The sequence below is a fragment of the Schistocerca gregaria genome, chromosome 10 (assembly GCF_023897955.1).
Source record: "Schistocerca gregaria isolate iqSchGreg1 chromosome 10, iqSchGreg1.2, whole genome shotgun sequence".
In the NCBI taxonomy this organism is placed as follows: Eukaryota; Metazoa; Arthropoda; class Insecta; order Orthoptera; family Acrididae; genus Schistocerca; species Schistocerca gregaria.
In genome coordinates this window covers 190713764-191290479 of record NC_064929.1, presented here as the reverse complement: position 1 = coordinate 191290479, position 576716 = coordinate 190713764, and the positions used below count along the sequence as shown (strand labels likewise).

The 576716-nt window shown below is 44.5% G+C and overlaps 2 protein-coding genes and 1 pseudogene across 2 annotated transcripts; 1 reads left to right on the top strand and 2 right to left on the bottom strand.

Annotated features, from left to right (window-relative positions):
- Window positions 1–192592: 192592 nt before the first annotated feature.
- Window positions 192593–553049, bottom strand: LOC126293234 (homeobox protein rough-like). The gene is made up of 4 exons (XM_049986354.1): window positions 552851–553049; window positions 243627–243861; window positions 200025–200270; window positions 192593–195001 (listed from the first exon to the last, which is right to left on the bottom strand). The coding sequence occupies exons 1-3, from the start codon at window positions 553047–553049 to the stop codon at window positions 200033–200035; spliced, it is 672 nt and encodes a 223-aa protein (XP_049842311.1). The 3' UTR covers window positions 192593–195001; window positions 200025–200032.
- LOC126293656 (uncharacterized) lies at window positions 284422–338837 on the top strand. The gene is made up of 3 exons (XM_049986941.1): window positions 284422–284509; window positions 329013–329188; window positions 338341–338837. Exons 1-3 carry the CDS (start codon window positions 284501–284503, stop codon window positions 338804–338806), a joined length of 651 nt encoding a protein of 216 aa, XP_049842898.1. The 5' UTR covers window positions 284422–284500; the 3' UTR covers window positions 338807–338837.
- Window positions 481026–481143, bottom strand: LOC126293870 (5S ribosomal RNA; annotated as a pseudogene).
- Window positions 553050–576716: the final 23667 nt, after the last annotated feature.

Below are 576716 nucleotides of genomic sequence, written 5' to 3'. Positions count from 1 at the left end.
CAACCTACATCCTTCTGAATCTGCTTAGTGTATTCATTTCTTAGTGTCCCTCTACGATGTTTACCCTCCACGCTGCCCTCCAATACTATATTGGTGATCCCTTAATGCCGCAGAACATGTCCTACCAACTGATCCCTTCTTCTAGTTAAGTTGTGCCACAAACTTCTCTTCTCCCCAATCCTATTCAATACCTCCTCATTAGTTATAAGATCTACCCATCTAATCTTCAGCATTCTTCTGTAGCACCACATTTCTAAAGCTTCTATTCTCTTCCTGTCCAGAATAGTTATCATCCATGTTTCACTTCCATACATGGCTAACCTCCATACAAATACTTTCAGAAACGATTTCCTGACACTTAAATCTATACTCGATGTTAACAAACTTCTCTTCTTCAGAAACGCTTTCCTTGCCATTGTCAGTCTACATTTTATATCCTCTCTACTTCGACCATCATCAGTTATTTTGCTCCCCAAATAGCAAAACTCCTTTACTACTTTAATGTCTCATTTCCTAATCTAATTCCCTCAGCATCACCCGACTTAATTCGACTACATTCCATTATCCTCGTTTTGCTTTTGTTAATGTTCATCTTATATCCTCCTTTCAGGACACTGTCCATTCCGTTCAACTGCTCTTCCAAGTCCTTTGCTGTCTCTGACAGAATTACAATGTCATCGGCGAAGCTAACAGTTTTTATTTCTTCTCCGTGGATTTTAATTCCTACTCCGAATTTTTCTTTTGTTTCCTTCACTGCTTGCTCAATATAGAGACTGAAAAACATTAGGGAGAGGCTACAACCCTGTCTCACTCCCTTCCCAAGCACTGCTTTCCTTTCATGACCCTCGACTCTTATAACTCATCTGGTTTCTGTACAAATTGTAAATAGCCTTTCGCTCCCTGTATTTTACACCTGCCACCTTCAGAATTTGCAAAAGAGTATTCCAGTCAACATTGTCAAAAGCTTGCTTGAAGTCTACACATGCTAGAAACGTAGGTTTGTCTTTCCTTAATCTAGCTTCTTTGATAACTCGAAGAGTCAGTATTGCCTCACGTGTTCCAATATGTCTACGGAATCCAAACTGATCTTCGCCGAGGTCGGCTTCTACCAGTTTTCCCATTCGTCTGTAAATAATACGTGTTAGTATTTTGTAGCTGTGACTTATTAAACTGATAGTTCGGTAATTTTCACATCTGTCAGCACGTGCTTTCTTTGGGATTGTAATTATTAAATTCCTTTTGAAGTGTGAGGGTGTCTCGTCTGTCTCATACATCTTGCTCACCAGATTGTAGAGTTTTGTCAGGACTGGCTCTCCCAAGGCCGTCAGTAGTTTTAATGGAATGTTGTCTACTCCCAGGGCCTTGTTTCGACTCAGGTCTTTCAGTGCTCTGTCAAACTCTTCACGCAGTATCGTATCTCCCATTTAATCTTCATCTACATCCTCTACCATTTCCATAATATTGTCCTCAAGTACATCACCCTTGCATAGACCCTCTATATACTCTATCCACCTTTCTGCCTTCCCTTCTTTGCTTAGAACTGGGTTTCCATCTGAGCTCTTGATATTCATACAAGTGGTTCTCTTTTCTCCAAAGGTCTCTTTAATTTTCCTGTAGGCAGTATCTATCTTACCCCTAGTGAGGTAAGCCTCTACATCCTTACATTTGTCCTATAGCCATCCCTGCTTAGCCATTTTGCACTTCTTGTCGATCTCATTTTTGAGATGTTTGTATTCCTTTTTGCCTGCTTCATTTACTGTATTTTTATATTTTCTCCTTTCATCAATTAAACTCAATATTTCTTCTGTTACCCAAGGATTTCTACTAGTCCTCGTCTTTTTACCTACTTTATCTTCTGCTACCTTCACTACTTCACCCTTCAAAGCTACTCATTCTTCTTCTACTGTATTTCTTTCCCCCATTTGTGACAACTGCTCCCTTATGCTCTCCCTGAAACTCTGTACAACCTCTGGTTTAGTCAGTTTATCCAGCTCCCATCTCCTTAAATTCCCACCTTTTTGCAGTTTCTTCAGTTTTAATCTACAGTTCATAACCAATAGATTGTGGTCAGAGTCCACATCTGCCCCTGGAAATGTCTTACAATTTAAAACCTGGTTCCTAAATATCTTTCTTACCATTATCTAATCTATTTGTCAGTATCTCCAGGCTTCTTTCGTGTATAGAATTTCCTTTTATGATTCTTGAACCAAGTGTTAGCTATGATTAAATTATGCTCTGTGCAAAATTCTACCAGTCGGCTTCCTCTTTCATTTCTTACCCTCAATCCATATTCCCCTACTATGTTTCCTTCTCTCTCTTTTCCTACTCTCAAATTCCAGTCACCCATGACTATCAAATTTTCATCTCCCTGCAATGCCTGAATAATTTCTTTTATCTCATCATACATTTCATCAATTTCTTAATCATCTGCAGAGCTAGTTGGCATATAAAATTGTACTACTGTAGTAGGCGTGGGCTTCGTGTCTATCTTGGCCACAATAATGCGTTCACTATGCTGTTTGTAGTAGCTTACCCGAACTCCTATTTTTTATTCATTATTAAACCTACTCCTGCATTAGCCTTATTTGATTTTGTATTTATAACCCTGTAGTCACCTGACCAGAAGTCCTGTTCCTCCTGCCACCGAACTTCACTAATTCCCACTATATCTAACTTTAACCTATCCATTTCCCATATCCTGAGTAGTCCCCGCCCGGAGATCCGAATGGGGGACTATTTACCTCCGGAATATTTTACCCAAGTGGACGCCATCATCATTTAATCATACAGTAAAGCTGCATGCCCTCGCGAAAAATTACGGCCGTAATTTCCCCTTGCTTTCAGCCGTTCGCAGTACCAGCCCAGCAAGGCCGTTTTGGTTATTGTTACAAGGCCAGGTCAGTCTATCATCCAGACTGTTGCCCCTGCAACTACTGAAAAGGCTGCTGCCCCTCTTCAGGAACCACACGTTTGTCTGGCCTCTCAACAGATACCCCTCCGTTGTGGTTGCACCTACGGTAAGGCTATCTGTATCGCTGAGCACGAAAGTCTCCCCACCAACGGCAACGTCCATGGTTCTTGGGGGGGGGGGGGGATGTCTATATTCACAAATATCGAATTATCCCTTGATAAGATTTAAATTGGGCGTAGAGACTGGCAGCTTACTCTGAATGTACAGAAAAGTAAAATTATGTACAATTCCTCACGGACACAGAGATGTGGAATCCTAAGAATGCAGTTTCACTGAATCACAACTGGAATCAGGCAAACGTTACAAATATCTGTGCACGTTTAGTGGAGATATAGAATTGAATGATGAGATAATCTTAGTCGTAGCTAAAACAGATAGCAGACTTCGGTTCATTGGTCGGCTACTGCAAAAATAGTCTACAAAGCAGACTGCTTACAAATCACGTGTGTCCCATGTAGTAATATTGCTTAAATGTGTGGGATACACCAACGAGGACTATCTGGGGGTACTGAACGTATTCAGTGATGCGAAACACGAATGGACGTAGGGTTGTTGACCCATCGGAGTGCATCACGAAAGAAATGGTTCAAATGGCTCTGAGCACTATGGGACTTAACATCGGAGGTCATCAGTCCCCTAGAACTTAGAACTACTTAAATCTAACTAACCCAAGGACATCACACACATCCATGCCGGAGGCAGGATTCGAACCTGCGACCGCAGTAGCCGCGCGGTTCCGGACTGAAGCGCCTTAACCACTTGGCATCAGGAAAACAAGCAAGGAATCGAACTGGCAGTCGCTTAAGGAGGGTATTTTTAAATGGCGGCTGCAGTGTAACACGTGTTAAGTTCGGCTCGCGAAATTTAGTCGAATTCGAAGGTGTTCTCGCAGGTGGTGTTGTCTAGTACAAGTGGAAATCGTGTAAACAACAGTGTTCTGTGTAGTAGTGCTACTTTTTTTCTGTGCTCCGCCAATATCTGCGAGAAAATGGTAAACAGAAGAATCAACAGCAGCGCGTCCAGAAGCGGGGAAGCAGCAGGTGCGGCGGGCCTGCTCCTGGCGGAAGGTGCGGCCGCGGCTCCCGGTATAGCGGAGCTGGTTCGCTCTGAGGTAAACGCTGCGCTTCGCGATAAAAACAATCTCGATCTGATAGCAGGCACCATATCAGATACTGTAACGGCAGCAGTATTGGCCAAAATGCGTGAAACTGTTGAGGCCAATAGTGCCGAAATTACAGCACTAAAAAATCTGTGTCTGAATACGAGAAAAAGGCACGAGAGTTGGAAGTGAAACTATCTGCCGCCACAGACGAGCTAGAACAGTACCAAAGGCGAAATAGTCTACGACTGTTTGGAGTAGCAGAAAATAAAGAAGAAGACACGGACAACCTGCTTATACAGGTTGCGCGTGAAAAATTAGGCGTCGAAGTGACCAAGGCAGACATTGAGAGGAGCCACCGGGTGGGACGAAAACTATCAGGTGCTACCAAACCTCGTCCAATAATAATTAAATTTGTGTCGTACCGAAAAAGGGCTGAGATCTTTACCCAGAAGAAGAAGTTAGCAAGGACAGGGATTACAATAAGGGAAGATCTGACACACGAGCGGCTAAAGATTTTAAACAGTGCCATATCCCATTTCGGTCTTCAGAATGTGTGGACTCAGGATGGCAGAGTAATCATTAAGACTGCAGCTGGAAAGAAGACAGTCACAAACATGACAGAACTAAATAGTATTAAGTGAACCTACTCGAGCCAAAAGTCAAACTTAACACCATTTGCAAATTTTAACAGTCCTATACTCAGATATAGTCTTGTAATTGTATTAACTTTTTAATTATTTGTACCTTCAACTAATTGTTTTTGTAACTGTATTAACTTTTTAATTATTTGTACCTTCAACTAATTGTTTTTGTAACTGTATTAACTTTTTACTATTTTTTTGTGTCTTTAGCTGTAGCCATTGCTTAGTTTTAGTTACTGCTAATACTTTTTTCATTTTCTCAGTTTATTCTCTTCCATTCTGTAATAGTTCTATTGCAATTATTAGTCTCTCCTTTAGTTCATTAGTCAACCATCTCTTCGGTTTAAATTGTTCATAACAAAAATCACTATCAGTATCACTTTAGCAAATTTCAATTTAATTCTAGCTTCCTACGATACTCTATTAAATATTAAGCTTACTTCTCTCTGCTGGCAGCATCGGCCTCTTAAATCACTCCTCTTTCCTTTATTTCCACCCTAAGCTGTTTCAAATACTCTAATTACATTTTTCCTCTTACGACATAGGATACTCAGTGACACACAGCTGTCACCATTTTGGTCATATTCTCCCCGCACCGAATACCACTAATCCATTTTCTGTACTCCCGCAACCTCAGGAAATCTCTTGCAGTCGCTTTTCTTTCGGCTCTCGCGGAGTCACAAACAGGGCGCGCAAAATCTCGGACACCCCTGTAATATGTCACTTGGCGGAAACACCAGTCAGTGCCCCTCGCGGCAGGTAGTGCCTGACAAAGGGACAAACCAGTCTGCCACCCTACTCCAGGCTGCTCAGCGGAACGCGTCCGAGGTTTTAGCAGCTCACTGCAACATTCAGTCTTTACCTGCGCATTACGAAGAACTTAGCCTCCTCTTCCACCAACTAAACTACCACGTAATCCTCTTATCCGAAACGTGGTTGAAACCACACATATCCTCTGCATCTATTCATCTCCCAGGGTACACATTTCTTAGGGCAGACAGATCAAAAAAGCGAGGTGGCGGGGTCGGCGCATATATACGAACAGATCTCAAAGCGAAAGTCTTATGTACGTCAAATCCTGCTGAAGAAAAAGAGGCTGAATTCATGTTCATTGAAATAAATATACAAAGTCGGAAATTCTTGACTGTCGTCGTGTACAAGCCGCCAAAAATAAGCTCAATGAGTTCCTTCCAGTCGGAATTACATTCACTTCAGTGTCAATACGAACATGTCATCGTAATGGGTGACTTGAACATAGACCTGCTAAGAGACACTCCCTCCGCAATAAACCTAAGAAGATTGTTTAGTTGCAATAGCATGAACATTCTTCCATTACAACCTACACACCATACGGCGCACAGTCATACTCTTATAGACGTGATCGCAACGAAACAGACTGACAAAGTAAGAGATGTTGGTCAATCATCGGCCCCTGGCCTCTCAGCACATGATGTAATATTCCTGGCCTACTCTGTGCAGCCCCCAAGGATCAAATCGCGTTACATAACTTGTAGGAACATGAAACGTATTGACCTTGACGCTCTAACAGCCGATTGCTCAGAAATCTCATGGCATCAAATAATCAGAGAACCTACAATCGACGGCAAAATTAATGAACTTGGTGATAAACTCACTGCCCTCTATGACAAACATGCACCTGTGCGCACAGTCCGTGTAAGAAAATCTCCTGCTCCATGGCTGACAGCTGAATTACGTCAAATGATGACTAATAGGGATGCTGCCCACAGGCGTTTCAAGGCAGATCCGAAACCCGAACGTTTTGAAGAATATTGAAAGCTACGGAACAGAGTGAAACAATGCATTCGCAATGCCAAAATCAGGCACGCTCGCTCCCTTGTATGCAGCGATCTGACACCCACGACTCTATGGAAGTATCTCCGTAGCTTGGGGGTTGGAAAGGCAAAATCGGAAACTACTTTTCATGTGTCAGCTAACGAATTAAATGAATTCTTCTCTGCACCTCTGAATACCAGCACGGCTGATAATTACCGTCCACAAGAATCCCCAAACAGGATAACTAACAACGATACCTTCCATCTAAAACATGTAACAACAAATACGGCAAGAAAAGCAATAATGAGAATCTCATCTGATGCAATAGGCAACGACAGTATCGGTATAACCATGATTAAGAATGTTGCCGATATCTTTGTACCTGTCTTAACTGACATATTTAATTTTTCCCTCGTGAACGGAATATACCCCACTGCATGGAAAAGAAGCATAATTCGACCCATCCCTAAGATCGAAAACCCGCAACTGCCTAGTGATTACCGACCAATTAGCATACTGCCTGCTGTTTCCAAAGCACTGGAATATATTGTTCATGACCAAATCACTGAACACTTGCATGAATTCAGTCTATATGACAAATCTCAATCCGGTTTCCGTAAACATCACAGCACAAACACTGCTCTAATTAAAGTAACTGATGACCTGAAATATGCCATCGACAATCGAAAGGCAACAATATTGACGCTACTGGACTTCAGCAAAGCTTTTGACACTGTTAACCTTGACATATTACTCAGAAAAATGCAACAGCTTAATCTCTCTGATAGTGCAATGAGATGGTTTGAAAGCTACTTAAAAGACAGACAGCAATGTGTTGTCTGCGCAAATGAAAAATCTTCCTGGAAACATGTTTCTTCGGGAGTGCCACAAGGATCAGTCCTAGGACCACTTTTGTTTTCTTTATATGTCAACGATATTTCGTCGGTTTTGTCCTCCTGTAAACATCATTTCTATGCCGACGACCTCCAGCTCTACCTAAGTGTCAGACCTGAAGACGTAAACACTGCAATCGCTCTGATCAATGATGATCTGTCTTCAGTAGTGACATGGGCGAAAAACCTGGGGCTTAACTTAAATGCAAAAAAGACGCAAGTAATCTTAATAGCCCATCAGAAATTAATAAGTTCAGATTTCCGCGAACGGCTACCTCCTATTCTGCTAGAAGGTACACCAATACCATATCAGAAAACAGTGAAGAACTTGGGTGTAACTTTGGACGAGCATCTCAACTGGGCGGAGAATACAGTCGCAGTGTGCCGAAAGACGTCTGATTGTCTCTATGCTCTCAAAAAGTTTCGGAACATATTCCCACAGGACTTGAAACGTCATCTCGTGCAAGCACTCGTTCTACCGAACCTCCACTATTGTGATGTGATTCAACAAGGCATGAGTAGTGAAAACAAAAGACGGCTAGAGCTAACCATGAATGCCTGTGTGCGTTACACCTGCAACATTCGCCGATACGATCATGTTAGTGCTTCATACTCCGAGCTAGGGTGGCTGCGGCCGGACAAACTGCGTGACTACCACACTCTATGTCTACTTCACCGACTCCTCATCGCGCAAGCACCCCAGTACCTAGCTTCAGAGATTAAAAACCTGTCATGCCATCATAATCGAAACACGAGGTCACTCTTATCTGGTATCCTAACTGTGCCCACTCACAAAACAAAAACTTTTGCAAACTCCTTCTCAGTTGCCGCTGTCCGCCTCTGGAACAAACTGCCCCTTACCTTGAGGAAAATTCAATCTCCTGTTGCTTTTAAGAAGAAGTTCAAGCATTTCCTACTATCATCCGCATAAAATTCTCCACAAAATTAATGTGCAAGGCCAATCCTCTCATCTGTCAAATAGCAAAGCTAGCGTCTCCTATCTTGCTGCTGAGATGCCTTCCTCTTCATCTATCTCTATTAGCCACGCAGTCTCCTTTTCCTTTATATTTTCCTTAATTATGTTTCATCATGTCTCTCTATTCTTCTCCTCCCTTCACCATGAGTCTCCCTCATACTCCCTGCTTCCAGCACTCCTATCTAAAATCTTTCTCTTCAATAATGTATTTTTCGAGGTGTACCTTTCTAATTGTTTATCTCACTTTTTGTATTAGATGTAGTTTAACATGCCTACTGAAACATATGACTGTAAAATAAGTAGAATGCCTGGTTAGATGTAAGAGAGGGCCTGATGGCCCTAATCTTGCCAGGTTAAATAAATAAATAAATAAATAAACTATCCCGAGAAATCCTACGTACGTAATGTCAGGAATCAGTGTCAAGTTCCTGGTAATATAGCGGTAATTATTATTAATGTGCTGGCGTAAGCTGTCGCCAGAACACGGGGTTGGCTAATATTGTAACGGCTCCATGTGAGCCGCTACACGGCTTGACACAATAGTTTCATACTCAGAACACACCTGAGTGCCCTTCCGACACTCAGGGAAGAGCAATATAAGATTTATTATTCCAATTTATGTTACATTATCATTCTTAGTATAGTCTGCAAGTGTGAATGCGGGTCGTCTGCTGACGTATGCGTGAGCTGTCTGCTGTGGGTTCTGTGAATGTGGAGGTACAGTTTAGCCAAGCTCTGTATTAAGTAGAGTGCGACTGCACTGGACCAGAGAGACCTCTCGGCGCCAGTATTTAGATCGCCGATTCAGACCGAAGGGCCAGTCTGGCACAGTTACAATCGAGTCATTAGTAGGAGCTCAGTCACACGCAGCCGCAGACATAGCGTGTCTCAGGGAGCACGTAGCGACCATAGTGGCGTACACAGTGGGAGTTGTATCACCAGCAGTGAGGCTAACGTGGGCCATTGCGGCAGAGCTTGTACCACATCACCTGGAATATCTAGAGTAGCTTCCTGTTTATGTTAATAAAGAATTCTGTTAATAAATGCATGCAGTTATATAAAGAGAATACTGGCCACCAAACAAACTCCTCTTCCCATGGTACAAGCCTACAGTGACAACGAGATGACACAAAAAGTAGTGGTACAGGGTACTCTCTCCCACGCACCATACGGCGACTTGCGGAGTATGTACACTACTAGCCATTAAAATTTCTACACCAAGAAGAAATGCAGATGATAAACGGAGAAATATATTGTACTAGAACTGACATGTGATTACATTTTCACGTAATTTGGGTGCATAGATCCTGAGAAATCAGTACCCAGAACAACCACTTCTAGCCGTATTAACAGCCTTGATACGCCTGGGCATTGAGTCAAACAGAGCTTGTATGGCGTGTACAGGTACAGCTGCCCATGCAGCTTCAACACGATACCACAGTTCATCAATAGTCTGGCGTGTTGTGAAGAGCCAGTTGCTGGGCCACCATTGACCAGACGTTTTCAGTTGCTGAGAGATCTGGAGAATGTGCTGGCCAGGACATCAGCTGAACATTTTCTGTATCCAGAAGGGCCCGTACAGGACCTGCATTATCCTGCTGAAATGTAGGGTTTTGAAGGGATCGTATGAAGGGTAGAGCCACAGGTCGTAACACATCTGAAATGTAACGTCCACTGTTCAAAGTGCCGTCAATGCGAACAAGAGGTGACCGAGACGTGTAACCGATGGCACCCCATACCATCACGCCGGCTGATACGCCAGTATGGCGATGACGAATACACGCTTCCAATGTGCGTTCACCGCGATGTCGCCAAACACGGATGCGACCATCATGATGTTTTAAACAGAACCTGCATTCATCCGAAAAAAATGACGTTTTGCCATTCGTGCACCCAGGTTCGTCGTTGAGTACACCATCGCAGGCGCTCCTGTCTGTGATGCAGCGTCAAGGGTAACCGCAGCCATGGTCTCCGAGCTGATAGTCCATGCTGCTGCAAACGTCGTCGAACTGTTCGTGCAGATGGTTGTTGTCTTGCAAACGTCCCCACCTGTTGACTCAGGGATCGAGACGTGGCTGCACGATCCGTTACAGGTATGCGGATAAGATGCCTGTCATCTCGACGGCTAGTGATACGAGGTCGTTGGGATCCAGCACGGCGTTCCGTATACCCTCCTGAACCCACCGATTCCATATTCTGCTAACAGTCATTGGATCTCGACCAACGCGAGCAGCAATGTCGCGATACGATAAACCGCAATCGCGATAGGCTACAACCCGACCTTTATCAAAGTCGGAAACGTGGTGGTACGCATTTCTCCTCCTTACACGAGGCATCACAACAAAGTTTCACCAGACAACGCCGGTCAACTGCTGTTTGTGTATGAGAAATCGGTTGGAAATTTTCCTCATGTCAGCACGTTGTAGGAGTCGCCACCGTCGCCAACCTTGTGTGAATCCTCTGAAAAGCTAATCATTTGCATATCTCAGCATCTTCTTCCTGTCGGTTAAATTTCGCTTCTGTAGCAAGTCATCTTCGTGGTGTAGCAATTTTAATGGCCAGTAGTGTATGTTGATGTAGATGTAATTTTTATGAATCTTGGATGACCACTTGAGGATTCTGCTACCATTCTTGTAACGCCCTCAACGCAACTTTACTGTATTTTAATGGGTATCAGAGGACAGCTTCCCATTTATTTGAGACGTGTTTTCTTCAGTAAATCGTATTCGTCACAATTCTGTCTTCTACATCAGTTAGAGGCGTCAGAATACAACACTTTCATTAATTATTCATTATCTATTATTTCATATTTCTGTGTACTTTAGTAATTCGCAATTCTGGCCAATATGTGGTTCTTTGACTGCAAGACCGCAGCTACAGCTGCAGAGAGTTTGCTGCTGTGGACGAAGGCAGACGTGTGTGGCTCAATTCTATGCGTTATCGATCTAATCTTTGTAAACAGAGGCGTACATAGCCCAGTTACCTGAAGTATGACAATCTGCTTTTCTATATGGACTGCTTGATAGAGAAATAGTTTAAACTGCAATTATTTGAAATGAATCGAGTGGTTAGGTCTGCTTGTTAGCAATGTTACCTTACTACATATTTTGGCGGGCACCTGATCGAGGTGAAACTTACCTGTGCCATCAGCAACTCCATGAGTCAAGTTCAGTATTGCCACATAACTTCTTTGCGACAATACTGGACAGCTGCCTTAGATTCTCTGCAGTGTAGTACGTTTAATGCCAACAACTGTGCAACATAGATATCATTTTACTCATTATGTTCTGTTTCAGGGTCCAGAAGTAAAATTGGAAGGGCTTATTACAGTACTTCGTGGCGACCCAGCTTTACAGCTGAAAAATCCTGGACTGTCAGCTATGGTTGGTGTGGAGAACTGAACAGTGTACATGCAAACTATTGCTAGCCTTGAGGAGAAGACACCAGTGTACCTTAGGAAGACACTCAGGGAACTTGGTCTGGAGAACGCTCGTGAGGTGGGTTACAGTGTCTATTTAAATACCCCCTCCTGTTTGTAGTTTAGTAAGCCAAACTTGGTTAATTTTTTTTCTTTCGTTTATCTTACTCTTTAATATTACTAGATTTTTGTTGCCCATTCTCTTAACTATGGAATTTGTGTCTGAATGCAGGTGTGTGTGTGTGTGTGTGTGTGTGTGTGTGTGTGTGTGTGTGTGTGTGTGTGTGTGTGTGTGTGTGTGTGTGTGAGTGAGTGCGCGGTTAGTAGCATCCTTGTCAGCTCACCTGACTTATTGATTTCTCGTAATGGGGATGAAATATGGACTACAGTTCAGATACCCAAAAAATGGATCTTTCTTTTGGGTTGCTCTTATTTATTTATTTAAAATAACCGTCTGAAACACGCAGTCGAAGGATCTGTAAAAGTGACTGGTTACAATTATTTGGAATTTCTGGTAGGCAGAGCGAAAATGATGTACTGAAAGAAGACCAGGGACCTACGAGTTACTCGATTACGAACTGTGATAATGAAGAATCTTTTTTATGTTGTTCTTTCGTGTACACCTCAGTGACAAAGTGTGTATGTGCAACAACAATGCAGGTGGAATCGTTCACAAGGACTGTCTGGATATACACTGAAGCGCGAAAGAAACTGGTATAGGTACGCGTATCAAATGCAGAGATAGGTAAACAGGCAGAATACGGCGCTGCGATCGGCAACATGTATATAAGACAACAAATGTCTGGCGCAGTTGTCAGATCGGTTACTCCTGCTACAGCGGGAAGGTGTCAAGATGTAAGTGAGTTTGAACGTGGTGTTATAGTCGGCGCACGAGCGATGGGACACAGCATCTCCGAGGTGGAGATGAAGAGCGAATTTTCCCGTACGACCATTTCAGGAGTGGATCGCGAATGTCAAGAGTCCGGTAAAACATCAAATCTCCGACATAGTTGCGGCTGGGAAAGGATCCTGCAAGAACGGGACCAACAATGACTGAAGAGAATCGTTCAACGTGACAGAAGTGCAACCCTTTCACAAATTGCTGCAGATTTCAGTTCTGGAACATCAACAAGTGTTAGCGTCAGAACCATTCCACGAAACATCATCGATGTGGGCTTTTGGAGCAGAAGGCCCACTCTTGTACCCTTGATGACTGCACAACACAGAGCTTTACACCTCGCCTGGGCCCCTCAACACCGACAATGTACTGTTGATAACTGGAAACATGTTGCTTGCTCGGACGAGCCTCGTTTCAGATTGCATCGAGCGGGTGGACGTGTACGGATATGGAGACAACCACATGAATCCATGGAGCCTGCATGTCAATATGAGTACTGTTGGACTGTTCAAGCTGGTGGAGGCTCTTTAATAGTGTGGGCGCGTGCAGTTGGAGTGATATGGGACCCTTAATACATCTAGGTACGACTCTGACAGGTGACACGTACGTAAGCATCCTGCCTGTTCACCTGCATCCATTCATGTCCACTGTGAATTACGACGGACTTGGGAAATTCCAGAAGGACAATGCGATACTCCACACGTCCAGAATTGCTACAGAGTGGTTCCAGAAACACTATTGTTAGTTTAAACACTTCCGCTGGCCACCAAACTCCCCAGGCAGGAACATTATCGAGGACATCTTGGATGCCTTGCAACGTGGTGTTCAGAAGAGATTTCCACTTCCTCGTACTCTTACGGATTTATGGAAAGCCCTACTGAATTCAGGATGTTAGTTCCCTCCAGCACTACTTCAGACATTAGTCGAATCCATGGCACATCGTGTTGCGGCACTTTTTGCGTGCTCGGGAGGGGGGGGGGGGGGGGCGTCTACACGACGTTAGGCAGGTGTTCCAGTTACATCTGCATCAAATGAAGTTTCTTGGTGTGCCGATCCTTCCTGGAGTTTAAAAGTCAAGGAATGAAGATATCAGTGAGGTTTGGAGTGTGGAGAATGGCCGACCACTGTTCAATAGCCGCAACCGCTTCCATGCTTTTCGGAGGGTGTTGCACTTCGACGGTGCAGTAGCCCAGCATGAACATGGGTCAGGTGACAAATTACCGATAGGGAGTGGTTAACACACTAGACTCGCATTCGAGAGGACGACCGTTTAAACGCGCGTCCGCCCCTCCTGATTTAGGGTTTTCGTGATTTCCTAAATCGATTAAGGCAAATGCACGATGGTTCCTTCTAAGTGCAAGGCCGCTTTCCTTCTCCATCCTTCCCTAATCCGAGATTCTGCTTCGTCTCTAATGACATCATTGTCGAAGGGACGTTGAACACTAATCTCCCCCTGCTCAAGCGTCAAATTGGCACCACTCAGTGAAGTTTTTGACACGTGCTTGGTATTACCTTTAGGGATGCCTTCATTCCAGGCTGGTGCATGACCTTGGAGGAACAGTTGGTCACATTTCGAGGTCGCTATTCATTTCAACAATACATTTCGTCAAAACCTGGTTGATACGAAATAAAGTTCTGAGCAAATTGTGAGAGTGCAACATGCTACTGCTAGAAGATGAAAGAGTATTTTGGGAAGGAGGAGTAAAGCCAATGCTGTGCGATGTGGAGAGAATGATACGAAAAACTTGGTCATTGAACTTGAAAAGTCGGTATGTAATATCACCTCCGATATTTTTTTATACCTCTCGGTTTAGCTCATTATTTTTTGTCAAAAGATCTGACACTAGTCGATACTATCCGAAAAAAAGGTGAACTGCCTGCCGATTTTATTACGTGAAGTATACTCAGCATTGTTTTCAACCAAACGCCTCTTATGTTCCTGCCGGCTAGAGTGGCCGAGCGGTTCTAGGCGCTACAGTCTGGAACCGCGCGACCGCTACGGTTGCAGGTTCGAATCCTGCCTCGGGCATGGATGTGCTTGATGTCCTTAGCTTAGTTAGGTTTAAGTAGTTCTAAGTTTTAGGGGACTGGTGACCTCAGATGTTAAGTCCCATTGTGCTCAGAACCATTTTTTATTATGTTCCTAATATAAACAAAGCTGTTACCATCCTTATATCTCTTCATGATCAGCCAAAGGTGTCATCATCACAAGTAAATAAGCCTGAAGTTATAATTACATACAGTGCCACAAATTGCGACGTTGCGACCATGGACCAGGAGACACGATGCTACAGTGTGAAGAGAAAAAACAAGGTGCTGGCCACTGGTGGTTTTCTTCAACATGATCGATGTATGTGTAACAAATGCATACATAATTTGGATGATGCTGGCTACCAGTAAAAGAAAATGAGGTGTTGGACTTCCATCATCAATTTGGGAAAGCAACTAGCAGGGATAAAGAAGTCAGTGAATTCTTTAATAGCACCGGATCCAGGAACAGCAGTGCAACCATCAGATAAGAAAAGAAGATGCGCATATTGTGTAGAGATGAAAGACATAAAAAGTCAAATTACAGGTTATAAGTGCACTAAATCTGTACGTTCGGAACATTCTACTATTGTTTGTAGACCATACGCAAATTTACAATAACAATAAAAGCCACCAGTAAAAGTACAAAATATGTGTTTTTTTAAAATGTGAACGTTAAATAAATAAAATTATTTTAAAAGTTTAAGTTTTAAACAAGGCTGCGTGGTCAGCGACCGCATTAATACCTCAGATGTCGTGCAGAACATAAATAGTCAAAATAATGTCAAACAATACGCGCTCGAGATGCCCAACTGGTAGGCAACCCTATACAGATTTCCTGTTAAGCACAGGGGTAAAGCCTCTATATCACATAGTTGGTGAAGCCAAAATTTTCGAAGAAAACTTGCGACCTTAACTAGTACCGTTTAAATGTTCCCGGTATTTCCTTGCAGTCACATAAAGTCGCTCGTTAGACGAAACATTCTTACCTTTCAGATTGATTCCATAGTGCTACTGGCTGGTTATAATTAAACTTCCCCTATTTAACACGATATAACACGGAAACTACGTGGCCGGCCGTTGTGACCGAGCAGTTCTAGGCGCTTCAATCCGGAACCGCGCGACCACTACGGTCGCAGGTTCGAATCCTGCGTCGGGTATGGATGTGTGTGTTGTCCTTATGTTAGTTAGGTTTCAGTAGTTCTAAGTTCTAGGGGACTGATGACCTCATTAAGTCCCACAGTGCTTAGATCCATCACGGAAAGTACGTTCGTGTACCAAACTTGGTAGCATTAATGTCCAGAGTATGGGTGCATGATATCCATGCGTCACAGCGCTTCCGCCCACTTCCAACTATGGCCACCAGGTGCTGTGATCAGTCATCGTGATTCACAGTCTCACACACCCGACCAGTCACAGTGCACTTGTTGACGTGTCAACATGAGCTTGGGCAAAAGGAGCAGGGTATTATTGGTGAAGGTCTGTTATAAAAACAATAGTAATGCTGCAGTTGCACTTCGAGAGTGTCGCCGGCTGAAAGGATTATGGAAGGGTTCTCTTTCTCCACCTGCTGTGCGGAGCATGATGAAGAAGTTGGAATCAACCGCAGAACTGGGCGCCGCTCCGGGAAGAGACCGACAACCGGTTGCACCTCAAGTGGTTGATGATATCGTTGTTGCTATGGAAGACAACGCTGCGCGCAATTCCCCATCGTCAGCCAGTGCGCCTGCTGTGTCACGGCAGTTGAACATCCTGTGGTCCACTGTACTGAAGGTGCTTCGAACCATCTCAAATGGTATCCGTACTAAGATCCATATCGAACAGCAGCTTGCACCACAGGACCCACAACGACGTGTTGACTTCTCTCCCCACTTTCTCGCAAGGACTGATGTTGATGAGGTCTCGTCCTGGACCATCTGATGGACCGACGAAGCTGGATGAGGTGAACACACACAATTTCTGAGTGTAGGGATTTTCCCCTCCAGTCACTGTGAATAAAGTTCCTCTGTATAGTGAACGTGTCACTGATGTGCCTTTACAGCTGCGTTCATCATTGGCCCATTCTTTTTTGAACAGGCTGCCGCTCAACGACCAAACATGTGCAGTGTAACTGGCCAGTGTTACTGCGATATGCTCTGTTAGCATGTCATATCCGCTCTACACGACAGAAACACATCGAACGAAACAGTTTTCATGCACGATGGGGCCGGACCGCACATCGGCCGTGAAGTAAATATGCTTCTCCGAAACACATTTGGAAACGATCGAATTATCAACCGATCGTTTCCAAATGCTTCACCGACACGTTCACCTGACCTACTCCCGTGAGTTCTGGTTGTGGGGCTACCTCAATGACAGGGTTTACCAGTGTAACATTCACACATGTGCTGATCTGAAGCGCAGCATATCGAGAGAGGTGGCCAGCATGCCCACGGACATGCTTCATTCTACTGTGCAGAATGGAATCCTGCGCTTTCATACTCTTCTGGACACTGATGGGCGTCATATTGGGCCGCTTTTGGAGACTAATGGTACCGGTATGATGTACCGTACCAGCACAGTCTGATTATGCATTATTTCCCTTCCCCATGTCCTTGACATTAATGCTACCAAGTTTGATACTCGTACGGGTATTAGTTTCCATGTTATAAAGTGTTAAATAGGGAAAGTTTAATTATAACCACCCAGTACATTTCCAGAAGGCTTTGGACACTGATTCTCAAAAGCGGCTTCTAACGATATTGCGTTCCTCTGGACATCGTCTCTTGTATGAACCGGAGTGGTATCTGTTCTGTCGGACATGTATACCGAAAAACAGTGGAGATTATAGGGGGTTCTAGGAGAAAAATAAACTGCAGATGGAAACCTGATGCAAGGCCGTCATCCACCGAGGCAACAGACTATCACATTGATAGCAGACAGAGCGTTTCTGGGCAACAGTTAGCTCCATCTTCTCCTCAGGTGATCGTGGTAATTAGTAGCGATCACAACAAGGAACAACATTCCGAGACATTCCACATACGGTCCGTCAGCGTACAAAGTCACATTTGGTGCTGAAGGGGTGGCATAGTGTCAGGCGCTGGAGCCTTTGACTTCGAAGCTCCGTAGCGTCATTACATGACGTTTCCGGACACGGGTTCCTATCCTTGATTTGTTTCTCAAGTCACCCTCCACAACCTCTCGAAACTTGTCGCAGCATTTCTGGGACACAGCGTATATCGCGAAAACTATAGAGATATAATTGGATAGATTCGAGCCCACATAGGGACCCACCAACAATTGTTCTTCCCACGGAACTTTCAGTACTGGAACAGAAAACAGGGGAACTGACAGTTGTACATAAAGCACCCACCGCCAACACCAAAAGGGGGCTTGCGAAGTTTATACACTGGAAACGCTAAAGAAACTGGTGTTGGCATGCGTAATCAAATACAGAGATATGTAAACGAGCAGAATACGGCACTGCGATCAGCAACTTCTGAAAAAACACGTGTCTGGCGTAGTTTCTAGGTCGGTTGCTGCTGCTAAAATGGCAGTTTATCAAGATTTAAGTGAGTTTGAACGTGCTGTTATGGTCGGCGCACGAGCGATGGGACACAGCATCTCCCAGGTAGTAATGCAAGTGGGAATTTTCCCGTACAACCATTTCACGAGTGTACCGTGAATATCAGGAATCCGGCAAAACATCAAATCTCCGATATAGCTGCGGCCTGAAAAGGATCCTGCAAGAACGGGACTAACAACAACTGAAGAGAATCATTCTGCGAATGCTTTCACAAATTGCGCAGATTTCAACGCTGGACCATCAAAAAGTGTCAGCATGCAAACCATTCAACGAAACACCATAGATGTGGGATTTCGGAGCCGAAGACCCACTCGTGAACCATCGATGACTGCACAACACATTTTTACGCTTCGCCTGGGCCCATCAACACAAACATTGGATTGTTGATGACTGGAAACATGTTGCCTGGTCGGGCGAGTCTCGTTTCAAATTGTATCGAGCTGATGGATATGTACGAGTATGAATCCATGGAACCTTGCATGTCAGCAGGAGACTGTTCGAGCTGGTGGAGGCTCTGTAATGGTATGAGGCGTGTGCAGTTGGAGTGGTATGGAACCCCTGATACGTCTAGATACGATTCCGACAGGTTGCAAGTGCGTAAGCATCCTGTCTGATCCCCTGCATCCATTCACGTCCATTCTGCATTTCGACGGACTTGGGCAATCCCAGCAGGACAATGCGACATCCCATACGCCTAGAATTACTACATAGTGGCGCCAGGAACATTCTTCTGAGTTTAAACACATACGCTGGCCACCAAGCTCCCCAGACAAGAACATTAGTGAGCATACCTGGGATGCCTTGGAATGCGCTGTTAAGAAGAGATCTCCACCCTATAGTTCTCTTACGGATTGATGAACAACCGTACAGCATTCATGTTGTCAGTTACCTCCAGCACTACTTCAGACATTAGTCGAGCCCATGTCATGTCGTCTTGCGGCACTTCTGCGTGCTCCCGGGCGCCCTACAAGATATTAGGCGGGTGTACCAATTTCCTTGTCTCTTCGCTGTATGTAGATGTTGTTGTTACCTATAATTCTAACTATGGTAAAAACTTGGAATACCTCTAAGTTACAATACTCTTCGTTGAAAACTAATAAGACTTCGGTCGTGTCGTTTGATCAGCTACAGTACACATTGTGTCTCATGTACCTTGGCCACACCAAATAACTTTCTTTTTTGTCCTGAAGAATAATAAAAAACGTATCAAGCTAGTGTTGTTTAGATACCAGACAGACATGAAACAGTATGGCTGCACTATTTGTAACACTGTTCATTGCATGTAATATATCGGGATTACGCAGTTGTTAGGTTTGTTATGCGGGACGAGCCAGTTTCGCACTCAGGTGCTGCCTTTGCTGACGTCACCTGTCGAGCTCCAGTTTAAGCAACAGACGCAAAGTGTTCGCCGCAGAGAGCAGATTAGGCGCTCCGCTCTTTGCGTCACTGCGCGATTCCCGGACGCTAAACGTGGGTCTTGCTAATGACACGAGGCGCCAGCCCCATTAGCCGGCCATTAGCGGCAATGCGCAGGCTGCTAAACCAGAATCTCGCAAGTCTGCCTTACTCTGTTCCAGGTAGTGCTTCTCTGTTTCTGACTCAATAAACTAACCCGATTTGGTACTGGATGGAAAATTTCCAAATAGGTATTACATAGTACGCTATCCTGCATCGAAAGTCTTGCGCAGGTACTCAAGTAATGTGTGGCCCAGGGATGTGTAATATCTCTCTGTGTGATGCACTATCTGAAACCTGTTAGTTGATAACATCTAAACTATGTGGAGGAATGGAAGACCATTCTCTTTCAAGAGCCGAAAACAGAAGCTAGTGGCGTTGGACATCAGTATCTTGAGACAAGTCGACGTTGTAACTCTTCCCAAACGTGTTCCATTCGCGTCAAAACGGGATTCTAGGAAGGCAAGTTCATGCAGTAAATGAACTCGGCAAAAAGGAATACAGGCGTCTCAAAAATGAGATCGACAGGAAGTGCAAAATGGTTAAGTAGGGATGGCTAGAGGACAAATGTAAGGATGTAGAGATACATATCACTAGCGGTAAGATAGATACTGCCTACAGGAAAATTAAAGAGACCTTTGGAAAAAAAAGAGACCCCTTGCATGAATATCAAGTGCTCAGATGGAAACCCAGTTCTAAGCAGAGAAGGGTCTATACAAGGGCGATGTACTTCAGGACAATATTATGAAACTGGAAGAGGATGTAGATGAAGATGAAATGGGAGATATGTTACTGCGTGAAGAGTCTGACAGATCACTGAAAGACCTGAGTCGAAACAAGGCCCCGGGCGTAGACAACATTCCATTAGAACTACTGATAGCCTTGGGAGAGCCAGCCCTGGCAAAGCTCTACCATCTGGTGAGAAAGATTTATGAGACAGGAGAAATAGCCTCAAACTTCAAGAAGAATATAATAATTCTAATTACAAGTGGCTCTGAGCACTATAGGACTTAACTTCTGAGGTCATCAGTCCTCTAGAACTTAGAACTACTTCAACCTAACTAACCTAAGGACATCACACACACATCCATGCCTGAGGCAGGATTCGAACCTGCGACCGTAGCGGTCGCGCGGTTCCAGACTGAAGCACCTAGAACTGCTCGGCTACTCCGGCCAGCTTCCAATCCCAAAGAAAGCAGGCGTTGACAAATGTGAAAATTACCGAACTATCAGTTTAATAAGTCACAGCTGCAAAATACTAACGCGAATTCCTTTCAGACGAATGGAAAAACTGGTACAACCCGACCGCGGCGAAGATCAGTTTGGATTCCGTAGAAATACTGGAACACGTGAGGCAATACTACCCTACGACTTATCTTAGAAGAGAAATTAAGAAAAAGCAAACCTACGTTTCTAGCATTTGTAGACTTAGAAAAAGCTTCTGACATTGTTAACTGGAATATTCTCTTTCAAATTCTGAAGGTTGTTGTTGTTGTTGTCTTCAGTCCTGAGACTGGTTTGATGCAGCTCTCCATGCTACTCTATCCTGTGCAAGCTGCTTCATTTCCCAGTACCTACTGCAACCTACATCCTTCTGAATCTGCTTAGTGTACTCATCTCTCGGTCTCCCTCTACGATTTTTACCCTCCACGCTGCCCTCCAGTGCTAAATTTGTGATCCCTTGATGCCTCAAAACATGTCCTACCAACCGATCCCTTCTTCTAGTCAAGTTGTGCCACAAACTTCTCTTCTCCTCAATCCTATTCAATACCTCCTCATTAGTTACGTGATCTATCCACCTTATCTTCAGTATTCTTCTGTAGCACCACATTTCGAAAGCTTCTATTCTCTTCTTGTCCAAACTAGTTATCGTCCATGTTTCACTACCATACATGGCTACACTCCAAACAAATACTTTCAGAAACGACTTCCTGATACATAAATCTATATTCGATATTAACAAATTTCTCTTCTTCAGAAACGCTTTCCTTGCCATTGCCAGTCTACATTTTATATCCTCTCTACTTCGACCATCATCAGTTATTTTATAAATAGCAAAACTCCTTTACTACTTTAAGTGTCTCATTTCCTAATCTAATTCCCTCAGCAACACCCGATTTAATTTGACTACATTCCATTATCCTCGTTTTGCTTTTGTTAATGTTTATCTTATATCCTCCTTTCAAGACACTATCCATTCCGTTCAACTGCTCTTCCAAATCCTTTGCCGTCTCTGACAGAATTACAATGTCATCGGCGAACCTCAAAGTTTTTACTTCGTCTCCATGAATTTTAATACCTACTCCAAATTTTACTTTTGTTTCCTTTACTGCTTGCTCAATATACAGATTGAATAACATCGGGGAGAGGCTACAACCCTGTCTCACTCCTTTCCCAACCACTGCTTCCCTTTCATGCCCCTCGACTCTTATTACTGCCATCTGGTTTCTGTACAAATTATAAATAGCCTTTCGCTCCCTGTATTTTACCCCTGCCACCTTTAGAATTTGAAAAAGAGTATTCCAGTCAACATTGTCAAAAGCTTTCTCTAAGTCTACAAATGCTAGAAACGTAGGTTTGCCTTTTCTTAATCTTTCTTCTAAGATAAGTCGTAAGGTCAGTATTGCCTCACGTGTTCCAACATTTCGACAGAATCCAAACTGATCCTTCCCGAGGTCTGCATCTACCAGTTTTTCCATTCGTCTGTAAAGAATTCGCGTTAGTATTTTGCAGCCGTGGCTTATTAAACTGATAGTTCGGTAATTTTCACATCTGTCAGCACCTGCTTTCTTTGGGATTGGAATTATTATATTCTTCTTGAAGTCTGAGGGTATTTCGCCTGACTCATACATCTTGCTCACCAGCTGGTAGAGTTTTGTCATGACTGGCTCTCCCAAGGCCGTCAGTAGTTCTAATGGAATGTTGTCTACTCCCAGGGCCTTGTTTCGACTCAGGTCTTTCAGTGCTCTGTCAAACTCTTCACGCAGTATCGTATCTCCCATTTCGTCTTCATCTACATCCTCTTCTATTTCCATAATATTGTCCTCAAGTACATCGCCCTTGTATAAACCTTCTATATACTCCTTCCACCTTTCTGCCTTTCCTTCTTTGCTTAGAACTGAGCTGCCATCTGAGCTCTTGATATTCACACACGTGATTCTCTTATCTCCAAAGGTCTCTTTAATTTTCCTGTAGGCAGTATCTATCTTACCCCTAGTGAGATAAGCTTCTACATCCTTACATTTGTCCTCTAGCCATCCCTGTTTAGCCATTTTGCACTTCCTGTCGATCTCATTTTTGAGACGTTTGTATTCCTTTTTGCCTGCTTCATTTACTGCATTTTTATATTTTCTCCTTTCATCAATTAAATTCAATATTCCTTCTGTTACCCAAGGATTTCTTGCAGCCCTCGTCTTTGTACCTACTTTATCCTCTGCTGCCTTCACTACTACATCCCTCAGAGCTACCCATTCTTCTTCTACTGTACTTCTTTCCCCTATTCCTGTCAATTGTTCCCTTATGCTCTCTCTGAAACTCTGTACAACCTCTGGTTCTTTCAGTTTATCCAGGTCCCATCTCCTTAATTTCCCACATTTTTGCAGTTTCTTCAGTTTTAATCTACAGGTCATAACCAATAGATTGTGGTCAGAGTCCACATCTGCCCCTGGAAATGTCTTACAACTTAAAACCTGGTTCCTAAATCTCTGTCTTACCATTATATAATCTGTCTGATACCTTTTAGTATCTCCAGGGTTCTTCCACGTATACAACCTTCTTTCATGATTCTTAAAACAAGTGTTAGCTATGATTAAGTTATTCTGAAGGTGGCAAGGATAAAATACAGGGAGCGAAAGGCTATTTACAGTTTGTACAGATACCAGATGGCAGTTATAAGAGTCGAGGGACATGAAAGGGAAGCAGTGGTTGGGAAGGAAGTGAGACAGGGCTGTAGTCTATCCCCGATGTTATTCAATCTGTATTTTGAGCATGCAGTGAAGGAAACAAAAGAAAAATTTGGAGTAGGTATTAAAATCCATGGAGAAGAAATAAAAACTTTGAGGTTCGCCGATGACATTGTAATTCTGTCAGAGACAGCAAAGGACTTGGAAGAGCAGTTGAACGGAATGGACAGTGTATTGAAAGGAGGATATAAGATGAGCATCAACAAAAGCAAAACGAGGATAATGGAATATAGTCGATTTAAGTATAGCGATGGTGAAGGAATTAGATTAGGAAATGAGACACTTAAAGTAGTAAAGGAGTTTTGCTATTTGGGGAGCAAAGTAACTGATGATGGTCGAAGTAGAGAGGATATAAAATGTAGACTGGCAATGGCAAAGAAAGCGTTTCTGAAGAAAAGAAATTTTTTAACATCGAGTATAGATTTAAGTGTCAGGGAATCGTTTCAGAAAGTATTTGTATTAAGTGTAACCATGTATGGAAGTGAAACATGACGATAAATAGTGTGGACGAGAAGAGAATAGAAGCTTTCGAAATGTGATGCTGAAGATTAGATGGGTAGATCCCACAACTAATGTGGAGGTACTGAACAGAATTTGGAGGAGTTTGTGGCACAGCTTGAGTAGGAGAAGTGATCGGTTGGTAGGACATGTTCTGAGGCATCAAGGGATCACCAATTTAGCATTGGAGGGCAGCATGAAGGGTAAAAATGGTAGATGGAGACCAAGAGATGAATACAGTAAGCAGATTCAGAAGGATGTAGGCTGCGGTAGGTACTGGGAGATGAAGAAGCTTGCACAGGATAGAGTAGCATGGAGACCTGCATCAAACCAGTCTCAGGACTGAAGACCACAACAACAAAGTTCATTTCAGGAATCTGATTGTGCAGGAACCATTCCGTCACAGATGCTGCTTCAACTTAATCTACATCTACATGGATACTCTGAAAACCACTTTGAAGTGCCTGGCAAAGGGTTCAATGAACCACCTTCACAATTCTCTATTATTCCAACCTTGTATAGCGCGCACAAATAACGAACACATATATCTTCCCGTACGATCTCTGATTTTCCTTATTTTGTCGTGGTGATGGTGTCTCCCTTTGTAGGTCGGTGTCAACAAAATATTTTCGCATTCGGAGGAGAAAGCTGGTGCTTGAAATTTCGTGAGAAGGTTTCGTCGGAACAAAAAACGCCTTTCTTTTAATTATGTCCAGCCCAAATCCTGTATCATTGCTGTGACCCTCTCGCCCATATTTCGCTATTATACAAAACGCGCTGCCCTTCTTTGAACTTTTCCAATGTACTCCGTCAGTCGTATCTGGTAAGGATCCCTCACCGCGCAGCAGTATTCTAAAAGAGGACGGGCATGCGTAGTGTAGTCAGTCTTAGTACAGTAGGTCTGTTACATTTTCCAAGTGTCCTACTAACAAAACGCGGTCTTTGGTTAGCCTTCCCCACAACATTGACTATGTGTTCCTTCTAGTCTAAGTTGTTCGTAATTGTAATACCTAGGTATTTAGTTGAATTTACGGCTTTTAGATTGGACTGATATATCGTGTAACAGTAGTTTAACGGATTCCTTATAGCACTCATGTGGATGGCCGCACACTTTTCATTATGAAAGGATACATTGCCGTGCTGATACATCTGCATCTACATGCTTACCCTGCAAATCACACTTAAGTGCATGGCAGAGGGTTCATCGAACAACTTTCACAATAATTTCGTATTATTCCGCTCTCAAATAGCGCGCCGAAGAAACGGACACCTGTATCTTTCCGTACGAGCTCTGATTTCCCTTATTTTATTACGATGATCGTTTCTCCCTATGTAGGTCAGTGTTTCGCATTCAGAGGAGAAAGTTGGTGACTGAAATTTCGTGAGAAGGTCCCACCACGACGAGAAACACCTTAGTTTCAATGATGTCCGCCCCAAATCCTGTATCAAGTCCGCGCCACTCTCTGTCCTATTTCTCGATAGTACAGTACATGCTGCCCTTAGCTGAACATTCTCGATGTATCCAGAATTACATTTTCACTCTGCAGCGAAGTGTACGCTGATATGAAACTTCCTAGCAGATTAAAAATGTGTGCCGGACCGAGACTCGAACTCGGGACCTTTGCCTTTCGTACTTGCCTGCGAAAGGCAAAGGTCCCGAGTTCGAGTCTCGGTTCGGCTTACAGTTTTAATTTGCCAGGAAGTTTCATTCTCGATATACTCTGTTAATCCTATCTGGTAAGGATCCCGCACTGCTCAACAACACTTCAAAAGAGGACGAACAAGCCAGTGTAGATAGTGTCTTTTGTAGATCTGTTGCGTCTTCTAAGTGTTCTGCCAATAAAACGACCTTTATCGTGCAGTCGAGGTTTCACAGATTTCTTATAACACTTTTTATTATTTAGATATCTTATCTAAACCGCTTTCCTATTGGTTTTGATCTTCTGATGACTTTACTAGATGATAAAAGACAGCTTGATCAGCAAACAGCTTAAGATGGCTGCTCAGATTGCCTCATAAATCGTTTATGTTGATGAGAAACAGCAGAGGGCTTATAACGCTACCTTGGGGAACGCTAGAAATCATTACTCGATGACTTTCCGTCAACTACTACGAACTGTGACCTCTCTGACAGGAAATCACGAATCCAGGTACATAACTGAGACAATATTCCACAAGCACGCACTTTGATTACAAGCTGCGTGTGAATTACGGCGTCAAAAGCCTTCTGGAAATCAAGAAATGCGGAATCAATCTGAAATCCCTTGTCGATACTACTCAGCATTTCGTGTGAGTAAAGAGCTAGTTGTGTTTCACGAGACGATGCTTTCTAAATCAGTGGCCACTATGTGTCAATAGACTGTTCTCTTCGAAGCAATTCATAATGTTCGAACAAAATATATGTTACGAAATACTGCTTCATGTCGACTTTAATGATATGGACCTATAATTTAGTAGATTACTTCTTTTGCCTTTCTTGAATATTGGTGTGAGCTGTGCAACTGTGGAACTAGTGCATCAGCATACTCTGATAGGAACCCAATTGGTGTGCAGTCTGGACCGTAAGACTTGCTTTTATTAAGTGACTTGTGTTGCTTCACTACTCCGAGGTTATCTACCTCTAAATTACTCATGTCGGCATGATTCGAAATCTGGAATACTTACTTCGTCGTCTTTGGTGACAGACTTCCGGAAGGCTGTGTTTAAAACTTTGCTTTAGCATCACTATCATCGATATTATTTCCATTACTGTCACGCACAGAAGGCATTGATTGTGTTCTGCCGTTAGCATACATACGTCCAGAATCTCTTCGGAGTTTCCAGCAGATTTGGAGACTAAAGTTTCGTTGCGGAAATTGTTATAAGCATCTCGCATTGAAGTCTGCGCTGGAGTTCAAGCTTGTGTAAAAGATCGCCAAATCGGTAAAACATCAATTCTCCGACATCGCTGCGGCCGGAAAAAGATCCTGCAAGAACGGGATCAACGACGACTGACCAAAATCGTTCAATGTGACAGAAGGGCAACCCTCCCCCAAACTGCTAAACTGCCGCAGATTTCAACGAAACATACAACGAAACGTCATCGATATGGGATTACGGATCCGAAGGCCCACTCGTATACCCTTGAAGACTGCACTACACACAGCTTAACGCCTCGCCTGGGCCCGTTAACACCGATATCTTACTGTTGATGACTGGAAACATGTTGCCTGGTCGGACGAGTCTAGTTTCTCATTGTATCACGCGGATGGACATGTACGGATATGGAGACAACCTCATGAATCCATGTCAGCAGGGCAGTGTTCAAATTAATGGGGGCTCAGTAATGTTGTGGGGCGTATGCAGTTACAGTGATGTGGGACCCCTTACAGGTCACGACTCTTACAGGTCATACGTACGAAAGCATCCTGTCTGATCACCATTGTACATTCTGACGGACTTGGGGAATTCCAGCAGGAATTTGCGACAGCCCATACGTCCAGAATTGCTACAGGGTGGCTCCAGGAACGCTCTTCTGAATTTAATCACTTCCGCTGGCCACCAAATTCCCCAGAAATGAACATTATTGAGCATATCTGGGATGCCTTGCGACGTACTGTTCAGAAGAGATCTCCACCTCCTTGTATTCTTACGGATTTATGGAGAGGCCTGCAGGTTTCATCGTGTCAGTTCCCTCCAGCACTACTTCAGACGTTAGTTGAGTGCATGCCACTCGTGTTGCGATACTTCTGCGTGCGCGAGGGGGGGGCCCTACATGATATTAGGTTGGTGTACCAGTTTCTTTGGCTCTTCAGTGTAGTTTGCCTGTAAAAAGTAACTGAAATATGTTCTTCCTTTTTGAATCACTCGATGTATGAACACGTTCTACAGCTTTCATTTTCATATTTTTGGGTCACAGTCATGTCATAATGTTTGAATGATATCTCCGTCATTGAGCGTACAATTAATTTATATTGCTACCATGGTTTCGGCCTTATCTGGTACTACTACATAGGTTGTTGACTCTTACAGAGAAGGTAACAACCCCCAACCACTTTTTATAATACCATTTATTTATTTATTTATTTATTTAAATAGCGCCGTTACCTGTTTCGAGTCGTCATGTTCATCATAAGACGGCTTGTTGGCGATAAGATACATTTTACATTAGCTTTCACTTTCACAATTGTAATTTCTTTCGGGTGTTGCTGGCCTACAACCAAGACAAGATGGCCGACACTATTTATTTAACGGTAATTGTGCATCACAACAGTGCACAGCAATGACACTTATAGATATACTTCGTTAAGTCGTGTCAAGATCTGTTAAACTTGGTGTCCCAGCCTGTCAGCCTGTTGATAACTGCAAAATCAAACGAAATGTACGCCAGCCAGGTAGCAAATATACTTTGTAGTCATAAAACAACTAAGCCACTGAACGAACACTAATCCAGTAATTACATATGCTGTGAAAGTGGAACATTCACTTACTATCCATGCTGTTCATCTTTGACCATCAGTCAACCGCTAACTTCCACAATATATTTTCAGACCATGTTCACTGGACATGTAACTACTGTATTGGTCTTCATTTTGTGGCTCAGTTGTTTTATGTCTGGAAAATATATTTGCTACATGTCTTTCATATATTTCGTTGATTTTGTAATTATCTACACTCTGGGACATCCAGTTCAATAGACCTTGACGATAACTTGACAAAGTCTAATTATACTCAGCATTACTGCACTTGATAACGGTGTAAGGCCGAAATAATGATAGTATATAAAATAAAAAGCTGTACAGTCCAATGGCGGAATCATCACACTAGCTCATTTTTAAGCATTTTGTATTGCATAAAATCTAAGTGTAGACCAGATGTGGCTTCAATCAAATAGTATTGATAGCTATTGAGAGATTAATACAAAAAAAAAAAAAAAAAAAAAAAAACGACGGAGCTGATCCCCCATGGCACACAAGAGAGGTCAGAACACTGATGCAGAAACAACGAAAAGACGTTCCAAATTTAAATAACGCAATGGTCTGTTCAAGCTGGTGGAGACTCTGCAATGGTGTGCAGCGCCTGCAGTTGGAATGGTATGGGACCCCTGATACGTCTAGATACGACTTTGACAGGTGACACGTACGTAAGCATCCTGTCTGATCACCTGCATCCATTCGACTCCATTGTGCATTCCGATGGGCTTGGGCAAATTTCAGCAGGATAATGCGTCACCCCACACGTCCAGAATTGTTAGAGTAGCTCCAGGAACACTCTTCTGAGTTAAAACAGTTCCGCTAGCCACCAGACTCCCAGATATGATCATTATTGAGCATACCTGGGTTGCGTTGCAACGTGTTGTTCAGAAGAGATCTCTACCCCCTTGTACTTTTACGGATTTATGGACAGCCCTGCAGGATTCATGGTGTCAGTTCCTCCAGCAGTACTTCAGTCATTATTCGTGTGCATGCCACGTCGTGTTGCGGCACTTCTGCGTGCTTGCGTGGGTCGTACACGATAATAGCTCGGTGTACCAGTTTCTTTGGCTTTTCGGTGTATAATATAATGGACTGGATTTTAGAAAAGCTGAGTAGTCGCAAATAAACAGGTACTAGTTGTTGTTGGTGCATTTTTTCAAAATTACATGTTTTGGGCTCTGCGGTCATCAGATTTTCTGCCGCAAACAATACAACAAATAATTAGTTATACATTCTTTCTAAAAACACGAAATGTTAACAAAAAGCGCAGATTCATACTAAGTGCCAAAACGAAAATATACCGCTTCACAGCAAAAATAACTTTGACAGCTTGTTCCTTACTTGTACTTTCTCGAACCAAAAGGTGTTACATATAATGTGGACTTGGAAAATGGGAATATTGGTCGTGGGAAGAACTATGGAAAACAACATCAGTGCGCTTCGACTGGCTAGGTGAATGGAAATGAGCGTTTGACGTCATTGGCCGGGAGGCCCCTTACGGGGCAGGTCCGGCCGCCTTGGTGCAGGTCTTGTTACGTCCGACGCCACATAGGGCGACCTGCGCGCCGGATGGGGATGAAACGATGATGAAGAGAACACAACACTCAGTCCCTGAGCGGAGAAAATCCCCAACCTAGGCGGGAATCGAACCCGGGCCGCTTAGGACGGCAGTGTGTCAAGCTGACCACTCAGCTATCGAGGCGGACACTTGCTAGGCGCGAGAGGGCACCATCTTGCGGCATTGCAGCTGTGCAAGGCCGATGTGTTTACTAAAAATTAAAGCAGTAAGCAATAACAAGCAAACGTACGTGTTGTGTGGTTGCACATAGTCACATTAAACACACACATCGTAGTAGTACAATGTACAAGAAAGTACATTACACAATTGTAGGAAAAATATTTTCTCTTGGAGAGACATGACTTGTCGAAGATTACAAAATGAGTTGTTTAGATTTGCAATTACACTTTTAGACTATTCGTCAAACCTAAAATCTTAAGACGATTGCCCATCGTGTGGTTTATTACTGCGGCTATCGATATGCCAAAATGTTTAGTGCTCGTTATAACAGTAAAATACAACAAAAATACATTTAGTGAGCCGGCGCGTAAGCAGAATACAAGAAGCGTCGCTGTAGTACATGGGCACGAGATTGTAGTTTTCAATATATTAAAATATTTATTTGTGTGTTCAAATGTGTGTTAAATCTTATGGGACTTAACTGCTAAGGTCATCAGTCCCTAAGCTTACACACTACTTATCCTAAATTATCCTAAGGACAAACACACACACACCCATGCCCGAGGGAGGACTCGAACCTCCGCCGGGACCAGCCGCACAGTCCGTGACTGCAGCGGCCAAGACCGCTCGGCTAATCCCGCGCGGCGAATTTTTTATTTATCTGAAGAGAAGAACACATCAAAATTACAAAAAAATTTGCCTTGATTCACAGACCAGAGTAGCTCATAAGGAAGAGACTGTACATTTCAGCGTTTAAAATTTTTTGTATGGAAAGGGTAACGTGTCATAGTTACCAAACGACTAGTTTTGGTTTGCCACTGCACTTCAGCCGGCCGTTGTGGACGAGCGGTTCTAGGCGCTTCAGTCCGGAACCGCGCGACCACTACGCACGCAGGTTCGAATTCTACCTCGGGCATGGACGTGTGTGATGTCCTTAGGTTAGTTAGGTTTAAGTAGTTCTAAGTTCTAGGGGACTGATGGCCTCAGAAGTTAAGTCCGATAGTGCTTACAGCCATTTGAACCACTGTACTTCCTGACTAAGCGTGAAATGTGGAAACCGAAGACATTCTTCTCATTTTGTCACATGAATAGCCGCAATAATACAGCACAGAATTGGAAAATATCTTAAGATTTAATGTGTGACGAATAGTCGAAAAGTGTAATCGCAAATCTAAACAAATCCTTTTATAATCTTCGACAAGTCATGTCTTTCCTAGAGAAAATATTTTTCCTACTATTGTGTGATGTAGTTTCATGTTTGTTGTACTTCTGCCATGTGTGTGTTTAACGTGCCTATGTGCAGGCACAAAACACATACCATACGTTTGCTTGTTATTGGTTACCGCTTTAATTTCTAGCAAACAATCCGGCATTTCCACAACTGTCGTGCCACAAGGTGGCGCCCTCTCGCACCGCGTGGTTTACCTAGCAAGTCGGATCGCACCGATGTTGCAGTTTTCCACAGTCCTTCCCACGACCGATATTCCCATTCTCCAAGTTTAAATTATGTGTAACACCTTTTGGTTCGGGAAAGTACAAGTAAGGAACAAGTTGTCAAAGATATTGCTGCTATCAAATGGTATGTTTTGGTTCTGACGCCTAGTTCGAATTTGCGCTTACATGTTAACATTTGATGTTTTTAAAAAATGTATAATTATTTGTTATATTTTTTACAGCAAGAAATCTGATGATGGGCACAGCCCGAAACATGTCATTTGGAACAAATGAACCAAAACACGACTAGTACCTGGTTGTTTGCGAATATCCAATCAATTATATTAACATTCTCTGATTTATTTGTTACTCAGGTGACATGCGATAACTAGTCCATGTTGGAAACCACTGAGCTCTTCTAATGTATCCATTCCGCTGTGAATCCTTCTCTACTGACATTACAATACTCCCAGCCCACGTTGTATATTGACGGGTACGCCTTAAGTGACATCTGGTGATCAGTTGCGCATTACAGACATGTGTCCGGATACTCTTGAAGATATAGTGTGTATTAATCTCTTAGCGGTAGATCTTTTGGATGTCGTATGTATTCGTTACTACAAGAAGAACACGGCCAGTGGTATAACCCGATTTCAGAGAAGCTTAGCTCAGTGGAAGAGGAGTCAAAATAAGCGCTAACGTATCCCGGATTATTCCTAGATACCCGACTGTCTGTATACCTTTTAGCTAAAACATAGTACAGCCGAAGCGGTGGCGCTATGGTTAGCGTCGCAGCTTAACACTATTGTTCCCATATTCAAAATCTGAGTATTATTATTGTTATTTTTTATTTATATACCTATTTTGATAGAACATACCTACGCGAAAGTTTTCCAATGTATGTTAAAATAACTTTCTCCTTATTCGTCTACACTGATCAACCAGAACATCATGACCATCGCCCACCGCGACGTTGGATGCCGCCTGGCGGCGGTACGGTCGCGTGACGCCGTGACTAAGGCCAGTATTACACTATCAAATTTCTTTGTCCAATATCTTTGTCAAAGAAATTTGATGGTGTAATAAGGAACTTTTTCAAATGTCGTCAAATATTTGATCAAATCTAGGGCCTCGCTGTAGATTTGATCGAAGAAGTCGCTCGTCTTCTGTTCACTGCAATGTGACATGTTACCACGTGAAGCGCTAGCATCGCTGCAGCGTTCTGTCATCTATAGGCTCTGAGCACTATGGGACTTAACATCTATGGTCATTAGTCCCCTATAACTTAGAACTAGTTAAACCTAACTAAACCTAAGGAGATCGCACAACACCCAGTCATCACGAGGCAGAGAAAATCCCTGATCCCTCCGGGAATCGAACCCGGGAACCCGGGCGTGGGAAGCGAGACCGCTACCGCACGACCACGCGCTGCGGACACTGTCATCTATAGTGTTTTCATAAACATTGCCAGTAAATACACTTGGCGTGTACCGACAACTACAAGAGATGTATGAAGCTAATGAGGCGCTTTACAACGTGAGGCACCCTGAATACAAAAATAGATTAAGAATATTGGAGACCTAACCTAACCTAACTCTCTCCTGTAGCAAGGAATCGGAGAGTTACAGTGAGCCTGTCTTCTCCAGATATAGCAGTTGTACTTTGTGATATGGGGATACACTTCACTGAGCACATACAGAAATGTATGCTCATCCATTCTTAACTATTTTATGTACGACTTGACGCCCTACACTATAAGCTCACATAACAAGTTTTGTTGAATGCTTTTATCGTGTCGTCGTAAAACCCACGGCTTCATCCAGGTACGTTTCCCTTTTTTTCTCCCGCTTCTCTCCCGCATGTGCACACAGTACAATTGTGCTACATGCAACTGCTGCCGTTAATAACAAGTTTATGTTGTCAGCCATCTTGAACTTCGACGAAATATATTATGACAGTGTAATACCCCTTTTTAGTGCCACATCAAAGATCTCTGCAAAATACTAACGCAAATTCTTTACAGACGAATAGAAAAACTGGTAGATGCAGACCTCGGGAAGGATCAGTTTGGATTCCGTCGAAATGTTGGAACACGTGAGGCAATACTGACCTTACGACTTATCTTAGAAGAAAGATTAAGAAAAGGCAAACCTACGTTTCTAGCATTTGTAGACTTAGAGAAAGCTTTTGACAATGTTGACTGGAATGCTCTTTTTCAAATTCTAAAGGTGGCAGGGGTAAAATACAGGGAGCGAAAGGCTATTTATAATTTGTACAGAAACCAGATGGCAGTAATAAGAGTCGAGGGGCATGAAAGGGAAGCAGTGGTTGGGAAAGGAGTGAGACAGGGTTGTAGCCTCTCCCCGATGTTATTCAATCTGTATATTGAGCAAGCAGTAAAGGAAACAAAAGAAAAATTTGGAGTAGGTATTAAAATTCATGGAGACGAAGTAAAAACTTTGAGGTTCGCCGATGACAATGTAATTCTGTCAGAGACGGCAAAGGACTTGGAAGAGCAGTTGAACGGAATGGACAGTGTCTTGAAAGGAGGATATAAGATGAACATTAACAAAAGCAAAACGAGGATAATGGAATGTAGTCAAATTAAATCGGGTGATGCTGAGGGAATTAGATTAGGAAATGAGACACTTAAAGTAGTAAAGGAGTTTTGCTATTTAGGAAGTAAAATAACTGATGATGGTCGAAGTAGAGAGGATATAAAATGTAGACTGGCAATGGCAAGGAAAGCGTTTCTGAAGAAGAGAAATTTGTTGACATCGAATATAGATTTATTTATCAGGAAGTCGTTTCTGAAAGTATTTGTTTGGAGTGTAGCCATGTATGGAAGTGAAACATTGACGATAACTAGTTTGGACAAGAAGAGAATAGAAGCTTTCGAAATGTGGTGCTACAGAAGAATGCTGAAGATTAGATGGGTAGATCACATAACTAATGAGGAAGTACTGAAGATAAGGTGGATAGATCACGTAACTAATGAGGAGGTATTGAACAGGATTGGGGAGAAGAGAAGTTTGTGGCACAACTTGACTAGAAGAAGGGATCGGTTGGTAGGACATGTTTTGAGGCATCAAGGGATCACAAATTTAGCATTGGAGGGCAGCGTGGAGGGTAAAAATCGTAGAGGGAGACCGAGAGATGAGTACAGTAAGCAGATTCAGAAGGATGTAGGTTGCAGTAGGTACTGGGAGATGAAGCAGCTTGCACAGGATAGAGTAGCATGGAGAGCTGCATCAAACCAGTCTCAGGACTGAAGACAACAACAACAACAACATCAAAGATCTTTGTCAAATATATTTGACGAATATTTGATCACATCTTTGATCAAATCTTTGACAAAGAAATTTGATAGTGTAATGCCAGCCTAAAGTATGTAAGCAGAGCAGACACGGTCGGAGCATCACCTTAGCGAAGATTTTGGCTACAATTGGGGAAATCCATCGAGATAAGCGACTTTGAGAAAGGGTAGATTATTATTACGCAGAGCCTTTGAAAGTGTATCTCGAAAACGGCGAAGCTGGTCGAATATTCGCGTGCTACTTTTGCGAGAGCACAGGTAGAAGGACAGTGAAAATACCGTCCGCCCCCGGTAGCTGAGTGGTCAATCCAAAGGGCCCGGGTTCGATTCCCGGGTGGGTCGGAGATTTTCTCCGCTCAGGGACTGGTTGTTGTGTTGTCCTAATCATCATCATTTCATGTGACGGGAGGCCCTCGTCACACGACATTTCATTTCAGTGAAAATACCACTTAGCCCTCAACAGTTGGATATCCACGCCTTTTCAGAGAACGTGGGGTTCGGAGGCTGTCTGCTCTGTAAAGCAGGACAGATGGTGATCTGTGGAATCTCTGCCGAAAGAGCACAGCGCTGGTACGCGCACGAGTGTTTCGGAGCACACCGTTCGTCGTACATTGCTGGATACGGAGCTCCAGAACAGACCACCCCTACGTGTTCACATGTTAACCCAACGTCATCGTCATTTACGATTACAGTGGGCACATGACCATACGGATTCGACTCTGGAACAATGGAAACGAATCGGCTTTCCGGGTGAATCACATTTTTGCTGCGTTTGGTCGCTGGTTGTCTGTCCAAACGCCATCGTCGAGGCGAAGGGCGGCCCGAAACGTGTAGCGCGTCACGGACGCAGTCTGGTGGGAGCAGTATTGTGTTACGGGAGACATTCTCCTGAGCTTGCATGGGATCTGTGTTAGTAATCGAAGACACGCTGACACCCGCGAACGACGTGCAACCGTTCATGTTTGATGTCTTCCTCGGCGGCGATGTCATCTTTTAGCGGTTTAACTATCCATACCTCGGGGCTAGAACCGTTCTACAGTGGTTTGAGCAGCATTATAGTGAACTCACGTTGATGTCTCGGCAACCAAATTCGCCTGATGTAAATTCTACGGAACCCATGTGGGTCGCTTTCGGGTGCCATCACCGGGTATGCACATCAGCCGCCCACTATTTACGCGAATTGCGTGACCTGAGCGTAGACATCTAACACCACATACCTCCACAAACCTATCAACAAACTGTCGAATCTCTGATAAGTAGAAACAGTGACGTATTTCTTTCCAAAGACGAATGAAGAATCTGTTAAGTGATGGTCGTTATGTTTTGGCTCATCAGTGTATTAGTTGCATTTCTGGTGAATGAATTATTTGATCATTTTTTAAATTGAAATCCCTGTGTTTACCTTCATTTATAATCAGTTGCAAGCGTCAGTTTTCGCAAAAGTAATCCGTTGTGTATGGTCTGCCGCGAAATTATTACCAACACATGAAAGTGAAACGTGGGCGATTAATAGTTCAGACAAGAAGAGAATAGAAGCGTTCGAAATGTGGTGCTACAGAAGAATGCTGAATATTAGATGGCTAGATCACATAATCAATGAGGAGGTATTGAACAGAATTGGGGATAAGAGGACCAGAAGAAGGGATCGGTTGATAGGACATGTTATGAGGCATCAAGGGATCACCAATTTAGTATTGGAGGGCAGCGTGGAGGGTAAAAATAATAAAGGGAGACCAAGAGATGAATACACTAAGCACATTCAGAAGGATGTAGGCAGCAGTAGGAACTGGAAGATGAAGAAGCTTGTACAGGATAGAGTAGCATGGAGAGCTGCATCAAATAAGTCTTACGACTTGAGACCACAACAACAACAACACATGAAATATTCAGTAGTCTTAAAATTTCTTTCCCACGGGAGATTCATGGAAGGAATGACGCTGTGACAAACTTACTTTCGCGAGATGATCGTGGGGTTCAGAGTTTCTGTTTCGAATGATATGTTGTTGTTGTTGTGGTCTTCAGTCCTGAAACTGGTTTGATGCAGGTCTCCATGCTACTCTATCCTGTGCAAGCTTCTTCATCTCCCAGTACCTACTGCAACCTACATCCTTCGGAATCTGCTTAGTGTAGTCATCTCTTGGTCTCCCTCTACGATTTTTACCCTCCACGCTGCCCTCCAATACTAAATTGGTGATCCCTTGATGCCTCAGAACATGTCCTATCAACCGATCCCTTCTTCTGGTCAAGTTGTGCCACAAACTTCTCTTCTCCCCAATCCGATTCAATACTTCCTCATTAGTTATGTGATCTACCCATCTAATCTTCAGCATTCTTCTGTAGCACCACATTTCGAAAGCTTCTATTCTCTTCTTGTCCAAACTATTTATCGTCCATGATTCACTTCCATACATGGCTACACTCCATACAAATACTTTCAGAAATGACTTCCTGACACTTATATCTATACTCGATGTTAACAAACTTCTCTTCTTCAGAAACGCTTTCCTTGCCATTGCCAGTCTACATTTTATATCCTCTCTACTTCGACCATCATCAGTTACTTTGCTCCCCAAATAGCAAAACTCCTTTACTACTTTGTGTCTCATTTCCTAATCTAATTCCTTCACCATCGCTATACTTAATTCGACTACATTCCATTATCCTCGTTTTGCTTTTGTTGTTGGTCATCTTATATCCTCCTTTCAAGACACTATCCATTCCGTTCAACTGCTCTTCCAAGTCCTTTGCTGTCTCTGACAGAATTTCGATGTCATCGGCGAACCTGAAAGTTTTTATTTCTTCTCCATGGTTTTTAATACCTACTCCGAATTTTTCTTTTGTTTCCTTCACTGCATGCTCAATATACAGATTGAATAACATCGGGGATAGACTACAGCCCTGTCTCACTCCCTTCCCAACCACTGCTTCCCTTTCATGTCCCTCGACACTTATAACTGCCATCTGTACAAATTGTAAATAGCCTTTCTCTCCCTGTATTTTACCCCTCCCACCTTCAGAATTTGAAAGAGAGTATTCCAGTCAACATTGTCAAAAGCTTTCTCCAAGTCTACAAGTGCTAGGAACGTAGGTTTGCCCTTCCTTAATCTAGCTTCTAAGATAAGTCGTAGGGTCAGTATTGCCTCACGTGATCCAACATTTCTACGGAATCCAAACTGATCTTCGCCGCGGTCGGCTTCTACTGGTTTTTCCATTCGTCTGTAAAGAACTCGAGTTAGTATTTTGCAGCTGTGGCTTATTAAACTGATAGTTCGGTAATTTTCACATCTGTCAACACCTGCTTTCCTTGGGATTGGAATTATTATATTCTTCTTGAAGTCTGAGGGTATTTCGCCTGTCTCATACATCTTGCTCACCAGATGGTAGAGTTTTGTCAGGACTGGCTCTCCCAAGGCCGTCAGTAGTTCCAATGGAATGTTGTCTACTCCGGGGGCCTTGTTTAGACTCAGGTCTTTCAGTGCTCTGTCAAACTCTTCACGCAGTCGTATCTCCCATTTCATCTTCATCTACATCCTCTTCCATTTCCATAATATTGTCCTCAAGTACATCGCCCTATACACTCCTTCCACCTTTCTGCTTTCCCTTCTTTGCTTAGAACTGGGTTTCCATCTGAGCTCTTGATGTTCGTACAAGTATTTGTCTTATCTCCAAAGGTCTCTTTAATTTTCCTGTAGGCAGTATCTATCTTATCCCTCATTTTTGAGACGTCTGTATTCCTTTTTGCCTACTTCATTTTACTGCATTTTTATATTTTCTCCTTTCATCAATTAAATTCAGTATTTCTTCTGTTACCCAAGGATTTCTACTAGCCCTCGTCTTTTACCTACTTGATCCTCTGCTGCCTTCACTACTTCATCCCTCAAAGCTACCCATTCTTCTTCTATTGTATTTCTTTCCCCCATTAAAATCTGGTTCCTAAATCTCTGTCGTACCATTATATAATCTATCTGAAACCTGTCAGTATCTCCAGGCTCCTTCCATGTATACAGCCTTCTTTTATGATTCTTGAACCAAGTGTTAGCTATGATTAAGTTGTGCTCTGTGCAAAATTCTACCAGGCGGTTTCCTCTTTCATTTCTTTGCCCCAGTCCATATTCACCTACTACGTTTCCTTCTCTCCCTTTTCCTACACTCGAATTCCAGTCACCCATGACTATTAAATTTTCGTCACCCTTCACTATCTGAATAATTTCTTTTATTTCATCATACATTTCTTCAATTTGTTCGTCACCTGCAGAGCTAGTTGGCATATAAAGTTATACTACAGTTGTAGGTGTGGGTTTCTTATCTATCTTGGCCACAATAATGCGTTCACTATGTTGTTTGTAGTAGCTTACCCGCGTTCCTATTTTCCTATTCATTATTAAACCTACTCCTGCATTCCCCCTATTTGATTTTGTGTTTATAACCCTGTAGTCACCTGACCAGAAGTCTTGTTCCTCCTGCCACCGAACTTCACTAATTCCCACTATATCTAACTTTAACCTATCCATTTCCCTTTTTAAATTTTGTAACCTACCTGCCCGATTAAGGGATCTGACATTCCACGCTCCGACCCGGAGAACGCCAGTTTTGTTTCTCCTGATAACGACATCCTCTTGAGTAGTCCCCGCCCGGAGATCCGAATGGGGGACGATTTCACCTCCGGAATATTTTACCCAAGAGGACGTCATCATCGTTTAATCATACAGTAAAGCTGCATGCCCTTGGGAAAAATTACGGCTGTAGTTTCTCCTTGCTTTCAGCCGTTGGCAGTACCAGCACAGCAAGGCCGTTTTGGTTATTGTTACAAGGCCAGATCAGTCAATCATCCAGACTGTTGCCCCTGCAACTGCTGAAAAGGCTGCTGTCCCTCTTCAGGAACCACACGTTTGTCTGGCCTCTCAACAGATACCCCTCCGTTGTGGTTGCTCCTACGGTACGGCTATCTGTATCGCTGAGGCACGCAAGCCTCCCCACCAACGGCAAGGTCCATGGTTCATGGGGGGTGGGGGTCGAATGATATAATCGAACGGAATGTCCCAAATCTTCCTGAAGAATAAACATAAGAATAAAATATGACAATTAAGAGTGAAACATCAGAATAAGACATTTTAAAAGACTGTGGCCACTGCGAATAACACACACTCATATATATGGGCAATGGCCTTGCTGCAGTGGATGCACCGGTCACCGAAGTTACGCACTGCCGGGCGTGGCGGACACTTGGATGGCTGACCATCCGGGCCGTCGTACGCTGTTGCCATTTTTTGGCGTGCACTCAGCCTCGTGATGCAATTGAGGAGCTACTCGACCTAACAGTAGCGGCTCCGGTCAAAGAAAACCATCATAACGGCTGGGAGAGCGGTGTGCCGACGACACGCCCCTCCTATCCGCAGCGGTCGGATGGTCTTGATGGGCCACTTGTGGCCTGAAGACGGAGTGCACATACCATATAATAAACGTATGACACTTATTATTAAATCTAGTTGTACTTTTACAAACGCATTGATATTCCCCAACTTGATAAGAAACATTCGTGTAATAACCTATAAAATAAGATAAACAAAAACAATAATCGGGTTTCGAACACGGGACGTGAAAGTTAGATACTACGATGCTAGCCGCTAAGCCAGTTGATGTGAGCTTATCGCGCACTGAACGGGATGCCAATTACGTTGAGTTCTTTGACCGTCGTTTTCTCTTTGAAACGGCCGAGTATCTACGGGTGTTCGCTTGTTTTGGTCGTTATGATGGTTTTCTTTCACCGGAGCCGCTATTATCCGGTCGAGTAGCTCCTCAATTGGCATCACGAGGCTGAGTGCACGCCGAAAAATGGCAACAGCACATGGCGGCTGGGTGGTCACCCGTCCAAGTACCGGCCACGCCCGGCAGTGCGTAACTTCGGTGATCTCTCGGGAACCGGTGTATCCACTGCGGCAAGGCCGTTGCCATTACTGACGGATAAGCTACACAAATTACACTGAGGTGGTAAGAGCGATGGGGTACCTACTAATATCGTGTCGGACCTTCTTTGTCCGGGGGTAGTGCAGCAACTCGACTAATGTCTGAAGCAGTGCTGGAGGGAATTGATACCATGAATCCTGCAGTGCTGTCCATAAATCCGTAACAGTACGAGGGAATGGAGATCTCTTCTGAACAGGACGTTGCAAGGCATCCCAGATATGCTCAATAATGTTCATGCCTGCTGAGTTTGGAGGCCAGCGGAAGTGCGTAAACTCATTAGAGTGTTCCTGGAGCCACTCTGTAGCAATTCTGGACGTATGGGGTCTAACATTGTCCTGCTGGAACTTCCCAAGTCCTTCGGAATGCACAATGGATATAAAAGGATGAAGGGGATCAGACAGGATGATTACGTACGTGTCACCCGTCAGAGTCGTATCTAGACGTATCAGGGGTCCCATATCACTCCAACTGCACACGTCCCACATCATGGAGCCTACACCAGCTTGAACAGTCCTATGCTGGCTTGCAGCGTTCATGGCTTCACGAGGTTGTCTCAATACGCGTACACGTCCATCCGGTCAATAGAGTTTGAAACGAGACTCGTCTAACCAGGCAGAGGCGTAAAGCTTTGTGTAGTGCAGTCATCAAGGGTACAGGAGTGGGCCTTTGGCTCCGAAAACCCCTGACCCAGCGTTCAGATCTGCAGAAATTTGCGGAAGGGTTGCACTTCTGTCACGTTGAACGATCCTCTTCAGTCGTCGTTGGTCCCGTTCCTGAGGGATCATTTTCCGGCCGCAGCGATGTCAGAGATTTGATGTTTTACCGGATTCCTGATAATCACGGAGTAGTTGTAAAATTGTTGTACCGGAAAATCCGAACTTCATCGGACCTTGGAGATGATGTGTCCCATCGCTCGTGCGCCGACTGCAACACCACGTTCAGACTCACTTAAATCTTGATAACCTGCCACTGTAGCAGCAGTAGCCGACCTAACAGCTGCGCCAGACACTTGTCGTCTTACTTAGGCGTTGCCGACCGCAGCGCCGTATTCTGCTTGTTTACACATCCCTGTTTTTGAATACGTATGCCTATACGAGTTTCTTTGGCGCTTTATTGCATATGCTAGTTTGTCACGGACTTTAGTGCGAATTTTTCCCGTAGAGATGTTTTCGCTGACACTTCTGAAATTCACATAGAACTTTGTAAAGCGGGCAGCCACAGCAGTGAAACACAACAATGAATGGGAGTAAAATGAACCGTAGGACAGTTCTGATTGGCGATTTCTTTATTACCACAACCGATTTCGGTGCACTGAAACAGTATCCTCAGGTAAACCACATTAGAAGGAAAGGATCCCGTGTAATACATATGACAAAAATGCTTTAAGAGTCTTTTAAAATTTTTAAAATGTTTTTCGAGAATATTAAATACATTTTAAGTATTTTTATAGATCCGATGTAAAGTTTTTAAATTGGGGGAAATAGTCAGAACTAATACGTACGTAGACCACTGTCACATTAGCGCACCTAAGTGCCCCACCGTTCGCCGTCAGAAATCAAACCCCTAAAGACGGGAAATAGTCAAAATAAATGAACAGGACATCGGAGCGAATAGTGCAGTGGCGCACTACGAGCAAATAAGCCATATGTGAGTACAGCGAGTGAAAAGGAAAGCCATAAATAAGAAGAGATCAATTTGGGGCCTCCAGCGAGGTAAATAACCAACCCGGTCTCCGTCGACGCTTTCTCACAACCACCCCCTTTCCCTTTCTCACAACCTCCCCCTTTCCTCTCGGCCTCACACCATTATCGATAACTAGCAGGATTGTAAGGCTGATTGAGCAACACACCGATAAGCATATCCGTGTGGAATATCTAAAAAGTGGATTTTAATTTCATCTGCTTTGTGATTCTACTTTTTTCCGCATATTAGTTGTTTCGCTATTATATTAACATATCCTAGAAAGAGCGGCTATTGTCTTTAATTTTTTTTATATTCTCTGTAAGGATGCTCCCCAATCTTCCGTATTCAAAAATCCCGCCGCGTGTACCTTATGTCGCGGTGTTATCGTCGCTCGCTGCCGCCTGCCGTCGTACGTCAACTTTCCGTGTTAGTACACACCTGACCGCCTTCCAAGCTGTACCATTGCAACCACCACAGGGTATATATAGATTCTCGTTCTATGTTAATTTAAATTTTCTTAATCCTTTGCAAATTTTATTATCTCACATTTGTCATGGTGAGGTGTTCTTTCACCTTACGTAGTCTGCATGACAAATTTTTTTTTTAACGTGTTAATAACTATGTCAATATGTTGCGGTTTTTTAGTGCCCTCTATTTCATGGATTGCACTTGTATACACTTATCGGCTTGTCGCTAAATCAGGAGTGCGGTCTTGACATTTATTCATAATGGTGTGTGGGTGAGTGAAAGGGGGAGGGGGGGGGGGGGTGGAGGGGTTATTTGTTATTTAACTCGTTGGAGGCACCATCTTTGATCTTTCCTTATTTATGTATTTCGTTATCACTCGCTTTTTTAATTGTCTTTTTCTCGTAATGCGCTGCCACACTCTTCGCTCTGATCTCCTGTTTTATTTAATTCTTGAGGGTATTTTTGTTCTGACGTTGCAACTACAAGAATGCGTAATTTCTTTTTTTCACCAAACGCGTTTCCCTTTATTGAGGCAAAATATCATCAGTGGTCTGTAACTATTTACATTTTGATTTGCTTTTAGGTCGAAAAACAGTTTTATACATTGATTTGTACTTACGGTGATTTTCACTTGATTTCTCGTTTACATCGGAAAGTGCGGTCTACTGTTTTTGTTTTCCAGCTTTAGACACTGATAAAAATTATACCAAAATTATTAGTATCTAAAGCTGAAAAACAACGATATGCTATCAGACGCCCTTTCCCCATGTAAATGAGAAATCAAGCGAAAATCACCGTAAATACAAATCAAAATATTTTTAACGAACTGTTTTTCGATCTAAAAGCAAATCAAAATGGGAATAACTTAATTACAGATCACTGAATCTGCTTTACCTCAATAAAACGAAACGCGCCTGGTAAAAAAAAAAAAAAAATCAGGCATTTTTTTAGTTGCAACAACAAAACAAAAATACCCCCAAGAATTGTTAAGCAACTATGGACAAAATGGAAGCACAAATGAAGAATTTAATGTTTTATTTAATTTGACAACTTACCCTCTTCAGGGCTTTGATTTTTGACTACGAACGCAGGGGGCGTCTTCCTGCGCTAATGTGACACCGTTGTTAAATACGTTTTAATTTTTAGAATGAAATTTTCACCCCACAGCGGAGTGTGCGCTGATATGAAGCTTCCTGGCAGATTAAAACTGTATGTCGGACCGAGACTCGAACTCGGGACCTTTGCCTTTGGAAGGTAGGAGACGAGGTACTGGCGGAATTAAAGCTGTGAGGACGGGGCGTGAGTCGTGCTTGGGTAGCTCAGTTGGTAGAACATTTGCCCGCGAAAGGCAAAGGTCCCGAGTTCGAGTCTGGGTCCGGCACACAGTTTTAATCTGCCAGGAAGATTCACGTTTTAATTTTGATTGTTCCTGCATGTTTAAATACTTTACATAGGCTCTGTAAAAATATTAAAAAAAAATTTAATATTCTCGAAAAAATTTAATTTAAAAAAAAATTATAGTATTTTTATCATGTGTACTACATGGGATCATTTCCTTCTTAGGTAGATTACCTGAGAATGCTCTTTTAATACAACGAAACCGGTTGTGACAATAAAGAATTGACCGATTACAGCTGTCTTGCGGTTCATTTTACTTCCATTCAATATAGCATGAGGGTCTTCCTCAAGATGCTTCCGAGAGATTCCAGCAGATTCTCGAACATTCTGGCGGTATGCCGGTGTCTGTTCGTCACTTTGGGGCCCGAGGGTGTTGTCCTCGCCTGGCCATTCAGAATCGCCACTTGCTCACAAGGCTGATTTGATACAAGTCTATTCATCAATTCATAGTTGAGTATCTGGCAGAGGATTCATCGAACCACCTTCAAGCCATTTCTCTACCGTTTCACTCGCTAACAGCGTGCGAGAAAAACGAATGCGTAAATCTTTACGTACGAGCTCAGATATTTCTTATTTTATTAAAATGATCATTTTTCTCCATGTAGGTATGTGACGATAAAAGTCTTCACATTAAGAGGAGAAAGTTGATAATTGAAATTTCGTAAGAGCTCATCCCAACGAAAAACGCGTTTGTTTCGCAGGTCATATCCTCTCTCTGCTCCCTATTTCACTATAATACAAAACCAGCGGCCCTTCCTCGAACTTTGTCGACGTCCGCCGTCAATCATATCTGATGTGGATCCCACACCGCTCAGTAACACCCTCGAAGAGGGTGGACAAACGTTGTGTACGCAATCTCTTTAGTAGACCTGTTGCATCTGCTAATGTTTTCTAAACTGAATCGTTGTGTTGGTTCGCTATCCTCACAATATTATCAACGTGATCCTTTTTAATTTAACCCATTCGTAATTGCAATCCCTAAGTATTTATTTTTATTTACAGCCTTTAAATTCGTGTGATTCATCGTGTAACCGAAATTCAGCAGGTACCATTTTTACTTACGTGGACGAGTCGCCTTTTCATTATATATAGTTTATTTCCGCTTTTCACACCATCTAAATCATTTTGCAATTTGTTTTAGTTGTGTGATGACTTTACTAGACGGTAAATGACAGCATGTGTTTCCAAGCAATCTAAGAGGGCTACTAAGATTATCTCCTAAATCAGGAACATGAGAGGGCCTATAGCACTTCCCTACGAACGCCAGATATCATTTCTGTTTTACTCGGTGACCCCCTGTCAATTACTACGAACTGTCACCTTTCTGACGGGAAACCACGAATCCAGTTGCCGACCTAAGACAATACTACGTAGGCATGCAATTTGATTATAATTAGCGTGTGACGAAAGGTGTCAAAAATCTTCTGTAAATCTAAAAATATGGAATCAATTTGAAATACCCTCATTAATTTGTGTGCATAAAGAGCTAGTTGCTTTTCACAAAATCGATATTTTCTTAATTCATGTTGGCTATTTCGAAGTAATTCGTTTTCTTCGAGATAATTCACATATTAGAAAATCCTGCTACAAATTGACGTTAGTGATACGGGTCTGTAATTTAGCGAATAATTTCTATTTTCATTCATGAGTATAGCTGTGACCTCTCCATCTTTCCTGTCTTTAGATATGAATCTTTCGTCGAGTGATCTATTCTATGTTGTTGTTGCAGTGGTCTTCAGTCCTGAGACTGGTTTGATGCAGCTTTCCATGCTACTCTATCCTGTGCAAGCTTCATCATCTCCCAGTACCTACTGCAACCCAAATCCTTCTAAATCTCTTGGTCTCCCTCTACGATTTTTACCCTCCACGCTGCCCTCCAATACGAAATTGGTACTCCCTTGATGCCTCAGAACATGTCCTACCAACCGATCTCTACTTCTGGTCAAGTTGTGCCACAAACTTCTCTTCTCCCCAATCCGATTCAATATTTCCTCATTAGTTATGTGATCTAGCCATCTAATCGTCAGCATTCTTCAGTAGCACCACAATTCGAAAGCTTCTATTCTCTTTTTGTCCAAACTATTTATCGCCCATGTTTCACTTCCATACATGGCTACACTCCATACAAATACTTTAAGAAATGACTTCCTGACACTTAAATCTATACTTGATGTTAACAAACTTCTCTTCTTCAGAAACGCTTTCCTTGCCATTGCCAGTCTACATTTTATATCCCCTCTACTTCGACCATCATCAGTTATTTTGCTCCCCAAATAGTAAAACTCCTTTACTACTTTAAGTGACTCACTTCCTAATCTAATTCCCTCAGCATCACCCGACTTAATTCGACTACATTCCATTATCCTCGTTTTGCTTTTGTTGATGTTCATCTTATATCCTCCTTTCAAGACACTATCCATTCCGTTCAACTGCTCTTCCAAGTCCTTTGCTGTCTCTGACAGAATTTCGATGTCATCGGCGAACCTGAAAGTTTTTATTTCTTCTCCATGGATTTTAATACCTACTCCGAATTTTTCTTTTGTTTCCTTCGCTGTTTGCTCAATATACAGATTGAATAACATCGGGGAGAGACTACAACCCTGTCTCACTGCCTTCCCAACCACTGCTCCCTTTCATGTCCCTCGACTCTTATAAATGCCATCTGGTTTCTGTACAAATTATAAATAACCTTTCTCTCCCTGTATTTTACCCCTGCCACTTTCAGAATTTGAAAGAGAGTATACTAATCAACATTGTCAAAAGCTTTCTCTAAGTCTAAAAATGCTAGAAACGTAGGTTTGCCCTTCCTTAATCTAGCTTCTAAGATAAGTCGAAGGGTCAGTGTTGCCTCACGTGTTCCAACATTTCTACGGAATCCAAACTGATCTTCCCCGAGGTCGGCTTCTACTAGTTTTTCCATTAGTCTGTAAAGAATTCGCGTTAGTATTTTGTAGCTGTGGCTTATTAAACTGATAGTTTGGTAATTTTTACATCTATCAACACCTGATTTCTTTGGGATTGGAATTATTATATTCTTCTTGAAGGGTGAGGGTATTTCATAAAACGTTCTCACCAGATGGTAGAGTTTTGTCAGGACTGGCTCTCCCAAGGCCGTCAGTAGTTCCAATGCAATGTTGTCTACTCCGGGGGCCTTGTTTAGACTCAGGTCTTTCAGTGCTCTGTCAAACTCTTCACGCAGTATCGTATCTCCTATTTCAACTTCATCTACATCCTCTTCCATTTACATAATATTGTCCTCAAGTACTTCGCCCTTGTATAGACCCTCTATATACTCCTTCCACCTTTCTGCTTTCCCTTCTTTGCTTAGAACTGGGTTTCCATCTGAGCTCTTGATTTCATACAAGTGGTTCTCTTATCTCCAAAGGTCTCTTTAATTTTCCTGTATGCAGTATCTATCTTACCCCTAGTGAGGTAAGCCTCCACATCCTTACATTTGTCCTCTAGACTTCCCTGCTTAGCCATTTTGCACTTCCTGTCGATCTCATTTTTGAGACGTTTGTATTCCTTTTTGCCTGCTTCATTTATTGCATTTTTATATTTTCTCCTTTCATCAATTAAATTCAGTATTTCTTCTGTTACCCAAGGATTTCTACTAGCCCTCGTCTTTTTACCTACTTGATCCTCTGCTGCTTTCACTACGTCACCCCTCAAAACTACCCATTCTTCTTCTACTGTATTTATTTTCCCCATTCCTAACAATTGTTCCCTTACGCTCTCCCTGAAACTCTGTACAACCTCTGGTTCTTTTAGTTTATCCAGGTCCCATCTCCTTAAATTCCCACCTTTTTGCAGTTTCTTCAGTTTTAATCTACAGTTCATAACCAATAAATTGTGGTCAGAGTCCACATCTGCCCCTGGAAATGTCTTACAATTTAAAACCTGGTTCCTAAATCTCTGTCTTACCATTATATAATCTACCTGAAACCTGTCAGTATCTCCAGGCTTCTTCCATGTATGCAGCCTTCTTTTATGATTCTTGAACCACATGTTAGCTATAATTATGTTATGCTCTGTACAAAATTCTACCAGGCGGCTTCCTCTTTCATTTCTTTGCCCCAGTCCATATTCACCTACTACGTTTCCTTCTCTCCCTTTTCCTACTACCGAATTCCAGTCACCCATGAATAATCTATATGACTGCTAAAAATGGAACTATTGCATCAGCGTGCTCTGAAAGGAACGTAACTGGTATACGATCTGGACCAAAGGCCTAACCTTTGTTAAGTGATTTGAGCTGCTTCGCTACTTCAAGGGTATTTAGTTCTAAGTCATTCGTGCTGGCAGTTATTCTATATTACATTTCTGAAATATTTTCTCCGTCCTCATTGGTGAAGGAACTTCGGAAACCAGTGTTCAGTAATTCCTCTTTAACATCATTGTCATCAGTAACACTACGATTGCCATCGCGCAGTGAGGGTATTGAATGCATCTTGCCGCTGGCGTACTTTACGTGACACCAGAATCTCTTTGGATTGTTAGGCAGAGTTCGAGACAAATGTTCCTTGCGGAAACCGTTGAAATCGTCTCGCATTAGAGTCCGTGCGTTTCGAACTTCAACAAGACATCACCAGTCTTGGAATTTTAATTCCTTTTAAACTTGGCATGTTTTTTTTTCGGCCGCTGTGGCCGAACGGTTCTAGGCGCTACAGTCCAGAACCGCGCTGCTGCTACGGCCGCAGGTTCGAATCCTGCCTCGGGCATGGATGTGTGTGATGTCCTTAGGTTAGTTGAGTCTAGAGGACTGATGACCTCAGCTGTTAAGTCCCTTAGTGCCTAGAGCCATTTGAACCATTTTTTGTTTTTTGTTTTTTTCCGTTGCTTCTGCAACAGTGTCCTGACACGTTTCGGGTACCATGGGGGATCAGTACCTTGTCTTAATAATTTATATGGTGTATACGAGGGTCACTCCAAAAGAAATGCACACTATTCTTTTTTAAATCCATCTTTCATTCTACATGTTTGAAAGTTTTACAGTGTGTAGATACATCCTTTAGGAACAATATTTTCATTTATCCATATAATTTCCATCCCTCTCAACTGCCTTACGCCATCTTTGAACCAGCGCCTGTATACCCGCACGATAAAATTCTGGACCAACCTGTTGGAGCCACTGTTTGGCAGCGTGCAAGAGGGAGTCATCATCTTCAAACATTGTTTCACGAAGAGAGTTTTTCAGTTTCCCAAAAAGATGATAGTCACATGGTGCCATTCTCGTACTGTTCCAAAAGTTCGCTGCATATCGTTTTTCTTGTTTCTTTGTGAGTCACTGTCAACATCCTGGGAACCCACCTGGCACAAACCTTTTTAATGCCAACACTTTCAGTAGTCTGCAAATACTTTCTTCCCCTGTCCCTACGTAGCGTGACAATTCGTTCACTGTGATGCGTCTGTCAGCAGTCACCAATTCGTTAACTCTCTGCACACTGTCTGGAGTGTGTGCAGTACGAGGCCTGCCACTGCGAGGACAATCCTCAATATTGCCGTACCCACTTTCATCACGTAACCTGCTCGCCCACCGACTAATTGTACTGCGATCGACAGCAGCATCTCCATACACCTTTTTTAACCTCTTGTGGATGCTTCCCACTTTCTCGTTTCCACAGCACAGGAATTCTATGACAGCACGTTGCTTCTGACGAATGTGAAGTCTAGCAGCCATGGACTAAGTTTGGAAACAAGCGGGAAGGATGTATCTGCACACTGTAAAACTTTCACACATGTAGAATGAAAACTGCGTTTTTACAAAAATAGTGTGCATTTCTTTTGGAGTGACCCTCGTACATCTCTCAACTGCCGTCGATCCTATTTCTTTGAATTCAAATCACATGTCCACTGCGCTTACGTTCACATAGCCTGACTAGGAGTGGGGACTGTCTCTTAGGAAGGCCTCATGCAAATTTTTATCTGCTTATTTAAATAGATATACACTCCTGGAAATTGAAATAAGAACACCGTGAATTCATTGTCCCAGGAAGGGGAAACTTTATTGTCACATTCCTGGGGTCAGACACATCACATGATCACACTGACAGAACCACAGGCACATAGACACAGGCAACAGAGCATGCACAATGTCGGAACTAGTACAGTGTATATCCACCTTTCGCAGCAATGCAGGCTGCTATTCTCCCATGGAGACGATCGTAGAGATGCTGGCTGTAGTCCTGTGGAACGGCTTGCCATGCCATTTCCACCTGGCGCCTCAGTTGGACCAGCGTTCGTGCTGGACGTGCAGACCGCGTGAGACGACGCTTCATCCAGTCCCAAACATGCTCAATGGGGGACAGATCCGGAGATCTTGCTGGCCAGGGTAGTTGACTTACACCTTCTAGAGCACGTTAGGTGGCACAGGATACATGCGGACGTGCATTGTCCTGTTGGAACAGCAAGTTCTCTTGCCGGTCTAGGAATGGTAGAACGATGGGTTCGATGGCGGTTTGGATGTACCGTGCACTATTCAGTGTCCCCTCGACGATCACCAGAGGTGTACGGCCAGTGTAGGAGATCGCTCCCCACACCATGATGCCGGATGTTGGCCCTGTGTGCCTCGGTCGTATGCAGTCCTGATTGTGGCGCTCACCTGCACGGCGCCAAACACGCATACGACCATCATTGGCACCAAGGCAGAAGCGACTCTCATCGCTGAAGACGACACGTCTCCATTCGTCCCTCCATTCACGCCTGTCGCGACACCACTGGAGGCGGGCTGCACGATGTTGGGGCGTGAGCGGAAGACGGCCTAACGGTGTGCGGGACCGTAGCCCAGCTTCATGGAGATGGTTGCGAATGGTCCTCGCCGATACCCCAGGAGCAACAGTGTCCCTAATTTGCTGGGAAGTGGCGGTGCGGTCCCCTACGGCACTGCGTAGGATCCTACGGTCTTGGCGTGCATCCGTGCGTCGCTGCGGTCCGGTCCCAGGTCGACGGGCACGTGCACCTTCCGCCGACCACTGGCGACAACATCGATGTACTGTGGAGACCTCACGCCCCACGTGTTGAGCAATTCGGCGGTACGTCCACCCGGCCTCCCGCATGCCCACTATACGCCCTCGCTCAAAGTCCGTCAACTGCACATACGGTTCACGTCCACGCTGTCGCGGCATGCTACCAGTGTTAAAGACTGCGATGGAGCTCCGTATGCCACGGCAAACTGGCTGATACTGACGGCGGCGGTGCACAAATGCTGCGCAGCTAGCACCGTTCGACGGCCAACACCGCGGTTCCTGTTGTGTCCGCTGTGCCGTGCGTGTGATCATTGCTTGTACAGCCCTCTCGCAGTGTCCGGAGCAAGTATGGTGGGTCTGACACACCAGTGTCAATGTGTTCTTTTTTCCATTTCCAGGAGTGTATTTTAAGTTTATTTCTGGTGGATTTGGATGTTACAGAGCGCTGTCCCACTTTCTGCCATCAGATCTTGTGGGTTTTCTCAGATATTACTCTTAATAAAGTACCCCTCCTTTCTTCGCCGCCATTCTGGCGCACCCTCCCCTCAGCTCTCAGGGAAAGGAAAAAAATGATGTAGTGAGGTGTTTATCTTTCAAGAAAATGATTCTAGTCTTTCCACTTGTTACTGAATCTTCAGACATTGTCAGTGTGCCTTTACTGGATGATGGGCGTCTATCTTCAAAAGTCTGCCAGTTCAAGTTTTCAGCAGTTCCGCGACGCTCTCGCATGTCAGACAATCGTGCTGCTTTTCTACGAATACTCTGTTTCCCTGTTCTGCGCTCATAGGTAGCATACCGCACTTAGTACACTCCAACGCGGCACTCGGGGGCCACAGCCCCAAGTTACACCTGATGATAGGCTTATAAGAGCCCGAAACCGGTCGTGTGATGATAAAAGAACTTTACAACGGAATCGGTATTTTTAGCCTCTGGTCTGCTAGGGTTGTTTGCTGTGTGGACCACACAGGTGAGCTGATTCGTAAAGATAAATCGCACGAGTACTTTGGAAGCAGTATCCTTTCTACACAACTGGCCACTAAAATTGCTACACCACGAAGATGACGTTGTACAGACGCGAAATTTAACAGACAGGAAGAACATGCTGTGATATGCAAATTATTAGCTTTTCAGAGCATACACACAAGGTTGGCGCCGGTGGCGACACCTACAACGTGCTGACATGAGGAAAGTTTCCAACCGATTTCTCACACACAAACAGCTGTTGACCGGTGTCGCCTGGTGAAACGTTGTTGTGATGTCTCATGGAAGGTGGAGAAATATGTACCATCACGATTCCGACTTTGATAAAAGTCGGATTGTAGCCTATCGCGATTGTGGTTAATAGTATCGCGACATTGCTGCTCGCGTTGGTCGAGATTCAATGACTGTTAGCAGAATATGGAATCGGTGGGTTCAAGAGGGTAATACGGAACGCCGTGCTGGATCCCAACGGCCTCGTATCACTAGCAGGCGAGATGACAGGCACCTTATCCGCATGGCTGTAACGGGTCGTGCACGCACGTCTCGATCCCTGAGTCAACAATGGGGACGTTTGCAAGACAACAACCATCTGCACGAACAGTTCGACGACGTTTGCAGCAGCATGGACTATCAGCTCGGAGAGTATGGCTGCATCACAGACAGGAGCCTCTGCGATGGTGTACTCAACCACGAGCCTGGGTGCACGAATGGCAATACGTCATTTTTTCGGACGAATCCAGGTTCTGTTTACGGCATCATGATGGTCGCATCCGTGTTTGGCGACATCGCGGTGAACGCAGATTGGAAGCGTGTATTCGTCATCGCCATACTGGCATATCACCCAGCGTGATGGTATGGGGCGCCATTAGTTACACGTCTCGGTCACCTCTTGTTCGCATTGAACAGTGGACGTTACATTTCAGATGTGTTACCACCCGTGGCTCTACCCTTCATTCGATCCCTGCGAAACCCTACATTTCAGCAGGATAATGCACGACCGCATGTTGCAGGTGCTGTACGGTCCTTTCTGGATACAGAAAATGTTCGACTGCTTCCCTGGCCATCACATTCTCCATATCTCTCACCAATTAAAACGTCTGGTCAATGGTGGCCGAGCAACTGGCTCGTCACAATACGCGAGTCATTACTCTTGATGAACTGTGGTAATCGAGTTGAAGCTGCATGGCCAGCTGTACCCGTACAACACGCCATCCAAGCTCTGTTTGACTCAATGCCCAGAGCCATATCGATTTCTCAGGATCTATGCACCCAAATTGAGTGAAAATGTAATAACATGTCAGTTTAGTATAATACATTTGTCCAGTGAATACCCGTTTTTCATCTGCATTTCTTCTTGGTGTAGTAAGTTTAATGGCCAGTAGTGTAGATTAATTGCATCCAATTATTCTCCCAAGAAACCGATGTCTGTCAGCTACTTTACAACTGTGTCTCCGCAGGGGAAAGCGAGGGAATTCGGGCGCACCTAAGGCATTCTGACTATAACCCTTATTCTGTGATACTTAGAGGCTCCAATTTTCGTACAGCATTAGCAGCATGACTGTCTACTCCATTGTTATTTATGTACTGTTCAGTCTTTACTTTTTCATTGCAAAGATGTTACTTACTGTATGTTTCTACTTCAGTCCAGATGTGTTACTTCTCTTCCAATGTTGTCTGCTAACATTTAACTTCTTTGGTGATAATACTCAGTAAATGTCTGAAGATGGCCTTGTAAGCCGAAAACCGGTTAACAATAAAAGTAATATTGTAGAACAAAAGAAAATGGTGCTTTTCATTTAACTAACCTATTGTTTTGAATCATCAGTCTTCTGCAGCCTGTCGCAAATTTCTCTCGTCTGCCAATATTTCCTTCTCAGATTATCACTTGCAACCTACGTCCTTCAAGCTATTATTTTCACCAATGCGCTCCCTCATCTGCATTTAGCAGTGTTCTAGTTGATCTCTTAATGATAGTCCCATTGGTTCTGATTTCAAAGAAGGCTCTTTTGGCTTTTCTGTATGCTAAGTCAGTCCTTCCGCCAATCATTTCTTTTTCGATTTCTTCACATTTTTCATGCAGATTTCGCCTTAGCTTCCTGGTACCTCCTGTTTATTTCCTTCTTAAGTGGCTTCTATTTCTGTATTCCTGAATTTTGCTGAACGCTATTGTACATCCTTCTTTCGTCGATCAACATGCATTTCTTCTCTTATTTGTGATTTCTCCGTAGTTCTCTCCCTTGTACCTACGTTTTTCTTTCAGACAGGTGACTGCCGCTTTAGAGAGTCCATTCCTCCTCATCTGAACTGCCACTGAGCCGTATCTATAGTCTCAAAAAACTTCAAGCGCATCTCTTCGTTCTTTACTAATTCCGTGTCTCACTTCTTTGTGCATCGATTCTTCCTGACTAGCGACTTTCAACCTATTCTTCATCACTACTAAATTGCGATCTGAGTCTACATCTGCTCCAGATTACGCCTTGCACTACAGTACCTTATTTCTGAATATCAGCCTGTCCATGACTGTAACTGAAATCTTCTCGTATCTCGTATCTGTATCTCCCGGGATTTTCCAAGTATACTTCCTCCTCCTCTTCTTGAACATGTGCTGCCCCTGAGTAAAAATTCGCTCAAATTTTATCAGCGCAAGATGTACGTAGCCTCAAAATGCGCAAAGTGGTTGGATAATAATTTTATTTGTTAAAAGGAATTCTGTTACATGTGAAGCACACGACAGTGTGGTGGGCTTGGCTGCCGATTGCGGTACAACAGCGGTACCTGGCGTCTAAAGAAAAAAGAATACAGAAGGCCAAAGAACAGTTAATCATTTAAAACAACAATGATGTAAAAGAATAAGAATTTTAGTAGTATGTCCGAAGTAGGTCTGAAGTAGACACAGAGTTCGTCGTTTGTTCATGGTTAGGACACTAGTTCGGCGTTTGACGCTTAATTAATATTATATCTTGCAGTAGGAGAATTTATGCTCTGACTAACGTATTTACATCGATACGTAAAGAAAGGAAAATTAGCAAGATAATATTGGATTCTATCCTGATTGGAAAGTTTGAAATTTGTCATCACTTACGTAAAGCTCATGTTTTCGATTAATTCTGAAGAAGATAAGTCTGTTTTCATTTAAGGTGAGTGAACAACCATATAAAGTTCGTTGTAAAAAAGGGGATAATTCTCAGTCGGAGATTTTTTTATGTTGATTGAAATGGGAAGTTTTGGAGCTAGATGCTTCCAAATGGTTTATAAAGTAAGGACTGAGATGTCCTAGAATGTTGAGCAGAGGTTCAGTGTAGTATCTGAAGTTAATTTCACCCCTCAGCCCACTTTGTATTCGTCCTAAACTCGAACAACATTGCTTCATTCGTTGCTTCAGTCTGCATATAATGTGATCAAAAGTATCCGGACACCTGACTGGAAATGCCTTAAAAGTTCGTGGCGCCCTCCATCGGTAACGCTAGAATTCAGTATGGTGTTGGCCCACCCTTAGTCTTCACGACAGCTTCCACTCTCGCAGGCACACGTTCAATCAGGTGCTGGAAGGTTTGTTGGGGAATGGCAGCCCATTCTTCAGGGAGTGCTGCACTAAGGAGAGGTATCGATATCCGTTGGTGAGGAATGGCACGAAGTCGGCGCTCCAAAACATCCCAGAGGTATTCTATAGGATTCAGATCAGCTGCGCAAGCCAGTCCATTACAGGGATGTTATAGTCGTGTAAACACTGCGCCAGAGGCCGTGCATTATGAACAGGTGCTCGATCTTGTTGAAAGATGCAATCGCTATCTCAGAATTGCTTTTCAACAGTGGGAAGCAATAAGGTGCTTAAATCATCAATGTAGGCCTGTGCAGTGGTGGTGCCCAGCAAAACAACAAGGGGTGCAAGCCCCCTCCACGAAAAACTCGACCACACCATAACACGACCGCCTCCGAATTTTGCTGTTGGCGCAACAAACGCTTGCAGATGACGTTCACTGGCCATTCGCCATATACACACTCTGCCATCGGATCGCCACATTGTGTATCGTGATTCGTCACTCCTCACAACGTTTTTCTCCTGTTCAGTCGTCAAATGTTTACGTTCGATCATGAAATGCAAGTCATAGTACTTGCTGTGGATCCTGGTGCAGTCTGGAATTCCTGTGTGACGGTCTGGATAGATGTCTCCTTACTACACATTACTACCCTCTTCAACTGTCCTCGGCCTCTGTCTGTGAACAGACGAGGTCGGCCTGTACGCTTTCGTTCTGTACATGTTCCTTCAAGTTCCCACTTTCTAATCATTCATGGTGGTGTCTGATTGTTCTATATCGTGTCTCCCTACCACTTTCGCGCAACGACGCTCTGAGCGTGTTTTTTAGGGAATTAACTAGTTTGAACCTGGGACCTGTTGCTGGTAAGGAGACGCCAGACCACACATGACATGTAGAATTCAGAAGAGTTCAGTGAGACTAGCGATGATATAATCAAATGCTTAATGATCTCAGCGTCAGCTCCACTGCACTCCCTGTAAAACAATCTTAATACTAACTAAATTTAGTGGAAAGGGTTCAAGGCTTTCCTATTTTTAGTTAGCTGGTAAAATAACGTCGAAAAATCAGTTAAGTTTACCATTGGTAACTTTATTCTACTCACAAAACATCATTTATAAATTTCAATATTGATAAAAGGAAATGTTTTAATACAGGATGGTAAAAACCAACTGTGTTCAACAAAAATGTGAACGAATATTCCCTGAATGGGTTTCCAAGTTCTACAATCGATCGAAGGATGACCTATGCCATATCACATCTATAATCTAGGTTTAATTTAAGTTTCACAAAAGAGAAAACTATCAAAATGGTCTACAGTGACCCTCAATTATCTTTAATTACTTATTTGACATGTCGTAAATTACAGTGGCTGATGTGGCTTCTCAATAACTATATAAAAGAAAAATCATCGCGTTTCAAATCTGTTCTTCAAGTGGCAAATGTGAACACCATGAGTTTTAATTAACGATCGACATTAGTATTACGCAAAAAGGGGTGTAACAGATGAGACTTCTTCAGTTCTGAGTGAAGCCTTATGCGCTCAAAAATGCGGCATCGCGTGCGTTCATTACCTTGTCGGTGTCTAAGCAGCGTCAGGGCGGCAGCGGCCGGCGCAGCAGCCATCCAGCCCGCCGTCTCGGAACTAACTCTCCTCTAACTTCTCCTTACTACAATTTACCGAAGTACAAATTTTCATTTGTCGCATACGTACATCATAGATGTTTGAAACTTGAAAAATTCTCTGGAACCCTATATATTCATTTGAGGAGTGGAGCATTCTTCATTGATCCTATGTTCAAGCCAAATCAGAAAGGTTACATTGTCAAGTGATCGAATTGGCTGATTATGATTATGATGATGATGATGATGATGATGATGATGACGAGTGCCTGTTAGGAAATGACTAGTTGTGGTGCAGGGTACCCTCCACCACACACCGAAATGACTAGTTGTGGTGCAAGGTACCCTCCACCACACACCATACGGTGGCCTGAAAGTACATGTAGATGTAGGAGATGTCGGCCGAGCTGGAGAAAACATTTTTTTACTAATCTATATTGCCAGTAATAAGTCATAGTTGTGAGGCATGGACAGTAAACGAATTCCTTATTAGAAAAAAAACACACTACAGGCCATTAAAATTGCTACGCCAAGAAGAAATGCAGATGACAAACGGGTATTCATTGGACAAATATATTATACTAGAACTGACATGTGATTACATTTTCACGCAATTTGAGTGCATAGATCCTGAGAAATCAGTACCCAGAACAACTACCTCTGACCGTAATAACGGCATCGATACGCCTGGGTATTGAGTCAGAGCTTGGATGGCGTGTACAGGTACAGCGACCCATGCAGCTTCAACACGATACCACAGTTCATCAAGAGTAGTGATTGGCGTATTGTGACGAGCCAGTTGCTCGGCCGCCATTGACCAGAGGTTTTCAGTTGGTGAGAGATCTGGAGAACGTGCTGGCCAGGACAGATGTCGAACATTTTCTGTATCCAGAAAGGCCCGTGCAGGACCTTCAACAAGTTATCGTGCATTATCATGCTGATAGTCCATGCTGCTGCAAACGTCGTCGAACTGTTCGTGCAGATGGTTGTCTCGTAAACGTCCCCATCTGTTGACTCAGGGATCGAGGCGTGGCTGCACCATTCGTTACAGCAATGCAGATAAGATGCCTGTCATCTCGACTCCTAGTGATACGAGGCCGTTGGGATCCAGCACAGCGTTCCGCATTACCATCCTGAACCCATTGATTCCATATTCTGCTAACAGTCATTGCATCTCGACCAAAGCGAGCAGCAATGTCGCGACACGATAAACCGCAATCGCGATAGGCTACAATCCGACCTTTATCAAAGTCGGAAACGTGATGGTACGCATTTCTGCTCCTTAAACGAGGCATCACAATAACGTTTTCCCAGGCAACGCCGGTCAACTGCTGTTTGTGTATGAGAAGTCGGTTGGAAAGTTTCCTCATGTCAGCACGTTGTAGGTGTCGCCACCGGCGTCACCCTTGTGTGAATGCTCCGTAAAAGCTAATGATTTGCATATCACAGCATCTTCTTCCTGTCGGTTAAATTTCCCGTCTGTACCACGTCATCATCGTGGTGTAGCAATTTTAATGGTCAGTAGTGTAGTAACCCAAAGAGGAATGAAAAATCGATGTGGGGATACACAAAGAAAGATACTAAGAAAGCAGTGTAGCAATTATGGTAATAACTCACTTTGTGTTCGGCCTTTCGGCAGGTCTTGTCATGGGGGAAATCTCGTCAGAGAGGTCCACTGTATGAGCGTCTAGGGAAGTGGTTCCAGTGATGGTTTCCCGTTGCATTCCACTGGTGTTGATGAGGACAACAGAACACCCAGTCCCTGAGCGGAGAAAATCTCCGACCTACCCGGGAATCGTACACGGGCGCCTTGGCGTGACATACCGCAGCGCTGACCACTCAGCTATCGGACACGGTAATAACATTGGGCGCATGTTCAAGTTGGCGAAGTGCGTAGAGATACAGATTTTAAATTCGTAAAATGTGATGTAAATCTGTGACAAATCACAACCAAAAATACCAGTCAACGAGAAGCAGCATTAACAGAAATCACTGTTACCGGAGAGTCACACTTCAGCGCATCGCTAACCGCGAGTGTCATTAGTAAGTAGGAGCCACTAGGTTTACCGCCAGAGCCAAATGGATAGCAGGGAAAGGGTTGGGAAGAGAGGGCGTGGTGGAAAGAGGACACAGAGACAGAGAGAGAGAGAGAGAGAGAGAGAGACAGAGAGAGAGAGAGAGAGAGAGAGGGTGGGGGAGGGGTAGAGAGGGGGGGGGGGAAGGGAAGGGAAGGGAAGGTGGGAGGCGGATGAGACGCATCGCGTCGCGTCACCGCTATGCTGTGGAAAAAATGATAAAAATAACCCGGCGAATGGAGATTTGGATGAAGATTTGACGAGGGTTGCACGTCTATTCAGCGCACGCTATCGCGTTGGGTTTTCCCGGCGAACACACAGCCGGGCTCGGGGCTTACTGCGCGCTTCTGGCTGGGTCCCTTCCGTGGGCGGCGAGCGAGCTTCAGAAGAGGACAGGATTTTATATTTGCCGCAAATAAAAATATTTAATTCTATCGCTTCCATCAGCTCCATACACCGCGCGGTTTCCCTATTCAGTGCAAAGTACTTCGTGTATATTCGCTTTGGTTTCTCTTTTTTTCCGTTTTGGTAGGACAGCTTTGTGAGTCGGCTGGATGGCGATTGAGGGGCAATTCATACGGAACATTAAAATGAAAAACGGCGGCTTCCGTTGCTGCGTATCGTGATTTCTTCTGTCAATTGCTGTTTCGTGCAGACTCTGAGAGTGAACTACAGAAATCCAGCGCTCTCGCTATATATATATATATATATATATATATATATATATATATATATATATATATATATATATATATATATATATATATGTGTGTGTGTGTGTGTGTAAGGGAGAGAGACAGAGAGATTACTTCGATAGAATTTCTATGTGATTTGCATAAAAAGTAGTGGTAACACTGTTATAATTCGTACCAGTCATTTTCGAAAGACGTTCACCGTATTACATACTCTCATTATAATCGTCCCGCATCTCGATCACATTCCCCACAAATACGGAAAGCGTCGTTCGCCGACAGTGCACCCATCTCTGTTGATGTCCCGCAAGGACCACCATATGGCATGGATGATGTCTTCTCTTGCATTGCAACGCACGAAGAAGTTCCTTCATTTTCTTGAACAGTTCGTAATAGCACCAACTCAATCGCTTTCTTTGAGTCATCAGTCTTCTGAGTGATTTGATGCGGCTCGCCACGAATTCCTGCCCCGAGCCAACCTCTCATCTCACAGCAGCTTTTCCCACTTACATTCTCAATTATATTCTGGACGTGCTCCATCTCTGCCTGCCACTACAGTCTCTCGCTGTTCTTATTTCTGTTAGTTCTCATTACTTTTATCTTTCTGTGGTTTACTCTCAATTCTTAATATTTACTTATCAGACTGTTCATTTAATTCAGCATATCTTGTAATTCTTCTTTACTTCCATAGAGGGCGTAGTTTGAACAGCGAGGGCAAAAGACTACATTCTTGTTCTTCACTCTTGGTTCTTGTACATATTGTATGTTACCCATCTTTCCCTATAGCGCCGGCCAGTGTGGCCGAGCTGTTCTAGGCACTTCAGTCTGGAACCGCGCGACCGCTACGGTTCGCAGGTTCGAATCCTGCCTCGGGCATGGATGTGTGATGTCCTTAGGTTAGTTAGGTTTAAGTGGTTCTAAGTTCTAGGGGACTGATGACCTCAGATGTTAAGACCCATAGTGCCCAGAGCCATTTGAGCCATTTTCTTTCCCAATAGCGTACCTCGATTTTTCTCAGGATCTGGAACAACTTGCGCTATGTTACGTTGTTGAATGCTTTATCCAGGTCGACAAATCCTATGAACGTGGCTTAATTTTTCTCTATCCTTGATTCCGTTATCAACCCCAATGTGAGAGCCGTCTCTCTGTTGCCTTTACCTTTCCTAACAACAAACGTTCTGGATATTATTCTTTTCAGCAACTTCAGTGGATGAGCTGTTAAACTGATTGTGTGATAATTCTAGCGCTTGGCAGCTCTTGCTAACTGCGGAATTGTATAGAAGTTTCTCCGAGAGTCAGACGGTATATCGCCACACTCATACATTCTACACACCAACGTGAACGGTCTTACGTTGCCACTTCTCCCATTCATTTTACAATTTCTGGTGGAGTGTTATCTACCCCTTCTGCCTTATTTTATGTTAAGTCTTCCAAAGCTCTTTTAAATTCTGATTCTAATACTAAATTTCCAATCTCTTCACTATCGACTCCTGTTAGTTCTTCTATCCCGTCACCTCCTCCACATAGAGGCTCTCAATGTGTTCTTTCCACCTATCCGCTCTTTCTCCTGCATTTAACAGTGGAATTCCCACTGAAATCGTAATGTCCCTCCTTGCTCTTAACTTCACCGAAGGTTGTTTTGACTTTCCTATATGCTGAGTCAAACACTCCAACAATCATTTCTTTATCAGTTTCTTCATTTTTCATGTAGACATTACGTCTTAGCTTCAATGCACTTCATAATTATTTCGTTGCTAAGTGGTTTATATTTCCGTAATTCAGTTTCCTTGAAATTTTTGTTAGAACTCATAGGGTGGATACGGGTGAATGTTCGAGTACCTCCCATTCACACGTACGCCCGGGGTGTGGTCGTTTGTCTTTGCGATACAACATGATTCAGGATTAACCCTTGGATGTCGTAAGTCACAATAACCATCACTTTGGTACCAGCTGATTCACGGCGCACGTTCTGTGGTCGAAGACAACCAGAGAGTTTCCATTCATTGGGTTTATCTCGAATGACGTCCCTGCAGCCAGAAACACATTCACCCATATCGCTATCATACGGTTTGACAATGCTGCATCACCACACTCCTCACCCAGTCCCTAAGGACACCGCACCCTGCCATCTATCTGTTGCCACCCCTCCCTCTCCCCCCCCCCCCCCTCCCCGCTCACCTTCTTCACGACATTATCACCAACTTTAGCACTTAACTAAACTGGAGAATGAAAGACTTTGATGGCGCAGCACACTTTGGTTTTAAATTATGTATTTAGTTTGTGTGTGTGTGTGTGTGTGTGTGTGTGTTTGAATGAATGTCGAAGGAATTCGTGGTGCATCGATAGTGCTACCCACAACTCCTTCTACATCTACATCTACATCTACATGACTACTCTGCAATTCACATTTAAGTGCTTGGCAGAGGGGTTCATCGAACCACAATCATACTATCTCTCTACTATTCCACTCCCGAACAGCGAGCGGGAAAAACGAACACCTAAACCTTTCTGTTCGAGCTCTGATTTCTCTTATTTTATTTTGATGATCATTCCTACCTATGTAGGTTGGGCTCAACAAAATATTTTCGCATTCGGAAGAGAAAGTTGGTGACTGAAATTTCGTAAAAAGGTCTCGCCGCGACGAAAAACGTCTATGCTTTAATGACTTCCATCCCAACTCGTGTATCATATCTGCCACACTCTCTCCCCTATAACGTGATAATACAAAACGAGCTGCCCTTTTTTGCACCCTTTCGATGTCCTCCGTCAATCCCACCTGGTAAGGATCCCACACTGAGCAGCAATATTCTAACAGAGGACAAACGAGTGTAGTGTAAGCTGTCTCTTTAGTGGACTTGTTGCATCTTCTAAGTGTCTTGCCAATGAAACGCAACCTTTGGCTCACCTTCCCGACAATATTATCTATGTGGTCTTTCCAACTGAAGTTGTTCGTAATTTTAACACCCAGGTACTTAGTTGAATTGACAGCCTTGAGAATTGTACTATTTACCGAGTAATCGGATTTCTTTTGGAACTCATGTGGATCATCTCACACTTTTCGTTATTTAGCGTCAACTGCCACCTGACACACCATACAGCAATCTTTTCTAAATCGCTTTGCAACTGATACTGGTCTTCGGATGACCTTACTAGACGGTAAATTACAGCATCATCTGCGAACAGTCTAAGAGAACTGCTCAGATTGTCACCCAGGTCATTTATATAGATCAGGAACAGTAGAGGTCCCAGGACGCTTCCCTGGGGAACACCTGATATCACTTCAGTTTTACTCGATGATTTGCCGTCTATTACTACGAACTGCGACCTTCCTGACAGGAAATCACGAATCCAGTCGCACAACTGAGACGATACCCCACAACTCCGCAGCTTGATTAGAAGTCGCTTATGAGGAACGGTGTCAAAAGCTTTCCGGAAATCTAGAAATACGGAATCAACTTGAGATCCCCTGTCGATAGCGGCCATTACTTCGTGCGAATAAAGAGCTAGCTGCGTTGCACAAGAGCGATGTTTTCTGAAGCCATGCTGATTACGTGTCAATAGATCGTTCCCTTCGAGGTGATTCATAATGTTTGAATACAGTGTATGCTCCAAAACCCTACTGCAAACCGACGTCAATGATATAGGTCTGTAGTTAAATGGATTACTCCTACTACCCTTCTTGAATACTGCTGCGACCTGCGCAATTTTCCAATCTGTAGGTACAGATCTATCGGTGAGCGAGCGGTTGTATATGAGTGCTAAGTAGGGAGCTATAGTATCAGCGTAATCTGAAAGGAACCTAATCGGTATACAATCTCGACCTGAAGACTTGCCCGTATCAAGCGATTTGAGTTGCTTCGCAACTCCTAAGGTATCTACTTCTAAGAAACTCATGCTAGCAGATGTTCGTGTTTCAAATTCTGGAATATTCCATTCGTCTTCCCTGGTTAAGGAATTTCGGAAAACTGCGTTCAATAACTCCGCTTTAGCGGCACAGTCGTCGATAACAGTACCATCGGCACTGCGCAGCGAAGGTATTGACTGCGTCTTGCCGCTTGTGTTCTTTACATACAACCAGAATTTCTTCGGATTTTCTACCAAATTTCGAGACAATGTTTCGTTGTGGAACCTATTAAAGGCATCTCGCATCGAAGTACGTGCCAAATTTCCCGCGTCTGTAAATTTTAGCCCATCTTCGGGATTTCGCGTTCTTCTGAACTTCGCATGCTTTTTCCGTTGCCTCTGCAACAGCGTTCGGACCTTTTTGGTGTACCACGGGGGATCCGTTCCATCTCTTACCAATTTATGAGGTATGAATATCTCAATTGCTGTTGCTACTATATCTCTGAATTTGAGCCACATCTCGTCTACATTTACATAGTCAGTTCGGAAGGAATGGAGATTGTCTTTTAGGAAGGCTTCTAGTGGCACTTTATCCGCTTTTTTAAATAAAATTATTTTGCGTTTGTTTCTGATGGATTTGGAAGAAATGGTATTGAGCCTAGCTACAACGACCTTGTGATCACTAATCCCTGTATCAGTCATGATGCTCTCTATCAGCTCCGGATTGTTTGTGGCTAAAAGGTCAAGTGTGTTTTCGCAACCATTTACAATTCGCGTGGGTTCGTGGACTAAATGCTCGAAATAATTTTCGGAGAAAGCATTTAGGACAATCTCGGAAGACGTTTTCTGCCTACCACCGGTTTTGAACAAGTATTTTTGCCAACATACCGAGGGTAGGTTGAAGTCCCCACCAACTATAACCGTATGAGTGGGGTATTTATTTGTTACGAGACTCAAACTTTCTCTGAACTGTTCCGCAACTGTATCATCGGAGTCTGGGGGTCGCTAGAAGGAGCCAATTATTAACTTAATTCGGCTGTTAAGTATAACCTCCACCCATAGCAATTCGCACGGAGTATCTACTTCGACTTCACTACAAGATAAACCACTACTGACAGACACAAACACTCCACCACCAATTCTGCCTAATCTATCTTTCCTGAACACCGTCTGAGACTTCGTAAAAATTTCTGCAGAACTTATTTCAGGCTTTAGCCAGCTTTCAGTACCTATAACGATATCAGCTTCTGTGCTTTCTATTAGCGCTTGAAGCTCAGGGACTTTTCCAGCGCAACTACAACAATTTACAACTATAATTCCGATTGTTCCTTGATCCAAGCACGTCCTGTAATTGCCAAGCACCCTTTGACATTGCAGCCCATCCCGCACTTTCCCGAGGCCTTCTAACCTAAAAAAAACCGCCCAGTCCACGCCACACAGCCTCCGCTACCCGTGTAGCCGCCAGCTGAGTGTAGTGAACTCCTATTCAGCGGAACCCGAAACCCCACCACTTTATGGCGCAAGTCAAGGAATCTGCAGCCAATACGGTCGCAAAACCGTCTGAGCCTCTGATTCAGACCCTCCACCCGGCTCTGCACCAAAGGTCCGCAGTCGGTTCTGTCAACGATGCTGCAGATGGTGAGCTCTGCCTTCATCTCGTAAGCAAGACCGGCAGCCTTCACCAAATCAGATAGCCGATGGAATCCAGAGAGAATTTCCTCAGATCCAAAGCGACACACGTCATTAGTGCCGACATGTGCCACCACCTGCAGCTGGCTGCACCCTGTGCTCTTCATGGCATCTGGAAGTACCCTTTCCACATCAGGAATGACTCCTCCCGGCATGCACACGGAGTGCACACGGAGTGCACACTGGATTTCTTCCCCTCCTTAGCTGCCGTATCCCTAAGGGGCCCCATTACGCGCCTCACATTGGAGCTCCCAACTACCAGTAAGCCCACCCTCTGCGATTGCCCGGACCTTGAAGGCTGAGAATGATCCTCTGAAACAGGGCAGGCAGCTGCATCTGGCTCAGCCAGAGACAGTGCCTGAAACCGGTTTGTCAGACGCACCGGGGAGGCTTTCTGATCAGCCTCTGGGGACGCCTTTCGCTGCCTGCCACGCCTTGGAACGACCTCCCAATCAACCACAGGCGAGGGCTCAGCCCCACTGCTGGCAGCAACCGGGGCAACCACAGCGGCAGACCGATCTGGGGACAGACGGGACGAGGTTGACATCCCCGTGATACCCAAGTCCGGCTCCCCACAGTGGTGCCCATTGGCAACAGCCTCAAGCTGCGCGACCGAAGTCAGCGCCGATTGCAGCTGTGAGCGAAGGGATGCCAAGTCAGCCCTCATCCGAACACAGCAATCGCAGTCCCTGTCCATTCTAATCGATGTTGAACAACAGTTACCGAAACACGAGTCCGTGCCTAGATAACGCAAGCGAAACACGCAAAGAATGTATCAACTAACCTGTACAAATGCCTAACGACTGCGCTACAATCTGCTGAATTTACGATTACAGTAACTAAAACTCGAAATTGCACCTCCTATACGAAACTCACACGCAATTTAAATAAGAATCTACGAAGTAAACACTAAAGCGCGATGCTACAACTGCCAAATACTATAATACGCCCGAAATATATGAATAAAACAATGCAAGTACCCAAAAACACGGAAAGAAATTAATTAAATTATCTAACTTTTCTCAGAAAAGAAACTTACTACCACAGTGAGGATAGACACTTGTTACAAAACATGCGTCCCCAGGATTGCTCTTCTCCATTGTGGCATTGTCTGACCTGCACACTGAAGCCGCATATAAAATCAAACAAGTTCAGATGTGTGCTCTATACTTACTGCTAGCAAATCACTTATTGCTGCACTCATTATTTCTGAATTGGCAGGAATTGGGCGATCTCAGGCAGTAAATTGTTTTTGTCTACCCTCTCTAATAAAAGCAGTACTAATAATAAAACTGAGTACAGGACTGTAGTAGCCGTCATATAGTTACTGCTGTGTCGTGCTGTCAATTAATTCATTTATCTATTTCGCAGCGAGCAATGAAGCAATTTCTGGACTTTTTTTTTCGTTCATTTAAACACTACAGAGTAGCCCACCACATGGGTTACAAAGGTGGACCGTGTGCTACTTAAGACAAGTAACAAGCCAGGCAGCGTGTAGGTCTCTTAGCCGTAATGGCTGCTCGCAGGTTGGGTTAGCTGGACAAGCACCCATTCCGTTACCGTCCTTGCCACAGGGAGGCGGACCTGTTTCTAATATTTCTGTCCTGGCTGCTGTGTGTTGGTACACCATACAATACCGTAAGTGATGCTTTATTGCAAAATAATTAATAAAACCAATATAATTATGTAAGTATAAAGTAAAAGAAAATAAAAATATACACAAAAAAGAAAAAGAATTCTTAACTATACGGTATCAACCAAGAACCAAGTTCTCACTGATGCAATTCCAAAGTGCAAGACTGTACATGTGCCCCAAAATTGAACTAAACTAGATTTCTCTATACGAGATTATAAATGATGTTAAAATTTCGCATGAAACATAAGAGGGTAATGAATATTAAGATATAATGATACAAGTTTAAGTTAAAATTTCAATTCTATTAATGAAAAACTGAAGCCGAAATTCTTCCATAAAGAATCTTCGATGCAGGAAGTATTCAGGTAGCTATAGTTGAACATAACAAGATTCCTCTATTCAAAATTTAAAAATTAAATTTAAAGATGAGATAACATTACAAATCATCAATTGTTAGAGACAAGTGGTTACCAAAGTTAGTATAATTAATAAAAAGAATATAACTATACTTCGTGTAAAAGAAAATGAGTATAAACAGTGAATTTTTACAACGTATGGTGTCTCCTAAAACCAGATTCTCACTCATGCAATTCCTGAGTGTGGAGGCTGTGTATGTGCCTTTAGCTTGAGAGTAACTAGATTTCTCTATATGAGATTATAAATAAGGTTTCAAATTTCACGTGCATAATAAAACAATCTGAATATCATAAATGATAACTAAGTTTTCCCCATTACAAATAAAACAATAATATTCAGGTAGCTGAAGGTTGTACATAATCAATTACGCTGTACAAAATATTATTTGGGGCAGTGGATTACTAAAGTGGAAACAATGTTAATATATCGTGAAAGCTAGAAATGTCTTTAGTAAACAAATCAAACATTAAGTCTCACAGACGTCTAAAACATAATAGTTAAAGTGTAAAACTGCTTAAGTTGATTACAACAAAATCTAGTACATCTGGCAAGACAAGTGACAAGGTTGTGAGCCAGGAAGGGGACCTTCATGTACGTCCAATGAAATCTCAAATAATTTCTGGACTACTGCAGGTACTATTTACAACGTCGACAAGACGTTTTCCGGAGATACCTAGTATTCGTTTCGTATATGTGTCACTTTTATCAGCGGCGATGTACAGTACAAAGCACAGCATGTGTGTATAGAGGGTGGACTATATGAGGAACTGGTAACCTTCATGCTACTAATTGAGAAAAAGTTAAGTATTGATAACTTACATAATCAATTTTAGAGTCTTAAAAACACTGCAATAATAGTAATGATCTCTTGAAAATAGTCTAGTTTTGTGACTGAAACAGAATCGAATCGTTTAGTTTTTACCCCTCAGAAAATTCCATTTTACCCCACAGGGGGTAATTACCCTCAGCTTGGGAACCACTTCACTAAATTGGTGCAGATAGTTGTCAGGCTGCAGCATTTAGAGTATGTTACGATGGAGTACGATTTTTGGTTTTATGTATGTGACATAAAAGGAAGTAATACATGACATAGCTATTGTGCTTCATAATGGCTTACGGCCTAAATTAGCTAATAGCACGATTTTAATGAAGAAAATACATCCTACAACAGTCAATGTAGTCTTTTATTAATCCTGTAATGTCTGAATGCAGTATTAGTGGTATCCTTTTTGACACATTCATGCCCATTGAATATCTGGGCACAACATTGCCAAGCAATATGACACGGAACGAGTAATGAGGTCAGTAGGTACATAAGGTATGGAAGGCGAATGTTCGGCTTCAGTTTATTGGAAGAATTTTAGAAGACAATGCGCAGAATACATGTGCGACCCATACTTGAGTACTTTTAGAATGTTTGGGATCCCCGCCAGGTCGAATTAAAAGAAGACATCGAAGCAGTTGAGAGACGGGATGCTAGATTCATGATCGGAATGCTTATTTAACTATCAGGGGAATCCAGGGAGGGAACTTGACGTGATTTTCACAAAAAACTGTTGAAAAAATTGAGGAGGACGGGTAATATGTAGTATGTATAGGACCCACCAGGTTAGCCGAGAGCGCTAATGCGCTGCTTGCTGGACTCGGGTAGGCGCGCCGGACCCGTATCGGATGCGCCCGGCGGATTAACGCCAAGGGCCGGTATCCTGGTTGTGGTTATTAGGCGGTTTTCCACATCCCGCTAGGTGAATCCTGGGCTGGTCCCCACGTTCCGCCTCAGTTACACGACTCGCAGACATTTGAAAACATTCGCATATTGGCATGGCTTACACTAGACACAGACAGCTGGGTTACACTACTTCCATCCCGAGCAGTTCGGGGTGGCATCTGGCCACCCTCTGTCACTAACACTGCCAAATCAATAGTAACACGGCCGACCGCGCGTTGAGCGGGATAAAGGCCCCAGGAATGAAAGAATATACGGTATGTACAAATGACAAGAGCGGATAGTAAGAGTGGACGACCAAGAACAAAGTACTCGGTTTAAAAAGAGAGTAAGACAGGGATGTAGTCCTTCGCCCCTACTCTTCAATCAGAACATCAAGATGAAATGATGCAAATAAAAGAAAGGTTCAGGAGTAGAATTCAATTTAAAGATGAAAGGATATCATTGATACGATTCGTTGATGACATTGCTATTCTGAGTCAAAGTGAAGAAAAATTATAGAATCTGCTGACTGGAATGGACAGTCTAATGAGTACAGAATATGTACCGAGAGTAAATCGAAGAAAGACGAAAGTAATAAGAACTATTACAAATGAACAGCGAGAAACTTAACATCAGGATTGACAGTCACCTAGCAGATGAAGTTAAGGAATTCTGCTACCTAGGAAGTAAAATAACCCATGACGGACGGAGCATGGAGGACATCAAAATCAGATTAGCACTGACAAAAAGGGTATTCCTGGCCAATGGAAGTCTTAATGGTATCAAAGATTGGCCTTAATTTGAGGAAGAAATTTCTGAGAATGTGCGTCTGGAGTACGCCATTGTATGGCAGTGAAATATGTACTGCGGGAAAACTGGAACAGAAGAGAATCGAAGCGTTTGAGTTGTGGTGCTACAGAAGAATGTTGAAAATTAGGTGGACTGATAAAGTAGGGTTCAAAATGGCTCTGAGCACTATGGGACTTAACATCTGAGGTCAAAATTCCCCTAGAACTTAGAACTACTTAAACCTAACTAACCTAAGAACATCGCACACATTCATGCCCGAGGCAGGCTTCGAACCTGCGACGTAACGGTCGCGTAGTTCCAGACTGAATCGCCTAGAACCGGTCGGCCACACCGGCCGGAGATAAAGTAAGGAATGAGGAGGTTCTGCACAGAATGGGCGAGGAAAGGAATATGTGGGAAACACTGACAAAAAGATGACAGGACATCTGTTAAGACATCATGGAATGACTTGCATGATACTAGAGAGAGCTGTAAAGGGCAAAACCTGTAGAGGAAAACAGAGATTGCGATACATCCAAAAATAATTGAGAACGTTGATTGCAAGAGCTACTCTGAGATGAAGAGGTTGTCAAGGGACAGGAATTGGTCAACAAAAAGCATACAGACGCTCGTTTTTCCGTCGCTCCATTTAAAAGTGAAACAGGAAGAGGAATTTATTCTCTCAGGTTTGTGCATAAGATGGCAACAACGACGTGGCAGAATATCTAGAAGCACACTATTAAGGAAGGGAATGACCAATAGTGGTACAAGTACCCTTTGCCATGCACCGTACGGTGTCTTCCGGAGCATTTATGTCGATATAGATATAGAGAGGGGGGGGGGGGGGGCGCAATGGGGTGAGAGTTTGCGTGGGATAATGTCAGCGATGTAGGGACATGTAAGGAAAGACAGGTAGAAAAGTAAAGTGAAGGTAGTAGAAAGTGTGTGAGAAGAGAGGGGCTGTGAAAGCTGGAGAGAGAAAGGGAGGAAAAGGTGAGAGACAAAAAGAGAGGGCCAAGTGAGAGAGGAAAACAGCAAAAAGTCGGAGAGAGGGGTTTGGAGGGACAAACAGATACACACATATAATCTGGAAGGTACAGGTAGATGAGTATTTAGAGAGAGAGAGAGAGAGAGAGAGAGAGAGAGAGAGAGAGAGAGAGAGAGAACCAAATCGGCAAGTAGCTTACTCATTACTTATAGGAAATTAGTCCCATAGTACCTTATTTTCTCCGTCACTTCCTAAATAGTTATCGAGCTAATAAAACAGTTAATAGCTTAATACGCCAGTGATCCATAAACCTGACCTTATGCATCATGACGCATTTGTCAGTACATTCTTCTTGCCATCCCATTATGAAATGGACCAGTACGGGCGTTATTTGGTACTTGTGTGTACCCTCAGTGGGTCTTTAAAAATGATATTGCATTTAATTGATGAAAGGAGAAAATATAAAAATGCAGTAAATGAAGCAGGCAGAAAGGAATACAAACGTCTCAGAAAAAGAGATCGACAGGAAGTGCAAAATGGCTAAGCAGGGATGGCTAGAGGACAAATGTAAGGATGTAGAGGCTTATCTCACTAGGGGTAAACTAGATACTGCTTACAGGAAAATTAGAGAGACCTTTGGAGAAAAGAGAACCACTTGCATGAATATCAAGAGCTCAAATGGAAACCCAGTTCTAAGCAAAGAAGGGAAAGCAGAAAGGTGGAACGAGTATATAGAGGGTCTATACAAGGGCGATGAACTTGAGGAGAATGTTATGGAAATGGAAGAGGATGTAGATGAAGGTGAAATGGGAGATACGATACTGCGTGAAGAGTTTGACAGAGCACTGAAAGACCTGAGTCGAAACAAGGCCCCTGGAGTAGACAACATTCCATTAGAACCACTGACAGCCTTGGGAGAGCCAGTCCTGACAAAACTGTACCATCTGGTGAGCAAGATGTATGAGACAGGCGAAATACCCTCAGACTTCAAGAAGAATATAATAATTCCAATCCCAAAGAAAGCAGGTGTTGACAGATGTGAAAATTACCGAACTATCAGTTTAATAATTCACAGCTGCAAAATACTAACGCGAATTCTTTACAGACGAATGGAAGAACTGGTAGAAGCCGACCTCGGGAAAGATCAGTTTGAATTCCGTAGAAATGTTGGAACTCGTGAGGCAATACTGGCCTTACGACTTATCTTAGAAGAAAGATTAAGGAAAGGCAAACCTACGTAAGTACTAGCCGTCAGTGTAGGACTCGAGAGCCCGCATCTCGTGGTCATGCGGCAGCGTTCTCGTTTCCCACGCCGGGGTTCCCGGGTTAGATTTCCGGCGGGGTCAGGGATTTTCTCTGCCTCGTGATGGCTGGGTGTTGTGTGATGTCCTTAGGTTAGTTAGGTTTAGGTAGTTCTAAGTTCTAGGGGACTGATGACCATAGATGTTAAGTCCTATAGTGCTCACAGCCATTTGTTTTTTTAGGACTCGAGAGACAGCGCCTGCACCTCCATGCACTTCCTGTAACGGCTGACGACGAATGTCAACACACAGTCATGCAAATTCCATTACAGTGCGCTACTCTTGAACATTACGTATGCATTCGGTTACAAGCTACAGGAACCGCGTCGCAGCACTACGAATTTCAAATATTTAAGAGGTGAACAAACATCTTGCAAACTTTCGTTATTTTTCATTTTCACTTGACGGAATGTTGCGATTTTGATACGTTTTATATTGGATTATTCTGCGTAAGAACCGGTGCATTTTATAGGCGAATATATGAAGTATTTGATCACAAACCTGTGTTTATCATCACACCCCCACGCAAGGCCATAGCCAAAGGGAAGAGGGTCCAGGGGATCCGGACCCTCCTATCACGTGCATGAAATTACACATAACGTAGCTGCTGTGTAGTGAAACTGAAAGATATTTTGATTTGTAGTCGTAGGAAGAAAAAGGATACGTACTATCGATAGTGAGCAAGACCAACGATACATTTAAACCATCTCCACATCCATAGTGCTATCGACTATCGCCAATCCGCAAATCGTAGTCCCCAAATCGTAGTTCGTAGGCACAAAACTCGAAATGTTTACGGTCTTGAAACTGATACCGAGAACCATATATATATAGCTGAACATTGTTTGAGAAGCTCTGTAATGTATAGGGGCCGGAAAAATTCTCTTTTTGCGATAAATGCGAAATAGATGCGAATTCGGCCTCAAAATGCGAAATTACTTAATAGACGCTATTTCGTAGCGAATTGCATCCAGACGAAGTATTTTATCAGTGATAGTTGGAAATAGCTTAATTTTTGCATATAAATATCGAAAACGTAACTAATTTTTAGTTACTGGTATTTGTACGTCACCTGGCGAAGCTACATTTGGAAAAAAAGTGCGTAAGAACGTGTTTGGAAAACAAAAAGTTTAGGAACGCAACGCCGTATCAGTGCGCTCAATGATCTGATACCACGCCAATTCTGTGCCAATGGGTGGGCTATCTGAAACACGCGTAGCGTAATGTCACGTAGTACTCAGCCGAGGAACCTAGCATACTACAACAAAGAAACGCGTACGCTTCATTGTTAGCTAAAGCTCGAAAGATGGTATATTGCGGACACTTTTAACGTGGCAATTTAGGTGGCGGAAGTTCTGAACTGTGGCTGCATCGAATAGCGCTAGAGGTCGGGCCCTAACTATGACGTTAACAATACCCCGCTAACCTCAACAAGCAATTGCGCGCTAGCCGCTCCTCATATGCTTGGTGTTGTGCGCTGCTAGTTGTTTTCCTATTTTGAAGATAAATGAAGCGAGGAACCCGGGTCGGTTCCGTGTTTCGATTATGGCCCTTACAACACCAAAAGAGATTGGCAGTCCCTGTCACAATATGTCACTTCTGCTGTAAGCTGCTGCCCTGCTAAAGATGGGCAGGGATTCTTTTCTCGCACCGCTTCTCACCCCACTGGCGCTCAAAGTTCTACTTCGTTCACGCACGTGTCCATCGGGTACCATAGACGCTGTTATATGTCAGCTACTATAGCCTGAAGAGCCCGCACTCTGCACAATAGCGATGGATAAACAAAATGTGTAACGTTCTTCGACTGCTCCGAAATCCTTTCCCTGATGTTAAAATATAGTTACTGTACGTTCGGTTCCACTCCTACGCTAATCATTTACAAAAAAATGGAAAAATTGCGAATTTTGCAAAAAATAGATGCTACACTTACGGGTCCCTTGTAATATACTTCTTCCAGTTTAAGTTTTCATCAATATGTACATCCAGACATCTGGAGCATTCTGCCCTATTTACTGACTCCTGCTTATGAGTTACATCAATTGCTGGTATGACTCTATTTGTTGTACAGAAATGAACAAAAGCTATGGAGAGTCTGTTTTCTAAGAACCAGTTTATAATTCTGTTGCTTTGTCTCTAATGGGATTCATTATAACACTATTATCGTTTGCAAAAACTGCCAATTCTGCTTGCCGAATGCTAAGTGGAAAGTCATTAACATATACACTGACAAACCAAAACATTATGGCCACTGCACCTCGCGACGTTGGATCGCGTCTAGTGGCGTTGCGGGAATGTGAGGCGGTAACAAAAGTACCGGGTGATCAAAAAGTCAGTATAAATTTGAAAACTGAATAAATCACGGAATAACGTAGATAGAGAAGTACAAATTGACACACATGCTTGGAATGACATGGGGTTTTATTAGAACCAAAGAAATACAAACGTCCAAAAAATGTAAGATACATGGCGCTTCATCTGATCAGAATAGCAATAATTAGCATAAAGTTAGACAAAGCAAAGATGATGATCTTTACAGGAAATGCTCAATATGTCCACCATCATTCCTCAGCAATAGCTGTAGTCAAGGAATAATGTTGTGAACAGCACTGTAAAGCATGTCCGGAGTTATGGTGAGGCATTGGCGTCGGATGTTGTCTTTCAGCATCCCTAGAGACGTCGGTCGATCACGATACACTTGCGATTTCAGGTAACCCCAAGGCCAATAATCGCACGGACTGAGGTCTGGGGACCTGGAAGGCCGCGCATGACGAAAGTGGCGGCTGAGCACCCGATCATCGCCAAAGGACGCGCGCAAGAGATCTTTAACGCATCTATCAATATGGGGTGGAGCGTCATTCTGCATAAACATCGTACGTTCCAGCAGGTGTTTATCAGCCAGGCTGCGGATGATGCGATTCTGGTTTTTTTTTTTTTTCGTAATAAAACCCCATGTCATTCCAAACATGTGTGTCAATTGTTTCCTCTCTATCTACATTAACCGTGGTTTATTAAGTTTTCAAATTTATACTGACTTTTTGCTCACCCTGTATCTAAGTAGAGCAGACACGGACGGGGTATCACTCTAGCGACGATACAGGTAGCAAATGGGGCAACCCATTGAGATTAGCGGCTTTGACAAATGGCAGAATATTATTACGCAGAGCTTGTGAACGAGTACCTCGGAATTGGCGAAGCTGGTCGAATGTTCACGTGCTACTGTCGTGAGCATCTGCGGAAAGAGGAAGGAGGACAGCGAAACTACCACTAGGCGCTAATGGCTGGACGTCCACGACTCTTCACAGTACGTGGAGTTCAGAGGCTTCTCTGCTCTGTAATGTTTGACAGATGCTGATCTGTGGCATCTCTGCCGAAACAGCCCAATGCTGGTGCAGGCACAAGTGTTTCGGAGCACACCGTTCATCGTACATTGTTGAACATGGAGGTCCGCAGCAGACCAGCCCTACGTGTTCACATGGTGACCCAACGACATCGTCAGCTACGACTGCAGTCGGCACGGCACCATCGGGCTTCGAGTGTCGATCAATGGGAACGTGTAGGCTCTTTAGGTGAATCACATTTTTGCTACACTACGTGAGTCGTCATCTCAACAAACGCCGCCATCGTGGTGAATGGCGGTTCGAAATGTGCAGCACTCAAAGGGCGCAGGCTGGTGGGAGCAGTATTACATCACGGGACACATCTTCCTGAACTATGGATGGTACCTGTGGCAGTAATCGAAGACACGCTGACAGCTGCGAACCACCTGTATCCCTGCATGCTTGATGTCTTCCCCGAAGGCGATGTATCTTTCAGCAGTATAAATGTCGGTGTCTCGGAGCCAGAACCGTGCTACAGTGGTTTGTGGACTCACAAGGATGTTCAAAAATGGCTTTGAGCACTATGGGACTTAACTTCTGACGTCATCAGTCCCCTAGAACTTAGAACTAATTAAACCTAACTAACCTAAGGACATGATACACATCCATATCCGAGGCAGGATTCGAACCTGCGACTGTAGCGGTCGGACGGTTCCAGAATGTAGCGCCTAGAACCGCTCGGCCACCCCGACCGGCTCACAAGGATGTCTCGGTGACCAAACGCGCTTGATGTAAATCAGATGGAACCCATCTGGGTCGCCTTCGAGCGTCATCACAACGTACGGAAATCAGCGGCCAGTCATTTCCGAGAAATTACATGACCTCTGCGTAAACATTTAATGCCACATACCGCACAAACCTATCAACAAACTGTCGGGTCGGAGATACGCAGAATAAATGGTGTATTTCGTTTCAAAAATGGATAAACAAGCTTTTAAGCATATGGCCATAATCTTTTGGCTCATCAGTGTATACTTTCCTTAACGCGTCACGTACCCAAAACCCAACCATACAGTATTCAACTTGACGATAGGTGGTGTTGTTATTGTGGTCTTCAGTCCTGAGACTGGTTTGATGCAGCTCTCCATGCTACTCTATCCTGTGCAAGCTTCTTCATCTCCCAGTACTTACTGCTACCTACATCCTTCTGAATATGCTTAGTGCATTCATCGCTTGGTCTCCCTCTACGATTTTTACCCTCCACGCTGCCCTCCAATGCTAAATTTGGGATCCCTTGATGCTCAAAACATGTCCTACCAACCGATGCCTTCCTCTAGTCAAGTTGTGCTACAAACTCCTCCCCAATTCTATTCAATACCTCCCCATTAGTTATGTGATCTACCCATCTAATCTTCAGCAATCTCCTGTAGCACCACATTTCGAAAGCTTCTACTCTCTTCTCGTCCAAACTATTTATCGTCCATTTTTCACTTCCATACATGGATAGACTCCATACAAATACTTTCAGAAACGCCTTCCTGACACTTAAATCTATACTCGATGTTAACTAATTTCTCTTCTTCAGAAACGCTTTCCTTGCCATTGTCGGTCTACATTTTAGATCCTCCCTACTTCGACCATCATCAGTTATTTTGCTCACTAAATAGCAAAACTCCTTTACTGCTTTAAGTGTCTGTTTTTTCCTAATCTAATTCCCTCAGCATCACCCGACTTAATTCGACTATTCTATTATTCTCGATTTGTTTTTTTTTTCCAAGTCCTTTGCTGTCTCTGACAGAATTACAGTGTCGTCGGCGAACCTCAAAATTTTTATTTCTTCTCCATGGATTTTAATACCTACTCCGAATTTTTCTTTTGTTTCCTTTACTGCTTGCACAATATACAGATTGAATAACATCGGGGAGAGACTACAACCCTGTCTCACTCCCTTCCCAACCACTGCTTCCCTTTCATGCCCCTCGACTCGTATAATTGCCATCCGGTTTCTGTACAAATTGTAAATAGTCTTTCGCTCCCTCTGTTTTACCCCTGCCACCTTTAGTGGCAGAGGTTAGATGATAGGTAGTGGTCATAATATTTTGGCATGCTGTTTTTCACACGAGAGGGTTGTGCTGATGAAAGTGCGTCCAATACTTGGAGAGATGAAGCTAGCAACTGCACAGTGTAGTAAAGCGCGTGTTGTGTTCCACCTGAGTTACTCTCCCCATCACGCGGTCTCAGCCACACAATAAGAGCGGATTTTGTATCGCCGGACAGCTGCCGCTGAGGGGCTCGTCGACCCCCCCCCCCCCCTCCCTGCCCGCCGCTCACCTCTCCCCTCCCCACCCACCCCTCCGCCCCCCAGGAAGGCCTTCTCACCCAGCTAAGGCCTGCTTATAGCTTAGCACATAGGGGCCCATTCCTCTCCAACCCACCCTTCTCCACTCACCACGCAACAGGCCGTTGCCCTATGCTCTGACTACGGACGGACTAACGCATTAATTATGAGTAATAGGTTACAACGCTCCCCTTTTCATCAGGTAATAGATTCGTCATGCCTGTCAAAAAAATGGTTCAAATGGCTGTAAGCACTATGGAACTAAACACCTGAGGTCATCTGTTCCCTAGACTTGGAACTACTTAAACCTAACTAACCTAAGGACATCACATATATCCATGCCCGAGGCAGGATTAGAACCTGCGACGTAGCATCAGAGCGGTTCCGGACTGAAGCGCCTAGAACCGCTCCGTCACAGCGGCCGGCCGGCAAGTCGACACGATTAAGAAGACCTTCATCATCACGCAGGAACATTTCATCTGTGAGGTTGCCACGTAAACCATAGCCTGCAGACCTCACAACTTGTAACAGGTGTACAAATAAAATTGCTTAAGTTGGTTTTTAATCTGATGTATTATGTATAACAACCACTGCTCCGCTCGCTTAGACTATATGGCCTACAGAGGTTTTATTTTTACTTTTTATCTTATCGAATTTTTATGTCGTCCATTAACTGCAACACCTCCTAAGCTTTTCACTCAAATTAAAGCCACATAAGCACGCTCTTTTTCCAGTGCACTTCTGATTGTAGTCGCTGGAGTCCAAATTTTTTGTTAATAATGCCTTTTGCGTTCTCGTGGAGATATTTCCATCGCAACTTTCATATCCTAATAAACATATAACCTAGAAGTGAAATACCAATTTTCATCAATTTAGCTTTAAAACATTTTTAATATAACGAAATATTTTCTTAAAAATTTACATCCCCTATTCCACTCCCTTAGGAGTTGAATTTCTAGAAACACGGTAACACGTATTTTCTTCATTTGTAACCGAGAAGTCAAATACCAGTGTTCATAGACATAGCTTTAGAAGTACTTAGTACTTCCTTAATAATGATATATTTTCAGAGAAAGCTTTCACCCCCATAGGGTTCAAATTCTAAAAATGCTGAAACACGTATTTCATTCCAGAATGAGATTTACACTCTGCAGCGGAGTGTGCGCATCGCTGGTATGAAACTCCCTGGCAGATTAAAACTGTGTGCCGGACCGAGACTCGAACTCGGGACCTTTGCTTTTGCGGGCAAGTGCTCTACCATTTTCTTTTCTTTTCTTTTCTTTTTTTTTTTTTTTTTTTTAGGTCTCATTCTGTTTGCTCGTGTTCGTTGCATCTGCTCGGGGCGGACGTCGTAAGACATCCATTTATGTTCGTTGTTGATCGATTGACTAAGTTTTTTTATTACAGAGGGCACGTAACCCTCTGACCGAACACGCTGAGCTACCGTGCCGGCATCCATCTGAGCTGCCGAAGCACGACTCACGCCCGGTCCTCACAGCTTTACTTCTGCCAGTATCTCGTCTCCTACCTTCCAAATTTTACAGAAGCTCTCCTGCGAACCTTGCAGAGCTAGCACTCCTGAAAGAAAGGATACTGCGGAGACATGGCTTAGCCACAGCCTGGGGGATGTATCCGGAATGAGATTTTCACTCTGCAGCGGAGTGTGCGCTGATATTTCACACAGGTTTAATCTGCCAGGAAGTTTCATATCAGCGCACACTCCGCTGCAGAGTGAAAATCTCATTCCGGAAACATCCCCCAGGCTGTGGCAAAGCTATGTCTCCGCAGTATCCTTTCTTTCAGGAGTGCTAGTTCTGCAAGGTTCGCAGGAGAGCTCCGTAAAGTTTGGAAGGTAGGAGACAATGGCAGAAGTAAAGCTGTGAGGACCGGGCGTGAGTGGTGCATGGGTAGCTCAGTTGGTATGCCGGCAAGGTAGCTCAGCGTGTTCGGTCAGAGGGTTAGCAGCCCTCTGTAATAATAAAACTGAGTTAATCGATCAACAACGAACTTAAGGACGGGTGTCTTGCGATGTCCGCCCCGACGAGATACCACGAACAAACACGAACAAAATGAGATTAAAAAAAAAGGGTGATACAGCACTTGCCCGCGAAAGGCAAAGGTCCCGAGTTCGAGTCTCGGTAGAGCACACAGTTTTAATCTGCCAGGAAGTTACGTATTTCATTATTTCTGACCGAAAAACCAGATACCAACTTTCGTAGGCCTGTCTTCAATATTGCCTTAATAACGACATATTCTTTTTACAAAAATCCTGCATCCCCTATTTCACAGGCAGAGATTTGGAATTTCGAAAATAACCTCCTTAAACGACGCCTACAGTATATGATCCACACTCTCTCCAAATTATAAGTTTCTATCCTTCGAGGTTCGGTCTGGACGATGACGAGCCAGTCAGCCAGTCAGTCAGGACATTGCCTTTTATATATAGAAAAAATTATAAGTTGAATGTAATAAATGCTACAATTCCTTAAAATCCCGATATTCATTTTGTAACTTCCGGTGTTTTAAAACAGAATTTAACTCATGTACTGGCTGAGTACCCGGCATTTCCCTCGTACGTATTTATTCCGTTCTTCTATTAGCTCACCTCCCTTCCTCTCTCTCTGCCCACCTCATCCTTCACCCTCTCTCTCTTCGTCTCTTCCTCCCCTTCACTCTGCATATTTCTTGCTCCCCTGTCTCTCTACACCTCTTCCTTTTTTATTTCTCTGTCCATCTCATGTTTCACCTGCTCTCTACTCATCTCTTTCTCCCCTTCGCTCTGTTTTCTCCTTCTCTATCCCTGTCCACCTCTTTCTTTCTCTCCCCTCTCTATTTCCCTCTCCCCCTGCCTCTGTCCGTCTCATCTTCCTCCTCCTCCTGCTCCTCCTCCTCCTCCTCCTCCTCCTCCTCCTCCTCTCTCTCTACATAATCACACTCGCCCCAAAATGAGGCTAGAGTTTCTTACCACCATAATATTTCTTTCCATATCGTAAATAATACAAACTTCAAAAATAAGTTTCGCATTACCCCAGTTCCTAGAACTCCTGAAGACAGACGTTGACTGTCGATATTGTATCACAGTCCCTTTGACTGTTCAGAGATGTCTCTAAACCAGCCCAAAGAGGTAAACAACCATGAATGAGCAGCGCCTATCAGAAGAGGGGGTCCGACAGCCGATCAGTTCCAGTCATTGCACCAGGAAGGAGGGACACGGCTCGTGCTGTCTGTAGTTCAACCGTGCCTAGACGGTCAACACAGCGGTTCGATCGCGTCCCCATTGCTACTTTGCGCCAGTAAGGGCTCTCAACAAGAGAAGTGTTTAGGCGTCTCGGAGTGAACCAAATCGTTGTTGTTCGGACGTGGAGTATATACAGAGAGATAGCAACTGTCGATGACATGCCTCGCTCAGGCCGCCTAAGGATTACCACTGCAGTGGATGACCGCTACCTATGACTAATGGCTCGGGGGAATTCTGACAGCAACGCCACCACGTTGAATAACGCTTTTCGTGCAGCCACAGGACGTCGTGTTACGACTCAAACCGTGCGCAATAGGCTGCATGATGCGCAGCTCCCGACGTCCGTGGCGAGGTCCGTCTTTGCAACCACGACACAATGCAGCGCTGTACAGCTGGTCCCAACAACATGCCGAATAGACCGCTCAGGATTGGCATCACGTTCTCCTCACCGATGTGTCTCGCATATGCCTTCAACCAGACAATCGTCCAAGACGTGTTTGGAGGCGACCTGGTCAAGCTGAACGCCTTAGACACACTGTCCAGCGAGTGCAGCAAGGTGGAGGTTCCCTGCTGTTTTGGGGTGGCATTATGTGGGGTTGACGTACGCCGCTGGTGGCCATGGAAAGCACCGTAATGGCTGTAAGATAGGTAAATACCATCCTCCGACCGATAGTGCAACCACATCGGCAGCATGAGGCATTCGTCTTCACAGACGACAACTCGCGCCCCCATTCTGCACATCTTGTGAATGACTTCCTTCAGGATAACGACATCGCTCGACTAGAGTGGCCAGCATGTTCCCCAGCCATGAACCCTATCGAACATGCCTGGGATAGATTGAAAAGGGCTGTTTATGGACCACGTGACCCACCAACCACTCTACGGGATCTACGCCGAATCGCCATTGAGGAGTGGGGCAATCTGTACCAACAGAGCCTCGTGGATAGTATGTCACGACAAATACAGGCATGCATTAATGCAAGAGGACGTGCCACTGGGAATTAGAGGTACCTGTGTGTACAGGAATCTGCACCACCACCTATTAACGTCTCGCTGTATGGTGATACAAGATGCAAGGTGTGATTTTCAAAAGCAATAAAAAAGGCGGAAACGATGTTCAGGTTGATCTCTTTTCCAATTTTCTGTACAGGTTCCGGAACTCTCTGAAACGAGGTCATGCAAAACTTCTTTTGATGTGTGTATAACCAAGCACCACTTTAGTATGCGTTGTGCTTAGTCTAATGATATGACACGATCCCAACGGGAGTGATACATAGGACGATGTAGGCCTGAAATGTTCCTAGATTTCTCGATATTGGTTCGTGAAATTTTCAGGGAATAGTTGACGTTTATCTTCCGACATCGGCCACGTGACGTTTTTCAGGATTTCCATGACGTTCTTCAGAGAGTCAAACAGACCTGTCACTGACTGTGCTGCTTTTCTTTGCAGACATTCTTTGTACTTGTCAGACCTATTTGCGGTGAGTCCTCCACATTTGAGCTATATTCCAGATTGGAATGTATGCGTGTTTTTAAGCAATTTGCTTAGTAGACTTCGGTTATTGTCATGGCATAACATCACCGGGAACTGTATAAGTTTAAAGCGAAATGCTAAATTGTTAGGAATAAGTGGGATTTGGGGTATAAAAATTGGCTCTCCTACCCTCAGAATTTCCACTTCTGATACGTTGAAGAGAAGCAACTGTAAGCCTCTGTGAATGGAAAATCATGAGGAGCAAGATATGCGCGCCACTCTCGATCAGAGTCACTTTCGGAAGGAGCCTCCAAAGAGCGAGTTGAAGCATGATTCTCGAGCTACAGCAAGTCTCTCTGCACGATCTTCATTGGATTCTGGAGACAGCATAGTGCTCAGTCTTTTCAGCCATTCTGATGTATTTAGGAAGACGCAACTATTTTCTAGGCTTTGTTATTCATAAGCAAAATGAAATGAAAAATTTAATGAGTCAGCACCCAAATCACAAAGCAAACGTCCCAGGATGTTACTCCAGGTGGGTGTAAAAATAAATGTGTGCAACGGAAATTCGTGAACGCAAAAATGAAGATTTGGTCCTGTCTGACGACCCCCTGAAGCAAATCTTAGGATCTCTTAATGGTCATGTTATTTCCTCGTGCTTGCTTTTTAACGTATAAATTACAACATAAACATAAATGATAATTAAGAGACCTAGTAACAGCTATATGATAAATGTTGTTTCTACTTATACATTTATTGAAGATTAACACCCCTTTTATATATTACAAATGTTTATATATCAGTCGCCAGTGGACACAGACATACAAATGAATTTCCTAAGTAATATTATTGATCAGTTGCCAAACTCTGCCCCTTTTTTATATCTACGCGATCTATTATCATTACGCGAAATGACTGACATCATCCACGTACCAAACACTAGAAGACGCTACTTTCAAAGATGATCTACAGTGGTGTGCAACCTCAGTGGAAATAAAACTTACGTGATAACAGCTGTTTAGCTTTATAGCCCTAATAAGCCGAAGCAATTAGCAATATCACCGTATGTACTGTGTCGGGTCCGTCGGAGTGGATGATCTCGTACACGTCTGTGACGGTGGAAGCACTCCAACCACAAAATACACTACTGGCCGTTAAAGTTGCTACACCAAGAAGAAATGCAGACGATAAACTGGTATTCATTGCACAAATATATTATACTAGAAATGACGTGTGATTACATTTTCACGCAGTTTGGGTGCATAGATTCTGAGAAATCAATATCCTGAGAAATCAGTACCTGGAACAACCACCTCTGGCCGTAATAACGGCCCTGATACGCCTGAGCATTGGGTCAAACAGAGTTTGGATGGCGTGTACAGGTACAGCGGCCCTCGCAACTTCAACACGATACCACAGTTCATCAAAAGTAATCACTGGCGTATTGTGACGACCCAGTTGCCCGACCACCATTCACCAGACGTTTTCAATTTGTGAGAGATCTGGAGAATATGCAGGCCAGGGCAGCAGTCGAACATTCTGTATCGAGAAAGGCCCGTACAGGACCTGCAACATGTGGTCGTGCATTATCCTGCTGAAATGTAGGTTTTCGCAGGCATCGAATGAAGGGTAGGGCCACAGGTCGTAACACATATGAAATGTAACGTCCACTGTTCAAAGTGCCGTCAATGCGAACAAGAGGTGACAGAGACGTGTAAACAGTGACACCCCATACCATCACACCGGGTGATACGCCAGTATGGCGATGACGAATACACGCTTCCAATGTGTGTTCATCGCGATGTCGCCAAACACGGATGCGACCATCATGATGCTGTAAACAGAACCTAGATTCACCCGAAAAAATGACGTTTTTCCATTCGTGCACCCAGGTTCGTCGTCGAGTACACCATCGAAGGCGCTCCTGCTGTGATGCAGCGTCAAGGGTGACCGCAGCTATAGTCTCCGAGCTGGTAGTCCATGCTGCTGTAAACTTTGTCGAACTGTTCGTGCAGGTGGTTGTTGACTTGCAAACGTCCCCATCTGTTGACACGGCGATCGAGACGTGGCTGCACGATCCGCTACAGCCATGCGGATAAGATGCCTGTCATGTCGACTGATAGTGATACGAGCCCGTTGGGATCCAGCACGGTGTTCCGTATTACTCTCCTGAACCCATCGATTCCATATTCTGCTAACAGTCATTGGATCTCGACCAACGCGGGCAGCAATGTTGCGATACGATAAACCGAAATCGCGATAGGCTACAATCCGACCTTTATCAAAGTCGGAAACGTGATGGTACGCATTTCTCATCCTTACACGAGGCATCACAATAACGTTTCACCAGGCAACGCCGGTCAACTGCTGCTTGTGTATGAGAAATCGGTTGGGAACTTTCCTCATGTCAGCAAGTTGTAGGTGTCGCCACCTGTGCAAATCTTGTGTGAATGCTCTGAAAAGCTAATCATTTGCATATCACAGCATCTTCTTCCTGTCGGTTACATTTCGCGTCCGTAGCACGTCATCTTCGTGGTGTAGCAATTTTAATGGCCAGTAGTGTAAAAAACTCTAGGACGACAGAAGGCGATCCTCTGACTAGTATAATCTAATACTGTCTTCTGTTTTCTACAGACAGGAAACGGGAACTCCAAGCCTCAGGGGCGGAATTCGGATAAAGTCTCTGTGTGAATATAGACAGAAGAACTGGTCTCAATCACTGAAGGCTGCTTACTCAACGACGTCTCCCTACCTGATGGCGCAGTCCACAATCATGTAAGTTCGCAACATTGCAGTGCCTGCCGCTCTAACTATAAAATCTCCTGAGAACAAAGACAGCAAATCCGTCTTAACCAACAAAAGCCGGAGCTGAGCGACTGTCAAAAACGGGCACTCCACCGCTGGCTTCCCAGCGAAGCTTGGCTCATCTCCCTCGTAACTACAGAAGGCATATTTTCGAAACCACGGAATATTCTCACTCCCTACAGATTCTTCCAAACGCCGACCAACCATATTTTAGTCTTTAGTCGTCCAGCGCGGAAAGTCTGCTAGGAAATACCTATCCCCGTTAATAAGGAATTCACACTAAGGAACTCTCCTCAGAGTAAAAATCCTCGGAAATAACCCAGCCTGCGTGATTTCCGAAGTGTAACGCTCCCTTGTTCCTCTCTGCAACGTCCAAGTTTTTCAGAATTTCCGGTTATCCTTCCGGTCTAGCTACAATACCGGCCAGCCGCCACTCTATTGCGCTTCAGTGCTCAGGTTCCCCGACCTTCCGGATAGGGTTACTTCCTCTGTTAAGCAGGACCAACACACCTGTGCGGGCTTTTCCACCAAGAACCTGAGTTACGCCTGCCGTTTCATTTCCAATGGCGTTCCAACCTCTACTAGTATAAACAATCATTCATACTTCGTTTGATAATAAAGACACTCCGTCACCTTTCATGCAATAAGCGTTAACAACTATTTACAAGGTGTACATGACAATGTCAGTCTTCTTTAAATATTCATATATACGATGTACAACCTATCAAATGATACATAATTCCGGTTGTAAATCGCGGCAAAGTATATAGATGAGTGCTTGCAAGGTGCGAAATTATAGCCAACTTACACCGTGATAAATTTGTTTTCCCTAGCACAGAATATTAATACAAGCTATCAAAAGAGGCAAAAGAATGTCGTTCAGAGAAATCATTAGGTTGGTTGGTTGGTTGGTTGGTTTGGGTGAGGGGGCCAAACAGTGAGGTTATAGGACCCATCGGATTGGGGAAGGATGGTGAAGAAAGTCGGCCATACCCATTCAAAGCAACCATGCCGGCATTTACCTGAAGCGATTTTATGGAAGTCACGGAAAACCTACATCATGATGGCCAGGCGCGGATTTGAACCGTCGTTCTCCAGAATGCGAGTCCACTGTGGAACCACTGTGCCAAAATCCTGAGCGTTGGGTCGTGAGCGTTAGGGTGTGGGTGGGTTTCGTTGTGTCTTTCTGGAAAACCACGGCCTCTAGTGGAAATGTTTCCCTGAAAAATAGAATTACATCAAATGTTCTACATAAGTACGCTATTCGTTTTTTTCTCTGAGACTAATATTTTCCGTTCCGGGGACGGAAGAAACCCCCATCATTAGAAATCGTGTTTTAGTGTTATAGAACTGACGTTTATTGTTAAATGCAGTGGGTGAAGGACAAACATTAAGTGTTCGTACCACATCTATGAGCGGGAGAGCCGTATTAAGGGATAAGCATTTTCGCTAGAAGCAGCGGTTTTCGAGCTATTCCAGAAAAATGTAACAAAGTGACCTTTAAACCCTCTCACATTCCAACACAAACACCACCAGTTAGAATTTTTAGTATGTTGTTCAGGACACGCCTTACTCCCTCCTAGCACTGTGCAAAAACTTGGGACTAAATGATGTTTTTACTGTCGGCCGCTGTGGCCGAGCGGTTCTAACCGCTTCAGTCTGGAACCGCGCTGCTGCTTCGGTCACAGGTTCGAATCCAGCCTTGGGCATGGTTGTTTGTGATGTCCTTAGGAGGGGGGGGGGGGGGTTGTTTTGGGGAAGGAGACCAGACAGCGAGGTCATTGGTCTCATTGGATTAGGGAAGGATGGGGAAGGAAGCCGGCCGTGCCCTTTCAAAGGAACCATCCCGGCACTTGCCTGGAGTGATTTAGGGAAATCACGGAAAACCTAAATCAGGATGGCCGGACGCGTGATTGGACCTTCGTCCTCCCGAATGCGAGTCCAGTGTCTAACCACTGCGCCACCTCGCTCGGTTGTCCTTAGGTTTGTTGAGTTAAAGTAGTTCTAAGTCTAGGGGACTGATGACCTCAGATGTTAAGTCCCGTAGTGCTTAAAGCCATCTGAACCATTTTATATTTTTCCCTTAATCAACGTTTTGTAATCTTCGTTGACTGTGCTACATACTATTAACTTCTTGCTCGCCCATTTGTATCGACAGGTCGGCGTGCTCCCGAACAAACGCGTTGTAAAACTTTTGATACACATTCAAGCTGAACACAGTAACATTGGATTCAAAAGGGTTCCAGGATATTACTGGCTGACACACGGGGATTCGATCTGCGTGGCACGGAACTCCCCGAATGAAATATGACGATTGTGCGGCATTTGTTTCAAATTGCGGAATCCTAGGCAAACGCACGTGTAAAGCATTCAGTTCAGTTACAGAGGCCATAAAGGTTGGTGGACATTGTAATATTGTCTATGTTAGGAATTAATTTATGTAAAAGAAATTGTTATCCGTTATAATAATGTACTCTGAGATGACAAAAGTCATGGGATACGTCCTAATATCTTTAATGTCAAAAAATGACGAAATTCCATGCGCATGGGACCCTGAAGAAAAAGTCAGTCCATAAGTTTAAGTAAACGCTATAAGCAGTACAATAAGAATCAGCTTAATTTTTCAAGGAACTCCTCGACAGAATAGAATGAGTGACCCATGAGGAAACTCTTCAGTTTCGATTGGAAACAGCGTGGATTACTGCTAAGATTTTTGAATTCGAGTGTTAGCTTATTGAAAATGGATGGAGCAGTATACTGCACACCTTTTTGCACAAGAGTTAAGGAAGTCCGATCCAAATGAAGGTTTGATGTCTACCGAGTATTAACCGAGTGAAAGCTGCTTATTCTTGGGAATAAACTAATATTGGTAACAAGAAATGACAATAAGGAATAAACTTATTGAGAGGCCAATGTCAAAATACCCAGACTCGTGAACAAAGTTCGACAAGAGGTTCGTGAACTCACACCACTTATTACCCGAACCGCCCGTTTCTGAGCCAAAAATATCCTTCTAGAATGGAAAGAGTTACCCTAAAATATAATACCATACGACATAAGTGAATGAAAATAAGCAAAGTAGACTAATTTACGTGTCGAAGTATCACTCACTTTCGATACCGTTCGAATAGTGTAAATGGCAGTATTAAGTCTTTGAACTAGATCCTGAACGTGGGCTTCCCACGACAGCTTACTATCTATCTGAACACTTAGAAATTTGAACTGTTCAGTTTCACTAATCACATGCCCGTTCTGAAGCATTAAAACGTCAGGTCTTGTTGAATTGTGTGTCAGAAACTGTATAAACTGAGTCTTACTGTGATTTAACGTTAGTTTATTTTCTACAAGCCATGAACTGAGGTCATGCACTGCACAATTTGAAACCGAGTCAAGTTGCACACAACATCCTTTACTACCAAGCTAGTGTCATCAGCAAACAGAAATATTTCAGATTTACCCATAATACTAGAGGGCATATCATTTATATAAATAAGGAACAGGAGCGGCCCCAACACTGATTTCTGGGGCACCCCCCACTTGACAGTACCCCACTCAGATCCCACATCACAGCCGTTATCATTGTGAATAATGACCTTTTACTGCCTGTTGCTAAAGTAAGAGGTAAACCACTTGTGAGCTACTCCCCTTATTCGGTAATGGTCCAACTTCTGGCGCAATATTTTTTGGTCACCACAGTCAAACGCCTTAGTTAAATTAAAAAATACGCCAATCGTTCGAAACTTTTTGTTTAGTCAATCCAGTACCTTACAGAAGAAAGAGAATATAGCATTTTCAGTTGATAAACGACTTCTAAAGCCGAACTGTACATTTGATAGCAAATCGTGTGATATAAAATGATCAATTAACCTTACATACACAGCCTTTTCGATAACTTTTGCAAACACTGATGGCAGTGATTCGACCTGGGCGGCACGGAACTTCCCGAATGAAATATGACGGTTGTCACCACTGAATACTAGTGTTAGGCACATACTGTTGCTATCAACAAATATGGGCCTGAATATGATGTAACAACATCGATACTACTTGCCAATAAAACCAACACCTTAATAAAGTTGGAGGAATTTCGTCATTTTCTAACATACACTCCTGGAAATTGAAATAAGAACACCGTGAATTCATTGTCCCAGGTAGGGGAAACTTTATTGACACATTCCTGGGGTCAGATACATCACATGATCACACTGACAGAACCACAGGCACATAGACACGGGCAACAGAGCATGCACAATGTCGGCACTAGTACAGTGTATATCCACCTTTCGCAGCAATACAGGCTGCTATTCTCCCATGGAGACGATCGTACAGATGCTGGATGTAGTCCTATGGAACGGCTTGCAATGCCATTTCCACCTGGCGCCTGAGGTGGATCAGCGTACGTGCTGGACGTGCAGACCGCGTGAGACGACGCTTCATCCAGTCCCAAACATGCCGAATGGGGGACAGATCCGGAGATCTTGCTGACCAGGGTAGTTGACTTACACCTTCTAGAGCACGTTGGGTGGCACGGGATACATGCGGACGTGCATTGTCCTGTTGGAACAGCAAGTTCCCTTGCCGGTCTAGGAATGGTAGAACGATGGGTTCGATGACGGTTTGGATGTACCGTGCACTATTCAGTGTCCCCTCGACGATCACCAGAGGTGTACGGCCAGTGTAGGAGATCGCTCCCCACACCATGATGCCGGGTGTTGGCCCTGTGTGCGTCGGTCGTATGCAGTCCTGATTGTGGCGCTCACCTGCACGGCGCCAAACACGCATACGACCATCATTGGCACCAAGGCAGAAGCGACTCTCATCGCTAAAGACGACACGTCTCCATTCGTCCCTCCATTCACGCCTGTCGCGACACCACTGGAGGCGGGCTGCACGATGTTGGGGCGTGAGCGGAAGACGGCCTAACGGTGTGCGGGACCGTAGCCCAGCTTCATTGAGACGGTTGCGAATGGTCCTCGCCGATAACCCAGTGTCCCTAATTTGCTGGGAAGTGGCGGTGCGGTCCCCTACGGCACTGCGTAGGAAGCTACGGTCTTGGCGTGCATCCGTGCGTCGCTGCGGTCCGGTCCCAGGTCGACGGGCACGTGCACCTTCCGCCGACCACTGGCGACAACATCGATGTACTGTGGAGACCTAACGCCCCACGTGTTGAGCAATTCGGCGGTACGTCCACCCGGCCTCCCGCATGCCCACTATACGCCCTCGCTCAAAGTCCGTCAACTGCACATACGGTTCACGTCCACGCTGTCGCGGCATGCTACCAGTGTTAAAGACTGCGATGGAGCTCCGTATGCCACGGAAAACTGGCTGACACTGACGGCGGTGGTGCACAAATGCTGCGCAGCTAGCGCCATTCGACGGCCAACACCGCGGTTCCTGGGGTGCAGTGTCCGGAGCAAGTATGGTGGGTCTGACACACCGGTGTCAATGTGTTCTTTTTTCCATTTCCAGGAGTGTATATTATACTAGCTGACGTCCCAAGTCGTCCGTTTCAATTATGGATATACGAAGTCCTAATATCGTGTCGGACCTCATTTTTCCCGGCGTAGTTCAGCAGCTGGCCTTGTCAAGTCCCCTGCAGAAATACTGAGCCGTGCTCCCTTTATAGTCGTTCATAATTGCCAAAGTGTCACTGGTGCAGTATTTTGCGCAAGAACTGATCTCTCGATTACGTCTCATAGATGCTTCATGCAATTCATGTCGAGCTTCGTGGGTGTCAAAATTTTTCTCTCGAATAGTCCAGAATGTTCTTTAACCCAAATGCAAACGACTGTACTCCGTTTACACGGCGCATTCTCATCCACAAAATGTCCATCGTTGTTTGCCAACATGAAGTCCATTAATGGCTGTAAGTGGCCTCAAAGTAGGCGAACATAACCATTTCCAGTGAGTGATCCAGTCCATTCCATATAGACATAGCGCACACGGTTTTGGAGCCACCACCAGCTTGCGTAGTGCCTTGTGGATAACCTGGGTCCGTGGCTTTTCAGGTCTGTGCCACACTCGAATCCTACCAGCACCTCTTACGAACTGAAACTCGGGCTCACCGGACCAGGCCACGGTCAACGGTCCAACTGGTATGGTCACGAGTCCTGGAGAACCGCTGCAGGCGATGTCGTGCTATTCGTAAAGGCACTCGCGTTGATCATCTGCCCATTAACGCCCGTCATCGGTCCCATATTGGATTCCGTAGAAATATCGGAACACGTGATGCCATACTGACCCTACGACTTACCTTTGAAACCGAGCGAGGTGGCGCAGTGGTTAGCACACTGGACTCGCATTCGGGAGGACGACGGTTCAATCCCGTCTCCAGACATCCTGATTTAGGTTTTCCGTGATTTTCCTAAATCGTTTCAGGCAAATGCCGGGATGGTTCCTTTGAAATGGCACGGCCGATTTCCTTCCCCATCCTTCAATCACCCGAGCTTGCGCTCCGTCTCTAATGACCTCGTTGTCGACGGGACGTTAAACACTAACCACCTCCTCCTCCTTCTCCTCCTCTTACCTTAGAAGAAAGATTAAGAAAATTTACGTTCCTAGCATTTGTAGAATTAGAGAAAGCTTTTGACAATGTTGACTGGAATACTCTCTTTCAAATTCTAAAGTTGGAAGGGGTAAAATACAGGGAGCGAAAGGCTATGTACAATTTGTACAGATACCAGATGGCAGTTATAAGAGTCGAGGGGCATGAAAGGGAAGCAGTGGTTGGGAACGGAGTGAGACAGGGTTGTAGTCTCTCCCCAATGTTATTCAATCTGTATATTGAGCAAGCAGTTAAGGAAACAAAAGAAAAATTCGGAGTAGGTATTAAAATGCATGGAGAAGAAATAAAGGCATTGAGGTTCGCTGATGATATTGTAATTCTGTCAGAGACAGTAAAGGACTTAGAATAGTTGAACGGAATGGATAGTGTGTTGAAAAGAGGATATAAGATGAACAACAACAAAAGCAAAACGAGGATAATCGAATGTGGTCGAATTAAGTCGGGTGATGCTGAGGGAATTAGATTAGGAAATGGGACACTAAAAGTAGTAAAGGAATTTTGCTATTTGGGGAGCAAAATAACTGATGATGGTCGAAGTAGAGACGATATAATATGTAGACTGGCAATGGCAAGGAAAGCGTATCTGAAGAAGAGAAATTTGTTAACATCGAGTATAGATTTAAGTGTCAGGAAGTCGTTTCTGAAAGTATTTGTATGGAGCGTAGCCATGTATGGAAGTGAGACATGGACGGGAAATAGTTCAGACAAGAAGATAATAGAAGCTTTCGAAATGTGGTGCTACAGAAGAATGCTGAAGATTAGATGGGTAGATCACATAACTATCTAGGAGGTATTGAATAGAATTGGGGAGAAGACGAGTTTGTGGCACAACTTGACAAAAAGAAGGGACCAGTTGGTAGGACATGTTCTGAGGCATCAAGGGATCATCAATTTAGTATTGGAGGGCAGCTTGGAAGGTAAAAATCGTAGTGGGAGACCAAGAGATAAATACACTAAGCAGATTCAGAAGGATGTAGGTTGCAGTAGGTATCAGAGATGAAGAAGCTTGCACAGGATAGGGTAGCATGGAGAGCGGCATCAAACCAGTCTCAGAACTGAAGACTACAACAAGACAGCTGCTTGTCTGTAAGTACCGACAGCTGTTGCAAACTCCGCTGGTCCGAGTCTTTAAGTGAAGCTGGTCGGGCACTGCGTTGTCCGTGATGAGTGCTAATGCCTGAAATTTGGTACTCTCGGCACTTTCCTGACACTGTGGATCTTGGAATATTGAGTTCCCCAACGGAATGTCACATGACGTTTGGCTCCAACTACCATTCCGCTTTCGAAGTCTGTTAATTCTCGTCGTGCGAACGCAATCGCTTCGGAAACCTTGCGACATGAATTCCGTCAGTACAATTGACAACTCGGCAAATGCGCTACCCTTCTATGCCTTGTGTACGCTCTGTGTATATGTGCATAACGCTATCACGTGGATTTGGTGTCCGGACATTTGCCACGCCAGACATTTGCCACGATTTTACCCGCTCCGAACGGTTGGGTCCCTTGTCTCCCCCCCCCCCCCCCCCCCCCCCGCCCCCCTCCTCCTCATCGCTTACTGAGCCTTTCCGCTGGTTTACTTAACATAGAACCAGAACCTCTTTGGAATTTCCGCCACATTTCTAGAGAGAGTTTCGTTGTGGAAACTATTAAATGCATCTCGCATTGAAATCCGCACCAAATTTCGAGCCTCAGAAAAACTTTTCCAATCTTGGAGATTTTGCGTTCGTCTGAATTATACTTGCCTTATTCGGTGCTCCAGCAGCAGCTTTCTGTCGTGTTTTGTGTACCATGGGGGATCAGTTTCGTCTCTTAATTTATTTTGTATGAATCTCTCCAATGCTGTTGATGCTATTTCTTTGAACTTAAGCCACATATGGCCTTCACTTACATGGTTTGGAAGGATTGGAGACTGTCTCTTAAAAAGACCTCAACCGAATTTTTAGCTGCTTTTATAAATAGATATATTTCGCGTCTAGTTTTGGTGAATTTCTTTGTTACGGAACTGAGCCTCGCTCGACTGTGTGTTCACTAATGCCTGTATCCGTCGTAAAGCTCAGGATTATTTACGGGTAAGAGGTCAAGTGTGTTTTCGTAACCATTTACAATTTGAATGGCCTCGTGAACTAATTGTTCAAAATAATTTTAAAAAAGCATTTGGAACAATTGCTGCAGTTGTTTTCTGTCTACAACAGGGTCTGAAAATGTATTTTTATCAACATACGAAAGGTACACTCCTGGAAATGGAAAAAAGAACACATTGACACCGGTGTGTCAGACCCACCATACTTGCTCCGGACACAGCGAGAGGGCTGTACAAGCAATGATCACACGCACGTCACAGCGGACACACCAGGAACCGCGGTGTTGGCCGTCGAATGGCGCTAGCTGCGCAGCATTTGTGCACCGCCGCCGTCAGTGTTAGCCTGTTTGCCGTGGCATACGGAGCTCCATCGCAGTCTTTAACACTGGTAGCATGCCGCGACAGCGTGGACGTGAACCGTATGTGCTGTTGACCGACTTTGAGCGAGGGCGTATAGTGGGCATGCGGGAGGCCGGGTGGACGTACCGCCGAATTACTCAACACGTGGAGCGTGAGGTCTCCACAGTACATCGATGTTGTCGCCAGTGGTCGGCGGAAGGTGCACGTGCCCGTCGACCTGGGACCGGACCGCAGCGACGCACGGATGCACGCCAAGACCGTAGGATCCTACGCAGTGCCGTAGGGGACCGCACCGCCACTTCCCAGCAAATTAGGGACACTGTTGCTCCTGGAGTATCGGCGAGGACCATTCGCAACCGTCTCCATGAAGCTGGGCTACGGTCCCGCACACCGTTAGGCCGTCTTCCGCTCACGCCCCAACATCGTGCAGCCCGCCTCCAGTGGTGTCGCAACAGGCGTGAATGGAGGGACGAATGGAGACGTGTCGTCTTCAGCGATGAGAGTCGCTTCTGCCTTGGTGCCAATGATGGTCGTATGCGTGATTGGCGCCGTGCAGGTGAGCGCCACAATCAGGACTGCATACGACCGAGGCACACAGGGCCAACACCCGGCATCATGGTGTGGGGAGCGATCTCCTACACTGGCCGTACACCTCTGGTGATCGTCGAGGGGACACTGAATAGTGCACGGTACATCCAAACCGTCATCGAACCGATCGTTCTACCATTCCTAGACCGGCAAGGGAACTTGCTGTTCCAACAGGACAATGCACGTCCGCATGTATCCCGTGCACCCAACGTGCTCTAGAAGGTGTAAGTCAACTACCCTGGCCAGCAAGATCTCCGGATCTGTCCCCCATTGAGCATGTTTGGGATTGGATGAAGCGTCGTCTCACGCGGTCTGCGCGTCCAGCACGAACGCTGGTCCAACTGAGGCGCCAGGTGGAAATGGCATGGCAAGCCGTTCCACAGGACTACAGCCAGCATCTCTACGATCGTCTCCATGGGAGAATAGCAGCCTGCATTGCTGCGAAAGGTGGATATACACTGTACTAGAGCCGACATTGTGCATGCTCTGTTGCCTGTGTCTATGTGCCTGTGGTTCTGTCAGTGTGATCATGTGATATATCTGACCCCAGGAATGTGTCAATAAAGTTTCCCCTTCCTGGGACAATGAATTCACGGTGTTCTTATTTCAATTTCCAGGAGTGTAGATTGAAGTCACTGCCAACTATAATTGTATGAGTAGCGCACGTATTTGAGATGTGACTGAAGTTTTCTTTGAACTGTTCAGCAACTGTTTTATCTAAGACCGGGGGTCGGCAAAAGGAGCCACTTATTAATTTACTCCGGTTGCCGAATATCCCATACTAAATCACAGGGACGATCTGCTTCAATGTCGCTTGTGAGCTGAAACACACGTTACATTATTTTTCCTTGGGTTGTGCTTCTTGTTTCTGTTGTAGTGCAGATCATTACAATTACGGGTTTTCCCTCCAAAACCTAGGATGCTTTCTGTGTGACCCTGTAAATACCAGAGCTAAACAATGTAAAACAACAACGTACGTTACAAGCATAGCATTCTGTATTACTTCATTTCTTTATTTCTAGCATTTTAAAATTGTACGTGGACTTCAGATGACAGGTCAATCATATATGTTTTTATCTCTATTTAGTGAACATAATTTGTCATGTTTTATACATTGTCCCGCTACACTTGATTAACTAATCTTTCGTCGCTAGAGATATCGCATTTTGGAGAGTAAATTAATGTGGAGTATGTCTTTTTCTTTTCACACATTGACATACCTGTTGTGTACAGTTCCGCGTAGTCAGCTCGTACACAACTTTCCCACTAAAGCGCGCCCCTCTAAACGCAACAGCGCAAGCTCCGCAGTACGAGATGGCGCTGCCTTATAGACGGACCAATTCCTGCTTCCGCCGATCCGCGTATTAATATGTCACGCAGCCAATGAGATTGCTGCTAACGTAGAACCTTTTCTCCTCGCGGATCACACTCGCGCAGTGATACATGAACACGCGAGGTATTATAACGAGTGTACAGACCTCAGATTTGTCAGTCTGCCTTAGTCTGCAGTCAAGTTTCAGTCTGCGCCTAATAAGATTACCATATTACTGTACGTAGCCATGAAGATAAATGAATAGACATTTTGTCAAGTGTCAGAGATATGTGAGAATAAGATTAACGTGCCAAGACCAAAGGAACGTCAGATTGTCAATTGTAAACAGCATCCAGAATAAAGTTACGTTATGTCTATGCTTTTTATTATTTTAATAAATGTGTGTGAAAATTAATAAAGTTTTGTTTAAAGTTGGTCACCGTCAATCTGCTACTCTAAGCGTGCAAGTGGCATTTCTATCGTCTGACCTAACGTCAGAAGATAAACAAGCCACAATAAGACCATGAGACCTATTCCTGACACTCGCCTACTTCGTTAGAGCGAGAAGTCAAATAATCTGATGGTGTGTGTACCGAAGGTCTTACAGTACGCACACCACAATACCCATTACTCCTTTCTTTATTGTCTTTTGGACATGCAGTTGTAGTAATTAAAGTAGGCACAAATGCAGTGATCAAAAAGAAATGATTAGCGTACGTTCGCATTCTCGTAACATCGTTCCTTTCTTGTTGCTCCCATGGCGATGGACTTTCTATCGCAAAGCGTGGAAGGAAGGTACTGTGTGGTGTCACCACCAGACACCACACTTGCTAGGTGGTAGCCTTTAAATCGGCCGCGGTCCGGTAGTATACGTCGGACCCGCGTGTCGCCACTATCAGTGATTGCAGACCGAGCGCCGCCACACGGCAGGTCCAGAGAGACTTCCCAGCACTCGCCCCAGTTGTACAGCCGACTTTGCTAGCGATGGTTCACGGACAAAATACGCTCTCATTTGCCAAGACGATAGTTAGCATAGCCTTCAGCTACGTTATTTGCTACGACCTAGCAAGGCGCCATGATCAGTTTCTATCGATATTGTAAATCATGTACCGTCAAGAGCGACGTTCGTCATTAATGGATTAAAATTAAGTATTCCACCAGGTACGTCAGTTTTTCTCACTTCTAATTCCCTTGTCATGTTCCAGACCTGTGTGAACTAAAACGCGAGCATGTCGGCCTCCTTTAGTAACACGGTGTTGGCTCTCCTGCTAACAATATACTGTACAGGCAGAGGCATCTATATTTATACTTGGCAGATCTAATTACATACTGACATAATCGTCGGTATTGCTTTCGTTTCTCAAAAGTTATAAATATTTCGATTTCGGAAAAGAAGCTCTGTATTTGTCCAAGATGTCGAAGAAGAAGGTCCCTTACGCACTGGTTGTATCAAGATGTGGAGAAGTAGTACGAGGAAGGGTGTCCCTTACCTGAGGGATTGCTTCTCAAGCTACCTGGCGAAGGGGCCAGTGTGGCAAATGTCCGGCGTGTCAAATGCCCGGCATTCGTGGATTTTGTCGCGTCAGTGTATGTTTTCTGAATTGAAAAGTTGACATGAGATTTTCATTGCTGCCACCGCTCCCCCCCCCCCCCTCCTCTCCCCGACCCTTTATAAATGAGATTTTGTGGAACTTTTGCCTGATCCTTCCCCACTCACGTAATTAATGGACGTCCCCTCAGTTGTAGCCTCCTACTGCGTTCGCGTGCCAGTCTCTCCTACCTGGCTTGGGCCGCTGCTGCGCGCATTAGCGGACCTCCAGCCTGCGCTCAGATAGCATCTGGATGTGTGCTGTGGGCAGCTGCGCGCTGCCAGCCGCTGATGCCGCAGCTCACGCACGCCACGTCCCGTCAGCTGCGCTCTCCCACGGCTGCAGCCTCCTGCTCTTACGCCAACACAGACAACGCCTAACTGGCCCATTAGGGGGCCCTTCCTCAACCGCTTATAGCCGGCCGGCCCTCTGGCCAGTTAACGGGAACCGCACGAGGAATGGCAGAACCACTCCCGGCGTGGGAAACAGAATATTCCGTACAACAGAAAGCAATTAAAATCACAGCTAATGCAACCACTTCGGCTCAAGCAATTAAAATCATGTATCCAGTCGCTTGCTGATTTGTAACGGCCTCCAAGCTGGTGTTGCTAACGCCAGGCTGTGCGGTGGCGCTTGGAATATACACTACTGGCCTTTAAAATTGCTACAGATGATAAACGGGTATTCATTGGACAAATATATTATACTAGAACTGACATGTCAATACATTTTCACGCTATTTCAGTGCATAGATCCTGAGAAATCAGTACCCAGAACAACCACCTCTGGCTGTAATAGCGGCCTTGATACGCCTAGGCATTAAAACAGAGCTTGGATGGCGTGTACAGGTACAGCTGCCCATGCAGCTTCAACACGGTACCACAGTTCATCAAGAGTACTGACTGGCGTATTGTGACGAGCCAGTTGCTCGGCCACCATTGGCCAGACGTTTTCGATTGGTGAGAGACCTGGAGAATATGCTGGCCAGGGCAGCAGTCCAACATTTTCTGTATCCAGAAAGGCCCGTACAGGAACTGGAACATGCGGTCGTGCATTATTCTGCTGAAATGTAGCGTTTCGTAGGGATCGAATGAATGGTGGAGCCACGGGTCGTAACACATCTCAAATGTAGCGTTCACTGTTCAAAGTGACATCAATGCGAACAAGAGGTGACTGAGACGTGTAACCAATGGCATCCTATACCATCACGCCGGATGATACGCCAGTATGGCGATGACGAATACACGCTTCCAATGTGCGTTCACCGCGATGCCGTTAAACACGGATGCGACCATTACGATGCTGTAAACAGAACCGGGATTCATCCGAAAAAATGACATTTTGCCATTCGTGCACCCAGGTTCGTCGTTGAGTACACCATCGCAGGCGTTCCTGTCTGTGATGCAGCGTCAAGGGTGACCGCAACTATAGTCTCCGAGCTGGTAGTCCATGCTGCTGTAAACTTCGTCGAACTGTTCGTGCAGATGGTTCTTGACTTGCAAACGTCCCCATCTGTTGACTCAGGGATGGAGACGTGGCTGCACGATCCGTTACAGCCATGCGGATAACATGTCTGTCATCTCGACTGCTAGTGATACGAGGCCGTTGCGATGCAGCACGGCGTTCCTTATTACCCTCCTGAACCCACCGATTCCATATTCTGCTAACAGTCATTGGATCTCGACCAACGCGAACAGCAATGTTGCGATACGATAAACCGCAATCGCGATATGCTACAATCCGACCTTTATCAAAATAGGAAACGTGACGGTACGCATTTCTCCTCCTTACATGAGGTATGACAGCAACGTTTCACCAGGCAACGCCGGTCAACTGCTGTTTGTGTATGAGAAATCGGTTGGAAACTTTCCTAATGTCGGAAAGTTGTAGGTGTCGCCACCGGCGCCAACCTTGTGTGAATGCTCTGAAAAGCTAATCATTTGCATATCCCAGCATCTTCTTCCTGTCGGTTAAATTTCGCATCTGTTGTAAGTAGGCTGTTTAGGTTTTTTCTTGGTAACGCCACATAGCGCTCTGTATGAAAAATCACTGGCTGTGATGTGTGCAGTCTGTGGCTGGTTTGCATTGTTGTCTGCCATTGTAGTGTTGGGCAGCGGCAGCTGGATGCTAAGAGCGCGTAGCGTTGCGCAGTTGGAGGTGAGCCGCCAGCAGTGGTGGACGTGGGGAGAGAGATGGCGGAGTTTTGAAATTTGTAAGAATGGATGTCATGAACTGATATATATATATATATATATATATATTGTGACTATTAAGATAAATACATTGTTCGTTCTCTATTAAAATCTTTCATTTGCTAACTGTGCTTATCAGTAGTTAGTGACTTCCGTAGTTTGAATCTTTTATTTAGCTGGCAGTAGTTCGAGCAACGAAGATTTTTGGTGAGGTAAGTGATTTGTGAAAGGTATAGATTAATGTTAGTCAGAGCCATTCTTTTGTAGGTATTATTGAAAGTCAAAAATGGCTCTGAGCACTATGGGACTTAACATCTATGGTCATCCGTCCCCTAGAACTTAGAACTACTTAAACCTAACTAAACTAAGGACAACACACACCACCCAGCCATCACGAGGCAGAGAAAATCCCTGACCCCGCCGGGAATCGAACCCGGGAACCCGGGCGCGGGAATATTGAAAGTCAGATTGCGTTGCGCTAAAAATATTGTGTGTCAGTTTAAGCACAGTCATGTATAATTTTTCTACGGGGATGTTTCACTGTAGCACGTCATCTTCGTGGTGTAGGAATTTTAATGGCCAGTAGTGTACAAGTGTCTACCAACAAAAGGGCATCACAGAACTGATATTCTTTTTATGTCATTTAGCACCACTTTGTTATTAAGTTTTACAATAATCCACTCACACATTAGCAACTATTCAATGGCAGTTTGCACAGAATGAGGCTTCAATTTTCCGCGTAGCAAAATACTTCTAACATTTAAAATCACGAATATTGGTGTCCACCATTATACAGTGTGTGCACGACCAGGTATGGTCTGTGATTTCTCGTTGTCTAAGAGCTGCAGCCAGCACTGTACGCAATCTGACAGCTGGCGACTGCGTGTCTTGCTGTTCTTGTTGTTTCGTGCAACTTTTTTTATGATTACATGCAGCCCCTCGTAAGCTGTTTAGCGGATGACAGAGTGAAAACATTTTATCTCTCAGTTATCGTGCTGAAAGTCAATGAGTAACCAAATTTAATGCCACTGAAGCATTAGTTTCACAAATTTTAGATTTTGAATTAAAATGGAGCAATAAAATTGGTTAGAAGGAATTACTTGGAAATTCACTGATCAGCCAGAACATTAGGACAACTTAATTAATAACCGGTATGTCCACTTTTGGCACGTATAACAGCGACGACGCGCCACGGCATGGAAGCAGTAAGGCCTTGGTAGATCGGTGGAGGGAGTTGGCACCACATCTGCACACACAAGTCAACTAATTCCCGTAAATTCCGGGGAGGGGGGCGATGACCTCCGACGCCACATTCAGTCCATCTCAGATGTGTTCGATTATGTTCAGATACAGCAAGTTGAGGGGCAAGCACATCAGTTAGAATTCGCCACTGTGTTCCTCGAACCACTCCATCACACTCCTGGCCTTGTGCCATAGTGTATTATCTTGTTGAAAAACGCAACTACCATCAGGAAACATGATAGTCATGAAGCGACGTAGGTGGTCTGAAACCAGTGTACGATACTTCTTGGCCGGCGCAGTGCCATGCATGAGCTCCACTGGCCCTTGAATGAATGTTTTCGAGACCTTAATGGCGCCGCCGCCAGCTTCTCTCTGCCCTGCAGTACAGGTATCAAGGAGGTGTTCCCCTGGAAGATGACGGACTCGCACCCTCCCAGCGGCATGATGATGAAGATATCAGGATTCATCAGACCGCGCAACGCTCTGCACTGGGCCAACCTTTATTGTCAGTGGTCACGTGTCCATTTCAGTCGTAGTTGTGACAATCTGTTGCTTGCTATTCATCACATGGAAATGGAAATGAAGTCCCATGCTTCGTCAGAGAGTACAGATGTTGCGGGAGACCTGCACTGCCGTACTAGGCAAGGTCCTAATGGAGGTGGCTTGCCGTTGCCTTCTGCCGACCGTAATGGGGATGAATGATGATGATGAAGATGAAGACGACACAACAACACCCAGTCATCTCGGGGCAGGTGAAAATCCCTTTCCCTGCAGGGAACTGAACCCGGTACCCCGTGCTCGGGAAGCGAGAACGCTACCGCGAGGCGACGAGCTGCAGAAATTCATCGCGTACATTACATATTTTTTGCGATGTGTCATTGTTTAGTGTTTTTTGATAAAGCCATGGTGTTTTCTCTGATGTTCAACTTCTATACAGCCGTTTTTAACCAACCTGTTGCCGGCCGGGTGGCCGTGCGGATCTAGGCGCTACAGTCTGGAAGCGAGCGACCGCTACGGTCGCAGGTTCGAATCCTGCCTCGGGCATGGATGTGTGTGATGTCCTTAGGTTAGTTGGGTTTAATTAGTTCTAAGTTCTATGCGACTGATGACCTCAGAAGTAAGTCGCATAGTGCTCAGAGCCATTTGAACCTGCTATAATTTCCTGATGCGCAACCTTGCACTTTTGTTTTTTAAATAAGTTTTTATGTTCTTTTCTTACTGCCAGTGTCGATATGTCTCTCTCCCACTGTCTCTTTCTGCCTCTGACTTACAGTATATCCCACTACCACTCTCTGCTCTCTCACTTACGCCATCTCCTTTTGGTATTCTTTCCCACTGCCACTGTCTCCACCATACCTCGGCAGCCCTTTACCGTTCGAGCCTTTTCTCCCGTCGGCTTACCTAGATTTAAGCCTAACTTCCTGAACATCACGGATAAATCTGTTGAAACCAGAAAAGCGAGAAAACAAAATTTTGTGCAACTGGTGACTAGTTTCATTTGCTTAAAGAATACACGCCGCAGCTGCTGAGCAACAGCAATGGACAAAATCGAAAATCGTCTTGTATATCAGTCGTGAATCGTGTTCTCCAATACTACCCACCTTCGGCAGGTACGGGGCGGCGTTCAGTCAGTAAAACAATACATTTATTTCTTTTGTGAAAGCAGGTTGGTTGTGGTCAAGATTCCAGTATACTATCTTATTCCCCACTCTTTTCGCTACAAAATCCTATCTTTCAACATCTACTGGTCGATGTCGGAGCCAACCTCCCCGTCACCCATATGCTGCTTGCCGCGGACTGTCTCCTCCAATTGACCAGTTCGAAGGAAGTCGGATGGTTTGAGATCCAGGTTGTACTGTGGGTGAGGAAGAACAGTCCAGTGAAGATTTGTGAGCGCCTCTCGGGTGTATGGATCTGTATCAGGCCTTGCATTGTCATCGAGAAGGAGAACACAGTTTGCATTTCTGTTGCGACCAACATGCCGAAATGTTAGACTGCTGCCCTGGCCAGCACAATCTCCAGATCTCTCACCAATTGGAAACGTCTGGTCAATGGCGGCCGAGCAACTGGCTCGTCACAATACGCCAGTTACTACTCTTGATGAACTATGGTATGAAGCTGCATGGGCAGCTGTACCTGTACACGCCATCCGAGCTCTGTTTGGCTCAATGCCCAGGCGTATGAAGGCCGTTGTTACGGCCAGAGGTGGTTGTTCTGGGTACTGATATCTCAGGATCTATGCACCCAAATTGCGTGAAAATGTAATCACATGTCAGTTCTAGTATAATATATTTGTCCAATGAATACCCATTGATCATCTGCATTTCTTCTTGGTGTAGCAATTTCAATAGCCAGTAGTGTAGTTTAGGTGCATCGTTAATGCACTTGATTACTAAACAACATTAATATTAAAATAATGAACTCCTTGCAAAATTCTGTGTCATTCGCACCATTGGTCACAGACCAGCAGGAGCAGGAATAGGGAATTGCCGTCCCGTGCACAGGCTGTAGGTAAGAACGCTAACTGCTGCGCTGGGACTAGTGTTGTGGTGGGGAAGCAAGGACTGTCAAATGGTTCTGAGCACTATGGGACTTAACTTCTGAGGTCATCAGTCCCCTAGAACTCAGAACTACTTAAACCTAACTAACCTAAGGACATCACACACATCCATGCCCGAACCTGCGACCGTAGCGGTCGCGCGGTTCCACACTGTAGCGCCTAGAACCGCTTGGCCACCTCGGCCGGCAAGGACTGTAGATAAGAGGCGTCGCACTGGGTTGAGTGATGGCTCACCGTTCTGCACTACAACGGATGAGCGTCGACGGCGACTGTTGCATCGAGCTGGGGAGACGTCCCAGTCCTGCAAAGCTTTAGACAGCCATAGGGGTGTTTCTACTGACGGCACATTGTGGCGAAGCGTCGGCTTGGAGTGTTTATTAGTGACTTATGACTATTGTATTTAGCTTGCGTGACCACGTTTTGACTACTTGGGCAGAGTCTGTTCGAGACCTATTACTGAATGCGACTACACCTGACAGTGCCGTTCTAACACTCGCTCACTAGATTAGAGTAGCGATTCAGCCTTGCAACTCGTGTGACATGTCTCAGAATCCAGCCATGCTGTGACTTGTTCTTTCTCGCCGTCGAACTTCTTTCTTCCGTGCAAATTTTTGTACGTTGTTATAAAACATAATGCTCCTTCTCTACCTAAATAAAGTGTAGATTGGTTCCAATTAACTCTGCATATTGCCACAAATTTTGACGAACGGTTACAGATTACATGAGAATTTACTGTTCCCGGAAGCAAGTAATAAATGCTGTGTCAAAAACATCTCTTTACGATTCTGTGAGTAGTATACTATAAGAATTGCTTATACACGCTGAAGCGCCACAGAAACTGGCTCAAAAATGTTCAAATGTGTGTGAAATCTTATGGGACTTAACTGCTAAGGTCATCAGTCCGTTGCACACTACCTAACCTAAATCATTATAAGGACAAACACACACACCCATGCCCGAGGGAGGACTCGAACCTCCGCCGGGACCAGCCGCACAGTCCATGACTCCAGCGCCTGAGACCGCTCGGCTAATCCCGTGCGGCAGGAAACTGGTACAGACATGCGTATTCAAATACAGAGCTATGTAAACAGACAGAATATAGTGCTGCAGTCGGCAACTCCTATATAAGATTCAAAATGGTTCAAATGGCTGTGAGCACTATGGGACTTAACATCTCTGGTCATCAGTCCCCTAGAACTTACAACTACTTAAACCTAACTAACCTAAGGATATCACACACATCCAAGCACGAGTCAGGACTCGAACCTGCGACAATAGCGGTCACGCGGTTCCGGACTGAAGTGGCTAGAACCGCACGGCCACACCGGCCGGCCCCTATATAAGACAATAAGTGTCTGGTGCAGTTATTAGATCGGTTACTGCTGATACAATGGCAGGGTATCAATATTTAAGTGGTCTGATCGCGGTGCTATAGTCAGCGCACAAGCGATGGGATACGTCTCTGAGGTAGCGATGTCGTGGGGATTTTCCCGTACAGCCATTTCACGAGTATACCTTTAATATGAGAATCCGGTAAAGCATCAAATCCCCGATATCACTGCGGCCGGAAAAAGATCTTGCACGAACGGTAACGACGACGACTGAAGAGATTCGGCCAACGACAGAAGTACAACCCTTCTGCGCAGATTTCAATGCTGGGCCATCAACAAGTGTCCGCGAGCGAGACGTTCAACGAAACATCTTTGATATGAGGTTTCGGAGCCGAATGCCCACTCGTGTACCCTTGATGAGTGCACGACACAAAGCTATACGCCTCGCCTGGGTCCGTCAACACTGACATTGGGCTGTTGAAGAATGGAAACATGTTGCCTGGTCGGATGAGTCTCGTTTCCGATTGTATCGAGCGGATGGACGTGTACAGGTATGGAGACAACCTCATGAATCCATGGACCCTGCATGAAAGCGGAGGACTGTTCAAACTGGCCGGCCAGAGTGGCCGAGCGGTTCTAGGCGCTTCAGTCTGGAACCGCGCGGCCGCTACGGTCGCAGGTTCGAATCCTGTCTCGGGCATGGATGTGTGAGATGTCCTTAGGTTAGTTAGGTTTAAGTAGTTCTAAGTTCTAGGGGACTGATGGTATCAGCAGTCAAGTCCCATAGTGGAGGAGGAGGAGGAGGAGGAGGAGGAGGAGGAGGTGATTAGTGTTTAACGTCCCGTCGACAACGAGGTCATTAGAGACGGAGCGGAAGCTCGGGTAAGGGAAGGATGGGGAATGAAATCGGCCGTGCCCTTACAAAGGAACCATCCTGACATTTGCCACAAGCGATTGAGGGAAAACACAGAAAACCTAAATCAGGATGGCCGGAGACGGGATTGAACCGTCGTCCTCCCGAATGCGAGTCCAGTATGCTAACTACTGAACCACCTCGCTCGGTGGTCCCATAGTGCTCAGAGCCATTTTACCCATTTCTTCAACCTGGTGGAGGCTCATTGATGGCGTGGCGCGTGTGCATTTGGAGTGAATGGGACCCCTGATACATCCACATACGACTCTGACAGGCGACACATAGGTAAGCGTATTTTCTGATCACCTGCACCCATTCATGTCGATTCTGCATTCCGATGGACTTGGGAAATTCCAGCAGGACAATGCGACATCCCACACGTTGAGAATTACTACAGAGTGGCTGCAGGAACACTCCTCTGAGTTTAAACACTTCCGCTGGCCACCAAACACCGCAGACATGAATACATTCAACATATCTGGTATGCCTTGCAACGCGCTGTTCAGAAGAGATTTCCACCCCCTCGTACTCTTGCGGATTTATGGAGAGCCCTGTGGGATTCATGGTGTCAATTCCGTCGAGCACTTCTACAGACAATAGTAGAGTCCATCCCACGTCGTGCTGCAACACTTCTGGTGCTCGTCGTGGGGGCCCTGCACGATATTAGGTAGGTGTACCAGTTGCTTTGGCTCTTCAGTGTATATGATATTCGTCTTCCATGCTACCAGATATCCTTCATTCCGTCTTGCTGCACGGACATTACAAATGCTCTCCAGCAGGTAGACTCCGCACTTGAGTAATACTTCCCCACAGTATGTGGCCCGTCGTTTACAAACCAAATGAGATCACTCACATCTTTACTCTGAGTCTTAAATTAGACGTACGTGGTACATGCCCAGCCATGAATGACATGTATCAATACAGGGTATGGCTTCATGTTATGGCTCTCTTAGTGCACTGCAAGCGCTACACTAAATGTATCCGGTGGACCTGTAAGGTGTCAGGCAAATCGGACACCTTCCATGAAAACCCTGACATGATAAGCAAACCCAGTAGTATGTCACATAGCTCCGAATAAATCGTGGCATTACCAAAGTAATACGAGTAACGAGTGAGCAAATGGAATACCACAGACTAACACAAGAATGCCTAAATGCATGTCATACCTTCCCACCGTGAGACAGACGCAGTTCCAAGGGGAGAAACGAGAACAGAAGCCGAGAATAGAACCGTGCTAAGCTAGAAGGCCCTACGATAAGGAACGGACGGGCCAGCCTACCTGTACCACTACGACCCGCAAGTTTTAGCGTGAGACTTTTTTGCGTCTCAGGTACGTCAAGGACGACCCCCAGCCCATGTTAAAAGCTAGAGCCCTCCAGAAAAGCAGTATAGATCTTACGATAACACAAAAAGGGCCACTACCACCCGCAAATTTTAGCGTGAGACTTTTTCGCGTCTCTGTTACATTAGGACAATCCTCCAGCCCATGTTAAAAGCTAGAGCCCTCCAGAAGAACAGTATAGATCTTACGATAACGCTAAAAGGACCACACCAGCTGCAGGTTTTAGCTTGAGACTTTTTACCGTCTCTGTTACGTTGCAAACTTTAAAAACATTGCCCCACCACGAAAAGTACAACGTTTCTCATTGGATAGACAGAATTTTTGTAGGTGGAGCTTAAGGTTAACATTGAGACCCTGATTGGTCAGATGAAAACACAGCCAGATAGTTTTTTTAAACCAACTTCGGTAAATTGTAGTAAGGAGATGTTAGGAGAGGAGTTGCTTCCGAGACGGCGAGGTGAGCGGAGCTGTGCTGCCCGCCGCCCCCTGATGAACACCGACAAGGTAATGAACGCACACGATGCCGCAAAACAGCGCATGAAGCTTCACTCAGAACTGCAGAAGTCTCATCTGTTACACCCTCTTTTTGCGTAATACTAGTGTCGATCGTCAATTATAGCTCATGGTGTTCACATTTGCCACTTGAAGTAAAAATCAGAAACGCGATGATTTTTCTGTTAGATAGTTATTGAGAAACCACATCAGCCACTGTAATTTGCGACAAGCTAGATAAGTAATTAAAGATAATTGAGGGTCACTGTAGACCATTTTGATAGTTTTGCTCTTTTGTGAAACTTAATTTAAACCTAGATTATCGATGTGACATGGCATAGGTCATCCTTCGATGCATTGTAGAACTTGGAAACCCATTCAGGGAATATTCGTTCACATTTGTGTTGAACGCAGTTGGTTTTTACCATCTTGTATTAAAACATTTCCTTTTATCAGTAGTGCAATTTATAAACAATGTTTTGTGAGTAGAATAAAATTTCCAATGGTAAACTTAACTTATTTTACCAGCTAACAAAAAATAGGAAAGCCTTGAACCCCTTCCACTAAATTTTGTTAGTATTAAGATTGTTTTACAGGAAGTGCAGTGGAGCTGACGCTGAAATCATTTAGTATTTAGTTATATCATCGCTAGTCTCACTGAACTCTTCTGAATTCTACATTTCATGTGTGGTCTGGCGTCTCCTTACCAGCAACAGGTCCCAGGTTCAAACTAGTCGATTCCCTAAAAAACACGCTCAGAGCGTCGTTGCGCGAAAGTGGTAGGGAGACACGATATAGAACAAACAGACACCACGCAGAATGTTAGAGACCAGCTGATTCAGCTCATTCATGACTGCTTACAGCGGCTCCAACGCCGTGGCAAGGAGCTGGTCTTTTGCTGGGTACCTGGGCACGTTGGGATACAGGGTAACGACATGGCTGATAAAGCTGCACGTTGGGATGGTGTTGTCCACCAGTGTCCCATCCCACTGCACGCCATTATCGGATTTTCTGACAGACGCATCTCGCATCAGTGGGAGACTGAATGGTTGCAGGTGTCGGACAACAAACTGCGGTCTCTCAAACCGACCACAAAAACTTGGTGGACTTCGTGTCAGCCTCGCCGCTGGAAGGTGGCTTTGCTTACCAGACTGCGCATCGGGCGTAGCCCTTTCACACATAGCTTCCCCTACCGGGTGGAGGGTCCACCTTTCTGTGAAGTTTGTGGTGTGCCGCTTTCAGTTCATTGTGGCTTCGTGCGTCCTGATACACTCCTGGAAATTGAAATAAGAACACCGTGAATTCATTGTCCCAGGAAGGGGAAACTTTATTGACACATTCCTGGGGTCAGATACATCACATGATCACACTGACAGAACCACAGGCACATAGACACAGGCAACAGAGCATGCACAATGTCGGCACTAGTACAGTGTATATCCACCTTCCGCAGCAATGCAGGCTGCTATTCTCCCATGGTGACGATCGTAGAGATGCTAGATGTAGTCCTGTGGAACGGCTTGCCATGCCATTTCCACCTGGCGCCTCAGTTGGACCAGCGTTCGTGCTGGACGTGCAGACCGCGTGAGACGACGCTTCATCCAGTCCCAAACATGCTCAATGGGGGACAGATCCGGAGATCTTGCTGGCCAGGGTAGTTGACTTACACCTTCAAGAGCACGTTGGGTGGCCGGGATACATGCGGACGTGCATTGTCCTGTTGGAACAGCAAGTTCCCTTGCCGGTCTAGGAATGGTAGCACGATGGGTTCGATGACGGTTTGGATGTACCGTGCACTATTCAGTGTCCCCTCGATGATCACCAGAGGTGTACGGCCAGTGTAGGAGATCGCTCCCCACACCATGATGCCGGGTGTTGGCCCTGTGTGCCTCGGTCGTATACAGTCCTGATTGTGGCGCTCACCTGCACGGCGCCAAACACGCATACGACCATCATTGGCACCAAGGCAGAAGCGACTCTCATCGCTGAAGACGACACGTCTCCATTCGTCCCTCCATTCACGCCTGTCGCGACACCACTGGAGGCGGGCTGCACGATGTTGGGGCGTGAGCGGAAGACGGCCTAACGGTTTGCGGGACCGTAGCCCAGCTTCATGGAGACGGTTGCAAATGGTCCTCGCCCATACCCCAGGAGCTACAGTGTCCCTAATTTGCTGGGAAGTGGCGGTGCGGTCCCCTACGGCACTGCGTAGGATCCTACGGTCTTGGCGTGCATCCGTGCGTCGCTGCGGTCCGGTCCCAGGTCGACGGGCACGTGCACCTTCCGCCGACCACTGGCGACAACATCGATGTACTGTGGAGACCTCACGCCCCACGTGTTGAGCAATTCGGCGGTACGTCCACCCGGCCTCCCGCATGCCCACTATACGCCCTCGCTCAAAGTCCGTCAACTGCACATACGGTTCACGTCCACGCTGTCGCGGCATGCTACCAGTGTTAAAGACTGCGATGGAGCTCCGTATGCCACGGCAAACTGGCTGACACTGACGGCGGCGGTGCACAAATGCTGCGCAGCTAGCGCCATTCGAAGGCCAACACCGCGGTTCCTGGTGTGTCCGCTGTGCCGTGCGTGTGATCATTGCTTGTACAGCCCTCTCGCAGTGTCCGGAGCAAGTATGGTGGGTCTGACACACCGGTGTCAATGTGTTCTTTTTTCCATTTCCAGGAGTGTATTAGGGGAGCCCTTCGTCTCGCTGGAGATCTGCCCACCGTCCTCGAAGATACCGATACCAGTGTTAACAGAGTGGCGAAATTTTGTGAACTGTCAGGCCTCATCCCTGAACTGGTGGGGAAGGGCGGCAGACTTTAGTAAGTTATAAACTGCTCTGCATATGGAGACAGCCTTCCTCCCCACACATGAGATTCCATGTTGAGTTTTCGTCAGGGCGCTGATGACCGCGATGTCGAGGGCCCCCTCAACCCAACTCATCATCATCATCATCATCATCATCATCATGTCATGGCTGGTAGTGATTGACGGAGCTCTAACGGCACAACGAGACATCACGCGCATCCTGTGTCCTCACGTGTCACCTCTCGCGTAAGTGTCGTGGTGCTATTTTTCAGCAGGATAATGCACCTCCATACATGATACAGATCTGTATGAGCCGTCTGCACGATTTTGGGATACTTGGGTGTTGGGCAGGAACCCCAGATCTGCTCCCTATAGAACATTTGTGATACCAGCTCTGACGTAAACTACGTCCCAGGGCCAGTATGCATGCACGTTATCACGGACATTTTAGAACAATTGTGGGCCAACTTCCTCTTAGGAGAAGATAAAACGGATTTCCGACACCCTTCGCTATCGAATCAGCGCGTGCACCCGGGCCCGAGCGAGTGCAACTTCGTACTGAAAAGTTGACTCGTACTGCCAAGTTCTTTGTAGTTTTCACTCTACATATCTACTCCGCTATCCACCAAGCGGTGTGTGGCGGAGGGCTCAATTGGAGCCATAGTCATATTCCCCCCCTCTGTTCCACTCGCGGATCGCGCGAGGGATAAACGACTGTCTGAACCCCTCAGTACGATCTCTTATTTCCCTTATCTTTGAATGATGATCAATACGCGATTGGAAAGTTGGTGGTAATAATATATGCTCTACATCCTAGGCGCAGATCGGATTTCGGAATTTAGTGAGCAGCTCCTTCTGTTTAGCGCGTCGTCTATCTGCAATTGTGTCCGACTTCAAACTTTCTATGAGATTTGTAACGCTCTCGCGATGCCTAAATGTACCAGTCACGAATCTTGCCGCTCTTCTTTGGACCTTCTCAATCTCTTGAATCAGACCCAACTGGTAGGGGTCCCATACAGACGAACAGTACTCTATGAGTGGACGAAATAACGTATTGTAAGCTATTTCCTTTGTTGAAGGACTGCATCACTTCAGGATTCTACCAATAAACCGCAATCTAGAGTTCGCCTTACCCGTTACTTGTGCAATCTGATCAATCCATTTGAGATCATTTCGAATAGTCGCACCCAGATACCTGACTGATGTTACCGTATCTAAAGACTGATCATTTATTTTGTACTCGTACATTAATGGGGATTTTCGCCTTGTTATACGCAGTAGATTATACTTACTAATATTGAGAGATAACCTTGTCCACTAATTTTTTCTACGCTTACCTGTTACTTATTGTGCATAGTCTTCTTCGAAACACTCCACAAATGATACATCGCTTCCAACGGCGTTTCCACTTCCGGAAGTGTCTCGGTACGCCTTTTGCTGGATCGCGCGAAACGCCTTCTGCGAATTTTATTTTATTTCGTCTATACTTGCAAATCTTCGTCCTTTCAACAGGATTAAAAAAGGTTTGCAGATGTCGGGTCTGGAGAGTACCAAGGATGAGGTAGCACAGTAATTTGGTTTTTTTGTACAACCAACAGGGACGAATGTGTGGGTGCATTATCGTGACGCAAGGGCCATGTATTGTCTCGCCACATTTCAGACGGTTTCCTTCTCACATTTTCTCGCAGGCGTCACAACACGTCCCGATAGTACCATCGTTTAACAGTTTGCCCCTCTGATACGAATGGATGATGAACTAATCCTTCAAAGTCATCATGGTTGTGACGTTTGAACTGACTTGAGGAGCTTTTTTCGTCGTGAAGAACCTTTACCGACCTGTTGTGAAGATTGAACCTTGGTCTGAACACTAATTATGGTTCTGTTCTCGACTTGGTACAACTTGCAGTAGCTTGTAGATCAGTCCCTGTCACCAGACAGGTCGATGAAGACAGCTGTTGATTTCAAATGGCCTTGAAAACCTGCTTCAATATGGGTAGTTAGGGCAAGAACTTGATCGGTGCAGCTGAGTCCTTGTCTGAGGCCAGCTTGTTCAGGAGGGGTAGCAGCCTCGATGAACGGTGCTACTCTCGTTAGGAGGAGTCGTTCCAAAAATTTGAATGTACAACTGAGTAGTGCTGTAGGGCGGTAGCTTTCAGGGCTGTCTTCAAGCTTGTCAGGTTTGAGAGTGGCTATAACTTTCGACAATTTGAGTTGTCTGGGAAGTTTTTTTAGTATGTAAGTGAAGAGCGAAGTGAGCCAGCGTATGCAGTGTGGGCCCATCTAGTTAATAAATTCATTATAGATGTTGTCGGGGCCAGCAGCCTTACCGACTTTCAGTTGCTTGACAGCCCTTCGTATGGTCAACAAAAACGTTGGGAACAAGAGCCCATCGCCTTGATCCTACAAAGAAGCCAAACGGTTTTGACCTACCGAGGAAACTTTGGACATGGTTGTTGTAGGTACTTCAGGTACAAATGGGGCTGGATCAGTTCACCAATGTATGACTGTAATCAAGAAGAGCAGACAATTGAACATTTAGTCCAACGCTGTCCACTTCATTCATACCCCGGAATTCCCGAGGACTTGTTCACTCTCACACCCAGCTTAAGTGGTTGAAGAACACGGACTTTAAGGTTTAATCTTGTGTTATATCAACTGTATATTGTACAAAATCACCATACGATTAAATAAACGATTCTGTTTAGGAACATCTCATTCTCTTTTTCGCGATCCAAAAGCTCTCCGCAGATTGCGAGGCGAAGGTCTTTCTTATCTTGAGTGATGAGCCTTCCGACGAACTTGTCTGCAACACGATGCATTCCAAGATGCTGTGTCAGGATTTTATGACATGATGCAATCTCTCGAACAGTCAGTCTTGGATTGGCACGCAGAATTTCTTTGACATTCCTAGCACGAGCGTCGTCGGTAGACGTCGAAGGGCGTCTTGAACGAGGGTAATCTTTAACTTCAGTCATTTTTTAAACCGTGTGAACCACTCATAATACTGAATACGTCTTAAGAATTCATCACCATAGGCTTCCTGCATCATGTGGTGCTTCTCCGTAAACGTTTCCTTGATTTTCAAGCAAAATTTAATGTCGATGCGTTGCACATGCAACTCTGCCATATCGAAATTCGCAAAATGTGCAAAACGACGTTCTACTCAATACGACACTGATTAATAACTAACAAATGAACATCAATATTTTGAACATAGGTGCCCAACAGCAACGGTTCCACGTAATAAAATTATAACCAGCCGACCAGTTGCAATGGATAATGAAATGCTTTACGTATGTTTCGACAAATATAAATTTGTCTTCTTCAGAAGGTAGCCTAAGGACAATGAACATCATAGCTTACATTAGAAAAGTATGAAACTTAAGCCAAGAATAGATTTTAACACAAATTAGAGAACTTTTGCATTACAGAAATATGATGACGACTGGTACCTACAATTTTACATTAGTAAGGACTAATTCCAATCCCAAAGAAAGCAGGTGCTGTCAGATGTGAAAATTACCGAACTATCAGTTTAATAAGCCACGGCTGCAAAATACTAACGCGAATTCTTTACAGACGAATGGAAAAACTGGTAGATGCAGACCTCGGGGAGGATCAGTTTGGATTCCGTCGAAATGTTGGAACACGTGAGGCAATACTGACCTTACGACTTATCTTAGAAGAAAGATTAAGAAAAGGCAAACCTACGTTACTAGCATTTGTAGACTTAGAGAAAGCTTTTGACAATGTTGACTGGAATACTCTTTTTCAAATTCTAAAGGTGGCAGGGGTAAAATACAGGGAGCGAAAGGCTATTTATAATTTGTACAGAAACCAGATGGCAGTCATAAGAGTCGAGGGGCATGAAAGGGAAGCAGTGGTTGGGAAAGGAGTGAGACAGGGTTGTAGCCTCTCCCCGATGTTATTCAATCTGTATACTGAGCAAGCAGTAAAGGAAACAAAAGAAAAATTTGGAGTAGGTATTAAAATTCATGGAGACGAAGTAAAAACTTTGAGGTTCGCCGATGACATTGGAATTCTGTCAGAGACGGCAAAGGACTTGGAAGAGCAGTTGAACGGAATGGACAGTGTCTTGAAAGGAGGATATAAGATGAACATTAACAAAAGCAAAACGAGGATAATGGAATGTAGTCAAATTAAATCGGGTGATGCTGAGGGAATTAGATTAGGAAATGAGACACTTAAAGTAGTAAAGGAGTTTTGCTATTTAGGAAGTAAAATAACTGATGATGGTCGAAGTAGAGATGATATAAAATGTAGACTGGCAATGGCAAGGAAAGCCTTTCTGAAGAAGAGAAATTTGTTAACATCGAATATAGATTTATGTATCAGGAAGTCGTTTCTGAAAGTATTTGTTTGGAGTGTAGCCATGTAAGGAAGTGAAACATGGACGATAACTAGTTTGGACAAGAAGAGAATAGAAGCTTTCGAAATGTGGTGCTACAGAAGAATACTGAAGATAAGGTGGATAGATCACGTAACTAATGAAGAGGTATTGAATAGGATTGGGGAGAAGAGAAGTTTGTGGCACAACTTGACTAGAAGAAGGGATCGGTTGGTAGGACATGTTTTGAGGCATCAAGGGATCACAAATTTAGCATTGGAGGGCAGCGTGGAGGGTAAAAATCGTAGAGGGAGACCGAGAGATGAGTACACTAAGCAGATTCAGAAGGATGTAGGTTGCAGTAGGTACTGGGAGATGAAGCAGCTTGCACAGGATAGAGTAGCATGGAGAGCTGCATCAAACCAGTCTCAGGACTGAAGACAACAACAACAACAACAACAAGGACTAATTAACCATCGCCGTTTTTACAATTGTCGGCATAGATCCGTTTGTCAAAAATGAAAGATAGCCCTAGAATCAGGGTTTGTCACGTTAGTACAAAATAGTTCATGGATCTTGCAGAGCTGACAACCGACTGAGTGTAATCGGCGAGCGTAGTTACTCTGAAACCAGGGCAGGTGGCTCTCGTGCTGAGAAACATGTGCCAATTGGCGTACAAAGACAACGTGTAAATTATCACTATTAATAACGTCCTCACATAAAGTGACAATAAAAAAGAAGGAAATTAACACTCCCGTTATAACAGTATGGGAGCATTGGTACAAATAATGTAGTTACACATCAACAAAGCAGATGGCGCTTACGCCCAGTGGCATATACAGCCAAAATAACAAAATTACATTACTATATTAGTGAAGCTCACAAACGGTATATATGCCAGAACTTTAAAATTGACAATAATGGCTCTTGTCAAGAAAGAATTACGGACACTGGTACACAATCCTGTTAATACACATTCACAGGGAAAACCAAAAATTTTTTAGAGCCAGGCAAAATCACATAAGGGCCGATGTAGTAGCAACATACATCGTAGGAAAACCACCATTACGTAAGGGGTAGTGAGCTTGAAGCCACTGGGCGTAAGTTTCTCGGCGTAAGCGCAACCTGCTTTTTTGATGTGTAACTACATTATTTGTACCAATGCTCCCATGCTGTTATAACGGGTTTGTTAATTTCCTTCTTTTTTTTATTGTCACTTTACCTAAGGACGTTAATAATACTGATAATTTACACGTTGTCTTTGTACGCCAATTGGCACATGTTTCTCAGCACGAGCGCCACCTGCCCTGGTTTCAGAGTAACTACGCTCGCCGATTACACTCAGTCGGTTGTGAGCTATGCAAGATCCATGAACTATTTTGTACTTACGTGACAAACCCTTTTGAAGAAGACAAATTTACATTTGCCGAAACCTAGGTAAAGAATTTCTTTATCCATTGCAACTGGTCGGCTGGTTATAATTTTAAATGTACATCAATCAAACTTCCGGCAGTTACACATTAAACACAGGCGTCTGCAGGAATGAAAACCGCATTTCGCTCCAACACACTATTGGCGCGAAATAACGAATGTTACGCAAGTTTTTGAACAGACACAAATTGTGAAGTTTTAATTACCTCCTGCTGTTTCTGCTGGGTTACCTTTCTCTGTCGGGCGGCTTACAAGTCTTCCTCCGTAGCGAAGTGGTCAGCGTATATGGTTGCCATGTGTAGGACCCTGGTTCGATTCCTGGTACTGCCAAGGATTTTTACTCGGCGCGGCGAATGGTACAGGGTGCTATAAGCCTCGTGATGCCAACTGAGGAGCTACTTGACCCAGCAGCGACGACTGCTTGCTCCGCGATGTCTGCAAAACTGCCGTCGGAGCAGTGTGCTGACCACATGCCCCTCCGTACTGCATGCGGATGACTCCGTAAGGGCCGGTCGCCGTGGCCGAGCGGTTCCAGGCGTTTCAGCCCAGAACCACGCAACTGCTACGGTCGCAGGTTCGAATCCTGACTCGAGCATGGATGTGTCTGAGATGTCCTTAGGTTAGTTAGCTTTGTTGTTGTTGTGGTCTTCAGTCCTGCGACTGATTTGATGCAGCTCTCCATGCTACCCTATCATGTGCAAGTCTCTTCATCCCCCAGTAGCTACAGCAACCTACATCCTTCTGAATCTGCTTATTGTATTCATCTCTTGGTCTCACTCTACGATTTTTACCCTCCACGCTGCCCTCCAATACTACATTGATGGTCCCTTGATGCCTCGGAACGTGTCCTACCAACCGATCCCTTCTTCTAGTCAAGTCGTGCCACAAACTCATCCCCAATTGTATTCAATACCACCTCATTAGTTATGTGATCTACTCATCTAATCTTCAGCATGCTTCTGTAGCACCTCATTTCGAAAGCTTCTATTCTCTTCTTGTCCACACTATTTATCGTCCATGTTTCACGTCCATACATGGCTACACTCTATACAAATACTTCATAAACGACTTCCTGACACTTAACTCTATACTCGAAGTTAACAAACTTCTCTTCTTCAGAAACGCTTTCCTTTCCATTGCCAGTCTACATTTTATATCCCCTCTACTTCGACCATCATCAGTTATTTTGCTCCCCAAATAGCAAAACTCCTTTACTACTTCAAGTGTCTCATTTCCTAATCTAATTCCCTTAGCAACACCCGACTTAATTCGATTACATTCCATTATCCTCGTTTTGCTTTTGTTGATGTTCCTCTTCTATCCTCCTTTCAAGACACTGTCCATTCCGTTCAACTGCTCTTGCAAGTCCTTTGCTGTCTGTGACAAAATTACAATGTCATCGGCGAACCTCAATGACTTTATTTCTTCTCCATGGATTTTAATACCTACTCCGAATTTTTCTTTTGTTTCCTTCACTGCTTGCTCAATATACAGATTGAATAACATCGGAGCGAGGCTACAACCCTGTCTTACTCTCTTCCCAACCACTGCTTCCCTTTCGTGCCCCTCGACTCTTATAAGTGCCATCTGGTTTCTGTACAAGTTGTAAAAAGCCTTTCGCTCCCTGTATTTTACCCCTCCCACCTTCAGTTAGGTTTAAGTAGTACTAAGTATAGGGGCTGATGACCGTGGATGTTTAGTCCCACAGTGCTGAGCCATTTGAACAGTTTTGAACTCCGTAAGGTAGAGGACGGCGCGGCGGCCGGTAGACACCCTTTGGGCCTGAACGGCCTGGACGAGGAGCTCGTTTCTGCTCTAGACCAGCTGACGGTGGCCTTGTAATAAAGACAAAAGTTTACTAAGATGGTACCAGTTCTTTCGGACATGTCCGAAAGAACAGATACCATCGGTGACCAAGCAGCTCGTTAGAATGTAATTACAATGAAATGAACACCCTTAGCTGCTTACAGGCGTTGACATACGTCAACGGGGACAGATGAAGTAATGAGTATAATGGGCGGGGGCACTACGAATGTAGTGCGGGACAATACGTTGGGAATGTGGGTTTCGCGGGAGGCGTGCCAGAGATAAATCCCTGCAGTCGCGCTATCCTCTGTGTCCTCGGTGGCTCAGATGGATCGCCGGCACAGTAGCTCAGCGTGTTCGGTCAGAGAGCCGTTTGGCCTCTGTAATAAAAAACTGAGTGGAAGGATCAACCACCGAACTTGAACAGGCTGTCTTGCGACGTCCGCAACGATCAAACACAACGATCACTAACGAAAAAGAAAAAGATGGATAGAGCGTCTGCCATGTAAGCAGGAGATCCCGGGTTCGAGTCCCGGTCGGGGCACACATTTTCATCTGTCCCCGGTGACGTATGTCAACGCCTGTAAACAGCTAAGGGTGTTCATTTCATTGTAAAGACAAAAGTGTTTACGGTGCCATTTGTGTGAGCCAAAGTTGAAAAATACAATAAAAAAATTCTTTAAGTTGCTTTCTTCCTTTTAAATTTTTTATCAAGTCGTTGATGTCGGCTGGCCATTATTAGCGATACCTCCCTTTTTTTCTTCTCGTGTCTGCAGCTCATTTTTGGCAGTCCACGCGTAACTTTCCAGGCAGGGACTGCCCATTACCCGTCTCACGGATTATGTATGAAGTGCGTAACAAGCGGTTCACGTACTCAGGAGTAGGGTGGACGTCTGGCTTAATATGGCTCGCGGTGTCCTCCCGAATCGCTAAAGGGGAAACACTAAACATTTTGAGTCCCGAACGCAGCCGTTAACATGCCTGGCGCGGTCCCGGGGAAGGCAGCCAGACGCCCCGTATATGGCGCGCCTTAAATTTTGCGTGCCGCTTTGCACAGCCCCCCAGACGCGTCTGGCGTGAGATGAAGGCGAGTTATGAATGTTAAGAGTGTCCTTGCAGAGTCCCGTCTGGTGCGGTCTCGGGTTCGAGGACGGTCGCTGGCGGTAGTGCCACGTGGTCAGAGGTGGATATTTTTTTTTTTTTTTTTTTTTTTTGTTACGGCGCATCATGGAAGAAGAAACAGAAGTAGATGCACACAACATAGGTGAACCTATATTAACCCATTACTGGCCGTTGTGCCTTTTTTGGAACGCGTATATTTTATTTATTTCTACGTAAGCAATGGAGCTTTTAGCCTTTATTGTTGCACCTGTAGGTTCAGTTAACTGCTATAATGCCTGTACATGTAAAATAAATAACTTTTTTCTAAGTACTTCAAGTCAGGGAAATTATAAACTTGTAGATTTTTTGTTCACGCACTTGGCAGCACTGTATGTCTGCTGGCAGTTCCTGGGCGACAATGAGCTTTGATTTAGTTGTCTGGGCTTCTTTGTTATGAACATACGGATGTCCGTGTAAGATTAAGTATACTTCAGATTTTTTCAAGTAAGTGCAATATCGATATATTTTAGATGTCCCAATAATGGGACAATGGCATGTTACACTATCATTTATTGTTGATGTGCCCTACTCTTGTATATACGTATTATACAGCGAAGAATTGCATTTTACGTTCTTTATATCTGCTTTTTTCCATATTCTATTCGAATTTTTAGATTCCAGCGGGATAAAAACATGCCGGGTAGACTTACACTTGAAGAAATTCTAGCAGAACTAGAGAACGATCAAGAGAGTGGCGATGAAGATGATGACGTAGAATTGGCGATTATTCACTGAACAATGAGTCTGTTGTACAAGATGTAGCCGGTACTTTAGAGCTCATAAGCAGCCGAGATGAAGCAAATGCTACAGTTGTACCTCCAGAAGCCAAAAGAAAGAAAGCGCTAGGAGATGGAGCAGAAAGTGGTACGTTTGTTGGTGAACACGACAAGTGTTTTGCTTTATTTCATACTAAATAGACATTCAATAATATTAAAAATTCTTTATTTATTGTTTGTGTTGTTTCTTACAATATTATGCATGGAGAATATGGTTGTGAATTTGGATAGCGCATTTGGCCAATGTCCCCCAAAAATAAAACGGTCTGTAGTTTTTACTCTAATAAACTGAAAATTTTCAAAACAACTTTTTATTCAATTAAACACTCAATGTAACGTATTTATGTATATAAGTTCGCAAAAAATGATCCGATAGTGTTTTGGCCAGTAATGGGTTAAAGGAAGAGTTTGAACTAGCTCTGAAAAAATTGACAAACAACAAATCGCCTGGTACAGACAATATCCCAGCCGAACTTCTGAAATCTGGAGGAGCAAAACTGAATCAGGTGCTGCATAATCTTGTTTTCAACATGTACGAGCAGGGTAAACTTCATATAGACTTTGATCCCCATTCCAAAGAAGGCAAATGGTACAATATGTGAAAATTATAGGACGCTCAGCCTAGTTATTCACGCCTCTAAGGTAGTAACTTCAATTTCCTAAAACGCATAGAACAAAAAGTCGAAGCTACACTGCGAAGACCAGTCTGGATTCCGGAAAGATAGAGGTACCAGAGAAGCAATATTTGCTCTAAAACTAATAATAGAGAAACGACTAGATAAGAACCTGCCAACATACATTGCTTTCGTAGATGGCCGGCCGGTGTGGCCGTGCGGCTCTAGGCGCTTCAGTCTGGAACCACGTGACCGCTACGGTCGCAGGTTCGAATCCTGCCTCGGGCATGGATGTGTGTGATGTCCTTAAGTTAGTTAGGTTTAAGTAGTTCTCAGTTCTAGGGGACTGATGACCTCAGACGTTGAGTCCCATAGTGCTCAGAGCCATTTGGACCTTTTTTTCGTAGATGTAGAGAAAGCCTTTGATAATGTTAAATGGGATAAGATGTTTGAGGTACTCAAAAAAGTAGGACTAGAATAAAGATAGAAAAATGATATTGTACCTGTACAAAAGCGACAGACGTTATCCGTGGACGGACAAAACAAGAAGAGGTGCAGATACGGAAAGGTGTCAGACAAGGTTGCACACTATTCCCTGTTATCTTTAACCTATACATTGAAGAGGTTCTGAAAAAAGTAAGAGAAAATTCACAGACAGGTGTAGTAACTCATGGCCAACGAATAGATTTACATCTACATCTACATCCACACTCCGCAAGCCACCTGACGGTGTGTGGCGGAGGGTACCCTGAGTACCTCTATCGGTTCTCCCTTCTATTCCAGTCTCGTATTGTACGTGGAAAGAAGGATTGTCGGTATGCTTCTGTGTGGGCTCTAATCTCTCTGATTTTATCCTCATGGTCTCTTCGCGAGATATACGTAGGAGGGAGCAATATACTGCTTGACTCTTCGGTGAAGGTATGTTCTCGGAGCTTTAACAAAAGCCCGTACCGAGCTACTGAGCGTCTCTCCTGCAGAGTCTTCCACTGGAGTTTATCTATCATCTCCGTAACGCTTTCACGATTAATAAATGATCCTGTAACGAAGCGCGCTGCTCTCCGTTGGATCTTCTCTATCTCTTCTATCAACCCTATCTGGTGCGGATCCCACACTGCTGAGCAGTATTCAAGCAGTGGGCGAACAAGCGTACTGTAACCTACTTCCTTTGTTGTCGGATTGCATTTCCTTAGGATTCTTCCAATGAATCTCAGTCTGGCATCTGCTTTACCGACGATCAACTTTATATGATCATTCCATTTTAAATCACTCGTAACGCGTACTCACACACAATTTATGGAATTAACTGCTTCCAGTTGCTGACCTGCTAATTTGTAGCTAAATGATAAGGGAACTAGCTTTCTATGTATTCGCAGCACATTACACTTGTCTATATTGAGATTCAATTGCCATTCCCTGCACCATGTGTCAATTCGCTGCAGATCCTCCTGCATTTCAGTACAATTTTCCATTGTTGCAACCTCTCGATACACCACAGCATCATCTGCAAAAAGCCTCAGTGAACTTCCGATGTGATCCACCAGGTCGTTTATGTATATTGTGAATAGCAACGGTCCTATGACACTGCCCTGCGGCACACCTGAAATCACTCTTACTTCGGAAGACTTCTCTCCATTGAGAATGAGATGCTGCGTTCTGTTATCTAGGAACTCCTCAATCCAATCACACAATTGATCTGATAGTCCGTATGCTCTTACTTTGTTCATTAAACGACTGTGGGGAACTGTGTCAAACGCCTTGCGAAAGTCAAGAAACACGGCATCTAGATATGATAAGATATGCCGATAATATAGCTGTCCTGGCTGAAAGCGAAGAAGATCTTGTAGTCCTACTGAATAGAATGGATAAAGTTATGGGGAAAGAATATAATATGAGAATTAAAAAAAGTAAAAACAAAAGTAATGACGTGCGACAAAAAAGATGAAGTAAAAGTCGAAGTTCCAGGTTCATGTAGGCAATGAACTGCTTGAATAAGTTGATAAATTTACTTACCTGGGCAGTAATATTACCTGGGCAGTAATATTACCAGGGATGGAAGGAGCAAGGCAGAATTGAGAAGTAGAATAGCTGAAGCAAAGGCTGCTTTTAACAAGAAGAAAAACATCTTAACATCTAAGAGCATCAGCCTTCAAATCAGGAAAAGATTTTTGAAATCATATGTGTAGAGTGTGGTATGCTATGGGTCTGAAACATGGACTCTCGGGACAGAGGAAGACCAGAAGCTAAATTCTTTTGAAATGTGCTATAGACGCATGCTCAAAACAAAATGTATCGACAAGGTCACAGACGAAGTGGTTCTGGAAAGAGCAGGTGAGAAGAGAAGCTTCTGGAGTTCCATTGTTAGAAGAAGAGTGCAATTTACAGGCCATCTATTTACACATAAAGGACTCCTGAACACAATCACAGAGGGATATGTCGAGGGAAAAAGACCAAGAGGAAGACCACGGCTGAGGTACATGGATCAAATCGTGAAAGATGTGAGATGTAACACCTGTAAAGAAATGAAGAGAAAAGCTGAAAGACGCGCAGAATGGAGACAAGCCGCCTTGGTAGCTGTTGCAAACCAATCCTTGTATTGACCACTACAGAAGAAGAAAGGGCGCTCAACTACTAAGGTCATTAGCGCCCAGTCACAAACGTTAGTGCACTAATAGCGTAGAAAAACGCAAGGGGGCTACACCAGAAAGTACTTACAAAGACGCAGATAAACAAAATAAAAGAGTTAGATCTCTTTGGACAAGTCCGTCAATGTAATAAAACTAAGGACAGGAGCAGCTGCTCGAGCGTCATCAGCTAAAAGTTCCTGTAAGGTAGACGGCAGACACAGGACAGCACGAGAGTGAATAAAACGGGGACAGGACAACAAAGCATGGCGCACCGTCAATGGATGACCACAGGGACACTGCGGAGCGGGGTCACAAGACAACAGGTAGCGGTGGCTAAATCGGCGATGCCCAATCCGCAACCTGGCCAAAATAACCTCCTCTCCCCGGGAAGGGTGTGAGGAGGTCTTCCAAGCCGTCGGGATCGGTTTGATGGCCCTAAGCTTATTTCCGTGGAGAGAGGACCAAGCCTCATGCCACAATGATGAAACGCGCCGACAAAGAACCCCACTAACATCAGTTGATGGGTCACAGAAGGAAGCTGTCCGAGGCAGGAGGACAGCCTTGGTCGCAGTGAAAGGTCTCCGTTGCACTCCTTTAATGCTAATTTTTTTAACCTGTTGTCATTTACGGCATAAATTCCTCTTCTAAATTTACTATGGTGTTTCTGACTATCTGGGAGGAGACTGAGCAGTGAAACGTGTTACTTTTACACATAAACAAGAACGATCTGTCACACTACTACACTTTAAAACACAATTTATATGTAGTTCATGTCACACAGCCTCATACGGAACCTACATCCGCTTTCTTTTATATACTGTATATGATAAGATACTGTCATCCCCCTTCCCTTCTGTGTGAGAGGATGAATGAGCAAATGTATTTCTAGTTGCATGCTGGATGGTAGCAGACAAGCCTCTCTGCTAGAGAACAGTAGGACCAACGTCGGAACAGGTAGCTACGTTTTCTAAAAGCAAAGAGGTTTCTATCCTTAGTATGGTTCTGTCCGTCCCTTGTCATGTCGGTATAGGAAGCTGCCCCTCTGGTCACTTCCGTTTTGTATACGGAAGCACCCTTGGTAGGACCGCAGGTCAGTCTGTCCTCGGCGATCGTCTGAAGTGGTAAGATCTCCGGCTAAGCGCGTGTCTGCTAAGTCCGTAGGACAATGGATATCGTAAGTTCAGCCTAACTGAAAATTTAATCACCTTTGTTTCAGGTTTACCTCTAAAATATATAATGTTATCTTAAACTGCAACGCAGTGTAATTCGAAGTTCATCACTCTTAAATGCAAAAGTGTGTGAGATTATAACGTCTCGTTTTGACAATATTTTTCAACATAGCAACTTTTCTTTATGTTCAACCCGCGTGGGGTGTACTTTGTGAGACCAGTGCCTCGTGCTTATACAATTGTTTGACCCATCACGTTAATAGTAAGACGATAGTAACCAGTTCGAGGTTTTTCTTTTGTAAATTGCGTTTCGATGTAATTTATTCTAATTAGCAAAATTATTGTGGAGTTACACTCTTTGTATAAACCAATTTGACCACGTGAAGCATGTGGTGTAAGCATCAAAGTAGCTCTCAGCTATTCTTTTCGGGAAGATTTCACAGAGAGTTAGTATGAATTTAGTATACCAGTGTGTGGTAATTTCATGACGGGCAGGATTGCGCTACGAACGTAACTTCTTTGGGTGAAATTTGAATCGGTTGGTTGTGGTTAATTTCCTCTTGCATATGTTTCAACGTTCTTCGTGTGTTATTTTATGAATGCAGTGCTGTATGCAGTCTCCCAGTCTTGGCTCCAAATTTGATGTGTTCCGTAAGATTACGAACTCACATTTTCACAGTCCTAAATAAGGCACCAGTTTAGTTATGAATCAAGTTTAGTATGCTGAAATTTTAACGGAACAATGATCAATGTTAAAATAAAAGTCCAAATATAAACTGATTTATTTCTTTTTATTCAAATTGTCTTTTTATATATGTATCACCGGTTATCGTAAGATGACTGCTAAAATATTATAATTAATGTTAGTCTGGTTGGGAATTTGGTAAGCTAGACTGGATACCTGGTGAAACAGTTGCTGAGTAATGCAAGGTCAACTTTCCCAGATAGCCCACAGCTTTTAACGCGCTTTTATTGTCTTGAATATCAGCACCGCTTTCAGAACAAATTAATGCATCAACATTACAGTAGCATCAGCAGCTTCGTTCCCAGGCACACCAACTTGGCCAGGAATCCACAAAAAAAGGACACGAGCGCCGGTATCAGCTAGCGACTGAGAGGACCGTTGAATTCGTTGCACGAGAGGGTGGTCCTAATATGGGTCACGGAGACTCTGAATGGCGCTCAAAGAATCAGAGCAGATGGCATAGGGAGAATGACGATGGCGGCGGATATAATGAACAGACTGATAGAGAGCAAAAAGCTCAGCCGTAAAGCTTGAACACTGGTCAAGGCGCCGGTATTGAAAGGTATCATTCCCAACGAAAAAGGCACATCCGACGCCAGCAGTAGACTCGGAGCCATCTGTGTAAATAAAGACGTTATTATCGAGCCTCGAACAAAGTTCGACAAACCTCGAGTGGTATATCGAATCTGCGGTCCTCTCCTTTGGGAGCGAGCTAAGGTGAACGCGAACTTGAGCCTGGAGCCGAGGTGGCGTCGGGCTCTCACCCATTTGAAAAGTCAAAGAGTAAAATCAAGTTGCTGAAGCAGGCGACGAAAGCGAACTCCAGGAGGTAACAGGGCAGGGACATACAGCCCGTATTGGCGGTCGAGAGAGTCGTCAAAGAAGGAGAAATATGAAGGGTGGTCGGGCATTGACGTAAGTCGGCAGGCGTACCGACAAAGCAACATATCGCGCCGATAGTTTAGCGGTAATTCGGCAGCTTCGGCATACAGGCTCTCAACAGGGCTGCCAGACGTAACCCCCGATTGTGGATGGAGTTTAGACGGCGTAAGATGGACGCCCGGTCAGAAGAGTAGACAAAGCTCCCATAATCCATCTTTGATTGGACAATGGACTGATATAAGCGAAGCAGGGCCATTCGATCTGGAGGAGGGTCAAAGGAATCCCAGTTCGCAGCTTTAGTCGATTTCTCTGTTACAGTTGCAGAACCGGTCGAAAGTTTTCGATAACCTGACATAACACTGTATCTGTGGTTAAACCCTCGATATCGTTTAGAATATTCTGTCACATCCCGGTTCTTTAATAAAACAAGTATAAATATCTCGTAGTGGCGGGGAACGACCCTATTATCTTCACATGAATTCTTCAGTATTCATCACTTACAATTTGTTAATCATTAATTATCTTCAGTATACTTCGTGGAGTGTGTCTGGGAAGTAGGGACGAATATTAAAGTGGTATAGAACATACAAAATTAACCGAAAATGTATTTTTTTTTACAAATACATTATGTAACTACTCTCATTTAAGTATGAAAAATTACGCTACTGGCCATTAAAATTTCTACACCACGAAGATGACGTGCTACAGGCGCCACATTTAACCGATAGGAGGAAGATGCTGTGATATGCAAATGATTAGCTTTTCAGAGCAGTCACACAAGGTTGGCGCCGGTGGCGGCACCTACAACGTGCTGACATGAGGAAAGTTTCCAACCAATTTCTCATACACAAACAGCAGTTGACCCGCGTTGCTTGCTGAAACGTTGTTGTGATGCCTCGTGCAAGGAGGACAAATGCGTGCCACCACGTTTCCGATTATGATAAAGGTCGGATTGTAGCCTATCGCGATTGCGGTTTATCGTATCGTGACAATGCTGCTCGCGTTGGTCAAGACCCAATCACGGTTAGCAGAATATCGAATCGTTGGGTTCAGGAGGGAAATACGGAACGCCGTGCTGGATCACAACGGCCTCGTATCACTAGCAGCCGAGATGACAGGCATCTTAGCTACATAGCATGTAACGGATCGTGCAGCCACGTCTCGATCCCTGAGTCAACAGATAGGGACGTTTGCAAGACGACAACCATCTGCACGAACAGTTCGACGAAGTTTGCAGCAGCAGGGACTATCAGCTCGGAGACCATGGCTGCGGTTACCCTCGACGCTGCATCACAGACAGGAGCGCCTGCAATGGTGTACTCAACGACGAACCTGGGTGCACTAATGGCAAAGCGTAATTTTTTCAGATAAATCCAAGTTCTGTTTACAGCATCATGATGGCCGCATCCGTGTTGGGCGACATCGCGATGAACGCACATTGGAAGCGTGTATTCTTCATCGCTATACTGGTGTGTCACCCGGCGTGATGGTACGGGGTGCCATTGGTTATACGTCTCGGTCACCTCTTGTTCGCACTGACGGCACTTTGAACAGTGGACGTTACATTTCAGATGTGTTACGAACTGTAGCTCTACCCTTCATTCGATCTCTGCGAAACCCTACATTTCGCACCATTTTGTTGAAACAAAGAATCATCATTTTCATCATTAAGAGAGATGACAACCAATCAGAAAGCTTGTTTTGGTAAAGGTCGCCGTTCACAATGACGGCAGCTCCCTCATCATTTTCAAAGCAATATGGGTCGATCAATCCTCCTTCCCAGAAACCCCACGACACGTTCGTGCCTTGTGGACACATCTCATCTTCCACAGTCTCTCGCGGATTTTCGTTACCCCTGCAGTTCTGCGTATTGACGTAGCCGCTGAGGTGGAAATGCGCCTCCTCTGAGAAAATTTATTCTTTTTGTGAAGTTCTCGTTCTCCGCTTGTCGATCCAGGACCTGTTGAGAAATTGATGTCTCTTTCCACGATCTGCAGGCATCAACTCTTGAGTTAGTTGAATCTTGCACGCTCGTATTTTCAGATCTTCTGAATGAATATCATGCAGTGAACTTGGTGATAAATTCAGTTGTTGAACCCGTCGGCGAACCTATTTTCCGGGGCTTACGGTCACACTGTGACGCACGACATCAGAGTTTTCTTGCGTTCTAACAGAACTCGGTCGTCTTGTTTTCTTAACATTTGAAACATAACCTGTGGTCTCGTATTTCAGGATCAACTTCCGAACTTATGCTTCGGTTGGAGCAGCATTATGTCCGAGTGTCACACGCAGTTAACGAAAGGTTGCCGTGGGACCTGCACTGTTTTTGTAATGACTTTTAATTACTTGAATGCGTTGCTTAGTTGTCGTCTGCTCCATGACGAAAATAAACATTAAACAACAGTGGTGACCACACGAAAGCAATCAGGCTACTAAGGGAAGGATCGTAGATAAGAAACATGAAGAAACTGCGGCTGCCAACAGTCATATGACAAAATGGCGCAAAATTCAAATTCATCTTTACTTTCTGGACACCCGGTTTATATCATGATATTAACGTGATACATCAATAGCTTCGTTCGCCGACGTGTGCTTATCTTCACTCCGTCGGCTGAACATGAGGCAGCTTCGACACACACACACACACACACACACACACACACACACACACACACACACACATACACACACACACACACACACACACCTCAAGGAGAGACCGTACCGCCCGGCCGATGCACAGGGAAGTTAAACTGGATGCACATGGAAGTTCAAATGGTTCAAATGGCTCGGTGCACTATGGGACTTAACTTCCGAGGCCATCAGTCTCCTAAAACTTAGAACCACTGAAACCTAACTAACCTAAGGACAGCCGAGGCAAGATTCGAACCTGCGACCGTAGCGGTCACACGGGGAAGTACCGCCACGGCTTGGAGCTCACAAGATGACCGAAACTGTGTGTGTTTTCACAGTTCCCTCCCCACTGTTTCGGTCATCTTGCGAGCTCCATAGCCGTCCGCGGTGCCTTCATGTGCATCCGCCGGGTGATACGGTCTCTCCTTCAAGTGTGTGTGTGTGTGTGTGTGTGTGTGTGTGTGTGTGTGTGTGTGTGTGTGTGTGTGTGTGTCGAAGCTGCTTTATGTTCAGCCGACGGAGTGAAGATAAGCACACGTCGGCGCCCGAAGCTATTGATGTATCGCGTTAATATGACGATATATGATGCCTACTAAAGATAATTGATGATTGATAATGCGAAGATGATCAATACTGTAGAAGTATAAACGTGTAAATAGTAAGAGCCCCTGTTGTGTATTCGGTTTTTCGCACTGAGGGACGCTGGTGAGTGTAACAGACAGTTCAATTCGAATAGGCCTTATTCCTTCAGCTGTCTGCATAAAAATCAGTTCGCGTTAATTTATAGTACATGGTGTGATTATATCGGTGTGTTTGTATACCAAATCAGGTTCATGCCCTATTCTCTGCTAACGGGATGGAAGTAGGAGATTGGAAATGAAAAGCGTGCCGTAATTATAGCTCTGTACCAGGAAGGCTATTGCTGTGAGAGAACAGCAACCAAATTTGTCGTAGCCCGCTCTACACTGGTGTGTATATTGTAGCGGATCAACCAAAATGGTTCCCGTGCAAGCGTTTCGCGATCTGGAAGACGCCGAGTAACATCACACAGGGAAGATCAGTTCGAAAGTGTTAAGAACAAAAGTCATAGGAGTCGTACTGCACCTGAAATTCACGAGGAAAAATAGTATGCGAGCAGTTCCAATCTCTGTCTCAACAGTGCAATGCAGACGCTGTGAACAGGGTTTACATCTACATCTATATGGCTACTCTGCAAATCACACTTAAGTGCCTGGCAGAGGGTTTATCGAAACACCTTCACAATAAGTCTTTATTATTCCAATGTCGTACAGCTCGCGGAAAAAAAACGAAGACCTATATCTTTTCTTGCGAGCTCTGATTTGCCTTCTTTTATTATGATGGTGGTAAGTTCCTGTCGGTCAAACTGCTGAGGTCATCGGTTCCTAGGCTTACACACTACTTACTCTAACTTAAACAAACTTACGTTAGGGACTAAACACACACACACACACACACACACACACACACAGTGCCCGAGGAAGGACTCAAACTTTCGAGAGGGGAAGCTGCGTGAACCGTGGTAAGTCACCTTAGACGGTGCGGCAATTTTATTATGTTGATCTTTTCTCCCTACGTAGGTCGGCGTCAACAAAATATTTTCGCATTCGGAGAAGAAAGTTGGTGACTGAATTTTCGTGCGAACATTCTGCCGTAACGAAAAACGCCTTTGTTTTAATGTTGTCCACCCTTAATCTGCATCATTTCAGTGACATTCTCTCCCTTATTTCGAGATAGTACAAAATGTGCTGCCCTTCTTTGAACTTTTTCGATGTAATGCGTCAGTCCTATTAGGTAAGGATACCTGACCGCGCAGCAGTACTTCAAAAGCAAGCGTAGTGCAGGCAGTCTCTTTGGTAAATCTGTTACATTTCCTAAGTTTCCTAAGTTTGCTTTCCCCACAGCATTTTCAATGTGTTCCTTATAATTTAAGTTGTTCGTAATTGTAATTCCTAGGTATCTATTGGAATTTACGGCCTTTATATTTGACTGATTTATCTTCTTACCGAAGTTTAACGGATTACTTTTAGCACTCATGTGGATGATCTTACACTTTTCGTTATTTAGGGTCAACTGCCGATTTTCGCACCATTCAGATATCTTTTCTAAATTGTTTTGCAATTTGTTTTGATCTTCTGATGACTTTACTAGACGATAAACGACAGCATCATTTGCAAACAACCTAAGACGGCTGCCCAGATTGATCCCTAAATCTTTTAAATATATAAGGAACAGCAGAGGGCCTATAACACTAACTTGGGGAAAGCCAGAAATCCCTTCTGTATTACTTGATGACTTTCCGTCTATTGCTACGAACTGTGACATCTCTGGCAGGAAATCACGAATCTATTCGCACAACTGAGACGATATTCTGTAAGCACGCAATTTGATTACATGTCGCTTGTGTGGTACAGCGTCAAAAGCCTCCCGGAAATCTAGAAATACGGAATCAGTTGGAATTTCCTTGTCAATAGGACTCAGCACTTCATGTGTGTAAAGAGCTAGTTGTTTTTCACAAGAATGGCGTTTTCTAACTCCGTGTTGACTGTCTGTCAATAGACCGTTCTGTTCGAGGTAATTCATAATGTTCGAACACATGCTCCTAAGTCCTGCTGCATATCGACGTTAATGATACAGGTCGTTAATTTAGTGGATTACTCCTACTGACTTTTTTGAGTATTGATGTGACCTGTGCAACTTTACAGTCTTTGGGTACTGGTCTTCCGTCGAGCAAGCGGTTGTATGTGATCATTAAGTATGGAGTTATTGCATCAGCATACTCTGAAAGGAACGTAATTGGTATACAGTCTGGACGGGAAGATTTGCTTTTATCAAATTATTTAAGTGACTCGGAGCGTCTCTGCTTGAAATTGGCAGCTGTTCTTGATTCGAATTCTGGAATATTTACTTCATCTTCTTTGGTGAAGGAATTTCGGAACGCTGTGTTTAGTAACTCTGCTTTGCCAGAACTATCATTGATAGTATTTCTATTGCCATTGCGCAGAGAGGCGTTGACTGTGCGTCTTGCCGCTGGCATACTTTACATACTACCAGAATCTGGATTTTCTGTCAGATTTCGGGACAAAGTTTCGTTGTCGGAACTATTGTAAGTAGCTCGCATTGAAGTCCGCGCTATGTCTCAAGCTTCTGTGAAACATCACCAATCTTGGAGATTTTTCGTTCGCTTAAATTTCGCATGCTTTATTCGTTGTTTCTGCAAGTGGTCTGACCTATTTTGTGTGCCATGGAGGGGATCAGCTCCATCGATTTTTGTATAAATTTCTCAATTGCTACATAACGGCCAAAAAACCTTTATTACGCAAACGAAGTAGGGTACAAAGATTGAAATAGGCAGAGCAACATAAAAACTGGAGCGTGCAGCACTGGTAAAACGTGTTATTCACGGACGAATCTAAGTCTGTTCGGGAGCCAATGGCGAAACATGGTGGAGGACCGGTCAGGGTGTGGGTATGTTCTGCGATTGATACAGTCCTTGATCCAGTGAGAATTAATTGAACATAAAGGAGGCAAACGGGAAGAAAATTACGGCGTGTAACTCAACATCGAAAAATCAGAAGTGATGGGCATATCAAAACGTGAGAAACACTTGAAGGTAACTGTTGGTAACCGGGAACTGGAAAATGTGAATCAGTTAAAGTACCTGGGAAGTTTTATTACAAAGGATGCCAACTGCAACAACGAAATCCGAGCAAGAATCGCCATGGCCAAAGCTGCTTTCAGCAAGAAGAGGACTCTGCTGACCACATCTACATCTACATCTACATCTACATCTACATCTACATCTACATCTACATGACTACTCTGCAATTCACATTTAAGTGCTTGGCAGAGGGTTCATCGAACCACAATCATACTATCTCTCTACTATTCCACTCCCGAACAGCGAGCGGGAAAAACGAACACCTAAACCTTTCTGTTCGAGCTCTGATTTCTCTTATTTTATTTTGATGATCATTCCTGCCTATGTAGGTTGGGCTCAACAAAATATTTTCGCATTCGGAAGAGGAAGTTGGTGACTGAAATTTCGTAAAAAGGTCTCGCCGCGACGAAAAACGTCTATTCCTGAATGACTTCATTCCCAACTCGTGTGTCATATCTGCCACACTCTCTCCCCTATAACGTGATAATACAAAACGAGCTGCCCTTTTTTGCACCCTTTCGATGTCCTCCGTCAATCCCACCTGGTAAGGATCCCACACCGCGCAGCAATATTCTAACAGAGGACGAACGAGTGTAGTGGAAGCTGTCTCTTTAGTGGACTTGTTGCATCTTCTAAGTGTCCTGCCAATGAAACGCAACCTTTGGTTCGCCTTCCCGACAATATTATCTATGTGGTCCTTCCAACTGAAGTTGTTCGTAATTTTAACACCCAGGTACTTAGTTGAATTGACAGCCTTCAGAATAGTACTATTTATCGAGTAATCGAATTCCAACGGATTTCTTTTGGAACTCATGTGGATCGTCTCACACTTTTCGTTATTTAGCGTCAACTGCCACCTGACACACCATACAGCAATCTTTTCTAAATCGCTTTGCAACTGATACTGGTCTTCGGATGACCTTACTAGACGGTAAATTACAGCATCATCTGCGAACAGTCTAAGAGAACTGCTCAGATTGTCACCCAGGTCATTTATATAGATCAGGAACAGCAGAGGTCCCAGGACGCTTCCCTGGGGAACACCTGATATACTTCAGTTTTACTCGATGATTTGCCGTCTATTACTACGAACTGCGACCTTCCTCACAGGAAATCACGAATCCAGTCGCACAACTGAGACGATACCCCATAGCTCCGCAGCTTGATTAGAAGTCGCTTGTGAGGAACGGTGTCAAAAGCTTTCCGGAAATCTAGAAATATGGAATCAACTTGAGATCCCCTGTCGATAGCGGCCATTACTTCGTGCGAATAAAGAGCTAGCTGCGTTGCACAAGAGCGATGTGTTCTGAATCCATGCTGATTACGTGTCAATAGATCGTTCCCTCCGAGGTGATTCATAATGTTTGAATACAGTATATGCTCCAAAACCCTACTGCAAACCGACGTCAATGATATAGGTCTGTAGTTAAATGGATTACTCCTACTACCCTTCTTGAACACTGGTGCGACCTGCGCAATTTTCCAATCTGTAGGTACAGATCTATCGGTGAGCGAGCGGTTGTATATGAATGTTAAGTAGGGAGCTATAGTGTCAGCGTAATCTGAAAGGGACATAATCGGGATACAATCTGGACCTGAAGACTTACCCGTATCAAGCGATTTGAGTTGCTTCGCAACCCCTAAGGTATCTACTTCTAAGAAACTCATGCTAGCAGATGTTCGTGTTTCAAATTCTGGAATATTCCATTCGTCTTCCCTGGTTAAGGAATTTCGGAAAACTGCGTTCAATAACTCCGCTTTAGCGGCACAGTCGTCGATAACAGTACCATCGGCACTGCGCAGCGAAGGTATTGACTGCGTCTTGCCGCTTGTGTACTTCACATACGACCAGAATTTCTTCGGATTTTCTACCAAATTTCGAGACAATGTTTCGTTGTGGAACCTATTAAAGGCATCTCGCATCGAAGTACGTGCCAAATTTCGCGCGTCTGTAAATTTTAGCCCATCTTCGGGATTTCGCGTTCTTCTGAACTTCGCATGCTTTTTCCGTTGCCTCTGCAACAGCGTTCGGACCTTTTTTGTGTACCACGGGGGATCCGTTCCATCTCTTACCAATTTATGAGGTATGAATATCTCAATTGCTGTTGCTACTATATCTTTGAATTTGAGCCACATCTCGTCTACATTCGCATAGTCAGTTCGGAAGGAATGGAAATTGTCTTTTAGGAAGGCTTCTAGTGACACTTTATCCGCTTTTTTAAATAAAATTATTTTGCGTTTGTTTCTGATGGATTTGGAAGAAATGGTATTGAGCCTAGCTACAACGACCTTGTGATCACTAATCCCTGTATCAGTCATGATGCTCTCTATCAGCTCCGGATTGTTTGTGGCTAAAAGGTCAAGTGTGTTTTCGCAACCATTTACAATTCGCGTGGGTTCGTGGACTAAATGCTCGAAATAATTTTCGGAGAAAATTTAGAAAATTTAGGACAATCTCGGAAGACGTTTTCTGCCTACCACCGGTTTTGAACAAGTATTTTTGCCAACAAACCGAGGGTAGGTTGAAGTCCCCACCAACTATAACCGTATGAGTGGGGTATTTATTTGTTACGAGACTCAAACTTTCTCTGAACTGTTCCGCAACTGTATCATCGGAGTCTGGGGATCGGTAGAAGGAGCCAATTATTAACTTAATTCGGCTGTTAAGTATAACCTCCACCCACAACAATTCGCACGGAGTATCTACTTCGACTTCACTACAAGATAAACCACTACTGACAGACGCAAATACTCCACCACCAATTATGCCTAATCTATCTTTCCTGAACACCGTCTGAGACTTCGTAAAAATTTCTGCAGAACTTATTTCAGGCTTTAGCCAGCTTTCTGTACCTATAACGATATCAGCTTCTGTGCTTTCTATTAGCGCTTGAAGCTCAGGGACTTTTCCAGCGCAACTACAACAATTTACAACTATAATTCCGACTGTTCCTTGATCCAAGCACGTCCTGTAATTGCCAAGCACCCTTTGACATTGCAGCCCATCCCGCACTTTCCCGAGGCCTTCTAACCTAAAAAAACCGCCTAGTCCACGCCACACAGCCTCCGCTACCCGTGTAGCCGCCAGCTGAGTGTAGTGAACTCCTGACCTATTCAGCGGAACCCGAAACCCCACCACCCTATGGCGCAAGTCAAGGAATCTGCAGCCAATACGGTCGCAAAACCGTCTGAGCCTCTGATTCAGACCCCCCACCAGGCTCTGCACCAAAGGTCCGCAGTCGGTTCTGTCAACGATGCTGCAGATGGTGAGCTCTGCCTTCATCTCGTAAGCAAGACCAGCAGCCTTCACCAAATCAGATAGCCGCTGGAATCCAGAGAGAATTTCCTCAGATCCAAAGCGACACACGTCATTAGTGCCGACATGTGCCACCACCTGCAGCTGGCTGCACCCTGTGCTCTTCATGGCATCCGGAAGGACCCTTTCCACATCCCGGAATGCACACGGAGTGCACACTGGATTTCTTCCCCTCCTTAGCCGCTGTATCCCTAAGGGGCCCCATTACGCGCATAACATTGGAGCTCCCAAGTTGACTTTGACTTTGAGGAACAAAACTACCCCAGAAGACATGACAATGTAGCAAAAATAATATATCAACAGCTCGCCTTGCAACATAAACTTATAAAACAACACGTTCCCACATACAAGTATGCGCCACAAAATGTACTGGAGAATGATGAATACAAATTATACTGGAACAGAACCATTATAACAGATAAAAGACCACCACATAACAAACCTGACATCATACTCACCAATAAAAAGAAGAAATTAACACAACTAATCGAAATACCCATACCCAATACAACAAATATACAAAAGAAAACAGGAGCAAAAATTGAAAAATACATGCAACTGGCTGAGGAAGTCAAGGATATGTGGCACCAGGATAAAGTTCGAATTATACCAATTATACTATCAACTACAGGAGTCATATCGCACAATATCCACCAGTACATCAATGCAATACAGCTACATCCAAACTTATATATATAACTACAGAAATCCGTAATTATTGATACATGTTCAATTACCCGAAAGTTCCTAAATGCAATATAACACATACCGCACAGTTAAAAGGAAGTCACGCTTGATCAAGGTCCGCGTCACTTTCTCCTTTTGACCAGACATAATGTCTGAGATAAGAAAGAAATAACAATAATGATAATAATAATCATAGGATACTGATCAACAATGCAGGTTCATCTGCCAAGAGACTTATTGGTGGTGCGTTTGTGTTCTGCAGCAGGGCAATGACCCCAAACATGCTTCTGAATTGTGCAGAGCGTGTATCAAAAATGAAGAGAAATGTGGAGAACTGAAGAATGTCACCTGACCACTTCAGTCACTCACTTAAATCCCACTGAACTGTCCGCAGCTCGTGGTCGTGCGGTAGCGTTCTCGCTGCACACGCCCGGGTTCCCGGGTTCGATTCCCGACAGGGTCAGGGATTTTCTCTGCCTCGTCATGACTGGGTGTTGTGTGATGTCCTTAGTTTAGTTAGGTTTAAGTAGTTCTAAGTTCTAGGGGACTGATGACCATAGCTGAAATCTGATCCATATTGTATTTTACTTAATGACAGACAGAGAAAACACTTATTTTGTTGCTCTAGTTTGCACGATGTGTTTGTACATTAAAATAATGTTGTTTTTAACATGGGTATTCGAAAACTTTTGACCGATAGCGTACACCCATACCTCGGAAGCTACTTTAAGATGTGAGGTGCAGGGTACGTCCATGATTTCGTAACTTCCCTGGGTCCATTCACGAATGGCGGGTGGAAGGAACTGGTGTGGTAGAACCACCGTGTGAGACCCAAGTACTCTCCGATTTGTTTCGCAGTAGCAGTGGTTTTTTCGAGAGACGTACGTGGTAGGAAGTGATATGTTCTACACTTAGTCTGCTCCCCGATTCACACTTAAGTGCTTGGCAGATAGTTCACAGAACCACTTACTGATTATTTCTCTAAAAACTTCGAAGGAAAGACCGCCGATGCCAGACACCATGAGTCATCGAAACAATAAAGTAAGGCAACCGCCTGTGTTAAGCGCGAGATATGCGTTCGAGTCCCGTTTCGGCACAAATTTTCAACTTTCACCATCGAATTATTTCGATGTCGCATTGCCGCTGGCGTCCATCTTTCCTTCGAAATTTGACATTTTCGGCCGCTGTTCTCAACCAACAGCGTGATGTCTGTTCTGTCAGACAGGATCTTTTTGTAAGAAAATTTAATGCAGTTAAATTTCGTACTGGGACACGTTTTCGTTAGAGAGCACGGTTTTAGAGATATTTAAGAAAAACCTACAAAAATGACCCTCAAACGAACTATCACCCCACACTCATTCCTCACCAATCTGGATTTCTAGTACTTGTTTTTTTCCTTTGTACCACTGTACGAAAATTTCCGACTGCACGAATTATCGTCGATGTGCGACGCTTTTTGGTTGCAATTTCTTGGTTTGTACCACTGTACGAAAATTTCCGTCTGCACGAATTATCGTCGATGTGCGACACTTTTTGGTTGCAATTGCTTGGGTTATTACGCCACCGTGGTCGTCCATTTCGTTAACGTTACTGATTCAAGCGTGCCCCTTGAGGGCAAAGAAAGAAAAACGAGTTTTCTAAACGTTACGTTGAAATTAATTGCGTACACAATTCGATTCAGTAATATCGTGGTCAGAAGGCCTGACGAATGCTGTGATATAATTGTTTATTTTATACTGTTAAAATTTACATAATTTTAGCTAAAATTTACGCAAACGTCAGTTTTCTAATTACTACGTGCTCGACTGAGCTGGTGGCCTAATAAGACCAGTCAGTCAAGTCCAAAAAAGGTCGAATGTGAAAAAATAATGATTGCAGTCGCATGTTTTTGTACATTGGTAGGAGTGAGTGCCATGAATAACATACTAGAAATACTGACTGATGGAGGCTGAGTATGGGGGTGGGGGTTCGTTTCAAGATCCTTTTTGTACGATTTTCTTGAATAGCTCGAAAACTACGGCCTCTAGCGAAAACGGATTTGAGACAAAATTTAACTACATTACATTTCCTACAAAAGTCACGTTAATTTTTTTCTGTGTGACTAACAGTTCACGCGTAGCGAGCGAGAGAATATGAAAATCTCGCGCGTGGTTTATCATGACCAGAAATAACGTTGCGAATTGCATACAACGACATCGGAGTGGTAGATGAATCACGCCATGTAGTATTTCTTTACCATTATTCTCTCGAGTAGCACGTGGGAAAGACGTGCACTTAAATCTTTCCTAGCGAGCTCTGATATCTCTTATTTTATTATGTTCATCATTTCTCCCTGAATAGGTTGGAGTCAACACTGTGTTTCCAGACTTGGAGAAGAAAAATGGTGACTGAGGTTTCGTGAGAAGATTTCTCCACAACGGAAAACGCCTTTGTTCTTACACGACTGCCACCCCAACTTGCGTATGACATCAGAGACACTCTTTCACCTATTTCGCGATAATTCAAAACGAGCTGCGCTTCTTTGAACCTTTTCGACTTCGTACATATATTCTATCTGGTGAGGAACTCATACCGCACTATAAATCAAAATGCGTGCATATGGAGTATCGTCTCAATTGTGTGACTGGATTCGTGATTTCCTCTCAAAGAGGTCACAGTTCTTAGTGATAGACGGTAAATCATCGAGTAAAACAGAATTGATATCTGGCTTCCGGAAGGTAGTGTCATTGGCCCTCTGCTGTTCCTGATTTATATAAATGATCTAGGTGATATTCTGAGCAGCCCCTTTCGATTGTTTGCAGATGACGCTGTAATTTACCGTCTAGTTAAATCATCAGACGATCAATTCCAATTACAAAAACAAAGAAAATTACGAGGTCATCCACATGGTTACTAAAAGAAATCCGATAAATTTTGGGTATACGATAAATCGCATAAATCTAAGGGCTGTCAATTCGACTAAATACCTAGTAATTACGATTACGAGCAAATTAAATTGTAAAGACCACTTAGATAATATTGTGGGGAAGGCGAAACAAAGACTGTGCTTTGTTGGCAGAACACTTAGAAGATGCGACAAATCCACTAAAGAGACAACCTGCATTACACTTGTCCGTCCTCTGATGGAATATTGCTGCGCTGTGGGGGATCCTTTTCAGGTAGTATTGAAGGAGGACATCTAAAAAGTGTAAAGAATGGCAGCTCGTTTCGTGTTATCGCGCAATAGGGGTTAGTATGTCACTGATGTGATTCGCGAGTTGGGGTGGCAGTCACTGAAACGAAGGAGGTTTTCTTTACGGCGAGATCTATTAACGAAATTTCGATCATCAACTTTCTCTTCCGAATGCGTAAATATTTTGTTGACACCCACCTACGTAGGGAGAAATGATCATCATAATAAAATAAGAGAAATCAGAGCTCGAACGGAAAGAGTTACGTGTTTCTTTTTCCTATACGCCATTAGAGAGTGGAATGGTAGAGCAGTAGTATGAAAATGGTTCGATGAACCCTCTGCCAGGCACTTAAGTGTGAATTGCAGAGTAACCATGTAGATGCAGATGTAATGCTCTAGAAGGCGGCGGACAATCGCAGTATGGACAGTCCATTTAGTAGACCTGGTATATCTTCTGTGTGTCTGGCAACAAAATGCACTTTTCTGATTCGGTTTCCCCCACAACATTCTCCATGCGATGGTTCCAATTTGAGTCGTTCGTAATTGTAACCTCTAGGTATTAACTTGCATCGTGACTTGCGTGACTTATGAACGCATTGCTTTTAGTACTTATGTCGAGGATCTCACCTTTCTTTTTTGTTTAGAGCCAACTGCCACTTCTTGCGCCATGCGGGTATGTTGTCTATATAACTTTGATCTTCTGATGACTTTACTAGACGGTAAACGACAATATCATTGGCAAACAATCTACGGTGGCTGTTCAGATTGTCTCATAAATCGTTTATATAGATTAGGAGCAGCAGTAGGTCTATGACACCTCCTTGGGGAAGGTCAGCTATCACTTCTGCTTTACTCGATGACTTTCCATCAATTACTACGAACTGACAGTGATCCACAGATCCAGTGGCTCAGCTGCGCGCAGTTCGATTAGAATCCGCTTACTCGAATCTTGTCGCAGAGTGCGCTTTCAGACTCTAAACAGTAAACCTCTATGCGACGCACAACGCCTCTCCTGGAGCTCCTGCGCCGGCTGTGGTGACCTAGCGGTTCTAGGCGCTTCAGTCCGGAACCGCGTTGCTGCTGCGTTCGCAGGTTCGAATCCTGCCTCGGGCATGGGTGTGTACACTCTCACCAACCACTCTTTGCTGAATCTTCACTACTGCTTCTATTAATTCATTCTGACAAGGATGACCTGCTGGTGAGCAACACTGGAGAATCGAGTTCACTAAATGACGTCATTTTCTTGTTTTGGCTGTAGCTGTTTTTATTGCACTCAATTTCAAGGAAATCTGGTTTGTCACTCATTTACATTCATTGCAGTGCAATGACGTCAGATCTCCTGAATTGTGTGTTGTGCAATGATTCAGTTATTCGGCTTCATTCTGAGGCACGTGGGTATACCGTCTGTAATATGTGTTTCGAATGGAGTTAGTACTAATGACGTAATAAAGTAAAACGTCATGTCTGATGCTGACTATTTGCTGCGTGAATAGCGCAAATGCAGTAAGCGATAAACGTTTTTCCTTTCGATGTTTTGGGGATGAGACGGGGAGTGGAGGGGGGAGCGAGGAAGGTTATCAAAGAGTTTCGTATAGATCTAATCTAATTAAATTTTCTTCGAGACGTTTGAGTCTCATCTGTACGTACCTAGGGTAAGGATGGAAGCTTGGTTTGTTATCGCTAAATATACTCTTCAGCTACACAGACATGCTTATCTATATCTGACAGATGTTTATAAAGCAGAAAATAACTTGAAAATATTGTTCAGTCATGAACTTCAAGTGATTTATAAAAGTGAAAATCTACGGCACTGTTTGCTATAATTCTGTGGTGGTGTAGTGGCCAGCATACCTGCCTAGTATACCAACCACCCGTTCTCCTCGACCTAAAGATTTTTACACTCCACTGCTTCGTTCCATATCCAGCAACAATATCGAACTCAGACATCTGTCCAAGCGGTGGCCCACGGTTTGGCGTCATATCCACCAGCCTTTCCTTCCCTACAACGTCTGGGCAACATAGTACCACGTCGCAAGTAGAAAATTCGCCACAAATCAACGTCTTCACGCCATCGGACTAATGGACTCTCCACTTTGTTCCATTCGCCACATCATGGATGACGATGTCCACCAACTGACTTGTGCGGCCACCAGTGACGTCTGGAAACTTGGCCTTTTACCTCCGCGTTCCGCCGGACTCGATTGACCCATGTGTAAGTAGGCTGTTCAGGTTTTTTTTATTGGTAACGCCGCCGCCACGTAGCGCTCTGTTTGAAAATCACTGGCTGTGCCATGTGCAGTCTGTGGCTGGTTGGCATTGTTGTAATACTCGCATTGTAGTGTCGGGCAACGGCAGCTGGATGCTAACAGCGCGTAGCGTTGCGCAGTTGGAGGTGAGCCGCCAGCAGTGGTGGACGTGGGGAGAGAGATGGCGGAGTTTTGAAATTTGTAAGAATTGGTGTCATGAACTCCTATATATATTATGACTAGTGAGGTAAATACATTGTTTGTTCTCTATTAAAATCTTTCATTTGCTAACTATGCCTATCAGTAGTTAGTGCCTTCAGTAGTTTGAATCTTTTATTTAGCTGGCAGTAGTGGCGCTCGCTGTATTGCAGTAGCTTGAGTAACGAAGATTTTTGTGAGGTAAGTGATTTGTGAAACGTATAGGTTATTGTTAGTCAGGGCCATTCTTTCGTAGGGATTTTTGAGAGTCAGATTGCGTTGCGCTAAAAAATATTGTGTTTCAGTTTAAGCACAGTCTTCTATAAATTTTTCTAAGGGGACGTTTCATACATGGACTTTTATCCATCCCGAGGATACTTATTTCCCCGCCACCAAAAATCATGCGATTGTATGGATCAAGGGATACTATACCAAAACACGCTGGTTTTTTCCCGGACTCCACTGTCTGTTGCTTCGCACCTCTTAGCTTACATCAGTATTATTATTCTTTTTTCCTATACCTTGCTAACAGAAAAAAAATTGCTCGCCTTGTACGAGTGTAATGTCTCATGTTATTTTCCCCGGGAGGATGGCATTTCTGTTGTATTTAAACTTGTACCAATAAAGATATTTTGTTCATTTACTCTGTTCCTGGTAAAAAAATAATAAACAAATAACAAAACAATAAATCAAAAAGCTAATTTGAGGGAGTGATTCAGGGATGGGAGGCGGATGCATCGCGGTCAGGCCTCGGGTTCCGACCCCTGCCCGCTTTACCTGCTCGTAACTGACCAATCTACTCTTAGTTAAAAAAAAAAAGTAAGCAAGAGGTCCGAGGTTCAAGTCCCGGCCACGCCACAAATTTTAATTCATTTCTTTAGCTTCCATCCTTATCGTAGTTTCGTGAAGGTTTGAAATAATGTGTAAAGTTTGTGGGAACTCGTTGAGTGCTCCTATTGTCAAATACTGGCTGAATACAGTCTGGGAAATTTGGCACGCAGTGAGTTAGATTGCCTCACTAGATACAGTCTTTAACCGTAAGAAAAGAGGCGTCCAAACTTCACCATTTAGTAGATTAGGTACTATATCAGGCCTAACAGGTTACGGAAAAGGCTACAAATTGGTGTACGTATTCCTAAATTTATTCTTCCCTTGTAGGCAAGTTACATATAGATTATTCCAAAATATTAGGGCCAGTATTTGACATAAACGTTAACACCCTGTTGCAACATAAAAATTCTCAAAAGTACAATTCTTTTAAATACATTTCTCCATTCTAACAATGCCAAGGATTTTTCATTGTAGTAAATCACATGAAGGCCGTAAATGGACAACGTTCTCAAGCTATTTTCAACCTTATAAATACCTGTCAGATGTGGATATGTACGTCTGTGTGGAAGAGCGTATTTCGTGATAACAAACCAAACATTTCATGCAACGAATCTGTTTCTCTTCGCTTGCGTTTTCCCAAGCGAGAAAAGTAAAATAAATAGAAAATTAGACTGCAAGGGGGACGAAACTACGAACATCCCCGGATTTATTATGACGCCTGCTGCAGCTCCATATGCCAAACCCTTGACTATAGCGGACACACGTCAGAAATTATAAAAAATACAAGTGAAATAAGCCGGCCGAAGTGGTCGAGCGGTTCTAGGCGCTTCAGTCTGGAACCGCGCGACCGCTTCGGTCGCAGGTTCGAATCCTGCCTCGGGCATGGATGTGTGTGATGTCCTTAGGTTAGTTACGTTTAAGTAGTTCTAGGGGACTGATGACCTCAGAAGTTAAGTCCAATAGTGCTCAGAGCCATTTGAACAACTGAAATAAAACCTAATATTTGAGCACAACTCAGTGCCACACTAGGAAAGCAGGCTTTCAGTTTGACTGCCGTACCAACTTACGTCAGCACAAAAAGGTGAATTCCCTCGTTCGCGGAAGCTAACCGGGCTATGCACAACAAACTCTCTTAACAAGTCAGTGAACTGAGGTTATGCAAGCTAAACATTTGTTACCAACTCTGGAAATCGGGAAGTCTTAGGGGAACGAAATCAAGAGCAGCGACGATATTTGGGCGTCTTACCTGACTTACCTTACTGTTGTTGTTGTTGTTGTTGTTGTTGTGGTCTTCAGTACTGAGACTGGTTTGATGCAGCTCTCCAAGCTACTCTATCTTGTGCAAGCTTCTTCATCTCCCAGTACCTACTGCAACCTACATCCTTCTGAATCTGCTTAGTGTATTCATCTCTTGGTATCCCTCTACCATTTTTACCCTACACGCTGCCCTCCAATGCTAAATTTGTGATCCCTTGCCGCCTCAGACCATGTCCTACTCACCGGTCCCTTCTTTTTGTCAAGTTGTGCCACAAACTCCTTTTCTCCCCAATCCTACTCAATACTTCCTCATTAGTCATGTGATCTACCCATCTAATCTTCAGCATTCTTCTGTAGCACCACATGTCGAAAGCTTCTATTGTCTTCTTGTCCAAACTATTTATCGTCCATGTTTCACTTCCATACATGGCTACACTCCATACAAATACTTTCACAAATTACTTCCTGACACTTAAATCTATACTCGATGTTAACAAACTTCTCTTCTTCAGAAACGCTTTCCTTGCCATTGCCAGTCTACATTTTATATTCTCTCTACTTCGACCATCATCAGTTATTTTGCTCCCCAAATAGCAAAACTCCTTTACTACTTTGTGTCTCATTTTCTAATCTAATTCCCTCAGCATCACCCGACTTAATTCGACTACATTCCATTATCCTCGTTTTGCTTTTGTTAATGTTTATCTTATATCCTCCTTTCAGGACACTGTCCATTCTCTGACAGAATTACAATGTCATCGTCGAACCTCAAAGTTTTTATTTCTTCTCCATGGACTATGATACCTACTCCGAATTTTTCTTTTGTTTCCTTCACTGTTTGCTCAATATACAGTTGAATAACATCGGGGAGAGGTTACAACCCTGTCTCACTCCCTTCCCAACCACTGCCTCCCTTTCATGTCCCTCGACTCTAATAACTGCAATCTGGTTTCTGTACAAATTGTAAATAGCCTTTCGCTCCCTGTATTTTACCCCTGCCACCTTTAGAATTTGAAACAGAGTATTCCAGTCAACATTGTCAAAAGCTTTCTCTAAGTCTACAAATGCTAGAAACGTAGGTTTGCCTTTCCTTAATCTTTCTTCTAAGATAAGTCGTAAGGCCAGTATTGCCTCACGTGTTCCAGTGTTTCTACGGAATCCAAACTGATCTTCCCCGAGGTCGGCTTCTACTAGTTTTTCCATTCGTCTGTAAAGAATTCGTGTTAATATTTTGCAGCTGTGGCTTATTAAACTGATTGTTCGGTAATTTTCACATCTGTCAACACCTGCTATCTTTGGGATTGGAATTATTATATTCTTCTTGAAGTCTGAGGGTATTTCGCCTGTTTCATACATCTTGCTCACCAGATGGTATAGTTTTGTCAGGACTGGCTCTCCCAAGGCCGTCAGTAGTTCCAATGGAATGTTGTCTACTCCCAGGGCCTTGTTTCGACTCAGATCTTTCAGTGCTCTGTCAAATTCTTCATGCAATATCATATCTCCCATTTCATCTTCATCTACATCCTCTTCCATTTCCATAATATTGTCCTCAAGTACATCGCCTTGTATAGACCCTCTATATACTCCTTCCTCCTTTCTGCTTTTCCTTCTTTGCTAAGAACTGGGTTTCCATCTGAGCTCTTGATGTTCATACAAGTGGTTCTCTTATCTCCAAAGGTCTCTTTAATTTTCCTGTAGGCAGTATCTATCTTACCCCTAGTGAGATAAGCCTCTATATACTTACATTTGTCCTCTAGCCATCCCTGCTTATCCATTTTGCACTTCCTGTCGATATCATTTATGAGACGTTTGTATTCCTTTTTGCCTGCCTCATTTACTGCATTTTTATATTTTCTCCTTTCATCAATTAAATTCAATATTTCTTCTGTTACCCAAGGATTTCTACTAGCCCTCGTCTTTTTACCTACTTGATCCTCTGCTGCCATCACTACTTCATCCCTCAAAGCTACCCATTCTTCTTCTACTGTATTTCTTTCCCCAATTCCTTCAATTGTTCCCTTATGCTCTCCCTGAAACTCTGTACAACCTCTGGTTCTTTCAGTTTATCCAGGTCCCATCTTCTTAATTTCCCACCTTTTTGCAGTTTCTTCAGTTTTAATCTACAGGTCATAACCAATAGATTGTGGTCAGAGTCCACATCTGCCCCTGGGAATGTCTTACAATTTAAAACCTGGTTCCTAAATCTGTATTACCATTATATAATCTATCTGGTACCTTTTAGTATCTCCAGGGTTCTTCCATGTATACAACCTTCTTTCATGATTCTTAAACCAAGTGTTAGCTATGATTAAATTGTGCTCTGTGCAAAATTCTACCACGCGGCTTCCTCTTTCATTTCTTAATCCTAGTCCATATTCACCTACTGTGTTTCCTTCTCTCCCTTTTCCTACACTCGAATTCCAGTCACCCATGACTATTAAATTTTCGTCACCCTTCACTATCTGAATAATTTCTTTTATTTCATCATACATTTCTTCAATTTCTTCGTCATCTGCAGAGCCAGTTGGCATATAAACTTGTGCTACTGTAGTAGGTGTGGGCTTCGTATCTATCTTGGCCACAATAATGCGTTCACTTTGCTGTTTGTAGTAGCTTACCCGCATTCCTATTTTTCTATTCATTATTAAACCTACTCCTCCATTACCCCTATTTGATTTTGTGTTTGTAACCCTGTAGTCACCTGACCAGAAGTCTTGTTCCTCCTGCCACGAACTTCACTAATTCCCACTATATCTAACTTTAACCTATCCATTTCCCTTTTTAAATTTTCTAACCTACTTGCCCGATTAAGGGATCTGACATTCCACGCTCCGATCCGTAGAAAGCCAGTTTTCTTTCTCCTGATAACGACATCCTCTTGAGTAGTCCCCGCCCGGAGATCCGAATGGGGGACTATTTTACCTCCGGAATATTTTACCCAAGAGGACACCATCATCATTTAATCATACAGTAAAGCTGCATGCCCTTGGAAACAAATTACGGCCGTAGTTTCCCCTTGCTTTCAGCTGTTCGCAGTACCAGCACAGCAAAGTCGTTTTGGTTATTGTTACAAGGCCAGATCAGTCAATCATCCAGACTGTTGCCCTTGCAACTACTGAAAAGGCTGCTTCCCCTCTTCAGGAACCACACGTTTGTCTGGCCTCTCAACAGATACCCCTACATTGTGGTTGTGCCTACGGTACGGCTATCTGTATCGGTGAGGCACACAAGCCTTCCCACCAACGGCAAGGTCCATGGTTCATGGGGGGGATCTTAATGTGTTAAGCTTTTAATATAAGGTTATACTTCTAAAAAAGCAGATTATGACGGGGTTTTAAATTGGAGCCGTAATTACATCAAACTTCGTTGCCCCTGGAAGCCGCTAGATAGGCAACCTGCAAACAGAATTTCCACCGGGCACCGGGTGAGGCGTTTAGTGGCGTAGACAGGTTTTTCATTCATAATGTGCCATTCAGTTATCGGAGTATTATCTGTTAGGACTGTGCGGTCACCGCTAGACAGTTTATAGCACACTACTAGACATGCGCGTGTCACGTGGCTGTTTATCGCCGGAGGTTGAGTGTTGTTTCATCGCAGTAAAGCTCCAGGAGCGCTGTTTTTGCAGCAGCGTCATGCCTGGTACTGCGTTTTCGCTCCGCCGTACGTATGCAGGCAGCTGGGAACGTATGTTATCGCCTCTGACATACTGGAACCATAAAGAGAGTTACTGTTCGCAGAGGAATGTTCTTTTACGACGCTCTGCGGAATTTGTAGTCGTAATCACCAAGGCTCGCATTGCCTTCGACAGGCGTCCATTTTCTGCCAACCTCAGTTACTCGAGGATCACTTAGCAATGCGGACCTCCGTGTTTTATCTTGTTAGCTTCGTTAGGGTGTCAACCGACCAAGAGTTTAACCAAATATATATCAATTTCCTGGCAATCACTATAGATGTCATGAGTTTCTTTTCTGGGTCAGATTCAGTGCTAGAAAAGTGTGTTTCGTCGTACTGCATGTTTACAAACTTGATATCCCGATAAAAAATCCCTTGAGATGTTATGTTTAACTTCGCCTCTGCCATCCATATGTCTTGCAATTTTTTTAAAAAAATTGTTTGCCCTATTAGGAACCACATGAAATAACGTAAATATTCTTCCTTTTCTCTTTTCTTTTTTTCCAATAATATTTCATTCTTTCCCTATGTTTTTATCTTTTTTCTTCTTTTGTACACCTATTTTTCTCTTTGTTTTCTCCTGGAACCCCTTGGAACATTTTACTTTTGCCCTGAACCTTTCTTTAAAAAAAATGGTTCAAATGGCTCTGAGCACTATGGGACTTAACTTCTGAGGTCATCAGTCCCCTAGAACTTAGAACTACTTAAACCTAACTAACCTAAGGACATCACACATATCCATACCCGAGGCAGGATTCGAACATGTACCGTAGCAGTCGCTCGGTTCCGGACTAAAGCGCCTAGAACCGCACGGCCACCAGCGGCCTGCCGTAACCGAGCATTATGGATTTGTTTTTCTACTAATCAGCATTAACTTACATTTTTCTGCGTTAAGAGCCAGCTGCTATTCTTCGCACCAGCTACAAATTTTGTGTAGATCGTCTTGTATCAACCTGCAGTCACTTATCTTCAACACCTTCCTCTACACCACTGTGTCATCAGCGAAGAAACCGAGATTTCTGCACATCTGTCTGCCAGATCATTTATGTATACAGAAATTAGCAATCGTCCTGTCGCATTTCCCTGGGGCGCTCCTGACGTTACCCCCTGCCTGTCTCCGATGAACACTCTCCGTCGAGAACAACATACTGGGTTCTGTTACTTCAGAAGTCTTGTAGCCAGCCGCATGTCTGGCAGTCTATTTTGTATGCACATATCTCCTTTAATAGTCTGCATTGGGTACAGTGTCGAATGGTTTTAGGAAATCTAGAAGTATGAAATCAGCCTGTTGTCCTTCATCCATAGTTCGCAGTTTACCGCGTGAGGAAAGAACTGGTTTTCGCACCGACCAAGTGCAAAAGGCATGGAACTCCATCGCAATTGGAATCCGGCTCCTGTACAACACAGTGCATGCACGTTTACATCCTTGCATCCAAGATTTATAAAATGAGACCTTTGTTATATGAATATTTATATATGTGTTTAGGGACAGGGACAGAGAGAGAGAGAGAGAGAGAGAGAGAGAGAGAGAGAGAGAGAGAGAGAGAGAGAGATTTTTGATTGAGATTTTTACTTTAAGCCGTAACTGTTACCTGAATTTTGGTTGCTGCCTCCTTGAATGATCAGCTTCTGCACCAGTTGGTGACTTATTACAATTTGGAGGAAGTTGTTGTTGTTTAAGGTTTAAAATACGACTCTGTTGGTTACTTGGCCGTATTGCGGATAGCTTTGAGCCCAAGTTTTCGTAGCTTTACATACCTAAGGGACCACTGTTGCAAGTAAATAAGATCAAACAGCACTCTGCTTTTCGTGAGAAAAGGAGATTGCTTGGCACACAAACTTACTTCAAACTACACGTCCTGCTACATCAAAACAGGTCAGTGGAGTTCACCACCATACTATTGTGCAAGAACATAATCCAGTTACTGTAATTAAGAAATTTATGAGAGGTTGTTACGTATTGAATGAAAAATATAGAGAATGCATTTCTTTTTCTGTATTTTAGTGAACTTTGTACACTTACAATTCTGTCGATTGATGGACGGCGACGACAATGAAGTTCACCTCCTTTTCCAAAAATAAGATATTTCTATTCTTCACTTTTGTTTTAATAAATAAATTTTCTTTTTTTAGAGTCCATACTCAAAGATTTACAACTACTATCGTTGCGGGGATTGCGAGCTAAAGAGTTTGTTGCTGTGCAGCTGCGCTTCACTTCACTTAAAGTACTCTTTGAATCAAATTTACATTTGCGGTATTTACATACATTAGTGAGCTTCTCAGAATAAAATAAGACACAAATTAGTTCAAAAAAAGGGGCAGTGAGGCTCACGTAACATCACAGATTCTCACGGTTACACCGGTTATTAATGTACCAACATTTCGTATTTGCGATGGCCTTTCTGGCGTTTACGTTACCCTGTGAACTTGCAATGTTAATGACATGAATGTGTTACCTAAGCAAATGTTGTCTCGAAATTTAGTTACTGTACATTAATTATTTTTTGTGTTGAGACTTTGTTCGGTCCGTGTATTTACTGGTATCGGATCATCGCCACCCCCTCGTAGCGTGACAGGCAGCTACTTGCGCCCGTCCGTGGGACCCAGGCTGCTCTTACGGGGCTTTCTCCACAGCCGTCAACGACCAATTCTGGAGGCAAGTGGCCAATTGAAGTCCGAGGCCAGGAATAGACGGGGGCAATTGTGCAGGGACCCTGGCCGGCGGAAGTCACGGCAGGCGCTCCCCGCAGAACAGCAGTGTGTAGCAGGGATCGACAGGCGGTAACAAATACATTCGCCACACACTCTGATGCCAAAGTCGTAACTCTTTGACAGCTGGAGCGACACTAGCGCTCCAAGCGGTAAAAAAGTAAACATTCACATGCGTCGTAAGGATGATGTTTGGTTTTAATTAGTATCTACTTTATTAACGAAAGTTTTTTTTTTGGCGTTCCACGCGTTTCTAAACTACCAAGAGACATGAATTATCTGAAATACTTGTACTGACGGCCGAATCACACTGGTTCAGTGATATATGCTACAGCTCTTTCAAGAAGAAATACACTACTGGCCGTTAAAATTGCTACACCACGAAGATGACCTGCTACAGACGCGAAATTTAACCGACAGGAAGAAGATGATGTTATATGCAAATGATTAGCTTTTCAGAGCATTCACACAAGGTTGGCGCCGGTGGCGACACCCACAACGTCCTGACATGAGGAAATTTTCCAACCGGTTTCTCATACACAAACAGCAGTTGACCGGCGTTGCCTGGTGAAACGATGTTGTGACGCCTCGTGTGAGGAGGAGAAATGCGCACCATCGCGTTTCCGACTTTGATAAAAGTCGGATTGTAGCCTATCGCGGTTCCGGGTGATCGTATCGCGACATTGCTGCTCGCGTTGGTCGAGATCCAATGACTGTTGGCAGAATATGGAATCGGTGGGTTCAGGAGGGTAATACGGAACGCCGTGCTGGATCCCAACGGCCTCGTATCACTAGCAGTCGAGATGACAGGCTTCTTATCCGCATGGCTGTAACGGATCGTGCAGCCACGTCTCGATCCCTGAGTCAACAGATGGGGACGTTTTCAAAACAACAACCGTCTCCACCAACAGTTCGACGACGTTTGCAGCAGAATGGATTATCTGCCCGGACACCATGGCTGCAGTTACCCTTGACGCTGCATCACAGACAGGAGCGTCTGCGATGGTGTACTCAATGACGAACCTTGGTGCACGAATGGCGAAACGTCATTTTTGCGGATGAATCCAGGTTCTGTTTACAGCATCATGATAGTCGCATCCGTGTTTGGCGACATCGCGGTGAACGCACATTGGAAGCGTGCATTCGTCATCGCCATACTGGCGTATCACCCGGCATGATGGTATGGGGTGCCATTGGTTCCACGTCTCGGTCACCTCTTGTTTGCTTTGCCGGCACTTTGAACAGTGGACGTTACATTTCAGATGTGTTACGACCCGTGGCTCTACCCGTCATTCGATTCCTGCGAAACCCTACATTTCAGCAGGATAATGCACGACCGCATGTTGCAGGTCCTGTAAGAGCCTTTCTGGACACTGAAAACGTTAGACTGCTACCCTGGCTAGCACATTGTCCATATCTCTCACCAATTGAAAACGTCTGGTCAATGGCGGCCGAGCAACTGGCTCGTCACAATACGACAGTGACTACTCTTGATGAACTGTGTTATCGTGTTTAAGCTGCATTGTGAGCTGTACCTGTAAACGTCATCTAAGCTCTGTTTGACTCAATGCCCATGCGTATGAAGGCCGTTATTACGGCCAGAAGTGGTTGTTCTGGGTACTGACTTCTCAGGATCTATGCACCCAATTTGCGTGAAAATGTTATCACAAGTCAGTTCTAGTATAATATATTTGTCCAATGAATACCCGTTTATCATCTGCATATCTTGTTGGTGTAGCAATTTTAATGGCCAGTAGTGTACTTTCTAATATGTCTACATTTGCAGCTTATTCCGTTGAAATCAAGATAATATACACACATCTCATGCATGAGATGCATGTATTTCAATGTTGTTGTCTGTTTTTATGATATGCACTATCCTTGATACTTATAATTTTCAGTGGAGTCCAATGATTCGCACTTTCTTACACTTCACTCGACTTTCTAATACACGAATATATTTGTGAACGTAATCAATTTCGCTTCAAAATCGTTATGTTGCGTCTTGCCTTTTGTCGCTCAGGTTTACCAGTAGTTCTGGAATTGGTTTCTCCTGTGTCGGGAAATATTTTTATTGCTTTTGACGTCTTACTGTCAAATGGTTTTCCCTTAAGCTACAGTTGTGGTGGCGTATTTGATAAGTTAAATAATGGAGGTATTACCTTCCATATAGGTTTTCATACGTTCCACATTCACCGATTTTGCTGAAAGTGTAGCGAATAAAACTCTGCTTTGAGGTGTCCGACGTCTTTCCACAAAACGATAGGTCTTCTGGTGTTTTCTAGCAATTTTCTGCTATAAAAGAAAACGAGATTACTTAGTAAATACCTGTATGTTACTAGAGAATATTAAATAAATTGTCCTATAAATCACAGTTTTGTATCTTTCAGGATTCTTAGGATACAAAGGAATGACAATGGTGTAATTTTCGTCCAGAATGACAAGGAACGGTCATCCATTACTGTACCTAGTGTTGATTTACAATCTCTATACCACTAGCATGAACCTGTGATGTGGGCCCCACTAGGCCAAGTTTGTTGATAGCTATTAGCCAGAAAAATTAGCACTTTGAAGCACACTCCGTCTTCAGGCCACAAATGGTCCATCGGGACCATCCGACCGCCGTGTCATCCTCATCTGAGGATACGGGTAGAAGGGGCGTGTAGTCAGCACACCGCTCTCCCTGTCGTTCGAATGGTTTTCTTTGATTCCGCTACTATTCGGTAGAGTAGCTTCTCAACTGGCATCACGAGGCTGAGTGCACCGCGACAAATGACAACAGCGAATGGCGGCCCGGATGGTCACCCATCCATGTGCTGGCCACGCCCAACAGCGCTTGCGTGGTTGGTTGTTTCAGGGAAGGAGACCAGACAGCGAGGTCATCGATCTCATCGGATTAGGGAAAGATGGGGAAGGAAGTCGGCCGTGCCCTTTGAAAGGAACCATCCCGGCATTTGCGTGGAGCGATTTAGGGAAATCACGGAAAATCTAAATCAGGATGGCCGGACGTGGGATTGAACCGTCGTCCTCCCGAATGCGACAACAGCGCTTGACTTTGGTGATCTGACGGGAACTGGTATATCCACTGCAGCAAGGCCGTTGCCACTTTAGAGCAGTTTTCGAATTAAAATACTGGAACGCGATATTCGAGGTGTATTATTTTATTGTAAAACATTTTCATCGTGTTGTAGTGGATCCGGCACTGTGGGAATGTCAGACAAGGAGAGAAATGAAGCGTTTCAGATGAGTTGCTACAGAAGGATATTTAAAGTTTGGTGGTTCTTGACAGAATCGGCGAGGATAGGAATATATGGAAAACCTAGACAAGGAGAAGGAACAGTATGATAGAAAATGTGTTAAAACATCAGACCAGTCAATAACTTCCATGGTAGTAGGGGAAGACAAAAATAAGAGAACAAAATAACAAATAACTGAGGATTTATGTTGCGAGTGCTACTCTGAGATCAAGAGGTTGGCACAGGAGATGAATTTTTGGCACGCCGCATCTAACTAGTCAGAAGGCATCTGTATCTAGAAAGATCATAGGCTTAATCCCATCTATCTCTTTGTAGTCTGTTACTATTCTCATTTTATCTCTGTCACTATCTTCATGAAGCGGTCCCGGTTCGTCTTTCATGTTCATTAGCACGAAATATGCGAAAATTCTTAACTGTACAAACGGGATAAATTTTTCTTCGTCTATAAAGAGTGTAAGCACGTTGTTTTTACTGCCAGTTTCTGATACGGCAACAGGGCCTACATTATTTACCCGACCTTGAGTGTCTGTTTCTGCAGTCATCTCAAGTTACATTCAAGGAATTTTTTTGGGTGAGCTGCTCAGATAAAGAGTTAAAACGAGAATGCAATCTCTGTACGTTTAAGTTGTTGCCCAAAGCGCGAAGGACTCGTCTGCTCAAATTCAAGAAAAAGAACATGCATCGTTCTCATCTCTATATTGTGGTATGACACAGACAGTGAACTGTGCATGAAACTTGTTAGATTACAAAACACCTCTCCTACCTTTTCATGTTTCAAGTTGCATTTATGCCACACTGCTAGCTGACCTCACGCGACGCGACGCCGGATGGTCACGTAGTGTGGCAACACGGAACGTTCGAGAGGCTTCCTATGCTGGAGCTGTGGGGAGTAACCGTTCGGACACGAAACCAAGCCGCATATCGCTGACAATTGTCTTTTTGCAGATTACTATTAATTATCAACTATCATCCGTACCGTTGCTATTGCTTGCACTGGGAACAATCATTTAATAATTTCAACGACTTTGATAATTGTTACGAGAAAAGTTAGAGGTTTTAACTAAGGTGAACTTTTGTTAGATGTTGAGATGGACCAATTAGAATCGAGCAGGAGGAGACAAGAGCGAAACGGTGGTTAAACGTCTGCAGAGGTCGCGATCGCGGCTGTAGGTGTAAAGACGTGTGTTGTAAGTGACATGACACTGACACTGAAATGTTCCGCGTGCTGTTGCTAGAAGATACATAAACTACATACTGGCCATTAAAATTGCTACACCAAAAAGAAATGCAGATGATAAACGGGATATTCATTGTACAAATATATTATACTAGAACTAACATGTGATTACATTTTCACGCAATTTGGGTGCATAGATCCTGAGAAATCAGTACCCAGAACTACCACCTCTAGCTGTAATAACGGCCTTGATAAGCCTCGGCATTGAGACAAACAGAGCTTGCCGGTCTGTGACGCCGTGCGGCTCTAGGCGCTTCAGTCTGGAACCACGTGACCGCTACGGTCGCAGGTTCGAAACCTGCCTCTGGCATGAATGTGTGTGATTGCCTTAGGTAAGTTAGGTTTGAGTAGTGCTAAGTCTAGGGGACTGATGACAACAGATGATAAGTCCCATAGTGCTCAGAGCCATTCAAACAGAGCTTGGATAGCGTGTACAGGTACACCCTGACCATGCAGCTTCGACACGATACCACAGTTCATCAAGAGTAGTGACTGGCGTATTGCGACGAGCCAGTTGCTCGGCCACCATTGACCAGACGTTTTCAATTGGTGAGAGATCTGGACATTGTGCTAGCCAGGGTAGCAGTCGAACGTTTTCTGTATCCAGAAAGGCCCTTACAGGACGAGCAACATGCGGTCGTGCATTATCCTGCTGAAATATAGGGTTTCGCAGGGATCGAATGAAGGGTAGAGCAACGGTTCGTAACACACCTGCAATGTAACGTCCACTGTTCAAAGTGCCGTCAATGCGAACAAGAGGTGACCGAGACGTGGAACCAATGGCACCCCATACCATCATGCCGGGTGATACGCCAGTATGGCGATGACGAATACACGCTTCCAATGTGCGTTCACCGCGATGACGCTAAACACGGATGCGACCATCATTATGCTGTAAACAGATACTGGATTCATCCGAAAAAACGACGCTTTGCCATTAGTGCATCCAAGTTCGTTGTTGAGTACACCATTGCAGGCGCTCCTGTCTGTGATGCAGTGTGAAGGGTAACCTCAGCCACGGCCTCCGAGCTGATAGTCCGTGCTGCTGCAAACGTCGTCGAACTGTTCGTGCAGATGGTTGTTGTCTTGCAAACGTCCCAATCTGTTGACTCAGGGGTCGATACGTCGCTGCACGATCCGTTACAGCCATGCGGATAAGATGCCTGTCATCTCGATTGCTAGTGATACGAGGCCGCTTGGATCCATCACGGCGTTCCGTGTTGCCCTCCTGAACCCACCGATTCGATATTCTGCTAACAGTTATTGTATCTCGACTAACGCGAACAGCAATGTCGCGATACGATAAACCGCAATCGCGATAGGCTACATTCCGACTTTTATCGAAGTCGGAAACGTTATGGTACGCTTTTCTCCTCCTCACATGAGGTATCACAACAACGTTTCACCAGGCAACTCCGGTAAACTGCTGTTTGTGTATGAGAAATCGGTTGGGAACATTCCTTATGTCAGCACGTTGTAGGTGCCGCCACTGGCGCCAACCTTGTGTGAATGCTCTGAAAAGATTACCATTTGCATATCAGAGCATCTTCTTCCTGTCAGTTAAATTTCGCGTCTGTAGCACATAATATTCGTTGTGTAGCATTTTCATTGGCCTGTAGTGTAAATGTCAAAGCATATTGCTTGCAATGAGACGCTGTTCAGAATATATTTCAGGTTTAAAAATTTACTTTTACTGGCTCTGTGTGTCTGTAGGCTTTACACTGCTAAGTTTGAATAAATTAGGAGATTCATTTGTGGCAGCATCCTAAGTGTCAGTTTCTTTATTTCGGCCGAGTGACAATATGGAATTTTGTTCGTCCTTGCACCATTAAATGTAGGAGCAACCTACTCGTGACCTTCTGTGGAGAAAAATCCAATGGAGACATCAGTATCTACAAACGGCATCCATGAGACATCTATGGAAGACTCTAGGTGAGTTAAAACACCTCCAGGTGGTGGTGGTTAGTGTTTAACGTCCCGTCGACAACGAGGTCATTAGAGACGGAGCGCAAGCTCGGGTTAGGGAAGCATTGGGAAGGAAATCGGCCGTGCCCTTACAACGGAACCATCCCGGCATTTGCCTGAAACGATTTAGGGAAATCACGGAAAACCTAAATCAGGATGGCCGGAGACGGGATTGAACCGACGTCCTCCCGAATGGGAGTCCAGTGTGCTAACCACTGCGTCACCTCGCTCGGTGCACCTCCAGATAATCAGTGAAGATACAGGGCGCAAATCCAGAACAGCGTTGTGGACTTCAATTTCATAGCGTCCGTGTTATCTTCGTGTAGCCAAAACGGTGAAATTAGTGTGTGGAAGCGGAAGTTTGCATACCAATTTTCGGCAGTATCTAGTAGGCAATGGACATACGCCTTGAAGACCACCAATTAGTGGGTGATAAAAAGGCTTAATAATTTACAGTGTACATTACTTTCCACTGCTTACTTTCACTTTACAATTTCTTCACCGTATTTGTCTAATGGAGTAGCTTAGAGAGAAGCAGTAATGAAGTGCCCTCCCTCTTTCACACTTTATTTCTTTTTAGAGTTCCGCGTCTCTGTCGCTAAAACCGGAACTCTCATACATTCATTTTGTTGTCCATCTGTCTGTCTGTCCGAATCTTAAGAACCCTTCTCCTCAGGAACTGGTAGAGGTATGGGGGGATTTATGTCACGCACTACGACCTATGGTCCCTTGGCGGCGTAAGAAACTGAAGCTTCTTAGTCAGTGAAATCAAAAGATGCGGCCATTTATGTCACATATTTTGAAAATCGCAAACTCACTCACTACAACCTTTACTGTACTTCTCGTTCATAGAGAATTATGACATTGGGCAAGAAGTTAGGTTCCACAATACAAGAAAAGGAAACAAATCCCAAAATTGTTCATTTGTAATTATATCACACGAAAGTAATTTATTTGTCATTTCTTACTCAACTGTCTGTCCGAATGTCAAGACCCCTTTCCTCATCAACAGGTAGGCGTATCAAGTTAAAATTTCTATCACGTACTAAGGACTATAGTGTCTTGGCTGTGTGTAATGTTTAAGCTTCTAAGTCAATACAGTCACAAGATTTGTCCATTTATGTCACATATTATGACACTCACGAACTCACTCACCAAAGCCTGTATGATTTCAGAATCATGAAATTTGGCAAAAAGCAAGGTTTCACAATACAAGTAAGAGAAAAGAATCCCAAAACTGTTAACCTGTAAATATATGACACGAAAAAATAGTTTTTCAGTCCGCCTGCCTGTCTCTGTCAACACCCTTTTTCACAGGAACGTGTTGACGCATGACATTCAAATTTGTCACATAGTAAGGTCATGGGCACCTTGGCGATGTAATTAACAATTTTCATATTTATTTCTTTACTTGCCAGGTTTCATGGTTCTAGGTCAATGGGAAGTACCCTTTACGTTTTGATGAGTGAGTTTGGTAGCATCTAAATATGGCATGTAAATGCAATTCGCAGTTAGCATATCATGATAATATAACTCCAAGATTAATAAAAGGGAAAATAACAATAGCAAATGGGTTGGGCTCTGAGCACTATGCGACTTAACGTCTGAGGTCATCAGCCGCCGAGAACTTAGAACTAATTAAACCTAACTAACCTAAGGACATCACACACATCCATGCCCGAGGCAGGATTCGAACCTGCGACCGTAGCGGTCACTCGGCTCAAGACTGTAGCGCCTAGAACCGCACGGTCACTCCAGCCGGCTAGCAAATGGGGAAACTACCCACAATACACACTTGAAATTCAAAATTAAAACATTCTCGAAAATTATAATATTCCCGCGACCGATATCTTGCCAATATCGAAATCGATAACAGGCAAAAAATCGTAGAGATTCTCGATTCCCTGGGGTGGATGAACTGCCTATATACACAATTAAGTTTGTACGGAACGCTCACTGCTCGAATCGCTCGAGTACTACTCACAGTCCTGCAGAGTTTTGATTCCATTTGTTACCCATTTCCTGTGTATCCAGTAAACTGAAGATGGGTCATGAGTGTGGTCTCCCACGCACCAAGACCACTTCCTACTGTAAAAAGGTTGGCATTATCGCCTTCATTATTCGAGCGTCTCGAACCCTGATCCCCCGCACATACCAGTTTCCTGTAATGTTTGAATGTAAAGATTTTATCAACTACGGATGTCTCACTCTTTTCACTACACATCACTTCAACGCTGTTCTCCATCTTCAGTATCACTATCCTACCTACCTAACCACAGCTTACAGGAAAACTTCAATCGTCAGTACAAGATTCGTCAGCATTTTAGACGCTACCTGACCGTGGGGTGGCATTGCCGGACGCACCTCTTTGGCGGAAAATGCACACTTCTACGAGACGAGACGGTCGACTTGCAGAATTCAGGCATGCATTGTTGTTGTTGCGGTCTTTAGTCCTCAGACTGGTTTGATGCAGATCTCCATGGTACTCTATCCTGTGCAAGCTTCTTCATCTCCCAGTACCTACTGCAACCTACATCCTTCTGTATCTGTTTAGTGTATTCATCTCTTGGTCTCCCTCTACGATTTTTACCCTTAACGCTGCTCTCCAATACTAAATTGGTGATCCCTTGATGCCTCAGAACATGTCCTACCAACCGGTCCCTTCTTCTCATCAAATTGTGCCACAAACTCCTCTTCTCCCCAATCCTATTCAATACTTCCTCATTAGTTATGTGATCTACCCATCTAATCTTCAGCATTCTTCTGTAGCACCACATTTCGAAAGCTTCTATTCTCTTCTTGTCCAAACTATTTATCGTCCATGTTTCACTTCCATACATGGCTACACTCCATACAAATACTTTCAGAAATGATTTCCTGACACTTAAATCTATACTCGATGTTAACAGATTTCTCTCTACTTCGACCATCATCAGTTATTTTGCTCCCCAAATAGCAAAACTCCTTTACTACTTTAAGCGTCTCATTTCCTAATCTAATTCCCTCAGCATCACCCGACTTAATTCAACTACGTTCCATTATCCTCGTTTTGCTTTTGTTGATGTTCATCTTATATCCTCATTTCAAGACACTGTCCATTCCGTTCAACTGCTCTTCCAAGTCCTTTGCTGTCTCTGACAGAATTACAATGTCATCGGCGAACCTCAAAGTCTTTATTTATTCTCCATTGATTTCAATACCTATTCCGGTTTTTTCTTATGTTTCCTTTACTGTTTGCTCAATATACAGATTGAATAACATCGGGGAGAGGCTACAACCCTGTCTCACTCCCTTCCCAACCACTGCTTCCCTTTCATGTCCCTCGACTCTTATAACTGCCATCTGGTTTCTGTACAAATTGTAAATAGCCTTTCGCTCCCTGTATCTTACCCCTGCCAACTTTAGAATTTGAAAGAGAGTATTCCACACAACATTGTCAAAAGCTTTCTCTAAATCTACAAATGCTAGAAACGTAGGTTTGCCTTTCCTTAATCTTTCTTCTAAGATAAGTCGTAGGGTCAGTATGCATAACTTAGAGTATATATTTTCTTTTAAGCAGTATCTCTGCACTCCTATGAAAACAAATTATATCAGCTGATCACGACTTTGATATGGTAGCATGTGTGAGAGTGTGTGAGACTGTCAGTCTCTACACTTAAATATTTATAGAAAAATGTGTAATACAATAGACACTTGTGCACTGACGAGCCAAAGGAACTGTTACACCTGCCTAATATCGTGTACGGCCCCCGCGAGCACGCAAAACTGTCGCAACACGACGTGCCATGGACTCGACTACTCTCTGAGGTAGTGCTGGAGGGAAATGACACCATGAATCCTGCAGGGCTGTCCATAATTCCATAAGAATACCAGGGGGTGGAGATCTCTTCTGAACAGCACGTTGCCGGGCATCCCAGATATGCTCAATTATGTTCATATCAAGTCTGGCTGTCAGCTCAGAAGAGTGATCCTGGAGCTACGCTGTAGCAATTCTGGACGTGGGGTGTCGCATTGTCCTGCTGGGATTGCCAGAGTCCGTCGGAATGCACAGTGGAAATGGAATGGATGGACGTGATCACACAGGATGCTTACATGCGTGTCACGCGTCAGAGTGGTATCTAGACGTATCAGAGGGCCCTTATCACTCGAACTGTACACACCCCACGCCACTACAGAACCTCCAGCAGTCCCCTGCTGAATACAGAGTACATGGATTCATGAGGTCGTCTCCATACCCTTACATGTCCATCCGCTCGATACAATTTGAAACGAGACACCTCCGACCAGGCAACATGTTTCCAGTCATAGAACTGGAAGGAAAATCAGCATTGGCCGTATTTTATTGTAAATAAAATCGATTTTCGGTCACTTAGTGACCATCCTCAGTGTTAGAAGTTAAAAATTTTCACTTAACGACCAGAGAGTATAAAACCGAAAATCACAACTACATCTGCGTATGAACATAACAGTTGATAGGAACATACCTGTAATATACAATTAAAATTGGTAGGCACTGGTATCAAGCTATAACCACAAGCTTAGAGCGATCACATAAACCAGTTATCAACAGTCCAGTGTCGGTGCTGAAGGGCCCAAGCGAGGCGTAAAGCTTTGTGCCGTGCAGTCATCTAGGGTACACGAGCGGGCCTTCAGCTCCGAAAGTCTATAGATGGTTCGTTGAAAGGTTCGCACGCTGACACTTGTTGACGACCGATCACTGAAGTCTGCTGGAAATATATGGAAGGGCCGCACTTCTGTCACGTTGAACGATTCTCTTGAGCCGTCGTTGGTCCCATTTTTGCAGGATCATTTTCCACCCGGAGCGCTGTCGGAGATTTGATGTTTTACCGGATCCCTGATATTCACAGTGTACACATGAAATGATCGTATGGGAAAATCCCCACTTCATCGCTACCTCGGAGATGCTGTGTCCCATCGTTCGTGCGCCGACTATGACTCACTGCACGTACAAACTCACTTAAATCTCGATAACCCCCCCAATGTAGCAGCAGTAACCAATCTAACAACTGCGCCAGGACACTTGTTGTCTCACATAGGCGTTGCCGACCGCACCGCCGTATTCTTCCCGTTGCATGTCTCTGTATTTGAATGCGCCTGCATATACCAGTTTCTTTGGCGCTTCAGTGTATTAATGGAGCTACAACACACACTTGAGGTACGCCCGAAGTTACTTTTACTGGTCAAGCCTTCTGCCCAATGAGTATGACACGCAGAGTTCTGTTTGCTAGGATATCCTCAATACAATCACGTAGTTGGCGTAATATTCCCTACGCTCGTATTTTGGCCATTAGGTGGCCCTACGGTACTCTGTCGACCGCTTTACTGAAGTCAAAAAAACATCGAATCCAATGGGCGCCGGTAACTGTTGCTTTCTGCGTCTCATGGCGGAGCAAAGCGAGCCGGGTTTGACACGACCGTTGTTTTCGGGAACCATGTTGATTCCTACAGAAGAGATTTTCGGTCTCTAGAAATGTCTCAATACTGGTGAACAAAACAGGTGTTGTCCAGCAGATCCTTGAGGTGGTCTGTAATTTTGATTAAAAAAAAAGTTTATCCCCTCCCCCCTCTATTCCCACGTGTTAAGGATGTGTATAGAATTAAGTCATGTATGTCACTGTTAAGCATAGGTGAACTCGACGATTTATCTCCAAAGAAAAAAAAGATTTCACTGTTTGTTCCTGCTTCCTGGGTAGTGTGTTCTATACCCACATTCATCAAAAATTTCTACTGTTTGGAAATGAACTTTCGCTCTTCCTCGCCACCCCACCCCCCCCCCCCTCGCAAGCGCCCCTCCCCCAACCGGATCTTCCAGTGGACAAGTCGAACTAACAGTGTAATGAAGTTTTACGAGTAATTTCTATGTTCACATTCTTCATCAAAAAATTTCATCTGTTTACAAAAGTACCCCGCCCCCCTCCCACACACACACACACACACACACACACACACACACACACACACACACACACACAATCTTCCACTGGGTATGTGGAATTAAAAGTGCAAATAAAGTGATAATCTCTATGTTCAAAAGGAATGCATTACATGTTACTGTTATATCTTTTGATATATAATACTGTGGGAGTTTGGCTTCACACTGTACATAAAATTTTACGATGCATCATTTTGTGAGCTGATGTTTATTTGCTAGTGTGTGTTATTCTGGTTTTTATCTGTTAATATAACAACGTCCTAGCCCAATAATATGTCCTACCTGACTTATATTTCTGCAATTACGATGTTTTGTAATATACAAAACTTCGCCAGTGTGTCTCTACCTGGTGTATTGATGTCATTAAATGGTTTTCTATAGTTAAGCTGATTTATTTTCGACAGTTACGATGTATTTTAGATTGTAAAGGTCGCCAGTGTGATATTTTTTGATGTATATCGTTTGTATATTTCAAATTTCACGATATAGCTCTCTAACGTGGAACCTTAGATTACAATGTACTTCTTAGTAAATTGATACTGCAGTTGCTGGTATTTACTACACTTTTATCTCTGACATGGCATTGTCTTCGACTGTATCCTTGACTGTGAGATCTGCCAGTGTGTTATTAGCTGTCAATGTGGACTTGATTCTTGACGAAAATTATCGTACACTGTTGTTATTGTGAGGAATTTTTTACTTGTTGTATTCGGCTTAAACGAGCAATTTACTTTTGTTCAAATTATGATATAACTTTTCTGCCGTTTATGTCCGTAAGTGAAGTACTATTTAACCTCATATTTCCCTGTAAATTGAGTAGTCTCTAATGGTTTAATTTATTCGTTTTAGACTGAGCTTGATAATGGTCATTGACCGAAACTAATAGCGAATTTGCAAAATAAATTACAGCTGAAGATTCCACCATGAATTTTAAGAAAACATGTTCGAAAATCCTACAGTAGATTGATGTCGGGATGTAGGTCTATATCACTGTGCGTCTATTCACCGACCCTACTGGACATGTGCTTTTTTCCAAGCACGAGGAACAGTTCACTCATCGGAAGACCGACGGTGCACAGCTGCTAAGGCGAGGGGAGAGATCATTCGTATACGCTATGTAGAATCGTGTTGGTATCCCGCCACGTCCAGTGACCTTCCTTGCCTTGAGTGATGTCATTTGTTTTTCTGTCCCGTGATCACTTGTTTCGATATCTGTCATCCTGTCGGTCGTATGACGATTTAAAGGAGGGGCTATAGTGTGGTCTTCCTCTGTGAAACTGTTTTGAGAAAAATATTTGTTATTTTTGCCTTTCGTGTGTGTTCCTCCGTTTCAGTGCCATTATGGTCACAGTTTCTCTGGACAATGACTTCGATCCGTTTACTGAAATAACATAAGACCATAACTTCGTAGGCTTTTCTGTCAAATCGGTAGATAGATCTTTGTTTTCGAATTCGTTGACTGCTTCACGCATAGCTCTCCTTACGCTAATTTTCGCTTCGTTTAATTTTTGCTTGTCTTTGAGGCTTTGGCTACGTTTAAATTTCCAGTGAAGCTCTCTTTGCTTTCGTAACAGCTTTTTAAGGTGGTTGTCAAAAGACGGCGGCTGTTTTCCATACCTCACAACTTTTTTTCATTTCTAAAGCGTATTGCACTGTGCTCTTTGAACCTTGTCCACTGATGCTTGAGAGACACAGGAGACGAAATTATCACGTTGACCTTTCAGATAACCAGAAATCTCTTTCACGTCGCTCTAGCGAAACAGAACGATCTTTCTACCTTCCTTCGTGTTCCTAATTTACATCCGCATTTAGTGATGCTGTAACGGCCTTATGGCCGCCGAATCCCTGTTCTACGCTGAGTCGAAACTTTGGCGTCTGTCTGCAGTATGTCCGGTATGTTACCCTGACGAGTCTGTTCTCTGATTAACTGATCAAGATAATTTTCATATATTGCCGTCGTCGTCGTTATTCGTATGTCGCACAGATGCAGTTACAGGGTTTCAAAAATGACCGGTATATTAGAAACGGCAATAAAAACTAAACGAGCAGCGATAGAAATACACCGTTTGTTGCAATATGCTTGGGACAACAGTACATTTTCAGGTGGACAAACTTTCGAAATTACAGTAGTTACAATTTTCAACAACAGATGGCGCTGCAAGTGATGTGAAAGATATAGAAGACAACGCAGTCTGTGGGTGCGCCATTCTGTACGTCGTCTTTCTGCTGTAAGCGTGTGCTGTTCACAACGTGCAAGTGTGCTGTGGACAACATGGTTTATTCCTTAGAACAGAGGATTTTTCTGGTGTTGGAATTCCACCGCCTAGAACACAGTGTTGTTGCAACAAGACGAAGTTTTCAACGGAGGTTTAATGTAACCTATGGACCGAAAAGCGATACAATAAAGGATCTGTTTGAAAAATTTCAACGGACTGGGAACGTGACGGATGAACCTGCTGGAAAGGTAGGGCGACCGCGTACTGCAACCACAGAGGGCAACGCGCAGCTAGTGCAGCAGGTGATCCAACAGCGGCCTCGGGTTTCCGTTCGCCGTGTTGCAGCTGCGGTCCAAATGACGCCAACGTCCACGTATCGTCTCATGCGCCAGAGTTTACACCTCTATCCATACAAAATTCAAACGCGGCAACCCCTCAGCGCCGCTACCATTTCTGCACGAGAGACATTCGCTAACGATATAGTGCACAGGATTGATGACGGCGATATGCATGTGGGCAGCATTTGGTTTACTGACGAAGCTTATTTTTACCTGGACGGCTTCGTCAATAAATAGAGCTGGCGCATATGGGGAACCGAAAAGCCCCATGTTGCAGCCCCATCGTCCCTGCATCCTCAAAAAGTACTGGTCTGGGCCGCTATTTCTTCCAAAGGAATCATTGGCCCATTTTTCAGATCCGAAACGATTACTGCATCACGCTATCTGGACACTCTTCGTGAATTTGTGGCGGTACAAACTGCCTTAGTCGACACTGCGAACACCTCGTGGTTTATGCAAGATGGTGCCCGGCCACATCGCACGGCCGACGTCTTTAATTTCCTGAATGAATATTTCGATAATCGTGTGATTGCTTTGGGCTATCCGAAACATACAGGAGGCGGCGTGGATTGGCCTCCCTATTCGCCAGACATGAACCCCTGTGACTTCTTTCTGTGGGGACACTTGAAAGACCAGGTGTACCACCAGAATTCAGAAACAATTGAACAGCTGAAGCAGTACATCTCATCTGCATGTGAAGCCATTCCGCCAGACACGTTGTCAAAGGTTTCGGGTAATTTCATTCAGAGACTACGCCATATTATTGCTACGCATGGTGGATATGTGGAAAATATCGTACTATAGAGTTTCTCAGACCGCAGCGCCATCTGTTGTTGATAATGTAACTACTGTAATTTCGAATGTTTGTCTGCCTGAAAATGCACTGTTGTCCCAAGCATATTGCAACAAACGGTGTATTTCTATCGCTGCTCGTTTAGTTTTTATTGCCGTTTCAAATATACCGGTCATTTTTGAAGCACCCTGTAAGTAAAAAATAAATACCTAGGTGTCTGATCCATTCCGTTGCTGTGGCACTGGCATTCATAATATCAAGTGAATTTTATTCGTGACTGTTCCTTTATAGGATTTATAAAAATTTTCTCTACCAGTCACAATAAAAGATTCGCCATACGACTGGTTTTGGGGTTGTGCCTATCCTCAGGTGTTTAGACAGGGTGTTCACAAAGTACAGAAACACTTTCAATTATTTATTGCACAAGAACCAAACGTTGTACATGTATCATACACTTTGAGGAGAAATCTTGAAAGTTTTTTTTTTAATGTATACTGCCACAGCGTAGTTTGGTAATTTGCTGTTAGTGAGCCCTAGTTGTAAACATGGCGAGTTCAGGTGGGGAGCGAGTTGTTTCATGAAATGGCCTCCCCGATCACCAGAGCTCACTCCGTATGACATTTTTCTGTGCTGACACATTAAAGATCTGGTGTATGCACTGCCTCTACCACGTGAGGTAGCAGAGCTCCGGAAGGGAATACGGGAAGCGACTGCCACAGTCGACGATGCCATGCTGGGACGGTTGTGGCAAGAATTCGATTACCGTATTGACGTGTGCCGGGTCACCTATGGTTCGCATATCCAATGTTTGTAAAAAAAATCTTAAAGAGTTGCTCTTCGAAATGCTATATGTATGAGATCTGTACAATTTCTAGTTCTTGTGTAATAAATAATTGAAAGTGTTCCCGGACTTTATGTACACCCTGTACATTCATGTACGTTCTTGTATTGCTAGAAATGACTGTATAAATACAAAGAAAATTATTTTCTGGTGACTAAACAGGTAAAAGTGGAACAATTGTAAGCGGCAACTTGTACAATTGTTCCAATTGTATCTGTTTAGTCACCAGAAAATAATTTCCTTTGTATTTGTATAGTGATCTCCAGCAATATAAACAGGTACATGAATTTAGAAACATCTGAGGATGGACATAAGCCCGAAACCGGTCGTGTGACGAATAAATAGTCTCTTATTGTGAGTGGTAGCGTAAATTTTTCTATACCCTCAATTTTCACGTGGCCTTATACCATCTTAGGACGCAACCCTGTCTTATATGTCTGCTAGACAGTTTCATTGCACGGTTCAGCTTTCGTTCCTTAGACCCGAAAATGAGATGATTCTCGTAGGTGTGGAATATGTCAAACAGGATAACAAAAAAAAAACCAAAACCTTTGAAAGTAATACTTACTACCATGATCATTTGTCAGGAGATTGTCAAAATAGGTGAATACTTTGCAATAATTGTTAACTTCTAATATTGACAGAATTAATACACTGTCTGAATGAAACATTGTTATGCACTGTTAATAAATTTATCATACACAAAGTACCTAATCTTAACTGTTGTGCCTAAGTACTGTCAAAAGTGAAATCTAAGAGACATTTTTACTTAAGCTGGTCTAACAGTCGCTCTTAAGATATTCATTCATTGTGTAGAAGGAATGCCTATCAAAAAATCTTCCAAACTCTGTTTAAACATTGCTTTATCTGAAACCAAATTTTTAATGGTTGCTGGTAATTTATTGAAAATGTGTGTTCCTGAGTATTGGACCCCCTTTCTGGACCAAGGTAAGTGGCTTAAGGTCTTTATGTAGATTGTTCTTATTCCTGGTACTGACACTATGTATTGAGGTATTGGTTGGAAATTACTTGTAACAAATTTCGTTAAGGAATAAATATACTGAGACTCCATAGTACGCCATTTACAAAGTGAGTCAGAGCACCGATCACATCCAGTGCTAATTCTGTTTGATTTAACCCTCAGTTTGCTGTCAGGCTCGACATTCACGGCATCACAGTTATCTGTCGCGAGCCATTCCCATTCTCGATGTGTTGTCAGGTCTGCTTACATGGATCTTTCACATTGGTGATACTAGTAACTAGCTGTTCGTTGTACAGTAGCGGCGGGTGTGTCGAACGAACCCTATTTCTTCGCAAGACAGGTGTGTCTTGATGAACGGGTAGTTCCTTATACTCTTGTCAATTATGATGATCTCCAAGCGGGGTCTCAGTTCTGCGAAACTGTGGTGGGTAGATACTGCTTAGACAGGAGATGGTCTGACTATAGCAGTAATCAAGCGCACCGCGTTGTTGATCTGCGCTTCTACGGTTCTGGTATGACAACTAAAACACCACACTGAAGTACGAATGTACTCTGTAGCTTTACAACTTCCAAAGAAACGAAGCGAAAGCAGGTTGCCAAGAGAACATTGCTGTAAACTCCAAGACAGCCCTTTTACATGTCATAAGTACGTTGTCGCATGTAACACTTTCACTCATAATGTTGTTGTTGTTGCGGTCTTCAGTCCAGATACTGGTTTGCTGCAGCTCACCATGCTACCCTATCCTGTGCAAGCTTTTTCATCTCCGAGTAACTCCAGCAACTGCAGCCTACATCCTTCTGAATCTGCATAGTGTATTCATCTCTTGGTCTCCCTCAACGATTTTTACCCTCCACACTGCCCTCCAATACTAAATTGGCGATCCCTTGATGCCTCAGAACATGTCCTACCAACCCATCCCTTCTTTTAGTCAAGTTTTTAACACCAACCCTTCAACATCTACATATTGTAAACAGTTGCAAGCACGTTTCATTGCATTATGATGGTACTGTTACCGACGACTGTGCCGCTAAAGCGGAGTTATTGAACGCAGTTTTCCGAAATTCCTTCACCAGGGAAGACGAATGGAATATTCCAGAATTTGAAACACGAACATCTGCTAGCATGAGTTTCTTAGAAGTAGATACTTTAGGGTTTGCGAAGCAACTCAGATCGCTTGATACGGGCATGTCTTCAGGTCCAGATTGTATACCGATTAGGTCCTTTCAGATTACGCTGATACAATAGCTCCCTACTTAGCACTCATATACAACCGCTCGCTCACCGATAGATCTGTACCTAAAGATTGGAAAATTGCTCAGGTCGCACCAGTGTTTAAGAAGTTGTTGCCGTCTTCAGTCCTGAGACTGTTTTGATGCAGCTCTCCATGCTACTCGATCCTGTGCAAGCTTCTTCATCTCCCAGTACCTACTGCAACCTACATCCTTCTGAATCTGCGTAGTGTATTCATCTCTTGGTCTCCCTCTACGATTTTTACCCTCCACGCTTCCCTCCAGTACTAAATTGGTGCCGGCCGCGGTGACCGAGCGGTTCTAGGCGCTTCAGTCCGGATCCGCGCGACTGCTACGGTCGCAAGTTCGAATCCTGCCTCGGACGTGGATGTGTGTGATGTCCTTAGGTTAGTTAGGTTTAAGTACAAGGGTTGTTTCTTAAGTAAGGGCCGTTCGCGCGTATAGTCCCGTAGTTCACGCGGACGCCGCAACAAGCCACCGCGCCACTTGCCGGCATCCTTCCCGTTCACACTGATGCAAGTTGCAGCTCTGTAGCTGGCGTGTACGCATCGCTGTGCTATTTCATAATGTTTACGATTACTGAATCGCCCGCCGCGTGTGAGATACGGTCAGTGATACGTTTTTTGAACGCGAGAAGCCTATCAGCTGCAGAAATTAATCGTCAGTTAACAGAAGTTTATGGCTTGAATGTGATGAGTAAAGGTAAAGTGCGTCAATGGGTTAGAGAGTTTAAAAATGGCCGTCAAAACGTCCATGACGAAGAACGCTAAGGCTGGCCCTCTGTGATCACTGATGATTTGGTGGCTGCAGTCGAAACAAAGATTTGTGAGGACAGAAGATTCCCAATTTCCACTCTTTCTTTGGAATTTCCACAAGTTGCAAGATCGGTTTTGTGCAAAATTGTGTCTGAAAACCTAAACTTTAAGGAACTGTGTTCTCGGTGGGTGTCCAGACTCCTCACAGAGGACCACAAAGGGAAGAGATTTGCCATTTCATTGGACTTTTTGATTCGTTACGACGAAGAAGAGGATGACATGTTGAGTCAAATTGTCACTGGAGATGAAACATTTCACTCCCGAAAGCAAGCGACAATCGATGGAATGGCGACACACAACCTGACCCGTCAAGGTCAAAGCCAAACAGACGCTGTCAAAGCGCAAGATTATGGCAGCTGTGTTCTGGGACCGGCGCGGTGTTTTGCTAGTGCACTTTATGCCACGAGGAACGCCAATCAACTCAGATGCCTACTGTGTAAAGAAGCTCCGCAGAGCAATTCAAAACAAAAGGCGCGGCATGCTGACAAAAGGAGTTTTGCTCCTGCACGATAACGCTAGGCCTCACACCTCTCAAAAGACTCGGGATTTGATGATTCTTTTGGCTGGGAACTTTGGACCATGCACCATACAGGCCCGACCTTGCTCCTAGCGATTTTCACCTTTTCCCGGTACCTGAAACACCATCTTGGCGGGCAGCGCTTCAATGACGACGATGAAGTGAAAGCGGCTGTGAACTCTTGGCTGTAGGAGCAGGCGGCCGAATTCTTTGAAGAGGGAATTAAAAACTTAATTGTACGGCATGACAAGTGCTTAAATAAACAAGGCAACTATGTCGAAAAATAGGTAAAAGTGTGTAGAATCAGAAAATAAAAGTTTTTTACAAAACTATTTGTATCTTTTTTTAAAAATAAAAACGACCCTTACTTAAAAAACAACCCTCGTAGTTCTAAGTTCTAGGGGACTGATGACCTCATACATTAAGTCCCATAGAGCTCAGAGCGATTTGAACCATTTTACTAAATTGGTGATATCTTGATGCCTCAGCACGTGTCATACCAACCGATCTCTTCTTCTAGTCAAGTTGTGCCACAAATTCCTCTTCTCCCCAGTTCTATTCAGTACCTCCTTATCAGTTACCAAATATACTCATCTAATCTTCAGCATTCTTCTGCAGCACCACATTTCGAAAGCTTCTATTCTCTTCCTGTCCAAACTATTTATCGTCCATGCTTCACTTCCTTACATGGCTACACTCCATACATATACTTTAAGAAACGACTTCCTGACACTTAAATCTCTACTCGATGTTAACAAATTTCTCTTGTTCGTAAAAGTTTTCCTTGCCATTGCCAATCTACATTTTATATCCTCTCTACTTCGGCCATCATCAGTTATTTTGCTCCCCATTAGCAATACTCATTTACTACTTTAAGTGTCTCATTTCTTAATCTAATTCCCTCAGCTTCGTCTGATTTAATTCGACTACATTCCATTATCCTCGATTTACTGTTGTTGATGTTCATCTTATATTCTCCTTTCAAGACACTGCATAATATAGTGAAAAACAAAGATTCTTGTCATTGGGGTTTGGCCCAGCAACCTTGGTTCGAGAATATAACGCTATACCAGATTCCCCACGTAAGGAACGCATAACTGTAACTTAATAAGCCACAGCTGCAAAATACTAACGCGAATTCTTTACAGACGAATGGAAAAACTAGTAGAAGCCGACCTCGGGGAAGATCAGTTTGGATTCCGTACAAATGTTGGAACACGTGAGGCAATACTGACTCTACGACTTATCTTAGGAGCTAGATTAAGGAAGGGCAAACCTACGTTTCTAGCATTTGTAGACTTAGAGAAAGCTTTTGACAACGTTGACTGGAATACTCTCTTTCAAATTCTGAAGGTGGCAAGGGTAAAATACAGGGAGTGAAAGGCTATTTACAGTTTGTACAGAAACCAGATGGCAGTTATAAGAGTCGAGGGACATGAAAGGGAAGCAGTGGTTGGGAAGGGAGTGAGACAGGGTTGTAGTCTCTCCCCGATGTTATTCAATCTGTATATTGAACAAGCAGTAAAGGAAACAAAAGAAAATTCGGAGTAGGTATTAAAATCCATGGAGAAGAAATAAAAACTTTGAGGTTTGCCGATTACATCGTAATTCTGTCAGAGACAGCAAAGGACTTGGAAGAGCAGTTGAACGGAATGGACACTGTCTTGAAAGGAGGGTATAAGATGAACATCAACAAAAGCAAAACGAAGTTAATGGAATGTAGTCGAATTAAGTCGGGTGATGCTGAGGGAATTAGATTAGGAAATGAGACACTTAAAGTAGTAAAGGACTTATGCTATTTGTGGAGCAAAATAACTGATGATGGTCGAAGTAGAGAGGATATAAAATTTAGACTGGCAATAGCAAGGAAAGCGTTTGTGAAGAAGAGAAATTTGTTAACATCGAGCATAGATTTAAGTGTCGGGAAGTCGTTTCTGGAAGTATTTGTATGGAGTGTAGCCATGTATGGAAGTGAAACATAAACGATAAATAGTTTGGACAAGAAGAGAATAGAAGCTTTCGATATGTGGTGCTACAGAAGAATGCTGAAGATTAGATGGGTGGATCACATAACTAATAAGGAAGTATTGAATAGGGTTGGAGAGAAGGGAAGTTTGTGGCACAACTTGACCAGAAGAAGGGATTGGTTGGTAGGACATCTTCTGAGGCATCAAGGGATCACCAATTTTGCATTGGAGGGCAGCGTGGAGGGTAAAAATCGTATAGGGAGGCCAAGAGATGACTACACTAAGCAGATTCAGAAGGATGTAGGTTGCAGTAGGTACTGGGAGATGAAAAAGCTTGCACAGGATACAGTTGCTTGGAGAGCTGCATCAAACCAGTCTCAGGACTGAAGACCACAACAAACAAACAACAATTGTAACTGACAGCTAGGCTTTTCATGTGTTCCATATTTCTGGCGTTACTTTTAGTTAACGTTTACTCCTCTTCTGATGAACGACAGCACATAGTATGAACAAAGTATGAGTTTTGGTTTATACTCTTTCGATATACAACGTTTGGTGCAGTTCTGAGTGTCTGACGTCTCTTAGGTTTGGGTGGAAGTCCTCTGTTAGTGTAAATCAAGATCGCGTCCGCATTAACACACTGCACGTGTAGCATGGGCGACACTAAACGAGATAGAACGTCTCGGCAGACAGATCTATTTGAACTTCCTGGCTGTAGGCATGCAGATTAACTCAGACAACCAACTGTCGTATAAGGCACTTGGAACAATTGTCGATCAGTAAATAAACATTGCAGCAGCTTTTGGTGGTCTAGTGACACTTGTCTTCTGACTCATGAAAGCTTTGCAGCAGTGTTTACAGAAAGTTATCGAGCTAGGTGCGTGGCAGTGCTGCTCCGTGATGGAGGGCGGCACTGTTAGCTTTGTGTTGCTTTGGGCAGTTAACTTATACATCTAATCTAAATCTACATCTACATTTATACTCCGCAAGCCACCAAGCGGTGCGTGGCGGAGGCCACTTCACGTGCCACTGTCATTACCTCCCTTTCCTGTTCCAGTCGCGTATGGTTCGCGGGAAGAACGACTGCTGGAAAGTCTCTGTGAGCGCTCGAATCTCTCTAATTTTACATTCGTGATCTCCTCGGGAGGTATAAGTAGGGGGAAGCAATATATTCCATCCAGAAACGCACCCTCTCGAAACCTGGACAGCAAGCTACACGGTGATGCAGAGCGCCTCTCTTGCAGAGTCTGCCACTTAAATTTGCTAAACATCTCCATAACGCTATCACACTTACCAAATAACCCTGTGACGAAACGCGCCGCTCTTCTTTGGATCTTCTCTATCCCCTCCGTCAACCCGACCTGGTACGGATCCCACATTGATGAGCAGTACTTAAGTATAGGTCGGATTAGTGTTTTGTAAGCCACCTCCTTTGTTAATGGACTACATTTTGTAAGGACTCTCCCCATAAATCTCAACCTGGCACCCGCCTTACCAACAATTAATTTTATATGATAATTCCACTTCAAATCATTCCGTACGCATACTCCCAGATATTTTACAGAAGTAACTGCTACCAGTATTTGTTTCGCTATCATATCATACAATAAAGGATCCTTCTTCCTATGTACTCACAATGCATTACGTTTGTCTATGTTAAGGGTCAGTTGCCACTCCCTACACCAAGTGCCTATCCGCTGCAGATCTTCCTGCATTTCCCTGCAATTTTCTAATGCTGCGACTTCTCTCTTTACTACAGCATCATCCGCGAAAAGCCGCATGGAACTTCCGACACTATCTACTAGGTCATTTAAGTATATATTGTGAAAAGAAATGGTCCCATAACACTCCCCTGTGGCACGCAAGAGGTTACCTTAACGTCTGTAGACGTCTCTCCATTGATAACAACATGCTGTGTTCTGTTTGCTAAAAACTCTTCAATCCACCCACACAGCTGGTCTGATATTCCGTAGGCTCTTACTTTGTTTATCAGGCGACAGTGCGGAACTGTATCGAACGCCTTGCGGAAGTCAAGGAAAATGGCATCTACCTGGGAGCCTGTATCTAATATTTTCTGGGTGTCATGAACAAACAAAGCGAGTTGGGTTTCACACGATCTCTGTTTCCGGAATCCATGTTGATTCCTACAGAGTAGATTCTGGGTTTCCAGAAATTACATGATAGGCGAACAAAAAACATGTCCTAAACAGATCGATGTCAGAGATATAGGCCTATAGGTTTGCGCGTCTGCTCGACGACCCTTCTTGAAGACTGGGACTACCTGTGCTCTATTCCAATCATTTGGAACCTTCCGTTCCTCTAGAGACTTGCGGTACACGGCTGATAGAAGGGGGGGCAAGTTCTTTCGCGTACTCTGTGTAGAATCGAATTGGTATCCCGTCAGGTCCAGTGGACTTTCCTCTGTTGAGCGATTCCAGTTGCTTGCTATCAGGCCGGCAGTTGGTGTCCGAGGGCCGGCTGTGGCGCTCACCGCCAGACAGCAGCGGTAGCGGTCGGTCTCGAGACAGGCTCACTCCACCTGCAGGGTCCCGCTAACTCACTTAGCGCCACCGCACGGCACCGTGCTAACGGGGTGGCATAGCCCACGCAACACTTCCGCAACTGCGAATGAATCCGGTATCCGTTCCGTGGCGTCACGCTCCACACTAATGGCACGTCGCTTGGTTGATGCGAACCCTACTGGTTGTCACCCGGCGGCTGCGTCACTGGCGGGGCAAAAACATCCGTCAATTTTCCCTGGCCTGACGAATCAACCAGTACTGTTCCTCATGTAGATACTAGTAACTACACTGTCGGGCCCCGTGCTACAGAGACGAAATTTAACCGACAGGAGGAGGATGCTGTGCTATGCCAATATTTAGCTTTTCAGAGCATTCACATATGGTTGGCGCCGGTGGCGAAACCTACAACGTGTTGTAGACTGTCTGTTTAGAACGGCGGCGGTATCGTCTGTACGGCATCTTGGCAGCGTTCTAAACAGACAGTCTACAAGACCATCGAGAACATCGAATTTTCTACAACAGCTGGAGACAAGAAGAATCGTATTCCAGTGAAGTCTGTCGCTTCTCAAGCCCTGCTGGATGGTCCTGCTGTTTTTGTGAGCTGCAGACTGAATTTTAGTTTAGATATAAATGATTCATTTGGTCATGGTAACGGATGGTTTACTGTAGCCATTGTTCGAGGAGGGACTGGAGTACCAAATGTTCCTGGACTTGAAAGCTTTGCGGACAGAGACGTTATTGCTTTTCGTACTTACCATATATCTGAATTAGCTAATAAGGATTTTGCTAAATCAGCTATGTCTCGCCTTCTTCTTTGTCGTTATATACCCTAATAGAGGTTTCCAGTTTGCTAAAGATTATTGTTGCAGCAGTGCATAAGGAGTGCATGTAAAGGTTACATTTAGAGATCAATAGCACAAGCGGTTCTGAGGTACCTGGCGTCGACCCATTCTGAAACATCCGTATTAGTACGTGGTTTATCCTCCAAGGGCGGCAGTGCAGGCACTGAGTCTGCCATCCAGTCGATTGTAAAGATGGCGAATACTGTCATGGAATACGTTATGCCACTCCTGCTCTACCTGTTCACGTAGTTCTGTAAGAGTAGTTGGTTAACGAGTCGCACGAGCCTCTAATCGTCCCCTCATATACCACATGCGCTTGATTGGTGACAAGCTGGCTAGTGAAGTTACTGCACCTCTTGCAGAGCACGTTTCAAGTTTCACGGGCAGTGTGTGGCCGAGCATTATCCTGTTGGAACAACGCATCACCTTCCTGTTGCAAGAACAGCAAAAGAACGGGTCTAACAACATTCTACTCTTAGCGAACGCTACTTAGCATCCCCTTCAGAAAAACCAAAGGTTTACGAGAGTTGTAGCTTATCGCACCCAGACCATAAGGCATGCGGTGGGGCCAGTATGCACCCTACGAGACAGCGCTCACCAGGTCTACACTGAATGCAGAAAGACACCATCACTTGCTTTCAGGCAGAATCTGCCTTCATCAATGAAGACCACGGCGTGTCATTCCAACTTCCAAGCGAGCCTCTAACATCTACATCTACATGGATACTTTGCAAATCACATTTAAGTGCCTGGCAGAGGGTTCATCGAAGCACCTTCACAATTATCCATTATTCCAGTCTCGTATAGCGCACGGAAAGAATGAACACCTATATCTTCCTGTACGAGCTCTGATTTATCTTATTTTATCTTGGTGATCGTTCCTCCCTACGTAGGTCAGTGTCAACAAAATATTTTCGCATTCGGAGGAGAAAGTTGGAGCGGTTCTTGGCGCTCAGTCCGGAACCGCGTGACTGCTACGGTCGCAGGTTCGAATCCTGCCTCGGGCATGGATGTGTGTGATATCCTTAGGTTAGTTAGGTTTAAATAGTTCTAAGTTATAGGGGACTGATGACCACAGATGCTGAGTCCCATAGTGCTCAGAGCCATTTGAACCATTTTTTTTTAAAAAAAGTTGGTGACTGGAATTTCGTGAGGAGATTCCGACGCAACAAAAAACGCCTTTCTTTTAATGATGTCCAGCTCAAATTCTGTATCATTTCTGTGACACTCTCTCCCACATTTCGCGATAATACAAAACGTGCTGCCTTTCTTTGAACTTTTTCGATGTACTCCGTCAGTCCTATCTGGTAAAGATCCCACACCGCGCAGCAGTATTCTAAAAGAGGACGGACAAACGTAGTAGAACTGTTACATTTTCTAAGTGTCCTGTCAATAAAACGCAGTCTTTGGTTAGCCTTCCCCGCAATGTTTTCTGTGTGTTCCTTCCAATTTAAGTTGTTCGTAACTGTAATACCTAGGAATGTAGTTGAATTTACGGCTTTTAGATTAGACTGATTTATCGTGTAACCGAACTTTAAGGCGTTCCTTTTAGCACTCATGTGGGTGACCCTACACTTTTCGTTATTCAGGGTCAACTGACACTTTTCGCACCACACAGATATCTTTTCTAAATATTTTGCAGTTTGTTTTGATCTTGTGATGACTTTATTAGTCGATAAACGACAGCGTCATCTGCAGAGAACCGAAGACGGCTGCTCAGATTGTCTCCCAAATCGTTTATTTAGATAAGGAACAGCAAAGGGCTTACAACACTACCTTGGGGAGCGCCAGAAATCACTTTTACTCGATGACCTTCCGTCAACTACTACGAACTGTGACCTCTGTGACAGGAAATCACAAATACAGTCACATAACTGAGACGATATTCCATAAGCACTCAATTTCAATACGAGCCGCTTGTGCGTTACAGTGTCAAAAGCCTTCCAGAAATCCAGAAATACGGAATTGATCTGAAATCCCTTGTCAATAACACTCAACATTTCATGTGAATAAAGAGCATAGTTGTGTTTCGCAGGAACGATGTTTTCTAAACCCATGTTGACTGTGTGTCAATAGACCGTTTTCTTCGAGGCAATTGATAATGTTCGAAAGCAATATATATGTAGCATGTTGTTGTTGTTGTTGTTGTTGTTGTTGTCTTCAGTCCTGAGACTGGTTTAATGCAGCTCTGCATGCTACTCTATCCTGTGCAAGCTTCTTCATCTCCCAGTACTTACTGCAACCTACATCATTCTGAATCTGCTTAGTGTATTCATCTCTTGATCTCACTCTATGATTTTTACCCTCCACGCTGCCCTCCAATGCTTAATTTGTGATCCCTTCATGCCTCAGAACATGTCCTACTAACCGCTCCCTTCTTCTGGTCAAGTTGTGCCACAAACTCCTCTTCTCCCCAATTCTGTTCAAAACCTTCTCATTAGTTATGTGATCTACCCATCTAATCTTCAGCATTCTTCTGTAGCACCACATTTCGAAAGCTTCTATTCTCTTCTTGTCCAAACTATTTGTCGTCCATGTTTCACTTCCATACATGGCTACACTCCATACAAATACTTTCAGGAACGACTTCCTGACACTTAAATCTATACTCGTAAGTTGCATAATCCTGCAAAATATCGACGTCAACGATATGGGCCTGTAATTCAGTGGAGTACTCCTACTAACTGCACCAGTCAAGCCGTGCACATCTATGCTGCGGTATGAGTGGGAGACAGTCTAGAGGGGTGCGTGCCCTTAGTCGCACTGCCGGTTCACAACAGTTCTTGTTGACATGTTGAAACGGTCCTTTAGCCACCTTTCATTAGTCCGGTAGGCCATTTTCATGACCATTTCTCTTTCTTTTCCTTGTTTCTCTTTTCTCCTTTCTCTTTACTCTCATAGTGCCGTGATTGAATGAATGTAGTTGTGTGTCACGTTGCTAGACGGTGGCGTAGTCTGCTGCAGAAAGTCTGTGATAGTCGTACAGATTCAGCAGGAGTGTACTGAATAGCCAGCTCGCGTAGTGGTCAAGTAGCCAAAGAGGTTTTCGCTACTTGTGAGAAATCCACCTGCGTTAGGTTGGTGGCGGAAATGGCAACTTTGGGTGTCCAGGCCACGCGGAGCGTGGTAGAGGCTGGAAAGGAAGCGGGAAGGCAGTCTGCCGCCGGTACGGGAAGCGTCCTCAGCTGTGCTCCAGTCGAAGAAGGGTGAGTTAGACTGATCGCGTGGCTCGCTGTTACTTGGCGAGGGGAGAGCTGTTAGCTTTTGGTCTCGCTTTTCAAATCTCGAAGATTGCTTTGCCTTGTCGCAGCAAGGAATGCAAAACTTTGGTAGATTTTTCTTTTAGAAAATTTCTGTAGCAGACTTGGATCCGCCAGAAGAGCGCCACACAAAGGTGTCGATAAGAAGTGAGCACTCGCTTCTGTATGAATGTCTGTTTACCTTCAGCTTTGTCTGTATAAGCTTTCATCTTTCTAAATATTTATAGCTTTGCCTTCTAGCAAATTTTCCTTGCCTTATGTGTCGTTCGTCCGTGGGGAGCCAACCACGTGGTAGAACACTATAGTTGTTGGGCTACCGGCATCACTAACTGTCCGATCGCATGTTTATTTTTGATAATGTTAACATGATTGTCTGATGTGATATTGTTGGAATTTGGGCACTATACCTAGAAATTGTGTCTCCACAAACCACGTGTTATCAGGAATCGTGTACATGCCTCACATCCTTATCCAAGGAATAAATGATTTTATCTACAATTTTCTCTTGTGTTCCGAGATTACGTTTCTGCACCTAAGCCACTCACCTCGTAGCTTTCCCATTCGCACATCAAATGCGTTTCCTTATGCACAGGTCCAATGATTAATCTCCCCTTGTATTTTATAACAAATGCTTTAGATTAAGTCTTATTTTCAGGTGTGTTGCTGGGAGCTGATCTTATGCAGTGTTCATGCATTTTCTATTTTATTTTAAATGTTTGATTGTCGTGAACAGTGCAATACTATTAATTGCATCGTATCCGCTATGAGCGACCTCACAACGTATGCATTTTTGTGAGTTTTTGGTCTGTTATCAAATTAATTTTCCGACTCGACCAAACCTTCGATTAGTTGCATGGTTAGAGCCGGTGGCGACCCTAATCTTCTCAAGTTAACTTCACAAGCAATAAGTATTTACATTCCCAATAATAACGTAATAACCCGTAGTAACAGGTTAGTTAAAATGTCTGGGTTCACAAGCCCTGTTACCTGTGCTTTGGTAGCTGTACGATCTGCGACTGTTGCCCTTACAATTCGACTACCCTAGTGGGCGTCTGCGCAGTGTTGATGTCCAGAATCACTAACTGTACATCTACTGTTCCCCAGGTGGCATATGCCATCAATGGATCAAAAACAACGTCGTCTTTACAGGTGCACTAATTTTTTTTTGCAGTATATTTACTTAGCCTTCGCATATGAATTTTGATTAGTGACCTCTTCCGTACTGGACCAAACGATGTACAACTTCGTCTTAAACACTTTGGAGATGGTAGTTTAAAGTTTGCGAGACGTATGTACATTACTAGTCATTAAAATTGTTACACCAAGAAGAAATTCAGATGATAAACGGGTATTCATTGGACCAATATATTATCGAAGAATTGACATGCGATTACATTTCACGCCATTTGGGTGCATAGATCCTGAGAAATCAGTACGCATAACAACCACCTCTGGCCGTAATAACGGCCTTGATACACCTGGGAATTGAGACAAACAGAGCTTGGATGGCGTGTACAGGTACAGCTGCCCACGCAGCTTCATCACGATACCACAGTTCATCAGGAGTAGTGACTGCCGTATTGTGACGAGCCAGTTGCTCGGCCATCATGGTCCAGACGTTTTCAGTTGGTGACAGATCCGGAGAATGTGCTGGCCAGGGCAGCAGTCGGAACATTTTCTGTATCCAGAAAGGCCGTACAGGACCTGCAACATGCCGTCGTGCGTTATCCTGCTGAAATGTAGGGTTTCGCAGGGATCGAACGATGGGTAGAGCCACGGGTCATAACACAACTGAAATGTAACGTCCACTGTTCAGAGTGCCATCAGTGCGAACAAGAGGTAATCGATACGTGTAACCAATGGCACCCCATACCATCACGCCGCGTGATACGCCAGTATGGCGATGACGAATACACGCTTCCAATATGCGTTCACCGCGATGTCGTCAAACACGGATGCGATCATCATGATGCTGTAAACAGAACCTGGATTCATCCGAAAAAATGACGTTTTGCCACTCGTGTACCCAGGTTCGTCGCTGAGTACACCATCGCCGGCGCTCCTGTCTGTGATGCAGCGTCGAGGGTAGCCGCAGCCGTGGTCTCCGAGCTGATAGTCCATGCTACTACAAACCTCGCCGAACTGTTCGTGCAGATGGTTGTTGTTTTGGAAACGACCCCATCTGTTGACTCAGGGATCGAGTCGTGGCTGCACGATCCGTTACAGCCGTGCGGATAAGATGCTTGTCATCTTGACTGTCAATGATACGAGGCAGCTGGGATCCAGCACGGCGTTCCGTATTACCCTCTTGAACCCACCGATTCCATATTCTGCTAACAGTCATTGGATCTCGACCAACGCGAGCAGCAAAGTCGCGATACGATAAACCGCAATCGCGAAAGGCTACAATCCGACCTTTATCAAAGTCGGAAACGTGATGGTACGTATTTCTATTCCTTCCACGAGGCATCACAACAACGTTTCATCAGGCAACGCCCGTCAGCTGCTGTTTGTGTATGAGAAATCGATTGGACTCTTTCCTCATGTCAGCATGTTGTAGGTGTTGCCACCGGCGCCAAACGTTTGTTAATGCTCTGAAACGCTAATCATTTGCATATCACAGCATCTTCTTGTCGGTAAAATATCGCGTATGTAGCAAAAAAAAAAAAAATGGTTCAAATGGCTCTGAGCACTATGGGACTTAACATCTGAGGTCATCAGTCCCCTAGAATCTACAACTACTTAAACCTAACTAAGCTAAAGACATCACACACATCCATGCCCGAGGCAGGATTCGAACGTGCGATCGTAGTAGTCGCGCGGTTCCGGACTGAATCGCCTAGAACCGCTCGGCCACCTTGGCCGTATAGTCCGTAGCACGTCATCTTCGTGGTGTTGCAATTTTAATGGCCAGTAGTGTGAAAAACTCTAGGACGACAGAAGGCGATCTTCTGACTAGTATAATCTAATACTGTCTTCTGTTTTCTACAGACAGGAAACTCGAACTCCAAGCCTCAGGGGCGGAATTCGGATAAAGTCTCTGTGTGAATATAGACAGAAGAACTGGTCTCAATCACTGAAGGCTGCTTACTCAACGACGTCTCCCTACCTGGAGGCGCAGTCCAGAATCATGTAAGTTCGCAACATTGCAGTGCCTGTAGTAGGAAGTAGTATACTGCTATCATAAAAATTGGACCACAAAGAAGGCCACACACCAGGAACGTCAAATTGGCAGTAAGTGTCCTAACTGCTTCGATATGCAAATGAGTACCATTTAATAGCGACTACATAAACTATGTGGAGTGGTGCAATTTTCGTTCTGTGTATAAAGAAATATTACCTAGCAAGTATTTCATTCAGAAATCGCACGTGAATGTTAGTTTGTGAGAAGGTCGTATTATGCCTTGTGTAGTAAGGAAAACCTCTACTAATTATCATCATCATCATCATAATCTTGAACAGTTTCCAGCCCCAGGCTGGGTCTGTTTGGAAGATAACCCTCGCACTCTAGTCCTGTTTTCCCTCCATCGTTTTGTGTGCACTCTTGTCCAGTCCTCGTCTCTTGTTCCAAAACACACCTCCACATTTTTTAGCCATCTATCCTTTTTCGAATCTCCATTTCATGTATCGTCTTGGAAATCCTCTTGCTTTCCAGTCTCTTTAAGTGTGCATACCATCCTAACCTTGATGTTCCTACCTTGCTGTGGAGGGGTTCCTCTATCACTGTTTCCCTTACAATTTCACCCCCTCATCCAAGGCTTAGTAGATGGCCTACGGAGATGAAGTATACTGGGGACTTTGAGACTGATGCTGTAGCTGTGCAGACACTGTAGCATCTCCTAAAATGGCAGCTAACAGGGCTCTGGTGAAGCTGTGATGGGTACCTAGTAGATCAACAACCAGCCTTCTGCAAAGGGAACATCTGCTACTTGAGCCATGCGCGGCTCGTGTTCATGCAGTTTATTGTTTGTCATCTTCTCTTACGGTACTGCTGCTTCGTTTTCTTATTCCATTTACTGGCGTCATTAACTTCCTGCCTCACCTGCCCGTGAGTGGCAGCAGCAGCACTTGTCGATAAGTGCACTGTCGTACCATCTCTGGAGCGACCGATAGTATTTCCGGGTCGTCGTGTGTCTGGAAGTCAGTTGGACCAGCAATACAGTCAGGGACGGAGCAGCGGTCTGTGACGGAGCGCCAGTGATGCTCGGAGAGCCGCTACTTGCCGAACGCTGACCACACACACATGAACTGTCCGGTGAAAGGAGGTAGGAGTGGTAACGACAGCTGGTTGGTCGTTCGGTTGGTCGTCTCATTTGGCGACTTGTATTTGGTCTTTTGACCGTTTCTGGGCCTCACCAGCTGGTCATCTTGCCGGACGTGGCTCGGTCCCTTCGTTGTGCATAGATGTCGTGGCCAATGGGCAAGAGTTACCTCTGCATGATGGGGTCCGAGTCAGTGTGCTCAGGCCGCCGTGTCTCCGAGTTCGGAACGGACATCGGTGGAGTGAGTCGGTGGAGTGAGTCGGTGGAGTGAGTCGGTGGAGTGAGTCGGTGGAGTGAGTCGGTGGAGTGAGTCGGTGGAGTGAGTCGGTGGAGTGAGTCGGTGGAGTGAGTCGGTGGAGTGAGTCGGTGGAGTGAGTCGGTGGAGTGAGTCGGTGGAGTGAGTCGGTGGAGTGAGTCGGTGGAGTGAGTCGGTGGAGTGAGTCGGTGGAGTGAGTCGGTGGAGTGAGTGGGTGGAGTGAGTGGGTGGAGTGAGTCGGTGGAGTGAGTGGGTGGAGTGAGTGGGTGGAGTGAGTCGGTGGAGTGAGTCGGTTTAGTGAGTCGGATTCGTCGTTACTGGGCGGTTGGACGAGTTGGTAGTCAGTAGCAGACAGGTCCGCACGGTGCAAGTACGCGCCGGGACCATGGTCGACGCAGACGGAAGGCCGTTGGTCGGTTGGTTGGTTGGTTGTCGGATGGCGACATGTGGTCTGCTGAGCACAGAGACCAGGATCAGTCGGGGAAGAGTTGGCAGGCAGCAACGGTCAGATCCAGATGGTGTTAGTATTCGCTGGGACCGCTGTTGGTGAAAGTGGGCTGCCGTTGGTCGTTTGCTCGGCCGGTCGTCTGTCTCTCGACGACGTCTCGGATCCTCAGGACGAACACCACTTTCCGAGTCGGGATGTGGTTGGACCGTGTTGGTTCGTTGGAACTGCGTAGCGACGTAGTCTCCACAGCGCGGAGCCATGCCGTGGCTTTTGGCGGCGGGCACGCGCTGATTTCATTTGGAAGCGCTAGATGTGTGAGCGACTTTTCGCTTTCTTCCGAAGCAGGCTACTCAAGTTGAGTAATTAGTTACCTGTTCTTAAAACTCGACTGTTACGATTTGTTCGTTGTTTGTGGATTGTTGTTTCCTCAGCCGTTGACATGTGTGATTACAAGTCGTGTGTGTTTTTGCCTAGAATCTGGAGCCTTCCGCAGTGAAAGTTTTGTTTTCGGTATTCTTTTAAACTTGTCTTGAGTGGTGTTTAATGCCTTGATCTTGGTGAGGCCGAGTTTGAATTTATTGGTATCTTGGTTTACTCTTCATTGGCCGATATTTGCCGTTATCTGTGCAGTTGGATCTGACCGTTGGAAATCGGTCAGATTGTCGGTCGGTCGTGAACCGTCCCTAGGTTTTGTTGCCTTCCGATTAAGAGCTTGTCGGTGTGGCGGCCTGTTTCAACCTAAACGCCGCTCCTTGTGTTTTACATAGTGATTTCCTTTTTAGTCTTAAGTACTCTGTGTGGCCTTCAGCCGAGTTTTAGCTTACTAAAATTGCAAGGCTTTTCGTCTTAGGCCTTAAGCCGTAAAAAAAAAAATTGTTTCTTGAATGAGATTTTCACTCTGCAGCGGAGTGTGCGCTCATATGAAACTTCCTGGCAGATTAAAACTGTGTGCCGCACCTGTGTCCGGACACGCTTAATTTCCACGTTAGAGTTCATTTTAGTTTCGTCAGTACGTACTGTACTTCCTCGATTCACCGCCAGTTAGCCCAATTGAAGGAGGGTAATGTTGACTTCGGTGCTTGTGTTGACCTGCGACTCATTGCTCTACAGTACTAGCATCAAGCATATCAGTACGTAGCATCAACAGGTTAGTGTTCATCACGAACGTGGTTTTGCAGTCAGTGCAGTGTTTACAAATGCGGAGTTGGCAGATGCCCATTTGATGTATGGATTAGCACAGGGCAATAGCCGTGGCGCGGTACGTTTGTATCGAGACAGATTTCCGGGAACGAAGGTGTCCCGATAGGAAGACGTTCGAAACAATTGATCGGCGTCTTAGCGAGCAAGGAACATTCCAGGCTGTAACTCGCGACTGGGGAAGACCTAGAACGACGAGGAAATTTGCAATGGACGAGGCAATTCTTCATGCAGTTGACAATAACTCTAATGTCAGCGTCAGAGAAGTTGCTGCTGTACAAGGTAACGTTGACCACGTCACTGTATGGAGAATCAGTTGTTTCCGTACCATGTGCAGCGTGTGCAGGTACTATCAGCAGCTGATTGGCCTCCACGGGTACACTTCTGCGAATGGCTCATCCAAAAATGTGTCAATCCTCATTTCACTGCAAATGTTCTCTTTACGGATGAGGCTTCATTCCAACGTGATCAAATTGTAAATTTTCACAATCAACATGTGTGGGCTGACGAGAATCCGCACGCAATTGTGCAATCACGTCATCAACACAGATTTTCTGTGAACGTTTGGGCAGGCATTGATGGTGATGTCTCGATTGGGCCCCATGTTCTTCCTCCTACGCTCAATGGAGCACATTATCATGATTTCCTACGGGATACTCTACCTGTGCTGCTAGAACATATGCCTTTACAAGTACGACACAACATGTGGTTCATGCACGATGGAGGTCCTGCACATTTCCGTCGAAGTGTTCGTACGCTTCTCAACAACAGATTCGGTGACCGATGGATTGGTGGAGGCGGACCAATTCCATGGCCTCCACGCTCTCCTGACCTCAACCCTATTTACTTTCCTTTATGGGGGCATTTGAAAGCTCTTGTCTACGCAAACCCGGTACCAAATGTAGAGACTCTTTGTGCTCGTATTGTGGACGGCTGTGTTACAATACACCATTCTCCAGGGCTGCATCAGAGCATCAGGGATTCCATGCGACGGAGGGTGAATGCTAACGGAGGACATTTTGAACATTTCCTGTAACAAAGTGTTTGAAGTCACGCTGGTACGTTCTGTTGCTGTGTGTTTCCGTTCCCTGATTAATGTGATTTGAAGATAAGTAATAAAATTAGCTCTAACATGGAAAGTAAGCGTTTCCGGACACATGTCCACATAACATTTTCTTTCTTTGTGTGTGAGGAATGTTTCTGAAAGTTTGGCCGTACCTTTTTGTAACGTCCTGTATAACCGAATCCTGGCCTGCTAGCCCAGGGATTTCCCTAGTCTGTCCCAAAATACAGCCGCATTGTGGTGAGAGGAGACTGTGGTTTACCGTTTCTGGCGTTGCTGCTCGAGTTTATCAGGATCCCACGATTTTGAATGGACTGTGGAATTTATGTGTTTAGTGGTGCCATACTCAACGCTGTGTGGGATCTCAACATCGCTTCGTGGCAAGTGCCGAGGAGGCTGACATATTGTTCACTCAGGCGTGCCAGATCATACAGTCATGTCACGTACTTTGAGTCTGGAAATGACTTGTTTGCAGCACATATATTACCAATGTGATGACCTCTGGTCCACCACAGACAGTCAGCACAGGGACCGATGTTGATGTGGCAGTTGAGAGAGGCTTGCCGACCATGATGCAGCCGACGGCAACACTGTACAGAGGAGTGACAGCAGAGCATCTTCCAGACGAGACACGTTCCAACATACAACATCACGTTCGATGTATCCGTGTGTGATGACAGCGAAGAGAATCGATGCTGCGAGGTTGCTTTCGTCATCATCATGTGGGCTCATGCCTGGCTGGATGCTGTGGTGTTCCATTGGTTACTCGAAACGAACACCTCCGGTACACATAGCCGTAACCTGGACAGCAAGCATTACATTACTGTCGTATTACGAGGCCAATTGCTGTGCTCTATCATAGAGGTCTGTGTGACGGAAGACCACTTGCTGCACATGCTGTCCTGAGTTGCATGCTTGTGTTTCACCTGTTGCCTCGGCCAGCATGTCCGCCATACCCTGTCAAAACGTACAGTCGTGTTTCATATCTAGAGACCGGCATGCCATCATTCACCAGCCGACACGATGTCTGAACTCTGGCTGAAAGTTCAAGTACCATGGAATGTCATCCAAGCTTGCCTCGTCTCACTGTCTAGTTGGCTTAGAGACAGTGTTTGCTTCCAGAGATGGAGCTCACGCGTTCTGGACTTCGGACCGTGTGTATCCCAAATCACATACAAATTTATTCATGTATTCCTACTACACTGTATCAGTAACTTCCTATTCCTAGTGTGTTAATCAGCTTCAGACTTGTGGTTACTTTACAAGTCAGTTCATGTGCTATATAATTGACGTTAAGCATGTGAGCGAGAAACAGTTTTTAAAGTGTTTGAAATTATGTTTAATGTTTATTGGAAGTTGCTAAGTGGACTCATCCTCAAACACTCGAATAATATAGTCTGAGTACTGTGCACCGTCACTTAGGCTGTCTCAAGACAAACACACGGCTTATAACTGTAGTGTTTGCCGTAGTGTGTTAAACGTTTGACATAAGATTATATCTCTTAATGAATTTTAACTTTTTGAGTTGAAGTGTGTAATGAATGATGTTTAATGATGGGAAGTTGCGGAAAGTAATAAAATGAAACTTATTTAATTTTGAAATTTCTAATGAAAGGATCTTTGAATATTGACAGTATTAAAGGAAAGTAACCTTGTCCATACATTTCGTGTAGAGAATTTGTTCATCTCTAATTTATTTCATTGCATACAAAAGGAATTTTTCTTCCAAATGAGTTCCGTAGTTAGGTCCTGATAATAACTTACCTCCAACGGACGCTCACTTCTCTCCCGTATCGGCGTAGCTGCCAGTGGCAATGCTGTTGCAACGTAATTAGCTGAAAGGCAACCGCATGCTGTAATTTAGTACTTGTCACTAAAGACAACACTCCATCCACAAGTCGTTCTGCTCATTTGCTAACAGTGCTCTTAATACTCATTGCATTCAAAATGTATTAAAAATATGTCATTTAAGAAAAGGGAAAGGATGATAAAAATGGAATTAGAACTCATTTAATTTTCTCTTATCAAACTTTTACACTCGTTTTAGTCAAATTACTCATTCTTTTTAACCCTGTCATAGGCACCAAGCATTACTGAAGTATAAAGTTGCTATCAGTTTTTCTACTAACTTATCAATCAAAATCACCTTCTAACTAACAGAAGTGGATGTAACTTGCTAACACTTTGGACGTATGACTGATAAATCGTCTGCTTTACCTAACACTTGAAATTACTGTACACTGAAAATTAACTACAGTAATCCCTAAATGCACGCAAAATAATACGACAAATACGGGGGTTGGAACTTTAATAGTGGCAATTGTTTATTTACAGCTCGTACAAAATATATACGTGTTTCAAAGTTTTAGTGACCTTCAATGTAGTCACCAGCATTGTGTATAACCCGTTGCCAGCAATGTGGAAGTCGTAGGATACTCTTAGCAGTGCCAGTTACGTTGACAGTTCGAGCGGCGCGGTCTATTGCCCAACGCATTTGTAGCACTTCTGAAACGGATGCCGTGAAGTGTTTCCTTCAGTTTAGAAGCCGAGTTGAAGTCACAACGGCAATTTTTCTGCCTTTGGAATCTGTCGGATACGCAGCTTTCAACGGGCACCAGGATAGCAGTTTACTGATATGTATTTATCTGATTTTCTCGCTCTTACCTGTAATTATAGTGATCAGATGTGCAGTAGGCAGTATGTAGAGTGTCTCTTGTCATAAAATTGTAAGCTGACTGTTAGTGTAACACGAAGGAGTGCAGTGCTGCTAGATTTTTCCTACTGCCGATGTTATTTATATCACTATTTGACAACAGTGATGAATAGTGGACGTCATATTCAGTGACGCTATTGATTTCGTATCGCCTTGTATGCTGTTGTAAATATTTCATGACTTCTTTGTCTTCGAAACAGATTGTATCATAGGGAAATTTTTATCAGCGGTTCTTGGTGGCAGCTCGTGACGTTTTTCCAATATGTAAAAGCTGTGGGGCAACCACAGTCGTCACATACTGGATTACGCGATGGCGTTACAAAGTTTCAGGGATGAAGAAGAAGACTGAATGTATCAGTTTGCGGTAAGGAAAGCTGGTCCAAAAACGACTGAGTCGCAAGCGAGTGTCTTTCTTATACCCCTAACAGTGAATTATGTTGTGCCGTGCGTTCATGTTAGCGCAGTCATGCCGCTGGAGTCTACGAAGCCAGTCAGGATGCAACACTAACTCGCGTCATCGGTTCCCGCAGGGGGAATCCTCTGGTGGGCCTCCTGGAGTACACAGCAGGTCTCCCCTCTGATAGTGTTTACGCTAGACGAACTTTGGCTACGGATCTGGATACGAGTGATTACGCCGTGTTATGTATCACCTAGTCTTCAGGACAAATCTCCTGAGTTGTAATTCATTCCGACTTTCCATTCGGTAGTTTATACCTGGGACACAACAGTAGACATGGTGGTTATATTTAAACTTTATGGCCCCATGAAAACCGAATGATCGTTGGACAGTGAAACACTGTGGAAACGACTGTAAGGACACGTGGAAGAGAAATAACGAATAAACCGTGGAAAGTAACACATTTTAATTTCCCACATGAGAGGGTAACGTTATTTTCTTAACTGCTTATCATGGTTAAGTTCCATACTACAAACGTTGCTCAGTGCGACAACCATTTGCATCAGCAACAGCCTACAAGCGCACTGGAAGTATCATTCCACAGTTGTTTGCTGCTCTTTTCGGACCGTCGACCATGCAGTGCTCAGATGACGTGATAATTCGTGTGCTGTTTGAAGATCGCACAACAATTGTGCCGCAATTGGCCCTCAGCCTCTCCCAGGAGCAATTCCCAAATCGTCATTTAATTCGAGCTTCAGAATCGCGTTCTTCAAGCACAGTGCCAGAAGAGAACCTCTCTGTATTTCTTTAGTGTGCCGATACTGTCGAAGAGCAGCATCACTTTTGTCGTTTTGATAAAACAGCTTTACAGGTGAAGCCCTGCTCACCTTGTCCAGACCCACACTGACTGTCTACGACTGTAATGCACACTGATGCTTGTTTCAAACCTACGTCGCCGTACCAGTACCGGCGCCTAATGGCAAGTCATGACACTAACACTACTAACAACACACATCCTGTAGCACATAGTTAGATGTTTGGGGGAGGGGACCAAACACCGAGGTCGTTGGTCCCATCGGAGTAGGGAGGGATGGGGAAGAGGCGACCGTGTCCTTTCAAAGAAACCATCCCCACATTTGTCTGAAGCGTTTTAGGGAGATCACATAATAGCGTGTAAACTGCGCCCAAGTATTGTCTTCGTATCCAGCGTTTCATGTGAACAAAGATGATACTCAGGACGAGCCAATTAGGGCTGTGTTGTGGGTGACCGAACACTTCCCGTCGAAAAGGCTGCAGGAGCGTCTTCACTGCCCCTGCAGAGTGCGGCCGAGAATTGCCATGAAGAAGGACGTGCATGGCAGTTGTGTTAGGCGGGCTGCATTCATTAAGGCGAAGCCTCTCAGCAGGCCCTGCTACTTGCCGGGAGACATCGTTGTTCTAGGCACCTCAACTCGCTCACAGTGCGCTCACAACTCAAAAGAGCGTCTTGATGCGATCGACGGCCGTACAAGAGACACTGCCCAATACGTCTGTGAAAAGCTTCATTGGATTTTCACTGTGGTGTCCATTTCACGACCGATTGGAACTTACTTTCTGGACAACCCTCTTTGTTTTCCGCCTACACCGGCTCAAGTGGCAAAAGTTTAATTGCAGCCACTCTGTAGATAGATACTCGTATGTATAACAAGTAAATTTTTTTTTATTTGCTTCCTGGTGTTGCAGTTTTAGTTGCACAAGTTTACTGCCTCATAATGTAATGTATGTTCACGCAATTCTAAGAGTAAATTACTACTTGATATGTGCCTCACTCGTATTATCTGTCATTTAAGCTGGATGAGTATCTCAGAGATATTCTTGCACTTACTACATAAGTGTGTGGCAAAATGCATGCCTCTTCTTTGGACCCTCTCTTTATCCTCCATTCACTCACCTTGTAAGGGTGACTATGAAATGTAAACAGAATGACCGATGAACTTCGATAAATCGTAGTAGTTTCTGCCTTGTGAAGAGAGACAATCTTCCGTTACTGACTTTCTCTGTTTGTGTTTTGTGGAAGGAAAACAACAAATAAATTAAAGTGAATGAACAAATTATTTTAAAAAAACACACACACAGTTTTATTCCACTAGAACAGCTCTGTTGCACCATCTTATACATCAGTGGCAAAGGAATACAATACTTTTCCAAAGGAATACAATAATTTTCAATGTCGTGTACCTCCATAATACTGTGAACAACGCGTAAATCGAAGTGGACGGAATGTCACTCGGAGGTTTCTTGAACGTGGACTAGAATACAGGGTTTAACAAAAGTGCACTCTACACCTATATATCTATACTCTACACTCTGTGCTATTTGATGTGCTTTGCAAACTACGAGTAGTTGATTCCTATGAACACGGACTGCAACTACATCAGATACACTCACTGTTCAGGAAGCTTCATCAACAACTCGTACAGTGTCTGCCTCACGATTCTCTTCCAGAACTGCAAATTTGGAGATCAGAAACTTGAGCATACCTCGTTGGGGACGTTTGGTTTAACAGTTCAGACAACAGCATGGATGATGATGTCGGGATCACAGTAGTGGATGCAGACCTGCCTTTACCAAGGTTCCAGGTTCGAACCCAGATTATGTGAATGAATTTGAGATCGGAAGTACCAACCGTGAAATCGTCCAGAAATCCTGACCATTGCGGACTCGTATGGCGAATTTGTAAGGTGCGATCAAATCACTGTTTTGCCAATCGCTGTACTTTCACTGAAGAAGGAATCATCAACCGCTAGGCGAAAATATTGGTATCGGAAGTTGAAGAAACATCTGATTGCACTCACTTACAAGAAGGAGTAGCCATCAAAAAACATCCACAGCCATGTTATGTGCGTTGCAAAACCCAGAATATACTTCAGTGCATGTACTATGATAAGTTGATAATTCACCAGTTTGAACGGAAAAAATTCCCAGATGAATGTGTGACTTATAGCGGCATTCCTTTTTCCGGCCTATTAATTTCCAGGACCATAGCAACCCGTCTCAATGTACACAGGAGAATTATCAAAACAGATGCGAGGTAACAGGAAATTTCAGTGGAGGACGATGGGAAATACGTTTCAGCCGTGTGCGATGGAAATGAAACCAAAATACGCGATTGGAATACGAGAATAAAAACTGCCATTGCATGCGTAGGAAACAATGAGAGAACGAAGCTGGCTGTAGCGTAGCGTCAGTATCGAAATAATCAGAGGCCGAGTAATAGACCAGAATGGGCAGAAAATCAGGCGACATTTTGTTGAAGCAAACAGCGTCGCCTCAAGTGGTTGACGAAAAGAAAAGGAAGTTGACAAAAAATTGTTGAGGGTATGCTAGAGAGAGAGGGGTGGGGTAAGGGGGAGACATGGCCAACGTATTCGTCTTCTTACTCCAAACACGGCTAGGCAAATGCCATCTGAGAAAGTTTATTGTCGATGCATGTAAGTCTCACATTTCGGAGATTTTTCACTTCAAAACTTAATTGTAGTTATTATTGATAGGACAGAACATCAAACGTACACTCTTGTAGCACTTAAGGAGTTTTACGTTGGCCATCATTCGTTTTATATATTTTAACTTTCGCCTTCAGCACGCATGCCAGTATGGAAATGCAATATGGCAATTAAATATCACTATTATTATTTATACTGCTGCTCAGCCGTTTTAAGTAAGAACCAGTCCACAGTACTGGTTGCTAAATAGTAATAATTGGGTTGATACTGCCTGTATTTTCTGCTTCGTATAATTGTAAGAAGATGTGCTTTGAAATTTGTGTGACCTGAGAAATGACATGAGTTTTACCGGTAAGCAACTAGTGTGTTAATATAAATCGTGCTCCACACAAAGCTTTAGATGAACCTGGGTACTCATCTACGCCAACTGTGATGGAAAAGTCCATGTGTATATCTGTACATTGCCTCTGGTTATATGTTCTGAGCATTATGCTGCTGTAGATTTCACAGTTATGGACAATGCCCCAATATTACAAACCATATGCAAAAGAGGTGTTGACATATTCAAATTTTTTTGTCAGTCCAGTATGTGTAATTAGATAAATCAGTTGTTAAGACCGATAGTGACGAAAAGTATAGGTATGGGTTACAGTTTAAACGTGGTACACAATTTCAGTTGGTCAGAAAGTCTCACTATGGATACCTAAGGATGGAGACCAACCCACTGGCATGTCAGTAGCCAGAGACACAGCAGAGACCCTAGCAAAGATCACACGAACACTTTGCTGAGTAATAACATGCTGTAAGAGGATTGTACAACCACTGAGTGACACAAGCTTTCGTTGCTGCAGCGACCTTCATCCGGCTGGCCTTATAGACGTCCTTGGGTGTGCGTGTGCGCCTCAGTGCTCTCTCCATGCAAGTCCACTGTCTCATCCTTGGTGTCCAGCCCTCCGTCACTGCCGAACATCACAGATTAACTGGCGCCGTACCCGTCATGTCCAATGCCAGTCAAATGTCCACTGAAACAATGAAAACGAATTTAGTTATACACTTGCATTTTATGTAGATCAGGTACAAGATACACAGTGTCTTTCAAAATAATTGCATCAAACGTCTATGGTGATAGATCACAGCATAGGGAACAACTTTCGTTCGAGATAAAATGTTCGCTGACGCTTCCCAACGAAGGAATGTGTACTTTTGTATCGGTTATGCCCCTATGGGCGACAGAGCATAGGCACCCTACAGGGTGAACAAGTCTCACTTATAATCCAGTCATCTGCTCTGTAGGCACAGCAAGATCAAAATACCTGATTCTCTTCTAAATTATATTTCTCCGCTTAGAGTTACTAAGATTTTCTTGTTGAAAATCACGCTGTCAGTATACTGGTGTAGATAGTATGCACCACACCTAGTTAGAAGAATGTGCCAGTCGGTGAAATCTGGTCATGCCAAGCCCAGTGAATACTAAAGGACACCTAGTATCTCTGGGTAACGCCAGTGACAATCTTGTATCTCACAAAAGTTGTTCACCATGACGTGATCCATCATACCTATAAGTTTCAATGAAAACTTTGAAACACATTGTATGCATCCTAAACGTACAGTATGTTTTATTGTCAGCTTGGCGATCATTTGTAATATGCTAAAAGAAGTTTATGAAGCTCAAGAAAATAACGCATTATGTAAATATGGTCTTGCTTTGTGTAACCACAATAGTTCTAAATAAGTAGCAAACTAAATTATTCCTAGTCCGATACGTCTTTCACAAATATTGCCACTAAAAAACAAAAAAACAAAAAAGACACGAAGGAATTATCCGAATGGGACGATAATTGGTAGATGTGATGTACATGAAGAGATAAACAATTGATTACAATTTCAGAAAAAAATGGATGATTTATTCAAGAGAAAGAGCTTAACAAACTGAGTAAGCCAATAATGCACTGGTTCATCTCTGCCCTCATGCAAGCAGTTAATTGGCATGTCATTGATCGGTAGAGTTATTGGCCCTTTTCCTGTCAAATTCCTTCTCGTGCCAAATTCTATCCAATTGGCGTGTTAGATCGTCAAAATCCCGAGATGGTTGGCAGGCTCTGTCCATAATGGTCACAACGTTCTCAATTTGGGATGGATCCGGGGAGCTTGCTGGTCAAGGTAGGGTTTGCCAAGCATGAAGACAAGCAGTAGAAACTTTCCCGTGTGCGGGCGGGTATTATCTTACTGAAATGTAAGCTGAGAATCGATAAAGGACAATAGAACGGGGCGTAGAATATCGTCGACGTAGCTGTGCTGTAAGGGTGCCGTGGATTACAACCAAAGGTATCCCACCACTGTCTGGGGCATCTCAAGACACCTCTTCGACCTGGAATCTCATTCAGTAGAATTGTCTTCACTGATGAGTCCTGCTTAATAATTCCTTATGACAAGCATAGACGTCTCTGGAGACACCGCACGCAGCAGCGGGATACTGATCTGAGTTAACATCAGAACTGTGGACCACGAGGTCGACGAATACTGCTACCTATGCAGCAAAAAACCCATGTTGTATGGAGGAAGGACGTCATAAAGAGCAGACTAGCACTGGAAGAAAATGTACTCCTGGTTAAGAGAAATCTACTGGTATCAAATATAGCCCTTAATTTGAGGAAGAAATTTCTGAGAATGTACGTTTGGAGCACAGCATTGTATGGTAGTGAAACATGGACTGTGGGAAAACCGGAGCAGAAGAGAATCGAAGCATGAATATTGAAAATTAGATGAACTGATTAGGTAAGAAATGAGGGGTCTGCGCGAATCGGAGGGGAAGGGCATATACGTAAAACACTGACAAGGACAAGGGAAAGGATGACAGGACATCTGTTAAGGCTTGAGGGAATGACCATGCTACTAGAGGGAGCTGTAGAGGGCAGTAACTGTAGAGGAAGACAGAGATTGGAAGACATCCAGCAAATAATTGAGGTCGGTTGCAAGTGATAATCTGAGATGAGGAAGTTAGCACAGGAGAGGAATTCATGGCAGGTTGCATCAAACTAGTTAGAAGAATGTAGAGAAAAAAAAAATTAGGAGCAAGCATTTCTGAGGCTCATCTACATCTGCATCTATACCTAACACTGCAAGCCACCTTATGGTGTGGAACGGAGAGTACTTTGTGTTTCACTGTCAATTCTCCTTCCACCTTCCAGGCGCGAATGGAGCGCGATGATGATTTTTGGTGAACCTTTGTGTGTGAACTCGAATCTCTCTAATTTTACCTTCGCAATCTACTTGCGAGATATACGTAGGAGGAAACAATATATTGGTTGACTCCTCAAGTAAGGTACGCAGTCGTCATGTTTACAGTAAATAGAACTACAAACACAGTGCCTCTCTTACCGCATCTGCCTCTCGAGTTGGGCGGTCATTTCCGTGAAGCTTCCTCGCTTACTAAGTGAACTTGTGACGATACGTGACGCTATTCTTTACATCTCCTCTATTTTTCCTAAGAATCAGACTTCTTACTGGTCTCAGACTGACGACCTGCACATTTTACCAGTAGCTGGGAATGTTTGTGATGCTACCGACGAATGTTGTAAATTAGGTGAACTGATTAGGTAAGGAATGTGGAGGTTCTGCGTGAATCGGAGAGAAAGGCATATACATAAACCACTGGCAAGGAGAAGGGAAAGGATGATAGTACAATTGTTAAGACATCAGGAAATGACTTCCATGGTACTAGAGGGAGCTGTAGAGGCATGGTACTAGAGGGAGCTGTAGAGGGAAAAAACTGTAGAGGAAGACAGATTGGAACACATCCAGCAAATAATTGAGGTCGGTTGCAAGTGCTAATCTGAGATGAAGAGGTTGCACAAGAGAGGAACTCGTGGTGGACTACGTCAAACGAGTCAGAAGTTGGATGACTCAAATTACAACAAGAAAAAGATGTATTGGTAAATGGTGGTCATATACAGGGTGAGTAACCTGACGTTACCGCTGGATATATTTCGTAAACCACATCACATACTGACGAACCGATTCCACAGACCGAACGTGAGGAGAGGGGCTAGTGTAATTGTTTAATACAAACCATACAAAACTGCACGGAAGTATGTTTTTTAACACCTAAAGTAACGGCTTGAAACCTCCGACGTTCAGTTGCGTGTTGTAACAAACACGGGCCACGGTCGGCGAGCAGCATCTGCAGGGACATGTTTACGATGACGACCGTGTTTACGAGTGTGGCTGTAGTGCACTGTTGTGGTTTGGTCTAGCTGTTGCAGTGGCCGCATGTAGCGCTTGCTGTTATTGTTATTCTGCATTCGTCTCCGCACGCAGACCAACTGTAGTACACCGTGTTACCAGACGTCTGTGATAGTGTAGTGTTGTAGGAACTGTGACCATTGTGTATTTGAACTCTGAAAAGGCGGAGATGATACTCATCTATGGGGAGTGTCCACGAAATGCAGTTGAAGCCTGCAGGGTGTATGCAGAACGGTACCCGGACAGAGAGCATCCAACGTGCCGCACATTGCAAAACATCTACCGCCAACTGTATGCAACAGGTATGGTCGTAGCACGCAAACGGGTCCGTAACAGGTCCGTCACAGGAGAAGCGGGTGCAGTTGGTGTGTTAGCTGCTGTTGCCATGAACCCACACATGAGTACACGGGACATTGCGAGAGCCGGTGCACTGAGTCAAAGTAGTGTCATGCGCATACTGCATCGCCACCGCTTTTACTTGTTTCATGTGTCGCTACATCAGCAATTACATGGTGATGACTTTAATCATCGAGTGCAATTCTGTCAATGGGCATTAACAGAGAATGCATTGCAGTTCTACCTGTTTGCCGTTGAAGCGGGTTTCACACACCACGGGGCAGTGAATCTACGGAACATGCATTACTGGTCCGTGGACAATCCTCGCTGGCTCAGACAGGTAGAGCGACAGCGCCCGTGGACTGTAAATGTATGGTGCGGAATCATTGGCGATCACCTCATTGATCCTCGCTTCATTGCAGGGGCCCAAACAGCTGCAACATACATCGTTTCTACAGAATGATCTGCCAACGTTGCTCGAAAATGTACCACTGGAAACGCGTCGACGTACGTGGTATCAGCATGATGGTACACCTGCACATTCCGCAATTAACACTAGGCTGACCCTTGACAGGATGTTGGACGGGCGTTTCATAGGACGTGGAGGACGCATAAATTGGCCAGCCCGTTCTCCTGATCTTACACCTCTGGACTTCTTTCTGGTGGGTACGTTAAAGGAGAATGTGTACCGTGATGTGCCTACAACCCCAGAGGATATGAAACAACGTGTTGTGGCAGCCTGCGGCGACATACACCAGATGTACTGCGACGTGTACGACATTCATTACGCCAGAGATTGCAATTGTGTGCAGCAAATGATGGCCACCACATTGAACATCTATTGGCCTGACATGTCGGGTCACACTCTATTCCACTCCGTAATTGAAAACGGAAACCACGTGTGTACGTGTACCTCACCCCTCATGGTAATGTACATGTGCGTCAGTGAAAAAGACAAATAAAAGGGTGTTAGTATGTGGGCGTAATGTGCTGTTCCAGTCTCTTCTGTACCTAAGGTCCATCACCGTTCCCTTTGGATCCCTACGTAATTCGGAGCTCTCCGATACACACGATCGAACAGCGGAGGAATGGTACTCAAGCGTCAACTTTAGGTTACAATATCTCCGGATGTAATTAACATTTTACAATGCTGAAACGGTACTGATTACGTATTTGTTTATATGTTCAGATGTGCTAACAAAACTAACGTGGTTCCATTAGGTTTGTGTTGAAAAACATACTTCCGTGCATCTTTGTATGGTTTGTATTAACCAATTACACTAGCCCCTCTCCTCACGTTCGGTCTGTGGAATCGATTCGTCAGTATTTGATGTGGTTTACGAAATATATCCAGCGGTAATGTTAGGTGACTCATCCTGTATATGGACCGTGTTTTGGGTATGACAAGTAAAGATGATTGTGTAAAACTAGAGAGAGTGAAGACTGGTCGGGTGGCAGGTGACTCACTGGCTGTGCTAGGACAGGTCCTCCTTGCGGCCGCCGGGCTCGGCCTCCGAGATGTGGGAGGGCGCCCCAGCGGAGCTTGCGGCGCCCGCCGGCAGGAGGCAGCACAGGCCGCACAGCCCCGCGGTGGGCGCCGCAGTCGCCGACGAAGCCGACGGCGCCGCGGGGGCGTAGCAGGCCGTTGGCGGCGGGGGCGGCGCGGCCGGTAGCGGGGGCGGCAGCTGCGCCAGCGTCGTGGCCAGCGCCATCCTGCACAGCACGACGGCACCGGTCTGAGGCGTGGACTGTACACATCTGCTGGTGGACACCAGACCTTTATCACTATTCTTAAAAGACAGAAGGAACGACAGCGGCAATTTGCCATCTCGTGTCGTAACATGATTGCTACAGATCGCTTTCAGCTCCATTACATTTTATATAATACTAGCTTGGTACCCGGTGTTGCCCAGGTATGAACTAGCTCCAATCTTCTCCCATCCCCTCCTTCCCCCTCCATATGTCCATGTTCTCCCCCTCACCCTGCTCACCTCCTCGTCGCCCCTCTCTGCCTACCTCCTCCACTCTTTACCCATCTCCTGCTGGTCCTCTGTTCTCTCTCTCTCTCTCTCTCTCTCTCTCTCTCTCTCTCTCTCTCTGTGTTTGCTCCTCCCCCCTCCCTGTTCCCCTCCCTCTGTCTACCTATATCTTCTTCCACCCTCTCTGTGTCCATCTCCTTCTCTTTTTCTCTGTCCACCTTCTCTTCTTTCTCTCTGTCCATCTCCTCTTCTGTTTCTGTGTATTTGTCTCTTCCCCTCTCTCCATCCACCTCCGTTGAGTCTGTTATCTATCTCCGTCCCCTTCCCTCCCTCCACGTCACTAATCCCACCCCTGTAGGAGGTTGCTGATTCTTACCCGAACTGTATTTTCTTTTTAGATAGTAAATAAAATGCAGAATGAGATTTTCACTCTGCAGCGGAGTGTGCGCTGATATGAAACTTCCTGGCAGATTAAAAGTGTGTGCCAGACCGAGGCTCGAACTCGGGACCTTTGCCATTCGCGGGCAAGTGCCCTACCATCTGAGCTACCCAAGCACGACTCACGACCCGTCCTCACCGCTTCAGTTCTGCCAGTACCTCGTCTCCTACCTTCCAAACTTAACAGAAGCTCTTCTGCGAACCTTGCAGAACTAGCACTCCTCGAAAAAAGGACATCGCGGAGACATGGCTTAGCCACAGCCTGGGGGATGTTACCAGAATTACATTTTCACTCTGTAGCGCACACTCTGCTGCAGAGTGAAAATCTCATTCTAGAAAACAGCTGCAGGCTGCTGCTCACCTAGTTCGTCAGATCATTTATGCACGTAGAGGAATAACAGCGGTCCTATCACAATTCCCTGCTCGAGACAAATGTCGTGATGGTTACTTTGAAAAGCACATGAGCCGTTTTTTCAGCATCCCTTCCTAACCTTAGCATGCACTCTGTCCAACTTGCTTCATTGAGCGTTGTTACTGCTCACCTTGTGCTCTTCCGCGAAACAGAAGACGACCTTTGACCATCGTACAGACCTCCGTATTGAGGACATACACTGAAGCGTCAGATAAACTACTATAGCCACGTGTATTCATATACAGAGATACGTAACAGATAGAATTTCCCGCTGCGGTCGGCAACGCCTATATAACACAAAAATGGCAGTTTATCAACATTGAACTTGGTGTTATAGTCTGCACACAGCATCTCCTAAGCAGCGATGAAGTGGGGATTTTCCCGTATGACCGTTTCACGAGCTGTACGGTGAATATCAGGAATCGGGTAAAACATTAAATCTCTGACATCGCTGCGACCGGAAAACATCCTGCAAGAACGGAACTAACGACGACTGAAGAGCATCGTTCAACGTGGCAGATGTGAAACAACACTTTGACAAATTGGTACAGATTCCAATGCTGGGCCATCCACAAGTGTCAGAGGGCGAACCATTCAGCGAAACATCAACGATATGGGCTTTCGGATCCGAAGGCCCACTCGTGTACCCTTGATGACTGCACGACACAAAGCTTCACGTCTCGCCTGGATCCGTCGACACCGGCAGTGGACCGTTTATAACTGGAAACATGTTGTCTTGGCGGACGAGTCTCGTTTCAAACTGAATCGAGTGGATGGATGTGTACAGGTGTAGACCCTGCATGTTATCAGGGGACTGTTCAAGCTGGTGGAAGCTCTGTACTGGTGTGATATGCGACACCTGATTCATCTGAACACGACTCTGACAGGTGACGCGTACGTAAGCATCCTGTCTGATCACATGCATCCCTTCATGTACGTTGCGCATTCCGACGGACTTGGGCAATTCCAGCAAGACTATGCGACACCCCAAACGTCCACAATTGCTACAGAGAGGTCTAGGAGCACTCTTCTTAGTTTAAACACTTCTGCTGACCACCAAACTCCCCGGTCATGAATATTATAGAACATATCTTGGATGCCTTTCAGCTTGCTGTTCAAAAGATACCTCCACCCCCTTGTTCTCTTACAGATTAATGGACAGCCCTGCAGGATTCATATGTCAGTTCCCTCCAGCACTACTTCAGACATTAGTGGTGTTGCGGCACTTCTGCCTGCCCGCGGGGGCCGTACACGATATTAGGCTGGTGTACCAGTCTCTTCGGCTCTTCAGTGTAGAGCAATGTAGGTAGAGACAGTCGTCCGACATCATGTATCATAGCTCCAAGGAGCACACAGCTCTGTACAGAAAAATATACGTCATATCTTACTTCTAACATTTAGATATTTAATTTTGAAGAAGGGTATTTACTCTGTTTCGGCTCACGCAAATCTCGGAGAATACACAAATCTGAAATAGCTTTCTTAAGACCTTCGTGACAGGCTAGTTCAAGACTGCGTCTATTTCCACATACGCTACTGGCCATTAAAATTGCTACACCACGAAGAGGACGTGCTACAGACGCGAAATTTAACCGACAGGATGAATATGTTGTGATAAGCAAATGATTAGCTTCTCAGAGCATTCACACAAGGTTGGCGCCGGTGTTGTCACCTACGACGTGCTGACATGAGGAAAGTTTCCAACCGATTTCTCATGCACAGACAGCAGTTGACCGGCGTTGCCTGGTGAAACGTTGTTGTCATGCCTCGTGTAAGGAAGAGAAATGCGTACCATCACGTTCCCGACTTTGATAAAGGTCGGATTGTAGCCTATCGCGATTGCGGTTTATCGTATCGCGACATTGCTGCTCGCGTTGGTCGAGATCCAATGACTGTTAGTAGAGTATGGAATTGGTGGGTTCAGGAGGGTAATACGAAACGATATGCTGGATCCTAACGGCCTCGTACCACTAGGAGTCGAGATGATAGGTATCTTATCCGCATATATGTAACGGATCGTGCAGCCACGTCTCGATCCTTGAGTCAACAGATGGGAACGTTTCCAAGACAACAACCATCTGTACGAACAGTTCGACGACATTTGCAGTAGCATGGACTATCAACTCGGAGACCGTGGCTGCGGTTACACTTGACGCTGCAACACAGACATGAATGCAGGTTCTGTTTACAGCATCATGATGGTCTCACCCGTGTTTGGCGACATTGCGGTGAACGCACATTGAAAGCGTGTATTCGTCATCGCTATACTGGCGTATCACCCAGCGCGATGGTACGGGGTGCCATTGGTTACACGTCTCGGCCACCTCTTGTTCGCATTGACGGTACGTTGAACAGTGGACGTTACAGTTCAGGTGTGTTACGACCCGTGGCTCTACCTTTCATTCAATCCCTGCGAAATCCTACATTTCAGCAGGATAATGCACTACCGCATGTTGCAGGTACTGGACGGGCCTTTCTGGATACAGAAAATGTTCGACTGGTGTCCTGGACAGCGCATTCTCCAGATCTCTCACCAATTGAAAAGGTGTGGTCAATGGTGGCCGAGCAACTGGCTCGTCACAATACGCCAGTCACTACTCTTGATGAACTGTGGTATCGTGTTGAAGCTGCATGGGCAGCTGTACCTGTACACGCCATCCAAGCTCTGTTTGACTCAATGTCCAGGCGTATCAAGGCCGTTATTACGGCCAGAGGTGGTTGTTCTGGGTACTGATTTGGGTAGTGATTTCTCAGGATCTATGCACCCAAATTGCGTGAAAATGTAATTACATGTGAGTTCTAGTATAATATATTTGTCCAATGAATACCCGTTTATCATCTGCATTTCTTCTTGGTGCAGCGAGCTCAATGGCCAGTAGTGTACAACATCCGTAGATAAAGCAGCATCCAGGTCGTAAGTAGGTTCCTGGGTAACTATAGATTTATTTTCGTAGCGCAACCCTACCTTACGATGTACAGCTATGCAGCCTGGTCCGGGACGCCTGGTTGGCAATCTTTGCACCTCATATGCCGATTCCGGCCACCGTGCTCTGACATTCTAGGACATTTCTCGAATTTTATAAAACTTTGAACATCGACACTAACAAACGCTACATCACTGTAATTGCTATGGAAAGCAATTACAGTAAGTAGAATTTTCATAACTGGTATGGAAAGCAGTTATAAAAATTGTACTTATTTCAATATATCTGTTGACAGAAGCGCTAAAATCATCAATCAAACAAAAAAATACTTATCCCTTGATCATCTAACATTTACCAAAACTCGCGTTTCGATATGTGTAAACGTTCACGAAATATAATGGGTGTTATATCTTACGTGACTCACCCTGTATACATTGTGTGTGTGTGTGTGTGTGTGTGTGTGTGTGTGTGTGTGTGTGTGTGAGTGTGTGAGTGCGTGCGTGTGGCGCCACACGCGTACGGAGTTCCCATCTTTGTGCCTCGTAAACGTATCTTCTGCAAGTGCGTGAGTCGAACAGTAAGCTGCCATCGTGATGGCGTGCAGTTACACGAGCTTACAACACCCCCTCGTCACTAATGACGTATGACACATGTCCTTCGCGTGTCGGTGGCCGCTACAAAGATATTATACCGGTGCCTATCCCACGCCTGGCCACGCAGCTCTTGTAAGAGTAGAGGAAGCTAGTCGCAGATAAACGTGAAATATAGGGCCGTGTAACTGAGCTGATCATACGGACAGTCTGATCCCCTATAAAGATGGCACCTCTCCATATTATATCATCTCACATAAGGTAGAGTCAGTTCCCTGCGCTGCTACTCTCTTAAAGTGTGACAATGAGCATGTTTACACAGAAGACCTATCTGTGGGTGTAAATTACTTTTATATTTAAGCAGTTTTGTTCCTCAATATAGAGTCCCACACGTTTCTTTTAGATTCTAGCTACAGTATGTAATCATCATCATCATCATCATCATCAGTGTTCTGCCCAAACGCATAGTTTCACAAGGTACCTCTCTATGCGTTTTAGTCTTCTGCCATCCTCTCCTGGTCTGCCTAATTTCTACTTCCCTTTATGACTGCTATTATCTTGTACCTCCTCATTTCCCTCAACTTAAAAGATACAAGCAAGTCTTCCAGTCCAGACTGTATACCAATTACGTTCGTTTCAGACTGTGCTGATGGAATAGCTCAACGCTTGATCATTACAGCCTCCCACTCGACGAAAGATCCGTACTCAGAGACTGGAAAGTTGGCACAGGTCACATCAATATTCAACAGAGGCAATAAGAGTAATCCGCTAAATTACAGGCCCATATCATTAACGTCGATATGCAGCAGCTTTAGAGCACAAATTGTGTTCGAACATTATGAATTGTGTCGAAGAGAAAGGTCTGTTGACCCAGTCAACGCGGATTTAGAAAACATCGTTTTGAATGCTACCAGTTTCAGCATTTCACAGTGCCATCTTCATGCCCCATATGCATCTCTCCAGATAAACGAAAGTGTCATATGGAGTCATAAATCTCTGGATGTCGTGTATTCAGTTGTTACATTAGTGCTTCATTCGAAGAGTTGATAGTAACGCCTTCGAACTTTTTCGCTACCGTACCGCTATCTAACAGCGCGAGGGAAAAACGAACACTTAAATTATTCAGTACGAGCTCTTATATTTGTTATTTTATTATGATGATCTTTTCTCTATATGTAGGTGGGCACCTTCAAAATATTTTAGCATTCAGAAAACAAAGATAGTGATTGAGATTTCGTGAAAGCATCTCACCGCAGCGGAAAACACCTTATGTTACAATGATTGCCGCACCAACTCGCATATCATATTCGTGAACACTCTTTCCTACTTCGGGGTAATACAAAACCGACTACCCTTATTTTATTTATTTATTTATTGTTCCGTGGGGTCAAATTAAGGAGAAGTCTCCATGGTCACGGAACGAGTCAATGCATGAAATTATAACACGATAGTAGAAACAGATAAAATGAAATATAAGTAACATATTCAGGTGACAATTCATAAATTTAAATAAAGGAAATCAACAATGTAACACTGGAATTTGCTTACTTTTTCAGCTCTTCCAGGAGCTCCTCGACAGAATAGAAGGAGTGAGCCATGAGGAAACTCATCAGTTTAGACTTAAAAGCGTTTGGGCTACTGCTAAGATTTTTGAGTTCTTGTGGTAGCTTATTGAAAATGGATGCAGCAGAATAGTGCACTCCTTTCTGCGCAAGAGTCGAGGAAGTGCATTCCACATGCAGATTTGATTTCTGCTTAGTATTAACTGAGTGAAAGCTGCTAACTCTTGGGAATAAGCTAATACTGCTAACAACAAATGACATTAAAGAAAATATATACTGTGAGGGCAATGTCAGAATTCCCAGACTATTGAATAGGGGTCGACGAGAGGTTCTCGAACTTACACCACACGTAGCTCGAACAGCCCGTTTTTGAGCCAAAAATACCCTTTTTGAATCAGAAGAATTACCCCAAAAAATAATACCACACGACATAAGTGTATGAAAATATGCGAAGTAGACTACTTTTCGTGTTGAAATGTCACTTATTTCAGATACTGTTCTAATGGAAAATAAAGCGGCATTTAGTTTCTGAACAAGATCCTGAACATGGGCTTACCGCAACAGCTTGTAATCTATTCGAACGCCTAGGAAATTGAACTGTTCCGTCTCGCTTATAATATGCCCATTCTGTCTGATCAAAATATCGGTTCTTGTTGAATTGTGAGTTAGAAACCGTAAAAACTGAGTCTTACTGTGATTCAGCATCAAATTATTTTCCACAAGCCATTCTTTGAATTTTTCTGGTGTCCCTCGTCAATCGGATCTAGTAAGGATCCCCCACCACACAGTAATATAGGACGGTCAAGTGTAGTGTACCCAGTCTCTTTAGTAAACCTGATGCACCTTCTAAACGTTCTGCCAATAAATCGCAGTCTTTGGTCAGCCTTCCCCACAACATTTTCCCCGTGGCCGGACCTGTATTGCCCTGCTGCTCTAATTGACTCACCATCCCCCCTGAACCCTGAGGCTTGGGGCGAATTGACTGGGCCGCATTTTCCGGTCGCCGGACGCCTCCCCACATCTATTCAGCGGGCGAGATCGCTATCTGGAGCACGGCGCACGTGTCTCACACGTGCAGCCCCTTCTGCTAAGCAGATCCCTCCTCGCTTCCACCGTGTCCTGGGGCGTGGCCCCTGAATTACTAGGCGTCCAAATAGTGTTGCACACGAAACGTGTTAACCGAGAACCGCCCGACTGTTCTTATTCGTGCTACAGTGTTTGAAATCCGTCGCACTTCCAAGGTGACTTCATTCCTGGTTCAAGCCTCTGCGATATCCTGAGAAATTTCTGAATAACAAGATGCGAACGGTCCGTTCTGAAAAGGCCTCAGCCGCGCTTTATGAGAAACACGGGTTGCTGTCAGAATGATACTCCTGTACTCCATCGCCCGCTTTTGCCAAACATTTGAATATCAAGTAACGGCACGAAATGACAATAAGCATGTTCCTGGCTACAAACTCGGTACTTGTTTTGAAACATTTTATAGCTATTAAACAGTTCTTTCGATGTTACTTGAAAGCTACTCACTGGGGGCGCTTTCAGAATGGTGCAATTGAAGTGCAGTCTCACGACATTATCATATGACTAAATTCGCAGCAAGTTTCGAATGGAGTTCAATGTTCGATTTATTAAACACGGTGCCGTACGGGAAATTCCTCCGGACAGCACATGCGTAAAAACTTCTCGTGTTCCGTTCCAACGTTGTCCCACACAGAGCGCTGTCTGCTGGATTTAAAACTAGCGACACTCACAAAGTATCTTGCACACAGTGCAGCAGAGAAGATGCACTACAGTTACATCCAGAAGGTGTACACATGTAGAGGTGTAATTTTCTATACGTTATTGCGGACAAATAGCGAATTTTATGACGTACGTAACTTTCAACACTTAGAGAGGCTGAATTATGAGACCGACTTCGTTCTTTATTCTTACTTTTAATGGAGCTATATAGAGTGATGCCGCTGCCTCCACTGATGTAGTTTTATGTAACGCACAATGTTGCATCTGGTCTTCATAAACTAGCACGAAATTTTCATATTCTCATTCAACTATTAATCCTACAAAAAAAAATTAACAGGACCTTTGAGACGTCTCTGTTAAATTTGTTTCATACTGTTTAACTGCCACACTCAGTCATTTGTAATTTAGTTTTGTACTTCGTGATTGTCCCCATTTAGTAGCGCAAAAGAAATGGTTCAGATGGCTCTGAGCCCTAGAACTTAGAACTACTTAAACCTAACTAACCTAAGGACATCACACACATCCATCCCCGAGGCAGGATTGGAACCTGCGACCGTAGCGGTCGCGCGGTTCCAGACTGTAGCGCCTAGAACCGTTCGGCCACTCCGGCCGGCTTAGTAGCACACAATGACATTAAAGTATCAATTTTTCCAGTAAGCACTTAATTCTATCTACATTACCTGCATTTTGTGCTCCCAAATTTCCTTTCTCCCTTTGTCATCTGTATGTTGAATTTGTCTTTTACACTGAATGGTCTCTACTAATGACTGAAGTAGTGCTGGAGGGAATTCACACCACGAACTCTGCAGGGGAAACTCAGAAGAGTTTTACTCGAGCCATTCTGTAGCAATTCTGTACGTGGAGGGGTGTCGCATTGTCCTGCTGGAATTGCCCAACTCCTTCGAAATCCACAACGGACGTACATGGATGCATGTGATCAGACAGGATGCTTACGAACGTGTCACCTATCAGGACCGTATCTATGTCGTCAGGAGTCCCATATCACTTCAACTGTACACGCCCCACACCATTACAGAGCCTCCACCAGCATGAACAGTTCCCTGCTGACGTGCAGGGTCAGTGCATTCATGATGTTGTCTCCACATTCGTACACGTCCATCCGCTCGATACAATTTGAAACGAGACTCGGGGGACCAGGCAACATGTTTCCAGACATCAACCGTCGAGTGTCGGTATTAACGGGCCCAGGCGAGGCGTAAAGCTTTGCGTCGTGCAGTCATCAAGGATACAAGAGTGGACCTTCCAATGCGAAAGCCAAATAGCGATGATGTCACGTTGAACGGTTCGCACGCTGACACTTGTTGATGAACCAGCATTAAAATCTGCATCAATTAGCGGAAGGTTGCACTTCTGTCACGTTGAACGATTCTTTTCAGTCGTCGTTGGTCCCGTTCTTGCAGGATCTTTTTCGGGCTGCAGCGGTGTCGGAGATTTGTCGTTTTACCTGACCCATGTTATTCACGGTGCACTCGCGAAATGGTCGTACGGGAAAATCCCCACCTCATCGCTACCTCGGAGATGCTTTGTCCCATCGCTCGTGCGCCGACTATAACACCACGTTCAAACTCAGTTAAATCTTGATAACCTGCCATTGTAGCAGCAGTGACCGTCCTAACAGCTGCGCCAGACACTTGTCTTATATAGGCGTTGCCGACCCCAGCGTCGTATTCTGCCTATTTACATATCTTTGTATTTGAATACGCATGCCTATACCAGTTTCTCTGATGTTTCTCTAATGTGGTAGCAACACTATAGCTGCCAGCCGCGGTGGCCGAGCGGTTTTTGGCGCTTCAGTCCGGAACCACGCGACTGCTACGGTCGCAGGTTCGAATCTTGCCTCGGGCATCGATGTTTACGATGTCCTTAGCTTAAAGTTAGATTTAAGCAGTTCTAAGGGACATGAGCTCAGATGTTGAGTCCCATAGTGCTTAGAGCCATTTGAACCATTTGAGAGGTATAACTTTCTCAGTAAAGCAAAGAGAATTGAGTCCCATAGTGCTTAGAGCCATTTGAACCATTTGAGAGTTATAACTTTCTCAGTCAAGCAAAGAGAATTGTAACCTTTCGGTAGTCATCTGACAGTAGTTAAGTTGGTGGCGGAAAGGCGGTGTCTTGCGGCTATCTGGGGGAAATTCGTTGCGTGGAGAGCGTGGCCTCGGCACTCGTGAATGAAGACGGTGCTCTGAAGGTCGTCTTGGCGGTGGTGGGCCTGTTCATGTGTGATGGTTTGTAGCTATTCCGACTGATGTACACGTTTGATCTGATAGCTCATTTTCAACTTCGATAGTCGAATTCTTGTAGCTTTCAGAGTGTGGTCACGAGTACATTTTTATATATGAAGCAAGTCTTTCCTGTCCTTACTTTGCGTAAGCAGAACACGTGATGTAGGAAGCTCGTTACACAGGTTTAAAATTCTGTTGTCTGACTTCTATTTTAACTGTAATATATGTGTGAACTTTTCTCGTGAGTATGTTTTATTTCTTGTACTTTTTATTACGCTTCAGTTTTAGATTGTGTAGCTTTCTTCATATCACTCGGTGGTATGAGGCTTGACTGAAATGTAATGCCTCCACCTTCGTTGCTATTCAACAGTTGCCAGCACCGGTATGCGGCAGGTACTGGTTTGTTCCGTAGCCTCTTCTCTACAGCTCCAGTTGGCGGGAAGCCTTAGCATTGAACGGTTGTGATGTTGCAGTGTAAAGTATGGAACCATGCTCAGACGGTCGGTCAATGTGATTTTGGGAACGTGCAGTAATTGAATTCTTGACAGGGGAAGGTGTCACTCCACAGGAGATTCAGCAGAGAATTAAAGCAGAGTATGATGATTGTGTTGACGTGAGTACTATGCGTCGTAAGTTTAAAGATGTTGAGGCGGGAACATCTGACCTGCGAGACAAACGAAGAGTTGGACGTCCTGGGACAGCAACCACCGAGTTTCACAAGCAAAATGTTGGCAGACTGATCCAGGACGATCGTCGCATCACTCAGAGAGAAATTGCTATCACAACTGACTTTGCACAATAACATTTGGGTCACATTATTGCTATGCTTGGCTATCGGAAGACCTGTACACGATGGGTACCCCGGATGCTGATTCCTGAAATGAAAGCACACAGACTTGACATTTGCCAGGAACTCCTCTTGCGTTACGAGAATCACCATAAACTGCTTCCATTCTCTGATGAATCTCCTGTGAGGTGACACCTTCTGCTGTCAAGAATTCAATGACTTCAATTTGTTTACTCGCATTGACCGACCGTCTGCGCAGGGTTCCATACTATACACTGCAACATCAGAACCGTTCAGTGCTAAGGCTTTCTGCCAACTGGAGCTGTAGAAAAGAGGCTACGGAACAAGCCAGTACCTGTCGCATACCAATGCTGCCAACTGTTGAAGTTACGAAGGTCTCCAGGCATTACTTTTCAGTCAACCCTCGTAATTTCACCGTGTGTAATTTCAGTAACATCTTTAAGTTTCATTCTTAATTCTGCGTGATATTTTATTGCTATTGTGACTATGTAGTTTACGCTTGTGTTCTTGAACTTTTCACGAGTCTTGATTTTGCTTTGTTCATGAATATTGACGGCATTTGCGGATGTTTCATGCATAGCTTAGTTTAATGTGCAAGGTGACGCAGAAAACTTTCTTCGTGGGGAATTGTTGCATAGTGTTCGTATCCATAATAATTCAATTACACCGGTAGCCATGATCCTCCGAGCCTTTGACATATTCCGATGAGCAAAATTCTTATCTTTATTTTTGTGGCGCTACAGTCTGGAACCGCGCGACTGCTACGGTCGCAGGTTCGAATCCTGCTTCGGGTATTGATCTGTGTGATGTCCTTAGGTTAGTTAGGTTTAAGTAGTTCTAAGTTCTAGGGGACTGATGACCTCGGAAGTTAAGTTCCATAGTGTTCAGCATTTTGTGTTGTAGTGAAAGGAAAGCGGCCACCTTCTTATCATACCACCCTCTCGTCATCCAGGCAGGAACCACAAAACATTACTGGAGGGCACAGCAACGACAAACAACGAGAAGAAAGACGAAAGTAATGAGGAGATCCAGAAACCAAGAAATCTCAAAATGTTCAAATGTGTGTCAAATCTTATGGCACTTAACTGCTAAGGTCATCAGTCCGTAAGCTTACACACTACTTAACCTAAATTATTCTAAGGACAAATACACACGCCCATGCCCGAGGGAGGACTCGAACCTCCGCCGGGTCCAGCCGCACAGTCCATGACTGCAGCGCCTGAGACTGCTCGGTTGATCCCGCGCGGCCCAGAAATCTCAGAAATGAGAATTGGTCACGAAGCAGAGAAAGTTAAGAAATTGTGCTAGTTAGGGCATCAAAATCTGTTACGGATGGATCAAAGAGAACACACAAAACAGACTGACACTGGCAAAATGGGCATTCCTATCGACGTGGAATTTACTAGTATCACAATAGGCTTTAATTTGAGGAAGAAATTTCTGAGAGTGTACTTATGGAGCACACCGTTGTGTGATACTGAATCATGGATTGTGGGAAGACCGAAAAGGGAGAAAACCGAAGTATTTTAAATGTGCTATTGTAGAAAGATGTTGGAAATTAAGGGGACCGGAAAGGTAAGGAATGAGGATGTTCCACGGAGATTGGCCAAGGAACGAACATTAGGAAAATACTGACAAGAAGGGAGAGGATGATATGATGTGTTTTGAGGTATCGCGGAATAACCTCCGTGGTACCAGAGGGAGTTGTAGAGGGTGAGAAGTGTAGAGGAAGAGATTGGAATACATCCAGCAAATAATTGAGGATGCTGGATGCAAGTGCTGGTCTGAGATGAAGACTTCGGAACAGGAGAGGAATTTCTGGCGGACCGCATTAAAGCAGTCAGTAAACTGATTAAAAATAAAACTCTTCACGGCCAGACGTAGAGTGACAAGCGTGCACCCTGGAACCGGCAGCTGCGCGTGGCCCGTGTTTAGCTCTCCCAGACACATTAAGGCGGCAGCGAGGCGTCGACCTCGACCGCGGGCGCTAAATCAGGACCGGCCGTCGTTATTCTCGCATCAAAGGGGGGCCGCGGCGTGAATTAGGCCCGTCTGGGCGCTCCTTGGGCGCGCCGGGCATTACAAGGGCCCGCGTGCCTCAGTACGTGCAGCTGGCTCCTTCGACTCGGCACGCCTCAGCAGCGAGAGTGGCAATCTCTCAACACTTCTATTTACTATTAAAAACAGCCTTGATCACAATTTATTTAGTATGGCGACCGGTTTCGACCACTACTGTGGTCATCTTCAGACCTACAAGTCGTATACAAAGCTTTAAGTAGACGGCTACATACATTAAAGAAAATACATAAAGTTATAGAGCTATAAAACGATGAATTACCAATGAGTAAGAACCTCCTTCTGCTAGAGACTCACTACTGGAGAAACTAGTTTTTTTTTCTTTAGTGAATTTAGATTCCTCCGTAGGGGGCGGGCTGGCAGCAACTTATTACGCTGCTCTGCAGCCTGCAGACTTTTTAAAACGTAAGAAGTTAAGAAACAATAAAAGCAGGCGATAAAACGGCGACTTAAATTGTAAAGCGGCGGAAAATTGTGGAAAGTTAAAACATAAAGCAAAGGGTTGGCAAAGCGAATAAAATACACAGGAAGCAGACAGGTAACATAGTAGACAGACAATTAAAAAACATGGCGACAACCTGGTTTCTGTTCGCAATAGATATAAAATCACACCGAGCGACAGTGTGATGTCCGTTTGCAGCACCTCGGAGAAGACACACGACACTGAACACTCACTGTAAACACTGTACTAGAATGTCAGCACAAAGATAACACACCATAGCCTAGGGCAAATGGGGAGGAGGACCTGGGCAGATGGGGGGGGGGGACAAGGAGGGAGGAGAGGAAAAGCGGAAGGGGGGGAACCAAACGAGGGAGAGGACTCATAAGGGGAGGGGGGCGGGGCAGGGCAGACGCAAGACAGAATGGGAAAAGGCAGAGGACGGAAATGCAAAAGGACTCGGGGGAGAGAAGGGAGCAGAGAGAGGGTAGGTGGGGAAAAAAGAGGATGGGTGGGGGGGGGAGGGAGCTCAGGAAAAGGACAGAGGAAAGGAGGGGGGGTGAGGATCAGAGTTGATAGGAGGGATAAATGGAGGGAGAGAGGGCATCATCTGGGAGGGAGAGTAGATGGAAGCCACCTTGGGAAAGGAGATGAAGGGTGTAGAGATGGAGGGTAGGGGGGACACAAGAAGGGGGCAGGGATGGGAGAGGAGCAACCAGGGGGTGAGGGAGAATCAAGGTGGCGGGAGGTGTAGAGGATGCGGATATGTTCGAGGAATAGGAGCAGATCAGGGAAAGGAATGAGGTCATAAAGAATCCGCATTGGGGGGGGGGGGGGGGGGGCGTATAGGGAAGGCGAGGCGGAACGCATGATGCTCAAGGATCTGGGGGGACTTATAGAATTTGTGTGTGTGTGGGGGGGGGGGGGGGGGCAGATATCCAGCGGTACTGCCATTACAGAGGATGGGACAGATTAAGGATATGTAGGTGTGGAGGACGGTAGAGGGGTGCAACTCCTATGTCCGGCCAGAGAGGAGTTTGAGGAGGCGGAGGCGGTTGTGGGCTTTGGATTGGATGGAGCGTGGATGAGGGATCCAGGTGAGGTGATGGTCAATGGTGAGGCCAAGGTAGGTGAGGGTTGGGGAGAGGCGGACAGGACGGGCGCGAGAAACCAGTGCACGTCTTACTATACATAATGGAGGCTCCGCCCACTTCTGACGGTATGTCATTAGTAATCAATGAGTTATAAGTCGAATGTTAAATTTCTTAGTTAAAAGAACTTTGTAAGGAATTAAAAATAAACACACACTAAATTTGGATTATTTAAGAGATCTCGTCAATTAAGACGCGTTAAAAAATATTTAAACATGTTGGATAAATGAACTTCGTTTTGACAGAACATGAGTTGCCCACTCAAGGCCTGTCAGTGAAGTATTTGGAACCAGTGGTTGCCATGCTGAAGTTTGATGCCATTCCAAAGATGAGGCACCGGGCTTCTTTCTAACGAAGTGGTTGCGAAAGTGGAATAGAAAAGACTGTCACGTCAATCGATATACTACTGAGCAGAAACATGTCTTTATTGAAACGATTTTAAATGAGTAGGCTGCAATAATCTTGAGCTGACATGCTGCACAGATGCGATACGAAGTAGTTGTGCATATTTCTCACGTTTGTATGTTGTTGTTGTTGTTGTTGTTGTCTTCAGTCCTGATACTGGTTTGATGCAGCTCTCCATGCTACTCTATCCTGTGCAAGCTGCTTCATCTCCCAGTACCTACTGCAACCTACATCCTTCTGAATCTGCTTAGTGTATTCATCTCTTGGTCTCCCTCTACGATTTTTACCCTCCACGCTGCACTCCAATGCTAAATTTGTGATCCCTTGATGCCTCAAAACATGTCCTACCAACCGATCCCTTGTTCTAGTGAAGTTGTGCCACAAACTTCTCTTCTCCCCAATCCTATTCAATACCTCCTCATTACTTACGTGATCTACCCATCTAATCTTCAGCATTCTTCTGTAGCACCACATTTCGAAAGCTTCTATTCTCTTCTTGTCCAAACTAGTTATCGTCCATGTTTCACTTCCATACATGGCTACACTCCATACAAATACCTTCAGAAATGACTTCCTGACACTTAAATCTATACCCGATGTTAACAAATTTCTCTTCTTCAGAAACGCTTTCCTTGCCATTGCCAGTCTACATTTTATATCCTCTCTACTTCGACCATCATCAGTTATTTTACTTCCTAAATAGCAAAACTCCTTTACTACTTTAAGTGTCTCATTTCCTAATCTAATTCCCTCAGCATTACCCGTTTTAATTTGACTACATTCCATTATCTTCGTTTTGCTTTTGTTGATGTTCATCTTATATCCTCTTTCCAAGACACTGTCCATTCCGTTCAACTGCGCTTCCAAGTCCTTTGCCGTCTCTGACAGAATTACAATGTCATCGGCGAACTTCAAAGTTTTTATTTCTTCTCCATGAATTTTAATACCTACTCCAAATTTTTCTTTTGTTTCCTTTACTGCTTGCTCAATATACAGATTGAATAACATCGGGGAGAGGCTACAACCCTGTCTCACTCCTTTCCCAACCACTGCTTCCCTTTCATGCCCCTCGACTCTTATGACTGCCATCTGGTTTCTGTACAAATTGTAAATAGCCTTTCGCTCCCTGTATTTTACCCCTGCCACCTTCAGAATTTGAAGAAGAGTATTCCAGTCAACATTGTCAAAAGCTTTCTCTAAGTCATCAAATGCTAGAAATGTAGGTTTGCTCTTCCTTAATCTTTCTTCTAAGATAAGTCGTAAGGTCAGTATAGCCTCACGTGTTCCAACATTCCTACGGAATCCAAACTGATCCTCCCCGAGGTCCGCATCAACCAGTTTTTCCATTCGTCTGTAAAGAATTCGCGTTAGTATTTTGCAGCTGTGACTTATTAAACTGATAGTTTGGTGATTTTCACATCTGTCAACACCTGCTTTCTTTGGGATTGGAATTATTATATTCTTCTTGAAGTCTGAGGGTATTTCACCTGTCTCGTACATCTTGCTCACCAGCTGGTAGAGTTTTGTCGTGACTGGTTCTCCCAAGGCCGTCAGTAGTTCTAATGGAATGTTGTCTACTCCCAGGGCCTTGTTTCGACTCAGGTCTTTCAGTGCTCTGTCAAACTCTTCACGCAGTATCTTACCTCCCATTTCGTCTTCATAGACATCCTCTTCCATTTCCATAATATTGTTCTCAAGTACATCGCCCTTGTGTAAACCTTCTATATACTCCTTCCACCTTTCTGCCTTCCCTTCTTTGCTTAGAACTGGGTTGCCATCTGAGCTCTTGATATTCATACACGTGGTTTTCTTCTCTCGAAAGGTCTCTCTAATTTTCCTGTAGGCAGTATCTATCTTACCCCTAGTGAGATAAGCTTCTACATCCTTACATTTGTCCTCTAGCCATCCCTGCTTAGCCATTTTGCACTTCCTGTCGATCTCATTTTTGAGACGTTTGTAGTCCTTTTTGCCTGCTTCATTTACTGCATTTTTATATTTTCTCCTTTCATCAATTAAATTCAATATTTCTTCTGTTACCCAAGGATTTCTAGCAGCCCTCGTCTTTTTACCTACTTTATCCTCTGCTGCCTTCACTACTATCTCCCTCAGAGCTACCCATTCTTCTTCAACTGTGTTTCTTTCCCCTATTCCTGTCAATTGTTCCCTTATGCTCTCCCTGAAACTCTGTACAACCTCTGGTTCTTTTAGTTTATCCAGGTCCCATCTCCTTAAATTCCCACCTTTTTGCAATTACTTCAGTTTTAATCTACAGGTCATAACCAATAGATTGTGGTTCTTTCTATTGATACAATATTGATCGAGAAATCAAGTCAATGTGAAAAGAGGTCGTAGTGCTCTGCGGGCAGAGATGTAATTGTATTCTTTGGCACAGTAGAGACATGGGGCCATTGTCGCGCGTTTTCTGCCTCTATAATCAGTTGTCCTAGTACGCCAGCAAGTACGGACGTGGTTATTGTTTTCGCCCTTCGCTCTGAGCGAGCATAAAATTGACATGTTTTTATTCATTTTTTTATTTTTTACTAGCCATGTTGCAACTGCTTTCTCTTGCTGCTGCGGCCCCCAGGGAGTCGCGACCCACAGTTTAAAAAGCACTGGTCTACGTAACATACTTAAGTGATTAACATTCCATCGTAAATGTGAAGCGCTGGTACGTTAATAACCGGTGTAACCACCAGAATATTGGATGCAACCATGGAAATGTGCATGCATTGTGTTGTACACGTACCGAATGTCAGTTTGTGAGATGGACTTCTATGCCTGTTGCAGTAGGTCAGTCAGTAGAGGGACAGTTAATGCTGTTTGTGGATGTCGCGGGACTTGTCCGAAGATATTCACTGAGTGCCCGATTGGAGACAGGTCTGGTGAGCGAGCAAACCAATGCAACATGCCAACAGTCTGTAGAGCATTCTGAGTTACAACAACGGTATGTGGGCGAGCGTTATCCTGTTGGAATGCTGTTCATGAGTGGCAGCACAACAGGTCGAATCTCCAGACTGACGGACAAATTTGCAACCAGCATGCGTGGGATAGCCACGAGAGAGCTCCTGCTGTCATACGAAATTGCACCTCAGACCATAACTCCATGTGTAGGTCCAGTAAGTCAGACCCTCAACTGGCCTTATTACCAACAGACGGTCATCGCTGGAAACGTGGCAGAAGCAGAAAAGAGAACAGCCTTCCACCCTGCCTTCATATGAGCACTCGCGTGACACCACTGAAGTCGCAAATGGCGGTGGTTTGGTGTCAGAGGGCGTGTGGTTCGGAGCTGACCGACAAGTAACCGAATTGCAACCGTTCGTTGTGTCACTGTGGTGCCAACTGCTGTTCAGATTGCTGCTGTATATGCAGTACGATGGTCTTCCTTTTCGGTAGTGCCACATGTCCATGCGACCGTACATGCCAGGAATCATTTACAGCGGCTACATTCCTGCCAAGTCCTCCTCCAACGTCACGAAGGAACACCCAGCTTCTTCTAGCCGTATTACAAGACCTCGTTGAAACTTAGTGACGTTTTGATAATGGCGTCGCTTTAAAGGCAGTCTTGACTGACATCAACCCACCAGATCCAATCTCAAGGATAACTGACGCTCACGACCGTTATGACGTTTATTTAAAGCAAACTTGATTTGCATCCTCATAGAGCGCTACTAGGACCACTCTTCAACGAATCGTACGGAATTTAAATAGACATCTTTCAGATGTAGAAACACAGTACCAGCTTTGGTTACAATGCCTTGTAGCATTCCTGGGCAACGGATTAGTTTCAGTTCGGGCCGCAGAAACAATTCTGGGCGAACATCAATGTACTCCCAGTGTATGTACACTACTGCCAATTAAAATTACTTCACCACGAAGATGACGTGATACAGACTCGAAATTTATCCGACAGGAAGAAGATGCTGTGATATAGAAATAATTAGCTTTCCAGAGCATTCAAACAAGGTTGGCGCCGGTGACGATACCTACAACGTGCTGACACGAGGAAAGTTTCCAACCCATTTCTCATACACAAACAGAAGTTGCCTGGCGTTGCCTGGTGAAACGTTGTTATGATGACTCGTGTAAGGAGGAGAAATGTGTACCATCGCGTTTCCGACTTTGATAAAGGTCGGATTGTAGCCTATCGTGATTGCGGTTTATCGTCATCGTGACTTTGCTGCTCGCGTTGGTCGAGATCCAATGATTGTTAGCAGAATATGAAATCGGTGGGTTCAGGAGGGTAATACGGAACGCCGTGCTGGATCCCAACGGCCTCGTATCAATAGCAGTCGAGATGACAGGCATCTTACCAGCATGGCTGTAACGGATCGTGCAGCCACTCTCGATTCCTGAGTCAACAGACGGGGACGTTTGCAAGACAACAACCATCTGCACGAACAGTTCAACGACGTTTGCAGCAGCATGGACTATCAGCCCGGAGACCATGGCTGCGGTTACCCTTGACGCTGCATCAGAGACAGGAGAACATGCGAAAGTGTACTCAACGACGAACCTGGGTGCACGAATGGCAAAACGTCATTTTTTTCGGATGAATCCAGGTACTGTTTAGAGCATCATGACGGTCGCATCCGTGTTTGGCGACATCGCGGTGAACGCACATTGGAAGCGTGTATTCGTCATCGCCATACTGGCGTATCACTCGGTGTGATGGTATGGGGTGCCATTGATTACACGTCTCGGTCACATCTTGTTCGCATTGACGGCACTTTGAACAGTGGATGTTACTTTTCAGATGTATTACGACCCGTGGTTCTACCCTTCATTCGACCCCTGCGAAACCCTACATTTCAGCAGGATAATGCACGACCGCATGTAGCAAGTCCTGTACGGGTCTTTCTGGATACAGAAAATGTTCGATTGCTGCCCTGGCCAGCGCATTCTCCAGATCTCTCACCAATTGAAAACGTCTGGTCAATGGTGGCCGAGCAACTGGCTGGTGACAATACGCCAGTCACTACTCTTGGTGAACTGTGGTATCGTGTTGAAGCTGCATGGGCAGCTGTACCTGTACACGCCACCCAAGCTCTGTTTGACTCAATGCCCAGGCGTATCGAGACCGTTATTACGGTCAGAGGTGGTTGTTCTGCGTACTGATTTCTCTGGATCTATGCACCCAAATTGCGTGAAAATGTAATCACATGTCAGTTCTAGTGTAATATATTTGTCCAATGAATACCCGTTTATCACCTGCATTTCTTCTTGGTGTAGCATTTTTAATGGCCATTAGTGTAGTTCCTTGACGTTGGTTTATCCTATAAAGTTAACGCCACGGACGATATGGTTTTGTCACGTCGCTGTAGTTCCGACTTAATGCGCCAGGAGCACTGCTGTCGCATGACTGCCGAGGTGGCCATCGAGCTTAAGTATGTGAATCAGGCCAGCGGATCACCATAGGTTGCCCATGCCTGTCTTACGGGGTTTTCCAGTCGCCGGTGATATTCATTGTCCTGTTGTAGGCAATCCTTAGTTCCTCTCTTGTGGCTGCCTTGGCTAGGTCGATGTGTCGTCAGCAAAGGCTAGCCAGTCCACTTCGGGTCTATGGTCTTCTCCACTGTTTGATCACTGCTTGCGGCGCTATGTCCAACAAAGCAGCAGACAGGGTAGTGCCTTCACAGCTCAGTGTGTAGAGCCCGTCCCAGGTTAAAGTACCGGTCCTGCACACAGTTTTAGTGTGACAGGATATTTCGGAATTGGAGACCGGTCTTGATGTCCAGTAGCGCAATGGTTCAAATGGCTCTGATGACAATGGGACTTAACTTCTGAGGTCATCAGTTCCCTAGAACTTGGAACTACTTGAACCTTACTAATCTAAGGACGCAACACACATACATGCCCGAGGCGTGATTCGAACCTGCGACCGTAGCGGTTGCGCGGTTCCAGACTGTAGCGCCTAGAACCGCTCGGCCACTCCGGCCGGCTCCAGTAGCGTATATTTGACTCTTGCCCGTCCCTTAGTCCCAATGAAACTGCACTACTTGTTGTGACTGACAGTACGCAATTTTTGACAGACACGACTTTTATTGACGGAAGTTTACAAGGTTGATGACTGATCAAAAAACGAAAAGGTAACAATAACGATGCCAGTAAAAGTCTCCTAATTGCGGCATGGCTGGTTCTAGTGCCTAAATAGCTGTCTCCAGCCAATCAGGATTTGGCGTAATGATACTTCCTGCATGCCGAGGCTCGAGCTCCCCTTGCAGGAAGTAGTGATCGGAATGTCTGTTTACATTATCTTGTATGGTGCTTTTGGTACGCCTTGGACATAGACAAACCTGTCCTCTGTGGTGTAATATGGATTGCTGGCCCTCAGGGGCTACCTTGGCTTCGGTATAACACTACTGCTTGTAAGAAGTGAAACACTCAGAAACAGTGGTCTGCAACACACCATGACAAGACGCTATGTAGGATAGCGGAACCATAACATGTGGTTTAAACGGCAGAGAGGTGGCGTGCTCGTAGGCCCAAAAGCATCCTCTTCTTTGTGAACGGGCAGGTGTGTCAGTCGGTGCAGAGCCGTCATACGAAATGGAAACATGTAATTAAGTGCCTCTATGCATCGCTGATGTGACACAGTGGAATATCGGCATATGGGTGCGTTCGAACGGGGCAGAATAATTCGTCTCTGGGAGGCGGGTCCATTCTTTCGAGAAACTGCAATTCGGACAGGTGTATGTGGAACCGGAGAAGACGACGGTACACAGCGCCCACATGTTACTGGACGTCACAGTGTGACCACAGCCCGAGATGACCGCTGTCTTGTCCGCTTGGCCGTAACAGGCAGAACAGCATCGCCCACAGCGTTGATGAGAAGTTAGAGCAGTGCAGTGGGCGTGGACATGTCTGCGTTGACGGTTTGCCGCAGTCTTCTTCTGGCTGGGCTGGTGGTACGCCAGCCGTTGCCACAGCTTCCTTTGTCTAGAACCTACCAACGCCACAGACTGCAATGGGCAACTGAATACTGACAGTGGCATGCTGAGCGGCAAAATGTAGTGTTTTCGGATGAGTCTCTCTTCTACTTGTCCCTAAAATGATGGCTGCATACGCGCTCGGCTCCGCCGAGGTGAACACAATCGGGCAGACCGTATTGTTGAGTTCCACGGTGGACAATCGCAAACTGTGATGGTTTTGGGTGCCATTGTCTATGACACACGATCTCGCCGCCTCCGTCTTGAGGACATACGAACAGGTCCCGCTACATCAGGGAGGTTTTACAGCCCGATGCGCTGCCCTACCAGCAGGCCATTCCACATGCCATATTTCAGCAGGACAACGCTCGACCGCATATGGCGAGGAACGTGAAAGACTTGTTTCAAGAAGAACAGCTGACTGCTTCCATGGTCTGCCCGTTCGCCTGACACGTCGCCCACCGAACACATCTGGGACACGGTCGGTCGGCAATTACTCGTTCAGGTCCTCCTGCAGCCGCAGTTAATACTTTTCACGGACACGCCAACAAACCGCGTGCCAGAGTATTCCCCTGCAGCATGTTCAGGTCCATGCCACGACGTCAAGCGGCTCTGATTGGAGCACATGGTGGCGCTACTCTGTACAGTGACAGTGCATGTGCAGGTCTGTAAATCCAAACATTTGTGTAATATCCCTAGTAAATTTCATTGCAATCATACGTCTCGGTCTCGATGCAGTGGAAACCGATAGTAGGGAAAGGAAGGTAAGGAAAAGTTGTAGGTGAGTATGGACTGTGAGAAGGAATGAAAGAAGAAACCGCCTGGTAGAATTTTGCACAGAGCATAGTTAAATCATCGCTAACGGTTCAAGAATCATGAGACAATGTTGTATACGTGGAAGAGACATGGAGACAGCCGAAGGTTTCAGTTTGGTTATATAAGGGTAAGACAGAGGTTTCGGAACCAGGTTTCAAATTGCAAGACTTTTCCAGGGGCAGATGTGGACTCAGACAATTTATTAGTTATGAAGTCTGGAATAAAACTAAAGCAACTGCAAAGAGGTAGGGGTTGGAGCAGATGGAACCTGGATAAGCTGAAAGAACCAGAGGTTGTACAGAGTTTCAGGGAGAGCATAAGGGAGCAATTGACAGGAATGGGGGAAAGAAATACAGTAGAAGAAGAATGGGTACCTTTGAGAGATGAAATAGTGAAGACAGCAGAGGATCAAGTAGATAAAACGACGAGGGCTAGTAGAAATCCTTGGGTAACACAAGAGATATTGAATTTAACTGATAAAAGAAGAATATGTAAATGCAGTAAATAAAGAAAGCGAAAAGGAATACAAACGTCTAAAAAATGAGATCGAAAGCAGAGCAAAATGGCTAAGCAGGAATGACTAAAGGACAATTGTAAGGATGTAGACGCATATATCGCTAGGGGTAAGATAGATGCAGCCTAGAGGAAAATTAAAGAGACCTTTGGAGAAAGGAGAACCATTTGTATGAATATCAAGAGCTCAGATGGAAACCCAGTTCTAAGCAAAGAAGGAAAAGCAGAAAGGTGGAAGGAGCGTATAGAGTGTCTATGCAAGGGCGTTGATCTTGAGGACAACATTATGGAAATGGAAAAGGATGTAGGTGAAGATGAAATGGGAGAAATGATACTGCGTGAAGAGTTTGACAGAGCAGTGAAAGAAAAAAGTCGAAACAAGGCCCGGGAGCAGGCAACATTCCATTAGAACTACTGATTGTCTTGGGAGAGCCAGCCCTGACAAAATTCTAACATCTAGTGAGCAAGATGTATGAGACAGGCGAAATACTTTTAGACTTCAAGAAGAATATAATAATTCCAATCCCAAAAAAGCATGTGGTGACATTTGTGAATCTTACCGAATCATCAGTTTAAAAAGTCATGGCTGCAAAACATTAACGTGAAATCCTTAGAGACGAATGGAAAAACTGGTGGAAGCCGACCTCGGAGATGATGAGTTTGGATTCCGGAGAAATGTAGGCAATACTGGCCCTCCGACTTCTCTTAGAACATTCGTTAAGGAAAGGTAAACTTACGTTTCTAGTATTTGTGGACTTAGAGAAAACTTTTGACAATGTTGACTGGAATGCTCTCTTTCAGATTCAGAACATAGCAGGAGTAAATTACAGGGAGCGAAAGGCTGTTTACGTCTTGTATAAAAACCAGATGGCAGTTGTAAGAGTCGATGAGCATGAAAGGGTTCGGAAAAGAGTGATAGGTTCGTAGCCTATCCCTGATGTTACTCACTCTGTAAATTGAGCAAATAGTGAAAGAAACCCGAGAAAAATTTGGAGTAGCAATCAAAGTCCTGGGGGAAAGAATAAAAACTTTGATGTTTTCCGATGACATTGTAATTCTGTCAGAGCCAACGAAGGACTCTGAAGAGTAGTTTAACGGAGTTGACAGTGTCTTGAAACAAGGATATAAATAAACATAACAGAGCAAGACAAATACGACGGGGTGTAGTCCAATTAAATGAGGTGATGCTGAGAGGAAAGTGGACTAGGAAATGGGACACTTAAGGTCGTAGCCGCGCGGGGTTAGCCGAGCGGTCTTAGGAACTACAGACATGGACTGTGCGGCTGGTCCCGGCGGAGGTTCGAGTCCTCCATCGGGCATGGGTGTGTGTGTTTGTCCTTATTATAATTTAGGTTAAGTAGTGTGTAAGATTAGGAACTGATGACCTTAGCAGTTAAAGTTTTTTAATGGATGCTTCAGCGAACGAACAGTCAGTCGTGTTTCGGAAGGAAGGATTTCACACATATTTGAAGATTTATGAACAAGGTCGTAGATGACTTTTGAGCTGCAGAATAATTGATGATGGTCCAAGTAGAGGGGATATAAAACGTAAACTGGCAATGGCAAGAAAAGTGTTTCTGCAGAAGAGAAGTTTGTTAATATCGAGTATAGATTTGAGTGTCAGGAAATATGGTTCAAATGGCTCCGAGAACTATGGGACTCAACTGCTGTGGTCATCAGTCCCCTAGAACTTAGGACTACTTAAACCTAACTAACCTAAGGACATCACACACATCCATGCCCGAGGCAGGATTCGAACCTGCGACCGTAGCAGCTGCACGGTGCCGGACTGCGCGCCTAGAACCGCGAGACCACCGCGGCCGGCCAGGAAATATAATCTGAAATTATTTGTATCAAATGTAACCATGTACGGAAGTGAAACATGGGCTATAAACAGTTTACATGAAATGAGAATATAAGCTTTTGAAATGTGCTACAGAAGAATGCTGAAGATTATATGCTTAGATCACGTAACTAATAAGAAGTTACTGAACAGAGTTGGGGAGAAGCGAAATTTGTGGCACAACCTGACTAGAAGAAGGGATCGGTTGGTAGGACACATTGTGAGACATCAAGAGATCGCCAATTTAGTATTGGAGGGCAGCGTGGAGGGTAAAAATCGTAGAGGGAGATCAAGAGACGAATACAGTAAGCAGATTTAGAAGGATGTAGGTTGCAGTAGTTGCTCGGAGATGAAGAGGCTTACACAGGATGGAGTAGCATGGAGAGCTGCATCAAACCAGTCTTTGGGCTGCGAAGGTCACGACGACAGCAACGACAACAACATCATTCAATTACATAAAAGATCTCCGCAAAAGATATTAATGGAATTTTATTACAATAAGAGGTGAATTGGTGTGCACTGTAAAAGCGGAGCATAATGTAGAGGATGGGGTATGAGTGTTTGAGTGTGTGTGTGTGGGGGGGGGGGGGGGATGGTCACGTGAGCCAGCTGGACAGGAAGCTGCTATCTGCGCTCAACTGTCACACAATGGAGCGGACGTGTCAGCCGGTGCTGCCGACTGCACACACAGACGTCAGCGCTGACCGGCGTGGTATGTGGGCTTAAAGTGAGGGGTGGGGGGGGGGGGGGGGTGGAGGCGACAGGAGGCCAGGCACGCAACGTCGGCAAGTGCACGGGTAGACATCACGAGCCCAGTGTTCTGTAATTTGCGCAAAGCGGAATTTGCACGCAGAGGAGAGGTCGACTGATCCGCCACCCTCCTCCCACCGTCCGTCCGTACCCAGCAACTTGCCCGTCAGGTAGGAGGAGGATGGGTGTTACATGGTGTACTGACGAAGAGCGTTGCTGATTCTCGAAGAAGAACTGTGATGCCAAAATGTTTAGAAACGAAAGAGATTATAATTCTTTTTTTACATTTTCTGTCTGATGTAATTACTTCAGAAATTGCAAAGGAAAGCATAATAACCATATTACGAGTAAACATTTTAAAAATCTGTTCACTTCTAACTGAGGAACATACTTTAATAATAAATATACAGTACTGGAAATCTGTACATCTGCAGGAAAACTAACATTTTCAGCTGCACACATACATAGTGTATCTGCGCATGGATATGTGTGTGTGTGTGTGTGTGTGTGTGTGTGTGTGTGTGTGTGTGTGTGCGCGCGCGCGCGCGCACCAGTGTATACCTGTCCTTTTTTCCCCCTAAGGTAAGCCCTTCCGCTCCCGGGATTGGAATGACTCCTTACCCTCTCCCTTAAAACCAACATCCTTTCGTCTTTCCCTCTCCTTCCCTCTTTCCTGATGAAGCAACGGTTTCTTGCGAAAGCTTGAATTTTGTGTGTATGATTGTGTTTGTTTGTGTGTGTATCGACCTGCCAGCGCTTTTGTTTGGTAAGTCACATCATCTTTGTTTTTAGATATATTTTTCCCACATGGAATGTTTATATATGTACTTTTCTTCTCATTAAAATTGCTACACCAACAAGAAATGCAGATGATATGCGGGTATTCATTGGACTAATATATTATACTAGAACTGATACGTGATTACATTTTCACACAATTTGGGTACATAGATCCTGAGAAATACTACCCAGAAGAACCACCTCTGGCCGTAATAACGGCCTCGATACGCCTGGGCATTGAGTCAAACAGAGCTTGGATGGCGTGTACAGGTACAGCTGTCCATGCAGCTTCAACACGATACCACAGTTCATCAAGAGCAGTGACTGGCGTATTGTGAAGAGCCAGACGTTTTCAATTGGTGAGAGATCTGGAGAATGCGCTGTCCAGGACAGCAGTCGAACATTTTCTGTATCCAGAAAGGCCCGTACAGGACCTGCAACATGCTGTCGTGCATTATCCTGCTGAAATGTAGGGTTTCGCAGGGATCGAATGAAGGGTAGAGCCACGGGTCGTAACACATCTGAAATGTAACGTCGACTGTTCAAAGTGCCGTCAATGCGAACAAGAGGTGACCGAGACGTGTAATTAATGGAACCTCATACCATCACACCGGGTGATACGCCAGTATGGCGATGACGAATACACGCTTCCAATGTGCGTTCACCGCGATGTCGCCAAACACGGAGGCGACCGTCATGATGCTGTAAACAGTACCTGGATTCATCCCAAAAATGACGTTTTGCCATTCGTGCACCCAGGTTCGTCGTTGAGTACACTTTCGCATGCCCTCCTGTCTGTGATGCAGCGTCAAGGGTAACCGCAGCCACGGTCTCCGAGCTGATAGTCCATGCGGCTGCAAACGTCGTCGAACTGTTCGTGGAGATGGTTGTTGTCTTGCAAACGTCCCCATCTGTTGACTCAGGAATCGAGAGTGGCTGCACGATCCGTTACAGCCATGCTGGTAAGCTGCCTGTCATCTCGACTGCTAGTGATAGGAGACCGTTGGGATCCAGCACGGCGTCCGTATAACCCTCCTGAACCCACCGATTACATATTCCGCTAACAGTCATTGGATCTCGGCCAACGCGAGCAGGAATGTCAGGATACGATAAACCGCAATCGCGATAGGCTACAATCCCACCTCTATCGAAGTCGGAAACGTGCTGGTACGCATTTCTCATCCTTACACGAGGCATCACAACAACATTTCACCAGGCAACGCCGGTCAACTGCTGTTTATGTATGAGAAATCGGTTGGAAACTTTCCTCATATGAGCACGTTGTAGGTGTCTCCACCGGCGCCAACCTTGTGTGAATGCTCTGAAACGCTAATGATTTGCATATCACAGCATCTTCTTCTTGTCGGTTAAATTTCGCGTCTGTAGCACGTCATCTTCGTGGTGTGGCAATTTTAATGTCCAGTACTGTACTTTAAAAATAAATATACAGTAGTGGAAATGTGTACATCTGCAGGAAAATTAACATCAACGATTCAGGTGATAGAGGGCGGAACTCGGTAAAAAAGCAGTCTGCTTTGTGCTGTGTTAGTGTGTGTGCTTGTGGCTTTCCTGCTGATCGGAAACAGATACAATTAATGGCGGTGCGTTGTTTGTACATAAACCACGATTATGACATAGCCATGTGGAAATCAGTTATCTAAGAGGAAAATTCAAAAATCGATGCTTAGAAGAAAATGCGACTCCCTAATCTTCAAATCGCCAAGAAGTTGAACCGTTCAAGTACGGTGATTTAAAATTTCGTCAGATTCGGCGCACGATATGGACAGAACGGATAATATGGACAACGTAGAAAATTATCAGAGGCATCGAAACGGTTAGTATCCACAGACCGTTGTTCTTCTCAACTTATACCTGATGTATAGTTGCCTGGAACTACCAGACAGCCGGCCGCTGTGGCCAAGCGGTTCTAGGCGATTCAGTCCGGAACCGCGCGACTGCTAGGGTCGCAGGTTCGAATCCTGCCTCGGGCATGGATGTGTGTGATGTCCTTAGGTTAGTTAGGTTTAAGTAGTTCTAAGTTGTAGGCGACTGATGACCTCAGATGTTGAGACCCATAGTGCTCAGAGCCATTTGAACCATTTTTGAACTGCCATACGTATACGACAAGTTTTGTCAAATCATAAACATCTTGCATTCAAGAAACGACTATAGAAAGCTGCTGTAACACCAAAACATAAACAGGCTGCGTTGGAGTCATGAAATTCAGAATGGGATAAAGTGGTCTTCAGTGATGAGAACAAGCTTAATTTAGATGGGTGGAATGGGTTTCAATACGATTGGCATGATATTAGAACAAACAAGCCCTCGGTCAGAAATATTAAGTCAAAATTTTGACTTAATATTTGTGACCGAGGGCTTACTTGTTTTAATATAGTTCTGACACGGTCACTGAACCTTAGCAGCTATGTTCAAAGTTTTACAATTGGCATGATTTGAGAACAGAGCAGCAGGCGAGAATGAGCGGAAATTTTGTTGGTGGAAGCGTTACGATTTGCGCAGCATTCTGCCTTAAAAGTAAATCGCGCACTGCTTGGTTGAACACTAGAATGAACTCTTACGTATACACTGATACGCTAGAGACACAACTGATTAGAATGGACGCGGACCTGGATGGAGAAAGTCTAATGTTCCAACAAGGCAACGCATCTGTCCAGATTTCAGCACAACTAAAACGTGGTTTTAAGGGAAATATATCGATGGCTTGCTCTGGCGTGTACGTTGCTTGGATTCTCTGTTAGCAAGCGTCGCTGCTTTCGGTCGTGAAGTGAAGGCCGTCAGCCACTGAATCGCCCATGGTGAGAGGTAATAACTGAAATTATGTATTCTCGCCTCACTCTTGACACTGTAGACCTCAGAAACTGATTCAACTGAACCGGTCATTGACTGGAAATCGTTATGTTCGGTTACTTAGAGAAGCTTTGCAGCCATTCATGGACTTCCCAAAAAACGTAAGTTTTATGGATGGCAATGCGCCCTGTCACTGGACCACAATTGTTCGCGATCGGTTTGATGAACATTCTGGACAAATCGATCGAATGATTTGGGCACGCAGATCGCCAGACATGAATCACATCGGACATTTATAGGGCTTAATCGAGCTGCAACTTGCAGCAGTGGTAACACATCCCCGAAGTTCAGCGCTGTTGGGCTGGGCTAACACTTGGATGGGTGACCATCCTGTCTGCCGAGCGCTGTTGGCAAACTGGGTGCAATCAGCCCTTGTGAGGCAAACTGAGCTACTTGATTGAGAATAGCGGGTCCGGTCTCGTAAACTGACATACGGCCTGGAGAGCGGTGTACTGACCACATGCCCCTCCTTATCCGCATCCAGTGATGCCTGTGGTTTGTAAGGATGACAGGATGACACGGCGGCCGGTCGGTACCGTTGGGCCTTTATGCCCTGTTCAGGCGGACTTGTTTCTTTTCTTTTATTATAAATCGTGAGGTCAGCTTTTGCACAAAATTCTGCCCTGGCAACACTTCCGCAGTTCTGGACAGCTATACAGGCAGCATGGCTGAATATTTCTGCAGAGGACTCCGAACGACTTGCTAAGTCCATGCCACGTCGAGCTGCTGCACTACGCCGGGCAAAAGGAAGTCCGATATGATATTTGGAGGTCTCCCCCTCAGTATACTTGGCAGCTGCCAAGCATTGTCGGGTTAACTAGTTGAGAAGGGCAAAGTCGTTCATCCTTGGGAACTAGTTCACTGGTGATTGCTCTTTTTTGGGAACCGTTCATTTTTACTTGTTCACCATTCATTGTGCTTGGTATATGGTTCTTACGAAAAATTGAAAATTAGTAGCATAGGTGACTGAAGATGGAAGGCGCCAAGAGGGAGTACTTGCGCTCCCCCCCCCCCCCTCCCCCCCCACCCGGGAGTACAGAGTTTTTGTTCAGAACAGAATTTTCACGCACTTGTAATTTTCGTGATTGTGCAAAACATCTCGTTTACTGGCCCCGAGTACAGACTGCTCACCAGTTACGCACGATTTGTTGACCGCCACGATCAGAATAGATAAACAAGTAATAATTAGGGAGTTAATAAATAACAAATAAGCTAATGGAAACAACAACTTCGAAACAAAAGACGACGATTGGTAGGTGACAGTGTGAAACCTTCCCGTAACCTCTATACCTCTTTTGTTAATGATAACCTTCCCTTTTACAATAACCAATGTAACCTTCCCTTAGAATTTCTATCTGTTGCTTAATAATAACAAATGAAATCTTCCCTTTGAAATTTATTCTCTATCTCAATCTTCGAATACAAATTTAATTGCTGTTTTTTAAAATAGTCGTTACGTCAGTCGCTACCTGCAATAACCCAAAACTGTTCCTTACCTCTTTTACTGCTACTGGGTCGCCATCTGACTGCTAAATCGAACTGCGACATGGATATACTTGCTCTGTTTTACTATACTCTATTAGCTGCCGGTGGGCTGTCATAATAAGTGGCTGTATTTATTACCAAAGCTGACGTTATTCTTTAATTTATTTGACTGAAGTTACGTAATTCGTAGTTAAACTTTTTCTTGACAACAATAAAATTGTACAAAGTTGTACGTTGATGGTTTTTGGGATGGATTATAATTAGAAATGCAATATTGCTGGCAAAATTTAATTATATTCTGAATGAAATGATTTTACAAACGTTCGAATGGGACTTACTTTTTACAATAATCTTCCAACTAGCAATGCGCAAATATACCTTCAGTAGTCTTGAGTTTCGCAAAAAATTAATTCAATAATATTAGTTCCTCTTATTATAATAGTTAGCTGATGTCTCTGTACATCCGTTTATAATGTAAATCATAGCTGATGGCCGGCAGGCACACCGCTCCTCTCAACCTCTCGCTTCAGACCTGCTACCGACTCGCTTTACATCCGGCGTAGTACTAACTTCCTACGAACGCTAAAGTGCGGTGTTTCTGCCAACAATGCTATCTGGTGCAGACAATCCCTGCTATCATTACAAAATGTATCAATGCGAGGTCATTCCCGCTCTTTTCTTAAAATGTATCCGTACACGGTTTCTCCCGCCCTTTTTAAAATTATATCAACAATACTTTGGTTCAGATATTCCCTGCTACCACAGTTATTTCCTACGTGACAAATATTAATTATTCTCATTTAATCCTATTAATAAAACATAAACATCTTTCATACATTGTGGTTTCACAATAAACAATACAAATATACACGTCTTACAAGTGAGCAGCCTAGTACTCGGGGCCGATTTTTTGTGCGCCACCCTCTACCACTGAAATAATATAGTAGGAGTTATCATATTCACTTTACAAAATGTGTCACTTGTACATTCGATTACGAAGCGCGGGCTTCATTCGGTTGTAAATCGCTCTGCCTTCCATGTCAATGGACATGCTCCTTTACCTTGGACCAAAAAATAGACGGAAAATGGCCACTCGGGTGTGCTCTGTCGACATCATTTGCACGTGAAATAACAAAAGTCTTGGCTTTTGACAAGTATTTCTTCTGCAGTTTATCGAAATAGTGAAGTAAGCTGATACGCCGTTTTGTCACCTGGGAAGAGCCCGCCCGGTTAGCCGTGCGCTGTAACACACGGCTTTCCGGATTGGGAAGGAGCGCCTGGTCCCCAGCACGAATCCGCCCGGCGGACTTGTGTCGAGGTCCGGTGAACCGGCCAGTCTGTGGATGGTTTTTGGCAGTTTTCCATTTCCCTCGGCGAATGCGGGCCGCTTCCCATTAATTTCGCCTCAGCTACACTCTGCCGGTGATTGCTGCGCAAAAAGTTCTCCACGTACGCGTACACCACCATTACTCGACGACGCAAACATAGGGGTTACACTCGTCTGGTGTGAGACGTTCCTGGAGGGTCCACCGAGGGCCGAACTGCACAATAACCCTGAAAGAGTGGTTCGGTGTGGGGCGGAGGATGGGTGAAGTGGACTGCGGTAGTCGTCGTGGGGTTGTGGACCACTGCGGCTGCGGCAGGGACGGAGCCTCTCCGTCGTTTCAAGGTCCCTTAACATACAATACAATGCCTGAAAAGATGTTTGTATTACATACCACGTAATTGTTATGTAGTTTACGTCATAATAAAATACATTTTAATCATCGGTCGTGGATGCTGAAAGGAATACGAAGAGAACCAGATTTTCGGAGTTCAGAAAAGATTTGAAACAGATCTAGAATGGGTGTGCAAAGTAAACGGAACGAACAACAACAACAACAACTCGATACTGTACTAACAATGAGCAGTTGGCAGTGGAACTGCGACGTGGCCATGCGAAGAAGGGCGAGTCCGGCCGAGATAGACCGAGAACGAGAGAGACGGGAACGGGACCACCGTAGCTGGAACGAGACTGGCCGACGCGTCGTTGCGGGAACGAGATCGACCGTTCACCGTTCTCGGGAACTGTAAGTAGAAAACCGCGACGGAAGTGAACTGTGAAAGACAGGTCCTTAGAATTCGTTGCTCGCTCGTTCCGTTCATCTTGGTGAACAGTTCCTTTGGACCCGTTAGTTGCCATTATTGTATACACGGCGTCCCTCATGATTAACGTGCCATTGTCTATGGACTGTAGGACGACACAGAGAAGGTGGAGTTGGCAGCGGCGCGGAAGCGAGTGACGAGGCGAGAACACTAAGCGGCAGTGGCTGTCGGCGCCGTGTCAGAGACGGGTGTGGGCATAACGAGATTTCCCGGGGGAAGCCCCAGGTGTCCTGCCGACAAAGCCCCACGTGTTCTCTGCCCGCTTCCCTTGACCCAGTACCCAACTGACCGTAATCTCCTGCGCCATCGGAAGCCGCATCTTCACACAGGGCTTGAAAGCATCTCTGCACAAGGAGATGACAGACTTTCGTGACGTCATAACGCGGCGTTTCTCGTCGCGGGGCATCGCCAAGCTTGAAAGGCACTATCACACACGTCTCTTTTCTTATAGATCACTGTGACCAGTGAGATTCGAGATCGCTTTCTTCGTAACGAGCAGAGCTTAGGAGACGTCGTATTGGATTACGTCGCTTGCAGTTGCAGCTCATATCTGGTGTTTTTTATATTGCAATTTACCTATTATGAATATAAGAGGCAGTCAAATGGAAACGAAAGAGATGGAAAAAGATTGGACAAGTGCATGTAGCACTCACGCTCTGAGGGTTCTGTACAAACTTCCAGGCAGTTCATGGATTCCGGTAATCGAGAATCTCGACAATTCTTGACTGTTATCGATACCGGTTGCGTCAGTTCCGAGACTTTCGAGAACAGATTTTCGTGTTATATGATCACAAACTAACAATTTTCGGAGTTTTTCCTTTATTTATATCATAAAACCTTGCTTCTTGCCAAATTTCATGGTTCTTGGTAAATAGAAAATATCCTATAGATTTCGATGAGTGAGTTTGCAAATATCAAAATACTGTATTTGGCACAAGCAACCTTATCTTTTGATTGCATTGACTTATATGCTTCTATTTTGCACACGAGCAAGGGATCGTAGACCATAGTGTGTGTCATAAGTTTGAACTGGATACGTCCGCATTTTCCTGAGGAAAAGAGGTCTTTACAAACGGAAAGAAAGATTTACAAATAACAAATTAAAAAAATTCCTTTGATATCATTACAAATTAACAATTTGCAGATTCTTTCTTTTACTTGTATGGCAAAAGCTCGCTTTTTGCCAAATAGGCTTTGATAAGTGAATTTTCAAGTATCAAAATATGACACAAAATTTTCCATATCTTTGGAGTGCATTGATTTAGAAGTTTACATTTAGTAAAGAGACGAGAGCGCTTAAACCTGAGTATGACACATTAATTTCAACATGATACGTGTACCCGTTCCTGAGAAAAATGGTTCTTAACATTCGGGCAGACAGTTGGACAGCAAGGTGATGCTTATAAGAGTTCGTTTTTGTCGACTGAGGCACGCAATCCTAAAAAATAAGTGAGTATTTAATATTGCCAAAAGTAATCGCCATGTTGTTGTTGTTGTTGTTGTTGTGGTCTTCAGTCCAGAGACTGGTTTGATTCAGCTCTACATCCTACCCTATCCTGTGCAAGGTTCTTCATCTCCCAGTACCTACTGCAACCTACATCCTTCTGAATCTGTTTAGTGTATTCATCTCTTGGGTTCCCTCTACGATTTTTACCCTCCACGTTTTCTCCAATACTAAATTGGTGATCCCTTGATGCCTCAGAAAATGCCCTACCAACCGATCCCTTCTCCTAGTCAAGTTGAGCCACAAATTTCTCTTCTCTCCAATTCTATTAAACACCTCATTATTTATGTGATCTACCCATCCAATCTTCAGCATTCTTCAGTAGCACCACATTTCGAAAGCTTCTATTCTCTTCTTGTCTAAACTATTTATCGTCCACGTTTCACTGCCATACATGGCTACACTCCATACAAATACTTTCAGAAACGACTTCCTGACACTTAAATCTATACTCGATGTTAACAAATTTCTCTTCTTCAGAAACGCTTTCCTTGCCATTGCCAGTCTACATTTTACATCCTCTCTACTTCTACCATCATCAGTTATTTTTCTCCCCAAATAGCAAAACTCCTTTACTACTTTAAGTGACTCATTTCCTAATCTAATTCCCTCAGCATCACCCAACTTAATTCGACTGTATTCCATTATCCTCGTTTTGCTTTTGTTGATGTTCATCTTATATCCTCCTATCAAGACACTGTCCATTCCGTTCAACTGCTCTTCCAAGTCCTCTGCTGTCTCTGACAGAATTACAATGTTATGGGGCAACCCTAAAGTTTTTATTTTTTCTCCATGGATATTTAATTCCTACTTCAAATTTTTCTTTTGTTTCCTTTACTTCTTGCTCAATATACAGAATTAATAACATCGTGGAGAGGCTACAACCCTGTCTTACTCCCTTCCCAACCCCTGCTTCCCTTTCATGTCCCTCGACTCCTATAACTGCCATCTGGCTTCTGTACAAATTGTAAATAGCCTTTGGCTCCCTGTAATTTACCCCTGCCACCTTTAGGATTTGAAAAAGAGTATTCCAGTCAACATTGTCAAAAGCTTTCTCTAAGTCTACAAATCCTGTAAATGTAGGTTTGACTTTCCTTAATCTATTTTCTAAGATAAGTCGTAGCCTCAGTATTGCCTCAATGCGACAACCTTATGAGACCTTAATGGGAGGTCTGTGCGCCCACATGCTGTTTATTATTTCAAAAGTAATCGCCATAACTGTTAATAAATTTATGCCACTGTGAGAGAAGACGGAGCATGTCTTCACGGAGAAAAATGTTTGAGGTTGCCTACGGCACCATGATTGTATCCAGACGTTCACCACTTCGTGGGAAGCAAATCGACAGCCACTAATAACTCTCTTCAGTGCACCTAAAAACATGGAAATCTCATGGGGCGGAAATGGGGACCATGTGAAGGATGTGTAATAACTTCCCAGCGAAAATTCTGCAGCGTAGTCGAAACAACCTCAGCGACTCATGTGCCCTTCTTTTCATCTGTCGCGGTTTTGTTTGACTGCCTCTTGTATGAGTATCAATGCAATGCAGAATATTTACGTGTTTAATAAAGGAAACGAATACAAAAAAGGCAATAGACTAATTCAGCCAGTTATAATTTTTTAATTCGCTAAGACAAGTGGTGGTTCAGAGCAAGAGAAACCTGGAGACTCGGGATCCTAAATAGACATGTGTAATAGAAATGTATCTTAAAGATACCACAAAAATAACAACGGCTACAGTAAACTCATGGTTATCCGCAGCGTACGCTTTATCTGCCCGTAGTCGGGCGATCTTTTGAAACATAAAGTATGAAGAATTGTGTTGATTAGAACGAATACTTTCATTCGGAATGCAGGCTCCGTCTTCAGTTGCCTCCTGTGTGTATGTTCTGTTTCACTCAACAGTTTTACCATCTGCAGCTCCCTCTAGCACTGTGGACGTTATTCTTTGATGCCTTAACATATGTCCTAACATCCTACCCTCTTTCTTGTCTATGTTTCCCATACGTTCCTTTCTTCGACGACACTGCAGAGAACCTCCTCATTTCTCACCTTATCAATCGACCTAATTTTCAACATTCTTCTGTAGCACCATATCTCAAATTCTTCGATTCTCTTCTGTTCCGGTTATCACACAGTCCATGATTTTCTGCCATATAATGCTATGTTGCAAATGCACATTCTCAAAAACGCCGTCTTTAAATTAATATGTATGTTTGATACTAGCAGACATATCTTCGCCGTGTATGCCCTTCCTGCCTGTGCTGGTCTTTTTATGTCATTGCTTCGTCCGTCGTGGGTTATTTTGCTTCCGAGGTGGCAGCATTCGTTAACTTCACCTCCTTCGTGACCACCAATTTCGACGTTAATTTTTTCGTTACTCCCATTTCTATTGCTTCTCATTACTTTCGTCATTCTTCAGTTTATTCTCAATTTTTTTATTCCGGCTGTAAAGAGTTCTTTATCTTTATGTTTGAACCAATTTCGCACAAACTTTTTCACGTTCTCGTCCTGGAACATCTTCTTACGTAATGCCTCTTTCAGTGCACCAAACAAATGCAAATCACTAGGTGCTAAATCAGGGCTGTAAGGGGGATGAGGCAGTACTTCGTAGTCCATTTCGGATGGTTTCACGGGTTAGTTGAGCAATATGAGGACGTGCGTTTTGTTGCTGGACAATCTCTCCTCTGAGACCAACTACGTCTCTCTCTCACGGTTGGCTTCACCTTGTTTAAAAGCAAATCCGAGTAGTATTGTCTGTTCATTATACGCTGCTCTTCGAGATAACCAGAAAGAACTGGACCCTCAGAATCCCAAAACAGTGTCAACATGACTTTTCTTGTTGATGTTTGGGTTTTGAATTTTTTCTTGACAGGTTAGTTGGTGCGCTTCCACTCCATGCTTTGTCTTTTTGATTCTGGCTCATAATAGTAAACCCAGGTTTGATCACAAATTAAAATTTAGTTGAGGAAGTGCTCACCTTCTCTTTCATAACGTTCCTTTAGCTCTGTGCACACTCTCAAATTTGTTTCCTTGTGTAGCCGCGTCAACTCCTTTGCGACCCATCTTGCACATGTTTTGCGGAACTTCACCTTGTTACAGATAATCTTATGAACTGCACCAGTACTAACTTGAACCTTATCAACTATCAATTCCACAGTCACACAGCAGTCGGCACGAATAATGTCATCAATTCCATTTTCATGTGAGAGAGTTGAAAATGCAAATGGTCGACCGGAAAGCTGTTCGTCAGTCACTGAGTCGCGACCATTTTTGAACTGCGCTACCCACTTGTAAAAAATTGCACGCTTCGTACAGACTTTAGACACTCTGCGGTATATGGTCACTGGTTTATCGCATTTAGCAAATAAAAAAGGAATAACAGAACGTCGTTTAACTGTGTATGTGAATTCCTAAGGGACCAAACTACTGAGGTCATCGGTCCCCAGACTTACACACTACTTAAACTAACTTACGCTAAGAGCAACACACACACACACACACACACACACACACACACACACACACACACACACACACACACACACACACACACACCGATGCCCGAGAGAGGACTCGAACCTCCGGTGGGAGGGGCCGCGCAATCCGTGACATGGTGCCTCTAACCGCACGGCCACTCCGTGTGGCGTTGTTCAACTAATGTGGACGTTTCACGCAGGCTCACCACCTTGAAATGTGTTTTTGAGGTTATAAACGAAACAATGTTGATACATCAGCTGATCAGGGCTCATCCCAGTGATGCCAACTTAAAGCCATAAAAGTACCAAATTTGTCCTACTGACAGTTTTTTTCCCCCAGACCAATTCGTTTCTTTAATTATTGAATGAGCCTCGTATAATACAGCCTCCATGTCTCATGAAAGAACGTGGATCGGAATCATACCTGCTCTATAAACCAGGGTAGACAGCGATCTGTGGCAGGTGTGAAGACAGAGTACAGCGCCGATGCAGGCAGAAGCGCTTCGGAGAACATCTTTCAACATGCCTTGCGGTACATGGGACTCCTCTCCAGACAGTTCCTACGTATTCGCACGCCGACCCAACGACATGTTCACTTACGACGCAGTTGGTACGGGAGCATCGAGACTCGACTTTCGACCAGTGGAAACGTGTCACCTGGTCGGACGAAGCACATTTCTCGTCACCCCAGGTAGGTAGTCGTGTGTGGGTACCCTGTCATCCCGGCAAAACAAAGTGCAGAAGCAGGCTATCTGAGAGCAGCATCACGCTGTCAGGCACAGTCCCCTGGACTTCCGTGACACCTGTGGTAATAATCAAAGGCACCAGAACAGCTGTAGTCTAGCTGTACATCACTGCGAACCACTCATATCCCTTTATGTTTTGTCTTCCATGACGGTGGTGACATTTTCCGACAGGGTAGTTGTCCATGTCACAAGGCTAGAATCGTTCTAACAGTGGTTTGCAGATTATGACGGCGAACTCGTGATGGTGTCTTGGCCACGAAATTCGCCTCATCTTTATCTGAAAGAATTCTTCAGGGATGCTATCAGCTGCCAGCACTGTTCTCCCAAACGACCGGCCCATAATGTACGGGAATTCCGTAATCTGTGCGTAGAGATTTGGTGTTACACACCTTGAAGCGGTACTCCGATGATGGACATGCAGTAAGGTAACTAAATGTTTTATTTCGGTAACTTTTTCTATGTGTCACACTTCGTCATTCTCGTGTACCTTTCCAGAATGTATGAGGGTATAGTGTATGAGTGTGATGGGCTCAGAAAGGTGAACGGCAGTTTGAAATGTTGTCAAAAGCTGCAGTAGGATTCTCAAAAGAGAAACTAGGGAAGCTAAGCACAGAAATTGCCTGCTAGACTCCAGCAAAAAGGTCGGTTCTGAGGAGTGTAGAGGGCGGAAGTTGGCTTTCAGCCAATAAGAACATGGCTGTTCGAATAACGGCCGTGGTGCTAGGTCGGTAGCGTGGCTGGTGGACCGATAGCCGGGAAATGCTGAGGCTCGGGCATCTGTATGGGTATCTTCCCAGCTCTCTGAAATCGCGCTTTTGCATTAATTTATACGGTAGCGGCATTTGGCGTAGTGCTACACCGGCCAGTGTGGCCGAGCGGTTCTAGGCGCTTTAGTCTGGAACTGGTCGCAGGTTCGAATCCTGCCTCGGGCATGGATGTGTGTGATGTCCTTAGGTTAGTTAGGTTCAAGTAGTTCTAAGTCTGGGGGACTGATGACCTCAGCTCTTAAGTCCCATAGTGCTCAGAGCCATTTGAACCATTTTCGTAGTGCTCCGCTCCATACTTCAGCGTGTCCACGCATGGAAATGTTTTGCCCTGGTGTGTGATAATTAATTCCCTTCGGCCTCTCTGTAGCGTAGCAATTAACAGATCAATGTTTCTAACCAATTAGAAATTTCACTATATATCAGCACCGATAATAGTTTATACCAAGGATTCAAGAGTATGTTAAATTATGTCATCTTAATTTGTAATAAAATTTCTGTCACGTAAAATCAGTGTTGGGGTGTTCAGACAATGACCTCTTGTACCCCGGCTGATTATCATCAAGCTCAAATTCACAATTGCAAAAAGAGTGAGAACCGCCTTATTACTTTATTAAATAGTATCAAATCAACTAGGCCTGAATAATGCTAGAGGTTACTGCTCTCATTACTGAGTGCTTTGGTTTCGTATGTGTGTCGTGTTATCAGTTGCGTGAATAATTAAAGATCAGAATCGTTGTTAGTAATCACGTGACGAAATTCTCACGCACACTCAGCCATACCATCCAGTTGGGGAGAAACGTATATAAGAATACAGTGCCATACTACACTCCTGGAAATGGAAAAAAGAACACATTGACACCGGTGTGTCAGACCCACCATACTTGCTCCGGACACTGCGAGAGGGCTGTACAAGCAATGATCACACGCTCGGCACAGCGGACACACCAGGAACCGCGGTGTTGGCCGTCGAATGGCGCTAGCTGCGCAGCATTTGTGCACCGCCGCCGTCAGTGTCAGCCAGTTTGCCGTGGCATACGGAGCTCCATCGCAGTCTTTAACACTGGTACCATGCCGCGACAGCGTGGACGTGAACCGTATGTGCAGTTGACGGACATTGAGCGAGGGCGTATAGTGGGCATGCGGGAGGCCGGGTGGACGTACCGCCGAATTGCTCAACACGTGGGGCGTGAGGTCTCCACAGTACATCGATGTTGTCGCATGTGGTCGGCGGAAGGTGCACGTGCCCGTCGACCTGGGACCGGACCGCAGCGACGCACGGATGCACGCCAAGACCGTAGGATCCTACGCAGTGCTGTAGAGGACCGCACCGCCACTTCCCAGAAAATTAGGGACACTGTTGCTCCTGGGGTATCAGCGAGGACCATTCGCAACCGTCTCCATGAATCTGGGCTACGGTCCCGCACACCGTTAGGCCGTCTTCCGCTCACGCCCCAACATCGTGCAGCCCCCCCCCCCCCCTCCCCAACAGTGCACGGTACATCCAAACCGTCATCTAACCCATCGTTCTACCATTCCTAGACCGGCAAGGGAACTTGCTGTTCCAACAGGACAATGCACGTCCGCATGTACCCGTGCCTCCCAACGTGCTCTAGAAGGTGTAAGTCAACTACCCTGGCCAGCAAGATCTCCGGATCTGTCCCCCATTGAGCATGTTTGGGACTGGATGAAGCGTCGTCTACGCGGTCTGCACGTCCAGCGCGAACGCTCCTCCAACTGAGGCGCCAGGTGAAAAATGGCATGGCAAGCCGTTCCACAGGACTACATCCAGCATCTCTACGATCGTCTCCATGGGAGAATTGCAGCCTGCATTGCTGCGAAAGGTGGATATACACTGTACTAGTGCCGACATTGTGCATGCTCTGTTGCCTGTGTCTATGTGCCTGTGGTTCTGTCAGTGTGATCATGTGATGTATCTGACCCCAGGAATGTGTCAATAAAGTTTCCCCTTCCTGGGACAATGAATTCACAGTGTTCTTATTTCAATTTCCAGGAGTGTAGTTAATGAGCACCGAACAAGCAACTAACTAGAAACATACTAAGGAATTGGCCAGTCCGCGCCGCACATAATTGCTGCTGTAATCTGTTCCAAAAGTGGACCAACACGCTATTACCACAATTGCATGTGTTGACACTGTGTGGTGGAAAAGTGTTTCCTTTGAGATCTGGAAGATGAGAGTGATCACAGACGGAAATTAATTGTCGTAAGTCTGAAACACATGAGTGGAATAGAAAAGGCAAAGCTCTCATTTATCCAAAGATTGGCTGCAACATGACAGTGCTTTACTGGACATGGTCATGTTGCTACATTTCCCCTGCGACCTTTAAATTAACTTAACTGGTCAATTGTAAAGCGGGCTACGGTTTAATTTATACATCCAACCATGCTGCAACTTGGCATTTCTCACATCAGGAAGAAAGAGGCGATAAAAGACATTAAAATCGCAGGAGTAACTGAGGATCGAACACGAGACAATTAATCGCTGGCAATTAATCGCTGAGCCAGCAATCGACACACGTGACTACAATACAAACGTAAAACACTAGGACATAATAAACTATCGTACAGAGCTGCGGCCGGCCGGGGTGGCCGAGCGGTTCTAGGCGGTACAGTCTGGAATCGCGCGACCGCTACGGTCGCAGGTTCGAATCCTGCCTTGGGCATGGATGTGTGTCTTGTCCTTAGGTTAGTTAAGTTTAAGTAGTTCTAAGTTCAAAGGGACTGCTGACCTTAGAAATTAAGTCCCATAGTGCTCAGAGCCATTTGAACCATTTGAACAGAGCTGCGCTAAACAGTCCTTAGAACTGATGGGCACGACTACATCATCAACAACAGATAGGCATCCAATTGAAGAGTGAAGTGACCTTAAAGAAGACTGGAACACTTGTGCAGAGTGGAACTTCTCTGGTGAGAGTTTTCTGTCGAGCCCGGGCCTGTTTCTGCGAACCCAACAAACCTCAAAGAAAAAAACTGGTTATGGTGACAGACTCATCTGTAGCGTGGAATGTGACAGGTGGTTTTGAGTTGACTAAGGCAACAAGTGTGAAGGCAAAGAACATGGTTGTGGTGACAGACTGATCCGTAGTGTAGCCCAAGGCATATGTGGGAATGTGATATTTTGGTTATGAGTTGGTGTAGCCAACGATCTCAAAGCAAATAGTCTAGCTGTGGTGATAGACTGACCTGTATATTAACTCAAGGTGTTCGATTGAAATATGTCATTTCGGTTGTGTGCTGGTGAAGCCAACAAATGTGGAAACAAAAAGACTACCATAATTGTCTTGTGCTCAATAGGAATACCAATTCCCCCAGCCAGAGGTTCAAGTCCTTCCTTGGGCATGGGTGTGTGTGTTGTCCTTAGCGTAAGTTAGTTTAGGTTAAGTATTGAGTAAGCCTAGGGGCCGTTGATCTGAGCAGATTGGTCCCACAGTAACTGACCACTATCACCAGGAATGCCAATACACTTCAGCTCCACCATGTCGTTCTGCACAACTTCCACCCACCCACAGTGCTGGTCGAGCGTCACCTTCTCGATGCACTTGTACTTGGCGCGCCGCTTCTGGAACCGGATCCTGGCCGGCCTCTCAGACAACGCCAACGTTGGGAATGGAGTGGAGTGGAGCGTTAGCGAGGAACTGAGCTGCTGGAGGGCCAGCCACCTACCTGTAGTGCTGGTCGAACTGCGCCTTCTCGATGCGCTTGTCCTTGGCGCGCCGGTTCTGGAACCAGATCTTGACCTGCGTCTCGGACAGCGCGAGCGCCTCGGCCAGCTCGAAGCGGCGGCCCCTGGAGACGTACTCGGAGCGCGCGTACTCCAGCTCAAGCCGGAGGGTCTGCTCCGAGCTGAACGTCGTCCTCTGGCGTCGGGGGCGGCCCTCCTTCCGCCTCCGGCGGGCCACTGTACGGCAGACAAAGAGGACTCTCTCACCGGCCAGTATTGTACTCTCATCTGTAAGGAAGGCACAATGCTTTGGTTAAAATGAACGTGGTGCTCTGTAGGACAGGTTCAGCGTATGAGCACATCCGTTCAAGAGGATGGTGAGGAAGAGGGATTCACAGCGAAGTAGTGGGATGGAGTGCTGGGTTGCTGGGTCTGCCTTAGGTGGATGTAAGTGCAGCAGAAGAAGGCATCCCATGTGTACAAGTGCCGAATGTTGATAATTTCAGTCATACAGTCTTCCTGGCCACAGAGGTTGATTTCTGGGACCTCGGCGAGTGCGCCAAATACGCTGCCACTGCTTCTCCTGGTGCACTGTCCTCGCATTGCCGTCCCTGCAAGCAGTTCTTACTGCCCTTGATGGTGTGTCAGCCGCCACGGCCATCTAGTTAACTTAGCCCGTAGCAGGCCTGGCTACGACGAGTGCTGTTGTCCCAGCCAAGAAACTGTAGGATGACCCTATGCGCCACACCAGAGGATCGACGGCATCAGGCCCCAGTGATGCTGGGCTTTGGAGACTTACGTTTGAGTCCTGTAGCATGGGAATGTGGCTGGAAGCTGGCGAGTAGATCCATGATGACAGCAGAGCGTGTGGCTACCAAGAGCCTGGGCAGTCGGGATGCAGCCGAGGGTTCGAGGCCCAGTGACAGTTGTGGCAGCCGGACGTCGTTGTCTTCACAGTAGCGTCCGGCACGTGTTGGACCTAATAACATAGCCGGGATAACTGGTTGGCCCCTGTGGGCATGAATACTCCTGGTTGGGGGATGATCGTGGGAAAGAAGTAGCACTGCCGTGTTCTTCACGCAGAAGCTTCTCAAACGGTGGTCATCGTCTGAGGTCACGGTCGTTGCTTTGCGGAAGCAGGATCGAACAGGCAAGCCAGGTTGCTGGTGCTGGGGCACCGTGTCGGTATGGGTCACTGACTCAGCACTTCATGTCCGGACCACGATACTGCAAGGCTACACGTGGTCTCCTTTACAGAGGAACCATACTTTCATAAAATCCTCCCAATAAACCTAAGTCAACCATTCGACATCCCTACTACCTTCCTTACATGCTCGTTCCATTTCATAACTCTATGCAACGTCCCGCCTAGATATTTAATCGAAATTACTATTTTAACCAGCGCACTACTAACACTCTATTCGAACATCATCGGATTATTTTTCCTAGTCGTCTGCATTAATTTACATTTTTTATACGCTTAGAGCTAGCTGCAATTCATTACACGGAATAAAATTTCTACCCACGACATCCTGTATCCTCCTACAGCCACCCAACAGCGATTCTTTCCCGTAAACCACAGAATTATCACCCAGCAAGGCAGATTGCTGCTCATCCTATCTGTCAGATCATTTATGTATACAGAAAACAACAGCGGTCCAGTCACACTTCCCTGGGGCAGTCCTGATGATACCCTCGTCTCCGTTGAACACTGACCGTCCAGGACAACGTATTGGGATCTATTACTTAAGAAGTCTTCCAGCCACTCACATATCTGGGAACCTATTCCATATGCTGAACCTCAGTTGACAGTCCTCAGTGGGCCCCGCGTCTTATGTTTTCTTGGAAATCTAAATATAGGGAAACTGGCGGGTGTCCTTCGCAGAATATCGTGCGAGAAATGGGAAAACGGGTTTCGCACGAACCATGTTTCCTAAATACGTGCAGATTTGTGGCAGAATCTTTTCCGTCTCAAGGAACTTTATGATATTTGAACCGTGACTGTGTTGAAGATATCTGCAGAAAAACGGTGGCAAAAATAGTGGTATGTAATTTTGCAGGTCTGTGTTTCTTATCCTTCTTATATATAAGAACCACCTACGGATTCTCAGCCACTTGGGCATTCGCGTTGGGCGAGAGACTCGCGGCAATGAAAGCTAAGTAAAAGGCCAATGCCGCAGAATACTCTCTGTAAAACCGAATTGGGGTTTCGCCTGGACCTTGCGAGTTGTTTGTTATTAGCTCTTTCTGTTGGTTCTCTACGCCACGATTGCCTATTAGTACACTGAAGGGGCGAGAAAACAGGTACATCTGCCTAGTACCGTGTAGGGACCCGCGAACACGACGTGGCATGGGTTCGACTAATGTCTGAAATAGTAATGGAGGGAAATGACACCGTGAATGTCCATAAATTCGTAACAGTACCGGAGGGGGGGGGGGGGGGGGGGGGGGAAGGATGGAGATCTATTCCGAACAGTACGTTGCAAGACATCAGAGATATGCTCAATGATGTTCATGTCTGGGGGGTTTTGGGTCCAGCGGAGGTGTTTAAACTAACAAAAGTGTTCCTGGAGCCACTTTGTCGCAATTCTGGTCGTGTGGGGTGCCGCATTGTCCTGCTGAAACTACCCGAGTCTGTCGTAATGCACAATGGACATGCAGTCGAACAGAAAGGATAATTGCGTACGTGTCACCTATCAGAGTCATATGTAGTATCAGGGGTCTCCTGCCACTGCAACTGCACACGCCCTGCATCATTACAGAGTCTCCAACAACAGCTCCCTACTGACTTGGACGGTCCTTGGATTCATGAGGTTGCCTCCATACTCGCACGCGTCCATCCACTCGATAAAATTTGAAAAGTAACTCGTCCCACCAGGCAACACGATTCCAGTCATCAACAGTCGAATATCGGTGTTGACGGCCCCAGGCGAAGCATAAAGCTTTTTGTCGTGCAGCCATCAAGGGTACACGAACGGGCCTTCCTCTCCGAAAGCCCATATCGATGATGTTGTAAGTAGGCTGTTTAGGTTTTTTTTATTGGTAACGCCACGTAGCGCTCTATATGAAAATCACTGGCTGTGCTGTGTGCAGTCTGTGGCTGGTTGGCATTGTTGTAATAGTCGACATTGTAGTGTTGGGCAGCTGGATGTGAACAGCGCGTAACGTTCCGAAGTTGGAGGTGAGCCGCCAGCAGTGGTGGATGTGAGGAGAGAGATGGCGGAGGTTTGAAATTTGTAAGAATGGATGTCATGAACTGCTATATACATTATGACTATTAAGGTAAATACATTGTTTGTTCTCTATTAAAATCTTTCATTCGCTAACTATGCCTATCAGTAGTTAGTGCCTTCCGTAGTTTGAATCTTTTATTTAGCTGGCAGAAGTGGTGCTCGCTGTATTGCAGTAGTTCGAGTAACGAAGATTTTTGGTGAGGTAAGTGATTTGTGAAAGGTATAGGTTAATGTTAGTCAGGGCCTATCTTTCGTAGGGATTTTTTAAAAGTCAGATTACGTTGCGCTAAAAATAATGTGTCAGAAAAATTGTACAAGACTGTGCCTACACTAAGGGGACGTTTCATAATGTTTAGTTGAATGGCTCGCGTGCTGACACTTGATGATGGCCCAGCATTGAAATCTGCAGCATTTCTGTCATGTTGAAGGATTCTCTTCAGTCGTCGTTGATCGCACTCTTGCGGGATTTTTTTCCCGTCCAGCGGTGTCGGGGATTTCATGTTTTATCGGATTGCTGATATTCACGGTAGGCTCATGAAACGGTCGTGAGGGAAAATCGGCATGTCATTGGTACCTCGGAGATGCTGTGTCCCACTCATTTGCCGACTATAATACCACGTTCAAAGTCACTTAAATCTTGATAATCTGCCATTGGAGCAGGAGTAACGGATTAAGAACTGCGCCAGACACTTGTCTTATATAGGCGTTGCCGAACACATAGGGCCTTATTCTACTTGTTTACTTACCTGTGTATTTGAATATGCGTGCCTATACCAGTTTTGCTTTTGTTTTTTGTCTTTTTGTGTTTGCGGGTAGCAAGAGAGAGAATATGGAAATTTTGCGCGTGGTTTATGTCCCCAATACGGGAGTCTGTTCAATGGTCAGACGTCTTCTCTTTCGTGGAGGGGTAAGGGGTGAGTAGCATCAATGCTCAATGAAGCAAGTCACAAAGTGCTTAATGGGGTTAGAAAAGGATGGATGGAAAAAACGGTCTTTCGCTTTTCATAGTAACCATCACGACATTTGTCTCGAGCAGGGAAATGTGGTAGGACCGCTGTTGTTCCTCTACGTGAAGTCTGCTGCTGTTCAAATGTAAAACTTCGTGTCGGACAGTCATTAAGGGTACACGAGTGGGTCTTCGGCTCCGAAAGCCCATGTCGATGGTGGTTGTTGGTTTGCACGGTGACGTTGATGGCCCAGCATTAAAAAAATGTTCAAATGTGTCTGCTAAGGTCATCAGTCCCTAAGCTTACATACTAATTAACCTAAATTATCCTAAGGACAAACACACACACCCATGCCCGAGGGAGGACTCGAACCTCCGCCGGGACGAGCCGCACAGTCCGTGACTGCAGCGCCTGAGACCGCTCGGCTAATCCCGCGCGGCGCTGCGGCTGTATACCGACGACGCTGTGATGTGCGGGAGTGTATCGTTGTTGAGTGAGTGCAGGAGGATATAAAATGAATTGGACATAATTCGTACTCCGCGATATGAATGGCAGCCACGTCTAAATGTAGATAAATGTAAGTTAACGCAGATAACTAGGAAAAAGAATACGGCAATGTTCGACTAGAAAATTGGTAACACATTAACAACAATTGAATATGTAGGCGTGACGCTGCAAGGCGATATAAAGTGGAACGAACAAATAACGACCGTAGTTCAGTGTGGTGGGAGAATTTTAGGAAAATGTGGTTCATCTGTAACGGAGATCCCATATAGGATACTAGTGGGACCCATTCTTGGGTACTGTTCAATTGTTTGGGATCGCCAACAGGTCGGATTGAGAGGAGACATCGAAGCAGTTCGAAAGTGGGTTGCTAGATGTTTTACTAGTAGGTTCAAACAACACGGAGGTGTTACGACGATGCTTCGGCAACTCATATCGGAATCTCTAGAGGGAAGGCGACATTTATTTCGCGAAACATGGAAAATTTAGAGAACGAGTGCACGATGATTTTACTGCCGCCAACGTAACGGGTGATCAAAAAGTCAATATAAATTTGAAACCTGAATAAACCACGGAATAATGTAGATAGAGAGGTACAAATTGACACACATGCTTGGAATGACATGGGGTTTTATTAGAACCAAAAAAAAGTTCAAAAAATGTCCGACAGATGGCGCTTCATCTGATCAGAATAGCAATAATTAGCATAAAAAAGAAAGACAAAACAAAGATAATGTTGTTTACAGGAAATGCTCAACATGTCCACCATCATTCCTCAACAATAGCTGTAATCGAGGAATAATGTTGTGAACAGCACTGTAAAGCATGTCCGGAGTTATGGTGAGGCATTGGCGTCGGATATTGTCTTTCAGCATCTGTAGAGATGTCAGTCGATCACTACACACTTGCGACTTCAGGTACTCCCAAAGCCAATAATCGCACGGACTGAGGTCTGGGGACCTGGGAGGCCAAGCATGACGAAAGTGGCGGCTCAGCACACGATCATCACCAAACGACGCGCGCAAGAGATCTTTCACGCATCTAGCAATATGGGGTGGAGCGCCATCCTGCATAAACATCGTACGTTCCAGCAGGTGTTTATCAGCCAGGTTGGGGATGATGCGATTCTGTAACATATCGGCGTACCTCTCACCCGTCACGGCAGCAGTTACAAAACCAGAATCACGCATTTCCTCGAAGAAAAAAGGCCCGATAACGGTAGATGTGGTAAATCCAACCCATACCGTGACTTTCTCGTCGTGCAATGGAGTTTCCACGACAGTTCTAGGATTTTCGGTAGCCCAAATTCTGCAGTTGTGGGCGTTGACAGACCCTCGGAGCGTGAAATGAGCTTCGTCGGTCCACAACACGTTACTCAACCAATCGTCATCTTCCGCCATCTTTTGAAACGCCCACAACGCAAATGCCCTCCGCTTTACTAAATCGCCAGGTAACAATTCATGAAAAACTACACCCGTGGTCTAGGGATAGCGTCTTTGATTCATAATCAAAACGTCGTCGGTCCCGGGTTCGATCCCCGCCACTGCCTAATTTTTGATAAATAATCAGCATTGGCGGCCGAAGATTTCCGGCATAAGAAGCCAGCCTCATTCTGCCAACGGCCTTGTCAAAGAGGTCGGAGGAGCGGATAGAGGTTCAGGGCACTCTCTTGTCCTAGGGGTGGGAAATTGCCCCTAAAGGCGGAAGAATCAGCAATGATCAACGACATGAGGATGCAGAAGGCAATGGAAACCACTGCATTAAAGACACGTAACGTGTATCCACAGGACATGTGGCCTGTAGTTGAAGAAGTGTCATGATGATCTCTCCATTGGCAAAAGATTCCGGAATAGTCCCCCATTCGGATCTCTGGGAGGGGACTGCCAATGGGGAGGTTACCATGAGAAAAAGACTGAATAATCAACGAAAAGATAATGTTCTACGAGTCGCGGCGTGGAATGTCAGAAGCTTGAATGTGATAGGGAAACTAGAAAATCTGAAAAGGGAAATGCAAAGGCTCAATCTAGATATAGTAGGTGTCAGTGAAGTGAAGGAAGACAAGGATTTCTGGTCAGATGAGTATCGGGTAATATCATCAGCAGCGGAAAATGGTATAACAGGTGTAGGATTCGTTATGAGTAGGAAGGTAGGGCAGAGGGTGTGTTACTGTGAACAGTTCAGTGACCGGGTTGTTCTAATCAGAATCGACAGCAGACCAACACCGACAACGATAGTTCAGGTATACATGCCGACGTCGCAAGCTGAAGATGAACAGATAGAGAAAGTGTATGAGGATATTGAAAGGGTAATGCAGTATGTAAAGGGGGACGAAAATCTAATAGTCATGGGCGACTGGAATGCAGTCGTAGGGGAAGGAGTAGAGGAAAAAGTTACAGGAGAATATGGGCTTGGGACAAGGAATGAAAGAGGAGAAAGACTAATTGAGTTCTGTAACAAGTTTCAGCTAGTAATAGCGAATACCCTGTTCAAGAATCAAAAGAGAAGGAGGTATACTTGGAAAAGGCCGGGAGATACGGGAAGATTTTAATTAGATTACATCATGGTCAGACAGAGATTCCGAAATCAGATACTGGATTGTAAGACATCACAGAAGTTCGGAAGGCAAACATAGGTACAAAGAAGGTAGCTGCGAAGAAACCATGGGCAACAGAAGAAATACTTCAGCTGATTGATGAAAGGAGGAAGTACAAACATGTTCGGGGAAAATCAGGAATACAGAAATACAAGTCGCTGAGGAATGAAATAAATAGGAAGTGCAGGGAAGCTAAGACGAAATGGCTGCAGGAAAAATGTGAAGACATCGAAAAAGATGTGATTGTCGGAAGGACAGACTCAGCATACAGGAAAGTCAAAACAACCTTTGGCGTCATAAAAAGGAACGGTGGTAACATTAAGAGTGCAACGGGAATTCCACTGTTAAATGTAGAGGAGAGAGCAGATAGGTGGAAAGAATACACTGAAAGGCTCTATGAGGGTGTAGATTTGTCTGATGTGATAGAAGAAGAAACAGGAGTCGATTTAGAAGAGATAGTGGATCCAGTATTAGAATCGGAATTTCAAAGAGCTTTGAAGGACTTACGGTCAAATAAGGCAGAAGGGATAGATAACATTCCATCAGAATTTCTAAAATCATTAGGGGAAGTGGTAACAAAACGACTATTCACGTTGGTGTGCAGAATATATGAGTCTGGCGACATACCATCTGACTTTCGGAAAAGCATCATCCACACAATTCCGAAGACGGCAAGAGCTGACAAGTGCGAGAATTATCGCACAATCAGCTTAACAGCTCATGCATCGAAGCTGCTTACAAGAATAATATACAGAAGAATGGAAAAGAAAATTGATAATGCGCTAGGTGACGATCAGTTTGGCTTTAGGAAAAGTAAAGGCACGAGAGAGGCAATTCTGACGTTACCGCTAATAATGGAAGCAAGGCTAAAGAAAAATCAAGACATGTTGATAGGATTTGTCGACCTGGAAAAAGCGTTCGACAATATAAAATGGTGCAAGCTGTTCGAGATTCTGAAAAAAGTAGGGGTAAGCTATAGGGAGAGACGGGTCATATACAATATGTACAACAACCAAGAGGGAATAATAAGAGTGGACGATCAAGAACGAAGTGTTAGTATTAAGAAGGATGTAAGACAAGGCTGTAGCCTTTCGCCCCTACTCTTCAATCTGTACATCGAGGAAGCAACGATGGAAATAAAAGAAAGGTTCAGGAGTGGAATTAAAATACAAGGTCAAAGGATACCAATGATACGAATCGCTGATGACATTGCTATCCTGAGTCAAAGTGAAGAAGAATTAAATGATCTGCTGAACGGAATGAACAGTCTAATGAGTACACAGTGTGGTTTGAGAGTAAATCGGAGAAAGACGAAGGTAATGAGAAGTAGTAGAAATGAGAACAGCGAGAAACTTATCATCAGGATTGATGGTCACGAAGTCGATGAAGTTAAGGGATTCTGCTACCTAGGCAGTAAAATAACCAATGACGGAGGGAGCAAGGAGGACATCAAAAGCAGACTCGCTATGGCAAAAAAAGGCATTTCTGGCCAAGAGAAGTCTACTAATATCAAATACCGGCCTTAATTTGAGGAAGAAATTCTGAGGATGTACGTCTGGAGTACAGCATTGTATGGTAGTGAAACATGGACTGTGGGAAAACCGGAACAGAAGAGAATCGAAGCATTTGCGATGTGGTGCTATAGACGAATGTTGAAAATTAGGTGGACTGATAAGGTAAGGAATGAGGAGGTTCTACGCAGAATCGGAGAGGAAAGGAATATGTGGAAAACACTGATAAGGAGAAGGGATAGGATGATAGGACATCTGCTAAGACATGAGGGAATGACTTCCATGGTACTAGAGGGAGCTGTAGAGGGCAAAAACTGTAGAGGAAGACAGAGATTGGAATACGTCAAGCAAATAATTGAGGACGTAGGTTGCAAGTGCTACTCTGAGATGAAGAGGTTAGCACAGGAAAGGAATTCGTGGCGGGCCGCATCAAACCAGTCAGTAGACTGATGTACATGAGGAGAGGATATGGGGTGAACATAAAACTGTGTATTCAGTTTTAATTTCTTTTAATATTCCTCAAGGTACATGGTGTAACAACTGAGAAACTGCAATCCACTTAATACATCATATCTGGAACAATGTCTTCATCTTCTCCTGCTAGTCATTCTGATTCAACTGATGCCCCTGACCCACTGGAACCATGTTATGTACCACGACAAGGATTCACGTTCCCTCCAGGAGTTGCTATAGTGTATCTCGAGGAGTTTTGAAACATCCTCCAGTTTCTTTTCATTAATAGGATCAACAATGTTCGTAATGCAGCTCGAGTTTGTGTGTCCTAAGTGTTTCCCACATTTGCATACAGACACTGGTAGGTTGATTTCGGAATTATAATTAGGCTTCCCTTTGGACTTTTATAGCATTCTGGGAATGTGTATAACTTTCAGAATAAACAGCTGTAAGATACCACACAAATACAATGTTCAAATGCTTATTGTAGCCATCTTGCATTACAGTCACATGACCCCAGCCTTCAATGCGATTTGTCAAAAGGGACAAGGCAAGTTTTGTACGGATAGTGATGTCGATGGATTATGTACGGAAAGCATCGGAGGGTATGCCTAAGTGCCAACCAAACAGTAGTGTATGGAATGCCGGTGCGACGTGCGACTGGACGAGCGCTGACTTCCCCGTGCATAGGCGAACCCGCTACAGTCCTCATTTCTTCCTGAACTGTCTCAGGAGCATTACGCCTGATGCTCGGTCGGCCACTGCGGGATTTATCGTGTAAACAACCCGTGGCTTCGAACTTCGAAATCGTTGTCGCCACAGCTGCATTTGTCAATGGACCTTTACCCGTTCGAATTCCCTTCCTATGGCGATAGGATCGTAACGCTGAACTAGCACATTCGACATTCTGATAATACAGCTTCACTAAAAGCGCCTTTTCAGGTAACGTCAACATGCTGCGACTGCTGGCGCATCTGATTCTCTCTCTCATTACAGCTCCTTTTATACACGATTGTCATGCGCAGTCATTGACGTTTTGCTGTCCAGCGGCATCTGTCGGACATTTGGTGAACTTTGTTTTTTTTTTTTTGTTATAATAAAACCCAGTGTCATTCCAAGCATCTGTGTCAACTTTTACCTCTCTATCTACATTATTCCGTGGTTTATTAAGTTTTCAAATTTATACTGACTTTTTGATCACCCGGTACATTCCGCGTAACGACTGCAAGGACACTATAAGAAAAATTAGGTCATATTGACGGCCGTTTTTCTCACTGTTTGTTCGCGAGTGGAACGGGAAAGGAAATGACTTGTAGTGGTACAGAGTTCCTCTACAATCCGCCATAATTGTGCCTTGCGGACCGTGTTAAAAAATGGTCAGTTGGCTCTGAGCACTACGGGACTTAACATCTGAGGTCATCAGTCCCCTAGAACTTAGAGCTACCTAAACTAACCTAAGGACATCACACACATCCATGCCCCGAGGCAGGATTCGAACATGCCCCGAGGCAGGATTCGAACATGCCCCAAGGCAGGATTCGAACATGCCCCGAGGCAGGATTCGAACATGCCCCGAGGCTGGATTCGAACATGCCCCGAGGCTGGATTCGAACATGCCCCGAGGCTGGATTCGAACATGCCCCGAGGCAGGATTCGAACATGCCCCGAGGCAGGAGTCGAACATGCCCCGAGGCAGGATTCGAACATGCGACCGTAACGGTCGCTCGGTTCCAGACTGAAGCGCCTAGAACCGCTGGGCCACAACGGCCGGCTGCGGAGCGTGTATGTAGATTCAGACGCTGAGAAGACTACGGAAGCCAGTGACCGCCTCGGGTTCGCTAATGGCGCGTGTTAACGCGTGCTGACAGCGGCGCCGAGCCGCCGAGATTGGTAAGGCGAGATACGGCGCGCCGGCTCGGTTTCGTGCCGCCCTGCAACTCGACACGGAACAGCACCAGATGACGCTGCAGGGAAAGGGCTGAGTCACGGCGAACCTCAGCGGAACCCAACCGAACCCCGTCCTCGAGTTAAAACGCCTCTGCTATCTGCTACACTTCGCTTTCTCCATAAACAATCTATGCATTGATTTAAGCGAACCGAAAACTCACCAAGAAGAGGAGATAATATTGGGATTAAACAGGCTGGTGAAGAGCTGCTTTAGACGCTCAATGCACGCTATACGAGGAGACTTCAAAAAGTAAGTTGGTCAGTGTCAATAAAAATTTTCCAGGTGTTGTGAACGCATTGCAATGTGTAGAACTACCGACGTTTCGGTCACTGTTGCTAGTTTACTGGTAACAAAAATACCCTGAAGCAGGTCACTTGCAACAGTGACCGAAACGTCGGTAGTTTTACAGGTGACAATGCGGGCAAAAAACGGGGAAATTTTTATTTACTGTGACGATGGCCGGGGAAGCCGAGGTTTACATATACACTACTGACCATTAAAAATGCTGCACCAAGAAGAAATGCAAATGATAAACGGGTATTCATTGGACAAATATATTATACTAGAACTGACATGTGATTACATTTCCACGCAATTTGGGTGCATAGATCCTGAGAAATCAGTACCCAGAACAACCACCTCTGGCCGTAATAAAGGCCTTGATACGGCTGGGCATTGAGTCAAATAGAGCTTGGATGACTGCCCATGCAGCTTCAACACCACATCACAGTTCATCAAGAGTAGTGACTGGCGTATTGTGACGAGCCAGATGCTCGGCCACTATTAACCAGACGTTTTCAGTTGGTGAGAGACGCGGAGAATGTGCTGGACAGGGCAGCAGTCGAACGTTTTCTGTATCCAGAAAGACCCGTACAGGATCTGCTACATGCGGTCGTGTATTATCCTGCTGAAATGTAGGGTTTCGCAGGGGTCGAATGAAGGGTAGAGCCACGGGTCGTAACACATCTGAAATGTAACATCCACTGTTCAAAGTGCCGTCAATGCGAAAAGGAAGTGACCGAGACGTGTAACCAATGCCAACCCATACCATCACGCCAGCTGATACGCCAGTATGGCGATGACGAATACACGCTTCCAATGTGCGTTCACCGCGATGTCGGCAAACACGAACGCGACCATGATGATGCTGTAAACTGGATTCATCCGAAAAAATGACGCTTTTCCATTCGTGCACCAAGATTTGTCGTTGAATACACCATCGCAGGGGCTCCTGTCTGTGATGCAGTCATGGCCTCCGGGCTAATAGTCCATGCTGCTGCAAACGTCGTCGAACTGTTCGTGCAGATGGTTGTTGTCTTGCAAACGTCCCCATCTGTGGACTCAGGGATCGAGACGTGGCTGTACGATCCGTTACAGCCATGCGGATAAGATGCCTGTCACCTCGATTGCTAATGATACGAGGCCGTTCGGATCCAGCACGGCGTTCCATATTACCCTCCTGAACCCACAGATTCCATATTCTGCTAACTATGGACTTGTGCATGTGATGTTATTCATGTGTATTTTACGATGCTGGTGCTGATTCCGCATTTAACATTTGACGACGCAACTATGGCTGCAGTACATTAGGACTTTGTTTTTATGAAACAGATCTGATGATGGTCATTAAAGAGGGAAACCTACAATCTGTTATCAAAGAGTTTGTAACCATAGACGTAAATTAAACAGCAAAATATGCAGCCATAAAAATATTAGGCTGCCTTCCTTGTGAATTAAAGGCATTGTCAGACAACGAAAGTCTAAAAAATTAAGTTGATATAATTTCTACATCACAGCTGCTTCTGCTCTGCAGAGGCATTTCTAAATCAGTATTATCTGTTTGCGGCGGGTAAACGAAAAAGGGGAAAATTTAAATATTTGTACAGCCAGCATGTTTTTACAGAGAACATGTATCTTGTTAGTACACCTACTGACGGGTTGTACATCACAGTGAGTTGTCTTGTACACTGAGCATCCTGTACACCGGCCTAATATCGTGTAGGGCCCCCATGAGCACGCAGAAGTGCCACACCACGACGTGCAATGGAGTCGACTAATGTCCGAAGTACTGCTTGAGGGAACTGACAACATGAATACTGCATGGCTGCCCATAAATCCGTAACAGTATGGCGGGGTGGAGATCTCTTCTGAACAGCACGTCGCAAGGCATCCCAGATAAGCTCAGTAATGTTCATGTCTGGGGAGTCTGGTGGCCAACGTAAGTGTTTAAACGCAGAAGAGTGTTCTGTACGTGTGGAGCTTCGCATTGCCCTGCTGGAATTGTCAAGTTCGTCGGAATGCAGAATGCACATGAATGGATGCAGGTGCTCAGACAGGATGCTTACGTACGTGTCACCTGTCAGAGTAGTATCTAGACCTACCAGGGGTCCCACATCACTGCAACTGCACAAGCCCGACACCAGTACAGAACCTCCACCAGCTTGAACAGTCCTCTGCTGACATGCAGAGTCCATGGATTCATGAGGTTGTCTCAATACCCGTACACGTCAATCCGCTCGATACAATCTGAAACGATACTCGTCCATCCAGGCAACATGTTTCCAATCATCAACAGCCCAACGTCGGTGTCGACGGGTCCAGGTGAGGCGTAAAGCTTTGTGTCGTGCAGTCATCAAGGGTACACGAATCGGCCTTCGGCTGCGAATGCCCATATCGATGATGTTTCGTTGAATGGTTCGCTGGCTGACACTTGTTGATGGCCCAGCATTGAAATCTGTACCAATTTGTGGAAGGGTTGCACATCTGTCACGTTGAACGATTCTCTTCAGTCGTCGGTGGTTCCGTTCTTGCAGGATCTTTTTCCGGCCGCAGCGATGTCGCAGATTTGATGTTTTACGGGATTGCTGATATTCACGGTACACGCGTGAAATGGTCGTACGCGAAAATCCCCACTTCGTCGCTGCCTCGGAGATGCTGTGTCCCATCGCTCGTGCGCCGAATATAACACCACCTTCAAACTCATTTGAATCTCGATAACCTACGATTGTACCAGCTGTAAGCGATCTAACAACTGCGCCAGATACTTCTTGTCTTATATAGGCATTGCTGACTGCAGCGCCGTATTTTGGATGTATCCAAATCTCTGTCTTCCTCTGCATTTTTTACCCTTCACAGCTTCCTCTAGTACCATGGAAGATATTTCCTGATAAGACATGTGCTATCACAGTGTCCGTTCTTCTTATCACAGTTTTCCATATATCCCTTTCTTCACCGATTGTGCGGGATACCTACTCATTTCTTCCCTCCTCACTCCAATTAATTTTCAACATTCTTTTGTGGCACCACATGTCAAATGCTTCGATTCTGTTTCCGTTTTTCCACAGTCTATGTTTCACTATCACACAGTACTGTCCTCAAGACGTGCATTACCATAAATTTATTCTTCATATTAAGGAGTACCTTTAATAGCAGTAGACGCAGTTTACCAGGAATAACATTTTGCCAGTGCTAGTCTGTTTTTTACGTCCTCCTTGCTCCGTCTGTCATGGGATATTTTGCTGCCTAAGTAACATAATTTCTTACCATCCGTCTTCTTCGTGATCCCAATTGTGATGTCAAGTTTCTCGGTATTCTCATTTCTGCTGCTTCTCATTACTTTCCTACTTCTTCGATGTACTCTGAATGCACATTCTGTTCTCATTAGACTGTTCATCCCATTCAACACATCATTTAATTCCTCTTCACTTTTACTCAAGATAGCAATGCTGTCGGAGAATGTTATCATTGATACCCGTTCACCTTGAATTTTAATCCTGCCGTTGAATCTTTGTTTATTTACGTCATTGCTTCTTCGATGTACATACTGAACAGTAGAGGCGACAGGCTACATCCCTGTCTTCCACCCGAGAAGTTCGTTCTCGATCTTCCAGTCTTATTGTTCCCTCTTGGTTCTTGTATATATTGTATATTAGCCGTCTTTCACATAGCTTACCCCTATTTTTCTCATAATTTCGAACATCTTGTGCCGTCTGACATTGTCGAGTGCTTTTTCCATGTCGACAAGTCGCATGAATGTGTCTTGACGTTTCTTCAGTCTTGCTCCTAGTGCCAACCGCAAAGTCAGAATAGCCTTTACGTTTCCTAAAGCCAGACTAATCGTCATCTGTCGGTACATCGACTATAATTTTAGCGATTTGTGGAAGTGAGCTCTCGACCCGATGAAGAAACAGAGAAATGCACTAAGTTGTCCACCTACATACGAGAACAGTGCCACCATCAGACTGCGAGCATGACGTAATGAAGACGTACGCCGATCGGTGATAAGCTGTGTGCGAGCTAGAAATGATTGATTACGACGACATTAGCCACGATAGTCAGTTATTCCTGACGGGTTGAGGATTTCGTCGAAAGGTCGACATTGAGGCCAGATCTGGCGGTAAAAGTAAATCATGAGCGTCTCATACACTGAAGCGCCAAAGAAACTGGTACAGGCATGCGTATCCAAATACGTAGGTGTGTAAACAGGCAGAATACGGCGCTTCAGTCAGCAAAGCCTATATAAGACAAGTGCTGGCTACTACAATGGCACTTCATCAAGATTTAACTGAGTTTAAAGGTGGTGTTATAGTCGGCGCACGAGCGATGGGACACAGTATCTCCGAAGCAGCGGTGAAGTGGGAATTTTCCCGTACGACCATTTCACGAGTGTACCGTCAATATCAGGAATCCGGTAAACCATCAAATCTCCGACGTCGCAGCTGCCGGAAAAAGATCCTGCAGGAATGGGACCAACGACGACTGAAGAGAATTATTCAACGTGACAGAAGTGATTCACTTCCGCAAATTGCTACAACTTTCAGTGCTGGGCCATCAACAAGTGTCAGCGTGCGAACCATTCAACGAAACATCGATATGGGATTCTGGAGTCGAAGGCCTCCTCGTATACCCTTGATGAGACAAAGCTTTATGCCTCTCCTGGGCCCGTCAACACCGGCATTGAACTTTTGATGACTGGAAATGACAATCTCACGAATCCTTGGACCCTGTATATCAGCAGGGGACTGTTCAAGCTGATGGAGGCTCTGTAATGGTGTGGGGGCGTGTGCTGCTGGAGTGATATGGAATCCCTGATATCTCTAGATGCGACACGTACGTAAGCATCCTGTCTGATCACCTGCCTCCATTCATGTCCATTGTGCATTCTGCCGGAGTTGGGCAATTCCAGCAGGACAATGCGACACTCCACACTTCCAGGAACACTCTTCTGTGTTTAAACACTTCCGCTGCCAACCAAACTCCCCAGACATGAACATTATTGAGCGTATCTGGGATATGTTGAAAGGGGCTGTTTAGAAGATATCTCCACCCTTTCAAATCCCAGTTTCCTTGGCTGTTTAGGGTACAAGGGTGGCGTAACGATGAACTTTGATTTCAGTTAGCCTTTGTCGCCGGGTTTAGACCGTCTGAGGTCATCGGCGTCCGTGTCATTGCTTCGGTCGGTGACGGAAGTTGTGCCGCGACTGTAAAGTAGGGAGTTGACCGTGACCTGTCTGGTCTCGTAAGCTAGCTGCACGTATTGTCCGGCTGCGCGTGAGAAGTGATTCTGCAGACAGTCTTCCAAGACGCGCGGAATGCGCTGATGGGTGGGGGGCGGAGCGTTGGCTGATGACTCACGCACAGATCGTGGGGGGAGGTGACGCAGTGCGTTACGCACGTCGCGTGATCCGAGGCGGACCACTCGGTAGTAGAGGCCGACTGTTCTGGCACCTGTAGCTCGCCGCAGCGGCCTTGCAGGGTCGAGCGGGTAGCCTGACCAGCAGGCGCTCGCCGTTGCGCGCAAGGATTCGACTACACCCCAAGTGTTGGGAAAACCGCTGGCGTTGAAAACGCGCATTTTTAACAGTCGGCTCCTGATAGAATACTTCCCGTCCGACTGGAAGATTGCTCGTATAGTACAGCTATCGAAGACGGGAAAGGACCATCGCCGACCGCAAAACTATCGGCCCATCAGTTTCCTGTCAACACTCTCCAAAGTGATGGGACGGGCCATACTCACCGTATAGATAGGGAGATGCTGAATGAAAAGCGTTTGGCTGTGAAGAGGGCAATGCATGAATCCATTAACTACTACCGCAGCAGAGTATTTGTGGAACGATCTCTCACGAAGCCCAAAGAAATTCTGGTTGTTAGCGGTCATTCTGTTCGAGATACTTTTGAGCTCGAAGAAACTGCAACATATCACTGTCAAGGATACCGGACAGTAGTTTCGTGGGTCACTTCCGACATCGTTCTTGGAGACAGACGTGACCTGTGCTTTCTCCTAACTACTGAGCACGTTCCTTTTTTCAAGCGATGGCTGGTAGATTATAGTTAAGAGGAAGTAACTCTTGTGCAGAGTGGGTATAGTATCTGATAGGTATTCTATAGCGCGTTGATCAATTTTAGTGATTTCAGCTGTTTCTTATCACTATTTACACCAATGTCTGTGTTAGTCATCTTTGCAGTTGCGCGACAATTAAACTGCAGCAATACCATTGGAGTTTCATTGTAAATGAACATTTGAAAAACTCAGTTCAGCGTCTCTGCCTTTGCTATTCTACCCTCAGCTTCAGTCACTCTCTCGTTCACGAGCGCCTGGACGTTAACAAGCAACAGCATGAAAATACAACAACGTTACCAACTTGAACATTATTGATTTTGAACACCATATTATATTAATAAAAATGTGTTTTTAGACGATTTTTCGATGTAGGGCAATGAAAATACGATTTTCCGTCATCATCTTTGACCTTGATTTTTTTCAAAAACTAGTGAGCGTGTAACAAAAAATCCGAAACACTCTTTATTTTCAGTACTGTCAAATGAGATTATTGGATTAAGACCACAAGTCGTTCACATAGGTTTACAAAGGTAATAGTTTGAGATGGTCACTGCTGTCCGATGATTTGTTTCTTGTGAGAGAGTATTATTTTTTTTATATAAAAATATAAGTGTGTGTGGAACTTTCTAGGTTCAACTCCGAATCCAGCACTTAGATGTCATTAGTCAGACTATTTTAAAAAAGTGGCAAAGTGCGAGTAGAACTTACGCACTGTGAGTTTCGAACAATTATCATTATTATATAGTACGTAATTAAACGAGGATAATAGAATGTAGTCGAATTAAGTCGGGTGATGCTGCGGCAATGAAATTAGGAAATGAGGGAACGTCCTAAATCACTTCTGTTTAACTCGATGACTTTTCGTCAGTTACTACGAACTGTGACACCTCTGGCTACAAATCACGAATCTATTGGAACAACTAAGACAATATTCCGTAAGCACGCAATTTCATTACAAGCCGCTTTTGAGGTACAGTTGGTAACAACATCCAAAACATAATGTGAAAAAAATGAGTGTTAATTTGCTATTGCTGTACAAATGAAACTTCTAATCACAGTAAGCAGAGAAACAGTCCAAAAAGCGAAACAAGATCAAATGTAATGCAGCATCAACGAAATCAGTAAGTAGATATCGAAACTATTACTACGTCATGGAAAATAAGAGAGTACCAGAACTGTGGTATAATCACAATGTACAATGGTTGGTTTGTTAATTGGTTGGTTTGTTAATTGATTGGTTGTTTAGCCTCAGGACAGTGTTCCTGAAGCCACTCTGTAGCAATTCGGGACTTGTGGAGTGTCGCATTGTCCTGCTGGAATTACCTAAATCCGTCGGAATACATGATGGACATGAATGGATGCAGGTGAAAAGACACGACGATTACGTACGTGACACCTGTCACACTCGTATCTAGGCGTATCATGTGTCCCATACCTCTCCAACTGCACGCGCTCCACGCCAGTACAGAGCCTGCACCAGCTTGAAGAGTCCTCTGTTGAAATGCAGGGTTCACGAGGTTCTCTGCATACGCGTACACGTCCATCTGCTCGATACAATTTGAAACGAGATTCGTCAGACCAGGCAACATGTTGCTAGTCATCAAAAGTCCAATGTCGGTATCGACGGGCCCAGGCGAGGTGTAAAGCTTTGTGTCGTGCACTCATCATCAAGGGTAGATGAGTGGGCCTTCTGCTCCGAAAGCACATATCGATGGTGTTACGATGGATGGTTCTCAAGCTGAGACTTGTTGATGTCCCAGCATTGAAATCTGCAGCACGTTGAACGATTCTCTTCATTCCTCGCTGGTCCGGTTCATTCAGGATTTTTTTCCAGCCGCAACGACGTCTGAGATCTGATGTTTTACCGGATTTATCATATTCACGGTACACTCGTGAAATGGACATACGGGAAAATCTCCACTTCATCGCTACCTCGGAGATGCTGTGTCTCATCGCTTGTGCGCCACCACGTTCAAACTTACTTAAATCTTGATAACCTGCCATTGTAACAGCAGTAGCCGATCTAACAACTGCGCCAGACATCTGTTGTCTTACGTAGTCGTTGCCGACCGCGGAGGAGTGTTCTGCATGTTTATATATCTCTGTATTTGAATACGCATGCCTGTACCAGTATCTTTGGCGTGTCAGTGTATAAGATAGTCTTCACTATCATCGATCAGTTGCAGAATTTTGGAACACGTATTATCGAGTATAATGACTTTTCTGGAGACTAGAAATCTACTCTGTAGGAATCAGCATGGGTTTCGAAAAAGACGGTCGTGTGAAACCCAGCTCGTCCACGAGACTCAGAGAGCCATAGACACGGGTTCACAGGTAGATGCCGTGTTTCTTGACTTCCGCAAGGCGTTCGATACAGTTCCCCACAGTCGTTTAATGAACAAAGTAAGACCATATGGACTATCACGCCAATTGTGTGATTGGATTGAAGAGTTCCCAGAACGCAGCATCTCATTCTCAATGGAGAGAAGTCTTCCGAAGAAAGAGTGATTTCAGATGTGCCGCAGGGGAGTGTCATAGGACCGTTGCTATTCACAATATACATAAATGACCTGGTGGATGACATCGGAAGTTCACTGAGGCTTTTTGCAGATGATGCTGTGGTGTATCGAGTGGTTGTAACAATGGAAAATTGTACTGAAATGCAGGAGGATCTGCAGCGAATTGACGCATGGTGCAGGAAATGGCAATTGAATCTCAATATAGACAAGTGTAATGTGCTGCGAATACAAAGAAAGCTAGTTCCCTTATCATTTAGCTACAAATTAGCAGGTCAGCAACTGGAAGCAGTTAATTCCATAAATTGTCTGTGAGTACGCGTTACGAGTGATTTAAAATGGAATGATCATATAAAGTTGATCGTCGGTAAAGCAGATGCCAGACTGAGATTCATTGGAAGAATCCTAAGGAAATGCAATCCGACAACAAAGGAAGTAGGTTACAGTACGCTTGTTCGCCCACTGCTTGAATACTGCTCAGCAGTGTGGGATCCGCACCAGATAGGGTTGATAGAAGAGATAGAGAAGATCCAACGGAGAGCAGCGCGCTTCGTTACAGGATCATTTAGTAATCGCGAAAGCGCTACGGAGATGATAGATAAACTCCAGTGGAAGACTCTGCAGGAGAGACGCTCAGTAGCTCGATACGGGCTTTTGTTAAAGTTTCGAGAACATACCTTCACCGGGAGTCAAGCAGTATATTGCTCCCTCCTACGTATATCTCGCGAAGAGACCATGAGGATAAAATCAGAGAGATTAGAGCCCACACAGAGGCATACCGACAATCCTTCTTTCCACGAACAATACGAGACTGGAGTAGAAGGTAGAGGGAATTAAATTAGGAAATGAGTCACTTAAAGTAGTAAAGGGGTTTTGCTATTTGGGGAGCAAAATAACTGATGATGGTAGAAGTAGAGAGGATATAAAATGTAGACTGGCAATGGCATGGAAAGCGTTTCTGAAGAAGAGGAATTTGTTAACGTCGAGTATAGATTTAAGTGTCAGGAAGTCGTTTCTGAAAGTATTTGTAAGGAGTGTAGCCATGTATGGAAGCGAAACATGGACGATAAATAGTTTGGACAAGAAGAGAATAGAAGCTTTCGAAATGTGGTGCTACAGAAGAATGCTCAAGATTAGATGAGTAGATCACATAACTAATGGTGAAGTATTGAATAGGATTGGGGAGAAGAGGAGTTTGTGGCACAACTTGACAAAAAGAAGGGACCGGTGAGTAGGACATGCTCTGAGGCGTCAAGGGATCACAAATTTAGCATTGGAGGGCAGCGTGGAGGGTAAAAATGGTAGAGGGATACCAAGAGATTAATACACTAAGCAGACTCAGAAGGACGTAGGTTGCAGTAAGTACTGGGAGATGAAGAAGCTTGCACAGGATAGGGTAGCGTGGAGAGCTGCATCAAACCAGTCTCAGGACTGAAGACCACAACAACAACAACACGGCTTTTGGATTAGGCTGATTTATCGTGTAACCGAAGTTTAACGAGTTCCTTTTAGCACTCATGTGGATGACCTCACACTTTTCGTTATTTAGGGTCAACTGCCAATTTTCGCACGATTCAGATATTTTTTCTAAATCGTTTTGCAGTTTGCTTTGATCTTCTGATGGCTTTATTAACGTCGAGTATAGAGTTAAGTGCAAACAACCGAAGACGGCTGCTCAGATTGTCTGCCAAATCGTTTATATAGATATTCACAATAAATCTCTATTGTTCCCATCACGAACAGTGCGCGGAAACAACAAACACTTATATCTCCAGGGCAGCATTCTGCGCACGCCCGGCCGTGATGCGTGTGTGTTTTGCGTCCTGCCCTCGCCCCACGGGCTTCTGCAGTTCAGTCATGCACGCAGTGATGGGACACCACGTCATAACCAGGGAAGTACAGTGCTGGCCGTTTAGAATGCAACACCACTAACGCGGTGCCCAACAAACGTCAGATCGGCATGTGATTATTATTTCACCACCCGTTGCGAAATTTAGCGGGGACTTCAATGCGAGATACTTATAGTTTCCACAACGAGACTGTCTCCAAACTGGTAGAAAATCCAGAGATTCTGATCGTATGTAAAGTTTGCTAGCGGCAACACACAATTAATGCCTCCTCTGTTCGGTGGAAATTGGAACACTATTACCGACCGAGTTTCCACTGGAATCGCATTCGGAAGAACAACGGTTCAAACCCACGTCCGGCCATTAAGATTTAGGTTTTCCGTGATTTCCCTAAATCGCTTCAGGAAAATGCGTGATGCTTCCTTCGAAACGACACGGCAGACTTCCTACCCCCTTCCTTGCCCAATCCGATGGGTCCGATGACCTCGCTGTTTCGTCCTCTCCCCATAATCAACCAAGCAACCATCCTTTCCTGTCCTATTCGCAAATGTAGCCAGAGAAACATCGATGTCAGTGCTGCCAAAACAATGTTACTTAACACGGCCCTCCGAAATTTCTTCACCAAAGAAGATGAAGTGAATATTCCAGACTTCGAATCAAGAACAGCTGCCAACATGGGTAACGTTGAAGTAGATATCGTCAGAGCACTTAGTAAAAGCATCTTCAGAAAAATCTTCCTGGAGCTTAAATTTGTTTGTTGTGCTGACGAAATTCTAAAATTTCGGAGGTGATTTTTTTTACATTTTCAATTTGTGTTTTACATGATTTGTATTTCGAACATTGTTATTTTGCTGCGCAGATGGTAAAACTAATCTATTGATTTTAGTGTCTCAGTTCCTGATCTGATTCCTAAAGCATAATATGATTTAATTTGACTACATTCCATAAGCTGTATACGTCAAACATGGCCGATGAGCAGTTTAGAGAAGAACAGAATAGAAGCTATTTAGTGGGGTAGATCGTGTATCTGGCGGTACTTGTGTAATATTGTAAAACATTTACTATTTGTTTCACGAACCGTTTTTCGGCTGTTACGTCATCTTTAAGTACAAAGATTAGTATGTTAAAGCATCTACTTTTTGTTCCTGAACTTTAATTCCCTTTACGTATTTCTTCTTAGTTTCCTTTACTCGTTGGTCAACGTTCAGATTGAATAACATGGCATATAGGCTACAACCCAGTCTCATTCCTTCCAATCCATATGTGGCATACAGCAAACCAGTATTGGCTAAAAACAGTCTTGGATGCAAATTTTAGTTTCTTGTTTTTCAACGACACGTTTCGCCCTATTTAGGAATCTTCAGGTTATCTTAATTTGGTATTTCTTAGAAGAATCCTTTAGTCAGTGTAGCCAAAGGGCATCGTCGAATATATCAGGCCAACATCGCCTTCGTTAAACTCAGTAAAAACTTGAAATATAAAATAGCAAAATCATTATCTTTTCTAGATGGAGTAAGATTCTTACTCTGTTACTCGTTCCTGTGAATGGGAACGCGCTATGCAGATCTTGGTGCCTCTCGCGTCCATCTAGTAAAGGTAATGATTTTATTATTTTATATTTTAGGATCGTTCTAAGAAATACCAAATTAAGGTATTTGCTCTTTCAATAGGTAATCTGTTTATACATGCTTATAGGTTATCCAAGTCTGCACAACACGATCGCGGTTCTTAAATAGATGTATTTGTTCTCTGTTTTCTATGTAGATAACCTGAAGATGCCTAAATAAAGCGAAACGCGTCGATGAAAAATAAAAAAATTAAATTGCACACAAGACTGTTTTTAACCAATACAGTCTCATTCCCTTCTGAACCACTGCTTTCCTTTCATATTCGACTCTTAGACCCGCAGTTTGCTTTTTATACAAGTTGTAAATACAATTTATCAACCCGTAATATATTCGTGCTACCTTCCAAATTTCAGAGTACTGTCCAGTCAACGTTGTTAAAAGCTTGGTACAAATCTGCAATTGCCGTGACTTTATTCTGACATAAATCTCGGGGTCAGCATTGCCTCGCGTGTTCCTGCAATTCTGTTGTAGTGTTTTCATTTTTCTGTAAATAATTCGTGTTACTCTTTTGTAACAGTGACTCATCAAACTGATGGCTCGACAACGCTCACAGCTACCTTCTTCGGAACGCGACGCCGCTGCACCGACAGCCCCGGCCGTAGCAGTGCAGCCGCCTTTGCCATTTCCCCGAGGCCCGAAATAGACACCTCAGCCGTGAACTCTGTAGCCGACCCTTCCGTGGACGATGAACGCGCTTTGACCGCAGGCGTGGCGATCGAGTGTCGGTTTGCCCCGCCTGTTTTCCGTTGGGGACGGCGGCTCCAGTTACAACTACTGGCCATTAAAATTGCTACACCAAGAAGAAATGCAGATGATAAACGGGTATTCATTGGACAAATATATTATACTAGAACTGACATGTAATTACAATTTCACGCAGTTTGGGTGCATAGATCCTCCGAAATCAGTACCCAGAACAACCAACTCTGCCCGTAACAACAGCCTTGATACGCCTGGACATTAAGTCAAACAGAGCTTGGATGGCGTGTACACGTACAGATGCCCGTGCAGCTTCAACACGATACCACAGTTCATCAAGAATAGTGACTGGCGTATTGTGACGAGCCAGTTGCTCGGCCATCATTGACCAGACGTTTTCAATTGGTGAGAGATCTGGAAATGCGCTGGCCAGGGCAGCAAACGAACATTGTCTGTATCCACAAAGGCCCGTACAGGATATGCAACATGCGGTCGTACATTATCCTGGTGAACTGTAGGTTTTCGCAGGGATCGAGTGAAGGGTAGAGCCGCGGGTCGTAACACATCTGAAATGTAACGTCCACTGTTCAAAGTGCCGTCAATGCGAACAAGAGCTGACCCATAATGGCGCCCCATACCATCACGCCGGATGATACGCCAGTATGGCGATGAGAAACACACGCTTCCAATGTGCGTTCACCGCGATGTCGCCAAACACGGATGGGACCATCATCATGCTGTAAACAGAACCTGGAGTCATCCGAAAAAGAAAGACGTTTTGCCATTCGTGCGCTCAGGTGCGTCGTTGAGTACACTATCGCAGGCGCTCCTTTCTGTGATGCAGCGTCAAGGGTAACCGCAGCCATGGTCTCCGAGCTGATAGTCGTCGAACTGTTGGTGCAGATGGTTGTTGTCTCGCAATCGTCCCCATCCGTTGACTCAGGGATCGAGACATGGCTGCACGATCTGTTACAGCCATGCGGATAAGAAGCCTGTCATTTCGACTGCTAGTGATACGACGCCGTTGGGATCCAGCACGGCGCGTTCCGTATTACCCTCCTGAATCCACCGATTCCATATTCTGCTAACAGTCATTGGATCTCGAGCAAGGAGAGCTGCAATGTCCCGATACGATAAACTGCAATCGCAATAGGCTACAATCCGACCTAACTCAAAGTCGGAAACGTGATGGTACGCTTCTCCTCCTCACACAAGGCATCACAACAACGTTTCACCAGGCAACGCCGGTCAACTGCTGTTTGGTTGGAAACTTTCCTCATGTCAGCACGTTGTAGGTGTCGCCACCGGCGCCTACCTTGTGTGTATGCCCTGAAAAGCTGATCATTTGCATATCACAGTATCTTCTTCCTGTCGGTTAAATTTCGCGTCTGTAGCACGTCATCTTCGTGGTTTAGCAATTTTAATGGCCAGTAGTGTAGTTACTTGAGCTATCCACACTGACCGCAAGTGGTTTTAGGAACGAGGTATTTCGTTTCGAGGAGTATCGGTTTTTTCGCTTATTCTCTCGACGCAGTATCGGTCCATTCATTTTATAGTGGGCTTGAACTCTCGCCAGGATACCCGAGCGTGTTAAACGGCCGCTTTTGGAATGGGGAGGTTCGCCGACCTCGGGTCGGATCCTCCCGGTGGATTAACAACGGGGCGGTGTCGCACATCCCACTAGGTGAATGATGAGCTGGTACCCAAGCCCGCCTCAGTTCACCCTATTCGCAAGCATTTGGGAAACTTTCGCTCACTTTCACGCGACTAACAGTACAGAGATATAGCTGGGGTATACACATTTCGTCGCCAGGGGTAACGGCTGTAGGAGAGCATCCGGCCACCCCTAAACCTAACCAAAACAAAACCGTAAACAACCATGTCGACCCTGCGCTGATGTAGGACAAGGGCGTAAGAAAAAAAAAGTAACGTGGGCATGAACATTTGTATTTCCTACAGACATGTTGTCGAATGTACAAAACTTTCACCGTGTCCAGCCCGTGTCAGATGGCAGCAGTTAAAACTCGAGCTTTCGTAGATTAAGAGGACTGGTTCGTGAATAAGTGTCAAACATCGTTTTCTTTGTCTAAAACTTGTCTGTAGTTTTCTAGACAAGAAGCAGCTTACTTCGAGGAAACTTTTTCGTTCAAAATGGTTCAAATACACTCCTGGAAATGGAAAAAAGAACAAATTGACACCGGTGTGTCAGACCCACCATACTTGCTCCGGACACTGCGAGAGGGCTGTACAAGCAATGATCACACGCACGGCACAGCGGACACACCAGGAACAGTGGTGTTGACCGTCGAATGGCGCTAGCTGCGCAACATTTGTGCACCGCCGCCGTCAGTGTCAGCCAGTTTGCCGTGGCATACGAACCTCCATCGCAGTCTTTGGTAGCATGCCGCGACAGCGTGGACGTGAACCGTATGTGCAGTTGACGGACTTTGAGCGAGGGCGTATAGTGGGCATGCGGGAGGCCGGGTGGACGTACCGCCGAATTGCTCAACACGTGGGGCGTGAGGTCTCCACAGTACATCGATGTTGTCGCCAGTGGTCGGCGGAAGGTGCACGTGCCCGTCGACCTGGGACCGGACCGCAGCGACGCACGGATGCACGCCAAGACCGTAGGATCCAACGCAGTTCCGTAGGGGACCGCACCGCCACTTCCCAGCAAATTAGGGACACTGTTGCTCCTGGGGTATCAGCGAGGACCATTCGCAACCGCCTCCATGAAGCCGGGCTACGGTCCCGCACACCGTTAGGCCGTCTTCCGCTCACGCCCCAACATCGTGCAGCCCGCCTCCAGTGGTGTCGCGACAGGCGTGAATGGAGGAACGAATGGAGACGTGTCGTCTTCAGCGATGAGAGTCGCTTCTGCCTTGGTGCCAATGATGGCCGTATGCGTGTTTGGCGCCGTGCAGGTGAGCGCCACAATCAGGACTGCATACGACCGAGGCACACAGGGCCAACACCCGACATCATGGTGTGGGGAGCGATCTCCTACACTGGCCGTACACCTCTGGTGATCGTCGAGGGGACACTGAATAGTGCACGGTACATCCAAACCGTCATCGAACCCATCGTTCTACCATTCCTAGACCGGCAAGGGAACTTGCTGTTCCAACAGGACAATGAACGTCCGCATGTATCCCGTGCCACCCATCGTGCTCTAGAAGGTGTAAGTCAACTACCCTGGCCAGCAAGATCTCCGGTTCTGTCCCCCATTGAGCATGTTTGGGACTGGATGAAGCGTCGTCTCACTCTGTCTGCACGTCCAGCACGAACGCTGGTCCAACTGAGGCGCAAGGTGGAAATGGCATGGCAAGCCGTTCCACAGGACTACATCCAGCATCTCTACGATCGTCTCCATGGGAGAATAGCAGCCTGCATTGCTGCGAAAGGTGGATATACACTGTACTAGTGCCGACATTGTGAATGCTCTGTTGCCTGTGTCTATGTGCCTGTGGTTCTGTCAGTGTGATCATGTGATGTATCTGACCCCAGGAATGTGTCAATAAAGTTTCCCCTTCCTGGGACAATGAATTCACGGTGTTCTTAGTTCAATTTACAGGAGTGTATCTCTGAGCACCATGGGACTTAACATCTGAGGTCATCAGTCCCATGGAACTTTGAACTACTTAAACCTAACGAACCTAATGACATCACACGCATCCATGCTCGAGGCAGGATTCGAACCTGCGACCGTAACGGTCAATCGGTTCAGTGGCCGGCAACGTTTTCGTCTCTAACGTCTTTGTGACACACGGTTGTTAAAGAAACAGTTACACGGTAAGACTCAAAATCTAAACGAGAGTTTTGACAACTGTTTTTGAGAACGGATACCAAAACCAGTTCTGGTAGGACTAAATACTTTGAAAACAGGTGTGCTGGATGCTCTGCTGTGCTCCAGTGACGGTGCAGTGCCAGCTTTTAAGGTCAGGGAATTGATTGGAGCGCCTGGTGGACTAAATATGCATCATCATCATCATTTAAGACTGATTATGCCTTTCAGCGTTCAATCTGGAGCATAGCCCCCTCACAAAATTCCTCCATGATCCCCTATTCAGTGCTAACATTGGTGCCTCTTCTGATGTTAAACCTATTACTTCAAAATCATTCTTAACCGAATCCAGGTACCTTCTCCTTGGTCTGCCCAGACTCCTCCTACCCTCTACTGCTGAACCCATGAGTCTCTTGGGTAACCTTGCTTCTCCCATGCGTGTAACATGACCCCACCATCTAAACCAGTTCGTCCTGACTGCTACATCTATAGAGTTCCTCATTGTGGACACCCTCCTGCCATTGTTCCCATCTACTAGTACCTGCGATCATCCTAGCTATTTTCATATCCGTAACCTCAACCTTGTTGATAAGGTAACCTAAATCCACCTAGCTTTCGCTCCCATACAACAAAGTTGGTCGAAAGATTGAACGGTGCACAGACAACTTAGTCTTGGTACTGACTTCCTTCTTGCAGAAGAGAGTAGATCGTAGCTAAGCGCTCACTGCATTAGCTTTGCTACACCTCGCTTCCAGTTCTTTCACTATGTTGCCATCCTGTGAGAATATGCATCTAAATTACTTGAAACCATCTACCTGTTCTAACTTTGTTCCTCCTATTTGGCACTCAATCCGTTTATATTTCTTTCCCACTGACATTACTTTCGTTTTGGAGATGCTAATCTTCATACCATAGTCCTTACATTTCGGATCTAGCTCTGAAATATTACTTTGCAAACTTTCAATCGAATCTGCCATCACAACTAAGTCATCCGCATATGCAAGACTGCTTATTTTGTGTTCATATATCTTGATCTCACCCAGCCAGTGTATCGTTTTCAACTTATGATCCATAAATAATATGAACAACAGTGGAGACAGGTTGCAGCCTTGTCTTACCCCTGAAACTACTCTGAACCATGAACTCAAGTTATCGTCAACTCTAACTGCTGCCTGACTATCCATGTAAAGACCTTTAATTGCTTGCAAAAGTTTGCCTCCTATTCCATAATCTCGTAGAACAGACAATAACTTTCTCCTAGTAACCCGGTCATATGCCATTTCTAGATCTATAAAGCATAGATACAATTCCCTGTTCCACTCATAACACTTCTCCATTATTTGCCGTAAGCTAAAGATCTGGTCCTGACAACCTCTAAGAGGCCTAAACCCACACTGATTTTCATCCAATTGGTCCTCAACTAATACTCGCACTTTCCTTTCAACAATACCCGAGAAGATTTTACCCACAACCGTGATTAAAGAGATACCTCTGTAGTTGTTACAATTTTTTCTGTTTCCATGTTTAAAGATTGGTGTGATTACTGCTTTTCTCCAGTCTGATGGAACCTGTCCCGACTACCCGGCCATTTCAATTATCCTGTGTAGTCATTTAAGACCCGACGTTCCACTGTATTTGATGAGTTCCGACTTAATTTCATCCACCCCAGCTGCTTTATTGCACTGCAATCTATTGACCATTTTCTCCACTTCCTCAAATGTGATTTTATTTCCATCCTCATTCCTATCCCATTCTACCTCAAAATCTGAAACATTGCTGATCGTATTTTCACATACAGGTACATTGAGCAACTGTTCAAAATATTCCCTCCATCTGCCCAAGGCATCCACAGGATTCACCAGCAGTTTTCCTGACCTGTCCAAAATACTTGTCATTTCCTTCTTACCTCCCTTTCGAAGACTGCTAATTACACTCCAGAATGGTTTTCCAGCAGCTTGACCCATAGTCTCCAACCTGTTTCCAAAGTCTTCCCAAGATTTCTTCTTGGATGCTGCAATTATCTGTATGGCTTTGTTTCTTTCTTCAACATAACTTTCTCTGTCTACCTGAGTTCTAGTATGTAGCCATTTTTGATACGCCTTCTTTTTCCTTTTACAGGCTGCCTTGACTGTGTCATTCCACCAAGCTGTTTGCTTCATCCTACTTTTACACACTACTGTTCCAAGACATTCTTTAGCCACTTCTAGTACTGTGTCCCTGTACCTTGTCCATTCCTTTTCCAATGACTGTAATTGACTACATTCAACTAACTGGTACCTTTCTGAGATCTCTGTTATGTACTTGAGCCTGATTTCCTTATCCTGAAGTTTCTCCACTCTTATCCTCCTACATATGGACCTGACCTCCTGCACTTTCGGCCTCACAATCCCAATTTCACTGCAGATTAAATAATGATCAGTGTCATCAACGAATCCCCTGAATATACGTGTGTCCCTCACAGCCTTCCTGAATTCCTGATCTGTTATCATATAGTCAATAACAGATCTGGTTCCCCTGCCTTCCCAAGTATACCGGTGAATGGTCTTATGTTTAAAAAATGAATTTGTGATTACTAAGCCCATACTGGCACAGAAATCCAAGAGTTGTTTCCCGTTCCTGTTGGCCTCCATATCCACTCCAAATGTACCCATAACCTTTTCATACCCTTCTGTTCGATTTCCAATCCTGGCATTAAAATCACCCATGAGCAGAACACTGTCCTTGTCCTTTACTCTAACAACTACATCAGTTAGTGCCTCATAAAAACTATCCATCTTATCTTGATCTGTCCCTTCACAATGCGAATATACTGACACAATCCTAGTTTTCTTGCTAGACACTGTCAAATCTATCCACATCAGTCGTTCGTTTACATACCTTACTGCAACTACGCTGGGTTCCATTTCTTTCCTGATGTAAATCCCTACACCCGATTGTGCTATTCCTGCTTTGAATCCTGACAGGTAGACCTTGTATTCTCCCACTTCCTCTTCCTTCTCACCCCTTACCCGAATGTCACTAACAGCTAAAACGTACAGCCCCATCTTACTTGCAGCCTCTGCCAGCTCTACCTTCTTCCCAGAGTAGCCCCCATTGATATTAATAGCTCCCCATCTCATTACCATTTGTTTGCTGAGTCGTATCTTAGGAGTCCCTGGTTTGTCGGTTAGAGATGACACTCCGTCACCTCCAAAGGTCCGAGGCATTTTGCTCTGATTGTTGCCAGCATCATATTTAAAATACCAGGGAAGCAGGTTGCTAGCCTTACTCGCCCCGAGTCCCATTGGGTTTTACCCCTAACGGTTGAGGGACTAACCGGTAGATTTGGTAGTCTTTGCCGTATGAGCACAAAGGTGACCACGACTCAGAATATGTCCGAGATGCCCAGCCTTATTCCGAAGTAACTGGTATCCCGACTGTCGGGACCACATACTTGGCCACTCATACGTTGCCCGTGGTTCATGAACTAGGACATGACTACAGGAACCCACACCATGAACCACACTAAATATGCAAAGAACTTTAATTACCAGTGACCGCAGCAGGTTCTTCGAAGCACAGAAATCAGTGCTGGAAGCCACCAAAGGAGCTAGAACAGGAATAACAATAAGAAATCTGAAAACGAAAAGGAGGGAAGAACTACACTAAAAGCAAGACGTGGGATGCATTAGTGCCATGCAGGAAGGTAGAGAAACAACTTGAGTTTCCCAGAATTTCAATTTTTTCATGTTCTGGTACACACTGGTTAACAACTATTGACAATAAAAGTCCGTAATTTTGTATATTGCTTAAAACACATTTAATTGAACAGAAGGCTACTCTTACGACTAAATTTGAAATTTTAATACTTTTGAAAAGAAAAACTATGAGGTAATTACTGAAATTTTTAATAATCATTGTTAAACAATTTTTGAACGATAATGTATGATATCATCATACCCGCCAGGGTAGCCGAGGGCGCTAACGCGCTGCTTCCTGGACTCGGGTAGGCGCGCCAGCCCCGGACCGAATCCGGCCAGCGGGTTTACGACGATGGGCGGTGTGCCGGCCAGCCTGGGTGTGGTTTATAGGCGGTTTTCCACATCCTGCTAAGTGAATACCGGGCTGATCCCCACGTTCCGCCTCATTTACCCACGTCGCAGACATTTGCCATACGTCCGCAGTATTTCAAAATGTGCACTAGACGCTGACAGTTGGGGTACTCTTATTCCGTCCTGCGGGGGGGGGGGGGGGGGGGGGGGAGGGGGGTATGGGGTGGTGGCAGGAAGGGCACCCGTCCATCCCTAACACTCACACTGCCAAATCCGTGCTAACCCCGCCGACCCTGCGATAGCTACGGGACTATGGCGTAAGCGAAAGGAAGGGAAGGGGGAAGGCGGAACGGGGAAGGGGGATCATCTTCTTAAAATTCCACTTTAAACATAATTGTGCAAAGAAGTTACAGAAAAAATGAAGCTTTAACTTTGTTTTTATTTGTATCTGTGCTGCAGATAAATAATTTAACATGCATTATTTCACTTGCAAAACACAATATACAATTCAGAAAAAAGTGTGAGGCCAAAATTGTAGTTCACACATCAAATTGTTCCCAAAATTTCTATTAGAAGATGGTAAGCATTACGTGGGCTTACACCTCTTATTCTTTGCGCTACACTATTTAGAAAACTGGCAAATGAAGGTTTCCCCTTCAGTTCGCGAACCAGCCCGCTTATCATCATCTTCTGCGTAACGAGGCGGCTGACTGCCTGTAACTTACTACGTACTAACGGCGAAGCTTGAAATTTGTCTGGTGATGTCGCTTGGAATGAAAACCTCTGTTGCGTAGAGCTCCTACACTCCTGGAAATTGAAATAAGAACACCATGAATTCATTGTCCCAGGAAGGGGAAACTTTATTCACACATTCCTGGGGTCAGATACATCACATGATCACAATGACAGAACCACAGACACATAGACACAGGCAACAGAGCATGCACAACGTCGGCACTAGTACAGTGTATATCCACCTTTCGCAGCAATGCAGGCTGCTATTCTCCCATGGAGACGATCGTAGAGATGCTGGATGTAGTCCTGTGGAACGGCTTGCCATGCCATTTCCATCTGGCGCCTCAGTTGGACCAGCGTTCGTGCTGGACGTGCAGCCGCGTGAGACGACGCTTCATCCAGTCCCAAACATGCTCAATGGGGGACAGATCCGGAGATCTTACTGGCCAGGGTAGTTGACTTACACCTTCTAGAGCACGTTGGGTGGCACGGGATACATGCGGACGTGCATTGTCCTGTTGGAACAGCAAGTTCCCTTGCCGGTCTAGGAATGGTAGAATGATGGGTTCGATGACGGTTTGGATGTACCGTGCACTATTCAGTGTCCCCTCGACGATCACCAGAGGTGTACGGCCAGTGTAGGAGATCGCTCCCCACACCATGATGCCGGGTGTTGGCCCTGTGTGCCTCGGTCGTATGCAGTCCTGATTGTGGCGATCACCTGCACGGCGCCAAACACGCATACGACCATCATTGGCACCAAGGCAGAAGCGACTCTCATCGCTGAAGACGACACATCTCCATTCGTCCCTCCATTCACGCCTGTCGCGACACCACTGGAGGCGGGCTGCACGATGTTAGGGCGTGAGCGGAAGACGGCCTAACGGTGTGTGGGACCGTAGCCCAGCTTCATGGAGACGGTTGTGAATGGTCCTCGCCGATACCCCAGGAGCAACAGTGTCCCTAATTTGCTGGGAAGTGTCGGTGCGGTCCCCTACGGCACTGCGTAGGATCCTACGGTCTTGGCGTGCATCCGTGCGTCGCTGCGGTCCGGTCCCAGGTCGACGGGCACGTGCACCTCCCGCCGACCACTGGCGACAACATCGATGTACTGTGGAGACCTCACGCCCCACGTGTTGAGCAATTCGGCGGTACGTCCACCCGGCCTCCCGCATGCCCACTATATGCCCTCGCTCAAAGTCCGTCAACTGCACATACGGTTCACGTCCACGTTGTCGCGGCATGCTACCAGTGTTAAAGACTGCGATGGAGCTCCGTATGCCACGGCAAACTGGCTGACACTGACGGCGGCGGTGCACAAATGCTGCGCAGCTAGCGCCATTCGACGGCCAACACCGCGGTTCCTGGTGTGTCCGCTGTGCCGTGCGTGTGATCATTGCTTGTACAGCCCTCTCGCAGTGTCCGTAGCAAGTATGGTGGGTCTGACACACCGGTGTCAATGTGTTCTTTTTTCCATTTCCAGGAGTGTATATAGTAACAGGCTGAAACTTCCGCCATGTTTTCTCCATCTTTGAGGATTCAGCAGTGTTTACCTTGAGTGTGGTTAACCTATTCACGCAGCTTTTTACAGTACTTCTTACAAAATATTTGATATTGCATGTATGAAGCGAAGCAAAGAATAATAAATGTTAATAGAGATATTTAGAATGCCCTTTTCGTACAACAGAAAAATCGAAATGTAATATTACACGGCTATAGAAACATAGACTCGGAACTTGTGTGATAGTTTGTAAATATTAAATGTAATGAGCTGAGTACCAATGTCTTCAAATATGGCTGTTACGCAGAAACAACTTGCGGCTATCTGTTAGTTTAGGCTGGTAAGCTTCGAAAGCTCGAGTTTTAACTCGGATGTGATGCGGTCTGAACATCGAGATTACTTTTTTAATACAGGGATACCAAACTGGAAACTTCGACGTCAAGTTATCGAATATCTTGAAAATGGTTCATATGGCTCTATGTACTATGGGACTTAACATCTGAGGTCATCAGTCCCCTAGAACCTAGAACTACTTAAACCTAGCTAACCTAAGGACACCACACACATCCATGCCAGAGGCAGGATTCAAAAATGCGACCGTAGCAGCTGCGCGGTTCCGGACTGAAGCGCCTAGAACCGCTAGGCCACAACGGCCGGCATCGAATATGAAGCCGAGAATTTTCTACAACTACCCCCCGTATGGAACGTCAATAGACTCAGTGCATTACACGATGGTGAAGAGAAAGAGAAGTTAATGTAGGTGAGTAGGAAAAACAAACGCGCATTAGCGGTGCGCTGTTTGCTAAAGTCATGTCGGTTAATTATCTAGGTGTAACTTTGCAAAGCGGTATTAAATGAATCGAGCATGTGAGAATGGTATTAGGGAAGGCTAATGGTCGGTTTTGGTATATTGGGGGAATCTTAGGAAAATGTGGTTCATTGGTAAAGGAAGACCTCTACAGAACACGTGTGCGACCTGTGCTTGTGTATTTCTCTACTATTTCGGACAGATGGATAGATTACCGGAAATGTTCCGTGAATTGAAATGGGAATCCCTGATGTGAATACGACGTTCATTTTGCGAAACACTGTTGTGGAAATTTAGAGGGCAGGCAGTTGCATCTGACTGCAGAACGATTCCACGGCTTCCAACGTGTATTTCTCGTAACGATCGCGAAGATAAGGTAAGAGAAAATGGTGCTCGTTGGGACGATTATAGACAGTGTTTTTTCCCTCACTCCCCTTGCGAGCTGAACAGGAAAGCAAATAAATAACAGTGGTACAACGTACCATGCGCCATACACCACACGGTGGGTTGCAGAGTCTAAGATGTCGGTGTACATTAAATGCAGACCCGTTGCTGACATTGTTGCCCCATAACACTGCAACCTCAGGAGGGATAGAAGACAATGAATTTTACTTATTGTGCCTATGCAGAACAGTAGGAAGAAAGCTGATTAATTTATTTAAAAAAAATTAATTCTAAAATCGTTTTATGCCTTGACTGGAATATTCACTACACAATTACAGCACGATGATAAGTTTCGGGCCGGCCGTTGTGGCCGAGCGGTTCTAGGCGCTTTAGCCCGGAACCGCTCTGCTGCTACGGTCGCAGGTTCGAATCCTGCCACGGGCATCGATGTTTGTGATGTCCTTAGGTTAGTTAGATTTACGTAGTTCTTAGTCTAGGGGACTGATGACCTCAGATGTTAAGTCCCAATGTTTTTAGAGCTATTTGAGCCATTTGACCAAGTTTCGGTTGTTTTCTACAACCATCTTCAGATCGTTCACATTGTTAAAAAAAAAAGCGGTGAACGTGCATTGAAAAACATCATCGTTAGCTGTAGTCGCCCAGTGAAATTTATTCGTATTGTGGAGCAACAAGAGTATTACAGTACGCAGTTAAAAGCTTCATCATGAGCGATCCGGGTCGTTAAGTCATAATCTCGCAAGATGACGTTACTAAAGAAGCAAAATTGCCAGTTGCATTACTAAAACTCGCATCGGATGTCTGTGTTTTGCAGTTGTACGGCAGGTATTATTTTTATTTAATAAATTACATAAAGACCGCCGTCTTCTTCCCGACAATGTCAAGCTTCCAGTAATGGATGTTGAAACTTGTAGGTGATCTGTGGGTATGCAACGTCCCAAGTTTGGACAACCTCTCTGACTCAACTGGGCATCGAATGGAACTGAGCCTGGATGACAAATCAGGCTACGTCATTCTGTGCTGCTTCAACTCGTATGCCTCGTGACTAGTGGCGCAGCCCATGAGCAGATGTTGTCAATGTGTACGAGAATTGGAGGACGAGCTGGCCGGGGTGAATGTCGATTCCGCCGTGTACAGAAGCAGATCAGGATAGCACGGGCGACAGGAGGTCTTGCGATATCTTGTCGAAAGGTAACGCCACGGAGACGTGAAAGATAGGGCACAGCCATCAGTCTCAACTTGTTATAAATATAACGCCTGCTGTTCGAATTACTATCTCAACCAGACGTGACAGTCTTGTATTGTAACCCCGCAGTACTTCTCTATTCATTTGTCTATCTCTATTCTTTGATTATCATGACAGGCTACGAGGGCGGTTGTTTCTGCTCTGTTTAAATTTAATATTTTCTTGGGCCTGCTATCGTAAAGAATCGTAGGCCTGTATCCCTGTTAGTGACGGAACCTTCTCCGACTATTTATTATACCCATAAGTGGAACGAAATTTGGCCCATATCTATATTAATTGAAACTACACTCGACTGCAGTTGTTCCCTGGTACCATTACGTAGCAACAGATATTATTATAACACGCAACGGATAACGCAAAAAGGGAAATTGGGGGCGGACAGCCGGCCGAAGTGGCCGTGCGGCTCTAGGCGCTGCAGTCTGGAGCCGCGAGACCACTACGGTCGCAGGTTCGAATCCTGCCTCGGGCATGGGTGTGTGTGAAGTCCTTAGGTTAGTTAGGTTTAACTAGTTCTAAGTTCTAGGGGACTAATGACCTTCAAACACCTCTGTAAATGGACGTTGATGCCAAATTTTTGACATTCGTTGACCCTCGAAGACACTGTTACAGATCATTGGATTCGTCTCGATAGCCACTATCAGAAAATAAGTACTAAACTACAGCATGCCATTAAAAAAAAACAGAGTTGACCTTCATATCTCTGACGCGACCCCACTTAGTAAGAAAAAACAAGCGGCGTGTTATGGCCCCCGTTGTCCCACAAACTTTTCAGCTACTATCATACTTTAGGAGTTATTCTAGGTGGCAATAGTTAGTGACTCACCCAGTAGACTACGAACAGCAGAGGTTGCATAATACTTCCTTGCGGAACGCCAGATAATACATCTGTTTTACTCGATGACTTTCCGTCAGTTGCTACGAACTGTTGCCTTTCTGATAAGAAGTCACAAATGCAGTCACGCAACTGAGACGGTACTCCGTTGGCATGTAATTTGATTAGAAGTCGCCTGTGGAAAAAGATGTCAATAGCCTTCCGGTAACCTAGAACTATGGAATCAGTTTGAGATCCCCTGTCGATATAATTCGTTGCTTTGTGAGAATAAAATAATTTCTCAATAGATCGTTTTCTTCGAGGTAACTCATTATGTGTGAACACAGTACTTGTTCCAAAATCAGCGTCAATCATATGGGTCTGTAAGTCAGCGGATTCTCCCACATCCTTTTTTAGTGTTAGTGCGACCTGTACAATTTACCTTCACTAGGTACGGACCTCTCGTCGAGCGAGTGGTTGTGTACGATTGCAAAATACGGGACTATTGTATCAGCGTGCTCTGTAAGGAACCAAATTTTTTTCTGATTTACACGCTTAACGTCGTATACTTTACACAATAACTCATTTGTGACGTAATCAGAAGTTTGAGGCTGTTTTGTACATGCGAGTTCGATTGTTTGGGGAATTGGGAACATATAGGTATCGGACTTGTATACACTGTGCGCCAGAGATGGTGTTGATCACGAAATGTATCCGGTGTTTGAGAGCCTATTGTGCTCATTTATGTGTGATGTGCATCAACGCTTCATTCCGTGAGTTTCGGGAAAAAGGAAAGGAAGGGGCTTCTGTTGTTAGAGTCGATAGACATCAGGCGTATGTTAAAAATTCTCTTGCTGGATTCGATTAAGAATATTTATGCGTGATTAAAGGCTTTCACTGTTGCATTTCTCCGACAGTGGACACGCAGGTGAGATGTTACTGCAAAGGGAACTTGCCAGATTATCTAATTGTATATGAAATCAAACAACGGCACTGTCGCGGTGGTAACTCCGGTTCCCGGGGTTAAGCGCTGTCGGACTTGGCTAACACTTGGATGGGTGACCGTCCGGGTCTGCCGAGTGCTGTTGGCAAGCGGGGTGGCACTCAGCCCTTGTGAGGCAAACTGAGGAGCTACTTGATTGAGAAGTAGCGGGTCCGGTCACGAAGACTGACAAACGGCCGGGAGAGCGGTGTTCGCCCCTCCCGTAACCGCGTCTGGAGACGCCTAAGGGGTGAGGCTGACTTGGCGGCCAGTCGGCACTATTAGTCACTGGAGGCCTTTTCGGATAGTGTTTTTTTTTATGAAATCAAACGTAGTTCATGGTTCGGACGATTTGCTGGTTCATGATAAGGCCACACAGACTTCGGAGCCCTGTTTGTGGCGAATTTCATTAAATTAAAAATACAATACCATCGTTGTTAAATATTACGTGTCCATCAAATTTGTTGTGAATTGTGCTATGAGCGATGTTCTTCCCGGCCGTAATGACGCAAACTCTGTGGATTCAGTTTGTAAGATTAAAATATGTACATATGAAGATTTGAGCTTGGACAGTTTCAGGAGACTAGTATGAAGGGATTTGGACCGAGTAGTACCTCAAAGAACACGAGAACGTAAGGCAGAAAAAACCAGCCTCATTCCTTGAACTTAATACGTTTACTACTATCAGTTTAATAATTTCCAATTCGGAGAATAATATTTCCAGTTCCAGTGGATTAACTTGTTTCGTTGTTTATTGCGAAAAGCATTAATTGCCTCCGAACACTCTAACACGGAAAGCGTTCAAGTAAATCTTACATTCACTCTCGAAGCAATAGGATTATTACACTGCTGGCAATTAAAATTGCTACACCAAGAAGAAATGCAGATGATAAACGGGTATTCATTGGACAAATATATCATACTAGAGCTGACATGTGATTGCATTTTCACGCAATTTGGGTGCATAGATCCTGAGAAATCAGTACCCAGAACAACCACCTCTGGCCGTAATAACGGCCTTGATACGCCTGGGCATTACGTCAAACAGAGCTTAAATGGTGTGTACAGGTACAGCTGCCCACGCAAATTCAACACGATACCACAGTTCATCAAGAGTAGTGACTGGCGTATTGTGACGAGCCAGGTGCTGGATCACCATTAACCAGACGTTTTCAGTTGGTGAGAGATGTGAAGAATGTGCTGGCCAGAGCAGCAGTCGAAAGTTTTCTGTATGACGTTTTTCCATTCGTGCACCCAGGTTCGTCGTTGAGTACACCATCGCAGGTGCTCCTGTCTGTGATGCAGCGACAATGATAACCGCAGCCACGGTCACCGAGCTGATAGTCCATGCTGCTGCAAATGTCGTCGAACTGTCCGTACAGATGGTTGTTGTCTTGCAAACGTCTTCATCTGTTGACTCAGGCATCGAGACGTGGCTGCACGATCCGTTACAACCATGCGGATAAGATGCCTGTCATCTCGACTGCTAGTGATACGAGGCCGTTGGGATCCAGCACGGCGTTTCGTATTAACCTCCTGAACCCACCGATTCCATATTCTGCTAACAGTCATTGGATCTCGACCAACGCGGCAGCAGTGTCACGATACGATAAGCCGCAATCGTGATAGGCTACAATCGGACCTTTATCAAAGTCGGAAACGTGATGGTACGCATTTCTCCTCCTTAGACGAGGCGTCACAACAACATTTCACCAGGCAACGCCGGTCAATTGCTGTTTGTGTATGAGAAATCGGTTGGAAACTTTCCTCATGTCAGCACGATGTAGGTGTCGCCACCGGCGCCAACCTTGTGTGAATGCTCTGAAAAGCTAATCGTTTCTATATCACTGCACCTTCATGCTGTCGGTTAAATTTCGCGTCTGTAGCACGTCATCTTCGTGGTGTAGCAATTTTAATGGTCACTAGTGTAGTTTGTACACTGGTTTATGTTGTTGTGGTGTTACATGGAGCTGCTTTGTACGAGGAGGTTCGATTTTTTTAAGGATTCGGGGCGTTACTGGTAGCGACTAGCGGAGTGATTTAGTAGTCGCAGATGCAGAAATGTGCGGCTAGGCTAGGTGGGCCTCGCTTGAGGCAGGTCGGGGTCGAAGTGATTACCGCACGCGCTCGCCTAGCGCTGCAGAGAGGCGGTGCTAACAGCTTGTAACACCAGCTGCAGGCGTCTTCAGACCGGAGGGACTCGAAGTCCTGTGTGTTTACCGCGGCTCCACCAAGGCTGGCAATGACCGGGGACCGCCCCACATCGGGAGAAAGCGATCGCGTCTATATAACGGGGTGTCCGGCCAGGGGCTGTGGACAGTTTGTCACCAGCCCAGCGGAAACAGGGCGAGCCGGCCATGAGACTGGTGAGTGAGTACTGCAATCCTCTTTCCGTCCGACGGCTTGCGGGGGACACGTGCACAGCAAAGGCCACCATAATAAATCTGCAAAACGGTCGTGTCTATCTGTCTTTGATTACGCTAATCTCCAAAACTACTAGATGACTTTTCATGGGATTTTCGCAGTTAACTTTAGCATTGCTTGGGGCACCGTACATGATTTAGCCCATTAAAATCAGATAACAGGAAAAAAAGACGTCGTAATTTAAAGTTTTAGTAAAATTCCCTTGTCTGTCTGTCTGAGCCGTCCGGGGTGACCGAGCGGTTCTAGGCGCTACAGTCTGGAACAGCGCGACCGCTACGGTCTCAGGTTCGAATCCTGCCTCGGGCATGGATGTATGTGATGTCCTTCGGTTAGTTACGTTTAAGTAGTTCTAAGTTCTAGGGGACTAATGACCTCAGAAGTTAAGTCCCATAGTGCTCAGAGCCATTTGAACAAGCTAATCTCTGAAATTATTAGACGAATTTTTAAGGTGTTTTCAGTGGTAACTTCAGTGTACCTCGGGGCGCCGTAAAGGCTATATTTAATCAAAAACAGATTACGGAAAAAATATATTCGTACTTGTCATAAAAATGTATTTTTTCAGGATGAATTTCAGTCCAGTTGCAAATAAAATTTATTATCTTTATCGGTTTCGACAAATTAGTCATCTTCAGGAGCCTATAAAATTAGGCACATTTTAAGTGTTTTGACCTTGACTACACATTTATGTGAATCAGATTTATAATTTTACAGGCTTCTGAAGCTAGTAAATTAATTTGCCGAAACCACTAGAGATGATAACTTTTCATTTTATTAAGATTTTAAGCTCCTTTTGATGTTCTTCCGTGTTCGCGGTTTAAAAATTGGGCTGTTTTGAATTCAGCCTTATGCAAACATAGTTATATATACCCAGACGTGTTTCGACACCTACGTTATCATCTGCTGTGGGTCAAATTTTTATTTCTGTAAAGAACAGCCAGCCGGTGTGGCCGAGCTGTTCTAGGCGCTTCAGTCTGGAACCGCGCGACCGCTACGGAGCTGGTTCGAATCCTGACTCGGGCATGGATGTGTGTGATGTCCATAGGCTAGTTAGGTTTATGTAGTTCTAGGGGACTGCTGACCTCAGAAGTTACGCTGTTGTTTTCTATCTACATAAATGATCTTTTGGATAGGGTGGATAGCAATGTGCGGCTGTTTGCTGATGATGCTGTGATGTCCGGGAAGGTGTCGTCGTTGAGTGACTGTAGGAGCATACAAGATGACTTGGACAGGATTTGTGATTGGTGTAAAGAATGGCAGCTAACTCTAAATATAGATAAATGTAAATTAATCCAGATGAATAGGAAAATACACAAACAGCAATTTCCGACTTTGATAAATGTCCGATTGTAGCGTATTGCTACTGCGGTTTATCGTATCGCGACATTGCTGCTCGCGTTGATCGAAGTCCATTGACTGTTAGCAGAATATGGAATCTGTGGGTTCAGGAGGGTATACGGAACGCCGTGCTGGATCCCAACGGCCTCGTATCTCTTGCAGTCGAGGTGACAGGCATATCATCCGCATGGTTGTAACGGATCGTGCATCTACGTCTCGATCCTTGAGTTAACAGATTGGGACGTTTGCAAGACAACAACCATCTGCACGAACAGTTCGACGACGTTTGCAGCAGAATGGACTATCAGCTCGGAGACCGTGGCTGCGGTTATCATTGTCGCTGCATCACAGACAGGAGCGCCTGCGATGGTGTACTCAACGTCGAACCTGGGTGCACGCATGCCGAAACGTCTTTTCTTGGGATGAAACCAAATTCTGTTTACAGCATCATGATGGTCGCATCCGTGTTTGGCAACGGTGAATGCACATTGGAAGCGTATATTCGTCATCGCCATACTGACGTATCACCCGGCGTGATGGTATGAGGTGCCAATGGTTACACGTCTTCGTCACCTCTTGTTCGTACTGACGGCACTTTGAACAGTGGACGTTACATTTCAGATGCGTTACGACCCGTGACTCTACCCTTCATTCGATCTCCGCGAAAACCTACGTTTCAGCAGGATAATGCACGACCGCATTTTGCAGGTCCTGTAAGGGCCTTTCTAGACACAGAAAATGTTCGACTGCTGCCCTGGCCAGCACATACTCCAGATGTCTCACCAATTTAAAACGTCTGGTCAATGGTGGCCGAGCAACTGGCTCGTCACAATACGTCAGTCACTACTCTTGATGAAGTGTGGTATCGTGTTGAAGCTGCATGGGCAGCTGTACCTGTAGACGCCATCCAAGCTCTGTTTGACTTAATGCACAGGATCAAGGCCGTTGTTACCGCCTGAGGTAGTTGCTCTGGGTATTGATTTCTCAGGATCTATGCACCCAAACTGCGTGAAAATGTAACCACATGTCAGTTCTAGTATAATATATTTGTCCAATGAATACTCGTTTATCATCTGCATTTCTCCTTAGTATAGCAATTTTAATGGCCAGTAGTGTCATTTGGCTCCAACAATTACAAAATGCCTCTGTCTTCTCAGCACAGTCAAGAAAACACAGCACTTTCAAACAGTTTGAAGATGGCGTAGTAACGGACCAGTTATGTTACAACATTTTGGTCTGAAAGCATGTTGGTTTTATTCGGTATTCCAATTACCAAACTGGTGGGTGGTCCAGGCTGTAGAGTGGACGAGGAAGATTTTTTACGGCCTCCCGATTGAACGTACTTGGCTCCAGAGACGTCCAGTTGTGCAGTGGTTGTGATCCGTCGATCTCCTCGAAAGAGAGTGGCCGCACGTTCCTGCATTCCAGAAGTCGCAGCAGAGTGCGGCACGCCGAAGATCGGGCAGGATTGCGCGACCTTGTTCGATGATGACAGACGCGTCGCCCAACAACTCACCGCGCTTTTGTTCACCGCCAGGTCTCCGTCACAGAGCATATGCTCTGTCGTCTCCGTAGACGTTCTGCGAGCGCCTACAGTGCCCTGTTTGTCCCTCAGAAGAAACTCAGTGACATCTCTGTGCTCGGAAGGCACCTGTGTAACGGATGCCACAAGTTGGAGGCTACGCACAGCCCCGGCAACCTACCGGTAACTATAGGGGCTGACGCGGGAATGTTCCACAATGTCCCACAGCATATTCCGGATTTTTTCAACCGAAACAGGCCAAGGCAAAAAGATGTTGTATTACTTATTGAGAGCCACTCTTACATGACAATAAGAGATATTTTGCCAGAATCATGAGCGAAAATGTTGTTTGAACGTTATAATCATTCAGAACAACAGTCCGGACTATATTTTTAACACAGGAAAATAGCCAGTTGTAATGTTTTCATGAAAAATGGCAAAGCGGTAGGTACAGATACGACACCGGGAGAAATATGAAAATGCTTGAACCAAGATGGAATAAGAGAAATATTGACATTATGTAATAAAATATATGGCAGTGTTGAATGGGCTTAGGACTTTCTGACAACAGTAATGATTCCATTACCGAAAAAACAAGGAACCAAGAAATGCAGTGAACACATGACAATCAACCTCATTTCACATGCATCCAAAGTGATGTTAAGAATAATTAATAGAAGACTTGAAAAACTAATGGAGGAGAATCTTGGCGAGGAACAGTTTGGCTTTAGACGGAATATAGGCACCAGAGATGCAATAGACTCCTACGAACCTTGGGGGAAAGGTTTATTCAAAAAGGAAGAGACCTATATATGTGCTTCATCGATCTAGAAAAGGCATTTGACAATGTGGTTTGGGACAAGCTGGCGACTATAATGAGGGAAAAAGAGTGGACTGGAAAACCAGAAGACGTGTAAACTCATTATATCTTAATCAAAAAGTTTCAATTAAAGTGAGAGGAGAAAGTACAAACTGGATCAGACTAGGAAAAGGAGTAAGAGAAGGATGCTGTTTATCACCTACTCTTTTCAACCTCTACTTGGAAAATATGATTGACCAATGCTCATTAGATGACAAAGACGTAGAAATTGGAGGAAGAAGAGTAGGGTGTTTGAGGTTTGCTGATGACATGGTCCTGATAGCCACTGGGGAAAAAGAATTACAGGATTTGGTGAACGCCATTGGAACTAACAGAAAAAAATACGGAATGAAAATAAACACAAATAAAACAAAAGTATTTGCACTAGGAGGAGTCCGCAGCTCGTGGCCGTGCGGTAGCGCTCTCGCTTCTCTTCCCGCTTCCCGCGCCTGGGTTCCCGGGTCCGATTCTCGGCGGGGCAGGGATTTTCTCTGCCTCGTGATTACTGGGTATTGTGTGATGTCCTTCGGTTAGTTAGGTTTAAGTAGTTCTAAGTTCTAGGGGACGGATGACCTTAGAAGTTAAGATCCATAGTGCTCAGAGCCACTAGGAGGAAATAAGGAAATAAAAATTATGCTGAATAGAGAAATACTAGAACAAAATTTTAAGTATCTTGGAAGCAGGATAGATGCCGACTGGAAATGCACCACAGAAATTAAAACAAGGATAGCAATGGCAAAAGAGACGTTCTATAAGAAAAGGAGAATTTTCTGCAGCGGTCTAGGATGAGACTCATAAAATGTCTTCTATAGAGTGTTCTTCTATATGGCGCTGAAACGTGGATTATGAGGAAGAAAGACAAAGACTGCAGGCTTTTGAAATCTGGACATGGTGGAGGATGGAAAGAATATGTTTGATGGACAGAGTAAAAAATAAGAGGTACTGAGAAGAGTGGGAGAGAATAGACGGTTACTAGATGTAATAAAGAGAAGAAAAAGAAATTGGATTGGGCATATATTAAGAAAGAATGACGGACTGATAAAAACAGTTTTAGAAGGTTATGTAGAAGGGAAATGGAAGCGAGGAAGGAAGGATGACATGATGGACGGTACAACATACAACAGCCTTAAGAAGGAACCAATGGACCGCAGAAAAGGGAGAGGCAAAGGACCTGCTAATATAGCAGACAACTGATGGTGATGATGATGATGATGATGATGATGATGATGAATGTTGTCAGAGAGTCAAGACGTCGTATCGAGTCACACGAGAAGCCGGCGATGTGGTTGAATTGCGCCGGAGCCGGCATATTAATAGCTCGCTGGATAAACAGGTTGTACGTGCCGCCCGGAGCCAAAGATAGCCGCCGTACGCAGAACGCCGGTGAGTACGCAGCTGTTGCTTCACACTGGTGCAGTCAGTCCAGGACCTGCGCAACGCCAGACGTCGGTACCGACTAGCGTGTTGGCAGCTGGCTCTAGTTGCGAAATGGTGTTGATAGCCGGGTGTGCATGAGTCTATTTTGAGTCTCTAATGTTCTCTTTCAAATTCTGAACGTGGCAGGGGTAAAATACAGGGAACGAAGGGCTACTTACAATTTGTACAGAAACCGGATGGCAGTTATAAGAATCGGGGGGCATGAAAGGGATGCAGTGGTTGGGAAGGAAGTGAGACAGGGTTGTAGCCTGTCCCTGATGTTATTCAATCTGTATATTGAGCAAGTAAAAAAGGAAACAAAAGAAAAATTTGGCGTAGGTATTAAAGTCCATGGAGAAGAAATAAAAACTTTGAGGTTCGCCGATGACATTGTAATACTGTCAGAGACAGCAAAGGACTTGGAAGAGCAGTGGAACGGAATGGATAGTGTCTTGAAAAGAGGATATAAGATGAACATCAACAAAAGCAAAAGGAGGATAATGGAATGTAGTCGAATTAAGTCCGGTGATGCTGAGGGAATTAGATTAGGAAAGAGACATTTAAAGTAGTAAAGGAGTTTTGCTATTTGGGGACCAAAATAACTGATGACGGTCGAAGTAGAGAGGATATAAAATGTAGACTGGCAATGGCAAGGAAAGCGTTTCTGAAGAAGGGGAATTTGTTAACGTCGAGTATAGATTTAAGTGTCAGGAAGTCGTTTCTGAAATTATTTGTATGGAGCGTAGCCATGTATGGAAGTGAAACATGGACGATAACTAGTTTGGACAAGAGAATAGAATCTTTAGAAATGTGTTGCGACAGAAGAATACTGAAGATTAGATGGGTAGATCATATAACTAATGAGGAGGTATTTAATAGGATTGGGGAGGAGTTTGTGGCACAACTTGACTAGACGAAGGGATCGATTGGTAGGACATGTTCTGAGGCATCAAGGGATCACCAATTTAGTATTGAAGAGCAGCGTTAAGGGTAAAAATCGTAGAGGGAGACGAAGAGATGAATACACTAAACAGATTCAGAAGGATGTGGGTTGCAGTAGATACTGGGAGATGAAGAAGGTTGCACAGGATAGAGTAGCATGGAGAGCTGCAATCAAACCAGTCACAACAATGTTGTGGCTTGATGTCTTTCCATTCCTTATTTTCCTGTACTATCTCTTGGTGTTCTGAGCCGCCTCTACAGAGGTAGGACAAAATAATATGAACATTCATTCGTACGATGGATGATCTTTCCTTTATTGCGGACCACAGTGCCATAGTATGGGGTGAGAGACGGATAGATAGCCATGACAGTTTCAAATGCTACTGATATTGCCTTATACATTCATAACAAACAAAGCGAGATTTCTTTCACGAAGTTTGTCGGAATTCCACACTAACTACGAATTTTCTTTTATGTAACACTTGGCCATTTCAACTGTGTATCAATATTAGGCGACCAAACACGCAATGGATTGTCAGCCAGCTGACAAAACGTTTTAAAACCGTGAACATGACCTTAGAAAAATTATAAATTACTGTGCTGATAAACCTCTTACGTTATTTGATTTTCAAACATCTGAGCAGAAATGAACGTACTCAGACATTTCTCTCTTTACTTATTCTGATCAACACTAAACTAACACAATAATTTTTAGCGCAACGCAATCTGACTTTCAATAATCCCTACAAAAGAAAGGCCCTGACTAACAGTAACCTATACCTTTCACGAATCACTTACCTCACAAAAATCTTCGTTACTCGAATTACTGCAATACGACGAGCGCCACTACTGCCAACTAAATGAAAGATTCTAACTAATGAAGGCACTAACTACTGATAGGCATACTTAGCAAATGAAAGATTTCGATAGAGAACAAACAATGTATTTACCTTAATAATGTTCAAAAGTCATTATATATATATATATATATATATATATATATATATATATATATATAAATCAGTTAATGATATTCATTATTACAAATTTACTCTTTCTGATGGAGACACGTCCAGATCACCCGCCTCCAGTGGTGTTGCGACAGGCGTGAATGGAGGGACGAATGGAGACGTGTCGTCTTCAGCGATGAGAGTCGCTTCTGCCTTGGTGCCAATGATGGTCGTATGCGTGTTTGGCGCCGTGCAGGTGATCGCCACAATCAGGACTGCATACGACCGAGGCACACAGGGCCAACACCCGGCATCATGGTGTGGGGAGCGATCTCCTACACTGGCCGTACACCTCTAATGATCGTCGAGGGGACACTGAATAGTGCACGGTAGATCCAAACCGTCATCGAACCCATCGTTCTACCATTCCTAGACCGGCAAGGGAACTTGCTGTTCCAACAGGACAATGCACGTCCGCATGTATCCCGTGCCACCCAACGTGCTCTAGAAGGTGTAAGTCAACTACCCTGGCCAGCAAGATCTCCGGATCTGTCCCCCATTGAGCATGTTTGGGACTGGATGAAGCGTCGTCTCACGCGGTCTGCACGTCCAGCACGAACGCTGGTCCAACTCAGGCGCCAGGTGAAAATGGCATGGCAAGCCGTTCCACAGGACTACATCCAGCATCTCTACGATCGTCTCCATGGGAGAATAGCAGCCTGCATTGCTGCGAAAGGTGGATATACACTGTACTAGTGCCGACATTGTGCATGCTCTGTTGCCTGTGTCTATGTGCCTGTGGTTCTGTCAGTGTGATCAATAAAAGATTTTAATAGAGAACAGACAATGTATTTACCTTAAAAGTCATAATGTATATAGCAGTTCATGACATCCATTCTTACAAATTTCAAAACTCCGCCATCTCTCTGCCCACATCCACCACTGCTGGAGGCTCACCTCCAACTGCGCAACGCTAAGCTGTTCACATCCAGCTGCCCAACGCTACAATAGCAAATATTCCAGCAATGCCAACCAGCCACAGACTGCACACAGCACAGTCAGTGATTTTCATACAGAGCGCTACGTGGCGTTACCAACATAAAAAACTAAACAACCTACTTACAACCGAAAAGAAATCCGTATTGCCGTATGGGATTAGCCTAGTGGTCTGCGGAGCTGCAGTCATGGACTGTGCGGCTGGTCCCTGCGGCGGTTCGAGTCCTCCCTCGGGCATGGGTGTGTGTGTTTGTCCTAAGGGTAATTTAGGTTAAGTAGTGTGTAAGCTTAGGGACTGATGACCTTAGCAGTTAAGTCCCATAAGATTTCACACACATTTGAACATTTGAAAATCGTATTAAAAGAGTAGCAAATAATCTTAACCGGTGTTTTTTTGTAGAAAAAAGTACAAGAAATATCACAGTTTTAAATGAAACTAAAACTTAAAACTATTATACCAGAAAGGTCTCTACGATGTGCACGCCCAAATTTTTTTACGCTACGACACCGATAGCGCTTGTCAATGTGTGACGTGCAAGACTCGTGTAGTCAACGATTCCAGCTGACTCACTGAATCTAGGCCAGTCGCATCTTTCCCTCCCCACAACCAACCCACCCTTCCTCTTAAAATAGCTATCATTCGAATCTTGGCTGTACTGAACTTCCTCTGACGAGTCTGAACTGTCTGAAGTCACTTCAGGCTCCTTCTTTGTCGAATCTTCTTTACGATTTTTTCCCAATAGGTTTTTCTTTTTCCTCAAGATTTCAATTTTTAATATTTTCTTCTGATGACGTATTGAAGCCTTTAATATTTCCTCTTTTGTTAATTTGGATTTTGGGTCTAGCCAGTGTAGCTGAAATACGAGGTGCTACAATAAAGTAATGGGATTGATGTGGAAAAAAATGTTGCTTACCGTTTTAGTCAAGTTTAGTGTTGTCTCCTTCAAAGTAGTTCCCTTCTGATTGCACACACTTTTTCCAGCGCTTCTGCCATTGATGGTGACATTTCTGGAAATCATCTTCTGTAATATCCTCCAAGGCCCTCGTCACTGCTCTTTTGGGCATCTTGTGTTGTTTGAAAATGGTGTCCCTTGACCGCCGTTTTGACTCTTGGAAATAGAAAAAAAGGTGCACAGAGCGATATCTGGTGAATAAGGTGGCTGTGGTAGTACTGAAATTTGTTCTGAGGTTAAAAATTGCTGTACTGACAGAGCAGGGCATTATCTTGATGTAGAATCCAATTATCAGCAATGTTGGCACGGACACAAAGAACTCTTTTGCAAAGTATTTCTTAAATTTCTTTGTAGTAATATGGTTAACTGTTTGTCCAGGGGGCACCCACTCTTTATGAACAATTCCCTTTGAATCAAAGAAGCACACAAGCATGTATTTCACTTTTGTCTCTGACATGCGAGCTTTTTTTTGGTCTGGGTGACCCATTGAGCACCATTGCGAACTTTGGCGTATTGTCTCTGGATCGTACTGGAAAAACTAACTTTCATCACCAGTGATAACACGGCTCAACAATTCTGGATTGATTTCTCATATCAAGATCTTCAGTTGTCATTAGACTAACCTATCCTCGATTGATGTTCAAGTCTTCTGCAATTATTTTCACGGATAATCTTCGATCAGGTCGTACAAGTTCACGCACCCTGGCCAAGTTGACATCCATCCGTGAGGTTGATGGTTGTCCACTGCGCTCTTGATCTTCAACATTCGTTCTGCCTTCACTAAACATTTTATACCAACGAAAAACTTGACCTCTTGACATAACCTCCTCTCCAAAAGCCTTCTGAAGCTTTCCGTAAGTTGTCGTCGCGTTTTCACCCCATTTTAAGGCAAAAAGAAATGGCATACCGTTGCGCAATATTATGCGGTTCCATTTCCATGACGAGAGACACAAACACGTGTTAACTTATTACAGCACGACTCATGACTGAGCAGCTGCACCTAGAAGCAGCTTATAGACCAAGGTCAAAGAAATTGTACCTATTCAAGCCTGCAGGGTTGCCACATGTTGCAAAGAAAATCAATGTCATTACTTTATTGTCGCACCTCGTATTGTTCAGTATTTAGATTGGTGTGATTTGGTTTGTTCCTTTGACAAGCACAGGCCAGCTATCGTCTACTTTAGTAGAGGGAGCAGCCTGAGGTACCAGTGTTCTTCTTTCAGGGAATGTTTCTCCACATTCGTCTGCTGCAGTAAGACTATCTGCTCTAGTACTGGATTGAGGCTTAGGCAGCGGTTTTTGGCCCGATGGGTTCATGGCTTCATAGCCTGCACGCCCAACTGAATCAGTTGTAAAAGCGTACATTGGATTTGCATCTGGATTTGAGGGATAAATCTCTGCTGCTTTCTGGCAACACTTATGAAGAAGCTCGCCAATACGAAATCTTCCTAGCTTTCGATCTGGATGATACCTTCACCATTTTGCTTCGGCACTGTAAAAATAATCCTTTAATGATTTACACGTAGATCGGTCTAGCGGCTGCAGATAACGTGTGCTGTGACTAGAGAGGCAAACTAAAATGACACTATTCATGCCACTAAACTCGAACATCTCAAAAGCTAGAGTGTGAGGTATGTGATGTGAAGCTGGAGAAAAGCTCAGAAGACTTGTCGACAGAGTAGAGTGTCAAAATGCCATTTTCCGAAAATGCGACTATCTGCCTTGCGCGTCAAAAACAGCAGGGTCCGCTAGAAATCGAAGCCCTGTAGTGAAATAGTGTATGTTCAGTTTACTGTAAAGTATAAATGAAATATTCATCACATACGCAAATGGAGTGATCTGGAGTACTTAACGGTTTTTTCAAGCTGCAGTCACTATAAAATTCTGTTAAAAGCTGCAGTACAGGCCCCTACTCGGCTGGAATAAACACGTATTGTTGGAGCAGTGTGGCTCGAAATTAACTCACGCCCTAGGGCCGTAAGTGGCAGACGCGCGGGCCTTCATCATCGACACTAGTGGTAGGTTTGAACGTAGTGATGCGCAGTTGTTTGTGTTAAAACGGGCCCGAGACTGCAGAGATAAACGAAAATCTGATGGATAATCCAAAACACGCGTGACTTTACCGGAAACTGCTACTTACTCTGTTCACAAAGCACTTGGAAGTCCACTGAGTTACTTGTGTGTTACTCGTCGAAAACCGACACGTTACACACAAGGAAAACTACCAAATGTGTCTTTACCTTTTGAACCAGAGATAACACGTTCGGGTACGTAGGTCGAAGCTGCGTTGTTTTACAAGGATAGTAAAATAAATGTCGTGTGACTAGGGCCTCCCGTTGGGTAGACCGTTCGCCGGGTGCAAGTCTTTCGATTTGACGCCACTACGGCGACTTGCACGTCCATGGGGATTACATAATGGTGATTAGCAAAACACAACACCCAGTCCCTGAGCGAAGAAAATTTCTGACCTAGCCGGAAGTCGAACCCGGGCCCTTAAGATTCGGGGCGGGGGGGAGAGGGATAATAAACGACTTCGATAGTACAGAGGCTTCGGAAATTTACCAGTGCAAGGATGCTTTTAATGATTTCAGTATTAAAAAAGACTTTGCTGTGATTAGCACTCATTTTTCCCGTATAACTGCATTAAAAAGCTTGAAACTCAACGTTAGGCGTTGAACGAATCTATTCAGTTAATGAATAAAATTATTCTAGTGACTCATTGCCGGAGTTATTCCCAAGAACACTTAAAGAAAATTTTGAAAACATTTTAAACAACAACCCACGTTTTGAACCCAAACTGATAGTTTTATTAATGGAACGGATGAAATTTTACAAGAAACAATATGTGCCAACATAGTACCCAAATTAAAGTACTGCCCAGTTATCTCAGTTGATGTAGAACGGTCCTTTTCTGCATATAAAAATGTTTTTATTGATGGAACACACTACCGAACATTTGGAATAACACTTGGTCGTTTATGTTTACAATAGTAGAAAAACGCAAAAGAAATTGTAAATTATGCTTCCGTCCAGTAGTATTAATTAAATGCTAGTGTTATTGAAAAAAAATTCATGATTTCATGTTTTTAAATGAAATATTACGTGGTTATGAGCATGCCCTCTGCGTGCGATATATCTCGAAGTTGGTCCAGTACATCTCTATTGTTTCGCTGCGACTCACTCGCACCGCGTCCGTTTGTTACTGACAACAACAGCAAAGAAGGAGCAATTCTTGAAACACGGTATGCGTCCCTATTTTGCAAATTTTTAGAATCTCTAATAACCTCGTTGTCGACGGGACGTTAAACACTAACCACCACCACCACCACCACCGTTCTAAATGAACAGATTTTTCGCATGGCCGGCGCACTTCCTCGTAATTGATATGCCCGGGTTCGATATAATGTTCTCAGTAATTCCCATGGTTTTTTTTAATTATTTGTTCTTGCATATTTTGACACTTTTCAAGCATTTTTAATCATTTTTCATGCATTTTTTGCATGCTTATTTTAAGGTTTCTCTGAGGACTATAATCCTGTCACTAGTGATAACGCTTTCTTCCTTTGCCGAAAACTGTTTCCGCGCTTCATCTGCGTCGCTTCGCTGTTCAGACCCTAGTTTCATAGGCACAGCTGTGAAGCCTCTCGCAGATGTTTTCGTCTTCCACTACTTCAAAGCCGGAAGTCTGTCTGAAAATATTAATATTTGTTCCAATTACAACAGTATATTTCGGACTTCGTTACTTTTATTGTTCTTCAAGAAATCGACAAATTAGTCAAGGACAGTCAGCAAGCCACATATATCCGTTAGCCGGTTAATAGATAGTTTATTGCACAGGGTTGCTACCAACGATTCATTCATTTTCAAAGTTTCACAGCTCTGTATTTTTCAAAGTATTACATGTACACTCCTGGACATCAAAATTGCAACACCACGAAGATGACGTGCTACAGAAGCGAAATTTAACCGACAGGAAGAAAATGCTGTGATATGCAAATGATTAGCTTTTCAGAGCATTCACACAAGGTTGGCGCCGGTGGCGAGACCTACAATGTGCTGACAAGAGGAAAGTTTCCAACCGATTTCTCATACACAAACAGAAATTGACCGGCGTTGGCTGGTGAAACGTTGTTGTGATGCCTCGTGTAAGGAGGAGAAATGCGTACCATCACGTTTCCGACTTTGATAAAGGTTGGATTGTAGCCTATCGCGATTGGGGTTTATCGTATCGCAACATTGCTGCTTGCGTCGGTTGAGATCCAATGACTGTTAGCAGAATATGGAAACAGTGGGTCCAGGAGGGTAATACGAAACGCATCTTATGCACATGGCTGTAACGGATCGTGCAGTCACGTCTCGATTCCTGAGTCAACAGATGGGGACGCTTTCAAGACAACAACCATCTGCACGAACAGTTCGACGACCTTAGCAGCACCATGGCCTATCAGCTCGGATACCACGGCTGCGGTTACCCTTGTCGCTGCATCGGAGACAGGAGCCCCTGCGGTGGTGTACTCAACGACGAACCTGGGTGCACGAATGGCAAAAAGGCATTTTTTCGGATGAATCCAGGTTCTGTTTACGGCATCATGGTGGCCGCATCCGTGTTTGGCGGCATCGCGGTGAATTGGAAGCGTGTATTCGTTATCGCCATACTGGCGTATCACTTGGCGTGATTGTATGGGGTGCCATTGATTATACGTCTCGGTCACCTATTGTTCGCATTGACAGCACTTTGAACAGTGGACGTTACATTTCAGATGTGTTACGACCTTTCTGGCTCCACCCTTAATTCGATCTCTGCGAAACCCTACATTTCAGCAGGGTAATGCACGACCGCATGTTGCAAGTCCTGTACGGGCCTTTCTGGATACAGAAAATGTTCGACTGCTGCCCTGGCCAGCATATTCTCCAGAACTCTCACAACTGAAAACGTCTGCTCAATCGTGTCCGAGCAACTGGCTCGTCACAATACGCCAGTCACTACCCTTGATGAACTGTGGTATCGTGTTGAAGTCCTTAATATACCCCAAAGGAACAAGTCTCAAGGCGTTAGGTAAGTCGACCTGAATGGGGGAGGGGGGGGGGGGGGGGGCGAAGGGATCAGATACACATCATCTTCACCACTATGTCTAATCCAGCAGTGCGTAAGTTCGTCGCTTAGATAGCAGCGAACATCGATGGCCCGATGAGGCGGTACGCTGTCTTATTGGAAGTCAGCTGTCCACAACTGCAACATACGAGGGTAATCCCAGAAGTAATGTCTCGTACTTTTATATAAGTACAGAACACTGTTTGTGTAGCAGTTGGTCACACTGTTATGAAGAGAGCTTCACGCGCTGTGTGCAACCATGCCCACGCCGCTCTGACGCGCTCAGTCTTGGCTTGGCAGCCGTTGAGAATGGAGCTCCCGTTGGATGTTGCCGCCAAGTGCGAACTGCGCGCAGTTGTTCGATTTCTGAACGCAAAGGGCACTGCGCTGATAGAAATCCGTCGCCAATTGACCGAAGTGTATGGTGAGTCGTGCATGGATGTCAAAAATGATCGTAAGTGGTGTAGAGAGTTTGCAGCTGGTCGGACCGAAATTCACGACGAACAAAGGAACGGGAGACAGTCAATTTCTGAAGAAACAGTGTTGAAGGTTGAGCAAAGCATTTGTGAAGATTGGCGGATCACCCTGGATGATCTCTGCACGTTGGTTCCTGAGGCATCCCGTAGCACCGCTCACAGAATTTTAACGGAAACATTGAATTACCGGAAGGTGTGCCCAAGATAGGTGCCACGCATGCTGACTGAGGACCACATGCGGCAACGAGTTGCTTCCCGTGCACTTCTTCACCGCCTTGCAGCCGAAAAGGACAGCTTTCTGGACTCAATTGTCACGGGTGACGAAACCTGGGCATACCACTTTATACCTGAGACCAAGCAACTATCGCACCAGTGGCGGCATCCTTCTTCGCCAAACCCGCGGAAATTCAGACAAATACAGTCTGCCGGTAAAGTAATGACAACCGTTTTTTGGGATCGGAAAGGGGTATTGTTGGGCGTCTTAATGTCCACTGGGACCACAATTAACGCTGACAGGTACTGTGAGAGACTGAAAAAACTCAAACGGGCAATTCAGAACCGCAGAAGAGGAAAGTTGAGCGAGGGCGTACACATTCTTCATGACAACGCTCGCCCACACATCGCTGGACAAGCCGTTGCTCTCCTGCAACAGTTTCAGTGGAACACAATCACCCACCCACCCTATAGTCCTGACTTGGCGCCCAGTGACTATCACCTGTTCCCTGGGTTAAAATAACTTTTGGCCGGAAAACGATTGAGCTCCGACGACGAGGTGAAAGAGGAGGTTCATAACTTTTTGAACAGCATGGCGGAAAGTGGTATGACAAAGGCATACAAATACTGCCACAGCGTCTACAAAAATGCATCGACAGAAATGGTGATTATGTCGAACAATAGCTAAATGTTCAAGCTGTAAACTGATGTAAGCCATTGTAGAAATAAACAGGTCTACGTGCTTATAAAAAAATAGGAGGCCTTACTTTCGGGGTTACCCCAGTACCAACGTAACAAGTGCCCGCGACGGTAATCTCACAAAAGGAAAGCATCCCACAGAGCTTCGTCTATGACACTGCACAGAAAACATAAATAAACCTTCGGCGAATCCCTTCCATGCACCGCAATTTCGTGAGGATTTTCTGTGCCCCACACTGTGGCGATTAACCTATCCAGATCGTCCCTTAATATCATCTTGGAGGCGAAATGTTCATCCTGAAGTACTTCCTGCATTGCGATGCAAAATTACGGCCGCCAGCCATAATCTTCCGATTTTAATAGCACGAGCTGCAGATAGTATGGTGTAACTGCCGTCGCAAAAGCTTCCACACAGTTCGCTGCGGTATACAAGGTCGTGTCTTCGTCAGACCGTAGAATGTTCTTTTAGACTGCTTACGAGACTTTTCCACATCCACCCCACGGTTGCATCTGGCACTACTTTGTCGACAACCAGCGCCCCTAAGTTGTCAATACCAAGGCACACTTTTTAAATGTCCGTTCTTTTCCATAATTCCTTCTGAATGCAGGCTGCACTGTTACGATAGATAAACATCCCGTATATTCCAACATACAAAAATTATTTTCTTGCCTTGTCGCAGTTTTGTCAAGACAGAGCACTCGTAACGCCAACGGGTTGGTAAAATACAAACTCGCTAAGTTTACAGCTCTATTCAGGAATCAGTCTTATTTCGACATGCAGTACATTGGAAAACTTGGTAATCACCCACACCCACGCGCGCGCGCGCGCACACACACACATATATATATATATATATATATATATATATATATATATATATATATATATATATATATAAAAGGGTGGTCCATTGATAGGGACCGGGTCAAATATCTCTCGAAATAAGCGTCAAACGAACAAACTACAAAGAACGAAACTCGTATAGCTTGAAGAGGCGCTATGGTTGGCCCGCTAGATGGCGCTGCTGCCATAGGTCAAACGGATATCAATTGCGTTTGTTTTTTTAAATAGGAACCCCCATTTTTATGACATATTCGTGTAGTACGTAAAGAAATATGAATCTTTTAGTTGGACCACTTTTTTCGCTTTGTGATAGATGGCGCTGTAATAGTCACAAACGTGTAAGTACGAGGAATCACGTAACATTCCGCCAGTGCGGACGGTATTTGCTTCGTGATAAAATGGGTCGTTTACCAACTGCGGAAAAACTCGATATCGTGTTGATGTATGGCTATTCTGATCAAAATGCCCAACGGGCGTGTGCTGTGTATGCTGCTCGGTATCCTGGACGACATCATCCAAGTGTCCGGACCGTTCGCCGGATAGTTGCGTTATTTAAGGAAACAGTAAGTGTACAGCCACATGTGAAACAAGAAACACGACCTGCAACAAATGATGATGCCCAAGTAGGTGTTTTAGCTACTATCGCGGCTAATCCGAAAATCAGAAGCAGACAAACTGCGCGAGAATCGGGAATCTCAAAAATGTCGGTGTTGAGAATGCTACATCAACATCGATTGCACCCGTACCATATTTTATGCACCAGGAGTTGCATAGCGACAACTTTGAACGTCGTGTACAGTTCTGCCACTGGGCACAAGAGAAATTACAGGACGATGACAGATTTTTTTTCATGCGTTCTATTTAGTGACGAAGCGTTATTTATCACCGTAAACCGGCTTAATATGCACTTTTAGGCAACGGAAAATCCACGATGGCTGCGGCAAGTGGAACATTAGCGGCGTCCTTGACGGGTTAATGTATGGTGCAGCCTTATGGGAGGAAGGATAATTGGCCCCCATTTTATCGATGGCAATCTAAATGGTGCAATGTACGTTGATTTCCTACGTAATGTTCTACCCATGTTACTACAAGGTGATTCACTGCATGGCAGAATGGCGATGTACTTCCAACATGATGGATGTCCGGCACATAGCTCGCGTGCGGTTGAGGCGGTATTGAATAGCATATTTCATGACAGGTGGATTGGTCGTCGAAGCACCGTACCATGGCCCGCACGTTCACCGGATCTGATGTCCCCGTATTTCTTTCTGTGGGGAAAGTTGAAGTATATTTGCTATCGTGATCCACCGACAACGCCTGACAACATGCGTCAGCGCATTGTTAATGCATGTGCGAAGATTACGGAAGGCGAACTACTCGCTGTTGAGAGGAATGTCGTTACACGTATTGCCAAATGCATTGAGGTTGACGGACATCATTTTGAGAATTTATTGCATTAATGTGGTATTTACAGGTAATTACGCTGTAAGGCATGCATTCTCCAATCGTTCAAATGGCTCTGAGCACTATGGGACTGAACTATTATGGTCATCAGTCCCCTAGAACTTAGAACTACTTAAACCTAACTAACCTAAGGACATCACACACATCCATGCCCGAGGCAGGATTCGAACCTGCGACCGTAGCAGTCACGCGGTTCCGGACTGCGCGCCTAGAACCGCTAAACCACCGCGGCCGGCGGCATGCGTTCTCAGAAATGATAAGTTCACAAAGGTACATGTATCACATTGGAACAACCGAAATAAAATGTTCAAACGTATTTATGTTCTGTATTTCAATTTAAAAAACCTGCCTGCTACCAAATGTTCGTCTGAAATTGTGAGCCATATGTTTGTGACTATTACAGCGCCATCTATCAGAAAGCGAAAAAAGTGGTCCAACTAAAACATACACATTTCTTTACGTACTACACGAATGTGTAATAAAAATGGGGGTTCCTGTTTTTAAAAAACGCAGTTGATACCCGTTTGACCAATGGCAGCGCCATCTAGCGGGTCAACAAAGCGCCATGTGGTTTCCCCCTTCAAGTTAGACAAGTTTCATTCTTTGTAGTTTTTTCTTTTGACGCTTGTTTCGTGAGATATTTGTCCCTGTCACTATAAATGGACTACCATATATATATATATATATATATATATATATATATATATATATATATATATCTTGAAGAGCCAAAGAAACTGGTACACCTCCCTAATATTGTGTAGGACCCCCGTGAATATGCAGAAGTGCCGCAACAGGACGTAACATGGACTCAAATAATTTCTGAAGTAGTGATGCAGGGATCTGACACCATGGTCCTCCACGGCTGGCCTTGAATCTGTAAGAGTACCAGAGGGTGGAGATCTCTTCTGAACAGCACGTTGCAAGGCATCCCAGATATGGTCAATAGTATTCATGTCTAGGGAGTTTGGTGGTCAGCAGAAATGTTTAAAATCGGAAGTGTGTTCTTGGAGCCACTCTGTAGCAATTCTGGGTGTGTGGGGTGTCGCATCGTCCTGCTGTGGATTGCCCAAGTCCGTCGGAATGCACAACGGACGTGAATGGATGCAGGTGATCAGAGAGAATGCTTATGTACGTGTCACTTGTATCTAGGCGCATGTGGGGTCCCATATCACTCCAACTGCACACGCCCCACACCATTACAGAGCCTGCACCACCCTGAACAGTCCCTTGCTGACATGCACGTCTATCCGCTCGATACAATTTGAAACGAGACTCGTCCGATCAGGCAACATGTTTCCAGTCATCAACAGGCCAATGTCGGAGTTGATGGACCGAGGCGAGGCGTAGAACTTTCTGTCGTGGAATCATGAAGGGTACACGAGCGGGCCCTGCGGCTGTAGCGATGCCGGAGATTTGATGTTTTACTGGATTCCCGATATTCATTGTACACTCGTGAAATGATCGTACAGGAAAATCCCCACCACATCGCTACCTCGGACATGCTGTGTCTCATCACTCGTGCGCCCACTATAACACCACGTTCAAACTCACTTAAATCTTGATAAACTGCCATTGTAGCAGCAGTAACCGATCTGACAACTGCGCCGGACACTTGTTGACTTGCATAGGCGTTGCCGACCGCTGCGCGGTATTTTGCCTGTTTACATAATATATTTGTGTACTTGAATACGCATGCCTGTACCTGTTTCTTTGGCGCTTCAGTGTAGCTTGGAAAACAGTTTATACTGTTTTACACTTACCTTGCATGATACTAAAAAGTTATTTTTAATGCTGGCAGCTTTGCAAAAATAACTTACCCATCTATCCCTGTAGCTTATGCTTATTTTTCCTAACTTGCACAATTATACATTGTCCACTGTATTTCCTACAGCGACAAATCATACTACACTGCCTCGAATTTGTTGAGGCCTGCCTCAATTAACCTGCACCTGCCTGAGCAGGAAACACATTATTACTGCCACTGCGCTTCGCTAATTCCGTAGTATGTACTTACCGGCAGTGCCACTTCTGCTACGGCTCAACTAGCTTACGCGGTGTTTTCATGCCGGATTAAATGCAGCGCTGAAGCGTCCCGATAGTCTAATATGAGCGCGTCTCTTGCCAAACATTCGGCCTACATTTAGACCGGACGTGGCGTGTCGTGGCAGCTACGAACACACACACACACACACACACACACACACACACACACACACACACACACGAGCGTGCGTCTCAGAGAGAGGCGTGGGATAGTTGGCGGACACCGTGCCGGAACTGGCGTCTGCAAAAATACTCTCTCCCTCCCCGGTAGAGCTACTACGGTACGTCCAAGATGAAAGCGGCTTCGTGTCAGCAATACGGATATGTAGGCGTAGGGTTATTTGGGTTGTTAAGCTAGCGTAGTCTACAGTACACGGTCATAAATAAGAGTAGACTGCTGTAGCTTTAGTAGTAGCTTTGGTCGGTTAAGGTCGTACCCACTCTGTACGTTAGGGATGTTGCATACCTATTGGACTCTATGACATAACAGTCGCTTTCTTTACGTAAGGAATCAGTGCCATACTAGGTTGTCCTAACAATCGGAAGCAGTGAACCATATAGAAACCCAGTGAGGATATACATTGATCAGCCAGAATATTATGACTACTTACCTACACTACTAATCATTAAAACTGCTACACCAAGAAGAAATGCAAATGATAAACGGGTATTCATTGGACAAATATATTATACTAGAACTGACATGTGATTACATTTTCAAGCAATTTGGGTGGATAGATCCTGAGAAATCAGTACCCAGAACAACCACCTCTGGCCGTAATAATGGCCTTGATAGGCCTGGGAATTGAGTCAAACACAGCATGGATGGAGTGTACAGGTACAGCTGCCCATGCAGCTTCAACACGATATCACAGTTCATTAAGAGTAGCGATTGGAGTATTGTGACGAGCCAGTTACTCGGCCACCATTGACCAGACGTTTTCAACTGGTGAGAGATCTGGAGAATGTGCTGGCCAGGGCAGCAGTCGAACATTTTCTGTATCCAGAAAGGCCCGTACAGGACCTGCAACATGCGGTCGTGCATTATCCTGCCGAAATGTAGGGTTCTGCAGGGATCGAATGAAGGGTAGAGCTACGGGTCGTAACACATCTGAAATGTGACGTCCACTGTTCAGAGTGCCGTCAGTGCTAACAAGAGGTGACCGAGACGTGTAACCAATGGCACCCCATATCATCACGCAGGGTGATACGCCAGTATGGCGATGAGGAATACACGCTTCCAGTGTGCGTTCACCACGGATGCGACCATCATGATGCTGTAAACAGAACCTGGATTCATCCGAAAAAATGACGTTTAGCCATTCGTTAACCCAGGTTCCTCGTTGAGTACACCATCGCAGGCGCTCCTGTCTGTGATGCAGCGTCAAGGGTAACCGCAGCCACGGTCACCGAGCTGGTCGTCCATGCTGTTGCAAACATCGTCAAACTGTTCATGCAGATGGTTGCTTTCTTGCAAAAGTCCCCATCTGTTGACTCAGGGATCGAGACGTGGCTACACGATCCGTTACAGCCATGCGGATAAGATGTCTGTCATCTCGACTGCTAGTGATACGAGGCCGTTGGGATGCAGCACGGCGTTCCGTATTACCCTCCTGAACCCACCGATTCCATATTCTGCTAACAGTCATCGGATCTCGAGCAACGCGAGCAGCAATGTCGGGATACGATAAACCGCAGTCGCGATAGGCTACAATCCGAACTTTATGAAAGTCGGAAACGTGATGGCACGTATTCCTCCTCCTTACACGAGGCATCACAACAACGTTTCACCAGGCAACGCCGGTCAACTGCTGTTTGTGTATGAGAAATCGGTTGGAAACTTTCCTCATGTCAGCACGTTGTAGGTGTCGCCACCGGGACCAACCTAGTGTGAATGCTCTGGAAAGCTAATCATTTGCATATCACAGCATCTTCTTCGTGCCGGTTAAATTTCGCGTCTGTAGCACGTCACCTTCATGGTGTAGCAATTTTGATGGCCAGTAGTGTAATGGCCGATATGTCCAACCACCTTTGGCATGGATAATGGTGGCGACGCGTCGTGGCATGGAAGCATTGAGGCCTCGGTAGCTCCCCAGAGACAGTTGACACCACATATGCACACAGAAGTTACCTACTTCCAGTAAATTCCTTGGAGCGAGGGGGGGGGGGGGGGGGAGGGGGGAGGGACTATGAGCTGTGACGCCACGTTGAATCACCTCCAAGATGTTTTCGATAGGGCTCAGATCTGGCGAGTTGAGGTGCCAACACATCAATTGGGACTCGCCACTGTGCTCCTCGAACCACTCCATCACACTCCTGGCGTTGTGACATGGAGCGTTATCTTGCTGATGAATGCCATTGCTGTCGAGAAACATGATCGTCTGGAAGGGATGTACGTGGTGTGCAACTCCTTGCTCGTCGTGGTGCCTTGCACCAACTCCTCTGGTCTAATGGACGCCCATGTGAATGTTCCCCAGAGCATGATGGGACCACCACCAGCTTGTCTCCATCCGCAGTTCAGGTGTCAAGGAGAAGTTCCCCTGAAACAGGGCGGATTCGGGCCCTCAAATCGGCATGACGAAGAAGGTATCGGGAGTTATCAGACCATGCAACGCTCTGTCACTGCGCCAACGGACATGCGCCCATTTCAGTCGTAGTTGCCGATGTCATTGTGTTAACACTGGAACATTCACGGGTTGTTGGCTGTGGAGACCGATCGTTACTAGTGTTCGGACACACTTGTACTCTGCCCAGCATTAAGTCTGATGTCAGCTCTAGCACAGTTCGCCGCATGCCCTGTTTTACCATTTGCCTAGCCTACGAGGTTCAAAGTGGCTCAAATGGCTCTGAGCACAATGGGACTTAACTTCTGATGTCATCAGTCCCCGGCAGCCTACCAGGTCCGAGACCTGTGATGAGGGGTGGCTCCCCAACCCGACGACGTCTGGACGTGGTTTTACCTTGGTTTCTCTGTATGAAGACACTCACCCAACAAGTCTTGCGGTTTCCAAAATTCTCGTGCGATCCTCCGAGCTATCGGAATCTGTCCTCGGCGAAACTCAGATTGATTGCGCGCCTTCCCCTTTGTATCTACATCTACATATATACTCCGCTATCCGGCCGGGGTGGCCGAGCGGTTCTAGGCGCTACAGTCTGGAACCGTGCGACCGCTACGGTCGCAGGCTCGGATCCTGCCTCGGGCATGGATGTGTGTGATGTGCTTAGGTTAGTTAGGTTTTAGTAGTTCCAAGTTCTAAGGGAGTCATGACATCAGAAGTTCCATAGTGCTCAGAGCCATTTGTTTATACTCCGCTAGCCACCAAGCGTTGAGTGGCGGAGGGCACTATTCGTTCCAGCGATATTTCCCCCCTCTGTTCCACTCGCGCATCGCGCGAGGGCAAAACGGCTGTGAACGCTTCAGTACGAGCTCTAATTTCCCTTATCTTTGAATGGTGATCATTGCGCAATTTGAAAGTTGGTGGTAATTATATATGGTCTACATCCTCGGCGAAGATCGAATTTCGGAATTTTGTGAGCAGTCGCTTCCGTTTAGCGCGACGTCTATCTGCAAGAGTGTCCCACTTCAAACTTTCTATCAGATTCGTAACGCTCTCGCGATGGTTAAACGTACCAGTCACGAATCTTGCCGCTCTTCTTTGGACATTCTCAATCTCTTGAATCAGGCCCAACTGGTAAGGGTCCCATTCAGACGAACAATACTCCAAGACTGGACGAACTAAAGTATTGTAAGCAATTTCCTTTGTTTAAGGATTGCATCGCTTCAGGATTCTACCAGTAACCCGCAATCTAAAATACGCCTTACCCATTACTTGTGTAATCTGATCGTTCCATTTGAGATTATTTCGAATAGTCACACCCAGGTACTTGACGGATGTTACCGCTTCCAAAGACTGGGTATTTATTTTGTTCTCTACATTAATGGAGATTTTCGCTTTGTTACACGCAGTAGCTTATACTCACTAATTTTGAGAGATAACTGCCAGTCATTACACCTCGCATTTATTTTCTGCAAATCTTCAGTGAATTGTTCACAGCCTTCGTGTGATACTACTTTCTTATAGGCTACAGCATTATCGCCAAACAGTCTAAGGACGCTGTCAATATCATCAACCAGATCGTTTAAGTAGATCGTAAAAAGCAGCGGACCTATTAGGCTGCCCTGGGCACACCTGAAGTTACGCTTGTTTCTGTTAAAGTCTCCCCGTTCAGGACGACATACTGCTCTCTGTCTGTTAGAAAACTTTCTGTCCAGCCGCATATCTCATCGTATAGACCGCAAGCGCGCAATTTTTGGAGCAATGGACAGTGCGGAACTGAGTCGAACGCCTTTCCAAAGTCGGGGAATATGGCGTCAACATGGGGGCCGCTATCTAGAATCTGTCGTGTATCATTCAGAAAGAGGGCCAGCTGTGTCTCGTAAGACCGCTGTTTCCTAAAATGACACTGGTTTCTGCAGATGAGCTTCTCTGACGATTACATACCGAATAAAAATAACAAGTTTTCTAAAGTGAGAGCAATCTTTGATATAATCAGTCAAAAATATCTTCTATTTGGAATATTTTCATATTATTTGTCTATTGACGAGGAAATGGTCCCTTATTTTGGGAGACATTCCTGCAAGATGTTCGTCAAAGGAAAATCCGCCAGATTCGGCTTCAAATTGTGGTGTTTATGCAGTTCAAATGGCTAGCTTTGGGTGAACAAGTAGTTATGAATTTGCTTTCAGTTGTTGAAGACCCGTCTCGTCATTTTATACGTTTTAATAATTTCTTTTCCTTTTTTTCTGTATTTGTTTGTCTTTCTCTTTGGCGATAAGACTGAAATCATGATAGCAAAGCGGGATGGCAATTCCACTGTGACAGTAGTTACCAACAATGGCACCATCCAACCTTCAGCGAATACAAAATGATGCAGTCGGAAAGGAAAGAAAAGTATTTCTCTGCTCCAACGCAGGGTAACAGCTCAGAACAATCATCATATGGGTGGTGTTGATTTACACGATAATGCTATTGCCAATTACAGAATTCGAATAAGAGGCGAGAAATGGTAGTGGCCGCTCTTCACCAACGTGACAGACAGCGTAATTGTGAATTCACGGAAAATATACAGTCTTGCAAATGAAGAAAATATGTCACAACTTGAATTTTGATCATACTTATGCATGACCCGTCTGAAATCAGAAGGAAACAGAGAAACTCCAACCTCTCAAATGATCCCTTCCAAAACAAATACGCTAAGGTGATGTAGGCCATATAATAATAGAGAAGAAAAACAAAGCAAGGAAAAGATGCAGGTTCTGTAAAAGTACAACAATTTACAAACGCAAAAAAGTAACGTACATAACCATACAAACTCTTTTCAAAAGCCACCCGGTATGACCGTGCGGTTCTAGGCACTTCAGACTGGACCCGCGTGACCGGCACTTCAGACTGGAACCGCGTGACCGCTGCGGTCGCAGGTTCGAATCCTGCCTCGGGCATGGATGTATGTGATGTACTTAGGTTAGTTAGGTTTAAGTAGTTCTAAGTTCCAGGGGACTGATGACCTCAAATGTTAAGTCTCATAGTGCTCAGAGCCATTTTTTTTTTCTTTTCAAACATTTCATAAGAGAACGAAATAAGACTCCTTATAGTCCCAAAGTTGTGTAAACGCAACATTTTGTTGTACTTTAATTAGGGCCTGTATGTTTCTTTTTTGTATTTTTATTTCTATATTAATGCACAATTAGATCAAATATTATTTTCAAAAGAATTTTTATTATTATTAATGCTTGGTCCTTAATGGGTTTTGCACCATCCTTAACGTTGTACTGGATAACAGATTAATTTTTGAGGTTGTTGCACATCATAGTTTCAGAAATTGAAAGAAAGTAAACCTTTTAAATTTGCATTCTGGAAAGGTTTCACAGTAATGTTACGGTAACAAACACAGCAGGTTCAAATGGTTCAAATGGCTCTGAGCACTATGGGACTCAACTTCTGAGGTCACTAGTCCCCTAGAACTTAGAACTACTTAATCCTAACTAACCTAAGTACATCACACACATCCATGCCCGAGGCAGGATTCGCACCTGCGACCGTAGCGGTCTCGCGGTACCAGACTGCAGCGCCTAGAACCGCACGGCCACTTCGGCAGGCAAACCAAGCAGGCAAACAGCAGTAAGTTAACGATAAGTTCAAATGGTTCAAATGGCTCTGAGCACTATGGGACTCAACTGCTGTGGTCATCAGCCCCTAGAACTTAGAACTACTTAAACCTAACTAACCTTAGGACATCACACACATCCATGCCCGAGGCAGGATTCGAACCTGCAACCATAGCAGTCGCACGGTTCTGGACTGCGCTCCTAGAACCGCTAGACCACCGCGGCCGACCTAACGATAAGTAATGTTAAGTGCACTCAGTTAACAAGTAAACAATTTTAGGTAACTAACGACGTATTTTGAAGAATAAAATTTTGGATATAATTTACGATTTTAGAAGTATGTCGTTACTCTAGAAATATTTGGAACCAAAGATTTATATGCTTTAAAAAATCACAGTGGTTGTACGTGAAGTATCTTATTTATCAGAATTTATTGAAACTCGCCTGTGCAGTTTCTCAAAACAGCCAGATCGTCCGTTTGCTATAGTTTACAGCCGAGGGCTTCATATGTAAAATAAATACTTTTAAAAATGACTAGAATAGCAACAATTAGAAACAATGTATAATTACAACTTCTGCGAAATTCACCTAGCCTTTTCTACATCCACATACATACTCTGCAACCCCACTAGGAAAGACTGATTCACCTATAAAGGAGACCGCATATAGGACGCTGGTACGATTTGTTCTTCAGTGTTGCTGTGGTGTTTGGGATCCGTGCCAGGTCGTATTGAAGGAAGACATCGAAACAATTCAGTGGCAGGCTGCCAGACTTATTACCAGTAGGTTCGAACAACATGTAACTGTTATGGAGATGCTTCGGTAACTCATATGGGAATCCCTGGGGGGAAGACGAAGTTCTTTTGGAGAAACACTGCTGAGAAAATTTAGCATCTGAAGCTGACTGCAGAATGATTCTGTTGCCGCCAACATACATTGCCCGTAAGGACCACGGAGATAAGATACGAGGAATTAGCGCTAATAATACGGAGACACACTCCCCCATGAACCATGGACCTTGCCGTTGGTGGGGAGGCTTGCGTGCCTCAGCGATACAGATGGCCGTACCGTAGGTGCAACCACAACGGAGGGGTATCTGTTGAGAGGCCAGACAAACGTGTGGTTCCTGAAGAGGGGCAGCAGCCTTTTCAGTAGTTGCAGGGGCAACAGTTTGGATGATTGACTGATCTGGCCTTGCAACATTAACCAAAACGGCCTTGCTGTGCTGGTACTGCGAACGGCTGAAAGCAAGGGGAAACTACAGCCGTAATTTTTCCCGAGGACATGCAGCTTTACTGTATGATTAAATGATGATGGCATCCTCTTGGGTAAAATATTCCGGAGGTAAAATAGTCCCCCACTCGGATCTCCGGGCGGGGACTACTCAGGAGGATGTCGTTACCAGGAGAAAGGAAACTGGCGTTCTACGGATCGGAGCGTGGAATGTCAGATCCCTTAATCGGGCAGGTAGGTTAGAAAATTTAAAAAGGGAAATGGATAGGTTAAAGTTAGATATCGTGGGAATTAGTGAAGTTCGGTGGCAGGAGGAACAAGACTTCTGGTCAGGTGAACACAGGGTTATAAACACAAAATCAAATAGGGGTAATGCAGGAGTAGGTTTAATAATGAATAGGAAAATAGGAATGCGGGTAAGCTACTACAAACAGCATAGTGAACGCATTATTGTGGCCAAGATAGATACGAAGCCCACACCTACTACAGTAGTACAAGTTTATATGCCAACTAGCTCTGCAGATGACGAAGAAATAGACGAAATGTATGATGAGATAAAAGAGATTATTCAGGTAGTGAAGGGAGACGAAAATTTAATAGTAATGGGTGACTGGAATTCCAGTGTAGGAAAAGGGAGAGAAGGAAACATAGTAGGTGAATATGGATTGGGGCTAAGAAATGAAAGAGGAAGCCGCCTAGTAGAATTTTGCACAGAGCACAACTTAATCATAGCTAACACTTGGTTTAAGAATCACGAAAGAAGGTTGTATACGTGGAAGAACCCTGGAGATACTAAAAGGTATCAGATAGATTGTATAATGGTAAGACAGAGATTTAGGAACCAGGTTTTAAGTTGTAAGACATTTCCAGGGGCAGATGTGGACTCTGACCACAATCTATTGGTTATGACCTGTAGATTAAAACTGAAGAAACTGCAAAAATGTGGGAAATTAAGGAGATGGGACCTGGATAAACTGAAAGAACCAGAGGTTGTACAGAGTTTCAGGGAGAGCATAAGGGAACAATTGATAGGAATAGGGGAAAGAAATACAGTAGAAGAAGAATGGGTAGCTCTGAGGGATGTAGTAGTGAAGGCAGCAGAGGATAAAGTAGGTACAAAGACGAGGGCTGCTAGAAATCCTTGGGTAACAGAAGAAATATTGAATTTAATTGATGAAAGGAGAAAATATAAAAACGCAGTAAATGAAGCAGGCAAAAAGGAATACAAACGTCTCAAAAACGAGATCGACAGAAAGTGCAAAACGGCTAAGCAGGGATGGCTAGAGGACAAATGTAAGGATGTAGAAGCTTACCTCACTAGGGGTAAGATAGATACTGCCTACAGGAAAATTAAAGAGACCTTTGGAGATAAGAGAACCACGTGTATGAATATCAAGAGCTCAGATGGCAGCCCAGTTCTAAGCAAAGAAGGCAAGGCAGAAAGGTGGAAGGAGTATATAGAAGGTTTATACAAGGGCGATGTACTTGAGGACAATATTATGGAAATGGAAGAGGATGTAGATGAAGACGAAATGGGAGATACGATACTGCGTGAAGAGTTTGACAGAGCACTGAAAGACCTGAGTCGAAACAAGACCCCCGGAGTAGACAACATTCCATTAGAACTACTGACAGCTTTGGGAGAGCCAGTCATGACAAAACTCTACCAGCTGGTGAGCAAGATGTATGAGACAGGCGAAATACCCTCAGACTTCAAGAAGAATATAATAATTCCAATCCCAAAGAAAGCAGGTGCTGACAGATGTGAAAATTACCGAACTATCAGTTTAATAAGCCACGGCTGCAAAATACTAACACGAATTCTTTACAGACGAATGGAAAAACTGGTAGATGCAGACCTCGGGGAGGATCAGTTTGGATTCCGTCGAAATGTTGGAACACGTGAGGCAATACTGACCTTACGACTTATCTTAGAAGAAAGATTAAGAAAAGGCAAACCTACGTTTCTAGCATTTGTAGACTTAGAGAAAGATTTTGACAATGTTGACTGGAATACTCTTTTTCAAATTCTAAAGGTGGCAGGGGTAAAATACAGGGAGCGAAAGGCTATTTATAATTTGTACAGAAACCAGATGGCAGTCATAAGAGTCGAGGGGCATGAAAGGGAAGCAGTGGTTGGGAAAGGAGTGAGACAGGGTTGTAGCCTCTCCCCGATGTTATTCAATCTGTATATTGAGCAAGCAGTAAAGGAAACAAAAGAAAAATTTGGAGTAGGTATTAAAATTCATGGAGACGAAGTAAAAACTTTGAGGTTCGCCGATGACATTGTAATTCTGTCAGAGACGGCAAAGGACTTGGAAGAGCAGTTGAACGGAATGGACAGTGTCTTGAAAGGAGGATGTAAGATGAACATTCACAAAAGCAAAACGAGGATAATGGAATGTAGTCAAATTAAATCGGGTGATGCTGAGGGAATTAGATTAGGAAATGAGACACTTAAAGCAGTAAAGGAGTTTTGCTATTTAGGAAGTAAAATAACTGATGATGGTCGAAGTAGAGAGGATATAAAATGTAGACTGGCAATGGCAAGGAAAGCGTTTCTGAAGAAACATCGAATATAGATTTATGTATCAGGAAGTCGTTTCTGAAAGTATTTGTTTGGAGTGTAGCCATGTATGGAAGTGAAACATGGACGATAACTAGTTTGGACAAGAAGAGAATAGAAGCTTTCGAAATGTGGAGCTACAGAAGAATACTGAAGATAAGGTGGATAGATCACGTAACTAATGAGGAGGTATTGAATAGGATTGGGGAGAAGAGAAGTTTGTGGCACAACTTGACTAGAAGAAGGGATCGGTTGGTAGGACATGTTTTGAGGCATCAAGGGATCACAAATTTAGCATTGGAGGGCAGCGTGGAGGGTAAAAATCGTAGAGGGAGACCGAGAGATGAGTACACTAAGCAGATTCAGAAGGATGTAGGTTGCAGTAGGTACTGGGAGATGAAGCAGCTTGCACAGGATAGAGTAGCATGGAGAGCTGCATCAAACCAGTCTCAGGACTGAAGACAACAACAACAACACGGAGACACAAAGGCAGTTGTTTTTCCTCCTTCTTTATTCGCAAGTGGAACAGGAAAGGAAATGAGTAGTAGTGGTACAGGTTACCCTCCGCCACACACCGTACCGTGGCTTGCGGAGTGTCTGTGTAGAGATAGATGTAGTTTAACTATCCACATCGACACCAACGCTCTGCAAACGTCTTAGCAGTTAGCCATTTTGCCTCTGAAGATCTTTCCAGCAGTCGGAGAGGAAACGTTAGGAGAAAGTTTTATACGTCGACCACGGTCTAAGAGCCCGGAAGTTTTAAGTGCTGTCGGTACGATTCGTGAAAATTTACATTGTATAGCCAGTCACTCAGTAAGTTAGCACACTGCCTTTTATATAGCGAGAAAAATATTAAATCTATTTGAAAGAAATTGTTAACTCTTCAGTTACAGAATTTAATGGCGCGTAAAATCATATACATACTATTTGTATAACGTGTGACGGTGAAGTTATGCTTAGTCGGTGAAATAGGAGGAGGTCTTTTGTTATGGAATATGTGATACTCAGTTTCTTAAACTTCTTAATTGTTTTCACCGAGTTCAAAATGGAGATTTGTGTTAGGTGCCAATAGCTTTAGTTACAAATTATTAGTAGCTTCGAACTCGTTTTTCATAATACTACTTCTCAGTATGATTTCACTTACTAATTAATGGTGTGCAGTAGTGTAATAATGAGACACATAGACTGTTAAATACAATACTGACAATGTTTTCTGGACTACAATACTTTTAAATTTAAACAGAATATTTGTTTGTAGGGGATGACCATGCTGCACCCTGGAACAGTTTTTCATATTTGGATAAACCTCAACGCTCCAGAGTAATATTTATAGTTTCAGGAAAAGGCTGCAGCGCCCATAAAGTGAATGCTACCATTTTAAAATAGAATAAGGAAATATATTAAAGTTCTGTTCCGCGGTGGCTAGAAGTGAAATTCCTGAAAAGTATCCTAACATGCAGCCCTCTCACTTCGACTACAGCGATAAATCAAATTTATTTTTATATTATTTGACGCCTTTGGTTTTATATCGCCTTGTAGACTGTTGTAAATATTTTACGATACTTCATTATGGCCTGCGGAACGAAACTGTTTGTATAATACAGAAATTTTTATTGGAATCTCATGGTGGAGAATAACGACCTTTTTTCAAATATTTGCGAGCTTTGGGGCGCCACTTTTCAAATATACTGGGCCGTAGTTTATTCGTAGATTGATCACTTACAGCCGGCCGCTGTGATCGAGTGGTTCTAGCCTCTCCAGTCCGGAACCGCGCGAACGCTACGGTCGCAAGTTCGAATCCTGCCTCGGGCATGGATGTGTGTGATGTTCTTAGCTTAGTTAGGTTTAAGTAGTTCTAAGTTCTAGGGGACTGATGACCTTAGCAGTTAAGTCCCATAGTGCTCAGAGCCATTTGAACCATTTGAACGTTTAAATCGAGTTGTCTATCTTTACACCAGTCTGAATACTTGTTCAAAAATGGTTTAGATGGCTCTGAGCATTATGGGACTTAACTGCTGAGGTCATCAGTCCCCTAGATCTTAGAACTAATTAAACCTAACTAACCTAAAGACATCACACACATCCACATACGTGGCAGGATTCGAACCTGCGACCGTACCAGTCGCGCAGTTCCAAACTGGAGCGCCTAGAACCGCTCGGCCACACCGGCCGGCTGATTATTTGTGGAACTTTCTTCAGGTAGTACCTCATTACTGGTAACTGCAGCAACTACAAAAAGCCTTACCTTACTATTAATATTGACTGCAGGGTCGTTAATGTATTACATGAACAGCAAGGGTCCCAGCACATTTCCCTGGGCAGACCCGAAGTTATTTCTACTTACTCCCCAAGCAAGATAAGATGCTACATCCTCTCTACCAAAATATCCTCAATCGAATCGCAGATTTCGAATGATACCCCATACGAACGTGCTTTCGATAGTAAACATAAACATGGCGCTGAGTCAAGTGGTCTTTTGAAATCCACAGCTTTTGGCATGTCACGTGAGGGACGTGTGAGTTGGTTATCGCAAGATCGATTTTCGCGGAATTAGTTGTGGTTGACATGGAGATTGTCCGCATCTCGTGGTCGTGCGGTAGCGTTCTCGCTTCCCGCGCCCGGGTTCCCGGGTTCGATTCCCGGCGGGGTCAGGGATTTTCTCTGCCTCGTGATGACAGGGTGTTGTGTGATGTCCTTAGGTTAGTTAGGTTTAAGTAGTTCTAAGTTCTAGGGGATTGATGACCATAGATGTTAAGTCCCACAGTGCTCAGAGTCATTTGAACCATTTATTTTTGACATGGAGATAGTCATTCTGTTCGAGATGCTTAATGTTTGAGCTCAAAATATGTTCCAACGCCCTTCGACAAGTTTGTGTGGAGGACATTGTACGGTAGATGACGTCGTCCTCGACGGCGAGTGTCCATGAGAGGCAAGGAGTGCCCCAGAGAAGTGGGATACGACCGCTGTTGTTCTCCATATACGTCAATGAACTGCCGGACAGTGTGAGACACAGTCTGTGTTTGCTGATGATGCTGTAATGTACGGTAAGGTGTCGAAGTTGAGTGACTGTAGGAGGATACAAGACAACTTAGACAAAATTCCTAGTTGGTGTAACGAATGACAGGTAGCTCTAAATGTAGGAAAATGTAAGTTATGCGGACGAGTAGGAAAAACAAACTCGTAATGTTCGGATACAGCATTAGTTGTCTGCTGCTTGGTACGGTCACGTCGTTTAAATATCTGGAGGTAACGTTGAAAACAAATATGAAATGGCAAACTGTTTTGTATTCTAAGCATCTGCAGCTGTTGAAAGGCTTGATATTAGGAAGAGTTTCTCTAACAGCTGGTAAAACTGATGTTTGTTAGAACACGACCGATTTCGCGGCATAAAGCCACAACATCAGGTGCATAGTCTTCGTTACCTTTCGCTCGCCATAGTATTGAGAATATTCACCGAACAGTAACTTTTGACTAGAAACCATAGGTATAGGTGTGATCTTTTAATGTTGTGAGTATATTTATACATTCCTTTATTAATTTTAATATCAACAAAATGTGGTGGAACACTACTTTGCTTTTTACTTCCAAGGCTGCACCTCATGATGAGGCTGTAGGTCGTGAAACCGGTTCTCTTTCAATAAACAGCAATTTTACAAGCTGTTAGTGGAATTCTTCCTAACATCGTGATATGAAATGGAATGATCACCTCATCTCGGAAGTAGGGAAGACTTCGTTTTATTGGGAGAATTTTAGTAAACTGAGGCTCATTTCTAAAGGAGACTACTGTGTCCGATTCTTGAGTACTGTTAGAGCAGGATGCACACCAGATCGGATTAAAAGAAAACATCGATGCAATTTAGGGGCGTGGTGCTAGATTTGTTTCCTGTAGGTTCGGTCACCACCCAGGTACTACGGAGAAGCTTCGTGAACTCCAACGGAGGGAACACAAAGCTTTTTTTAGCGAGACACTATTGTGAATTTGACACTGACAGCAGTTCGATACTGCTGCCGCCAAAGTACATTTCGCGTGAGGACCATGGAGATAAGGTGCGAGAAATTAGGGCTCGTACAGAGGCATATATCAGGTGTACCGGTACGAAATGAGCCTTCTTTTGTGAAAATGAAACATTAATTTTGAATTGAAAAGTAAAAACATTTTATTCAAAGTACTGACCATTGCTTTCTATACATTTTGACCACCTTTCTGTCAATTTGTGGACACCACGCCAATAGATATGTTCGTTTTTTGAAGCAAATCAATCAGACACCCAATTTTCGACTTCTTCGTAGGAATCGAAGTGTTCCTCAGCCATTGCGTGTCCCATTGATGAAAACAAATAGTAGTCTGAAGGGGCCAAGTCTGGTGAATACGGCGGTTGGGGTAGAAGCTCCCGGCCAAGTGTTTTGATTGTATCCTGAACCAGTTTTGCAATGTCGTTTAAAAAAATTACTTTGCCATGTCTTCTGGCCCATTCCGGTCTTTTTTCGATAAATGCATAGTTCAAATTGATCATTTGTTGTCTGTTGAGATTAGTATTCATAGTTTCACTGGGTTTTAGAAGCTCATGATACACCACACCTTTCTGATCACACCAAACACAGAGCATTGTCTTCTTGCCGAATCGATCTGGTTTTGCAGTCGATGTTGATGGTTGTCCAGGATTAACCCTTGATTTTTCCCGTTTAGGACTCTTAAAATAAATCAATTTTTCATCGCCAGTAACAATTCGATGCAAAATTGATTTTCTTTCATGCCTTTGAAGCAAAATTTGACAAATGGTTTTTCCGTTTTCCATCTGTCTTTCATTCAATTCATGTGGCACCCATTTTCGACACTTTTGGAACTTTCCCATAGCTTTCAAACGGCCAGAAATTGTTTGTTGTGCAACATTTAGCATTGCTGCCACTTGCTTCTGACTCAAAGTATCATCTTCATCCAATGTTGCTTCCAATTCGGCGTCTTCGAACTTTTTTGGTGGTATTCCACGTTCTTCATTTCTTACATCAAAATCATAATTTCTGAACCGTTGAAACCATCTTTTGTGTGTTGCCTCGACAAGCATTCGACGCGACTCTGCAGCACATTTTTTTTTCAAATGAAAACAAAAAATTAATGCTTTCCGCAAATCACTTTCTGGTACAAAATTCGACATTGTTAACACGATGAAAACGTATGATTTTGTTTGTGGCATGACTTGATGTATACTAAATATCTTTGACAGGTATCATACCAACCAAACAAAAAAAATTAAGGCTCTTTCACAACAAATGTTCCCTTTCGACACATTTGTATCTTAACGCTCATTTCATACCGGTACATCTGGTAGATAGTCGTTTTCCCCTTCCCCTGTGTGCGGGTATAACAGGAAGGGAAATGACTACAGGGTAAGCTCTGCCACGCACCGCATGGTGGCTTCCGGGGTAGGTATGTAGGTGTAGGGGCGTATCACTTTTGCTACATTTCTCGTAGACGGGTGCGACCTGTGCTTTCTTCAACGAGGTATGTCGACTCGCTGTGGAAACGTTTGACTGTACTTTCCCACCGGGTTCCCGCTGCCTGAATTTCGTTGAGATCCGGCCTCGCTCGACCACTCGTGCTGTGTTGTTCCGTCGGTCACTTTCCCGCCGCAGGGCGGTGTTTACTGCGCGTGGAACGGACTCCCCACATTCCAGGTGGACGCCCCCTCCCACCCCACAAGGCCGCGGCAGGTATTCCACAGACAAAACACGCTGGGGCAGACCGCTAGCGGCGGATGCCTGGAGTCCAGTTAGCGGACAAAGAGCCCGCCTGCGGGTCTCCTGCTCTGCTTTTCGTCCCCACTACATACGGCCCCACTGCGAAAAATGCCGCAGCGAAACAGCGTGGTCTCCAAAGACATCTTTTACGTGAAACCCGATTCTGCTCTCTAGGGAGGATTTTCCGATAACAGTGATTTCTCTGACTATTACTTTTCAGAAAGTGGTCTTCTTTATGGGTGATGTATTACAGTCTTAAATCACATGGGATTACAGCTTGATAATAAATTCAACTGGGAGGAGCACACCACAGGCCTGCTGAAGCGTCTTAACAAATCTCTATTTGCAATGCGAATTGTGTCAGACATAGGGGATATAAAAACGAAAAAGCTGGCATACTATGCTTACTTTAATTCCATAATGTCATAAGGGATTATTTTTTGGGGTAATTCTTCAAGCCAAGCTAAAGTTTTCCGGGCGCAAAAACGTGCAGTAAGAGTTATATGTGGTTTGAACTCAAGAACATCCTGCAGAAGCCTGTTTAGGGAACTAGGGATACTAACTACTGCTTCCCAATATATTTATTCCTTAATGAAATTTGTCATTAAAAATATATCACTTTTTCAAACCAACAGCTCAATTCATGGAATCAATACTAGAAATAAGAATAACCTTCACAAGGGTTCAAAGTCACTTAGTCTTGTACAAAAAGGGGCCCATTATTCAGGAACTCATATGTTCAATAACTTGCCAGCAGCCATAAAAAGCTTAACAACAAATGAAATTCAGTTTAAGGGAAGCCTAAACGATTTATTGGTGCCCAGCTCCTTCTACTCCATTGATGAATTTATCAGTAAAACCAGCTGATTTGTATATATAAGTACAATATAACTTCTGCACAATTCCAGTGCAGTATGTGTTCATTGTAAATGTGTGTGTGTGTGTGTGTGTGTGTGTGTGTGTGTGTGTGTGTGTTACACAATCTAACTTCTGCACCTTTTCAGTGCAGTAATGTGTTCATTGTAAATAAATATAGTAGTTGTATTACATGTTTATTACCTCATAAATAAATAAGAAATCTTTATTTTAAATTCAGTGCATTAGTATTTGTAAAATCACTATTTCGTACAGTGATCATTAAAAAATGACGATCATTCCACTTGGGACCTGTGGAATGGTACATTAGCTTATTTGTTATAGTTGTAAATATTTGTCGTGTTGTTGTTTTTCTGACATGTTCTACATCCTTGAGGACCTCCTCACTACGGATCAATTGGAATGAAAGTAAATCTAATCTAATCTAAACACTCCATCAACCTTAAAACTTTCCTGCTGTTACTAATCGCCGTAACTGTAACAACGTGATTAATCACACGTAACAACTAACAGGCACTGTCACCTATCTCTATTAATAACGCAATCAGCTGTCGGCAACCAGGTCCTAGTTGCAGGTTGCCTAGCCAACAGCATCTAGGGGCGACAAAAATTGTATTTCGAGTGTTACGCATTATCATTGACGGAGATGAAAAAATGCAAAATGCAGCCATAATCGACTCACTGAGAGATATAATCTTATGTTAAAAGTGTAACACAACAAGTTAAGTATTAGTAATATCACAAATTGAGTCCGCCTTGATGCAAAACACCGTGTTATTTGTTTATTTCTTTATTATTCCAAACTAGTTTTGGCGACAAATATCACCATCATCAGTGTTTTTTTTTTTAATCTTAAACATGTGGAAAATGGTATGGTTGTACAAACACAGTAAAACATTATTACATTTTTACAAATCGTCTTTTGAAATATAGATTTATATTGACACTTTTATACTACCTTGTTTATTGTATGCTACAGCATGTTTTAAGCTATTATTGGCGCTGTTTGTGACATATTTTCTGTACTCTTTTTTCTGTTGCCGTTTTTTTACTTAGCGAACATCATGTCATCTACAACCACGTGAGCTAAATACATACCAAAATAACTGGTTTCCACAACACTACCACAACCCCAAGTATATACTGGTGACGTACGAAGTTAACCTTTGAGTATTTGTTTACTTACAGTCGCTCACATAGTTGCAGATGACATGATGTTCGCTAAGTAAAAAGACGGCAACAGAAAAAAGAACACAGAAAATATCTCACAAACAGCGCCAATAATAGTTTAAAACATGCTGTAGCATACAATAAACAAGGTAGTATAAAAGTGTCAATATAAAACTATATTTCAAAAGACGATTTGTAAAAATGTAATAATGTTTTACTGTGTTTGTACAACCATAACATTTTCTGCATGTTTTAGATTTTAAAAAAAACCACTGATGATGGTAATATTTGTCTCCAAAACTAGTTTGGGATAATAACGAAATAAACAAATCACACGGTGTTTTGCATCAAGGCCGACTCAATTTGTGATATTACAGTTTTTCTATGCAAACAAGGACCAAATGGAAGAGTTCCAAGATAATATTTGAGTCAAATATTACATTTAAATTGATTCAGCTGTGCTTATTGATGAAACATTGTATATTGGTACAATTTTGTCATATGATGACATGGTTGGAGACAATGGCTGTCATTTGAAGCCAAATGTTGGTGGTGTTGAGACAGCAACCAGCTACAAATTTATTTTAAATTCCTTTATCCAAAAGGTACCGTTACAGGTTTCGAATGATTACAATTCATCGTCAGACGACTTTCATGCTTTCATTAGAACATGTGGTGCGTTTTTTATTGATTAGTTGTCGTGAAATCTTGGTTTGGGGTACTTGTTTTCATAGTTTTCATCCAGCAGACGACATGTTCTAATGAAAGCATGAAAGCTGTCTGATGATGAAGTGTAATTATTCGAAACCGGTAACGGTACCTTTTGAATAAAGAAACTTAAAATAAATTTGTGGCTGGCTGCTGTCTCAACACTATCATCAATTGTGTATTGGGTTAACTAAACGAAAATTTTAAGCGTTCTTGAACAAACATCATTATCGCTTTGAGACCCGGGATTCGGGTTATAAGCCCATATTCTGATAAATAACTGAGCACAAATATGGGAACGAACCAAAGGTAAACATGTCAACTTTTTAAATTTATTGATTCTTGACTTGAACCGTAAATGTTACCTCTGTTGACAATTCTGATAAAATTACGTATGGTTTTACAGAATTCATTAGGACATCATTTACAATAACTATGACTAAATATGTTTACAAAATACGTCAGGCTGGTATTTACAATAACTATGCCTTAAGATACATTGGAGTGGAGTTATGCACAGGAATGGATGATCTATCGTCTCCTTTCATCTCAATACAATAAAAACAATAGCCGCAAACAATGAATTTGGCTTCACCATTGATAAAAGTCTCAATAAAAAACTGAAGAAGCCAGCGAGACATCTAGTGTAGCCAGTGAACAACTTAGGCTGAAAATGAATTGCTGCGGTTCACCGTTTATAGGTAAACACGAAAAGCAACATTTTAAAATCAAAAGGTTCTGTGCTGTTCTACGTACCATAGACAGTAGTTACATGTCCCGCCAGTTAAAAAGGTAAACAACCAGAGATCATGAAATGTAGGACTTATAACACTGTGTCAAGAGCACAGAAGCTGGAGATTAAGGAAGCCAGATTCATCCATGCCGAGCTCTGCACAAATACATGATAAATATAGAAGTCCTATGTATGGAGGGAAAGGGTGCAAAACACTCTCAGAATTTTCAGAAATTAAGAAACAGATGTGTGTATCCCCACTTTTCTTACTGAATGAACAAATTCATTTCAAATATTCAGTCCTTCTAGACAATATTGCATCCCCTAAATGGAAGAAAAAGCCTGGTGCATTCTATCACATAACAAAATTCCGTTCCTGTGCATTACTCTACCTGAAAGTGTGTTTAGTCACACTCATTGTAAATGTTGCCCTAACCCTTTCAACCTGAATTTTTTTCAGGAGGAAGGGAAATTTTTGTGTATGTGGTAATGCTCTCAGGTGATTTTTTAATGATTTTAGATGCAAGATTTATAAAAAAATATGTACTCGTTTTCAAAAAATAGTTTTTACACTTAGCTTCATTTTATGAAATATTTTATATTGTAATAAATACTTTAATGAACATCCAATAATTACCATACTGAATAACAATAACAATTATACAGTGGAACAGAGAGAACCAACCACATCCGAGTATTCTGGCGGTCACGATCTAGTGCACAATGCTACGCTGACTTGCTGATATTTTCATAGTTATGCCCAACAGTTGGCAGCACTTGGGCTTTATGAAAAGGTTGAACATCCACAAATACGTACCTCAGGTTGGAAAAAAAATACTCCCGTTGCAGCTAAGTTACAGTAAAAGCTAATGTACACAATTGTCGCCAGAGGGTCTGAAAGGGTTAATGAATTTTGTAAATCCGTATGTAATTTGGTCAAAATTGTCAACAGAACTCTGTAACAGTGTTAGTGAAGAATCTAAGGTTTAAAAAGTTGTCATGTGTAACTTTGCTTGTTTCTCATCTTTAGGGGTCAGTTATGTGCCAGGAAACGGGATTATCACCAAAAACCTAGTTCGGACAGTAATAATAATGTTTGTGAAACAAAGTAAAAAACAAGTATTTCGTTTAGTCGATACAACTATTACAGCGAGAACCCGAGTGTTTGTGTTCAGGCAGCGTAACTGGTGGCCGCAAATACGCGGATTTTATTCGTCCAATATTTGAGAATAGTGAATTCCAACAAATTTCACACGTAATTTCACATTTTCACGAAACTTTTTGTCGCTGACTCACCTCGCAAAATGATGAAAGGAAAAACTTTACCGCTTACTTCACTTCCGCTGTCCATGCACTAAAACGGCAGCATCAGGCATGACGTTTAATTTTTTTACGTCTAACTCTATTCGCAACACATTTTACAACAGTTTTTACATATCATACCAGATGTACCTGCAAAATTATATCACTGTAAAAGTGCGTTTACACCTGTGCGCCTTACGGCTAGTCGCCGAGCGACTGTAGCTTGCCCCACACGGAGTAGAGGAGCCCAGTGTGAACAACAGGTGTGAATGGAATCCGCTAGCACGCACATGTTGAGGAAGAGGTATGCGCCTGTATGCGTGTGAGTTGCAAGGCGCAAAGGTGCAAACGCGGCTTTAAGACACACAGCTCAGGAGATGCGGCGCGCCGTAAACATTGAAAGGCCTGAAAGACTAGCTTTCGCTTAAAACGGATCGCAAATAATCCAGACTATGTTAATGGTTGAAGTCAAATATCAACACGTTAACTCATTTTTAAGGTAATCAGATGTCTGAAAGCGTTTTATACATGAGAGTTCGATTCTCTGCTCACTGGTATATCTGGCCCGGTGAACTGTGTTAACGCACCGGAAATGACATATTCCCGCCTGCATATACAGCATACCAGTCCCTCAGTCCATTCCCTGATATCAGATAATTCTAGGAATCATCCGGCCTTTGGCACTCGGAGATGGATCGTAGCTTACCTGACACGCTACCCCAGTTGTGTCAGCTACAAGCCTGTGATTGCAAACCTTGGCTTCTGTCAGCCAAGGAGTGGATGTTGCCTTACAGGGGCCGCTATGAAGGGACCAGTTAGCAAGAACTTGTGTCCCTGTTACGAGGGGTGTTAAATACGTAATGTGACACACTATATTCTCGGCCAGTTTCGGCTGAAAAAATGTGGAATTTGTCGTGGGACAGCGTGAAATATCATGAAGTTTCGATAAGCGGTGGTGCTATACGTAGCCCTCAAAATGGTGTCAGTTGCGGAGGTGCGTTCCAAGCAGAGAGCTGAGATTCTTTTGGCGGAAAACCAGGGCACCGCACATATTCATAGGCGCTCGCAGAATATCTGCGGAGACGTGAAAGTGAACAAAAGCACGGCGAGTCCTTGGGCGACGTGTCTCTCATCATCGCGCAAAGTTGTCCGATCTTCCGCGTGCCGGTCTGTCGCACACAGGCGTGACTCCTGCATTGTTGGAACGTGCGGACACTCTCATTTTAGGTGATCGAATGATCATAATTTGACGTCTCTGTTGATAGTGAACCACCAGTTGGGGTCCTCAAAGGTGTGTGCCCGCTAGGTTGTGTGCGCTCTAACGGAAGACCATAAACTGCAACGAAGGAGCATTTGTGCCGAATTGCTTGCGCGATACGAGGCTCATCGTAACTTTATTTTTTTTGTCGAACATCGTCACAGGCCATGAAACATGGGTTCATAACTCTGAACTAGACAAAACGGCATTCCATGGAGTGGCGCCACACGACTCCTCCTTCTAAAAAAAAGTTCATAGCCACACCCTCAGCTTGTAAAATTATAGTAACAGTCTTCTGGGGTCCTGAAGCGGTTATCCTGTTTAATATCCCTCCTCGCAGTGCAGCGATCAACTCGGAAGTGTGGAATTGAAGAAGCGACTTTTGAGTGTTCGACGACACAAAAATACAAACGAACAACGCAAAGCCTCGTACAAGTCTGCGCACCCGAGAGGAGCTCACTGAACTTCATTGGACAGTTCTTCCTCATCCACCCTACAGCCCGGATCCCGCACTTTCCGATTTCCACCTGTTTGGCCCAATGGAGGATCCCTTCCTCAGGAAGCAGTATGTGGATAATGGGAAGGTTATTGATGCACCAAGACGTTGGCTCCGACGTCACCCAGTAAGGTGTTTAAAAATACGGTTTCTTAGCCAAAACACTATGGAATAATATAGTGTATTGGAATTCTTAATAAAATCAACCTGCTTTCACAACAAAATATTTTGCATCACTTATTGAACGCCTCTCGTACATCTCACTACAATTCCCCATTAGCAGTCTAACAGTACTGTTCAGATACATGAATCACACCACCCACGCCTGTGAATGTTTTCTGCTTCGCTCATATTTCTGGAGTTGGTGTTTCGCTCTCACAGCTCATCATTAGCACTACAGCGTGCACTATGGTGTTTCGATGGAGCTGTCGTTTATGGCGCCGGCTCAGCTGCGCTCCGGGTGACTGCTGTATGGGCTGGCATCGTTCTACCTGTCTCATATAAACTGCCTGACAAAGTGATAGAACAGCCTACAGAGTGCACTAGTGTTGTTCATGTTTAGTGTTGTTACCAGGCCTGGTAGGGTATACAGTGGGCGTTAACAGCACAGATGTTGGATGACCATATAAAATTAATCCTAAGTAAAGCAGATGACAGACTGAGATTCATTGAAAGAATCCTAAGCAAATGCAGTCCGAAAACAAAGGTAGTAGGTTACAGAACACTTGTTTGCCCACTGCTTGAATACTGCTCACCAGTGTGGGACCCGTACCAGATAGGGTTGATAGAAGAGATAGAGAAGATCCAACGGAGAGCAGCGCGCTTCGTTACAGGATCATTTAGTAATCGCGAAAGCGTGACGGAGATGATAGATAAACTCCAGTGGAAGACTCTGTAAGAGAGACGCTCAGTAGCGGCTTTTGTTGAAGTTCCGAGAACATACCTTCACAGGAGTCAAGTCGTATATTGCTCTCTCCTACGTATAGCTCGCGAAGAGACCATGAGGATAAAATCAAAGAGATAAGAGACCACACAGAGGCATACCGACAATCTTTCTTTCCACGAACAGTACGAGACTGGAATAGAAGGGAGAACCGATAGAGGTACTCAAGGTACCCTCCGCCACACACCGTCAGGTGGCTTGCGGAGTATGGATGTACATGTAGACCGCTGTGAAGAATGAGGAAATGCTGCTCACTCATGTGAGACAGAGTCATCAGCACCTGACATTGTTTTGAAAGGATCTCATTATGGGACGTCATATGGCCAACGGGTCGAATCGTGCAATATCCAGATTTGTGGGTTATTCTGTACCATGCTGCACCATCGATGACAGACTAGTAGCGGCCTGAGTAGGGAATTCCTGTCCACGTGTAGGCTGCCTTTAACTCTACGCCACGCTTTGTACGGAGTGTTGCTGTGATATGGAAGTGTGGACTGCTGATCAGTGACGTCGCACGGCGCCCAGTGGTGAATTAGGGCACTGCACTACATCCTCAGCATCTATGGCAGCAAGCTTGGGAGAGATGCCAGTGCCTTGGAGAGGAACGTTGGTGTTACGGTGTAACGGCTCCATGTAAGCCGCTACATGGCTCGACCCCACAACTCAAGACACCTGAGTGCCATTTATAAAATTGAGGATGCCTGCCGAGGGTGCGGAAAGCAAGTGTTATGCAACGGTTGGCATCATGGTGTGGGAAGCCATCGAGTGTGACTTCAGGTCACAGTGCGTAGTGGCTGTGGGAACTCAGATAGGGAAATGGTTACATCACAAACATTCAAGTGTTACCTCTCAAGTGATGGTATCATGGTCCCATTTTTCAACAGGACTGTATCCACCCATGCATACACGTATCTCTATGAAGCTTCAGCATGGTTATGAGATCCTCTTGTGGCCAACAAGGTCCACAATGTGCGACCAGCTTGTGCCTGTACCAACTATATCGAGGATCACTTACGATAGTTGTGGGGCTGCTCGCCTCATAAGAGGTTACAACGGTCTCATGACGCCATTCCCAACCGAATCAGTCCATGCACCCAGGCCAGAATGGGTGCAGCGCCATACTGCCAAGTTCTTTCCAAATTTGACTGGAGTTGGTAGTCACTGGAAGAACATCAAGAATCTTCTCAATGCATGGAGTTTAATTTCGTTTGCTCCTACCTTACAGGGGGCTTCACTCTTTTTGCTGGTGTTTCTCCCCTGTGGCCCATCATCAGGGTCACAGTTTGGGCGCTTCACTTTGAGAGGACGCCACTGTTGCTGTTGTAACTTTGTTCGGGATGGCTGCCACCTGAGCTAGCGACATTGCTACTGTGTTACAGAGATATTTTGGTGCTGGCGATTCGGCCGCGTATTTCATCATCAGGGGTATAGTTCGCACGCTCGTGTTTCAGTGGACGCCGCTGCTGCTGGCGGCGCTGGTGCCGCTGTGCTCCGGGTGGCTGATTCCTGGGATCGCGTCGCTGCTGCATGCGAAGGCCTACCTGCTGAGGCAGTTCACCGGCAAGATCTTCCAGAAGCCTGCAGTCCACATCGCCAAGATACACGTCTACCCCGCCTACCCCGCCAGGTGAGAAACTGTTTTACATGCGCTACAAATGTTTAATCGATAGAATGATTTGTCGATTTTGCCAATTAGACTAAAGTGGTCCTAGCCCCTGCTGCCCATACTGAAACTGCATTTCTTACGTCAAAGTGGTAGGTGGATCAAAACAAAATGTCCAGACACTCTGTGACCAAAATGGTACTGAAACAGAGGATGACAGACTAAAGGCCGAAATACTAGATGTCTTTTTCCAAAGCTGTTTCACAGAGGAAGACTGCACTGTAGTTCCTTCTCTAGATTGTCGCACAGTTGACAAAATGCTAGATATCGAAATAGATGAGGGGGATAGAAAAACAATTAAAATCGCTCAAAAGAGGAAAGGCCGCTGGACCTGATGGGATACCAGTTCAATTTTACACACTCAAAGGAACTTGCCCCCTTCTTGCAGGGGTGTACCTAGCGTGCCAAAAGATTGGAAAAGAGCACAGGTCATCTCCAAAAAGGGACATCGAACAGATGTGCAGAACTGTAGACCTATATTTCTAACGTCGATCAGTTGTAGAATTTTGAAACACATATTATGTTCGAGTATAATGACTTTTCTGGAGACTAGAAATCAACTCTGCAGAAATCAGCATGGGTTTCGGAAAAGACGATCGTCTGAAACCCAGCTCGCGCTATTCGTCCACGAGACTCACAGGGCCATAGACACAGGTTCCCAGGCAGATAACGTGTTTCTCGACTTCCGCAAGGCGTTTGATACAGTTCGCCATAGTTGTTTAATGAACAAAGTAAGAGCATATGGACTATCAGGGCAGTTGTGTGATTGGACTGAAGAGTTCCTAGATAAAAGAACGCAGCATTTCATTCTCAATGGAAAGAAGTCTTCCGAAGTAAGAGTGTTTTCTGGTTTGCCGCAGGGAAGTGTCGTAGGACAGTTGCTATTCACAATATACATAAATGACCTGGTGGATGACATCGGAAGTTCACTGAAGCTTTTTGCGGATGGTGCTGTAGTATATCGAGAGGTTGTAACAATGGAAAATTGTACTGAAATGCAGGAGGATCTGCAACGAGTTGGCGCATGGTGGAGGGATTGGCAATTGAATCTCAATGTAGACAAGTGTAATCTGCTTCGAATACATAGAAAGAAAGATCCCTTATCATTTAGCTACAATATAGCAGCTCAGCAACTGGACGCAATTAATTCCATAAATTATCTGGGAGTACGCATTAGGAGTGATTTAAAATGGAATGATCATATCAAGTTGATCGTCGGTAAAGCAGATGCCAGACTGAGATTCATTGGAATAATCCTAAGGAAATGCAATGCGAAAACGAAGAAAGTAGGTTACAGTACACATGTTCGCCCACTGCTTGAATACTGCTCAGCAGTGTGGGATCCGTACCAGATAGGTTTGATAGAAGAGATAGAGAAGATCCAAAGGAGAGCAGCGCGCTCCGTTACAGGAACATAGAGTAATCGCGAAAGCATTACGGAGATGGTAGATAAACTCCAGTGGAAGACTCTATAAGAGAGGCGCTCAGTAGCTCGGTACTGGTTTTTGTTTGAAGTTTCGAGAACATACCTTTATCGAGGAGTCAAGTAGTATATTGCTCCCTCCTACGTATAGCTCGCGAAGAGACCATCAGGATAAAATCAGAGAGATCAGAGCCCACTCAGAGGCATACCGACAATCTCTCTTTCCACGAACAGTACGAGACTGGAACAGAAGGGATAACCGATAGAGGTACCCTTCGCCACACACCGTCAGGTGGCTTGCGGAGTATGGATGTAGATGTAGATGTCAAACTTATTTTGACGTGTGTTCAACAAAGCAAGCTGCAGGCTTGGCGGGCACCCGCTTTTATTTCAAAGCACACATTTATCGCGGTTTTTCCATATTTTTGTACAACCCTGTAACCTCTCCGTTTCTGCGTTATGTATAGCTTGTTTTGAAAACACCAGTCACGTCCTTTCTCGGGCTATCATTCCTCGTAACGTTCTTTCGAAAACGTCTGTAAGGAACTGGTAATATCGTATTATGTGAACACACTACCAGTTTCTTCTTCTCTCTGTTAGCTCCTAAATGACCTTAGCCAATTCCTTGCAGCACTTCTTACCTGGTGGTTTTATCTGTGCGCTTTATATTTAAATATATCTATTTTAGAAAGCAGATAAAAATTTATTTGACGCCTGCCGGTGTGGCCGTGCGGTTCTAGGCGCTTCAGTCTGGAACCGCGTGACCGATACGGTCGCAGGTTCGAATCGTGCCTCGGGCATGGATGTGTGTGATGTCCTTAGGTTAGTTAGGTTTAAGTGGTTCTAAGTTCTAGGGGACTGATGACCACATATGTTAAGTCCCATAGTTCTCAGAGCCATTTGAACCATTTATTTGATGCTTTCCTAAGAGACAAACTACATTCCTTCCAGTTTGACTGTATAAGCGTACACCAGATGAGGTTCAGATTCAAAGAAATAGTGTCAGTTGTAATGGAGAGCTATAGAGTATATAATCGAATTAGAGACTGTACTGGTCTCCCACGGTACACAAAACAGTTCAGACCGCTTTTGCAGAAGTAACGGAAAAAGCGTGCCAAATTTAAAAAAAAAAAAAAACGCGTAAGAGATTGGCCAAGTTTTACAGAATCTTCGAAATTTAGTGCGATCTTGTGCGAGATGCGTTTAATATTGTCCACAACGAAATTAGGCCTCGCAATCTGGCAGAAAACCCCAGGAGATTCTGGTGGTATGTAAAGTACGCAAACTGCAAGACATATCTTCACTGCGCAATAGCAATAGTAAAGTTATTGATGATATTGCTACTGATGCTGAATTACTAAATGCTGTTTTCCGAAATTCCTTCTCGAAGACGAAGTAAATATTGCCGAATTCGAATCAAGAGCTGGTGTCAACATGAGTAATTTGGAAGTAGATATCTTCGATGTAGGGAAACTGCTTAAATGAGTTAAGGCAACGCCTCTGGACGAGAGTGTATATCAGTTCGGTTCCTTTCAGAGTTAGCTGGTATAATATCTCCACACTTAACCACCGAGCTAGGTGGCGCAGTGGTTAGCACACTGGACGGGAGGACGACGGTTCAATCCCGTCTCCGGCCATCCTGATTTAGGTTTTCCGTGATTTCCCTAAATCGCTTCAGGCAAATGCCGGGATGGTTCCTTTGAAAGGGCACGGCCGATTTCCTTGCCAATCCTTCCCTAACCCGAGCTTGCGCTCCGTCTCTAATGACCTCATTGTCGACGGGACGTTAAACACTAACCACCACCACCACCTCCACACTTAGAAATCATTTACAACCGCACGCACCAATGCCCAAGAAAGTGAATATGAGTAATCCACAGAATTACAGGCCGAAATGACTAACGTCACTCTGCAGGTGGATTTTGGAACATATGCTGTGTTTGAACATCATAAATTACCTCGGTTCGGTGAGTCCTCTGCATAAGGCGCAGTAGTCATGTGGTACGTGTCTCGAGCACCATACCTCAGACACCTCAAAATACATTACTGGCCATTAGAAGTGCTACACCACGACGTGCTACAGACCGAAATTTAACCAAAGGAAGAAGATGATGTGATATGCAAATGATTAGCTTTTCACAGCATTCACACAAGGTTGGCGCCGGTGGCGACACCTACAACATGCTGACATGAGGAAAGTTTCCAACCGATTTCTTATAGACAAACAGCAGTCGACCGGCGTTGCCTCGTGAAACGTTGTTGTGATGCCTCGTGTAAGGAGGAAAAATGCGTCCTATCACGTTTCCGACTTTGATAAAGGTCGGATTGTAGCCTATTGCGATTGTTGTTTATCGTATCGCGACATTGCTGCTCGCGTTGGTCGATATCAAATGACTGTTAGCAGAAAATGGAATCGGTGGGTTCAGGAGGGTAATACGGAACGCCGAGCTGGATCCCAACGGCCTTGTATAACTAGCAGTTGAGATGATAGGCATCTTCAACCATCTGCACGAACAGTTCGACGACGTTCCAGTAGCATGGACTATCAGCTCGGAGACCACGGCTGCGGTTACCCTTGACGCAGCATCACAGACAGGAGTGCCTGCGATGGTGTACCCACCGGCCAACCTCGTTATTACGGCTAGAGGTGGTTGTTCTGGGTATTGATTTCTCAGGATCTATGCAGCCAAATTGCGTGAAAATGTAATCACACGTCAGTTCTAGTATATTTGTCCAATGCATACCCGTTTATCATCTGCATTTCTTCTTGGTGTAGCAATTTTAATGGCCGGTAGTGTATTTCCTCTCTTGCCGTTCTGTGGCTCAATACCAGGAAACATTAGCTGGCTCCCGAAGAGGCATAAAATCGATTCGCTCTTCACAGAGCCAACAAAAATTCGGTCTGTGAAAGGCGATGTAGACCACAGAATACCATGAGCATAGAAAATACTGTGCGGGTGTTGACAGTTTCATGTCAGACAGACTGTGCGTATTCTCGCTATTGAACAGCGCTGCGTAGAACGCGTTACATCTACACCTACACCTACCTCTACATCTACATCAATACTCCGCAAATCACATTTAAGTGCCTGCCATATGATTCCGCCTTCGGTACCCTGAGAAATATGCGGTATGAAAGCATCGTATTGCATCCCAAGGCACATCTGTTGCTATATGGACTAATAGTTTCTGCGATAAGGTAATAAAAGAAGCAGTCTAGATAAAAATTTGTGACAACATCATCAATAAAAGCGGCGACCTGCCTTTAAGCAAGGCTTCCGATCTGGCCATCAGGTTGAAGTGGGTGCGAAACGAAAACACGCCTTATACGTCGCTAGAGCGAGCACCAGTGACGTCACGGAAGGTAGCGCGCTTGTATCGGCTATACAGGATGAGCCACTAACTATTGCCACCTAGAATAATTCCGATAGTATGATAAGAGCTACAAAGTTCGGGGACAAATGTTGCATGGGACAGCGGAAGCCATAATATGATGTTCGGTGTTTGTTTAAGGTGGTGTCGCGTCAGAGATATGAAGGTCAGTTTTGGTTTTTGAAATGGGATGCTATAGTATGGCACTTATTTTCTGATAGCGGCTATCGAGACGAATCCAGTGATGTGTAGCAGTAAGGTCTTTGAAGCTCAACGAAGGTCAAGAAGGTCCATTTACAGAAAGTGTTCGAAGTGATGACCATTGGTATAAGTGCAGTGCTGCAATATTCTTATCATAGATTGAGTGATATTCCTTATCACTTCGGCACTTATCGAAGCACATGCTCTGACAATTCCCTTTCGCACATTGAGTCGTGCAAATATTCTCCGAATACGGCGTATCCATGTAACATGTCATTGACATGTAAACCACATTCGACGGTTTCGCAATACAACACTGATAGGAACGGTAGGGCTAGTTGTGGTGTCACCGCCAGACACCACACTTGTTAGGTGGTAGCCTTTAAATCGGCCGCGGTCCGTTAGCATACGTCGGACCCACGTGTCGCCACTGTCAGTGATTGCAGACCGAGCGCCGCCACACGGCAGGTCTAGTCTAGAGAGACTCCCTAGCACTCGCCCCAGTTGTACAACCGACTTTGCTAGCGACGGTTCACTGTCTACATACGCTCTCATCTGCAGAGACGGCAGTTTAGCATAGCCTTCAGCTACGTCATTTGCTACGACCTAGCAAGGCGGCATATTCTTCAAGAAAGTATTCTGAACAGATAATATTGTGAATGATGTACCGTCAAGAGCGACGTTTATCATTAAGGGATTAAAGTTAAGTATCAAACTAATTATGTCCGCTTTCTGAATTCTCATTGCTTGTCGTGTTCCAGACCTCACGTCAGTATAATTCTTCCCTCCTCACGCCAGCCTGCGTGAGCTAAAACGCATGCACTTCGGCCTCCACTCGTAACACGGTGTTGGCTCTTCTGCTAACACAAAACTAGTATCGTCGAATCAAGTGCATCTGAATGATGCATTACTTCGAAGAACAAGTCGATATGCTTCTCATTTACGGAGAATGCCAACGAAATTCAGTGAGAGCTAGAGACTTTTACGTTGAAAGATATCCTCAACGTACCGTACACGTCGTACATTAATATATTTGTGTGATAGATTGAAAACAACTGGATCTTTAACGCATCGGAAACGTATCCGGCAATGGAAAGTTACTAGCGAGGAAACAGAAATGGTACTCTGCCGCTGTGATTCGAGATCCTTGTGTTAGTTCGCGTCATATGGCAAGGGAATCTGACATCAGCCAGAGTAGTGTTATTCCTGTTCTGCATCGTCATAAATATCATCCTTACCACATCGGTCTCCAGCAAGAATTAACTGGTACGGTTGTATGCGTACACTGAAATCTGCCAATGGGCTCAACTTCAGATACAGAGGAATAACGCATTTATTAATTTGATTTTATTTACTGACGAGGCTACATTCACGAACCATGGAAATGTTAATTCGAATAACATGCATTATTGGGCAACTGAAAATCCATGTTGGCTGCGGAAAGCTGTACACCAAAAACCGTGGTCGGTGAATCTATGGTGTGCGATTCTGGAGGACAGAATTATAAACCCTTGTTTCATCGAAGGAAATCTTAATGGTAGGTAGTACACCAGATTCCTCAAGAAACATTAGGTCTGTTATTGGAAGAAATACCTTTAGGAACAAGGAACAGAATGTGGCATCAACGCGATAGGTGTGCGGCACATTTTTCGCTGAGGGTTAGCAATGATTGCAGAGACATTTCCCAAATCGTTGGATTGGACGCGAAGGAGATCTGTCATGGCCGGCTAGTTCGCCAGACTTGACGCCTCTGGATTTTTTCTTGTAGGGATTCGTAAAAGACCATTGTTTATAAAGACGTTCCAACTACACATGAAGATATGCGAGCGAGAATTGTCAGAGTATGTGCTGTGGTAAGTGCCGATGTGATAAGGAATACCACTCGGTTCATGATAAGAAGATTGCAGCACTGCATTGATACCAATGGTCATCAATTCGAACACCTTCTGTAAATGGACGTTGTCGCCACGCTTTTGACCTCACTGTTACACGTCATTGGATTCGTCTCGATAGCCGCTATCAGAAAATAAGTACCAAACTATGGCATCCCATTTAAAAAGAAAAAAAAGTTGACCTTCATATCTCTGACGCGACCCCACGATGTAACAAACAACGAACATCATGTTACGGCACCCGTTGTCCCATGCAAGATTTGTCCCGCGAACTTTTCAGCTCCTATCAAATTGTCGGAGCTATTCTAGGTGGCAATAGTTAATGACACACTGTATAGGGACGGTAACGGCAATCAAAAGACAGTCACCACTTGCCAATGGTCAAGGAGTCCTCGGCCGAGAACTCGTGTATTTTGAACCATTCAATGCAGCTAGAAGCTCGAGAGAATTCGGTCACTATTTTTTTTTTATTTATCAACATTTTTTTTAAGTCTGTTTTTTATGTCTTCTTTGCTGCTTCCGTCTTCAGTAACCTTATTTCCTAAATATCTGTATGGCCTAGTTTCTTTTATCTCTATTTTCTCTAATTTTGAAGTTGCGTTACTCTGATTCCTTGGAGGAGACGAGTATTCGTTATTCGAATTAATTTCCGTTTTATGCTAATACCTCAATGCTATGTCTTTAGCTCGTGAGATTATATGGCGATTTCTTTCATCTGAAGCTATTGCAGCTATGTCATCCGCAAACTTGAGCATCTATACTTTTCCTCTATATACACTACTGGCCATTAAAATTGCTACACCACGAAGATGACGCGAAATTTAACCGACAGGGCGAAGATGCTGTGATATGCAAATGATTAGCTTTTCAGAGCATTCACACACGGTTGGCGCCGATGGCGACACCTACAACGTGCTGACATGAGGAAAGTTTCCAACCAATTTCTCATACACAAACAGCAGTTGACCGGCGTTGACTGGTGAAACGTTGTTGTGAAGCTTCGTGTAAGGGTGATAAATGCGTACCATCACGTTTCCGACTTTGATAAAGGTCGGATTGTAGCCTATCGCGATTGCGGTTAATCGTATGGCGATATTGCTGCTCGCGGTGGTCGAGATCCAATGACTGTTAGCAGAATATGGAATCGGTGGGTTCAGGAGGGTAACGAAACGCTGTGCTGGATCCCAACGACCTCGTTTCTTATCCGCATACCTGTAACGGATCGTGCGGCCACGTCTCGATCCCTGAGACAACAGGTGGGGACGTTTGCAAGACAACAACAATCTGCACGAACAGTTCGACGACCTTAGCAGCAGCATGGACTATCAGCTCGGAGACCATGGCTGCGGTTACCCTTGACGCTGCAGAACAGACAGGAGCGCCTGCGATGGTGTACTCAACGATGAACCTGGGTGCACGAATGGCAAAACGTCATTTTTTCGGATGAGTCCAGGTTCTGTTTACAGCATCATGACGGTCGCACCGTGTTTGGCAACATCGCGGTGAACGCACATTGGTAGCGTGTATTCGTCATCACCATACTGGCGTATCGTCTGGCGTGATGGTGTGGGGTGCCATTGGTTATACGTCTCGGTCACCTCTTGTTCGCATTGACGGCACTTTGAACAGTAGATGTTACATTTCAGATGTGTTACGACCCGTGGCTGTACCCTTCATGGGATACCCTGCGAAACCCTACATTTCAGCAGGATAATGCACGACCCCATGTTGTAGGTCCTGTACGCGCCTTTCTGGATACAGAAAATGTTCGACTGCTGCCCTGGCCAGCACATTCTCCTGATCTCTCACCAATTGAAAACGTCTGGTGAATGGTGGGCGAGCAACTGGCTCGTCACAATACCCCAGTCACTAGTCTTGAGGAACTGTGGTATCGTGTTGAAGCTGCATGGGCATCTGTACCTGTACACGCCATCTAAGCTCTGTTTGACTCAATGCCCAGGCGTATCAAGGCCGTCATTACGGCCAGAGGTGGTTGTTCTGGGTACTGATTTCCCAGGATCTATGCACCCAAAGTGTGTGAACATGTAATCACATGTCAGTTCTAGTATGATATGTTTGTCCAATGAACACCCGTTTATCATCTGCATTTCTTCTTGGTGTAGCAATTTTAATGGCCAGTAGTGTAGTAAACTTCAGGGTGGCCATAGCTAAGATGTGTACCGAAACACAGGATGCTGTATATACGAGTGCTCTCGTCTGTCACACAGGACGATATACTACCCTCCGAGGCCGGTCTACCGACCGCCGCCCCCGGTCTACGCCCCGCCCCGTGCTTACGGCCCACCCCCGGTCTACGGGCCGCCTCCGCCGTACGGGCCGCCCCCAACGACCACGACGACGACGACTTCGCCGCCAGAGACATTACCTCCGGAGACTGAAGCTCCGCCGCCCCCAGAGGCGCCTTATGCACCGCCACCGCCACCGGAGTCGTCGTACGGGCCTCCACCGCACGAAGAAGTGTTCACGGAACCTCCTCCACCTCCACCGTCGTATGGCCCGCCCCCGTCATCCTACGGCCCACCACCAGTGACGCACGCGCCACCTCCATCGTCTTACGGACCGCCCCACTCGTCTTACGGGCCGCCTCCGACAACGTATGCTCCACCGCCGTCGTCCTACGGGCCGCCTCCCTCGTCCTACGGCCAACCCCCAGCATACGGAGTTCCCAGGTGAGAGCAAGGTAAGTCCAGGCGGCATCCGCCTGCTGTAAATGCTACAGTGATTTACACGGCTCAGTGTCTGGTGACAGCTGCATAAACACTCGCCCTCTCGGGAGTGACCGAGCGAGTTGGCGCAGTGTTTATCACACTGGACTCGCATTCGGGAGGACGACGGTTCAGATCCGCGTCCGGTTATCCTGATTTATGTTTTCCGTGATTTCCCTAAATCGCTCCAGGCAAATGCCGGGATGGCTCCTTTGAAACGGCACGGCCGACTTCCTTCCCCATCCTTCCCTAATCCGATCAGACCGATGACCTCGCTGTCTGGTCTCCTCCTCCAAACAACCCAACCCAACCTCCCAGGAGCGCCATACGGTGCAGTCTTAGCCCCACTAGCCGGCCGCGGTGACCGTGCGGTTCTAGGCGCTGCAACGCGGAACCGCGGGACTGCTACGGTCGCAGGTTCAGATCCTGCCTCGGGCATGGTTGTTTGTGATGTCCTTAGGTTAGTTAGGTTTAAATAGTTCTAAGTTCTAGGGGACTGATGACCTAGGATGTTAAGTCCCATAGTGCTCAGAGCCATTTGAACCATCTTAGCCCCACTCCTCTGTTCTCCACGTGTTTTGGAAACAGACGTTCCACAGCCGCACTTTGCTTTTTCTTTTGCTTGTTGTTCGTGATCACAGGGTCAAATGGTTCAAAAGGCTCTGAGCACTATGGGACTGAACATCTGAGGTCATCAGTCCCCTACAACTTAGAACTACTTAAACCTAACTAGCCTAAGGACGTCACACACATCCATGTCCGAGGCAGGATTCGAGCCTGCGACCGTAGCGGTCGCGCACTTCCGGACTGAAGCGCCTAGAACCGCTCTGTCACCGCGGCCGGCTCCATTTTTGAGCTGCCACCCTGTACATTGCGTTGGTAGTACTGAAACATGAGATACCTGGCATCAGCTCTGACCTGTGACGTCATTAAGAAGGTGGGGAACCATGTCCATTTCTAGCTGCGCTCCGCCGTGTTACCGGCGGTTAAGCGGTTATTCATGAAGAAATATTAACGCCAAAACTCACTATCCACGCGTATGCGCCATCAAAAAAGTTCTCTGGAGGCACTGAGGTGCGACCGACCTACGGCCCAGCAAACCGGGCATCTGAAAAAAAAAGCACACACACACACACACACACACACACACACACACACACACACACATTCACTCACACACACACACACACACACACACACACACACACACACACACACACACACACCAAACTTTGCGACAGTGGGACAAACTGACAGAAAACATGTCGCCGCTCACAACACACTCGTTTGTGTGAAGAAAAAATATTTACGCGACCCAGCTACGAATTACAAAATGTACCAGGAAACGGAGTAAATAATCTCACGCCTGTCTGTACAGAAAAGACAACAAAGATATAATTGTCTCTGTGTGTATGAAGAACCAGAATCTTCTGCAGTCCTCTCTGTTCAGAGTCTTGTTTTTCTCTGCCTATCTGTAGAGATTTCTGGATCACAATACACGTGAGCAGCCAACGTGATTCCGTCTCTGCGAAAAACATGGTGTGCGCAGATGAATACCTGCTACTTTTAACGTGTGTCCTTTAGTCTCGTTTATAGTGATCGATAATCTCCCTGCTGTCCTAGATTTCTGTACGTACTAATCTCTGCGCTATTCATTTCACATTTTTCTTTCATGGATGACTTTTTAGTCGCGTTATGCATCCCACGTGAACAGTAGTCACATAATCAAAATATCCACGGGTGTGCTGCCGGTCTACAGTGTCCAACGGGCACAATATTTCGGCGATCAAACATGTCGCCATCATCTGGTGAACTGACGGACTGAGCTCCTGTGAACGTGCCGGCACGGAGATCCGTACGCTATGGTTGCTGAGAGGGAACTGGGTTCGGTCTACTACTACTGCGTGACTAACGTGCAATTCATTGCACGGTTTTCAGCAGGTTAAGCAGATTAACTGCTGTTCCTGCGTCGTGGATCTCATGTTATTTCAATGGTCCTCTCGTTGTTGATTGTCATCTCGCAGCCACGAATGCTGGTGATCCACTCTGGCTGCATGGAAATTATTCCAGCAACCGGTCCGGCCATCTGGTCGCTGGACGCCAGTGGATCTGGTTTCCCAGTCCCCTGACCAGCGGGTTCCCGGACGTCCTCGCCGACTCGTACAAGTTCGTTGCGAGCGCGCGGAAGCGACGCTTCAACAACGGAACTCCCGCGATGTCGTGGAGCATACGAGTGTCGTAGCCCCTTGGTAGGTGGAGCGCCAGCCGAAGGGCTTTGTTCTGCACTCGTTGCAGCGTCTGAATATGCGTGTCGGCGGCATTTCCGCACACCACAGCCGCGTACTCCAGCACTGGCCTGATTAGTGCGTGAGGCCGCAGTGGGGGGGCAGTGTCGTCGTGGGGTTGAGGCGGGGGTAGAGCGAGCGCATCCGTCCAAGCGCTCGGCCCCTCAGCTCCCTGATGTGTGGTCCCCAGGTCAGGCGTCGATCCATGGTGACGCCGAGGTACTTTCCAGTACGCGACCACTGGATGGGGCCTCCCATTATCCGTACTTGCTGCAGCGCGTCGGGAATGCGGCAGCGCGTGAACACCACCGCCTGGCTCTTCCCGGCGTTGAACTTGAGCCGCCATTTGGTGGCCCAGGCTCCAATCTCGTTGCAGGCGAGCTGCAGGCGGCGGCACATCAGCTGCGCGCTCATGTGTACAGCGCGGTGTGATCGGCGTAGAGCGCCAGATGAACCCTCGGCGTCGTCTTCGGGTCGTCGGCAGTGAAGAGGGAGTACAGCAGGGGTCCAAGGACGGACCCCTGCGGCACTCCCGCACGTATGTGGCGCGCCGTTGACACGCCACCGTCGGCACGCACATGGAACGTGCACCGTCGCAGGTATGACTGGAGAAGGCGGACGTGCGACACGGGTACCCCCTGTACCAGCAGCTTATACAGGAGGCCGTCGTGCCACACGCAATCAAAGGCCTTGGAGACGTCGAGGAGTACCGCCCCAAGGTACTCGCGTCGCTCCACGGCCCCCATCGCCTGCTCCACCAGTCGCAGTAGTTGGTGCTGCGTTGAATGCCCACTGCGGAAACCAAACTGCTCGTCAGGAAGCAGGCCTTCTTCTCTGACGTGGCGCTGTAGCCGTTTGGCGAATATCCTCTCGAAGGTCTTCGAGAGGGAGGGCAGTAGGTTTATCGGGCTGGGGTCCTTGCCAGCCTTCGGAATGGCGACCACCTCTGCGTATTTCCACGCATCTGGGCAGGCGCCTGTGCGGAGGATGGCGTTGAAGATCGCTGCAACAACACGCACTGCTTCCGGTGGCAGCTTCTTCAGCAGTGCGTTGTCGATCCTGTCGCATCCCCCTGCCTTCCTGGGTTGTAGGAAGTCGAGGTGGTGTTGCACTTCTTCTGCAGCGGTTGGTTCAATGACGTCGTCCGCCTCCTGATGGGTCAGGTACAGCGGAAGACGCTCCTGCACCTCCTGGATCGTATCTTCATCGACCACGTTGTCCACAGTGGTGAAGTTCTCGGCGAAGGTGTCCGCGAGCACGCTGGCCTTCATGTCCGGCTCTGCGGCGACGTCACGACCAACTTGTAGCGGCGGGATGCGCTGCCCCTTGCGCAGAAAGCTCCTGGTCACGGCCCAGGCGCTTCCGTCACCGATCCTGAGTGTGGCTATTTTGCCAGCCCAGTCCCGATTACGGTGGCGGCCGACATCTCTCGGCGCAAGCGGTTTAGCAGCCGCTTGCTGGCAGGGTTTCTCGTGATATGCCACTCACGAAAAACCCGGTTCTTCTCCCGGATCAATGCCAAGATATCCGGCGGAAGCTGCTTCGAGTTGTCCTTCGCCTTCCGCGGTCCTCGCGGCGCTGCTGCATCTGCCGCCGCAAGTGTGTAGTGGGTGAATGCTGCTAGTGCTGCACCCACCCCCTCCTCGTCAGGGTCAGGTGTTGCTGCGACCGCCTCCACCAGTGCGCCCAGTCGCTATTGAGGCAGACGCTGCGGTGCTCAGGAGGCGCCATACCGTCTGTGTCCAGGTCGAAGATCACTGGCAGCTGATCGGAAGGTAGGGCACAGCGAGTGGTCGCGATCGCGTTGTGTGCTGCCCCTTTCACAATCGCGATGTCGAGCACGTCGGGACGGCCGCGCGTCGGGTAGTGCGTCGGGTCGAAGGGACCCAGCACCACAGCGTCGTGGTCGTTAACGACGCGGAGCAGCCGTCTGCCGCTGATGGTGGTGACCCTGGAGTTCCGCTCCGGGTGTTTTGCATTGAGATCGCCGCCGATGAACAGGTTCCCGCGCATCGACAGCAGCGTCTCGATGTCCCCGGAGGAGGTGTCCTGACGGCTGCCGGTAGGCCGCCACGAATGTGGCTCACGGAGGTGTTAACCACGACGCCGGTCGTCTCCAGGGTTGGCGTCACCGGGAGTTGCACCTGGTGGAGGCGCAGCGACGTCCTAACGTACACCGCCGTTCCGCCGCCGTGGGTGGCCCGGTCGGTGCGGTAGCAGAGGTAGTTTGCCGCCCGCACATCCACGCCCGGCTTCAGCCAAGTTTCTGTGACGTGTTCGTCTGGCAGAAGCTGGCGGAATTCTCCCGCTTGGGAACGTATGCTGTTCGCGTTCCACACGCAAACGGTTAGACCCTGGATGTGTCTATCCATGTTTGGGTGTGGTAACAGCTGGTGTGGTGGTGGCCTGGGCGGCCGACTGCACTGCGGACGCGATCATCTGCGGGAGTTGGTGCAGGATAAGCTTGAAGTCCTCCCTCAAGACTCTGACTTCATCAGCGACGCTCACTGCGGATGTAAAGTCAGTGCGGGGAGAGGGTGCTGCCTCCTGGGCTCGAACAGCGGGCTGTGCGGCTGCTGGCTCGCGGGTAGGGCGCTCCCTCCGCCGTCCGCGCCGGCGGACGACCCTGGCTGGCGTAGGGTGCTCCCTCGGCGGTCCGCGCCCGCGCACGAGTACCGCCGGTGGCGCAGGCTCCGATGGGTGGATGACCAGGCTGGACGACGGGTCATCCACCCATCGATACATCCGTGCTGGAGTGCCGCAGGGGTCCGTTCTTGGGCCCCTACTGTACTCCCTATACACCGCCGACGCTCCGCGCGTGACGCCGGTGAAGTTGGCACTATATGCTGACGACACTGCGCTGTTCGTGCGGAGCATGAAGGCGGTCGAGATGCGCCGTCTTCTCCAACGAGGTTGCGAGGCCCTTGGCGCCTGGTCGACCAAGTGGCGCCTCAAGCAAAACGCGGCGAAGAGCCAGGCGGTGGTGTTCACGAGACGACCCCTGCCGCCCGATCTTCCGCCAGTCACCGTCATGGGCAGCCCCGTCCCATGGAGCAAGACTGGCCGCTACCTGGGTGTCACACTGGACCACAAGCTGACATGGAAGCCGCACATCGAGGACGTCAGGGGCAGAGCAATAGGGCGCCTACGCGTCCTGTACCCTCTGCTCAATCCCTCGTCTGCGCTGCCGCCTCACCACGGCATCACGCTGTACCTGGCGCTGGTACGTCCAGTGCTGGAATACGCGGCCGTGGTGTGGGGCAACGCGGCCGAAACACACATCAGCAAGCTGCAGAGGGTGCAGAACAGGGCGCTCAAGCTCGCTCTGCGCCTGCCGAGGCTATACTCGACCGCTCGGCTACACGAGCACACCGGAATACCCCTCCTCCGCGACCGCTTCAAGCAATCGGCGCGGGCCTTCTATGAGCGGGCCGAACGGTCCGACAACCGGCTCATCAGGGATCTGGGCCATCCTGCACACCACAGGCCAACAACACGCTGGCCTGACCTGCTGCGGGAGTGAAAACCTCCGCAATAGAGACAGGACATCCCCATCCAGAAAGAAACAAACCAGAGGCCAATCCACGAAGAGAGGTAGTCCCTCCGAAATGTAAGGTTTACGCAGGAATAGCAGTCGACTGCTTAGCCTGCTCCTGCACGGGTCAGGGCAGACCCGTAAGGTAGAAGAGTCTGTGTATGTGGCTCCCCTGGACGTCAGCGGGGGCGGCAGGGCGCTGCTCAACTGATTTGGCGGGTGCCTTGTCGGTGGCAGCGGATGCGTAGCCCCTTCCTGATTGCACCCGCGCGGAACGCGCCGGCTGACCTCTTCTTGATGCGGCGCGCCGGAAGGCAGTGCAGCCGCGGTAACAAGCCACATGCTTTTCGCCGCAATGGCAGCAAGTGGGCGCGTCCGTCCGCGGGACGCCACATGGTCCAGGCCTTGGCAATTGAAGCACTGCGGTGGACCGCGTCTTCTGCGCAGCTTCTCCACGGTGACGCCGGCATCGGCCACGTGCGTCAGCTGGAATATTTTGCGGTTCTCGACGGTGTCATCGCGAACCGCCATAAATAGCGGCATGTCGGAAAAGTCCCTGGGGGACTTAATACGCGCTGTGGCGCGTATCGGGAAGCCCAGGTCCTCGAGCAGCTCCCGCAAGTATCCAGGATCCATACTGAATGGGAGCTTACGGGAGACGACTTTGAGGGCCTTCAGCGGCTCCGAGGAGTAGGTGAAGCTGTGCAGCCCCTCCCTCTCTGCGAGGTCCATGACCCCACGGTAGTCTTCGGCGGTCTTGATGATGACGCGGTTCAAGTCGCGCCCTGCGACTCGAAACGTCACGTTTCCTTTGACCACGGATTTTACTTTTCCCCTGAATTACCTGAAGTCGCCGGTGCACTTGATAACCACGGGAGGTGGCGGGGGCGACTTTTTCTTCTGCCGCTGCTGCTGTTGGTTGTCCATGCGCACACTGGCATCATTGGAGAGGCCAGAGAACCGGTTGCCGGTGTGCATCGCCGACTGCTGTCGAGGGAAGGGTCCTGGATCCCTTCCGCTGGGAGCGTGGGAGAGCTACTAGACGAGCTGGTGGACGACCTTTTGGTGCCGGCTTCCGCGGTCGCGTCAGCTGGCCGTTTACCACGTTCATAGACTCCGGAGGTGGTTTGGCGCCTGGGATGAGGCCCATCCGGGAGGCGAGTTGCCTTTCCGCTTCCGGCGTGTGGGCGGGGTCCCCATGTCTCCATGGTAGTGGTATCATCAGAAGTCGGAGCCGTCACTGCTGCGGCTCGCGTCTGTTGATCGATCTGCTGTGGCGCGCGTGTGGCCGATAGTACGGCCGGCGGGCCACCAACATCGAGAACGCGGGCAAAGGCGTGCCGGGGCACGCCCCCATCCGCCGAAATTGCGCGTCTGCCTCTCTCGGTAACGCCCATCCGTCTGGACCGGCCGGTCGTAGGTGGGCGGCGGTTTGTGACCGCCGTCGGGGCCAGCCCCGCCGAGCGGCCGACCGCCGCGCCACTCGCTACCTCCGCCGAAGCTGAGGTCGCTTAATGACCACGCTGGTCCGTGCTGCGTACCATCTCATCGTCGTCCAGGGGCGTCTGCTGGATTGTTGCCGTTGGCGGGCCGGATGGGGCCGCCGACAGAGCAGGCTCTGCCGCCCGGCGATCCGCCACACCCTCAGCTTCCTCACTGCAGTCCGCTCGGTAAGGCATCGCGGCTGGGCCGATTTAAATACCCTCCGCCCGAGGCGCGCTCCTTCCGCCGTCCGCGCCCCACGCCAGGGTCGCGCGGCGGAGCAGAATCGACGGTGTCTGAGATGACGTCGGTGTGGTGGCTCTGTTCGCCGTGGTCATCACTACTATACGTTTGCTCGATTTACTCTTGATTAACCCAATCGCTGGTTCCCATCACACGGAAGCAGTGATTTTCTTTTGGGGATAAAACGGCCTATGCGTTGATTCAGCGTACACCTAAATCCGTCCACCTGCTTCAGCGTGATGGAGTAACAAACATCTTAACTCGACGAAGAAGACAGTAAGCTATTTCCTGTCAAAAATCGCGTTATGACTATACGGAGTTGGACTGAGCATCTGGAAGGAAAGAACACACCGGTCTACACAAGCGGAACAACACAGTGTTGCCAGACCACCTGCACTGTTGCCAGTCTCATTATTTTTCTCACACACCCCTATGTAGGTAGAACAATGTCCGGGATAGCAAGATGAAATAACAGCTCACCAAAACTGTATCCTGGATTGTGTGCGAAATAAATAAAAAAATCAAATTTATTGATTTTTTTTATATGGAACTTTAGAATTTTTGAAAGGCTTTTTTACGGACTGTATTGACCGGCTTGAATGCGGACAAATACAGTGCTGCATGAAATTTGCCTGTAATATAATTTACAATTCCGATTAATAACATTTTTGAATTCTACGTCATTGCTGATTTAATCAGAGTTCTCGCCTTAAAGGTACAATTAGTCCTTCTGCCACAATATTAATTCATTAGTCGCCATTGATGTTCTTCTCATTGTTGACCGTGTGTATCTATCTAAGTCGGTATCGGTTTCCTTCACTAAGACGGTGGAAACAATGGACTACAATGGTACGTCGCTTTAAAAATGGTTCATATGGCTATGAGCACTATGGGACTTAACATCTGTGGTCATCAGTCCCCTAGAACTTAGAACTACTTAAACCTAACTAACCTAAGGACATCACACACATCCATGCCCGAGGCAGGATTCGAACCTGCGACCGTAGCAGCAGCGCGGTTCCAGACTGAAGCGCCTACAACCGCATGGCCACACCAGCCGGCCGTCGCTTTAAATAATGTTTCGTAAAAATTAGATACGTACGTACCTTTCACTATTTTTTTATTCACAAGACGATAAGACTTGCTCTGCTCGTCGCACAAACCATAAATACTAAAAAGATGGCTGCCTTTCAGCACACACCCAAAATTACATCCATCCCCTACAAGGTAACAATCGGGAAGTGTATCTTAACTTCTTCTTGGAGTATGAAACAAAAGAGAATCCAATGTGAACATTCCTCTCAGTTTAATCTTTGGCGCAGACTTTAAAGTATTGCATGTCTCTGTGTCAGAATGTGGCATTACAATTGCCAGTGCAGATTTCTCGTATCAGCAACCACGACGAATCGATCGCCGACAGTTATCCTCTCGACACCGTCGTCGCTGGTCCAAGTGGAAGCAAATTCATGTCGTTGCCACACACTTGGCACTTTTGACAGTTTAAAAATTTGGACAGCAATCCACTCTGCTGCAAAGACTTAACGATGCTAGCCACATCATCGCCCACAGTATCCTTAACTACTACTAATAATGCCAAGCAAGAAAACGAAGCACTCAACGCTGTCTGCCGTTAGTACTCACTAATAACAACACGAGGCATTGAAATTCAACGCTCAAGAGCTCCACTACATACTATCAAATGCCATTCTCTAACACGCCTTATTTCAAATACGCCGCCCTGCCATGACGTCACATAGTAGAACGTCATAATGTGACGAATCATAGACGAGGCCCGGAATCGTAAGTTCCCTTTCACTCTTTATCTTTGGTTCTTTGCAACTAATGTCAGCGTCAAACTCCCGTTCTCAACTACCTGCCACCAAAAGTGCCGCTTGGCTGGAATCAGACATTATCAGTCGACACAGCCAAACTAAACTGCCAAGTAACTCTTTGTCTTCTAATATTATTGTTACCTCTTTGGTCTTGAACGTACTATTATTCGTCTTTCCTCGTAGTTTTATACCAATTCCTCTCCAACAACAAAAAATTTTGCAACGATTTCATGTTGTCAAATGCTTTATCTAGTTCGAAATACTAAGAGAGGAGGCGCGGGTGCTGGTTAAAGCCTCTCAAGCAGAGCCGACACAAACCATACCGGCGGTCTCTGCCAAGAATCGTCAGGTGCCTTTTCTCTGATGTTTCGGCAATTTCGAGTTTCCTGTGTGTAACTGGCTTGAAACAAATACTGCTCATAATGTCTTTCATGCACCCCTCGGTGCCTGCGAAATGCGTCATTTGTTTCCTGTGAAGAACAAAATTATTTTTAACGTGGAGTTTTGCGTGGCCATTCGATAAACTCGACCCAGATTAGTCTTGTGTGATATTCGTTTTATCTGTGGGTATCGACAGCCACAGTAAGACACGAAGAATTACCAATACTCATTTTCAGCGCCGCCCTGGCCTGTGCCGATGCTGCTGCCATGCTGCAACGCTGCTCAGTTGCTACTGGCGTACTGTCTATTCTTCATGTTTTACTGCCCCTGTTGATACACAGCTATGAAATAAATATCGCAATCGACTAATTTAGGACCACTCTATCCAGCGGTCACGTCAAATCCCGCTTTAAAAATAATTTACTTTATAATGGGAAAGAAGCGAAGGCTTTTAGTTGGTTGTCCCGTGTAAGTGATTGAGCAGAATTTGTTTGAGCCGACTGCACCTACACATTACAGAAACGAAATTGCAAGTATCTGCCGAAACAACAAATAAAATATGCCTGATGATGCTTTTTAGATACACCCTGTATATTAAAATACATTTTTCGATAATGCAGCACAGAATTTAAGTTATCAGTGATTAAGCATACAGCGAAGCTGATACCCTGAGTTTTCTACATCTACATCTACATTTATACTCCGCAAGCCACCCAACGGTGTGTGGCGGACGGCACTTTACTTGCCACTGTCATTACCTCCCTTTCCTGTTCCAGTCGCGTATGGTTCGCGGGAAGAACGACTGCCGGAAAGCCTCCGTGCGCACTCGAATCTCTCTAATTTTACATTCGTGATCTTCTCGGGAGATGTAAGTAGGGGGAAGCAATATATTCGATACCTCATCCAGATACGCACCCTCTCGAAACCTGGACAGCAAGCTACACCGCGATGCAGAGCGCCTCTCTTGCAGAGTCTGCCACTTGAGGTTGCTAAACATCTCCGTAACGCTATCACGGTTACCAAATAACCCTGTGACGAAACGCGCCGCTCTTCTTTGGATCTTCTCTATCTCCTCCGGCAAACCGACATGGTACGGATCACACACAGATGAGCAATACTCAAGTATAGGTCGAACGAGTGTTTTGTAAGCCACCTCCTTTGTTGATGGACTACATTTTCTAAGGACTCTCCCAATGAATCTGAACCTGTCAGCCGCCTTACCAACAATTAATTTTATATGATCATTCCACTTAAGATCGTTCCGCATTCATACTCCCAGATATTTTACAGAAGTAACTGCTACCAGTGTTGGTTCCGCTATCATATAATCGTACAATAATGGAGGTTTTAGAATTTATACCTGTGTATTACGAAAAGAAGCTGTTTAATTGAAACACCACATTGATGATCGCCCCAATGCACGTCATTTTTAGTGGAGTTGTTGTACTAAAGTGTCGGGAAATATTACATCTTGATTTTTTTTGTCTTGCTGCCATAATCAATTGTGCAATATCAGAACTGCCTCCGTATGCCTTTATCTTGCCGAAAGCAAAACTAATCGTCATCTAACAGGAACTCCCTTTTTGAGAAAGGATAGCATGTTGTACACCACGATCTGCACCTGAAAAATATTTACTGCCAGGTCAGTATTTGGGTGTACAGTCCCTCCATTTGTTACAGAGGAGAAAAGGCTTATGTGTGTCTGTAATGTAAGAACATTTGATATACAATAAAGTAGAATCATTACTTGCACACTCTGCACGTGTTAATCAAACTGTGTGTCCGTTAGGTATAAAACCTTTATGATGGTTAACAATTTTAGGGATCTAGGATACATAGAACTCCGTGAATATTTAAAATCTAATTATAACGCAGTACATAACGACGCCAACATGATCAGGATAGAGTCCGTTACCTTGTCAGTACACAGATGAGCGTTTGTACTTGTTATAACTGTTTAACGACAAATGGCCACACTTACTGTTCGTATCTGACACTGCTATTGGAGTTATAAGACATCGAACTCCAGCTCAGGGAAGAGAGTCTCATAGTACCTGAGGCCATACCTAGATATATCTGTGGCACTCAGTCACTATGTACTTTCTATGTTTCCTTGATCCACATCATTTTTAATCATCATAAAGATGTGACACGACTGTCACATATCACTATGCGATACTGTTCGTTTTTCTGCCACAACTTCGTGGTTCTTTTATAGAGCGTAGTGGACATTGAAACGTCCCCTTAGGAAAATTATACATGACTGTGCTTAAACTGACACACAGTATTTTTGGCACAACGCAATCTGACTTTCAAAAATCCCTGCAAAAAAATGGTCCTGACTAACATTAACCTATACGTTTCACAAATCGCTTACCTCACCAAAAATCTTCGTTACTTGAACTACTGCAATACAGCGAGCGCCACTACTGCCAGCTAAATAAAAGATTCAAACTACGGAAGGCACTAACTACTGATAGGGATTAGTTAGCAAATGAAAGTTTTTAATAGAGAACAAACAATGTATTTACCTTAATAGTGTTCAAAAGTCATAATATATATAGCAGTTCATGACATCCATTCTTACAAATTTCAAAACTCCGCCATCTCTCTCTGCACATCCACCACTGCTGGCGGCTCATCTGCAACTGCGCAACGCTACGGGCTGTTAACATCCAGCTGCCCAACACTACAATGGCGAGTATTACAAGAATGCCAACCAGCCACAGACTGCACACAGCACAGCCAGTGATTTTTCATACAGAGCGCTACGTGGCGTTACCAATATAAAAAACCTAAACAGCCTACTTACAACATGTGTCTGGTAGCAAAACTTCGCATTTTTCAGTCTAGGAAGGTGCGTCCCCAGTGCGACGTTCCCCGACGGTTTTCTGCTAAGATGTAGCTCCTCTTGCCAGAATCCCATACCAGCAAACAAGTTGCGACTTTAACTAATGTTGCTCATACCGTACGTAACTGGGCTATGTACGGCTCTGTTTGAAAGGGAATAGCTTGTTAATGACGTAGCGTCCAGCGGTACAGTCTGCTTTCCTACACAGCAACTAAACTGGCTGCAAACAGTAATCTTTAGCTGTGATCCTACAGTCAAATAGCTTATGCATAGGCTAGAATAGCGAGTTAACAAAATAAACAGACATAATAAATAAAAGATAAGTGAATTATTAGAAAATTAGTTCTATTCTAACATCTGTAATTGATGTAGACGACAGAGAATTATGTCGAAAGATGTTTATTTATGTTTATTTAAGAATATACATCTCAAATAAACGGAAAGAGGTCCTAAGATAGCTAAAGACGATACACAGAAATGATCTTGTTAAATGAGTACAGTTGCAGTGAGAGCATTACGAGAACGGTAGCAGAATCCACAAGCTGAATAGTCGTTGAAGGTTCACGAAAAAAAAAGCTCATTTCGAGCACACATTAACGAAATGTTTGTCAGCACATACTAATTCAAAGGCGCTTCAGTCCGGAACCGCGCTGCTGCTACGGTCGCAGGTTCGAATTCTGCCTCGGGCATGGATGTGTGTGATGTCCTTAGGTTAGTTAGGTTTAAGTAGTTCTAAGTTTTAGGGGACTGATGACCTCAGCAGTTAAGTCCCTTAGTGCTAAGAGACATTTGAACCATCCATTACTGTCACGCGACTTTTCCAAGGTTGGGCGACCCACAAATGATAGGCCTAAATACAATCTATTGTATTCCTAAGCTGTTGATCTCAGTGTGATGGTTTTTTTAATGTGCACAGTGACCAAGCTCAATGATCAGTTACTTAAAAATTCAGAGATGGGAATGAGCATTTTACTCTCCCATCTTGTATGATCATAGTTTTTGTTATTACTGTTTTCGAGTTCCCGTTTCTGTAGGACTTACTTTTCTGTTGTTTCACTATACTGCTACAAATTTACTTTAAGGCAAAGATAACAGCTTTCAAAGATTTTATACTTGACAAATACATTGTTGTACACGTGCACACTATCTACATAATCTTATGTTTCTACTTTAGTCTATGCAAAATTCATCATATTATCGTCGTGAATATGTGCATGCCTATCTTTTATCCTCTATATCAGATGCTATTGATGATGAGCAACACGCCTAAATACCTGTATGGTGCAAGTTAAGCTATGGGCCCTCTCACATCCTCCAACCATAGTGCCTTCAAGCTAGACGAGTTTCGTTTCTTTGTAGTTTTTTCGTTTGATGCTTATTTCGTGAGATATTTGGCCCGGTCACTATCAACAAATGGTTCAAATGGTTCTGAGCACTAAGGGACTTAACTTCTGAGATCATCAGTCCCCTAGAATCTAGAACTGCTTAAACCTAACTAAGAACATCATACACGACCATGCCCAAGGCAGGATTGGAACCTGCGACCCTAGCGGTCGCGCGGTTCCAAACTGTAGCGCCTAGAACCACTCGGCCACTACGACCGGACAATTTTTTTCCAATCTTTATGCTAAGTAATGGCAAAGAAATACATGTTTGACCAACAACTGTGTACTGATGTATATTTTTCCTATACATATCTCCTAAGTTTTGGTCTCAATGTTTCAGGTGAGAAGACAGATAGATGACTTACGCTGGAGAACACCTCAGGCAGTTTCCATCCCTCCACGGACAACCTGCAGCAGCCCTCGCCAGTGCGGATCTGCCAATCTGTTTTTTATTTTGTAATAAAAATTCAAAATCTTAGCTGTAATGTGAAAAATGCAATGACCATATTAGTAACCTGCCATTCTTTTCTTTGTACAAAAACGCAGCAAGGATACCAATCCAGCACTTGGAACTCAAACACCAACCCACAAACCTTAAGTTCTCATCGCAGTTAGGGCCAACTTTCGCAATATCGCCGTTTGTGCAGATCTTGTGTTCCCAAATATTGCTCACCGAATACACTCCTCCCGTCAGATCACCGAAGTTAAGCGCTGCCGTGCTGGGCTAGCACTCGAATGGGTGACCATCCGGTCTGCCGAGCGCTGTCGGTCAGCAGAGTGTACTCAGCCGTTGTGAGACAACTTGATTGAGAAGTAGCCGTTCGGCTCTCGGAAACTGACATACGGCTTGGTGAGTGGTGCGCTGTCCACATGCCCCTCCATATCCACATCCAGCGACGCTTATAGGCTGTGGATGACACGGCGGCCGGTCGGTACCGGTGGGTCCGCCAGGGCTTGTGGACAGGATTTACGAATACTGTCCTAGCCAGTGCGTCTCCCCAACTACCTGCAGCACTGCACTCGATGGAACACAATGAAGCGAGGGAAATTGCGATGATAGCCTTTTACGTTTTAACAAATACAGCTAAGCAAAACAAATTTGAAGCTTAGAGATGGAATCTGCAGTGCGTGACAAAAAAAAGTGAAGCACTTAGAAGACACGGTTATATGTCTATGTAACTTCGTACACGTTCACACGCTCGGCTGATATGTAGATGATTAGAATTGCAATTCTCTCTGCCAGTTAGAACGGCTGCCATAGTGCATTAGCATTGTTACTGTTTAGTGTAGTCAACAGGCCTGGTAGGGTATACAATGGGCGTGAACAGCGTCAGATGTTGAAGATCCACTTTGAAGGACATGGGGAGGCTAAGTACTCGCGTGAGATAGTGTTATCAGCACCTGACACAGTTTCAAAGGGGCCGATTTGTAGGTCTCCATTTTACAGGCTCATTGAATCGTGCTACATGCAGGTTCGTCTGGTATTCGGATATGATCTTCACTCAATGTTAGGTTGATTGGGAACTTGATGGCTGGCATACTCGTCATCAAGGGTACAGTCGCCCAAGTCTAATCACCACAAGGGGGTTTCGTTTTATTGCGCACCCTTTCACATCTGCACCATCTCAGAACAAGTAATGGGCGTTCTGTGTCATTCTGTACCAGTGGTCTAACAGCAGCCTCACTAGGAATTACCATCCCATGCATAGCCTGCTGCTCACACAACACAAACAGTTGCGATTGGCGTGGTGCTATCACCAGGAAGGATGGACAGGTGATTAATGGGGTCGCACTGTGTTCAGTAATGAAACATGGCTCTGCTCTGTCCTCGATGACCACCATCGACTAGTATGCTGTGGCTGCAACCTGGGGAAAGTTCTCATTCTTCCCATGTTTTGGAGATGTTCAACGGTGTCACTCCTGGCATCATGGTGTTGGCAGCCATAGGGTATGACTTCAGGGTATGGCCGGTTGTGAGTTAGGAAACTCTGATGTCCCAATGGTACGTCACGGACATCCTGTGTCCTCATGCTTTACCTCATTGTGCTGCCATTTTTCAACAGGACAATGCTCGTCCACATATGGTACTTCATGTGTGGGACCAACTCGGATGTTGTTATCATCCCATGGTCAGTGTCCAGGCTATCGATGACTTGGTATTATGGGCTAGCTTACCTCAGGAGAGGATACAATGGCAACCTCCGCAAACAAATCAATGCATGCATCTAGGTCAGTGGGGGTTGGGGGGGGGGCAGGGGGGTCTATGCAACACCATACTGAAAAGCGGGCCCATACTACCAAGTTCTTTGTAAATCTGACTCCATTCTGTAATCACACAAATAACATCACCTACCCTCTCAACCCATGAAGATTAATATGTTTTCCTCCTCCCCTTCTGGATACTTAATATTTTTGTCAGACAGTGTACCAATAGTTTACTGTTTACTTTGCAAAACCACAACTGCCACATATACACTTACGGGTTTATTCTGATAGAGAGAAAACGCCAACCAGCTAGTTTTAATAATGCTATTTGTTCAGGTAAATAGCTCCGTTACCGAACCAACAGATTCGTGATGAGAACGCTCTTCACATTAAGGTAGAGTTTGTTGTTGTTTACGTTAGTTTTCACTTTTCATTCTCCCTTGTGGTGAAAATTCCTTGGGGTGGTGGTCCCATCGAAAATCTTGTATCATTACTTTGCAATGCTGACTAGATGTGTACATGCCATAGTGAAGACTAAATGAAGCACTATTTTGATATACAGACTTTCAGGGATATACTTGCAAGTGCAGAAATTTTCATCGATGACTCGGGAGAGAGTACTGAGCAACACTGCATCAGCATTTACATTATTTGCAGACTAATAATTATGGCTTTTAGAAGGAGTATGTTTTCAGGCTGCACATAGCATATGGCACAAGCAAGTCATTAACGTTTATTTTCCCTTGTTCAACAGGTTAGATAATGGAGTATGGACGCATCGACGCACAATAGAGACTGTATTCTGAGAGGCGTAGTACACTTCGTAGTGCAGTTATGACTGTGAAGAAAACAACACGTAGTAAATTATGTGGCATGTTTGCGAGAAGACTGTTAGACACATGGAAAAAACAATTAACACACTGAAGTGGATACATATTACGGTAACAATGCCCACAATATTTGCACCTATATCCCCTAACACGTTCCATATACATACGTGACAGTTTACATCACCCCCCCCCCCCCCCCTACCGAGCGAGGTGGCGCAGTGGTTAGCACACTGGACTCGGATTCGGAAGGACGACGGTTCAATCCCGCGTCCGGCCATCCTGATTTAGGTTTTCCGTGATTTACCTAAATCGGTTCATGCAAATACCGGGATGGTTCCTTTGAGAGATCACCGCTGACTTCCTTCCCCATCCTTCCCTAATCTGATGAGACCAATGACCTCCCTGTTTGGTCTCCTCCACCAAATCAACCCAACCAATCACCTCCCCCCCTCTCCGCCACACACACACACACACACACACACACACACACACACACACACACACAAACACACGCCAAAACATTTTGCCTCATTGAAGGATGTACAAAAATACGGCGATATCACTGTGTATGACTTCTGTCATAACAGCTACTCCGTCAGCTATTGCTACGGGAGTCTTCAATAATACTGATATATTTATGTTTGTTTTTTCACATAATGGGGTACACACTAGCGTAAGAGCTCATATACAAATGATAATCATCACTCTCGATTACTTACCACCCAAATGAAACTCAGCGTTTAACAGAGATGGCGGAGAGAGGAACCGTATTAGCAGCTCGAATTCCCCCGAACTCTACTGTGCACCTTAGACCTGGCATTATCGTCGAATGAATCTTTTTTAAGCTGCTGCTTTTGTTGTTTAACTAAAATTCCTGAGGATTCCTCCAACGAATCTGTCTGGCATCTGCCTTACCAGCGATTAATTTTATGTGGTCGTTCCACAGTAGCGTTCCCATACTCGTAGATATTTTATGGACATGAATGCCTCTAGTGGCTGTTCTGCGATCGTGTAATCACACAATAAAGGGTCTTTCTGTCTATGTATTCGCAGTGTCTGTGTTGAGGGTCAATTGCCAGTCCCCGTACCAAGTACTGATGCTCTGTGGGTTTTCCTGCATTTCGCTATAATTTTCTACCGTTGAGACTTCTCTGCATACGACAACATCCACGAAATGCTTCATAGAACTTCCGCCGTTATCTACTACGTTCTTTCTTGTGAAAAGTAATAGTCCTATAATACTCCTTTTGGACACTCCTGAGTCCCTTTTACGTCTGAATCGTTCTCTCCGTCAGAAGGATGTACTGTATTGTAGTTGGCTAGGCACTCTTCAAAGTAATCGCACAGCTGATGTGATATTCCGTACCCTCGTATCTTGTTCATTAGCCGAAAGTGCGAAAGGGTATTGAACGCCTTTCGGAAGACAAGGAACACAGCATCTTCCTTGGGTGCTGGTACCCACCGCCTTCTGGGTGTCGTGGAGGTACAACAGCGGATATTGTCCGCCTCCGAAATGTCATAGTAAGTGAGCGTAAAACACGTTCCAAAATCCTACAAAAGACTGACGTCGAGGTAATGGCATACAAATCTGTCAGCCTGTTCGATGGCGCTTGTTGTAAACAGAAATGACCTGCGCTTTTTTCTCGAGTCAATTCCTCAAGTCCTCCGGCTACCTACGGCACTCTGCTGCTAGGAGAGGAGCAAAGTTCTTTCCCATATTTTTTGTCATCAGTCTTATGAGAAATGTCGAATACTAATATCTTCCTCCTCCTGCTCCTCTCCTGTGCCAGCCTCTTCGTCTCTAGCATTTGCACCCTGTATCCTCAGTTATTTGCTGCAGATATTCCAACCTCTGTCTTCCTCTACAGTTTTTACCTACTATAGCTCCCTTACCCACTACGGCATAATTTAATCATAGCTACACTTGGTTTAAGAATCATCAAAGAAGGTTGTATTCATGGAAGAAGCCTGGAGATACTAGAAGGTATCATATACTTTATATAATAGTAAGACAGAGATTTAGGAACCAGGTTTTAAATTGTAAGACATTTCCAGGGGCAGATGTGGACTCTGACCACAATTTATTGGTTATGAACTGTAGACTAAAACTGAAGAAACTGCAAAAAGGCGGGAATTTAAGGAGATGGGACCTGGATAAACTGACGAAACCAGAGGTTGTAGAGAGTTTCAGGGAGAGCATAAGGGAACAATTGACAGGGATGGGGCAAAGAAATACAGTAGAAGAAGAATGGGTAACTTTAAGGGATGAAGTAGTGAAGGCAGCAGAGGATCAAGCAGGTAAAAAGACGAGGGCTAGTAGAAATCCTTGCGTAACAGAAGAGATATTTAATTGATGAAAGGAGAAAATATAAAAATGCAGTAAATGAAGCAGGCAAAAAGGAATACAAACGACTCAAAAATAAGATCAATAGGAAGTGCAAAATGGCTGAGCAGGGATGGCTAGAGGATAAATGTAAGGATGTAGAGGCTTATCACATTAGAGGTAAGATACATACTGCCTACAGGAAAATTAAGGAGACGTTTGGAGAAAAGAGAACCACTTGTATGAAATCAAGAGCTCAGATGGAACCCAGTTCTAAGCAAAGAAGGGAAAGCAGAGAGGTGGAAGGAGTATATAGAGGGACTATACAAGGGCGATGTACTTGCGGAAAATATTATCAAAATGGAAGAGGACGTAGATGAAGATTAAATGGGAGATACCATACTGCGTGAAGAGTTTGACAGAGCACTGAAAGACCTGAGTCGAAACAAGGCCCTGGGAGTAGACAACATTCCATTAGAACTAATGACAGCCATGGGAGAGCCAGTCCTGACAAAACTATACCATCTGGTAGCAAGATGTATGAGACAGGTGAAATATCCTCAGACTTCAAAAAGAATATAATAATTCCGATCCCAAAGAAAGCAGGTGTTGACAGATGTGAAAATTACCGAACTATCAGTTTAATAAGTCACGGCTGCAAAATACTAACGCGAATTCTGTACAGACGAATGGAAAAACTGGTACAAGCCGACCTCGGGGAAGATCAGTTTGGTTTCTGTAGAAATATTGGAACACGTGAGGCAATACTGACCCTAAGACTTACTTAGAAGAAAGATTAAGGAAAGGCAGATCTACGTTTCTAGCATTTGCAGACTTAGAGAAAGCTTTTGATAATGTTGACTGGAATACTCTCTTTCAAATACTAAAGGTGGCAGGGGTAAAATACAGGAAGCGAAGGGCTATTTGTACAAAAACCAGGTGGCAGTTAATGAGTCGAGGGGCATGAAAGGGAAGTAGTGGTTGGGAAGGGATCGAGACAGGGATGTAGCCTCTCCCCGATGTTATTCAATCTGTTTATTGAGCAAGCAGTAACGGAAATAAAAGATAAATTCGGAGTAAGTATGAAAATCCATGGAGAAGAAATAAAAACTTTGACGTTCGCCGATGACATTGTAATTATGTCACAGACAGCAAAGGACTTGGAAGAGCAGCTGAACGGAATGGACCTTGAAAGGAAGATATAAAATGAACATCAACAAAAGCAAAACGAGGATAAAGGAATGTAGTCCAATTAAGTAGGGTGATGCTGAGGGAATTAGATTAGTAAATGAGACACTTAAAGTAGTAAATGAGTTTTTCTATTAGGGGAGCAAAATAACTGATGATGGTCGAAGTAGAGAGGATATAACTTGTAGACTGGCAATGGCAGGAAAAGCGTTTCTGAAGAAGAGAAATTTGTAACATCGAGTATAGATTTAAATGTCAGGAAGTCGTTTCTGAAAGTATTTGTATGGAGTGTAGCCATGGATGGAAGTGAAACACGGATGATAAATAGTTTGGACAAGAAGAGAATAGAAGCTTTCGAAATGTGGTACTTAAGAAGAATGCTGAAAATTAGATGTGTAGATTACATAACTAATGAGGAGGTATTGAATAGAATTGGGGAGAAGAGGAGTTTTGTGGCACAACTTGACTACAAGAAGGGATACATTGGTAGGACATGATCTGTGACATCAAGGGATGACCAATTTAGTATTGGAGGGCAGCGTGGAGGGTAAAAATCGCAGAGGGAGACCAAGAGATGAATACACTAAGCAGATTCAGAAGGATGTAGGCTGCAATAGGTACTGGGAGATGAAGAAGTTGCACAGGATAGAGTAGCATGGAGAGCTACATCAAAACAGCCTCAGGACTGAAGATCATAACAACAACAACAGCTCCCTTTAATACCACGGAAGTTATTCTCTGATATCTTAACATATGTCTCTTCTTCTTGCCAGTGTCTTCCATAATTGTATTCTTCTCTTCGCCGATTCTACGGAGAACCTCCTCATTCATTACCAATTTTCAACATTCTTCTGTTGCACCATACTTCAAATACTTCGAGTCTCTTCTGATCCCGTTTTCAGCCAGTGCATGCTGTGCCTCAAAAGTACGTACGTTCTCAATAATTTCTTTCTCAAAGTAAGTCCTACGTTTGATACCAGTAGACTTCTCTTCGCCAAAAATGCCCTTGATGCCATTGCTAGCCTCCATTTTATGTCCTCCGTCCGTCGTGGGTTATTTTACCGCCTACTCAGAAGAATTAATTAACTTCGTGTACTTCGCGATCACCAATTGTGATGATTAGTCTGTCACTGTTCTCATTTCTTCTACTTCTTATTACTTTCGTCTTTCTTCGATATACTCTCTGTACTGATTAGACTGTTCACTCCGTTTAACACATTCTGTAATTCTTCTTCACTTTCACTGAGGATAGCAATGCCATCAGCGAATCTTATCATTGATATCCTTTCACCTTAAATTTTAATCCCACTCTTGAACTTTTATTTCCGTCACTGCTTCTTCGATGTATAAATTGAACAGTATGGGCGGAAGACTACATCTCAGACTACATCTCAGGTTTACACACTTTTCAATCCGAGCACTTCGTTCCTTGGTCTTCCAGTCTCATTGTCCCCCCTCTCTTCATTCTTCTACATTTTGTGTATTACCCCTCTTTTCCTATAGCCTCCCCATATTTTCCTCAAAATTTCGAACATCTTGCACCATTTTACATTGTCTAACGCTTTTTGCAGGTTGACAAGTCCTATAAACGTGTCTTGACTTTCCTTTAGTCCGAATTTCCTCTCTTGTGCCTTTACCTTTCCTAAAGCCTAACTGATCGTCACGTAACACACACTCAATTTTCTTTTCCATTTTTTTTTTTTTTTGTATATTATTCTTGTCAGCACCTCGGATGCATGAGCTGTTAAGCTGATTGTCCGATTATTCTCGCACTTGCCAGCTCTTCCTATCTGAAGAATTATGTGGATGAAGCTTTTCCAAAAGTCTGATAGTATATCGCCAGTCTCATATGTTCTGTTCACCAACGTGAATAGTCGTTTTGTTGCCACATCTCCCAATGATTTTAAAAATTCTGATGCAATATTATCTACCTCTACTGCCCTATTCATCTTATGTCGTCCAGAGATCGTTCCGATTCTGACTCCAGTACTGGATCCACTATCTCTTCCCTGTCGATTCTTGTCTCTTCTTCTATCACATCAGACAATTCCTCCTCCTTATAGAGGCATTCAATATATTCTTTCCACCTATCTGCTCTCTCCTCTGCATTTGCGGAGTTCCCGCTACATTCCTAATGTTACTGCCTTGCTTTTCACTTCCCAGAAATGACCTTTCCATGTACTCACATGTCCTTCCGACTAACATTTCTTTTTCAGTTCCTTCGCATTTTTCATGCATCCATTTCGCCTTAGCTTGCCTGCACTTCCTAGTTATTTCATGCCTAAGTGACTTGCGCTTCTGTATTACTGAATTTCTCCTTTCTTCCATCAGATGAGGAACTGTTATACAAGGTTTTTTTTTAAAGAGGTACCTTTCTTTTACCTATGTCTTTTTCCTATTTCTGTGATTGCCCTTTTCTCGGATGTCCATCCTCTTCAACTGAACTATTTATTATCGCAGAATGAATGGACTTAGAGAAGTACAAGCCAGTATCTTCATTCGTTATTACTTCCGTATCCCAGTTCTTTGAAGAAAATATATCCATAGGGCCTGTCAAATGTACCGTGACTTGTACCCGTTGTCGAGACCTCGTTGTACAGCATGTGATTCCTGATTTGGAAGAGAGCAACTGCGTGGAAACAACTGTTTTCATGCAAGGTGGAACAATACCTCGTGTCTCTCGCCAGTGAAACATCTGGTTAATGCAGCCTTCCACGAACGTGTTATCTCCAGAGGTTTCCCGTGTGTATGGTCTGCCACATCACCTAATGTGTAACTGTGTGACTTTTAGGTCTGGGATGTCTAAAACAATGCGTTTACCAGGGACACATTCCGTCTGTACCTGATGTGAAGAGCAGCACACAGGAACACGTTGCTCAGGTTCAGTCGGAGCTGCTGTGAGCTACTGTTTATCACGTTGTTTTGCCGTTTTACGGATGAGGCCTCTCGGCGTCGAGTCCGGTACTCGTACAGAACAAATTGTGTACGCAGCGGTTAATAATAAAATCAACATAACGCGTTTGTCACTTGTTTCACCTCTTCTGTCCACGTGCCATTCCTAACTCATTACACAAGGAAACAATTGAATACCTGTTTCTTGCATTCATAGCACCAGAGTTGCAACTGGCGGCAAAAATTGGAAGTAATTTTTTTCCAGCGCAAATCGGGTCCACATTAACGGCTTAGAATTTCCACCGCAGCCATGTATGATACAGTCCATGTGATTATACAGCCCACACTGGACCTCTGTAAGTAGCTGGACTTAGAACCACCGGGCAGTTGTGGATGAAATTTGTTTGTCACCGTCCTGGGGAATGCAGGTTTCTACACTACTGGCCACTGAAATTGCTACACCAAGAAGAAATGCAGATGATAAACAGATATTCATTGGACAAATATATATACTAGAACTGACATGTGATTACATTTTCACGCAATTTGGGTGCATAGATCCTGAGAAATCAGTACCCAGAAGAAACACCTCTGGCCGTAATAACGGCCTTGATACGCCTGGGAATTGAGTCAAACAGAGCTTGGATGGAGTGTACAAGTACAGCTGCCCATGCAGCTTCAACACGATACCACAGTTCATCAAGAGTAGTGACTGGCGTACTGTGACGAGCCAGTTGCTCGGCCACCATTCACCAGACGTTTTCAATTGGTAAGAGATCTGGAGAATGTGCTGGACAGGGCTGCAGTCGAGCATTTTCTGTATCCAGAAGGCCCGTACAGGACCTGCAACATGCGGTCGTGCATTATACTGTTGAAATGTAGGGTTTCGCAGAGATCGAATGAAGGGTAGAGCCACGGGTCGTAACACATCTGTAATTTAACGTCCACTGTTCAAAGTACCGTCAATGTGAACAAGAGGTGAGCGAGACGTGTAACCAATGGCACCCCATACCATCACGCCGGGTGATACGCCAGTATGGCGATGACGAATACTCGCTTCCAATGTGCGTTCACTGCGATGTTAGCAAACACGGAAGCGACCATCATGATGCTGTAAACACAACCTGGATTCATCGCAAAAAATGACGTCTTGCCATTCGTGCACCCAGGTTCGTCGTTGAGTACACCATCGCAGGCGCTCCTGTCTGTGATGCAGCGTCAGGGTAACCACAGCCATGGTCTCCGAGCTGACAGTCCATGCTGCTGCAAACGTCGTCGAGCTGTTCGTGCAGATGGTTGTCTTGCAAACGCCCCCATCTGTTGACTCAGGGATCGTACGTGGCTGCACGATCCGTTACAGCCATGCGGATAAGATGCCTGTCATCCTAGTGATGGGATCCAGCACGGCGTTCCGTATTACCCTCCTGGACCCACCGTTTCCATATTCTTCTAACAGTCATTGGATCTCGAATACGCGAGCAGCAATGTCGAGGTACGATAAACCGCAATCGCGATAGGCTACAGTCCGACCTTTATCAAAGTCGGATACGTGCTGGTACGCATTTCTCCTCCTCACACGCGGCATGATAACAACGTTTCACCAGGCAAAGCCGGTCAACTGCTGTTTGTGTATGTGAAATCGCTTGGAAACTTTCCGCATGTCAGCACGTTGTAGGTGTCGCCACCGGCGCCAACCGTGTGTGAATAATCTGAAAAGCTAATCATTTGCATATCACAGCATCTTCCTCCTCTCGGTTAAATTTACGGTCTGTAGCACGCCATCTTCGAGGTGTAGCAATTTTAATGGCCAGTAGTGTAGCTTCACAGAGCAGAATCGAAAGAGAAGCGCTGTGGGCTCGCGATACGATCGAAGCAGCCCGTTGACGCGTCCAGTCCAGCGTGTATCGCGTTGCGGAGCCCATCGGCAGCGTGTTGTTGACATCGGCAGAGACGCCGCCGCCGCCAGCCAATGCGGACTGCCGTGGAACGCGGTAAGTCGTCAGCTTTCTGCGCGGGCAGTAGTAATTCTGAACATCCGTGAGTCACTTGTTTACAACGATGATGGCCATGTCGCGGTATAGCAGTACAGTAACAAAGAAAAGAAGCGTAATGTAGTATGGAATATTCTGACGTCACTTTGAGGAACACAGACAATTTAAAAACTGACATTCACAGTGTCAGTGCTCCACAAATTTTATTTTATACTAGCTGTGTATCCGACTGTCCGGGTACGTAGTTATTCCAGTTCCAATAGCACATGCCCATCTTTCCTCTCTCTTTCGTCGTCTCCTCCACCCTCCTCTCTCCCACTCCCTCATGTCTGTGTCCATGTCCTCCTTTCCCCTCTTTGTCTGTCCATCCCCTCCTCCTCCTCCCCCTCCCCCTACCCCGCCCCCTCCCTCTCCCCCTCCCCCTCCCCCTCCCCCTCCCCCCCTCAACATCCCCCCCCCCCCGCAATAGCACGTTGCTGGTTCTTACCCCCACATTATTTCTTTCCACACAGTAACTAAGATGAATAGCACGTGCGATAGAAATGATGCAGGGGATTCGCAGGAGTTGTGTAGCCGCTATTTTGTACATTATACTCTTACATGCATATCATCCATATTAAATTTATTTCATACAAATTTCTATACATACTTCACCTGTGTCCGTGGGGAATTTCGTCCTGCAATTTCGATTTCACGCAGGTCAGTCTCTTTGACGTAAACTCTCCTGAGCATTGTGTCGTACAATGATTTAATTTTTCACGTACGTTCACTGGTGTTGCGAATATAGTTAGTAGTAAGGACGTAATAAATTAAAACAACATGCATGACGCGGTAACTCTGTCTGACGTATTGTCTCCTGAAGTACGTGACGTGCAATGATGTAATCCACTATGTGCACTCACTGGTATGTGTGAATACCGTCTGCGGAATGCGTCATCAGTACAGTTAGCAACAAGGAAATAATAAATTATAACATGACGGCGGATGGGATGTTCTACTGCGTAAACAGCGAAAATGTATCATTTTGCGGGGGTAAACAGCGAGAAAAAATTACGTAAACGTCTGAAATTATGAGTAATGTTCGTTTCAAGTCACTAATTGCTCTCATTCCCAAATACGCGATGAATATAATCTGGAAATATGCGCGTCTTGGGTTACACTACTTTTTCACCCCGCCACGACCCTCGCCTCTTTGATCGATAGGTGTTTCCTACCCACAGCGGTTCTCTCCAGACAGTAAGTGACAGTGTACTAAGTCTCGTTCAAATCGGTCCGCTGGTTTAGGAGGAGTTGTGGAACATACACATACATACGAACTCGTATACATAGATCTATATACGTACATACCTTTTTATAACAAGTATGGATTTCGTTGTGAACTGGCTTTCGACATTACGATCCTCGCCGGTCTTTGTGGCCGAGCGGTTCTAGGCGCCACAGTCTGGAACCGCGCGACCTCTGCGGTCGCAGGTTCGAATCCTGCCTTGGGCATGGATGTGTGTGATGTCCTTAGGTTAGTTAGGTTTAAGTAGTTCTAAGTTCTAGGTGACTGATGACCTCAGAAGTTAAGTTCCATAGTGCTCAGAGCCATTTGAACCAAGTACTATCCTCGTACAACGTTTGACTGAATAGACAGTCTACACTGCATCAGAGGCAGCTTTTATCTGTACAAATTTTATTTTCAAAGGTATGCGAGCGTATATGCTGGAAACAAATTCCAACGCCACAGTTTCGTACGGGTACCATTACAAAATCTTAGCAGTGTAATTTTTGTTATTCGTTTGCATGGTCGTAAAAAAGGTCACGTATATTTGGAAATAACAGTTTGTACAGACAGGAGGTGACTATTTCGTCCGTAAAGGACCAAATCGTGAGCACTGCGACTGGTGACAAATATAAAAAAGGGGTTTTAGTGCATCAGTCACTCATTTTCCAACCACGCGTTTCGATGTTTCGTACCATCACCTTCAGCTACAAAACTGTCTAGTTACAAGTGTGGTGCACAGATGACGTTCCTCAGCAGCTGCACACCGAATGCAAAGCAGATTATGTTTCGTCTTTTGTCACGAACTATGATCGAAAAGATGCTGCATTCTGCTTCTTCTCTTCACTCTACATTATGTTTACACTCTACCTTACAATTATGTGTAAACTTGACGTGCAGGGCAGTGAAGGGCACATGCAACCAATAGCAGTGTGCACGATCTTCTTTCCAGAAACTCTCCCCTCTACACTTTTCCCACCAGCAGTTCTGTAAAGAAACAAACTTTCTTCTTCGTCCATTTGAAGGAGTGGGTGTTGCCCGCTCCGAAATCAAAAGAATTTAACAAAATTGTTACCTCCATCTCATCATTGGCCATCCTACATCTCGTTTTCAAGTTTGGTTGAAATATAGTATTCGCCATAGCAGACGTTCAGGTGGTATCCTTTTGATGTGGCCATGCCAATTGTTTTTAATAGAGCCAAATGTATTCTGTCACTGTTGTTTTTACGTCTAGATGTTTTCTCCTACCAAGGTGGTTTGATAAATATGAGAAAAAGGAAAACAAGCGAATATCTTTGTTTCGTAAACAAATTACCTTACTGTTCGACATTGCCTGCTGTGAGAGATATACACTTAGGCAATCTTCTGGCTTCTTCACCCATCGTAAAAATAAGTTCTGTCAATACAAATGAAGCTTTTTCTGCGTCAGTCACTTGTTTTGTTTTGCCACTATGTGTTTCGACATTTCACCACCATCATCTTCAGGTGGAGAATTATTTACTTATATGGCTGGTGTTCAAGAGTACAGACGTCTTTTCACAGTCACAGACCAAGGCCAGTGTAGGTTAAAAAATGGTTCAAATGGCTCTAAGCACTATGGGACAGCATCTGAGGTCATCAGTCCCCTAGATTTAGAACTACTTTAACCTAACTAACCTAAGGACATCACACGCATCCATGCCCGAGGCAGGATTCGAATCTGCGACCGCAGCAGCAGCGCAATTCGGGACTGAAGCGCCTAGAACCGATCGGCCGCAACGGCCGGCACCAGTGTAGGTTATTTTGCGTCTTCAGTTAATGATAAAAAATTTTTATTTAGAAAAGGCACTTTAGAGATTGAAAAAAAATGAATTTCTGACACTGCTAGTATTAGTTTCTCTTTTGATGAGTCTACATCTACAGACATACTCCGCAATCCACCATACGGTACGTGGCGAAGGGTACCTCGTACCACAACTAGCATCTTCTCTCCCTGTTCCACTCCCAAAGAGAACGACGAGAAAAAAGACTGCATATATGCCTCTGTACGAGCCCTAATCTCTCTCATCTTATCTTTGTGGTCTTTCCGCGAAATGTAAGTTGGCGGCAGTAAAATTGTACTGCAGTCAGCCTCAAATGCTGGTTCTCTAAATTTCCTCAGAAGCGATTCACGAAAAGAACGCCTCCTTTTCTCTAGAGACTCCCACCCGAGTTCCTGAGGCATTTCCGTAACACTCGCGTGATGATCAAATCTACCAGTAACAAATCTGGCAGCCCGCCTCTGAATTGCTTCTATGTCCTCCCTCACTCCGACCTGATTGGAATCCGAAACGCTCGAGCAGTACTCAAGAGTAGGTCGTATTAGTGTTTTATAAGCGGTATCCTTTACAGATGAACCACATCTTCCCAAAATTCTACCAATGAACCGAAGACGACTATCCGCCTTCCCCACAACTGCCATTACATGCTTGTCCCACTTCATATCGCTCTGCAACGTTACGCCCAAATATTTAATCGACGTGACTGTGTCAAGCGCTACACTACTAATGGAGTATTCAAACCTTACCGGATTCTTTTTCCTATTCATCTGCATTAATTTACATTTATCTATATTTAGAGTTAGCTGCCATTCTTTACACCAATCACAAATCCTGTCCAAGTCATCTTGTATGCTCCTACAGTCACTCAACGACGACACCTTCCCGTACACCACAGCATCACCAGCAAACAGCCGCACATTGCTATCCACCCTATCCAAAAGATCAAGCCCAAGTTTCGAGTTGGGGAACAGGAAGAAGTCATTTGCGCTTAAGACTGGTGAACAGAGTTTATGAGGAAACAATTCAAAGTATAGTTCATGCATTTTCGCCATTGTTATCGCTGATGTCTGGGATGGTTCATTATCCTGGTGAAAGAGCCTTGGTCTCCTTTTCAGCCAACGCAGGTTCCGAAATATCCAACAATGAATCATTACAGGGTCCAATTATGGTTCTACCTCTTTCCAGGTACACCATGAGGTTTATTCCTTGGGAATCCCAAAAAGCTGGCCATCGCCTTACCAACTGCGTTGGGTGCAATTTCACCCCCCCTCCAATGCTCTGACTGCCGTCTAGCCTCTGATATGTAATGATGCACCCAGGTTTCACAGATCGGAGCAAAAAGTTTTGCGAATTGCAATTAAACATCGTCGGACACTGTGTTGAAGTGCTACGCCGGATGCACTTTTGGTCGATTGTGAGCAATCGCGGTACCCAACTCGCACACAGTTTCTCCACTGCCACTTCTGCGTGCACGATATTATACACTCGATCAGTTGAGATACCTCCACCCTCAGCAAACTCACGAATTTTTATTCAGCAGTCTTGTATTACTCGACACAGTTTGCAACGAGACACGTCCGATCAGGTAACATGTTTCCAGCCATCCACAGTCCCTTTTCGGTGTTGACGGTCCAGGCCCCGAAAGCCCATATCGATGATGTTTCGTTGAATGGTTCGCACGCTGTCTATTTAAATGAAACAGTAATAACTCTGTCACTAAAATTCTTCTGGGCTTGAGGTCGCATTGTCAACTATAAAATTCCGACGTTTCGGCGACAGTTGCTTCTGTTGCAAGACGCCTTCCTCAGTGTGTGCAGAAGTTAGCAGTACATCCTGAGGAAGGCGTCTTGCAACAGTCACCGAAACGTCGGAATTTCATAGTTGACAACGCGGCCTCAAACCCAGAAGATTTTTATTGACTGTGACAACGGCCGCGGAAGCCTACGTTTACAGAAATAATTCTTTCTATAATATATTTTTAACAGTTATTAAATTATTACAGATTTACAGAGTTCAGTGGCCGATGTGCGACCGTTGCGTGTATTCCAGAACGAGAGACACCGAATTGTGAATTCTTTGTCGTTGTACAGTGATTAACAGATGACATGTTTCCATTCTAATTACACGGAACAAAGCGTTTCTTATTGATATTATTCTTAATTTTTCCTTTTACGCACGCCTCTGTCAAGTCTTTAGGTATAGTCAAAAATATTTCAGAAAAAAAACGTTTACTTTATTTAGTGTCATCACCAGGTATCGGTAGGTCTTCTTTCTATTAACACCTCCCATTAATATCAAGTTTAATACCGTACAGTACCTCACTTTGCAGTAGCGAGGGGCATAAATTCCACGAGTAACTCAGACCGGTGTGCACAGTTATTTCAGATTAGGCATTAAAGGCGTGTCTCGATCTTGATTAAATGGTTCAAATGGCTCTGAGCACTATGGGACTTAACTTCTGAGGTCATCAGTCCCCTAGAACTTAGAACTACTTAAACCTAACTAACCTACGGATATCGTACACATCCATGCCCGAGGCAGGATTCGAACCTGCAAACGTAGCGGTCGCACGGTTCCAGACTGAAGCGCCTAGAACCCCTCGGCCACTCCGGCCGGCATCTAAAGTTAGTATCTATTGGCTAACCACCCTTTAACGTAATGACCTCCGAAAGACAAAGGAAGATTATTAACAAATGAGAGTACATAAATTGTTATGATTACAGGATGTTATGCGATAGTAAACTTAGACAGCACACTTTTGGATACGAGGAAGAAACGATTGCTAATATCAAAAAATATAAACCTCTAGATCAGAAAAATAATAACGAGGAGCTGTGTTTGGAGCATTGCTCCGTGTGAGTGTGCACATACACAGTGCAGAAAATAGAACGGAAACCATCAGAAGCCTTTGCAAATAGATAGTACGACGGATTGAAGAAGACGAGATGAATTGATCTATGTAGGACTGAAGACGATCTGGAAAAATTACATATTGACAACGGAGATTATGTGAGCGACCATCTTCTTTTATTTTCTTGCCACAGCAACGTAATCTGTGACCAGTTTCGTCGAACCAGCGATCGCTGATCAGAAGAATGTAGTATTGTTCGAACTGTCGATCTACGCAGATTTTGATTCCACTGTACTTCTCGCAAATCTTAAGAAGGGCGGTATAAACTTAATCTATCTCTTATTTCTGCGAAGCATTTTCTTTTGTCGAGAGAAACCAAAATTTCGCTTCAGATATGTTCAGCCCACACAACTACACTACTGGCCACTAAAATTGCTACAGCAAGAAGAAATGCAGGTGATAAACGGGTATTCATTGGACAAATATACTACACTAGAACTGACATGTGATTACATTTTCACGCAATTTGGGTGCATAGATCCTGAGAAATCGGTACCCAGAACAACCACCTCTGACCGTAATGACGGCCTTGATACGCCTGGGCTTTGAGTCAAACAGAGCTTGGATGGCGTGTACAGGTACATCTACCCATGCAGCTTCAACACGATACCACAGTTCATCAAGAGTAGTGACTGGCTTATTGTGAGAAGCCAGTTGTTGGGCCACCATTGACCACACGTTTTCAATTAGTGAGAGATCTGGAGAATGTGCTGGCCAGGGCAGCAGTCGAACATTTTCTGTATTCAGATAGGCACGGCCCGTACAGGCCCTGAAACATGCGGTCGTGCATTGTCCTGCTGAAATGTAGGGTTTCGCATGGATCGAATGAAGGGTAGAGCCACGGGTCGTAACACATCTGAAATGTAACGTCCACTGTTCAAAGTTCCGTCAGTGCGAACAAGAGGTGACCGAGACCAGTAACCGATGGCACCCAATATCATCACGCCGGGTGATACGCCAGCATGGCGATGACGAATACACACTTCCAATGTGCGTTCACCTCGATGTTGCCAAACACGGATTGCGACCGTGGTGAGGCTGTAAACAGGACCTGGATTCATTCCAAAAATGGCGTTTTGCCATTCGTGCACCCAGGTTCATCGTTGAGTACAGCATCGCAGGCGCTCCTATCTGTGACGCAATGTCAAGGGTAACCGCAGCCGTGGTCTCCATGCTGCTGCAAACGTCGTCGAACTGTTCGTGCAGATGGTTGTTTTCTTGCAAACGCCCCCATCTGTTGACTCAGGGATCGAGATGTGGCTGCACGATCCGTTACAGTCATGCGGATAAGATGCCTGTCATCCTAGAGATACTGGGGCGTTGGGATCCAGCATGGCGTTCCGTATTACCCTCCTGAACCCACCGATTCCATATTCTTCTAACAGTCATTGGATCTCGAATAACGCGAGCAGCAATGTTGCGATACGATAAACCGCAATCGCGATGGGCTACAATCCGACTTTGATAAAAGTCGGAAACGTGATAGTACGCATGTCTCCTCCTTACACGAGGCATCACAACAATGTTTCACCAGGCAACGCCGGTCAACTGCTGTTTGTGTACGAGAAATCGGTTGGAAACTTTCCTCATGTCAGCATGTTGTAGGTGTCGCCACCGGCGCCAACCAAAAGCTAACCATTTGCATATCCGAGCATCTTTTTCCTCTCGGTTAAATTTCGCGCCTGTAGCACGTCATCTTCGTGGTGAAGCAAATTTAATGGCCAGCAGGGAACATTTGGAGATCCTAATTTTAAATACGCTTCTGTTAACACAATATTGTAGTGCCTGTATTATTCTGGTGAATAACGATGCAACGCAGAGAATTTCGCTTCGTAATTTAGAATGAGATCGGTACTGCAATAGTGTATTTATCCGCCCACAACCGGCAAGCGACTTCCAAGTAAAATGTCTCCCCAGTACGGTAATGCACGTAATGGATGTACAAGTCCAGGCCATAGGCACACGGTTGACTACGTCAGGAAGTTTTTGTATGCCCGTGAGTCGTGCACGTTTAGGCAAAAGGTAAGGCGTGAATGTCGTGTGACTAGAGCCTCCCGTTCGGTAGACCGTTCGCCGGGCGCAAGTCTTTCGATTTGACGCCACTTCGGCGACTTGCGCGTCGATGGGGGTGAAATGATGATGATTGGGACAACACAACACCCAGTCCCTGAGCGGAGAAAATCTCGTACCCAGCCTGGAATCGAACCCGGGCCCTTAGGATTGACAGTCTGCCGCGCTGACCATTCAGCTACTGGGGGCGAACAAAAGGTATGGCGACCGCTTGCGATAAGCGGAAGATCATGGATCGAGTCTCGGTCCGACACAAATTTTCAGTGTCGTCATTACTTTCTACAGCTGATGATTGTCCATTTTTGCAGTTGCAAATACATTTATGCTATTATTTTATTATTTATTTTCCTGTTAGACGCTTTGTGTATGTTTCGATACAATTATCTTAAGGAATTTCAACATTTCCTTTTTAGTTCTTAAAAATTTGCTTATTTTTTTTACTACTTGGTGTTATTGTAGTGTTTCTGGAATCATTTTAAGTGAGTATGGATAACAGATGTTCTGCTGCGTGTCACAGGCTCACCCACGCAAGATGCAGTATAGCTTTTCTTGTGCTGGGACCTTTAAAAAAACTGCCACAAAGCGCATATTTGTTCTTAATTACGTGTGCCCAAAAAGATTATTTTGCGATTAAAAAATAATTATCTTCTGAGGCAAAGTACACTGCCTGACATGAAAGTACCCAGGGCGAAACGAAGAAACGGAATGGAACTTCATGGACTGGCAGGTTCCAGGATGTTATTTCAGCGACAACAGAATCGAGTCACGAGTCACATGCACAAGTAACTTGGCAGTGTGAACCCATTTATCAGCATGACGTTGCACCCCAAGTGGTCGGGATACATGCATTTAGTCGATTCGAAAAGGTGTCATAAATGTAAATTGAAAGGATCGTTGCTGTCAGCTGTAGTGGGACATAGTTCGGAATCAGCAGTGACGAGTGAAAATGTGTACCGGATCAGGATTCGACCCAGGATCTACCGCTCACTAGGCAGGTGTGTTAACTACTGAACCATCCAGAACTGCGCAGATTATCTCGGCACGCCTCACAGCCCATCCACATTCCCACCTATCCACAATCCCTGTCTTTTGACTCCACGTTCGCCATCCCGAGATTCCCACAGGAGGTCGGACTTATTTGTGCATCTCACTGGAAAAGGTGGATCTATTACCAGGTAGGCGTATACATTACACTGAGAAGCCAAACAAACTGGTATAGGCATGCGTACTCAAATACGCAGATATGTAAATCGGCAGAATACGGTGCTGCGGTCGGCAACGCCTATATAAGACGACAAGTGTCTCATGCACTTGTTAGATCGATTACTGCTGCTACAATGGCAGGTTATCGAGATTTGAGTGAGTTTGAACGTGGTGTTATAGTCGGCGGACGAACGAAGCAATGAAGTGCGGATTTTCCCGTACGGCCATTTCACGAACGTACCGTGAATATCAGGGATCCGGTAAAACATAAAATCTCTGACATCGCTGCGGCCGGAAAAAGATGCTGCCAGAACGGGTCCAACGACGACTGAACTGAATCGTTCAACGTGACATAAGTGCATTCCTTCAAATAGCTGCTGATTTCAATGCTGGGCCATCAACAAGTGTCAGCGTGCAAATATTCAACAAAACTTCTTCGATATCGGCTTTCGGAGCAGAAGGCCCACTCGTGTACCCTTTATGACTGCACAAAGCTTTACACCTCGCCTGGGCTCGTCGACACCGAAAATGGACTGTTGATAGCTGGAAACGTGTTGCCTGGTCGGACGAGTCTCGTTTCAAATTGTATCTAGTAGATGGACGTGTATGGGTATGGAGACCACCTCATGAATCCATGGACCCTGCATGTCAGCAGGGACTGTTCAAGCTGGTGGAGGCCCTGTAATGGAGTGGGGCGTGTGCAGTTATATGCGACCCTGATACGTGATATGTACAGAAGGATCGTCTTTGATCACCTGCATCTATTCATGTACACTGTGCATCCCGACAGCCTTGGGCAATTCCAGCAGGACAATGCGACACCCCACACGTCAAGAACTGCTACAGAGTGGCTCCAGGAACACTCTTCTGAGTTTAAACACGTCTGCTGGCCACCAAATTCTCCAGACATGAACGTTATTGAGAGTATCTGGGTTGCCTTGCAATGTGCTGTTCAGAAGAGACATCCATCCTCTCGTACTCTTACGGATTTATGAACATCCCTGCAGGATTCATGGCGTCAGTTCCCTCCAGCAATACTTCAGACATTAGTCGAGTCCATGTCATGTCTTTTTGCGGCACTTCTGCATGCTCGGGGTAGGGGGGGAGGGGGGCAGGGGTGGAGGGGGGAGGGTGGAGGGTCTATTACGCAGCTGTACGAGTTTCTTTGGCTCTTCAGTGTGTATGAATGCGTGGTGTCTGCTCGTTCATATAAGGTGTCATAAAGCTACTGCATCCTTTCCTGAGGCAAGAACCGTGGACCATGATGTCAGCAAAAACACCGCTGTGGCTCTGCAAAACATTGGAAGAAGGGGACTTCTCCCCAGCTTCTCCACCGATGATCATCCGGTTATAGCAGAACTTTGATTCATCGCTGAACATAATGTGGTGTCATTCATTAGCACTCCATGCTCCCAAGTCACAGCACCACTCCAAACGCTGCCGTCTGTGTTGTTATGTAAACGGCAGCACATGGGACAGTAACCCCATGGATGGCCCGCTGCTAAGCTCCGACCAACGGTAAGGGATAACACAGGATCTTGCAGACAGTCCATTACTTGTTTTTGGATTGCAGGAGAATATTTGAAGGAGTAACCATGTGCCTGGTGCACAATACAGTGCTCCTCCCCTGTAGTGGCCAGGTGTTGTCAGCTGGTACCTTAAGAACGATTGTGCTTGCCCATGCATTTCCATACAGTCCATCATCTGGCCATTGTCACATCTGAATACCTCACAAATCTGTATATGGCACGACCAAATGGAGACCCCCAAGGGAAGCCTTTTTCAAACTGTCGGGTGCTGATAACGCGATCTCACACAAGTACACTGTACTTCAAGTGTCGATGCTGATCCCCTCCCCTTCTGCTCCTTGTATACCCTACCAAACCTGGTTACAACAGAAAACTCGACCAATACTAATGCACCCTGGCGGTACATGTCACACAAACTTTGCAACTCTAATATTTACATGCTCAGTGGTGTCATGTACATGTACAAAGTAACACTGCCATCTGACCGCCTTCTGGGTGCTTCACTTTTCTTACATCAATATGTAGTGTCTGTTCGTTTGGCCGTGTCCGAAAGGACAGACGCTACCCACTCATATAACTGAGGACTCGATGAGATATGAATCCACCAATTTCAGAAATAATGCACAATTATGTGCGAACTCCTGTGGGAATCTCGATGTGGCGAGCATGGAGGACATGGGTGGAGGCTGTGGACAGGTTGTGTTAGGTGGGAATGTGGGTCGGCTGAGGGTCGAAACGACATAATAGACTGCGGAACTGCGATAAACGCTACGTGAGGGTGGCACAGTGCCTTGTAGGCAGGAGATCTCGGGTTCGAATCCCGGTCTGACAGACATTTTCACTTGGAGATTGTGATCCCGCATAAAGTATGTAAAGTACACGAGCGGCAAGACGCAGTCAATACCTTCGCTGCGCAGTGCTGATGGTACTGTTATCGACGACTCTGCCACTAAAGCGGAGTTATTGAACGCAGTTTTCCGAAATTCCTTCACCAGGGAAGACGAATGGAATATTCCAGAATTTGAAACACGAACATCTGCTAGCATGAGTTTCTTAGAAGTAGATACCTTAGGGGTTGCGAAGCAACTCAAATCGCTTGATACGGGCAAGACTTCAGGTCCAGATTGTATACCGATTAAGTTCCTTTCAGATTACGCTGACACTATAGCTCCCTACTTAGCACTCATATACAACCGCTCGCTCACCGATAGATCTGTACCTACAGATTGGAAAATTGCGCAGGTCGCACCAGTGTTCAAGAAGGGTAGTAGAAGTAATCCATTTAACTACAGACCTATATCATTGACGTCGGTTTGCAGTAGGGTTTTGGAGCATATACTGTATTCAAACATTATGAATCACCTCGAAGGGAACGATCTATTGACACGTAATCGGCATGGCTTCAGAAAACATCGCTCTTGTGCAACGCAGCTAGCTCTTTATTCGCACGAAGTAATGGCCGCTATCGACAGGGGATCTCAAGTTGATTCCGTATTTCTAGATTTCCGGAAAGCTTTTGACACCGTTCCTCACAAGCGACTTCTAATCAAGCTGCGGAGCTATGGGGTATCGTCTCAGTTGTGCGACTGGATTCGTGATTTCCTGTCAGGAAGGTCGCAGTTCGTAGTAATAGACGGCAAATCATCGAGTAAAACTGAAGTGATATCAGGTGTTCCCCAGGGAAGCGTCCTGGGACCTCTGCTGTTCCTGATCTATATAAATGACCTGGGTGACAATCTGAGCAGTTCTCTTAGATTGTTCGCAGATGATGCTGTAATTTACCGTCTAGTAAGGTCATCCAAAGACCAGTATCAGTTGCAAAGCGATTTAGAAAAGATTGCTGTATGGTGTGTCAGGTGGCAGTTGACGCTAAATAACGAAAAGTGTGAGATGATCCACATGAGTTCCAAAAGAAATCCGTTGGAATTCGATTACTCGATAAATAGTACAATTCTCAAGGCTGTCAATTCAACTAAGTACCTGGGTGTTAAAATTACGAACAACTTCAGTTGGAAGGACCACATAGATAATACTGTCGAGAAGGCGAGCCAAAGGTTGCGTTTCATTGGCAGGACACTTAGAAGGTGCAACAAGTCCACTAAAGAGACAGCTTACACTACACTCGTTCGTCCTCTGTTAGAATATTGCTGCGCGGTGTGGGATCCTTATCAGGTGGGATTGACGGAGGACATCGAAAGGGTGCAAAAAAGGGCAGCTCGTTTTGTATTATCACGTTATAGGGGAGAGAATGTGGCAGATATGATACACGAGTTGGGATGGAAGTCATTACAGCATAGACGTTTTTCGTCGCGGCGAGACCTTTTTACGAAATTTCAGTCACCAACTTTCTCTTCCGAATGCGAAAATATTTTGTTGAGCCCAACCTACATAGGTAGGAATGATCATCAAAATAAAATAAGAGAAATCAGAGCTCGAACAGAAAGGTTTAGGTGTTCGTTTTTCCCGCTCGCTGTTCGGGAGTGGAATAGTAGAGAGATAGTATGATCGTGGTTCGATGAACCCTCTGCCAAGCACTTAAATGTGAATTGCAGAGTAGTCATGTAGATGTAGATGTAGAAAGTCCTGATGCAGCTGACATCATGAGTCGCTGCGCTTTCCCACAAAGAAAGACTGACACGAGCTCATGACCGGCGATCTTGTAGCCTAGGAGGCCGCGCGGGATTAGCCGAGCGGTCTTGGGCGCTGCAGTCTTGGACTGTGCGGCTGGTCCCGGCGGAGGTCCGAGTCCTCCCTCGGGCATGTGTGTGTGTGTGTGTGTGTGTGTGTGTGTGTGTGTGTGTGTGTGTGTTCGTCCTTAGGATAATTCCGGATAGGTATTGTGTAAGCTTAGGGGCTGATGACCTTGACAGTGAAGTCCCATAAGATTTCACACACTTTTTTTGTTTATCCCAAGAATGCCGGGCACTTTTGAGGAACAGACGTACGTTGTTGTGCCGCTGTGATGGAGGTCCATCCTGTTGGAGAATGAAGTCATTGGAGTCCTGCTGAACTGAAAAAGCAAATTCTGCAGCATGTGTAGAAGGTGCTATACACTTTTTCACGAGAAATGGCACGCAAAACGTTGAGGGGGTGTCGCCTCTCCACCTTCAAGTTACATAACATCACTTTTTGTCCGTTGGTGAATATTAATGGAAGAATTCGCGAATCTATATAAGGTTCAGCGTATAGTACATTTTTCTCTCAGGCGTGGGTCAAGTACAGCATCTGAAAAGCATTCGTCCAAAATTGTGAGAAGTTTCATGCAACTGATTTAACTGTAGCCGTCATTTTCCTCTCTCGAGAATCAGCAACTGTACCACTACTTAAAATAATTCTCAGACATTGTTCGGTCTCAGCCGCACATTTTTCAACACATGACACGTTTCCGTCACTCTGGATCATCTTCATATCTAACAAGGGGAGGCCAAGACGTAGGGGTCACAGGTTTACTTCATGCTTTGCACACTTTTTGTAGGCCATTAAAACAACATAACGTGCAAGTAGCAAGGTGCACGACTCTGGCAATTCCGAGAGCCGTTTTACGGTTCTATTGTGAACCTGATATATCTGTGCTTAGGTGGTGGATAGTAGATTTTATGGTGGTCAAGTGGTCAACGTTTGAGCTCTGTAAGACGAATGTGTGTGAACCGACGTTTCGACTCCTGCTCAAACTTAATTTTTAATCTATATTTTTTTCATCACTAGCCATATTATTTAATTTACACAACATTGAGAGGTAACGTAATTTAAAAAAAACACTTGTATTTCCATCGAGTTTTAGGGAATTCATGTTATTTGACTAGTCACTATTTTTGATTAAATTTAATTATTAGAGCAAACATATGCATATCGACAAGAAAATGAAGAAAAGCATAGTTTTACAAGAGCCGTTTTACGGGTCTATTATGAACCTGATATATCTGGGCTTAGGTGGTGGATAGTAGATTTTATGGTGGTCAAGTGGTCAACGTTTGAGCTCTGTAAGACGAATGTGTGTGAACCGACGTTTCGACTCCTGCTCAAACTTAATTTTTAATCTATATTTTTTTCATCACTGGTCACATTATTTAATTTACACAACATTGAGAGGTAACGTAACTTAAAAAAAACCACTTGTATTTCCATCGAGTTTTAGTGAATTCATGTTATTTGACTAGTTACTATTTTTGATTAAATTTAATTATTAGAGCAAACATATGCATATCGACAAGAAAATGATGAAAAGCATAGTTTTACAAGAGCCGTTTTAGGGGTCTATTATGAACCTGATATATCTAGGCTTAGGTGGTGGATAGTAGATTTTATGGTGGTCAAGTGGTCAACGTTTGAGCTCTGTAAGACGAATGTGTGTGAACCGACGTTTCGACTCCTGCTCAAATTTAATTTTTAATCTATATTTTTTTCATCACTGGTCACATTATTTAATTTACACAACATTGAGAGGTAACGTAATTAAAAAAAACACTTGTATTTCCATCAGGTTTTAGTGAATTCATGTTATTTGACTAGTTACTATTTTTGATTAAATTTAATTATTAGAGCAAACATATGCATATCGACAAGAAAATTAAGAAAAGCATAGTTTTCCCACAAATGTCTGCCAGTCGTGATTTACGAAATCTCTTATGGATGCAATCTGGTAGGGTAGCCGCAACACTTTGCACCTAGACGCTTCGAGCTGCAGACACAGAAACAGGTTCCATTTGGCAGTTAGCCTGCGTAGCGATGAGACGTTACTAGTGCAGCAAGAACGAATAGCGTAGGTGCAAGTTTTTGAATATTACACTTGTACTGCGAAAACCAAAGTTAGAACGGGAGTCGAACCGTCGCCTCATACACGTTCGTCTTAAGACGCTCGAAGTCCAATCACTTGACCAGCGTGAACTCTAACCTCCAGCACCTACGCTCAGGTACATGCGTTACATAATAGACACACAAAATTTCTCTTGTCATTTTCTCGGAATAACCTGAGTAGTGCACCTTGCCACGTGAAAACTATGTTTTTTTAATGGACTACTAAAGGGGTACATATTTGAAGTAAACCTGTGATCCCAACGCCGTGGACTCCCCCTGTAAGTGCACTATGTGATCAAAAGTATCCGGACACTTGGCTGAAAATGACTCAAAAGTTCGTGGCGCCTTCCATCGGTAATGCTGCAATTCAATATGGTGTTAGCCCACCCTTAGCCTTGATGACAGCTTCCACTCTCGCAGGCATACGTTCAATCAGGTGCTGGAAGGTTTCTTGGGGAATGGCAGCCCATTCTTCACGGAGTGCTGCATTGAGGACAAGTATCGATGTCGGTCGGTGAAGCCTGGCAAGAAATCGGCGTTACAAAACATCCCAAAGCAAAGATTTCTATAGCATTCAAGTCAGGACTCTGTGCAGGCCAGTCCATTACAGGGATGTTATTGTCGTGTAACCACTCAGCCACAGGCTATGCATTATGAACAGGTGCTCGATCGCGTTGAAAGATGCAGTTGCCATCCCCGAATTGTTCAACAATGGGAAGCAAGAAGGTGCTTAAAACATCTTTGTAGGCCTGTGCTGTGACAGTGCCACGCATAAACAACAAGGGGTGCAACCTCCCTCCATGAAAAACACGACCAAACCATAATACCACCGCCTCCAAATTTTACTCTTGGGACTACACACGCTGGCAGATGACGTTCACCTGGCATTTGCCATACCCACAGCCTGCTATCGGATCGTCACATTGTGTACCGTGATACGTCACTCCACACAACGTTTTTCCACTGTTAAATCGTCCAATGTTTACGCTTCTTACACCAAGCGAGGCGTCGTTTGCCATTTACCGGCGCGATGTGTGGGTTATGAACAGCCGCTCGACCATGAAATCCAAGTTTTCTCCCTTCCACCTAACTGTCATAGTGCTTGCAGTGGATCCTGATGCAGTTTGGAATTCCTGTGTGATGGTCTGGATAGATGTCTGCCTATTAACCATTACGAACCTCTTCAACTGTCGACGGTCTCTCTCAGTCAACAGACGTGGTCGGCCTGTACGCTTTTGTGCTGTAGGTGTCTCTTCACGTTTCCACTGCACTATCACATCGGAAACAGTGGAACTAGGTATGTTTAGGAGTGTGGAAATCTCTCGTACAGACGTGTGACTGAAGTGGCACCCAATCACCTGACGACGTTCGAAGTCCGTGAGTTCCGCGGAGCGCCCCATTCCACTCTCTCACCATGTCTAATGACTACTGAGGTCGGTACTATGGAGTACCTGGGAGTAGGTGGCAGCACAATGCACCTAATATGAAAAACCTATGTTTTTGGGAGTGTCCGGATACTTTTGATCACATAATGTAGTTGGGTCACGGACCCATCTCAGAAGACTCAATAAGAAATGAAAATTATTTGAAATGATTGAGGAAAAATCGAAGCGAGAAACTCTCTGAAGTTTTACATCATCAGAGTATGGATCTGCGATTGGCTCTTCTGCATGCCACGTACAGTATATGTGAACACACATCATTATCGGTACTTCTTTGGTCAACACCTCATCTGGTCCGTTATCGCCTCTACCGTACGACAGACAGCGGTAGCAAGGAACAATACTACGTGCAGTTTCCGAATTAAAACGCCTGCTAACTGGATACGCTGGCCATGCGTATTTTAAACGACTCGAAATACCGGAATAACCAGCGTTAAAAGTGGAGGAATGTGATGACTCTACCGATGCGTGGGGTAGAGGAGAGACGTGGGTCAGTAATGAAACCTTGTGTGCGCACAGGCACGCTTCGCTTGAGGAGCGTGTAGGAGGTGTGACGTCATCGGTATGACGCAGCGCGCCTCGCCGTGAGCTGCGCTACGGTAAGCAGGACAAGAACACCTTCCAGGACGCCTCACCTCAAAAGGCTGCTGCCACAGGAACATCGACGTCCGGAAATTCCACCGACGACCGACATCGGCCGAACACGTCCGATCTTTCCGAAACAGTACGCCAGTATGTGCGCAACCTACAGCGGTCAATTGGGGCGATGTTTCCACACACAAAACATGTATTGCGAGAAAATTCTAGTACAGTTTGTGGCAACCTGAGGATGAGAGAGAGAATAACCTCGGAATCTATGGTACGAAGTCGCTATTAATAGGAAAACTTGAGTTTCGAGTTGCTTAAAAATTTCATAGCAACTTATTGAACGGTATTTGTTGCGTGACTGTTCAGAAGATTTTGCCTCATGTCTGTGCTTAAAACGCGGCATTTCGTCTGTAATACGGAATAAATCTATTATGGAAAATTATGGCCTACACCCTATAACCTCAAAAAATTGTGTGTACACGTGAGAAAGGAAGTGCATGTCAATTTCTGATGCTTAAAGTTATTGTAATAGTTCTTTATGGATTGTCGCAGGTGGACATTAGCTGAATGACAGTTGGTACTACTGCCTACTGGTGTTTCTACGTCACTACGGTGGTGATTCCGTTACATGAGACGTGATTACACTGTTTACTGCTTTAGATGTTCAGAGTGTTTTATTCTAAAATTTGTGTGTGTCCTTCGCATATATGCTAAATGACAATCATTGAAGGGTAACTGCGATATTTCCTTGTTTGCTCAATTTACTGGAAGCTGTCCGGAGTGTTAGTAATCTTGCTTTTCAATGTCACCACAAATCATCTCGCGTATATAACAGTATTTCATATATTTATAAACTTGTCTCGATTTTCCAGTGATTGAGGACAGAGACTCGCCTCGTTGTTCTAGAGGCAGATACACTCTAGCTTATTCGCATGCATTCGACGTCGTTTTAATAGCAAAAGCCGTAATGCAGCTCTCATCTTCAGCTACAATGACGTCATGGCAGCAGAGCGCTTCAAAACGAATTAACTGATTTCAAAACTCCGTATTTATTGATAAAATCCTATTACAAACATGAGAAATATTCACAAATACTCACAAACTTACAGAAGAATGCTGAAGATTAGATGAGTAGATCACGTAACTAATGAGGAGGTATTGAATAGAATTTGGGAGAAGAGGAAATTGTGGCACAACCTGACTAAAAGAAGGGACCGATTGGTAGGACACGTTCTGAGGCACCAAGGGATCACCAATTTAGTACTGGAGGGCAGCGTGGAGGGTAAAAATCGTAGAGGAAGACCAAGAGATGAATGCACTAAACAGATTCAGAAGGATGAATGTTGCAGGAGTTACTCAGAGATGAAGAAGCTTGCACAGGATGGAGTAGCATGGAGAGCTGCAGCAAACTAGTCTCTGAATACCACACCAGCAATTCACAAAGTTTTAACTATGGTATTACAAATACTCTGTGTCCACCAGCAGCAGTACGAAAAATATCTAGACGATAGCTAAATTCGTCATAAACTTTACTTAAAGTATCTGCTTTTACAGATGTGACGGCGGCTTTTGTTCTGTTTTTTGCTTCTTCTGTGACACGACTTCGCATAACCCACAAGGAAACATGGGGATGGGGATGGGGTCAGGTCTGGCGATTTTCGAGGCCAAGAATGCAGATAACTGTCTGGGGAATCCGTGCATCCTATGCGTATGCCTTGGCGCACAGTGTCATTGAGAAAGTGACGTACGTTGCTGTGCCACTGTGGTGGAGGTCCATCCTCTTAGAAAATGAAGTCATCGAAGTCCTCCTGAATCGGAAAGAGCCACAATTGTGCAGTCATGTGTCCTCCTCAGAACAAAAAAAGAAAAAGAACCGTACACTTTCTCACAAGAAATGGCACAGAAAACGTTCTCTGTAATGTCATGAAGGCTCTGTAGTCTCCAGAGGCGCACATTATGTCGCTTTACTTTACCGCTAACATGAAATGTTGTTTCATCACTAAAAATTAACCGTGATGAAAATGTACCGTTCTCCATGCCCTCTAGCGGAGCATCGTTGAAATCCACTCGTTTCCTTTTATCACTAATCCGAAGAGCTTGTAATGTTATGTGAGCCTCGCTACCCTTTTCTTAACTAATTTGTGCCTAATTTTATTCTGAGGAGCTCAGTAATGTATGTAAATACCAACTAAAGCGCAGTTGGGACAGCAAGAAACTCTTTAGCGCCCAATCCCCGAAACGATAGTAGTTGTGAATCTTTGAGTATGGACTCTAAAAAGAAACAATTTATTTATTAAAAAGAAGAGGACTGTTAATCTATTTTGTGGAAAGAGGACGTCTTGCTAGGCCGTCGCTCTGAACGTATTCTTACATTTAATGAAAATTGATATTTTAGTGATAAAGCCAAGTAAAGTAAGCGTAAGAGTTACCAAACATTTAAGTATACAAATTTTCTGCATGTGAAGAATAGAAATATCTTGTTTTTGGAAAAGGAGGTGAACTTCATTGTCGTCGCCGTCCATCAATCGACAGAATTGTAAGTGTACAAAGTTCACTAAAATACAGGAAAATAAATGCATTCTCTATATTTTTCATTCAATACGTAACAACCTCTCATAAATTTCTTAATTACAGTAACTGGATTATGTTCTTGCACAATAGTATGGTGGTGAACTCCACTGACCTATTTTGATGTAGCAGGACGTGTAGTTTGAAGTAAGTTTGTGTGCCAAGTAGTCTCTTGTTCTCACGAAAACGAGATTGCTGTTTGATCTTATTTACTTACAACAGTGGTCCCTTAGGTACGAAAAGCTACGAAAACTTGGGCTCAAAGCTATCCGTAATACGGCCAAGTAACAAACAGAATCGTACTTTAAATCTTAAAGAACAATAACTGCCTCCAAATTATAATACGTCGCCAACTGTTGCAGAAGCTGATCATTTAAGGAGGCAGCATCCAAAATTCAGGTACCAGTTACGACTTAAAGTAAAGTCTCAATCAAAACCAATCTCTCTCTCTCTCTCTCTCCCCAAACACATATATAAATATTCATATTATTAAGATAAGTCATTTTATAAACTTCCACTTATTTTAGTCAGTGTGGCTTATAGACGAAACGACGCCTTAAAAAACGCTAGGCAGTCGTATGAGGCATTGCCAGTTTCTGCTTGTGCCGCGAGTAAACTTTCGTGGACTCCGCTCAAACGTTTGCCCAATTCCTTCTGCCGCGTCATCAGACGTGCGAGGTCGACCTGGGATTCTTACCTTAGCACAAGCATCCTCTCCGTTCAAATTGACGATACGAACGACGACTGTTTTAAGTGCAAGCGGCGCAATGCCAAAACGCCGACGAAAAGCACGCTGGTCTGAAATCACTCTTTGCAAACTGCAGCACACAAAAAGCCTTCGGTTGAGCGGACGCCGTCTTACTTCTGACTGAATGCAAACTGAGAAGGCGCATTGACTGGCATCTATCGACGAAATTCTGAAACTCTAGGCCACGCCCATTTAAACAAAACAAATTCTCTTGCCTGCACGTCCCATGTTTCGTAATTATTACCGTTCAAAAGCAGATCATTCTTTTCGAAGCACCCTGTAGATAGTAACCACCTAGACCCTGTCCAAACAGCTGTTGGATGAGATCGGAGTCGACCGTTGTGGCCGAGTGGTTCTAGGCGCTTCAGTCTGGAACCGCACGACCGCTACGGTCGCAGGTTCGAATCCTGCCTCGGGCATGAATGTGTGTGATGTCCTTAGGTTGGTTATAAAAAATAAGTCCCATAGTGCTCAGAGCCATTTGAACCATTTTTTGAGATCGGAGACACTGTGACCAAGCTGTCGGCCTACTATGCCATTACGCGACTTCGGGCGACAGCTGTCGGTGTCCCTCAGAAAGCTGCTTTAAGCCACGCCTCTTATCTTCCCGTAAACTTGCGTAACTTCTTCAGTTAGAAGTTGCGGCTGAGAGTTGCCGTGGTCGATATGCGAAATCGTTCCTGACATTTCGTCTCCGACTGCGAGATACATCTTCGGAGAAAAAACGGAAACTCCAACTACGGTCCGAAAGACTGCCGAATTTGTAAAGCACTATAGATGGCATCACCATTCGTCACGCGATAACGAATGCGCGATTATCTCCGGGTGGCGCCGTCATGCCCTATTAAATGTAATTCTGCTGGTGCAAAGTCGATCACGTTAGCTAGAGGTAACCACGCATTCGGCATGATGTGACGAATAGTCGCCCTGAATGGAAGTGTACCTGCAGAGGCTTAAATATATCCCGTGACAGCCAGCCAACGAAGGTTAATTGATAAATCTAGGGATCTATACACACTGAGGCGACAAGTCATGGAATACCTCCTAATATCGTGTCGGACCTCATTTTCCCCAGTGTAGTGAAGCAAATAGACGTGGCATGGACTCAACAAGTCGTTGGAAGTTCAGTGCAGAAATACTGAACCATGCTGCCTCTACACCCGTCAATATTTGCGAAGGTGTTGCTAGTGCAGAATTTCGTACACGGACTGACCTCTCGATTACGTACCATAAATATTTGATGGGATTCATGTAGGGCGATCTCCGACTTCAAATAATTCTCTTGACTTGTCCAGAATGTTTTTCAAGCCAATCGTGAACAACTGTGGGCTAGTTATATGGCGCATTGTCATCCATAAAAAATCCATCGTTGTTTCGGAACATGACGTCTACGAATGGCAACAAATGGTCTCCAAACAGCTGAACATAACGATTTCCAGTCAATGAACAGACTATTCAATGTAAACACAGCCCACAGAGGAATGTAACCTCTGTCAGCTTGCACAATTCCACATTGACAACTTCTTGGCGGCTGCGCCACACTCGAACCCTACCGTCATCTCTTACAAACCCAAGTCGGGACTCATCTGGACAGGCCACGCTTTTTCAGTCGTCTACGGTCCAAACTGTATGGCCACGAGCACAGGAGAGGCGCTGCAGGCAATGTCATGCTGTTAGCAAAGGCACTCCTTGTCTGTTGTCTGCTGCCATAGCCTGTTTCGCCGCTCTGTCCTAACGGATATATTCGTCTTACGTCCCCACAGTGATTTCTGCAGTTATTTCAAGCAGTGTTGCTTGTCTGTTAGTACTGACAACTCTACACAAACGCCGCTGCACTCGGTCGTTAGGTGAAGGTCGTCGGCCACTGCGTTGTCCGTGGTGAGAGGTAATACCTGGAATTTGGTATTCGTGGCACATTCTTGACACTGTCCATCTCCGAATAATGAACTTCTTATTTCCGAAATACAGTGTCCCATGGGTTTAGCACCAATTACGATTCCGTGTTCTAAGTCTGTTAATTCTCGTCGTGTGGCCATGTATCTGCTGAGTACAAACTACAGGTCAACAAATGTACTGTCCTTTTATGCCATGTGTATGCGCTACTACTGCCATGTTTGTATGTACACAACTGGCCATTAAAATTGCTACACCATGACGGTGACGTGCTACAGACGCGAAATTTAACCGACAGGAAGAAGATGCTGTGATATGCAAATGATTAGCTTTTCAGAGTATTCACACAAGGTTGGCCCTGGTGGCGACACCTACAACGTGCTCACATGAGGAAGGTTTCCAACAGATTTCTCAAACAGCAGTTGACCGGCGTTGCCTGGTGAAACGTTGTTGTGATGCCTCGAGTAAGGAGGAGAAATCCGTACCATCACGTTTCCGACTTTTATAAAGATCGGATTGTAGCCTATCGGGATTGCGGTTTATCGTATCGCGACATTGCTGCTCGCGTTGGTCGAGATCCAATGACTGTTAGCAGAATATGGAATCTGTGGCTTCAGGAGGGTAATACGGAACGCCGTGATGAATCCCAACGGCCTCGAATCACTAGCAGTCGAGATGACAGGCATCTTATCCGCATGGCTGTAACGGATCGTGCAGCCACGTCTCGATCCCTGAGTCAACAGATGGGGACGTTTGCAAGACAACAACCATCTGCGCGAACAGTTCGACGACGTTTCCAGCAGCATGCACTATCAGCTCGGAGACCATGGCTGCGCTTACCCTTAACGCTGCATCACAGACAGCAGTACCTGCGATGGTGTACTCAACGACGAACCTGGCAAAACGTCATTTTTTCGGATGAATCCAGGTTCTGTTTACAGCATCGTGATGATCGCATACGTGTTTGGAGACATCGCGATGAACGCACATTGGCAGCGTGTATTCGTCATAGCCATACTGGCGAATCAACCGCCGTGATGGTGTGGGGTACCATTGGTTACACTTCTCGGTCACCTCTTGTTCGAAATGACCGCACTTTGAACAGTGCACGTTGCATTTCAGATGTGTTACGACCCTTGGCTCTACCCTTCATTAGATCCCTGCGAAACCCTACATTTCAGCAGGATAATGCACGACGCATGTTGCAGGTTTTGTACGGGCCTTTCTGGATACAGAAAATGTTCGACTGCTGCCCTGGCTAGCACATTCTCCAGATCTCTCACCAATTGAAAACGTCTGGTCAATTGGTGGCCGAGCAACTGGCTCGTCACAATACGCCAGTCACTACTCTTGATGAACTATGGTATCGTGTTAAAGCTGCATGGGCAGCTGTATCTGTACACGCCATCCAAGCTCTGTTTGACTCAATGCCCAGGCGTATGAAGGCCGTTATTACGGCCAGAGGTGGTTGTTCTGGGTACTGATTTCTCAGGATCTATGCACCCAAATTGGGTGAAAATGTAATTACATGTCAGTTCTAGTATAATATATTTGTCCAATGAATACCCGTTTATCATCTGCATTTCTTCTTGGTGTAGCAATTTTAATGGCCAGTAGTGTATGTATCACTATCCCACGGCTTTTGTCATCCCAGTGTATTATTATAATGCCAACACGATGCGCTGTGCACTATCCCAGCTGCAGGTTGCCTATTCAACAATTTCAGTCGAACATAAATTTTATTTAAATACTGCATTCAATTATTGGTCGAATTTAAAGATTTAAAGTACTCTCATAATCTAGTAGGTAAGACGTTGAATTACATGTTAAAGGCTTAACACTAAATTCAAGCATTACCGTTAAAAACTTTGCATATGTCTTGTAGCTCACGACGCGCAAATTACCCAGATTGCATCCATTCAGTATTTGAGAATGAGAGCTTGCAACGAATCTGAAACAGAATTTCAATGCATTAAAGATCTTTTTCTATCTAACACCTCCACAAAATGGTGAAAGGAAAGACAGTTAAACGCTTACTTCAGTTTTGCTGTTCAGGCAGTAAAACCGCATGGGAGTTAGATTCGTGAAAGAATTGATAGCGGAGGTGGGGTTATTGTGGAATCCCCTAGTATCCGTGCTCAACAATCGGCAGAGAGATTTGTACGCTGCCGTCTACGTGAGCGAGTTACTTCGTCTTAGGATTCTAACAGTCAGTGTCAATGTAGGTGATACCATTTGTAATTTCATAGATATGACAGGCAATTCATTTTAAGCGAATGACGCATTGTACTTCATTACTACGTCATTTCGTAAAAATATTTCCTGTCTAGGCTTGGTTCAAACGGCTCTGAGCACTATGGGACTAAACAGCTGAGGTCATCAGTCCCCTAGAACTTAGTACTACTTAGACCTAACTAACCTAAGGACATCACACACATCCATGCCCGAGGCACGATTCGAACGTGCGACCGTAGCGGTCGCGCGGTTCCACACAGAGGCGCCTAGAACCACTCGGCCACAGCGGCCGGCTATGAAGTAATGCTGGAGGGAATTTACACCATGAATCCTGCATGGCTGTCCATAAATCCGTAAGAGTACGACGGGGTGGAGATCTCTTCTGAACACCATGTTGCAAGGCATCCAAGATAAGCTCAATAATACCCATGTCCGGGGTAGTTTGGTGACCAGGGGAAATGTTTGAACTCAGAAGAGTGATCGTGGAGGCACTCCGTAGCAATTCTGGACGTGTGGTATGTCGCATTGTCCTGCTGGAATTGCCCAAGATTGTCGGCATGCACAGCGTACATCAATGGATGTAGGTGATCAAACAGGGTCCTTACGTACATGTCACCTGTCAGAGTCGTATCTAGACGTATCAGGAGTCCCATATCACTCCAAATGCACACGCCCCACTCCATTACAGGGCATCCACCAGCTTGAACAGTACCTGCTGACATGCAGGGACCATGGATTCATGAGGTTGTTTCCATATCCGTACACGTCCATCTGCTCGATACAATTTGAAAGGAGACTCGTCCGACCAGGCAACATGTTTCCAGCCATCAACAGTCCAATTTCGGAGTCGACGAGCCCAGGCGAAGTGTAAAGCTTTGTGTCGTGCGGTTATCAAGGGTACACAAGTGGGCTTTCGGCTCCGAAAGCCCATATCGATGATGTTTCGATGAATGGTTCGCAAGCTGTCACTTGTTGGTCGCTCAGCATTGAAAGTTGCAGCAATGTGCGGAAGGGTTGCACCTCTGTCACGCTGAACTATTTTCTTCAGTTGTCGTTGCTCCTGTTCTTGCAGGATTTTTTTCCCGGTCGCAGCGATGTCGGAGATTTGACGTTTCACCTGATCCCTGATATTCGCGGTACACTCGTGAAATGGTCGTACGAGAAAATCCCCACTTCATCAATACCTCGGAGTTGCTGTGTCCCATCGCTCGTGCGCCGACTATAACACCACGTTCAAACTCACTTAAATGTTGATAACCCGCCACTGTAGCAGCAGCAGCAGCCAATCTAATAACTGTGCCTGACACGTGTTGTCTTACTTAGGCATTGCCGACCGCAGCGCATAATTACATATATCTGTATTTGAATAGGCATGCCAATACCAGTTTCTTTAGCTCTTCAGTGTAGTACACCACAAAGGAGGAGGAGAAACATGGTGAACAGTGTGAGAAAGCTCGGAATAAAAAAATGTGCTTATGTTTCGGAAATAAAGTGGTAGTGCGACCTCCATACCAGATAAGAGGAGACGCAGATCCCAGCAAACTAGAGTGAGAAAAAGGCGAAACGCGTCTGGGAAAAATAGAGTTGCAGCAAGGAAAGGCGGTTTTATTTACGAAACAAGAACTTCTGTGCATGCTGCGTAGGATAGCCACGCAAACAAACTCGTTAGGTACATTTGGTGTCTCAGCGACGCTGTACGAGTTCTTATGCCATGTGTATTTTGCTCGTTTTTATCGACGTTGTTATTAAAATACCACTGTTCACTTTTTCCACTTTCAATTATGTTTGAAAACACTACTATCTTTATGAATAAATATATTACTTTCTTGAAGAAGGTTAATTAAAAACAAAAATATTAGCTCTGCTGCTAAGGCTAAGTTGTACTCAGCTGTTAGAAAAAAAAAAAAAAACAGAGACCAAAGAAATACCGAAAAATACTGATCGTTTAGAACTAAAATACCAATATCAATTATAACCGGTCGGTTTTTCCTATCCCTATATCGAATTCCGTTGGGCCCGGTGCTGTGTCCTTTTCGAGTGTTTTCCGGAGCTAGAGAGAGCTTCGCGTGTCGCAATGTGCCATGGTGTTTGTCGCGCTGAACAGGGAAGGAAAACGGCGGAGTTTGGACTCTGGGCTTTGCCAAGGCAACCGAGCAAGTTGTCAGCTGCCAGCGCCGGTGGCTTCGCGGGCTGGCCGCTAGATGTCAGGAGAGTCTCCGCGTGATGTGACACCTCTTGAAGGAATGCGACCACATTCCTGGGCCTGACTCAGCACCATCCGCCTTCCGCAGCTTCCGGGAAAGTCAAAGCCACGATGGACAAGGTCACTGGGCTTCTGCCATCCCGCTCTCTACACTAGTACAGCCCTACATCTATATCTACATATATACTCCGCTAGCGACTAAGCGGTGTGTGGCAGAGGGCACAATTCGCGCCAAAGTTCTATTTCCTCCCCTCTGTTCCACTCGCGGATCGCGCGAGGGAAAATCGAATATCTGAACGCCCCAGTACGAGATCTTATTTCCCTTATCTTTGAATGGTGATCATTACGCGATTTGAAAGTTGGTGGTAATAATATTTGCTCTACATCTTCGGCGAAGTTTGGATTTCGGAATTTAGTGAGCAGCCCCTTCTGTTTAGCGCGTCGTCTATCTGCAAGTGTGTCCCACTTCAAACTATCTATGAGATTTGTAACGCACTCGCGATGGCTAAATGTACCAGTCACGAATCTTGCCGCCCTTCTTTGGACCTTCTCAATCTCTTGAATCAGACCCAACTGGTAAGGGTCCCATACAGACGAACAATAAGACTGGACGAACTAACGTATTGTAAGCTCTTTCCTCATCGGCAAACAGTCTAAGGACGCTGTCAATACCATTAACCACACAAACACACACACACACACACACACACACACACACACACACACACACACACACGTACGCCCGTTGTAGATTCTGAAGTCCCCCGTAAAGAAGCAAACTTATTTGTTGATCCCGCCCTTTGGGGCCTGCATACCGTCAGTATTTATTGACAATACTACATTGTGACCCAAATGTCAGTTATGATTTAAAATTTCAATTCTTCACGTAATATCGTGAAGGGCTAAAAACTGACACACATGTCTAAATGACACTGGGTATTATTGAAATCAAAAAAAGTTCTCAAAATGACCCACAGACGGCGCTTCGTATGGTACAAAAGCAATAATTAGCCTACAATTGATTTTTATCAAAGACAGCATACTCAGTCGATATGTCGGGCGTCATTCATCAACAAAACATATATTCGGGGGATATTGTTGTGAACAGCACTGTACAGCATGTCATGGTGAGAAACTTTTAGCACTCCTAAGGAGGTCGGACGGTCGGGTTGACATGCGACTTCAGAGAGCCAGACGGACAATAATCACACGGATTGAGGTCTGAGGATCTGTAAACCCAAACATGACGGAAGTTGCCCCTCAGCACGGGGTTCTCGCCAAATGATGTGCGCAAGAAATCTTTCCCATGTGTAGCGGTATGGGGTGGAGCACCGTATCTTCCAGCAGATGTTTATCAGCCAGGCTGGGAATGATGCGGTTCTTTAACACATCGGCGTATCTCGCACCCGTCTCGTTGACCATTTGGAACGCAGCACCCCACATGTTCTCCAAGAAAAATGGTTCGATCACAACTGATGTGATAAATCCACCCACACCGTTACTTTCTCTTCATGCAGTGGCGCTTCCACGACAGTTCTAAGATTTCCGGTAGTCCAGATTCTGCATTTGTGCGTCTTGACACACGGACGTTTTTCTGTCCAGCGCCAACTGTTTGCAGGCTTTGGTTCTGGTTTTTGGTTTCAATAAAATCCTATGTCATTTCAGGCATGTGTGAAGTGTTACCTCTCTGCCTACATAATTCCGTGAATTAGTGAATTTTCAAATGTTGACGGATTTTGGGTCATCCTGTACTTTGCCAAACCCTCATTATATTGAAGCGACCTCACAACATGAATAATACTGCCAAAAATTGTCAGCTGACAATGCGCTTTTACAAGGTTAAGATGCGGAGCACCAAACTGAAGGCACGTGCTTCAATTACATTAACTACAGCTTGCAAGCAGCAGAAAAATGGTTCCAATGGCTCTGAGCACTATGGGACTTAACATATGAGGTCATCAGTTCCCTAGAACTTAGAACTACTTAAACCTAACTAACCTAAGGACATCACACACATCCATGCCCGAGGCAGCATTCGAACCTGCGACAGTAGAAGCAGCAGCGCAGTTCCAGATTAAAATGCCTAGAACCACTCGGTCACATCGGCCGGCCGCAATCAACAGAAAACAGCGAAAACGAGGAAATTGCTCCGAGGATACTCGACACAAGGAACGACTAGTTACACGTAAATTTACTGTCGAATAAGAGCCAGGGACCCGGTGGTCTCGCGGTTCTAGGCGCGCAGTCCGGAACCGCGCGACTGCTACGGTCGCAGGTTCGAATCCTGCCTCAGGCATGGATGTGTGTGATGCTCTTAGGTTAGTTAGGTTTAAGTAGTTCTAAGTTCTAGGGGACTGATGACAACAGCTGTTAAGTCTCGTAGTGCTCAGAGCCATTTGAACCATTTTTTTTTATTGTTGATACTAAGTGAAATAAAGGAACAAAATACGCTAATGAGAGAGGTAATCTCAGTCGACTAGAGTGATCAGGTAACATCAGCAAACATAATTAGTAAAATTCTATGTAATTCTGTGAAACAATTATTTCTGCCTGCCATAGATTTGTTCGGGCAAGCAACGTAACTTTTTTTTCGTTTTTTAATAATGTAGTGAAACCGATAGGTATTTTTCAGACCTCTTAGTACTCATTGCAAATATATAACGTATTTTTAGAAGTGGAAGCGTTTTTTTCGAAACTGCTACGTAATTCACCAACCTTCACTGCATTTTCAAATTAATAAAATAAGCATTGTCTTAGAGAATCCTCCAATGACCATCCTAATGTGGTGTACTATTATTACCCTCGTACTGATGTATTAAAAATTGTTTTGTGTTAAAAGACTACTTGAAAAAATTGAATCTGATGTATGATATGTACAAAGGCGAATTGAAAACACTGACAGTGGACGCTAACAGTATGTCATGTTCACGAACCTCTCTCAACTTCCGAATGAAAAATACAGTCAAGCCGTCAATACTTGACCTCACATATTCAGTATATACCGACAACACTGAGAATATTTTGAGGGTCATCAGTACTGCTCGTCAATATCTCTAGTACTAACTGTAAGAAAATGCGTGCTCTCAGACTTTCAGTATATTGATGGTTCGACTGTGTTATTGAACGTTCGAGGGCCCCTATACCTACCCACGGATTGTGAAACTGGCCCGAACAGGTTTCCACTCATCAGCAATTCAATGTCGGAGATTTGATGTTTTACCGGATTCCTGATATTCACGGTACACTCGTGAAACGGCCGTACAGGAAAATCCCCACTTCATCGCTACCTCTGAGATGCTATGTCCCATCCCTCGTGTGGCGATTATCACACCACTTTCGAACTCACTTATATCTTGATAACTTGCCACTGTAGCAGCAGTAACCGATCTAACAACTGCACCAGACCCTCCTGCGTCCGCAGCTCGTGGTCGTGCGGTAGCGTTCTCGCTTCCCGCGAACGGGTTCCCAGGTTCGATTCCCGGCGGGGTCAGGGATTTTCTCTGCCTCGTGATGACTGGGTGTTGTGTGATGTCCTTAGGTTAGTTAGGTTTAAGTAGTTCTAAGTTCTAGGGAACTGATGACCATAGATGTTGAGTCCCATAGTGCTTAGAGCCATTTGAACCATTTGGGACCCTCCTGCCTGCCTGTTTACATATCTCTGTATTTGAACACGCATGCCTACACGTTTCTTTGGCGCTTCAGTGTAGGATGGCGATGCGATTGCTGTATAAAATTTCACTTGTGCTTCTTTCGGCGTTTTATGCTTCATTATATTAATTGTTCCACAGATACTTCCAAATGTATCCAACTTAATCGGCATATGTTTCTCATATTCATACGATACTTTAACTCAACAATTCTTTTTTTCATTAATTGGCGGCTTCTCACTGAATATTTACAAAACAAAACGCTTTAGTTCATAAATACCTCTTTGTAAATCACCTTGTTCTGAAAAAAAATCTGTGTAAGATCATCAGCGTATGGGAGTGATTTTAGCTTTTTCGAATTGTTTACTTGTACCCCAGCGTTTATCCTTGAATTCCATCTATGAAATGTATTTCTTAAAGGAAGTAGTTTTCAGAGTCTTTTGTAATTGATTACCATTACCATTATTTTGAAATAAACCCATAAAGTAATTATGTGGTACTAGCTAATTTAACCCCATTTGACATTATGCAGCTGTATCACAATAGAAATTATTATGTTTATAATATGTTACGTCCACACACCGGCGTGGGGACAAAGCAACAATACATTTCCTTTATCGTGGTTTCATCTCCTTCGCCCCAGCTGTCAGAAGGGAGGAAGGGGGGGGGGGGGGGGCAGGATGGTGCAATCAACTCACTCTTCATGCAAATGCAAACACGAAATGTGAATAAATTAAAAGTAATCAATTAAAAGGTTAGATATTTACGTAAGATTTTAAATTTGTAACGACGAATTTAATCAGGTAAGCTACACATGCTGCGTTGTGTGGCGATCTGCATGGGACGCTGTGATCGCAATGTAAACACTTTTATTGTTCCAGGATGACCGTTTGTTTAACAGTCTCATGCTGCCTTCATGTGATCTTATGGGACTTGTTACAAATTGTCATACTACATTACACGAAGCAAAAGCATACAGGGAACTTCAGGTAATGTAACATGGCAATTCTGTAACAAGTCCCATAAGATCACATGAAGGCATCATAACACTGTGCCTAAACTGCGATCGTGGCGTACGAGGTGCATCCTTCATTTCCAATTTAATGAAGGTTTTATGTAAAAGAAAGCCGATTTTCTGTTTTTTTTTTAAATCAGATCAAGAAACCTAAATAGTAAAACGAAAATAATAAGATACATTTAAATCATGTCAAGCTTGATGTAAAAATTGTGATATTTACAATGAAGCGCTGCAAAGTCGCTAAAAGTTGAAGGACCTGATGTGCTATACTCGTATCGCCTTTATTACTTGCGAGGCATCTTCAGTGGCTTGAAATACATACATATTTGTCAGGACAGCGGAAAACCAGCCAAAGTTGCAAGTTTCATTTTTTTTATTATTCATTCGATGACTAATTTCGGGCCACCACCCGTTTTCAAATCATCTTACATTGCAGAAAACCAAACTTGCACTCGTGTACAATTCAGGTATTACCAAATTTTTAAGCACATGGCAAAAACACAGAACAAACCGTTCCAAGACTTACGTAACATAGGCAAAAATGGTACTTCCGAATACGCAAGAACATTGTCAAAAATGGAAAGGAATTCCTGTAGTTACAGCGCAGACAGATAACGATATGTTCTGTATTTTTGACGTGGCAGTACCTGTATTGTACATGAGTATAAATTTGATTTTCTGCCCTATGGGTCCCGGTCAGAAACTAGTCATCTAATGAATAAAAGAAGTGAAATTTGTAACTTTGGCTGGTTTTTCGTTGTACTTATTAACAGAAGTTGCTGACGTACAATTATTCCACCATGCTGGAAGTTCGTATACACATTTGTGTTTACACTATTTGGTTTTACGTATTGTGTGTAGGGTGGTTGTAATTAAACTTTCGCTACTCGGGCCAGCGTAGACGGAAAGCTATTTACCGTATGGGTACCAAACTTAATAGGAGTGACGTTCAGACTATGAACTGAAGGATTTGAGTTCTTAGTGGTTCAGTGTCATGACTAGTTGTTAGGCGCCGGTACCGTTATGGCGACATAAGCCTCATTGTGCATCAGAGTTGTAGGCAGTTTACATGGCTTTACTCGTAAAACTGTATTATCGAAACAACAGCACTAGTGTTGCTACTCTTCACGAGAACAGGATAGGTCCTATTCCCGCGCTTGGTTTGAAGCACATAGTTCTGAAGCTCGAATTAACTGGCGATTTGGTAATTCTTCCTGACTGCCAATTTCGTCACAGATTGTTGAAGTTACTGTTATCATGACTGAAAATGTTGGAAGCAATAAGCGATCTTCAAGAAGTGTACGAGTTGTGTCAAGACAGCTGAACATTCCGTGGTCTGCCGCTGGAAAAGTGCTGCGAACAATTGTGAAATGGTGTGTGCAGTGCGGTTCCAGGATGTTGTAGTTGTTATACCGAACAGTGTTTGTAACCTGGTTCGCAATTAGCAGATGTTACCCTCTAACGTGGAAATTAAAATATGTTCCTCTCAATAGTTTATTCGTTATTTCTCTTACACGGTCTGGTCGTGGCATTGGGAAGAAACAAAACAAGGACGAAGAGAATTGTCACACCAATATTCAAGAAAAATAGTAGGAGTAATCCACTGAATTACAGGCCCATATCATTAACATCGATGTGCAGCACGATTGCGGAACACGTGTAATGTTCTAACGCTATGAATTACCTCGAAGAAAACCGTCTATTGATACACAGTCAACCCGGACTGACAAAACATCGTTCTTGTAAAGCACAACTAGCGGTTTACTCGCACGAAGTGTTGAATGCTATTGACATTTCAAATTGATTCCGTATTTCTAGATTTCCGGAAGGCTTTTGACACTGTACCACACAAGCGGCTTCTAATCAAATTGCGTGCTTATGGAATATTGTGTCAGTTATGTGACTGCATTCGAGATTTGCTGTGAGAGATGTCGTAGTTCGTAGAAACTGACGGAAAGTCGTCGAGTAAAACATGAGAGATTTCTGGCGTTCCCCAAGGTAGTGTTACAGGCCCTTATCTATCTATATAAACGATTTGGGAGACAATCTGAGCAGCCGTCTTGTCTTACGCTGTTTGCAGATGACACTGTTGTTTATCGACCAGTAAAGTCACCAGAAGTACAAGACAAATTGCAAGACGATTTAGAAAATATATCTGTATGGTGCGAAAATTGGTAGTTAACCCTCAATAATGAATAGTGTGAAGTCATCCACATGATTGCTAAAAGGGATCCGTTAAACTTCGGTTACACGAGAAATCAGTCAAATCAAAATGCTGTAAGTTCAACTAAGTATCTAGGAATTACACACAGAAAATGTCGTGGGGAAGGATAACCAAAGACTGCGTTTTATTCCCAGGACACTTAGAAAATGTAACAGACACACTAAAGAGACTGCTGCACAGTGTGGGAACCTTACCAGATAGGATTGACGGAGTACACCGAAAAAGTTCAAAGAAAGAAAGCACGTTTTGTATTATCGCGAAATAGGGGAGAGAGTGTCACTGAAATTATACAGGATTTGAGATGGACAAAATTAAAACAAAGGCGTTTTTCGTTGGGGCGGAATCTTCTCACAATATATCAATCACCAACTTTCTCCTCCGAATGCGAAAATATTTTGTTGACGCCGAACTACTTCAGGAGAAACGATCACCATAACAAAATAATGGAATTCATGGCTTGTACGGAAAAATATAGGTCTTGGTTTTTTACGTGCGCAGTACGAGATTGGAGTAATAGAGAATTGTGAAAGTGGTTCGATGAACCCTCTGCCAGGCACTTAAAAGTGATCAGAGTATCCATCTAGATGTAGATGTAGAAGAAGGCTTAAGCAAGTGTGCCATCTTGTGAATGGATATGGAAAAAGAAAATTAAAGAGGGAAGCTATCGTCTGCGAGCAGGGATGTAATATTATTATTGTTGTTGTTGTTGTTGATAGTGATGATGACGGTTGTGGTGGTGGTGGTGGTGGTGGTGGTGGTGGTGATGATGATGAAGATGACAATGACGATGAGGCAGGCAAATGACTCGTCGTCATTCCGATCTTATCCTGCAAGTCCATCACGCTGTATTACTAAAGGAATTCTCATCAATATGTTCCACAAGACGCGAGCAAACCAAGTTGCACATTACCTCGCGAGAAATTTCTTTAAAAGATTGTATCAGCTCCCTGTTTATCGGTTATGAATGTGGGAATATCAGCGAGAAGCTTTTGTAGGGCACAAGCTGATCTCGTGAAGATAAGATAAGAGGAGTAAGATTTAGAGGTGAGTGGTTACACAATGAAAAGACAGCTAAGTTGCGCGGAACGGGCAAGGCCGTTTGGTCTGATGTCCTGGCTGCTAGACCACACGTTCTCGCGCATTCGCCAGCAGTCTGAGTTGCCAGCCGTTTTTCTTATCCATCTACAGCTACTTCCAAAGACTGCAAAATACTGTGAAGTTCGTGGCAGAGTGCAGTTCCCATTCTTTCAGTTTTTAGGGACTTTCCAAGTAGGGTTTTGCGGGATCGCTGGTGCTGATCTTGGCATGTGTCTCGCTGTTCAGAATTTTCCGCATCCCTGTTGCCAAATAAGCCGGTGACCATCGGTGTCGCCCTTCTGTATACGTTCAGTACCCCCTGTTAGCTTTATTTAGCATGGATACCACTCCAGGGTGCTAAGCACGAACATTCTGTGGGTAGCCTCTGAATGTAGTACGCCAGTCTGCCTATGTGATGATTCCATATCGTATCCCTACAAATTCCTACTGCTAGGCATTTTGAGTGAGTCCAGTTCTACATCGGTAACTACATCTACATTTATATCATAATACGTAAGCCGCCTGATGGTGTGTGGCAGAGGGTACTTCTGGTACCACTACATTATCCGCCCCCCCCCCCCCCCTCCTGCCCCCTCTGCCCTCCACAGTGTTCCACACGCGAATCATGCGTTGGAAGAATGATTGTCGGTAGGCCTCCATATATGCTCTAATTTTCTCGTCGTGGTCATTGAGCGATATGTATGCGGGAGGAAGACTCTTCCCGGAATATACAGTCTCGAAATTTCAATAATAGTAAGTCTCCCCACGACGCACAACGCCTCTCTTGTAACGTCTGCCAATAGAATTTGCTGAGCATTCCTGTAACGGTCTTGAACTGACTAAACGATCCCGTGACGAAATGCGTCGACCTTCGGTAGATCTTCTCTATCTTTTTATCAGTCCAACCTCGTAACAGTTCCCGACTGATCAACGATTTTTTTAATTTTTTAATGTCGGTTAGCTTTATTGTGTGTCGGCCGGGGTGGCCGAGCGGTTCTAGGCGCTGCAGTCTGGAACCGCGCGACCGCTACGGTCGGAGTTTCGAATCCTGCCTCGGGCATGGATGTGTGTGATGTCCTTAGGTTAGTTAGGTTTAAGTAGTTCTAAGTTCTGGGGGACTGATGACCTCAGAAGTTAAGTCCCATAGTGCTCAGAGCCATTTGAACCATTTTTTCGCTTTATTCTGGGCTGGAACTCACTGTCACTCGTTCACTATAATCGACTTCTTCGGTATTCGAAAACAAAACAAATCACAGGTGTGCTGAACCGAAATAAAGAAGAACCGACTCTTAATTTCTAGAAAAAATCAAAATTACCATTATACCAGGAAAGCGAAGTAAAAGACTGTTTCTCCCTAAAGAAAGCAAGGGTATTTTCTTGAATTGAAATAATAAAATTAATTAAAGTAGGACTGAATATTAGCAGACAGAGATGTTCTTTGACGCTAATATTTAATTGTGCGAAGTAACGAAAGTTCAAAGAGTTAGTAGCTTAACATCAAGTACATTCTCAGGAAATAATTTCTAACTCAAGTCATGAAATTTTCATAGCTGTTCGTTTGTCTTAAAGACAAGAAATACACAGAGAAAAATCCTGAACTACTTACTTCAAATATAAATAAATAGACGTACAGCAAAAACATTAATTGTATTACGTGAACAAAACTGGAAAAATTTGTAGTGAAGGAATAGTAACCAGTCACATCCCTGGGTCTTCATTTGTCGGCACATATAATAAACCTGTGGTGTAAGTAATTAATTATTCATACGTTGTTGTTGTGGTCTTCAGTCCAGAGACTATGTTTGATGCAGCTCTCCATGCAAGTCTATCCTGTGCAAGCCTTTTCATCTCTGAGTAACTACTGTAACCTACATCCTTCTGAATCTGCTCACTGTATTCGTATCTTCGTCTCCCTCTGAGATTTTTACCCCCCTTCCAAGCTTCCATCCAGTACTAAATTAGAGATCCCTTTATGCGGCAGCATGTGTCTTGCCGATCGATCCCTTCTTCTACTCAGCTTGTACCACAAATTTCTCTTCTCCCCAACTATATTCAGTCTCTCCTCATTAATTACGTGATCTACTCAGCTAATCTTCAGCATTCTTCTGTAGCACCATATTTCAAATGCTTCAATTCTGTTCTTGTCTAAACTGTTTATTGTCAATGTTTCACTTTCAAACGTGCCTACACTCCGTACAAATACTTCCACAAAGGGCTTCCTTACTCGATGTTAACCAATTTCTCTTCGACCATCATCAGTTATTTTGCTTCCCAAATAGAAAAACTCATCTAGTACTTTAAGTCTCTCATTTCCTAATCTAATTTCCTCTGCTTCACCTGATTTAATTAGACTACATTCCATTATCCTCGTTTTGCTTTTGTTGGTGGCCGTCTTATATACTCCTTTCAAGACACTGTTCATCCGCTTCAACTGCTGTTGCTAGTCCTTTGCTGTCTCTGACAGAATTACAATGTCATCGATAAACCTGAACGTTTTTATTTCTTCTTCCTGAACTTTAATTCCCAGACCAAATTTTCCATAAGTTGTAGGGCCAGTATTGCTTCGCGTGTTCCTACATTTCTCAGAAATTCAAACTGACCTTCTTCGAGGTCGGTTTCTACCAGTTTTTCCATTTTTCTGTAAAGGATTCATGTTAATGTTTTTCAACTGTGACTCATGAAACTAATACTTCGCTAATTTGCACGCCTGCCAGCGTCTGCCTTCTTTGGAATTGGAATTACTATATTCTTCCTGAAATCTGAATATATTTCAACTCTCTCATATATCTTGCTCACCAGATGGAAGTGTTTTGTCATGGCTGGCTCTCCCAAGGCTCTAGTGGAATGTTGTCTATTCCTGGGGCCTTGTTTTGAGATAAGTCTTTCAGTGCTTTATCAGATTCTTCACGCGATATTATATCTTCCTTCTCATCTTCATCTACGTTCTTTTCCATTTCCATAATATTGCCTTGAGGTACATCGCCCTTGTGTAGACCCTCTATATACTCCTTCCACCTTTCTGCTTTCCCTTCTTTCCTTAGTACTAGTTTTCCATCTCAGCTATTAATATTCACACAGATTGTTCTCTTTCATTTTCCTTTTATTTACACGATATACGTGGCAATAAGAAAGCATCGTAGATAGAATGTGGTTGCTAGCTATGTAATCAGTTATAAGATGTATGCTGATTCTACGTCATTTTAATGCAGACGACGATGACAGGAATTAACCAGAGGCGCACTTACGCGGTCTTTCTCAGCGACGGTACTTAAGATTTATTTCATATGAAGTCAGCTTATGATAAGGAAATTTTTAGAGAGTCATAAATTTGTTAGATAAGTAGAAGTATTTATTGTGATATTTACGTCGTGTTAATACCGAAACTTTAGTGCGTGTAACCGTATTCACTATATGCAAAGAATTCAGTGGATTTAGTTGTTATTGTAGAATATATGTGAAGTCTGTGAAGTCATCATGGCAGTGATTACTCTGATGTGCTAGCTGTAAGTGTAACATTGGGATCTATTACAAACTCGCGATTTTACTAGTACAAACAAAGTGTACAAGAATACGGGTATCTCTAATAGTAGTCAGGGCTAGGAGAGTGTCACCCCACTCTCCATTGTTGCCAGATGTATCCAAGATGGCGGCGATGACGTCATCCAAGATAGCAGCAAGTAGACTTGGCAACAGCACATGACATCAGCTGATGATGCATGTACCGTTATCCAAGATGGCGGCTTTTGGCGGGAAAGTGCCACACACCATGCCACACACCCCCTGCCAGGACGTTCAGATTCCAACAGTATAACGCATCACACTATGGTTATCTCTACTAACCTAAGAAAATCACAGGAAGATAGGTCACTTGGCCTACCTCCACTAACCTAAGTCACCCGACCGTCCCTCCTCCTAGGAACTGGCGCCAAGTTTGAATTTGGTTGTAAAGAAAGGTCACTTGGGGTTTCTCTACCAACCTAAGAAAACTGCGGGAAGCATAGCTCACCTCCACTAACCTTAGTCACCTTGCTACCGCCTCTTGCTAGGGTTTGGTGGGAAAAGTACTCAGCCTGTGATGGGCTGGGCTGATGCACAGAGGAAGGAGTGCACTTTACAATTTATTTAGGGATGGAGTATATTTATCTCAGTGATACAGAACACACATTCTGACATGCCACATAGTATACAGATCTGCAAACCTCCTACATAACTCATGAATAGTGCTCTACACATGTGTTTTCTAACTGTAAACTGTCAAAATAACGCATTGCACATCCTACAGACATGCAAACCACTCGTAAATAATGCAATACATTTACGTCCAGAGAGCCAAACAACTCGTAAATTGTGAAAATAATAATACATCTAAAAGACACTGCAAACATGCTTGCTAATTGTCAACTGTGGAAATCATGTAGCAGTCTTTATTTAAATAATTAGAGGCGGCACCACCAACCAGTGTGTTCACCACGAGATCCACAATCCAACTCACCTAGTACACAGTACCACCACCAGAGGATGCTGTCGTCCATTCTGTGACGTAACCCAAGATGGCAGGTGTGATGTCAGCTGATGATGCAAGTACCGTTATCCAAGATTGAGGCAAACAGTGTGTTCACCACGAGGTCTAGACCTAGTACACAGCACTGCCACCAGAGGGCGCTGTTGTCTGTTCAGTGACGTAACCCAAGATGGCCACTGTGATGTCAGCTGATGACGCAAGTACCATTATCCAAGATGGCAGCAAACTGTGTTTTCACCACAAGGTATTGACCTAGTATACAGAACCACCACCAGAGAGCACTGTCGTTCGTTTCGTGATGTAAGCCAAGATGGTGGGGGAAAACGCCAGGGAAACGACTCTGCCTGTGGTGGACATAAGTTTTTATTTTGGAGGCAGTGTCTCCAACACAAGATCTAGAGTTCAACTGATCTAGTACACCAGAGGGTGCTGTCATTCATCCTGTGAAGTAATCCAAGATCATTGTCTAGGGTGGGAGAAAATGATGGGAAAAAGACTCTGCCTGTGTTGGATATGAGTCTTTATTTTGCAGGCAGTCTCTCCACCACGATATCTAGAGTAGAGCTGACCTAGCAAGCAGTACTGCCACCAGAGGGTGCTCTCATTCCTCCTGTGACATAATATGAGATGGTGGTCTGGTGGGGGAAAATGGCACGAAAATGACTCAGCCTGAGCTGGGCTGCTGGACAGAGTAAGGAATGAGTGTACTCTATTTATTTTGGAACATTTTATTTAGGGATGAGTATATTTATCACACTGACGCAAAACACTCACCCTGATGTTCTTGGGGTCACAATACACAGTTTGCAGCCCTGTAAACTACATCTAAATAATGCTCTCCAGACACGCAAACAATTTCTAATTTTCCGAAATAATTTCAGCACAGACATGAATCTACTCCTAAATAATGCACTGCACTGATGTGCAGACACCAAATCGTAAACTCTCCAAATAAAGCATAGGACAGTCTACAGACCTGCTCGCAAAATAATGCAACAGACACGCAATCAATGTGCACAAGCGCTGCCCCCCCACTGGACCGCACAGGAGGTTAGTGGCAGCCCCTGCAAAGTGACGTGGCCGTCAGCTGTCAGACCTCACACAAACGCACGCATCAGGCGGTGGCATCCCTTTCATACTTGACACCTGATAAATTCCTCACGAAATACGTGTTCACCTAGACACTGGTGCTGACGTGACCAGGTGGGAGTGCAGACGCTCCAGGGGCGTGCACGCCGTCACAGCCACGAGCTGCCGTTGGACACAGGTGAAAGTTGCCTCTGTTTTCGAGTATACAGTCATTGTTATGTGACTTTACCATTGATGACAGGGCAGCACAGAGCGCATTGTTCCTAGCGCGACATAACACACGTGTCTAACCCTGCTTAACTGCCCAACGTGAGTGATGCAACACCGTGAAGTGCACGCACGTATCTACAAACCTTCGCAAGTGCATCTAACAAGAAGGTCCTTAATCTTATACTGATGTCATGTGACTGTGTAAAAAAATAAGAACCGAGTCGACCTTACGGAAATTGTATAGTGTCTCAGAAATAGAAAACGCTCGTTTTCTTAATGTCCCAGATTATGTGCACGAAAATTCTTGCCCTAACAGAACATGTTTACGAAAATACGCAGAATATCGTCGAATGCAGGCTTCCTTGCGGACCTAATGTGGTACCCAGTCCACCCCGTGTTACCCTTCCTGCTTTCAACACACACAAACATTCCCTCTGCTACGTAGAGGCTCCTATATCCCAGCACAAAGGACCAAATGAATCGAGGATTATGATTGGCTCTTATCGAATGTACCCGCCAAATCACAGTTGCCGCCAGTATCGAAGCACTGTCTGCCGTTTTTTCTCCTGCAGATGAGACTTTCAATCGTTATTTTACACAGATCGCCATATAGCACTTGCAATTAAATCTTACAAACTACCATACATGTCATCAAATACGGAAAGACTCTTACTCATTTATTAGAATGTGAAACCGACCTGTGACCCGTCAATACGTCACAGTATACCCTACATAACGTCAAATATGTAAAGACCCCTACTCAATTAAACTGCTCTCCCACCGAGGACAGGAGCTTGAATATTGGTGCGCAAAACCGATCTCCAACCCAGGATGCATCAGTCGCGTGACATAGCCTATGTTCTACTCGTAGACAGCCATGTGTTCTGTATATGGATTAAAGCACTGTCTTCTTGGGATCGTTAACGGTAAACCTGTTGGACATCAGAGGACTTACATCTCATGTGTGATGAAACTTGACACATTCCTCTAAACGAATTTTCATTATGCGATGTACTCCATCCTCCCTGTCACATCACGGGTGTAAAATCGAGGCTTCAGCGTCATAACTAAGTTAGCGTTAGGTGCTTGTGAGGTGCTGCAATCCCTGTGTACACATTTGCCTAATAGGTGCGCTGTTTACAGAGTTAGTGTTGGAATGACTTGTAGTTTTCACATGTCAGATGCCACTGCTATGCCTTTATCTGTCTCCTTGTAGGAGGAAACCCACCTTACTAACGATCATTGTATATAGGCCTGACGCAGGCCACGTATAATTTCTGAACCATGAGCGGGTGTGAATAGTGGACACTATAAATCTCCGGAAAGCTATATTGTGCTCGTATCATAAAGAGCAAATGTTTTACGGGAGTAGTTTTTTTCCTTTTACGGTTCGATAACATAGTTTATGGTAAAGAAATTGGGAAGAAGGATGTATGTCATGCACTTGAAATATATTTCACGCAATGGAATATTAACAGCGCTACATGACTGATAGGTCGGAAACGCATGCGATCTAATATTATAGCCTGTTTTAAGTGCAAAACGTTGTAGCCTTAGGACTTGCGTGTGTTTATGTTCTCTCTTACCAATACCTTCCAGGTACCGATGCTAGACTCTAGAACAATATTTTAGAGTTGATAGCTTGGTTGATTTACATGAAAATGCGTCGAACTCCATCTGTTTCGAGCTGAATTGCACATAAAAATCATTCGTTTCTTGTTGTATTTAACCGTCTGCTGTTACATCACGGCACTCTGAAATCTGTTACTATACATCGATAAGAAGTGCTAAGCTCCTTGACATGGGTGCATCTCGAGATGGCTTAGGACTCGGAAAGCTCTATTCATTCACGAGAAGGGGAGTGTAACAGTCTTCTCCCGGTCGGTTGCAGATTAATTCGCTAACAGTGCTGCACGGCGGGTTGGCCAATGACACTGCGAGGAGGGTCTTTCACTCTCTAATTTTACCCCAAGACTGCAATAATGCTCTGTGACTCCCATACGCAGAGAGATAGATCGTAAATTAAACACTATGCTCGAGGTGATAGAAATATGTGGAGCGCTTCAGATCATGATTTATGTGTTCGAGAATATTAACATTGAATGGATGTACTGCACTGTCATCTATCTGCATTCGCAATAATGTTCGCAAAGTATAGAAGAGTTGCCTTTGCTATGACACTGAAATTAGCTGGTGTTGAAAACACTGTAAAATCGCTAAAACTGTTCACACTATTAACTGGTATGCTTATTATTAGAGTACATCGATGGTGTCTTTATCATCACATCTGTGCACAGGCAGGCTGTTGATTACCACATAATGATTGACTGACATCTCTTGTTTGAGTTGGGGAAAGAGTTTTGTTGGATGGACAGCACCTTCCTGGGGTGGATAGCACCGAAACACTTGAAACGTTCCCTTAGAAAACTAAATGAATTACTATGCAGATAAACCTCTTACATTATTTGATTTTCAAACAGCTGAGCAGAACTGAACGTACTCAGACATTTCGCTCTTTACCTATTCTGATCAACACTAAACTGACACACATTATTTTTAGCGCAACGCAATCTGACTTTCAATAATCCCTACAAAAGACAGGCCCTGACTAACATTAACCTATACCTTTCACATATCACTTGCCTCACAAAAATCTTAGTTACTCGAACTACTGCAATACAGCGAGCGCCACTACTGCCAGCTAAATAAAAGATTCAAACTACTGAAAGCACTAACTACTGTTAGGCATAGTTAGCAAATGAAAGATTTTGATTGAGAACAAAAAAATGTATTTACCTTAATAGTGTTCAAAAGTTATATATATATATATATATATATATATATATATATATATATATATATATATATATATATATCAGTTTACGACATCCAGTCTTACAAATTTACTGTCTCTGATGGACACACGTCGAGATCATCTGCTCTCAAAACACCGCCATTTCTCTCCCCTCATCCACGACTGCTGGCGGCTCACCTCCAACTGCGCAACGCTACGCGCTGTTAACAGCCAACTGCCCAACACTACAATAAGAAACAACAATGCAAACCAGCCACAGACTGCACACACCACAGCCAGTGATTTTCATACAGAGTGCTATGTGGCGTTACCAACATAAAAACCTAAACAGCCTACTTACACACTGATCGCATACATGAGTGCAATACGAGGAATCAGTCGAAAGGGAATACAGAGCAATCAGCTATTCCATCAGTGTGAGACATGAGTCTAAATGTAGAGCTCGTGATCACCTTCAGACCATAGTTTGGAAGCCTACGCCAACGCCGTAAAACTCTTTCAGTTTGCTGATGTTGTAACTGTCTTTTGTTTAAAATCAGCTGATGTGTGGAATGTTATGCCATTCGCCGTCAGAACATGATTTACACTGTGTCTAGTTTCCTGTGAAAGGCCATGGACCAGAAGTTCTTAATGTTAGTTTAGAACCTGGCACAGGCCTCAAATTTGTGGCAGAAAAAACGGGATTTATGGCATTGTACAAAAGCGTTTTAGAAAACAGCGTTTCAAACAACTAAACAGGACCAGAGGGAGTGTCTCATGTGATTTAGTATAGTCTGTCATTCGCCTAGAGTATAGGTGATCAAACTTTAAAGTGGCCTTTACAGTGGCTGTATATTTAATAGGATCGTGACACACAGGCAGCAGTAGCAGCAGCAGTTTGAGGTGTAATTTTGGTGAGGGGCGGGGAATGCTTGGAGGGTTGAACGCTGCACTATTCTGGGGAGCTTTGTGAAATCTCATTCTTCGCGCTGGACTGCGCCGCATCTATGCATCATTGCGCCATTATCGGTGCCTAGGTGACTTCTATATCGGATGAAGTTTGTGGAGCTTTCATAGTTCGTACGTTTTCTCTGTTGGGGGTAGTGAATAACGATGATAGCATGTTGAGCTGATTGATTTGAATGGACGTGAACTGTAGTATCTGTATCAAGTTTGGAGACGTACCACACTGCTCGCATTTCCACTGAATGGGCAAAACACAGTCCTGTTGCACTAACTCAGGTCGTTCTGTTTCCACATGGGTTGCAGAAGGCGGTGGATATGTCTTTATCTGATTTCTGCTCAGTTCGAACTTAAATTGGAACGATCACATGCGGAAAGCTATAGAAATGGGAGCAGTTGCAAGATGCGTAGGAGCTGACTAAAACCACGTTGGAATTTTACTGTTTGGGAAAGGTGACTCGTTTAGAGATATGATAGTGCCAGAAATATGATTGAGTAGTGATTGTAATCATTAAAGGAATTGTCAATAGGATCCAATGTAGTTATTTGCTTGAATGGAAAGTCCTGATTCCAAATCATGGGCATCATTTCTAGTGGATAGCGTTTAACACTAGAGATCTGAGAAACTAGTGTACATTTTTTTTTCTTATGACCTCAATCAGCACATCATCTACTACTACTACTACTGTTTGTGTTCCTTCTCAATCATTCACCACCTATAGCTCAGTGGATATATCGCAGAACCTCTGATATGGTATCGAGACAGAATGCGCTACAAATACTATTGATTTATCTAGCTGTGTGAGGGAGTCAGCTTGCCAGAGTGGCCAAGCGGTTCTAGGCGCTTCAGTCTGGAACTGCACGATGGCTACGGTCGCAGTTTCGAATCCTGCCTCGGGCATAGATGTCCTTAGGTTAGTTAGGTTTAAGCAGTTCTAAATTCTAGGGGACTGATGACCTCAGTGCTCAGAGCCATTAGAACCATTATTTGAGGGAGTCACAAATACCGCTTAAATACCGCATTGCTTATCCAAATCACTTTCGAAATGCGGTAATTGTATCACAAGGTTGCATTATGGGCTACGTGTTGGTCTGGTAATACATATTCCTACGATCACCATCGCGGTATTTGTCTGGACAAAAAGCCACTTCATTCAGAGGTAATGTTATACCTCGATTCGTAAAGTGGGTTAGCTTTTAACATGGATACTAGTGTGCACCTGTAGCACCAAGATGGCTTGTGACAGTAACATACAGTAGTTGTTGGGATCGAGTTGTTTTTTTTTTTTTTTTTTTTTTTTTTTTTTTTTTTTTTTTTTTTTTTTTACATCTGGCCTATTACGTCTCTCTTTCTAAGACACAGTGGTAGCACTCGCAAGAAGAAACTTATGAGACATGCCCACCCATCGTTGATTTTTGGTCAGTATTATTTTGCATCATGTGAAATCATTTACTGGTCAAGTATTATACTTAGTTATTAGGGGATGTGTGATATGTTTGCGTTGAGCATCAGGCTTCTAAAGGGTGTGTTTGTGTAAAGGAAATTACTATGTCCAACCGTAAGGAAGGTACAGATATTTCCATTTCCAGGGCCACAGCCTTCAGCAGGGTGTATTTCCAATACTTCGCTCATTGTCAAATGTCGTTCAATTGAGACCACGATCGTAACATTCTCCAGACTTGACTCCCTCGGACTACTGTTTGTTCCCCAATTTGAAGAAATGGCTGGCGGGACAAAGATTTTATTCAAACGAGGAGGTGATTCCAGCAACCAATAGCTGTTTTGCAGACTTGGGCAATTCCTATTATTCGGAAGGGATCAACAAATTAGAACTGAGTTGGACGAAGTCTATAAGTCTAAGAGAACGTCCAAAAATAAAAAGGTTTACCCCAAACACGTAAGACGTTTTTATTTTTGCACGGACTTTTCAAACGCCCCTCGTAGTCTGATGGGTAACTACATGCTGGTAAATCGTTCCATGACAGTCAATAAATCCTATCTTTACTTTGCCTGGAAATGGAACAACTTTCACCTTTTTTGGTGCTGGAGAACATAGCGAGTACCACATTGAGCAGGCTCAGTTTCCTTCCGTACCTTTTGATGCGCCCTCATCTCGTGGTCGTGCGGTAGCGTTCTCGCTTCCCACGCCCGGGTTCCAGGGTTCGATTCCCGGCGGGGTTAGGGATTTTCTCTGTCTCGTGATGGCTGGGTGTCGTGTGATGTCCTTAGGTTAGTTAGGTTTAAGTAGTTCTAAGTTCTGGGGGACTGATGACCTCAGATGTTAAGTCCCATAGTGCTCAGAGCCATTTGAACCTTTTGATGCACTAATGACTCGTCATCAGTGATAACCGATACCAGAAACGCACCCCCGCTTGCTCCTCTCGCGTCAACTCCATTGTTTGGTATGCGAAATGCGGAGAGCGTCAACAAAACATACCAGCAACGTACCGATACGAGAGTGCTACCGCCTATGGACATTTAAAAAATCGCCCTTTTCGAGTATTCGAGGCACAGATAGGAATATATCGTGAAAGCCACAGGAAAAAATCTCTCAGTCTTTGTTGACCGGCTCTCGTAGACAAACGTCTCATGCGCAAGGCGTGGCCAGTCAGTTCGGAAGACGTGTGTTGCTTAACGTTGCCCCGCAATAGGAGTCAGAGCTGAGACAGCGGCGGACCCGGAATAGACTCCGTAGCCGCCCGCCTTTGCTTACATCCGAAGTGTTCCTCCCCTCTCCCTCCCACAGTCGCCGTCATGGGCCCGTGGCGAGACTCGTGACGCAACAGCTCACCTCGCCGTGACGTCACATCACGTGTTTTGTCTGGGCAGCCGGCAAGCGCGTGGCAGTAAGAGGCTTAGCGGATACGCCAGGCGTATCTTCGAAATGTAGTCTTGAAGATTTAATTGTTGCATCAAGAACATCAAACTGCGACCGTTACACTTAGTGACGCTCTCACTCCCTCACGACACAACAGGGATGGCGGTTATGGTTGAAACTACCGGTTTTTTGCCTGATTGAGATTCCTTGGCATAACTCTCATACTCCTGGACAGCAAACTGTCTCCGCTTATTGTGTTGACACTCTTAACAGACAACGTCACTCCTTGTGAGCTACTTACACTGTTAGCAACTAAATTTTACGCTGGTGCCTAAGTTCGCAGCCTTTTTCCTTAATTTAATAAACACAACACATACAAATAAAGAGACTTTATTCATCACTGATATACTCTTCTTCACTATCTACAACACTGTCAACGCTGGGGTTAAATTCCGCGACTGTAGAAATAACTTGGTTTTGAGACGAAGAACTCGTCATGTTCGGAGTGCATTTTCATCTGGAAACGGAGTTCCTTGAATAGAGAGCGGAAAAGTTGAAAATCTGAGGGGGCTAGATCCGATAAATAAGGTGCGTGCAAAGTGACTACCGAATCCGTTTCTCTTTTGTCTCGCAGAATGCGACGGCCGTCATGGTGGAGTACCATCATTTCACACAGTCTTCCTGGTCGTTGCTTTTCGCCTCAGTTGTTGACAATAAATATCAGCACTTATAGTACCTCGGGTAAGCAATTCGTAGTACACCATACCGTTGCTGTGCCACTAGGTGCACAATATTATCTTTTGTGGATGCGTGCAGGTCTTTGCACGAGAAGTCGCTGCTTATGTTAGCGTAAAGACACCATTTCTCGTCACCAGTAGCGATATAGTATAGGAACAGTCGGCGTTGATAACGAGCGAATTGAATACGAAAAAGCAGAGATGTACATATCATCACCCGCTGATTTTTGCGACTTCGGTTTAGAGCGTGCGGTATCCACACATCTACATCTACATCTACATCCATACTCCGCAAGCCACCTGGCGGTGTGTGGCGGAGGGTACCCTGAGTACCTCTATCGGTTCTCCCTTCTATTCCAGTCTCGTATTGTACCTGGAAAGAAGGATTGTCGGTATGCTTCTGTGTGGGCTCTAATCTCTCTGATTTTATCCTCGTGGTCTCTCCGCGAGATATACGTAGGAGGGAGCAATATACTGCTTGACTCTTCGGTGAAGGTATGTTCTCGAAACTTTAACAAAAGCCCGTACCGAGCTACTGAGCGTCTCTCCTGCAGAGTCTTCCACTGGAGTTTATCTATCATCTCCGTAACGCTTTCGCGATTACTAAATGATCCTGTAACGAAGCGCGCTGCTCTCCGTTGGATCTTCTCTATCTCTTCTATCAACCCTATCTGGTGCGGATCCCACACTGCTGAGCAGAATTCAAGCAGTGGGCGAACAAGCGTACTGTAACCTACTTCCTTTGTTGTCGGATTGCATTTCCTTAGGATTCTTCCAATGAATCTCAATCTGGCATCTGCTTTACCGACGATCAACTTTATATGATCATTCAATTTTAAATCACTCCTAATGCGTACTCCCAGATAATTTATGGAATTAACTGCTTCCAGTTGCTGACCTGCTATTTTGTAGCTAAATGATACGGGACCTATCTTTCTATGTATTCACATCACATTACACTTGTCTACATTGAGATTCAATTGCCATTCCGTGCACCATGCGTCAATTCGCTGCAGATCCTCCTGCATTTCAGTACAATTTTCCATTGTTGCAACACCCGATTTTTGAACGTTCTACGCTGCATATACACTACTGGCCATTAAAATTGCTACACAAAGAAGAAAAGCAGATGATAAACGGGTATTCATGGGACAACTGTGTTATACTAGAACTGAAATGTGATTACATTTTCACGTAATTTGATTGAATAGATCCTGTGAAATCAGTACGCAAAACAACCACCTCTGACCGTAATACCGGCCTCGAAACGCCTGGGCATTGAGTCAAACAGAGCTTGGATGGCGTGTACAGGTACAGCTGCCCATGCAGCTTCAACACGATACCACAGTTCATCAAGAGTACTGACTGGCGTATTGTGACGAGCCAGTTGCTCGACCACCATTGACCAGACGTTTTAAATTGGTGAGAGATCTCGAGAATGTGCTGGCCAGGGCAGCAGCAGAACATTTTCTGTATCCAGAAAGGCCCGTACAGGACCTGCAACATGCGGTCGTGCATTATCCTGCTGAAATGTAGGGTTTCGCAGGGATCGAATGGAGGGTAGAGCCACGAATCGTAACACATCTGAAATGTTACGTCCACTGTTCAAAGTGCCGCCAATGCCAGCAGGAGGTGACGGAGACGTGTAACTAATGGCACCCCATACCATCACGCTGGCTGATACTCCATACGGCGAAGACGAATACACGCTTCCAATGTGCGTTCACCGCGATGTCGACAAACACGAATGCGACCATCATGGTGCTGGAAACAGAGCGTAGATTTCTCCGAAAAAAATGACGTTTTACCGTTCGTGGACCCAGGTTCGTCGTTGGGTACACCATCGCAGGCGCTCCTGTCTGTGATGCAGCGTCCAGAGTACCCGTAGCCACGGTCTCCGAGCTGATAGTCCATGCTGCTGCAAACGTCGTCGAAGTGTTCGTGCAGATGGTTGTTTTGCAAACGTCCCCGTCTGTTGACTCAGGGATCGAGACGTGGCTGCACGATCCGTTACAGCCGTGCGGATAAGATGTTTGTCATCTCGACTACTAGTGATACGAGGCCGCTGGGATCCAGCACGGCGTTCCGTGTTACCCTCCTGAACCCACCGATTCCATATGCTTCTAACAGTCATTGGATCTCGACCAACGCGAGCAGCGATGTTACGATATGATAAACCGCAATCGCGATAGGCTACAATCCGACCTTTATTCAAGTCGGAAACGTGATGGTACTCATTTCTCCTCCTTACACGAGGCATCACAACAACGTTTCACCAGGCAACGCAAGTCAACTGCTGTTTGTGTATTAGAAATCGGTTGGAAACTTTCTTCGTGTCAGCACGTTGTAGGTGTCGCCACCGGCGCCAACCTTGTGTGAATGCTCTGAAAAGCTAACCATTTGCATATCACAGCATCGTCTTCCTGTAGGTGAAATTTCCCGTCTGTAGCACGTCATCTTCGTGGTGTAAAAATTTTAATGGCCAGTAGTGTAAATGAAAGCCGTACACTGATGAGAGCTGAATGCGTGCCCGCTGGGTGAAATGTGACAGTCGCTAGATTCACCACAGATTCTGATACTGGTGCAGGCAGAAGTGTTCCGCATCACACCGCCCAGCGCGTGTTGCTGAACATGAGATTCCACAGCTGCAGAACCTGACGTGTCTTCGTGCGCACCCAACGTCGTCGTCGATTACGAATTTAGTTGGCACGGGGTCATCGAGTTTGCGCCGTGGATCGTTGGGGACGTGTCGGGTGGTCGTTTCTTGTTACACCAGTTCGATGGTCGTACGCAGGTACACCGCCACCCACGCGAACTGCTCCTCGAAACATGAAGCGCGTCAGGGCGGTTTTCCACATAGAGTACCATGTTCCGACTGTGGCCCTGCCATGTCGCGTTGTGTGTGTTCCCACATAATACACCGCGTGCGAGCTGTGTTTAGTCACCAATGGACCAAATAGACGAGGATGCTGTTGTGGCTCTCGGGACTTACTTAGCTTTGTTGAGGAGAAAACAAGAGCGAAAAAGGAAGAAACGTCGTTATTGGGTTCACCTTCTCCTCAGAGGTAGAGAGGAAGAGGGAAAGTCTCGCACGAGATCCAGATCCAGTAGGAGGTGGAGGTGGGGGTGGAGGTCTCAGTCTCAGGTGCCACTGGAAATTCAACGCCCTTAGTACAACGTAAATTACAATTGTGTACCCATTTCCATTCCTGCGATCTGTGGCGAGACGGGGAAAATGCTTGAGACAAAACGTATGTAGATTTTGCCGTAGAATCGTAATCTCCAATACACGGGGTTCTCACAGTTGCCCCGCGCCACCCAAGCACGTGGTCGGATGGCGAGTCGAGTGTGGTATCAAGGATGTCCCCCTCCGAGACAAACAAATAGCAAACTATAACTCTTTTTTATCGAGTGAGAAGCTTTCGGCAGATCTCAATGTCTTTAGTTAAAAGGAACACAGTATATACACTGAAACACCATAGGCATGCGTACTCAAATGCAGAGATACTTAAACAGGCAGAATACGCTGATGCGGCCGGAAACGCCTATATAAGACAACAAGTGTCTGGCGCAGTTGTTAGATGGGTTACTGCTGCTACAATGGCAGGCTATCGAGATTTAAGTGAATTTGATCGCGGTGTTACAGTCGGCGCATGAGCGAGGGGACACAGTATCTCCGAGGTAGCGAAGAAAAGAGCCGTTTTTCCCGTCCGACCGTTTCACGAGTGCACCGTGAATATGAGGAATCGGATAAACCATGAAATTTCCGACATTGCTCCGCTCGGAAAACGTTCCTGCAGAAACGGCACCAACGACGAATGAAGAGAATCGTTCAACGTGACCGAAGTGTAGCCCTTCCGCAAATTGCTGTACATCTCAATGCCGTGTGATCAACACGTGTCAACGTGCGAACCATTCAACGAGACATCATATATACTGGCTTTCGGAGCAGAGGACTTACTCGTGTGCCCTTGACGATTTCTCGACACAAAGCTTTACGCCTCGCCTGGGCCCGTCAGCACCTACGTTGGATTGTTGATGGTTGGAAACATGTCGTTATTGTAAAATGTAAACTTTCATGGCCGGAACTGTCATGATTAATAAAATTCTTTTCCGGGCTATTATGCCGTGGTCTGATGGATTTCGCATTGTAAACCAACGTTTCGTCCCCATCTGCTGAGGACATCTTCAAGGGGGTTCGTGGCTTCTGTTAACTTCCGAAACACACACTGTCTCACTACTGACTGCAGCAAATTTTTGTTTTCGCGTGCTCCCGCGCATAGGCGTGACGTCACGTGTTTTGAATACGCGAGCGCAATTGGCCGTTGTCGGTTGCCGCCGTCCGCTGTTGCTGTCATCCCATGGCGGAAGACTGGTACACATCTTCTTCAGCACCGGCATCCAGATGTCATTCAATTTCACGCCCTCCTCCTTCCTATTAAAATTCCTGGGGTGTTTCATAATCTCTATAGCCTCTCTGTAAAGCCTTTCATGATATCCGCTTGTGGCTGCCAGTACTTGAGTTCTATCAAAATAAATGTGGTGGTCTCCTGACTGCAAAGCGTGTTCCGCAACAGCTGATCTATCAATCTCTCCCCTTCTACAATTGCCTTTGTGCTCTTCTAGTCGTTTTTTGACCGTTCTTTTTGTGGTACCCACATATACCTCCCCACAACTACACGGGATCCTGTAAATTCCTGCTTTTTCCAGCGGTTTACGAGCATCCTTAGCCAATCTCAGGTGTTCTTGTATCACACCTGAGATTCATGGTTGATATGGTTCAAATGGCTCTGAGCACTATGCGACTTAACTTGTGAGGTCATCAGTCCCCTTGAACCTAGAACTAATTAAACCTAACTAACCTAAGGACATCACACACATCCACGCCCGAGGCAGGATTCGAACCTGCGACCGTAGTGGTCGCTCGGTCCCAGACTGTAGCGCCTAGAACCGCACGGCCACTCCGGCCGGCAGGCTTCATGGTGCAACTTTCCTCCAGAAGTGCTTCAGTCTTTAGTCTAGTCCATGTGTTGTGGTGCTTCTGCGTGCTCACGGGGGCCTCACACGAAATTAGGCAGTTGTACCAGTTTCCTTGGCCCTTCGATGTACAGCACTTGGTATGTTGCCATTGAAAGTTATCGCAAAAAGTAATCGAGAAGTGTGCTAAAACTGGATACTAGAGCGGCGGGAATTCGTTATTGCGGTGTAAACAAGATTTCTCGTATAATCAACATTTTGTGCGTGCGTTGGTGTTATTCGCGTTGAGGAGATCGTGTGAACTTGAGCCGCTCATCTACATCACGCTGCGCAAGCCATCTAACAGTGTGTGGTGGAGTCTGTTTCCATTAACTGATCCACCCTCGTTCAATTCAATTAGGAACGGCGCGTGGGAAGAATGGTTGTCGGTAAGCGTCTTTATTAGCTCTAATTTCTCGACTTTTCTCGTCTTAGTCATTTCGCAAGATGTATTTGGGAGGAAGTAATATGTTGCCCTAATCTTTCCGTAAAGTGCTCTCTTGAAATTTCAGTAGTAAATCTCTGCGTACAAACAAAGCCTCTCTTGCAGCGTTTGCCACTGGGATTAGTAGAGCATTTCTGTGCCACTCTCGCGGCGACTCGACGATCCCGCGGCGAAACGCACCTTACTTCGTTGGATCTTTCCCTTCAATCAGCCCTGTCCGGTAAGGACGCGTGATTAATGGACAACACTCAACACGGTCCTTGTAAGCCACTTTTTTCGCGGACGAGATTCTTCGTGTGAACGTCAGTTTGGCGCCGGCGAATGTACCCGAGCGGTTCTAGGCGCTTCAGTCCGGAACCGCGCTGCTGATATGGTCGCCTTGGGTATGGATGTGTGTGGTGTCCTTAGTTACATTTAAGTAGTTATGAGTTCTAGGGGATTGATTACCTCAGATGTTAAGTCCCATAGTGGCTAGAGCCATTTGAACCTCTTTTTTTTTTTATTTGTCAGTCTGTCAACTACTTTCCTACTAGGTACTTGTTTCACTCCTTTTCGTCTTTCCTTCTCTTCTTAAAAAGCTCTTTATTATTTCGCTGTGTTTTCTATTTTTTTCCTCTTGTCGTGTTTTTCCGTTATTTGTTCTCTTGAGACATTTTCTGTTTTTTGTATCTGATTTTATTTCTGAATTGTTTTCTGTCCTTAATTTCTACATCTGATATTTTCAGTCGTTCGAGGTCTTCTTGCGTTTCTTTCAAACATACGGCCTCTAACTATCTTGTATTAAAAATGTTAATAATTTTATGTTTGTTTTCATCCGTACCACGTCCCTTGAACTGTGGACGTCTTTTCCCAAATTTATGCGCTGCTGCTACGGTCGCAGGTTCTAATCCTGCCTCGGGAATGGGTGTGTGTGATGTCCTTAGGGTTAGTTAGGTTTAAGTAGTTCTATGTTCTAGGGGACTGATGACTTCAGATGCTAAGTCCGATAGTGCTCAGAGCCATTTCAACTATTTGAAGCCAAATTTATTTGTGACGTCGTCCGTGATTTCATAGAGTTCCTTTGTAGGTAGTCCGACCAAGTTGAGTCTCGGCGAACAGCGTCGTATTTTCCGTTCTTGTTTCTGGATGTCTTGAATTTTCATCTTCCCTCTAATGATTGTAGTTTCTGCCGCAAGCAAGGCTTATGGTAAAAGAGCTGTGTGGTAGTGTCATAGTTTTGCATGGCGATATACAGCACTTTAGTTGTATGTATTGCATGTCAGTTTCTACGCCTTTTGCCCTGTGTTGAAGACTGTCTTAAATCCTATGGGTTGCGTGATTTGTGCACCTGACGATTTTTCCGTGCTGTGTTTGCAGTGTTGGTTTTCCTGTTGTCTCACTACCCCTATATAACAGATCAGGTAAACCAAGAAAGAGGAGCGCGCCTTCAACACGGAAGACATACAGTATCTCGGTATCTATCCAGCGCGCGTCGCCTACTGCGTTGTGACGTCACAGCTTTCTCCTGTTGCCGGGAAGTGCGTTGCGTCAGCAACTCCAAGGCAAGCACACGTCCCACACATGCAGTGTGGGAGGACCCTGCCCGACATGTCACTGGAACATTGTTGTCCGGACGTACGATTGCCAAGCCCAAAACTGTTATATTTAGACCGACGTTTTGCCCCAAAAGTCGGACAACCTATTTTTATCAAAAATAGGCTCAGTCGAGTATTTTCAGCCGTTTATTCGGAAATAAACAAGTTACAGTTTTTTGCGAGATCAGACTTGAACGAGCCGAAACTAAAAGAATCAATAAACAACCTCATAATCTTGCAATTACGATAGCAAGTAAGTGCTCATTCTGCTTAACCCTAGAACACTAAAGCCAGGAAAATTACGTTGTTACTAAACCACAGTAAATTTTACGACCCCATTTTTTATTCAAAGAAAGATATAATTTATCATTTATGCACTGTTTAATTACAAGTGTGAGGTCTCCAATGATATCTCACATTCAAAATAAGTACAAAAATTCCTTTTTGCACACTATACTGGCACTCCAGAATGGCGGGAACCTCGAAAAGATACCAAGTGTAATCGTAAATTTTGCCAAGGTTTAGTAATCTAAGGTTAATTGGTAAGTCTTTTCCGAGGATAGTCTTATGTCAAAATAAACTGAAACTTCTTCGTTAAAGAAAAATAATTATCTACTCTTTTTGGACGGGAAACGAAAGATCATTAAATAACGTTGGTCATTTTAATTAGACTTACAAACAAATAACGAAACGCTGTAGATAAGTATTAATGCTTCTCATTTAAGCCCATTTCATCCAGACATTTATGTTTCCTCGAAATAAATTTCTGAAATTCTTAAAGGATAATTTTAAATTGGGCAACAACAACATGTTTTTCGTACGGTCGGTTTGCGATTTATTTCGTTCTTTCGTGCACTGCGCATTTAGGAAAGAGAACAAGTTTCCAGCTTTGGCGTTACGCCTGGAATTGTAAAGTAATATTCTGTCAGTTTCAACAATTCTGAATAAAGTTCTTCATAGCTCCTCATACTTAGTCCTCGCCCTTACGTGCTGATTTCTGAGATCCCAGGCTAAAGTCGTACCTCAATCCTGAACCATAAGCTAAGGACAGTTGCAGATTGACCGTGGTGGAGATACGCCATCGAGAGGATCGGTGCGCCTCCGGTTCTGGAAGTCCAGTCAACGCCGATCCAAGCGCCTCTCACCCACTCTCTGATAGCCCACTGTAATAGCAGCGTTATCATAGCTCAGATCCAGCAGCGAGCTAGTAACATTAGACAGAGCTGATTACCAAAGTTACAGTTGAATGCACCAGCTAATATACACTGAAGCGGCAAGGAAACTGGTATAGGTATGCGTTGCCAGAATGAGATTTTCACTCTGCAGCGGAGTGTGCGCTGATACGAAACTTCCTGGCAGATTAAAACTGTGTGCCGGACCGAGACTCGAACTCGGGACCTTTGCCTTTCGCGGGCAAGTGCTCTACCAACTGAGCTACCCAAGCACGTCTCACGCCCCGTCCTCACAGCTTTACTTCTACCAGTACCTCGATTCCTACCTTCCAAACTTTACAGAAGCTCTCCTGCGAACCTTGCAGAACTCCTTTCTTTCTGGAGTGCTAGTTCTGCAAGGTCGACAGGTGAGCTTCTGTAAAGTAGAACTACTTAAACCTAACCAACCTAAGGACATCACACACATCCATGCCCGAGGCAGCATTCGAACCTGCGACCGTAGCGGTCTCGCCGTTCCAAACTGCAGCGCCTAGAACCGCTCTGGCACACCGGCCGGCTCATAAATTTTGTCTTCAAATAGAACATATTGTGTATAAAATTATAAGAAATTTTTCAGAAAAAGAGCAGAGATAATATTGACCTGTCCAAAATTCGAAAAATGTTACTGGTATCAACTACTACTGTGGAGGCCTGCCCGGTTAGCCGTGCGGTCTAACGCGCTGCTTCCAGAGCGGGAAGGCGTGCCGGTACCCGGCACGAATCCGCCCGGCGTATTGGTGTTATAACATCCCAGCTTCCTCAACCAAATTATAACGTCCCAGGACTTTCTGCACCAAATTATAACATTTCAGCTCCTCAACACCAAATTAAAACGTTGCATTAGGAGGTGTCTGCTTCGTGCAAAAGGTCTTGAGTTCATATTGACGACAACAAGTAATTCTTCTTTACAGACGTTTATTTACAAACAGAACTGACAGACTTCACAAACTCAACAATCGACTCTCCGAGCTAACCGCACTGCATATCCGAACTGGCAACTGACAACTCCTAGGTGTATTAATATCTTTCCAAACAATGAGAGTCTTTGACAATGTTTTGTTTACAATACGACAGCAATTTACGACTTAAAACTAAATTAGACATTACAGAATTTTAGTACAGATTAAAGTAAGTAAAGGGATCAGTACATATAAATTCTTACAAGCATAATTTCCAAATAGATTTTATAACATTTTTCTACCTGCTTCTGGATAACCTTCACCAGATTTGTACCGATGTTTCCAGAAACATCCTGACACTTGATTCTGGATATTTCTTGAGTGATTTAGAACAACTATCTATATGTAAAATGATTCAAATCGTGTTTCAAAACGTAAATAAATCCTTTCAGCAATATTTCTTGATACAAATCGTCCCTCGACATTAGGTTATGAAACAGTCCTCACAAGTTTTCGTATTTTTGCGATCACAATACAGAACTTCTCCTTAGAAAGTTCCAGAAGTGCGCATCAAACGCTCATCCACAGACCCTCTCTTTAGCTGGTGAGCCTCCAAAAGCATCTTGTCCATATTATACGAAATAATTTAGCTCAAAACTGATAATTTATACAATTAATCAGAGCTACAGCAACAGTGAGTCTTTCTTTTACAAAATGAAATATAATTACAAAATTGAATGAAAATAGGTTACTAACACTAACATATATTTACATTAATTCTATTTTTGTTCTTTCTGTGCAAAATGTCCTAATATTGACAGAGTACAATATTTAAACATCACCAAAGTTTCCCTTTACATTTTGCATATCTGTATCGACATCCCCTAAAAGCCTACAGTATCGAATACTTCAATATGTCCCAATATGTCCTGTAATGTTACAGTGTCGAGGTCCGGTGTGCCGGCCAGCTTGTGGATGGTTTTTAAGGCGGACTGGTTCCTGTTATTCCACTTTAACGTCAATACCCTGCAGCACAGGGACGAAGTATGAATATTACACATTTCCTCCTGTTTAAACAAATGGAGAAAAATTGGCTGGTTCTGCATTTGATGATATCCAAGGTGGGCCAGAAGGAACGTATGGAGGCACCACAGTTCATGGGCGGTTCCTCGGAAAACCCCCATAGAAAAAGTATTTTTTACTACACTACACTACTGGCCATTAAAACTACTACACCAAGAAGAAATACAGATGATAAACGGGTATATATTATACTAGAACTGACGTGTGATTACATTTTCACGCAATTTGGATGCACTGATCCTGAGAAATAAGTACCCATAACAACAACCTCTGGCCGTAATAACGTCCTTCATACCCCTGGGCATTGAGTCAAACAGAGCTTGGATGGCGTGCACAGGTATAGCTGTCCATGCAGCTTCAACACGATACCACAGTTCATCAAGAGCAGTGACTTGCCTATTGTGACGAGCCAGTTAGTCGGCCACTATTGACCAGATGTTTTCAATTGGTGAGAAATCTCGAGAATGTGCTGGCCAGGGCAGCAGTCGAAAATGTTCTGTATCCAGGACCTGCAACATGCGGTCGTGCATTATCCTGTTGAAATGTAGGGTTTTGCAGGGATCGAATGAAGGGTAGAGCCACGGGTCGAAACACATCTGAAATGTAACGTCCACTGTTCAAAGTACCGTCAATGCGAACAAGAGGTGACCGAGACGTGTAACCAATGGCACCCCATACCATCACGCCGGGTGATACGCCAGTATGGCGATGACGAATACACGCTTCCAATGTGCGTTCACCGCGATGTCGCCAAACACGGATGCGACCATCATGACGCTGTAAACAGAGCCTGGATTCATCCGAAAAAATGACGTTTTGCCATTCGTGCAGTCGGGTTCGTCGTTGAGTACACCATCGCAGTCGCTGCTGTCTGTGATGCAGCGTCAAAAGTAACCGCAGCCAAGGTCTCCGAGCTGATAGTCCATGCTGCTGCAAACGTCGTCGAACTGTTCGTGCAGATGGTTGTTATCTTGCAAACGATCAAGACGTGGCTGCACGATCCTTACAGCATGCTGATAAGATGCCCGTCATCTCGATTGCTAGTGATACGAGGCCGTTGGGATCCAGCACGGCGTTCCGTATTACCCTTCTGAACCCATCGATTCCATACTCTGCTAACAGTTATTGGATCTCAACCAACGCGAGCAGCAACGTCGCGATACGACAAACCGCAATGATAGACTACAATCCAACCTTTACCAAAGTCGGAAACGTTATGGTACGCTTTTCTCCTCCTTACACGAGGCATTACAACAACGTTTCCACTGGCAACGCCGGTCAGCTGCTGTTTGTGTATGAGAAATCGGTTGGAAACTTTCCTCAGTACGTTGTAGGTGTCGCCACCGGCGCCAACTTTGTCTGAATGCTCTGAAAAGCATATCACAGCATCTTCTTCCTGTGCGTTAAATTTGGCGTCTCTAGCACGTCATCTTCGTGGTGTAGCATTTTTAATGGTCAGTAGGGTATATTTTCGCCAATTACAGCGGATCCTAACCCCGCCGAGGATTCCAAGACGGCTAATCACAGAAAATGGCTGAAATTTTTACAGTATATGCCTAAGGTCCCGATCTCAAACAGTGTTATCCATTTCCGAGATACAGAGGTTAAGAATTACCATACTTGTACGCGTAAACTACAGACGCAAAATCTGGTACGAGGCGAAAACATAGTTTACGAAGTGACGTAGCACGGAGAAATATTCTATTAAGTGCCTGCGTTATCCTTTGGGCACCCTTGAAGTAATGGAGCAGATGGAAGTTTTTTTGCGAGTAAATTCTGTTTTGAGATGTAAAATTAATTTTGCGTTATTTCAATTTCACGTAAGCAAACTATCAAGATTTTACTGACCAATACATTCCTTTTCATATGAGTTACATACCCTGCGGCATTAGGAGGAAAAATGCTCCTATCGTAGCATAAGAACATGCGAAAATGCTGCGGTCGGAGCATTTTTCCACCGGTGTCGAAATATTCCATTTTTATCATAACTTACAAATATAGACTTCCATTTTTCTAGGACAAAATTACATCGTATTTAGCGATTAAACTGTGTAAAATGGTTCAAGTGATTCTGAGCGCTATGGGACTTAACATCTGAGATCATCAGTCCCCCAGAACTTAGAATGACTTAAACCTAACTAACCTAAGGACATCACACACATTCATGCCCGAGGCAGGATTCGAACCTGCGGCCGTAGTTGTCGCGCGTTTCTAGACTGAAGCGCCTAGAACCGCTGATCTACAACGGCCGGCCGAACTGTGTCGATGTCCTATTAATTAATATTAACAAAAACATAGTTTGTCTGAATGAAACCATTTACTGTCTACGGGGTATTTCGACCTTGTACATACAAGTACTGCCTCAGAATCCTTTGCAAACGGAGTCTCAAAAAATAAGTTGAATGGTGCTCTCTCACAGAAGACTTTGCAGGATTGATTTGTGAAAGCTACCAAATCCTCATTTGCTCCCCCCCCCCCCCCCCCCCACCCACACAGAGAGAGAGAGAGAGAGAGAGAGAGAGAGAGACATATCAAATTGGTCTCTGCGAGTGGGAGGTGGTTCTGACTTCCAGTACCTGTTTGTAGCCCTGGGGGATAATTTCTAACAAAGAAACCAAATACGAACACGTGAATCACACGAAGAAAGAATGGTTACGTAAAAACAGCTGCAAATTTCGATATGGAAGCACACAGATAATTTCAGGTCATTTAATGTAGTATCCGAAAATGTCCGTGTCAGAACACTTTTACGATCTAAAAATTTCGGTTATGACGAACAAAGGTCTTCCCTTTCCGAAGCAATCGGGTACGAAGAGATCTAGAGCTAGCAGTCTGTCGGTGGTTTACGAAAACAGCACAGAAACCGATAGAGTTGTAGCAGGACGCGTCACTTTCAGCCCGTATACGAGGGCAGTCCAAGGCAGGCGCCATACAGTTCACCCTTGACGGCTCTGTGTGTGTTCTGCCACGGTTGAACGCCCTGCACAATGGCTTTCCCTTGACAACGAGCCTTGGAGAGGTCGGCCTCGAAGATTTGGCTGACAACCAAGCGCCGGCTTTATCTGGGTGGCATCGGGGACAACATCACGTGACACGTCGTGACGTCGAAGGCACGCACTACGCCGGCAGAGCCAATGAACCAATCGCGCTTACGCTTCTACATCTAGATACAGCACGTATTGGGGCGATGGGAGAAGATCACACTTCATTAAACTCTCCCGCCTCCTCCACCCAACTATAATTTGCCGTCACGCTCTCTTTTAACACAGCACATTTGGCGATAGACCGCACGTGTCCTAAATCTGCTGTATTAATGTTTAAGTACAACATCTAAGTTACTCGATGGAGCGGTAAACGCCAAGTTTCTAACATTAAGCACAATGCAAAGTGGAACCTGTAAAGGAATATCCTTCTCTAGTATTACTTTTTCTCAAACTGCAGTGTTTGTGCATATATATACAGGGTGTTTCAAAAATGACCGGTATATCTGAAATAGCAATAAAAACTAAACGAGCAGCGATAGAAATACACCGTTTGTTGCAATATGCTTGGGACAACAGTACATTTTCAGGCGGACAAACTTTCGAAATTACAGTAGTTACACTTTTCAACAACAGATGGCGCTGCAAGTGATGTGAAAGATATAGAAGACAACGCAGTCTGTGGGTGCGCCATTCTGTACGTCGTCCTTCTGCTGTAAGCGTGTGCTGTTCACAACGTGCAAGTGTGCTGTGGACAACATGGTTTATTCCTTAGAACAGAGGATTTTTCTGGTGTTGGAATTCCACTGTCTAGAACACAGTGTTGTTGCAACAAGACGAAGTTTTCAACGGAGGTTTAATGTAACCAAAGGACCGAAAAGCGATACAATAAAGGATCTGTTTGAAAAATTTCAACGGACTGGGAACGTGACGGCTGAACATGCTGGAAAGTTAGGGCGAGCGCGTACGGCAACCACAGAGGGCAACGCGCAGCTAGTGCAGCAGGTGATCCAACAGTGGCCACGCGTTTCCGTTCGCCGTGTTGCAGCTGCGGTCCAAATGACGCCAACGTCCACGTATCGTCTCATGCGCCAGAGTTTACACCTCTATCCATACAAAATCAAACATGGCAACCCCTCAGCGCCGCTACCATTGCTGCACGAGAGACATTCGCTAACGATATAGTGCACAGGATTGATGACGGCGATATGCATGTGGGCAGCATTTGGTTTACTGACGAAGCTTATTTTTACCTGGGCGGCTTCGTCAATAAACAGAACTGGCGCATATGGGGAACCGAAAAGCCCCATGTTGCAGCCCCATCGTCCCTGCATCCTCAAAAAGTACTGGTCTGGGCCGCCATTTCTTCCAAAGGAATCATTGGCCCATTTTTCAGATCCGAAACGATTACTACATCACACTATCTGGACATTCTTCGTGAATTTGTGGCGGTACAAACTGCCTTAGACGACACTGCGAACACCTCGTGGTGTATGCAAGATGGTGCCCGGCCACATCGCACGGCCGACGTCTTTAATTTCCTGAATGAATATTTCGATGATCGTGTGATTGCTTTGGGCTATCCGAAACGTACAGGAGGCGGCGTGGATTGGCCTCCCTATTCGCCAGACATGAACCCCTGTGACCTCTTTCTGTGGGGACACTTGAAAGACCAGGTGTACCGCCAGAATCCAGAAACAATTGAACAGCTGAAGCAGTACATCTCATCTGCATGTGAAGCCATTTCGCCAGACACGTTGTCAAAGGTTTCGGGTAATTTCATTCAGAGACTACGCCATATTATTGCTACGCATGGTGGATATGTGGAAAATATTGTACTATAGAGTTTCCCAGACCGCTGCGCCATCTGTTGTTGAAAATTGTAACTACTGTAATTTCGAAAGTTTGTCTGCCTGAAAATGTACTGTTGTCCCAAGCATATTGCAACAAACGGTGTATTTCTATCGCTGTTCGTTTAGTTTGTATTGCTGTTTCAAATATACCGGTCATTTTTGAAACACCCTGTATGTATGGCGTTACAAAAAGGTACGGCCAAACTTTCAGGAAACATCCCTCACACACAAAGAAAGAAAACATGTTATGTGGACATGTGTCTGGAAACGTTTACTTTCCATGTTAGAGCTCATTTTATTACTTCTCTTCAAATCACATTAATCATGGAATGGAAACACACAGCAGCAGAATGTACAAGCGTGACTTCAAACACTTTGTTACAGGAAATGTTCAAAATGTCCTCCGTTAGCGAGGATGCATGCATCCACCCTCCGTCGCATGGAATCCCTGATGCGCTGATTCAGCGCTAGAGAGTGGCGTGTTGTATCACAGCCGTCCACAATACGAGCACGAAGAGTCTCTACATTTGGTACCGGGGTTGCGCATACAAGAGCTTTCAAATACCCCCATAAATGAAAGTCAAGAGGGTTGAGGTCAGGAGAGCGTGGAGGCCATGGAATTGGCCTCTACCAATCCATCGCTCACCGAATCTGTTGTTGAGTAGCGTACGAACACTTCGACTGAATATGTGCAGGAGCTCCATCGTGTATGAACCACATGTCGTGTCGTACTTGTAAAGGCACATGTTCTAGCAGCACAAGTAGAGTATCCCGTATGAAATCATGATAACATGCTCCATTGAGCGTAGGTGGACGAAACTAAAATGAGCTCTAACATGGAAATTAAGCATTTCCGGAAACATGTCCACATAACCTCTTTTCTTTATTTGTGTGTGAGGAATGTTTCCTGAATGTTTGGCCGTACCTATATGTAACACCCTGTGTGTGTGTGTGTGTGTGTGCGCGCGCGCGCGCATATGTGCGTGTTTGTGTGTATTGAACCGGGGACCTAGAAACGACGGAAAGGCTACGTCTCGTCGTAGCCCTCAGTGGTTCACAACCCCACAACAGGCCATAGCAGTCCACTCACCCCATCTACATCTACATCTACATCTACATCTACATTTATATTCCGCAAGCCACCCAACGGTGTGTGGCGGAGGGCACTTTATGTGCCACTGTCATTAACTCCCTTTCCTGTTCCAGTCGCGTATGGTTCGCGGGAAGAACGACTGTCTGAAAGCCTCCGTGCGCGGTCTAATCTCTCTAATTTTACAATCGTTATCTCCTCGGGAGGTATAAGTAGGGGGAAGCAATATATTCGATACCTCATCCAGAAACGAACCCTCTCGAAACCTGGCGAGCAAGCTACACCGCGATGCAGAGCGCCTCTCTTGCAGAGTCTGCCACTTGAGTTTGCTAAACATCTCCGTAACGCTATCACGGTTACCAAATAACCCTGTGACGAGACGCGCCGCTCTTCTTTGGATCTTCTCTATCTCCTCCGTCAGCCCGATCTGGTACGGATCCCACACTGATGAGCAATACTCAAGTATAGGTCGAACAAGTGTTTTGTAAGCCACCTCCTTTGTTGATGGACTACATTTTCTAAGGACTCTCCCAATGAATCTCAACCTGGTACCCACCTTTCCAACAATTAATTTTATATAATCATTCCACTTCAAATCGTTCCGCACGCATACTCCCAGGTGTTTTACAGAAGTAACTGCTACCAGTGTTTGTTCTGCTATCATATAATCATAGAATAAAGGATCCTTCTTTCTATGTATTCGCAGTACATTACATTTGTCTATGTAAAGGGTCAGTTGCCACTGCCTGCACCAAGTGCCTATCCGCTGCAGATCTTCCTGCATTTCACTGCAATTTTCTAATACTACAACTTCTCTGTATACTACAGCATCAGCCGCAAAAAGCCGCATGGAACTTCCGACCCTATCTACTAGGTCACCCCACTGCCGTCCCACACCGAACCTAGGGTTATTGTGCGTTTCGGCCCCCAGTGGACCCCTCCAGGAACGTCTCATACCAGACGATTGTAACCCCAAATGTTTGCGTGGTACAGAAATAATGGTGTACGCCTATGTGGAGACAGTGTTTGCGCAATGAAACGATGAAATGTAAATTTAATTGTGACAATAAACTAGTACTGAACTGATATTACAAGGAAGCTTTAGGAGTAAATGTAGTATTGGAAATATGAATGTGGAAGCATAAGTCTTCTCGCAGTTAACGTAAAGAAGTTAATTTTTTATTACTTTCCTTTTGCCAGCGTTTTTGTGTCGAGTTGGCTGATAATTGGTAACAGTGAGTTCTGTATTGAGTTACCCCAGAATGTACGTAAACAGATTTGATGTATAGGCTAGTTAGATATTTCCCTTTTTTAATGTTTCTAAGGTTTGTTAACACTGGTATAAGTAATTTGATGATTTGTCTAAATGCCTTTTAGTGATGTTAGATAATACTTGCTATACAGATCTCACTGTTTGTGACTACGTCAGCAAAGAAAGGTTTTCATTTAGTAAAAAGGATGTAATTTTATCTGAGTAATGCAATTTCAATTGTCAGATGTTCTGAAAAGCCAAACTTAACTTCGGATAAAACTTCGCTATTGGTTCAAATGGCTCTCAGCAGTATGGGACTTATCATTTGAGGTCATCTGTCCCCTAAAACTACTTGCACCTAACTAACCTAAGGACATCACACACATCCATGCCCGAGACAGGATTTGAACCTGCGACGATAGCAGTCGCGCGGGTCCTGACTGAAGCGCGTAGAACCGCTCAGTCACAACGGTCGGCACTTCGCTATTGAAAAAGCCAATGTTAGCAATCCACCCAAATCACTATCACCTCCCTGTCCAGGTCATATGTTTTTTAAAGACATTAAATTTTTCTTAAACGTTTCCATTTATCAGCCAAAAAAAAGTTTGTATATTTCAAAGCATTACGGCCACTATTTCACACCGCTGAGCCTGTAGCTAGTATATTTTATTCTTCTTTATGAGAGAGAGAATATAACGCGATCCACCGTTGCTGCTTTAGAGGTAAAACAATTTTATTTGTTTGTTATTTGCACAGGGACCAAAGTTTTCAGTTTTGAGCAGGACCAGAGGATTCAGTACCTAAGGGGCTGAATATATTTCGCAGTAACTGTATTCATTTATTGGTGCATTGTCCATTCATTTCGTATAAACTTTTGTTAACAATACCACAGACTAGGCACATCACTTGGGGATACAACACGGTACATGATAAATCCAGTTTTGTACGCAGTCCCAGTTGAGGCGCTCATTTAAGTATTTCAATAATTATATAGAATGTTACAACGTCTGCACATTGCCGATGGGTTGGGCACACCCCAATTCCTTTAAATAGCCAGGAATACGACAGACTCAGGTCCGGTGACTGGAGAGGCCGTTTTACAAGACCTCCTAGACCATTCCACCGTCCCGGGAAAGTTGCGGTGAGGTACTGTCGCACAATTCGTAGAAAATGAGGATGCGTCGGGTCGCGTGAAAAACCGCAGTCGTTGACTCCCAACAAGCGTAACGTTCTCCAGTAGCGGTGGCACTTAATTGCTACTGAAATAGATGATACACAGAATGCGAGCCGTGTGTGCTATGCACTGGGCCGCCTCACTCAGTACAGGCCTACAGATCTCACATTCCACCGCTGATCTCCAAGGAAGCCTTATGTAACAGTACGTGATAATTCTGTGGCAGCGAGTTCTGTCAAACGCTCCGTCTGTGCTGCCCCCTTCCGACAACAGTAACTGACCTGTGACGCAGTATGCTGTAATTCTTTTGTTTTATTGTTGTTGTTGCGTATCTATACTGCTTGCCTATTCTTCAACTTTCGTTTGTATCTGTGTTATATCGTGAGCCCGAACAACGCAAGTGGTGTGCTTACGTAAACGCTTTCTGGTGAAGAGAGTCGCCAAATCCTTCTGGAACTGTGTAACTGCGTTGTAATTAGCTTTTACCAGAAATAATTAGAAAACGTAAAACTATATTACAAACAAGTTGTCACTTGAAACTCTGTATTGAGCAGTGAACAGCGCTACACTGCGTGACGTAATAGTGAGTGTCTTACCAGTTCCAACACACACGCAACTCACAGGATAAAAATTCCACATACAATTACAAATCGAATATTGAAAGAATTCAAAACGCATTTATTAAAATGCCCTGTGGTTTCACTTACGCAAACTGAACAAACAAAATTCCAGACATTAAATGATGCACAAGCGAACATGTTACACTGCGCTGTAAGAATAAGACTGCCTGACAAGAAATGAAATCTGAACGGAAATTCATCAGACTGACCCTGATCATAATCACTTAGCTGTAAATAATGTTATTTTGCCCTGTCCCTAACAAATTTTCATGAAAGGCATTGTGGCAAAGAAAACGAGGTGAATTTTAAAATAGCCTACGACGCCGCAGCAAAGCAGCTAAAGAAAAACTTTGTCAAGTGTAATGGAAGGAAAAACAGATATGCTAAGCACATCGGGCTTTATTTTGAGTGACAATGTTCCGGTCAGTGCAATGTGGCGACACGGAATTGCAAAACAAAAGATTCGTGAGGAGACTATGAAAGAAACTAAACTCACTGGATGATTGAAAAGAGACTAGTATTAAAAAACTGTATTATGAATCCCATTCTAAATAATTAGTCATCTTTACAAAATCATATGACTTTGCCATGAAATTAGTACAAATGGTTCAAATAGCTCTGAGCACTATGGGACTTAACATCTGAGCTCATCAGTCCCCTAGACTTAGAACTACTTAAACCTAACTAACCTACGGACATCACACACTTCCAGGCCCGAGGCAGGATTCGAACCTGAGACCGTAGCAGCCACCTGGTTCCGGACTGAAGCGCCTAGAACCGCTCCGCCATATGGGCGGGCTGAAATTAGTTAATGAAATGGTAAATCAGTGGTGGATTTATAACTCTTGGTGCAAGCTATGCGAGCAAATAATTTTGTTTAATTTCGTCTCTATAGCTGACCAGAGGCAAAAACCATAAAAATCTCGCTATATATTTGCCCTTCTCAAACTCATGAAAAGTTACGTGGGAGCAAACAATGCAGCGACATTACCTGACTTTATTCACAAAATCTTTCCAAAATCATATTTCCAAAAAGCAACAACCTCTGAAATTCGCGTATGTGTGTTCTACTAGTTATTTACAAACTGCTGAGCAATTTGATCAACAACCAACTTCCTCATTTAACTCCTCACAGTGGCAACGGCAATGCTACTGGCTACCAGAGCCCACATTGCTTGTACTCTGAGGGGTAACATATCGGCTATTGAAGACTTCTTTCCGTAAAATATCTAGTGTACAAATATCAAGATGACACATTACTGCCGGCCGGGGTGGCCGAGGGTTTTAGGCGCTACAGTCTGGAATCGCGCGTCCGCTACGGTCGCAGGTTCGACTCCTGCCTCGGGCATGGATGTGTGTGATGTCCTTAGGTTAGCTAGGTTTAAGTAGTTCTACGTTCTAGGGGACTGATGACCTCAGATGTTAAGTCCCATAGTGCTCAGAGCCATTTGAACCATTCTGTAGAGGGTACATTGAAGATTCGTGAAAGTTAAATGAGAATTACGATCCAAAAGCTACTTTTACGAAGTGCATGCATGTAAGGGGTGTACCATAGTGAACTTCGGTGGTTGTTTTGAAAATTATACGCAATTTTACTATTTACGTCCCTTTAAGCAATGGAGAAGATATTGCTGTTGTGGTCTTTACTCCAAACACTGCTTTGATGCATCTTTCCATGCTTCTGTTTGTGCAAGCCTCTCCTTTCTGAAATAGCTACTGCTTACTGTATTCCCCGCTTGGTCTCCCTCTACAATTTTTGCCACCCCCCCCCCCCCCTCACTTCCCTCCAGAACTAAATTGGTGATTCTTGATGTCTCAGGATGTCTCCTGCCAACCGATCCCTTCCTCTACTCAGATTGTGCCAGAAGTTTCGTTTCCGCCCAGTTCTACTGAACCCCTCCTCGTTAGTTACGAGATCTACGCAACTAATCTTCAACATTCGTCTGTAGCATCACATTACAAAAAGCTTCTATTCTCTTCTGGTCCAAACCGTTTCTCGTCCAGATTTCACTTCCATACACGGCTACTTCGAGGAGGACACGAAGAACCATGAGTTTTTCAGTTCTGTGGCTCAGTAAGAGAAGAGATAAGCCGGCTTCTAAAGAGGCATAAAATCGATTCGGTCTTACGGGCTCCAACAAATACTTGACAACTCAAGAGGCCTGTGGAAGATGATGTCGGCCTCGGAACGGCAGGAAACAGCGCTGTGCAGAACACGAGAGATGCTTTCATCTTCGGTACCCTGAGAAATCAGCGGTAGCGGAGCACGCTCTAGAAAACGGACATCGTATTGCATTCAGAGGGACATCTGTTATTACATGGACTAAATGAAAATGAGCACATGGAATCGTTGGCCGGGAGGCCCCATCCGGTGAAGTTCGGCCCCCAAGTGCAAGTCTTTTTTTTTTTAGTAGATGACACATTGGGTGACTTGCGCGCCCGTGATGAGGATGAAAAATGATGATGTCAGTAGAACACCCAGTACCGGAGCGAAGAACATCTCCAGTCCGGCCGGAAAGCGAACCCGGGCCCGCTTGCATGAGAGGCGAACACTTGACCACTCAACTAAGCAGGCGGACATTACACGGACTAGAGTTTCTGCGATCGAGGAAAAAGGTTGTGACAATGCCCGCAATAAAGACGGCGGCGTGCATTTAGGCGCAGCTTGCGGCACTGCCATCCGAAAGTTTAAGCAGGCGCTGCGGGCCCTCTATGAAAAACACCACCTTATGTGGCCCTGCAGGGAACACCAGTGACGTCAGAAAAGCATGTGGCTGTATAATGACGGCAGTAGAAACCAAAAGACAGTCACCACTTGACAATGGCCGAGAGTAAGAACGTAGGCTTCCGCGGCCGGTGTCATAGTGATTAAAATTCTTCTGGGTCGCGGGGCAGAAGCTACACGGGACACGGACGTATCTGTAGAGCAACTGTCAGTCCACTTCCGCGCACACCAGGAGGAAAACTTGCCGACCGGAAGCCGAACGCTGATTGGCGGACGGCTACCAATCGTTGGCGACATGGACATCCACGAATAGCCTCTTTCCTTCCATCATCCTGCACATCATGACTAGCCAATCATATTAGAGGGCCAATTAAAAGCTTAGAACAGTGACGTCAGACATCGATAGTCTGTAATAAATAGAAGCACCTATCGCCATGCAAAACCAGTCGTGCCGTGAGGAAGGCCGTTGTAATTCGGTCGAAACGTCGGTTTTAGTTTATTATTGTTGTTAGTTTTTAGCAATGACGCGGTATAGCACTCAGAAGAATTTTAATCACAATGGCCGAGAAGTACTTGGCTGAAAACTCGTGGATTTTAAAACCACTTGATTGCGGCTGGAAGATCGAGAGAATTTATCAGTACATATTGCCGCGAAAGCATGCGCTCGTTTAGCAACGAAGCCGCAGAAGAATGGTCATAGGAAGCAACAGTTCTCCAGTTGAAAACCTCTCCAACTTCTGCAGTCCGGTTGTGGGACCTATTGATGTAAAACAGGATTGATCTGATAACTGTTTGCCGACCGCGGTGCTCTCGCGGTTCTAGGCGCGCAGTCCGGAACCGTGAGACTGCTATCGTCGCAGGTTCGAATCCTGCCTCGGGCATGGATGTGTGTGATATCCTTAGGTTAGTTAGGTTTAAGTAGTTCTAAGTTCTAGGGGACTGATGACCACAGAAGTTGAGTCCCATAGTGCTCAGAGCCATTTGAACCATTTTTGGTAACTGTTGGAGAGAGACTAAATAATGGTCAATATCTGGCAAGAATGATAAACCTTGTTGCCATACCCTTCATGATGAGCGTAACAAATGGTACACTCCAGTAGGATAACGCAAGACCCCACACTGCCATTCACACCACAACCACTACGAAACTGGTGTGCCTTATCTCCTGTTCCGTGAGTGACAGGGCATGTCTAGGATGCGAGACATCCATACCAACCTGCAGGCAGAAACCTTAATAAACTAACACACTGTGTGCTTTAAGTAAGGCGGGAAATTCCTAACGATAAAATTCAGAGGCTGTTTGCTTCCATGACACGGTCCCGAATTACATGAAGGTCTATAATCATTTAATAATCAATATGTGATGAACATCTCAGCTGTGTTCTCTCAAGTGCTCACAGACCGTCTATCTGCTCCTAGGTCTTCCTCTTCAACCTTCCAGTACTATTTCTTCCTTTCTCTTGTCAACATTCGAGGGGCGTTCGATAGTAATGCAACAAATTTTTTTCTCGGCCGATTTTGGTTGAAAGAATGTAGAATTTGTGCAAGGGAATCTTGAAATACTCCCGTTTCACCCGCTATAGTTTCATGAAGATACGATGCACGCCGGCGCTACAGTCTTGAAAACTACGTCAGTAACGGAGGTGCTTTCCGAGTGGAGAGCAGTCATTGAGTTTCTGGCCTCAAACCAGAGCATTGCAGATATTCGTAGGTGCTGCAGAATGTCTAACCAGACGTGGGAGTGAACAAAAGCCCGGTGAGTCAATGTGAGACCTTAACTTTTCCCGGCGAATCGAATGTTCAAATACACTCCTGGAAATTGAAATAAGAACACCGTGAATTCATTGTCCCAGAAAGGGGAAACTTTATTGACACATTCCTGGGGTCAGATACGTCACATGATCACACTGACAGAACCACAGGCACATAGACACAGGCAACAGAGCATGCACAATGTCGGCACTAGTACAGTGTATATCCACCTTTCACAGCAATGCAGGCTGCTATCCTCCCATGGAGACGACCGTAGAGATGCTGGATGTAGTCCTGTGGAACGGCTTGCTATGCCATTTCCACCTGGCGCCTCAGTTGGACCAGCGTTCGTGCTGGACGTGCAGACCACGTGAGACGACGCTTCATCCAGTCCCAAACATGCTCAATGGGGGACAGATCCGAAGATCTTGCTGGCCAGGGTAGTTGACTTACACCTTCTAGAGCACGTTGGGTTGCACGGGATACATGCGGACGTGCATTGTCCTGTTGGAACAGCAAGTTCCCTTGCCGGTCTAGGAATGGTAGAACGATGGGTTCGATGACAGTTTGGATGTACCGTGCACTATTCAGTGTCCCCTCGACGATCACCAGAGGTGTACGGCCAGTGTAGGAGATCGCTCCCCACACCATGATGCCGGGTGTTGGCCCTGTGTGCCTCGGTCGTATGCTGTCCTGATTGTGGCGCTCACCTGCACGGCGCCAAACACGCATACGACCATCATTGGCACCAAGGCAGAAGCGACTCTCATCGCTGAAGACGACACGTCTCCATTCGTCCCTCCATTCACGCCTGTCGCGACACCACTGGAGGCGGGCTGCACGATGTTGGGGTGTGAGCGGAAGACGGCCTAACGGTGTGCGGGACCGTAGCCCAGCTTCATGGAGACGGTTGCGAATGGTCCTCGCCGATACCCCAGGAACAACAGTGTCCCTAATTTGCTGGGAAGTGGCGGTGCGGTCCCCTACGGCACTGCGTAGGATCCTACGGTCTTGGCGTGCATCCGTGGGTCGCTGCGGTCCGGTCCCAGGTCGACGGGCACGTGCACCTTCCGCCGACCACTGGCGACAACATCGATGTACTGCAGAGACTTCACGCTCCACGTGTTGAGCAATTCGGCGGTACGTCCACCCGGCCTCCCGCATGCCCACTATACGCCCTCGCTCAAAGTCCGTCAACTGCACATACGGTTCACCTCCACGCTGTCGCCGCATGCTACTAGTGTTAAAGACTGCGATGGAGCTCCGTATGCCACGGAAAACTGGCTGACACTGACGGCGGCGGTGCACAAATGCTGCGCAGCTAGCGCCATTCGACGGCCAACACCGAGGTTCCTGGTGTGTCCGCTGTGCCGAGCGTGTGATCATTGCTTGTACAGCCCTCTCGCAGTGTCCGGAGCAAGTATGGTGGGTCTGACACACCGGTGTCAATGTGTTCTTTTTTCCATTTCCAGGAGTGTAACTTGCGGGTTTGCTGCGGGGTGACGGCGGACACCGCCGATATTCCGACAGGAGCACACCCTGCCACTCTCAAGGCACAAATGCGTGCCTTGAGAATGGCAGGGTGTGCTCCTGTCGAAATATCGGCGGTGTCCGACGACGTCACCCGGCAGCAAACCCGTAAGTTATTTGAGCAGCCGGCCGCGGTGGTCTCGCGGTTAAGGCGCTCAGTCCGGAACCGCGTGACTGCTACGGTCGCAGGTTCGAATCCTGCCTGGGGCATGGATGTGTGTGATGTCCATAGGTTAGTTAGGTTTAAGTAGTTCTAAGTTATAGGGGACTGATGAGCACAGATGTTAAGTCCCATAGTGCTCAGAGCCATTTTTATTTGAGCACGGCGAGTCGTTTGACGAGGCTCTGTCATCATCGCAACAAGGTCGTGAAAACCTGCCCAATCTCTCACGCATCGATTGGCCGCACACAGCTGTGACCCTTACAATGCTGGAACGTGCGGACACTCTCGTTCGAGATGATCGACGGATCACAGTCACATACTTCGCTTCTCAACTGTACGTCTCTGTTGGCAGTGCTGACACTCTCGTCCACCAGTTGGTGTACCCAAAGGTGTAGTCCGTTGTGTTCTGCTTCTACATCTACATACAGGATGACACTTATTGAACTACATGAAAAAAAACGTAAATTAATTATAAACTACGGCTTGCACACAGCTTAGTCAACATGCAAATGTCACTACGGATATTCGGATTTAGGTTATGACCAGTTCGATATGCCTGCAATCATCAGCGATGATGTGGCCATACCAATAGTGAAATTCTGTGTCGCCCACTGGATTGTCGGAACATCGAAGCTGTTGATGACCTCCTGAATGGCTATTTTGAGTCCAGCAGTGATTTTTGGGTCATTGCTGTACACCTTGTCTTTAACATAGCCCGGAGAATAACAGAGCGAGGTGGCGCATTGGCTAGCACGCTGTGAACCGTCCCTGTAGAAATATTTTGAATGACTGTGCTATTTGATTTTCAAGCAGATGAGCAAAACTGAACTTACTCAGACATTTCTCTCTTCACTTATTCTGATCACTAAACTGACGCCCCACGCCCGGGTTCCCGGGTTCGATTCCCGGCGGGGTCAGGGATTTTCTCTGCCTCGTGATGGCTGGGTGTTGTGTGATGTCCTTAGTTTAGTTAGGTTTAAGTAGTTCTAAGTTCTAGGGGACTGATGACCATAGATGTTAAGTGTCATAGTGCTCAGAGCCATTTGAACCATTTTTGAACTAAACTGACGCCGGCCGGTGTGGCCGTGCGGTTCTAGGAGCTTCAGTCTGGAACCGCGCTACCGCTACGGTCGCAGGTTCGAATCCTGCCTGGGGCATGGATGTGTGTGAAGTCCATAGGTTAGTTATGTTTAAGTAGTTCTAAGTTCTAGGGAACTGATGAGCACAGATGTTAAGTCCCATAGTGCTCAGAGCCATTTGAACTTTATTTTTTTTTTTTTTTTTTAGTCGTAACCCCCACAGGGCATCCAGAACGTTCAGCATCACTTGTGCCCATATGGCCACTCCGAAAATTTTGAAACCGCTTATAAACTGTTCTAATCGAAGGTGCAGAGTCACCGTAATGTTTATCAAGCTTCTCTTTAGTCTCCTGAGGCGGTTTGCCTTTCATAAATTAATGTTTAATCACCAAACGAAATTCATTTTCGTCCATTTTTTTGACAATCTCTCGACTTCGTTGAATCACACGAATGCCAAATGCAAGCAAATAGACCAGTATTGCTGAAACTTGGTGTGCGTTCTTTCCAAAGATGCTACTAAATAAACATGACCTCGATACGAGCCGGTGGTGCCATCTCTCGGACTTTGTACGGACTTTTCAATTGGTTTGTTTTTCCTACTTACCTACATTAAATGACATTCTCCTACATTATTTTGTATCCTGCTATCACTCAACGAAGTCTCCTTCTCATACACCAAATCATCATCAGTGAAAAGCCGCAGAGTACTGCTTTCCCTGCAAGTCAGATCATTTATGTACACCAAAAATAACAGCGGTCCTATTACTGCTCCCTGGGGGACTCCTTCGAGCCCCTCACGTACCTGTTAACCTTTTTTTAATAGTCGGCAGTGTGGTACCGTGTAAAATGCTTTATGAAAATCTAGGACTATGAAATCTGACTGTTGGCCTTCATCCATGGTACACAGAATCCCATGTGAGAAGAAAAGGACAAGCTGAGTTTCGCACGAGCTATGATTTCTAAAACCGTGCTGGTTTGTGGAGAGAAAGAAAATTTACTATTTTAGAGCTGAGAAAACCATAAAGAGCAACGAAGGGCCGTCTGTGCAATGAAGGATGCACTCCGCACGAAGTAGTACACGGATGGCGCATCGCGACGTTGGATCCGACGTCGACGAGTAGAGTGGTACCACGCGGGGACACCGGTCCTCCCAGTAGGGTGGCGAATGGCCGTCACAGTGAACGGAGACTACGTTGAAAAATAGGGTTTTGTAGCCAAAAGAGTGCGGAGATTAATATGATGTATTGCAATCCTGAATGAAACAAACCTGCTTTCAAAAAAGAAAAAAATGTCTTGCATTCCTTACTGAACGTCCCTCGTACCCTATTGTAAAGATGCGTGACATGGTTAAAGGTGTGCAAAATACTATAAATTCCCTTCTAGCTCAATGAGCTTGTAATGTTGTTGCTTTAATTTGTTCTGAGAGCGGTGCTGATTTTCAAGACCATAAAAGTGGGCTAAAAGCTGTGAGCTATCTGAGGAAGTTAACCTTGCATTACTGCGCAACTGCTTCACCAGGTATCCAGTCTAGCTTACCAAATTCCCAACCAGACTAACATTAATTATAATATTTTAGCAGTCATCTTACGATAACCGGTGATACATATATAAAAAGACAATTTAAATAAAAAGAAATAAATCAGTTTATATTTGGACTTTTATTTTAACATTGATCATTGTTCCGTTAAAATTTCAGCATATTAAACTTGATTCATAACAAAACTGGTGCCTTATTTAGGATTGTGAAAATGTGAGTTTGTAATCTTACGGAACACATCAAATATGGAGCCAAGATTGGGAGACTGCATACAACAATGCATTCATAAAATAACACACGAAGAACGTTGAAACATATGCAAGAGGAAATTAACCACAACCAACCGATTCAATTTTCACCCAAAGAAGTTACGTTCGTAGCGCAATCCTGTCCGTCATGAAATTACCGCAGACTGGTATACTAAATTCATACTAACTCTCTGTGAAATCTTCCCGAAAAGAATAGCTGAGAGCTACTTTGATGCTTACACCACATGCTTCACGTGGTCAACTTGGGTTACACAAAAAGTGTAACTCCACAATAATTTTGATAGTTAAAATAAATTACATCGAAACGCAATTTACAAAATAAAAACCTCAAACTGGTTACTATCGTCTTACTATTAACCTGATGGGTCAAGCAATTGTATAAGCACGTGGTACTGGTCTCACAAAGTACACCCCACGTGGGTTGAACATAAAGAAAAATTGCTATATTGAAAAATATTGTCAAGACGAGACGTTATAATCTCACGCACATTCGCATTTAAGATTGATGATCTTAGTTAGAGTTGCTGATCAACACGTGGTTCCACTTTACTCACAAAGTAGTGACAAAGCATCTATTCTGAACCTCACACTCGAATTACACTGCGTTGCAATTTCAGATAACATTAAATATTTTAGAGCTAAACTTGAAATAAAGGTGATTAAATTTTCAGTTAGGCTGAACTTAAGAAATCCATTGTCCTACGGACTTTGCAGACACGCGCTTAGCCGGAGATCTTACCACTTCAGACGCTCGCCGCGGACAGACTGAGCTGGGCCCCTAACGAGCGTGCTTAACAGATACAAACGGAAGTGACCAGAGAGGCAGCTTCCTATACCAACATGGCAAGGGACGGACAGGACCATACTAAGAATAGAAACCTCCCCGCTTTTAGAAAGCGTAGCTACCTGTTCCGACGTTGGTCCTACTGTTCTCTAGCAGACAGGCTTGTCTGCTACCATCAAGCATGCAACTAGAAATACATTTTCTCATTCATCCTCTCACACAGAAGGGAAGGGGGATATATAGTATATAAAAGAAAGCGGATGTAGGTTCCATATGAGACTGTGTGACAGAATTACATATAAACTGTGTTTTAAAGTGTAGTAGTGTGACAGATCGTTCTTGTTTACGTGTAAAAGTAACACCTTCCACTGCTCAGTCTCCTCCCAGATAGTCAGAAATACCACAGTAAATTTAGAAGACCGAGCGCCGCCACTCGGCTGGTCTTACGAGACAAGCTGGCACACTGGCCGACCTTAATAGGAATGGTTCACTTGTTGTAGCTTCAGAGATCTCATTTGCAGAGACGCTAGTTAGCATAGCCTTCAGCTAAGTCAGTAGCTACGACCTAGCCAGGCGCCACATACAGTTTATGCATTGACAACTGATCTATATGCGTGAAGCAATCAGAATTGTAAACAAATATTCGCAGCTCAGTCTATAACTGCACTTGTACACATTATTGTACAAAGATCGACGTTCACCGCTGATGCTGAATCAAAGCTAATTATTTAATTGCATTCCTGTCTACTAACTTTCTAATCACCTAAGATGTTCGAGATACATCCCGTCAAGTATAGTTCATTGAACCTCACGTCAAACTACGTCATCAACACGTGAAATCAATGGCCACACCTCGTGATGAGACTATCGAATTGCGTGACTCAACCGGGTCACCCTTTTTCCATGATGCCCATAGGTTCCGCCTCATACATAACAATATCCACTGTCGGTTCTCCCGCCATGGCAGCGCAGGAAGCGGCCCCCTAAGAAGGCCTAACTTGAGTTGTGACGCACGCACACCCGCCATCCTGCGTGTAGCGTCACGGCAGACGTCACTGCAGCTCATTCCCAATGTGACCCACATAGCGTACGCCCGGAAGAGCTCCAGATATCAGATAATAAGTCCTTCTGAAACTCCGACCGATCACCACATTGTTACACGGTCATTGTCCTGACACTACTGTGTGGAAATAAGCTTCGCAGGTATTGTGTTACGACGAAACAAAACAAAAAAAAATGCCATAGATATCACATCTCCTGCAAGGAATTACGAGGAAACACTCTCTTTGTTTCCTTGAAAGTTTCAATTGAAAACTTTCATGCGATCCTCCATCTGTTCGTAGATTTCTCGTCTCTCCCAATCTATTGTCGTCATCAGTTCTCTTTGCTACTCCGACCTATGCAAGCTTCTACAGCTCAGTATAATTAATTTCACTTGCAGGGTGCTTATAGCTAAATTTTTGGTACTTGAGAGGGCCAAAGGCCTTGTCACAGTAGTAACGTTGGTTCTCGTTCAGCCGGCCGGTATGGCCGTGCGTTTCTAGGCGCTTCAGTCTCCAACCGCGTGACCGCTACGGTCGCAGGTTCGAATCCTGCCCCGGGGATGGATGTGTGTGATGTCCTTAGGTTGGTTAGGTTTAAGTAGTTCTAAGTTCTAGGGGACTGGTGACCACAGAAGATAAGTCCCATAAGTGCTCCAAGCCATTTGGTTCTCGTTCAGTCACCGAAGTTAAGCACTGTCGAGGTTTACTAGCATTTTATTACTCGTGGAAGACGTTCTTACCAAGTCCCGTAAGAGTTCGAGGAATATGTGTGCATCAGCTCAGAAGAAGGTCACGGCCGGTGTTGCCAGAAGTACACTCCTGGAAATTGAAATAAGAACACCGTGAATTCATTGTCCCAGGAAGGGGAAACTTTATTGACACATTCCTGGGGTCAGATACATCACATGATCACACTGACAGAACCACAGGCACATAGACACAGGCAACAGAGCATGCACAATGTCGGCACTAGTACAGTGTATATCCACCTTTCGCAGCAATGCACGCTGCTATTCTCCCATGGAGACGATCGTAGAGATGCTGGATGTAGTCCTGTGGAACGGCTTGCCATGCCATTTCCACCTGGCGCCTCAGTTGGACCACCGTTCGTGCTGGACGTGGAGACCGCGTGAGACGACGCTTCATCCAGTCCCAAACATGCTCAATGGGGGACAGATCCGGAGATCTTGCTGGCCAGGGTAGTTGACTTACACCTTCTAGAGCACGTTGGGTGGCACGGGATACATGTGGACGTGCATTGTCCTGTTGGAACAGCAAGTTCCCTTGCCGGTCTAGGAATGGTAGAACGATGGGTTCGATGACGGTTTGGATGTACCGTGCACTATTCAGTGTCCCCTCGACGATCACCAGAGGTGTACGGCCAGTGTAGGAGATCGCTCCCCACACCATGATGCCGGGTGTTTGGCCTGTGTGTCTCGGTCGTATGCAGTCCTGATTGTGGCGCTCACCTGCACGGCGCCAAACACGCATACGACCATCATTGGCACCAAGGCAGAATCGACTCTCATCTCTGAAGACGACACGTCTCCATTCGTCCCTCCATTCACGCCTGTCGCGTCACAACTGGAGGCGGGCTGCACGATGTTGGGGCGTGAGCGGAAGACGGCCTAACGGTGTGCGGGACCGTAGCCCAGCTTCATGAAGACGGTTGCGAATGGTCCTCGCCGATACCCCAGGAGCAACAGTGTCCCTAATTTGCTGGGAAGTGGCGGTGCGGACCCCTACGGCACTGCGTAGGATCCTACGGTCTTGGCGTGCATCCGTGCGTCGTTGCGGTCCGGTCCCAGGTCGACGGGCACGTGCAGCTTCCGCCGACCACTGGCGACAACATCGATGTACTGTGGAGACCTCACGCCCCACGTGTTGAGCAATTCGGCGGTACGTCAACCCAGCCTCCCGCATGCCCACTATACGCCCTCGCTCAAAGTCCGTCAACTGCACATACGGTTCACGTCCACGCTGTCGCGGCATGCTACCAGTGTTAAAGACTGTGATGGAGCTCCGTATGCCACGGCAAACTGGCTGACACTGACGGCGGCGGTGAACAAATGCTGCGCAGCTAGCGCCATTCGATGGCCAACACCGCGGTTCCTGGTGTGTCCGCTGTGCCGTGCGTGTGATCATTGCTTGTACAGCCCTCTCGCAGTGTCCGGAGCAAGTATGGTGGGTCTGACACACCGGTGTCTCAGGACTGAAGACCACAACAACAACATATGCTACATATTCAGGCAGAAGTCTGTCTTAATTGTTGCAGCCGTGTGTATGGTGTTATTAAGGTAGCGATTTTGCCTCGTCCTCGGCTGCGGAGTTTCTGCATAGAGCTACGGAACTCGTCGGGTAGCGGACTGCCGGGCTCAGTTCCTCGAGCGCGTGACTGGGTGTGACGTAACATCTGGCCAGACACTTGGGGTGGGTTGCGCAACCGGCGGCGCCGTCACGGCACAGCGTGCAACAGGAGGACCCTGGCGTATCTCGTGCAAAGAACGCGGAAGGGAAGGGTTATCAACGACGGACCCAAGTCCCCACGACGGAGATGGGACCGTTAGCCCGATAGAGCTCCAGCCATGGCAGCCGCCTCCAGTTCAGGCCAGCGAACCTTAACCGGCATTGTCTTTATAATGTTACACATCCCTTACCACCAAAATGTTCGCAGGAAGCAAACGCCCAACTTTGACCAAACTATTCTAGTGCCGTGTCGTGTGACTAGGGCCTTCCGTCGGGTAGACCGTTCGCCGGGTGTACGTATTTCGATTTGACGCAAAAAAAATGGTTCATATGGCTCTGAGGACTATGGGACTTCTGAGGTCATCAGTCCCCTAGAACTTAGAACTACTTAAACCTAACCTAAGGACATCAAACTGACCGAGTGGTTCTAGGCGCTACAGTCTGGAACCGCACGACCCCTACCGTCGCAGGTTCGAATCCTGCCTCGGCCATGGATATGTGTGATGTCCTTAGGTTAGTTAGGTTTAAGTAGTTCTAGGGGACTGATGACCTCAGAAGTTAAGTCCCATAGTGGTCAGAGCCAATTGAACCAATTGACATCACACACATCCATGCCCCAGGCACATCCATGCGACCGTAGCGGTTGCGCGGTTCCAGACTGTAGCGCTTAGAACCGCTCGGCCACCCCGGCCGGCGATTTGACGCCACTTCGGCGACTTGCGCGTCTATGGGGATGAAATTATGATGATTAGGACAACACAACACCCAGTCCCTGAGCGAAAAAAATCTCCGACCCATCCGGGAATCGACCTTGGCCCTTAGGATTGACATTCAATCTCGCTGACCTCTCAGCCACCGGGGGCGAACACTAGAATAGTGTTGTCAACGTTTACACACTGCAGAGCCACACAAACTGGTACACCTGCCTAATATCGTGTAGGACCGAAGTGGGCACGCACAAGTGCCGCAACACGACGTGGCAAGGACTCGACTAATGTCTGAAGTAATACTCGAGGAAATTGACACAATAAATCCTGCAGGGCTATCAATAACAGTACGAGGGGGTGGAGATCTGTTCTGAACAGCACGTTGCAAGGTATCCCAGGTATACTCATGTCTGAAGAGTTTGATGGCCAGCGGAAGTGTTTAAACTCAGAAGAGTGTTTCTGGAGCCACTCTGTAGCAATCCTGCACTGATGGCATGTCGCATTGTCCTTCTGGAATTGCCCGAATCCGTCTGTATGCACTATGGACATGAATGGATGCAGGTGATCAGACAGGATGCTTATGTACGTGTCACCTGTCAGTGCCGTATCTAGACGTATCAGGGGTGTGCAGTTGGATTGATAACTGCTCACGCACCACACCATTACGGAGCCTCCACCAGCTTGAACAGTACCCTGCTGACATGCAGGGTCCATGGACGCATGAGGTTGTCACCATACCCGTACACGTCCGTCTGCTCGATACAATTTGAAAACAGAGTCTTCCGACCAGGCAACATGTTTCCGGACATCAACAGTCCATTGTCTGTGTTGTAGGACCCAGGCGAGGCCTAAAGCTTTGTGTCGTGCAGTCATCACGGGTACACGAGTGGGTCTTCGGCACCAAAAGCCCATGTCGGTGATGTTTCGTTGAACAGTTCGCGTGCCGACTCTTGTTAATGGCCCAGCATCGAAATCTGCGGCAATGTGCAGAAGGTTGCACGTCTGTCACGTTGAACGATTCTCTTCAGTCGTCGTTGGTCCCGTTCTTGCAGGATTATTTTTCCGGCCGCAGTGATGTCTGAGATTCGTTGTTTTAGAGAATTCGTGATATTCACGGTACACACGTGAAATGGTTTTCGCGCGGGAAAATCCCCAGCTCATCGCTGCCTCGGCGATGCTGTGTCCCCATCACCGCCTATATCACCACGTTCACCCTCGCTTAAATCTAGGTAAGCCGGCAGCGGTGGTCTCGCGGTTCTAGGCGCGCAGTCCGGAACCCTGCGACAGCTACGGTCGCAGGTTCGAATCCTGCCTCGGGCATGGATGTGTGTGATATCCTTAGGTTAGTGAGGTTTAAGTAGTTATAAGTTCTAGGGGACTGACGACCTTAGAAGTTAAGTCCCATAGTGCCCAGAGCCATTTGAACCACTTAAATCTAGGTAACTTCCATTGTAGCAGCAGTAACCGATCTAAAAACTGCGCCAAATAAATAGGCGTATCTTGCTACGGCTGTCTCGTTATCTACGGTTCCTGTTTATGTTTTCCAATTAATAGCACCGAGGTTTTTTGTTTGAGTAAATGAGGCTAGAATGTTGTTGCGTTTGACATCATCAGTTTTTCTTCATAAATCTTGATACTTCCTACAACACCACTTGTTAAGTAAATGCATTGCGCAACATTTCACCATAACAGAAAGAACTTCACAGTTAAATCGACCAATCTCGACAACAACTGAAACTATTTTGGCGCCTAAAATTCCTGTCAGTATTTCTAACATACCTTCCAGATTATTCTGGAAAAGTATGTAGCTCAAATATATTTTGACACTTCTGTCCTAATTGGAATTACTTTCCAGGTGTAATTTACATAATGTTTTCTAGAAATAATTGTTTATACAGGGTGAGTCAGTAAGCCGTAACATCCCCATTATTCCGTTGGCGATTGCCCCATAGTCCGCTATGATTCGCCGAAACCGCATGCCGATACGTGCAATCGCCCCCGGAATAAAAGGGGTGTTACGTCTTCCGCGACTCACCCTGTATAAAGATCTATGTGCCTAATAATTAGTAATGATGGTTGCAAATTTGACAGTATAAAAACTATGAGCTTACTATCTTTGTATAATTTTCGATTGAATTATGTATAATACAATTAGAAATAATAAAAATTAAATTTTTTTAATGTGAAAACTGAAGTATATTAACATCAGTTTCGTTGTAAAGTGGTTTTTTGACTCAGTTAAATTAATAGTTGTGATTACCAGTTTACATGGTTCAAGAACGATGTAGCTAAATGGATCGATGTGAAGAAATTACACACTCCTGGAAATGGAAAAAAGAACACATTGACACCGGTGTGTCAGACCCACCATACTTGCTCCGGACACTGCGAGAGGGCTGTAGAAGCAATGATCACACCCACGGCACAGCGGACACACCAGGAACCGCGGTGTTGGCCGTCGAATGGCGCTAGCTGCGCAGCATTTGTGCACCGCCGCCGTCAGTGTCAGCCAGTTTGCCGTGGCACACGGAGCTCCATCGCAGTCTTTAACACTGGTAGCATGCCGCGACAGCGTGGACGTGAACCGTATGTGCAGTTGACGGACTTTGAGCGAGGGCGTATAGTGGGCATGCGGGAGGCCGGGTGGACGTACCGCCGAATTGCTCAACACGTGGGGCGTGAGATCTCCACAGTACATCGATGTTGTCGCCAGTGGTCGGCGGAAGGTGCACGTGCCCGTCGACCTGGGACCGGACCGCAGCGACGCACGGATGCGCGCCAAGACCGTAGGATCCTACGCAGTGCCGTAGGGGATCGCACCGCCACTTCCCAGCAAATTAGGGACACTGTTGCTCCTGGGGTATCGGCGAGGACCATTCGCAACCGTCTCCATGAAGCTGGGCTACGGTCCCGCACACCGTTAGGCCGTCTTCCGCTCACGCCCCAACATCGTGCAGCCCGCCTCCAGTGATGTCGCGACAGGCGTGAATGAAGGGACGAATGGAGACGTGTCGTCTTCAGCGATGTGAGTCGCTTCTGCCTTGGTGCCAATGATGGTCGTATGCGTGTTTGGCGCCGTGCAGGTGAGCGCCACAATCAGGACTGCATACGACCGAGGCACACAGGGCCAACACCCGGCATCATGGTGTGGGGAGAGATTTCCTACACTGGCCGTACACCTCTGGTGATCGTCGAGGGGACACTGAATAGTGCACGGTACATCCAAACCGTCATCGAACCCATCGTTCTACCATTCCTAGACCGGCAAGGGAACTTGCTGTTCCAACAGGACAATGCACGTCCACATGTATCCCGTGCCACCCAACGTGCTCTAGAAGGTGTAAGTCAACTACCCTGGCCAGCAAGGTCTCCGGATCTGTCCCCCATTAAGCATGTTTGGGACTGGAAGAAGCGTCGTCTCACGCGGTCTGCACGTCCAGCACGAACGCTGGTCCAACTGAGGCGCCAGGTGGAAATGGCGTGGCAAGCCGTTCCACAGGACTACATCCAGCATCTCTACGATCGTCTCCATGGGAGAATAGCAGCCTGCATTGCGGCGAAAGGTGGATATACACTGTACTAGTGCCGATATTGTGCATGCTCTTTTGCCTGTGTCTATGTGCCTGTGGTTCTGTCAGTGTGATCATGTGATGTATCTGAACCCAGGAATGTGTCAATAAAGTTTCCCCTTCCTGGGACAATGAATTCACGGTGTTCTTATTTCAATTTCCAGGAGTGATTATAAGAGAAATAGTGACCACCTAAAATAAAGAAGAATATATTATCAGAAAAACAGTAACCACGTATAGATGTGCAATATATAATTTAAGTATGAAAATTAACTCAACCCAGACCGAAACTGATACGGAAACGAACTCCTGAATTGAAGTACGAAACTTTTGAGCAGCCAAGATTCATTACATCTTCTTTCGTGTCAGTATGTGGAGTCTGAAACTCGCTGTGATCCCTCCTTTTCTAGTGATAATTAAATCCATCCTTCTCCCTCCCCTCCCTCTCTCTCCAAAAACTCTCTCTCTCTCTCTCTCTCTCTCACACACACACTCACACACACACACACACACACACACACTCATCTCTGATCGGAGGCACTGAGGTACTCTTGTCTCAAGAGATATTAGTGGACGTCTTGTTTTCGTTTTTGAGTCTTACAGTGCCAAGTTTAATGAAAATCGCCTCATATGAATAGACGGGCGGGCGGTTTAACACGGAAGAGGTTCTACACAACCTTGCGGAAAACAGCACACAGAAAGGTTTAAGGCAGTGGGAGTAAAGCTGTATGGACTCCTCTGGGTCCTAGTGCTAAGGTGTCCACCACTAACTGAATTACACTACTGGCCATTAAAATTGCTACGCCACGAAGATGATGTGCTACAGACGCGTCATTTAACCGACAGGAAGAAGATGCTGTGATATGCAAATGATTAGCTTTTCAGAGCATTCACACGAGGTTGGCGCCGATGGCGATACCTACAAAGTGCTGACATGAGCAAAGTTTCCAACCGAATTCTCATACACAAAAAGCAGTTGACCGGCGTTGCCTGGTGAAACGTTGTTGTGATGCCTCGTGTAAGGAGGAGAAATGCGTACCATCACGTTTACGACTTTGACAGAGGTCGGATTGTAGCCAATCGCGATTGCGGTTTATGGTACCGCGACATTGCTGCTCGCGTTGGTCAAGATCCAATGACTGTTAGTAGAATATGGAATCGGTGGGTTTAGGAGGGTAATACGGAACGCCGTCCTGGATCCCAACGGCCTCGTATCTCTTGCAGTCGAGATGACAGGCAACTTACCCCATGGCTGTAACGGATCGTGCAGTCACGTCTCTGTCCCTGAGGCAACATATGGGGACGTTTGCAAGACAACAACCATCTGCACGAACAGTTCGACGACGTTTGCAGCAGTATGGCCTAGCAGCACGGAGACCGTGGCTGCAGTTACCCTTGACGCTGCATCACAGACAGGAGCGCCTGCGATGGTGTACTGAACGACGAACCTGGGTGCACGAATGGCAAAACATCATTTTTTTCGTATGAACCCAGGTTCTGTTTACAGCATCATGACGGTCGCATCCGTGTTTGGCGACATCGCGGTGAACGCAGATCGGTAGCGTGTATTCGTCATCGCCATAGTGGCGTATCACCCTGCGTGATGGTATGGGGTGCCATTGGTTACATGTCTCGGTCATCTCTTGTTCTCAGTGACGGCACTTTGAACAGTGGACGTTACATTTCAGATGTTTTACGACCCGTGGCTCTACCCTTCATTTGATCCCTGCGAAACCCTGCATTTCAGCAGGATAATGCACGACCGCATGTTGCAGGTCCTGTACGGATCTTTCTGGACACAGAAAATGTTCGACTGCTGCCGTTGCCAGCACATTCTCCAGATCTCTCACCAACTGAAAACGTCTGGTCAATTGTGGCTGAGCAACTGGCTCGTCACAATACGCTAGTCACTACTCTTGACGAACTGTGGTATCGTGTTGAAGCTGTATGGGCAGCTGTACCTGTACACGCCATCCAAGCTTTGTTTTCATTCAATGCCCAGGCGTATCAAGGCCGTTATTACAGCCAGATGTTGTTGTTCTGGGTAGTGATTTCTCAGGATCTATGCACCAAAATTGCGTGAGAATGTAATCACATGTCAGTTCTAGTATAATATATTTGTCCAATGAATGCCCGTTTATCATCTGCATTTCTTCTTGGTGTAGCAATTTTAATGGCCAAGAGTATAGGTACGCACAGTAGCGTTCCTTTTCTACCAAACCTGTCACGCAACTGTCTTCAATGCAGCCAAGAACATGTAGGGGCCTATATAGTAAACTGAGCTGTTCACTCTGGTGAAATTTTTCGACAGCGTAAGAACACGGTTCAAGGTCCAAAGAGGTCTTTCACTAAAACGGCAACAGTTTAACGAGCGGTTTATGTCCTTAACACGTAGTTTGCAGCTGTCTATAACAGAGAAAGAGAGGGAGAGAAAGAGAATTTCGTGTGGTGATTAAACATTACTTTATAAAAGGCAAACCGCCTCAGGGGACTAAAGAGATGCTTGATAAACATTACGGTGACTCTGCACCTTCGATTATAACAGTTTGTAAGTGGTTTCACAATTTTCGGAGTGGCCATATGTGCGCAAGTGATGCTGAACCTGTGGAGGTTACGACTCCAGAAATCATTGATAAAATCCATGATATGTTGATGGATGACAGAAGAGTTAAGGTGCGTGAGATTGCTAGTGCTGTGGGCGTCTCTAATGAATGTAATATTTCGCATAAACATTTGGACATGATAAAGGTATCCGCAAGATGGGTTCCGCGATTGCTCACGCTAGACCAGAAACGGAATTGTGTGAAGTGTTGCAAGGATGGTTTGCAACTGTTCAGGAAGAATCTGCAGGACTTTAAGCTTCGTTTCGTCACTGCGGATGAAACATGTATCCATTACTATACTCCTGAGACTAAACAACAATCTAAACAATGGGTTACCAAGGGAGAATCTGCACCAAAAAAGGAGAAGACCATTCCTTCGGCCGGAAAGGTTATGGCGTCTGTCTTTTGGGATTCGCAAGGGATACTCCTCGTCGAGTATCTGGAAACAGGTAAAACTATTACAGGTGCATATTATTCATCGTTATTGGACCGTTTGAAATCCGAGCTGCAAGAAAAACGCCGGCGATTGGACCGCAAAAAAGTCCTTTTCTATCACGACAATGCACCAGCAGACACCTGAGCAGTTGTGGTCGCAAAATTATTGAAAATAGGATTCCAACTTGTTCCACATTCCCCCCCCCCCCCCCTATTCTCCAGACTTGACTCCCTCCGACTACTATTTGTTCCCCAATTTGAAGAAATGGCTGGCGGGACAAGGATTTTACTCAAACGAGAAGGGGATTGCAGCAAGTAATATCTATTTTGCAGACTTGGACAATTTTTATTATTCGGAAGGGATCAACAAATCAGAACAGCGTTGGACGAAGGGTATAAGTCTAAAAGGAGACTATATTTAAAAATTAAAAAGGTTTATCCAAAACACGTAAGCAACCCTTTTCTTTTTGTACTGACTTCTGCTAATGTTCGTTACCTTCGTGTGTCTTCTGATTTACTCTCACTGCACATTTTGTGGTCATTAGATTGTTCATTGTATTCAACAAGTCCTGTAATTCGCCTTCATTGTTACCCATGATAGCAATGTCATCAGCGAATGTTGCATCGATACCCTTTGACTTTGAATTTTAATCCCACTTTCTAACCACTGTACGAGTCAGGATCCTTGAGGATAGAATTTTTAGGGCAAATTAGGCTCTTTGGCTAGTATTGATGCCTGTACACAGTGCAAAAGCGCACTGAGTACAGATTTGAGGCCATTACCAGAGATGTCGCTATGGACGTTACATTTTAAAATGTCCAAACGTGTGTGAATTTCTAAGGGACCAAACTGCTAAGGTCATCGGTAGGTAGACTTACACACTACTTAAACTAACTTATGCTAAGAACAATACGCACCCGCATGCCCGAAGGAGGACTCGAACCTCCGGCGGGAGGGGCCTCGCAATCCGTACATGGTGCCTCAAACCGCACGGCTACTTCGCGTGGCGTTACCTTTAAAACTATGGCGTACATTTTCTTGTGGAAACGACTTTACATTGTCAAAATCGGCAAACCCTATGGAGGCACATCGTTTTCTTGTAAGTCTTGCTTCTATTATCAGCTGCAATTTCTGAGGTTCCTCTCTAGTCTGCCGGCCGTTGTGGCTGAGCGGTTCTAGGCGCTTAAGTCCGGAACCGCACTGCTGCTACGGTCGCAAATTCGAATCCTGCCTCGAGCATGGATGTGTGTGATGTCCTTAGATTAGTTAGTTCTAAGGAAAGTTTCCAACCAATTTCTCTTACACAAACAGCAGTTGACCGGCGTTGCCTGGTGAAATGTTGTTATGATGCCTCGTGTAAGGAGGAGAAATGCGTACCAACACGTTTCCGACTTTGATAAAGGTCGGATTGTAGCCTATCGCGATTGCGATTTATCGTATCGCGACATTGGTGCTCGCGTTGGTCGAGATCCAGAATATGGAATCAGTGGGTTCCGGAGAGTAATACGGAACGCCGTGCTGGATCCCAACGGCCTCGTATCACTAGCAGTCGAGATGACGCATCTTATACGCATGGCTGTAACGAATTGTGTAGTCACGTCTCTATCCCTGAGTAAACAGATGGGGATTTATGCAAGACAACAACCATCTGCACGAACAGTTCGACGACGTTTGCAGCAGCATGGACTATCAGCTCGAAGACCGTGGCTGCGGTTACCCTTGACGCTGCATCATAGACAGGAGCGCATGCGATGGTTACTTAACGACGAACCTGCGTGGACGAATGGCAAAACGTAATTTTTTCGGATGAATCCAGGTTCTGTTTACAGCATCATGATGGTCGCATCCGTGTTTGGCGACATAGCGGAAAGCACATTGGAAGCGTGTATTCGTCATCGCCATACTGGCGTATCACCCGACGTGATGGTATGAGGTGCCATTGGTTACACGTCTCGGTCACCTCTTGTTCGCATTGACGGCACTTTGAACAGTGGACGTTACATTTCAGATGCGTTACGATCCGTGGCTCTACCCTTCATTCGATCCCTGCGAAACCCTACATTTCAGCAGGATAATGCACGACTGCATGTTGCAGGTCCTGTTTGGGCTTTTCTGGATACAGAAAATGTTCGACTGCTGCGCTGGCCAGCACATTCTCGAGATCTCTCACCAATTGAAAATGTCTGGTCAATGGTGGCCGGGCAACTGGCTCGTCACAATACGCCAGTCAGTACTCTTGATGAACTGTGGTATCGTGTTGAAGCTGAATGGGCAGCTGTACCTGTACACGCCATCCAATCTCTGTTTGACTCAATGCCCAGGCGTATCAAGACCGTTATTACGGCCAGAGGTGGTTGTTCTGGGTACTGATTTCTCAGGATCTATGCACCCAAATTGGGTGAATATGTAATCACGTGTCAGTTCTAGTATAATATATTTGTCCAATGAATACCCGTTTATCATCTGCATTTCTTCTTGGTGTAGCAATTTTAATGGCCAATTTGTAGTTCTACGTTTAGGGGCCTGATGACCTCTAATGTTAAGTCCCATAGCGCTCAGTGACATTTGGTCGCCAGCTAAAAGATTCTCAGTTTTTTTTCCCGTGCAACTTGCACTACTTGGGCGATAGGTGGTGTACTGTGGGACCGCCGCTGGCGGCTGCACGTTCCATCATTTGAGGTAAATTGGCACAGTGTTCGTCTTGCCAAATATCCAGCATCTTGGCACTGACCCAGCTCGTCCCGTGTGACCGAGGCGTCAGTGGGACGCTCCAGATTGCTCACGGGTGCACAGTGCTTGACGCATCGCATCCCCCGTTTTCTTCGTGGTGAGCGTGCGCTCTGTACACACGGTGGATTATACCCGCGCTATGAAGGTCCACAAGCGTGGCGACCCAGTTATTACTGGTCTCTCCCTGACCTGACACATCTGGCCCGGGTCCCAACTGCGATTCTGGGCCGCTGATCCGTCTCGCCGTGTTTTCATTGTGTCCCACTGCGCGGTGTACACAACGGGAATTGCCCCCTACCAGAACCAACATCGACGGCCGTTGTGACCGAGCGGTTCTAGGCGCTTCAGTGTGGAACGCGCGACCGCTACGGTCGCAGGTTCGAATCCTGTCTCGGACATGGATGTGTGTGATGTCCTTAGGTTACTTAGGTTTAAGTAGTTCTAAGTTCTAGGTGACTGATGACCTCAGATGTTAAGTTCCATAATGCTCAGAGCCATTTGAACCAATACCAACATCGCCTCCAGTGTTCTTACCTCGTGAGGCCTAGCTATGTTTGGCTGCTGCCGTTAAGTCGGGCCTACACCCAGTAGCTATCGCTTTCTATGCTGAGGAGCAAATGTACGAAATATGTACACAATTTTCAAACTGCAGAAATGTCCCATAAGAAAGATAACAAAAAGTAGTAGAGGTGCTCACTGTGAACACCTGTTTAAAACACTGGACATTTTAACTGCACCTTTTGAAGATACACTGAAGCACCTAAGAAACTGGTATAGGTACCTATTCAAACACAGAGATACGTAAAAAGGCAGAATATGGCGCTGCCGTCGGCAACGCCTGTATAAGGCAACAATTGTCTGGCCCGGTTGTTAGATGGGTTACTACTGCTATAATGGCAGGTTATCAAGTTTTAAGTTTGAACGTGGTGTATAGTCGGCGCACGAGCGATGGGACACAGCATCTCCGCGGTAACGATAAAGTGGGAATTTTCCCGTACGACCATTTTACGAGTGTACCGTGAATATCATGTATCCGGTAAAACATCAAAACTCAGATATCGCTCCGGCTGGGGAAGATAGTGCAAGAACGCGACGAACGACGTCTGAAGAGAATCGTTCAACGTAACGGAACACTTCTGTAAATTGCTACAGATTTCAATGCTGGACATTGAACGAAACATCATCGATATGGGCTTTCGGAGGCTTGATGACTGCACGATACGTAGCTTTACTCCCCTCCTGGGCCCTACAACAGCGACACTGTACTTTTGATGACTAGGATCATTATGCCTGGTCGGACGAGCCTCGTTTCAGATTGTATAGAGCCGATAGACGTGTACGGGTATGGAGACAACCTAATAAATCCATGGGCCCCGTATGTTGGGACTGTTGAAGCTGGTCGAGGCTCTGTAATGGTGTGGGGCGTCTGCAGTTGGAGTGATATGGGACCCGTGATATGTCTAGATACGACTCTGTGACACCTACGTAAGTATCCTGTCTGACCACCTGTCTCCATGCGTGTCCATTGTGCTCCATCAGACTAGGGTAGTTCCAGAAGGACAATGCGACACCGCACACGTCCAGAATTGCACCAGTAGCACTCTTCTGAGTTTAAACAGTTCCGCTTGCCACCAAACCCCACAGAGATGGATGGTATAGTGCTTATCTGGAATGGCTTGAAATGTGCTGTTCAGAAGGTATCTCCACCCACTCGTACTCTCACGGATTTACTGACAGCCCACACGGCTCAAGGTGTCAGTTCCCTCCAGCACTACTGCAGACGTTTATCAACTCAATGCCACGTCGTGTTGCGCCACTTCTGGGTGCTCGCGGGAGCCCTACACGATATTAGGCGGGTGTACCAGTTTCTTTGGCTCTCCATTGTATTTACCAATCTGTTGTACAAACCAAAAAACCATTGATAACTACTTCACAAACACCTCAGTCCATGACCATGGGACAATTTACGTTCATCAAGGAAGACTAAACATAAACAGTATTTTATACCGGTGAATAAAATTGTTCAGTAAAATGCCAAAAGAAATTGATAAAACAAAAGTATTTAAAACGGTACTTATATAGTACCTGTTAACCCAAACATTCTGTATACTGAACAATAACTTACATACCACAAAGTAGGTGCTTGGTAAAAGGCCGTTCGAGCAGGCCTCGTAAGCGGCAGCGGTACCGACCGACCACCGTGCCATCCTCTGCCGGTAGGCGTCACTGGATGCGGATGTGGAGGGCCATGTCGCCGGCACACCGCTCTCCCGGCCGTTGTCAGTTTTCGTGAGCAGAGCCTCTACCACTCAATCAATCAACTCATCAGTTGGCCTCTCAAGGGCTGAGTGCACCCTGCTTCCATACCTGAACTCAGCAGACCCATGCAATCGCTAGACGACCCCAACAGCGCTTAACTTCGGTGGTACCCCGGAAACCGGTGTTAACACTTCTGCAAAGCCGCTGCCGTTTTGGTAAAATGTGTAACACAAATAATGATAACGATAACAAAAGACCCGCCAGGTTAGCCTTCTGGACTCGGGTTGTCTCGCCGGACCCGGATCGAATCCGTCCTGCGAATTACCGGCGAGGGCCGGTGTGTCGCCAGCCTGGATGTGGTTCTTCAGCGGTTTCGCACATCCCATTAGGCGTATACTGGGCTGGTCCCGACGTCTCAACTCAGTTACGCGACTCGCAGACATTTAAATGTTCGCACTATTCCATGGCTTACACTAGAGACACGGACGCACACAGCTGGGGTACACGTCCCGGGAGAGGGGGGGAGGGGGTGTGGGGGGGGGGGGGGGGAGAGGCATGGGAGGTGGCGACAGGAATGTCATTCGGTCACCCTCTGACACTATCGTCTCATCCATAGTAAGCAGCCCGACCCCGTGTTGAAGTTTGACAAAGGCCCTTAGAAAATCATAAATGATAACGATAATAAAACATTCCAACATTTCATGTAAAACATTCACACATTTTTTTCCTTTTTTGTTTTTCTGGAAAGAATATACTCCCAAAGCTACCCAGTGTATAAGAGGTAATAAAATGGTTTCTGTTTAGGGCGTTATTGCAGGCTACACGCAACGCGATTCTGATGCACGTATGTAAGCACCGACATTTAGGCGAGGAATTAGTCTGCTATTCGTGTCTTACCGACGGACATGCGGAATGCTGAAACTTGGACTACGGCGACGTTATTACTAAATGCCTCCAAACAGCACCAACGTGCTGATATTCCTTTTTTGGCTGCTGGAGGACAAACACCGGTAGAGTTCCGTCGGGAGGAATTACGATGTGCAGTTAAGGAGAGATGTCCGGGAAAAATGCGACATGTGGTTCTCCTGCTTCATGATAACGTACGTATCCACATCGCCAACGTCGTAACGTAGAAGTTACGTCCGTCGAGTGGGAGACACTTGATCATCCTTCCCTATAGTCCTGATATCTCTCTCCATGCGGTTATCACGCCTTAGGTCCCTTAAAAAAAGCCTTGAAGAGTCGACGATTCCTGTCGGAGGCTGATGTGTAGTACGGCAGATGATAAAATATCAATATATCGATATCTCAAAAAAAACTTGAAATTTTTCTTTTGAAAATGTAGGGGAACATAATTTTACTTTCACTGTGTGAAGGAGTCTGACTACTTTTTGAGCTTTCATCACATTCAGTCTTTCTCTCTGACTGTGTGAGCAAATGTACGTGCCACAAAAGTAGTAAGCCAATTGCACTCGGGGCTGGCAATGTGAATAGAATAACAAGATTTCCGATGTGAAGATATAACATACCAGGTTGGATGAAAAAACATTTACAACGCAACTAGTGTGCTATTTCATTACATCGGCGTTCTTCAAAAGCAGTTGCCGTAAATAATGAACAAAAACGACAAGATTGGTCTTTGCAGTGAGGGGGGGGGGGGGGGGGGAGGGGAGAGGAGGGGAATGCTGACGTACTTGGCGCTCAGCTATACCAACAGAAACTGTGCAACGTTAAACTTCACCACGCAGTTTTGACACTACTACTTTCAGGTCATTGGCGTTTGCAGAAATGAAAAAAAAAGAGAAGTCTAGACAAATCCGATATGTGACGAAACCGAACGACGGACCGATCGGACACCTCTTATTGTGCCACTTACATGCAGTTACCATTATTAGCAAAGTGGTTATCGCCAAGCGTGAATGTGCATCGTTTTCCTTGCTGTAAGGAGGATAAGCAGGCTGTTAGACTCTTGATGTACAGAATATCTAATAATACATCAATACCTAAATTTACAGCTCTCAAACCGGCAGTATATACAGGGTGGTCCATTGATCATGACCGGGGCAAATATCTCACGTACTAAGCGACAAACGAAAAAACTACAAAGAACGAAACTCGTCTAGCTTGAAGGGGGAAACCAGATGGCGCTATGATAGACCAGCTAGATGGTGCTGCCATACATCAAACGGATAACAACTGTTTTTTTAAAAAATAAGAAGCCCTATTTTTATTACATATTCGTATAGTACTTAAAGAAATGTGAATGTTTTAGTTGGATCACTTTTTTCGCTTTGTGATAGATGGCGCTGTAATAGTCACAAACGTATAAGTCCGTGGTATCACGTAACATTCCGCCAGTGCGGACGGTATTTGCTTCGTGATAGATTACCCGTGTTAAAATGGACCGTTTACCAATTGCGTAAAAGGTCGATATCGTGTTGATGTGATGAAAATGTCCAAAGGGCGTGTGCTATGTTTGCTGCTCGGTATCCTGGACGACATCATCCAAGTGTTCGGACTGTTCGCTGGATAGTTACGTTATTTAAGGAAACAGGAAGTGTTCAGCCACATGTGAAACGTCAACCACGACCTGCAACAAATGCTGATGCCCAAGTAGGTGTTTTAGCTGCTGTCGAGGCTGTTCCGCACATCAGTAGCAGACAAATTACGCGAGAATCTGGAATCTCAAAAACGTCCGTGTTGAGAATGCTACATCAACATCGATTGCACCCTACCATATTTCTCTGCACCGGGAATTGCATGGCGACGACTTTGAACGTCGTGTACAGTTCTGCTATTGGGTAGAAGAGAAATTGCAGGATGATAACAGATTTTTTGCACGCGTTCTATTTAGCGACGAAGCGTCATTCAACAACAGCGGTAACATAAACCGGCATAATATGCACTATAGCGCAACGGAAAATGCACGATGGCTGCGACTTTGGCGGGTTAATGCATGGTGCGGCATTATGGGAGAAAGGATATTTCTCCCCCATTTTACGTCCAAACATTACGGAAGGCAAACTACTCGCTATTGAGTGGAATATCGTTACACGTATTATTGCCAAATACATTGAGGTTGACGGACATCATTTTGATCATTTATTGCATTCATGTGGTATTTACACGCTGTAACAGCATGTTGCGTTCTCAGATATGATATGTTCAGAAAGGTACATGTATCACATTGGAACAATCGAGATAAAATGTTCAATCGAACCTACGTTCTGTATTTTAATTTAAAAAATCCACCTTTTACCAACTGTTCGTCCAAAATTGTGAGCCATATGTTTGTGACTATTACAGCGCCATCTATCACAAAGCGAATAAAGTGATCCAACTAAAACATTCATATTTTTTTACGTACTACACGAATACATAGTAAAAAAAAAATGAGGGTTCCTATTTAAAAGAACGCAGTTGATATCCGTTTGACTTATGACAGCGGCATCTAGCGGGCCAACCATGGCGCCATCTGGTTTCCCCCTTCAAGCTAGACAAGTTTCGTTCTTTGCAGTTTTTTCGTTTGACGGTTATTTCATGAGATATTTGGCCCGGTCACGATCAATGGACCACCCTGTATACAATGTGTAGCCTATAATTTTATTGGCCGGTACATCGACATTTTCTCCGTCGATATGTCAATATTTTTTCTCGATATATCGAGTGTCTTCAATGATGAAGTCTTTTAAATATTATAGGTTGGATTCTCAATATTTTTGAAAATATCAACAGTCCTAACGTGTAGCGGGCAGGACACAGTATTTTGCCAAAGGGGTACCTCCAATCTTGTACATCTGTGGGACGATTGTCTCAAAATATGGTACAAAACCCATGTAAAGTACACTAGTGGCAAAAAAACAGTCAATACCGTCACTGCACGATAGCGGTGGAAATGTTACCGATACTGGTGCCACTAAAGCGGAGTCACTAAATACAGTTTTCTGTAATTCCTTCACGAAAGAAGACGAAGTAAATAGTCCAGAATTCGAAACCAGAACAGCTGTTAGCGTGAGTGACGTTAAAGTAGACACATTACGTGTTGCGAAACAACTCAAATCACGTAAGAAAGGCAAGTCTTCCGGTCCAGATGGTATACCAATCAGTTTCTTTTCAGAGTATGCAGACACAATAGCGCCTGTCTTAGCAATCATACACAACTACTGACTTGACGAAAGGTCTGTTCATAACGACTGGAAAGTAGCAGAGGTCACACCAATATTGAAGAAAGGAAATAGGAGTAACACATTGAATTACAGATCCATATCACTGACCTCAATTTGCAGTAGGATTTTGGAGCATAGACTGAATTCGAACATTATGGATCACCTTGAAGAAAATCACTTATTGATACATAACCAACACGGATTCAGGAAATATCGTTCTTTATTCCCATAAAGTAATGAGTGCTGTCGACAAGGGATCTCAGATCGATTCCACATTCCTAGATTTCCAGAAGGCTTTTGATACCGTTCCTCGCAAGCGACCATTAATCAAATTGCGTGCATATGGAGTATCGTCTCAGTTGTGTGACTGGATTCGTGATTTCCTCTCATCGAGTAGAACAGAGGTGATATCTGGCGTTCCGCATGGTAGTGTCATAGGCCCTCTGGTGTTCCAGTTTTACATAAATGATATAGGTAATAATCTGAGCAGCCCTCTTAGATTCTTTGCAGATGATGCTGTAATTTACCGTCTAGTAAAATCATCAGACGATCAATTCCAATTACAAAATGATCTAGAGAGAATTTCTGTATGGTGCGAAAAGTGGCAGTTGGCAGTAAACAAAGAAAAGTGCGACGTCACCCACATCGGTACTAAAAGAAATCCGATTTAATTTTGGGTATACGATAAATCGCACAAATTCAAGGGCTTTGTATACGACTAAATACCTAGGAATTACAATTACGAGAAACTTAAATTGGAATGACCACATAGATAATACTGTGGGGAAGGCGAAACAAAGACTGCGCTTTGTTGGCAGAACACTCATAAGATGCGACAGACCCACTAAAGAGACAGCCTACATTACACTTGTCCGTCCTCTTCTGGAATATTGCTGCTCGGTGTAGGATCCTTAGCAGATAGGACATCGAAAAGTGCAAAGAAAGGCAGCTCGTTTTGTGTTATCGCGCGCCCACTGAAACAAAGGCGGTTTCTTTGCGGCGAGATATATTTACGAAATTTCAGTCACAAACTTTCTCTTCCGAATGCGAAAATATTTTGTTGACAGCCACCTACGTAGAGAGGGATCATCACAATAAAATAAGAGAAATCAGAGCTCGAACGGAAAGATTTAGGTGTTCCTTTTTCCCACGCGCCTTTCGAGAGTGGAATGGTAGAGAAGTTGTATGAAAATGATTCGATGAACCCTCTGCCAGGCACATAAGTGTGAATTGCAGAGTAAACATATGATGTACGAAATATCTAATAATACATGAATACCTAAATTTACAGCTCTCAAACTGGCAGTATATATACAATGTGCAGACGATACTTTTATGGGCCGGTACATCAACATTTTCTCCGTCAATATATCGATCTTTACTCTTGATATGTCAATGACCTATAATGATTTTTTTTTAATATCAGAGGTCGGATTTTTAAAAATATCAACAGTACTAATGTGTAGCGGGCAGTTACGGACTTCTTACCACAGCAGGAGACATTATTTTGCCAAACGGGTACCTCCAATCTTGTGCATCGGTTGGACGATTGCCTCAGAGCTCACGACGAGTTTGCCTGATTGGCATACAGATTCTGGACTTCGAACAGAAACTTTTTGATCGCCCCCTTGCCAATGAATACGAAAACGCGAAATTAGGAATAATCTATACAAATAAAATTTTAAATGTTTGTTGGTTCAGAATCTCGAATCTCCGAAAGTTCTTAGCTAATTGCTTTGGAATTTGACACAACGCTGCATTTTTATACATCTACCGCAGTGCCATCTGTCGAACATACAAGGGGAGTCAGGCCACCGCTAGCAATGTAGTTTTATGCAACCCTCAGTGTTACATGTGGCCCTCATAAACCAAGAGCGAGATTTTCGTATCCATATGTAGGGTGACCTACTCTCCCGTATTTCCAGGGACTTTTTTCATAATCTCCCGGCTCCCGTGTTTACAGGCTCTCCCGTTTTTAACTTTATTTTTCGTATCACGTACCGGTATGTAAAAATATTTTTCAATCATTTAAATTTTGCACGCACTGTCAGTATTCGTTCGTAGACAGCAGAGATAACTGATTCTATATCGACCTTCGACCATAGATGTCGACTATATCGAATATCTTTGGAATGTTCGACCGACGGTTGGCGGTTAGATGTGACTGTTTCTGTGCCAGTGTTTACTGTGAATCGTCGTTAACTTGTTCAAGATTTTATGATGGGCAGCGAAGACGAAGCTAAAACGCCACCAAAACAGAAAACAATGTGTATGTGTACATATCTTACGAAATGGGATGCTTTATATTCCTGAATTGGACCAGCACGGTCAATTTGCAAACGGGAGTTAAGCATCGCGCATGGCGGCAAGAAGCACATGAATACTTCAGGTACGGTAATATATATACTGTTCAGTGCGTAGTAATCCCCAATTTTCTGAGTTAACATTTTGTATTTGCTTGCAGGTCACAAAAGCAAGGCAAACGATGTAACTACTTCATTCAAAATAACTACATTCTTCATCTCTCCTCACCTGAGCCAAGGAGTAACAAACGAAGATGAGAAAACCTTTACTGGGGAACTTTCATTATTCTACCGAACATTGCAACACAGTCTAAGCTATGGGAGCTTGGACTGTGCTATCATACTTTTGAAAAACGTGTTCAGTGAATGTAATGTGTCAAAGAATATATCTTGCGGGCGAACTAAAGCTGAAATGATGATAATGAACGTATTGGTCAAAAGCGGTGTGAACGATTTTCTGGAAGTTTTAAATGACCCCAAGAAGTGTTTGATGTTCTTTTCATGGCAACAGATGCCTCCAATCACCTAAACAGGAAAATGTTTCCAATTGTCATGCGATATTTCGATCCCTTTAGCGAAATTCAAAACAAATTGCTGGATTTCGTAGAACAGGCAGATGAAAGTGTAATTGATGTCCATAGGTTGTTAAAAAACTCAATGAAATCAAATAATTTGAATATCAGTAATATATCGTCATACTGTGCTGATGGTGCCAATATGAATCATGACAAGCGTAATTCAGTCATGAAACTATTAACTAACGAAAATGAAAAAATCCGTAAGGCAAGTTGTTTTAACCATGTACTTCATCTACTTCTGCATCTACATGACCCACTCTGCAATTCACATTTAAGTGCTTGGCAGAGGGTTCATCGAACCACAATCATACTATCTCTCTACCATTCCACTCCCGAACAGCGCGTGGGAAAAACGAACGCCTAAACCTTTCTGTTCGAGCTCTGATTTCTCTTATTTTATTTTGATGATCATTCCTACCTATGTAGGTTGGGCTCAACAAAATATTTTCGCATTCGGAAGAGAAAGTTGGTGACTGAAATTTCGTAAAAAGATCTCGCCGCGACGAAAAACGTCTTTGCTGTAATGACTTCCATCCCAATTCGCGTATCATATCTGCCACACTCTCTCCGCTATTACGCGATAATACAAAACGAGCTGCCCTTTTTTGCACCCTTTCGATGTCTTCCGTCAATCCCACCTAGTGAGGATCCCACACCGCGCAGCAATATTCTAACAGAGGACGAACGAGTGTAGTGTAAGCTGTCTCTTTAGTGGACTTGTTGCATCTTCTAAGTGTCCTGCCAATGAAACGCAACCTTTGGCTCGCCTTTCCCACAATATTATCTATGTGGTCTTTCCAACTGAAGTTGTTCGTAATTTTAACACCCAGGTGCTTATTTGAATTGACAGCCTTCAGAATTGTACTATTTATCGAGTAATCGAATTCCAACGGATTTCTTTTGGAACTCATGTGGATCACCTCACACTTTTCGTTATTTAGCGTCAACCGCCACCTGCCACACCATACAGCAATTTTTTCTAAATCGCTTTGCAACTGATACTGGTCTTCGGATGACCTTACTAGACGGTAAATTACAGCATCATCTGCGAACAGCCTAAGAGAACTGCTCAGATAGTAACCCAGGTCATTTATATAGATCAGGAACAGCAGAGGTCCCAGGACGCTTCCCTGGGGAACACCTGATATCACTTCAGTTTTACTCGATGATTTGCCGTCTATTACTACGACCAGCGAGCTTCCTGACAGGAAATCACGAATCCAGTCGCACAACTGAGACGATACCCCATAGGCCCGCAGCTTGATTAGAAGTCGCTTGTGAGGAACGGTGTCAAAAGCTTTCCGGAAATCTAGAAATACGGAATCAACTTGAGATCCCCTGTCGATAGCTGCCATTACTTCGTGCGAATAAAGAGCTAGCTGCGTTGCACAAGAGCGATGTTTTCTGAAGCCATGCTGATTTCGTATCCAAAACCCTACTGCAAACCGACGTCAATGATATAGGTCTGTAGTTCCATGGATTACTCCTACTACCCTACATTCCACTAAGAAGATGGAACCTGGATAAACTGAAAGAACCAGAGGTTGTACAGAGTTTCAGGGAGAGCATAAGGGAACAATTGACAGGAATGGGGGGAAAGAAATACAGTAGAAGAAGAATGGGTAGCTTTGAGGGATGAAGTAGTGAAGGCAGCAGAGGATCAAGTAGGAAAAAAGACGAGGGCTAGAAGAAATCCTTGGGTAACAGAAGAAATATTGAATTTAATTGGCAAAAGGAGAAAATATAAAAACGCTGTAAATGAAGCAGGCAAAAGGGAATACAAACGTCTCAAAAATGAGATCGACAGGAAGTGCAAAATGGCTAAGCAGGGATGGCTAGAGCATAAATGTTAGGATGTAGAGGCTTATCTCACTAGGAGTAAGATAGATACTGCCTACAGGAAAATTAAAGAGACCTTTGGAGATAAGAGAACCACTTCTATGAACATCTAGAGCTCAGATGGAAACCCAGTTCTAAGCAAAGAAGGGAAAGCAGAAAGGTGGAAGGAGTATATAGAGGGTCTATACAAGGGCGATGCACTTGAGGATAATATTATGGAAATGGAAGAGGATGTAGATGAAGATGAAACGGGAGATACGATACTGCGTAAAGAGTTTGACAGAGCACTGAAAGACCTGAGTCGAAACAAGGCCTCGAGAGTAGACCACATTCCATTGGAACTACTGACGGCCTTGGGAGAGCCAGTCCTGACAAAACTGTACCATCTGGTGAGCAAGATGTTTGAAACAGGCTAAATACCCACAGACTTCAAGAAGAATATAATGATTCCAAACCCAAAGAAAGCAGGTGTTGACAGACGTGAAAATTACCGAACAATCAGTTTCATAAGCCACAGGTGCAAAATACTAAGGCGAATTCTTTACAGACGAATGGAAAAACTAGTAGAAGCCGACCTCGGGGAAGATCAGTTTGGATTCCGTAGAAATGTTGGAACACGTGAGGCAATACTGACCCTACGACTTATCTTAGAAGCTAGATTAAGGAAGGACAAACCTACGTTTCTAGCACTTGTAGACTTAGAGAAAGCTTTTGACAATGTTGACTGGAATACTCTCTTTCAAATTCTGAAGGTGGCAGGGGTAAAATACAGGGAGCGAAAGGCTATTTACAGTTTGTACAGAAACCAGATGGCAGCTATAAGAGTCGAGGGACATGAAAGGGAAGCAGTGGTCGGGAAGGGAGTAAGACAGGGTTGCAGCCTCTCCCCCGATGCTATTCAATCTGTATATCGAGCAAGCAGTGAAGGAAACAAAAGAAAAATTCGGAGTAGGTATTAAAATCCATGGAGAAGAAATAAAAACTTTGAGGTTCGCCGATGGCATTGTAATTCTGTCAGAGACAGCAAAGGCCTTGGAAGAGCACTTGGCTGGAATGGACAGTGTCTTGAAAGGAGGATATAAGATGAACATCAACAAAAGCAAAACGAGGATAATGGAATGTAGTCAAATTAAATCGGGTGATGCTGAGGGAATTAGGTTAGGAAATGAGACACTTAAAGTAGTAAAGTAGTTTTGCTATTTGGGGAGCAAAATAACTGATGATGGCCGAAGTAGAGAGGATATAAAATTTAGACTGGCAATGGCAAGGAAAGCGTTTCTGAAGAAGAGAAATTTGTTAACATCGGGTATAGATTTAAGTGTCAGGAAGTCATTTCTGAAGGTATTTGTATGGAGTGTAGCCATGTATGGAAGTGAAACATGGACGATAAATAGTTCGGACAAGAAGAGAATAGAAGCTTTCGAAATGTGGTGCTACAGAAGAATGCTGAAGATTAGATAGGTAGATCACATAACTAATGAGGAGGTATTGAATAGGATTGGGGAGAAGAGGAGTTTGTGGCACAATTTGATGAGAAGAAGGGACCGGTTTGTAGGACATGTTCTGAGGCATCAAGGGATCACAAATTTAGCATTGGAGGGCAGCGTGGAGGGTAAAAATCGTAGAGGGAGGCCAAGAGATGAATACACTAAGCAGATTCAGAAGGATGTAGGTTGCAGTAGGTACTGGGAGATGAAGAAACTTGCACAGGATAGAGTAGCATGGAGAGCTGCATCAAAACAGTCTCAGGACTGAAGACGGCAACAACAACTTCTTAAACACTGGTGCGACCTGCGCAATTTTCCAATCTGTAGGTACAGATCTATCGGTGAGCGAGCGGTTGTATATGAGTGCTAAGTAGGGAGCTATTGTATCAGCGTAATCTGAAAGGACCTAATCGGTATACTATCTGGACCTGAAGACTTGCCCGTATCAAGCGATCTGAGTTGCTTCGCAAACCCTAAAGTATCTACTTCTAAGAAAGGCATGCTAGCAGATGTTCGTGTTTCAAATTCTGGAATATTCCATTCGTCTTCTCTGGTGAAGGAATTTCGGAAAACTGCGTTCAATAACTCCGCTTTAGCGGCACAGTCGTCGGTAACAGTACCATCATAATGCAATGAAACATGCTTGCAACTGTTTACAATATGTAGATGTTGAAGGGTTGGTGTTAAAAAATATATAGTCACTTTTCCCAATTCTGCGAAACGAATGGAAACATTAAAATTATTTTTTTAATTTGTTGATGTGGAATGGGCTGAAATGTTGCGACATGTGAATACTACATGGTTATCTCTCACTCCTGCTGTAGAAAGGCTTTCAAAAAATTTGGAGCCTATAGAAAGCTATTTTAAAAGCATAGATGAATCAGACTGTCCAAAAGTTTTGAGAAAGTATTTTTGCAATGAAAATACCAAGTAGCAACAATTGTTCAAGCTTATATTAGTTTCTTGTGAATGTTTAAAATATTTTCATTCAAAAAGCAAAGTGTTTGGAGAATTCCGACCTTAGTATTATGGAATCTCATGAAACTGTAAACTTACTAATTAGTAAAATTAGGCAGAGAAAGGAAGATAGGTATTTTGGTAGTGGTACTCATAAATTATTAGCCTTTGTACTTGATTTAAAGTTGAAATCTAGTAGTGAGAACAACTTCACTGAATTCTAGGACTCTTTATATTCTTACTGAGGTAGTAAATTTGATAATAGTTTAAAGAGTTTAATCCCACTATGTCTAAAAAGGGAATTGACATTCTGAGACATGCATGAAGTTGTAGAATATCTTAAGCTGTATTAATGAGGACGAATTATATGAGGAGTTTTGTAGTTCTAATGATACAATTAATTGTGCTGTCTCTTTAGATGGTAATGTTAGCCAGAAATAGATACAGGTTTTTCCAACTTTGAAACCAAATAATGTTAATTTTGAAAGCTTGGGTAAGCTGGTTTGTTTTGTTATGAGTATACCAGGAAGTAATGCTCACACTGAGAGAGTATTTTCTCTTATGAATAATAAGTGGACTGATGTAAGGAACAGAAGTAGCACAAACTTAATCAGATGTGAACTACAAGTTGCCATGAATTTTCCTTATTCGTGTAGTGAATTCTTTGAATTTGCTAAAAATGATGTAAAACTGCTGAATGAGGCAAAATCTGTTGCAAAATATGTATAAGTAATTGTGATTGTAAACATATAATCTAGCTTTACAAATACTGATTTGATTTTTGGCGAAATTTTGCCATGCTATTAATCTCCCTTATTTTTTGTCAAGGGTTTAAGAATCTCCCTTATTTTCGTTTAGAAAAGTTGGTCACCCTATCCATATGTTAATTTGCTTACGTCGTTGACTGAAGTACAGTTTAAATGGATGTAACAGATAATCGTTTTTTTACGACCTGACGCTGGTTGTATGCGTCACGCCCAAAAGCCTTTAAAAATGAAAATAAAAAACTATTTTTGACAGAGATTTTAAGAGCGAATATTTGCGGAGAAGTGAGGGGCCTTTGTGGACGTCTTAAGGTGGAGAAAACGGTCGCAGATAACGAAAGACGAAGCACCTGCTTCGTACACACCAGTGAGAGAAATTCTGCAATAACAAGTATCCACATCACGTGATGGACGCGGCTGAAGAATCGTCCGGTGGTAAGGAGCTTTATGGCGAGAAAGCCCTTGCCAGGGGGCGCTGACCGCTACGAGAAAGGCGTCGCCGCCCCCGCAGAGCATCTGCGAGACGCAACGTAATCCCCCCATTCTGTGTCCACTACCTTATAAAATACTCCGTAATTGGTCGCCCGAGGGCCGGAAAAATACGCCGGAGATTTTTTTTACGGCCGCGGCGCGTCTACGCGCGCGCTCTTCCTTTCGCCCTTTCTTTTCTTTCCGCTCTTTGTGTCCGACCAGGCGCGCGGTCCTCGGAGGTTTTTTTTATCGCCTTTGTCGGCCGTCTGTGAGATCACAGAGTGGTCGCTGCGTTCCGCGTAATCTTCTGCTCGACACGTTTGTCTGTGGACAACTCGGAGACGCGAGTGAGCGCTAATACTGCTCAGCGGTTACCGACCTGTGCTCCCGTACGGCACCACCCTAGCTATTCTGTTTCATTTCACTTCATTCGACCTACCCTACAACTAATGTACGACACGCATTCGAAGAACAAGCTACTATGACACACAGAAAATAACTTGAGGGGACTCATGACCATAGATGTTAAGTCCCATAGTTCACATGGTTCAAATGGCTCTGAGCACTATGGGACTTAAAATCTGAGGTCATCAGTCCGCTAGAACTTATAACTACGTAAACCTAACTAACCTAAAGACATCACACACATTCATGCCCGAGGCAGGATTCGAACCTGCGACCGTAGCAGTCGCCCATAGTGCTCAGAGCCATTTGAACTAAAATAACTCAATATTAAAGATTTATGGGAGTGACAGTGGTCAATGTGTTACAAACATTTACTATTTAAAACAGTGTTGATCACAATCTATTTATTACGGTGACCGATTTCGACCACTACTGTGGTTATCTTCAGACCTACAAGTCGTATACAAAGCTTTAATTAGAGGGCTACACACATTAAAGAAAATACATATAGTTGTTGTTGTTCTTGTGGTCTTCAGTCCTGAGACTGGTTTGATGTATCTCTCCATGCTACTCTATCCTGTGCAAGCTTCTTCATCTCCCAGTACCTACTGCAGCCTACATCCTTCTGAATCTGCTTAGTGTATTCATCCCTCTACGATTTTACTCTCCACGCTGCCCTCCAATACTAAATTGGTAATCCCTCGATGTCTCAGAACATGTCCTACCAACCGATCCCTTCTTCTAGTCAAGTTGTGCCACAAGCTCCTCTTCTCTCCAGTTGTGTTCAATACCTCCTCATTAGTTATGTGATCTACCCATCTAATCTTCAGCATTCTTCTGTAGAAACACATTTCGAAACCTTCTATTCTCTTCTTGTCTAAACTATTTATCGTCCATGTTTCACTTCCATACATGGCTACACTCCATACAAATACTTTCAGAAACGACTTCCTAACACTTAACTCAATACTCGATGCTAACAAATTTTTCTTCTTCAGAAACACTTTCCTTGCCACTGACAGTCTAAATTTTATATCCTCTCTACTTCGACCATCATCAGTTATTTTGCTCCCCAAATAGCTAAACTCCTTTACTACTTTAAGTGTCTCATTTCCTAAACTAATTCCCAGAGCATTACCCGACTTAATTCGACTACATTCCATTAACCTCGTTTTTCTTTTGTTGATGTTCATCTTATACCCTCCTTTCAAGACATTGTCCATTCCGTTCAACTGCTCTTTCAAGTCCTTTGCTGTCTCTGACAGAATTACAATGTCATCGGCGAACCTCAAACTTGTTATTTCTTCTCCATGGATTTTAATACCTACTCCGAACTTCTCTGTCGTTTCCTTGCTCAATATACAGATTGAATAGCATCGGGGGAGAGGCTGTCTCACTGCCTTCCCAACCACTGCTTCCCTTTCGTGTCCCACGACTTTTGTAACTGCCATCTGGTTTCTTTACAAATTGTAAATAGCCTTTCGCTCCCTGTATTTTACCCCTGTCACCTTCAGAATTTGAAAGAGAGTATTCCAGTCAACATTGTGAAAAGCTTTCTCTAAGTCTACAAATGCTAGAAACGTAGGTTTGCCTTTCCTTAATCTTTCTTCTAAGAAAGTCGTAGGGTCAGTATTGCCTCACGTGTTCCAACATTTCTACGGAATCCATATTGATCTTCCCCGCGGTCGGCTTCTACCATTTGTTCCATTCGTCTGTAAAGAATTCGTATTAGTATTTTGCAGCTGTGACTTATTAAACTGATAGTTCGGCAATTTTCGCATCTGTGAACACCTGCTTTCTTTGGAATTGGAAATGTTATATTCTTCTTTAAGTCTGAGGGAATTTCGCCTGTCTCATACATCTTGCTCACCAGATAGTAGAGTTTTGTCAGGACTGGCTCTCCCTAGGCTGTCAGTAGTTCTAATGGAATGTTGTCTACTTCCGGGGCCTTGTTTCGACTTAGGTCTGTCAGTGCTCTGTCAAACTCTTCACGCAGGGCTATATACATTATAGAAAATACATAGAGTTATAAAACGATGAATTACCGATGAGTAAGAACGTCCTTCTGGTGATAAATCACTACTGGCGAAAACCAGTACACGTCTTACTATGTATAATGGAGGCACCGTCCGCTTCTGACGGTATGATGTTATTGCTAACCAATGAGTTATAAGTCGAATAACAATGTAAAATTTCTTAGTTAAAATAACATTGTCAAAAAATAAAAATAAACACACACTAAACTTAGCTTATTTAACAGCTATTGTCAATTAACAAACACTATTTTACCTATCGACTTTACTACAACTTCAGTGGAATAAAGCTTGCTGCCTCATCTGTGGAACGGCGTCCAACTTCTCCATGGCAACCAGTGGTTCCAAATGGTTCACTAACAGGTCTTGAGAGGGCAGCCCATGTACTGTCAAATCGAAGTTCATTTATCCTACATGTTTAAATATTTTTAACGCTTCTTAATTGACAATAGCTTTTAAATAAGCTAAGTTTAGTGTTTATTTTTATTTCTTCACAATATTTTTGTAATTAAGAAATTTTACATTGTTATTCGACTTATGACTCATTGGTTAGTAATGACATCATACAGTCAGAAGTGGGCGGAGCCTCCATTATATATAGTATGACGTGCACTGGTTTCTCCAGTAGTGGTCGAAACCGGTCACCGTATTAAATAAATTGCGATCAAGACTGTTTTTAGTAGTAAAAAAAGTTAAATGTTCGTGTGTTCAAAATTTTAAATCTGCGAAAGTTCTTCGCCAATTACTTTGGAATTTGACACAACACTGTATTTCTATGTATCTACCGCAGCGCCCTCCATCTGTCGAACATAAACAGGGCGAATCCGCTGCCCCTACCGGTGTCTTTTATGCAACCCGCATACATCTGGCCCCATAAACTAGGCACGAGATTTTCGTGTCCTCTCCCTCGCTACTCGCCAACTATTAGTACCACAGAAAAAAATGAACGCGACCTTTTTGTAGGACCTTCGATGTAGTTAAATTTTCTACTGCGATACGTTTTCGCTAGACAAAGTAGTTTTCGAGTTACTCAAGAAAACCGTACAGAAATGACCTTCGAACAGACCCCACACTCCCACGCTCAGCCCCCACCGGTCAGGATTTCTAGTGTATTGCTGACGGCACTCCATCCTACCATTGTACAAAAATTTGCTAGTACACAAATTATTTCCCACATTCGACCTTTCCTGGTCTTCGTTGACTAGCCTTATTACGCCACCGGAAGAGTCGGGTACTTAGCCTACAAATCGTAAAATTGACGTTTTGTGTAAACTTTATTAAACAGCTTTATGAATTTTCACGGCATAAAATAACAATTACATCGCTGTATTCGTCAGGCATTCTATCAAACTACTCTGCTTTTAAGGGTTAAATTCAGAGTGAACTGTCAAAATAATTAATTTTAGCGTAACATTTAGAATAGTTGGTTTGCTTTCATTACCACCATGGGCACGTTTAAGTAAATAATGTTGACGAAATAGATGACTATGCTGGTGGCATAATAGTCGAATCAGTAGGATCAAAAGAAGTCGAATATCGGGAAGAGAGTCTAATCGGAGATTTTTGTACAGTGATAAGACGGAGTGGCACGAAAAAACATACTAGAAAGCCCGACAGGCAGGGGATGAGTGTGGGGGATGGAGATGCACTGGAAGGTAACTTCTGTACGCGCCTACAGTGAAAACGTATCTCAGTACAGAACGTAACGACCTTAATTTCCTAAAGAAGATCGTAATCATTTTTTTCTGTAAGAACGTGGAGTACTGGGGTTGGTGGGTGCATTGTCCAGAATTAACGTGACCTTACTCCTTCCTCTCCCTATGGTGTTTTGATATTTTTTAATGAATCGTACCAGTTGCAGAACGAAGTAGCAATTGTACAGGTCTTTATTCGATTGTAGTAAAAGATGCGAAATTCTTCACATTTTGAAAGCCCTACAGCCTATCAACAGATGGGGTATTTTGTGATTTCCCCCTATAGTGAGCTCATTTCGGTACGGTAACACAGTCTGCATTAGCCTTATGGCCAGGAGCTGCAGTTTCATTTTCAGAAGCTAAAGTTGTTTCAGGCAAAGACTCACAATTCAGAACTGTCTCATCTGCGTTGTATTGAAGTTCATAGTCATAAGATTCTGCTTCAGTTTTGAATAAAATTTTCTGCTCCTTTTTGGTCTGCTAATAGTAATTCGCCTCTTAAATCCAACTCACGAATACTGTGCCTTGTCTTGAAATTCTGTAGCCAGCGATGCTCGTTTTAGACAAACTGCCCACATTCTCGACTAAAACTTTTGCTTTTTCGCAGGCAATTGATCCTGAAGGAGGGCTTCCCAATGCTCGTTGCTGTAAAAACCACTTGAAAATGGCCTCTTCAGGCTTTTTGTTTTCTGATGTTTCCATCACGTTTCTCGACGAACTCCCATCTTCATTCGCAAAGACAAAGTTTACAACTAAGAAGTTGCTTTCTTTGCCTCCGAAATTGACGATGTTCCCACGATCTCAGCTAACTGCTTACCACTCGCGCCTTTGTATTATTGTTCAGGGACCCTTTTTTTGTCCGTCAACGATAAGATAACGTGCTTCCTTTTAAAAGCCATATGCAGCACAGTAACTTCACACACATGGACAAAACAAAACAAAAGACGCGGAAGGCGGAATGTATAGCGACAAATCAGTGTATACCTTAAGGCCACGGTACAGTTTGATGTGCGCCACACTTAATGACGGGCACCATAATCAAAACAATGCGTGTATTGCGCCTACAACAATGTACGTACTGTATTCCTTGTTCACTCGAAGATTTTATCTTATAACACATTCGCTTTTCAGAGCGATGAAGAAAACTACGGTGTATTGTGCAGTGAAATAACTATAAACAAATACCAAGCAATTTGTTTTTCCTCAAAGCGCTTTGAATAACTGGTCATTCAGATAGTCGGAGTGGGGATAACTGTAATTCTAATATACGAGGGTCACTCCAAAAGAAAGGCACACTATTTTTTAAAAAATCCATCTTTTATACTACATGCTTTAAAGTTTTACAGTGTTAGATATATCCTTTAGGAACAATATTTTCATTTCTCCACAAAATTTACATCCCTCTCCACTGCCTTACGCCATCTTGTAACCAGTACCTGAATACCCGCACGGTAAAATTCTGGGCCAACCAGTTGGAGCCACCGTTTCGCACCGTGCACAAGGGAGTCATCATCTTTACACCTTGTTCCACGAAGAGAGTCTTTCAGTTTCCCAAAGAGATGATAGTCACATGGTGCCAGGTCACGGCCGTAAGGCTGGTGTTTCAGTGTTGTCCATCCGAGTTTTGTGATCGCTTCCATGGTTTTTTGACTGACATGTGGGCGTGCATTGCCGTGCAACAGCAAAACATCCTGCTTTTGTCGATGTGGTCGAACACTACACAGTCGAGCTTGAAGTTTCTTCAGTGTCGTCACATACGCATTAGAATTTTATGGTGGTTACACCTGGCATGATGTCCACAAGCAAGAGTCCTTCGTAATCGAAAAACACCGTAGCCATAACTTTTCCAGCAGAAGGTGTGGTTTTGAATTTTTTTTTCTTGGGTGAATTTGCATGATGCCACTTCATCGATTGCCTCTTCGTCTCTGGTGAAAAATGATGGAGCCATGATTCATAACCTGTCACATTTCTTCCAAGAAACTCATCTCCGCCATTCTCGTACTGTTCCAAAATTTCGCTGCATACCGTTTTCCTTGTTTCTTTGTGAACAACTGTCAACAACCTGGAAACCCACCTGGCACAAACCCTTTTAAACGCCAACACTTCCAGTATTCTGCAAACACTTCCTTCCCCTATCTCAACGTAGCGTGACAATTCGTTCACTGTGATGCGTCTGTCAGCAGTCACCAATTCGTTAACTACCTGCACATTGTCTGGAGTGTGTTGCAGTACGAGACCTGCTGCTGCAAGGACAATCCACAATATTGCCTTGCTCACTTTCATCACATAAGCTGCTTGCCCACCGACTAACTGTACTGCGGTCGACAGCAGCATCTCCATACACCTTTTTCAACCTCTTGTGGATGTTTCCCACTGTCTCGTTTACACAGCACAGGAATTCTATGACAGCACGTTGCCTCTGACGAGCCTCAAGTGTAGCAGCCATCTTGAAAACATGCTGCGACGGCACCACTGACGGGATCAGGTTGAACTAAGTTTGAAAACAAGCGGGAAGGATGTATCTACACACCGTAAAACTTTCACACATGCACTATGTATTTTTACAAAAATAGTGTACATTTCTTTTGGAGTGACCCTCGTATATCCAGTTCCAATACATACAAGTATTTAACAGTTTCGAAGCACTGCCAGGTTCGCTACTTGATTAATACACGGTCGAGCCACATACTGTGATCACCACATATCTTTGACATCAACCTACAGTAACCACTGAGAAGACGACAGGTGGCAGCACCAGTAATGATGGACGGTATACAAAGAGTGTCTTGGGAAGGCTGAAAACAGAGCGCTCGTTGTCATAATGGCCGAAAAGGAACCGGTTTATCAGACGACCAGAAGGGTATGATCAGGTTTTTAATACATGCAAGTGTCTCGCGCCTACCACAAGTGCCCTCTTTCGGTGAAACTGTCTGCCCTACGGCTTCCACACCTTCTTCACGCTAGTTCACAGCCTAAGTACTGATAGTATGCGGTGTTAGCATCGACCATCATAATTATGCTGTACACATGGAGGTGGTATTTTAATTTTAACTACTGACGACGCCTTTGGCTCGTTGGGTTTACGCACCTCCACTGCAGGATGTGATTTTTGCAGGTGACTAGTGGTTTCTTTGCTTGTAATACTTTGGTAGTTTCCACGGTACTTAAAGCTATAAGTGTTTGTTTTCTTTTATCTTAGTTATGTTGCTAAGTTTTCTGCTAATGAAGGTGTCTCCCTGTTCAGGTATTTTTGCTTCTGGTGAAGGTATATTTAGATTCACTGAAACTATGGTCAAGGATTTCAATAAATCTTTATCCTGCAACTGTTTGAGTTTTATCATTTACTGTGAAGATTTTCAACAGTTGCTGCTTCAGCCGTGTTTAAAATTTTGAAATAGTTTACTTGCTCTGGTGTACACTTCACCTAAACGACACGAAAATATGCTTTCAAAACATATTTTCGTCGATTTCAGTTATTCCAGTAGATGCTAAAAAAAATTGAAATGGTGAAAGTAATGCCATAAATCCGTCAACATGGGCAGATGTCAAGATTTATAAGCAAGCTAGCTGACAAAACCGCCAGGGTATTAATTTTGCCAAACCGAACTGATTTGTAATGTAATATCGAAAAAATTTAATTTCCGCGTATTTGTGGTTACACGTTTGCAATTACGCAGTTGATTCGGTGTGTGGTGATCCCGGACAGTTTTTGTAGGCTGCGTGCAGCTGCTCCGCTTGTCTACAAAAGCGATTTTGTAAACGTCTCTATGGCAATGCCTCTTCATAGCTCTCTATGACAGCGATTATTTTCGAGTACAATCGTTTGCACTTCGCAACTAGAATCTGTTGAAGGCGCTGCCAAGTATCAGAGACTTCCTTACATTCAGTCGAATGTATGAGTGTCTTAGTAATAAAGAATAAATGTGTTGAAACTTCATGCATGATGCGGCATTTTTTTCTCGCTTCTCAGTGTTTATGACCCCTTATGTCCTGAACTGTGTGTGGTACTATGATATAATTTTGTATGCACATTCAGAAGCATATGTGGATACTGAGTGAAAAATGTGTTGCAAATGACTAATAAATTTGAACGCCATGCAGAATGCAGCAGTTTTTCACACATCTCAATGTTCATGACGTAATATCTGCTGAATTATGTGTAGGACCATGATATAACATTGTAGGTGGATGTAGCGACATATCTGGAGACTGTCTCCGAAATTTCCTGTGAATAGAGTTAGTAGCATATAAGTAATAAACTTAGACGTTATGCATTTTACGGCAGTTTTTCACACTTCTCAGTGTTTAAGGCGTCATATCTCCTGAACTATGATGGGTAGGTCGTTCTTATCCCACAGCAATTGTTGCATGACAATACGTGATACGTACGCCAGGTCTCTTTGAAATAGGTCCAGTAGTTTCGAAGGAGGTCTGGAAAACACACACACAAATATATATATTCTCTGAAGGTTCGTCGTCGATTGCTTTGAAATTTTGACACAAGTTGCTTTCAAATGCGCGAGTATTTTTATATTATCTATGGAGCGAGCTTACAAAGGCTGTATATATAAATACATATGTCATATATGAAGGGCTATTTCAATAGTGGTACAAGTCCATTTTTGTTCTGTAAGAAGGCTGTTTAGGTTTTTATGTTGGTAACACCACGTAGCGCTCTGTATGAAAATCACTGACTGTGTTGCGTGTAGTCTATGGCTGGTTTTCATTGTTGGATATTCGCTATTGTAGTGTTGGGCAGTTGGATGTGAACAGTGCGAAACTTTGTACTGTTGGAGGTGAGCCGACAGCAGTGGTGGATGTGTATGGAGAGATGCCAGAGTTTTGAGAGGTTACTATAAGCGAACGATATGAGGTGTGTCCATCAGAAAAAGGAAATTTGTAAAGATGGATGTCATGAATTGATAGATATATGTGTGATGACTTTTGAACATTATTAAGGTAAATGCATTGTTTGTTCTCTATCAAAATCTTTCATTTGCTAACTATTCCTATCAGTAGTTAGTGCCTTCAGTAATTAGAATCTTTTATTTAGCTGACAGTATTGGCGCTCGCTGTATTGCAGTAGTTCGAGTAACGACGATTTTTGTGAGGTTAGTGATTCATGAAAGGTATGGGTTATTTATTGTTAGTCAGGGCCATTCTTTTGTAGGGGTTATTGAAAGTCAGATTGCGTTGCGCTAAAAATATTGTGTGTCAGTTTATTGATGATCAGAATAAGTAAAGAGAGAAATGCCTGAGTGCGTTCAGATTTGCTCAGCTGTTTGAAAATCAAATAAGGTAGTTTACCAGCACAGTCATTTATAATTTTTCTAAGGGGACGTTTCAGTTCATTCTGAGATACAGAGTCCTAAAGTTAAATGAGCGCTGAAAAATCTGGAGATGAGATACCAGAAATACTGAAGTACACATACTTGAATATTTCTGGTATCTCAACTGCAGATTTTTCAGGGCGCATTTAACTTTAGGACTCTGTATCTGAGAATGAACAAAAATAGACTTGTACCACTATTGAAATAAGCCATTCATATAAAGAGGAAACGACGTCACCAAAATTATCTGAATGTTATTGACCAATTTATTTCACATTATAGCGTGATACTCTAATGTGAGACAGATATAGGCAACATCTTTTTAATATAGAGAAATACATGTTTAATATATAAAGGGGAACTACTGTTACCAAAAACATCGAAGAGTTCTGGACCAATCTACTTCAGATTTTTACCAGATACTCTAATGAACATTCACGCGTACAGACGCTGTATGTCTTTCGTATAAATAAAGGTCACAAGTCGTGGGATAGCGATATGCAGTTATACAGTTGGCGGTAATATCAAGTATACAATGAAGGAAAGTACAGATCATTGGCGGAGCCGTTACTTGTACTCAGGTGATTCATGTGGAAATTATGGCCGCAGGACAGGAATTAACAGACTCTGAACGCGGAATGGTAGTTGGAGCATGGGACGTTTCATTTCAGAAATCGTTAGGGAATTCAATATTCCTAGATTCGCAGAGTTAAGGGCGTGCCGACAATACCAAATTTCAGGTGTTACCTCTCACCAAGTACAACGCAGTTGCCGACGGCCTTCAGTTAACGACCGAGAGCAGCGGCGTTTGCGTCGAGTTTGTCAGTGCTAACAGAAAAGCAATACTTCGTGGTATGATCGCAGAAATCAGTGTGGGTCCTCTCGTCCAACAGAGTCGATTACTGACTGGAACTGGTTATGTTCGACTACCTCAAGACTTATTAGACATGCACGGACTTCACGTACCCAAACAACGATAGAATTTTTATGGATGTCAGTGCACCATGTCACTGGGTCAAAACTGTTCGCTGCTGGTTTGAAGAACATTCTGGACAGTTAAAGTGAATGATTTGTCCACCCAGATCGCCCAACGTGATTCCCATGCAACATTTATGGGACATGATCGAGAGGTGAGTTCGTGTATAAAATCCTGCACCGGTAACATTTTCGCTATCATGGACAGCTATAGACGCAGTTTGGCTCAATATTTCTGCAGGGGATGTCCTACGACTTGTTGAGTCCCTGCTATACCAAGTTGCTGCAGAACGCCAGCCAAAAGGAGATCCGACACGATATTAGGAGGTCTCCTACGACTTTTGTCACCACAGGGTATATAAGCTAAACTCCTCCAGTACAGGCCAAGAAGGCTCAAGGGAACCGACGACCGCCATGTTATCCTCAACCACAGGCGTCCTGATATGGAGCAGCATATGGTCGCACACCGCTCTCTCGGCTGTATGTCAGTTTACAAGACCGAAGCCGCTACTTATCGATCAAGTAGCCCCTCAGGTTTCCTCACAAGAGCTCAGTGCACTCCGCTTGCCAACAGCGCTCGGTAAACCGGATGGTCACCCATCCCAGTGCTACCCCAGCCCGACAGCGCTTAACTTCGGTGATCTAACGGGAACCGGTGTTATCACTGCGGCAAAGCCGTTGGATCATTTTGTATAATATACAAAAATACAGGTCATGTATAAACGGCAAATGTTACCAAGAATCTCGAAACGATCTTCACATACACTACTGGCCATTAAAATTGCTACACCACGAAGATGACGTGCTACAGACGCGAAATTTAACAGACAGGAAGAAGATGCTGTGATATGCAAATGATTAGCTTTTCCGAGAGCATTCACAAAAAGTTGGCGCCGGTGGCGACACCTACAACGTGCTGACATGAGGAAAGTTTCCAACCGATTTCTCATACACAAACAGCAGTTGACCGGCGTTGCCTGGTGAAACGTTGTTGTGATGCCTCGTGTAAGGAGGAGAAATGCGTACCAACACGTTTGCGACTTTGATAAAGGTCGGATTGTAGCCTACCGCGATTGCGGTTTATCGTATCGCGACATTGCTGTTTTCAGTGGTCGAGATCCAATGACTGTTAGCAGAATATGGAATCGGTGGGTTCAGGAGGGTAATACGGAACGCTGTGCTGGATCCCAACGGCCTCGTATGACCAGCAGACGAGATGACAGGCATCTTATCCGCACGGCTGTAACGGATCGTGCAGCCACGTCTCGATCACTGAGTCAACAGATGGGGACGTATGCAGGACAACAACCATCTGCACGAACAGTTGGACGACGTTTGCAGCAGCATGGACTATCAGTTCGGAGACCATGGCTGCGGTTACCCTTGACGCTGCATCACACACAGGAGCGACTCCGATGGTGTACTCAACGACGAACCTGGGTGCACGAATGGCAAAACGTCATTTTTTCGGATGAATCCAGGTTCCGTTTACAGCATCATGATGGTAGCATCCCTGTTTGGCGACATCGAAGTGAACGCACATTGGATGCGTGTATTCGTCATCGCCATACTCGCGTATCACCCGGCGTGATGGTATGGGGTGCCATTGGTTACACGTCTCGGCCACCTCTTGTTCGCATTGACGGCACTTTGAACAGTGTACGTTACATTTCAGATGTGTTACGACTCGTGGCTCTACCCTTAATTCGATCTCTGCAAAATCCTTCATTTCTGCAGGATAATGCACGACCGCATGTTGCAGGTTCTGTACGGGCCTTTCTGGATACAGAAAATATTCGCCTGCTTCCCTGTCCAGCACATTTTCCAGATCTGTCACCAACTGAAAACGTCTGGTCAATGGTGGCCGAGCAACTGGCTCGTCACAATACGCCAGTTAGTACTCTTGATGAACTGTGGTATCGTTTGAAGCTGCATGGGCAGCTGTACCTGTACACGCCATCCAAGCCCTGTTTGACTCAATGATCTGGCGCATCGAGGCCGTTATTACGGCCAGAGGCGGTTGTTGTGGGTACTGATTTCTCAGGACCTATGCATCCAAATGGCGTGAAAATGAAATCAAATGTCAGTTATAGTATAATATATTTGTCCAATGAAAACCCGTTTATCATCTGAATTTCTTGTTGGTGTAGCAATTTTAATGGCCAGTAGTGTATTTACCTCAAATTTTCACGCGATAGGCTCAAAGTGATGGAGATGGACAAAGGGGCGTACGGGAGAAAATAGATGCAGGGGGAAGGAGAGGATGGGCAGGGAAAGGGAAAAGGGACTGAGAAAGGGAGAGGAGGTGACGATCAGAGACAGGGTGGAACGAAGAGAAGAGGAGGAAGAAATGAACAGGGTAAGGGGGGAAAAGGAGATTAGGACGTGTATGCAATTCCTATACATATTTAGGAATCACGGAGCATTGCCTGATTCGCTAGTAACGGAGAAAAGTTCTAACTGCTCTACGTGGTCCATGATCATAGCTGGCCGAAGCGCACATGTAAAATGCATAGCTTGGAGCCCAAAAGAACGGCCACTATTCCTTGAGAAGAGCGTGAGAGCAGTAAAGAGCGAGCCTTGTGAGGGTCTTGCATAACCAACGCGAGAACACAGCGTCAGCATTTGCCGTTGTGTAACAGAAGCTGCCGGTAGTCCAGATGCGTATTCCCCGGTCTGGTTGAGTAGTACACAGCCTGTCGCCGGTATAGAATGCGGCAGCAGAAAGCTGATCAAGAAAAGGCGAGTGTGCTGGCAATACCTCAGCACGGCGGAACTTCATGTACATACATACTCCGAGGGCCACCGTGTGGTGCGTTGCAGAAGGTACTTTGTGTTACTACAACAAGTCAATTCCTTTCCTGTTACACTCGCAAATAGAGAAAGGGAAAAACGACTCTCTATATGCCTCCGTATTAAACCTAATTCATCTTTTCTTCGAGGTCCTTACGAGAAAAGTACCTTGCCGGCAGTACAATAGTTCTTCAAATGCCGATTCTCTAAATTTTTTGAATAGTGTTCCTCGGAGAGGGTGTCGCCTTCCCTCCACATATTCCCATTTCAGATCGCGAATCATCTCCGTAAAACTTGCCTGTTGATCGAACCTACCGCTAACAAATCTAGCAGCCCGCCTCTGAATTGCTTCAATGTCTTCCTTTAATTTGATGTGGGGAGTCCCAAAGGCTCGAACAGTAGTCAAGAATCGGCAGCACAAGTGTTCTATACGCTATCTTCTTTACAGATGACCCACACTTTCCTAAAATTCTCCCACTGATCCAAAGACAACCATTCGTCTTCCCTATTACAAGCCATCCATTTCAAATCGTTTGCAACGTTAGGCCCAAATATTTAAACGAACTGACTGTGTCAGACAGGACACTACTAACCCTGTATTCGAACATTACGTGTTTGGTTTTCTTTACTCATCTGCATTAACTTTCATTTTTCTTTGTTTAGAGTTCTGCCATTCATCACACCAACTTCTGTGCTGATATAGTTACACAACGACAACACCCTCCCATTGACAGCGCACTATGTGGTCAAAAGTATCCGGACACCTGGCTGAAAATCACTTATACGTTCGTGGAGCCCTTAATCGGTAATGCTAGTGTTGGCTCACCCTTAGCCTTGATGACAGCTTCCAATCTCGAAGGCATACGTTCAATCAGGCAATCGCAGCCGTTTCTTAACGGAGTGCTGCACTGAGGAGAGGTGTCGATGTCGGTCGGTGAGGCCTGGGACGAAGTCGGTGCTCCAAAACACCCCAAAGGTGTTCTGTAGGATTCAGGTCAGGAATCTGAGCAGGACAGTGCATTACAGGGATGTAACTGTGATGTAACCACTCCGCCACAGGCTGTGCACTATGGACAGGTACTCGATCGTGTTGAAAGATGCAATCGTCATCCCCGAATTGCTCTTCAACAGTGGGAAGCAAGAAGGTGCTTAAAACATCAGTGTAGTAGGCCTGTGCTGTGATAGCGGGATCAGTAAGGACAGTCTGTTACTACGAAAGGCCGCAATTTACAAGATACCGTGCCAATGTAGTATGGCTTACATAGGTCAAACCACATGCACCGTGAAAGAACGCTGCACTGAACATCAACGTTACACCCGCCTTTTGCAGCCAAGCAAGTCCGCTATTGCTGAACATTGTATTTCTACTGGGCACTCAATGGAGTATGAGAAAACAATGATTTTGTCCACAGCAACGTCTTTCTGGGACTCCATCATTAAAGAATCCGTACAAATACGACTGACGGAAAATCTGTTAAACCGTGACAGGCGCTACCAGCTGGACAGTGCATGGAATCCCATCATCTCCACGATTTGCTCAAATTGAAGACGACAGAGTGCGTCGACGGCCGTGGCAAACAGCAACGCTATTCCAACAGCGAGGGCGCTGCCGGCGGGCTGTGTGGTTCAACGATCAAGTTTTCGACGCATGCACAGAATACTTACAGTACGCTATATATTGCGGAACGGAGGACGTTTTCGCCAGTCTGCAACGGCTCACCTGAAAATGACTGGCAGGTGCCCAGTTGACATATCGTGCGAAGTATTGATCGACGACCGGCTGCAAGCCCAAAATTTGTTTGAACATGGAGGTAGTGTATTTTGAATAACTCTTCTTCTTTCTCCCAAACCGATAACATAACGTTCCTCGTATTAACTCGCAGGATTAAATTTTTCATTATATTACAAATAAGTAGCAAGTTCTCTCAGAAAATGCTGTAACAGGTCATTTACAGAGTTGGCACTCTGCTTCAAATGGTTCAAATGGCTCTGAGCACTATGGGACTCAACATCTGAGGTCATCAGTCCGCTAGACTGAGAACTACTTAAACCTAACTAACCTAAGGACATCACACACATCCATGCTCGAGGCAGGATTCGAACCTGCGACCTTAGCAGCAGTGCGGTTCCGGACTGAAGCCCCTAGAACCGCTCGGCGACAACGGCCGGCACACTCTGCTTCTCGCAGTGGAACTGCAAGGGGGACAATTGAGATTTGGACGTGCTAGCAGAGAATCACACTCCATGTTTAACTTAAATATCTCTGACCGATTCCTAGTTTGGAGAGAAAGATTTAATTCTCGTAATATGTTCCCCTAAATCAGTAGCAAAAAAAGTATTCTACTTGCTGAGTATTCGGTTGTCTTCTCTTAATTATCTCTTTTGCCGGGGAGGCCACAGTCGTCTGCTACATTTCTGTGCCAGCCATTTCTGTTCCTGGCTTTGGCGGACCATTCATCCTTCCACAGGCCAATTGCCTCGTATTTCTGTTGACTTCATCCTTCCATCGTCTCTGTGGTCTTCTTCGGCGCTTCTGCCCTCCACGTATCCAGAAAAATGCTTCTCGCGGCGCTCTTTCCTCTTTCATCTTAATCAGGTGTTCAGCCCACATCAGTACCATTTTCTACACTTTCCAGACAGTATCGCCTTGCGAGGATTTTTAATATCTTCCAGCCCTGTGTTGGGTATCCACTTGGGGGCAATTCCTTAATAACTTTCTCTCGAAGGCTAGCAGTTTTTGTTCATCTGTGATAAATTAAAACTGAAAAACTGTTTCAATTAAGATCAAATTTATTTTAACGTAACTATTTCCTGTTCTTGGAGGTTCTGAAACCAGGTACTGAAATACATATAGAATATTTTGGCGCCAGATAGTATTAAGATAGTGTGAGATAGTGGTACAGTTGCCTCAGGGTTTGACAGGAATGTATCAGATAGTGTCAGAGTGGGACCAGCTTGCATAGAGTTTGATACAGGTTGTACTCGGGCCGACTACATTCTTCATATGGTGTTGCACAATGTACTTTTGAAGCAGCGTGTTTATGTAAGTATAAATGTTGAAAGAACATGCAACATGTTATTTAAAAGAACACTGGACAAAATCTTCTCAATAGTTTAGACAAGAACAAAGGAAGCAGCCCAGATCAACTTTGCAAGATAAGTACTATTTACCTGCACGTGCAATGCAGTTTCTCTTCCAAACTAGTTTAAGTGCCGTCTAAACTATGAAGTAGTAATCGAATTCTTCGTAATACATGGACATATAAGGAAAGAATTGTAATATAATGGCCATTATAATGCGCAGCCATTGAGAAGGCAATGCCTATAAGATGGGAATCCAAAAGTAATGCTATTGGTCTTTCAGCTTGGGGGCTAGTGTAGAGGGTTGGCTCCCCACTCACACAAAACAATGCACTCTCTACAGAAGGATCAGAATTTTCGGTAATGTTGTCAGGAAATACATTTTCGTAAGCTCTTCCAGAAGGCACTGATGCTTATTTCATCATTTTTATCGAACATTTTTTTAAAAATTTGATCAAGTTGAATGAAATGCAAAAATTAGGATTGTGTTCTGTGAAGGATATTGCAAGTGAGATCTGGGTCTCTCTGTGTACCTGCCGTAGTGTCAATTCTGATGTAATTTTCAACAGACTGTGGTGTGCCAAAGAGGAAAAAGATGTGTTTTGAGAACTTCCAGTTTGGATGCTACGAGAGAATGAGGCAGACAGAGTGGAGCGGAAGTGTTAGAGAGAAGATGGAGAGGAAGAGGAGAGAGCAGAGGATGGCACGATAGAAACACCGGCCGCGGGGATCTGCATGCTAAGCTGATTTTCCGGTCCGCCGCCCCCGCAGCCGCCCCCCACAATGCGCCGCCTCCGAGCGCGAGCGATTATTTCACAGCAAATAACAATAAACGTTTCGGTCGGCACGCCGCGCGCCGTCGTCAGCTGCGCCGGATTTAACGCCGGCAGCGCACCCTAGCGGAAGCGACGCGAGCGCCGCGCCGCGGCCGCCGTCGGCAACTGTCTCCGCTGCGGGCGCATCGATTGCCATTCAGCGCAAATGGAGCGAACGTTTCGCGCGCGCCGCGCGGCTCATTGTTCGCAAGACGGGAACATCACAATCGCTTGCGCGCGCCCAGGCGAACTCGTGTTTAGCCACGAATAAATATCTAAGCTACGTCGCGTTTGAAATTATTTCGAATTCTGTTTCGCTGTCTACTCCGGTCCGTTTATTTCTCTCTCCATTGTACCCGAGCTTCCTTTTATATTGCCGACTGAAAATATGTTTGTTTTTGAATTTTTGGTGTTTTACTCCAGTAGATCTGTACAAGATCGTTCTGTGAACAATATTCAGTACCCCATACTACCGCGTACAGGGAGCAGCAAAATAGAAATCTCTTCAAATAAATGATCTAAATAAAAATAGGGGTATAATCCTCATATCGCTGTAAACGACATGCCTGTTCGCAGTAAGCACATGGAATATTGTCAGGGAGTTTCAATAACACTTTATTTACAGACTGAGTACCCAGCATTGCCTGAGTATTTATTTATTACAGTCTTCTATTTGACCTTCTTCCCCCCCCCTGTCCATCTCCTCCTTTCCTCTCAGTCTATCCATTTCCTGCTCTCCTCTCTCCATTTTCTTCTCCTCTTCTCCTCATTTAATCTCCATGTTATCACCAAACCCCCACACTATTTCTTTCCGGATAATAGGTAATGCAATACTTTTTTTCTGAAATTAGTTGGTTTTCTTCCAATACTCGGCCGACCGCAGTAGCCGAGCGGTTCTAGGTGCTAGAGTCTGGAATCGCACGACTGCTATAGTCACAGGTTCGAATCCTGCCTCGGGCATGGATGTGTGTGTTGTCCTTAGGTTAGTTAGGATTAAGTAGTTCTAAGTTCTAGGGGACTGATGACCTCCGAAGTTAAGTCCCATAGTGCTCACAGCCATTTCAACCATTTTTTTCCAATGCACGATATTATTTCCCATCCTGTTGGCAAAAAAACTTCATTGTTCGACATAATCCCCATTTAGTGTAGCAGCCTTACTTCACCTTTCTGGCAAAGTCTGTGTGCCCGCATGGTACCAATTGCTGGCTGTTGTGGCCGAGCGGTTCTAGGTGCTTCTGTCTGGAACCGCTCTGGTGCTATGGTCACAGGTTCGAGTCCTGCCTCGGGCATGGATGTGTGGGATGTCCATAGTTTAGTTAGGTTTAAGTATTTCTAACTTCTAGGGCACTGATGCCCTCAGATGTTAAGTCCCATAGTGCTTGGATCCATTTTTGCAATAGTCGTTGCCTTCATTTATAACAAATTTACTGGCGTGGGAATGGACTGGCCACCATATTCGCCCCATCCGACTCCTTGTGACTACCTTTCGTGGGACACATTAAAAGACGCTGTATCCCAGAACCTTGCCACCTTACTGCCATCAATTCTGTGTGGCATCTGAATACATTTTCACTGAGACGCTACAGGATGGAAAATTTCATTGTTCGTTTGCGTCACGTCCGTGCACTCCTCAGTATGCAGCGGCATTTGTTAGTCTACGAACAAAAGTGCGGGTTGACACAGAATGAGTCCATTCTTATTCTCTGATGGAAAGTGCAAATGTGAAGGGGTTCAGCCGGCTGGGGTGGCAGAGCGGTTCTAGGCGCTACAGTCTGGAACCGCGCGACCGCTACGGTCGCAGGTTCTAATCCTGCCTCGGGCATGGATGTGTGTGATGTCCTTACGTTAGTTAGGTTTAAGTAGTTCTAAGTTCTAGGGGACTGATGACCACAGTGCTCAGAGCCATTTGATTTTTTGTGAAGGGGTTACAATATGCCCAGTGCAGAATATGGCGACCCTGTCTTTCGGTGGTCAGAGATTGTCGACCGGAACCTTGATATCGAGTACAGCTGCCCTCCCATTCCTATGCAGTCCATCAATGAGCCAATGCTACATCCAAATGGCTCACAAATCTGAAAGTTACACGACTCGACCGGCTCGCCAAATGGAGACATCAGTGATGCCCCTTTCAAACTGTCAGTGGCTGATAACTCTGTCTCACCCAAGATCTAACGCTGTTGACATATCCTTCTGTACCTATCAAAAAGCCTGGTAACAACACTAAACACGAAACTTTTAACTTTTATAAAAGGTCTTACAACTTTGACAATAAACATACCGTTTGTTGCACTCGTCTATGGACCTGAGTTTTCGAGATATTTAATTTTGAAATCGGACACTCCTCCGCTGGATACCCTGTATGACGTTAACAAAACTTATGAATAGATGTGGAGTTTGCTACGATGATGTTGCATCAAGTTGTACTGCGTGCGTCTGCTCGGATTTCAAACTTGAGCTCGTTCTCCTCGTCGGGTAGCTTTTTGCGGTGGGAGGCAGTTGTCTGTATCTTGCGGACGCTGTCTCACGCAATGAGACGTGCAGTAGCACCCGCGCAACCAGGTGCTTTGCCAGACACAGCCAGCGATCTCTGCACTGCCTCAACGGAAAACTATTGTCGCGGAGCGTGGAAATTCCTCATGCCTGCGGATTTCAAACGCCTGCATACACTGAAATGGCAAAAGTCATAGTGTAGCGATAAGCACATATATGGATGGCGGTAGTATCGCGTACGCAGCGGATAAAAGGGCAGTGCACTGGCGGAGCTTTCAGTTGCAATCAGGTGATTCATGCGGAGAGATGCCCGACGTGATTATGTCCGCACGACAGAGTTCGGACTTCGAACTCTGATGTTAATTGGAACTAGATGCTTGTTTTCCAAATCAGAAATCGTTAGGGAATTAAGTATATCTAGATGACCAGTGTCAAGAGTCTGCAGAGAATAACAAATTTCAGTCATTTCTATCACGACCGAGAGCAGCGGCATTTGCGTAGACTTGTCGGTGCTAACAGACAAGCAACACTGCGTGAAATAACCGCAGAAGTCGATGTGGGACGTACGATGAACGTATCCGATCGACGCTAGTGCCTTTGCTAACAGCACGACATCGCCTGCAGGGCCTTTCCTGGGCTCATGACCGTAGACTACTAGAAAAGCGTTGCCTGGTCAGAGGAGTCCCGATGTCAGTTGGTCAGACCAGACGGTAGGGTCCGAGTGGGGCGCAGAACGTCACCACGCCATGCACCCAAGTTGTCAACATGGCACTGTGCTAGCTGGCTGTGGCTCCATAATGGTTGGCCGGCCGCTGCGGCGAGCGTTTCTAGACTCTCCAGTCCGGAACCGCGCGGCTGCTACGGTCACAGGTTCGAATCCTGCCTCGGGCATGGATGTGTGTGATGTCCTTAGGTTACTTAGACTTAAGTAGTTCTAAGTCTAGGGGACTGATGGTATGTTAAGTCTCATAGTGCTTGGAGCCATACATTGTGGTGTGGGCTGTGTTTACATGGAACGGAGTGCGTTATCTGAATCGATCATTATGTTCGGCTACCTGTAGACCATTTTCAGACCATTGACGGACTTCACGTTTCCGAGCGACGAAGGAACTTTTATGGATGACAACACGCTATGTCGCATTCTGAACCATTCGATCGAAAGCTTTACCCAACCTGATCGCACGACATGAGTCACGTTGATCATTTATAGGATATAATAGAGACATCAGTTCGTGGACAAAATCCTGCACCGGTAACGCTTTGGCAATTATGTACGCCTATAGAGGCTGCGTGGCTAAGTAATGCTGCAGTGGACCTGCAAAGACTTGTCGAGTTGCTCCACCACGCCGGTCGGAGGAGGTCCGACACGATATGTGCAGGTGTCCGAAGCCTTTTATCATCTTTGCCCTGTTAACAGTGAAAAAGTTTCGATCGATGTGTACGTGTTAATGGATTGTGTATCGGAAAAGTATGAGTGACTTACAGGGAGAGGCGGGGAGGGGGGGGGGGGAGGGTGTAATACATAATACGTACAAGAGCGAAAAGGAAATAATAAGAGTGGGCGACGAAGAACGAAATGCTCGAATTAAAAAGGATTTAGGACAGGGATGTAGTCTTTCGTCCGTACTGTTCAGTCTGTACATCGAAGAAACAATGATAGAAACAAAAGAAAGGTTGAGGAGTGGAACTGAAATTCAAGGCGAAAGGATGTCAATGATACGATTCAGTGATGACATTGCTATCCTGAGTGAAAGTGAAGAAAAATTACATGATCTGCTGAATGGAATGAATAGTCTGATGAGTACAGAATATGGATTGAGAATAAATCTAATAAAGAGGAAAGTAAGGAGACGCAGCAGAAACGAGAACAGCGAGAAACTTACCATCAGGATTGATGGTCATGAAGTAGATGAAGTTAAGGAATTCTGCTACCTAGGCAGTAAAATAACCAATGATGGACGGAGCAAGGAGGACATCAAAAGCAGACTAGCTATGGCAAAGAGGGAATTCCTGGCCAAGATAAGTCTACTAGTATCAGACATAGGCCTTAAATTAAGGAAGAAATACCTTAGAATGTGCGTTTGGAGCACAGCATTGTAGGGTAGTGAGACATGGATCATGGAAAAACCGGAACAGAAGACTATCGAAGCATTTGAGACTTGGTGCTACAGACGAATGTTGACAATTAGGTGGACGAACAAGGTAAGGAATGAGGAGGCTCTGCGCAGAATTGAAGAAATGTTCGGAAAACACTGGCAAGGAGAAGGGACAGGATAATGGGACACCTGTTAAGACATCAGGGGATGACTTCCATAGTACTAAAGGGAGGTGTAGAGGGTAAAAACTGTAGAGGAAGTCAGAAATTCGAATACATCCAGCAAATAATTGAGTACTTAGACTGCAAGTGGTACTCTGAGATGAAGAAGTTGACACTGAGCCAGTCAGAAGACTGACGACTCAAAAAAAGGGGGGGGGGGGGGACCGCACCAAGTGGAGTAAGAATGTCTACTCACTCAGTCTAATTCTAAAGAGAGAAACACTAACAATTTCTAAAGTGAAACTGCTGTCGTCAATTGAGTATGGGTTACATAACTGTCGTTTTATAATTTTCAAGACACTGTTTTTATAAAACACAGATCTGAAGATTGTCGTTGTAGACCGAACAAAACGTTTGTGACCATAGACGTAAATTAAAGGGAATTTATGTTTTATTCGTGACAATGTCACGGCTTGTGAAATTTTCAAGACATTCAATGTAAGCTCTTGAGGAATATCTCGTGAGATATCCGACTATTCTGTATTGCCGATAACTACGCAGACATAATACACCGCCTCACGAAAAAGACGTGATATAATCGATTTTCAATGTATTTCCACATCATTGGCGAGTGTATAATTGATTAGGGTTGCAATTCTCTGTGGCAGGTAGAACGACCACCGAAGTGCTGTTCGTGCTTTATGTTGTTACCAGGCTTGATATGTTACAAAAGGACGCTTCAACAGCGTTAGATTTTGGGTGAGACAGAGTTATCAGCCACTGGCAGCTTGAAAGGGACATCGCAGAGTGTATCCATTTGGTGAGCCGGGCGAGTCGTGTAACTTCCAGATTTGTTAGCCATTCGGATGTAGCATTGGCTGGACTGCATAGGAATCTCTGACCACCATAAGACAGCGTCGCCATATTCTGCACCGGCATATTGTAGCCCCTTCACATCTGCGCCTACCATCAGAGAACAAGAATAGACTCATTCTGCGTCAACCAGCACCACTGTTCTAGGACTAGCAGGAGCCGGACAAGGGAATTACTGTCCCATAGGTAGGCTGCTGTTAAAATTACAGTGTAAAGAGCATGTGTTGATTGGTGTCGCAACCGGGTGTGGTGGTGACATGGCGAGACGTCCCATTCTTCCATTATTTTGGAGAGGAGTTACTTCTGGAGTCATGGTGTAAGGAGCTATCGGGTAGAACATCATGACTAGGCTGGCAGTGATTAGGGTAAGTCTGGGGACACGATGGTACTTTACGGACATCCTGCGTCCTCGTCTGTTGCCTCTCATGCTGCAGTATCGTGGTGCCATTTTTTAGCAGCACAGTGTTCTCCCACATACCCTATGTGATCAGAAGTATCTGGACAACCGCAAAAACATACCTTTTTCATATTAGGTGCATTTTGCTGCCACCTACTGGCAGGTACGCCATACCAGCGACCTCAGTAGTCTTTAGACATCGTCAGAGAGCAGAATGGGGCTCTCCACAGAACCCAACGACTTCGAATGTGGTCAGGTGATTGGACACGTCTGTACGCGAGATTACCAAATTCCTAAACGTCCCTAGGACCACTGTTTCCGATGTGATAGTGAAGTGGAGATGTGAAGAGACACGAACAGCACAAAAGCGTACAAGCCAACCTCGTCTATTGACTGACAGAGACCGCCGACAGTTGAAGAGGGTCGTAATGTGTAATAGGCACACATTTATTCAGATCATCACACAGGAATTCCAAACTGCATCAGGATCCACTGCAAGTACTATGACAGTTAGGCGGGAGGGCAGAAAATATGGATTTCATGGTCGAGCGGCTGCTAATAAGCCACACATCACGCCGGTAAATGCCAAACTATGCTTCGCTTGGTGTAAGCAGCGTAAACATCGAACGATTGAACAGTGGAAAAACGTTATGTAGAGTGACGAATCACGGTACACAATCTGGCGATCCAATGAGAGGGTATGGTGAATGCCAGGTGAACCTCATCTGCCAGCGTGTGTAGTGCCAATAGTAAAATTCGGAGGTGGTGGTGTTGTGGTGTGGTCGTGTTTTTCATGGAGGGAGCTTGCACGCCTTGTTGTTTTGCGTGCCACTATCACAGCACAGGCCTGCGATGATGTTTCAAGCGCCCACTGTTGAAGAGCAATTCGGGGATGGCGATTGCGTCTTTCAACATGATCGATCACCATAATGCGGCCTGTGGCGGAGTGCTTACTCGACAATAACATCCATGTAATGGACTGGCCTGCACAGAGTCCTGACCTGAATCCTGTAGAACACCTTTGGAGTGTTTTGGTGCGCCGACATCGTGCCAGGCCTCACCGACCGACATCGATACCTCTCCTCAGTGCAGCACTCCGTGAAGAATGGGCTGCCATTCCCCAAGAAACCTTCCAGCACCTTATTAAACGTATGCTGTCATCAAAGCTAAGGGTGGGCCAACACCATATTCTTTCAGCATCACCGATGGAGCGCGCCACGAACTTGTAAGTCATTTTCAGCCAGGAGTCCGGATACTTTTGATCACATAGTGTACGTCACGTGCCTTTATGAAGTGTCTATGTGACGATGAGGTACTCTTGTTAGCAGAAAGACCCCAGATTTGCCCCCAATAGAAAGTATGTGGAACCAAATCGGATGTCAACTCAGTCCGAGGGCCAGTATCCAGCATTTCAAGGACCAGCTACAGCAGTTGACAGCAAGTTTGCCTCAGGAGAGCATACATCAGCTGCAGGACACCCTTCCCAACTGTAAGTGCATTCCATCCAGAGGGTCCACACAACGCAGTACTGTTAACTGGGCTCATACGGCCAATACCTTGGCCGTCAGCCAAGTTTTCTCATGTACTGCTAGATTTTGATGGGAAAGCCTAGCTCGTCGGTAGAGCTTAGTTGTGTGACAAACTGGTGTAGCATAGAGAAGCGATCGGGTGTCTCTGCGAAGAGTTTGAGGAGCACTATTATGACCGAAAGTGAAACAATACAATTATAAATAAATCAAAATAGGTATTAAATTGAAAATTATAAAATAATGAAAGCTGTCGCCTTATATGATTCTTAAATATGCTCTGAACTACAGAAAAGGCAAGTCAGAGGAAACCTCGTATCGAAAGGAATGCAAATGCCCTATAAAGCCCGGTGTCGAGCAGCAGTATCGGAAGAAAAATGTAAAAACGGCGCGGAGCGATTACGTAACTCTTTTATCGGGCACATAACTGCCGGCGGCTATCGAAACTTGAAATTTATCTATTCTGTAACCACTCCACTACTGTCTAGCCACTGTATCAGTGAGACAGATAATTAAATTACATACAGGGTGTCCATAATTAAAGTTACAGTTTCAAAACGCTGTGAAAAGAGAATCACTGCGCAGTATTACGTCACACTTGAGGAGCATATTATTGACGCAGAGGGAAACGTCATGGAACAAATTAAAAAAATGTACCAAAAATTTGACCAATAGATGGTAGCTCTGTAAGCGTCGGAATATGCAAACACCAACAGTCGCGTGGCGCACATCTGCTCCTCACTTTGAGTCGAGACGCTCAAAGTGACTGCATGATTACGCGCTGCTGGTAAAGCCCTTTTTTTCAAGAACGGTGACTGCGCCAGTGGCGCTGCAGAAGATTCGGACACTCAAGGCTATGAAAAAGGGCATTCGCCCGATGTACGCTAAGGGTCTCGAGAAAATGGTTGCAAAAATCGAAAAGACAGGTTCTTTTGAAGTGCATTGTCTCGGAGGAAAGCAGTAAATGTGACGTCTGTCGGAGATGTGGCCACAGTATTGCAGAAGTGTTCGAGTGGTGCTGTGCAAATATGCAGTTCACGGGAAATTGCCCGAGCGCTGGACATTCCTGCGAGCACGGGGCATAAAATTCTAGGGAACATCCTGCGTTGCTGTCCATACAAAATCACACATGTTCGGGAGTTGCTTCCCGCCGACCTGCCAGGAAGACCGACGTTCGCTCTGGAATTTGTTAGTCGCATGAAAGTGGACAATCACTGGCCACGGACCATTCTGTGGACAGACGAAGCTCTTTTCCACCTCCAAGGACATGCCAGTACACAGAATTGCAGAATATGGACAACGGAAGATCCGCACGCACATCTACCGGTAAATCATCATTATGCAAATGTAACTGTGTAGGGCGGGTTGACGGCATCTTTTATGACAGGGGCGTATATCTTCGAGGAGGCGAATCCTGCTGCTACTGTGACGTGTACCGTCACCGTTAAACGCTATGAGAGTCATTTGCACACCGACTTCAAGGATCTGTGGGTGGGATTATTTTTATGCAAGATGGCGCTTCTCTGCACATTGCACATCCAGTGAAGGGGCTGCTGCAGAGGTATTTCGAAAATTCTAGAATTACCAGCCGTCATTTCCGTACATCCTGGCAGTCCAGATCATCTAATATTAACATGTGTGACTTCTGGTTGTGGGGTTATTTCAGAGATATTGTGTTCCGTGCTGCAATGACGAACGTAACTGAACTGAAGGCAAGCGTGCGCAACGCTTTCTGAACGTGACCCCCGAGACACACCGATTTGTTGTGGAACAGACGCGCGGAGTGTCCGCGCGGTTTGAGGCACCTTGTCACGGATTGCGCGGCACCTCAGCAGTTTGGTCCCTTATGAATTCACACACATTTGAACATTTGTTGTGGAACATTCTGTTTCGAGATTTCAACTTGGTGCAGAACATCTCAAGTCTCACGACAATTAGAAACCGATGTCATTTTGCTTTTTATGTGGCTTTTGGCCACAGGACAATTAAAATCGATGGCATTTTGCTTTTTATGCGGTCATTGACCCCAGGACAATTAAAACCGATTTCTCCCATCCAATGTGGATTGGCTTACCTAACTAACAGTTCTAATCACACATTCCGACGCAGAGAAATACAATACCTTAAAGGCTGCGCCAAAGATTAAATTGAGAGGGATGTAGAATATAATCTCTGTAATGTTCGTATTCGGTTCTCTTTTGTTTCATACTTCAAAAAGGAGTTAAGATACACTTTCGATTGTTACCTTGTAGGGGATGGACGTAAATTTGGTATGTCCTGAAAGGCAGACATCTTGTTAGTATTTATGGTTTGTGCGACGACCAGAGCAAGTCTTATTGTCTTGTGAATAAAAAATAGCGAGAAGTATCTAAGTTTTACGAGAATTATTTAAAGCGTCGTAGCATTGTATCTTTGGTTCCCACCGTCTTCGTGAAGTAAACCGCAGCCAACTTAGGAAGATAAACACGGTCAACAAAGAGAAGAACATCGATCGCGACCAAAGAATTAATATTGTGGCAGAAGGACTAATTCTACGTCTAAGGTGAGAACACTGATTAAATCAACAATGACATAGAATTCAAAAATGTAATTAATCGGAATTGTAAATTATATTGCAGGCAAATTTCACGCAGCACTGAATTTGTCCGCATTCAAGCCGGTCAATACAGTCAGTGAAAAAGCCTTTCAAAAATTCTTAAGTTACAGCTCCATACCCAAAATTTTTTCTCTTTTCAAAAAAATCAGTAAATATTTTTTTTTTTATTTATTTATTTCGCCACACAGTGCCACAACTGTTGACTGCTGAGCTTGTGCTTTGAAGACTACGAAATGGTATGGATGTGCAACTCAAAACTCAGCCGTAGTTTTGCCATGTGTATCCCACCCTGTTTACGTTAAGTTATTAACAGCGATCTCTTGTGGTTTTTCTCTTCCTGTCCATAATTTTTCCCCTGCATCAATAATACGCTGTTCAAATTTGACGTGATTCTGATCACTAGTTCTCCTTTTACAGTATTTTGAAACAGAAACGTTAATTACGGGCGTGCTACATTACTACGAAATACTTTTCATGAGTTTATACCGACGTTTGGCGTGGACCCGAAAGGCACACAGAAATTTTTCTATGTAATGTTGGCCTTCAGCCCATTGTGCTTATTATTTACACGTTAGATTTTTTTTCCATTTTGCTACAAAAGAACTGATGATGGCACTAATACTAAACAGGAAACGTTAAGAATCATATACACTACTGGCCATTAAAATTGCTACACCAAGAAGAAATGCAGATTATAAACGGGCATTCATTGGACGAATATATTATACTAGAACTGACATGTGATTACATTGCCATGAAATTTGGGTGCATAGATCCTGAGAAATCAGTACCCAGAACAAACACCTCTGGCCTCAACAACGACCTTGGTACGCCTGGGCATTGAGTCAAACAGAGCTTGGATGGCGTGTACAAGTACAGCTGCCTATGCAGCTTCAACACGATACCACAGTTCATCCGAGTAGTGACTGGCGTATTGTGACGAGCCAGTCGCTCGGCCACCATTGACCAGACGTTTCCAATTGGTGAGAGATCTGGAGAATGTGTTGAACAGGGCAGCAGTCGAACAATTCCTGTATCCAGAAACACCCGTACAGGACCTGCAACATGCGATCGTACATTATCCTGCTGAAATGTAGGGTTTGGCAGGGATCAAATGAAGGGTAGGGCCACGGGTCGCAACACATCTGAAATGTAACGACCACTGTTCAAAGTGCCGTCAGTGCAAACAAGAGGTGACCGAGACGTGTAACCAATGGCACCCCATACCATCACGACGAGTGATACGCCAGTATGGCTTTCAATGTACGTTCACCACGATGTCGCCAAACAGTGATGCGACCATCACGATGCTGTAAACAGAACCTGGATTCATCCGAAAAAATGACGTTTTGTCAGTTGTGCACCCAGGTTCGTCCTCGAGCACACCATCGCAGGCGCTCCTGTCTGTGATGCAGCGTCAAGGGTAACCGCAGCCACGGTCACCGAGCTGGTAGTCCATGCTGCTGCAAACGTCGTCAAACTGTTCGTGCAGATGGTTGTTTTCTTGCAAAAGTCCCCATCTGTTGACTCAGGAATCGAGACGTGGCTGCACGATCCGTTACAGCCATGCGGATAATATTCCCGTCATCTCGACTGCTAGTGATACGGGGCCGTTGGGATGCAGCACGGCGTTCCGTATTACCCTCCTGACCCCACCGATTCCATATTCTGCTAACAGACTTTGGATCTCGACCACTGCGAACAGCAATGTCGCGACACGATAAACTGTAATCGTGATAGGGTAAATTCGACCTTTATCAAAGTCGGAAAAGTGTTGGTACGGATTTCTCCTCCTTGCACGACGCATCACAAGAGCGTTTCACCAGGCAACGCCGGTCACCTGCTGTTTGTGTATGTGAAATCGGTTGGAAACTTTCCTCATGTCTGCACGCTGTAGGTGTCGCCACCGGCGCCAACCTTGTGTGAATGCCCTGAAAAGCTAATCATTTGCATATCACAGCGTCTTCTTCCTGGCGGTGTAGCAATTTTAATGGCCAATAGTGTAATAATATGCGATGAAAGCGGACACGCACGCAGAGATTGTCTTCAATTCATAACTGTACGCTGCGATGCCTGGCTTCCGTCAACACTGAAGGCAGACTGCTGGTGTAAACGGAAGCGGCGGGTCGCTGCAGACTGACTATGGCGACACCGGAAGGAAACAGCTGGCGGATGCGCGCTGGCCGGCGGAAACCTGTTTCCATGGCGACGGCGGTACCGGGTCCGTTTAAGGTTGCACACATCAACTGCAGGCCCGGGACTGAGCAGTACGTACTCGTATTATTGAACTTACTATTTTTCTTCCCGAAAACATGTGAACTTAACGTTAAATGAAATTTTTTTCCGCTGTATGTTGTTGTTGTGGTCTTCAGATCTGAGACTGGTTTGATGCAGCTCTCTATGCTACTCTATCCTGTGCAAGCTTCTTCATCTCCCAGTACCTACTGCAGCCTAAATCCTTCTGAATCTGCTAGTGTATTCATCTCTTGGTCTCCCATTACGATTTTTACTCTCCAGAATTACAATGGTATCGGCGAACCTCAACGTTTTTATTTCTTCTCCATGGATTTTAATACCTATTCCGAATTTTTCTTTTGTTTCCTCAACTGCTTGCTAAATATACAGATTTAATAACATCGGGGAGAGGCTACAACCCTGTCTCACTCCCTTCCCAACCACTGCTTCCCTTTCATACCCTTCGACTCTTATAGCTGCCATCTGCTTTCTGTACAAATTGTAAATAGCCTTTCGCACCCTGTATTTTACCCCTGCCACCATCAGAATTTGAAAGGGAGTATTCCAGACAATATTGTCAAAAGCTTTCTCGAAGTCTACTAATGCTAGAAACGTAGATTTGCCTTTCCTTAATCTTTCTTCTAAGATAAGTCGTAGGGTCAGTATTGCCTCACGTGTTCCAACATTTCTACGGAATCCGAACTGATCTTCCCCGAGGTCGGCTTCTACCAGTTTTTCCATTCGTCTGTAAATAATTCGTGTTAGTATCTTGCAGCTGTGACTTATTAAACTGATAGTTCGGTAATTTTCACATCTGTCAACAGCTGCTTTCTTTGGGATTGGAATTATTATATTCTTCTTGAAGTCGTAGGGTATTTCGCCTGTCTCATACATCTTGCTCACCAGTTGGTAGAGTTTTGCCAGGACTGGCTCTCCCAAGGCTGTCAGTAGTTCTAATGGAATGTTGTCTACTCCGGTACCCTTCTTTCGACTCCACTAATACAAGCCTTGGTTTTTGATCCATTATTGTTACCAGTCTTAAGCAGTGAAAGACCTAGGTCGAAACAAGGCCCGCAGAGTACACGTCATTCACTCAGAATTACTGTGACTGGTGGGAGAGTTAGCCGTGACCAAATCATTCCACCTGGTATGTAAGATAAACTCACCGGACAGAAATGTTAATCACGCCGGTGTGCACGCACATACGGATCGTTAAGCCTTTACAGATGGCGCAGCGATTCAGTCTCGCGCTCAACCGCTCGCTGCTGCTACATGAGGATAAGGCAGTAGCGATCAGTGATACATTTCTGTTTCGAGCTGACCCTGTGCCTAAACATGGAAACCAGTCAGGACGTTACAGAATGGCAGAAAGGGCCAATCGTGTTTGGCTGTGCCCGTGGCCATATCGTGTGTGAAATTGCTGGATTTATTGGTATTTCGCGGCGGAATGTTCAGCGTGTTGACCACGAAACGCGACGTGAACACTGTGGACTGAAAAAGATACAGACTGAAAGTGACCGGAGACGGTTTTCACAACTTGTGAATCAAAATCGCTTCCATACCCGGCAGGAATTTCTACAGTCAGTGAATGAAGGCCCATCTCCAGCTATTAGTCAGAGGACGCCGCGACGGGAACTGCGTGCAGTGAACATGTGGAATCGGACACCTCGCAAGAGGCCATTGCTCACACTGGCGCATTAAGCTGCGAGTCTTCACTAGCCTGGTGGAACGTAAATTGCGCAGGTCGCACCAGTGTTTAAGAAGGGTAGTAGGAGTAATCCATCGAACTACAGATCTATATCATTGACGTCGGTTTGCAGTAGGGTTTTGGAGCATATATTGTATTCAAACATTGTGAATCACCTCGAAGGGAGCGATCTCTTGATACGTAATCAGCATGGTTTCAGGAAACATCGCTCTTGTGCAACGCATCTAGCTCTCTATTCGCACGAAGTAATGGCCGCTATCGACAGGCGATCTCAAGTTGATTCCGTATTTCTAGATTTCCGGAAAGCTTTTGATACCGTTCCTCACAAGGTACTTCTAATCAAGCTGCGGGCCTATGGGGTATCGTTTCAGTTGTGCAACTGGATTCGTGATTTCCTGTCAGGAAGGTCATAATTCGTAGTAATAGACGGCAAATCATCGAGAGTAAAACTGAAGTGATATCAGATGTTCCCCAGGGAAGCGTCCTGGGACTTCTGCTGTTCCTGATCTATATAAATGACCTGGGTGACAATCTGAGCAGTTCTCGTAGGTTGTTCGCAGATGATGCTGTAATTTACCATCTAGTAAGGTCATCCGAAGACCAGTATCAGTTTCAAAGCGATTTAGAAAAGATTGCTGTATGGTGTGGCAGGTGGCAGTTGACGCTAAATAACGAAAAGTGTGAGGTGATCCACATGAGTTCCAAAAGAAATCCGTTCGAATTCGATTACACAATTCTCAAGGCTGTCAATTCAACTAAGTGCTTGGGTGTTAACATTACGAACAACAAGGTGGCGTTTCATTGGCAGGACACTTAGAAGATGCAACAAGTCCACTAAAGAGACAGCTTACACTACACTCGTTCGTCCTCTGTTAGAATATTGCTGCGCGGTGTGGGATCCTTACCAGGTGGGATTGACGGAGGACATCGAAAGGGTGCAAAAAGGGGCAGCTAGTTTTGTATTATCACGTAATAGGAGAGAGTGTGTGACAGATATGATACGCGAGTTGGGACGGAAGCCATTAAAGCAAAGACGTTTTTCGTCGCGGCGAGATCAATTTACGAAATTTCAGTCACCAACTTTCTCTTCCGAATGCGAAAATATTTTGTTGAGCCCAACCTACATAGGTAGGAATGATCATCAAAATAAAATAAGAGAAACCAGAGCTCGAACAGAAAGGTTTAGGTGTTCGTTTTTCCCGCGTTCTGTTCGGGAGTGGATTGGTAGGGAGATAGTACGATTGATGAACCATCTGCCAAGCACTTACATGTGAATTGCAGAGTAATCATGTAGATGTAGATGTAATGTCTGACGAATCACGTTTTAGCCTATATTCAGGCGAGTCCAACGAAGGCCAAGTGAAACATTTCATCCTGAAACTGGTCCGGGTGAGGTTCGAGCTGGAGGGAGGTCTGTGACGTTTTGGAGGTGTTTATTATGAATTGGTCCCCCGGTGATCAATAGCATGAACCACCATGTTCATTTAGACATTCTGAATGATCAGCTTTCGCCTTTCAGTCAACATCTGCATGATGGATACGATGCCCGTATTTTTCAAGATGACAACACAGAGCTCATCGGGCTGGAAGATAATGTGAAACTTATCTGCTCTGACTCGATCGTTCGTTCATTCACTAGCATTAAAATGTTTGTCTGCTTTTGTACTCGGAATTGAATGTACTGTCCTCTGTTGTAAAAGTGTTGAACTGAAGTTGCTATTGCGAACAGCGTGTCTCAGTACACACATTTAAATACAAATAAAATTGATTGGCGATTACTGCACAAGTACGAAAATGAAAAATGTTACACAAAAACGAAAATCGCGCCAGGTAAAATGTGCTAAAGTGAAATTAAACTACTGCGAGAAAAATTGGGATGATTTTTTTCATGATAAAAAAAGAACAACTCCTTACTTTGAATTAAAATACTAATCTATTCATTATAATGGCAATGCTGTATTTTAAATTCTTTGTTCACCAGAACATAAAATTCACAGAAAAAGTTTCTTTACAAAAGTCTTACAAGGCAATGCTCTTACGATTATGCAGATTGAAATGAAATGACCTTAACTGAAGCGGTGTACTGTTCTGTTGCAAGAATTGCTAACATTTACAGTATGCGCCAGCAAAAATTATTACCTTAGAAACATATCCATAATGCAGATCCCTTTTCTCTGTACCATAAATGATGCGGCTGTGCGTCGTTCCAACAGGTTCTACCACTTACTCCATAGCGAGCTAGGTGGCGTAGTGGCTAGCACGCTGGACTGGCATTCGGGAGGACGGCGGTTCGAATCCGCGTCCGACCATCCTGATTTAGATATTCCGTAATTTCCCTAAATAGCTTCAGGCGTATGCCGGGATGGTTCCTTTGAAAGGGCACGGACGACTTCTTTCCCCATCCTTCTCCATTCAGATGGGACCGATGACCGCGCTGTTTGGTCCCCTCCTCCAAATCAACCAACCAATTTACTCCGTGTCCGACACTCGGCTACTCTCCCCTCTACAACTGAGCAAAAGACACACAAGTTCAGTGATACTGCTCTTACTGCTGTAAGTCGGCTATTCCACAGACGTCACGCGCTACTATTTCGCTCTCATAACATGAAATTTCCACTCATTCTGAAACTATCCGCAAATAAGTATCCAGCCCCCCCTATATATATGTCCACCTTCTATAAGTGACTGGTTTTCTGAACTCTCCCCCACCCTAGTACATCTCGATTGGCCTACAAAATCGCGTGATTTGAACCCGATAAAAAAAAGTGTGGGACGTGCTGCAACAGCGGCTAGAACGACGACATCTGCGTCGAAACTCGCGTGGAATTGGCTTTACCTGTAAGCGACTTACCTGCACAGTCTTTTGGACTGACTTCCTAACCGAACCCAGGAGGTTATCAAGTCCAGGACCGGAATTACACGGAATTAAATGACGTTTGTAATGGTTTCTCTAGGGGTCACTAAGTTTTACTCCGATGAGCTTATATCAGTCAGGGGAAATACCCCAGTATTTCAGGAATGGAATAATAGCAATTCCAAGGAAAGCAGGCGCTGGTCTGTAGAACAAATAAATCAGGCAATGTTGGGAGAATTAGTTTAGGAAATGAGGCACTAAAGTAGTAGAGTACTTTTACTATGCGGGCAGCAAAATAACTGATGGACAGCAAAATAACTGATGGGCAGCAAAATAACTGATGATGGCCAAAGTAGACAGGATATAGAATGTATACTAGCAAGAGCAATATTAACATTTCACAGAGATATCCGTTAGTATCGAATATAATTCAGTTATTAGGAATGCTTTTCTGAATGTACTTGTCTTCGATGTAGTCTTTCACGGAAGTGAAACGTCAGCGATAGGCGGTTAAGACGACAAGAAAAATAGGAGCTTTCGAATTGGTGCGCTTCAGAAGGGTGCTGAAGATTAGATGGCAAAGAAGACGAAGAAGTACTGAATAGATCTGCGGCGAGAAGAAATTTATTGCATATCTTAACTAAACGAATCAGTCGATTTTACATATCCTAAGGCTATAAGGGGGGCAGGGGGGTAGCACACAAACCATTCCTACAGGTGTATGAAACTCTAAAATTTATTTCATTTATGTAAAAATTAATGAGCTGTTACATATTAAACTTCGTGTTTAGAAAAAACTCAAATTTTATAGTTAATTATCTGAACTTTTATCACAATTTCTAATAACTTTGGAAAATTCTAGAGTTTCATATACCTGTAAGTATGGTTTGTATGCTGTGCAAAATTGATCGAAGAATCTGAGATGTTTTACCGGGTTCCTGATATTCACGGTACAGTAGTGAAATCGTCGTATGGGAAAAACTCCACTTCATCGCTACCTCGGAGACGCTGTGTCCCATCGCTGTTGAGCCGACTATACCAACGCATTCAAAGCCACTTAAATCTTGATAACCTGCCATTGTAGCAGCAGTAACCGATCTAACAACCGTGGCAGACACTTGTCTTATATAGGCGTTACCGACCGCAGCGCCGTATTCTGCCTGTTTACATATCTCTTTCAGTGCTACGACACACTTATGATCTATCATAAGCGCGTCTTTTCGGTGCATTCTGCATACTGAATACCAAAGATGATATCTATAGATACAGTATTTAGACAGTGTAAGCTATGTAAGGAGGCGTGCTCAGAATGTCGAAGTCTTGGAATGGTTGATGACGTCGAGGCTGGGAGCTCAGATGGAAGAGGCGGCAAGTTCAAAAAATGGTTCAAATGGCTCTGAGCACTATGAGACTTAACTTCTCAGGTCATCAGTCCCCTAGAACTTAGAACTACTTAAACCTAACTAACCTAAGGGCATCACACACATCCATGCCGGAGGCAGGATTCGAGCCTGCGATCGCGCGGTTCCAGACTGAAGCGCCTAGAACCGTTCGGCCACCCTGGCCGCCGGCAAGTTCATGTCCGCCTCCATCCAAAATTTTTTTTTTCACCTTGTGTTTTTAAAAAGTTTCTCGATCTTTTTTGTTCATTTAATAGAGGTTCTGTTATTTATTGCAAATAATGTATATGTAGCGGAGGCCAATGACTGGATGTTTCCCTAATGGCTAGAAATCTTAACATGACTACCAGTCTATATCTGAAGCTAAACACAAGTTACACTCTGCAAGTTTTTGCTGTATATGGCACTCGCTTTCCCGTATTGTCTCCTGGAGATCTGTTACATCACGTGGTTGAGGCGGTACATAAACCAGATCTTTAATGTGTCCCCACAGATGAAAAGTCACACGGGGTGGACATTTCACGAAACAGCTGTCCCCTTCTGTAGCACGGCCGATCCATCAATGCGGCAGCTCCGTGTTCAGGTACCCACGAACATCACCATGAAAATGGGGTGGAGCCCCAGCCTGCTGAAAGATGAACGGAGAGTCCGATTGCATTCGAAGCATCAGCCATTGCTTCAACGTTTTGGACTTCTTATGAATGTCTTTCGTACGCGCTCCACATTTACTTCACTCACACTGGAACGTCCGCTTCTCTTTGCTGGGCAAAAGCAACCTGTCGTAACGAATTTATGTGCCAGTGGTAAATGGCCTTCCTTGTTGCTGGCTTATTACCGCACTTGGTTCTAAACATCCGTTGAACAGCTGTGGCACACTTGTTTTTGTCGAACTCCAACACACAGAAAGCTCGCTCCGCAACTGAACTCGCCATGTTTGCGACTAGCGCTGACTATCGGCAAATTACCAAACTACGTTGTGGCGGTATACATGAGAAAAAAAGCTTTCAGGGTTTCTCTTCAAAATGACGTATGTATGATATCTGTACAATGTTTGGTTCTTTTGCAGTGAATAATTGAAAGTGTTCCCAGGCTTTATGTACACTCTGGTTAGTCATTGCTTTGGTTCTGAGTGAAGAGCTTTTCGAAAGTAATGAAATATCGAACCAATGTTCTGGCTATCTCTAGAAATCCAGTCCACGTATGATATTCATCTTAGCAATTACTAATTGCTAGATCTGGGAGTATGGCATATTTTTAATATTTTGGAACACGAATGGCGACTTATAAGTAGCTATAAAAATTTCAGATCCGACCGTCTTAAAAACCCGAGTAATACAGACTTTCAAATCGTTTTTTTCAAACACCAGAATACTCTACAGTGTTTCCTTTCCCTGCTAGTCGGGGCCACATAACCCCGAAGCCCATAGGTAAGGGCGTCCTTGCTGGAGATGAAACGTGGGTGGCTCATTACTCGCCTGAAACAGAAAGATAGCCGTCACAGTAGCGTCACCATAATTCTCCACCTGGTAAATAATTCGAAACCTCAATGTCGGGCAATGAAATAATGGCTCCAGTGTTTTGGGACCAAAGAGGCATCATTTTAGTCGATTTTATGTATAGCAGGGAGACGAGCAGTGCAAAATGGTATTGTGAGATTCTAAAAAAAAATTCAAAAGGAGCATTCAAAACAAAAGGAAGAGAAAACTGACGAGAAAAGTGTGCTTCTTGCAGGACAACGTCCGTCTTAACAGAGCCTTAGCCAACAAGGCGCTCTTGGACTCAAATGGTTGGGATGTTTTGAACCCCCCCCCCCCCCCCCGCCACCCCATATTCCCCTGCATTATCATCTTATCACCTCCATGAAGGCACGCATGAGTGGTATTAAATTTTTCAGTCGACGATCTGGTATAGAAAGAGGTTTCGGAAGTGGGGGAAGGAGCTGGTGGAAGAGCTCTTCAAGGAAAGCATAAAGAAGCGTGTGCCACGACTTATCACTTGCACTGAAGGGGCTGGCTGTTAGGTGTAAAAATATTCTACATGCGTATCAACAATATCCTACAGGATATTTGTCAACTGCACTTTTTCTAAAGAATGTAAAAGTCCAGCAAACTTACTTTCTGAACTTGCCTCGCACAGGGGGTAGCCAAAATTATGTCACTAGTGGTAGTAATGGAGTGGTTGTGTTTGACGGTCAAGGACGTAGATAAGGTACGTGTCATGCTGGACTGTGCGTGTCCATTACGGACTAGGCATCAGTACAGGTTGTTCATGAGTAGTGCACACTTAGTATTTGCATTTAGAGGCCGAGGTCGACGTGCTATGAAAGACCTAAAAGAATTCCGAAGAGGGCCCGATTAGCTGGGGCATCAGTAACCAAGACAGCCAACTTAATCAATAGTTCGAGAGCAACTGTTTCAACAGTTATGATGGCCTACACAAAACATGGAAAGATATCATCGTGTAAACGTAATAGTGGGCACAAATCAAAACTAAATGACAGGGGTCGTCGTACGCTACCACCAATTGTGTCGAAACAACACAAAAGTACGGCGACTAAAGTGACTGCAGAGCTCAATAGCCATCTCCGAGACCTCGTATCTATCGACACTGTCTGCCGAGAACTCCATAAAGCAATGTTGTGCACGTAGTCACTACAACTAAGGCAAAGAAGCATAGAAACATGGTGTCAGGAGCATAAATCCTGGACGGTTGATCAGTGGAAACGCATCGTATGGTCGGACGAGTCAACGTTTTCGTTTTTTCTAACATCGGGCTCAGTTTACTTCTGGAGAACACCAAAAGAAGCCTACAACCCTGATTGCTTGATTCCAACGGTATCAATATATTGTTCTGGTCCCATCATTCCAACGGCCGTGTTACACAAAACCGATTATGTGAATATTTTAGGTGATCAGATGCACCCCATGATTCAAATGTTGTTCCCAAACAATGGTGCCATATTTCAGGACGATAATGCACCCATTCACACTGCCAGACCAGTACAGTCGTGGTATGAGGAGCATGCAACTGAACTGCAGCGCCTTCCCTGGCCAGCACAGTCCCTGGCCTTTAACACTATCGAACCCTTGTGGGCGGTATTGGAGCGCAGACTCCGGAGCAGAGTTCCGCCTCCCTCGTCACTACAGGAGTTACAAGAGGTTCTGATAGAAGAGTGGCATTGTCCACTGCGCTACATTTTCATCCCTTTTTGGTTTTATGAGACGTTCTTCTCGTGGCCTGTAGTCGGATTTTGTTACGTTGGTTGATCCTTCGTTTACGTGACTATTGATTTTTCCGTACTAGAGTGAGAAGCTGCTGACTCGACGTCTATATTTGTTGACTCATTCGTCAGAATGACATAACCTGCCAATACAATTTTTTGCATATTCCCTAACTGTAGCTTACAAGTTATCTGAGATATATATTTGTGCGTATTCTTCAGCTGTCGAATTGTTACTCCCCTACCGAGCTTAGACCCTTCGCAACGGATTTTCCCCACCACTACTTTTGCCACCACCCCCTCCGCGCCGTGTACGCATCAACGGGTGAAGTTATTTTTGCGCTCTGTACACGACGTTCCCTCAGCCACACACTGTCAAATAGGGCTCGGCATACAGCTGTGAATTCTGATGTAGAAACTGCATTTTATGACTTACTTTTTGTTCCAGTTTTGAAACTCTTTTCGGCAATGTAAGAGAAGCAGCCAGTGTGGTCTTGGCTTCTGGCACAGCAACGAAAATGTTTGTCGTTAGTGACGCACGGAGGTCTTCCACTGTGCAATGCGCTCGTCTGAGTGACGTCACATCAATAGCTGCCATCATTCGGCGCGCAAGGCTTTTTGCACATTCGCACATCGGCAAATTTTGCAATAATTGCCTTAATACGATTATCGTGAACGGGCTCTCGTTCACAGTCGCGCACCGGCGAAAAACTATTGTCGATATATCGGTCAGTCGTCCGTGAAACCGCCGCTAGGAGCGCCAGCGGCGCGGAACGAATTACCGATTAATGCGCGAAACGCCGTGTTGTTTTTAAAGGGATAATTGTCACGTAGTATTAATTTGTATTGCAGATAATCATTCCTCCCTATTTAACTGCTGATTCGCTATGAAAATGCGCCATTAGAATCCTAACGATCATTTTGTAACAATGATCCATCACGTTCGAAATTATCTATACATCTTTGTTGCCAACGCAGAGGCGTTAACTGAAATTAAAATAGCTTCAGCGGCTCCACTAGGAAATCAGAGCTTGTCAAATACTTTGGTGTAATATCAGCATTCGATATTAATAAATATAAGTAAGCTATAGGAAAAGATGGGGAGTATAGATCATTTACAAGAAGCTAGAGGAAACAGAAAGAATGGAAGACTAAAAACGAAGTGCTGGGAAAAAAGGATGTAAGGCCAGGATTCAGTCTTTTCCCATACTGTTCACTCTGTACATCGAAGAAGCAATGGTGGAAATCAAAGTTTCAAGAGCAGAATTAATATTCAGAGTGAAATGACGGTAACGGTAAAGTTCGCTGATGGTAAGTGAAGAAGAATTACAGGATCTGTTGAATGGAATTAAGTCTAACGAGCACTGAATGTCCATTGAGAATAAACCAGAAACAGACAGAAAAAACGAGAAGTAGCATAAATGAGGATAGCGTGGAGTTTGGGAAAAATTTGTGATCACGATGTAGACGAAGTTAACGAAATCTGATACAATGGAAGCAAAGTAACATATGATGGATGAGGGATGGAAGGCATAAAACGTAGTCTACTACAGCCAAAGAGGGTATTCTTGACCAAAAGAAATCTACTAGTATCAAACATAACACTTAATTTGAGGAAGAAATTTCTGAGTGTGTACGTTCGGAACACGGCATTGTATGGTAGTGAAACATGAACTGTGGGAAAACTGGAAAAGAAGAGAATCGAAGCATTTAAAATATGCTACAGAAAAAAGTTGAAAATTAGGTGTACTAGTAAGACGAGAATGAGAAGATTCTCAGCAGAATCGGCGAAAAAGGCATATATCGAAAAACACTGATAAGAAGAAGGGATAGAATGATACGACATCTGTTAAGACGTCAGGGAATGGCCTGCATGCTACTAAAGGAAGCTGTAGACGGTAAAAATTGTAGGCGAAGATAGATATTGGAATACAACCAGCAAACAATTGAGGTCGTAGGTTGCAAGTGGTAGTCTGAGATGATGAGGTTGACGCACGAGATAAATTTGTGGCGAGGCATATCAGGCCAGTCAGGACATCGATGAGTTGTGGAAACATCGCAAAAATTTCTTCCACTGTTAATCAGCGGACGTCATAAACAGTTTTTATTTACCATACAATCAATCAAAATGAAAGGTCTTCCACTGCTTTGTTGGTCGTGATCGTCATGAACATTTGTTTCGCATCCACTAAACTCTGCGCACCACTTAAACAAACGCATTTTGTTCGTAACACATTCACCGTAGACAGTGTTGATTTTTGTTGGCGTTATTCCTTCCACGAGTAGGAAGCGCGTCACAGCATATGGCTCGCACTTGGCGGGATCCCTTACCGACTTTTCTCACACGACTGGCCTCTACAAGGTGAGTTCACGTGCTCCCGTGTTTCCGCGACGCTCGCTGTTGTCCGGGTATCCCCCTCCGCCATTCTGTGTTGTCCTCCCTCATAAAAGAAAACAAAACAAAAAAAACACACACACAGACCGTTATACTTACGGTACACTTCCTTTCTGAACATGTCTCGTACTAGAAGTAATATTTTCTGCCCCCCCCCCCTTCTTTATTCCCTTTATTGCGTGACTGGAACACCAAGTCGTTCCTGCAGCCGTGTAACAGCATAGTTATTAATGCTGTTGTCGCTTCCTCATTTGTCGCTCCTGCCGTAAAATTAATGACATTGCTTGTAATCACATCTAAACGATTACGAAGTACACTCATTCTCATAAATTAAGGATAATGCTGATACATGGTGAAACAACGCTCTGGTGGGCGGTTTGCGGGTTTAATTCACCTCGGGGTATGACCATGCGGTGCATTTGACCTGCGGTCGTCGCACGGTGGCGCTGGCAGCAGTCCACATACGCAGAGGTGTGTTGGTTCATGTCAGAGTACGGTGCAGCGAGTAAGTGTGCAGACTTTTCAGACGTGCCAGGGGTGACTGTGTGTTGAAAATGGCTCATAGAACAAACATTGATGACGTTATGAGGGGTAGAATACTAGGGCGACTGGAGGCTGGTCAAACACAGCTGGTCGTAGCCCGGGCCGTCCGTGTGCCACAAAGTGCGATCTCAAGATTATGACAACGATTCCAGCTGACAGGAAACGTGTTCAGGCGCTACAGTACGGGACGTCCACAGTGTACAACACCACAAGAAGACCGATATCTCACCATCAGTGCACGCAGACGGCCACGGAGTACTGCAGGTAGCCTTGCTCGGGACCTTACCGCAGCGACTGGAGCAGTTGTATGGAGACACACATTCTACAGACAACTGAACAGACATGGTTTATTCGCCCGGAGACCTGCAAGGTGCATTCCACTGACCACTGCTCACAGGAGAGCCCGTAAAGCCTGGTGTCAACAAAAACACAGTACATGGTCACTGGAACAGTGATCCCAGGTTATGTTCACGGACGAGTCCAGGTATAGTCTGAACAGTGATTCTCGCCGGGTTTTTATGTGGCGTGAACCAGGAACCAGATACCAACCCCTTAATGTCCTTGAAAGGGACATATATGCAGGTCGTGGTGTTATAGTGTGGGGTGGGATTATGTTTGGTACACGTACACCCCTGCATGTCTTTGACAGAGGAACCGTAACAGGTCAGGTGTATCGGGACGTTTTGCACCAGTACGTCCGCCTTTTCAGGGGTCCCGCCTTCCTCCTGATGGATGATAACATACGGCCCCACCGAGCTGCCATCGTGGCGGAGTACCTTTAAACAGAAGATATCAGGCGAATGGAGTGGCTTCCCTGTTCTCCTGACCTAAACCCCATCGAGCACGTCTGGGATGCTCTTGGTCGACGTATCGCTGCACATCTTCAAACCCCTACGACACTTCATGAGCTCCGACAGGCACTGCTGCAAGAATGGGAGGGAGGCTATACCCCAGCAGCTGCTCGACCACCTGATCCATAGTATGCCAACCCGTTGTGCGGCCTGTGTACGTGTGCATGGTGGTCATATCCCATATTGATGTCGGTGTACATGCGCAGGAAACGGTGGCGTTTTGTAGCACATGTGTTTCGGGACGTTTTTCTCAACTTATCATCAATACCGTGGACTTACAGATCTGTGTCGTGTGTGTTCCCTATGTGCCTATGCTATTATCGCCAATGTACACAGGACACAAGGCTGTACTGAACTGAGGCGGCCACCCCTTCGGAACAAGAACATGGACTCGCCCAGTGTTGAGGACGACAATGCCTTTCTGCGCCTCGATGACGTCATCTTCCGTGGGCTCTACACTACATCTACATGGACATTCTGCAAATCACATTTAAGTGACTGGCAGAGGGGTCAATGAACCACCTTCACAATTCTCTATTATTCTAATCTCGTATAGCGCGGAAAGAACGAACACCTATATCTTTTTGTGCGAGCTCTGATTTCCCTTATTTCATCACGGTGGTCGTTTCTCCCTACGTAGGTCGCCGTCAACAAAATATTTTCGCATTCGGAGGAGAAAGTTGGTGATTGAAATTTCGTGAGAAGATTCGGCTCTGAGCACTATGGGACTTAACATCTATGGTTATCAGTCCCCTAGAACTTAGAACTACTTAAACCTAACTGACCTAAGGACAACACACAACACCCAGCCATCACGAGGCTGAGAAAATCCCTGACCCCGCCGAGAATCGAACCCGAGAACCCGGGCGCGGGAAGCGAGAACGCTACCGCACGACCACGAGATGCCGGCCGTGAGAAGATTCCTCCACAACGATAAACACCTTTGTTTTAATTATGTTCATCTCAAATTCTGTATGATTTCAGTGACACTCTCTCCCTTATCTCGCGATAATACAAAACGTGCTGCCCTTCTGTGAACTTTTCTGATGTACTCCGTCAGTCCTATCTGGTAAGGCTGCCACACCACAAGGCAATATTCAAAAAGAGCACGGACAAGCGTAATGTAGGCAGTCCCCTTAGTAGATCTGTTACATTTTCTAAGTGTTCTGCCAATAAAACACACACTTTGGTCAACCTTCCCCAGAACATTTTCTTAGTGTTCCTTCCAATTTAAGTTGTTTGTAATTGCAATACCTAGGTATTTAGCTGAACTGTAAGCCTTTAGATTTGACAGCTTATCGTGTAACCGAAGTTTAACGGATTACTTTTAGCACTCATGTGGATGACCTCACACTTTTCGTTATGATAGGGTCAACTGCCAAGTTTCGCACCGTTTTTTCTAAATCGTTTTGCAATTTGTTTTGATCTGCCGGTGATTTTACAAGTCGATAAACGACAGCGTCATTTGTAAACAACCTAAAACGGCTGCTCAGATTGTCTCCCAAATCGTTTATATAGATAAGGAACAGCAAATGACCTATAACACTACCTTGGGGAACGCCAGAAATCACTTTTGTCTTACTCGATGACTTTACATCAGTTACTACGAACTGTGACCTCTCTGACAGGAAATCACGAATCCAGTCACATAACTGAGACGATATTCCGTAAGCACGCAATTTCGCTACAAGGCGCGTGTTGAACGTGTATCAATAGACCGTTTCCTTCGAGGTAATTCATAATGTTCGAACAAAATATATGTTCCAAAATCCTGCTGCATATCGATGTTATTGACAGGGGCCTGTAATTTAGTCGATTACTCCTACTACCTTTCTTGAACATTGGTGTGTCCTGTGTAGCTTTCCAGTCTTTGGGTACGGATATTTCGTCGAGTGAACGGTTGTATATGTTAAGTATGGATCTATTGTATCAGCATACTCTGAAAGTAACATAATTAGTTTGCAGTCTGGTTTTATTAAGTGATTTAAGTTGCTTCACTACTCCAAGGATATTTACATCTATTTCACTTACTTCTCTTTCCTGTTCCAGTCACGAATGGTGTGAAGGAAGAATGATTATTGGTGAGCCTCTGTGTACGTTTGAATCTCTTATTCAACCTTTATGGTCATTTTGTGCACTAATCGTAGGAGGAAGCAATGCATGCCAATTCAAAATGCGTACAGCGATTACAAACGTTATAACTGTTTAATGAATACTGATAGAATGGCAAGAGTCACAGAAAATGGAAAATAAAGTTCAAAATTGGGACCCTTGCACCTTCTTGGCTGAAAACAATTCCAGGACTTAAAACACGCAATTATAATATATTTCTCGTCTGTCTTTCTACGTGTGCTTCGGAACATACACTGAAGCGCCAAAGAAACGTGTATAGGCATGCATATTCAAATATGGCGATACGTAAACAAATAGAATACGGCGCTGCTGTCGGATCACGCCTATATAAGACCATTAGTATCTGGTGTTCTTAGATAGGTTACTGCTACTACAATTGCAGGTTATCACATTTTAAGTGAGTTTAAACGAGGTATTATTGTCGGCGCACGAGCGATGGAACACAGTATCTCCCAGTTGGCGATGAAGTGGGGATTTTTCCATACGACCATTTCACGAGTGTACCGTGAATATTAGGAATCCGATAAAACCTCAATTCTCCGACATCGGTGCCGCCGGAAAAAGATCCTGCAAGAACGGAACCAACGACAACTGAAGAGAATCGTTCATCGTGACAGAAGTGAAACCTTTCCGCAAATTACTGCAGATTGCAATGCTGGTCCATCAACAAGTGTCGGCGTTCGAACCATTCAACGAAACATCACCGATATGGGCCTTCTGAGCCGAAGGCCCACTCGTGTATCCTTGATGACTGCACGACACAAAGCTTTACGCCTCGACATTGGACTATTGATGACTGGAAACATGTTTCCTCACTGTACGACTCTCGTTTCAAATTGTATCGAGCGGATGGACATGTACAGGCATGGAGACAACCTCATGAGTCCATGGACCCTGCATGTCAGCAGGGGACTGTTCAAGCTGGTGGAGGCTCTGCACGAATCGTGGTGTCAGTTCCCTCGAGCACTGCTTCAGGCATTAGTTGAGACCATGCCACGTCGTGTTGCGGCATTTCTGCGTGCTCGCGGGGGCCGTACACGACACTAGGCAGGTGTACCAGTTCTTTCGACTCTTTCGTGTATCTTGTGAAATGTATTATCGGTTAGATACTGGCTGTGTGATTAATGGGAGTTACATAAATCCAGTTATTGCAGTGTCTGTATTTTACATTGTCTGGGCACTTCGATGCAAATGTTCTTCAAACATGTGTTCGTTCCTGAAGGAACGGACACTGCTGGCGATCTATAGCCATATTAAATACACTCCTGGAAATTGAAATAAGAACACCGTGAATTCATTGTCCCAGGAAGGGGAAACTTTATTGACACATTCCTGGGGACAGATACATCACATGATCACATTGACAGAACCACAGGCACATAGACACAGGCAACAGAGCATGCACAATGTCGGCACTAGTACAGTGTATATCCACCTTTCGCAGCAATGCAGGCTGCTATTCTCCCATGGAGACGATCGTAGAGATGCTGGATGTAGCCCTGTGGAACGGCTTGCCATGCCATTTCCACCTGGCGCCTCAGTTGGACCAGCGTTCGTGCTGGACGTGCAGACCGCGTGAGACGACGCTTCATCCAGTCCCAAACATGCTCAATGGGGGACAGATCCGGAGATTTTGCTGGCCAGGGTAGTTGACTTACACCTTCTAGAGCACGTTGGGTGGCACGGGATACATGCGGACGTGCATTGTCCTGTTGAAACAGCAAGTTCCCTTGCTGGTCTAGGAATGGTAGAACGATGGGTTCAATGACGGTTTTGATGTACCGTGCACTATTCAGTGTCCCCTCGACGATCACCAGAGGTGTACGGCCAGTGTAGGAGATCGCTCCCCACACCATGATGCCGAGTGTTTGGCCTGTGTGCCTCGGTCGTATGCAGTCCTGATTGTGGCGCTCACCTGCACGGCGCCAAACACGCATACGACCATCATTGGCACCAAGGCAGAATCGACTCTCATCTCTGAAGACAACACGTCTCCATTCGTCCCTCCATTCACGCCTGTCGCGACACCACTGGAGGCGGGCTGCACGATGTTGGGGCGTGAGCGGAAGACGGCCTAACGGTGTGCGGGACCGTAGGCCAGCTTCATGGAAATGGTTGCGAATGGTCCTCGCCGATACCCCAGGAGCAACAGTGTCCCTAATTTGCTGGGAAGTGGCGGTGCGGTCCCCTACGGCACTGCGTAGGATCCTACGGTCTTGGCGTGCATCCGTGCGTCGCTGCGGTCCGGTCCCAGGTCGACGGGCACGTGCACCTTCCGCCGACCACTGGCGACAACATCGATGTACTGTGGAGACCTCACGCCCCACGTGTTGAGCAATTCGGCGGTACGTCCACCCGGCCTCCCGCATGCCCACTATACGCCCTCGATCAAAGTCCGTCAACTACACATACGGTTCACGTCCACTCTGTCGCGGCATGCTACCAGTGTTAAAGACTGCGATGGAGCTCCGTATGCCACGGCAAACTGGCTGACACTGACGGCGGCGGTGCACAAATGCTGCGCAGCTAGCGCTATTCGACGGCCAACACCGCGGTTCCTGGTGTGTCCGCTATGCCGTTCGTGTGATCATTGCTTGTACAGCCCTCTCGCAGTGTCCGGAGCAAGTATGGTGGGTCTGACAAACCGGTATCAATGTGTTCTTTTTTCCATTTTCAGGAGTGTTTTTGCGCCAGTCACACTGAAATTAAATATCCGATTTGATTTTGTGCAATGCTTTTTATGCGGTTTTTGGCTCAGGACAATTCCATCCGATTTTTCCCATACGATGTGATGCGACCTTGCCGTGGTGGATGGGCTTACGCAAGTAGCAGTGTCACACCTGGACACCCGTGCACTCTGAGTACTACAGTTCGCTTAACGTCAACACAGGCATTTTTGTACGATTCATTTGTAATAGACCATTATTGAATTATGATGCTTACAGTGCCATCTATCGCTACATTTTGTAACTATTTATTTTCCTTCTGCCATACGTTTTCCTTCGATAATATTCCGTTACTATTTGACGACATTCTGAACAATGGTGTTATTTCAACAGCGGTTAGAAAGTTTAATTGATATCACCCTGTGTTTCTAATTGCTACTTTTTAATTTAGTCCTAGAATATATTGTGCGAATGGCAGCAGATAATTCAGAGGTGTGGACGTAAATGGAAATATTAAGATATCAGCGTATGCAGATGATCTAAACATCATTAGCGATAGGAAAGAATCTGTAACAGCAAATGCGAATGCGTTAATCAAGGCTAGTGAAGATGTAGGTCTAAGGATAAGTGAAGACAAAACTAAACACCTGGTTACTACTAGAATGCCAACAGCAGTAGATCAGGAAAGTTGGAGACATGCAGTTTGAAAAAGTGAACACATTTAAGTATCTAGGCGTGGACATCACTTCGAGAACTGAAGAAGAGATTACGGGCGGGAAATGTGTGCTACTTCTCACTGAATAGATTAGTTTCATCACGGATATTGTCTAGGAATTTAAAGATTAGAATATACGAAACTATTATTCTACCAGTTATGCTGTATGTGTGTGAGACTTGGTCTCTCAGTGTGCAAAATGAAAAGCCGTTTCGAGTATTTGAAAACAAAATTTTGGGGAAAGTTTTCGGAGCAAAAAGGGATGACATTAGCGGAGAGTGGCGAAAACTGCATAACGAAGAGTTTCACGAACTCTATCCAAGCTCTGACACAATCAGTATTATTAAACCACGTAGGCTGCGATGGGCGGGTCACGTAGCTCGAATGGATTAGGGCAGGGCAGCGCGCAGAATACTGGTAGGGCACCTAGAGGGAAAACGTCCTGTGGGGAGACCGAGGCGTAGATGGGAGGACAATGTGAAGACTGATTTGAGGAGCCTAGGTATTGAAGGTGAATGGAAGGAAATAGCCCAAGACAGGGACAGGTGACGAAAATACGTTGCTGCGGCAATGGACTCTCGAGTCCGGTATGACCAGTGTGTGTGTGTGTGTGTGTGTGTGTGTGTGTGTGTGTGTATTTAGAATTCCCTGTATCTTGGATCACTGTTCGCACGCTCTGGGAAGTTAAACAGTAAACCACATAGTCATCCACAAAGTCTCGTTTGTGGCATGTGCCACTTTAAGTGAATTGATCCTTGTCATTATTGCCATGGGTGTCGGATGAGTGTCTTTATGTCGCTATCGCCCTTGCTAAATGACCCTGTAACGAAAAGTGTTGCTATTCTTCGGATCTTACGACATTGTTGTTTTTATGGTATTGTATGGTTTTATAGGCAAGTTTAGCATGTGTTCCTGGTTTTCAAATGGTGTGTTGACATGTTCATTGAAGCTACGCTGCTCTTGGGTGTGTTTTGTCGTGTGGTAATATGTTGGTAAACAGCTGTGGCTGATTACTCTTTGCGTGCTCTTGAGTACGTTGAAAGTTGCCGTATTTATTTCCAGGTTCGTTCGCTAAGCCCTCCAGCGACTCTCCAACTCCACGTCGACGTAGTGTAGCTGAAATGTTCTATAACACTCACAACAACTAGAAAAAGTTTCACCTAAGCACTGGTTTATTTCTTCTTTGAATACAACTTTTACTGTCGAATTCTAGTACGTTATATTCACAATTGTAAGTTCCCTTCGTCGTTATCACAGCAAGAACAAAATCTGAAGCCAGCTGCTGTGGCCGAGCAGCTCTAGGCGCTTCAGTCTGGAATCGCGCTGGTGCTACGGTCGCAGGTTCGAATCCTGCCTCGGGCGTGGATGTGTGTGATGTCCTTAGGTTAGTTAGGTTTAAGTAGTTCTAAGTCTACTGGCCTGATGACCTCAGATGGTAAGTCCCATAGTGCTTAGAGCCATTTGAACCATTTGAATAAAATCGGAGTCATTAACATTACATTTAACAACAGAGATAATAAAAATCAGAGGTAATGTTCGCTTTTCTAATGAAACGGGTAATCTCTTTGATCCCTACGCACAGCATAGTATCTGACACAAATATTTCCGTAATAAAATGTGATATTACATTATATGGAACGGATCGCAGACCGACAAGGAATATTCGGGTACTTACTGTGTTTACGTTAAATGTATTCGCAGTTGCAAAAATTTACAATCACAAGATGTAGAATGGAATTACGACAATGAAAGTTCGTGCCGCACCGGGACTCGAACCCGGATTCCCCGCTTATCGCAAGCGGTCGTATTACCTCTCTTTTTTATTTTTGTTCAGTATAGTTCGTTGCGTTGGGTCTGTGCGGACGTAACATGGCATCCGTGCAAGTTGATCGTTGATTATTTTACTCAGGTTTATTATTATTAATATTATTATTATTACAGAGGGACCGTGCCGGCTAATACCATTTGGCTATCCGTGCGCGACTCACTGCCAGAACCCGAACTTCCATATGTCATCAACTATGCCTCTACAACCTGTTCTCCTACATCCATTCTGCATATTGCTGTACAGGTGAGACATTTTACTTGAAAGTCGCTTGCTCGGTGTCGGTGGATAAATACGATATTGCAGTACCTGCGTTATTCTGAACTACTATGGAAAGTTCCTCTGGAGAGTAATGCATGTCCAAAGGAACTTTGCATCGTAAATCAGAACAACATAGGCACTGCAATCTCGTATTTGGGTACTGGTCGGACGAGGTTTTTCCAAGCTGCCTTTTTTTGTGGGTGGGTCACACTTCCTGGAGGTTCTTGCAATTAATCTGTCTGGCATCTGCCTTATCTGCAATTAGTTTTATTGAGTGGTTCCATTTTAAATCACTCCGAACACACACTCCAAGATATTTACTGGAAGTGACTTCTTCCAGTGACTGTTCTGCAATCGTATAATCATACAATAATGAGTGTTTCTACATCTACATCTACATACATACTCGGCAAGCTACCATACGGTGCGTGGAGGAGGGTACCACAGGAAAAAATGACTGTCCGCATCTCGTGGTCGTGCGGTAGCGTTCTCGCTTCCTACGCCCGGGTTCGATTCCCGGCGGGGTCAGGGATTTTCTCTGCCTCGTGATGACTGGGTGTCAGGTTAATTAGGTTTAAGTAGTTCTAAGTTCTGGGGGACTGATGACCATAGATGTTAAGTCCCATAGTTATGCCTCTGTACGAGCCCTAATCTCTCTTATCTTATGTTTGTGGTCTTTCCGCGAAATAGAAGTTGGCGGCATTAAAATCGTACTGCAATCAGCCTCAAATTGGCTCAGGGGCGATTCACGAAAAGAACGCCACCTTTCCTCCAGAGACTCCCACCCGAGTTCCTGAAGCATTTCCGTAACACTCGCGTGATGATCAAACATGCCGGTAACAAATCTAGCAGCCCGCCTCTGAATTGCTTCTATGTCCTCCCGCAATCCGACCTGATAGGGATCCCAAACGCTCGAGCAGTACTCAAGAACAGGTCGTATTAGTGTTTTATAAGCGGTCTCCTTTACAGATAAACCACATCTTCCCAAAATTCTACCAATGAACCGAAGACGACTATCCGCCTTCCCCACAACTGCCATTGTATGCTTGTCCCACTTCATATCGCTCTGCAATGTTACGCTAAAATATTTAATCGACGTGACTGCGTCAAGCGCTACACTACTAATGGAGTATTCCAACATTACGGGATTCTTTTTCCTATTCATCTGCGTTAATTTACATTTATCTATATTTAGAGTTAGCTGCCATTCTTTACACCGATCACAAATTCTGTCCAAGTCATCTTGTATCCTCCCACAATCACTCAACGACGACACCTGTTTACGATGGAACTCAAAAGCCTTTCCCTGCACCAAGTGTCCATCCATGCAAGTTTCCTACTTTTCGCTACAATTTTCTATCGCCGCAACTTCTCTGTGTACGACAGCATCGTCCGCGAACAGCCTCGTGGAGATGACAACCGTTCTCGTTCACTATCAGTGCCGGAAGTTGCGACTGCGCCGGCTATCGCCACTATACCACAGCTAGAGTTTCAAAATTTGCCAGGGCGTGTTTTGATGACATCCACTTTAGCGTTAAACTCAAGTCTGCAGCTCATGCCTCATGTGTGCAGTCATACAATGCACAGTGCACTGAGAATTTGTGTTTACAGAGGCTGGCCAGTGATGGAATCGCATAGGATGTCATGTTTTTACTTGTCTCGTCTTTGTATTGGCTACTGTAATGCGTACGGAACTGTTACAGATTGCCTTAATTCTCTGAATACCGACTACGTGGTACATTATTTCTACAAGGCAGTATTCCGCTGATGAGCCAGAACATTATGGTCACCGACCTACTGTCGATATAAACCCGTCCACGCAATAGCAGCGTCGCCTGTCGAGGAATGACTGTTAGTGCCGGCCGGGTGGCCCTGCGGTTCTAGGCGCTACAGTCTGGAACCGCGCGACCGCTACGGTCGCAGGTTCGAATCCTGCCTCGGTCGTGGATATGTGTGATGTCCTTAGGTAAGTTAGGTTTAAGTAAATCTAAGTTCTAGGGGACTGATGACCTCAGATCTTAAGTCCTATAGTGCCCAGAGCCATTTGAACCATTTGACTGCTAGTCAGACACACGCATAGTACACGTACGAGGGTAAGTAAATTATTATCCGCACAATAGCTATAAAATTTTTTGTTATCAAATAGGAAACTTACAAGAACATCATTTTTCGACATAGTCTCCTTGGTCCATCTTTGTACAAGCTTCCCGATGCCCTCGTAAAAGAAGGTTCTCATTTAAGCTGCGAGCCACGTATGCATCGCTTCTTTCACTGCTTCGTCCGAGACAAATCGACGGTTCGTTAATGCCTGTTTGAGTGGACCACACAATTGACAGTCAGAAGGGGCAAAATCGGGACTATATGGAGGATGATCCCGTACTTCAAATTTGAGTTTCCGGAGCGTTTCAGCAATGTGGGCAGCCGTATGCGGATGAGCATAGTCGCGCAACAACACAACACAACACCTTTTGACAGCAATCCTCGGCGCTTGCTTGAATTGCAGGCTTTAGCCTGGCTTTAAGCATCTCATTGTAACATACACAGTTGTTGTTTCTCTTTCCCCCTAACGTTCCAGCACTGGACCTCGTGCGTCCCAAAAAACCCGTAAGCAACAGTTTTCCTGCGGACGGTTGGGTCTTGAACTTTCTCTTGCACGGAGCATCTGGATGCTTCCATTCCACACTTTGCCGCTCACTCTCCGGCTCGTAATCATGGATCCATGTTTCGTCACCAGTAATGATCCTGTCTAAGAAGTTGTCCCCTTTGTTACCATAGCGCTCCAAATGTTTTTTTGCAGATGTCCCTTCGCGTTTGTTTATGCAACTGTATGAGTTGTTTTTGGACCCATCTTTCACAAACTTTATGAAACCCAAATCTGTTGTGGGTGATTTCGTAGGCACATCTAATTTGCAGACCATGTGCCTCTTCGTCAATGCCGGCCGCCGTGGTCTCGCGGTTCTAGGCGCGCTGTCCGGAACCGTGCGACTGCTACGGTCGCAGGTTCGAATCCTGCCTCGGGCATGGATGTGTGTGATGTCCCTAGGTTAGTTAGGTTTAAGTAGTTCTAAGTTCTAGGGGACTAATGACCACAGCAGTTGAGTCCCATAGTGCTCAGAGCCATTTGAACCATCTTCGTCAATAGTTAATCGTCTGTCTAAGAGAATCATTTCAAGTGAACGCTCAATGGTTTCTTCATTTGTGGCGGTAAACGGTTGTCTGGCTCCTTCATCGTGCGTAACAATTATGTGACCATTTCGGAATTTTTCAATCCTATCGTAATCACTCCCTTGGAGCAAAACGCCGTTCCCGTACTGTACCGAAAGTCTTCGATGATTTTCGATCCCTGATACGCCTTCCGACCACAGAAAACGGATCACTGAACGTTGCTCTTCTTTGGTGCAAATAGACAGCGGACCAGCCATGATTAACAGCACGGCAGCGATAACGAAACTACCCTAGCAGCTTGAAAATTGGAAAGATATAACAACAAATAAACAAAGTATCCGACAGTACTACCAAAATAAACAAAAATATAACCAAATTGCTCATAATAATTCACTTACCCTCGTAGTATCAGTGAGCGTGTAGAATGGGGAATGCACGCGCTCTGTCTGATTTTGACTTTGGGCAGACTGTGATGGCCCGGAGGATCGCCACGAGCATTTCGGAAACTGCACGACTTGTTGCGTGTTCGAGGAGTGCTGTGGTGCGTGTATTCAACACGTGTCGAAACCAAGGTGGAACCAAGTCCAGACGTTGCGGGGTTGGGTGGCCAACCCTCGTTACAAATGACGGACACCGTAGGCTGGGCAGACTGGTAAAACAGGACAGGCGGCGAACTGTGGCATCAGACTTTAAGGGGACCACACCGTGGTTCAGGTCGAAAATAATCGATTTTCGGTTTTCATCCTTTTTCGATCGATTAACGTTTTATTTAAGTACTTTGAAAAAGATTTTGGGTACTGAAAAAGCTGGGAATTAATCCTGGAGAAAATATGATCGTTGGGCTGCAACATTGCGATAAAATGAGGATAAGCACACAGGTCTGCATCTAATACGGCCAAGAAAGCAAGACAAACATCCAGGAAGGTGAAAAAGAAGCTGGAAGACCTGCTTGAGGCCAAAGAAGGGTCATCATATGCAGCAGAACAGTTTTAATTAATTATAAGTAACAAATTTCAAAAGATTTTTCTTTAAAGTCAATTTCCCGCAAACTAAAATTTTTAGTACATATGCCCCATTATATCAGAAACTATCATAGATAAATGAATGGAATTTTCAGAGACTCTGCATAACACAAAAATCCACCTCTGGTACTACATTCATTAATATACCCCCATTAGGAAGATCACAAAAAATATTTTCCGCAGAAAAAACTTAATACTTTTTGTTAGTAAATTTAAAAAAAGTATTTCTTAAAAACTATAAAATGGATGAAGTAGATTTCAGGACAGTTGACTCTATTATCATCATGTAACATACAGTAAAAATATTAAGGTCCTGCATCAAATAGTTTTTTTTTCAGAAATGGGTGAAATACTTGCCTAATTTAACATGGGTTAGATAGGCTGAGTGTGGGGCCTCTCCAGCCGACGACCCGTGAATGATATCGGCAACTGCGACTGAAATGGGCACGTGACCGTCAGCAGTGGACGTTGGCGCACTGGCAGAGCGTTGCAAGGTCTGATGAATCCCGATATCTTCTTCATAACGACGATGGGAGGACGCGAATCCGTCGTCTTGCAGGGGAACAAACCCTTCACACCTTACTGCGGACCGAGCGAGGTGGCGCAGTGGTTAGACACTGGACTCGCATTCAGGAGGACGACGGTTTAATCCCGCGTCCGGCCATCCTGATTTAGGTTTTCCGTGATTTCCCTAAATCGCTCCAGGCAAATGCCGGGATGGTCCCTTTCAAAGGGCAAGGCCCACTTCCTTCCCTAATCCGATGAGACCGATGACCTCGCTGTCTGGTCTCCTTCCCCAAACAACCCACCCCAACCCTTACTGCGGAACGGCGGCTCCATCATGCTCTGGGGAACATTCACGTGGGAATCCATAGGTCCAGTGGAGCTCGTAGAAGGCTCCATGATAGCCAACGAGTACCGTACACTGAGTGCAGACTATGTCCATCCCTTCATGACGATCGTGTTTTCCGACGGCAGTGGTATTTTTCAACAAGGCCATGCGCCATTTCGCAAGGCCAGGAGTGTGATGGAGTGGTCCGAGGAACACAGTGGCTGGCCCCCCAACTCTCCCGATCGAACATATCTGTGCTTGAGCTCGTATCAGAGGTCACTTGTGTGCCAGCTGCCTCTAGCGACCTACCAACGCCTCATTGCTTCCATGACACGATGCGTCGCCTTTGTTTTCCTTGCCAAAGCTTGACGTACCTCCTATTTGTTGGCTGGCCATAATGTTCTGGGCGTATATACAGTCCGCAGCTCGTGGTGTTGCGGTAGCGTTCTTGCTTCCTGCGCACGGGTTCCCGTGTTCGATGCCCGGCGGGGTGTTGTGTGTTCTTCATCATCATTCTGTCATCATTGACTCGCAAGTCGCCGAAGTGGCGTCAACTAAAAAGGACTTGCAACACGGCGGTCGAACTTCCCCGAATGGGGCCTCCGGACCAATTATGCCACACGATCATTCATTCAGTGTATATACACATAGCGTTACAGAAGACATATTGAAGGAATGCGGATCTATGTTCATAGTATTTGTGCAATTAGAGAAAGCTATCGATAATCCAGGTGGCAACACAGTCTTTAAGATTTTGAAGGTAGAGGGGATAAAACACTGGGAAGGAAAGCTTATCTGCAGCTTGTACAGAATCTAGGTACTGGTTTTATGAGTTGAATGACATGAAAGAGAAGCAGTGGTCGAGAAATCCCCTATGTTATTCAGTCTGTATGTTGAGCAAGCGGTAAATGAAAGCAAGGAAAATTTTGGAGTAGGGATTAATGTTCGGGCAGAAAAATAAAAACTCGAAGTTTGCCGACGACATTGTAATTCTATCCGAAACAGCATAGAACTTGGAAGAGTGGATGAACGGATTGGATACTAACTTGAAATGACGGTATAAGATGAACATCAACAAAACTAAAACAAGAGTACTACAGTCCACGCAGGATACTGTGGCCTATGTGCAGTGACGAATTTTCGTCCTTCGTTTGCTCGGAAGCGGAGGCCGACGTTGTCTGCTACTGTTCGGCAGACAGAATTGAGACGCACGTCGTACAATCTCTCTCAGAGAGATGATTTTACGGAAATTATTCTGTACGAAATTTCATTTTTGCTTTACTTACAGCTTTATATGTCAGGCTCACTACGATATGCCCATCATTTCCTTAATGATTATAGTTATTGTGATATTTACATGGAAGCAAGACATTCCGAAAAATTCAAAAAAAGTCTGCAATGAAAAATAGGAGTCGCTATGACTTTGCATTTGGCGCATATTGCATAACATGTTGCTGCTTATGAAATTTAGCTAACATGCCAAATTTTGTTTTAGACTTTGATGGAGGTCTATCTGTGATCAATGTCGAGAAAATTGTGCTGATGTAGCACACTCATTTGCAATACACCGCGCAAGCGCTAGAGTGAAATGTCCATAACATTCCTCATATTTAATAAACGCTCTGAGATATCGGAATGACATTTTGACAAGTGATATCTCGCAAAGAGGACAGTACTTTGCCTTGTGGTTACTATACAGAACTTCCTTATCTACAGTGTTATTTCACTAACTACAGACTTTTTCACTGAAACAAGTTACTTTTTAAGGGCCATCGATGGCTGGTGAAACGAGGACTGCTATGGGTTTTGGAACAACGTAGGTGAAGACATGACATGTTTATTTTGCACAGATGAAGTGCTTTTTCATAAGTTACTGACCACACTCTACCTCATTTCCCCACTCAATAAACCACTGTTTAAGAATTCTCTCGCTATTGCGTCTGAACAATATTTTAGTGGGATGAGACTGTTTAAACACCGCTGTGTTTAGGAAAAAGAAGCAAGTTTTAAGATGGCGACAAGAGAAATGTGTAGGTTTTACTCAAAATTCGCCACTTCTGACACTTCTCTAAAGGATACAAATTGTTAACAAGCCGAGCAAATATAAATTCCTACATTTTCCTTTTAGATACTAACCAAAGCAGAGGTGACACCCTTTTGAATAGTCACCATGCACATTTGGTCATGGGGAGACTCCACTAAATATTTACAGAAAATGTGAGCATAGGCTTCAGTTTAGAATGGCACTTCCCCTCCAGTGCTCAGCATTTCCCCTACAGCGCCTGCCTGTAACCCCCACCACTACCGCTTTCCTCACGCATGTTTGGCCGTCTGCGCAACTACCAACCACGGTATTCTGTGCGGACTCTACGATGGAACTTAAGAAGCTATGTCAGCACAGGTAACTTATGGAGTGTTGCACTACACTTCAACGTGACATAGATGCTCCTTTTCACGAATCCATTCGAGAACCTCTGTATTAACGTCATTAACAGAAAATCTGTGACAGCTATGAATCAGTTCCATGATTGCTTGGACATTGGTTTCCGTGGTCAATGTCAATGGCCTTCCTTCCCTGTCAGCATGAGTCATGTCTGTCTGTTAAGTTATTGCCACCATTTAACTAAAGCCTAGACATGATACTGCGTTTGGTCCATATACTGCCAGAATTTCGCAGTGAACCTGTGTACAGGTTACACTTTTGGGCACAAGAATTGTGCTGTCACACATGCTTCAGCTTTGGAGTACGTTTCCAGTCGCACCATTTCACTCGCGTACTGTGATTCAGCTTTTAGCCGTATCACAGCATAACTGTGTCTGCTGGATACCTTGGACATCTCTTCCCAGAACACGGCACTTATGTTGCACAAAGGTATTAGCATGGGACCACATAGGTAACTTTCTGAAGTCCCTACGTAGAATGTAGTCGAAGGAAATGAAACAGTTTACATCATGTTGTCTATTCGTTGCGCTATTTTGGCAGCAAAACAACTGATGGCGGCCGAAATACGGATGACAATGAAATGAAGACTGGCAATTGTAAAAACAGCGTTTCTCAAAAAGAGAAATTTCCTAACATTCGAATATAAATTTAGGTGAAAAGTAAGTATGTTCTGTGTTCCTGTGGAGTGTAGCATTATACGGAACTAAAATGTGAACGATAAACAGTTCAGACAAGAGAATTACAGACGTATATCTTCTAGAATGAGTTAGAATTTTTTGTTTATCTACTATTTGAATAGATGGCGTTGCCTGGGTATGTATTTATTCCAGCCTTGTATTAGTCCATCTCCTCTTACCGCTGCTCATTCCCTCCTCCCCCCTCTCTCTGACGATCTCCTTCCGCTTGTCCACTATCTCCTCCTATCCCTCTCCTATTTCTCTTCAACACCTCCTTCCTGCTGTCTATTTCATCCTCTCCCTCTCTCTCTGTCCATCTCCTCCTACCCTTTTTCTATGCTCATCTCCTTCGACCTCTGTCTCTTAATATGCTCCTCCCCCAAACTTTTCAGGTCGTCACACTTACCCGAATCTGCTCCTCCCCAAAACTTTTCAGTTCATCACACTTACCCAAATAGAAAGTTTTTGGTTCTTACTCCCACAGCATTTCTTTGCAGATAGTAAAGTAGCATGTGTGGAAGTTTGGTTGAAATCTATCCAGGGATTTAGGAGGAGCTTTTTAGCTGCAGCATCAACCGTGTGCGCACATGTCACACATATTTCACATACACTTATATGTCCCACACACATCTTTCTACAAATATTTCAACTACATCTCTAGCTAATTTCGCACTGCAGTTTCGTTTTCACGCAACCCAGTATTTATGACGTCATGCTCAAAATGGTTCAAATGGATCTGAGCACTGTGGGACTTAGCATCTATGGTCATCAGTCCCCTAGAACTTAGAACTACTTAAACCTAACTAACCTAAGGACATCACACAACACCCAGCCATCACGAGACAGAGAAAATCCCTGACCCCGCCGGGAATCGAACCCGGGAACTCGGGCGTGGAAAGCGAGAACGCAACCGCACGACCACGAGATGCGGGCTATGACGTCATGTCTCCTTAACTATGTGTCGTATAATGGTACTATTTTCCAGCTGCGCAAAAAACGTCGCTAATAAACTTAACAGTGAAGAAGTAATAAATTAAAATGCCATGCTTGATGCTGAGCTTTTACTGTATGAACAGGGAAAATATAGAAAGCTATAAATCTTTTTTTCCTTTCATCATTTTGTGAAGAGTGTCGACGATAAAGACTCGCAAAGGTTTTAAATTATGTGTCAAGTTTGTAGCAAAGTCGCTACGTGCTCTCACTCTCGAATAATCGATGAATAAAATCTGGGTATTTCTGGTTCGTGCGCTACGCTTCTGTTTTACTTCCACCTGCATTTTAGGTACACTGCTTCTTTGCAGACAGTGAGTGATATGTGCACCAAGTTTGGTTTAAGCTATCCATTAGTTAGGAGAAGATGTCGAACATGCATACATACATTTTTGTAATGTGTACGAATCAGATTTTTTTACTATATACAAATCAGGTGTCAGACTTAAGAAAACACAAGACAGTTGCTAAACGCTCTGTTTCCAAATATTTAATATGATGATAGCACAAGTGAGAGTGCATTCAGGAACAGTATACGAAATTGTGTTAGACAAAGGACATTTTATCCATTACAAGTATTTAAAACATGCCGCAAAGATGATCTTGAATATTAACGTAGATTAATTTATGTTGTATGTGTGCATGTAATGAATAAGTAACGTTTGTTTTTGGATATATTTATTTATGCATTTATTTTACCTGTCAAGATTTTACCTGGCCCTCTCTTACACCTAACCAGGCATACTCAGATTGAACGAGTTACAGTTTCTACAGAACATTAAGGGCATATAACGTATTATCCAGAATTAATGTTAAAAAAAATAGAGATTATAACAGTAGTACAATGAAAATTATAACAATAAAAAAATAATTATAACAATCAAGAATAATAATGATAATAATAATAATAATAATAGTAATGACTATGTATATGAAAGTAAACATACTTTTCTTTTATGAATGTCAGTCCTATTGTTAGTTGGGAATTTTCTCGTTATGTTCTTGCAGCTTGTGAGTTATTCTCATCGAGCAGAGACATAAGACGATAGAATGGGGTAAAAGAGATATATAAGAGGTAGATAGCTTAGAGGAAGAGAAATAGAATGGTAAAATTCGAAGCTGTGGTGGAGAGGAGAAGAAAGAGATGAGAGAGGCGCAACAATGGTGGCTATACCGTCCCTAATATGTAAGTTTTGAGTTCCCTCTTGAATGTTGAGTAGTTCTGAATAAGACGCAGATCACAGGGGAGCGCGTTCCATAGTCGTATGGCTGAGATGGAGAATGACACGGAGAAAGATTTTGTGTTATGTAAAGGTACAGCCAAGATGCTAGACGTATCCGATCTGGTATTGCGATTGTGGAATGATGATAGGTGTTTAATGTGAGAAGATTATTCGGGGCACCAGTGGCTAAAAAATCGATGAAGTAAGCACATCGTGTGGAGATCGCGTGCCTTATGTGGGCGTATCCAACCTAGCTGGGTGTATGAAGGACTGATATGATCATACAACCGAATACTGCACACGTATCTAACGCAAGCATTCATCACTAGCTCGAGGCATCTAGAATTTTCACTATTTGTGCAGTGTTGAACTACATCACAGTAGTAAAGATTAGGCAAGACTAGTGTTTGGACCAATTTTTGTTTAACATGGGTTGGAAATATTTTTCTAAATTTTTGAATTGCATGTAGGGAGGAGAGCGATTTCCGGCAAGCTGTGACTGTTTGTTCATCCCAGTTCAGGTGTTCATCCAAGATTATTCCAAGGTCTTTTACTGTTTTTTGTTATGGTATTTGGGTACCATGGAGGAGTATTTGAGGGACTGTTTCGCGAAAGTACCGGCTGATTAACTTTGGATGAGATATAAGTATGACCTGGGATTTCTTGGGGTTTAGTTTCAGACCTAGGTTCTGTGCCCATGGAGAAACAGAGCAAAGATCTGCGTTCATACTCGCTACTGCGTCAGCAATGTTTTTGGGGCTTGCACTTATGTACAGTTGGATGTCGTCGGCATATAGATGGTAGTTGCAGGAGTGAATCACTGAAGAAATATCATTAATGTACAGTGAGAAGAGTAGTGGACCAAGGACGGAGCCTTGGGGTACTCCAGAGCGCACGTTTTTCCATGATGACTTTTCCGACCCACAAATGACTTGTTGACTTCTGTTTTTGAGGTAGCTGTCGAACCAGTGTTTTGCGCTGTTTGAGAAATTCAGCTGTTTCATTATTTGTTATTATATTGTAGTTGTAATGGCGAATTGTTTCTCATCATATCTTTTTCACAAAGTGCGTGTGTATTTGTAAATGACTTCAGTGGCAAATAAACATGAGTAATAACTAAACTTTGGTCACAGAACAAATTTCCAAAGTTTCTATACGTTAGCGTTCTTTGCAGATTGTTCTTCCGCTGGCAGCGGTGGCTATTGCAATCACACGTAACTGAATCGTTTCTCGGACAGCAAGCGAGTCTAAAAATACGATGTGTACACGGCCGACGAAAATACGTCACACCTTTATTTCGACATATAAACCAGACGTAAACACCGCAGAGGCCAATAATATACTCACACTTCACAGCACTATCCACCGTGGTCACCGATCGCCACGAGAGTCAACTGGTCTCACTTGACATTGGACTCTTGGCAGCAAAACCTTACGTGATCTAAATGAACAGGAATTTCATAAAACGACAAAAAAATGTTTCAAGCTATAAAGCGTGTGTATTTGAGCGAATCACGCAATGGGTTTCGAGCGTTGTCTCCATCTTCAAGTGTAACTTGTCTGATTCCTTATTCTTCTTGTGCAGGGCGGCATTTAGGCACAGCCTATTCAGGTTGCAATATAGGAATCTGCACCACAAAATTTTAAAATTAAGGATAGACCTTATAATCGTAAAAGACGTTATTGTATTGTGCATGCATATTTAACTGAATTGCCGGCCGCTTGATACGGGCAAGTCTTCAGGTCCAGATTGTATACCGATTAGGTTCCTTTCAGATTACGCTGATACTATAGCTCCCTACTTAGCACTCATATACAACCGCTCGCTCACCGATAGATCTGTACCTACAGATTGGAAAATTGCGCAGGTCGCACCAGTGTTCAAGAAGGGTAGTAGGAGTAATCCATTTAACTACAGACCTATATCATTGACGTCGGTTTGCAGTAGGGTTTTGGAGCATATACTGTATTCAAACATTATGAATCACCTCGAAGGGAACGATCTATTGACACGTAATCAGCATGGCTTCAGAAAACATCGCTCTTGTGCAACGCAGCTAGCTCTTTATTCGCACGAAGTAATGGCCGCTATCGAGAGGGGATCTCAAGTTGAGTCCGTATTTCTAGATTTCCGGAAAGCTTTTGACACCGTTCCTCACAAGCGACTTCTAATCAAGCTGCGGAGCTATGGGGTATCGTCTCAGTTGTGCGACTGGATTCGTGATTTCCTGTCAGGAAGGTCGCAGTTCGTAGTAATAGACGGCAAATCATCGAGTAAAACTGAAGTGATATCAGGTGTTCCCCAGGGAAGCGTCCTGGGACCTCTACTGTTCCTGATCTATATAAATGACCTGGGTGACAATCTGAGCAGTTCTCTTAGGTTGTTCGCAGATGATGCTGTAATTTACCGTCTAGTAAGGCCATCCGAAGACCAGTATCAGCTGCAAAGCGATTTAGAAAAGATTGCTGTATGGTGTGGCAGGTGGCAGTTGACGCTAAATAACGAAAAGTGTGAGATGATCCACATGAGTTCCAAAAGAAATCCGTTGGAATTCGATTACTCGATAAATAGTACAATTCTCAAGGCTGTCAATTCAACTAAGTACCTGGGTGTTAAAATTACAAACAACTTCAGTTGGAAGGACCACATAGATAATATTGTCGGGAAGGCGAGCCAAAGGTTGCGTTTCATTGGCAGGACACTTAGAAGATGCAACAAGTCCACTAAAGAGACAGCTTACACTACACTCGTTCGTCCTCTGTTAGAATATTGCTGCGCGGTGTGGGATCCTTACCAGGTGGGATTGACGGAGGACATCGAGAGGGTGCAAAGAAGGGCAGCTCGTTTTGTATTATCGCGTTATAGGGGAGAGAGAGTGGCAGATATGATACACGAGTTGGGATGGAAGTCATTACAGCATAGACGTTTTTCGTCGCGGCGAGACCTTTTTACGAAATTTCAGTCACCAACTTTCTCTTCCGAATGCGAAAATATTTTGTTGAGCCCAACCTACATAGGTAGGAATGATCATCAAAATAAAATAAGAGAAATCAGAGCTCGAACAGAAAGGTTTAGGTGTTCGTTTTTCCCGCTCGCTGTTCGAGAGTGGAATAGTAGAGAGATAGTATGATTGTGGTTCGATGAACCCTCTGCCAAGCACTTAAATGTGAATTGCAGAGTAGTCATGTAGATGTAGATGTAGATGTAGATGTGACCGAGCGGTTCTCGGGACTTCAGGGCGGAACCGCGCGATCGCTGCGGTCGCAGGTTCGAATCCTGCCTCGGGCATGGATGTGTGTGATGTCTTTTTTAGGTTTAAGTAGTTCTAGGTTCAAGGGGACTGATGACCTCAGATGTTAAGTCCCATAGTGCTCAGAGCCATTTGAACCATTTAACTGAATACCCTACTGACAAAAAATATCCAGATATACGGGGGAGTCATTAACTATTGCCACCAAGAATAGCTCCGAAAGTATGACAGGAGCTGAAAAGTTTGTGGGACAAAAGTTGCATGGGACAACGGGGGCCATAATATGACGTTCGTTTTCTGTTGCTACGTGGGGTCACTTCAGATATATGGTCAACTTCGTTTTTTTATTTTAATTGGATTTTATAGTTTGGTACTTATTTTATGATAGTGACTATCGAGACGAATCAAATGACGTGTAATAGTAAGGTCTTTGAAGGTCGACGAAGGTAACAAAGGTGGCATGAACGTCCATTTACAGAAAGTGTTCGAAGCGATGACCATTGGTATCAATGCAGTGCTGCAATCTTCTTATCATGGCTTGAGTGGTATTCCATTCTCTGACAATTCTTTCTCGCATATCTTCAGGTGTAGTGGGAATTTCTTTATAAACAATGTCTTTTACGAATCCCCACAAGAAAAAATCCAGAGGCGTCAAGTCTGGCAAACGAGCCGTCCACCAAACATCTCCCCCGCGTGCAGTCCAACGGTTTGGGACATGTCTCTGTCTGCGACTTATTTCTAGCCCTCAGCGAAAAATGTGCCGCACACCCATCGCGTTGATACCACATCCTGTTCCTTGTTCTTAAAGTTATTTCTTCCAGTAACAGATCTAATGTTTCTTTTAGGAATGAGGTGTACTTCCTACCCTTAAGATTTCCTTCGATGACATAGTGGCCTATAATTCTGTCCTCCAGAACCCTACAGCATACATTCACCGACCCCGGTTTTGTGGTGTGCAACTTGCCACAGCTGACATGGATATCCAGTTGCCCAATAACGCCTGTTATACAAATTAACATTTCCTTGGTTCGTGAATGTAGCCCCTTCACTAAATAAAATCAAATTCATAAATTTGTAATCCCTCTGAAGCTGAAGTTGAGCCCATCGGCATAATTCAGTGCGACGGACACAAACCGTACCAGTTAATTCTTGGAGGAGACTGATGTGGTAAGGACGATATTTACAGCGATGTAGAACACAAACAACACTACTCTGGCTCATGCGAGATTCCCTTGCGATCTGACGCGAACTAACACAAGGATCTCGAACCACAGCGGCAAGAGTACCAATTTCCGTTTCCTCGTTAGTTCAAATGGCTCTGAGCACTATGGGACTTAACATCTGTGGTCATCAGTCCCCTACAACTCAGAACTACTTAAACCTAACTAACCTAAGGACTTCACACACATCCATGTCCGAGGCAGGATTCGAACCTGCGACCGTAGCGGTCACGCGGTTCCAAACTGAAGCGCCTAGAACCGCACGGCCACAACGGCCGGCTCCTCGTTAGTAACTTTCCTTTGTCGTATATGTTTCCAAGGCGTTAATGATCCAATTGTTCTCAATTTCTCATACACATATCTAAATGTACGACATGCAGGGTGAGTACGTTGAGGATATCTTTCAGCGTATCTCTAGCTCTCACTAAATTTCGTTGGCATTCTCGGTAAATGAGAAACATATCGACTTGATCATACAATGTAAGCTTTCACGGCCGGTATTGTCTTCACTTAAAACTTCCGGGCTGATAGGCCGTGGTCGAAGTATAAAACTCTCTCCTGACGTTTCGTCTCCGACTGCGGGAGACATCCTCGGAGGTAAAGCGGCAGGAGAGAGTTTTATACTTCGACCACGGCCTATCAGCCCGGAAGTTTTAAGTGAAGACATATCGACTTGTTCTTCGATTGAATACATCATTCACATACGGTTGATTCGAAGATACTAGTCTTACCCTTCCTCTTAGTGTTGTATTGCGAATCCGTCTAATGGTGTTTACATGCCAATGGATACGCCGCGTTCGGCGAATATTTATTATTTGCACGATATACGAGAGAGAATTGTCAGAGCATGTGGTTCGATAAGTGCCGAAGTCATAAGTAATACCACTCAATCCATGATAAGAAGATTGCAGCTCTGCATTGATACCAATGGTCATCACTTCGAACACCGTCTGTAAATGGACGTTCATGTCAGCTTTGTGACCTTCGTTAACCTTCAAAGGATTCGTCTCTATAGCCGCTATCAGAAAATAAGTACCAAATACAGTATCCCATGTAAAGAAAAAAAAACAAAAAAAAACAAAGTTGACCTTCATATCTCTGACGCGACCCCACTTAGCAACAAAAACCAGCGTCATACTATGGCCCCCGTGGTCCCATGCAACTTTTGTCCCACAAACTTTTCAGCTCATACTTTCGGAGCTACTCTAGGTGGCAGTAGTGACTCACCCTGTGTATTCGTGAGTATTTATATCGTGTGTGTCTATCCTTCGCCTATATGTCGGCTTGAACTCAACTGGGGACACATTCGGTGAGGTGTTTGAATGCCTGTGGAGGAGTGGCCGTCCTTCTTCCTCAAGAGCCGAAACCAGTGAAGGTAGACTCTGAGGTCTGGACTGAAGTAGGCGATCTGACTCACCACGAAGATGTTCCATTGGGTACAGGTCGGGCCCTCGCGCAAGTGAGTTCATTTCAGTAATGTTGCTGTCCACAAACCATTGCCTCACAGATGCTGCATTGCCATGCTGGTCCTAACAGTGATCGTCTCCGAACGGTTCCTCTACTGAAGGTAGTACAGAATGCTATAAGGTGTTTTCATATCCTTCCGCATTTAACGTTTTCTTAAGCGTAGTAAGTGTACGCCGAGAGAGGGAGTGGTAGGACCGGGTTGAGCTGTGAGAGGTTCTTGCTCCTTACTAAAATATTTTTCATTTTATTTAAACAAGTTCTGGATATTTATTTTGTCACAAAAATCGCACAATTTAACAAAAGTGTTACAGAATGGGTAGACAAATCAGCTTTATAGTTCCTCGACGAGAAGAATTTGCTCAACACCAAAATGCTCTCGTAACACTATGAAATTCCACTACAGTGAAAACACACAAAGTATCAATGCTGCATAGTAATAAAAAAATTGATTTAAAATACACATATTGAAAGTTACACACCGAACCATTGCACAGGGAGCAAATTCAACTTCAAATCTTTAAGAGAATCTTTATAATAAAAATACAATCCACATGACAATTAAATAAAGAGCGGGTTGATTGCGTAGAACATAACAAAAAATTAAATGACGTCAAATCCAGTTGCCAAAAGAATAAACATCTGGAGAACTTCGGGAATCGAGGATTGACAGCTATGAAGCACAGTTAGAAGGCAAGAGATGGTTTTATAATGTGTGGTCATCAGGCAGAATTCACTCTGTACCGAGCGAGATGGCGCAGTGTTTAGCACACTGGACTTGCATTCGGAAGGACGACGGTTCGAACACGCGTCCGGTCTTCCTCATTTAGACTTTCCGTGATTTCCCTACAATCGCTTCAAGCACATGCCTGGATGGTTCCATTGAAAGGACACGGCCGAGGTCAGTAACTCTGATAATAAAATTAAAGCAATTTGGAATATTATTGAAAAGGAAACAGGGCAACCAAGAGCACAGGATGACTTTAGTGTCATAAAACTGAATGACAAGAGTACTAACAAACAATCAGAAATTGAAAATATTTTCAATAATCATTTTTTAAATGTTGTGGAGAAAATAGGATCTAGATCTTCACTAGAAGAGGCAAGGCTTCTAATAGAAGAGGCCATACCTGTGCAGTTTGAAATAACTGTATTTCAACCAACCACTCCCTCTGAAATCAGTAAAATAATAAACTCACTGAAAAGTAAAAGCTCTTACGGAATTGATGGCATTTCCAGCAAGGTACTTAAAGCTTGTTCCCCACAGATAAGTAGGATTCTCAGCCACGTATGTAATAGCTCTTTGGAGCAGGGTGTTTTCCCCGATAGACTGAAATATGCCATTGTAAAACCATTGCATAAAAAGGGGGATACGTCAGCTGTCAACAACTATCGCCCATCTCTCTTCTGACAGCTCTATCAAAAAATTTTGAGAAAGTAATGTATTCAAGAGTAGCCTCCCATATTTGTGAAAATAAAGTACTAACAAAATGTCAGTTTGGTTTTCAGAAAGGCTTTTCAACAGAAAATGCTATATACGCTTTCACTGATCAAATATTAAATGCTCTGAATAACCGGACATCACCCATTGGTATTTATGTGATCTCTCAAAGGCCTTTGATTGTGTAAATCATGGAATTCTTTTAGATAAGCTAAATCATTATGGTTTGAGGGGGGCAGTGCACAAATGGTTTAATTCATACTTAACTGGAAGAATGCAGAAAGTTGAAATAAGTGATTCATGTAATGTTAATACAACAGCTGATTCCTCAAACTGGGGGTGCTATCAAGCACGGGGTCGCACAGGGTTCTGTCTTAGGTCCTTTACTGTTCTTGATATACATTAATGACTTACCATTCCACATTGATGAAGATGCAAAGTTAGTTCTTTTTGCTGATGATACAAGTATAGTAATAACATCCAAAAACCAAGAACTAAGTGATGTAATTGTAAATGATGTTTTTCACAAAATTATTAAGTGGTTCTCAGCAAACGGACTCTCTTTAAATTTTGATAAAACACAGTATATACAGTTCCGTACAGTAAATGGCACAACTCCAGTAATAAATATGGACTTTGAACAGAAGTCTGTAGCTAAGGTAGAATTTACAAAATTTTTAGGTGTGGCCATTGATGAGAGGTTAAACTGGAAGCAACACATTGATTGTCTGCTGAAACGTCTGAGTTCGGCTACGTATGCTATTAGGGTTATTGCAAATTTTGGTGAATTAGCTTACTATGCCTACTTTCATTCACTGCTTTCGTATGGTATCATATTCTGGGGTAATTCATCGTTGAGTAGAAAAGTATTCATTGCTCAAAAACGTGTAATCAGAATAATTGCTGGAGCCCACCCACGGTCATCCTGCAGACATCTATTTAAGGATCTAGGGATCCTCACAGTAACCTCACAGTATATATATTCACTTATGAAATTTGTTGTTAATAATCCAGCCCAGTTCAAAAGTAATAGCAGTGTGCATAGCTATAACACCAGGAGAAAGGATGATCTTCACTATGCAGGGTTAAATCTGACTTTGGCACAGAAGGGGTTAAATTATGCTGCCACAAAAGTCTTTGGTCACCTACCAAACAGCATCAAAAGCCTGACAGATAGTCAACCAACATTTAAAAATAAATTAAAAGAATTTCTAGATGAGAACTCCTTCTACTCACTGGCTGAATTTTTAGATATAAATTAAGGGAGGAAAAAAAATTAGCTTAAACATTAGTGTCATGCAATATTTTGTGTAATGCAATATTTTGTACAGACATCTTGTATTAATCTGACACGTTCCACATCAAAGTGTCGTATTCATGATCTATGGAACAAGTATTAATCTAATCTCTAATCTAATCTAATCTTCCCCATTCTCGCTTCCCGGGCACGGGATCTCGGGTTCGATTCCCGGCGGGGTCAGGGATTTTTCCTGCCTCGAGATGACTGGGTGTTATTGTGTCGTCTTCATCATTTTCATTCATCCCCATTACGGCCGGAGGAAGGCAATGGCAAACCACCTCCACTAGGACCTTGCCTAGTAAGGCGGCGGAGGTCTCCCGCGTCGCTCCCCTACGCTCTGTAAAGAAATATGGGACTCATCATCAACATCCTTCCATAATCCGATGGGACCGCGCTCTTTGCTTCCCATCCCCCAAAAAGGGACTGATGACCCTGTAGTTTGGTCCTTTTATCCCTCAAACCAACCAGCCTCACCCAAATCAACCATCAGCCATCCGACCAATTCACTCAGTGCACACAGCAGCGCACACGACTTAATGATATCTGCAGACCTCCAGCACAAGAGAACAGCCCTGTCTGTTAACACACTAATACAGGCAGTTACGCTCTCTCCATATAACAGCCAGCCAGATAACACTGAAGCAAATCGCGCCCAGTCTCGCCGCATCGCAAACCTCCGGCCTACACCCTCTTCCTTGTTGCTGCCGAGCACCAAGGCAGCCACGGAGTGCAGTTAAATCCAACAACCGCTTCCGCTACTGAGCTGTGGCACTGGTAGATTCTCGCCGCAACCAGACTGCTGGTACCGCTGGCAGTTCTGCGAAGGTTCGCTCGGTAGCGCCTGTCCCGTGTCGCGATGCGCGCAATGCCACGCCATGGAGCGGCTTTTAAAGTGGGGCGACTGCGTGACGTCTTGTGAGAGGACAAAGAGTATCGCAACATAACCACAAAAAACACCCCCACAGTATAACACCGTATCGTCGCTACTTTACCGTTGGCGCTACAGATGATCTCATGTAATGTTTAGGAATGTTGATAAAATATCGATATACCGATATACACTATTGGCCATTAAAATTGCTACACCACGCAGATAACGTGCTACAGACGCGAAATTTAACCGACACGAAAAAGACGCTGTGGTATGCAAATGATTAGCTTTTCAGAGTATTCAAACAAGTTTGGCGCCGGTGGCAACACCTACAACGTGCTGACTTGAGGAAAGTTTCCAGCCGATTTCTCATACACAAGCAGCAGTTGACCGGCGTTGCCTGGTGAAACGTTGTTGTGATGTCTCGTGTAAGGAGGAGAAATGCCTACTATCACGTTTCCGACTTTGATAGAGGTAGGATTGTAGCCTATCGCGATTGCGGTTTATCGTATTGCGACATTCCTGCTCGCTTGGTCGAGATCCAATGACTGTGAGCAGAATATGGAATCGGTGGGTTCAGGAGGGTAACACGGAACGCCGTGCTGGATCCCAACGGCCTCGTATCACTAGCAGTCGAGATGACAGGCATCTATCCGCATGGCTGTAACGGATCGTGCGGCCACGTCTCGATAGCTGAGTCAACAGATGGGAACGTTTGCAAGACAACCATCTGCACGAACAGTTCGACGACGTTTGCAGCAACATGGACTATCAGCTCGGAGAACATGGTTGCAGTTACCCTTGACGCTGCATCACAGACAGGAGCGCCTGCGATGGTGTACTCAACGACGAACCTGGGTGCGCGAATGGCAAAACGTCATTTTATCGGATGAATCGAGGTTCTGTTTAGAGCATCACGATGTCGCATCCGAGTTTGGCGACATCGCGGTAAACGCACATTGGAACCGAAATTCGTCATCGCCATACTGGCGTATCACCCGGCGTGATGGCATGGGGTGCCATTGGTTACACGTGTCGGTCACCTCTTGTTCGCATTGACGGCACTCTGAACAGTGGATGTTACATTTCAGATGTGTTGCGACCCGTGGCTCTACCCTTCATTTGATCCCTGCGAAACGCTACATTTCACCAGGATAATGCACGACCGCATGTTGCAGGTCCTGTACGGGCCTTTCTGGATACAGAAAATGTTCGACTGCTGCCCTGGCCAGCACATTCTCCAATCTTTCACCAATTGAAAACGTCTGGTCAATGGTGCCCGAGCAACTGGTTCGTCACAATACGCCAGTCACTACTCTTGATGAACAGTAGTTTCGTGTTGAAGCTGCATGGGTAGCTGTACCTGTAAACTCCATCCAAGCTCTGTTTGACTCAATGCTCAGGCGTATCAAGGCCGTTATTACGGCCAGAGGTGGTTGTTCTGGGTACTGATTTCTCAGGATCTATGCACCCAAATTTCGTGCAAATGTAATCACATGTCAGTTCTAGTATAATATATTTGTCCAATGAATACTCGTTTATCATCTGCATTTCTTCTTGGTGTACCAGTTTTAATGGCCAGTAGTGTATCTTCTAAAATGTAACGTTAGGTATCGGCGTTATATTTATCTGCGATATATCGGTATATCGTTTTCGAAATAGCAATACCGAGGGCTGACATATTTATTTCATATTACATAATTTTCGAAATTTTCGGTAAATATTTGTAACTTTTTAATTGTATTCATATTTCGCAGGTTCGAACGTGAATGTAATCAACACACTGGAGGTCTCAATTTAAAAACACCTTCACTCACACCTTTCCGTGTTTTATTAAGTACACGATAGATTGCGGACGATGTGAGTCTATCATCAGGTGTAATTTGTCTTAATATATGCTTTATTTTTCTCTTGAATGAGGTGAAATGCATATTCCTGTCACGTAAAGGTTTGATATTAGGTTATGAATTTCGTAACTCAAACGAGGAAACTATCGGCGAAGTAGTGGAAAAGATGAACAGTGTAAACTTACCACATAATCCAAGAAAAGCGTTTGTAACGTTTTAGCATCAGCAAACATTCTTTTCTCCATCGTTTTCGTACAAGTCACTTTATTCAAGATGCACGTTCGTATATACATGTTTGTAAACACTTCACAGATGTTTTTGTACAAGGCGTGGTCAAAGATAAAATTATTCGGAGTGTTATAGATGTAATTATTAAATAACTGAATATGCGGAAAATAACTTTAGAATAGGTCTTTAAAATTACTGAAATAACTGTGGCTTGCGAAATCAGTTTGTTTATTTAACATAGATTCTGTTTTTTTTTTTATTTTGTGGAGGTATATCTCCAGTGGTTCTAACAGATTTAAGGTCTTACCATTGGCTTCCCCCCCATGAACCATGGACCTTGCCGTTGGTGGGGAGGCTTGCGTGCCTCAGCGATACAGATGGCCGTACCGTAGGTACAACCACAACGGAGGGGTATCTGTTGAGAGGCCAGACAAACGTGTGGTTCCTGAAGAGGGGCAGCAACCTTTTCAGTAGTTTCAGGGGCAACAGTCTGGCTGATTGACTGATCTGGCCCTGTAACACTAACCAAAACGGCCTTGATGTTTTGGTACTGCGAACGGCTGAAAGCAAGGGGAAACTACAGCCGTAATTTTTCCTGAGGGCATGCAGCTTTACTGTATGATTAAATAATGATGAATATTCCGGAGGTAAAACATTCCCCCATTCGGATTTCCGGGCGGGGACTACTCAAGAGGACGTCGTAATCAGGAGAAAGAAAACTGGCGTTCTACGGATCGGAGCGTGGAATGTCAGATCCCTTAATCGGGGAGATACGTTAGATAATTTAAAAAGGGAAATAGATAGGTGAAAGTTAGATATAGTGGGAATTAGTGAAGTTCGGTGGCAGGAGGAACGAGACTTTAGGTCAGGTGAATACAGGGTTATAAATACAAAATCAAATAGGGGTAATGCAGGAGTAGGTTTAATAATGAATAAAAAATAGGAGTGCGGGTAAGCTACTACAAACAGCATAGTGAACGCATTATTGTGGCCAAGATAGACACGAAGCCCACGCCTATCACAGTAGTACAAGTTTATATGCCAACTAGCTCTGCCGATGATGAAGAAATAGATGAAATGTATGATGAGATAAAAGAGATTATTCAGGTAGTGAAGGGAGACGAAAATATAATAGTCATGGGTGACTGGAATTCGTCAGTAGGAAAAAGAAGAGAAGCAAACATAGTAGTTGAATATGGATTGGGGGGAAGAAATGAAAGAGGAAGCCGTCTGGTCGAATTTTGCACAGAGCATAACTTAATCATAGCTAACACTTGGTTCAAGAATCATAAAAGAAGGTTTTATACATGGAAGAATCCTGGAGATACTAAAAGGTATCAGGTAGATTATATAATGGTAAGACAGAGATTTAGGAACCAGGTCTTAAATTGTAAGACATTTCCAGGGCAGATGTCGACTCTGACCACAATCTATTGGTTATGAACTGTAGATTAAAACTGAAGAAACTACAAAAAGTTCCTAATTTAAGGAGATGGGACCTGGATAAACTGACGAAACCAGAGGTTGTAGAGAGTTTCAGGGAGAGCATAAGGGAACAATTAACAGGAATGGGGGAAAGAAATGCAGCAGAAGAAGAATGGGTAGCTTTGAGGGATGAAGTAGTGAAGGCAGCAGACGATAAAGTAGGTAAAAAGAGGAGGGCTAATAGAAATCCTTGGGTAACAGAAGAAATACTGAATTTAATTGATGAAAGGAGAAAATATAAAAATGCAGTAAATGAAACAGGCAAAAAGGAATACAAACGTCTCAAAAATGAGATCGACACGAAGTGCAAAATGGCTAAGCAGGGATGGCTAGAAGACAAATGTAAGGATGTAGAGGCTTATCTCACGAGGGGTAAGATAGATACTGCTTACAGGAAAATTAAAGAGACCTTTGGAGAGAAGAGAACCACTTGTATGAATATCAAGAGCTCAGATGGAAACCCAGTTCTAAGCAAAGAAGGGAAGGCAGAAAGGTGGAAGGAGTATATAGAGGGCCTATACAAGGGCGATGTACTTGAGGACAATATTATGGAAATGGAAGAGGATGTAGATGAAGACGAAATGGGAGATAAGATACTGCGTGAAGAGTTTGACAGAGTGCTGAAAGACCTGAGTCGAAACAAGGCCCCGGGAGTAGACAACATTCCTTTAGAACTACTGACAGCCTTGGGAGAGCCAGTTATGACAAAACTCTACCATCTGGTGAGCAAGATGTATCAGACAGGCGAAATACACTCAGACTTCAAGAAGAATATAATAATTCCAATCCCAAAGATACCAGGTGTTGACAGATGTGAAAATTACCGAACTATCAGTTTAATAAGTCACAGCTGCAAAATACTAACGCGAATTCTTTACAGACGAATGGAAAAACTTGTAGAAGTCGACCTCGAGGAAGATCAGTTTGGCTTCCGTAGAAATGTTGGAACACGTGAGGCACTGCCAACCTTACGACTTATCTTAGAAGAAAGATTAAGAAAAGGCAAACCTACGTTTCTAGCATTTGTAGACTTAGAGAAAGCTTTTGACAATGTTGATTGGAATACCCTCTTTCAAATTCTGGAGGTGGCAGGGGTAAAATACAGGGAGCGAAAGGCTATTTACAATTTGTACAGAAACCAGATGGCATTTATAACAGTCGAGGGGCATGAAAGGGAAGCAGTGGTTGGGAAGGGAGTGAGACAGGGTTGTAGCCTCTCCCCGATGTTATTCAATCTGTATATTGAGCAAGCAGTAAAGGAAACAAAAGAAAAATTCGGAGTAGGTATTAAAATTCATGGAGAAGAAATAAAAACTTTGAGGTTCGCCGATGACATTGTTATTCTGTCAGAGACAGCAAAGGACTTGGAAGAGCAGTTGAACGGAATGGACAGTGTCTTGAAAGGAGGATATAAGATGAACATCAACAAAATCAAAACGAGTATAATGGAATGTAGTCGAATTAACTCGGGTGATGCTGAGGGAATTAGATTAGGAAATGAGACACTTAAAGTAGTAAAGGAGTTTTGCTAATTGGGCAGCAAAATAACTGATGATGGTCGAAGTAGAGAGGATATAAAATGTAGACTGGCAATGGCAAGGAAATCGTTTCTGAAGAAGAGAAATTTGATAACATCGAGTATAGATTTAAGTGTCAGGAAGTCGTTGCTGAAAGTATTTGTATGGAGTGTAGCCATGTATGAGAGTGAAACATGGACGATAAATAGTTTGGACAAGAAGAGAATAGAAGCTTTGGAAATGTGGCGCTACAGAAGAATGCTGAAGATTAGATGGGTAGATCGTATAACTAATGAGGAAGTATTGAATAGGATTGGGGAGAAGAGAAGTTTGTGGCACAACTTGACCAGAAGAAGGGGTCGGTTGGCAGGACATGTTCTGAGGCATCAAGAGATCACGAATTTATCATTGGAGGGCAGCGTGGAGGGTAAAAATCGTAGAGGGAGACCAAGAGATGAATACACTAAGCAGATTCAGAAAGATGTAGGTTGTAGTAAGTACTGGGAGATGAAGAAGCTTGCACAGGATAGAGTAGCATGGAGAGCTGCATCAAACCAGTCTCAGTACTGAAGACCACAACAACAACAACAACAACCATTGGCTTCATTATGTAGTACTTCTGAATAGTTTTCTAGACTGTTGACATATTTCGTTTCCAACATCGTGTACTTAATAAAACACGAAAAGTTGTGACAGAAGGCGTTTTTTAATTCGTACCTCCAGTATATTTGAAACTGTTCCTTTGAAATTGGAGTGCAGAATAATTTTCAGTGTGTGAAGGAGTCTTACTACTTCTTGAGCTTCTACCAGGTCTAGTCTTTCTCTTTGTGAAGTAAGTATAGGTGGCACAAAGAAGAAGTCCGAATGAACAGGGTAGGGGGGAGTGGTGAAGAAACAGCACGCCAGGTGCGTTAAAAAACAACGCAACTAGTGTGCTATTTCGTCACATCAACATGTGAAGTGTGAAGGGAAATGCTGACGTAAACGGCGCTCAACGCTACCAATAGAAATTGCAGCGTTCAACTTCACCACGGCCACCTTTTGTTGTGCCACTTATATGCAAATTTGTTAGCAAAGTGGTTATCGCCAAGTGTGAACGTGCATCGTTTTCCTTTCCTGTTCAAATAGAGATAAGCAGGCTGCTAGCTTGTTGATGTACAGGATATCTAAAAATAAATATATACTTAAATATACAGTTTTAAACCTTCCCCGACTCGCATCCCGTATTAACTCATCGATTTCCTACACCTTTTCTTCTTGCAGCACCCTCCTAAAACCCAGTCCCTACACCTAATACCGTACCCATTAATCCAGATACCCTTTGCACCATTAAATTCATAGCCCACCTGCCAGACACCTCCATGCCTCATTATCCTCCTAGCGATGAAATCTCTACCTAGTCGCAACACGCCTCCTCACACCACACTTCGACTTTCCTATCTCCTCGTTCCTCCCTCTCAATCACTTTCAGTCGCTACCAGCGGCTATTTATGGCCCGTTCACCATTCCACCTCCGTCATGAACATCATCATTTTCGTGCATCGCCACTATACCACTGAAGCATGTACTTTGTCATCACTGACTTTTTTAAAATTTTATCCATATTTTGCAGCAGCTTAAAACGTGACAGTAATCAAAACAATGTAGGTATGAATTAAACAACACCTTCAGTCACAACCTTTACGTGTTTTATTTACACAATGCATTTCGGACCCTGTGGATCCATCGTCAGGTGTAATTTGTCTTAATACATGTTTTATTTCTTCTCCTGAATGGGGTGAAATGTATATTCCTGTCACGAAAAGTTTTAATGTTAGGTTATGAATTTAGTAAGTCGAAAGCGGAAAATATGTGCAAAATAGTGGAAAATGAACAGTGTAAACTTATCACATCATCCAAGGAAAGCATTTATAACGCTATAGTACAGGCAAACATTCTTTTCTCCGTAGTTTTAGTACATGTCAATTAATTCAAATGTACATTTGCACACACATGTTTACAAACAGTTCACAGATGTTTTTGTACATGGCGTCAAAGATGAATTTATTCCTAGTGCTAAAGATATAACTATTAAGCAATTGACATGCGCAAGAAATAACTTTAGAATAGGTCTTTAAAATTACTGAAATAACTATCGCTTGCGAAATCTGTTTGTTCATTTAACATGTATTCTGTTTTATTTTTTGGAGGTATATCTCCAGTTGTTCCAACAGACTTAGGGTCTTACCATTGGCTTCGTTATGTAGTATTACCAAATTGTTTTCTAGACTGTTGATGATAAGTTTCGTTTCTAACATTTGTTGTGCAATGACTGATTTTTCGAAATCCTTGAGCCTAAAAGCATTTACATGTTCTTGAAAACGGGTCTTGAAGTTTCTGCCGTTTTCCCTACATAGTAGGCAGGACAACTGGGGCATGATATTTCGTACACTCCGCTATTGTTGTATGTTTGCAGACAAATACACTAAAGCAAGACAACGAATGGACACACAGCGAAAGAAGAGAAAATATTCGCCAGTAACCCATACCTGGGCTTCATATCACAAAAAATCGCCAACCTTCTCAGAAAAACAAATGTAACAGTTGCATCCTGATTTTGTTTTCCTTGATTTCCCTAAATCGCTCCAGGCAAATGCCAGGATGGTTCCTTTCAAAGGGCACGGCCGACTTCTTTCCCCGTCCTTCCCTCATCCGATGAGATCGATGATCTCGCTGTCTGGTCTCCTTCCCCAAACAACCCAACCCAGCAAACATACAACTAAGGACAAAATAGGTTCAAATCCAATATAGAAATGCATGACAAAATTTCAGCTAAAACGGGATTACTAATGCTATATCAGAAAACTGAATAAATAGTAAACAGACACACAGCAGAGAAAAATATATACCAACACAACACAGAAACATCAAGACAACTGATAGGTTATATAACACCACAAGTAAGGAAAAATCGAAGAATATGGAATTAGTATACAAACTCACCCAAAACCAATATAATAAAAGGTCAGTATTATTCCAGGAAAAAATCAAACATTACGCAACAGTAATTAAACCGGAAGCACTTTACGGATCTGAGTGCCTAACACTGAGTAAAAGAGATGAAAAAAAAATTGGAAAAGAAAAAAAACGGAAAATGCTCAGAAATATTTTAGGATCACAAAAGAACAAGGATAACAACTAGAGGAAGAGGAGAAATAGACATGTGTGCAGAAAAATAGGAACAATCACACACACAACTGGAAAGAGGAGATTAAACGTTTAAGGTCATATTTACAGAATGAATGACAATTGCCTTGCCTCACTCCAGCATGTTATAGTAATTTTATGCTTCTGAAGAAGGCTAGATTAATCTAGCCGAAACTTGGGTAAGGACCAGAAAATTTTCGCAACTGAGGCGGATTTTTCAATATATTAGTCTTTCAAAGTTGGTGACGGGACTGCAATATGCAAAAGATTCTGAAACTTTTAATTTCCAAATTAAAAAACACCACGAGATGGCTGGAAGAGACGACAAAGGACTTGAGAAAACTTTACACCATACAGAATAGGGAAAGATTCAAGCTACTGATCAGTACTGAAAAATTTCGTATCCAATAACGAAATTTACAACCTAGGAGGTTGGTGTAAAATGAACAGAAGCACGACGTCAGCCTAGGCATGAATAAGCTCTGGTAAGATAAAAAGAAAAACATTGTACCTTTGTCTTAGGTTCTAAGCGAATTTCTGTAATAAAAAAGTAAAATCATCTAAAAGTTTTAAAAACTCCAAAAATTTTCCACCAATGTATTTTGTACAAGTCTTCATTATTTTCATCATTTATTTTTATCTGTTTTTACATTACTTGTGTTCAAATAAATAACGGGAATTATGTGTTTGAAAGAATATTATTTATTCGTCTACACGAGTGTTATTCTCTTCAAAGCGGCCCCCTGTAGATATTTATTGTGATCTGGCCTTGCTTTGCTCGGATGACATTGAGTACGCACGCCCAGACGGCCTGTGTGGCGTACGTTATTTTGCTTCCGGGCCAATGCGTGCAGGTATGAATACAGAAAACAACGTTAAGTACTCGAATATCCTCACTTTGATATCAATGACATGACGTAAGAAGCGCGCGACAGGAAAGTTGTTTGGAGATATGAGTGTTGTGTGTTCCATTCTGAATTGGCGTTTGGCATGACAGTTCCTGATCATCTGCATCGATATCGCTACTCTGCAAATCACACTTAAGTGCCTGGCAGAGCATTCGCCGAACCACCTACAAAATAATTCCCTACCATTCCACTCCCAAACAGCGCGCGGGAAAAACGAACTACTATATCTTTCTGCTTCTTTCAATCGCTGCAAGACCGTTGCAGTACTTCGAGCCAATATCCTCCTTCAGTATCCAGTCTTCCTTTTTCTCGGTGAACCAACGTTTAGCAGTCGGTATCAAACATCTTTGAAAAAAGCAACTGGTAAGCTGCACTTATGTGTCTTCTTGTGTCTCTCAGTCAAAGTAAACTAATGGTGTATGGACAAGGCATGAAGGATAAAGGTTCACTCTGTTAGGTTGTAGAAGAACTAAGGCGATGTCTTTTATCGTCTGTGTAATGCCGATCACGCTCTTACCGAACAGATTGTAACTCTTGATGATGCCATTGTTATTTTTCCTCTTTTTTTTTCCCCGCCCGCCTCAAAGTCAGGCCTTGTTGTTGTGCCCATTTTCCCAGTTACTGTGACTAGATACTAGCTAGCCTATAATCATGACACCGAATAAACAAGGCGTAGGGTGGAGAACAACGGTTTATGTAAATGGAAAAGTTTTTGTTAATGTAAATGGAAATGTTTATGCAATGTATGGGAAATAAAACAGATCTGATGAATCACTTGAAAATTAAGCATGCGCGTCTAAAAGACAGTCGTTAGGTACTACGGTAGCCTTATTCCCCAGTACGCTGTAAAGTTCTAAGGACAACATTTAACAGAAAAATTAATTATTTAGTCGACAATATTTTATTACAATAAAATACAAATATTTATCGTAAGTTTAAAAACTTACGCAAATGAACGGTAATTTTTAACTGATTGTCATAAAAATCGTAGAATGCAACTATTAAAAAAATATTTTTATACAACTTTTTCAAAATACGAATTGGATACTTTTAAATTTTAGAGCGATTCGCATGATGTGGACTATGCGGAGATTCCTTGTTCTCTGCCCAGTACATTAGCATTAAAAATAATCGGATAATTTATTATTTAGATACAATTAATCGATATCATTAAGTAATTGACTTAAATAATCGAAAAGGCCCAGTAACGACACTTACTGTTAATAACCACACTTACCTTCGAGTCATCAATGCATAGAGTAGATTAAATTTCATCAACTGTGCGCATTTTGTCAACTGTTTGCATTTTACCAACGGTAAAATACGTGTGGAGCGCCTTTTATACTTTGTCTTCATGTAACGTAACATGGCAGTTTTATAACAGGTTCCATATAATCAGGTGATGGTAGCATAAGATCGCTGAAACCGGTAGTCTTGAAACAATAGAAGTGTTTATAATACGATCGCGGTCTACCATCCAGATCAGCCCCGTAGTACAGCATGTGTGCCTTACATAATGTGCCTTCCACAGATGGCAAGTGAGATGATCCTCATGGCCGTGGAATAAGTCTTAAACATATTCTCATTTAAACGGTAATAAATAACTTCATAAAAAATTTAAATCTTCAGTTCACGAAGGTGCACATGATAATTCTTAGGTTACTTCAGCCATGCATCATCAAATAGAAAAAAATATTTTACATTTTACAACATTTATTTACAATGACCACATTACTGCACTAAATCTGTAAAAATGTCAGATTGCACCAATACTCGCCTTATTTGATATTGTTTGTAACTTATACATATCAGATGGTTGTGCTTCGAAATTCATCAGTGGAGTAGGAGGTGGCCGCCAATAAATCCAATAAGCTCCTCTCAAACTGAACTTTATTAGTGGTTAAACTTATTGTGACTGCTGGCAGGTTACTGAAAATGTGTGCTGTTGAGTAATGGATACCTTCCTGGACCAAAGTAAGTGACTGTAAATCTTTGTGACGATTATTCTTATTTCCAGTACTGATTCCACTGACTTGGGACTTTTAAAGAATGAGATATATAAGGAACTATCAGCCTCGATTTCGGTAATGGAACCAACCTTTAGCTAGGTTTCAGCCCAAGTAATTGAGCCTTCCTCAGAAGATAAACCTGATTCTATAATATGTCTATGAGGGCATGGTCTAGAAATAAAACTAAGACAGCCTGAGCAGTCGTAGTCACATTTTAAAAATGCGGTGTCTACGCCTGTTCAGGCTGTTTAGTTTCATTTCTAGATATATTATAGAATCAGGTTTATCTTCTGAAGAAGGCTCAATTACTTGGGCTGAAACCTAGGTGAAGGTTGGTTTCATTACCGCAATCGAGGCTGATAGTTTCTTATACATTAGATTATCATGATTGCTGACTGGGGTGCAATGTTGAAAGTACTAGAAAGAGATATATTGTTAATAACAAATTTCATTAAGGAATAAGTATACAACATGTCCCAGAAATGTTGCGATAAATCTTCAAGAGGTTGTAAAGAGCGTCTCAAGGGCCAAATTGACGATATGAACCTCTGTCCAGAAACTTCATCCAATGTCCGTACAGAGTGTCTGTTTTATATGCGTCGGCGCCTGCCACTAGGCTACCCCTTCGACAGCAAACGTGACTTTGTGCGCTGACGGACCGTAGGCAGAACGTCTCGCAGTGTTGTTAGTTATTTAGTGATCGTGATTAATTGCCATAATCGTCTGTGGAGAAGATGGAGTTAGCTGCTGCGTACACAGGCCTTGTCTTCTACGAATGTAGTGCTCTGTTGCCTCTGTTCAAATTGTTCAAATGGCTCTGAGCACTATGGGGACATCTGAGGTCATCAGTCCCCTAGAACTACTTAAACCTAACCAACGTAAGGACATCATACACATCTATTCCCGAGGCAGGACTCGAACCTGCGATCGTAGCAGTCGCGCGGTTATGGACTTAAGCGCCTAGAACCGATCGACCACCACGGCCAGCCTGTTGCCTGTGTTGATTACGGTATCTGAGAAAGGTTTCCTTCACCTACAGTTTATTTTTATCCTGGAACACTCTGAAATTTCTACTGTATTTCGGTATACAAGGGAAGACTACACTGAAGGTGGAAACCTGTGTCCGAAACCGCCATCCACCGCGGAAATGTAGCATTCCATTCACAGGAAAGAAGGCCTGTCTAATGCAGCAGCTAGCTTCACCTTCTTCATCAGCGATCGTGACAAACAGTCCGCGATCGTTCAATAAAAAACATCATTGCAAGACGTTCCGCCTATGGTCCAGCAGTGTACAAAGTCACGTTTGCTGCCGAAGCGACCGGCACCGACGCCTATAATTTCGACGCTCTGTGGCGTTGTTGGATGACGTTTCTGGACACGGTTTCCTATCCTCAAGTTGTTCCTCAAGACACCTTCTACAACCCCGCGAAGTCTGTTGCACCATTTCTGGGAAACCCTGTATAGAAAAGCAGTGCTTAGGATACTAAGGAGGGCTCTCCATGACATTCGTGAGTTCACACGACAAGTAATTCATATTACACGTTTTTGAGTTGTTGAGTTACCCCTAAAACTAGCCCACATGACATTGTGGAATATTTGACCTCATAGGTGGCTAGTAAATGGGTAATGCAATTCTAGCGCTAGCATGCTGTAAGAGGGTAGATTGTCGGTACTTACGGAAGGCGGAGAAGCCTGCTGGAAAGTGAGCTGCGTCGAGGGGCGGCAGCGGGGGCGGCACTCCGTGGACGGAGGCGGCGTGTGGGGGGTGGCAGCGCCAGGAAAGCGCCCGGGGGTGGCGGAGGCCGCGAGAACTGCTGCGGCAGCGACAGCGACAGGGCGCTGGTGACGCGAGCGGGGGCGGCGTCGGCACCGGCATCGGCGGTGGCGTCGTGGGCGGGGGCGGGCGTCGCTGGGCCGTAGAGGCGCGCGAAGAAGCGCCGCGGGGACGACGGACGGCGCGGGGGCGGAGGCGCCGACACTGGGGGCGGAGGGCTCATAGTCCCGCTGGGGGTGGGCAACATGCTGGTCCCCTCACCAGTGCGCGAGGGACCTCTTCTCAGAGGAGGGTAAAACCCACGAGTCAGATCCTCTGCTGGATCTTCAGGGCATCAACTCGTCAGCGCCAGATTCAGTATATTGATTTACAGATGATGGGACAACTAACATGCACTGGAGTCGCGGTCTCTGCAGGACGGTCAACATATCAGCTTCTCAGATTCAGTACAGTCTCTACTCTCTGAGAACATAAAGAATCCCACAATGTTCCATGACTGCTTCATGTCCTTATGAGGTCCAGTTTCAGTACATGTTGTCATCCAAATGCCCTAGTCTTAATGTGTGACGATCCAGATATTATCTGTTGTATATGTTCAGAGTAAGGGAGACGCACCTCCTCAGGATCACCAGAGCATTATCCTCATGTGAGGCTCAGATTCAGTAAATCAGTGTCCAAGTACCGTAGTCTTCAACAGTTGGAGAGCCTCTAAAACTCACTGTGCTGTCTGAGGTCTCTATAGTTTCGACAGTGTTTCACTTCCTTGTGAGGTCCAAATTCAGCCCATAAATGTCTTACGTGTAGCTAAAGTCTTCAACACTTCTAAGATGCATGATACTGAAAAATCTGACTTCTGGAAGTAACCTACTTATGAACTCTAAGCTTCTAGGAGACGGTGCCCAGAGTCTTCTAGAGACTTGTCTGATATTTGTGGAACTGTCAGAGGGACAGAACTACACAGCACACTGTGGTACTACTGGTACTTAATCTCCATACGAGGTAATGATTTAGAACGTAGCTGGCCCACAAACGTCTGAGTCCTAACCTTAAGCAGCTATAAGTTTGCAGAAATTAATGGAACTATTTACTCTAAGCACTTGCTATCAGATAACACAAAACCTTGACCCCGCAGAAACCTGCAGAACACCCAACGACTCCCCTCCTCTCAACAGCACAACTCAGAGATTTTGCCGCAACATCACAATCCAACGCAGTTCAGGCATCTGGCCGCAGCGGCGTTAGACACCACAACATGGCCACTTGCACAGCTGGTACACAGTCACCGTCTATCACTGCCTCCTTAGCGGTTGACTGTACTTCCTTGTCCCACACGGTTGCGTATATGGACCACCGCTTTTCGGCTATTTTCGTGGAGACTTGGGCGGTTCTATACTCAGTGGTACGAAATACACACGCAATCATTGGCCGTGAGATGTGTATGTCTGCCTACACAAAAGCTCTAAACAGTGTTCATGATCGTTCCAAAGACTTACCGCCAGATCACACCAAATTCTTATAATACTTCCACAGGTTCGCTACGGTCCTTGTCGCAGCTTGAGCAGAAGTTTAAATTTTTCTGTCCGCTGCAGGCAGTGTTTATGGGTCCTATAGCAATATCACAATCCGATGCAAATCTAGCACATGGTCACATCAGCGATGTGCACCGCTGAGCAAACGAGAAACTTTTGAATCTTGCCTGCCTCAGCGTGTAAGTTCACCTCCTTGTTCCACACGGTTGAATATACGGACCACCGCTTTTCAACTATTGTAGTGAAAAAATGGGGTGTTAGCGTTGTTCACTAAAATGACTCTCACACAGTGACTAGCTGCGAGTCGCATATATCTGCCTACACAAACACATCGGACAGCAGATTTTCTGATATTTCCAGAAACCTGCGATACGATCTCAAGAATTCCTGATGGCGAAACAGAATTAGCGCTCCCGTTGTTCCACACGGCTGCATGTACGGACCGACGCTTTTAATTTGTCGTCGTGAAGATACGGAGTGTTTCCAGAATACGGCGACACCATCCACGCATACTTTGTACTGAAGAGTCTGTGATGTTTCCAGAAAAGTTCGACAAGATCTCTCACATAAAGCCTTATCGGCAGCACTTCGAATGCGCGCTCCACGCGGTTGCGTGTACGGACCGCCACTAAACGACTACCGTGCGACGGGGACGTAAAGCGTAGCCAGTATTCAGTGAAATCGTACGCGCGCACGTAGCCATAGACAGACCGCGGGCATTTGATGTTTGCCGACACAAAGAGCGGCCGGGCTCGTACTTTCGGCAGCGGAGGCGCACGTCCGCTCGCCTACGTGCCGTACATAGCAGAGGACCTGCGCTCACTTGGGGAGACCGTCGGCTTTCCTCGCCGGAGTCCTGGCTTCACTTCTAGTCCTGCCGTTCTCAGTTTCCAACAGTCCGCAGTGACTTCCACAACGCACTGTCCATTCCACCTGTTTTTCCTGTACGTCACTTCAGTGGAGCACACTGAGGAACTAACTACGAAACAACGTTGGCCCTGGTTTGCTCCGAGCGTATCAACAATTCTGACCTCCCCAGCAGAAGCACTTCCACAAATCTGCCCTTGTCTGTTCTCTTTAAACAAGGTCGCTACTGTATGAGAGGGAAGTTCCTTTCGGTGGGTCTGTTCCCTGCGGCGTCCTTTGGCACCAAACAATTCCTCGCTATACTTCTGATATTTCGACACCTCTCAGTAATGATGAGCCTTACCTGCAGAAGATGAACTTATACTGTGAACATGACACTCTGTAGCATTTCACTCTTCAGGACGAACGGATCAGCTAGCCCTCCGCGAATAGGATCAACTATTTTGTTTTCTCAGGAACTTCCTTTTACAGTGCTGCCGAGTTCCAGTATTTTTTTTAAGAATATTGCTATCCTATACTCCTAAGCGCGTATTCTTGGCTTACGTCAGTGCTGTGGGGTCGTAGATTACACTCCACTATTGCCAAAATTCACCCCCTATTCATCGGCAATGCGTGGTTGGCCACTTTAACGATATTCATAGATTGCTTCCGAATGTGATATCGACATATGATCATTTCGCACATTGGCAGAGCCCTCTACTGTTTTGTCCCTCTCAGTACGTATATGTCCTCCAGGAGCATATATTCACTCAGTAACACAGACTAACTTCCAATACTTCAGCGTCACGCCTGTACCATAGCTCTAAGTAAATAAGACTTCATACGTATAATTATTCTTCTGGGGCGAGCTAACGGGAAATTCGTCTCCGCAGAACTCCTAGTGTTACAGACTTCGAAACGGAGTCGAACCTCGTCTGGCTGAGAGAAGTTGTTTGTATCCCTCAGAATTTATCCAACTCGTTAGCAGGAGTGGATTAAACGCATTTATTTTTCGATCCTAGAGTCCTCTCAGCTTCATTGTAATCAAAGACTGCGAAGTTCTGTTGTTCTCAGAAATGTCTATTTTTAGTGTCTTGAAGCACTACTTCCCGTTTTTAGACTGTACCATTATTCCAATACAACACCTCTGAGTGGACGTTGTACTATAAAAATCTGTGCTGTTCATAAACGTAATGTCTGTCGTAGATTAATTAACCTGTCTTTTCACAAGACAGTACCGACGCTAGCTGAGACTTCCCGCACCATATGTAGCAATACGCCAAATCCATTGTCAGCACGTGCCGAGTATCCCCACGCAACAGTGTTACGAAGAAAAGCTTGCAAAGGGGTGTCCCTATCCTTCGGCTCGGTCTGTCGTGTAACTATTCTAAGGTAAGCTCCTGTCTGGTCTTCCGTGCCCCGAAGCTGTATCGATTCTCACCTACCAGACGAAGCGACCTTTTCTTGTTTGACCATTCATCTTACAGACGTAAGCTGAAATCGCTTTAGAGACTACAGCGGGCGAATCTGTCGTATCGCTTCGTGTCTGAAGCGCCCTCCGCTCTGTTAGAATCCCCTGCTACAGATATTTCGCTACGTAATCTTCTGCTCATACAACAAACACTTGGAAATTTCTCCTTCTTCGGGTACTGTTATGACGTCTTATGTGATTTGCAAATCTCTCGGAATCCCTGATAAACTCTCGTCCACACTTCACCTTTTTGGATATTCAGACAGCACTACGCAGAAAGTGCGTACAAACTTACTCTTCACCGAGGGTTAATTATGCATCCTTTGGTTCATGAAGCAAATCATCCACAGTTTTCATTGATTTTTTTCTCCATCTGCCATGAAATTAATTTCAAGGGGTCGTCTGTGAAACGCTCCGCAGTCGAATGGAATAAGTCTTCTCGATTCCACCTTCACGGAAAAGTTTCATCCACACTCTTCTGTAGCGATGATAATTGTTTAAATCTCTTTCTTCTCACAATGTCACTATTAGACTCCTTGGATTGCGTTGATTGTTCTAGACGTTATCTTCGCTTCTATTCTCGTAGACTTCATTCAGAACGTATATACTCGAACTATTCCTCGCTCCAGTTTAATCTGTAGTCCTTTACCTCTATGGAATTAGAAAATTCTGTTCTTTTAGAAGTGCTCAAAGCAAATTAATACATTTACAAGCCTCTCTTCCGTCTACAGCCGATGTGTGATATCTTCACTCGTGTTCCGGACGCAGTTTATTTCTTTGCCACTATAGCATCTGTCTGAGCAAACATCTGTTTGCAACAATACTGAAATCTGTAGGCCTGCGCTACTGACAAGTTTTCCGCTATCCCCTGATTATCTCACTTTTCTTGCCCCACGTCTGCCATCACTCTTATCTTATTGTAAACTGTCTCCACGGTCAGACACGGAATAACGAGTATGAAATATGTGAACGACTGCCGTTGTAACAAGACCAACTTAATAATTTTTAGCAGATGTGGCGTTTTTTAAACTTAAGACTGGAACATATTTCGCATGAGAAATATCTCTTTCCAAATCCCCTAATTGGATTTAAAAGAAAATTAATAATAATATGTACTTCGTGACGTCCAACACAAAACTGAGAAGCTATTGGATTCGTAGAATACTGTACAAATCCAAGTCTGAGGTAAACATAGTTCGGCGTGATAAATGTTCTTATCTGACAAACGTCAACTAGGTATATAGCATAAGACTTTGCTGCGCGCAGAAAATAATTACGTGACTGGGTGACATTTATTTCGGAACGTATCCTTATTTACTATATTTCACACTAAGAACGACGTATGCTAGCTGCCTTTGCTTCTCCACTCTCTTTCGCAGCTGAGGAGGATTCTAAACGGATATGAAGAAGACGAAAATAGTCATTTAAGTGTTTTGTAGCTTAAGAATGTTCTTATAAGAAATTTATTGTCCACAACGGCATATTTCCTTTCGCGTATCTTTTTAGGTGGGCTTTTCTCTTTCCGGCTTGTAAGTCACTCTACAATTATGTTCAATTGTTCCCACTCGATTTCTGTCAGCTAAACATTGGAGATTTTTAACACGTCAAAATACCATACGAAACACTCAGACACTTAAGAACTTATGTCCACAGTTTGTAAAAGCAATGCGTCCACGTGGAGTTTACGTGTCGTGGATAATTTTACTGCGTCAATAAAAAACAGTTTACGAGTTTGAATGGTGGTGACGGCAGTAGCTGTCGAATTCGAGATTTCCCCAAATGGGAAAATTCGAATCACAATGCGAATACAAGTGTGATAAATTTGTTGCGACTTTACACGGTTTCTCAACAATAAGAACCTGCTATGGAATCTCGATTTCGGAAAATTGTTTTTTAGGGTGATAGTCACTCATTAAGAATCAATTAACGCTGAAGACGAGGTTACCTTCATTCGCACTATACAAGGTGAAATTTATTATTTTATTTTCCTTGTCAAATTACTGTTTTTAAGTTTCTGAAGACGTACCGATAACAACAGTGCAGAAATTTTCAGTTACTATAGCAAGCCGTAAGACTGGCTATGATAGTCGGATGATACCAATATCGCATGCACTGGTTGAAGGGATCATTTCTGTATAATTAGTTGTAGCACTCCGGAATCTGTCTGGCGTCGGAATTGATTCTAACTTCAAAACATGAGAACTTTGTTGCTGTGTACGCCTTAAGATATGTATACTTATGTGTACCGGAAAACGTAACGGAATTTTGGCAAACTTATTGCCAATTTAATTGCCGTAGTAAGATGTCCGGAATCAGAGAGAGAGAGAGAGAGAGAGAGAGAGAGAGAGAGAGAGAGAGAGAGAGAGAGGAGTCTGAGTGGCGAAAATGTCTTCTCGATTCCAGAGAATAAGAAAATTCTTTCTAGTTCTTTTCTCTTGAAATCTTTCGTATCTACTTTTGGTCACAGTTGCATATGACACACAGACCACTAAACTGTCTTGCGAAGGAAGTATATTGAAGTAATTTCTTAAATGCTCGTTTTGTAGCAAAAAGTACAGCGAAAAATACAAAATTTATTGTATTGTCTATTTCCATATAATTATCCTGACAAGCGGGCACGAGTTAGTATCGTGTTTAAATGTAACGAGTCCAATTATTTTTCGGGGAACTATGGAAGGGAATCTGAATTATACTTTCGAGTCTGACTGGATGAAGGAATTCTTTCGAGATTTATGACCTGTTGCACTTCCTTGTCTGTCCGTTAAGAGAATTGTCTCTAACTTCAGCACAATAGAAATTATATTGCTAAATCTATGTGGGTAGTTTGGTTGACACTTTGTCTACAAACACGATCTGCTTAACATTTCGTTCAGCCAAACATTCGAGCTGTTAACCCGCCAAATTCCATACGAAACACTCCAGTGGAAATCTACGCATCGTGGATAGTTTTATTGAGTCAATAATTATTTTTGTACTGGTCCGAACGGTGTGGACAGCAATAAGTGTAGAATACTTCTCTCCAAAAGTACAAAACAAGCTCAGTTTTTCGCGAGTTACAGTGACGATAATGGTACTGTAGATGTTTAGGCAGTTGGTTGGCAGTTTCCTAGTTCTGGAAAATTTTTATGAAACGCACAAAATAACGTCAGTTTTCTGGAAACTGTTTCCGTATCAGGTTTTGAGTAAAATAAGGTAGCGATTACGACGCTGTAGATGTTTAGGTAGTCCATCGACACTTTTCTCGTAATGGGAAGTGTTCACGAAACACGCAGAGTTTCTGGAGGGTATTGCCGTTGTCAGTTTATGAGGTCAAAGCAATGACGGTTACTCCAGATGTTAGGTATTTGGTCAACACTTTTCTCATAATCTAAAACATTTCCGAAACACGCTAGAATAACTCGGCTTTCACTTTTTAGCGATACATTTTCTCTTTTTTTTTTACGTATCTCAGTGCGGAATGTCAGCGGACGAGCCTACGTCGCAGGCCGGCACGGAGGAGATCGCGAAATATAAACTGGAGACGCGTCGGACGGCTCCGATTGAACGATACACACTAGTAATTGGTCGGCCGTTGCGCGCGCACGCGTTTCGCGTCAATCGGAAACTGATTGGGGGGTGATTGCCCGGGGCCAGGCGGCTACCCCGCGCAGAAGCCGGTCAGCACCGCGAGGGGTGTGTCTCGCGGCGGGGGCACAGGGCGAACGCTGATTGGTCGGCGCCGGCACGGGGGTGCATCGGCGGCAGCCAATGGCGGCCGGCGCAGAGCGGCGCGTGCGCAAGGGAAGTGTTATGATAAGGATGGAGGGGGGGGGGGGGGGGGGGAGGAGCGACGCGGGGTGGCGGCGCGCCGTCTGCGAGGTGACCACAACACTTAGACGGGGCAAATGCCGCGATCAAGTTACGCCAGTCACTTTCATCAGACTTCCACCTCCCCCCCTCCCCAATACACGCTTCCTTTGCGACAGGGGACAGCTAAGCTTTATTAGCTTCTGCTTTAGACAGGGCGGCCAGCGGGGTGATGCGTGTGGCACAACAAGGCTTGCAACTTCAGTTGGATCAAACCCAGTCGATAATCCGTCTAAAATTAGTTGCGACTTCTGACAGTTCACTGCGGAGCAAGTGGAGAGAAACGCAGTTGCCAGCGTGTGCCAGGCGCTTCAGTTGGTGTCAACGGTATAATGGCAAGCTCGCTTGAATGCGTGCTACGATTATCCTCACACGCTTTTTAACCCTCCGGCGCGCGTTGTAAAATTTACAATATGGTCATTTGTCAGTAAAAACAAATTTGTCTTAAGTTTTCTTTAATTTACGTCTATGGTCACAAACTTGTTGTTAACAGATTACCGGTTTCGGTCTTTAATGACTATCATCAGATCTGTTTTATAAAAACAAGTCCTACTGTACTGCAGCCATAGTGGCATCGTCAAATGTTAAATGCGGAATCAGCATGACATTTGACGATGCCACTATGGATGCAGTATATTTTGATTTTGTTTTTATGAAACAGGTCTGATGATGGTCGTTAAAGACCGAAACCGCTAATCTGTTAACAAAATTTGTTTGCGAATTAATTCCGGCAACGTTCAGAAAAATGCATAAATAACCAGTGGCCATCCCCCTTATAATTCTTGAAATGGAGTCGCAACTAAATTTTAACGCACTACAATGTGACAGCGGCTTGCGTATTGACGTCAACATAACTGAATCTTATCAGTAGAGATCGGATTATATGCGTCATAAAAACTTCAAAATTTTCTTGAAAAATGCTTAAAAATGCATGAAAAGTGTCGATATGTGCAAAATTAAATAATAAAAAAAACATGATAGTTACTGCGTGCATTATATATCAGAGTGGAACTTGTGCATATCGATTACGAGGAAGGTGCCAGCCGCGTGAAAAATCGATAGATTTAGAACGCTGATATCATTTTCTGAATACTTTCTTGTAGAGGTTAGGAAGAGGGCCTTTCTGTGATTATTTTCTAAAAATTTGCAAAATGGGGGCGCATACCGTGTTTAAAGAATTGTTCCTTCTTTGCTATTAATGTCGGTAACAAGCGGATGCGGTGCGAGTGAGTACTAGCGAAACAATCAATGTGTACAGGACCAGCTTCGAGATACATCGCACGCAGAGGGGCATGCTCAAAAACTCCGTAATATTTTATTTTAAAAAAATACAATAATGAATGTTTTGAACAGCATTAACTTTTGATTAATACTATTGGACCAAAGCATCATTTACTTTTTTTTCCTTTTTTCTGCTACTGTAAGCATAAACGACCAAGTACTGTTCCAATTGTTCGGTAGTAAAATTGTGTCTTCAATCACTCAAAACATTTTTATAAGGAGGAAAGGACCGTTCTACACCAACAGAGGTAACTGGGCTGTATTTGAATTTGGGTGCTACGTTGGCACTTACTGTTTCTCGTAAAAGTTCACCCGTCCCATTAATAAAGCTATCAATTTGACACAAGGGTTCAAAGCCTCGGATATTGTTTAAAATGTTTTCAAAGTTCTCTTGGGAATACATCCGGCAATGAGAATAATTTTATTCGTTAACTGAATAGTTTCATTGTTTTCTTGGGAATACATCCGGCAATGAGAATAATTTTATTCGTTAACTGAATAGATTCACTCAACGCCAAACCTTGAGTTTCAAGCTTTTTAATACTTGCAGGTATATGAGAAAAACGAGTGCTAATCACAGCATTGTATTTTTTAATACCGGAATCATTAAAAGCTTCCTTGCACTGGCAATTTGCCAAAGCTTCTGTGCTATCGAAGTCGTTTACTACCCGTCTAATGGCCTTGAAATGTTTATTTTGAAACAACACTGCTTCGACCCGCGTACGCCAACGAGTTACCGCTGTTTCGAGAGGTAAAGGGACAACTGGTAATTTTTCTTTGTGGGTTTTGATGGCAGCAGGAGCCTTTAGAAACACTTTCTTCGTGAATGAAAGTTTATTTACATTCACAAATGTGGAACGTACTTCTTCAGCAACGCGATGTATCCCATGAGGAAAGCACGTCACATGAATGAAACTGCAATAAAATACTCGGAGGGCTTTTCCTGCTTTAATCGAATAGGGAGCAGCATCAGAAATAAACACAAACACCCATTCATTTACAGAAGATTCTGGAAATATTTTTCTAATACCCTCATTCACATACCTGGCGATCGTAGAATGATTTATTTTTACGAGTTCTTTGCAGGCCGCCAAATAAGAAGAGGAAGGCTCTTCTTTCAAACCACCAACGATTAAATTTGCAATGTAATGGCCACAAGCGTCTATAGTTTCATCAACTGAAAGCCAGATCATGTTGCCCTTGAGTTCATTGCGTTTTCTTCCAGAACATTCACGTAAATTGTCGGTATGTAATTTTTACCCAATGGTGATTCATCTGGTGTATTTTGATTTAAGAAATATTTGCGCAGGAAGCCTTTGAAGGTAAGGTTCGTAAGTTTGTGATAGGAATATTGCTTGCAATGAATGCTTCACATAGATCCATGTTAAACGGACTTTGTTCGTTACCTTTGGACAAATCCCTGCTACTGCAACTTCTTGCTGTCAGAAGCTGTCGTCATTGGTTCTTTCTTCTGAACTGCTGCCATATGAAGACTTGTCTTGACATGCTGGTCCATTTGAAACTTTTTTTTTTTTTTTTTTTGCACGGAACGATTTTCTCGCAAACTCGGAAATATAGATCAGTTCCGTTATATGTGAATGTTCCAGGACGGTCAGCTATCCATCAAACGACGTTTCTTTTCTCGGGTAGCATGGCGCACACGTTACACACTACACGTCGTAATCACGTTCAACTGCGTACAGAAAGTTAAACTGAAACAATGGACGTGCGACTAAAGAGCTTGCGTAGTTTAATTGATGCCGTCGCGTACGGTATGACAGCGGATTAACCAGGGACGGTGACGGAGGGGGGGGGGGGGGGGGGGGGCAACGCAGGAGCATTGCCCGTTCTTGGTCCTCTTCTGTAATGATTTCGCCAGGCAGTCGCCTCTCGGTTAGCGATTGTACTCAGTTCTTGGTTGCAGTCAATGTGTGAGAAATCAAAACTAGATCGAGCTAGAGACCACGCGTCTAAATTTTTAAAATATAGTCTATCTATCTATAGCCCAATTCCGCTCCAGCTACTGCCGACGAGTTCTTTCCATTCGGCTCGGTCCTCCCACCACTTTACTTCCTCCACTGGCTGCTAGGTCACACCTCTCCTTTCCACAGATATCCTCACTCCCATTTTCCACCGTGTTCTAGGGCACCCTCTAGGTCTTTTCCCATCCATATCTTTAGTTCTTCCATAATTCTTTTTCTCAGTTTCTTCTCTCATACTTTATTGTTTAAGATCCTTTCAATACATTCTTGTTTTTCCTTAAATGCTCTGAGAAATTTCGTTTCCCCTGATTTCAGTCTGCATCAGTTCCTTTCTGTCATTGTCCATATTTCTCCATCATAGGTGACAACAGGGAAGTAATAATTCATATACATAAGGACATTAGCTTTTTTTGAAATTTCCTTAACCAAATCAGGTGTTTTATTGTTTGGTAGAAATTGCCTCCCTTCTGTAACCTCCTATTAATTTCGTTAGTTATTCTTCCATCTCTAGATATCTCAGTCCCTAAATAAGTGAAACTTTCTACCACTTTGAGGGGTTCTCCATTCAAGATAATATTTCCTTTGATCCCTTCCTCTCTTCCAAATACCATTACTTCCTTTATTTATTTTTACTCCATGCCTTTTCATTATTTCCATCCATGCATCAACTTCAAAAATGTTCAAATGTGTGTGAAATCTTATGGGACTTAACTGCTAAGGTCGTCAGTCACTAAGCTTACACACTACTTAACCTAAATTGTCCTAAGAACAAACACACACACCCATGCCCGAGGGAGGACTCGAACCGCGCCGGGATCAGCCGCATGCATCAAGTTGTAACTGTACATCTTCCTCTTTATCACCCTATATTACCATATCATCTGAAAAAATCATCTTTTTACCTTTTTCTTTTACTATATCTTTAACTGCCCTATTAATTCCCTCCATCACAACATTAAAAAGTGCAGGAGAGAGAATACTTCCTTGATTAAGTCCTTGTCTTATTTCGAAGTATTCAGAGTTCACCAATGGTGTTCTAATTCTACAATAGTGTCCTCTGTACATTGTCTTTATTACGTTAATGTATACATCTTCTATATCTATCTTCTTTATTTCTTCCCAGAGGCTTTCCCTGTTAACTGAGTCATATGCCTTTTCTAACTCTATAAAAACGATTATTACCCTTTTGTTATACTCCCACCTTTTTCCATCAGTTGACAGATAGAAAATATCAGGTCGATCGTGCTTCTTCCTTTCCTAACCCCCATGCTGTTCTTCACTCAGCTCAGCTTAAAGTATAGTAAAGAGCGAAAATATGCACCGTCACTAGTTTTTAGTTAAAAATTGCAATAACCCGTGAAAAGGAGCCAAATATGCAAATGTGTTTGAAACGTGCATATGTATATAATCCAGTGAAGGAAGAAATTTACTCAACTGTCGCCATAAGGACTACGTTCGGGAAGCGTGACTCTGTGGAATAAATTATTCAAAATGGTTCAAATGGCTCTAAGCACTATGGGAGATCAGTCCCCTAGAACGTAGAACTACTTAAACCTAACTAACCTAAGGACATCACACACATCCATGCCCGAGGCAGGATTCGAACCTGCGACCGTAGCAGCAGCGCGGTTCCGGACTGACGCGCCTAGAACCGCTCGGCCACAGCGTCCGGCAATAAATTATTCATTTGTATTTTCTACCAGCAGTCACTTTTATTTGCTTTATGCCTAACATAACAGAAATCACCACCTTTCGAGTAAGTTCTACCCATCTACTGGCATTTATACACACAGAAAATTGTTACTTCAAAATCAATTGTCTTAAATTTCATTCATTGTCTTAAGGTAGATGAATCACTCCGAAGGAACAAGTTTTGGGAAAAGAAGGAATGGTTGGCTGCTAAGATCTAAACTTATTCATTGTAGACAGTGTTCTATAGTGTTTGATTTTGGTAATCTACGTAATTAAATAAATAGAGTGGATTCACATAGAACTTTTTTTTATTGCTCGCTGCTGGAGAGGCTGTTAGGGTGTTCGCAGGAGGAGAGGGGACATTGCTTGGCCAGAAATTGGCGTCCAGTTATGATGTCTGATGCTTACTTGGAGGTCTGTTGCTTTTTTTATGTTGACGCCACAGCGCATTTGGCATTCCAAAGCCTCATTTATTTACAATTTTGCTGCCCAAATAGTAAAACTCATCTACTACTTTAAGTGTCTCATTTCCCAATCTAATAACCTTAGCGTCGCCTCATTTAATTCGACTACATTCCATTATCCTTGCTTTGCTTTTGTTGATGTTCATTCATCTTATATCCTCCTTTCAACACCGTGTCCAGTCCTATCACCCGCTTTTCCAAGTCCTTTGCTGTCTCTGACAGAATTACAATATCATCAGCAAACCTCAAGGATTTTATTTCTTTTCCCTGAACTTTGATCCCTACTCTGAATTTTTCTTTTGTTTCCTTCACTGCTTGTTCAATGAATAACATAGGGGATAGGTTACAACCCTGTCGCACTCACTTCTCAATCACTGGATCCCTTTCATGTCCCTCGACTCTTGTAACTGCCATTCGGCTTCTGTACAAATTGTAAATAGCTGTTCGCTCCCTGTACTTTACCCCTGCCACTTTTAGGATTTGAGAGTATTCCAGTCCACATTATCAAAACCTTTCTCTAAGTCTACAGATCCAGTAAACATAGGCTTGTCTTTCCGTAACCTGTCTTCTATGATAAGTCGCAGAATCAGCATTGCCTCGCGTGTTCTTACATTTCCCCGGAATCCAAACAGGTCTTTCCCGAGGTCGGCTGCTACCAGTTTTTCAATTATGCTGTAAGGAATTCGTGTTAGTATTTTGCAACCGTGACTTATTAAACTGACAGTTCGGTAATGTTCCCACTTGTCAGTAGCTACTTTCATTGGAATTTGAATTATTACATACTCTCTGAAGTCTGAGGGTCTTTCGCTTGTCTCATACATCTTGCTCACCAGATGGAGGAGTTTTGACATGGCCTGCTTTTCCAAGGCTATCAGTAGTTCTAATGGAATGTTATGTATTCCGACTTAGGTCTTTCAGTGCTCTGTCAAATTCCTCACGCAGTATCATATTGAAACGTCCCCTCAGAAAAATTATACGTGACTGTGCTTAAACTGACACACAATATTTTTAGCGCAACACAATATGACTTTCAATAATCCCTACAAAAGAATGGCCCTGACTAACATTAACCTATACCTTTCATGAATCACTTACATCACAAAAATCTTCGTTACTCGAACTACTGCAATACAGCGAGCGCCACTACTGCCAGCTATATAAAAGATTCAAACTACTGAAGGCACTAACTACTGATAGGCATAGTTAGCAAATAAAAGATTTTGATATAGAACATACACTGTATTTACCTTAATAGTGTCCAAAAGTCATAATATATATATCAGTCCATGATATCCAATATTACAAATTTACTCTTTCTGATGGAGACACGTCCAGATCGTCCGCTCTCAAAATTCCGCCATCTCTCTCCCCGCAACCACCACTGCCGGCGGCTCACCTCCAACTGCGCAACGCTACTCGCTGTTAACATCCAACTGCCCATCACTACAACAGCAAATATTGCAACAATGCCGACCAGCCTCAGACTGCACACAGCACAGTCAGTGATTTTCATATAGGGCGCTACATGGCGTTACCAACATAAAAACCTAAACAGCCTACTTACAATATCTCCTACCTAACATTCGTCCATGCCTTTTCAGTTTCTATAATACTGTACTCAAGTACATCTACCTTGTGTAGGCCCTCTATATACTCCCACATTTGCACTTTCCGTTCTTTGCTTAGGACTAGTTTTCCATCTGAGCTCATTTTATTCATACAGGTAGTTCTCTTGCCTACACCTTCCTAGGCGGCGTCTAACTTTGCCTTATACTTCTAAGTTCTTACATTTATCCTCTAGCCATACCTGCTTAGCATTTTGCGCTTCTTCCCACTCTCATTTTTTAGACTTTTGTATTCCAGTTCTCCTGCTTCATTTACTGCATTTTTATATTTTCTCCTTGCATCAATTAAATTTAATACGTGTTCTGTTACTCAGGAATTTCTAATAGGACTCGTCATTTTACCTACTTGATCCTCTGCTGTCTTCACTGTTTCAACTCGGAAAGCTACCCATTCTTCTTCTTCTGCTGTGTTCCTTTCCCCTGTTCTTATCAATCGTTCCCTCATTCTCTCTCTGAAATTTTCTATAACCTCTGGTACTTTCGGATTATCGTACAAAAGGATATGTTACGTAACAGCTACACGAGTGTGCCAAGGATAACAAATGGGAGTTTTGGGACGCCAAAATCACTGTGTTGTCAATCATAATAGACAACGCGACACAGCTCCATACAAGCAGAGGGCGCCACTTGATATCGGTTTCTCGCCGACCACAGTCTCCCTCCCTGCCTCCAGTAGCGAACAGTAAAGAAAAACTTATCCCTCCCTGCCTCCAGTAGCGAACAGTAAAGAAAAACTTATATGTCTCTATAGTTTAAGACTATTTTTAAGTAATAATTTCTATACCTATAGACACCTGAAGATGGGCAGAACATACTCGAAACACGTTGTGTTATGTTACGTTAATCATGAAACAAATAAAAGTGACTTGCAGTAGTAAATACACACATCTAAAAAAGTTTCGCGTCACTTTTCTGAGAGTTCGGGAAACTGTACCGAAAATTGGAAAATAGATCAACATAAACATCATTTCCGCCCTTTTTATTGCTCATGAAAACCACACATTGCATGTTGTACCACCATACAGAGAGACCTTCAGAGCTGGTGGTCAAGATTGCTGTCCACGCCGGTACCTCTAATACCCAGTAGCACGTTCTCTTGCCTCGATGCATACCTGTATTCGTCACGACATACTATCCACAAACTCATCAAGGCACTATTGGTCCAGACTGTCCCACTCTTCAACGGCGATTTGGCGTAGATCCCTCACAGTGGTCGTCCATAAACAGCCCATTTCAATCTATCCCAGGCGCGTTCGATAGGGTTCATGTTTGGAGAACATGCTGGCGACTCTAGTCGAGCGATGTTGATATCCTGTAGGAAGCCATTCACAAGATGTGCAGGATGGGGGCGCGAATTGTCGTCCGTGGAGACGAATGCCTCGCCAATAGGCTGCCGATATTGTTGCACTATCGGTTGAAATGGTTCAAATGGCTCTGAGCACTATGGGACTTAACATCTGAGGTCATCAGTCCCCTAGAACTTAGAACTACTTAAACCTAACTAACCTAAGGACATTACAGACATCCATGCCCGAGGCAGGATTCGAACCCGCGACCGTAGCGGTCGTGCAGTTCTAGACTGAAGCCCCTAGAACCGCTCGGCCACTCAAGCCGGCTGCACTATCGGTCGGGGGATGGTATTCACTTATCGTACAGCCGCTATGGCCCCTTCCATGACCACCAGCGGCGTACGTCGGCCCCACATAAGGCCACCCCAAAACAGCAGGGAACCTTCACCTTGCTGCACTCGCTGGACAGTGTGTCTAAGGCGTTCGGCCTGACCGGGTTGCCTCCAAACGCGACTCCGACGATTGTCTGGTTGAAATATGCGACACGTCGGTGAACAGAACGTGATGCCAATCGTGAGCAGTCCATTCGGCATGTTGTTGGGCCCATCTGTACTGCGGTGCGTGGTATCATGTTTGCAAAGATGGACCTCGCCATGTACTTCGGAAGTGAAGTTGTGCATCATGCAGCCTATTGCGCACAGTTTGAGTCGTAAGACGACGTCCTGTGGCCGCACGAAAACATTATTCAACATTGTCGCATTGCTGTCAGGGTTCCCCGGAGCCATAATCCGTAGGCAGCGGTCATCCACTGCAGTAGTAGCCCTTGGACGGCCTGAGCGAGGCATGTCAGCGACACTTCCTGTCTCTCTGCATCTCCTCCATGTCGGTACAACAGCGATTTGGTTCACACCGAAACCCCGGGACACTCCACTTGTTGAGAGCCCTTTCTGGCACGAAGTAACAATGCGGACGCAATCGAACCGCGGTATTGACCTCCTTCGTGGTGGAATGACTGGAACTGATCGGCTGTCGGACCTGCATGATTGTTTACATCTTTGGGCGGGTTTCGTGACATCTCTGAACAGTCAATGGGACTGTGTCTGTGGTACAACAGCCACAGTCAACGTCTATCTTGAAGGGGTGTGGGAACAGGACTGATGCAAAACTTTTTTGACGTGTGTATTTAATATTTGCTTTGCTGCATCTGACATTTTAAGTCTGTAGGCAATTGATCAAAAATTTTTGTTGCTGTATATTGAACTGCTTTCTGCGCCGCTCACAGCCATAATAATATGTAATAATGGTCAGTTTTCCCTCTAGTGTTGTAGGTATGTACATCACTGTTCTCGTCAAATTGTGATGGATTACTTAGGACGAATTTCACTAGCGAATATACGTACGGCGACGGCGCAGTTAAATCGCCTAACTGCAAGAAGAGGTACCCGCGTGACATCCGTGGGTGAAAACCACGTGTTATTTTTAGCGCTTTTGCGCAATCTTTCCTTCTAATTGATGAGTTACTCCAGAAAATTAATCCGTAAGACGATATCCTGTGCAAATACGCAAAACATGTCAGGACGTTGATTCGTTTGTTCCCAAGATCAGTCACCAACAGTCCGATGGTGTTGATGGGCCCAGGCGAGGCGTAAAGCTTTTTGTCGTGCAGTCATCAAGGGTACCGAGTGGGCCATTTCGTTGAATGGATCGCATGCTGGCACTTGTTGATGACCCACCGTTGAAATCTGCAACCATTTGCGGAAGGGTTGCACTTCTATCACGTTGAACGGTTCTCTTCAGTCGTCGTTGATCCCGTAGTTGCAGGATCATTTCCCGGCCGCAGCGATGTCGGAGATTTGATGTTTTCCGTAATTCCTGATATTCACGGTACGCTCGTGAAATGGTCGTACGGGAAAATCCTCACTTCATCACCCCTTCGGAGATGCCGCGTCCCATCGCCCGTGCACCGTCTAACACCACGATCAAACTCACTTAAATCTTGATAACCTGCCATTGTAGCAGCAGTAACCAATCTAACTACTACGCCAGACGCTTGTTGTCTTATATAGGCGTTGCCGACCGCAGCACCATATTCTACCTGTTTAACATGTCTCTGTATTTCAATACTCATGCATATACCATTCTGGTTGAAATGGTTCAAATGGTTCTGAGCACTATGGGACTTACCATCTGAAGTCATCAGTCCCCTAGAACTTAGAACTAATTAAACCTAACTAACCCAAGGACATCACAAACATCTATGCCCGAGGCAGGGTTCGAACCTGCGACCGTAGCAGCAGCGTGGTTCCTGATTGAGGCGCCTAGAAGCGCTCGTCCACCGCGGCCGGCTATGCCAGTTTCTTTGGCACTTCCGTGTATATACATACAAGGAGTATGGAGTGAGGTATTTATTTCGGCAAGAGCGTCACATCAGATGTCCCACTAGTCCGGACCACATATAAGCTCTCTTTTCGTAACACCAGTATTCTGTTGAGGTGGACATCAGCGGTACATCCATACAATTCTATTCCGTAACTGGGAAGACTGTCCCTTTGGTTTGGGTCATCCGTCATGTGAATGGACTGACGCAGCTCGACACGAATTCCTATTCATCTCCCTGTCTCTCTTCATCTCAGAATCCTCAATTCCTGGTTGCATGTATTCTAGTCTCTGTCTTCTTATACAGTTTTTAGCCTCTATAGCTCCCTCTAGTTCAAAGCTATTTCCTGATGTCTTAACGCATGCCTATCATCCTGTCCCGTCTTATTTTCGTTGTTTTGTCATAACCTACCATTTCCGACAGCTCTTTACAAGTACACTATACTGCTCCTGCGTTCGCAGTTTTGCCCGTCGAAGACTGCCATGCAGGTGCAGAGGAGGGAATTTTCTTCTTTGTCCGTTTAGGAAATTACACAAATATTTCCTATATCGTACTCTTCGGAAACCTTCCTCTGGCCACGTTCCTATCCCATTTTCTCTCTTAGGTTCGGTGAGACGTACAATGTGTCATGCATCATTTAGTGTGTAGGTAGCGGACGTTGAGATATTTGTAATTGCCCTGCTCTGTAGCCGGCCCCGATCTGCTGATTGCCGTGGGCAGCGGGTGTCCCGTTTAAAAGCCATCTCGTGGCTGCTTCAGACACGCACTGCGAATGTTGCGTTCAGCCCACGGCAGGAATTCCTGGCGCCATCAACCTTTTTAACAGAAAAAGACATCGCCGCTAGGTGTACAAGTGAAAATAAAATAAATACGAACTTACCATTTGTGTCTACACCGACACCTACAATCTGAAAACAATTGCGATGTATATGGCAGAGGGTACATTCTATTGTCGTTGTTATTGTGTCATTCCCCTGTGCCTCAAACGAGAACAGTACGCGAAAAACGATTACAGTATTTAAACACCTCCTTGCGGAATGTAAATTCGTGTAATCTTGTCCTTGGGAGCACTATGCGAGCGAAACGTAGGGGCTGTAGTATACATATATATTCCTCAGTCGAAGCTGGCTCTTGCTACTTTGAAAGCTTACATGGCATAACTGGCTTCTATCTGTATTTTCGGTATACGGTATGGTTACAGATGAGAACGGTGTAACATATACATTGAAGCGCCAAAGAAACTGGTATACACATGCGTATACAAAATATCAGGTATCCGGTAAAACATCAAATCTCGGACATCGCTGCTGCCAGAAAAAGATCCTGCAAGAACGGGACCAACGATGACTGAAGAGAACCGTTCAACGTGAGAGAAGTGCAACCCTTCCGCAAATTACTGCAGATTTCAATGCTGGGCTATCAACAAGTGTCAGCATGCGAACGCCGGCCTCTGTGACCGAGCGGTTCTAGGCGCTTCAGTCTGGAACCGCGCGAATGCCACGGTCGCAGGTTCGAATTCTGCCTCGGGCATGGATGTGTGTGATGTCCTTAGGTTATTTAGGTTTAAGTAGTTGTAAGTTCTAGGGGACTGATGACCTCAGAAGTTAAGTCCTATAGTGCTCAGAGCCATATGAACCAATCTGCCTGCGAACCATTCTACCAAACATCATAGATATGGGCTTTCGGAGCCGAAGGCCCACTCGCGTACCCTTGATGATTGCAGGACAGAAAGCTTTACGCCTCTCCTGGGTCCGACAACACCGACATTGGACTGTTGGTGACTGGAAACATGTTGCCTAGTCGGACGAGTCTCGTTTCAGATCGTTTCGAGCGGATGGACGTGTACAGGTAAGGAGACAACATCAAGAATCCATGGGCCATGCATGTCAGCAGGGGACTGTTCAAGTTTGTGGAGGCTCTTTAATTGTGTGGGGCGTGTGCAGTTAGAGTGATATGGGACCCCTGATACGTCTAGATACTACTCTGACCGGTGACACGTACGTAATCATCGTGCCTTATCGCCTGCATCCATTCATGTCGACTGTGCTTCCCGACGGACGTGGCCAATTCCAGTAGGACAATACGACCCCCCCCCCACACGTCCAGAATTTGCGACAGAGTGGCCCCAGGAACACTCATCTGAGATTAAACACTTGCAGTAGCCACCAAATTACGGAGACATGAACATTATTGAGCATAACTGGGATTTTGTTGAGAAAAGATCTCCACTGCTTCCTACTCCTTCGAATTTGTGGACATCCCTGCAGGATTCATGGTGACAGTTCCCTCCAGCTGTACATCAGACATTAGTCGAGTTCATGCCACGTCGTGCTATGACATTTTTGGGAGCCATCACGATATTAGGCAGGTGAACCAATTTCTCGAAGCAGTTCCAAGGTACCGGTAACATTAACGCCCCTGACTTAAGTCCTCGTAAGTTCAACTGAATTTCTAAACTGAAGGAAACACTTCACAACATTCGCTTCAGAACTGCTACAAACTCGTCGGGCAATAGACCACGGCGCTCGAAGTGTCAACACAACTGGCACTGCTGAGAGTATTATACGACTTCCACATCGCTGGCAACGGGTTATACACAATGTTGGTGACTACTGTGAAGGCCAGTAAAACTTTGAAACACGTATATGTTTTGTACGAGCTATAAATAAAGAGCTGCCAACATTAAAGTTCCAACCCTCGTACTTACCGCACACAGAATTAAGATTGGTTCAAATGGTTCTGAGCACTATGGGACTTAACTTCTGCCGGCCGCGGTGGTCGTGCGGTTCTGGCGCTGCAGTCCGGAACCGCGGGACTGCTACGGTCGCAGGTTCGAATCCTGCCTCGGGCATGGGTGTGTGTGATGTCCTTAGGTTAGTTAGGTTTAAGTAGTTCTACGTTCTAGGAGACTTATGACCTAAGATGTTGAGTCCCGTAGTGCTCAGAGCCATTTGAACCATTTGAACTTAACTTCTGAGGTCATCAGTCCCCTAGAACTTAGAACTACTTAAACCTAACTAAGGACATCACACACATCCATGCCCGAGGCAGGATTCGAACCTGCGACCGTAGCGGTCGCGCGGTTCCAGACTGTAGCGCCTAGAACCGCTTGGTCACACCGCCCGGCTACAGAATTAAGATTAAATTCACAGTTTTCACAAATGTAACAGTTCAAGTTGCGGCTAAGAAATCGGTTTATCGCAGTCGTACATCTTTTTTTTAATGACCAGTCTCATGGAGGGGTATAAAAACAGCTAGGGATGAAGTATACTTCAACTGTGAATGTCAAATGACAAACGAGAGTACTGTTTCAAATCTTAAACAAAAAATCGATGTAAAACATCGTTCAGATTTACAGTGATAAGACTGCTACGGTCACAGGTTCGAATCCTGCCTCGGGCATGGATGTGTGTGATGTCCTTAGGTTGGTTAGGTTTAAGTAGTTCTAAGTTCTAGGGGACTAATGACCACAGCAGTTGAGTCCCATAGTGCTCAGAGCCATTTGAACCATTTTTTACAGTGATAATTTGCAGTTGGAGACATCGACGGCAAATATGGACATTTCTAAAGTGTCGCTGTGTCTTTTGTGTCTGTATCTGACAATCGTTTCTGTCCTCTCCTTTCCGTTTGGGCCTTGGGCCTCGAGCGAGACGACGTTGCGAAGCGGCAGGTTTACGATTACGCGGCTAGGAGGGGCGAGATGGGATTACACCCCCCCACACCTGGCGCCGGACGCTTGGCTGCGGCGATGAAATGCCGATTTCCGCGCCAGATGCGAAATCACGCGGCCGGTCCGTCGTTCCGGGCGGAAGTGCCGCTCGAATGGGCACGGGCCATAAGGCCCTGGGGCGCCATACGGGATACGGCGCGCGCGGCGACAAACTCACCCACCTCAGCTAATGACGCGCCCCAGCCGTACTGCTGCCGCTCCGACGCGATCCCCGGAACGGCTAAGCAACAAACACCGGCGAACAGCTGTTTCTGCTGTATTCCGGTCCGTGCTAGGAGGAGCCACTACGTGGACACACAAATGAAAGACAACCGCTGGTGTGACCCTGAAACCATCCCATCTCCTCTATACCTCTTTTGTTAGTGATAACCTTCCCTTCAGAGAGTTAGTCCTGACAAAACTCTACCATCTGGTGAGCAAGATGTATGAGACAGGCGAAATACCCTCAGACTTCAAGAAGAATATAATAATCCCAATCGCAAAGAAACCAGGTGTTGACACATGTGAAAATTGCCGAACTATCAGTTTAATAAGTCACGGCTGCAAAATACTAACGCGAATTCTTTATAGACGAATGGAAAAACTAGTAGACGCCGACCTTGAGGAAGATCAGTTTGGCTTCCTTAGAAATGTTGGAACACGTGAGGTAATACCAACCTTACGACTTATCTTAGAAGAAAGATTAAGAAAAGGCAAACCTACGTTTCTAGCATTTGTAGACTTAGAGAAAGCTTTTGACAATGTTGATTGGAATACCCTCTTTCAAATTCTGAAGGTGGCAGGGGTAAAATACAGGGAGCGAAAGGCTATTTACAATTTGTACAGAAACCAGATGGCATTTATAACAGTCGAGGGGCATGAAAGGGAAGCAGTGGTTGGGAAGGGAGTGAGACAGGGTTGTAGCCTCTCCCCGATGTTACTGAATCTGTAAATTGAGCAAGCAGTAAAGGAAACAAAAGAAAAATTCGAAGTAGGTATTAAAATCCATGGAGAAGAAATAAAAGCTTTGAGGTTCGCCGATGACATTGTAATTCTGTCAGAGACAGCAAAGGACCTGGCAAAGCAGGTCAACGGAATGGACCGTGTCTTAAAAGGAGGGTAAAAGATGAATATCAAAAAAAGCAAAACGAGAATAATGGAATGTAGTCGAATTAAATCGGGTGATGCTGCGGGAATTAGATTAGGAAATGAGACACTTAAAGTAGTAAAGGAGTTTTGCTATTTGGGGAGCAAAATAACTGATGATGGTCGAAGTAGAGAGGATACAAAATGTAGACTGGCAATGGCAAGGAAAGCGCTTCTGAAGAAGAGAAATTTGTTAATATCGAGTTTAGATTTAAGATGGTGTCTTGAAAGGAGGATATAACATGAACATCAACAAAAGCAAAACGAGGATAATAGAATGTAGTCGAGTTAAGTCTGGTGATGTTGAGCGTATTAGATTAGGAAATGAGACAAAGTAGTAAAGGAGTTTTGCTATTTGGGGAGCAAAATAACTGATGATGGTCGAAGTAGAGAGGATATAAAATGTAGACTGGCAATGGCAAGGAAAGCGTTTCTGAAGAAGAGAATTTTGTTAATATTGAGTTTAGATTTAAGTGTCAGCAAGTCATTCCTGAAAGTATTTGTATGGAGTG

What these genes read in the sequence shown, in the direction of transcription:
- LOC126293656 (XM_049986941.1), top strand. An exon ending in TACCCCGCCTACCCCGCCAG is followed by an intron (nt 329,189 to 338,340) that starts GTGAGAAACTGT and finishes TCTGTCACACAG; the next exon opens with GACGATATACTACCCTCCGA.
- LOC126293234 (XM_049986354.1), bottom strand. Translation starts at nt 553,049, where the DNA reads ATGCCGGTGCCGACGCCGCCCCCGCTCGCGTCACCAGCGCCCTGTCGC. An exon ending in AGCAGGCTTCTCCGCCTTCC is followed by an intron (nt 243,862 to 552,850) that starts GTAAGTACCGAC and finishes TCTGCCGTACAG; the next exon opens with TGGCCCGCCGGAGGCGGAAG. An exon ending in CAGTTCGACCAGCACTACAG is followed by an intron (nt 200,271 to 243,626) that starts GTAGGTGGCTGG and finishes CGTGCTGTGCAG; the next exon opens with GATGGCGCTGGCCACGACGC.